General features: G+C 43.1%; 2 protein-coding genes across 6 annotated transcripts; both read right to left on the reverse strand.

The window, feature by feature from the left end:
* Nucleotides 1-129,900: 129,900 nt before the first annotated feature.
* Nucleotides 129,901-146,525, reverse strand: TNNC1 (troponin C1, slow skeletal and cardiac type). Its single transcript, XM_056563274.1, has 6 exons — nt 146,132-146,525; nt 140,461-140,491; nt 137,164-137,310; nt 136,929-137,043; nt 136,320-136,456; nt 129,901-130,067 (listed from the first exon to the last, which is right to left on the reverse strand). The coding sequence occupies exons 1-6, from the start codon at nt 146,153-146,155 to the stop codon at nt 130,036-130,038; spliced, it is 486 nt and encodes a 161-aa protein (XP_056419249.1). The 5' UTR covers nt 146,156-146,525; the 3' UTR covers nt 129,901-130,035.
* Nucleotides 146,526-232,414: 85,889 nt separating this feature from the next.
* Nucleotides 232,415-487,271, reverse strand: MCHR2 (melanin concentrating hormone receptor 2). Of its 5 annotated transcripts, none has more exons than XM_056566186.1 (7): nt 487,026-487,271; nt 392,875-392,958; nt 383,496-383,696; nt 308,649-308,858; nt 277,176-277,370; nt 270,918-271,037; nt 232,415-235,455 (listed from the first exon to the last, which is right to left on the reverse strand). In XM_056566186.1, exons 3-7 carry the CDS (start codon nt 383,675-383,677, stop codon nt 235,131-235,133), a joined length of 1,032 nt encoding a protein of 343 aa, XP_056422161.1. In that variant the 5' UTR covers nt 383,678-383,696; nt 392,875-392,958; nt 487,026-487,271; the 3' UTR covers nt 232,415-235,130. The 5 variants fall into 5 exon arrangements, with proteins under 5 accessions (XP_056422161.1, XP_056422156.1, XP_056422159.1 ...); XM_056566181.1 differs by lacking the exon at nt 392,875-392,958 and adding an exon at nt 409,378-409,571; XM_056566184.1 differs by lacking the exon at nt 392,875-392,958 and adding an exon at nt 455,460-455,606.
* Between the last annotated feature and the right edge of the window lie 16,781 nt (nt 487,272-504,052).

Consider the following 504,052-nt stretch of genomic DNA (forward strand, 5'->3'; position numbering starts at 1 on the left):
GCTGAAACTAACCACAGAGTTACCTAGCTAACAAACCTGGAAAATGACCCGACTAAACCCCCGCTAACCCCCTACTGCCCCCCTCCCTGTTGATGTGAACCATAATCGTGTGTATGAATTACTGGGTATCTATATGTATGAGTACATATATGCGGGGGGAGGGGGGGCATCCACCTTGTCTTTTTCTTTTAATGTATATATATATATATATATATATATATATTTATTTATTTATTTTTTACTGGTGCATGTATCCGAGGCCTGTGCCCCCCGAACACCGGTGCACCTGCCAGGAACTATACTTCTTATACCAACACTGCATGTACCCCACTACAAATGCTCTCTCTTTTTTTTTTTTTAAGTTTGTGCATGTGTTTGAGGCCTATGCCCCCCCAAACACCGGTGCACCTGCCAGAATTACACCACCTCCAATACCAACACAGTGTATGCATGAATATACCACTATACATGTCCCCCCCCCCTTTTTTTTTTTTTTCCGTACCGCAGCACCACCTGCAGGAACTGCAGCCCGAAACCAGCTACTCCCCTGGCCTGCCGACTCCACTCAACCAGAGACCCAGCGTGTCACGTGAGACGCTGGAGCTGTGCGCCCACGTGGGACGCTTCTCCCGGCGCCGGCTGCGTGAGAGCGACCGTGCCCTGCCAGTGAGGCCTGCCCCAGCACCCGCTGACCTACGTGAGGTTATACCGTCCCCCCCGAGTGCAATGGCACTCCGACCACGTGTGGATGAGCCGGCGCAGGGAGACTCCGGGTGCCGCGTCTCCCCGCCCACCCCCACTGCAGCCACGCGCCACATAATACATCTCTGCATGACTGGCCAGCCTGGCTAAGCTGTCGGTGCCCCCTGAAGGATACTGCCGCCATGCGGACCTTGGGTGCCGGAGACCGCCCACCTGAGGGGAGAAAAGCTGCAGCCCAGGGCACCCAAGTGAGTGAACAACCCACCAGTACTCCGGCACTTACCTGTATTACCAGCCCCACCTGCCTAGCGTACGCAACGAAAATCCCAGCCGATTTCGTCAACCCAGCATACGCCCCTAGGGAGGGGTTGCCAGGGATTAAATATCCTAAGCCCCTCCCACAAATGCAGCCTGATAGGCTTTCTACTTAATGTTGTAAAGCTGAAATTTAGAATAGCTGTCACCTGGCCAGGGTCGCAGCCAAAGTGCCCTTCTGCCCACTGTAGAAAGGGCCATGGTTTTAGCACCAAATTTTAGCTGCTGTGAAGAGGCATCACATAGAAAATCCACCGCCAAATTGATCTTCCCAAAGGAAGACAGATCTTCTCTAGCAACTCCTGAACTGATATCCTCTTGTAAGTTAATCAGCCACTTTCTCAGGCACAAGGTAAAGTTATTTGAAACAATGGCTACAGAGCTCTGACTAGAGCCAGCAATATAGGTTCGCTTAAAAGCCACATCAATCCAATGATCCATAGGATCACGTAGATTAGAACCATCCTCTGAAGAAATAATGGTACATTTAGACAGTTTAGCGATAGCCATATGTACCCTAGGAGGATTGGCCCGAGGTCTGGACTGAGATTCCTCAATGGGAAACATCATTTTATATCTTTTAGAAGAGTTTTCTCCGTTCTTTCCCACTCTGCCGACATTAAAGAAAAGAGCATGTCATTTATCTGAAAGGCTCTAAGCGCTTTAGACGTGGAAGGAGCATCAGGTTTAGAACTTGGTTGGCTCTCAGCCTGCACAAATCTAATTAACTTTTGTAATTTTTCCTGAGGGAAATAATATCTGGAAACATTCACCACCTCTTCATCTTCAGAGGAACGGGAACAGGAATCTTTCTCATCATGACTATAGACCTCCATAGGAGCAGGGGAGGGATGACTATAGTGTGTGCGCTACTTAGGATTACTTAGAGAGTCCTTAAGATCCTTAATAGATCCTGTAACAAAATCTTTGACCCAGACATACATGTCCCTAATTTTGAGTTCACCCTGAGAAGGCAGAGGAGGTGGTGGGCGACATGCTCCGCAGGTGGTAAAGTCGCTGTCATCAGGAAGAGGAATATTGCACTTCCTATAAGAAAGATGCCGGGTTTTTTCCAAAGACCTACGTGGAGCCCCACTGGATTCTCTGGAAGACATCTATGAAAATAAATTTTTTACTAATAAAAAAAAACTATATATATATATATATATATATATATATATATATATGTATATGGTCAAGGCCTTCCAGTGCGTATGGAAACGTAAGCCTACCTAATTTAACAGACAACCAAACATATCACCACTCATCTAAACCTGTATCCAAGGATACAAATATAAACCTACCTCACCTAACTTGCGGCAGAGGTGTGCCCAGGCCGCCGTCGGAGGGTACACCTTTAAGAGGGCATACCCTGAAAAAGACTAAAGGAAAAAATACTGAAATGAGGGAGGGATAATGGGTGGGACAGCGTGACGTTCGACGTTCCCCCTGAACCTGCACGTGGACGTATTTATACCACCCAGGCCCCTCCTATAAATTCAGGTATGTAACCAACCTTCCACTTATGGTCAAGGCCTTCCAGTGCATATGGAAACGTAAGCCTACCTAATTTAACAGACAACCAAACATATCACCACTCACCTAAACCTGTATCCAAAGGATACAAATATAAACCTACCTCACCTAACATGCGGCAGAGGTGTGCCCAGGCCGCCGTTTGAGGGTACACCTTTAAGAGAGCAAAAACAGCAAACATAGGGTAGTAATATGTTATATATCCGTTATGTAAGTTAAGAGCATCAGCTGCCAACCCCGTACTCAGGCCATGGTTCGCAACCTCTCATAGAATTTCCAGCAGTACTCATGACACCCTCACCATTGCATCTACCTCGCCAGCTGCCATTGCTACCCCCTAAACACCACGTACCCGTCCCCACATAACTTGCCAGATAAACTGAAAGACAGGCTCTCTACCTCGCTGTACTTCATGAACCAACTCTCCAAACATCGTATGCTGCTTCTATAAATATTGGCCAAAACCTGGCAAACCGTAGAGGAAAAATAATGGTAAGGAACCCAATCGTTATAGGACATTGAACCTTACCGGAGTACACTACCTACAGAAAAACAGAACATACCTTGAACCATGTCCCGCGTGTGAATATGTCAGCTGCTGATGAGAACGTTGGTGACAAACATGACAGTCATGTCCTGAAAAACATGTGAGAACATATGACTATGCAGTGCATCCCACCTGAAAGCGTGACAGGCATAACAGGTATACAACTGCCTATGTGTAGTGATGTCATTGCTCTGAAAACGTGTCAGCAACAATAAACCAGCCGTATATCCCACCTGATAGCGTGACAGGCATAACAGGTATACAACTGCCTGTGTGTAGTGATGTCATTGCTCTGAAAATGTGTTGGCAACAACAACCAAGGGGTACATCCCACCTGAGAAATGTGTCAGGCATGCCAGGTATTAACCCCTATGTGTCCTGTTGCTATTGCTCTGGAAAACGTGTCAGAGACAATAGCCCATGTAACAAATTCCCCTGCAGATGTGGCAGGCAGGCTAAGAATACCTACAACCTGTAAATGTGACATGGCCAATGGGTTGATAACGAGCATATGTGCATGATGCCTACAACCATTATGTGTAATGAGTTGTGCGCTGTGATTACCCTGTAAAAAATGCAATGATGTTGGGACTAATGAAACTGACGTAGGTACCCAAGATGTGCGTAGCAATAAGCCCCGTGCCCAGCATGTAGTAACGTATACACCTCAACGACGTGAGGGTATGAAATACACTACCATGACACCCACATGGCTACCAGAACGTGTGCTTAATATGTGTAAGCATGACATGCCTCTCTGATAACACTACAGACATGTAATGGAGCCACGTGCAAAATAAGATCGTTTATGGTAGAAAAGTATACTGGTGGTAACGTAACATGGCCTCGACATAAATCAATGTAGAAACAGGACTAAGGAAACATGCCTAATGTAGCCGTACATGTTTGTAGACATTGCTGGGTACCCAAAATGCATGAGGAGATAAGCACCATGGCATGCATGAAGTAATGTATGCACCGAATACTAGAAATTATGTAGGCATGAGAATGAGTATTGTGACCATCACGTGTAGTAGTAAACACCAAGACATGCGTATGACAAAGTATGATTAACTAGAGCTTAACAACAGCGCTAATAGCTGTTCGGACACTAGCATAATGCCATATAATACATGTATCAACCAGCACCAAAGTAGGCACGGCGCCGTGGTCAATGTTATAACAACACGTAAAAATAATGTAATTGGTAACACAGCTTGACCTAACACGTGAGCCTACATCAATACTAGTAACTACTGTGTAATACCACGCTACAGTAACATTCGTGTGGTAACAACACTGTGGTAACGTATACGTGGTATCAACGCTATAGGAACCTGTGCAGTAGCACCACTACAACCGCAACCGTGCTGCTATCGTAAGGAGCGTACAAACAAAACTACATGTATATATGACAATGTTAAGGCTCACTAAAACACCTGCATAAACACAATTACCATAGGCACATATGCTTAGCACAGTATGAAACATGAGCCATAACCATAATAGGCAGACAAACCTATTGTATCGTAATGGAACCAACAAGTGCATCAAACCAAATAGAAACTGATCGTGTTAACTGAATGAGACAAACGCATGTTGTATCGTATGTACACCTAAGCGTGTTATCACATATGGAAACATAAGCGTGTACCACATAAGGGAACAAAACGTGTTGTACCCCATAGCAATAAATGCGCGTTACCATAAGGAAAACACACGTGTCACACCCAATGAAAACATAAGCGTGTTGTGCTGCATGGAAATCCTAAACGTGGTACACTGTCTGGAAACAAAAGCGTGCACTGTAAGGAAACAACCGTATTATGCCGTATGGAAACCTAAGTGCGTCAAATATGTGAAACATAAGCGTTTTATACTGTATAGAAACATAATCACGTTGTCCTGTAAGGAATCTAAGCGTGGTATACTGTATGGAAAATACCACTGTGTGTACTGTCTGAAAAATACGAGTGAGTATACTGTCTGGAAAACCGAGTGTGTAAACTGTCTGGAAAAATACGAGCGTGTAAACTATTTGGAAAAATACGAGCGTGTATACTGTATGCAAATGCAAGCGTGCTTACTGTCTGGAAAATACAAGCGTGTATACTGTCTGGAAAATACGAACGTGCATACTGTCTGGAAAATACGAACGTACATACTGTCTGGAAAATACAAGCGTGTATACTGTATGAAAAAAAAACAGCGTGTATCCTGTATGAAAAAATAGGAGCGTGTATACTGTATGAAAATGCAAGCGTGCATAATGTCTGGAAAATACAAGCGTGTATACTGTATGAAAATACAAGCGTGCATACTGTATGAAAATACAAGCGTGTATCCTGTATGAAAATACAAGCGTGAATCCTGTATGAAAAATACAAATGTGTATACTGTATGTAAAATACAAATGTGTATACTGTACGAAAATACAAGCTTGTATCCTGTATGAAAATACAAGCGTGTATCCTGTATGAAAAATACAAATGTGTATACTGTATGAAAAATACAAATGTGTATACTGTATGAAAATACAAGCGTGCATACTGTATGAAAATACAAGCGTGTATCCTGTATGAAAATGCAAGCGTGTATACTGTATGAAAAATACAAATGTGTATACTGTATGAAAAATACAAGCGTGTATACTGTATGAAAAAATACAAGCGTGTATACTGTATGGAAAATACCGGCGTGTATACTGTATGGAAAATACGAGCTTATACAGTCTGAAAAATACAAATGCGTATACTGTCTGGAAAATCAAAGCGTATATAATGTATGGAAAAATACAAGCGTGTATACTGTAAGGAAAATACAAGCGTGTATACTGTATGGAAAATACAAGCGTGTATACTGTATGGAAATACAAGCGTGCATACTGTGGGGAACATACAAGTGTGTATACTGTAGGGAACATACAAGCGTGCATACCATACAGACAATACAAGCGTGTAAACTGTATGGAAATACTAGCGTGTATACTGTAGGGAAAATACAAGCGTGAATACTGTATGGAAAATACCAGCGTGTGTACTGTATCGAAACATACAAGCGTGTACACTGTCTGGAAAATACAAGCGTGTACACTGTCTGGAAAAATAAAAGTGTGTATACTGCATGAAAAATACAAGCGTGTATATATGTGGATAATAGCTTGTATACTATATAGATAATACCAGCGTGTGTACTGTGTGGACAATACCAAACGTGTAACCTAAGGACAAAACAAGAGTGTATACTGTGTTGACAATATAGGCGTGTATGTTGTACGGACAAAACAAGCGTGTATACTATATGGACAATACAAAAGTATATCTATATGGACAATATAAGCGAGAGTACTGTATGGACAATACCAGCGTGTATACTATATAGACAATTCAAGCGTGTATACTGTATGGACAATACAAGCGTGTATACTATATGGACAATATAAGCATGTATACTGTATGTACAATATGAGCGCGTATGCTGTATGGACAATCTAAGCGTGTATACTGTATGGACAATATAAGCGTGCATACTTTAAGGACAAATCCAGCGTATACACTATATGGACAATACAAGCGTGTATACTGTATGGACAATATAAACGTGTATACTGTATGGACAAACAGGGGTGAATACCGTATAGAAAACCAGCGTGTATCCTGTATGGAAAATACATAATCATGTTATACCATATAACATAAACGCATAACACTGCATGAAAAATAGGCGTGATGTACTGTATAAGACATGAGCGTGATCTACCGAAAAAACAAGCGTGATTGTATGAAACATGAGCGTAATATACTGAATGAAACATAAGCGTGATATACTGTATAAACACAAGTGTTATAAACTGTATAAGCGTAATGTCCTGTATGAAACCTACGTGTCATCCACTGTACGGGAAACCTAAGCACGTACTAATGTGTAAGAAAATGTAAACGTACCATCCTGTATAGGGAATAAATACGTGATGTACTGCACAGGAACATGAGCATAGTATACTAAATGGGAATATGAGCGCATTTTAAAATATGGGAAACATAAGTGTAACACTGTACGAAAACCTGGGCGTGTTATGCTGTATCAAAGCTAGGAATACTGAAAGCGTGAATGAGCATACTGCATTGCTACACATAGGAATGATACTCTGGATGAGAACATGCACATTTCGGAGCATGCAAGCATACTATCCATCCGCAGGACTGCAATTAACAGCATTCCCCGCAATACTTCACTGAGCTTAGAAAGGGGATAAACCAACATGTAACCGTGAAATAACCTTCGCATGTACCACAATAACCCCGAACATCTGTGTGATAGTGGGGGTGCACCTGTATTCATGCGAGCAGCTGATACTGGAAGGGGCGTGGCCTACTGCTGAGCCACGAGACCCCACGAAAGTTCTTAGCGTGTGTATCCAGTGTGTATCCTGTATGGTGTATACAAGTGTATGTCCTGTCTACACGCTGTACACCAGTACCGCGTAACGTATCATACTGTACAGTAACATGAGCACCCCATACTGTACAGGAAACATATGCACATTCCACTGTACAGCAAATACAACCCTCTACTATAAGACCAATCTTGGGATTGCCTGCTGTACCTGTGGACGGGGCTTATTCATTTGATCCGGGTAATAGCGTGCAGTAAACCCAAAAACCACCCATCTGAATGGTAGCTCAGCAGCGCTGAGCCCAGCTGTGACTGAGCTGTGGAAAGCCGGGGGGAGACACCCGAAGCTGCCCGATGCTGGCGCCACTGAACTCAGGTACCACCACCCACAATCCACATCTTTGAAGCACGGTTCGTGCTGCACCACCCGATTGTCAGGGGATTGGAGGGTGGATAGAGAGGGGAGAGAGGCTGCCCGCACGGCGTGCTGGACAACCCAGAATCCTACCCCTAACATGGATGCACTGCTGCTGCCCTGCATCAGTCCCATGAGTTGTGCCGATGCATGCTCACTGCCACCGCCCCTCTTACTGACTCCCCAGACACCTTACCCTTCAGACCATAAGCGGCCTAGCATCCCACCACCTCACCTGACTTCGGTACCGGTTTTAAGAAAGGAAAAAGGTATTGGGGGGGGGGGGCCATGAGGCAGAAAGGCAAAATAATGCACATCAAAGGTACAGCAAGGCAAACCCTGTAGCTGCAGGCTCAAAAGAGACAGAATGAATGAAAAACCTGCCTTTAATAGGAGGTTTAATCCCACCCCCAGAAAGTTAGAGCAAATTTCCCGAAAAGAACATTAAAACAGAGAACTAAAAGTATGGCTAACATACTGCATTAATAAAAGACACAATGGTAAGAAAGAATATATAAAAATATTCATATAAAGAGAAGTTTGAACAGATGCGATCACATGATTGCAAACCCCGCCCCCCAAGCAGGGAACTCAGAGAGAGAGAGAGAGACGCGCACGCACTATACACGGCAGCTTGAAGAAAACACAAGGCTCGAAGAGATCACGCAGCAAACGCCCACACCATGGCGTCCAAACAGGGGAACACCAGGGCTTGCACACTCCAGGAGCGCCGTCAGAGCAAGTCCAACTGCAGGCAAAAAGTAAAGAAATGGAGGGTAACAGGGAAAAAAAGGTAGACCCTCCAGCACCCAGGTCCTGCTTCACAGGACAGAAAAAAGCTCACAGTGCCTCTCTCTGAGGGGTGTTGTATGCCCTGTGGGGCATGTGTTTAAAGTTTACTATGACCCAGCTGAGTCAAAAGGAGTGTCCATTTTTTTGGTCTCCTTTTAGCCTCCACTGGGCTGATATATAAACCATTATACTTTACAGTGGGGATCAAAAGTTTGGGCACCCAAGGTAAAAATGTTTATTAATGTGCATAAAGAAGCCAAGGAAAGATGGAAAAATCTCCAAAAGGCATCACATTACAGATTAGACATTCTTATAATATGTCAACAAAAGTTAGATTTTATTTCCATCATTTACACTTTCAAAATAACAGAAAACAAAAAAATGGCTTCTGCAAAAGTTTGGGCACCCTGCAGAGTTAATATCTTGTACTGCCCCCTTTGGCAAGTATCACAGCTTGTAAACGCTTTTTGTAGCCAGCCAAGAGTCTTTCAATTCTTGTTTGAGGTATCTTTGCCCATTCTTCCTTACAAATGTCTTCCAGTTCTTTGAGATTTCTGGGCTGTCTGTCACGCACTGCTCTTTTAATGTCTATCCATAGATTTTCAATTATGTTGAGGTCAGGAGATTGTGAAGGCCATGGCAAAATCTTAATTTTATGCCTCTTGATGTAATCCCCCGTGGATTTCGAGGTCTGTTTAGGACCATTATCCATTTGTAGAAGCCTTCCTCTATTTAACTTCAGCTTTTTCACAGATGGCATCAAGTTAGCATCCAATAATTGCTGAAATTTTATTGAATCCATTTTTCATTCTACTCGTGAGATGTTCCCTGTGCCACTGGCTGCAATACAACCCCAAAGCATGATTGATCCACCCCCATGCTTAACAGAGGTTATTTTCATTAAATTCTGTTCCCCTTCTTCTCCAAATGTACCTTTGCTCATTCCGGCCAAAAAGTTCAATTTTAACCTTATCGGTCCACAGAACTTGTTTCCAAAATGCATCAGGCTTGTCTATATGTTAATTTGCAAAGTTCAAACGCTGATTTTTGGGGTGAGGATGTAGAAGAGGTTTTCTTCTGATGACTCTTCCATGAAGACCATATTTGTACAAGTATCTCTTTATAGTGGAATAGTGTACCACAACTTCAGTGTCTGCCAGATCTTTCTGGAGGGATTGTGCAGTCAAACATGGGTTTTGAATTGTTTTTCTCACAATCTTGCGAGCTGTTCTGTCTGATATTTTTCTTGGTCTTCCAAGTTAGTGCATGCTGGGAGTTGTAGTTTAGAAACAGCTGGAGGTTTACCCCTGCTCCCCCCATGTGAATGTACAGGGTACAATCACACAGTTGGGTCTACAGTGAGTTTCCTGCTTCAAGTTTGAGCTGTGGCAAATTTTCAACCGCAGCTCAAACTCCTAGCAGGAAACTTACCGTAATCCCCCGCCAGTGCAAATGTCCCCTAAAAACACTACACTAACACATAATAAAGGGTAAAACACTACATTTACACACACGTACACTGTCCCCCCATTCCCTCCCAATAAAAATGAAAAACATCTCGTACGGCAAACGGAGCCTCCAGCTGTTGCAAAACAACAACTCCCACCATTGCCGGACAGCCATTGACTGTCCAGGCATGCTGGGAGTTTAGCAATAGCTAGAGGCACCCTGTTCGGGAATCACTGGCGTAGAATATTTTTCGTATTGGAGGCAATTCTAAGGCCCTATTCACACAGCAGAATTTCCGCTCATCCGCCCCAATTCCACTTCTGATTTTGTGCTGAATTGGTAAAGAGTGTGGACTCCCATAGAAGTGTATTAAGCTTTCTTTTGAGGAGGAATTCCTCAATGAATAGGGCCTAACGCTTGCATTCGGGTCCGCCCCTATGCAAATCCCTAATTTATGCCTCAAATGCGCAATTCGGAGCACTGTTGTATTTCAAGGAAACAGTTTAGGGCCACATATGGGGTATTTCCGTACTCGGAAGCAATTACGTTAGAAATTTGGGGGGCTTTTTCTCCTTTTACCCCGTATGAAAAGGAAAAGTTGGGGTCTACACCAGCCTGTTAGTGTAAATACTAACATGCTGGTGTTGCCCCACACTTCATTTTCACAAGAAGTAAAAGGTAAAAAAAGACCCCTAAAATGTGTAACACAATTCCTTCTGAGTACGGAAATACTCCATAAGTGGATGTAAAAAGCTCTGCGGGGGCACAACATGGCTCAGGAGTGAGAGCGCATTATGTACATTTGAGGCCTAAATTGGTGATTTGCACAGGGGTGGCTGATTTTACAGTGGTTCTGACATAAACACAAGAAAAATAAATACCCACATGTGACCCCATTTTGGAAACTACACCCCTCACGGAACGTAACAAGGGGTATAGTGAGCCTTAACACCCCACAGATATTTGACGAATTTTCATTAAAGTTGGATGGGAAAATGCTAAAATGCTGGTGTTTCCCAAAATTTTTCATTTTCACAAGGGAAAATAGGAAAAAAGTCCTCCAAAATGTGTAACCCCATTTCTTTTGAGTAAGAGCATACCCCATATGTGGATGTAAAGTGCTCTGCGGGCGAACTACAATGCTCAGAAGAGAACGAGTGCCATTGTGCTTTTGGAGAGAAAATTTGTCCGGAATTGAAGACCACATGTGTTTACAAAGCCCCCATGGTGCCAGAACAATGGACCCCCCCCACATGTTACCCCATTTTAGAAACTACACCCCTCACCTACTAATAATAAGGGGTACAGTGAGCATTTACGCCCCACAGGTGTCTGACAGATTTTTGGAACAGTGGCCCATGAAAATGAAAAATGTTATTTTTTATATGCACAACCTTCCAAAGATCTGTCAATCATCAGTGGGGTGTAAATGCTCACTACACCCCTTATAAAATTCTGTGAGGGGTGTAGTTTCCAAAATGGGGTCACATGTGGGGGGGGGGGGGGGTCCACTGTTCTGGCACCATGGGGCTTTGTAAATGCACAGTGCCCCCGACTTCCATTTCAAACAAATTCTCTCTCCAAAAGCTCCAAATTCTCTTCTGAGCATTGTAGTGCACCTACAGAGCACTTTACCTCCACATAGGGGGTATTTCCATACTCAGAAGAAATGGTGGTGCAAATTTTGGGGGGTATTTTCTCCTATTATCCCTTGTAAAAATGTTACATTTGGGGAAAAAACTGCATTTTAGTGAAAAAAATTCATAAAAACACCTGTACCCCTTGATATGTTCCTTGAGGGGTGAAGTTTCAAAAATAGTATGCCATGTGTTTTTTTTTTTGCTGTTCTGGCACCATAGGGGCTTCTTAATAGGGCACTGTCACCAACTTTATTTTTTGATATGTTGTAGTACTTATGTACTACAACATATCTCTAATATACTTTTATTTTATTTTTTTTTTCATTAAAAAGGTTTCATTTACATTTAAAAACTGGCCACTGAAAAAGGACTGATTTTGGAGTGGCAATCAGTCCTTTTCCAGTTAGGCTGCACTCGCTCCCTGCCTGTCAATCAGACAGGCGGGAGCGAGCGCATTGGCTCCCAGGCCACTGTCTGGGAGGCCACTCCTCCCGCACATCGCTGCCGCTGCCTCGTTGCCGCCGCTGTCCCTGCATGCCCGCTGCCGGACTCTGCAGTAACTGCAAGTGTAATGAGGGAACGAGGTATGCGGGGCGAGGGGGAGGGAGGGAATGGGCTAGTGCCATAGCGCTGGGGGCAGGGGGGGTGGGGGGTGGGAGAACAGGCTAGCAAAAAAAAAAATAGGATGGTGGGAGCTACCCTTTAAATGCATCATGCTCCCCCAAAAACCATTAGGGCCAAATTTGCTTTCCAAAAACCAAATGTGACTCCTTCTCTTCTGAGCATTGTAGTGCGCCAGCAGAGCATTAGACATCCACACATGGGGTATTTCCATACTCAGAAGAAGTGGGGTTACAAATTTTGGGGGTTATTTTCCCCAGTTTCCCCTTGTAAAAATGTAATATTTCAGGAAAAAACTGCATTTTAGTGAATTTTTTTATTTTTATTTAGATATCCAACTTTAACGAAAAGTCGTCAAACACCTGTGAGGTGTCAAGGTTCACTGTACCCTTGTTATGTTCCATGAGGGGTGTTTTTTTTCTTTTGCTATTCTGGCACCATAGGGGCTTCCTAAATGCGACATGCCCCCCATAAACCATTTCAGCAAAATTGACTCTCCAAAATCCCATTGTCGCTTTTTCCCTTCTGAGCCCTCTAGAGCACCCACAGAACACTTTACATCCACATATAAGGTATTTCCTTACTTGAGAGAAATTGGGTTACACATTTTGGAGGGATATCTCTCCTTTCACCCCTTGTAATAATAAAAAAAAAGGCTCTACAAGAACATGTGAGTGTAAGAAATGAAGATTTTGAATGTTCTCCTTTACTTTTCTGCTATTCCTGTGAAACACCTAAATGGTTAACACACTTTCTGAATGTCATTTTGAAAACATTGAGGGGTGCAGTTTCTATAAAGGGGTCATTTATGGGGTATTTCTCACAAAAAGGCCCCTCAAATCCACTTCAAACTGAACTGGCCCCTGAAAAATTCTGATTTTGAAATTTAAAGTTAGAAAAATGCAAAATTTTCAAAATTTTCATGAAATTTTGCGATTTTTCACCAAGAAAGGATGCAAGTAATGACAAAAATTTACCACTATGTTAAAGTAGAATATGTCACGAAAAAACAGTCTTGGAATCAGAATAAAAGGTAAAAGCATCTCAGAGTCCTTAAAGGGGTTATCTACCATAATGTGATTTTAAGTCAATGAATCACAATAACTACATAAAAGGGTACAAGAGAGACAATACCTGTCTTCTGTATGAAGTAGTACATATACCAAAGCTAGAAATCGTACTATCACAATTATAGATCATACTAAAACAAATAATAGTCAATGCACTCCAATAAGGTTTGTCACTGTATACAGTTGACAATTGAATCTAGTTAAAAATATTCTATGGAACACTCCCCTCCTGATACCAGACCTGAACTTGCAGTACTACTAGAAAACATAAGTTGTGTCTAAAAAAGCCCCTACCCTAGGGAACTATTTTATCTCCCAGTTTTTATTCATTGCAACCACCTAAAACTCCAGTAAGACTTGATAGCAAAGGCAATTATAAAAGCGGCCATAGATGTGCAACATAATTATTCATGAATGTCAATGCCAAGTTTAAGTCTAGTACTATTAGTAAAGAATATGACATAACTAACTATATCAATTGTAATACCAAAAAATTAGTGTATCTGGCTATATGTCCAAAACGGTGGACACATACATAACTCCTTAAAATTGAGAATTTGGCGCCATCTAGTTGACATACAGAATAATGCTGTGAATTTATTTACACCTAGCTGTCACTTCAGGGAAATACATCAGGGAGATGCTAGAGGCCTTAGTTTGACCGGTATTAAAAGAGTGTATCCCACAGTGATCCTTGCTAGCAATCAATTTTTAGTCCTGAACATGTGGCAGATATTTAAATAAAATATGGTATGTAAATGTTTTCTGGGCATATAGCGGTATTATAGTTACTTTGCCCCATAATGTTACTTATACGGTCTTATCTAAGGATTTAAACTTTTAATTTCTATAGTCACAATTAATAGATACCTCTCAGAATATTCATGTAATTAGTGCATTATGGCACATATAGTGCTTTTGTGTATCATCTAACTAAAATAACGCTTTAGTCATTAAGGGGGAGATTTATCAAAATCTGTCAGATCGCTTCTTTCACTTTTGAAAAGGTCTCTGAAAAATGAAAGAAGAGATCTGATTAGTTGCTATGGGCAACTCAGCAACTTTTCCTCTATAGAGGTTTGGAGAAATCTCCCCCAAAGTGTTTTTATACTGATTAACGGTATACACACATGGTCAATGATTAAGGTCATCTATAACTGAAACACGTCAGATCCATGTCTATCTGGGCTGTTTGGACTTCTTTTTTACCCCTTGGAAACGGAGGTTTTTTTTCCCCCTTTTTTTTGCAGTGTTATAGCTTCCATTGGGTCAATGATCTTTTACATTGATCAATGGTTTCTCATAGGAAACCATTGATCATTGATTCAGGCCCTTAACTGCTCATGCCTGGATCTCAGGCACTGAGCAGTCATTCAGCGATCAGACACCAGGAGGAAGGTAGGGGGACCCTCCTCGTGTCCTACAGCTGTTCGGGACACTGCAATTTTTGCCGTGGCGATCCTGAACAGCCCCCTGAGCTAACTGGCAGCAGTTTAGTTTCACTTTAGACGCGGCGATCAACTTTGAACGCCATGTCTAAAGGGTTAACAGCACGCGGCACTGCGATCAGTGCCACATGCTATTATCCACGGGTCCCGGCCGTTGTTAGAGGCCGGGCCCGGTCCTTATAGAAAGGGAATGGGTGAAGGGCGTACAGGAATGCCCTTTGTCCCCAACAGGTTAAATTAAAGCAATAAAGTAACAACATTTATGGAATATATCCTAGTGGAATCCCTGCTTATGCTCTTTATCTATTAAGGACCCAACTCCCGGTCATCCGTGCAGGATAGAGTTTATCAAGAGATGAGAGCTGGTTTTGTACTTTTGTACATACGTGTAATGTCAGACACCACTAGCCAACATCCATGTACCAGTCAGTCCAGAGGGTGCTGCCATCCACCACCACCAGGGATCTGCCCTGTACAAGTCAGCTGAGTAGTTCCTCTGGCACCACCAGGCTTGCACACTGTAATAGTCAGCCACCATCAGGTGTCCACCCCGTTTTTACTGTGCAACATCCATGTACTAGTCAGTCCAGAGGGTGCTGCCATCCACCTCCATCAGGAATCTGCCCCATATGAGTCAGCTTGGGGGTCCCTCTGTCACCTGTCTGTACTCTCTGTATGAGTCAGGACCATCAATGTCCTCATCTGTATCCTCAACTTCCAAATCACACCACTCAATCGTGTCCTCACAGTCATCCTCCAGAATCTCACTACTTCCCTCTGACTACAAGTCCGCATGAGTGCTCTCCACAATCGTATTGCCTATGGTGCCATAACACGTGGACTCAGCCAGAGGTTGCTGCAAAACAGGCTTACAACACTTTTAGAAGTTAAATAAGGTTGTATACTAGATGGAACAATGCCCCCCCCAGAAGAACTTTGCCAGGCATAGCTCCCTGAGAGGCATAACATACCTGTGCGCCCAAGTGGCATCCACGATTACCACTTGGGAGCGGACACTTGACACAGGAGGTGATGAAGTGTGTATTATCCCCACAGTAAAAACACAGGCCGTTTAGTTGGCAAAATGTTCTGCGCTCCTCTGGGGAACGAATAGACCCTATCTGCATGGATTCCACCTCAGGCACAAGCTGTTTATTACAGTCAGGAAAATAATTAAGCACAAGAGGAGCATTAGCGGAAGATGAACACTCCCATTTGCGCTCATGTAGCTGTCTATCTAATCAGACAGCTAACATCATGGCTTGGTCAAGGGTGTCAGGAGAAGGGTGTCACCAGCATGTCTTTTAAGGTGTCGGATAATCCCAGTCTAAACTGACAAACCAAAGCTGGGGTGTTCCCCCGAGAAGACACACACAACTTTCTAAAGTCTGCACAAAACTTCTCAATGGGTCTATGACCCTGCTTTAAAGTACACAGTTGAGATTCAGCATATGCAGCACGGTCTGGTTCAGCATAAAAGAGCCCAAATCTCGCAAATAGTGAATCCACAGAATTCCACTCAGGGACATCGGGACCAAGGGAAAATACCCATTCCTGGGAACCCCATTGTAGAAGAGACATAATAATTCCCACTCTCTGGGCCTCAGAGCCAGAAGAGTACGGTCTCAGACGAAAGTATAACTTAAAACTTTCACAGAGGGTTACCCAAAAAATTATCCGGGAGACTAACTTGCGGCTCCACAGGAGCTGGGACAGAACCAGATGACACCTGGGTACGGCAGACTCCAGGATTCTAACTAACAAACTCTGGATTAACTGCTCCTGATCTTGCAGTCTCTGAGTCAAGGTCCGAACTGATGCTGACTGAGACAGAGAAGACTCACACTGCTGAAGTCTTTCAGCGAAATCCTGAACCTGCTGAGTCAAGCCCTGCATTTGCTCTACCAAAGCAAACATAGCCTACATAGCAGGAGCAAGGCAAATTAAGGTATGTTTGAATATATCCACAAGAGATAGGAAGTCAAGGGCACTCACCAGGCTTTAGATGATTTACTTCATAATGTCTTTATTCATAACTGAAGAAACAGCAAAACAGGTGCACAGTCCAAGGACCGGACGGGACAGACAGACAGCAGGGCTAATTCCTCAGGCAACGGAGACATTCCACGCCGGAGCGCTTCAATTGGCCTAACGTCATGACATTATTACACACGTATATAAAGTCACAGGTAAGGTGTAACCAACAGTAAACAAAAACAGTGCACAGGTGTATAATTAAAAACATGTCTAAAAACAATGCGGTTACAAAAAGACTATACAAAAGGTTATAATAACACATTCAATTCTGTACGATTGTTGAGTCCAAGAGGACCCATAGCTTCCAACCTTAAAATCCACCTCGCTTCTTTTTTGAGGAGTATTGTATCTTGGTTTCCATCACTTCGAGAGTAGTCGACTCTGAAAACAGTTCGGATCACTGTCATGCGCTTCAGCCATATGCTGTATGAAGTGTTTAGCTCCAATTCATGTTCTGAGGGAGCGGACATGCTCCCGTATGCGATGGAAAAGCGGCCTTATAGTTTTTCCTATATAGAAGCAGATTGCAGTTGCAAGTTAGTGCATATACTGTGTACGAGGTACGGCAGGCAATAAATTGATTAATTCTAATGTGATGACCTGCTAACATAATTTCTTTACGTTTGGAATTTAACCTGCAAAAAGAAGAGGAACCGCAACAATTTTCCTCCACTTTGAACTCAGACAGCCTGTTCCTTCTTTTATTTTTATTTTGTTGTTTGCTGTTTGGGCATGCTGGGATTTGCAGTTTTGCAACACCTGGAGGGCTACAGTATGGAGATCACTGTGCAGTGATCTCTAAACTGTGGCCCTCTAGATCTTGCATAACTACATTTCCCAGCATGCCCTTTGGCGATCAGTACATGCTGGGAGTTTTAGTTTTGCAACAGTTGGAGGTACACTGGTTGGAAAATACTGAGCTAGGTAACAGAACCTAACTGAAGGTTTTCCAACCAGTGTGCCTCCAGCTGTTGCAAAAGTACAACTCCCAGCATGCACGGTCTGTCAGTACATGCTGGGAGTTGTAGTTTTGCAACAGCTGGAGGTTCCCCCCCCCCCCCATGTGAATGTACAGGGTACATTCACACTGATGGGTTTACAGTGAGTTTCCTGCTTCAAGTATGAGCTGCGGCAAATTTTTCGCCGCAGTGCAAGCTCCTAGCGGGAAACTCACTGTAAACCTCCGCCTGTGTGTATGTTACTTTCTTGTAATTTCCTTTTAAAAGTATGTAACTGTTAGGTCCGTAAGAAACATCGGCCTCAAATGCGAAGAGTTCTCCCTCATGAGCTCTGTCGTATTTCCAGGCGACAATTTGGAGTCACATGTTAGTTGTTCCCAGAAAGATGAAGCAGAGCATAGGTTGAAAATTGCAATTTTCAAAAGCTACCCTTCATCAATTCCTGGAAAATAAATTTAAGAAACACCCGTGCATTGTCCTCTTTACCCCTATCCCCTTTCCTCAGGGGTTACTCAAGAGGAATGGTGTCACATGTGGGTGTTTCTTTTTGTATTTTCCTCTCAATGTATGTAACCATCAGCTACTGATATGCCATAGGCCTCAAATGCCAACACACCTCTATGACCTCTATATACGTTACCCCATATGTGAATCTATTTCCATAGTCAGGAGAAAAAGCCCTCCAAAATTTGTATCCCAGTTTCTCCCATTACCCCTTGTGAAAATGTAAAAAATTGGGTAACCCCAACATTTTAGTGTAAAAAAAATAATAAATTTTCAATTAACGGCCCGCTGTTCAAAAAACCTGTTAGGTGTAAGTACTCACAGTACCCTTTGTTACCTTCCTTGAGGGGTGTAGTTTCAAAATTGTGGTTAATTGCCTGGGTTTGTCTTTTTTAGATTTTATGTCAGAACGTAAACCATTACAGTGCACATCACCACTTTAGGCCTCAAATCACATAGGTGCTGTCTCACTCCTAAGCCCCGTTTCGTACCCGCATAGTGCTTTACCGCCATATACGGGGTATTTCCTTATTCTGGAGAAATTGGGCTCCAAATTTTGTGGAGCTTTTTTTCTCTTACTACTTGTGAAACTAAAAAAAAATGTGGTTAATACCAGCAATTCAGTGTTAAAATCAATTTTTTTTAACTTTCACGGCCCACTGTTCAAAAACATGTAAGGTGTACTCACTATAACCCTTGTTAAGTTCCTTGAGGGGTGTAGTTTCTAGAATGGTGCCACATGTGTGGAGTTTCTGCTGTTCTTACACAATGGGGGCTTTGTAAACGCACATGACCCCGACTTCAATTTCAACAAACTTTTCACTCCAAAAGCCCAACGGCGCTCCTTCTAGTCTCAGCATTGCAGTGCGCCAGCAGAGCACTTTACATCCACATATGGGATATTTTCTTTCTCAGGCGAAATTGCACTAAAAATTTTGGGGGCCTTTTCCCCTATTACCCCATGTGAAAATGGAACATTCGGGGTAACACTATCAATATAGTGCTATGGCCCACTGTTCAAAAAAACTTGTGAGGTGTAAGTACTCACTGTAAACCTTGTTGCGTTTCTGTAGTGCGCCAGCAGAGCACTAAACGTCCACATATGGGGCTTTTTCTTAATAGGGAGAAAGTGGGCTTCACATTTTGGGGTCCATTTTCTCCTCTTAAACCATGTGAAAATGAAAAATTTGGAGAAACACCATTATTTTAGTGTTAAAAATAAAATGTTTCACTATTATGGCCTACTGTTCAAAAAACCTGTGAGGTGTAAGTACTCACTGTAACCCTTGTTACGTTCCTAGAGGGGTGTAGTTTCCAAAATGGTGTTCCATGTGGGAGGAGTCTGCTGTTCTGGCAACATAGGATGCCCCCCGACTTAAATTTCAGCAAAATTCTCTCTCCAAAAGTCCAATGGTGCTCCTTCTGTTCTGAGGCCTGTAGTGTGCCAGCAGAGCACTTAACGTCCACATATGAAGCGTTTTCTTAATCAGGAGAAATTGGGCTTCAAATTTTGGGGTCCATTTTCTCCTATTACACCATGTGAAAATTATAAATTTGGAGTAACACCATCATTTTGGTGTTAAAAATCAAATTTTTCATTTTCTCGTCCAAGTTCAACGCAAACCCGTCAAACACCTGAGGTGAGGTGTTACGGCTCACTATACTCCTTGTTACGTTCCTTCAGGGGTGTAGTTTCCCAAATAGTGTGCTATGTGTTTTTTTATTTTATTTTTTGCTGTTCTGGCACCCTGGGGACTTGCTAAATGCAACATGTCCCCCAAAAACCATTTCAGCAAAATTCTCTTTCAAAAAGCCAAATATTGCTCCTTTTCTTCTGAGCATTGTAGTGTGCCAGCAGAGCACTTAACGTCCAGATATGGGGTATTCCCATTCTCAGAAGAAATGGAGTTTTAAGTTTTGGGGGGAATTTTCTCCTATTACCCCTTGTGAAAAGGAAACATTTGGAATAACACCATCATTTTGTTGTTAAAAATCAAATTTTTTATTTTCTTGTTCAGTGGCACCCTGGGGACTTGCTAAATGCAACATGCCCCCCCAAAACCTTTTCAGCAAAATTCTCTTTCAAAAAGCCAAATTTTGCTCTTTCTCTTCTGAGCATTATAGAGCACTTAATGTCCACATATGGGGTGTTTCCATACTCAGAAGAAATGGGGTTTTAAATTTTGGGGGGATTTTCTCCTTTTACTCCTTGTGAAGAAGAAAAATTTGGGGTAACACCATCATTTTAGTGTTAAAAATTGAATTTTCCATTTTCATGTCCAACTTCAACGCAAAGCCGTCAAACACCTGTGAGGTGTTAAGGCTCACTATACCCCTTGTTTTTTTTTTGTTTTTTTTGTTTCTGTTCTGGCACCCTGGGGACTTGCTAAATGCAACATGTCCCCCAAAAACCATTTCAGCAAAATTCTCTTTCAAAAAGCCAAATATTGCTCCTTCACTTCTGAGCATTGTAGTGTGCCAGCAGAGCACTTAACGTCCACATATGGGGTATTTCCATACTCAAAGAAAAATTTGGGGTAACACCATAATTTTAGTGTTAAAAAGTACATTTTCCATTTTCAGGTCCAACTTCAAAGCAAAGTCATCAAACACCTATGAGGTGTTAAGGCTCACTATACCCTTGTTATGTTCCTTGAGGGGTGTAGTTTTCCAAATATTGTGTCCAAATTTGTTGCTGTTCTGGCACCATGGGGGCTTCCTAAATGCAACATGGCCCCCCAAAACAGCAAAATTCGGTCTCCAAAATCCCACAGTTGCTCTTTCTCTCTTGAGCCATGTTGTGAGCCCGCAGAGCACTTTATGTCAACATATGAGGTATTTCCATTTGTGAGAGAAATTGGGCTACAAATTTTGGGGAGCTTTTTCTCCTTATACCACTTTTAAAAATGAAAAAAAGGGGCTAGAAGAACATGTTAGTGTAAAAAATACAAATTTAGATTTTCTCCTCCACTTTGCTGCTATTCTTGTGAAACACCTAAAGGGTTAACTAACTTTCTGAATGTCATTTTGAATACTTTGAGGGGTGCAGTTTCTATAATGGGGTAATTTATGGGGTATTTCTCACAAAAAGGCCCCTCAAACCACTTCAAACTTAACTGGTTCCTGAAAAATTCAGAAATGTGAAAATTACTGTTGTCTTAGATTTTTTTACAAGGTTGCAAGGTTGATTTTGACATTTTCATGAACATTTTGAAAATTGTTGCTATACTTTGAAGTCCTCTAATGTCTTTATTTGGAATGTCAATTTTCCTGAAAAGCAGATAATTTTAAATTTAGAAAAATACAAAATTTTCATGAAATATGATTTTTCACCAAGAAAGGATGCAAGTAATGACGAAAACAATCTCGAAATCAGAATAAAAGATAAAAGCATCCCACAGTTATTAAAGGGGTTATCCACCATAAGGTGATTTTAGTATGTACCTGGCATACCTGGTATGTAATGGACATGTTTGTGAAGGATCTGTGCTTGTCTTGGGGCTAAATGGCTATGTTGTGAGATTACCATAATACTGTGGCTAGCTTTTTGTAAACGAGTATTTCCTGTTTCAGTTTTCTTTTTTTTTTTTTTTTACTACAAATCCCATAAATCCATTTTCCTCTCTCCCACACATCAGCCACCTCACCCATTGAAACATAAATGAGCTGCATCCATTCAAAAGACCTGTGGTTTTCAATCAGGACGCCTACAGCTGTTGCATTAGTTGCAGATTGGTCTCTCCCCCACCAAACGATCGCTCCACCCATTGAAGCAGACAGGCTCCCTGTCATCAGCTGACTAGTGAGTCAGGTCTCGGCCATATTGCAACCTTGGAAAAATCTGAGACAACAGTCATTTTGTATGCTGTTAAAAATAAATATTAGTGTGAAAATCACAGAAGAATTGTGAGAAAACCATCACACACAGGTACACACACTATATTCTGAACTACACTAACTTTACAGCCCCTGTAGCATAGTAAAATAAATAAAAATTCCTGGAATACCCCTTTAAGGCATAAAGTGACAGTGGTCAGAATTGCAAAAAAAGGGCTGAGTCCTTAAATGGGCTCTGCCAGATAAAAAAAAAAACTTTTGATATGTTGTAAAGCATGCAAAACCAATAGGTTTTGCAATTGCTTTCATTAAAAAAAAGTAAGTATTTCGGAGGCGTGGCTTGCCGCTAGAGGATATGGCCGAATAGCAAGACAGCTCTGTAGCTACTATATTGACCTGCCAGCAACTTTCCAAGCTCATAAAAAAGCCCTTGGGGCAACTATGGCAACCTCAGGAAGGAATAGAGTGAACAAGCTGGGCGAAAACAAGTCTCTGAAGCAGTTTTTCTCAGCTGAGAAGCCCGGAGCCCGGGAGGCTAATGATGGCACAGGACCCTCTGCTTGAACGCTTGCAAGCTCCAAGATCCCAGCTGCCGCTGCTGCAGAGAAAGCACAACTCTCCTGCAGTCAAAGTAGGTGATAAAATGCAATGCACAAGGGCCCTGAAAGACTGTGTCCTGCCTTCTACCTGGGGCTCCCATGTTCCGGCAGAGGACTCCAATATGCCGGGAGGAGAGGGAGCAAATGATACTTGCCTTGAGTGAAACTTCTCTGGCCCTGGGGGGAGATGACAGTGCTTCTCAGCAATTCACATCTTCTCCGCAAGTTAGCCCTGCTAAACAGAAACCGCATCTAGATTCGGACATTGCGGACGATTGGGCTATGGGATTTGAGACTGGAACTGCAGGTCAAAGGGAGGAGGGAGACCTGTTTGCATCATACCAGGCCTCAGATAAAACGGTTTCTGAGACGGCATTGAAAGAAATGCTTCAGCTCCTCCGCTCCTCTTTGCGTAAAGATTTGTAATCCTTACTGGCACCAGTCCAGTCAAAACCTCAGTTAAACACTTGGAACATATAGTGACGCATGTTGAAACTAAAATGAAATTGTTTGCAGTGGCACATAACGGGTTAGTGGATGCTCAGAATGCTTTAGACGACAAAGTACAAGGAATGGAGAAGAAATTGGTGGATGCAGAGGACCGGAATAGGCGCAATAACATAAAATTCTGGGGGATACCGGACACTGTGCCGAACTCTCAACTTGCCAAGTATGTGACAGAGTAAACATGCCACTTTCTACCAGACCTTGCAGTCTTTGAATACAGTATAGACAGAGCGCACAGAGTGGTGAAACACAAGTCCCTACCTGAAGATTTCCCAAGAGATGCCCTAGCCGTTACATGTTTTATAAGCCCAAGGACTTGCTGCTGCATTACTCCAGGAAACGCAGGACCATACTGGCACCCTACAATGACATCCAACTTTTTGTGGACTTATCTGCTGCGACTTTGCAGGCTAGAAGAACCCTTCATCCGCTGACAGCTGAGCTTCGACGCTTGGAAATACCTTACCGCTGGGGATTCCCATGAAGATTTTGGTTCTACGCCAGAACAAGTTGCACACTTTTACATCTATAGAGGCCAGCTTCAAGACTTTGCTCCATTTGGGATTTCCTGTTCCTTAACCCCGCAGTTCACCGAGCCATTCCTCGCCCACAGGTTCTCCAGCACCAACCTGACTGGCTGTTTTCGGAGATGTACCTGTCCGGTTTGTTTTGTTGTGTAATATGCAGATTGAGTGTTGATGCTGAAGGTATCTTTACTGTACTATCCTTCCACGCACCCTCACTAGGTGTTAAAGGGGTTATCCAGGAAAAAACTTTTTTTTAATATATCAACTGGCTCCAGAAAGTAAAACAGATTTGTAAGTTACTTCTATTAAAAAATCTTAATTCTTTCAGTACTTATGAGCTTCTGAAGTTAAGGTTGTTCTTTTCTGTCTAAGTGCTCTCTGATGACACGTGTCTCGGGAACCGCCCAGTTTAGAAGAGGTTTGCAATGGGGATTTGCTTCTAAACTGGGCGGTTCCCGAGACACGTGTCATCAGAGAGGACTTAGACAGAAAAGAACAACCTTAACTTCAGAAGCTCATAAGTACTGAAAGGATTAAGATTTTTTAATAGAAGTAATTTACAAATCTGTTTAACTTTCTGGAGCCAGTTGATATATATATATATATATATATATATATATATATATATATATATATAAGTTTTTTCCTGGATAACCCCTTTAACTTGATGTGTACACCTCACTGTTTAGTTTTCTTATTACTTTTCATTTTCTAACTCCTACTACCCAAACTTGCTCTATTGCTTAGAAAACCACACTGAGCCTTGTTCTTCCACAGTAGACACCTCTCTACCTTCTCTTTTTTTCATTTCTTTATTAAGTCAGTAAGCTGTAATGGGATTGAAAATCTTTTCCTTTAATGTAAATGGGCTTAATAGTCCGCAGAAACTGAGTTTCCTCTGGCGTGCAGCGATGGGTAGTAAAGCTGACATAGTTTGTATACAGGAGACACACCTCTCCTCGAAAAATCCTTCTACCTTGCGTCACAGGAGATTTCCCTTTGTTGTAACTTCCTCTTTTTTGAAGAAAAAAATTTGAGTTTTGATCGCTTTTAGTGACAAGATTGCATTACAAATGACCAATTAAATAATTGAGCCGCAGAGTAGATATATTATTGTGGTGGGGCTTATTGATAATGTTGAGAATACCATTGTGAACGTCTATACCCCCAATACACACCAAGGACGTTTCCTGAGGAAACTTATGAAGAAGGTTGCAACTGTCCATAAGGAAGCCTTGATAGTCTGTGGTGACTTTAATACAGTAGTGTCTCCTTATTTAGACCTTAGGTCCACCACGGCCAGTCGCTCCTTTTATTTAGACAGCATGCTTTCTGATTTTGATTTATTTGATATTTGGAGACTTCAACACACCTTGGAGCGATACTATACCCATTGCTCTGCGAGATTCCACACATACTCGAGAATAGATCTCATTCTGGTAGACCGATTTCTCATAGAGAGGGTTGCGACATCAGAAATAGGGCAGAGGACCTGGTTCGACCATGCCCCTGTGTATATCACGATTCAAGATGCCGTTCCGAAACGCAGTGATTTTGTATGGTGGGCAATCTCATTGCACACTCTTCACACTCTGAATTCTTAGAGGGTGTGTTATCAGAATACTTCTACTTCACTCTTAATGTTACCACTGATGTTAGCTCCACTTCTACTTGGCTGGCTCATAAGGCAGTGATTCGGGGCCCATTCATTCAACTGGGAGCTACCCTGAAGAAACGCAGAGCTATAGCATTTACTGAGTCTCTGAATAAGATTGCTGCTAGAGATAAGTAAATTGAAGCAGACGAACCCGAATTCGTTACGAATTTCAGGATTTATTCGATTCGCAACGAATGTGAATATTGCCGCGATTCTATCGCGCTAATTGCTTCATTATACTCCATTTTACAACGTTCCAGGCTCCAGGACACCTAAAATGGCAGATCCACATGTCCTTACATGGGGCAGGGAATGCTGGGAAGGCGGGAATGCGAGGCGGGAAGTGAGTTAGGCCTGATGACCCTGAATCACATGCGGGATGCAGCCTATAAGCATTCATTGACCCCTGTGATGTCACAGCCCTATATAATCGGCAGCCATTTTGCGGCTGCTCATTTCATGGCACATACACTGCAGAGATATGACATACTGCGTGTCTGTGTGTCTTAAACAGAGATGCTGAATTGATTATACCGCAGCGTTCCACTGCCAACTGCTAGTTACATCAGTGTTGTGGACAGAGAGCAGTGCTTTGCTTGTTGTCACTGAGAAGGATTTTGACGCCAGTCATTAAGCTCCCAGTCCCTTCATTCAGCATTTTATCAGAGAGGGGCAGATAGCTTTTCGTTGCCTCATATATATCAACAAGCTGCCTGAACTTCATGAACCTTATCACAGGACGCAGGAATAATTTTTCAGCGCAATTCTGTGCATTTTTTCCACAAGAAATCATCTGCTGCTTATACTAGTCTGTAGACGGTATGAAAACCAGTTCACGTCATTCTTAACACTCTGTGACAGAGTGCAATTTAGGGTTTAATCCCCCCCTTTTTTTTTGTGGTGTTGCACTATTGTGAACTGTAGTTTATTTGTCTGCCCTCATACGTGCATACCACATACCTACATCAAAGCAGTCTACTATTTTGTATCTGCAAATTTGTAAAAAGTCTAGATACTGGGAAAGTCTAGGCAAAAGTAATCACCGGCTGGTGTTTTACGAAAATATGTTTTCAAAGTGTACTGTAGCGCATTTTTCTGCCCTCAAACGTGCATACCACATACTTACATCTAAGTAGTGCAGTTTTTTCTACCTGTTAATATGAAACAAGCCTACATACAGTGAAAGGCCAGGGAAAACTAATCACTGTGTCACGATTCGGCAGGCTGGATGTGGATCCTCTGTGTCAGCGAGGGATTGGCGTGGACCGTGTCGGTGGACCGGTTCTAAGTTGCTACTGGTATTCACCAGAGCCCGCCGCAAAGCGGGATGGTCTTGCTGCGGCGGTAGCAACCAGGTTGTATCCACTGGCAACGGCTCAACCTCGCTGACTGCTGAGAAGGCATGGGACAGAAGGACTAGGCAGAGGCAAGGTCAGACGAAGCAGAAGGTCGGGGCAGGCGGCAAGGTTCGTAGTCAAATAGGAATAGCAGAAGATCTGGAACACAGGCTTTGGACAACACTAAACGCTTTCACTGGCACAAGGCAACAAGATCCGGCAGGGAAGTGCAGGGGAAGTGAGGTAATATAGCCAGGGAGCAGGTGGAAGCTAATTAGGCTGATTGGGCCAGGCACCAATCATTGGTGCACTGGCCTTTAAATCTTAGAGAGCTGGCGCGAGCGCGCCCTAAGGAGCGGAGCCGCGCGCGCCAGGACATGACAGCCGGGGGCCGGGACAGGTGAGTGACTTGGGATGCGATTCGCGAGCGGGCGCGTCCCGCTATGCGAATCGCATCCCCGCCGGCAGTGTCAGTGCAGCGCTCCCGGTCAGCGGGTCTGACCGGGGCGCTGCAGAGAGAGGAACGCCGCGAGCGTAACACACTGGCAGTTGTTTCATGAAAATATGTGTTCCAAGTGTACTGTAGCGCATATTTTTGCCCTCATACGTGCATACCACATACCTACATCTAAGTAGTCTACCATATTGTACATGTTAATCTGTCAAGGGCCTACATACTGTGAAAGTTCAAGCACTAGTACTCACCGGCTGGTGTTTTACAAAAATAGAGTTTTTAATGTGTATTGTACTTTATTTTTCTGGCCTCATCAGTGCATACCGCATACGTACATCTAAGTAGTGTACCGTTTTGTACCTGTTAATCTGTCAAGTGCCAACATACTGTGAATGTTCAAGCAATAGTACTCACCGGCTGGTGGTTTACAAAACTTACAGAGTTTTTAGGCGCATTGTAGCACATTTTTCTGCCCTCCTAAGTGCATACCACATACGTACATCTAAGTAGTGTACTATTTTGTACCTGTTAATCTGTCAAGGGCCTACATACTGTGAAAGGACAGCCAAAAGTAATCACCTGCTGTTCTAGACAAATACTGTTTTAAGAGTAGAGGAATGTATTGTACTACCCTCATATACACACTAAGAATGTCAGGCAGAGAAGTGCCAGGATGTGCACAGAGTAGTGGCAGAGGCCTAAATACTTCAAGCAGAGGTAGCAGCAGACTAGGGGCGAATGGCAGCAGGAGTCGCAGCGGTTGTGTCTCGACCAGTAACCCATCTGCCGTCGTCAATTGGTTAGCACGCTCATCCACTTAATCACAAGTGACATCTGACACCCCCAGTCAACAGTCGGTGGGTTCCTCAGACACAACCCTCAGTTGGTATGGCCCAGGAGCAGTCCCTGTCCTCTCATTGCCTCTGTCCTATGCTGTTCCCTCTCCTACAGAAGTATCTTATGCTGTGGGTTCAGCTCCACTGTTACGCCGAGCGCTCCGGGTCCCCGCTCCTCCCCGGAGCGCTCGCTTCTCTCTCGCTGCCGCAGCGCCCCGGGCAGCTCCACTGACCTGGTGCGCTGCGATACCGTCTCCAGCCGGGATGCGATTCGCGATGCGGGTAGCGCCCGCTCGCGATGCGCATCCCGGCTCCCGTACCTGACTCGCTCTCCGTCTGTCCTGTCCCGGCGCGCGCGGCCCCGCTCCCTAGGGCGCGCGCGCGCCGGGTCTCTGCGATTTAAAGGGCCACTGCGCCGCTGATTGGCGCAGTGGTTCCAATTAGTGTGTTCACCTGTGCACTCCCATTTATACCTCACTTCCCCTTCACTCCCTCGCCGGATCTTGTTGCCATTGTGCCAGTGAAAGCGTTTCCTTGTGTGTTCCTAGCCTGTGTTCCAGACCTCCTGCCGTTGCCCCTGACTACGATCCTTGCTGCCTGCCCCGACCTTCTGCTACGTCCGACCTTGCTTCTGTCTACTCCCTTGTACCGCGCCTATCTTCAGCAGTCAGAGAGGTTGAGCCGTTGCTAGTGGATACGACCTGGTCACTACCGCCGCAGCAAGACCATCCCGCTTTGCGGCGGGCTCTGGTGAAAACCAGTAGTGACTTAGAACCGATCCACTAGCACGGTCCACGCCAATCCCTCTCTGGCACAGAGGATCCACTACCTGCCAGCCGGCATCGTGACATCCACTATGCACTGAATATGATCTAATAGAGGACAGTCAGCAGCAACTGCCCAGCCAAGAAGGGGAGGAGACATGCGCTGCTTCCTCCGCTAGGCGGGCAAGTAGTGATGAGGAGATTGATGTGGGAGGCGGTGTTGCCAGGGTTCAGGGTCAGAAGCAGACACTGTTGAGGAACCTGAGGAGGACATCAGTGACGTGCAGACACAACTCGAAGAGGATGATGATGAAGCCGATCACAATTGGGAGCCGGGTGCAGAAGGGGCTTCATCATCATCATCATCATCATCATCAGGAGAAGAGAATTGCAGGTTGCCCGTGAGGCAGAAGCTGAGCCAGCAAGGCAGTAGCATGGTTGGCAGTCAGCATGGTGGCAGATGTGGAAATTCTAGAGCCAAACGTGCCCAGGGGAGACCACCTGCTTTGCGGCAGCCTACCTTTCTGGGAGGTAGTGGAACAGGGGTTCCTGGAGATGGCGGCAGTAGAAGTCAATTAGTGCGGACTGTTGGTGGGAAAATAAGCTACTCGGCGGTGTGGCAGGTTTTCATCAAGCATCCGGGAGAAGTTCACGTAGCCACATGCAAGATATGTTGGCCAGGGTCCCAATGTTGGCACCATGGCCCTGCGTCAACACATGCTTTGCCACCATAAAGCGGCCTGGGAGAACCGTGGCTCCGATGTAGTTGTCCAGCCTGCTGCATCACCCAGTGGCCATCCGCTCCCTCCTTCAGCCAGCCAAGGCTCCACCACCTGAGCCGAAGGGAGCTGTGTGTCATACCCTTCTTCTGTCGCTCCTGCTTCTCCCACTTTGAGTCAGCCATTCCGCCAACAATCCATCCGCGAAGCCATGTCCAAGAGACAACAGTATGTGCCCACTCATCCAATGGTATAGAAGCTGGATGTGCTCTTGTCTAAGTTGCTGGTGCTGCAGTCCCTCCCTTTTCAAGTGGTGGACTCTGCACCTTTCAAAAAACTGATGGCTTGTGCCGAGCCGAGGTGGAGAGTATCAAGCCATCATTTCTTTGCGAAGAAGGCAGTACCAGCCCTGCACAATTTTGTGGAAGAGAAGGTGGGCCAGTCCTCGAGCCTGTCGGTATGTGTACCAAAGTGCACAGCAGTGCCGATGTCTGGAGCTGCAACTATGGTCAGGGACAATACATGTCCTTTATGGCTCACTGGGTGAATGTGGTTCCGGCACAGCCACAACCCCAACTTGGACAGGTCATGCCGCTTCCTCCTCCACGCTGTCAGCCAGTGGTCCTGAGACAGTGTGCGACTCCGCCTCCTGATCCTCCAATGTGTCCTCAGCCTCCACTGTCCGGACAAGTCTCAGTGGCCCTTCAGCATACCGTGTGTGCAGGGCACGTGTCAGGCTGTTCTTCACATGGTTTGCCTTGACGAAAAGAGTCACACAGGGGATGAACTGCTAAAAGTCATTTGTAAAGAAATCGGAGCATGGCTTACTCCACGAAAACTGGAAATGGGAACCATGGTGACTGACAATGGGAAGAACATCGTTGCCGCGCTGTGACAAGGAAGGGTGACCCACATTGGCACACGTGTTAAATCTGGTTGTCATGCAGTTCTTGAAGTGTTCCCCCCATTTGTGAAACATCCTAAGAATGGGAAGGAAACTTTGAATGCACTTCAGCCACTCGTACACCGCAAATCACACCCTCCTTGAGCTGCAGCGTCAGAATGGTATCCCCCAACATAGTCTGATTTGTGACGTTGCCACACATTGGCATTCCACCCTGCATATGTTGGACCGACTGTACAAACAGAGAAAAGCCATCACCGATTTCTTGATGATCCAAGTGGATAGGGGTAATCTTGTGTGTAACTTCAATGTGAACCAGTGGCAGCTCATACGTGACACCTGCCGTTTGCTCAGGCCCTTTGAGGAAGCCACATTATACGTAAGTTACCAGGATTACGGGATGAACGACGTCATTCCACTGCTTAATTTCTTACAACAAGTGTTGGAAACGATGGCTGGTCAAGGCAATGGAGACGTTGCGCCTATATCTCAGAGCCAGATGAGCCCTGTGGGGGCTGAACTGGAGGAGGAGGATGAGGGGCACAGTGGAGCACAGTTTAAGTTTGATGAGATGAGCGGTGTTTCTAGTCATCTGACAGAAGAGGAGGAGCATGATGAACTAGAGGAGCTAGAGGGTTATGAGGAAGGCGAGACAGAGGACCCAGACACACTGTGGCAGTATGCAGTGGAGATTGAGGCAGGGAGTCTCTCCGAGTCACGTGCACAAATGGCACAATGAATGCTCACTTGCTTGAGTAGTGACAGCCGAATTGTCACCATTCAGCAGCGGGATGACTTCTGGGTCTCCACCTTATTGGACCCTCACTACCGGTACAAGATGGGTGCCTTTTTTACACCAACTGAGAGGGAGGACATACTGAACTACTAAAGAGAGATCCTACGTAGTCAGTTGCCTGATGCCTATCGGCGCCATCGTCTATCCACTAGCAGGTCTTACTCAGGGGACCCTCTGCGCTCACCTTCCACTGCCATGGCTACTGGGGAGGGGTGTGGTGGCAGGAGCAGTACCAGCTCCATCAGCAGAAGCCTGAGTCTGCAGTCTCTGATGCTGGCTACACTTTTGTTTCATTTTGTTTTTGCTGTGCAATCTGGGGGGAGTGGCTCCCTCTGTAGCCGTGCATCCCCTCCCCTATTTTCACAGGAGATCGTTTTAGGTTGTTAGTGGATCCAACATGTCACCCAGCCTGAGGTGAGTGAATGTTAGGGTCCCATCCTATATGAGGCCACCTCCACGTGGTGGATGGGGGACGCGTTTTGATCAAAAAGTGCGATAAGAGCCTCCATTTTGTTGACCAAGTGTGCTGCTGCCCTTTTCTTTTTTTTTCTTTTTTTTTTACATGTCTTGTACTTGCCACAGCAGCGTGCACCCGTGTATTGGGCTAGGTGCTGGCTACACTTTTGTTTCATTTTGTTTTTGCTGTGCAATGTGGGGGGAGTGGCTCCCTCTGTAGCCGTGCATCCCCTCCCCTATTTTCACTTGAGGTGGTTTTAGGTTGTTAGTGGATCCAGCATTTCGCCCAGCCTGAGGTGAGTGAATGTTAGGGTCCCATCCTATATGAGGCCACCTCCGCGTGGTGGATGGGGGGACACGTTTTGATTAAAAAGTGCGCTAAGAGCCCCCATTTTGTTGACCAAGTGTGCTTCTGCCATTTTCTTTTTTTTACATGTCTTGTACTTGCCACAGCAGCGTGCACCCGTGTATTGGGCTAGGTGCTGGCTACACTTTTGTTTCATTTTGTTTTTGCTGTGCAATGTGGGGGGAGTGGCTCCCTCTGTAGCCGTGCATCCCCTTCCCCTATTTTCACAGGAGGTGATTTTAGGTTGTTAGTGGATCCAGCATTTCGCCCAGCCTGAGGTGAGTGAATGTTAGGGTCCCATCCTATATGAGGCCACCTCCGCGTGGTGGATGGGGGAACACGTTTTGATCAAAAAGTGCGCTAAGAGCCTCCATTTTGTTGACCAAGTGTGCTGCTGCCATTTTCTTCTTTCTCTAGGTGCTGGCTACTGCTATATATATGCTATACTGCTGCTGGGCCTGGAAATAAAAATTTTGTTATGGTATGTAGCACTAGCTATCCAAAATCTTCAATTTAAATTTAAAAATGTAAGTTTTTTATTGGGGACTGTGAAGCTCTTGTGTGTACTCATGCTTCAGCCAACTCCAGGCTGTGTCATTCAGGCAATATATGGTTTACTGATACCGCTGCTGGGCCTGGGAATAAAAACGATGTTGTGGTAGGTAGTAGTGTTGAGCGGCATAGGCCATTTTCGAATTTGTGATATTTCGTGAATATATGGACGAATATTCGTCATATATTCGCTAAATTCGCATATTTGTAATATTCGCGTTTTATTTTCGCGTATGCGGAAATTAGCATATGTGAAAATTAGCATATGCAAATTTTCGAATGTGCGAAAATTCGCACGCCAGTCTCACACAGTAGTATTAGAGCCTTCTTTACACCACACAAGTTGGAAGCAGAGAGGGGTGATCACTGTGATGTGTACTGTGAAAAAATACCGAAACGAATATTCGTAATTAGGAATATATAGTGCTATATTCGCAAATTCGCGAATATGCAATATTCACGAATAAAATTTGCATTGCGAATATTCGTGAGCAACACTAATAGGTAGCACTAGCTATCCAAAATCTTCATTTTAAATTTCAAAAATTCTTGTGTTTTTTCTTGGGGATTTTGAAGCCCTGGGGTCTCCTCATGCTTCAGCCAACTCCAGGCTGTGTCATTCAGGCAATATATGGTTTACTGATACTGCTGCTGGACCTGGGAATAAAATTTTGTTATGGTAGGTAGCACTAGCTCTCCAAAATCTTCATTTTAAATTTCAAAAATTCTTGTGCTTTTAGGGGGGATTGTGAAGCCCTGGTGTGTACTCATGCTTCAGCCAACTCCAGGCTGTGTCATTCAGGCACTATATGGTTTATACCGCAGCTGGACCTGCGTCTGGGAATAAAAATGTTGTTATGGTAGGTAGCACTTGCTATTTAAAATCTTCGGTTTAAATTTCTGAATTCATCTATTAATCTTAGGGATTGTGAAGGCCTAGTATCTACTCATGCTGCTGCCAACTCCTGGCTGTGCCATTCAGCCACTATATGGTCTCCTAATGCTGCCAACACCTCCACGCTGTGTCATTCAGCCACTATATGGTCTTCTCATGCTGCCAACACCTCCACGCTGTGTCATTCAGCCACTATATTGTCTCCTCATGCTGCCAACACCTCCACGCTGTGTCATTCAGCCACTTTATGGTATCCTCATGCTTCAGCCTCATCCAAGCTGTGTTATTCAGCCACTATATGGTCTCCTCATGCTGCCAACACCTCCACGCTGTGCCATTCAGCACCTATATGGTCTCCTCACACTGATGCCACCTCCAGGCTCTGTCATTCAGCCACTATATGGTCTCCTCATACTGATGCCACCTCCAGGCTCTGTCATTGTGCCGCTCAGTGGCAGTGATTCTAAAAGCGATGCCGGTAATCTGCATGTTATTCTGAATAACAGTATTAATTCACTACGCCAGCACACTCCATATGCGTGTTAGAACACAGCAAAGTCTTCTATACCCCTGTTGAGGCTCTCTGTAGGCCAGAAATAGCCGTTTTTAATATAGATTTGCTGCAAATAAATTTGGATCAAAGCAAATTTTTTAGAAAAATTTGGCGAATCGGCAGTATCAAAATTTTTTTAAGTTCGCTCATCTCATTTGATGAATGAATTAATCAATTCATTTGCGGGCCGAGCGGCTACATATGTGGAGACTGTTCCTATACGACTATGAAAAAACTATTAAGAAGTCTAAACTGTCTTTTTACCTGCACGATAATAAGGCTGGCTCACTTCTTGCTAAAAAGCTAAAACCTGCCTTTTATAAGCAGCGCATATCTGTTCTCAAACATCCTAGGATGCAGTCTCCCCAGATGACTCCCCGACATATTGAGGATGCTTTCATGGATTATTATGAATCTCTGTATAATCTAAACACGGATCCTGTGTGCCCACAGCCCACTCAAGTCATCAATGATAGGTTTCTCTCTGCTCTACACCTTCCTAAACTTACCCCCTCTGTTCTAGACGGAATACACCCATTACTGCCCAGGAGATAACTGATGCTCTCAAATCTCTCCCGACTAAAAAAGATCCTGGCCCTGACGGCCTTCTCAATGAAAACTACAAATGTTTTCTCCCTGTATTGTTTCCTCATATGTTGCCCGTCTTCAATACGGCTATGGAAACCGGTTCTCTACCTCCTGATATGTTAGATGCCCTTATTACGACTATCCCTAAGCTGGGTAAGCCCGCTGACCAAACATCTAGCTACCGCCCGATATCTCTTTTAAACGGAGATGCCAAGATTTATGCTAAGATTCTGGCTTCGCGTCTGCGCCCTTACTTACCTGCACTATTGAGACATGAGCAAGTAGGTTTAACCCTAGGGAGACAGGCCCCAGATAATCCGAGGAGAGTTATCTCCCTATTGCAACACTGTGAGAGGGGTCAGATCCCTGCGTTTTTTTTTAGCACCGGATGCTGAGAAAGCCTTCGACATGTGGAACTGGCAATACACTTTTTCTGCTTTGAAAATTTTTGGCTTTGCTGGCCCTATTCTCATGGCTATGCAGGCCTTGTATTCTAATCCAGTAGCGAGTGTGTTTACTAACGGTGCACTCTCCTGCCGGTTCACCCTGTCAAATGTCATGAGGCCGGGTTGTCCCCTATCACCGCTGATTTTTCTCCCAACAATAGAGCCACTGGCGCAAGCAAGACGTTTGAATGATGTTATCATAGGAGTGATGATTGGAGGAGTTGAGCATAAATTGGCATTATTTGCTGATAATGTACTCTTGTCACTAACGAACTCTGAGTCTTCCCTGTCATCTCTTTTCACTACTATAGAAGCCTTTAGTTGTTTATCTTACTACAAGCTAAATGTTACTAAATCCCGAGCTCTTTCCGTGGGTATACAGCCCACAGTATTGAACGTCTTGAAACCCAGATTTCCCATGGATTGGCAGCATCGATCAGTCTCCTATTTGGGAATACAACTCACATGTCCCTCTTCTTCATTGTTTCAGACTAACTACCTCCCACTGTTATCTAATCTCTCCTCTACTCTCGCTGCTTTTGAGACCAAGATCCTCTCAGCATTGTTTTAATAAAGCCATCCTCCATCTGTGTCTGCTCCTGCTCAGCGCCATTGAATCCCATCACACCTTGAAGTCTTATCCTGCCATTGTCTCGCTTGGATGGGAAGGCTGCAGACTGGACTTGTCTCTCACTCACTCTGACCACTGTTGTGTGTGAGCTTACACAACCGCTCACGGTAAGGGCATTTCCTATTATGCCTGTGGATCCCCTACCTTGCGGTATTACACTATGGAGCGCTCTTTCCTTATTTTTTTTGGAAGGCAGGCAGCATTTAAAATGCATTTCCTTCCAAAATTATTGTACTTATTCCGCACCCTCCCGATTGCTGTACCCAAATCATTCTTTAGGTCTGTGGACAGCTTAGTGGACAACTTTCTCTGGAGTAAGAAATGCCCTAGAATCCCCAAAAAGGTTATGGCCCACAATAGACTTTCGGGAGGGTTAGGCAGGCCTGACATTGAGAGTTACTACAAAGCTTGTATTTTGGGCCAGTTGAGACATTGGTGGTCAGGAGACAATAATAAACTATGGGTAGCGCTCGAACAGTCCTATAGCCCTGAGTGTTCTCTGAAAGCTAGAATGTTAGCTGCCTTATCTCATCGAACCCTTGCCAAAACTCATCTTACTGCTATAGATGTGACAGAGAAGGTGTGGAGGTCCAGTCTTAAGGAATTCCCTAATTTTATCAGATGTCCACCCAGATCTATACCGATAAACTATTTGTCTCTCTATATACCGGGTTTGGATCTTACGAGTTGGAAGGATGCTGGGGTGTTTTCTATTAAAGACAAATTGGATGACAATGGCAAGGTACACTTCCTGACGATTAGAGAACGATACCACATATCACATAAGGAATTTTACAAAAGCTTACAGATTAGAAGCTTTCTCTCTATGGGTGAGCCAGCCTGGCTTCTAGGGGTCCTAAACATGTCTACTAGCAGGTTCCAGGGTATATCCTTCTTTTGCAACCTACTGGGCGATAAGTCCACTATGTGCACTTTTTACTACATGCAAAAATGGGACAGAGATCTAAACCTTAAAATTACTCTAGAGCAATAGCTGATGGCCTACCGACATGTCCGCAGCATTTTTAAATGTGCCACTCATCAGGAGGCGATTCTTAAAACAATTCACAGATGGTATTACACCCCGTATAGACTACACAAAATAGACTCTCTGTGTTCTGAAAAGTGTTGGAGAGGGTGTGGCAATGTGGGTAAGCTCCTTCATACCTTATGGGAATGCCCTGTAATTCAGTCCGTTTGGAGGGGTATTGAGTTGACTATCTTGAGATTACTAGGATCATACTACCAGCTACCCCGTCCACAGCACTTTTGATGATAGATTTAGATCTCCACCCTCCGAGGGCAAGGACGGGAATTGCACATCTCCTCACGACTACGAAATTGTTTATAATCAGATGGTGGAAATCTCCAATAGCCCCGACACTGTCGGAAATCCTCTCCTATGTGAACCTCACATGTGATTATGAATGCACATTTGCTTTGGTGAATTCACGAGACCAAAGTTTTTTGACCCAATGGGATCTCTGAATACAGAGTCCACACTATGTCTCCACATATTAGCATGCTGAGCTATTGACCTCCTGAAAACTCCTCCTCTATACCTCTGTGCATCTCTTTATTTTTTCCCACCTTTTTCTGTTTTTTATCTCTGTGTAGGAGTCTGCCAAATACCTATCTGTTATGACTTCTGTGTGTATATCCTATGCATAGATTTCTGGTTCTCATATCTACAGTTAACAAAATGTTCACTGGTCCTTGGTTAGACCTCCTTTTTGTGTCCTACTGTGTTTTCGTCTCTTTATGTGTTTGAACATGGACACTTGGAAGTAGCAGATGAGCGCTGAAGACCACCTCATAGCCTCTTTATTGACTGCTCCTTCCTGAACCTTACTATTGTTTTGCTGTAAGACTTGATTTGCTGTTGTTAGTTTCCCCACTCGGGATGTTTAGTGTACTATGTTCCCTACTCTCTTTATAAGTAATGTAATGTTACTTGTTTGTTATTATGTGAAAAGAAGAAAACATTTAAAATAAAAACAAACACATTTTTTTTCTGTATTTCATATTAAAAAAGCCAGTCAAAAACCTGCCTCCCTGCCTCCTGGGATACATACCAGCCTGGCTGTGTCCACTCGTCATCACCTACGTCATGGACCCACTTCATGATTGACAGGTCTGCACATCTAAAGCTGCTGTGATCGCCTCCTCACTGTCTGTGTTTACTTCAGTCTCCTCGTGTGAGGAGAAGGGGGGAGGGCCGGGAGTACACTGCTGCCTGTGAGCAAATGATGAAAGAAGCTGGTGACTGAAGATGGGAACTGAATGGAGGATTTTTTGTTTAAAAAGTAAGTGTCCCTGCATGTATATATGTGTGTGTTGATATATATGCATGTGTGTAAATCTGTGTTGTCTAGGTAATGTGCATGTGTATGAATAAATGAAGTCAATGTGTGTGTGTGTATCTCATACAGGGGGACTGCATTCATATGCCTCCAGCTGTTGCAAAACTACACTCCCAGCATGCCTGCACAGCCAAAGTGTATAGCATAAAACCAGAAAGGAAAGGGTTACAGATGCTCACTCCTGAGACAAGTGACTGAGGAGATAGAAGGAAGGGGAAGAGGGGGAGTGGTTATCACCTGAGGAGAAGAAAGGGACCCACCCCCCTGCTTCTAGTCGACCACATTAAGGTAATTCAGAAATAAAGCTTATTCTGAGAGAAATATAGGTCATAGACACATAAAAAGTATATGTACATGATGAAATACTGAGCAATATATAACAATTTAGTTTTTTGGGGGTTATCTGACAGGTACGCTTTTAGGTGAAAATGGGCTGAGTCCCTAAGGGGTTAAGGTCCATGCCATTTTGTACAAATCTGACCTCAATTTATGCATTAATAACTCTGGGATGCTTTTACTTATGAATTTCTACTGTAAGATAGTGGTAAATTTTTGGTGATACTTGCATAATTTCTTGGTGGAAAATTCAAAAATTTCAGGAAAATTGTGAAAATGTAGCATTTTTCGAACTTTGAACCTCTCTGCTTGTAAGGAAAATAGACATACCAAATAAATGATATATTGATTCACATAGACAATTGCCCAGATTTATCAAACTGTGTGAGAGAAAAAGTGGATTGATTTCCCCCCAGGAACCAATCACAGCTCAGCTGTGATTGGTTGCTGTGGGAAAATCACTCCACTTTTTCTCTCACACAGTTTGATAAATATAGGCCAATATGTCTACTTTATGTTTGCATCATAAACTTGACATGTTTTTACTTTTTGAAGTCATTAGAGGGCTTCAAAGTATAGCAGCAATTTTCAAATTTTAGCGAAAATTTCAAAATCTGAATTTTTCAGGGGCCATTTCCATTTTGAAGTGAATTTGAGGGTCTTTATGTTAGACATCCCCCATAATTTACCCCATTATGAAAACTGCACCCCTCAAATTATTCAAAATGACATTCAGAAAGTTTGTTAACCCTTTAAGTGTTTCACAGGAATAGCAGCAAAATGGAGGAAAAAAATCAAAATCTAAACTTTTTACACTAACATTTTTTGTAGCCCCGATTTTTTCATTTCTAAAAGGAGAAAAAGCCCCCCAAAATTTGTAACCCTATTACTTCTGAGCATGGAAATACCCCATATGTGGACATAAAGTCCTTTGCGGGAGCACTACAATGCTCAGAAGAGAAGGAACAAAATTTTGCTTTTGGAGAGCGAATTTTGCTGAAACAGTTTTTGGGGGCATGTCACATTTAGGAAGCCCCCATGATGCCAGAACAGCAAAAAAAAACAAAAAAAAAAGTCACACTATTTGGGAAACTACACTCATCAAGGAACGCAACAAGGGGGGGGGGGGGGGGTAGCAGTGAGCATTTACACCCCACTGGCGTTTGACAGATTTTTGGAACAGTGGGCTGTGCATATGAAAAATTCAATCTTTCATTTTCTCGGACCATTGTTCCAAAAAATCCGTGAGGCACCTGTGGGGTGTAAATGCTCAGTGCACCCCTTGTTACATTCCTTGTGGGATGTAGTTTCCAAAATGGGGTCACATGTGTTTTTTTTTTGTTTTTTATTTGCGTTTATGTCAGAACCGCTGCAACTATCATCCATTCCAATGCAAATCACCAATTTAGGCCTTAAATGTACATAGTGCGCTCTCATTCCTGAGCAATGTTGTGCACCCGTAAAGCACTTAACGTCCACACATGGGGTATTTCCGAACTTTTTCTACACTAACATGCTGGTGTAGCCCTCAAATTTTCCTTTTCATAAGGGGTAAGCAAAGAAAAAGCCCCCCAAAATTTGTAACACAATTTCTCCAGATTACGGAAATACCCCAGGTGTTGCACTAAACTGTTGCCTTGAAATGCGTCAAGGCTCCGGAGTGAGAGAGCACCATGCATATTTGAGACCTAAATTAGGTATTTGCATAGGGGCAGACTCGGAGGCAAGCATGGCGTTTGCCTCCTCCACCAAAAATGCCCTACGGCAGTGTTTCCCAAACAGGGTACCTCCAGCTGTTGCAAAACTCCCAGCATGCTTGGACAGTCAATGGCTGTCTGGCTATGTTGGGAAGGTCCATTTAGGAAACTGTGGTATGAGACATTTTTAATTTTTATGGGGGGTGGGGGTGTGACAGTGTACGGGCGTGTGTATGTGTAGTGTTTTACTCTTTATTTTGTGTACTGTAATGTTTTTATGGTACATTCACATGGGCGGGGGTTTACAGCGAGTTCCCCGCTCTGAGTTTGTGCAGCGGCGGAGAATTTGCTGCAGACCAAAATTGCAACGTGGAACTCACTGTAAACTCCTGCCTGTGTGAATGTACCCTAAAAACACCACACTACACAAAATACCCTGTACTTTAATTTTTTTTGGAGCGGGGCGGGGGGCTTGGGGGCACAAACCTCCAGCTGATGCAAAACTACAACTCCCAGCATGCACTGACAGACCATGCATGCTGGGAGTTGTAGTTTTGCCACAGCTGCAGGCACACTTATGGGGAAACATCGAAAGACCCTAATTCCCATCCAGTGTGCCTTCAGCTGTGGCAAAATTACAACCTCCAGCATGTACAGACAGCGGAAGGGAATGTTGGGAGTTGTAGTTATGCAACAGCTGGAGGCACACAACTACATCTCCCAGCATGTCCACTGGCTGTCTGTGTATGCTGATAGTTGTAGTTTTGTCACAGCTGGAGGCACACTGGTGGGGAAACATTGAGTTAGGTAACAGACCCTAACTTAGTGTTTTCCAACCTGTGTGCCTCCAGCTGTTGCTAAACTACAACTCCCAGCATGAACTGACAGACTGTGCAGGCTGGGTGTTGCAGTTTTACAATAGCTGAAGGCACATAGGTTGGGAAACAGTTAGGTAACAGACCATAACTTAGTGTTTCCCAACCAGTGTGCCGCCAACTGTTGCAAAACAACAAATTCCAGCATGCACGGTCAATGCATGCTGGTAGTTGCAATTTTGCAACAGCTGGAGGCATACAGGTTGGGAAACACTGAGTTAGGTAAGGCTGGGTTCACAAATATCTGGTATCTGGCATAGTTTCCTTCCAGTGTGCACCCTGCACTGATGCTAGAACTGACCACATACATTAGAATGGGACAGTTCACGATCATTAAGCATCCCAATTTTGATGCTGGATGGTGGGTTGGTTCTGAACAGCACCGGACCAGTGCCAGAGACAATGGATGCCGGATACCATGCAACTGATGCACGCTGTCTTCAGTTGAGGCATCAGTTGTGTCGAGATTTGTGACGAGAGTTCACCTATGCCAGATGCTGGACACATGTGAACCCATCCTAACAGACCCTAACTCAGTGTTTCCCAACCAGTGTGCCTCCAGCTTTTGCAAAACAGACAGCCGAAGGGCATGCTGGGAGTTGTACTTGTGCCTTCAGCTGTTGCATATCTACAACTCCCAGCATGCCCTTTGGCTATGCATGCTAGTAGCTGTAATTATGCAGCAGCAGTAGGTACACAGCCATTTCCTCCTGCTGCAGATGATTGCCACTGCCAAGGTACAGATCACCGCCACCCACAGCTGACAGGTACCCCCTCTGGCCGCAGGTCACTGCCAGGCACTCACTCTCGCCCTCAGGACTGAGGGCAGAGCGTCAGTGACACCTCCCAGCAGGAGCTCTGATTGTTTGGTCGCTCTTGGCTGACCCATCAGAGGGGTCTTGAGGTAGCACCAGTGCCACCTAACTCCTGTTGGTAAAGGGTGATTGGTGCTGTCTCAGACAGCACCAATCACCCTTATTTTCCAGGTCACCAGGTCACCAGTGATCCGTTTGGCCTAGAAATGCTGTGATTTGCTGGTCAGAATTGACCTGCGAATCACAGTGATCGTTGACAAGGGGGGTTTCAGGATCCCTCTACGCATTGCCACAGGATACCTGCTGAATGATTTCAGCAGGCATCCCTTTCCGATCACCGCCCAGTGCATGATGGTGACTGGAAAAACTGGAGGGCGTACAGGTATGCCCCAGTCCTTAAGTCCCAGAATGCAAGAGCGTACATGTGCGCCCTTTTTTTCCGTAGGGGTTAAAGTAACTGGCACTATATAAAAATATAAAAAATTAAAGTCTAAGGGGGAGATTTATCAAAACCTGTCCAGAGAACGACTTCCGGTTTTGGCACGGGCATGTGAGGCACACGGAGTTGGAACTCCTGAACCCCGAACCTCATACCCGCACTGTACCGGCTGTGAAATTGCCTGCTCACTCACCGAAACTGAAGAGCGAGGTCCCGGGCTGCTCAGGGAGCGTTGGAGTCCCGCAGTCTTCCCTGCACCGATGCAGCTTCCTCTGTCACACGACGGCCTCTTCCTCCTTCAGACCTGCGGCAGCCATCTTGGGACAGTGACCGCAGCGCGGCAGCACAGAGAGAGCACACTAAGCGCTTCCGAGCTCAGCTGGCCTGCGGGTGGAAGCGCTTTCAGGTAAAGGGCAGTGGATACGGGCACCTGAACAACAACCCACCTCAATAAGGGGAGCAGTTTAGAGATTGCTTCGGCCACGATACCACCTCATGGTGCATTAGGTAACCTGCACACCATACAATTAGTAAACCCAGTGCAGACGAAGCTACTCTGCAGTACATAAGTGGGGGTGAGGAGACCAGCTGAAGTTAACTGTGAGCTCTGCACCTGTCTGTCCCACCATTTACCCAGGCTGCTGCTCACTTTTGTGCATCCCCCTCCATCCAGCCAGCTCATCCAGGGGACTCCACATCTCTCAGGGAGCAACATCACTCACCCCTGTGTACCCAAAGCAGGGTTTGCCTATTTGGAGCCCTTCTCCTCGGTGGACTTTGTGTTTTCTGTCCTAGCAGTAATGGAGAGCTACCTGACTAAGGGGTCCCTCAGAGGCAGCTCTCTGTCAGTATCACCCTCTGCACCTCCTACAACCACTGCAACAACCATAGCTTCTGTTACCTGCTCCGTACCATCACAAGCAGAACAATGCCAACCTGTGGCTATGGAAGTTTCTAACGGTCAGCCGCTATGCACCCCTGCGAAGGGTGCCCCATTTCTACCTACTCTTCCGCTGAATCCTCTCCCGAACGGTGTTCCGGAGATTTCCCATGGATCTCCAAATACTGGCGGCGGCTTTGGTCAAGCTGATCACCCCTACTATCCAGTTCACTATGGAAAACACCATGCATTCTACGCTAACACAGATTCAGTCTGAGCTGGGTGCTCAGGGTGGCCGCCTGGATGAGGTGGGACAAAGAATTATCGCCCTTGAGGATGAAAATAGTACTTTTGCGACCAGGCATCATGAGACTGAAACAGACCTTTGCTATGTTAGCGAGAAGCTGGAAGATGTAGAAAACGGTTCCCGCCAAGACAATCTCAGTCTGCTGGGGGGTCAGTGGATCTTTACTCCCCTCTAATTTACAAGACTTTTGCAAAAGTGACCTGCCCAAAGCTCTGGGGCTTCAACACTATTGCAGAGTAGAAAGGGCACATCGCTTGGGTAGACCTCTTACTTACACCTCTTCATCCTCTCAGGCTGATGTCTCCCGCCCGAGACAGGTAATCTTGAAATTACTGGACCACAACGACAAAGTGGAGATCCTGAGGGCTTACCGCAAATGTACAACATAGCTTAACTTTTGTAACAGGAAGCTGTTGATCTTCGAGGAGAGCATGTGGCATATGGCAAAGTTTGTACCGAACTGTTTCGAGCAACACATCGTTTTCAACTCCAATATCCGGCTACTCTGAAGATGTTTCCTCCGGACAGCTCCTTTTCTTCCTACAAGACCCCAGCTGATGCGGAGGCTGCCCTTCCTGATCTTTTAAGGGACTTTGCTCATCACCCCCGCTCACACTCTCCTTCTTGTCGCTCTCAATCTCCACTGAGGCAGGATACTCCCTTCCGTCAATACGCAGGAGAAGTCATACGAGATCTCACGGAAATGCCGATTATTGTTTTTCTTGTTCTGCGAGGGGTTTGCTTGAGAAGGTTACAAATACATATTGTCTCTAGGAGCGATAGATGATATTGCCTCCAGGGTCATCACCTCACAATTCTGTTACCGTAGAGGGTCTCTTAGCAGGGAGTCCCAGGTTTGGTCCTAACCAGTTAGTTCTTCTGTTTGCAACATTGATGCATGGGAGGTCCGGGGATGGGGTTCTGACTTACCACATGCCCTAAAAAAGTGAAGTCCCGTACACACACAGCGGCCACCCTGGTTCCACCTCTGGTGTTGATCTGTTCTGGGCCTTAAATGTTTTCTTCCATGTTTTCTATAATGTTCATTCTATTGTTCTCACTGTTTTGGTCTCCTTTCCCCCTCCCTGTCCTCTTTCCGTGGTCCGTTGCCCATGTTTTTTTTTCTGTATCTCTTGTGTATGTGGCTTCCTTTGTCGGCCCCTCCTTTACTCCTCTCGATTCTACTCTCCGTCCCTGTTCTGGTCTATTCTAGCTCCCGACCATTGCTCATCCACTGTTCACCCTCGTGTCGTTTCTCTCCCTCTAGTCCGTGGCGGACTATTTTTCTATTATGTGTAAAATTATAAAGGAATGTTAGGGGTCTACGCTCCCCTCAGAAGTGCATGAAAGTTCTGAGTTTTCTAAAACGTCTCCGGTCAGACATTGTCCTCCTCCGAGGAAACGCATCTGGTGGAACAAGACTTTCAGAGGATGCAAAAATTATGGGTGGGCAAGGTGTTGGGTAGCTCAGCAGTAGATGGCAGATCTGGAGTATTAACTTTAATACATAAATCCTTTTCACATCGCATCCTTTCCCATGCAGGACGCGGAGGGCCGTATGTCCCACGTACAACTAGCTCACAATGGTAATGCATATCACATCTTCAATGTTTATGTGCCGAATGGCGATAATGTTTCTTTTTTTCATTCTCTAGCAGACACGGTAAAAGGCACGGCTGGGCCGCTAACAATCCTGGGAGGTGATCTAAACTCGGTAGTTGACCCATTTTTGGACCGTAGGCAGTCACCCCAGTCATGTGTTGCTCCGCGTCATAGTGACAAGGTTCTCCCCCCCCCCTTCCTGGTACAGACTGGGTTATTGGACTCTTGGCGACACCTGCACCCAGAGGGATGTGAGTACACACACTTCTCACATGTCCACGATTCCTGACCCGCATTGATTATCTCCTGGTTAGCCCCCTACTATGCTCCCGCTTAGGGGCATTGGACATCCGGGATTTGATCATTTCGGAAAGTGCACCAGTTGCTCTGGAGCTCCTGCCATCGTGCCCCAAGCGTACAGACTATTTATGGTGATTGCAGTCTTATCTTACAAAGGATGAATCCTTTTTGAGTCTTCTAAAGGGTTGGTGGCAGCTAAGGTTGTGCTCCGGGCAAGATTCTGTCCTTTAGTAACACTGTCAAGCGGAAAACTCTGGAGGGCCATGCAACAGCAAGCTCAGCATTATCGGACGCCTACTCTTGCTTTTTAGATTACCCCACACCTGCTCATAAATTAAAGTTGCACGAAGCGAAGTCCTTGAATAAGCTTTGGCTCTAAAGGAAAGAGAGGATATATTGGTCCCAGTTTGAGGCCGATTTGTTTAGATATGGTAATAAAGTGGGTCGTTTGTTGGCTAGGGTGGTGAAAGGGACCTTAGCGCCTGCACATGTTCTAGTTTTACGCAATCCGACACGGCTAGTGACTTATGAACCTCATTCCATCAATGCTGTCTTGGGCTCCTATTACGCTGCTCTATATTCTCCCCCCCCCCCCCTGCTCCGACTACTGAGGGGCAGAGATTTCTGGAGGGTGTACATTTACCGACATTATTGGAGGATCCGCGTCAGGAGCTCAATGCAGATGTGACAGCAGAGGAAGTAGCAGCACTTATTCGCTCCCTTGCCAATGGGAAAGTGCCGGGACCTAATGTTTATCCTGGCAAATTTTATATGCCTCTTTTGGAGCAGGTTGTATCCCTCTTAACGGCATACTTTAATGAGGTTCTCCGTACTGGAACACTTTCTCTGGCAGCGAAACTTGCTTACATTAAGGTTCTTCCTAAGCCAGGCAGGGACCCCTTAGACCCTGGGTCCTATCGCCCCATCTCCCTGATCAACCAGGATGTAAAACTACTCTCCAAAATATTGGCTCATCCCTTGGCTGTCTTTCTGCCCTCCCTTGATGGCGATCACCAGGTGGGCTTTGTGAAGACCCGTTCGGTGGTCACGAACATTAGGAGAGTCCTGGCAGCGATGGATAGTGCTCGGAGCCAGACCCAGGCGGATCCCCACCATGCCTTGCTTGCTCTTGATGATAGGAAAGCATTTTATAACATCCGATGGGATTGGCTGGACCTGGTTCAGACCAACTTTGGGATAACAGGTCGCTTTAGCTCTTTTATAGCAGGATTGTATGATGGCCTCCAAGCTAGGGTGCATACACCAGGCATCTTGTCCACCCCTCTCACTATGCACTGGGGGTGACGGTGGCTCCATCCTTCATCACTTATCTGGGCATTCGCATAGGAAAGACCCAGGACACACTCTATTCCCTAAACTATCTCCCGCTCTTTAAGCACATTCTGGATGAACTGAAATGCTAGGAGTCCCAACCATTATCTTTTCTAGGAAGGTGCCACATTGTTAAGATGGTAAGTTTCCTGCACCTTCTATACCCTTTACAGATGCTCCCGCTTTTACTTAAACATGCTGATATTAAATGCCTCAATGGTGCCTTCCAACATTTTCTGTGGTAGGGCAAGCGCCCAGGTATTGCTTTGCAAAAACGTATGCTCTGTTGTGCGAAAGGGAGGGGGGGGTAAACTTCCTGAATGTTAGGGGCTATTATTTAGTGTTCTTGTTCCGTCATGTCCTTGATTGGCTTCATGGCTCTGCTTACTTCTCCAACATAGCGATTGAAGCATCGCTTGCGGCACCTTAGTCGCTGCCAGCGTTGCTCCATACTGCCTATGCAAAACTTCAAGCGGAGATTAAACACTCAACTCTACCTTGGGATACAATAGTCGCATGGAAGGAGGTGCGGAAGGTTTTTGGCCTCCCATTTCTCTTGCCCAAGCATGTGGATCGCCAGAGGGGTTACAAAGGTGGGGAGACTTATACACGACACTGACCGTAGATAGCTCACACCAGGGGAGATGCTCCAAATTTTTTACCTTCCACCTACCCACGCACTTTATGCTAACCATATTCCCGCTTTCTGTTCCACCAGATTAAGGGATCTCTCAAGGGAGGCGCCAGTACATGTTTTAGATGGTATTGTTGGAGATGACCCCCACAGATCATCGATATCGGCCCATTATCTAGCTTTCCGCAACCAATTCTTAAAAATGGATCCTAAGAGGGTGTTCATGACCTGGGAAAGGTGGACTGGGGATGATGCCATCCCAGATGTTATTTTATTTTATTTATTTATTTTATTTTGTCTGGCAGTACGGAATTTTTTTTTTTATCAATGAGCGATGGAGCGAGACTTATTTCAAGGTAGCTCATGCAGCCTTATATGGATTTAATATTCTGCTCTCCCCAATCCTTACCAGATAGGATTACTAAATGCACCAAATTTCAGACTCCACTTACTAATATGTATCATGGGGTTTGGGAATGCTCTCACACTGCTGAATATTGGGGGCTCATACAGACGTGCATTTGGGATCATTGGCCTGTCCGTATTCTGACAAATTGTTGTTTCACCAACCCTGTCCACCGGAGGAAGGAGAGGAGGGGGATGCAAAATTTCCACGGTTCATTCATTTTGTCCTTTAAGTGGCCCTGCACTGTCTCTTCACCAAGTGGTTAGATACTGTCACTCCAGATTTGCCTCTGCTGATTGCACAATTGAAGACTTTTCTAGCTGTAGACAAATTGGATGCGGCACACTGATTCTGGCACAAAACGTTTTTTTTAGAAAATGGAAATCCTTTATTGTGACTCATTTTGACTCCCAGGAGATAATCGTCATTGTACGACCCTTCCGGTTTACCTCTTGGGCATTGAGTTTATTAATCTGTGTATTGGACATACTGCCTTTTTTTTGTGTCCTGTTACCCAGTTATGTTTGTATTTTTGTTTTATTTCATTTTGTTGATTGAAAAATGTTTTATAAAGATATATAAAAAAAAACTGTCCAGAGGAAAAGTTGCTGAGTTGCCCATAGCAACCAATCAGAAAGCTTCTAAAAAATGAAAGAAGAGATCTAATTGGTTGCTGTGGGCAACTCAACAACCCTTTACACTGGATAGGTTTAGCTAAATCCCCTAAATGTTTGATTTTTAAAACATTTCCAGTTTACTTTTTTGGTGTATTTGTCAACTTTTTGGGAGATTTAGGGTAGGGTCATATGTGCTGTATTTTGCAGTGTATTTGCTGCTGTGTACTTTCCTACCCATGAAGTCAATGGGTAGCAAACTCAGCTGCAGAAAATCTGCAGCAAAATACGGCAATTGGGACCCTACCCTAAATCAGTATTAGTTTTGAAAATATTTTGCTTGCCTATGACTGGAGAAAATATTAGGGAATGATTTATAATACAATGGCCCCCATTTACTAAGACCGGAGTGTTTTTTTTTTTTTTGGAGTGTTTTTTCCCCACCTTATTTACTATTGTGTCGCCTATGTCAGGTTTTTTTTGGCGCACGGATTCTGCTTGGGTCGCACAAAATAGGCTGGTAAAACCCGAGTGAAAAAAAAAAACACACCGGAAATTCTGTCTTAAACACGAGCCATCAGCTCACAATCCCTCAGTGTTCGGTATGGAGAGGCACGCTATTTCCCTGGCTTTTGCTGAGTTCCTCAATAAGCACTTTTCTCAAGAAGAAGGCACTGCTGCTCCCACTACCAGCTCCCCGCTTTCATCTTCAAGTTGGCCCTCTGGTTCTGGAGTGAGGCAGGAAGATATTGCTGAGGTGGAGGAGGCTCATCAGGCTAATGTAAGCGAGGCGGAAGACGAAGCCTCAGACAATGAGGTGTACATTGCTGCTGGGGAGTCATCACGTAAGCCACGCTTCACTTCAGTAGAGAAGAAAATCTTAGTTGAGGAGGTAAGTTGAATCAGGATTACGCCTGTATTTGTATAATTATCTTGACACCTCAGTTACTTTGTGTTGATATTTCATCATTTGTTATGAACTCGAATACCTTTCTATATGGCTTAAGTTTGACATCTATTTTGCCATTTGCCAATCACACGTGACTTAAATCTGTATCATAAAATCCTATGCATCCAATCTTTGGACGTGTGAATGTACCTTAAATCACCATTGGTGAGATTTTTAAAAACCTGTACATGTGAACATTTGTGGAGTTGATTGGATCAAACAATTAGCTTGTTTAGCTTAACTAAGTTCAAAGGCCTCTTCAAAATGTTAACCAAGTGATCTTATTGGTTGCTATGGTCAACTTCGCAACTTTTCCTCTGAACATGTTTTGAGAAATCTCCCCCATGTCACTTCCACACATCCCTCTTTCCTCCCTGCATTTTTTTTTGTTTTAATTAAACAGAATTTAACCCCTTTGTGGCATGCCATCCCTATCCTGTAATTTTTTTTTGTTGTTTTGAAGGGAACCTGTCACAATTGGCTTCACACATGTTAGACTTGGGGCTCATTTTAATTTTTGGGAACAAAGTTTCTGTGTGAAAATCTTTGACACTTTGATTGCCTATCGTTTTTTTTTTCTTTTCTTTTTTTTTTGATTTTGTACAGCATTGTAAATGTGGAGCAAAGCTTTTAGTTATCCTTAAGAAATGCCTTTAAATATACAATATTAATTTATAATAACATTTAGACATGTCTGATGCAAATTTAAACATTAACAATCTTTCCATTTCTACATTGTCCTTTTAGGTGACTGGTAACTATGAACATCTCTTTGGCCGTGAATCTGAAAGGGTTGCGTTATGTAACCGTCAGAAAATATGGCGTAATATTTCACGCTAAGTAAATGCTCTTGGAGTCGCAAAACGTACACCAGCTGAATTACAGCGTAAATGGTATGACTGTAAGCGTCAACTAAAAGAGAAGTTGTCCAAAATACACCTACACTCCAAAAAGACAGGAGGTGGCCCACCATCCCGTAAAAAGCTAAATGAAGTTGAAGATATGGTATCCGAAACCTTTCAACACGAACAAATCGAAGGCATAGGCAAATATGACCTTATGGCTGGCTTGGAAGGTAAATATATGCTCATTTTGTGTAATATTGAAAGATTACCTCTTAATTTAACCCTTTATCCTTACCTTTTCCTTCTTCCCCACAATTTTCTGTCATAAAATCTTTGCCAGGGTGTTATTTACTTATTGTTGTATAACCCCCCAAAAAAGGGTGTTACCTTCTTGTTTACCTTTTGAAGAATTAAATTGTGTGTCAACACAGGTGAAATGCCAGTTATCTTTAGAATCTTCATTAATGTTTGGATTTGGTCTACTTGTGTGTGTAAATACTTCGTAACCCGTAATTTTTTTTTTGAGTATTTTTTGGGGTAAATTATTCAAATATGTAGGCTTTCTCCTAATTTTCAGTGAATTCACAGACAAGCATAGAAGATGAAGGCGAACTAGATCTTCAACCAAGTGTTGGATGGATGAAGAAGGATCTGTCCCCGATCTAGAAGAATCAAGGGGTGAAATAGGAGAGGAAACCCCAAATCTAGCTCCGGAAACAGTCAATTTTGATGTGTTACCCTCACTTATTCAAAATTACATGTTAAAAAATGAGGCTAATATTCAAAACTATATTGAAAGCCAAAACAAGCTAACAGCAGCATTAGAAAATACTTGCAGAAAAAATTGTTCCGAAATAGCTACAGTAACTGAAGCTGTTTGGGCTCTCAATTCTACAATGTCCAGGATAGCTGATCATATGACAGGGGCTGACCAAACTAGAGGTGAATGTTACTTTGACACAGCAAGACAAAAGTGTGAGATTGCTTTCTCAGCATTGCATGGAATTGAGGACCCAGCCCAAATCTAGTCCACCATTTGTGTCCAGTGACCCTGATTGCACTGAGGTCAAGCTAGCTAATGTAGTTGGAGATGCTGTGATGGCCGAAAGTTTAGGGGACACTTCCCCTGTCCCTGGTCCCTCTAAGATAATTGCGAAGCCAAAGGCCGCTGACGCTAGCTTCCTGTTGAATATCAAGAAAGAATTGTGTGATACAGAAATGGAGGAACAGTTTCAAGCACCTTCAAACATTACCAACAAGGGAAAGGTTAAGCGTAGTAAGCGGGTGTCTGCAACGGTTAACCCTCTCAGTGCTGTGAAATCCAAGGCAAAAAAAAAAGGAAGTGATTTTTTATTTTTGCTTAGTTCACACTACGGAATTTCACGGCCGAATTTCGGCCAGGGATCGAGCCCGCGGCACTAGGACCGCGCGGACTGCATTGCCATCCCCATAGACGGCAATGCATTTCTGGGTGGATCTTTTGGGAGATCTGCTCAGAAATGCATTGACATCTATGGGGATGGCAATGCAGTCTGCATGGTCCTAGTGCCGCTGGCTCGACCTCTGTCCCAAATTCGGCCCAGAAATTCAGTAGTGTGAACCCAGCCTAAGGGTTGTATTAAGGTGTGACTGTCTAATTTTTGGTTCAACACGTCTGTATATTTTGAGCAATCAAACTTTTTGTCCTGTTTCTTCCTTTGTTTGGTGAGTGTAAATGTTTTGGTTCTAGGGCCCACATTGGTGTGTCCTACTCACATGTGCCTACACCCAATCCCTTTTTTTTTTTTATATATATATATTTTTTCCATTCCCCAAAAATTGGAAGGGGGGCCTTTATTCCAGCAACATTTCTTACCAATTTTTTTCGGTGTCAACATAGTACACTTGCCGCTCCTCTTCTGGCCTTGTCGGTATCCCAGTGCTGTCCAAAATGTGGCCCAGCAGATGTTTCCAAAATACAACTCCCAGCATGGCCAGACAGACGTTTGCTGTCTGTCCATGCTAGGATTTTGCAAGCATGCTTGTCTTTGGTTAGCATCTGTAGGGCCACATTTGTTACCTAACTGCTGTAGCCACTCCCATATGTATGCGCCCATTTTGGTTTGGAGAAATATGTCATCTTCACACATCAGCATCTTTATATTTTCTCATTTTCCACTAAGATTAATGATGTCCCTCTATATTTTTTTTAGTGGTTTCATTTTTACATGTTGTCAAAGTGTAAGTTACTGTTAGGCTAGGTTACATAGTTACATAGTTACATAGTTAGTACGGTCGAAAAAAGACATATGTCCATCAAGTTCAACCAGGGAATTAAGGGGTAGGGGTGTGGCGCGATATTGGGGAAGGGATGGGATTTTATCGTTCTTCATAAGCATTAATGTTATTTTGTTCCATGAATGTATCTAATCCTGTTTTAAAGCTGTTAATTGTTCCTGCTGTGACCAGTTCCTGAGGTAGACCGTTCCATAAATTCACAGTCCTCACGGTAAAGAAGGCGTGTCGCCCCTTGAGACTAAACCTTTTCTTCTCCAGACGGAGGGAGTGCCCCCTTGTCCTTTGGGGGGGTTCAACCTGGAACAGTTTTTCTCCATATTTTTTGTATGGGCCATTAATATACTTATATACATTTATCATATCCCCCCTTAAACGTCTCTTCTCAAGACTAAACAATTGTAACTCCTTTAATCGCTCCTCATAGCTAAGATGTTCCATGCCCCATATTAGTTTAGTCGCGCGTCTCTGCACCCTTTCCAGGTTCAGACTACGGAATCTCCGGGCAGAAAATTTCCGCCCGGAGATTCCGAGTTCCGCCTGCGCCGACTGACTTAGTCGGCGCTAGGACCGAGCAGACACTGCAGTCTCCTATAGACTGCTATGTGTTACGCTCGGATTTCCGCCTGAAGAAAGAGCAACCCCTTTCTTCAGGCGGAAATTTTCTAGCGGATTTTTCCTCCGGATTTTCCTCTTCACAAATTCAGAAGTGTGAATTTGTGAACGTAAAACAATTCACTACACTATGCATTATAGTAAGCGGAGTTTCTGCCGGAAAATTCTAAGCAAAAATTCCGGTGGAAATTCCGTAGTCTGAACCTAGCCTAACTGTAAAATGCCCTAATTTTAGGATTGAGAAATAGGCATCTTGTACTCGCAGCAATGCGCTACTTCAATTTCACACCTCCAACCTTACATGCACATTAAATAATGGCCACATGTGTTTGCAAAAAATAACGTTTAATACCTAAATACTTTGGACATCAAGGCAATGACTAAACATTTTGCCAGACACACGATGAAATTACTTCTTTCACCAGGATTATGTCAAACTTTAACCTTATTTTTCTCACAAAATCAAAGGGACCTTATTCTAGATTCTAAATCTAGCTAAATAAACATGGATCTTGGAAATGAAGTTACAGCTCCAGCTTATGGACCAGATCCTCCAGTTTGTCCATCATTAACTGGAGTACTTGCTTCATCTGAAAGATGTCCTCTTGCACCTCCTTGATCCAAAATCTTGAGACACTAAGCTGGATTGTTTCTTCTTCTGGCGAGTCATCCACACTGGATGGTTTTTCCTCCAGAGACATAGTGAAGAGTGTTATAGTTTCAGTTTCTTCCTCACCACGTTTGTCCTGAAATAATGTAAAAACATTTTTTTATGCTAAGATCCCACTTGCAAAATTGGGCTGCGTTTTTATTGATGTGTCCCAAATTCCAAAAATCAGCCCCAAAACTATGAAGGTTGTTCTGCTTTTTTTTTTTTTTTTTTTTTTGTGTTGTTTTTGTTGAAAGTGTTGAAATTAGTATTTATTTGTTTGTATTTTTTTGTGTTTTTTTGGGGCTTACAAAAAAGAAACCCAAATGAAAAAAGGATGCTGTAGGGAGGTCCCAATAAATTTTGGTTTTAATAATGTGTTTAATAAAGTGTTTTTCTCTTTTTTTTTACTTGTTAAACCTTTTTTTTCCTTGTTTTAGGTAGAACTAATACTCCCATCATGGAACACACTGTTCCATGATCGGAGTAGTAGTACTTGGCCTCACTGTCATATCGTCCCAGCTGTCAAATTTGTCAGCTGCGGCGATCCTCCCGGATACTTTATAGGCTGACCGCTCTTCTCTGGTCCCCTGTACTGCCGAATATTTACACATATTCATCTTTCCCACTGAGATGTGATTGGCTAGAACCCTCTGGCCAATCACATCTCTGCAGAAAATATGAATATTCGTAAATATACGGCAGTACAGGGGACCAGAGGAGAGCGGCCAGCCTATACAGTATCCTGGCGGATCGCCGTGGCTGACAAATGTGACAACCGTGGAGATCTGATAGTTAGTCAAAGTAATACTACTCCTATGATGGAACAGTGTGTTCCATGATGGGAGTAGCAGTACTACCTTAAAAAGAATTGCAAAAGGTAAACACACACATAGCCACATTTTTTGGGAATTGTCGGGGATATTTTAGTGCCCTGCCCGCCCACATAAATTGTTTCCGGTTTAAACATTTTTGTAATTTTTTTTTTTAAAAGATACATTTTCTTTGCGAAAATTTGTTCAAACAGTAATGTATATTTTTCAAAATTTTTGGGTATCACTCAAGTCCAAAAAAGAAGACAAAACGCCCGCAAAAACGCACCTGTTAAATTTCCTTGGTAGGTTTTCATGGCTTATTTTTCCTCCAATAGACTTCTATGGGATCAAAACCCCACGATTTTGGGGGAAAAAACGCCATAGCCTCGACATGCTGCGATTTTACAAACTCACAAAAATGCGTTGAAAAGGAAACAAACGCAAAACTGATTTTAAAAAACGACATAGCCAAAACCGCAAAGTGGACTAAGCATTTTGCGTTTTTTTGCATACAAACAAAGCTAACATCTGGCTGCACCGTTTTTGCAGCCCAAAAACGCAATGCGTTTTTTCGGGCAAGTTTGCGGGCATTTTTAAGGAAAAATCAAAAGTGGAAATGCAGCCTTACCGGGCTTGGACCTTGCTCTGCAACAGACATGTGTTCATTGTCAACGTTGACATTGTGTCATTTTTTGGAATACGTTTTTGGTAAATCAGGGTTTTAAAAAAAAAAAAAAGGAACGGTGGCAAAGGGCCGTGTGAACGGAACATCTATTTTTTGTTTGTTTAAAGGAGGTGGATTTGCTACCAAGTTTAATATGTGCTGCCATTCACCAACATTCAAGGCTTGTCCCTGGACGTCGAAGGATCAGTCGTCGACAAACACAACTTTTTAAACCAAGATTGTCCTTTGACAGCCTGATGGAGGAAGAAGTTCATCGCCACTTTAGACTGAGCAAACCAGCAATTTACCAACTGCTGCACAAAATCGAACACTGTTTGGAGAACAAAACCAAATGATCTCAGGCACTATGCAGGTTGACCAAAGTTCTATCTGTCCTGTACTTTATGAGCACAGGGATTTTCCAGCACTGCTGTGCATCTCGGTTTGGCATAAGCCAACCAACTTTTTCACGAGTTCTTGTGCAAGTCTTAAAAAGCATGTTAAGTGTAGCACACCATTACATAAGATTTCCACAGACTACGGTGGAAATTAATAACTACAAAGAGGCCTTCTACAATTACGCGGGAATGCCAAATATCATCGGACTAATTGATTGTACCCACATTGCACTTGTTCCACCGGCCCGTAATGAACGTATCTATCGGAATCGCAAGATGTACCGTTCAATAAATGTGCAGGTCGTTGTTGGTCCATATCTTAACATTATAGATGTGGTACCTAACTTTCCAGGGTCCTGTCACAACGCATTTATTTTGCGAAACACGGAGCTTTATGCACGTTTTGAACGAGGCGTATATGGAGACTCATGCCTATTAGGTAAGTACCTACTAAAATCAAATGCTAGGAACATCTTGATCAATTTAATTAACAACACCCTGTTCTACCCAACTAATTTAGGCAAATGTTTAATTGAATAAATTACTAATAATGTTAATATTAGTTCTAATTATTATATGTAGAGGGGACAATGGATATCGTCTCATTAGATGGATGATCACACCATACTTAAATCCAAGGAACCAGGCTGAGGTCAAATTCAACAGATCCCACAAAAAAACGCGTTCGATGATTGAACGTTCTTTTGGTCTCCTAAAGAGCAGATTTAGGTGCCTAGACTTCACGGGCGGTGCCCTGCTTTACAAACCATCTACAGTATGTGAAATCATGATTGCCTGTTGCATGCTTCACAATATTGCGGAACAACATCAGGTGCCCATGGAAATAGCTGAGGACTTGAGGGAGGAAATAGCAGCACCTTTGGAAACACAAGAGGAGGATCTTGGTTCTCAAGCTGTCAGACAGCATATTACGGATAATTTTTTTGTGGAATAGTGCAATTATCGCAAATGATGTACAAATTAACATTAGCAACTACTTTGATTTAAGTTTAAAAAAATAAAAACATGCGTGTGATGGAATTTGGTCTTGTATGATGTGACTACATTGTACAGAAGCAAAGTTGACATTTACTTTGACCAGAAAAAATATAAGAAAAAGCATCCTTGGGTTTGTGGAAAATCGCCCAAACTTAGACAAACATAGCTGGCTAACATTTCGGGGTAATACATGACGGAAATTAATCATGATTAGGTATGAACTCACGCAATATAAGTTCCCAGGCAACAAGGTCAAAATGTTAGGCATACGATTACAATGATGTTGTGGGTTTGCTAAAAAATTCCCTTGTTATGTCTTTATTTTGTTCACATTTTTGGGGAATTAGCATTTGTTAGGCCTTTTTTTTTTTTTTTTTGGAAAGTCCTCAAGTTTTTCGCCAAAACCAGTATTGATGTAAAGAAATGTATTTTGTTAACTTAATTTTTCGACAAAGAAGAGAAAGGAACACTAATGACATCACGAACACAGTGCTCTCTGCTGACATCTCTGTCCATTTGAGCAACCGTGCATAGCATATGTATGCTAAGGGCAGCATGGTGGCTCAGTGGTTAGCACTCCTGCCTTGCAGTGCCCTGGGTTCAAATCCCACTAAGGACAACAAGAAATAAAGAGTTATTATTATTATTATTATAATAACATCAGCAGAGAGCACTGTGATCGTGATGTCATCAGAGAGCATTACGAAAAGAAAAAAAATCCTCTGTAGTATTCAGCAGCTAATAAGTCCTGGAAGGATTCAGATTTTTGAAGATAAGGAATTTACAAAGCAGTTTTACTTTTGGGCACCAGTTGATTGAAACGAAAAAAAGTTTTCACCCGAGTCCCCCTTTAAAGGGTAAAGATTACACAGGTTTAGAAAAACCCAGCTCAAAATACCTAAAACAAACTTTAACAAAAAAGATATGGGTAGGCATAAATTGAATAGCTAAATAGGAAATCAGGTGAGTGGGTGGCAGTGCATATTAAAGAACATTTTCCAAAAGCAAGAAAAAAAATACCATCACCGTTACATATTTAGTTTAAAGTCTAGCAAAATAGTACATGTAAAGAAAGGATGACTAAAGCCGAATAAATCATCCACCAGTTTGTTAATCTACCATGACAGAGGCAAATAACGTCTCTAATGGCTGTTGCTGGGAACATCCTTAAAAACCCTCCGTTTTTATGAACTTTCCGACTGCTGCCGGCTGTCGGGTTTTCAGTTTCACAATCTCACACTTTTTCCATGTGTTTCACATTACACTCCAAGAGTTTTTGGTGATTTAGTCGCGAACAAGCCCCATTTAGTTGAAAACACGCCCATTTGGTGTGTTTTAAGAAACACTCGGAGAGTTTTAGAAATGGAGTGTTTTTTTGGGTCGCAAACATTGTCGCATCGGGAATGCGACAAAAAATCAGGCGCAAAACCCGACAAAAAGTGTCGGGAACATGTTAGTAAATGAGGGCCAATGTGTGTGTTGCTTTGTATTATTTTTTAGCAGTATACATATGGTATATAGAATAAACAATACTGTGAATTAATGTATAATGAAAATTATTACAGCCACCATTTTTTACCTAACAGTATGGGATTTTCAGTTTCACAAATCACCAGCAGGTGGCATATGGAACTTGTGTCTTACTGGTATGTACTGATTGGAATTTAGTTATTTTTTTTTTTTGCTCTATTTTTGGAAACTAATTTGTCTGCAAGAAGCAGATGTAACTCCGAACTGTGCTATTAAATGTGACACTTGACTAGTTATTTTTTTGAAGTTCAAAATGCTCATATTTACTCCCAAGAAATAAATATTTTATTTTACAATACTTTTAATTGTAAATCTTAATTAAAATATAGCTAAGGAATTTGGCATATGAAAAAGGTCATTTAAATGTCTTGTAATAAAGCTGCAAATTGTACTAACCAACAGTTTTCATAGAATATAACACATACAGATAATAATAACAACACATAAGGTCACAATTTACAACACAATTGGGGGAGATTTATCAAACCTGTGCAGAGGAAAATTTGCCCAGTTGCCCATAGCAACCAATCAGATCGCTTCTTTCATTTTGCAGAGGTCTTGTTAAAAATGAAAGAAACAAGCTGATTGGTTGCTATGGGCAACAGGGCAAATTTTCCTCTGCACAGGTTTTGATAAATCTCCACTAATATGCCAGCTAATTCAGCCTAGTAATGGATAAATGAGGGAATATGCAATGCATGTACATAAAAGGAGCACCTTTTGGGGATGCTTAAGGGGCACAGTGCATGGGTCTCATGTACAAGCAACTCCCTTAACCCCTTAAGGACTCAGGGTTTTTCCGTTTTTGCACTTTCGTTTTTTCCTCCTTACCTTTTAAAAATCATAACCCTTTCAATTTTCCACCTAAAAATCCATATTATGGCTTATTTTTAGTGTCACCAATTCTACTTTGCAGTGACATTAGTCATTTTACCAAAAAATTCACGGCGAAACGGAAAAAAAAATCATTGTGCGACATAATCGAAAAAAAAAACGCCATTTTGTAACTTTTGGGGGCTTCCGTTTCTACGCAGTGCATATTTCGGTAAAAATTACACCTTATCATTATTCTGTAGGTCCATACGGTTAAAATGATACCCTACTTATATAGGTTTGATTTTGTCGCACTTCTGGAAAAAATCATAACTACATGCAGGAAAATTTATATGTTTAAAAATGTCATCTTCTGACCCCTATAACTTTTTTTATTTTTCCACGTACGGGGCGGTATGAGGGCTCATTTTTGTCGGTATGAAGTTTTTATCGGTATGATTTTTGTTTTGATCGGACTTTTTGATCCCTTTTTATTCATTTTTTAATGTTATAAAAAGTGACCAAAATACGCTTTTTTGGACTTTGGAATTTTTTTTGCGCGTACGCCATTGACCGTACGGCTTAATTAATGATATATTTTTATAGTTCGGACATTTACGCTTGCGGCGATACCACATATGTTTATTTATTTATTTTTTTACACTGTTTTATTTTTTTTATGGGAAAAGGGGGGTGATTCAAACTTTTATTAGGGAAGGGGTTAAATGACCTTTATTAACACTTTTTTTTAAACTTTTTTTTGCAGTGTTATAGGTCCCATAGGGACCTATAACACTGCACACACTGATCTCTCATCCTGATCACAGGCGTGTATTAACACGCCTGTGATCAGCATTATCGGCGCTTGACTGCGCCTGCCTGGATCTCAGGCACGGAGCAGTCATTCGTCGATCGGACACTGAGGAGGCAGGTAAGAGCCCTCCCGGTGTCCGATCAGCTGTTCGGGACGCCGCGATTTCACCGCGGCGGTCCCGAACAGCCCGACTGAGCAGCCGGGATACTTTCAGTTTCACTTTAGAAGCTGCGGTCAGCTTTGACCGCCGCTTCTAAAGGGTTAATACCGCACATCGCCGCGAGCTTCATATCGCGGGAGCCGACGCAGGACGTAAATATACGTCCTGCGTCGTTAAGGGGCTATAGGGGTACTCCGGTGAAAAACTTTTTTTCTTTTAAATCAACTGGTGCCAGAAAGTTAAACAGATTTGTAAATTACTTCTATTAAAAAATCTTAATCCTTCCTGTACTTATTAGCTGCTGAATACTACAGCGGAAATTCTTTTCTTTTTGGAACACAGAGCTGTCTGCAGACATCATGAGCACAGTGCTCTCTGCTGACATCTCTGTCCATTTTAGGAAACTGTCCCGGATAAAAGGAAATCCCCATAGCAAACATATGCTGTTCTGGACAGTTCATAAAATGAACAGAGGTGTAAGCAGAGAGCACTGTGCTCATGATGTCAGCAGACAGCTGAAAAGAATTTCCGCTGTAGTATTCAGCAGCTAATAAGTACAGGAAGGATTAAGATTTTTTTAATAGAAGTAATTTACAAATCTGTTTAACTTTCTGGCACCAGTTGATAAAAAAAAAAAAAGTTTTTCACCGGAGTATCCCTTTAACCCCTGGTATCTAAACCCTTAAGGACCCAGCCCAAATATACCTTAAGGACCCGGCCATTTTTTGCACATCTGACCACTGTCACTTTAAACATTAATAACTCTGGGATGCTTTTACCTTTCATTCTGATTCCGAGATTGTTTTTTCGTGACATATTCTACTTTATGTTAGTGGTAAAATTTTGTCGATACTTGCATCATTTCTTGGTGAAAAATTCCAAAATTTGATGAAAAAATTTAAAATTTTGCTTTCTTTTAACTTTGAAGCTCTGTGCTTATAAGGAAAATGAATATTCCAAATAAATTATATATTGATTCACATATACAATATGTCTACTTTATGATTACATCATAAAGTTGACATGTTTTTACTTTTAGAAGACATCAGAGGGCTTCAAAGTTCAGCAGATATTTTCCAATTTTTCACAAAATTTTCAAAATCAAAATTTTTCAGGGACCAGTTCTGTTTTGAAGTGGATTTGAAGGGCCTTCTTATTGGAAATACCCCACAAATGACCCCATTATAAAAACTACACCCCTCAAAGTATTCAAAATAACATGCAAAAGGTTTGTTATGGTGCCAGAACAGCAAAAAAAAAAACACATGGCATACTATTTTGGAAACTACACCCCTCAAGGCATGTAACAAGGGGTCCAGTGAGTCCAGTGATGTGAAAAAATTTTTTTCACTAAAATGCTAGTTTTCCCTCAAACTTAAAATTTTTACAAGGGATAATAGGACAAAATAACCCCCAACATTTTTAACCCCATCTCTTCTGAGTATGGGAATACCCCATGTTAGGACGTAAAATGCTTTGCGGGAAAACTACAATGCTCAGAAGAGAAGGAGCGCCATTGAGCTTTTGGGAAAAAATTTGTTTGGAATGGAAGTCAGGGGCCATGTGCGTTTACAAAGCCCCCAGTGGTGCTAGAACAGTGGACCCACCCATATGTGACCCTATTTTGGAAACTACACCCCTCACAGAATTTAATAAGGGGTGCAGTGAGTATTTATACCCCACTGGCGTTTGACAGATCTTTGGAACAGTGGGCTGTGCAAATGAAAAATTTAAATTTTCATTTGCACGGACCACTGTTCCAAAAATCTGCCAGACACCTGTGGGCCGTAAATGCTCACTGTACCCCTTATTACATTACGTGAGAGGTGTAGTTTCCAAAATGGAGTCACATGTGGGTATTTATTTTTTTGTGTTTATGTCAACCGCTGTAAAATCGGCCACCCCTGTGCAAATCACCAATTTAGGCCTCAAATGTACATAGTGCGCTTTCACTCCTGAGCCTTGTTGTGCGCCCACAGAGCATTTTACGCCCACATATGGGGTATTTCCGTACTCAGGAGAAATTGCGTTACAAATTTTGGGGGGCTTTTTTTTCCTTTTAACGCTTGTGAAAATAAAAAGTATGGGGCAACACCAGCATGTTAGTGTAAATTTTTTTACACTAACAAAATGGTGTAGACCCCAACTTTTCCTTTTCATAAGGGGTAAAAGGAGAAAAAGCCCCCCAAAATTTGTAGTGCAATTTCTCCCTAGTACGGAGATACCCCATATGTGGCCCTAAACTGTTTCCTTGAAATACAACAGGGCTCCGAAGTGAGAGAGCTCCATGCGCATTTGAGGACTAAATTAGGGATTGCATAGGGGTGGACATAGGGGTATTCTACGCCAGTGATTCCCAAACAGGGTGCCTCCAGCTGTTTCTAAATTCCCAGCATGCCTGGACAGTCAGTGGCTGTCTGGAAATGCTGGGAGTTGTTGTTTTGCAACAGCTGGAGGCTCCGTTTTGGAAACACTGCCATACAATATGTTTTTCATTTTTATTGGGGGGGGGGGGGGGGGACAGTATAAGGGGGTGTATATGTAGTGTTTTACTCTTTATTATGTGTTAGTGTAGTCTAGTGTTTTTAGGGTACATTCGCACTGGCGTGTTACGGTGAGTTTCCCGCTAGGAGTTTGCTGTGAAAAAATTGCCGCAGCCCAAACTTGAAGCAGGAAACTTACTGTAAGCCTGCCCGTGTGAATGTACCCTGTACGTTCACATGGGGGAGCAAACCTCCAGCTGTTTCAAAACGATAACTCCCAGCATGTACTGACAGACCGTGCATGCTGGGAGTTGTACTTTTGCAACAGCTGGAGGCACACTGGTTGGAAAACCTTCAGTTAGGTTCTGTTACCTAACTCAGTATTTTCCAATCAGTGTGCCTCCAGCTGTTGCAAAACTACAACTCCCAGCATGTACTGATCGCCGAAGGGCATGCTGGGAGATGTAGTTATGCAATAGCTGGAAGTACGCAACTAAAACTCCCAGCATGCCGAGACAGCTGTTTGCTGTTTGGACATGCTGGGATTTGCAGTTTTGCAACATCTGGAGGGCTACAGTTTTAGAGAACACTGCAAGGTGATCTCCAAATTGTGGTCCTCCAACTGTTGCAAAACTACAAATTCCAGCATGCCCTGACAGCAAACAGTTGTTTGGGCATGCTAGGAGTTGTAGTTTTGCAAGATCTGGAGGGCTACAGTTTAGGGACCACTATATAGTGGTCTCAAACTGTAGCCCTCCAGCTGTTGCAAAACTACAACTCCCAGCATGCCCAAACAGCTGTCTGGGCATGCTGGGAGTTGTAGTTTTGCAACAGCTGGAGGGCTACAGTTAGAGACCACTGTATAATGGTCTCATACTGTACCCTCCAGATGTTGCTAGGCACGTCATCGCCGCCCGCCGATCTCTGTTGCCCACCCGGATCGGTAAGTGGATCTTCGGCGCCGGTCCCCGTCGTTTCCCCGTCCTGCCCCGCCTATTGTGGGTGGGCAGGATGGGGAAAACGAAAGTTAACCTCCCCGCCCCCGATCTGCTATTGGAGGTCGCGTCTAGACCACCAATAGCAGGGATAGGAGGGGTGGCACCCACCTCACTCCTATGCCTTCAGGGGGATCGTGGGTGTCTTAGACAACCGCGATCCCCCTTATATTTCGGGTCACCGGGTCACTATGGACCCGTAATGACCCGGAATCGCGCAAATCGCAAGTGTGAATTCACTTGCGATTTGCCGCGATCGCCGACATGGGGGGTCTGATGATACCCCCTGGGCGTTTGCACGGGATGCATGCTGAATGATTTCAGCAGGCATCCCAGTCCGATCCCCGCCCTGTGCGCGGCGAGGGCCGGAATTCTCCATGACGTACGCGTATGTCATGGGTCCTTAAGTACCAGGGTGTCATGACGTACGCGTACGTCAAGGGTCCTTAAGGGGTTAAGGATGCAGGTTGTTTGAAGCGACTGGTGTTTGAAGCATGCTTACGAGCTGAACACGCTTTATACCCGGTGGGTCCTGACAACTATAATCAACTAGGACCCAGGATTAATATCGGGCCCGATGCCCGACATAAACCCTTTAGATGCTGCAATTAAAGTTGATTGCAACATCTGGAATGTTAAAAAAAAAGGATCCCGGAAGCTCAGCGGAGCTGATCTGGACCGTCACAGTGAAATCCTGATGTCCCGATCATCTGAGAGGATGGCGGGAGGGCCCTTACCTGCATGTGTGCTATCCAATCGGTGCTCTGAGGCTCCCAGCCAGCCATGGCAGGTTGTAGCAGCAGAGCACCGATAACACTGATCAATGCAATGCTATGGCATAGCATTGGACAGTGTATGCAATTGAAATATTGCATGGTATAGCCCCCTATAGGGACTTAAAAAGAAAGTAAAAAATAAAAAAAAAAGAATAAGCACCTCCCCTAATAAATGTTTGAATCATCCCTCCATTTCCCATTTTTTTAATTAGATAACGTAATTAAAGTAAGCATAAACATATGTGGTATCGCCACGTGCATAAATTTCCAAACTATCAAATATAAGGTTAGTTAAACCGCATGGTTGATAGTGTACACGTAAAAAAAAACAAATTATAATTACTTCATATACTATAAAAAAAATTATAGAAAAAAAGCAATATAAAAGTCCCATCAAAACAAAAATGGTACCAAAAAAAACTTCAGACCACTGCGAAAAAAATTAGCCCCCATATGCGGAAAAATAAAAAACTTATAGGGGTCAGAAGATGACAATTTTAAACATACTAATTTTGGTGCAAGTAGTTTTTTTTTAGTAGAAAAATTAAATAAAACCTACATAAACGCAAGCCCTCAAAAGTTACAAAATGGATTTTTTTTTTTGGCCAGGTTGTTTAAGCCAAAATGGGCCTAAGGGGTGGCTGGGGGGCTGAGTCCTTAAGTCTCATGAAAAAAAAACTCCCCTATCAGCATCAATATAAACCAAACTACAGAGGGTTAGGCCAGTCTATTGTGCATCTAATGTATCAAAAGGCGCACGGCTCTTGATAAATTCTGTGCACAGACTTCGTGATCTATGCTTCAGTCTATTTTTAAACCTGCTCATACATGGTCTGACATTTCGGCGTACTTTCAGCCGATGCGACTTGTCGCTGAAAAGTCGCTTTTGATAAATTCAGCACCAATGCATTTTCCAATGCATTTCAGTCTAAAATAGACTAGCATGCATCATGTTCTAAAAATCCTCTAGAGCAAAAGTCGCAAAAAAGTCGCACATATTTAGACTGCGACTTTCTGTGCGACAAATTTAGACAGGAAAAACCTGTCTAAATCCTTTGATAAATATCCCCATTATCTTTATTCTGCAGGTCAATGTGATTAAAACAATACCCAATTTATATAGTTTTTCAATTATTTGTTTCTCAATTATAGGAGAACATTGAAAAAAAAAAAAACCTGCACTTTGGGTAAAAATGACACCTTGTCTTTATTCTGTAGGTCCATACCCTTAAATCGATACCCAACTTATATAGATTTGATTTTGTTTTACTACTGTTAAAAATGCACCGGTATAACTTTTTGCATGAAAATTAGTACGTTTAAAAATGTCCTCTTCTCACCCCTACGACTTCTTTATTTTTAGGCATACAGGCAGTATGTGGGCTTACTTTTTGTGCCTTGATCTGAAATTTTTATGGGTACCATTTTTGTTTTGATGGGACTTTTTGATCTCTTTTTATACATTTTTTAAAATTATAGTAAAAGTGACCAAAAATACGCAATTTTTGACTTTTTTTTATGTGTATGCCATTGACCATGCAGTTTAATGAAAACTATATTTTTATAGTTCAGACATTTACACATACGGATGTATGGGGGCTCATTTTTTGCACTGTGATCTATAGTTGTCGCTTTTTATTAACCCCTGAAGGACGCAGGGTTTTTCAGTTTTTGCACTTTCGTTTTTTCCTCCTTACCTTTTAAAAATCATAACCCTTTCAATTTTCCACTTAAAAATCCATATTATGGCTTATTTTTGGCATCACCAATTCTACTTTGCAGTGACATTAGTCATTTTACCCCAAAATTCATGGTAAAACGGAAAAAAAATCATTGTGCGACAAAATCGAAGAAAAAAACGCCATTTTGTAACTTTTGGGGGCTTCCGTTTCTACGCAGTGCATATTTTGGTAAGAATGACACCTTATTATTATTCTGTAGGTCCATACGGTTAAAATGATACCCTACTTATATAGGTTTCATTTTGTCGTACTTCTGGGAAAAATCATAACTACATGCAGGAAAATTTATACGTTTAAAAATGTCATCTTCTGACCCCTATAACTTTCTTATTTTATAAAATGAGGGCTCATTTTTTGCGCCGTGATCTGAAGTTTTTATCGGTACCATTTTTGTTTTGATCGGACTTTTTGATCATTTTTTATTCATTTTTTAATGGTATAAAAAGTGACCAAAAATACGTTTCTTTGGACTTTGCCATTTTTTTCATGTATGCCATTAATTAACTATATATTTTTATAGTTCGGACATTTACGCACGCGGCAATACAATATATGTTTATTTTTATTTTTATTTACACTGTTTTATTTTTTATGGGAAAAGTGGGGTGATTCAAACTTTTATTAGGGAAGGTATTAACCCCTTAACGACGCAGGACGTAAATGTACGTCCTGGTGCGTTAAGTACCACATCACCAGGACGTACATTTACATCCTGCGTCGTTAAGGGGTTAATCCCTTCCCTAATAAAAGTTTAAAGTACATTTACGTCCTGAGCATAACCGCGGGCATCGGAGCGATGCCGGCTTCATGCGCGGCAGGTCCCGGCTGTGGATCGCAGCAAGGGACCCCCCTGGGAATGGCGGACACCTGCGATCCCGCGGATGTCCGCCATTAACCCCTCAGATGCCGTGATCAATACAGATCATGGCATCTGCAGCATCGCGGTCACTTAACAGGATGATCGGATCGCCCTCAGCGCTGCTGCGGCGATCCGATCATCCTGCACGGCAGACAGAGGTCCCCTCACCTGCCTCCGCTGTCTTCCGGGAGTCTTCTGCTCTGATAATGCTGATCAGTGCTGTGTCCTATACATAGCACTGAACAGGATTAGCAATCGAATGGTAGCTATAAATAGTCCCCTATGGGGACTATAAGAGTGTAAAAATAAAAGTAAAAAAGTAAAAAAGATTTGAAAAACCCCCTCCCCCAATAAAAACGTAAATTGTCCCATTTTCCCTATTTTACCCCCAAAAAGTGTAAAAAAAAATTATTTTATATACATATTTGGTATCGCCGCATGCATAAATATCCGAACTATTAAAATAAAATGTAAATGATCCCGTAAGGTGAACGTCGAGAACGTAAAAAAAGAAAGTCCAAAATAGCTGCTTTTTTTATAACATTTTATTCCCAAAAAAATTAATAAAAAATGTAATAAAAGTTTTGTATAAGCAAATATCATATTAATAAAAAGTACAGATCACGGCGCAAAAAATGAGCCCTCATACTACTGCTTATACGGAAAAATGAAAAAGTTATAGGTCCTCAAAATAGGGGGATTTTAAATGTACTATTTTGGTTAAAAAGTTTGCGATTTTTTTTTAAGCGCAACAGTAACAGAAAAGTGTATAATCATGGGTATCATTTTAATTGTATTGGCCCAGAGAATAAAAATCACATGTCATTTTTACCATAAATTGTACGGCGTGAAAACAAAACCTTCCAAAATTTGCAAAATTGCGGTTTTCTTTTTAATTTCCCCACACAAATAGTATTTTTTTGGTTGCGCCATAAATTTTATGGTAAAGTGAGTGATGGCATTACAACGGACAACTGGTCGCGCAAAAAACAAGCCCTCATACTAGTCTGTGGATGAAAATATAAAATGGTTATGATTTTTTGAAGGGGAGGAGGAAAAACAAAAACGTAAAAATAAAATTGTCTTAGTCCTTAAGGTCCAAATGGGCTGAGTCCTTAAGGGGTTAAAGGACCTTTTATTAACACTCTTTTTTTTTACTTTTTTTTGCAGTGTTATAGCTCCCATAGGGACCTATAACACTGCACACACTGATCTTTTACACAGATCACTGGCGTGTATTAACACGCCTGTGATCAGTGTTATCGGCACTTGACTGCTCCTGCCTGGATCTCAGGCAAGGAGCAGTCATTCGCCGATCAGACATCGAGGAGTCAGGTAAGGGCTGTAAGCTGTTGAGGACGCCGCAATTTCACCGTGGCTGTCCCGAACAGCCTGACTGAGCAGCCAGGATGCTTTCACTTACACTTCAGACACAGCGGTCAGCTTTGATCGCCACGTCTGAAAGGTTAATACAGGGCATCACTGCGATCGGTGATGTCCTGTATTAGCCGCGGGTCCCGGCTAATAAGATGTTAGATCGCCGCGGTCCCGCTGCTGGGGACCCCGGGGATCGCCACTGCGGCACCCCGCCATCATTACTGCACAGAGCGAGTTCGCTCTGTGCGTAATGAAGGGCGATACAGGGGCCGGAGCAGCATGACGTCATGGCTCTGCCCCTCATGACATCACGGCCCGTCCCCTTAATGCAAGTCTATGGCAGGGGGCGTGATGACCGCCACGCCCCCTCCCATAGACTTGTATTGACTGGAGCGGGCCGTGACATCATGAGGGGCGGAGCCGTTACGTAACGATGCTCCGGCCCCTGTATTGCCCGTCACTACGTGCAGAGTGATCTCGCTCTGTGCAGTAATGATAGCGGGGTGCTGCAGCAGCGATCCCTGGGGTCCCCAGCAGCGGGACCCCAGCGATCTGACATCTTATCCCCTATCCTTTGGATAGAGGATAAGATGTCTAGGGGCGTAGTACCCCTTTAAGGGGTTAATTTTATTTTCTGATATACGATGTGATTAAAACAGTGATTACAGTGTGATTACAGTGCGGAATCATAAACATTATATTTAAATAGTTTGGACATGCACGCTCCAGTTCTCCTGCTATCTGGGTGGAGCTTCCTGACATCACTGCTCCTGCTTCTCTGCTGGGTCCTGCTGCTAGCAAACAGCAACGGTGAAGTCACAAAGCTCCGCCTATGCTCCAAGTGGATCCCCGAACAGAAGACACAGAAGAAGATAGCCTATTAAGCCCTGCGTCCTTAACAGGTTAACAAAATGCTAACTCTTCTTAACAAAATTGATATGCGTAAAATTGTTCTTTTCGGACCCCTGTAACTTTATTTTTCCGTACACAGAGATGTATGAGGGCTCATTTTTTGCACTGTGATCTGTAGTTTTGACTTTTTTATCACTTTTTATTAATTTTATTTTCTGACATATGATGTGATGAAAACAGTGATTACAGTGTGATTACAGTGCGGGATCATAAACATTATATTTAAATAGTTTGGACATGCTTGCTCCAGTTCTTCTTCTGTGTCTTCCGTTCCGGGGCCAACTTGGAGCATGGGTGGAGCTTCCTGATATCACTGCTCCTGCTTCTCTGCTGGGTCCTGCTGCTAGAAAACAGCAACGGTGAAGTCACAAAGCTCCGCCTATTTTCCAAGTGGATCCCCAAACAGGAGACACAGAAGAAGATAGCAGGAGAACCAAAGCACAGAACAGGATCAGGTAAGTATGGCTGTCATCAGCGTCACCTGCACTACCTGTCTGTACTGAAAGGTTCGTGCAGATGAAAATGAAGACAGATTTCCTTTAAATGGGTTGTCCCAGCTTGTCCTGCTTTTTCTGGCCATCTACTGCCTGTTTGTGGTGGTCAGAGGTGTTTGGAAAAGCCACAACTTCTATTGACTATAGTGGAAGTTGCTCAAATGATCTAGCTTAGCGAGCGACACTGTTTTTAAAATCTTTGGCATTACATGTATCTCCCCTCAAAGTAAATGGGTGTTTTCGCAAAATGTTTCCCTTTGGCTTCTTCCGGCTTTACCGGTCACCACAAACAGGCAAGAGATGGCTGAAAAAAGCATGTCGATGAACTGGGATAACCCCTTTAACCCCTTGCCAGTCAAGCCCATTTTGACCACATTATGGTGCAGATTATACAAAATAGTGAAATATCTTTTCAGGGGACATTATATTTTCCTTAGAATAACAATACTAATTGGGACAACCATTTTTTCTGAATATTCATAATATCCTGAATAAGCTGCCTACATGTCATCCAGTAGTTGTTTAGTCTCTCCAACACTTCTTCCATAACTGCATACCATCTTGTCTACCTACTTGGCTCTCTAACTAAACTGTCCTACTACCTGCAGGCCCAGACCTGCCTAACTACTTGACTGCCTACCCACCCTCCCACCTGGCTGTCTAACTACCTGCCGCCTGCCCACCCAGCCCTCTGGCTGTCTAACTACTTGTCAGCTCAACCGCTGTCTACCTAACCATCCACCACCTACCCACCTAGCTACCTACCTACCAATTTATCTAGTTAGTTACCTACCTAGCTGTCGGTCTACCTACCTACCTACCAACCCTCCTGTCTGTCTACTTACCAACCTACCTACTTGGCTGTCCAATTACCTACCTATCTATCTATATAGCTACCTGTCTACCTATCTATCTAGCTATTTACCTGGCTGTTTACCTACCTAACCACTGACACACCTACCCATCTGGCTGTCTACCTGCCCACCTAATTGGCTGTCTACCTACCTACCTAGTTGTCTACCCACCTCCCTACCAACCTGGCTATCTACCCACCTGGCTATCTACCTACCAACCTACCTACCTGGCTGTCCACGTACGTACGTACGTACGTACGTACATACATACGTACGTGCCTACCTAGCTAGCTACCTTCCTACCTGCAGAAGAATGCAGCAGCGCACTGCCAGCACAAGGATATAGGTGAAACATGAAAATGCAGTTAAAACATGGAGAGCTATACAGCTATGGTGTAATAGATGCAAATGTGAAACTATAAATAGTGAGGCACTTAGCTCGCAAATTTGTCTCCGCCGGCGGTCAAATAGCTTGGACCGTCCCACCGCGATAAGGTGGCCTCATTGGGACGGACCCCACATTGTGAATATGCCTCTGTTTGAACAATTCAGTAAGCATGGCAGGGTATGGAACATCCAAGACACCTTATATACACACCTGATAGAGGTGGGTGGGGTGCAAGGCCAACATGGAGGTAGCCACTCCCCCGTATGTGCAATACAGACAAAGAATAAGTCAGCCAGCATTTTAGTTGATACCAAACTATTATATGGACCTGGCCTACTAGGCTAGATATACAGCAACAGAAGAATGCAGCAGCACACTGCCAGTACAAGGATATAGGTGAAACATTGGCATGAGCATTGGCATGCCAATCTGAGGAAGGAGGGTTCTACCTCCGAAACGCGTCATTGGTTCTTACATAATAAACATAGTGCCTGCTGGCACTTTAACCGCCACATTGCTTTGGCTATGATTATTCTATCTTGGAAATTGGAACAGCGCCTGTTGTATGGGTCGTATTTTCTCTATATATCCACTTCATTGAACAGGAATGGGTTCCCCACCCCTGTGACCCAATAGGCTTTGCAGTTCATTCCGATCAAGCTTCCGACTGTACCCCTATCTAGGGGTGCTAAGCGCAATTTTATCCACCAAAAGGTGAGCGGCCAAACGAAAGGCTGGTGCCTTGGTCCATCTCTCATTTCCCCCTGTATCTTGGGTAATACATGTGGCGCGGTCGCTCTTTCTTCTCTTTTATTACATGATATATATGGAGGAAGCCAGGCATAGACCAGATATCTAAACCCCCTACTCTTCCAGCAATGGCCATAGAGAACTCCTTTATATTTGGGTTTAGGACAAACATACTTACCAAGAACATAGAAGTAGTATTTAGGACCAATCCACAGCATGATATTAGTGTATCAGGGTCATAGACCCCTCAAATTAGCAACAATATTGACTACAGAAGTGTAGAAATTTGGTCTGAAGAGTGTCTTTGTCTACCATTATATGTTGAATGTATGGTGATATAGCTTGCCACAGTCCCTTTCTTTTCATCCCTATGTCCACACATATACTGTAGTGATAACCAAATAGCTCCGTCTACATTGTTAGCTCTGCCTAGACTTCCAGGCTCAAGAGCACTGACTACACTTATTATTTTAATAATCCCGAAACTGTTTCCATTTCCCTCATCACATTCCACAGTACAACTAATGCCCAATGGACCAGAGTATTGAGCAATTGCAGAATAACTGTTTTAAAGGTCATAATGGACATACAAGAATCCTTCTATTGAGATTCATTTACTACAGATGGGAAAACAGAACAATGAAAATATTAGCCCAAAAGTAAGGAGATGATAAAACTTTCAGCTCCGATGTATAGCTGTTACTTTATCCATAAAATTGTGTTTTTCATTTCCAATATCTGTCAATCAGCACAAATGTTCCTAAACAAGTATGTAATTGTTGCTTCTGTGTACGTACATTTGTAGAATATTTTATCATGAGAATTGTCATATTTGGATCTAAAAATATATATTGCGTCAATGCAGCATGGAAAAAAAATATCATTTTAGTTTGGAGTTGCCGTGGTGACAATACAAAGCAGACTAAACGTATATTATTGCTTAGCTTTGCAGCAGAGTGACTCATTATATAAGTACCGGCTACAAGGTCATGTCGAATGTGTTCCATAATGTCAGTATTGTTGAAAGGCTAGTGTAGAATACATTCATTAAAATCTGGTTAGATGAACGTTGTTTCACTGAGCAGAGAGTTTTATCTAATAGTCTTCACTGATAAGTGCTTCATTCTACTCATTTATTCACATAAGTGGTATGGCTGCGTGGGCCTTATAATAGCCATTATACCTCGATAGCATTGTCAAGGTTTAGTGTATGAAAACAAGGCCCAGGCTCCCGGAAGCTTGCTTTATTCAACAACTACTGAACATAGTATTACACAAAAAGAAAGACGGCCAAGAAATGTGCCGTCACTGGGTTCAACAACAATATAACACCAAATATGATACACCAGACACTATTAAGATTGATATAAATACTTTATTGTTTACAACACAAATAAAAATATACAAAATACATATAAAAAGGAGAGATTGGTACCAAAAATACAAAGGTGCAGAAAAAGGAGATGCTAGTCACACACGTGCATACAACATGGCATAAAGAGAGGTCACATAGTGTATGAAAGGAGAAAATAGATCATCGTATAGACCATAGCAACATAGGGACAGTGCCACACAGGGCTGCCATCAGAAATTTTGGGGCCCCTTATACAGCTTGTAGTCACCCCCCCCCCCCTTCCCTCACTGCGGCACACGCTGGATTTTACCTTAGTATCGGGCTTAGAGACATAAAATAATATCACCACTCCATATTATTTCTGCAATGACTAAATAATATCACCATACTGTAAGGAAATAAAAGCCACTATACGCAGACGAGTATCACTAATAACAAGGGACATATAATTCTGCCACACCATGACCACTGACTACCACTGCTATATTGTTATTGAATAAAAACCACTATACAAAAGATCAATGGGGGAGATTTATCAAAACTTGTGTAGAGGAAGAGTGGTGCAGTTGCCCATAGCAACCAATCAGATTGCTTCTTTCATTTTTCACAGGTTTATTTAAAAATGGAAAAAGCGATCTGATTGGTTACTATGGGCAACTGCACCATCCTTCCTCTATACTTGTTTTGATAAATCTCCCCCAATAACCTCTATATAGGAGTAGATTTGAGCTGTACGCAGGTGCTGCAGACGATATGAGTGATTACAGTTACATACTCACAGGGGCGTGAGTCGTTGATTTTTCTCTTTCTTCTCCATCTGTCCTGGGTCATCATGAAGACGTCTCCCAATCACAACTCATCTTCACCGAATCTGCCAGACAAACATTTTAGGATTCTTGCTACGGCAAAGTCCTCACATCTATACAAACCCCCTATATGTATTACACTGCCCCATATAGTAGTCTCTTTTATGCCCTGTGTAGTATTAGGCCCCAACATTGTCCTCAAACATTTTAATGCCCCCTCACATTGCCCCGATATATAGTAATGTCCCTGTACACATCCCCCATATACAATAATGCCTTCTTACATTACCCCCACACATAATAATGCCTCCTCACATGGCCCCACATATAATAATGCCCCCTCACATGGCCCCCATATATAGTAATGTCCCCGTACACATCCCCCATACAGAATAATGCCCCCTCACATAGCCCCCATATATGTATGAATGCCCCCTCACATGGCCCATATATATATATATATATATATATATATATATATTAATGCCCCCTCACATGGCCACTATACATATATATATATATATATATATATATATATATCAATGCCCCCTCACATGGCCCCTATATATATTAATGCCCCCTCACATGGCCCCTTTATATATTAATTCCCCTTCACATGGCCCCTTTATATATTAATGCCCCCTAACATGGCCCCTTTATATATTAATGCCCCCTCACATGGCCCCTTTATATATTAATGCCCCCCTCACATGGCCACTTTATATATTAATTCCCCCTCACATGGCCCCTTTATATATTAATACCCCCTAACATGGCCTCCATATATATTAATGCCCCCCTAACATGGCCTCCATATATATTAATGCCCCCCTAACATGGCCTCCATATATATTAATGCACCCCCCAAACATGGCCTCTATATATATTAATGCACCCCCAAACATGGCCTCCATATATATTAATGCACCCCCCAAACATGGCCTCCATATATATTTATGCCTATTGCCTTTAATAAAAACAAAAACACCACTCACCTCTGCCTCGTTCCCCCGCAGCTCCTGTTCTCTCCTCTTCTCTCTGCTTCCTGTGCTGACAGCCTCCGCAGAGCCGCTGCCACACAGGAAGTCCGGGCTGGAGTGACAGGACGGAGCCGCCGGCTCCTTCCTGTTATGTCAGCTGCCGCAGCCGAGTGCACGCTTAACGCTGTGTGCGTCTTAAAGGCGCACTCTGTGTTAAAAGCTGTAGTCGCTCGGGGATTCTGGACAGGTGTGCCGTATCCGCGGGCGCAGCACCCCCCCTCCTCCTTCACCTGCTGGCCCAGTAGCAGGGGCACGATGGGGCCCGCAGGTGAAGGGTCTGGTTATGTACATTCAGGGACCGTGCCAGCACCGGTCCCAGCATGTTACAGCCCTAGAGCCCCGGGCCCCCCTGGGTGCCCGGGCCCCTCACTGGGGTACTGGCTGTACCCCCCTGATGGCGGTCCTGGATACAAGCTAGGGCAAGCAACATACAGAGATGAAAATGGACAAAGGGGGGTATTCATTAAAAGTTGAGGAGATGCCCGACTTTTTACTCCATTAATTCATGTGTTAAAAACGGTGTACCTACATCAAATTTATTACATGGCACAGGGCATGTGATAAATCTGGTGCTGATCACATTTCCCTGTGACTTGTTTTGCGACTTTTTAACCCGTAGGACAAAATTGCGACTTTTTAATAATGCTGTCCACAGCCAGTTTCTAAGGCATGTCAGGAATGGTGTAGAATTGCACCTAAATAAGCATAATTGCGCCAAAACAAACTGAGAAGTCGCAAATCATAAATTCCTGGCCAATGCAAGATATCAACTGAAATCTTGACTTCCAATGTCACTTTGTAACAGATGTTCTATTTGGTTTGGCGCAAAACATTGTCGCAAAAAGCAACTGTACCAAAAAATAGAGACAGATTACAGCCAAAATAATGAGGTAAAAGGTTACATAAATACCCCTCAAAGTCCATAAATCATGTACAAAAAAGTACACTCATACCAACCACCATGTATGCCAACCAGAGCACAGCACCACCTGTGGTGGTGCTGTGCTCTGGTTGGCATACATGTCTTTTGGTGTGAGTGTACTTGTTTGTACATGCTTTTGGGACATTGGGGGACATTTATCAAAACTTGTCCAGAGGAAAAGTTGCTGAGTTGCCCATAGCAACCAAGCAGATCGCTTCTTTCACTTTTGAAAAGGTCTCTGAAAAATGAAAGAAGTGATCTGATTGGTTGCTATGGGCAACTCAGCAACTTTTCCTCTAGGACAGGTTTTCATAAATCTCCCCCATTGTCCCTTGTGGATCTCTATATGTTGCTTGGCCTAGCCTGTATGTGGCACTGTCCCTATGTTGCTATGGTCTACACGATGATCTATTTTCTCCTTTCATACACTATGTGATCTCTCTTTATGCCATGTTGTATTCACGTCTGTGGCTAGCATCTCCTTTTTTTTTTTTTGCACCTTTGTATTTTTTGTACCAATCTCTCCTTCTTATATGTATTTTGTATATTTTTGTTTGTATTGTGAACAATAAAGTATGTACATCAATCTTAATAGTGACTGGTGTATCATATTTGGTGCTATACTGTGCACAGTTTACTGACTAAGCCACACCAAGCATGCTGTCTTATAAGCCACTTAATACAGTAACATTATACAGCTATTTGTTACTGTCCAAAATAATATGTAAAGATATACTACAATCCTATTTTCCTTGAATAAAAAGAATATTATTATGAAAAGATCACTAACAATAACAAGAAGTACCTGAGAAATTAACCCCTCCCCCCAACATGCCTTTGGAGTCTTAATGCCCAAGTTTTTTTTCTTATTCATCCTTTCATTGTTGCCTTCCAAGTGCCTTAACTTCATTTTTCTGTCAACAAATATCAGTCCATACCAACATAAGTTGTCCTTTTTAATTCCGCAATTTTGGGGTTCATATATTTTATTGATTCATCTTAAGGGGTTATCCAACACTCCAGTGGTGCCCCTGGTGTCCCGCTCAAGTCCTCGGTTTCGATCCTCTTCCTTCCAGAAATCATGATGCCTAAGGTTGGGAATAAAATCACCTGGGTCCTATCAGTCTACTAGGGGAACCCTACCTGCCTACATATCGGGGGGACATACCTATGTGATGTCAGCAGGGTGCAATGCAGGGTAGATGTTATAATAAAAGGGGCAGATGTTATTTACCCCTTCTTGTCGTGACGCCAGGGCATGGTTTAGCCTTAACCACCTGAAGGTATTACCGCTGGTCCTGGGCTAGGCACGGGGGCAATGAAGACGCCGATGCCAAGTTACGGACAAACGGTAGCTTTACTGAGGTTAGACAGATGACAAAATCTATACAGTACAGCCAGAATCCCAAGGAGGTGACCAATGACACAGGGGGACCTCACAGGCTTGCTTGGACTTGCAGTATGTAGAGACACTTTAGTGCAGGCCACGGTGACTATATAGAAGACTTGACTTGACAATTGACATGAAGATGACTTTGAGTTTACTTGAGCTGACTTGTGGCTGCAGACTTTAGGCTTGAGGCCTCCAATGCTCTGGACACATTCTGAGACAACTGCAATGGACCTGAGCAGGAATAGCAATGAGCTAAGAAAGAGATTGCAGCCCCTCCCCTGGTTATATAGGGGGCTGTGCATGGAGCCCGTAGGTCACTTCAGGGGTCACCTGGTCATTAGTGCCTCCTGGGTAACAATCACATGGTAACAGCGAATTAAACAAATAGTACATTTTATTATACAACTTATGTACATAGGGGATAACACATAAAGGGGGCCCTGGGGACATGGAGTACCATCCCGTACTGGGCCACCACACCTATTTAATGGGGGTCCCTACCTACTTGGAAGAAATACATTGGGGACTCAACATATATATATAGCTCAGAACAACATGGAAATAAAAAATAAGTGATATTCCCCACCCTCAAACCCACCACCTCCTCCCGGGATCCTGATCCCTGCTACTCATGGCTCCTGGGGTGGCAGGAGCAGTACTGGCCCAATCAGCAGCAGCCTGAGTCTACAGTCGCTGATGAGTAGCTTCCTTCAGCTGCATAGTGAAGCTACTCATCAGCAGCAGGTGGACATGGAGCAGGACCTGAACCAGCAGGTGGTGGCTTACCTCGACATGACCCTGTCAACAACCGTTGAAGATCCGCTGGACTTCTGGGCAGCCAAATTCGATTTATGGCCGCAACTAGCGGAGTTTGCCCTGGAAAAGTTGTCCTGCCCGGCCAGTAGTGTGCCATCAGAGCGGGTGTTTAGTGCGGCCGGGGCCATAGTCACCCCAAGGCAAACTCGTCTGTCCACTAAAAATGTGGAGAGACTGAAGTTTGTCAAAATGAATCAGGGATGGATCAGCCAGGATTTCCAGCGACCAATGACAGATGGGTCTGAGTAGATTGACCATGCTCCTACAACAAAATTTTCTCTATTGTGGTTGGTTATGAAACCCTCTGGGGCAGACCTGGGCATTGTACAGCCCGCTTGCCACATACGGCCCTTTGATTGGCTCTGACCGACCCGCGCTGATTAGGGGACAACTATGCTCCTAATCTGGGTGACATCTATGCTGCCTAATCTGGGGGACAACTATGCTCCTTATCTGGGGGACAACTATGCTCCTAATCTGGGGGACAACTAAGATCCTAATCTGGGGGACATCTATGCTGCCTAATCTGGGGGACAGTATGCTCCTAATCTGGGGGACATCTATGCTGCCTACTCTGGGGGACGAGTATGCTCCTAATCTGGGGGACATCTATGCTGCCTAATCTGAGTGACATCTGTGCTGCCTAATCTGGGGGACAACTATGCTCCTAATCTGGGGGACATCTATGCTGCCTAATCTGGGGGACATCTATGCTGCCTAATCTGGGTGACATCTATGCTGCCTAATCTGGGGGAAATTTATGCTGTCTAATCTGGGGGACAAGTATGCTCCTAATCTGGGGGACATCTATGCTGCCTACTCTGGGGGACAAGTATGCTCCTAATCTGGGGGACATCTATGCTGCCTAATCTGGGTGACATCTATGCTGCCTAATATGCAGGACAACTATGCTCCTAATCTGGGGGACATCTATGCTGCCTAATCTGGGGACATCTATGCTGCCTAATCTGGGTGACATCTATGCTGCCTAATCTGGGGGACAACTATGCTCCTTATCTGGGGGACAACTACGCTCCTAATCTGGGGGACAACTAAACTCCTAATCTGGTGGACATCTATGCTGCCTACTCTGGGGGACAAGTATGCTCCTAATCTGGGGGACATCTATGCTGCCTAATCTGGGTGACATCTATGCTGCCTAATCTGGGGGACAACTATGCTCCTAATCTGGGGGACATCTATGCTGCCTAATCTGGGGAACATCTATGCTGCCTAATCTGGGTGACATCTATGCTGCCTAATCTGGGGGACAAGTATGTTCCTAATAAGGGGGACATCTATGCTGCCTACTCTGGGGGACAAGTACGCTCCTAATCTGGGTGACATCTATGCTGCCTAATCTGGGAGACAACTATGCTCCTTATATGGGGGACAACTATGCTCCTGATCTGGGGGACATGTATGCTGCCTAATCTGGGTGACATCTATGCTGCCTAATCTGGGGGACAACTATGCTCCTAATATGGGGAAAACTGATGCTTCTGGCCTTGGGCCTATAATTTTTTGAAGTTTAGCAGTAGCTAAATACATGCTTAATGCAAATGTCAACATTGATCTTTAAATGTAAGGGGTTATGAAACCCTCTTGGGTACTGTGAATGACTGCTCCAGACTCATTCTGTGTCTTTCACAAACTACTTGCCTCCCTGGTGCCTCTGGCCTTGGGCCTATAATTTTTTGAAGTTTAGCAGGAGCTAAATACATGCTTAATGCAAATGTAAACATTGCTCTTTAAATGTAAGGGGATATGAAAACCTCTTGGGTACTGCAAATGCATGCTCCAGACTCATTCTGTGTCTTTCAGGAACTACTTGCCTTCCTGGTGCCTCTGGCCTTGGGCCTTAAATTTTTGGATGTTTAGCAGTAGCTAAATACATGCTTAATGCAAATTTCAACAATGATCGTTAAATTCTCGGCGCTCTGCCAGGGCCTTCTCCTACCCCGCCTGGGCCGATCCGAGGACCTCACTAACCAATTCACTAACTAATCCAATCGCTTATAGCGACGGGCGGTGTGTACAAAGGGCAGGGACTTAATCAACGCCAGCTTATGACCCTCACTTACTGGTAATTCCTTGTTTTAAGGTTAAATAATTGCAATCCCAGATCCCTATCATGAACTGGTTTCAGCGTGCAACACGCACCTGTCCTTGAAAGATAGAGACATGCTAATCCGTTCAGTGGAGCGCTAGTGCGGCCCAGGACATCTGAGGCCATAACACACCGGTTATTGCTCGATCTCGCAATTGATCGGGCAAGGTAAGGGGTTATTAAAGCCTCTTGGGTACTGCTGAGGCCTACTCCTGACTGCTCCTGGTGCAATGTATGGGGTAATTAACCCCTTAAGGACCAAGGGCGTACAGGTACGCCCTTGGTCCTGCTCTCCTGATATAACGCGGGGTTACACAGTAACCCCGCGTCATATCACGGCGGGCCCGGCGTCATAGTGAAGCCGGGACCCGCCTATAATAGCGCGCAGCGCCGATCGCAGCGCCGCGCGCTATTAACCCTTTAGCCGCGCGCTCAGAGCTGAGCCGCGCGGCTAAAAGTGAAACCGAAAGTGGCCGGCTAGCTCAGTCGGGCTGTTCGGGATAGCCGCGGTTAATCGCGGCATCCCGAACAGCTGACAGGACAGCGGGAGGGCCCCTACCTGCCTCCTTGCTGTCCGATCGCCGAATGACTGCTCAGTGCCTGAGATCCAGGCCTGAGCAGTCATGCGGCAGAATCGTTGATCACTGGTTTCCTATGAGAAACCAGTGATCAGCATAGAAGATCAGTGTGTGCAGTGTTATAGGTCCCTATGGGACCTATAACACTGCAAAAAAAAGTGAAAAAAATAAGTGAATAAAGATCATTTAACTCCTCCCCTATTAAAAGTTTGAATCACCCCCCTTTTCCAATAAAAAAAAAACACAGTGTAAATAAAAGTAAAAATAAACATATATGGTATCACCGCATGCGGAAATGTCAGAATTATAAAAATATATCATTAATTAAACCGCTCGGTCAATGGCGTGCGCGCAAAAAAATTCCAAAGTCCAAAATAGTGCATTTTTGGTCACTTTTTATATCATTTAAAAATGAATAAAAATCAATAAGTCCTATCAATGCAAAAATAGTACCGTTAAAAACTTCAGATCACGGCGCAAAAAATGAGCCCTCATACCGCCCAATACACGGAAAAATAAAAAAGTTATAGGGGTCAGAAGATGACAATTTTAAACGTGTTAATTTTCCTGCATGTAGTTATGATTTTTTCCAGAAGTCCGACAAAATCAAACCTATATAAGTAGGGTATCATTTTAATTGTATGGACCTACAGAATAAAGATAAGGTGTCATTTTTACCGAAAAATGTACTACGTAGAAACGGAAGCCCCCAAAAGTTACAAAACGGCGTTTTTTTTTTCAATTTTGTCGCACAATGATTTTTTTTTCTGTTTCACCGTAGATTTTTGGGCAAAATTACTGACGTCATTACAAAGTAGAATTGGTGGCGCAAAAAATAAGCCATCATATGGATTTTTAGGTGCAGAATTGAAAGAGTTATGATTTTTTAAAGGCAAGGAGCAAAAATCGAAAATGCAAAAACGGAAAAACCCCCGGTCCTTAAGGGGTTAAACACTCTTGGGTAGTGTTATTGTTAAATTTACTGATAATTTTATCAGTAATAAAATTGAATTTTGCAGAATGCTAACCGTTACACAACGGAACGCTTGTTGCGTGTGATTTTTTTATGAAAAAAAATATATATATATGGAGAGGGATTAATTCTGCTTAATCATTTAATTCTGCTTAATCAATTTTTTTTAACCAAATTTCAAACATTGTGTGGTTTATTATTTTTGAGAAGAATGTCTTTTGGTGGTCTACCATCCTGCATTATAGAGTCTTCTGAACTGCTGTATATGCGCTTGTTTTTAAAAAACAGGTATTTTATCAGACAATTTCTATAAAATGTTGCGTTTTTTGGGGGTGAATTGTGAAGCCCGGGTGTGTACTCGTGCATCAGCCAACTCCAGGCTGTGTCTTTCAGGCATCTATGGGTTCCTGATGCCGCAGAGGTGGGGCCTGGGTTTGGGAATTTAAAATTTTTGGATTGCGGGTGCTACCAAAAAAGATGGACACAACCTAATCAGTGGAGTGCGCCTGCGGCCCTGGACATCTGAGGGCATAACACACCTGTTATTGCTCGATCTCAGGAGAACGGGGTTTATCATCAGGAGAAGAGAGTTGCAGGTTGCCCTTGAGTCAGCAAGGCGGTAGCACGGTTGGCAGTCAGCGTGGTGTGGCAGTAGTGGAAATTCTGGAGCCAAACGTGCCCGGGGAAGACCACCTGCTTCGCGGCAGCTTACCTTTCCGGGAGTTAGCGGGTTACCAGCACCGGTCGATGAAAGATAGAGACACGTTAATCCGTTCAGTGGAGTGCGCCTGCAGCCCCGGAAATCAGAGGGCATAACACACCTGGTATTGCTCGATCTCGCAATTGATCGTGCAAAGGTAGGGGGTTATTAAAGGCTCTTGGTACTGCTGAGGCCTACTCCTGACTGCTCCTGGTGCAATGTATGGGGTAATTAAACACTCTTGGGTAGTGTTTTTTTTTATTTACTGATAATTTTATCGGTAATAAAATAGAATTTTCCAGAATGCTAATCGTTACACAACGGAACGCTTGTTGCGTGTGATTTTTTTAATGAAAAAAAAAATAAAACAAATACGGACAGTGATTAACTCTGCTTCATCATTTTGGGTGAAAAAAGTCCTTTGGTGATCTGATCTTTTGGAGACAGATGCGCTTACACACATATTGAATTAGTTATTGTAAAAAAATGTCAAACATTGTGTGGTTTATTCTTTTTGAGAAGAATGTCTTTGGGTGGTCTACCGTCCTGCATCATAGAGTCTTGTGAACTGTTGGATATGCGCTTGTTCTTACACAAAGGTATTTCTTTAAAACATTTCTAAAATGTTGTTGTTTTTTGGAGGGGATTGTGAAGCCCGGGTGTGTACTGGTGCATCAGCCAACTCCAGGCTGTGTCCTTCAGGCAATATATGGGTTCCTGATGCTGCAAAGGTGGGGCCTGGGTCTGGAAATCTCTAATTTTTGGATAGCGGGTGCTACCTATGAGAAATCTTTGTAAAAAATTTCATATATTGTGTTGTTTTTTTTTTTTTTTGGGGGGGGTGGGGGGGTGGGGGGGGGATTGTGAAAGCCTGGTGTGAAGTGTACTAGTGCATCAGCCAACTCCACACTGTGCCATTCAGCCACTAAATGGTCTCCTCTTGCTGCCAACATGTCCACGCTGTGTCATTCAGCCACTATATGGTGTCCTCATGCTGCCAACACCTCCACACTGTGCCATTCAGCCACTATATGGTGTCTTCATGCTGCCAACACCTCCACGCTATGTCATTCAGTCACTATATGGTCTCCTGACACTGATGCCACCACCAGGCTCTGTCATTGTGCTGCTGTGCGGCAGTGATTCTAAGAGCGATGCCGGTAATCTGCATGCTATTCTGAATAACAGTATCATTTCACTACCCCAGCACACTCCATATGCGTTTTAGGACACAGCAAAGTGTTCTATACCCCTATAGAGGCTGTATGTAGGCTAGAAATAGCCTTTTTTAACCTGTTAAGGACATAGGACGTTCTCTAACGTCCCCACTACCTGGGCTTTAATGCCCAAGGACGTTAGAGAACGTCCTGTTGTATTTCCGGTCTCTGTCGCACGCCGGGCAGAGATCGGAACTGGATGCCTGCTGAAATCCTTCAGCAGGCATCCAGGGCAAACGCCGAGGGGGGCCATGTAGGCCCCCCATGTCGGCGATCGCCGCAAATCGCAAGGGAAATCGCACTTGCGATCTGCGGCGATACCGGGCTGATCGGGTTTCTGTGACCCGACCGCCCGGTAATTTTGCATGATCCAGGCTGTTACAGACAGCCAGGACCATGCTGAAGACTAGGAGCAAGGTGGCAAGCCTGCCACCTCCTCCGAACCCCTGCGATCCGTCGGTTAGTTAACCGACCAATCGCATGAGGGGGGACGGTTACTTCCTTCCGCCCTGCCCGGCCCCTTGAAGTCCGGAGAGGACGGGAGGAAGACCGGATGACGCGGCGGGGGACGGGGGAGTGCTGGGGACCGGCCCCGGTACTTACCTCGTCCCTGAAGACCCGGATCGCTGCGAGGAAGATGGCAGCGGCGGCGACAGGTGAGTAGATCTTCAGCCGCGGTCGGGCCCTTTACAGCAATGCACGTCGCCGTAAAGCGACATGTATTGCTGCATTGGAACCCTGTATACTACAACTCCCAGCATGCCCAGCCAGCCCTTGGCGTCTGGGCATGCTGGGAGTTGCAGTTTTGCAACATCTGGAGGTCCACAGTTTGGAGACCACTGTGCCCTTCCAGATGTTGCAAAACTACACATCCTCAGCATGCCCTTACTGTCCAGGCATGCTGGGAGTTGTAGTTCTGTAACATCTGGCCCTTCAGATGTTGCAGAACTACAACTCCCAGCATGCCTGGACAGTTTTGGCATACTGGGAGTTGTAGTTTTGCAACATCTGGAAGGGCACAGATTGGGAACCACTGTATTAGTGGTCTGCAAACTGTAGTCCTCCAGATGTTGCAAAACTACAACTCCCAGCATGCTGGGAGTTGTAGTTCGGCAACATCTGGCTCTAAAGATGTTTCCGAACTACTACTCCCAGCATGCCTGAGAATGCTGGGAGTTGTGGTTTTGCAACAACTGGAGGCACACTGGTTGGAAAACATTGTCTGTTTCCTAACTCAGTGTTTCCCAACCGTGTGCCTCCAGCTGTTGCAAAACTATAACTACCAGCATGCACTGATAAACTGTGCATGCTGGGAGTTGTAGTTTTGTAACAGCTGGAGGTCCCCCCCCCTGTGAATGTACAGGGTACATTCACATGGGCAGGGGGCTTACAGTGAGTATCAGGCTGCAAGTTTGCGATGCAGCAAATTTTGCGCGGCAGCTCAAACTCGCAGTGGGAACTCGCTGTAATCCCCCCACCCTAAAAACACTACACTACACTAACACACAATAAAATAAAAAGTAAAAAACACTACATATACACATACCCCTACACAGCCCCCCTCCCCAATAAAAATGAAAAATGTCCGGTACGCCACTGTTTCCAAAATGGAGCCTCCAGCTGTTGCAAAACAACAACTCCCAGTATTGCTGGACAGCCGTTGACTTTCCAAGCATGCTGGGAGTTTTGCAACAGCTGGAGGCACCCTGTTTGGGAATCACTGGCGTAGAATACCCCTATGTCCACCCCTATGCAAATCCCTAATTTAGGCCTCAAATGCGCATGGTGCTCTTACTTTGGAGCCCTGTTGTATTTCAAGGCAACATAATAGGGTCACATATGGGGTATCGCCGTAATCGGGAGAAATTGTGTTACAAATTTTGGGGGGCTTTTTCTCCTTTAACCCCTTATGAAAAGGTGAAGTTGGGGTCTACAACAGCATGTTAGTGTAAAAAAATAATTTTTTTACACTAACACGCTGGTGTTGCCCTATACTGTTCATTTTGACAAGAGGTAAAAGGGAAAAACGCCCCCCAAAATTTGTAATGCAATTTCTCCCGACTACGGAGATACCCCATAAGTGGGCGCAAAGTTCTCTGGGGGCGCACAACAAGGCCCAGAAGGGAGAGTGCACCATGTACATTTGAGGTGATTTTGCACAGGGGTGGCTGATTGTTACAGCGGTTTTGACAAACGCAAAAAAAAAACACATGTGACCCCATTTCGGAAACTACACTCCTCACGGAATGTAATGAGGGGTGCAGTGAGAATTTACCCCCCACTGGTGTCTGACAGATGTTTGGAACAGTGGGCTGTGCAAATTAAAAATTTTGTACAGCCCACTGTTCCAAAGTTCTGACAGACACCAGTGGGGGGTAAATGCTCATTGTACCCCTTGTTTCGTTCCTCAAGGGGTCTAGTTTCCAAAATGGTATGCCATGTGGGGGTTATTTTGCTGTCCTGGCACCATAGGGGCTTCCTAAATGCGACACGCTCCCCGAGCAAAATTTGCTCTCAAAAAAGCCAAATATGACTCCTTCTCTTCTGAGCATTGTAGTTCACCCGTAGTGCACTTCAGGTCCACTTATGGGGTACCTTCATACTCAGAAGAGATGGGGTTACAAATTTTTGGGGGTATTTTCTGCTATTAACCCTTGCAAAAGTGTGAAATTTGGGGGGAAACACACATTTTAGTGAAAAAATATATATATTTTTTTACATATGCAAAAGTCGTGAAACCCCTGTGGGGTATTAAGGCTCACTTTATTCCTTGTTACGTTCCTCAAGGGGTCTAGTTTCCAAAATGGTATGCCATGTGAGGGTTTTTTGCTGTTGTGGCACCATAGGGGCTTCCTAAATGCGACATGCCCCCCGACCAAAATTTGCTCTCCAAAAGCCAAATATGACTCCTTCTCTTCTGAGCATTGTAGTTCGCCCGTAGTGCACTTCAGGTCCACTTATGGGGTACCTTCATACTCAAAAGAGATGGGGTTACAAATTTTGGGGGGTATTTTCTGCTATTAACCCTTGGAAAAATGTGAAATTTGGGGGGAAACACACATTTTAGTGAAATTTTTTTTTTTTTTTTTTTTACATATGCAAAAGTTGTGAAACACCTGTGGGGTATTAAGGTTCACTTTACCCCTTGTTACGTTCCCCAAGGGGTTTAGTTTCCAAAATGGTATGCCATGTGGGGATTTTTTGCTGTTCTGGTACCATAGGGGCTTCCTAAATGCAACATGCCCCCCAAAAACCATTTCAGAAAAACGTACTCTCCAAAATTCCCTTGTCGCTCCTTCGCTTCTGAGCCCTCTACTGCGCCCGCCGAACACTTTTCATGGACATATGAGGTATGTCCTTACTCAAGAGAAATTGGGCTACAAATATAAGTATAAATTTTCTCTTTTTACCCCTTGTAAAAATTCAAAAATTGGGTCTACAAGAACATGCGAGTGTAAAAAATGAAGATGGTGAATTTTCTCCTTCACTTTGCGGCTATTCCTGTGAAACACCTAAAGGGTTAAAACGCTGACTGAATGTCATTTTGAATACTTTGGGGGGTGCAGTTTTTATAATGGGGTCATTTGTGGGGTATTTCTAATATGAAGACCCTTCAAATCCACTTCAAACCTGAACTGGTCCCTGAAAAATTGTGAGTTTGAAAATTTTGTGAAAAATTGGAAAATTGCTGCTGAACTTTGAAGCCCTCTGGTGTCTTCCAAAAGTAAAAACACGTCAATTTTATGATGCAAACATAAAGTAGACATATTGTATTTGTGAATACATTTTTTTTTATTTGGAATATCCATTTTCCTTACAAGCAGAGAGCTTTAAAGTTAGAAAAATGCAAAATTTCCAATTTTTCAGCAAAAGTAGAATATGTCACGAAAAAACAATCTCGGAATCAGAATGATAGGTAAAAGCATCCCAGAGTTATTAATGTTTAAAGTGACAGTGGTCAGATGTTCAAAAAATGCTCTGGTCCTAAGGTGTAAAATGGCCTGGTCCTTAAGGGGTTAATATCGAACTTTTCGGGAAAATTCGGCGAATCGTCCGAATGGAATTTTTGAAAAGTTCGCCCATCTCTAGCTATAAGCCATGATTTCTATAAAAAGGAGATAACTTTTGTATTAAGTATATTAGAAAGGTAAATGTTTTAAAAAATATAAAGGTTGGCATTTATCATTGTAGGTGTAAGTGAAGCATTTTTCTACACCTTTTTTTGTGTGCTGGTAATGTGTAGGAGCAACAAATTTATTAAATGGTCACAGAGCATTTGATAAACTTTGTGCAGGTAAAAATTTTCTGAAATTTCTCTCTTCACATACACCAAAAAGCTTAGCTAAGTCTGGGCTGGTGTCGTTTTAGAGACTTTTCAGTGGTTTTGCACCTTTTTGCTCTTTTTCACAAAAAGGCGTAGTTCATAAAACCTTCCATACAGGGGTCAAGTCCTGGAAAAAAAAAGTGTGGGAACTCACCCAAGATTTCCACTCAAGGACTGGTCTTGCAGGACTCTTGATAATGGGAACAGGGTTCCTGCAGTGGAAAAAGTGCAGAAACTCCGTTCCCATTAGTTCCTGCAGGACTTGAGCCCTGCTTCCATATCATGTGTATCGCCAAAATCAGTGGATTGCAACTCAAAATCAGCAGAAATGTGTAAACCAAAAGTCTCAAAAAGGCGCAAATAAACCCTGCTTGCACCTTTTTTGCGCCTTTTCCCAAAAAGGCGCAGTTCATAAAACCCTTCCATATCATGTGTATTGCCAAAATCAGTGGATTGCAACTCAAAATCAGCAGAAATGTGTAAACCAAAAGGCTCAAGTATCTGACAGCGCCCTTTTCATGTCTCATTGACAAAGGGGGAGTGACCCCTGAAACATTGCACAGAATGGAATGTGCATGGTCACTTACTGTGCCCTGTGAACACTGTCCCAGCCTTCAGGTGTTAAACACTTGAAATTTGCAACTCCATGTGTACCACTAGTATCCATGTTTTTATGGAAAAAAATAAGACACATGCACTGGATATTTCCTGCACTGGATCTCTTTATCTAAAGTCCCACAAAAAAATGAATTTATTTATAGTTCTTATGTTACACTCACATAAAGGATGTCACATAATAACTTAACACAAGAAACTGTTAAGAGAATATATTAAATCTTTTCACAAAATTTTCAATTTGATGACTTATAAAAGATGCTGATTCTCCATGCAAATTACAAGCTATTTTAATAGGAAATGTTTTTGAGAGGTGTAACTTGCCATTCTTGCACCCAGGGCAAAGATTTAGTTTGCTACCCTAGCCCTGTGTCAAAATACCCTAATCAAAGCACAATAACTTTGTGGTGCCCAAACTAGCAATCAGCACTTGGGACACTTGCCCCTATTGCTCCCCAATAGTTATGTCTTTGGTCTCTAGGGATGTAGTACCTCTTTTCCCTAAGGAAAAAGCACATGGTCATTAGTGTCACCCCTAGACTGTTTCCCTAGACAGTAAGAAGTGTCAACAGGTTAATGTATCTGTGCTTTCTCAAGATTGATGTTTCTGCTTTGGCTGATACAACCTCTGGCAAAAATTCTGCTGTGGCTTGCCTCCAAACCTCAGAGAACACATAGGGCTGCCGCCAGGTAGTCCTGTGTGTATGTCTGTCTGAGAATATGCAGCACTCTTCCTGCTGCGCAGGAGATTTTGTGGCGTGTAAAATATGCTGCGTAAGCTCTACGTAGGACCGTACCCTAAAACCCAAAACACACAAACCATTTTAAAAAGTCTTTCCTTCCAGCAATGTGTTCTTTGTGGTCTTAAAGTGAACCTGTTAGATACCCCCCCCCCCAAAAAAAAAAAAAAATTATAATACTAATAATATGTTACTTAGTAGCTAATCCTGACCATGTACATTATATGTGAATAAATATATTTATTATAGAAAATCCCTCTTCTCATTAGTTCACAGTGTTAGAAATCCTCTCAGGGGAAGGGGGCGTGTCCCTCCTTGTGGTGGTGGTAGGTGATTGGTGTGTCTGCTTATGCAGCCTGGACCAAGAGTCATCTCTTGTCCATGACTCAAGAATAAGCTGATTCTAATGCAGGACTCGTTAATGGGTTAATGTCCCAGTAGGTATGGGGACCCCATAGTGGTGGGATTTTCAGGGGCCGTTTTCTTTAGTAAATATTCAAAAGTTTTTAACCCCTTAGGGACTCGTTGTAATCACTTATTTTTCAAAATCTTAACCCTTCTAGAACTTATCAGCTTCTGCATACTACAGATATACTACAGAGAAAATTGTGAAGTTCTTTCCAGCCTGATAACAGTGCTCTCTGCTGACACCTCTGTCCATGTCAGGAACTGACCAGAGCAGGAAAGGATTTCTATGGGGATATGATTCTAATCTGGGCAGCTCCTGACATGAACAGAGGTGTCAGCAGAGAGCACTGTTGTCAGACAGAAAATACATTCACAAATTTCTCTGTTTTATACAGCAGCTAATAAGTACTAAAAAGATCAAGATTTTTTAATAGAAGTAATTTACAAATCTGTTTAACATTCAAGCACCAGTTGATGTGAAAACATTTGTTTTCTACTTCTTTCCACTGGAGTTCCCCTTTCACCCCTTAACCCCTTGAGGACCCAGGGCATATGGGTACGCCCTGGCTTCCTGGTAGTTAAGGACCCAGGGCGTACCTGTACGCCCGTGGGAATTTCGTTCCCTGCCGAGCACCGGGTGGGGACCGGACCGGGGTAACTGTTGATATCGATCAGCAGGCACCCCGCGCAAATGCCCAGGGGGGTCATCAGACCCCCCCCCATGTCGGCGATCGCTGCAAATTGTGGGTGAATTCACACCTACAATTTGTGGTGACCAGGTGACCCGGAAAATAAGGGGGATCGGGGTTGTCCAAGACACCCACCATCCCCCTGAAGGGATAGGAGTGAGGTGGCAGGGGTGCATATAGACGTGATGACCAATAGCAGATCGGGGGCGGGGGGTTAACTTTCGGGTTCCCCTTTCTGCCCACCCACAATGGGCGGGGCAGAACGGGGAAACCGACAGCGACCGGCGCCGAAGTCCACTTACCCATCTGGTGGCAGCAGAGGCGACAATCGACAGTGGAGATCGTCAGGCGGCGATGACGTACGGCTGACTCCCAGGATCCTAAGGAAGCTGATGAGTTTCCTAGCGACATCTGGAGGGCTACAGTTTGAGACCACTATTCAGTGGTCTCTAAACTGTAGCCCTCCAGATGTTGCAAAACTACAACTCCCAGCATTCCCAGACAGCTGTTTGGGCATGCTGGGATTTGTAGTTTTTCAACAGCTGGAGGGCTACAGTTTGAGACCACTATACAGTGGTCTCTAAACTGTAGCCCTCCAGATCTTGCAAAACTGCAAATCCCAGCATGCCCAAACATCAAACAGCTGTCTCGGCATGCTGAGAGTTGTATTTGCCTACCTCCAGCTGTTACATCTCCCAGCATGCCCTTCGGTGATCAGTACATGCTGGGAGTTGTAGTTTTACAACAGCTGGAGGCACACTGGTTGGAAAATACTGAGTTGGGTAGCAGAACCTAACTGAAGGTTTTCCAACCAGTGTGCCTCCAGCTGTTGCAAAAGTAGTTTTGCAACAGTTGGAGGTTTGCCGCCCCCCCCCCCCCATGTGAATGCACAGGGTACATTCACACGGGCGAGTTTACAGTAAGTTTCCTGCTTGAAGTTTGAGCTGCAGCAAATTTTTTGCAGCAGCACAAAATCCTAGCTGGAAACTCACTGTAATCCTGCGCCAGTGCAAATGTACCCTAAAACACTACACTACACTAACACATAGTAAAGGGTAAAACACTACATATACAACCCCTTACACTGTCCCCCCCAATAAAAATGAAAAATGTATTGTACGGCAGTGTTTCCAAAACGGAGCCTCCAGCTGTTGCAAAACAACAACTCCCAGCATTTCCGCACAGCCACTGACTGTCCAGGCATGCTGGGAGTTTAACAACAGCTGGATGCACCCCGTTTGGGAATCACTGGCGTAGAATACCCCTATGTCCACCCCTATGCAATCCCTAATGTAGTCCTCAAATGCGCATGGCGCTCTCTCACTTCGGAGCCCTGTCGTATTTCAAGGAAACAGTTTAGGGCCACATATGGGGTATTTCTGTACTCGGAAGAAATTGCACTACAAATTTTGGGGGGCTTTTTCTCCTTTTACCCATTATGAAAAGGAAAAGTTGGGGGCTACACCAGCCTGTTAGTGTAAAAAAAAATAAAAAATTGCACTAACATTCTGGTGTTGCCCCATACTTTTTATTTTCACAAGCGTAAAAGGAAAAAAGACCCCCAAAATTTGTAACGCAATTTCTCTTGAGTACGGAAATACCCCATATGTGGGCGTAAAATGCTCTTCAGGCGCACAACAAGGCTCAGGAGTGAGGGCTCACTATGTACATTTGAGACCTAAATTGGTGATTTGCAAAGGGAGGTGGCTGATTTTACAGCGGTTCTGACATAAACGCAAAAAGATAAATACCCACATGTGACCCCATTTTGGAAACTACACCCCTCACGGAAGGGGTATGGTGAGTCTTAACACCCCACAGGTGTTTGACAAATTTTCGTTAAAGTTGGATGGGAAAATGAAAAAAAAAAATTCATTTTCACAAGGGAAAATAGGAAAAAAAAAATTGTAACCCCATTTCTTCTGAGTAAGAACATACCCCCAAATTTTTGGAACCGTGGTCCGTGAAAATCAAAAAAGTAATTATTCATTTGCACAGTCCACTGTTCCAAAAGATCTGTCAAATGCCAGCGGAGCGTAAATACTCACTGAACCCCTTATTAAATTCTGTGAGGGGGGGTAGTTACCAAAATGGGGTCACATGTGGGAGGGGGTCCACTGTTCTGGCCCCATGGGGGGCTTTGTAAACCATATGGCCCCTGACTTCCATTCCAAACAAATTCACTCTCCAAAAGCTCAATGGCGCTCCTCTCTTCAGAGCATGGTAGTTCGCAATCAGAGCCTTGATGTCCACACATGGGGTATTTCCATGGGGTATTTCCATTTCCATACAGAAGAAATGGGGTTACAAATTTTGTGAGTAATTTTCTCCTATTACCTCACTTTGATCTTCAGAGAGGGAGCCAAGTCTCGCTCTGAAATGTTTTGACATGCGCATTATGTGCAAATCTGCCAGATGGAGCCAAGTCTCGCTCTGAAATGGATTGACATGCGCATTATGTTGTATTATTATTAAATCTGCCGGATGCAGTCAAGCCTCCCTTTGAAATGTTATGACATGCGCACTATGCGCTAAATTTGTAGCTTTGTCTACCTTTTCTTTACAACAAGCCTCGTTTTGAATACTACAGGGAGAGTCAAGCCTCGCTTCCACATGTAATGTCATGCGCACTATGCGCCAACATGTGACTGATAACACTTCCATATATCGGTGGGCGGCTTACAAGTCGCCACACAGGTAAACACTCTACAGGTGTACCGTGATTTATTGAGAATATAAGGGAGAGGGATATGGGACACAGATCACTCCTGATGAAGCCTCCGCAGCTGGAGGCGGAACGTGTGGAGTCTGCTGCCCCCGGGTTTGGATGAGGATGCCCCAGCCATTTCATACTGACTAGCTAGCAACCACTACACACCTCCTTTGAGGCCACATGCACCTTACATTGATGAGTATTTCTAGGGATTTTTTATTGTGCACTTGATTCCCTTTCATGGTAGCATTTGCTTCTTTTCCCAGGATGTCTCATTATGTCATTTGCAGATTGTAGAGATATTTGATTATTATTTGTGGATTTTTATATTCATACATTATCTATGGTTACTATTTGGGTGGCATTTGAGGTTGATGGTGTTATTCATCAATTGGCTGAGATCTCCTCCTCCTTTTTGTGGGTTATTCACCCAGCACGGGGTGGATGAAGTAGGATTATATTCTTCCGTCCAGATATTTTTGTAATTTTAATTGTTTTTAAATGTCTGTGTCTTTACCCTTTTTTTCTTATATGTGAAATAAAAAGATTTTCATGATGTATGGTATCTTCTTTATTGTTCTTTGGTGTGCAGTACTATAGTTGCCAGCTGTCTCTTTTTTTGTTTAACATGTATATTTTTGCAACTTGCTAGCACTCAATGATGTGTTTACATAGGAGGTGCCCGTTCTCTTTGTAATAGTGCCATGTGACATGTTACTCCTTTTTATATTTGGTCCTTTGTACCCACACACTGGTGCCTGGGACACTAAAACTTGGGAGTTAAAATTTCAGTTTAAAAATCTTAAATTTCAATGGCCTCCACATGCTTCTGCCAACTCCAGGCTGTGCCATTCGGACACTATATGGTCTCCTCATGCTTCAACCAACTCCAGGCTGTGTCATTCAGCCACTATATGGTCTATAGTGTTGAGCTGCATAGGCCATATTAGAATTCGCGATATTTCGCGAATATATGGACGAATATTCGTCATATATTTGCTAAATTCACATATTCGTAATATTCACGTTAATTTTCGCATATGCATATGTGAAAATTCGCATATGCGAAAATTAGCATATGCAACTTTTCGCATATGCAAAAATTTGTACGCCAGTCTCACACAATAGTATTAGAGCCTTCTTTACACCACACAAGCTGGAAGCAGAGAGGGATGATCACTGTGATGTGTACTGTGAAGAAAAAATAAAATACGAATATTCGTAATTGCGAATATATAGTGCTATATTCACGAATATTCGCATATTCGCGAATAAAATTCAAATTGCGAATATTTGCGAGCAACACTAATAGTCTACTCATGCTTCAGCCATCTCCAGGCTGTGTTTGCAGCAGATATATGGTTTACTGATGCTGCTGGGCCTGGCCCTGGGCCACGCTGTGTCATTCAGCCACTATATGGTTTCCTCATGCTTCAGCCACATCCAATCTGTGTCATTCAGCCACTATATGGTCTCCTCATGCTGCCAACACCTCCACGCTGTGTCATTCAGCCACTATATGGTGTCCTCATGCTGCCAACACCTCCACGCTGTGTCATTCAGCCACTATATGGTGTTCTCATGCTGCCAACACCTCCACACTGTGTGATTTAGCCACTGTATGGTGTCCTCATGCTGCCAACACCTCCACGCTGTGTCATTTAGCCACTATATGTTCTCCTCATGCTGCCAACACTTCCACGCTATGTCATTCAGTCACTATATGGTCTCCTGACACTGATGCCACCTCCAGGCTCTGTTATTGTGCAGCTCTGCAACAGTGATTCTAAAAGCGATGCTTGTAATCTGCATGTTATTCTGAATAACAGTATTATTTCACTACCCCAGCACACTCCATATACGTGTTAGAACAAAGCAAAGTGTTCCACACCCCTATTGAGTCTCTCTGTAGTCCAGAAATAGCCGTTTTTAAAATAGGTGCGCTAAATTTTTTCAAAAAATTCGGCAAATAGGCCAAATCTAATTTTTCAAAAGTTTGCTTATCTCTAGCCAGGAATAAGCATAGAGAAGCGCTAATTCCACCCTCACTAGACTGTGCTTCAGCTTTGACAAAGATAATGCTGAAGCCATACAGAATTATGCTCTGGGTAGTAAGGGGATCCTTTGTGGTCTTTTTAAAAGCTATGGTTTTAATAAAAACAAAATAACATTTTCTTATGAAGTATATTAGAAAGGTTAATGTTTTGCCAAGATGTGCAACATATAAAAATTTTGGGAATCTGGCAGTGCCCATTTAAGGACTTGCAAGAGACCCTTGATGTGGTTTGCGAGATTGTGTATTTTGGCCGAAATACAGTCATGGCCGTAAATGTTGGCACCCCTGAAATTTTTCTAGAAAATGAAGTATTTCTCACAGAAAAGGTTTATTCCTTTTGCGTGTATTGGAACTAAACCATAAAAGGGAGAAAAAAGCTAATTGGACATAATGTCACACCACACTCCAAAAATAGTCTGGACAAAATTATTGGCACCCTTTCAAAATTGTGGAAAAATAAGATTGTTTCATGCAAGTGATGCTCCTTTAAACAGGTGTGGACAATATAAAAATCACACCTGAAAGCAGATAAAAATGAGAGAAGTTCACTTATTCTTTGCATTGTGTGTGTGTGCCACACTAAGCATGGACAACAGAAAGAGGAGAAGAGAACTGTCTGAGGACTTGAGATCCAAAATTGTGGGAAAATATCAACAATCTCAATGTAACAAATCGATCTCTAGAGTTCTAGATTTGCCTATCAAGAAGTTTTCAACCCGTGGCACTGTAGCTAATCTCCCTGGGTGTGGACGGAAGAGAGAAATTTATGAAAGGTGTCAATGCAGGATAGTCGGGATGGTGGATAAGAAGTCCCAAACAAGTTCCAAATATGTTCAAGCTGTCCTGCAGTCTCAGGGAGCATCAGTGTCAGCGCAAACTATCCATCGACATTTAAATGAAATTAAATGCTATGGCAGGAGACCCTGACACAGAGACATAAAAAAGCCTGCATGTTGCCAAAATGAACTTGAGTAAGCCAAAATCCTTCTGGGAAAATGTCTTGTGGACAGATGAGACCAAGATAGAGCATTTTTGGTAAAGCACATCATTCTACTGTTTAACAAAAATGGAATGAGGCCTACAAAGAGAAGAACACAGTACCTACAGTGAAATATGGTGGAGGTTCAATGATGTTTTGGGGTTGTTTTGCTGCCCTTGGCACTGGGTGCCTTGAATGTGTGCAAGGCATCATGAAATCTGAGGATTACCAATGGATTTTGGGTCGTACTGTACAACCCAGTGTCAGAAAGCTGGGTTTGCGTCTGAGACCTTGGGTATTCCAGCAGGACAATGAACCCACACATAGGTCAAAAAGCACCCAGAAATGGATGGCAACAAAACGCTGGAGAGTTCTGAAGTGGCCAGCAATGAGTTCAGATCTAAATCTCATTGAACACCTGTGGAGAGATCTTAAAATTGCCCTTCCAATAAAAAAGACCTGGAGCAGTTTGCTAGGGAAGAGTGGTCCAACATTCCGACTGAGAGGTATAAGAAGCTTATTGATGGTTATAGGAAGGGACTGATTTTAGTAATTTTTTTCCAAAGGATATGCAACCAATTATTAAGTTAAGGGAGAAAATAATTTGTCCAGCCCCTTTTTTTGGAGTTTGGTGTGACATTGTGTCCAATTTGCTTTTTGTTAACCTTTTTTGGTTTAGTTCCAATACACACAAATGGAATAAACACGTGTATAGCAAAACATGTGTTACTGCAATCCTTTTTTGTGAGAAATACTTCATTTTCTAGAAAAATTTCAGGAATGCCAATATTTACGGCCAAGACTGTATCAACTAATACATCAAGTATAGATTTTTTCATGATGTTGTCTGGCCTTGAAATGCTGGGGGAGCCGGGGGTGCCAGTGCTTTGTGGGGCACATATCTAAGATGCTTGGCAGACTGCCTGATTGTATAGGATGGGCAACACTAATACGTTGCAAGCCAGCATGGTACACTACATGCTATCATGCAACTGACACCATATGTATGCTTTATGTATGTGCAATTTTAATACTAAGCAGCTACCCCCTCGTGAATAGTATCTGAGTATGCTGAGTTGTTGTTCATAAGTATTTTGCACCTATGTGAACTTCCCAATATTGCATTGTGGCTGGGCCAAATCATGTTGCGAAAAGGTGTTTAACCTGCCCTTGTACTAGGATTAGTAGCCCTTGTCTGTGATTTTTGAGTGCCCATTCAAGCCATAAGAATAGTGGGCCTTAATGCAAACATTTAGAATCAGTGTTCATGTTTCTGGCCCACCTAAGCGGTAAACAATGTGAAATATATACAAAATAGACATAAGGCCCACACATGGCCTTTAGGTGGACGGGGAACAAGATACAGGTGAGTACCTATCACGTAATACCCCTACCTAACAATACAACTATCCCTTATTACCCATACATGAGTAATATGCAAGTGGTAGCCTTATGTACAGCAATTCTCATGCTCCATATACCAACGCGTTTCTTTACAGTGGGTTCATCAGGGGTGGAGGAGAAAAAGAGACACATAAATGGTACAACCATAGACTAGATATACAATAATAGTGTCTAAAGTGGGTGAAAGCAGTTAAAGGAATAACTTAATAAATCTCAGCATGGTGGATAGCAGAGGATGGTCACCCTCACATAAAACATCACTAAGACTGTCAGTTTATGTTGGTCTTGAGCAATTGGATCATGTCTCAGAGAAATAGATTGAAAAGAGGAACACCAATAGATGATGCTAGATGTACAAGGGGTCTGTAGTGATTGTGATACTTAGTAGGAGCCAACAACATGTAGAAAGATCACACATAACTCAATTAGTAGATGTTAGTGATACAATTTCAGGACTATGAATATTTGACACCGACACAGATTCAAATCATGGATCAGCCCATATGCGTCTATCTGGGGCATGGCATCACGATACTAGTTCATGTCATGCTAATGCTAATAAATATAGTGTAATGCTGGACATGTCTTCAGATAATCTTATGGCTATGACAGACCAAGTTCTTGGACCCTTGTTTAATGGTGCTTCTCCCAATAGAAATGGTGAATAGATGCTGCAGTATAGTATGTTATGACATAGGAAGCTCTTTTCCTTTTGAATTTCCTTTCTTTCTGCCCACCATGCTCTCTGCTGACACCTCTGTCCATGACAGGAACTGTCCAGAGCAGAAGCAAATCCCCATAGCAAACATCTCCTGCTCTGGACAGTTCCTGACACGGACAAAGGTGTCAGCATAGAGCGCTGTGATCAGACTGAAAGGAAATTCAAAAAGAAAAGAACTTTCTGTGGAGTACCCCTTTAACCTGTTGGGGACATAGGACGTTTGAGAACGTCCTCGGTCTAGAGTAGTTAAGGACCGAGGACGTTCTCAAACGTCCTAGCAAAAACAGATCACTGCTGTGGCGCCTGGCAGTGATCTGAGGGGAACGTCTGCTGTAATCACTCAGCAGGCATTCCCTGACATCGCCGAGGGGGGTCCTGAGACCCCCCCATGTCTGAGATCCCCACAAATCGCAGGTGAAATCGCACCTGCGATTTGCGGCTATTCCGGGCTCATTGGGTCTATTGTGATCTGACCAGCCAGGAAAATGGGGATGATCGGGGTTGTCATAGACAACCCCGATCATCCTAACTGATAGGAGCAAGGTGGCACCCTGCCACCCCGCTCCTATCACCTGTGATAGGCCGTTCTCTTGTGAAGGGCCTATCGCAGGCCTCAGGCCGGGGTCAGGGTTAACTTCCCCTGGTCTCCCTGCCCCTAGGCGTGTGGGGAGACCAGGGGAAGAAAGAAGATGGCGACGGGGACCGGAGGGACCGCGGTACCTGGATATCTGGAGGAGCAGCGGCGGCGGGGACCGGAGGAGCTGAGGACCAGGAACGGCTGCGGCGGCGGATCGTTGGTGGGTAAGTGGACGTCGGCGGCGTTGTTAATAGCAACAGTGAAGATCCGGTGATTTTCACTGTTGCTGCTAACAGTTTGAAAACTACAACTCCCAGCATGCCTAGGCAGCCTTTGGCTGTCTGGGCAGGCTGGGAGTTGTAGTTTTGCAACATCTGGAGGGCCTCAGTTTGAAGACCACTGTATAATGGTCTTCAATCTGTGCTCTTCCAGATGTTGCAAAACTACACATCTCAGCCTGCCCAGCCATGCTGGGAGTTGTAGTTCTCTAACATCTGGCCCTTCAGATGTTGCAGAACTACAACTCCCAGTATGCCTGGAGAGTTTCAGCAGGCTGGGAGTTGTAGTTTTGCAACATCTGGAAGAGCACAGATTGGAGAGCATTATACCAGTGGTCTAAAAACTGTAGCCCTCTAGATGTTGCAAACCGAAACTCCAAGCATGCCCAGGCCTGCTGGGAGTTGTAGTTCGGCAACATCTGGCCTTTCAGATGTTGCCGAACTACAACTCCCAGCATGCCTGGGCAGTCTCAGCATGCTTGCAACATCTGGAGGGCTACAGTTTTGAGACCACTGTATAATGGTCTCCATTCTGTGTTCTTCCAGATGTTGCATGGGCATGCTGGGAGTTGCAGATGGGCATGCTGGGAGTTGTAGTTTCGCAACAACTGGAGAGACACTGGTTGAGAAACATTGTCTGTTTCCTAAAACTAACAGCTGGATGTACATTTTTTCATAGAAAAAATTAGCTTCCAGCTGTTGCAAAACTACAACTCCCAGCATGATCAGACTACCAAAGGGCATGCTGGGAGTTGTAGTTGGAACTCCAGCTGTTGCAAAACTACAACTCCCAGCATGCATGGTCTATCAGTGCATGCTGGGAGTTATAGTTTTGCAACAGCTGGAGGCACACGGGTTGGGAAACACTGAGTTAGGAAACAGACAATTTTTCCCAACCAGTGTCTCTCCAGTTGTTGCAAAACTACAACTCCCAGCATGCCCCTGCCCGTGTGACTGTACCCTAAAAACACTACACTACACTAACACAAAATAAAATTATAAAACACTACATATACACATACCCCTACATAGCCCCTCTCCCCTCCCCAATAAAAATGAAAACCGTCTGGTACGGCACTGTTTCCAAAACGAAGCCTACAGCTGTTGCAAAACAACAACTCCTAGTATTGTCGGACAGACATTGACTGTCCAAGCATGCTGGGAGTTTTGCAACAGCTGGAGGCACCCTGTTTGGGAATCACTGACGTACAATACCCCTATGTCCACCCCTATGCAAAGCACTAATTTAGGCCTTAAATGCACATGGCGCTCTCACTTTGGAGCCCTGTCAGATTTCAAGGCAACAGTTTAGGACCACATATGGGGTATCGCCGTACTCGGGAGAAATTGCCTAACAAATTTTGGGGGGCTTTTTCTCCTTTAACCCCTTATGAAAAGGTGAAGTTGGGGTCACATTTTTTACACTAACATGCTGGTGTTACCCTATACTTTTCATTTTCACAAGCGGTAAAAGGGAAAAAAGCCCCACAAAATTTGTAACACAATTTCTCCTAAGTATGGAGATACCCCATATGGGGGCGCAAAGTGCTCTGTGGGTGCACGACAAGGCTCAGAAGAGAGCGTGCACATGTACATTTGAGGTGATTTGCAAAGGGGTGGCTGATTGTTACAGCGGTTCTGACAAAAGCGAAAAAAAAAAAAACACCCAAATGTGACCCCATTTTGGAAACTACACCCCTCAAGGAATGTAATGAGGGATGCAGTGAGAATTTACACCCCACAGGTGTCTGACAGAGCTTTGGAAAAGTGATCTGTGAAAATGAAAAATTTTATTTTTCATTTGCACAGCCCACTGTTCCAAAGATCTGTCAAACACCAGTGGGGTGTAAATGCTCACTGTACCGCTTGTAACGTTCCCCAAGGGGACTAGTTTCCGAAGTGGTATGCCATGTGTTTTTTTTTTTGCTGTCCTGGCACCATAGGGGCTTCCTAAATACGACATGCCACCCGAGCAAAATTTTCTCTCCAAAAGCCAAATGTGACTACTTCTCTTCTGAGCATTGTAGTTTGCCTGTAGTGCACTTCAGCTCCACTCATGGGGTACCTACATACTCAAAAGAGATGGGGTTAAAAAATTTGGGGGGTCTTTTCTGCTATTAACTCTTGCAAAAATGTAATATTTGGGGGAAAACCAACATTTTAGTGAAAAAAAAAATTCTTTTTTTACATATGCAAAAGTCGTGAAACCCCTGTGGGGTATTAAGGCTCACTTTATTCCTTGTTATGTTCCGCAAGGGGTCTAGTTTCCAAAAATGGTATGCCATGTGTTTTTTTTTTTGCTGTCCTGGCACCTTAGGGGCTTCCTAAATGAAACATGCCCCCCAAAAACCATTTCAGAAAAACGTACTCTCCAAAATCCCCTTGTCGCTCCTTCGCTTCTGAGCCCTCTACTGCGCCCGCCGAACACATAACATTGACATATGAGGTATGTACTTACTCGAGAGAAATTGGGCAACAAATCCAAGTAAAAAGTTTCTCCTTTTACCCCTTGTAAAAATTCAAAAATTGGGTCTATAAGGACATGCAAGTGTAAAAAATGAAGATTGTGAATTTCCTCCTTCTTTTTTTTGCTACTCCTCTGAAACACCTAAAGGGTTAAAACACTGACTGAATATCATTTTGAATACTTTGGGTGGTGCAGTTTTTATAATGGGGTCATTTGTGGGGTATTTCTAATATGAAGACCCTTCAAATCCACTTCAAAACTGAACTGGTCCCTGAAAAATTGTGAGTTTGAAAATTTTGTGAAAAATTGGAAAATTGTTGCTGAACTTTGAAGCCCTCTGGTGTCTTCCAAAAGTAAAAACACATTTATGATGCAAACATTAAGTAGACATATTGTATATGTGAATAAAAAAAAATGTATGTGGAATAATCATTTTCCTTGCAAGCAAAGAGCTTCAAAGTTAGGAAAATGCAAAATTTTAAAATTTTTCATCAAATTTTGGGATTTTTCACCATGAAAGGATGCAAGTTACCACAAAAATTTATCTCTATGTTAAAGTTGAATATGTCATGAAAAATCAATCTCGGAATCAGAATGATAGGTAAAAGCATCCCAGAGTTATTAATGTTTAAAGTGACAGTGGTCAGATGTGCAAAAAACGCTTTGGTCATTAGGGTCATAATGGGCTCGGTCCCCAAGGGGTTAAGTGAAAGTAAGACATCTGCAGTACTTCCCTTACCTGCCTCCTGCTGCCAATTGCCGATTTACGGATGTAGCCTGGCTAAGCTAGGCTAGATCAGTGGAGGGCTGATCACACTTTATAATGCTATGCCATAGGCATAGCATTATACAGTAAATGTAGTTTAAATAAAAAAAGTTATAGGGGTCAGAAAATGAAAATTTTATGCACCAATTTTGTTAAAAAAGTTAGCATTTTTTTTAGATAGTACAATAATAGAAAAACTATATACCGTAAATTGAGCATTGGTCTTATCGCATTGACCTAGAGAATAAAGACAATGTATCATTTTTACCATAAAGTGCACTGCGTAAAAATCAAACCCCCAAAAGTTGCGAAATTGAAGTTTTCTTAAAAATTTTCGCCCCCAAATAATATTTTTTGGGTTGTGCTGTACAATTTATGGTAGGTAAAATTAAAGATGTCATTACAAAGTACAATTGTTTGCGCAAGAAACAAGCCCTCATATGGGTCTATAGGTAAAAAAAAAAAAATGAGTTATGGATTTTAATAGAAGAGAAGGAAAAAACAAAAATGCAAAAATGAAAATTGGCCGGGTCTTTTGGGCCAAAATGGCCCATGTCCTTAAGGGGTTAAATAACCCCTTCCGTAACATATTTTGTATTGCTGCATGTGGAATTGTCTGATCTATTAAAATATAGCATCAATCATCCCGTATGGGGGATAAGGTAAATGTATAAAAAAAACACCAAACCCCAGAATTGCTTTCTTATCACATCATATGCTAGACAAAATGGAATAAAAAGCGATCAATACCAATATGGTACCAATAAAAACTACAAAAAACTACTCTCATGCTTCCCTATATATGAAAACATTTAAAAAGTTTTAGTGGTCAGAAAACGGCCTTTAAAGATAAAATCGAAAGTTTCAAATTGTGTAAAAGTAGTAAATTGTGACGGAAATTATACAAATTTAATATTGTTATAATCACACCGACCTAAATAATAAAGATAACATGTTACTTTGACAACAATGTTAGCGGCATAATTAAAAAGCTCCTCCAAATTTGCCAAATTTAATTTTTTTTTCAATTTCACATAGCAAAACTTTTTTTTTTGCCGTTTTGGAGCATATGTTATCAAAAAATGAAGGAAGTCACTACAAAGTGTAATTGGTCCCACAAAAAACAAGCCACCATATGGGTGTGTGGAGAAAAAAATAAAAGAGTTATGGCTATTAAAGTGCAAGAAGGAAAAAAAACAAGTGCAAAATTGTAAATTGGCCCAGTTTTTAAAGGGGTATCTCAGTTTATTTTGTGTTTGATAGATGGTCTCGCAATTCTTATGTAATCTTTGTCCCAATGTTTATTTTTCACAGCATACAAAATGACTGTCCTCTCAGATTTTCCCAGATTCCAGCACGGTCCAAGACATTACATCACTAGTCAGGTGTTGAAAGTGAGCCTGTCTGCATCAATGGGTGGCGGGACCGCTGAGTGGTAGGGAGATCATTCTCCACAAGGCTGCAGGAAATTTTAGCTCAGGTGTGCTGCAAAGGGTGGGGTGACTGAAATGTGGGATGGAGAAAATTGAACTCACACTTACAAACAAGGGATCCTGGGACTTGTAGTTGGAGGGTGGGAATTCCAATAGGAATTGGCCATTTCACAAAAAGAAAGCAGCCGGTATTATAGTGAACTCACAACATAGCCATTGAGCCCCAAGACAAGCATGAATCCTTCCTAAGCATGTCCATTGCTGTCGGGCAGGTAAGTACTAAAGTCACCTTGTGGTGTATACCTGCTTTAAGGGGTTAATGAGAAAATTTGCCAGCAATTATGGCACAATGAACTGAGTATCTCTCCATAACTACAGAAAACTATAGTAACATATTTGCAATATTAGGGTGCGTTCACACGATCTTTGTTTTTGCTGGTTTTCCGCTGCGTATTTGAAAGGGGCGGGCTCTTCTCCGCTGTCCATAGCAGATTTTCTGCGGCGGAATATACACTGGGGAAAATCCGCTGCAGTCCTTACTGACTTCAATGGGGCTTGCGGTGGATTTTCCGCAGCGTAAATTCCTCCGTGGAAAATCTTCTGCGGATAGCCAAGAAGAGCCCGTCCCCTTTCAAATACGCAGCGGAAAACCCGCAAAAACAAAGAGCGTGTGAACGCACCCTTAGGGTTATAACTTGGTTTACTAACAAATCAAATTAGTCTGAGGAATACATGAAACCTACAAACCTCATCCAACACATAGCATGACAAATCCACTATTAGCTCTGCTCTTAAAGGACAGTGGTAGCTTCCACAGAGATTTCTTTCTTTCTTTGACAAGTTAGAAAATACAGCTTACTTTCAAATTTTTTTTTGCCAAAAATATGACCATATTATTGAATATTGAAGCAGATGCTACTCACTGCCTGTGCAATGGACTATGAATGATTTATTAATTCCTATGTACCTTGCATACATTTTATACCTGTCTGAGCCTTACTTGCTTAGCTTGCTAATAAGTTGCGTTTGAAAACCCACTAGCAGCTCATGTGCATCGCACCATAGTTTCTGCAAATATTTAGCAAGAGCTTGAATAAATTAGCATCTTAAAATCATTTTTTTTACATGTTTTGCAAGTATCTTGTATAGAAAATAGTGTATAGCATATGCACATAGGTTTGAAGAGCTATTTAAGGTATAATAGATTGTGATTTAATTAAATAATGAATATGAAAATAATCAACTTTGAGAATCAATGTCTCCATGTTTCTAAAAATCTCTGCTAGCAGTCAGTGAATAACAACCTTCATTATTTACAATCCAAGGATAAAAATCTGTCCTGGTGATAATCTCAGATAATTCACAGTTTTCTGTTGTAATGAACCGTACATCTGTGTGATCCTCATATGATCTGAATAGAGTTTCATCCTTTGAATGCAAACATCCCTATCAAAGACTACAAGTAGAAATCTTAAAGGGGTATTTTGGCCAAATACAACTTATCCCCTATCCAAATGATGGGAGATAAGATGTCTGATTGCGTGGGGGGGGGATGCCACTGGGACCCCCTGCGATCTACGTGCAGCACCCGCATTCTATGCGGGGCTGTGTCTCTTTGTGTACGGGACTGGAGATGTGACGTCACGCCACACCCCTTCCTGACATCACGCCATGCCCCCTCCATTCATGTCTATTGGAGGTGGCATGACGTCTCCAGTTCCAGAAAAAAAGAGGTTTCCGAGCAGGGCCGGTGCAACCCATAGGCAGAATAGGCCTCTGCCTAGAGCGCCCCCTTAATGAGGGCGCCGATGCAGCCTGCGGCCACAGTTTATTTGTAAAGTTGAAAGGACAACACAACACGGCATTGCAATCCTTTATTTGGCTGCCGGCTGTCAAGAGCGCAGCACAACTCCCATCATCCACTTATCTCTCTCCATCCTCTCACTCAACCCTGTCTTATAGGACCCGCCCACAAGCAGTACCAGTTGCCTTTGCTCCCTTCCCATTGTGTATACTTCGTTCCGCGTAACAGATGCCATGCCCCCCGTCTCTCCGCACTCTGGTTGCCTGGTGACCAGCCAGGTCCATACCGCCCGCCAGCCTCTAGTTCCTTAGTAAAAGCCCCAAGGCCTACAGGGCTGTAGTTGGTGCGTCCTGGGACCGACCGCCTGCCACCGAGAAACCCCTGGCACCATGCAGCCATGTATCCCTGGAAGTTAGAGCATAGCAGGTACCGACATGGTGAAGGAGGGGTAGGGTTAGTGGCCTCACATGGGGCTGCAGCATGTGCACTGCGCTTGGCACTATCTCTGCTGCAGATTTTCAGGGCATGCTGGGTATAGTAATCCATCAGCCATTGATTGTCAGCCTGTGTCTGACTCTATTGTTGTAATTTAATGTATTAAAGGGACAGGTACACTTGGGCTTTTATAAGGGGCTATTGTGGTGTTTCCCAACCAGAGTACCTCCAGCTGTTGCAAAACTACATCTCCCAGCATGCCCTGACATGCTGGGAGTTGTAGTTTTGCAACAACTAGAGGAACTCTGAAGGTTTGTTACAGTGTGTCACCCCAGTAGTAAGGTAATTACCCCCTTAAGGACGCAGCTGATTTTATTTCTCCATTTTCGTTTTTTTCCTCCATGCCTTCTAAAATTATTTTATATTAATATCCACAGACCCATGTGAGGCTTATTTTTTGCGTGACTAATTGTACTTTGTAATGACATCACTCACTTTACCATAAAATGTATGGTGCAACCAAAAAAATATTATTTGTGTGGGGAAATTTAAAAGAAAACTGCAATTTAGCAAATTTTGGAAGATTTTATTTTCACTCTGTGCTTTTTATGGTAAAAATGACATGTTATCTCTATTCTGTGGGTCAATATGATTAAAATGATGCCCATGTTATACGCTTTTCAGTTATTGTTCTGCTTAAAAAAAATCTCTAACTATTTTAGCAAAATCAGTATGTTTAAATTAACTTTATTTTGACCACCTATAACTTTCTCATTTTTCCATATACGATGTATGAGGGCTAATTTTCTGCGTTGTGATCTGTAGTTTTTATCGGTACCACTTTTGTGTATATGAAACTTTTTAGTTGCTTTTTATAAAAAATGTTGGAGTGTGATGTGACAAAAAAGCAGCATACCGTACAGGATTACCAACATTATATTTTGATAGTTGGGACATTTACAAACGTGGTGATACCAAATATTTTATTAATTATTATTTTTTACACTTTTTGGGAATAAATGGGAAAAAGGGGCCATTTGAATTTTTATTGGGGATGGGGATTTTTCAACTTTTTTTTTTCAACTTTTTTTTTACACTTTTCCATAGGGGACTATTTAGAGCAATCATTTGATAGCATAGGGCATAGCACTGATCAGTATTAACAGCAATCTTCTGCTCTGGTCTGCTTGATCTCAGACCAGAGAAGAAGACCCTGGGATGATGGCAAGAGCAGGTGAGGGGACCTCTGACCGCCATGTTGAATGATCGCATCCCCCTGGCAGCGCCATTCAAATGACCGCATTGCTGCAGATGCCGTAATCTGTATTGATCACGGCATCTGAGTGGTTAATGGCAGACATCAGTGCAATCGCTGATGTCCACCATTACCATCGGAACCCGCCATGCATGATGTGAGCACTGGTCCCGTCATGTACAGGATGTAAATGTATGTCCTGGTGCATTAAGTGTGTCATCCCAGTAGTAAGAAGATTACATGAGGAGGGGGTTTGTTACAGTGTGTCACCCCAGTAGTAAGGAGATTACATGAGGAGGAGGTTCTTACAGTGCGTCACCCCAGTAGTAAGGAGATTACATGGGGAAGAGGTTTGTTACAGTGTGTCACCCCAGTGGTAAGGAGATTACATGAGGAGGAGGTTTGTTACAGCGTGTCACCCCAGTAGTAAGGACATTGCATGAGGGGGAGGTTTGTTACAGTGTGTCACCCCAGTAGTAAGGAGATTACATGAGGAGGTTTGTTACAGTGTGTCACCCCAGTAGTAAGGAGATTACATGAGGAGAAGGTTTGTTACAGTGTGTCACCCCAGTAGTAAGGAGATTACATGAGGAGGATGTTTGTTACAGTGTGTCACTCTGTAGTAAGGAGATTACATAAAGAGGAGGTTTGCTACAGTGTATCACCCCAGTAGTAAGGAGATTACATGAGGGTGAGGTTTGTTACAGTGTGTCACCCCAGAAGTAAGATGATTACATGAGGAGGAGGTTTGTTACAGTGTGTCACAATGTAGTAAGGAGATTACATGAGGAGGAGCTTTGCTACAGTGCGTCACCGCAGTAGTAAGGAGATTACATGAGGAGGATGTTTGTTACAGTGTGTCACCCCAGTATTAAGAAGATTACATGAGGAGGAGGTTTGTTACAGTGTGTCACCACAGTAGTAAGGATATTACATGAGAAGGAGGTTTGTTACAGTGTGTCACCCCAGTATTAAGGAGATTACATGAGGAGGAGGTTTGTTACAGTGTGTCACCCCAGTAGTAAGGATATTATATGAGGAGGCTTGTTACAGTGTGTCATCCCAGTAGTAGGGTAAGGTGTGTCAAGGGGCGGAGCCAATTGGCGGAGTCAAGGGGCGGCAAAATGAGCTTTTGCCTAGGGCGGCAAAAATCCTTGCACCAGCCCTGTTTCCGAGACTGGAGACGCAGTCCTGCATAGAATGCGGTTGCTGCACGGAGATTGCAGGGGGGTCCCGGCGGCGGGCCCCCCGTGATCAGACCTCTCATCCCCTATCCTTTGGAATAGCCCTTTAAAATATGACGAGGAACTGATATTACCCATTTCAAAAACAGCTAAACAAAGTTTGTGAATAGTTATGCATATGCTGCAAAATCAGCCCCATTCAAATGGATGGTATGGATGGATTTTAGTTTTTAGCACAAATTTCAGCTTTGTGTGAAATTTAAATTTTTTTTTATAAATAAAGAAGGATCTTCCATTTAGAACCTGAACTTTCAAGTGATTGCAAAGACAAACCACAAAATATCTATTATGTAAATATGGCAAGAATGGCGGTCAGGGGTCGCTTAATGTCTGCAAGATTCCTACTTTATGTCTATTGCCCTAGATTTTATGGAATGACAGTAGGGTTGGTAGTTGGGCCTCTCATTCCTTTCTTGGCCAGTCCAAGTTATTAGTTCAGCCTCAGGCAGCCCATGTGCAGAAGGCTAGCTCATTAGTTGACTACCTTAAGTCTGCAAAGTGTTTAAGAACATGGCTCCCAGTTGGAGAAAACACAGGTAGTGCTAGGCCTGTGGGAGCTTCAACCAGCAGGAGAATCAAGTCTGCTGAGTCATGTTGTGTTTGTATTATGAAGCATTAGGTTCAACAGTGACAGCAAGGGAAGCTGCTTAATGTATTAGAGCTCAGACAAGCATAACATTTTTTATAATTATTTCTTGTGAGCATTGTTTGTTGTGGATGAAGGTTGAAGCTTGCGGATAATCTTAGTATCATGATCTATCATGATCTTTTTTTCTGATTTGTTTCTATTTTATGATTGTAATTTTTTTTGTACATTATGGATTCAGCCATCTTGCCTGATCTGTTTTAACAGCCTTTAGAGATATGCTTTACAGCAAGACCCATGAACATAGGCAAAAAGTGTTGTCCTATTTACATAAAAAGGGAAGGTTACTAAGTGTGCTTTGGGAACTTTGCAAAGGTCGTTCCACAGGAAGCAGGAGCCAAGCTTCATCAATAGTCTCCTTATCTACTGGTGTTGCCATTGATTGTAATGCTATACAGATCACTTTCAGGTCTACGGTGTCCATTTTAGGACATCGTCAGTTGTCAGCCGTACCTCTGTCCTCCATCAGGTGAAACGGCGTCCCACCTCCTCCCTCGGACCAATCGCCGTCAGTGGTCAGCCGCAACTCCGTCCTTCGTCAGGCGAAACGGCGTCCCGCCTCCTCCCTCACACCAATCACTGTCATCCTTCAGCCACAACTCCCTCATACGAAAGTCTCTCATCCAAAACGCCATCATGCCTCAGACAATTCTCCCTCAGACGCATAGCAGAGCCGACACTGCACAGCACTGTATAGCAGAGCCGACATTGAATAGCAAGTACAGCAGAAACCGTATAGCAGAGAGCAGACACTGACTTGGCTCTGCTACACGGCAGGAAGGTTTTTCGTCTGAGGGATGACATAGTTTTGGATGAGAGACTTTAGGATGACAGAGTTTTGGATGAGAGACTTTAGGATGACAAAGGAGGGAGGAGGGAGTTTGGTCCGAGGGAGGAGGCGGGACGCTGTTTTGCCTGACGAAGGACGGAGGTACAGCTGACGACTGACGATGTCCTAAAATGGACACTGTACAGGGAGCCTCCTTATCACAGACAGAATAGAAAGTCTCAGCTTAGTGATACACTTAGTGATAAAAATTTAAATTGCAAGATTTCAGGAATATTTTGTATTATAGAAAGTAAAATAAAAAATTAGTAAAGACATGCCCAAAGATTCTTAAAAAATATGTTTGACCTATTTAACAATAGGTCCTTTTCTAATGAAACATTCCCTTAAAGGGGTACTCTGGTGGAAAACATTTTTTTTAAATCAACTGCTGCCAGAAAGTTAAACAGATTTGTAAGTCTGAATCCTTCCAGTACTTATCAGCTGCTGTATATTACTGAGGAAGTTCTTTTCTTTTTGAATTTCTTTTCTGTCTGACCACAGTGCTCTCTGCTGACACCTCTGTCCATGTCAGGAACTGTCCAGAATAGGAGCAAATCCCCATAGCAAACCTATCCTGCTCTGGATAGTTCCTGACATGGACAGAGGTGTCAGCAGAGAGCACTGTGGTCAGAAAGAAAAGAAATTCAAAAAGAAAAGAACTTCTGCTGGAGCATACAGCAGCTGATAAGTACTGAAAGATTAAGATTTTTATATAGAAGTAATTTACAAATCTGTTTAACATTTTGACACCAGTTGATTTAAAAAAAAAAAAAAAAAATTCCTCTGGAGTACCCCTTTAAACTCTGCTCTCCAATATAGACCCAGAGAGAGAATTGTTATGAGATCAGCAATAATCAGTCTGTATAAAGATAATCTTTTCTGCTATAATATCAAAAGAATCAAACAAAGTGAAATGATTGTAATCAATAGGAAAATGCACTGGATACATTCACTTGATAAGGATTCATTGACCATTGTAATAGATCATGTGACAAGTATTTTTAGCCAGACCTGTCAAGAATAAAAATAGGTGCGCTGAATAAACTAATCAGGAAATTCAGTAGGTGTTTAAGTGTGTAACAAATTATTCCCATTGTCAAGGTTAATACTGTTTAGGAATTAATCTGAAATTCTCCATTTACAGATCAAGCTTTACTCTTAATGACAATATACTGTATATCTGGAGGTGAAAAGAGGAATGATTGGAATATTTACTAGTTGTTCAACTACTCAAAGAGTATTAATAGTTAATGGCACATTTAGTGTAAATTGCATAAACAAAATAGTTGAAATCCTAAGATTCCAAGGAATGGAAATGTGATACCACTCCCAAAGAGATGACACTGTAGGTATGTAGAGGTGCATGCTGATGCCATGCGTGCTAAATGCTCAACTAATTGGGCACTAAGCTCATGTCTAGGCGCGATACCATTACATACTGGTAAACTTACATACAGATCTTTATTTAATACAATACAGCATCATTTTTAATTAAACATATAAATATATTGAATAAATATAAACACACACACACACACATATATATATATATATATATATATATATATATATAAATATATATACTGTATTATATTGAAAGTCAATGGTATTGAAGAAGGTTACTGTGTGCGACTAAGGGTCATAAATCTTCACATAAGGTAGGGTAACAGCTGCTGGCATAGGACTGAGGTCACAAAGGCATGTCATGTTTAACATCCTGTGATTTTTTTTCCATTGGGATGTGACACTTAACCTTTACTCTACACTAAGTATAGGCAAATTCAGAAATACACTATTTTATCACAGGTGTAAATATAAAAAATAAAACAAAATATGTAAGAACAAAATGTAATCTAATATTGTTTGTCTTACTGCATTTCTTTTTATCGTCTTTTACACAACAAACCTTATGCTTTACATTTAAACAGTTTTACCCACAAATTGTGGCATATCATTATGACCAAACATAAACAACAGAACACCCTATATAAAACATGAACGGCCAAAAGGATTAATAAAGCCCAGGGGCTTCTTCGGATTTCTTTTTTTTTTATCTGTACTTCCTGCACAAAGCTCACTTTCTGGCCTTGTGCAAGAACTACTGTATGTTATAGTTCTCTTACAGTACGGGTTTAGTAACAGAGCTTTGCAGATAAAATTGTGTTGGGGACTTTGCCCCTGTATACAAGAGTTTGAGTGGCCAAACTTCCAGTGATCGGTAAGATATGGGATATTCTAACACGCAGTCAACGAGGCTGTTGCAAAAGTAGTTTTGCAATAGCTGGAGGTTTGCTCCCCCATGTGAATGTACAAGGTACATTCACACAGGCAGGTTTACAGTAAGTTTCCTGCTTCAAGTTTGAGCTGCGGCAAATTTTTTGCCGCAGCGCAAACTCCTAGCGGGAAACTCACTGTAAACCCGTCAGTGGGAATGTACCCTAAAAACAATACACTACACTATAGTAACAAAAAATAAAGGGTAAAACACTACATATGCACCCCCTTACACGGTCCCCCCAATAAAAATAAAAAACATATTGTACGGCATTGTTTCCAAAACGGAGCTTCCAGCTGTTGCAAAACAACAACTGACAGCATTTCTGGACAGCCACTGACTGTCCAGGCATGCTGGTAGTCTAGCATCAGCTGGAGGCACCCTGTTTAGGAATCACTGGCATAGAATATCCCTATGTCCACCCCTATGCAATCCCTATTATAGTCCTCAAATGCGCATGGCGCTCTCTCACTTCGGAGCCCTGTCGTATTTCAAAGAAACAGTTTAGGGCCACATATGGGGTATTTTCATACTCAAGAGAAATTGAGTTACAATTTTTTTTTCTCCTTTTACCCCTTATGAAAAGGAAAAGTTGGGGGTCTACATCAGCTGGTGAATGTAAAAAAATTTTTTTTTTACATTAACAGGCTGGTGTTGCCCCATACTTTTTATTTTGACAAGAGGTAAAAGGAAAAAAAGACCCCCAAAATGTGTAATGCTATTTCTCCTGAGTACGGAAATACCCAATATGTGGATGTAAAATGCTCTGTAGACGCACAACAAAGCTCAGGAATGAGACCGCACCATGTACATTTGAGGCCTAAATTGGTGATTTGCACAGGGGTGGCTGATTTTACAATGGTTCTAACATAAACACAAAAAAATTAATACCCACATGTGACCCCATTTTGAAAACTACACCCCTCACAGAACGTAACAAGGGGTATAGGGAGCCTGAACACCCCACAAGTTTGATGGTAAAATGAAAAAAAAAATTGTTCCTTAAAATGCTGGTGTTACCCTAAATGTTTCATTTTTACAAGGGAAAATAGGAAAAAAGCCCCCAAAATGTGTAACCCCATAAGAACATACCCCATATGTGGATGTAAAGTACTCTGCGGGCTAACTACCATGCTCAGAAGAGAAGGAGCGCCACTGGGATTTTGAAGAGAAAATTTGTCCAGAATTGAAGGCCATGTGTGTTAACAAAGCCCCTATAGTGCCAGAACAATGGACCCCCCCCCCCACATGTGACCCCATTTTGATAACTACACCCCTCACAGAATGTAATAAGGGGTGCAGTGATCATTTACGTGTTATTTTTCATTTGCACAGCCCACTGTTCCAAAGATCTGTCAAACGACAGTGGGGTGTAAATACTCACTGCACCCCTTATTAAATTCTGTGAGGGGTGTAGTTTCCAAAATGGGGTTACATGTGGGGAGGGGGTCTGCTGTTCTGGCACCCTGGGGGGCTTTGTAAATGCACAAGGTCCCCGACTTCTATTCCAACCAAATTCTCTCTCCATAATCTCAATGGCGCTCCTTCTCTTCTGAGCATTGTAGTTCGCCAGCAGAGCACTTGACGTCCACACATGGGGTATTTCCATACTCAGAAGAAATGGGGTTACAAATGTTGGGGGGCATTTTCTCCTATTCCCTCTTGTAGAAATTAAAAATTTGGGGAAAACCTGCATTTTAGTTGAAAAAAATATTTCATTTACACATCCAACTTTAACTAAAAGTCGTCAAACACCTGTGGGGTGTAAATGCAAAATTTTTAAATTTTTCAAAAAGTTTTCGAATTTTTCACCAAGAAATGATACAAGTATCGACAACATTTTACCACTAACATAAAGTAGAATATGTCATGAAAAAACTATCTCGGAATCAAAATTAAAAGTAAAAGCATCCCAGAGTTATTAATGCTTAAAGTGACAGTGGTCAGATTTGCAATAAAGGCCTGCGTCCTTAAGGTGAAAATGAGCTCCGTCCCTGAGACATCTTATACCCTATCCAAAGGATAAGGGATAATATGTCTCACTGCGGGAGTCCCGCTGCCGGGGACCCCCGCAATCTTGTATTCTCCACCCACCTGTTTGAGCTGCACGCCGCAGTGCCAGCTCACAAACAGCGGGGTGGCGACCATGGGGCCGGAGTATCGTGATGTCACGACTCCACCCCCGTGTGACGTCACTCCCGCCCCCGCTATGCAAGTCTATGGGAGGGGGCGTGACTGCCATTACGCCCCCTCTCATAGAAATGAATGGAGGGGACGTGGCGTGATGTCACGTTCCCGTCTCGGAAGCCCGGAGGTTTCCGAAACTTCAGACGCAGCAATGCATAGAATGCGGGCTGCTGCAGGGAGATCGCGGGGGGGGGTCCCAGCGGCAGGCATTTTCTGTCACAGTAAAAATATTGAGAAAATGAGGAGTTAGTAAGGGACCACAAAATTAAATAAAATTAATTTTAACCACAGAATAATCTAATGTTAGCAAAATAATCTAGGTTTATATTGTTAATTTACTAGTAAAATCTTAGCTGGGGTTTTCTTATTTTTCAGGCATTTTCTGTTACGTCAATTAACATTAAGCAAATGAGAAAGAGTTAGCAGTTTAATTAAAGGGGAAACTGACATGCTGTTCACCTGCACTTATAGTGTGGGTGAACAGAATAAAATCAAGTGGTCACTTATGTGAATTGGTGAACTGTTAGCAGAGTAAGGCTGGGTCCACACTACGTTTTGTCCCATACGGGAGCGCATACGGCAGGAGGGAGCTAAAAGCTCGCGCTCCCGTATGTGACCGTATGCGCTCCCGTATGTCATTCACTTCAATGAGCCGACCGGAGTGAAACGTTCGGTCCGGTCGGCTCATTTTTGCGCCGTATGCGCTTTTAAACCGGACCTAAAACTGTGGTCAACCACGGTTTTAGGTCCGGTTGTAAAAGCGCATACGGCGCAAAAATGAGCCGACCGGACCGAACGTTTCACTCCGGTCGGCTCATTGAAGTGAATGGCATACGGGAACGCATACGGTCACATACGGGAGCGCGAGCTTTTAGCTACCTCCTGCCGTATGCGCTCCCGTATGGGACAAAACGTAGTGTGGACCCAGCCTTAGGCTACGTTTCCACTTGGTTTTTTTTCTGGCAGTTTTTGGATATCTGCCACTGCAGTTTTTGAGTCAAAACCAGAAGTGTATTCAAAAGGAATGGGACATATAAAGGAAGAACTTACTTACTTCTCCTCCCTTATGGATCCACTTCTGACTTTGGCTCAAAAACTGCAGTGGCAGATATCCCAAAACTGCCAGAAAAAAAACCAAGTGGAAACTTAGCCTTATGCTTCTTCTTTCTCCTTTTTTAATGTACAGCTGTGCACAATGGAGGCGGAATGCAAGTGTTACGCCAAGCGCTCCGGGTCCCCGCTCCTCCCCGGAGCGCTCGCTACACTCTCCTCACTGCAGCGCTCCGGTCAGATCCACTGACCCGGGGCGCTGCGATACCGCCTCCAGCCGGGATGCGATTCGCGATGCGGGTAGCGCCCGCTCGCGATGCGCACCCCGGCTCCCGTACCTGACTCGCTCTCCGTCAGTCCTGTCCCGGCGCGCGCGGCCCCGCTCCCTAGGGCGCGCGCGCGCCGGGTCTTTGCGATTTAAAGGGCCACTGCGCCGCTGATTGGCGCAGTGGTTCCAATTAGTGTTATCACCTGTGCACTTCCCTATATCACCTCACTTCCCCTGCACTTCCTTGCCGGATCTTGTTGCCATCGTGCCAGTGAAAGCGTTTCCTTGTATGTTCCTAGCCTGTGTTCCAGACCTCCTGCCGTTGCCCCTGACTACGATCCTTGCTGCCTGCCCCGACCTTCTGCTACGTCCGACCTTGCTTCTGTCTACTCCCTTGTACCGCGCCTATCTTCAGCAGCCAGAGAGGTTGAGCCGTTGCTAGTGGATACGACCTGGTCACTACCGCCGCAGCAAGACCATCCCGCTTTGCGGCGGGCTCTGGTGAAAACCAGTAGTGACTTAGAACCGATCCACTAGCACGGTCCACGCCAATCCCTCTCTGGCACAGAGGATCCACTACCTGCCAGCCGGCATCGTGACAGTAGATCCGGCCATGGATCCCGCTGAAGTTCCTCTGCCAGTTGTCGCTGACCTCACCACGGTGGTCGCCCAGCAGTCGCAACAGATAGCGCAACAAGGCCAACAGCTGTCTCAACTGACCGTTATGCTTCAGCAGTTACTACCACAGCTTCAGCAATCATCTCCTCCGCCAGCTCCTGCATCTCCTCCGCAGCGAGTGGCCGCTTCTGGTCTACGACTATCCTTGCCGGATAAATTTGATGGGGACTCTAAGTTTTGCCGTGGCTTTCTTTCCCAATGTTCCCTGCACCTGGAGATGATGTCGGACCAGTTTCCCACTGAAAGGTCTAAGGTGGCTTTCGTAGTCAGCCTTCTGTCTGGAAAAGCCCTGTCTTGGGCCACACCGCTCTGGGACCGCAATGACCCCGTCACTGCCTCTGTACACTCCTTCTTCTCGGAAATTCGAAGTGTCTTTGAGGAACCTGCCCGAGCCTCTTCTGCTGAGACTGCCCTGTTGAACCTGGTCCAGGGTAATTCTTCCGTTGGCGAGTATGCCGTACAATTCCGTACTCTTGCTTCAGAATTATCCTGGAATAATGAGGCCCTCTGCGCGACCTTTAAAAAAGGCCTATCCAGCAACATTAAAGATGTTCTGGCCGCACGAGAAATCCCTGCTAATCTACATGAACTCATTCACCTAGCCACTCGCATTGACATGCGTTTTTCCGAAAGGCGTCAGGAGCTCCGCCAGGATATGGACTCTGTTCGCACGAGGCGTTTCTTCTCCCCGGCTCCTCTCTCCTCTGGTCCCCTGCAATCTGTTCCTGTGCCTCCCGCCGTGGAGGCTATGCAGGTCGACCGGTCTCGCCTGACACCTCAAGAGAGGACACGACGCCGCATGGAGAATCTCTGCCTGTACTGTGCTAGTACCGAACACTTCCTGAAGGATTGTCCTATCCGTCCTCCCCGCCTGGAAAGACGTACGCTGACTCCGCACAAAGGTGAGACAGTCCTTGATGTCTACTCTGCTTCTCCACGTCTTACTGTGCCTGTGCGGATGTCTGCATCTGCCTTCTCCTTCTCTGCTGTGGCCTTCTTGGACTCCGGATCTGCAGGAAATTTTATTTTGGCCTCTCTCGTCAACAGGTTCAACATCCCGGTGACCAGTCTCGCCAGACCCCTCTACATCAATTGTGTAAACAATGAAAGATTGGACTGTACCATACGTTTCCGCACGGAGCCCCTTCTAATGCACATCGGACCTCATCACGAGAGGATTGAACTTTTGGTCCTTCCCAATTGCACTTCTGAAATTCTCCTTGGACTTCCCTGGCTTCAACTTCACTCCCCAACCCTGGATTGGTCCACTGGGGAGATCAAGAGTTGGGGGCCCTCTTGTTCTAAGGACTGCCTAAAACCGGTTCCCAGTAACCCTTGCCGTGACTCTGTGGTTCCTCCCGTAACCGGTCTCCCTAAGGCCTATATGGACTTTGCGGATGTTTTTTGCAAAAAACAAGCTGAGACTCTACCTCCTCACAGGCCTTATGATTGTCCTATCGACCTCCTCCCGGGCACTACTCCACCCCGGGGCAGAATTTATCCTCTGTCCGCCCCAGAGACTCTTGCCATGTCTGAATACGTCCAGGAAAATTTAAAAAAGGGCTTTATCCGTAAATCCTCCTCTCCTGCCGGAGCCGGATTTTTCTTTGTGTCCAAAAAAGATGGCTCTCTACGCCCTTGCATTGACTACCGCGGTCTTAATAAAATCACGGTTAAGAACCGCTACCCCCTACCTCTCATCTCTGAACTCTTTGATCGCCTCCAAGGTGCCCACATCTTTACCAAACTGGACTTAAGAGGTGCTTATAATCTCATCCGCATCAGAGAGGGGGATGAATGGAAAACGGCATTTAACACCAGAGATGGACACTTTGAGTATCTGGTCATGCCCTTTGGCCTGTGCAACGCCCCTGCCGTCTTCCAAGACTTTGTTAATGAAATTTTTCGTGATCTTTTATACTCCTGTGTTGTTGTATATCTGGACGATATCCTGATTTTTTCTGCCAATCTAGAAGAACACCGCCAGCATGTCCGTATGGTTCTTCAGAGACTTCGTGACAATCAACTCTATGCCAAAATAGAGAAATGTCTGTTTGAATGCCAATCTCTTCCTTTCCTAGGATACTTGGTCTCTGGCCAGGGACTACAAATGGATCCAGACAAACTCTCTGCCGTCTTAGATTGGCCACGCCCCTCCGGACTCCGTGCTATCCAACGTTTTTTGGGGTTCGCCAATTATTACAGACAATTTATTCCACATTTTTCTACCGTTGTGGCTCCTATCGTGGCTTTAACCAAAAAAAATGCCGATCCCAAGTCTTGGCCTCCTCAAGCGGAAGACGCCTTTAAACGGCTCAAGTCTGCCTTTTCTTCGGCTCCCGTGCTCTCCAGACCTGACCCATCTAAACCCTTCCTATTGGAGGTTGATGCCTCCTCTGTGGGAGCTGGAGCTGTCCTTCTACAAAAAAATTCTTCCGGGCATGCTGTTACTTGTGGTTTTTTTTCTAGGACCTTCTCTCCGGCGGAGAGAAACTACTCCATCGGGGATCGAGAGCTTCTAGCCATTAAATTAGCACTTGAGGAATGGAGGCATCTGCTGGAGGGATCAAGATTTCCAGTTATTATTTACACCGATCACAAGAACCTCTCCTACCTCCAGTCTGCCCAACGGCTGAATCCTCGCCAGGCCAGGTGGTCTCTGTTCTTTGCCCGATTTAATTTTGAAATTCACTTTCGGCCTGCCGATAAGAACATTAGGGCCGATGCTCTCTCTCGTTCCTCGGATGCTTCTGAAGTTGAACTCTCTCCGCAACACATCATTCCTCCTGACTGCCTGATTTCCACTTCTCCAGCCTCCATCAGGCAAACTCCTCCAGGAAAGACCTTTGTTTCTCCACGCCAACGCCTCGGAATCCTCAAATGGGGCCACTCTTCCCATCTCGCAGGTCATGCGGGCATCAAGAAATCTGTGCAACTCATCTCTCGCTACTATTGGTGGCCGACTCTGGAGACGGATGTTGTGGACTTTGTGCGAGCCTGCACTATCTGTGCCCGGGATAAGACTCCTCGCCAGAAGCCCGCTGGTTTTCTTCATCCTCTGCCTGTCCCCGAACAGCCTTGGTCTCTGATTGGTATGGATTTTATTACTGACTTACCCCCATCCCATGGCAACACTGTTATTTGGGTGGTCGTTGATCGATTCTCCAAAATGGCACATTTCATCCCTCTTCCTGGTCTTCCTTCAGCGCCTCAGTTGGCTAAACAATTTTTTGTACACATTTTTCGTCTTCACGGGTTGCCCACGCAGATCGTCTCGGATAGAGGCATCCAATTCGTGTCTAAATTCTGGAGGGCTCTCTGTAAACAACTCAAGATTAAATTAAATTTTTCTTCTGCATATCATCCTCAATCCAATGGACAAGTAGAAAGAATTAACCAGGTCTTGGGTGATTATTTACGACATTTTGTTTCCTCCCGCCAGGATGACTGGGCAGATCTTCTACCATGGGCCGAATTCTCGTATAACTTCAGAGTCTCTGAATCTTCCTCCAAATCCCCATTTTTCGTGGTGTACGGCCGTCACCCTCTTCCCCCCCCTCCCTACCCCCTTGCCCTCTGGTCTGCCCGCTGTGGATGAAATTTCTCGTGATCTTTCCATCATATGGAGAGAGACCCAAAATTCTCTCTTACAGGCTTCATCACGCATGAAGAAGTTCGCGGATAAGAAAAGAAGAGCTCCTCCCATTTTTTCCCCTGGAGACAAGGTATGGCTCTCCGCTAAATATGTCCGCTTCCGTGTCCCTAGCTATAAGTTGGGACCACGCTATCTTGGTCCTTTCAAAATTTTGTGCCAGATTAATCCTGTCTCTTACAAACTTCTTCTTCCTCCTTCTCTTCGTATTCCTAATGCCTTTCACGTTTCTCTTCTTAAACCACTTATCATTAACCGTTTCTCTCCCAAATCTGTTCCTCCCACTCCTGTTTCCGGCTCCTCGGACATCTTCTCCGTCAAAGAGATTCTGGCATCTAAAAAGGTCAGAGGGAAAACCTTTTTTTTAGTGGATTGGGAGGGTTGTGGTCCAGAAGAGAGATCCTGGGAACCTGAGGACAACATCCTAGACAAAAGTCTGCTCCTCAGGTTCTCAGGCTCTAAGAAGAGGGGGAGACCCAAGGGGGGGGGGTACTGTTACGCCAAGCGCTCCGGGTCCCCGCTCCTCCCCGGAGCGCTCGCTACACTCTCCTCACTGCAGCGCTCCGGTCAGATCCACTGACCCGGGGCGCTGCGATACCGCCTCCAGCCGGGATGCGATTCGCGATGCGGGTAGCGCCCGCTCGCGATGCGCACCCCGGCTCCCGTACCTGACTCGCTCTCCGTCAGTCCTGTCCCGGCGCGCGCGGCCCCGCTCCCTAGGGCGCGCGCGCGCCGGGTCTTTGCGATTTAAAGGGCCACTGCGCCGCTGATTGGCGCAGTGGTTCCAATTAGTGTTATCACCTGTGCACTTCCCTATATCACCTCACTTCCCCTGCACTTCCTTGCCGGATCTTGTTGCCATCGTGCCAGTGAAAGCGTTTCCTTGTATGTTCCTAGCCTGTGTTCCAGACCTCCTGCCGTTGCCCCTGACTACGATCCTTGCTGCCTGCCCCGACCTTCTGCTACGTCCGACCTTGCTTCTGTCTACTCCCTTGTACCGCGCCTATCTTCAGCAGCCAGAGAGGTTGAGCCGTTGCTAGTGGATACGACCTGGTCACTACCGCCGCAGCAAGACCATCCCGCTTTGCGGCGGGCTCTGGTGAAAACCAGTAGTGACTTAGAACCGATCCACTAGCACGGTCCACGCCAATCCCTCTCTGGCACAGAGGATCCACTACCTGCCAGCCGGCATCGTGACAGCAAGCTTGCTGTGCTCCCCTGCATCCTCAATATTCCCTGCTTTGCTTGCCCCTCTAAGGCTGGAATTCCACTGAGTTTTTTTTTTTGCAAAAACTCAGTCAAAAAACGCCAATTTTCCCGCAATTTTTGCTGGAAAAACGCTGCATCCAGATGTTAGCTGCAAGTCAATAGCAAACTGCAAAATGCCAGATTCACTTGCCGTTTTTCAGTTTGAATTTTTTTTAATCCTTTTGGCGTTTTTCAGCAATTTCGGGCTCAGAGGCTGGATTTTCAAAACGCCTGACAAAACCTAGTTTGGCGTTTTTTGCCCTGAAATCGTGGCGTTTTCCTCCCATAGAAGTCTATGGGAGAACAAAAAAGCCAAGAAAAATGTCATGTTGCTTTTAAATTTTGCGTTAAAAGTGATGGAAATACCTTTTTTATTAAAATTTCGTAGGGTACCATTAAAAAAGAAAAAAAAAAAGAAAAGATACAGCAGTGATGGAAAATATTGTATCTAACGAAATGTATTTTTTTTATTATGAAACATTTATTAATTTTTAAACAGGGATCCATTTATGTGGGCGGGTAAAGCACTAAAAATGTAGCTGACAATAATAAAAATGTAGTGTGTTTTTCACTTTTTTTTCCAACATTTTTTAGGTAATACTACTACTCCCAGCATAGAACACACTGTTCCATGATGTGAGTAGTAGTACCTGTACTAATTGACAGATCACCTGTTGCAATCCTCCTATATAATTTATAGATGCGACCAGCCGCTCTTCTATGGTCCCCTGCACTGCCGTATATATACACCTATTTATATTTCCCTCAGAGAGCTGTGATTGGCCAGATGGTTCCAGCCAATCACAGCTCTCTGTTTGAAATAGGAACATGTGTATATATACGGCAGTGCAGGGGACCACATCTGTAAATTATACAGGAGGATCACAGAGGATGTCAGTAGTAATACACGCTGTGATGTGTTCTTAACTACAAGTACTACTACTCCTAACTTGGAGCACACTCGGCTCCATGCTGGGAGCTGTAGTACCTGCATTAATAGACAGATCGCATCATGTGTCAGAAATTACACTTGCTGCGATCTGTCTATTAATGCACGTACTACAGCTCCCAGCATGGAGCAGAGTGGGCTCCATGTTGGAGTAGTACCTGTAGGTAAGAACAGATCACAGTGGGTATCACTACTGACATCCACTGCGATCGTCCTGTGTATTGCAGAGATGGAGCGGCTGTATACAGCGCTCGCATCTCTTCTCTGTACTCCGGCCACTCACTCATTCACATTTTCCTCAGAGCTGTGATTGGCTGCAACCATCCGGCCAATCACAGCTCTGGGCGGAAAATATGAATGATGTTCTATTCACATCACTGGCCAGAGTACAGAGCAGAGATGCGAGCGCTGTATAGAGCAGCTCGCATCTCTGCTATATTATGGACGATCGCATCGTCTGTCAGGACTGATACCCGGGGCGATATGTCTATTAGTACAGGTACTACTACTCCCATCATGTAACAGTGTGTTCCATGCTGGGAGTAGTAGTACTACATAAAAAATAAAATAAAAAATAGAAAAAAAGTTAAACATACACACACTTTCTTTAAAAATTTATAAAAATGTTGTTATAAAAAAACATTTAGTTGAATACATTTTTTTACATCCCTACTGCATCCTGCATCCTGAATGCCGCAGAATGCACTATCCCTTGAACATTACTAAACGGTCCAACGAGACCACCAGCCACTAAGGGTAATGCATGCTGCAGTCTACATGCTGGTGGCCATCTGTAAACTATTTACAGGCAACTCTTTACTGATAGGTGAGGATATAACTTGGGGTAATTTACAGTCAGCACTAGAGGGTGTTTACAAGTCAGGCCTCAGTATAGTCTCTTTCTCTGAATGCATCTTGACAGACTCATGGGTCTGCTACTTGGATCTGCTACTGTCTCTCTACCTTCATCATGTGAGCGGACCAACATCCAACAAGACACACTGCTCATGACCCACACAGATGGTATCCTGGTGGACGACAGTCCACAACCTTCGATAGGGTGTAACAGATTCAGCATGCCACAACAGTCTTATGGCAGATCCCCCCAGGAGCATCTCAAGCCAGACAGGTGCCTATGGGACACAACAACTGCAGGCCTCCTTGTGGCTGGAATGTACGTAGCAACTGCAGACTCTCTATGAACTTCTCTCTCATACACATACTGTCAGAAAACTTACCTGACCAAGCTCCCACAATGTGTTAGGTCCTTTTCTCAGCCGCAGAGTACTTGTTCCTCTAGAAACCAGGGGACGCTGTGAGGTGTAGGCAGGGTTAAGGGGAGAATCAGGAGGCTGGGACAGGCCAATCATACCTGGTGCCAGGGTCCCATGCTTCCCTATAGTGTCTTAAACATGCTTCTTCTGGCCATAGACACACATGATTGATCTTATTAAGCTTTCACTAGCTTTCCCATTGTACTCAACTTTCCCCGGACCCTGACTGTTTAACTTGTGCATTGATTCTGTCTTTTATGTGACCATTTAGTATTGCCCTGGCTTGTCTGACCCTTCCTGTATCTTTCAGCCCTCTATGAAAGGACAGTGTAAGGACTGTCGCCCAGTTGGGGGACACTGTTTAGGGTGGAGTGTCCAAGCAGGCAGGGACAGCTTCTATTTTAATAGACAATAAACTTTAAAGAGGCACTGTCATTGTTGAAAACTTTTCATATATTGCAGTACTCATTATAATATAACATTTCACAATATACAACTGTTAAAAAAAAAAAAAATTTCACCTGAAATTAAATCTCAAAATAGCCGCCACTAGGGGTCGCCTGTCTTTTAGCCAGACAGACTAGTCTAGATTTTGCAGCACACTATATACCGTCCGTAAAGCATACCAGTATCAAGTATAGGAGATGTCTATAGTGTGTATACGTGGGCACGCACGGCCTGTGAACGAACACAGGGCGAGCGCTCACACAGGCAGTCACTCAGCCCCCCCCTCCCCCACTGCCTCCAGACAAGCATCAAGGATCAAGGTTAGTTGTAAATTCATCCCCTGCAGAGCATTGAGAGGCCCTACCTGCATGTTGCAGAGGACCCCTGCTGCGGCTCCGTCCCTACTTGTGGCCCCTGCTGTGCTACGGCTCCGTCCCTGCTTGCGGCCCCGTCCCTGCTTGCGGCCCCTGCTGTGCTGCGGCTCCGTCCCTGCTTGTGGCCCCTGACCCTGCAATGCTCTGCACATACCCCCCCCCCTTGTGTATAGCAGTGTGTGTATATGAACATTCCTACAGGTAAAGGTGGTGGTATGTCCAGAGCATTGCACCCTAGTCTGTATTACTGACAAGGGTGCAATGCTCTGCACATACCCCCACCTGTATAGGAATGTACATACGGACACTGTTATACACATGGGGGGGGGGGTATGTGCAGAGCATTGAACCCTTGTCTGTAGTACAGACAGTATTGTCTGCAATGCTCTGCACATACGCTCCCTTGTGTATAGCAGTGTGTGTAAATGAACACTCCTATACAGGTACAGGTGGTGGTATGTCCAGAGCATTGCACCCTAGTCTGTATTACTGACAAGGGTGCAATGCTCTGCACATACCCCCATGTGTATAACAGTGTGCGTATGTACATTCCTATACAGGTGGGGGTATGTGCAGAGCATTGCACCCTTGTCTGTAGTACAGACTAGGGTGCAATGCTCTGCACATACACCCCCTTGTGTAAAGCAGTGTGTGTATATGAACATTCCTATACAGGTGGGGGTATGTGCAGAGCATTGCACCATTGTCTGTAGTACAGACTAGGGTGCAATGCTCTGCACAAAACCCCCTTGTGTATAGCAGTGTGTGGATATGAACATTCCTATACAGGTACAGGTGGTGGTATGTGCAGAGCATTGCACCCTAGTCTATACTACAGACAAGGGTGCAATGCTCTGCACATACCCCTACCTGTTCCTGTATAGGAATGTTCATATACACACACTGCTATACACAAGGGGGTATGTGCAGAGCATTGCACCCTAGTCTGTACTACAGACAAGGGTGCAATGCTCTGCACATACGCCCCATGTTTATAACAGTGTGTGTATGAACTTTCTTATACAGGTGGGGGTATGTGCAGACTGTAGAGCATTGCACCCTATGGTATTCTACAGTCTAGGGTGCAATGTTCTGCAGTCTGCACATACTCTATGGGAGCTATAATAAAAAAAGTAAAAAGTGTAACAAACAAAAAAATTTTTTAACCCCTTCCCTAAATTAAAGATATAATCCCCCCCTCCCATTTTTTAAAATAAAATAATGTAAAAAAAAAATAATAATAAAAAGTACGTGGTATCATTGCGTGCATAAAAGTCTGAACTATTAAAAAATAATGCTAAATAAATTGCACCGTCGATAACGTACACGTTAAAAAAATACTGAATTACTAAATAGTGCATTTTTGGTCACTTGATATGCCATAAAAAATAATGAAAAGTCCCATTAAAACATAAAATGGCACCAATAAGAACTATAGACCACGGCGCAAAAAAATTAGCCCTCATGCATCCCTGTAGGCCAGGTATTTGCAGAGCATTGCATCAGTCAGTGACCCAGGGCCTCTGAGTGTGCACAGTCACTGCTATTCACATCTGTACATACACTAGAGTGAAATGGTCGGCACATACCCCTCCATGTATAGTAGTGTGTACTACACATACACTACACACACTGTTACACATGGGGAATATTTATTGTATGATTTCTGATTTTTCCCAGTGCATAAAGTAATATAGCTATAAGCAGGTATGCCATTCAGGAGCATGGAAAAGCTATGTCAGAGATTCTCACCTAGCTTTTCTATGCTCCAGAATTGCATTTCTGCTTATAGCTATATTAATTTATGACCAGGCAAATTTTAGAAAGCATGCAATAATCCCTAGAATGGCCGCCATGTGGTTGCTGAACTAAGCATATGTGCTATTCAGGAGGCTAGAAAAGCTGTGTGAGACCATCAGATCTTGTAAGGCCAGGTTCACAATGTGGAATCTCCATCCAGACTAAATCCGGTCAGAGACTCTGAGTGCAAGCAGCACTAAGTGAATAAGTCTGCACTAGGACCACGGAGACATCTCGGTCCCCATAGCTTTACTAGGAAAAGATAAAACCGATAGAAAATGTATTCACAAAAATGCTGTACTTTTATCTAAAAAATCCTTGCACTAATTTTATAAAGATCTATTCTTATATTTATACATTTTATCCTGTTAATGTCTTAGGAATACTGCAGGCAAGCTCCAAGTATCTTCCTCTGTGTAACATGTACAGCATGAAACCAGAGAGGAAAGGGTTACAGAGTGAGTGCTTGCTCCCGAGACTCAGAGCAGATGAGTCATCACTGTGAGGGAGACAGACTGACACGCCCCCTCCAGCCTGCACAATGAAAAAGTAACTGAGCAGCAGATAAATGCTTATATCTCTGGATATATCGGTCCGAGACACATAAAAATGATATGCACATGATCAGGATTAGGTACTTATCATTGTTTTTCTTTTTTTGCACTATGACAGGTATGCTTTAACCATTGACAGTAACAAGGCTCATGTATGTAAAGAGTTCAGAATGATTATAAAATTAGAAAGTATAATAAAAAAATATTGTTATGGAATCCAATGCTTTTAATAAATGTATCAGATTAAATATGTAAAATTTATTCTATTTTTGACAGCCCAACATATTTATTTAGTATTTATTAGTATACATACAGAGAAGGAAATGAAGAATTACAGTATTTATGGAAACTAAAGAGTAGAGATGAGCGAATTTACAGTAAATTCGATTTGTCATGAACTTCTCGGCTCGGCAGTTGATGACTTATCCTGCATAAATTAGTTCAGCTTTCAGGTGCTACGGTGGGCTTGAAAAGGTTGATACAGTCCGAGGAAAGAGTCTCCTAGGACTGTATCCACCTTTTCCAGCCCACGGGAGCACCTGAAAGCTGAACTCATTGATGCAGAATAAGTCATCAACTGCCGAGCCGAGAAGTTCGTGACGAATCGAATTTACTGTAAATTCGCTCATCTCTACTAAAGAGCATGGTAGGCAAGTTCTCACTGACTTATTTTACTATTGGAAAACTGTATTGTAACTTTATATCTTCAATAAACTTTATTCAATGGATGCTACATGAGAATATTGTTAATAACAAATAACAGTAATGTGCCATCCATCTCAGAATTTAGATTAAAGGTGTACAAATTGTTCCGAATGCTGGAGCCAGGGTCGGGAGCTCATGAAATCATAGCCCTGCCCCCTCATGACATCACGCCCTGCCCCCTCAATGCAAGTCTATGGGAGGGGGTGTGACAGCTGGTCGTTCCAAACGCTGAGCAGCGGAGTACCCCTTTAATCACAGTTCACTTTGTATAGCCACTAAATCATGATGTGTGTGTGCTGTAATATGTAACATTAAAAATTGTTTCAAGATAAATAATACATTACATAATCCGAAAGAACTTTATTATTCCTTTGTTCAATTAATGCCATATGACTAATTCTTCTTCAGTCTTTCCAAAAGAAGATATTCTGTATGGTTATAAGACTTTATAGACTGCGCCACTGATTTGTAGTTTTTATGTTTTTGTGTGGGTAGATATAAATACCATATCAGATTATTACCATGTAAGGGTAAAGTCAACCGCTCCTAAAGGTTTAAAGTACAGAAACAATATAGATAAAATAATAATCCTTATCCATCGTGGATGTTTTGCAATTAAAGTGAATCTCAAATTATATAGAGATAATGATTTTATAGCACAGGTGTTAGTTTTTCTAAATAACTTTCTTTGCAGATTCTGTCTCTAAGTACAGTAGCAGCACAGATCTACCATGGTCCATGCTGGGGCTGCACTTACCTTATATACTCGTGCTGAAAACGCCCCCCCTCGGCTGATACTCGAGTGAACTCTCCGCCTGTCAATCCCTTCATCAGTGGTCTTCAACCTGCGGACCTCCAGATGTTGCAAAACTACCACTCCCAGCAAGCTGGGTGTTGTAGTTTTGAAACCTCTGGAGGTCCGCAGGTTGAAGACCACTGCAGCCTTCGTCATCATCCCCCTTTTGTTTTGTACTCACCTCCCCTCGGCGGGACATTAGGGTGAGCTGGTCCGGGCCCTCTATGCTGCAGGGACCGTCCGGTGGGGATGGTTAGTCGTTGCGGGCTGTTCATTTTCACCGGGGGGGGGGGGCCTCTTCTCTGCGCTTCGGCCCCGGAGTAGTGACGTTGTCTTGACAACGACGCACAGGGACGTTCATGCGCAACGTCCCTGTGCGTCGTCGACAAGGCAACGTCACTGCTCCGGGGCCTGGGCATGCTGGGAGTTGTAGTTTTGAGACCTCTGGAGGTCCACAGGAAGGGACTGACAGGCGGTGATGATGAAGGTGGGGGTGGTGATGATGACGAAGGCCGAAGTGGTCTTTAACCTGCGGACCTCCAGAGGTTTCAAAACTACAACTCCCAGCATGCCTTGACAGCTGATGGCTGTCCGGGCATGCTGGGAGTTGTAGTTTTGCAACATCTGGAGGTCCGCAGGTTGAAGACTACTGATGAAGGGATTGACAGGCGGTGATGATGAAGGGGGGGGGATGATGACGGGGGTCTGGATGATGACTGGGGTCTGGATGATTACATGGGGGGTGATGTATTTCCCACCCTAGGCTTATAGTCGAGTCAATAACTTTTCCTGGGTTTTTGGGGTAAAATTAGGGGCCTCGGCTTATATTCGGGTCGGCTTATACTCGAATATATACGGTATATGTGCACAATCCTTTCTAGTGTGGAGCAGTTCTACAGCTCTGGCTCCCATACTGGATGTAGGAGTTTAGGAAGAGGAGCAAGATGCTAGATTATATTTTACTGCTGCCATGTACAATTAAGTATTTGAAAAGCATACAGATTTGTATGACTAGTATACTACTATAGAAATGATCATATGTTTATGGTGAAAATGATCCCAGTAAAATGCATCAAGATGAAGAATTTAGTTGGGTGCAAGCATCATATCCAGAAGACCCAAGCTGGATTAAAGGTTTCTTAATATGATACAATGTTGCAGGAATTTGGTGAAAAAATCCAGTGATTATTCTCCCAAATGTATAGTTTAGTGTGTGAGAATAAAAACACAGTTTTTTATAACCTTCAGGAAATACTGTCACATTATATTACAGTATATTTAAGGAACCTGTAATCCACTATATACATAACATAAATATTCAGGGTGGAGATGCGGTATTTATTCCAGATTGATATTTATATTCACATATACGGTAAATACAATATATTTGAGCAGACATACTCTTACATATTTTGGTTCACTTGAGCGATTTTTTATAGGTCATTGAAAATCGTCATTTTTAATGCCTATGGGTGCAAAAACAAAAACAATAAGCAAACAATAAGCCATACTCACCTTCCCCTATGCCATTTTGACAGTACAAATTCTCTATTGCTCTCTATGTCTTTTTTTTTCCAATGCCATTATGTTTGGGAAGGAAATGCCCTCTCAGCCAATCATTGGCTGCAGCAGCGACTCGCATCAGCCAGTGATTGGCAGAGCAGACATGCCCTACCTAATCGAAATGTAGAAAGGTTAAAACAGAGAGCACTAGGGACTGGGCAACATTAAAATGGCAGGGGGGGGGGGGGGGGTTGAGGTGAATGTGTATGGCTCACTGTTAAAAGCCCAGATGCATTTAGAAAAAATCCATCTGCCCTGAAATCCCTATTAATATTTTAGTAATTATAGTAAATTCAGAACATAACTATAAGAATGGTGAATTGCTTTCTTCAGATTATTCCACTCCTTTCATAAATTCCAGAAATTCTGCAAAATATAACATGAAACATAATAAGAATAGGGGAAATGAATGGAGAAACAATTGTGATACAAAATAAAAGTGTTGATATATACAAATTAATTAGAAAGCTTTTTCAATAAAAAACTACTCCTCCCCCTCCCCCACCATCCCTTTGAATAGGCTTTAAATGACACATTTGCTCATACTATGAATATTTATAACATACAAACAGAATTAAAAGCATTTTATTAATACAGAATATTAAATATTTCTAGTAAGTACTGTGCGCTCACACTCTTTATTAAACATCCTTGTCATTTTTTCTATTCTAGTGCAGAACTTTTAAAAAGCTAATTTCTTACATATACAATGGGAACAAAACAGTTGCTTAGCAACCTACCATAGTTGTGTAATCGGGAATCATTCCCATATGATTTTGGAACTATGGTAATTACAATAACAAAAAAACAAAACTTCAAAGGTGAACTTTTTAACTTGATTTTAAATCGTATACAGTACAGTTCTGCATTTATTTAAATATGTAAAATGCTGTTTTATACAACATTTAGGAACATTAAAAAGTAGTCCGTAACAGAATGATGTTCAAAGCATATCCAGTTCAGCCTATTACTCAGTAGTGTTGATCCAGAGGAAGGAACGCGCTGCATTTCTGCCTCTCCCATAGAGATACATGGAGGGGGCGTGTCGGAGAGATCACTGATTGTGTTCGGACCCTCCGTAATCAGACACCTATCCCCTATCCTGTGGATAGGGGATAAATGTCTAGGGCTGCAGATCTCCTTTAACAACTTAAGGGTGGGTTCACACTACGTTCTCTCCCATACAGGAGCGCATACGGCAGGGGGAAGCTAAAACCTCGCGCTCCCGTATGCCTTCATATGCGCTCCCGTATGTCATTCATTTCAATGAGCCGACCGGAGTGAAACGTTCGGTCCGGTCGGCTCATTTTTGCGCCGTATGCGCTTTTACAACAGGACCTAAAACTGTGGTCAACCACGGTTTGAGGTCTGGTTGTAAAAGCGCATACGGCGCAAAAATGAGCCGACCGGACCGAACGTTTCACTCCGGCCGGCTCATTGAAATGAATGACATACGGGAGCGCATAGAAAGGTATACGGGAGCGCAAGGTTTTAGCTCCCCCCTGCCGTATGCGCTCCCGTATGGGAGAAAACGTAGTGTGAACCCAGCCTAACCCTGCGGCATTTCATAGGAACAAAGGCTATGTAAAACAAAGCATCTGTGTAACTGTCTCTGTGACTTCTCCCCACCCCTGGTTTCATGAGGTGAATATCTCATCCAGGCAAAGCTGGATGAGATATGGGAAATCCACAAAAGAATTACATTCCTAGCAAACTAAGCTTGCTCGGGACTTTTCGGGCCTGTATTTTTGGAACGATAGGAAGGATTGATAGTGGGGCCTTTTTTCATTCCACTTCCCAGGCCACACTTGGTTTTCAGATGAGCTCAGATCAGCACAGGTGCTCATTTCATCTGGCTACTAGGGGGGGATTTATCAAAACCTGTCCAGAGGAAAAGTTGTCCAGTTGCCCATAGCAACCAATCAGCTCGCTTCTTTCATTTCTAACAAGGCCTCTGCAAAATGAAAGAAGTGATCTGATTGGTCGCTATGGGTAACTGGGCAACTTTTCCTGTGGACAGGTTTTGATAAATCTCCCCCTTGCTAGGTGTTAAAACTAGCTGAAAGCTTACTAAGTCATTAATATCTGATGTCATTTTTTGTTAGAAAATTGGCAGAAAACAATGCCCAACAATGGTCCAATCTAGTGTTGTTTTTAACATGTCTGCTTTTTACAGCAAAGCATGCTCCCTGTTGATAATTGTAGCATATTGTCACGATTCGGCTTCCAGGTAGTGGATCCTCTGTGTCAGCGAGGGATTGGCGTGGACCGTGCTAGTGGACCGGTTCTAAGAGGCTACTGGTATTCACCAGAGCCCGCCGCAAAGCGGGATGGTCTTGCTGCGGCAGTAGCAACCAGGTCGTATCCACTAGCAACGGCTCAACCTCGCTGACTGCTGAGAAGGCGTGGGACAGAAGGACTAGGCAGAGGCAAGGTCAGACGTAGCAGAAGGTCGGGGGCAGGCGGCAAGGTTCGTTGTCAGGATGGATAGCAGAAGTTCAGGTAACACAGGCTTGGGACACACTAAACGCTTTCACTGGCACAAGGCAACAAGATCCGGCAAGGGAGTGCATGGGAGGAGGTCAGATAAAGGCAGGGAGCAGGTGGGAGCCAATTAAGCTAATTGGGCCAGGCACCAATCATTGGTGCACTGGCCCTTTAAGTCTCAGAGAGCTGGCGCGCGTGCGCCCTAGAGAGCGGAGCCGCGCGCGCCAGCACATGACAGCAGGGGACCGGGACGGGTAAGTGACCTGGGATGCGATTCGCGAGCGGGCGCGTCCCGCTGTGCGAATCGCATCCCCAACGGCCAAGACAGTGCAGCGCTCCCGGTCAGCGGGACTGACCGGGGCGCTGCAGGGAGAAAGACGCCGTGAGCGCTCCGGGGAGGAGCGGGGACCCGGAGCGCTAGGCGTAACAGTACCCCCCCCCTTAGGTCTCCCCTTCTCTTTGTCCGGTAACTGCCTCCCCTGGGATGAGGACACCGGGAAAGAATGGAGGGTTTCCTCAACGGCAGGCAGTACAGCAGGAGTGGGAATGGGGAGGGAGGGCAGAGGGCGAGGCCTGGCACGGGGCAGTGTGACACCAGGACGGGGGCCATGGGGAGGCACAGAGGCTTGCCTGACGGGACTGGGAGGGGGGGAGAGGCACTTCCTGTGGCAGGCAGAGTCCCAGTTCCTGATCTCCCCGGTGGTCCAATCAATGGTGGGGGAATGAAGCCGGAGCCAAGGCAGACCGAGGAGGACCTCAGAGGTACAGTTGGGGAGAATGAAGAACTCAATCCTCTCAAGGTGGGGTCCAATAGACATGAGGAGGGGCTCAGTGCGGTAACGCACGGTGCAGTCCAATCTGGCTCCGTTGACCGCGGAAATGTAGAGCGGCTTGACGAGACGGGTCACCGGGATGCTGAATTTATTAACAAACGACTCCAAAATAAAATTTCCAGAGGCACCGGAGTCCAAGCAGGCCACGGCTGAGAGGGAGGAGTTGGCTGAAGAAGAAATCCGCACGGGCACCGTGAGACGTGGAGGAGCAGACTTGGAACCAAGAGACGCCACACCCACGTGAGCTGGGTGCGTGCGTGCGTTTCCCAGGCGTGGAGGACGGATAGGGCAATCCACCAAGAAATGCTCGGTACTGGCACAGTAAAGACAGAGATTTTCTTCCCTACGGCGATTCCTCTCTTCCTGGGTCAGGCGAGACTTATCCACTTGCATGGCCTCCTCGGCGGGAGGCCCAGGCGTAGATTGCAACGGATACTGTGGGAGAGGTGCCCAGAGATCTAAGTCTTTTTCCTGGCGGAGCTCTTGGTGTCGCTCAGAAAAACGCATGTCAATGCGGGTAGCTAGATGGATGAGTTCTTGCAGATTGGCAGGAATCTCTCGTGCGGCCAGCACATCCTTGATGCGACTGGATAGGCCTTTTTTAAAGGTCGCGCAGAGAGCCTCGTTATTCCATGATAACTCGGAGGCAAGAGTACGAAATTGGATGGCGTACTCGCCCACTGAAGAATTACCCTGGACCAGGTTCAACAGGGCAGTCTCGGCAGAAGAAGCTCGGGCTGGCTCCTCGAAGACACTCCGGAGTTCAGCGAAGAAGGCCTGGACTGTGGCTGTGGCAGGATCATTGCGGTCCCAGAGCGGTGTGGCCCAAGACAAGGCCTTTCCTGAAAGAAGGCTCACTACGAACGCCACCTTAGACCGTTCTGAAGGAAACAAGTCCGACAACATCTCCATATGCAGGGAACACTGAGACAAAAATCCACGGCAGAGTTTAGAGTCCCCATCAAATTTGTCCGGCAGGGACAAGCGGAGGTTAGGAGCGGCCACTCGCTGCGGAGGAGGTGCAGGAGCTGGCGGAGGAGATGGTTGCTGCTGTAGCAGTGGCAGAAGTTGCTGTAACATGGCGGTCAACTGCGACAGCTGCTGTCCTTGTTGGGCAATCTGCTGCGATTGCTGAGCGACCACCGTGGGAAGATCAGCGAGACTTGGCAGCGGCACCTCAGCGGGATCCATGGCCGGATCTACTGTCACGATTCGGCTTCCAGGTAGTGGATCCTCTGTGTCAGCGAGGGATTGGCGTGGACCGTGCTAGTGGACCGGTTCTAAGAGGCTACTGGTATTCACCAGAGCCCGCCGCAAAGCGGGATGGTCTTGCTGCGGCAGTAGCAACCAGGTCGTATCCACTAGCAACGGCTCAACCTCGCTGACTGCTGAGAAGGCGTGGGACAGAAGGACTAGGCAGAGGCAAGGTCAGACGTAGCAGAAGGTCGGGGGCAGGCGGCAAGGTTCGTTGTCAGGATGGATAGCAGAAGTTCAGGTAACACAGGCTTGGGACACACTAAACGCTTTCACTGGCACAAGGCAACAAGATCCGGCAAGGGAGTGCATGGGAGGAGGTCAGATAAAGGCAGGGAGCAGGTGGGAGCCAATTAAGCTAATTGGGCCAGGCACCAATCATTGGTGCACTGGCCCTTTAAGTCTCAGAGAGCTGGCGCGCGTGCGCCCTAGAGAGCGGAGCCGCGCGCGCCAGCACATGACAGCAGGGGACCGGGACGGGTAAGTGACCTGGGATGCGATTCGCGAGCGGGCGCGTCCCGCTGTGCGAATCGCATCCCCAACGGCCAAGACAGTGCAGCGCTCCCGGTCAGCGGGACTGACCGGGGCGCTGCAGGGAGAAAGACGCCGTGAGCGCTCCGGGGAGGAGCGGGGACCCGGAGCGCTAGGCGTAACACATATGGTACATTGGAGTGACATACAGTTGTCATTGACTGAGAAATCCTAGCATTATGTCTACTGCTGATTTTCTTTCCTCAAACTAATAATAATTTTAATAATGAGTATATACAAGTAACAACAAAAAAAAAATCCTAGGTCTACAAAAGCCATAAGTTAAAATTTACCTTTGTGTCAAATCCGCATATGTTGCTAAAACAGTTTTCCTGTGAACACCAAGCAAACACTAAACAAAGGATAGATTGTAGGGATGGCACAAGAGGTACCGTATTTTAAGCCCCATAGGATGCACCGGCGTATAAGACGCACCCAATTTATAGGTGCAAAATCCCAAAAAAATTAAGATTTTGAACCCAATAGTGGTCTTCAACCTGCGGACCTCCAGATGTTGCAACACTACAACTCCCAGCATGCCCGGACAGCCAACGGCATGCTGGGAGTTGTAGTTTTGCAACATCTGGAGGTCCGCAGATTGAAGACCACTGCATAGGAGGTAATATTCACGTGTCCCTGCCGCTCCGGACCCGTCACCGCTGCCCTGGATGTCGCTCCATCGCTGTCGCCGTGTTCCTGTCGCTCCGGAACGTCTCTGCTGCCGGCCGGGTATCCTCGCTCTCCGTCGCTGCCATCACGTCGTTACGCACGCTGACGCACGTACGCGACGACGTGATGACGAGGAAGGAGAGCGCCGGCCATACAGGGGGTCCCTGAATGGAAAAGACACCGTGGAGGCAGGTAAGGTCCCTCCTGGTGTCCTGTAAGCACTAACCCGGCTATTCAGTCGGGCTGTTCGGGACCGCCGCGGTGAAATCGCGGCGGTCCCGAACAGCCCGACTGAACAGCCGGGTTAGTGTCCCTTTCCCTTCAGATGCGGCGGTCAGCTTTGATCGGCGCATCTGAAGGGTTAATACAGGGCATCAATGCGATCGGTGATGTCCTGTATTAGCCGCTTTTCCCGGCCGTTGATGGCCGCAGGGACCGCCACGATAGGGGTCTATTCGCCATAAGTTCTATACGTTAAGTTCCCCTCAAGCTTTTTGGAGTTCTTCATTAGCAAAAGAGCCAGACTCTACTGTTACCTGTGCAGCACTATTATTTTTCTGACACTAGGGCAATACTATAGAAATATAGACAGCATGCCATTGTATTTTGGGGACCAACAGCATGACACAGTAGAATGGGTGTTTGTGGAGATGTACTGTACAATCAGATAAAGATGTCTGCACAGCAGATATGAGTTGTGGCTGTGGGAAATCTTCAGGTCACGGTTGATATGAGATGTGTAAACACTGCTCACCCGTAAAACCCCCACTAAAATATCAGTCATTTGTTAAACCTAAGTAGCAGCCCCAAAAAGCTGAATTATAATCCTGAACTAGATACCCACCATCATAATCAATTCGGTCATCATTATTTTTATCTCCATCTCTCATAAGTTCCTCAATGTCATCTTCTGTGATGGTTTCACCTGTTGCTTCTAACATGAGCTTTAACTCGTCAAGGTCAATGTATCCATCAGCGTTTCTGTGAAGGAAGTTTGCATAAGTTCTTGATTCAATACAGAAAAAAGTAATAGTAGTAATAATAATAATCATAATATTAATGATAATGTAAAATAATTTTCCCAGTGTAGATAATTTAACATTTTGTCTAATTCTAAATATTTTTTCGATTTATATAAATATGTTACTCATGATAAATTATTCTCTGTTTTATCTGTTCCTACTGGCACTATTACAATCGACTGCTATCTACAACTGCTATACAATTCAGTGGGGCCTTTTCATTCTCAGAGCTGTTTCTATTTAAGAAATGTTGCCTTACATTGATTTACAATATAAAACATAGCCAAATAACAAATTATAGAAATATTTGACAGACTAGACTATTATCTGAAGTAAACTTTGCAATATGGAGCTATGCATTTTTGGCTGAATATAATAAGATAGTATTTTAATCAATATAATGTTTAATACTATTTTCTTTCATCACTTACTTGTCAAACATGCGGAAAAGGTCTGCTAATTCCTCTTCTGATTTTCCTTTGCTGTCGTCTTTCATACATCGGACCATCATAACTAAGAACTCATCAAAATCTACAGTACCGCTTCCTGTTTTGGATAATTGTAAGTTAATACAAATTCACTGTAACTTCGCATACATCAAAATCAAAGATGTATTAAAATAGTTTATATTTAAAAAAATATAATCCACAATAGTGTAAAACTGACCATCCTCATCCACCTCATCTATCATCTCTTGCAGCTCCTCAGGGGTTGGACTCTGACCAAGCATTCTCATAACTTTTCCCAGTTCTTTTGTGCTGATACATCCATCCTCTGCATCTTGTACAAAAATGTCAAAAGCGGCTCTGAATTCTGCAGGAAAGAATATTGAAGCAGATTTTTAATAATGGCTTAAAGAAAGCTAATATAAAACTAGAGTTCTTTCCTGAAAATGTGCCAAATATATATAACTATAACAAACTATCCAAATATATAACTAAGAAACATGCTATTATTATTGTGCATCTTTGGCACTCTAAGCTATTCTAAACTCTATGGGAGACATTTATCAAGGTATTTAGAGCCTTTTTTGCTTACTCCAGGTGCACCAAAAGTTGCACATGTGCCTAAGCATTTTTTGTGCCACTTTTGTGGGTTAGCAAAAAGTTACAAACAGCCTTATCTAAGCACATTTCAGTTTTCACTTTGAAGTGATGACGAATTTATGATGTACAATAGTTTTACGTAGGCAAAAAAAAAAAAAAAAAGATGCAAACACCTTAAAAAAAGTCGAAAGTCTGCTCCAGGTCTGAAACTCCCATACATGAGCAAATTTAAAAAGTCGCAAAAAAAAAGTCTCACAAAAGTCTTAGCTGCCACTTTGCTTTGCTCATATTCCTCCAAATTTATCAACCCCCTTTGATAGTATGATAAATATGAAGCACATAAGCAAAACTAAAGCAAAAAAAAAAAAAAAAAAAAAGCCTTTTTATCTGACAAAAAAAGTAGTGCAAGACATTAATAACTGTGGTGCATTTTCAACCCAACAAAGTCCATTTTCTAAATACTTTTAAAAAGCATGGAGTAGGATTCAAAAAGTGGTTTATGCCATTTGTTCTTTTTTATGAATTAGAAGCAGGCACCAGCCTTACATAATCTGACCTATTTTGTTACAATAATTTGCTGTCTTTATTGTCAATCATTTAACCATATGCATACTGTTACGTAACGTAACTAATACAATAAATAATATGTATTACATGTTTGCAAACATACAAAAAATTATATGGTACAAAATTAAATTCACATTTCCCACCACCTACTTAACTACAGTGACCCCCCGACCTACGATGGCCTCGACATTCGATAATTTCAACATACGATGGCCTCTCAGAGGCCATCGCATGTTGAAGGCAGCATCAGCATACGATGCTTTTGTATCTTGGGGCCATCGCATAAACAGCTATCCGGCAGCGCATACTGCTTCAGCTGCCACCGGATAGCCGTTAACGGTGCTCTGTGTGGTCCACTGATGATCGCTTACCTGTCCTCGGGGCTCCGGCGCGTTCTCTTCGGGATCCCCTGCTTTGACGTGATGGCGGCGACGGAGAGTGAGGATGCCGGGGAAGCAGAGGCCTTGCCGGAGCGTTGGGGACACCACGGGGACGTGGCAATAGCGATGGAAGGCGACATCCAGGGCAGCGGTGATGAGCGGTGACGGTCCGGAGCGGCGGGGACACGTGAGTACAACTTCCTCTACCAGTGGTCTTCAACCTGTGGACATCCAGATGTTGCAAAACTGCAACTCCCAGCATGCTGTCCGGGCATGCTGGGTGTTGTAGTTTTGCAACGTCTGGAGGTCTGCAGGTTGTAGACCACTGTCCTATACTTTACATTGCACGGATCCCTCAACATACGATGGTTTCAACAAATGATGGTCCATTTGGAAAAGATTACCATTGTATGTTGAGGGACCACTGTACTGTATTTCTCTTTAATCATACATTTCAATAAGAAAGCAGGTTTGGCACCCTAGGAGACCAGAAAAAGAACATTTTCTCGAAGGAGTGACACGGAGCTCTGTGAATGTAAGTATATTTATTTTTTACTTGAATTAAAGGAGTACTCTGCAGATAAAAATGTTTTCAAATCAACTAGTTATACAGATTTGTAAATTACTTATTTTTAAAAATCGTATTCCTTTCAGTACTTATCAGCTACTGTATGCTCCAGAGAAAAGTTGTGTAGTTCTTTCCAGTCTGACCACGATGCTCTCTGTTGACACCTCTGTCTGTGTCAGGAACTGTCCAGACCAGGAGCCAATAGCAAACCTTTCCTACTGTGGACAGTTCCTGACATAGACAGAGGTGGCAGCAGAGGGCACTGTGGTCACACTGGAAAGAGCTACACAACTTTTTCTGTAGTACACAGCAGCTGAGAAGTACAGGAGGCTTAAGATTTTTAAATAGAAGATATTTACAAATCTGTTAAACTTTCTGGCACCAGATGATTTAAAGCAATTTTCCTCCAGAGTCCCCATCTAAGAGGATCTTAATGGGTACTCTGCCCCTAGACATGTCTCATCGCGCGGGGGGAGGGGTACTCTTGGCTGAATGATGGGCTGCCACCGCCACCACACCCCTCCATTCATGTCTACGGGAGGGGGCGTGATGGCTGTGTACTAGCCGTCACTCCCCCTCCCATAGACATGAATGGAGGGGGTGTAGTGCAATGTCCCGTACACGGAAGCCCCTGGGCGCTGGATAGCGGGGGGTCCTAGTGGCTGGACCCCCTCAATCAGACATGTCTAGGGGCAGGGTACCCCTTTAGGAACTAAACTTGAATATTGAGAGGAGAGACTTAGACCACAGTTTATCACTCTATGAGCCCCTTGGCTCAAATTTTGTTCTTCTTAGTTCTGATTTATTTATTTTGATTGTGTTTTGCATAACTTTTGTATGGTCAGAGTCGACCCCACCATCCTTCTCAACATTGCCTTTCATATTTCATAAATGGGGACATATCATTGTTTGTAGATGAGAGAGGAAGTTCAGTAAATTTTGGACAACAAACCACCATAGACTTTTAGAGTACGTTCCCACACGGCGTATTTTGCTGCGTATTTGCTGCGTATTTGGTGCTGCGTATTTTCCTACCCATTGACTTCAACAGAGAAAATGAAATACGCAGCAGCAAATACGCAGCAAATACGCAGCAAATACGCCGTTTGGGAATGTACCCTTATAGAGGACGTGTTTTCCCATAGCAGCCAATCACAGCTGTGAATCACTTGCCACAAAGTAAGTCCACATGTCACTGTCAAACTGCTGTTTGAACAATGTTTAACATAAAAAATGCAATTTGACAGTGACAAGAGAACTCACCCTTCTAGAGGTCAATGGGAGGAAATATATCATTGTATGTCCACAGTATTTTCTGCGTATATTTGTAGCAATTTGCACAAAAATTGTGAGTTTGTACTAGTCGCATATAACACAATTTTCTAGTGTTCCAAGTATTTACCATTCTTTTGTTCTTCTGTTAGCTGCTCGACCTACAACAGAAAATGCAAATAATGTTACTGTACATAAATTTATATACATAAAAAATGATTACACTTTGTAAATGCTCCTCTAACACACCTTGAGGTGACTCTTAGCATTATTTATTTATTTATTTATTTAATACACTGTAAAACACCATGCCTACAGCATACCTATTCACATCTAAATATCCTGATGTCTTTCCTTATTCTCCTACTTCCTACTTTGACAGTAATGGTCCTCCGAGGGCTTTAAAATCTTAAAGACATAAATAGCTGAAGTGTAGAGGGAAATAACCATGGTGTCTTTAGGTTTCCTCATTAGGAGACAATTGATGTAACAAAAGCATTAGAGAGTGAAATCTGAGCCCCATGTGTCATCATACTTGAGATAAGAAATATCAGCTGGGGGCCACAGATTTTTATTGTCCTACCCTTCTAGGCAGATTCCTGGATACACAGACACTATCTAAGTTAAGTAGCCATATGCCTGTTACTAGTTTAAAGAAACCTAATCCTCATGTGTCCTATTTCTGGCTTGGACATTCAAGGCTAGGCGAGAGAAAGATAAAACATTTGATTATTACAAGTAGCTCAGCCACAATGGTATTTAACCTTAGGTCCTTTATCTGCTCCACATACTAAAATGGGAACCAAATTTAGCTCAACATTTGCCTTACCTTATGTAGACATGGAGGTACAGGTACTTAAGACACAGATTTCATTCCCTAATGTTTCAGTGCTTGTTTAAAGCTCAACCTTTACAATAGCATTTTAATATTATTTCTATTTGGTGACAAATCCTACAAAGGGCAGATCACCGTATACAATGCATTATATAAAGCAAAGTGTAATTGCTAAAAATGTATTTCTAGAATGACAAGTGTATACAATTTATACAGTACATATGCTAGCATGTCATATATTTATAACGTCTACATATCATCCCAACTTTATGCTTTATGTTATGTTTTAATCTAGTCCTACATGCTAAGGAATAACAAGAGGATCCTATAATATTGTACTGTAGTTGTTTCCTATATTGTATGCTATTCCTGCTAAGGAATAACAAGAGGATCCTATAATATTGTACTGTAGTTGTTTAGTATATTGTATCCTATTCCTGCTATGGAATAACAAGAGGATCCTATAATATTGTACTGTAGTTGTTTCCTATATTGTATGCTATTCCTGCTAAGGAATAAGACGAGGATCCTATAATATTGTACTGTAGTTGTTTAGTATATTGTATGCTATTCCTGCTATGGAATAACAAGAGGATCCTATAATATTGTACTGTAGTTGTTTAGTATATTGTATGCTATTCCTGCTATGGAATAACAAGAGGATCCTATAATATTGTACTGTAGTTGTTTAGTATATTGTATGCTATTCCTGCTATGGAATAACAAGAGGATCCTATAATATTGTACTGTAGTTGTTTAGTATATTGTATGCTATTCCTGCTATGGAATAACAAGAGGAACCTATAATATTGTACTGTAGTTGTTTAGTATATTGTATCCTATTCCTGCTATGGAATAACAAGAGGATCCTATAATATTGTACTGTAGTTGTTTAGTATATTGTATGCTATTCCTGCTATGGAATAACAAGAGGATCCTATAATATTGTACTGTAGTTGTTTAGTATATTGTATGCTATTCCTGCTATGGAATAACAAGAGGAACCTATAATATTGTACTGTAGTTGTTTAGTATATTGTATCCTATTCCTGCTAAGGAATAAGACGAGGATTCTATAATATTGTACTGTAGTTGTTTAGTATATTGTATGCTATTCCTGCTATGGAATAACAAGAGGATCCTATAATATAGTACTGTATTAAAAGCGGACAAGCTTTATACCACTGTAAATTCACACTTTTGGTTCATGTATGTACAGAATGTTTATGGTGGTAGGAAAAATTCTGTACTAAGGAGGTGTGGGCACTTTAGGTACCACCATATTGGTCTTACACATGGCATGACATTATGGTAATATCCTCCCTTAGAAGCAATGCTTCTGAAGAAGATAAATCAGTAATATGGGTTACAATAGAGCACTGCAAATATTGTTTTGACTTAATCTGACAGAAAAAAAATATGCATACAGAGTTACAGTATAACCTTATAAGTACAACCTCAGACTGTTTTATTGTATCTTTTTGTACTATTCAAAGGTTGTAAGAAAGGTATAGTAAATAAATCTGTGTGCATGAGGCCTTTACTATGTTTATAGAGAATTCCAGATGGAATCAAAAATAAATATCTTTATAAAAAGGTTTTGCACCAATCCCTTTGGTATAGACAGTTCTGTCTTAGAATTATTCAAGCATTGTACTCTATTTAGAAGTCACAACCAGTTCTGTAACAATGCATATGCTTGACACTTCAGATGAAACAGCTGTGTATGGATGATAGCCTATTGTTCCATTGTTCAAGCTTAGGTTACTATATATAGTAAAGATATTTGTATTCTAGCTGCCTTTCAGCTTGAATACATTTATCTCTCTGAACTGAAACATCCCTTACCAAATTATGCCTAGATTATTCTTGTATTTTTCTAAATAAAGGGATTTTTTATTTTTCTAAATAAAGGGATTTTTTTTAAATAAACTCATTGTTTTGTTAAAGTAGTTAATAATAATATTAATTAAGGTTTAATTTTAGTAAAAATCTGTTAACTTTAACTTATCAAAAACTTTATTGAGAAACATACAATAAAAACTGTTAAAGGGGTATTCTGGTGCTAAGACATCTTATCCCCTATCCCCTATCTTACCCCCGTGATCTTGCACGCAGCACCCTGTTCTAATCAGTCCCTGGAACATGTTCGCTCCGGGTCTGATTACTGGCAATCATGGGGGCCGGAACTTTGTGATGTCACGGCCCCGCCTCCGTGTGACGTCACCCTCCTCCCCTCAATGCAAGCCTATAGGAGGGGGCTTGACACGCCCCCTCCCATAGGCTTGCATTGAGGGGGCGGATCAAGATGTTCCACGGGGGCAGGTCCATGATGCCACATTGTTCCGGCCCCCGTGATTGCCAGTAATCAAACCCGGAGCGAACATGCTCCGGGGACTGATTAGAATGGGGTGCTGCATGCAAGATCACTGGGGTCCCCTGATGTGGGACCCCCGCGATCAGGCATCTTATCCCCTATGCTTTGCATAGGGCATAAGATGTCTTAGCACCGGAGTACCCCTAAAAAAAGGAGCAGCAGCAGCTGTTGCTGCTCTGTTTGTTTTTAATGCATGTTTCTCCATAAAGTTTTTTTTTTGCTTATACAATTTTTGTGTCTAGTGTGATTTGATTGGTTGGTATTGCTATGTGTATTGTACACTGGACTACATGATATTTAGATTATGATATAGCCCTTTCTTTGAATTATATGTTAACTTTAACTGCTGAAAATACATGTATCCAATGGATTTTTTTTTTTACATTCTAGCCATAAACTTATACGGTATACTGTATCATACTGAATAAATACTGTAGCATAATTTCTGGAATAGGCAAGAAATAGACATTTTAAGCAAAGGCATCTATAGGGATTAAATTAATTGAGAGTGACACTATACAACATTCACAAGCAGAGTTTGTATGAGTATGTACCGTATGTTGTGTGTGGCATCCAGCTGAATAGGACAGTTGCCAAGATCATTGTGAAGAAAGACCTGTCAGCTGCTTGCCAGCAGTCAGCACAAGTGGAAATGTTACTGGCAGAGACTGTGAAAGCTTATTCACAGACATCCCTTTACAATATTCCTCCCAAAAGTCCATTTCAGCTGGATGCCAGCTACAGTATATACTACTCAATGGGGGGACATTTATCACAGTCAGTGTAGGTGGACTGATTGTATACACAGGTTTTGATGGTGAAAATGGAGCATACAAATATGGGATTGGTACACATTTTAGTGAAATTTCACTTCAGAACACCATGATTCCTCCAACTTTTGTGCAACTTTTTGTAACTGCTGTCTACAGACAGTTTGTAAACCAGGTCTGGGCTGGTGTATGTTTGTGGTGTAATTGAGGGCTGTGCGACAAATCTGTTATTTTCTCAAAGTAGCATGTCATAAATCTCTGACTACTGCAAAGTGAAAAAAGAAAAGTGTGTACTGAAGTCATTTTTGTCAAAATCACTTGATCAAAAAGTTGTACACTTTTTGCGCAAATGCAACAGGTCCGCAACAAATTTACACCAAAAAAGCATGATAAATGTCCCCCAATGTGGGTTCTTACACTAGCCACAAGTCTGGATGTCCTTGTTTAAATTGTCTCTAATGACATTAAATGGGTACTCCGGTGGAAATTATTATTTTTTTTTTAAATCAGAAAGTTAAACAGATGTGTCAATTACTTCTATTAAAAAATCTTTATCCTTCCAGTACTTTTTAGCAGCTGTTTGCTACAGAGGAAATTCTTTTCTTTTTGAATTTCTTTTTTTTGTCTTGTCCACAGTGCTCTCTGCTGACACCTGATGCCCATATCAGGAACTGTCCAGAGCAGGAGAAAATCCTCATAGCAAACCTATGCTACTCTGGACAGTTCCTGACACGGACAGAGGTGTCAGCAGAGAGCACTGTGGAAAAGACAAAAAAAGAATTTCCTCTGTAGCATACAGCTGCTAATAAGTACTGGAAGGATAAAGATTTTTTTTTTTTTTTACAGAAGTAATTTATAAATCTGTTTAACTTTCTGGCACCAGTTCATAAAAAAAAAAAAAAAATAAATAAAAGGTTTTCCACCTGCGTACCCCTTTAACACTTCATAGCTTCTCCTATCTCCTACACATTAACTTCTAATTCTATATGCAGCTCTTCACACTCGTGTTCTATGTAAGTCACATTCAAAGACAGATTTGAAGGTCAATACCCTGCTTGAATGCCTGACATGCTTTTAGCCGTGTGTTTATGTATGAGCTTTTCAGTCACCGCCACTCTGGACCTCTGCGTACAGTGATACCGAGCTCATTTGTCATATGTCTTCACACAGAATTAAAGGATAAAGGAGTTTAAATAATTTGCGTTTCAGACTGTCATTTATATACTCTATGGCATATATATTACATGTAGCTTTTCTTTTTCAATCTTATTCTTTTCACCATTATAAATAGTCTACATATACATGAGGGCAAGTTTATTGTAAGAGTACTTAAAACAAATAATGTATTACTTTAATTTGTACAATATTGTTTAAAGGGATAGTTTGTCTGTTGTAATACTTGGAATATTATGCCATCTAAATCAATGCTTGTGAAAACATTTTGTACACCTTTTACATTAATATTATTCATAGGCTTTTATGTATGCCTGCTATCTTGTTGAGGTGAAAAGAGCCTTTTGCTGATTGGGACCACTTTGTTTAAGGGTTGAGGCAACTGCAGTCCTGTGTAAAACTGCAAATTGTGCCATCATGCTAAATTGACATACTACAATCACTGAAAAATGTTGCGTTGTTAAATCAGTATATTTGTTAACACAAAATATATCTAGTAAACAACATACAAGAAAAAGGTAAGGAAGTACCTGGTAGGCCAATTTGAACTTAAACAATGTATTAATATTTGTTAGTGGCAGAAAGTCATGCTTTTATTAAATTGTTTATTCTAAACGCAGAAAAGAGGGGGAATATTCTAACATACCGCTGCCTTGTAAATATCATCCATGATGAGTGACGTTTGGTAGAGCCCAGCAGAGGCAAGACTAAGCACTCTGAATGACGATTGAGGACTGAGCTTATATACAGGTCACACACAGACTCTTAAAGGGATCTCACTGGTTACTCCCACCAGAACATAGCATCAGACACATATCATTTAACAGTTTCCGTCCCATCCCCTAGGGAATATACAACTTGTATGCACTACATACTTACTAGTACATTTATTTATATACGTGTGAGAAACTAGCATAGTTAAGATTTTTATTCCTTTTTCAGAGCTGTGTTGTCAACCAAATATAATCTAAAGTAAGTAATATTCACATTTGTCTTTGTTACTAAATTAATTGAATGCATTTTACTCTCATTCATTGTCATGTTTTGTTTTTTTTTTTAAAGGAGAGGCTGAAATGCCTGCACAAATGTAGTTTGATACAATATTTGTTACACTTTGTTATACATTTTTGTGCCACAGTGATAAATTGGTTATAAAGTTTACAAATGATATAAAAGAAAGACTTCTACTTTTCTCTTTTGAACTCTGCTGAAGAAAACCCAAAACCCATGTGTGGTGTCCCGGTACAGGACTTGGTCCTGTCCCTTTGTCTAAAGTCCACTTAGACAGAGTCCCTCCATGACAATAGGGCTCTCCTGTAGGGCTAACCCCTAGTCGCCTCATACTAATGGCATTTAATGTATTTATATGTATATATAATATGTTACATAGGAATACCTCTGTATAGGACCTTAGAGGTCACGTGTTTTTAATCCCTTAACGACGCAGGACGTATATTTACGTCCTGCGCCGGCTCCCGCGATATGAAGCGGGATCGCGCCGCGATCCCGCATCATATCGCGTGGGTCCCGGCGCTAATCAACGGCCGGGACCCGCGGCTAATACCACACATCGCCGATCGCGGCGATGTGCGGTATTAACCCTTTAGAAGCGGCGGTCAAAGCTGACCGCCGCTTCTAAAGTGAAACTGAAAGTATCCCGGCTGCTCAGTCGGGCTGTTCGGGACCGCCGCGGTGAAATCGCGGCGTCCCCAACAGCTGATCGGACACCGGGAGGGCCCTTACCTGCCTCCTCGGTGTCCGATCGACGAATGACTGCTCCGTGCCTGAGATCCAGGCAGGAGCAGTCAAGCGCCGATAATGCTGATCACAGGCGTGTTAATACACGCCTGTGATCAGGATGAGAGATCAGTGTGTGCAGTGTTATAGGTCCCTATGGGACCTACAACACTGCAAAAAAAAAGGAAAAAAAAAGTGTTAATAAAGGTCATTTAACCCCTTCCCTAATAAAAGTTTGAATCACCCCCCTTTTCCCATAAAAAAATAAAACAGTGTAAAAAAAAAATAAAAATAAACATATGTGGTATCGCCGTGTGCGTAAATGTCCGAACTATAAAATATATCATTAATTAAGCCGTACGGTCAATGGCGTACGCGCAAAAAAATTCCAAAGTCCAAAAAAGCGTATTTTGGTAACTTTTTATAACATTAAAAAATGAATAAAAAGTGATCAAAAAGTCAGATCAAAACAAAAATCATACCAATAAAAACTTCAGATCACGGCGCAAAAAATGAGTCCTCATACCGCCCTGTACACGGAAAAATAAAAAAGTTATAGGGGTCAGAAGATGACATTTTTAAACGTATAAATTTTCCTGCATGTAGTTATGATTTTTTCCAGAAGTGCGACAAAATCAAACCTATATAAGTAGGGTATCATTTTAACCGTATGGACCTACAGAATAATGATAAGGTGTAATTTTTACCGAAATATGCACTGCGTAGAAACGGAAGCCCCCAAAAGTTACAAAATGGCGTTTTTTTTTCCATTTTGTCGCACAATGATTTTTTTTTCCGTTTCGCCGTGCATTTTTGGGTAAAATGACTAATGTCACTGCAAAGTAGAATTGGTGATGCAAAAAATAAGCCATAATATGGATTTTTAGGTGGAAAATTGAAAGGGTTATGATTTTTAAAAGGTAAGGAGGAAAAAACGAAAGTGCAAAAACGGAAAAACCCTGAGTCCTTAAGGGGTTAAATAAATTGTACTATGGTTTAAGGACCTTTGGGTCATGTGATACCCAGACTTGACTTTGAGGTTCTGCTGACCAATGAGTTCTGCTGACCAATGAGTTATGTGCCGCCTTCTTAATATATAAGGGGCTGCTGCCACTAAATTCTGCTCTCTTAATTCCGGATTATCAGAGAAGCATATCTCAACACAAATCATCAATTCAAACTAGGCCCAAAGCCTAAGAATTCGCAGCCACTAAACGTGAGTTACTCAAAGCTCAAATCAATGAATTCTGTGTGACTACTAGAAGCTCAAATCTTCTAAAAATAGTAGCACAGTGACTAGCAAACAAAGCTCATTGATCCCGGAGTCCCAGCAAACCTGTGAGGAACCTGTACCACGGTTCTCTCTCTCAAAGACTGCTCTGTTACATGCAGTTGCATAAAATATACAGTAAAGTTACTTTAAGTTTACTTCATAAAATCTGCTGTGGACATTCCTTTATTTCTCCCTGCCGCTTGTGGGACGGTTGGCGGTAGGACTATTACATTGAGGAAACTTCACTCTGGCATCATGACAATTAAGGGTTAACACCAATCTACCCTACAGTATCACCAGCACCACCCCGTCACCACAACTCTTTTGACATCTCACGAATAGGATACGGGTGTGTGCCTACAGCTATTCAGCCACCATTATTACAAGTGCCATAGTCCTCCCCATATCAAGAAATGTGCTACATGAACTGTCCGGAATTGTCGCATGTAGCGATTAAAATTAAGCCCAGAAGTGTTCGGGACTTTGCTGTTGAGATTGTGCTTGACTGGGGCAAACGAAAAAGTAAGGGGGGAGGTGAAGAGTGTCTTTCTGTGGCCATGTGTAAAATTTGCAGCAAAGCCATGCTGCGCTCTCCACTGCAACAAGTACCTCAAAGAGTTAAATATTTACCAGAGAAGCACGCGAAAATGTCCCGCGCTTGTCTGCGACCCACCCCTGGGCATGGACATCAAGTACATGTTGCAATGCCGAAGTGGAACTGTAATCTTTTGCTTATGTTTGCCAGGGGACAGGAAGTCAGAGCTGCACCGATGACATCTTTCTGGCTGGTGGCCATCTTGTGGGAGCCCCATATAAAAGAAGCCACACGGCCAGACCTCTACAGTCTGGAGATGGCAGCGAGCTGTACAGACATGGCGGAACCCAGTGCTACACGCAAAGTGAGTCCTAAGATGGTGCAGACTCAGAGGAAAGTTGCCGCGGCCGCAGCGCAACTTTTTCAGGATCTTGCCGACTGCCTGCAGCAGTTGTCCCTTGAGGCCGAGGAGGCCTACAACCTACCACTGCTACTGAGTGGCCGGCTACCCCGGAAGGGGCATCACCCGGGACATCAGAGGAGGCATCACCGGTGAGACTGTCCCCTCACCACCGGACATGGGGGTCCTGGGCCGAGATCCCGATGGAAGACTCGGATTTGAGTACCCGATGGAAGCCGATTTCTCTTCATCATCCAGCCCAGAGCCAGAGACCCCCTTGTCCCAAGTCACCCTGCTGAGTGCACACCCACGCTCACCCCCTCTCCCGAAATGGCTGTTCGTCGACGAGCCTGAGCTGATTCAGTACATGTGGGACCATGTTCTTCCCCTGCCAGAGAAGTCCCATCCTCCGGTCCCCACAGCTCAGTTAGAAAGGGCCCGCTGGGAGGCTGAAATTGATAGTATAATGGAGAAGCTGAAGGCGGAGCACAGAGAGTGATATGGGCCGAAACGGCCTCATATAAAGAAAGAGTGAATCAGCAGAGTGATACCAAAGAGTTGGAGGCTCTGTATATAAGAATCTTGGATTACCCAGGAAAGGGTAAGGCACCCCTTGAGCGCCGACGCACCACAGTGGTGAAATTTGATAAGGCCAGGGGTTTTAGTACCCTCCTAGATTGCAGACATGGGGGAACATCCTGGTGAATAGACGGGCCATTCAACGAGACTATTTGCCCAAAATTTACCACTCCCTAGAGCGGGGAGAAATTGTTGAGTACACCCCTGTCCAAAGTCTGCGGGGTGAATGGGCTGCAGCAGTCATGAGGCCCAAGAATCCTAGTCAGCTTCCTTTTACTTATTTCCTGTCGGACGACTGGGAGGCAGACCCACATAGTATCCGGCCGATGAGGCTGCCCAACACAGCCGATGAAGAGGAAAGATTCAGAGCACCTATTATGCATCCTAAGTATCTGCTAAAGACATATCTTTCTGCAGCAGGTCCAGCAGCGAATGTGCCCAGGCCTACTCCCCCTGAGGAGGTTGGCCTAAACAGCGGGCCCCAACCTCAGAAGTGCCTAAGCCTACTACATGCCCAGAGGTTTGACCTGACCAACAGGCACCGACGGAAGTGCCGCGGCTTACTCCAGGCCGGATCAACCGTCACCAACAGTTTTACCAGTGGCCTCAGCAGCGGCCATTAACTTTGTGGTGAGCGTTAACCGCTCTGTCTCCCAATCAAGGCTCACTAATGTTTCACGGGACACTGCTATTCATCCCATGAGGGAGTCCCCACCTTGTGCTCCTCGCTATATGTCCCAAAGCAGGAAGCAGTCAGACCGGCAAGGATGGGAATCACGAAGATACCCTGTGTAGAGCTATTTATTTATTTTGCTAGTATTAATTTTGTTATTCCAACAGACAGTTCTGTTATTGATATCACCAGTACAAGAAGAAAAGTGCCTGACAGGACTATGCCATGAAAGTTCTTGGTTTTTCAACGTAACCACCTAAGCTATTGCCCAGCCACTGGCAGATTATTATTCTAGTATGTAGTATCTTCATTCATACTTTCATACTTCATACATACTTTCAGTTCCATATCAAAAGTTTTTGTCAGTAAAAAGAAAAGAAGAAAAAAAAAAACAAATCTAATGTCATAAGATTATGCATGGATGACTTGTGGGTTGAATAAAATATATAAATAGCCTCAGATAATATAATTTGTTTATATAAATATTTTGGAGCTTGTATGGACATTTCATTATGCACAAGGACTCTATACCATTATTCATCTACAGCCTGATCATCGACATTTGCAATTATGCCCAGGACCGTGTCTGGCCTTGTGGTAATTTCGGCCCTCTGTCTTTGGGGACCTACATCGAGGACGACTTGTTTTAAGTAAGGGGGTTTGTGGTGTCCCGGTACAGGACTTGGTCCTGTCCCTTTGTCTAAAGTCCCCTCAGCCAGAGTCCCTCCATGACAATAGGGCTCTCCTTTAGGGCTAACCCCTAGTCGCCTCATACTAATGGTATTTAATGTATTTATATGTATATTTAATATGTTACATAGGAATACCTCTGTATAGGACATTAGAGTTCACGTACCTTTAAATTAATTGTACCATGGTTTAAGGACCTTTGGGTCATGTGATACCTAGAGGTCACTAGGTCAGGACTGACAGGTTCTGCTGACTAATGAGTTTTGTCCTGCCCTCTTAATATATAAGGGGCTGCTGCCACTAAATTCTGCTCTCTTAGTTCCGGATTATCAGAGAAGCACATCTCAGCACAAATCCTCAATTCAAGCTAGGCCCAAAGCCTAAGAATCCGCAGCCACTAAACGTGAGTTACTCAAAGCTCAAATCACTGAATTCTGTGTGACTACTAGAAGCTCAAATCTCCTTAAAATAGTAGCACAGTGGCTAGCAAACAAAGCTCATTGATCCCGGAGTCCCAGCAAACCTGTGAGGAACCTGTACCACGGTTCTCTCTCTCTCAAAGACTGCTCTGTTACATGCCGTTGCATAAAATATACAGTAAAGTTACTTCAAGTTTACTTCATAAAATCTGCTGTGGACATTTTGTTATTTCTCCCTGCCGCTTGTGGGACGGTTGGAGGTAGGACTATTACATTGAGGAAACTTCACCCTGGCGTCACAACAATTAAGGGTTAACACCAATATAGCCTACACTATTACCAGCCCCACCTCGTCACCACACATGCACCCAAAAAGCACACCAACAGTGAAAAAACTCACAAAAGTGCTGTTTTGTAGCATCTTATCAAGCTACAGCAAAAATCCTGCCACAGTTTTTTTTTTTTTTACAAACTTTGGGAAAAATTCAGCATTTTCCTAAAAATTGTATGTGTGAAACCACCCTAAAACACAAAGGGGGGAGGTTTATCAAAACCTGTGCAGAATTTTTTTTTTTTTACAGTTGCCCATAGCAACCGATCAGATTCCTTTTTTCATTTTTCAGAGGCCTGCTTTTTTTCAATGAAAGAATCTGATTGGCTGTTATGGGCATTTGCTCTATTTTTCCTCTGAACAGGTTTTAATTGGTAAATCTCCACAGAATGTTTCACAGTGATATATATATATATATATATATATATATATGTATATATATATATATCTTACAAATTATCTCAGAGGGAGAAGATGAATCCATGTTATTTAAGAAAAAAAAGAATAATAGTGGCTTGGAGGCTTGTTTAACAGAATATAGTTTATTAGAATGGCTAATATCAGTTGTCCTCATTATCTGTAATATGACCTTGACAAGTGACCTCTAGAAGAAAGCTTTTCTGGTTCCAATTTTACTGCTATTGCAGTGTTTACAATAAATCCTTTATACATTGATCCATAGTGTATTGCATATAATCAAGCTCTGGTAAGTGATAATTAAAAACCAAGAAAGGCAAAGGGTTCACAAAAGTATTCATTTATGACAATAACACAATTCCTCATGAAATGCAATGTTCATTTAACACAGAGCCAGCGTGTAATCCTTGGAAGAGCAGATACGATTCGTCTAGCATTGTAATATAATGAAGACAAGCACCTGATAACCAGGCAGACCTAATTATAGTTGACATATAAATATGGAAGATCAAATTCCTTACCACATGATATTCACTAAATAGGACACTTCATCAGACAATGGCCATTTTTTCAATGAATGAAACAATGTTCACACACCATATTAGTTGTTCACACACCATATTAGTTGTTGATATTCAAAAACAAAAAGCAAATAGCTACAGCAGTGAGTTATGTGATCATAATTGCAGCTTAATTGCTTAGAAAATGGCATACAGTAAATGCTGTGCACCTCATTTATTAAGAGTTTTTGTCACTTTTTGCTCTTAAAGGAGTAGTGTAGCAGTGGTTTTTATGATCCCATTGGGCTGAAAAAGAAAAAAAAAACTTTAAGGCTCCTTTCACACTATGAATTTCTCCATTTACAAACTTCCGTCACATGTTCCGTCACTACAGCTGCAAAACCCGGCAATTGCAAAACCCCTGACGGCCGTGACTAAATTGCATTGCAGCCTATGGGGATTTGTAACTGCCCGTTTGCACCCATATATGCCCGTAATTCATTACAGGCGTTATACAGTGACGGGACATCATGGCGGAAAAATTACTGCATGCAGTATTTTTTCCGCCACGATGTCCCGTCACTGTATAATGCCCATAATGAATTACGGGCATATACGGGTACAAACGGGCTGTTACAAAACCCCATAGGCTGCAATGCAATTTAGTCACGGCCGTCAGGGGTTTTGCAATTGCCGGGTTTTGCAGCTGTAGTGACGGAACATGTGACGGAAGTTTGTAAACAGAGAAATTCATAGTGTGAAAGGAGATTAACTCACCTTCCATCACTACCCCATTGAACAGCTATAGCTCTTCGGTCCTCCGGTCCGGTCTTCTTCCTGCTTCCATGTGCACAGATCGTAACTCTGTGATCAGCATATCGCCGTCAGCAGCGATGTCCCGCCTCGGCCATTGATAGGCTGAGAGCAGTGTCATGTAAAGAGCCCGAGCAAGAGGGAGAAAGGTGGGCCAAGGCTCCTTACATGACAGTGTGCTCAGCCTATCAACGGCCGAGGCAGGACGTCACTGCGGACAGCGATACGCTGATCACAGACAGTGTGATGATCCATGCACACAGAATCAGGAGGATTACTGGGACCTGAGGACTGAAGAGCTATAGTGGCACAATGGGGGAGGGATGGAAGGCGAATTACAGATTTTTTTTTTTGCAGCCTGGCACAATGGGATATTAAAAACCACCGCTAAACTACTCCTTCAACTTTAAGCATTACTTTACTTTAAAAAAAAAAAATTTGAAATCTCTAGACAAAGCCAGGAGAAGCATGTGGCTGAGTTTTTTTTACTACTTGGCTTTCTTCTGTTCCCATCTTGTTGTATGAGTTGGGTTCAATAGCAAATCCATTCCTGTAATGAGAGAGATAGAACAACAAGCCATGGAGTAAAGCGTTCAGCACTATGTGACATGTCAAAAGTTTTTTTTTTTTTTTTTTTAACAGTAATCCTTTAACAAGGGGAATGATTTAGAGACAAACAGACAGTGGCTTAGTAAGACTTGGCCTGATGTAAACTGCAACATAATGTGCCAAAATGTTGCTGCAAAGGATTGGCCTAAGAAACATAGAATTTCCTCTATACAAATGAATACTTAAAGGGGGACTCCACTGGAATTTTTTTTTTTCAAATCACATGGTGCCAGAAAGTTAAACAAATGTAAATTACTTCTATTAAAATAATCTTAATCCTTCCAGTACTTATCAGCTTCTGTATGCTACAGATGAAGTTCTTTTCTTTTTGAATTTCCTTTCTGTCTGACCATCATGCTCTCTGCTGACACCTCTATCAATTTTAGGAACTGTAGTACAGTATGAGGAAAAGAATATAAAACTTAACTTTTAATAAAGTAAGATAAAATTATATGAATCATGAGATCAACCCTAAATAACACCTAGTGAGTGATTGCACACAAAAATTATATTGGTACTCTGACCCCTAGTCAACCATTCTTGACAAGTGTTAATTGCCTTTAAAAAGGCAGCCCCATTCACGAACTTGTCCCTGAACGATCCTATTATTACCCTCGACTCCCTACGCGTTTCATCCACCTGTTATGGTGGAATCCTCAGGGGATTGAGAAAGGGAATATTCCGCAAATATAATATTTCAAAGAAACAGAATCACTTAACAAAGGTATATACAGACGCGTCCCCTGCATCATTGCTATGCATGGCGCGGCGCACTGACGTCATGCGCCGCGCCGTGCAGCGAATAGCAACGACGCAGGGGACGCACGCCGGAGGCCTGCAGCAGTGCGGACCCGGCAACAGGTAATTATGCCACCGGGGATGGGGGAGGCAACGGGGCAGCGGCGCCGGCAATGGGTGCCGCTGCCCTTTCTCTCCCCCTGGCTATCGGCGCCGGCAATGGGGCGCCGGCACGATAGTCAGGGGGACCGAATGGGCAGCGGCGCCGATAGCCAGGGGGAGAGAAGGGCCGGCAGCAGGGCTCTAGAGCCCAGGAAAGGCAGGGGGAGAGAAGCGGGCAGCGAAGTCCTCTCTCCCCCTGCCTTTCCTGGGGGTGTATCGGCGTATAACACGCACATAGACTTTAGGCTAAAAATTTTAGCCTAAAAAGTGCGTGTTATACACCGATAAATACGGTAACTTGTAGATTATATTTTTTTTTAGTCTGTTTTATTTTAATGGGAAAAATTATTGATGGCCACTGACACCCCACACTCCCGCTAATCATCAGTACAGTGTATACCCTTCACAGAGATTTGAACCTGAAGGAATCGCTACTCCCTGTAGTGGTAGCACCACGTTACTGCAGCCTATTTTTTTTTAAATCAACTGGTGCCAGAAAGTTAAACATGTTTGAAAATCACTTCTATTTAAAAATCTTAATCCTTCCAGTATTTATCAGCCTCTGTATGCTACAGAGGAAATTATTTTAGAATTTTATTTCTGTCTGACCACAGTGCTCTCTGCTGACACCTCGGTCAGTGTCAGGAACTGTCCAGAATAGGAACAAATCCCAATAGCAAACTTATCCTGCTCTGGACAGTTCCTGAAATGGATAGAGGTGTTATCAGAGAGCCCTGTGGTCAGACAGAAAAGAAATTCAAAAAGAAAATAACTTCCTGTGGAACATACAGCAGCTGATAAGTACTGGAAGGATTAAGATTTTTAAATAGAAGTAATTTACAAATATAACAGCAGCAGAAGAAAGAGTTGGTCGGAGCACTCACCTCGGACACCAGGTGTGTTGTGCCGAAAATATCTTTTATTTCATCTTTCCAAAGTTGGATACAAAGGCAGGGAGCAGGAGATGTGAAGGTGCAGGTGGACTACAACCGGTGGGCGAAGGTCCGTTATCGTGCCTTAGCGCTTCGTCAGGCCCCTCTCTTTCTTCTGCTGCTGATGTGTTTGAACCTCTCCTGCCGTCGTGCAGCACCACAGACACCTGTTCCATATAGTTTGAGCTGCGTGTCACCTGCCTGCCAGCAGGAGACACACTGTGCGACACAGTGAATCATTAACGGGGCCAGGACACCTTTCTCTACTTGATAATTTACAAATATGTTTAATTTTCCGGCACCAGTTGATTTTAAAAGAATTGTTTTCCACCACTTGAGTACCCCTTTAAAGTGAACAAAAGCTGAGGCTGAAGTAACACGGCGCTGCCATAATATTAAAGGGGTACTCTGCCCCAAGAAATGTTATAACATGTCTGATCATGGGGATCCCACCACTGGGAATCCCTGCAATCTCTCCTGCATCACCCCGTCATCTTGTGCAGGGAGCAAGCTTCACTCCGTGCCTGATGACTGGCGATGCAGGGGCCGGGGTATCGTGATGTCACGAGGGGGCGGGGCTGTTACACCCCAATCCCCCGGCCCCTGCATCGCCAGTCATCAGGCACGGAGTGAAGCTTTCTCCATGCACCAGATGACAGGGGTGCTGCAGGAGAGATCGGGAGGTTCCCAGCAGCAGAACCCCCGCGATCAGACATCTTATCCCCTATTCATTGAAATGTTGCATGCTGTAACATGGGTGAATGGGTGAATATAGTACATGTTTGCTTTTCACAAACTCTGGAGTGCTGTGGATTTCGTTTGTATTGTGGCTGGAAATAGACAGACCGTGGCCTGGCCTGTTTCTTGCACCCATCTACTACAATACACTGATTTGGTTTTGTTGCCTCTTCTGTGGAACTAATATACAAATTACTTAACGTATGTATGTCCTCTCACAACTTCCAATGGCTGGAGATATTTTGTCCTATTTTGCTACACGTTGCTTACTGTATATGTCAACATATAATATGGTAGAGTTGAATCAACCCCCATTTATGAGGTTGTTTTCTTTTTTGTGAAGACCCATGCAAGCCATAGGTTTTCCGGTACATCTCCTGATCACGTTGCAGAGATTGCCCAGGACTTTTAGACATCCTGCCAACTGTTCAGCAGGATGGTGCAGAGAATAGTTAGTGTGCGGAATGGGATATGAGGATGAGGACGGCATTGTTGCTTTTCCTCTCCCACAAGGTAGGAAGACTAGGCAATTCTGGGTGATCAACTAGTAGTTATTTGATTTTATACAAACAAAATTAGACAGAAAAAACACATTATGCGTAAGGACGGTTTTCAAGGAAGCCAATTGATCTACCAGAAATCTATATAACCAGAGGTATGTGCACAATTTACCAACTACATAATCTATACATCATTCTGTACATATTATAATTTATCTTCAGTACATTAACTATACAATATTCTGTATGCAGAATGCTATGAAAATGTTCATGACATCACTCTATTTAATAATCGAGCTGTTTAGAATTTAACCAATCGGACCTGCTTTTTCTCTGTCAATTCATTGGCACTTATGCGAACAATTCTATGTCCAAAGTCAACCAGTACACACGGGCTTTTGCACCTGTTTATCTTTATAGCCAGCTTCTATTTCTATTTTAGAAACAAAACATATCAATCCTTAACCTGTCAACATCCTCACAGAGAATCTACTTAAAAAATGTGTGTAATAATAATGTTAGTACATTTGTAATTAGAGTAAATGGGCAAGAATTGTGTCTGGGAAAATAATGCAGTGATATTTGCACATTTTTGCAAAGCATTTGAAATTTAGAAATATGTACAAACCAGTGTGTAATGGAAGGAATGTTTGTACAATGTTAACATTTTAATCCAGATCATTCTGTTATTTATTATACATTTTTCTTTTAAGATACAAAAGGATTTATGAATAAATGTAATATAGGCCTGTGCAGAGAACAGTGGAGCAGTTACCCATAGAAACCAATCAGATTCCAGCTTTCATTTGAATGGTCAGCTGCCTCACTGTTCCTTTTCACAGGTTATAATTATTTTCCCCCTATATGTATATTGGTTTACTTCTACTACTAATAAAATTATTTCTAAATGATTTGTTTGTCTATGTCATATGTGCCTAATATACGGTACATACTGTATAAGAAATTACTAAACCTATCATAAAAACTGAGCCAGATCGTCAAAAAAAATGCGGCCAGACATCGTCAAATAAAATGCGGCCAGACAAAAAAAAAGGGACCCACACACTTTATTAGAGTGATTTTTTACTAAATATAACAACTGTGGCAGCAGTAGCAAGGTGGCTTAGTGGTTAGTATTGTTGCCTTGCATCACTGGCATCCTGGCTTCTTATCCATCATGAGCAATGAGTTTGTATGTTGGCTGTCGGCTTCTCTGGTACCCTGTTCCACTGTCCACAAACATACTGATAGGGAGCTATGAATAAAAAGGCTCATGTACAAGATAAATTAAAATGGTACAGTGCATATAGATCTAATAACATGGTAAATGTATGTCCGCATATGCAGGCAAATTGCACAAATATTTTAGACACATGACTTAGATGGGATTTAAAGTCATGCAACCCTAGCCTATATAGAAAACAATGCATTTTAAATGAATAGAATCACACCAGGCCTGGTGCCAGAATTTTTGCCACCCTAGGCGAAAGCTAATTTTCCCCTTGACCCTGCCCATTGGCTCAACCTGATGTTCGGAGGTGCGTGCGATGTCAAAATGTTGGACGGACCTGACCTTAGTGATCGCCCGGTCTGCTACGGAGGTGACCTCCACCTCCGAAGCAGACCGGGGCGATCACTATCTGCACTCCTCCAGCAGGCTGAAAAATGCCGATCACTATAGTACGGGTGGGGTGGGGGTAGCGCGACGGGTGCTTTGGATGGGCGGGTGCTTCAGATGCTGGCTAACTTCAGATGCTATGCTAGGCAGAGCGGCACCCCCCATCACGAGGGCGCTCTAGGTAGCACTATTTTGCCTATAGGCAGAGCTGGCCCTGAATCATACTCTATCGACAGGAAGACTAGTTATGCTCAATTGTCAATTTATTCACACATTTAAAAGGGGGAATAACAGGAGAAAGGGACAGTACAAAACTAATGACAGATAAGCTTTGATTAGTGAAAGGAGCCATGACTGGTTGCTATGGGCAGCTAAAACAGTTTTTATCTCAGACAGATTTAAAAAAAAAAAATCTGAGCCATTGTTTTTGATAAATGTGGGCCTTACAGACTCTAGGACCACTAGATAACAGGGAATGGCAGCATTTAATGTTTACATGCTGTGATCCGTATTTAACCAGTTAAATGACAGACATTGGAGTCGTCTCCGATGTCTGTCATTACTGGCAGATGTCCGCTGCTGACAGCAGCAGACATCTCCTGGTTTTGACGTGGACCAGACCTTTGGGCCCGTGTCATGTCTGCTCACCCAACGAATTACTTACATGTATGTCATGGGTTGGGAAGGGGTTAAATATGACTTTCTTCTCTTTTCATATCCTTCTTACTTCTAGTTTCATCTATGTTTTTCTTCTTTAGCTTACTAACTCTCTGTACAGTCTACCTCTGTAAAAATGTGTGACACTAACATTAAGACTTCTTACAGAGCTCAGAACCTGACTACAAGTATCCACTCTCTCACAATGTCTTGTTTTGTGATGTGGATGGCAGTTAGTGTACACATTTTAGTTGTCAGCTGTCAGAATTTTGAATACCACATGGAAAACCTCATCAAATGTTTTTTTCTTTTCCCCAAATAAATCTGACATGACAAGAATGCGGTTTAAGTACTGTCAAGTTGTTTTTCTATTTTTAATATCAACTGTATCAATTCAAGTGTCAGTTTTTATCTTGGACTAAAGACAATTGTAATCTTAGTCAATCTGATCACTAGGGATACACTGCAAACTGCAAATAAAAATCTGCTACACTAAAAGTTTTTAACCTCTTAAGGAAGCAGGGCGTATGGATACGCCCTGCATCCCGAGTCCTTAAGGACGCAGGGCGTATCCATACGCCTGTGGGAATTCCGGTTCCCACCGCTAGCCGGTTGGGGACCGGAGCCGGATGCCTGCTGAAATAGTTCAGCAGGCATCCCGGCATATCGCCCAGGGGGGTCATTATGCCCCCCCATGTCGGCGATCGCCGCAGATCGCTGGACAATTCAGTCCAGCGATCTGCGGCGACTCCGGGTCAATCAGGTCTCCCGGTGACCCGGTGACCCGGAATAACTGGCTGTTCGGGGCCGTCTCTGACGGCCCCGAACAGCCAGAGCCTGCAGGGGTGAGGTGGCACTAGTGTCACCTCACGATCGCCCTGATTCGTCGGCCGGATTACCGGCCGACCAATCAGGGCGCCTGCTGCGGGTGTTACTCCCGCTCCCGCTCCGCCCCTCTTCCGGAGGGCGTGAGTGGGTGCGGGAAGACGACCCCGGGTGCTGGGGACCCCGATCCCCGGCGTCCATGTTGGGATCGGGGCCCCAGGAGCGACGGCGGCGGCGAGGGACAGCCTGCGATGGAGCAGCAGCAGGAGGTGAGTTACAGCCTCCTGCTGTTGCTTAGCAACAGCTCCCAGCATGCAAAAAGGGCATGCTGGGAGCTGTAGTTATGCAACAGCAGGAGGCAGACCACCACAACTCCCAGCATTCCCTTATGGGCATGCTGGGACTTATGGTTTTGCAACAGCTGGAGGCACATTTTTTCTATGGAAAAGTGTACCTTCAGCTGTTGTATAACTACAACTCCCAGCTTGCACAAACAGCTAAAGTGCATGCTGGGAGTTGTAGTGGTGCATCTGCTGGTTGCATAACTACAACTCCCAGCATGCCCGTTGGCTGTCGGTGACTGCTGAGAGTTGTAGTTTTGCAACAGCTGAAGGCACACTGGTTGTGAAACTTAGAGTTTTTTTTTTACCTAACTCAGTGTTTCACGACCGGTGTGCCTCCAGCTGTTGCAAACTACAACTCCCAGCAGTCACCTTACACCTTACACCATGCACCGTACATGCTGGGAGTTGTTGTTGTTTTGCAACAGCTGGAGGCACACTGGTTTTGAAACACTGAGTAAGGTCACAAACTCCGTGATACATAACCAGTGTGCCTACAGCTGTTGCCAAACTAAAACTCTCAGCATGTACAGTCTCTCAGCGCATTCTGGGAGTTGTAGTTTTGCAACAGCTGGATGTCCCCCCCAATGTGAACGTACAGGGTACTCTCACATGGGCGGAGGCTTACAGTAAGTATCGGGCTGCAAGTTTGAGCTGCAGCAAATTTTCTGCAACAGCTCAAACTGCCAGCGAGAAACTACTGTGAACCCCCCGCCTGTGCGACTGTACCCTAACAACACTACACTACACTAACAAAACATAAAATAAAAAGTAAAAAACACTACATATACACATACCCCTACACAGCCCCCCTCCCCTCCCCAATAAAAATGAAAAACGTCTGGTACGCCACGGTTTCCAAAACGGAACCTCCAGCTGTTGCAAAACAACAACTCCCAGTATTGTCGGACAGCAGTTGACTGTCCAGGCATGCTGGGAGTTTTGAAACAGCTGGAGGCACCCCGTTTGGGAATCACTGGCGTAGAATACCCCTATGCAATCCCTAATTTAGGCCTCAAATGCGCATGGCGCTCTCACTTTGGAGCCCTGTCGTATTTCAAGGCAACAGTTAAGGGTCACATATGGGGTATCGCCGTACTCGGGAGAAATTGGGCTTCAAATTTTGGGGGGTATTTTCTGCTTTTACCCTTTTTAAAAATGTAAAGTTTTTGGGAAAAGAAGCATTTTAGGTAAAATTTTTTTAATTTTTTTTACATATGCAATAGTCGTGAAACGCCTGTGGGGTATTAAGGTTCACATTACCCCTTGTGACATTCCCCGAGGGCTCTAGTTTCCAAAATGGTATGCCATGTGTTTTTTTTTTGCGGTCCTGGCACCATAGGGGCTTCCTAAATGCGGCATGCCCCCAGAGCAAAATTTGCTTTCAAAAAGCCAAATGTGACTCCTTCTCTTCTGAGACCTGTAGTGCGCCAACAGAGCACTTTTCACCCCCATATGGGGTGTTTTCTGAATCGGGAGAAATTGGGCTTCAAATTTTGGGGGGTATTTTCTGCTTTAACCCTTTGTATAAATGTAAATTTTTTGGGAAACCAAGCCTTTTAGGTAAATTTTTTAATTTTTTTTTACATATGCAAAAGTTGTGAAACACCTGTAGGGTATTAAGGTTCACTTTACCCCTTGTTACGTTCCCCGAGGGGTCTAGTTTCCAAAATGGTATGCCATGTGTTTTTTTTTTTGCTGTCCTGGCACCATAGGGGCTTCCTAAATGCGGCATGCCCCCAGAGCAAAATTTCCTTCAAAAAAGCCAAATGTGACTCCTTCTCTTCTGAGACCTGTAGTGCGCCAGCAGAGCACTTTTCACCCCCATATGGGGTGTTTTCTGAATAGGGAGAAATTGGGCTTCAAATTTTGGAGGGTATTTTCTGCTATTACCCTTTTTAAAAATGTAAAACTTTAGGGAAACCAAGCATTTTAGGTAAAAAATATTTATATATTTTTTTACATATGCAAAAGTCGTGAATCACCTGTGGGGTATTAAGGTTCACAATACCCCTTGTTACGTTCCCCGAGGGGTCTAGTTTTCAAAATGGTATGCCATGTGTTTTTTTTTGCTGTTCTGGCACCATAGGGGCTTCCTAAAGGTGACATGCCCCCCAAAAACCATTTGACGCTTCTTCCCTTCTGAGCCCTCTACTGCGCCCGCCGAACACTTTACATAGACATATGAGGTATGTGCTTACTCGAGAGAAATTGGGTTTCAAATACAAGTAAAAATTTTGTCCTTTTACCCCTTGCAAAAATTCTAAAATTGGGTCTACAAGAACATGCGAGTGTAAAAAATGAAGATTGTGAATTTTCTCCTTCACTTTGCTGCTATTCCTGTGAAACCCGTAAAGGTTTAAAGCGCTTACTGAATGTCATTTTGAATACTTTCGGGGGTGCAGTTTTTATAATGGGGTCGTTTATGGGGTATTTCTAATATGAAGACCCTTCAAATCCACTTCAAACCTGAACTGGTCCCTGAAAAAAAGCGAGTTTCAAAATTTTGTGAAAAATTGGAAAATTGCTGCGGAACTTTGAAGCCCTCTGGTGTCTTCCAAAAGTAAAAACTCATCAATTTTATGATGCAAATATAAAGTAGACATATTGTATATGTGAATAAAAAAAAATTATTTGGAATATCCATTTTCCTTACAAGCAGAGAGCTTCAAAGTTAGAAAAATGCAATATTTTCACATTTTTCATCAAATTTTGGGATTTTTCACCAAGAAAGGATACAAGTTACCAAAAAATTTTACCACTACGTTAAAGTAGAATATGTCACGAAAAAACATTCTCGGAATCAGAATGATAACTAAAAGCATTCCAGAGTTATTAATGTTTAAAGTGACAGTGGTCAGATTTGCAAAAAATGTCCGAGTCCTTAAGGTGAAAAAGGGCTCAGTCCTTAAGGGGTTAAAGTTTAAAGTTTTTAAAGTTTCCACCGTGCTGTGTACAATATGGGGCCTTAACAACACAGGAAAAAATAAATGGCTGAATTTTATGTATCTGTAAATGGTTCTCTGTACCTTATGGTTGAAGCTGAACCTCACAGTCTGCTACTTTACTGTGTCTGCTCCGGCCCACTGCTCAGGTTCACATGTCATATGTGTTAAAATGTATTTTCATGCATTGCCATCTATTCAATGTCTTGATATTGTCATTGTCTTGTAAGGAGATAATTTTGTCTGTAGGAGGATGCATAGAGGACCATATAAGGCCTCCTGCCCTGCTCCTCCAGGTCTGTCTAGATGGGGAGGAGCTGGTTAGTTATGAGTAGTTTTGTAGAGGAGAGGAGAGAAAAGTGAGTGAAGGTCTAGTCCAGACCTCTGCTGTAGGACCGGTACCCTACCGTATGAGGACAGGACTAAGAGACCAATTTGCTGCAAAGATTCTAGTTCCTTAGCGACATCACCCTTCACCAGGATCCCGCCAAGCAGGTCGTCCATCAGTCAAGTCTATTAATGCCAAGTTCAGACAAAGTCAGCTTTGGGGAGAAGTGCAAAGAAAGCTGATGTTGGGCCCTCAAAGCCAAAGAAGAGGATAATGGGAGTGAAAGCCTCTGGCAGCTTCAGTCCATAACAGTCCACCCTGACGGTTAGCCCTTACACAGGATTCGAAAAAATGAAGTTAGTGATTGTCAGCTCCAAAAGTCAAGTTAAGCTCAATCTCAGTTAAGTCCAGTCAGTCAGTCTGTCCAAGTCAAGTTCAGACCAGTCTAAGCTATAGCTAAGTCGAGGAGGACTACAAGTCCCGCAGTTTAAAGAAGCAACTGTGGTTCTCTACCGCATCCTTCAGCATAAATCACATTTAAACTGAAATGTACCTGTTTTCTTACCTGTCTGTGATTCCTGAAGTAAAGTTCACAAGTGATTTCCCTAACCTTGCATCTGTGGAATTTCTTACCGGGTGCTTGACACTGGCAACCGCTTCATCCTTGGAGTGTGGTTGGTTAACACTCATTAATTCATGGTGTCAAGTTACCTGTGGTCTACATACACGCCACCCTGCTCACCACACATGCATCCATTTTTGTGAGGTAAAAAAGAGCCTACACAGTGTACACAAATCTTTGGAATACATTGGTAATGCAGAATAAATTAATGGTCACATGACCCCAGTGTCTTAAAGGACATCTTAAAGGAGTTTTTTTTCCCCAAGAGATTGATAGCCTATCCTCAAAATAGTCCACAAATATTATATAGAGTGTATGTGAGGGTGACTCTTGACAACTTTGCCAGTCAGCTATTTGAAAGGCCTGTGGGCACTCAGGTGTGCACAAAAGTCTTAGTTACAATGGTCTATACCCCTGGACACACTCCTGAGGGTGCCTCATCACATTCACTTGACAGTCAACCTACACCCTAAGCCATTTGTGAATTTTTTAAGGCATACAGGCAGATGTACTGCTGCACCCCGTCACCTCCCACTCCATATAAGAGCACCCTTAGAACCTGTAATCATTGTTTGACTAAGGCCAGCACCTGGCCGAAACGCGTCACTTCCGACTTGCACCTGTTGTTTCTCGGCGTGATGTGAAATAAACCTGCACATTTTTGATCTGCATCTGAGCTGGATTTTTCTTCATTTCTTCATTGTGCTTGTGTGCCAGTCCGCACTCTTTTTCGTGCTCAGTATCCGGACCAGGGGTGAGCTAGCTTTTGCTTTCAAAATTTGCTTTGAACTACTGGACTAGTTTGCCGTGCTCCCCTATCTCCGAACGCCAACGACACGTGCATAATGGCGACCGGTGGAAGCTTAAAGCCAGTGGAGGAGCGTCTGGACAGATCAGCAAAAATGCAGGACATCTTTAACACCACCACTACAGAAGCTAAAGGTACAGTCGATCTAAGGATTGTTATGAATGAACTGCAAAATGCCCTCAAATCAGAGGCACGTGTTTGGTGGGATTTAGCTACATTAAGGAAATATACTGAGCAACATATGGTGCCGAGAAGTTTAAGGCTACGCAAATTTCCGACCACCTTATACTGTGAAGCTTTCAAAAATGAATGGGAGGCATTAATGTCAGATTCCTCTTTAAAATTTATGGCTTTGATTATGTCTTATGAGGAGAAAGCTTTGGAAGATATTAGTGTCAAAATTCATGACCTCCAAGCTCAAGCTGCCCAATTTGAAAATCATGTGGACTTTACAGTATTGGATACCGCTATTGTTGATAATTTAGCAAAACTGGAGTCATCTATTACTGAAACCAAACAAATCAAGTTTCAAAGGGACTTGCAGGACTATAAGTCCGGGACTGTATACCAGTGGCCTGCTAAAAATGGATCCATACGTACACCGAAATCGATTTCAAAATCTAACAGAAATAATAAAAAAAGATACTACAAAAATAAAAAGGACATGAAAGTCAGTTTTACTTCGCAGGATACAGATTCTACTATGTCGGTCACGGAGGTACAAGATCGTTCATTGAACGCGGGGATTAACAATCCAAGTGCATCGTCCTCCCCACTGCATCAATCAGTGAACCCTGTTCATACAAGATCTGCAGCATCAAAAAACGCAGGGCAGGGCGCAAGCACCGATCAACCCGCAAGTGCTCGGAAATTCAACAAGAATTGGTAAAATCTCTGCCAGTCTTTATCTTATCTGCTAAAATTATCTCTACAGATCAACTTTCTTTGTTATCAAAAGGCTTGACTTTTTCCCCTAAATGCAATTTTGACTTTTTTCGGACTTTAATGGACTTAAATAAATTTGTACGTAACATTACAGTCAAAAAGCATTTTTTCTCTGCTACAGACCTTGAACCAGTTTTGTATAATACATCTGATTTGCATGATGAATTGGTTTCGGAGTCTATTTTTCATAATTATGATTGCCAGGATTTCTCTCTGTCTGCCTCTAATATGGTTTTTAGTGATCTGTTAGTTCTATCTGATTTACAGGATTTGCAGGAATTGTAAAAAACAAAGGGAGGCCATGTCAAAACTTGAGAAATGGGAGGATTTAACTATCCGCCAGGCGGACAAAGGGGGGGGGGGGGTGTTGTTCTCCTCAACAGCGGCCTGTATTGCAAATTAAATACAATGTTATTATCGGATGATACTACATACAGGCTGCTGCCGGGGAATCCAACACTCCCGTTCAAAAAGGAATTATCGGATTTGGTGAATTTGGGGCAAGGAGTGGAGTGTTTTCACAAAAAATGGCTGATTATTTAATACCAGAATATTCAGTGGTGCCCATATTCCACTCCTTGCCCAAAGTTCATAAAAATTCCTTCCCTCCACAAATGAGACCTATAGTAGCAGGTATAGGGTCACTAAACGAAAGATTGTGTGCGTGGACCGATAGCATTTTGCAACCCTATATTTCCGACATACCAGGATTCATCAAGGACACCCAGCAAGAGCCTTTGATGAATTTGTCTGGCAAGATTGTCATATGTGGATAACTGCTGATGTTACAGCTTTGTATTCGGTCATCCCTCACGATCTAGCCCTCACTGCATTACGTTGGTTTCTTTCCGTGTTCTACTTCCTATTCTGGTGATCTGCTGGAATACTTAATTTTGGTGGTTGAATTTTTGTTGTCCCACAATTTTTTTATGTTCAATGGTGGGTATTACCTGCAGACCAACGGAGCTTCTATGGGGGCAAAGTTCTCTCCCTCTCTCGCTAACATTTATATGTGTTGGTGGGAGAGGGAGAATCTCTTCGCTCCCCTCAACCCTTATGCTAAATGCATCGCATGGTATGGCCGCTACATCGACGACCTCCTATTCATTTGGGGGTCTGATGTAGCGACCATACAGGGGTTTACACAATTTCTCAACAATAATCATTTGGGTTTGGTTTTTACTGTTTTTCACTATGATACAGATATTTCATTCTTGGATTTATATCTCATTGGAGATTGTGAAACTAATAGTATAACATCTAAAACCTATAGAAAGGATATGGCCACCAATACTATTCTTCACGCCGATTCTTGTCATCCCGATCATGTCATCAAAAATATCCCCTCAGGTGAGATGATGCGGGCAAGAAGAAATTGTTCCAGAATAGAAGATTTCGAGGTGGAGGCTGATAATATCGGCCAACGCCTACGTCAGAGGGGGTATCCTGATTGGAACATTTCTAGGGCTCGAGATATAGCCAGACAAAAGGATAGGAAACAAATGGTACATACCACTAAACCTAAAACATCTAATGCGGTAGATCACCAGGGAGTGGTATTCTCTACATCATACAGCACTCAATTCAAAAATATTTGTAAAATCATTGACAAATACATGCCCATTGTGTTGTCTGATCCTGCCATTGCACCTGCATTAGTAGGGGGGTTACAAATGTAGAGCACCTACAATAGGTCAGAAACTTTCCCCTAGTTTATTTAGAGAAGGACCTCACACAAATCCTACTTGGCTTAATCAGAGAGGGTCATTTAGATGTGGACATAGAATCTGCAGATGCTGTGAAGTAATGTCCCCTTCATCTACATTCACGTCCTGCACCAACCATGACTCATTTGTCATTAAGCAATATATAAATTGTAACATGAAATACGTGGTTTATTTGTTTACTTGTGAGCCGTGTTTGGTGCAATACGTGGGTTGTACCACCAATCCACTTAAGGTGCGGGTGAGGAAGCATCTTTCCGATATCCTTTAACAATAGAAATACATCTATGGTCACCAAGCATATAGCTGAAAATCACAAAGGTGATTGGTCATGTGTGAGGGTACAAGGGATAGAAAGGGTTTCTCCACCATTGCGAGTAGGCGATCATCGAAAAAAACTTATGGATAGAGAAATATATTGGATCCTTCACCTGGACACGGGATTTCCTAGAGGTCTAAATAAAAGGTTGGACATTATCCTCCATTACTAGAGGGTTATTATTATTATTATTTTTTGTTTTTCTATTCATTTATTTTTTATTTTCATATAATATCATGGCAGTAGTCTAGCCCCGGTATATACATCTGAATATGTGTTTGCCTATAGAAATTGTTTTTTGATTGGGGATGCACCACATTATTAATGATACGTCATACACATGATGTTGATGATTCTGTTGTCTGATTGCATCCCCGATCTTATAACATATAGGAGAACTTGCTATATTCTAATAAAACAAACGACTCCGATTCTTCATGCCCACATGGTCACCTTATTCTCAGTATTTCCTATTTCGTATGATTGCTTATTCTTTATTTCTTATCTTTTATTTTTGTATCATAATGTTTTCCACTTACTAATATAATATAATACAGGATTGGTATAATGCAGTCATTCTTTATGGTTTTCTTCTACAGAGGTTAAAAGATTTTCATTAATGATATTTATGCACATTCAATAAAGAATATTTTTGTATATTAATACAGTATTTTTCCTCTGTATAAGATAACCTATAACATCATTATGCTTTTTAACTACTTGCTGTGCATTCGCATGACAGCATATTTGTATCTAATTCATGTGCTGACATGCGATTGTACAACTAACATAAATTTTCTTTGTTAGATTCATAAAGTGTTATTTTTTTTGCTAATAAAAATTATTTCATGTTGATATTTTATGGATATGTTCACACTTGTATTTAAAGGGAAAAATAGTGTTGTTACGCCTAGCGCTCCGGGTCCCCGCTCCTCCCCGGAGCGCTTACGGCGTCTCTCTCTCCGCAGCGCCCCGGTCGGTCCCGCTGACCGGGAGCGCTGCACTGTCATGGCCGTCGGGGATGCGATTCGCACAGCGGGACGCGCCCGCTCGCGAATCGCATCCCAGGTCACTTACCCGTCCCGGTCCCCTGCTGTCATGTGCTGGCGCGCGCGGCTCCGCTCTCTAGGGCGCGCGCGCGCCAGCTCCCTGAGACTTAAAGGGCCAGTGCACCAATGATTGGTGCCTGGCCCAATTAGCTTAATTGGCTTCCACCTGCTCCCAGACTATATCTGATCACTGCCCCTGCACTCCCCTGCCGGATCTTGTTGCCTTAGAGCCTAGTGAAAGCGTTACTGTGTTTGTCCATACTGTGTACTTGACCTCCTGCTATTGCCTTATTGACTACGATTCTTGCTGCCTGCCCCGACCTTCTGCTACGTCCGACCTTGCTTCTGTCTACTCCCTTGTACCGCGCCTATCTTCAGCAGTCAGAGAGGTTGAGCCGTTGCTAGTGGATACGACCTGGTCACTACTGCCGCGGCAAGACCATCCCGCTTTGCGGCGGGCTCTGGTGAACACCAGTAGTGACTTAGAACCGGTCCACTAGCACGGTCCACGCCAATCCCTCTCTGGCACAGAGGATCCACCTCCTGCCAGCCGGCATCGTGACAAATGTCTTTGTTAATGGAGTGGAGGGTGGGGGCGCGGCGGGAGTCAATTTACTCCATGCTTTCTGCCGCACCCCGTCACCTCCCACTCCATATAAGAGCACCCTTAGAACCTGTAATCATTGTATGACTAAGGCCAGCACCTGGTCGAAACGCGTCACTTCCGACTTGTACCTGTTGTTTCTAAGCGTGATGTGAAATAAACCTGCACATTTTTCTTTTTGCAACCCGCACAGAATGAAAAGATAAAATACTCAGAGGATAACCCCTTTAAATGTACTAATAAAATGTTTTATACCTGAAAATAAATAATGTAGAAAATTATAAAATGAATAAAAGTGTAATAAGTTGTAATAAGTCCCCCCCCAAAAAACTTAGTTGACAAAAAGTTATTTCTCTTGGATTGATGAAAAAAAAAAAGAGAATCTTTAAGCCACAAAACAGAAGGGGTTCTAAAGGGGTTAAAGTCCTGACATTAAAAATAAAACTCCTTAGAATATTTGACATTTAGAAGCTTAAGCTACAGGAGTAATTGTGTTGCATAGTCCTTTGTCTGTGAAGTCTTCCAGTGTGGGGATTTATGAAACATTTTCTTTTCACAAAGAAGTCTATAAATTGTTTTATCACTGGTAAAGTTACATCCGCTCATTTAATTAAATCTGCAGCATTATAATTGAGACATATTTCAGAGCACACATCCGAGTCTAGAGATTTGTTGTGGAACATTGCATTGTTTGCTGCAATCTAACTCGATGATTTATTCATGAACCACAAAAATGTTAAATTGCTTGGCTGCTCTCAACTGTTTTGGACAAACAAATGAAATATACATTCTACATAGCCATAAAATATAAATATTATAGAAACGGGCCCAAAACTATACAAACACTGCAATTTGAAGTATAAATGCTAGACTAGTTTTTATGTTTTCACTTGATGTTTTATGAATATATAAACACTTAATTGTTCATGAAAGTTCAGTATTACATCTTTTCTTATCATATTGTTATCTCTACTATACTTTTTTTTTTTACTATACTATTTTTATCAAAGTAAAGTTTTATTTGGGTTTTAAACAAACAATACAAAGCCGATAACACAGCGGTAGCGCCCCTCAAGAGGGATAGATCCCTCAAGTAACAGCAGGCACAGTAGTTTAACTTGGTAACAAAGAGTTCATAACAAAGGAAACAATCTTCTTAGTACTGGCCAGGTGCATTATTACAAGGTGAGATATTCATAGCATGGTGTCTATGGGGTGGCTACTATGAACATACAGGCCAATTCCAAGGTGCAATTAAAACACCAATATGGATAAAAGCAGAAACCATTGCATCTGACCTGTAAATGGCCTACCTTAGGACACTATTTTAACCTGTTCTCAACCCCCCCAAATTTCGAAATTTCACTTACATTTTCTTTCCACGTAGACACAAAACAATTGAGTTCCAATTAATCACATTAAAGATGAATGCCGTTACTCTCAGAGCTCCACTCAACTCCACTAAGAACACAAGGTAATACACATACGTAGGGCAAGCGCATACTGATATCAGCACAGCAGGTGAGTTGAAATTCAAGACATAACTCACAGTTTTGTGGAAACTTTAATACATTTTTCCATAATGCACATCGGCTCATCTAACAGGACACTATATGGCAGCATTTTAACAACAGAAAATAGTAGCATAGTCTGTAGTTTCACCAGTCATGGCACAACGTTTCAGGGGCGGACCCCCTTATTCATGTGCATGCATCTACAGAATTCCCTGTAACCAATTATTCAGTTATTCTCTGTAAGCCATCATTCAGCTATTTCTAGCCCCACATCACTCGAATTTCACAGCATTACACCCAAGTCCAACTTTACTTCACAAAATACTGTGGAGACTAACACATGAAAACTGATGTCAGACCAATGTCTGACTCCCCTCTTTTTGCATTTTTCCTACCCTAGTTGCCCGTCTAGTCTGCCTATCTTTTGAAGGATAAACTTATGCCTATACCACACATGCTTAACCCCTTAAGGACTCTTATCCCCTATCCAAAGGATAGGGGATAATTTGCCTGATCGCGGGGGTACCGCCTCTGGGGACCCCTGTGATCTTGCATACAGCACCCAGTTACAATCAGTCTCCAGAGCATGTTCGCTTGGGGTCTGATTATTGGTGATCACGGGGCCGGAGCATTGTGATCTCACGGTCCCGCCCCCTCAATGCAAACCTATGGGAGGGGGCGTGACAGCTGGCATATCAGTAGCTGACGGTTACAAATACAAAATACAAAAATGTAAACATCCACATGTGACACCATTACAGAAAGTACCCCACTGAGGAATGTAAATAGGGGAAAATAGGACATTTTAAACGCACAGGCGTTTCCTAAATTTATTTTCAGGAATGGATGAGGGGTAGCTTTTGATAATTGCAATTTTCAACCTATACTCTGCTTCATCTTTCTGGGAACAACTAACATGTAACTCCGAATTGTCACTTGGAAATACGACAGAGCTCATGACCGAGAACTCTTCACATTTGAGGCCAATGTTTGTTACAGACCTAACAGTTACATACATTCAGAGGCAAATACAAGAAAGGAACACCCACATGTGAGCCTATTACAAACAGCACATCCCCTAGGGAAGGTGTATAGGGGTGAAGTGGACATTTGGAAGAGACGGGTGTTCCCTAAATTTATTTTCCAGGAATGGATGAAGTGTAGTTTGGGGAAAATGAAAAATGCAATTTTACTACTGATATGCCAATTATTTTCCCAGAACGATGACCCAGAGAATAACCAAAAGTAAAAATGATGACTGTCCCAAACCCTATGCTCTGAATCATCATTCTGGGAATGTGATGTGTGAGGCCATCCCTATTCTGTTATTTCAAATGTGCACCCTGCTCAGGTGGGGATAGAGCGCTGCACATTTGAGGCAACTTGCAAACCCCCATTGCTGTTGACTCTGTGCCCCATTTTTTTTTTGGGGGGGGGGGGTTGGTTTTAAAATTTGGAAGATAATGTACTCTGGACTGGTACATTGAAGTAGAATTCTGGGGAATTAAAATTAGGGAAAAGGGTTAAAATTTAGTGCTCCGTGGAAGTGCGATGCTCCCTGAAGCAATCTCTAATGCAGAGACCCGGATGATCGAGGCAGGTGTCACACTGAGATGTGGTGTCCTTCCGAATCCCCCTCCAGCATTTTTTCTGGCATCGTCCCTGGGATTCTTTCCAGTGTGGGGGACCTCACCTGGAAAGTGTTGGCCGGGGACTATCTGGGGAACCACAGTTCCAGAGGTGCTCTGTGCCATACTCTTTGGCGGTCACAAAAGATTAGGGCTTTTAGAACATCCTCTTGAAACTGCAGGAATGTCCCTGTGTTGCCAGCATACTGGGACAGTACAAAAGAGTTGTACATGGCAACCTGTACCATGTAGACCGCAACTTTTTTATACCATGCCCATGTTTTCCGCATGGCATCCTATGGCTTGAGGACTTGATCAGAGAGATCAACTCCCCCCATATACCGATTGTAATCCAGAATACAATCGGGCTTGAGGACCAATCCCGCGGTACCTCGCACAGGGACAGGGGTGCTGCCGTTCCCATGAATTGTGGACAGCATAAGGACATCCCTCTTATCCTTATACCTGACCAGCAACAGGTTTTGGGAAAAGGCACAGGACTTACCCCTGGGGATAGGAGCGTATAGGGGATGGGTCGGAAGGCCTCTTTGATTCTTCCGGACTGTCCCACAAGTGACCGTGGATCTGGCCGTGAGGGATGTGAACAGAGGGATTCTAGTGTAAAACTTATACATGTAAAGGTGGTAACCTTTATCTAGCAATGGGTGCAAAAGGCCCCAAACTATTTTCCCGCTAACACCCAGAGTGGGGGGACATTTTGGGGGTTCAATACAGGAATCTCGTCCCTCACACACAATAAACTTGCAAGTGTACCCTGAGGTACTCTCGCAAAGTTTATACATCTTCACACCATACCACGCCCGCTTGGTTGGGATGTATTGCCAGAAGCTGATTCTCCCCTTAAAGCTGATGAGAGACTCATCAATAGCGACCTCCTGCCCTGGGACATAGGCCTCCCAAAATTTGGGGGGGGGGGGGGGGGGGAACATGCCGCATTATCAGCATAATGCAAACATTTCTGAATGGCCTAGAACCAGGGACATGTCATGGCCATACTGTAGAGTGGGGTCTGGTAGAGGACGTCCCCGCTCCAGTACTGCTTGACACTGTTTTTTTTTTTTTGACTAGGCACACATGCAGCACGATGCCCCAAAAGGCCCTCATTTCGGCTGTATTGATGACATACCATCCATTGGGTACAGCTAAAAATTAGCCCGGGTTTGCAACGACGAACTTTTGGGCGCACAGGTTCGTCTGGTCAACCGTCACTGAAAAAAACCAACTAAAATAGTCAATTTCAGTGAACCCGACGATGTCAATCTTGACTCCTGAGTACCAACATACTCATGGGCTCGTGGTCCGCTGGCTGAGTCCAGACAAGTTCACCGGTACAGGGCACCAGTAAACTTGGCTGGGGGGTTTGACTAGTATGAGCGCCAAGGGGACCCTTACTAGCATGGGGCACAGGATCAGGAGCAGAGGAGGTTTGCGGCCTCGCATGGTGGCGACTCCACCGCCTTGGTGGCTCATAATCACTAGATGATGCGGAGGACGCGGAAGAAATAAGGAAGGTGGGGTCTTCCTCATCCTCTGTGGCTCTTTCATTGTCAGAGGCAAGTAAGGCATATGCCTTCTCCCAGGGCCATTTCCCTACTCTAATGGGGGGGTGAAGTGTATGTATGTGTGGGGGAAAAACTTTATTCGTGTATGTGCTGTGTGTGGTGTTGTGTGATACTTCCTGCCCTACCCCTCCCTAACCCGCCACCTAACTAAACAAACGTATAAATATATAAAAAATAAAACCAAACTAAAAAAAGAAAAAGAAACCTTTTTATTTATTTATTTATTTTTTCAAGACTTCTAGCACAAAAAGCCCTGCACCAAAAAAAATCTTTACCTAATTTACCTAATCAGTGGTGTGCGTGGTGGCAGGGGGCACAGAAGATAGCGGGGGGTCCTGCCACTCAGCACAGAACAGTGGCTGGTGGGACATACATAGACCCCCCCCCCACCCACAAAAAAAAAAATTTAATTTAAAAAAACCGCTAAACCCGAAAAAAAGTACCTGCCTGAACCCAAAAAATACTAACAGCGGTGGGGCAGGTCACACACATAGGTATGGTCTGTGACCACTACACAGGCCTGCTGCTGGTGGCATGGAACGACTATAGGTGCAAAAAATTTTATAAAAATTATGCTGTAATCCCCATAAAAGTGCATGTACCACAAAAAAAATGCTGATTAGTACTACGGGACAGATCATCGGTGGGTGGGCTTTAGCTAACGGTGGCGGGACGCTCTTTCTAATTGCTAAAAGTGCCGGATGGCACTGAAATAGTGCTGAAAACTTTTTTTCCTCTGAGAGAGGAAGATGGCAGCATGGGGCTCCGTCCTGCTCACCAGCTCACAGATTTGTGGTAGGCAGAACGGAGCAACTTGCTCCTTCACCCACCTCCCCACTCCCCATACTGCCATGATTGGTGCAGTCACTACGACCGGCCAATCACAGCTGTCCTGGGGTGTGGCAACACTGCCACCTCCAAGTACACTATGGAGAGTGATTGTTGGTGTATATTACACCACTGGTCACTTTCCTTTTCCGGGTCATCAGATAACGTGTGACCCGAATGACCCGGAATCGCCACAGATTGCCGGTTTGTCTGTGTCTCAGGACCCCCCTCGGCGATATGCCTGGATGCCTGCTGAATGAGCTCAGCAGGCATCCCGGTCTGGTCACCGCATGGCGAGCGGCGGGGACCGGAGAAATGCAGGGCGTACCTATACGCCCTGCGTCCTTAAGTGGTTAAACTGTCACTGTATTTGCAGGTTCTACAGGAGGGCTATTCCATGCATCCGCTACTCTCTCAGTAAAGTAAGACTTCCTGATTTTACTGCATAAACCTTTGCCCCTCTGATTTAAAACTATGTCCTTTTGTGGTAGTTTTTCTACTTTTAAATATACTCTCCTCCTTTATCGTGGTGGTTCCATTTATGTATTTAAACATAGAAGACACTTCTAAAATGCAGGATTTCAGGCGCTGACCAAGGAGAAGAAGCTGAAGCCAGGTAGGTAACGAACAGGTTTATTCCCATGCAACGCGTTTCACCGCGCTTGCGCGGTTTCATCAGGCCTGATGAAACTTCGCAAGCGCAGTGAAACGCGTCGCATGGGAATAAACCTGTTCGTTACCTACCTGGCTTCAGCTTCTTCTCCTTGGTCAGCGACTGAAATCCTGCATTTTCAAAGTGCCTTCTATGTTTACCTGTTATCTTCAGGAAGGCTGCAGACCTCCACTATCATAATCAAATGTGTCTACTTGTTGTGTGGGTTTTTGCACAACCTAGCAGGGTGAGCCTGATACTTAACCCTCCCCTCCCACACACCTGTGATCCCGTTGATACTCCACAAGGGAGCGCCTGTTTTTTCTTTTGTTTTACCATTTATGTATTTAGAAGTTTCTATCATATCCCCTTTGCCTCGTTATTCTTCCAAGCTGTACATGATAAGGTCACTTAACCTTTCTGGGAAGTTTTATCCTACAATCCATGTACTAGTTTAGTAGCTCTTCTCTCAACTTTCTCCAGTGTATGTATATCCTTCCGGAGATACGGTCTCCAGTACTGAGCACAATACTCCAAGTGAGGCCTCACCAGTGCTCTGTACAGAGGCACGAGCACTTCCCTCTTTCTACTGCAAATACCTCTCCCTACACACTCAAGCATTCTGCTAGCAATTCCTGCTGCTCTATGCAGAGGCGTACCCAGTGCCCCTTGCGCCCCTGGCAAGGTGCTGTATCGCCCCCCCTCCCAAAAAATACAAATGGACAAAATACTCTGGATTAGATACTGGCTTCCCCTATATAGATTAAATACCTTGCCCCCTATATGCATTAGATACTGTCACAGTATGATATTGTGCCCCCCCAAAATGGATTAGATACTTTGCCCCCCCTGTATGGGTTTAATACTGTGCCCCCCTAAATGGATTAGATACTGTCATGGTATGACACTGTCCTCCCATATGGATTAAATACTCTGCCTCCCTGTATGGATTAAATAATGTGCCCCCCTATATGAATTAAATAATGTAACCCTCTATATGGATTAAATACTGTAACCCCCTATATGGATTAAATACTGTAACCCCCTATATTGATTAAATACTGTAACCGCTTATATGGATTAGATACTGTGCCCCCTAAATAGTTTGGGGGGGGGGTGCAATATTTAATCCATATAGGGGGATCGTAGTTTCTAATGTTAATACATATGGGGGGGCACAGTATTTAATCCATATAGGGGGAGCGTAGTATCTAATTCTAATACATATGGGGGATGCAGTAACTGATTCTAATCCATATGGGGGGCTTAGTATCTAATTCATATGGACAGTGCATAGTATCTATTCCATATGAAGGGGTAACAGTGTATCTAATTTAATCACGAGGGGCCCAGTATTTAATCCATACATGGATTCATATGGATTAGATACCCGCCCCCCTCCCCCATATGGATTAGATACTGATAGTGCCCCCTCTCCCCCCTCCTGTATGGATTAGGTCCAGATTGTTCTGCGAACTGCTGGCATTAGGATAATACATGGCTTAAATCTTTTATGTACTTAATAAACATTAACTTTTTAAACTGCTCTTGCATGCTTCAGAGACTACAGGACCGGCCAGTGCTCTGCAGTAGTGCGCAGGTCCCTATGCTCCTCCCCATGGCCCCAGGGCAAAAGATTGTCCTGGGCTCCCATGCGCCAGGGCTAGACTGGGAACAAAACTAAACAGCGCATTTTTTTGGTGGGGGTCCCACTACTGGGACCTCCATAGATCACCTCGGTTCAAGTGACTACAACTCCCATCTTGCCTGGAGAGCCTTAGGCATGATGGGAATTGTAGTTTTGCAAAAGCTGGAGAGCCAAAGATTGTGGCACAGTTTCACTATTCATCATTCCCATAGAACTTACAAGTGACCACAGCAGTGATAGGGCAGTCAGGAGAACACATAGTATCAGTGACCTGAGTGACGTCTTCTATGGTGTCTATCCTTTTCTTCCTCGTCTGGTCCAGAGGCCAGGACTTCTTCCAGCTCCATCTTCTCTGCAGAGTCTGATGACCAGACATGATTGGTTCCTCACTTTGTCAGTAGATACTCATCCTCTGTATAAAGACAATTATCATTATGGGGGAGATTTCTCAAAACCTGTCCAGAGGAAAAATTGCCTTGGGCAACCAGATTGCTTCTTTCATTTAGCAGTGGCCTTGTTAAAAATGAAAGAAGAAATCTGATTGCTTGCTATGGGCAACTGGGCAACTTTTCCTTTGGACAGGTTTTGATAAATCTCCCCCTATAATCCTGTCAAATACTGTGCTCCCTGAATATAATACTGCCACACACACACCTATGCTACACACATCATACATAACAAAAGAAGAGATTGTCCAGCGCAGAACGTGCAATCTTCAACAATTTATTGTTTAACAAAAAACGATATCAGGACAAGGAAAGTCATGTGAGGTTGTCACGTGTTTCCCTATATAATGAAACCCTATCTATGGAGTTCTATGTATGACCAAGGGTGTATGCTGACACCTGAAACACATCACATGACATTCCTTGTCCTGATATCGGTTTCTAAACAACAAATTGTTGAAGACTGCATGTTCTGCACTGGACAATCTCTTCTTTTGCTATAGCGTGCTACTGGTGTTCCCCTGCACCAGTCCGAGTCCCAGTGGTGAGTTGCATGTGAGCTGGAGATTGCTTGTTGTTTCTTGTAATACATCATACATGCATACATACATTCATACACCACACACACACACATCTATCATACGCCCATCATATGCACACACACATCCTCAGGGCTGGCATCAGAAATTGTTGGGCCCCTTACACAGCTTACTATTACTTACTACACCTATCCTACCTCACTCTAATACTTAGCCATAGACTACTGCACCTGTCCTACATCACTCTAGTTCCCTACCATAGATTACTACACCTATCCTACCTCAATCTAATAGTCATCCATAGACTACTACACCTATCCTCCCCACTGTAATGATCAGCCATTTACTACTACTACACCTATCCTACATCACTTTAATACTTAGCCATGGACTACTACACCTATCCTACCCCCACTCTAGTAGTCAGCTACATAGACTCCAACACCTATCCTATTCCTACCCCACTCTAATGCTCAGACTACACCTATCCTTCCCCACACCTTACAGACATATCCCCTTCATTTTTCATTTACCTGACTTAGGCTGGGTTCACATCACGTTTTATGCAATATGGGACCACAATACGGCTTAAAGGAGCTAAAACCAGGCACTCCCGTATCCGTGCCATATGCGGCCCGTATGTAATGTATTTCCATGAGACGACCAGAGTGAAGCGCTGACTCCGGTTGGCTCATTTTTGTCCCGTATGCGGTTTTTCCACCGGACCTAAAATCGTGGTGGACCAGGACCTAAAATCGTGGTGGACCACGGTTTTAGGTCCGGTGGGAAAATTTCTTATGGGACAAAAATGAGCCACCCTGTATTGCATAAAACTTGAGGTGAACCCAGCCTTACTGTTGCTTGCCAGCTGTCACATTGCCTCACAGGATCTGAGGTGACCCTGGGGAGATGGCTGCCATAAAGATAAGAAGCAGCAGCTACAGGAGGACCCAGTGGGGGGCAGGCCACTTCAGGACTCAGGCGGGGGCTGAGCCAGCAGCTCATTCTGCTGTATAGACACTAAACTGGAGATGCTTTCCAGCAAACTTTAGTAAGGTTGGTCGCTTGGCCCCCTGCACATCATACATAAATATTCTCACTTCCAGCACTCCTCATCCTCAGTCTCCTTATTAAGCCACCCCCCCATCCTCGATCTCCACATCAAACCCCCCCCATCGGTCTCATCATCAATGCCCAGCCAGTCCACTTACCCCCAGTTCCCCAGGTGCTGGTAAAATGTGTGGTGGTGGATGCTGCTGCTCCTGTGTGCGCTGCCAGGGATGTCAAAGGGTCGCAGGCAGGAACAAGTCAGGGGCAGTCAGCGCTGCTCCCCCTGCTCTGCATCAGCAATTTTAATGTCATGCATGGTGCTAATTGCTGATCTTGCTGCCATCACTGGCTATCATACCAAGCTGCCAAAAGTAGTGGAACGGCCGGACATGTTTTGCGGCCTGCGCCCCTCATGGGAGTGCACCCCCGGTGGGGGCTGGGTTCGCCAAAGGTACGTACGTGTCAGGATTCGGCAGGCTGGAGGTGGATCCTCTGTGTCAGAGAGGGATTGGCATGGACCGTGCCGGCGGACCGGTTCCAAGTTGCTACTGGTTTTAACCAGAGCCCGCCGCAAAGCGGGATGGTCTTGCAGCGGCGGTAGCAACCAGGTCGTATCCACCGGCAATGACTCAACCTCTCTGACTGCTGAGATAGGCGCGGTACAAGGGATTAGGCAAGAGCAAGGTTGGACGTAGCAGAATGTCACGGCAGGCAGCAAGGATCGTAGTCAGGGGCAACGGCAAGAGGTCTGGAACACTGGCTTGGGATACACAAGGAACGCTTTCGCTGGCACAATGGCAACAAGATCCGGCAAGGAAGTGAAGGGGAAGTGAGGTAATATAGGGAAGTGCACAGGTGAACATACTAATTAAAACCATGCGCCAATCAGTGGCGCACTGGCCCTTTAAATCGCAAAGCGCCGGTGCGCGTGCACCCTAGGGAGTGGGGCCGCGCGCGCCGGGACAGCACAGATGGGGAACGAGTCTGGTAAGCGGGTCCCGCATCGCGAATCGCATCCCGGCTGGGGATATTATCGCAGCGCACCCGGTCAGCGGGTCTGACCGGGGCGCTGCGAACAGGAGAACGCTGCGAGCGCTCCGGGGAGGAGCAGGGACCCGGAGCGCTCGGCGTAACAGTACCCCACTGGCTCTATGACATTGACTGCCTACCTTTGAGCTTTCTGAAATAATGACCCCTAAATCCCTCTCCTCAGATACTGAGGTTAGGACTGTAACAAATATTCTACATTTTGTCTTTGGTTTTTTAGGCCAAGGTGCATTATCTTGCTCTTATCCACATTACATTTCAGTTGCCAGAGTTCTGGCCATGGGTATCTAACCTACAGGGGACACACTACTTACAGAAGTCCTACCTATAGGGGTCAAACTATCTACAAGCTTCCTACCTACAGGGGGCACATGACCTACAGGGGGTCCCACCTGCAGGGGTCAAGCTACCTACAGAAGATCCTATCTACAGGGGCAAGCTACCAACAGGGATGATCCTACCTATTTCTCTTCAGCCCTCCTAAACCTCCCACAGACCCATTTACCCACACACTTTACTTTGTTAGACATCAAAGGGGGGGGGGGGGTCATTATTACTGTTTTGGACACCATGGATTATGAAAATTTAGGTGGATTTTGGAAAGGTGCAGAGCCTATGATGTTTGTCTGGCAGATTCTGCAGAGCTAAGTGATGGTTGTAAAAAGTTGTAATCCAGAAAACATTTCAAGGTAGCACTTCTAGATGATCAGCGAAAACATCACCTGTGAGTAATTGAACATAACCACACTGTAAAAACTTATAAAGTCTACTAGCTGAGTACCCGGCGTTGCCTGGTTTTTCCTTCCTAATCTTTGTTGGGGAGGAAACTCAACAAAGAAGGAAGCATTTGAATTCACATCCCATCCTAATATATTGTTGTCATATCCCCACCCCATATACCGTCCCCATATCTCAACCTCATATCCTGTCCTCATATACTGACCTCATATCCTGTCCTCATATCCTGACCTCCTATCCCGACCTCCAATCCCGACCTCCTATCCCATCCTCCTATCCCGCCCTCCTATCCTACCCTCCTGTCCTCATGTCCCAACCTCATATTCTGTCCTCATATCCCGTCCTTTTGTCCCATCCTCATATCCTGTCATCAGGTGGGACTGATTTGTGATGAAGATATTGTAAGCTGAAAATAGAAGGGGACATGGCTTTGTGAACTGGTCGTGATTTGAAACTGTGGAAATAACAAGAAAAAAATGGAGGACAGCGCCTCGTGTAATTCCGATGGGTCACGTATTGTATGAAACACAGCAGGTTCATGCATATATCCCCTCCGTGATGGGGTACTGGTGGATGGTCCGGAGCTGTAGCCTGCAGGTCGTGGACGGGATCCTCCTGGGAGTCGGCAAGTACATAAAGCAGGATACGAGAAGAAAAAAGGACCTCTGTGCCAGCGCTGCTCGGAACATCAGAAATCAATGAAGATGCCGATTGTATAGTCCAATGATATTTTAATCAAACACATACATTTGGGGGTGATACAAGGACAAGACGCGTTTCGGGAGTGAGCCCTCCCTTTTTCAATTGTGAATGTATGCAGTCCCGAAACGCGTCTTGTCCTTGTATCACCCCCAAATGTATGTGTCTGATTAAAATATCTTTGGACTATACAATCGGCATCTTCATTGATTTCTGACGTTCCGAGCAGCACTGGCACAGAGGTCCTTTTTTCTTCTCGTATCGTGATTTGAAACTGGGCTTAAACAGTGGGCATGTCTTTGTGAGATGGGGTTTGGCTTGCAAGCCGGACTGACACATTCACCAGGAGATGCAGAGCGGAGCTTGTGGAGTAAGATACTGGAAGTCCCATATACTTGCATGGGACTTGAAACAAAAGTCCATCTTTTATTTAAGGGTGTAGGTAAGGGTTAATTTAACTATCATATATTTTTATTTGACATATAAGTAATATGTGTACCAGGTACTATTGAAATATCTGCAGCCGTACGGAAGTTATGTGGGAACATACATTTCCCATAGATTTGCATGGGACTTTAAACAAAAACCCCGACCCTCACAAATGGGTGTAGTTAAGGGTTAAATTAACTATCCTATATTTTAAGTGGACATATCAGTAACATGTGACCAAGTATTATCGAAATATCTCCAGCTGTTTGGAAGTTATTCAGTAACATATATTGCCCATAGACTGGTATGGGACTTGAAACAAAAACCCTGACCCTAGCAAATGGGGGTGAGTAAGGGTTAAATTACCTATCCTATGTTTGTTGTTGACTAGAGATGAGCGAACTTACAGTAAATTCGATTCGTCACAAACTTTTCGGCTCGGCAGTTGATGACTTTTCCTGCATAAATTAGTTCAGCTTTCAGGTGCTCCCGTGGGCTGGAAAAGGTGGATACAGTCCTAGGAGACTCTTTCCTAGGAATGTATGCACCTTTTCCAGCCCACCGGAGCACCTGAAGGCTGAACTAATTTACGCAGGAAAAGTTATCAACTGCCAAGCCGAGAAGTTTGTGACGAATCGAATTTACTGTAAGTTCACCCATCTCTATTGTTGACATATTAGTAACATGTGTGCCAAGTTTCCCATTAATATCTTTAGCCGTTTGGATGTGATGCTGGAACATACACACATACATACACACACATACACACATTGGGGAACATGTATCATTGCCTTTAGACTACTTTTCATGTCTACAGACTTAGCGCAATTGCGTTTTTTTTGCATTTGAGCTGCGTTTTTTTGGGTGGATGATTTTCTAAAGTTGTCACCTGTTTGGTGTACCGTAGGCTACTTAAGCCAGTAGACTGGTATGTATGATTTTCTCAAAATAAATGTAGATTTTTTTTTCTTGCGCAATTGCGCTTTCATTTTTTTTTTAAATCAACTAAAATGTACGAGTGGTTGCAAGGACACGTAGAAAAGTGTAGGACGCTGGACGATGCAGGAGCCAGCCCTCAGCACTGCAATACTACAACCACTCCCATCATGGGACAGAATCTGTCCCATGATGGGAGTAGTTGTAGAACCGCAGTGCTGAGGGCTGGCTCCTGAACATCCCCCAGCTGCGGGACTCTATTGGGACTGTGAGGACTACTACTTCCATCATGGACAGACTCCATCCATGATGGGAGTTTTAGTCCTGGGGCTGAGGTGCAGATCGCAGCAGGTCATTCTGCAGAGACCCGCAGCGATCCGCATTTATTAACTTAAAAAGCCGGCGGCACATGCGGCTTCACTGCGTTGCTGCCGGCTCCTGTATACACTGTCTTAATTCATAATCCCCGCCGCCGGAACACGGGAGCGCTGATTGGTTAATAACTATTCACCAATCAGAACTCCCGTGTTTTGGCAGGGATTATGAATTATGACAGCTGTAGAGCAGCTGTAGTTATTAACCAATCAGAGCTCCCGTGTTCCGGCGGCGAGGATTAGGAATTATGACAGTGTATACAGGAGTCGGCGGCAGCACAGTGAAGCCACATGTAGCGCCGGCTTTTTAAGTTAAAGGGGTACTCCAGTGCTTAGACATCTTATCCCCTATCCCCCGTGTGATGTCACGCTCCGCTCCTCAATGCAAGCCTACTGGAGGGGGCGTGATAGCTGTCACGCCCCATCCACAGAATGTCCCATGATGGGAGTAGTAGTCCAAGGGACAGATCGGCAGAGGGACAGATCGCACTGGGTCTCATTCCTGAGACCCCCTGCGACCTTTACTACTCCGCCCCCTAGTTATTACATCATTATGGGGCAGAGCTACACAGTCCAGGCTTGAAGCCAGGGTGGTAAGTATGGCTCTGTTCTCATTATGCGTTTTGCATAATGGGAACAGAGCCTTTCTGGCAGTGGGTTCCCAAACAGGGAGACTCCAGCTGTTGTTTAACTACAGCCCCCATGATGGGAGTTGTAGTTTAGCAACATTTGGAGGCTCCCTGTTTAGGAACACACTGCATTATGTGCGCTCTCCCCAGAGAGTGCAAAAAAAAAAATACCAACCCATTTTTTGTGTTTTTCTTTTTTTCTCATTTCAGATGCGTGAATGCGGAGGACTACGTCAGATTCGGTGGACTGCGGCGATGACCAGCGTTTTTTTAATGTCAATAAAATGGTTAACGAGGGCTGTGGGGGGAGTGTTTTTTTTTAAAATAAAATTTTCTTTTTCAATGTGTCGTGTTTTTTCTAAATTAATTTTCAGACTTAGTAGTGGAAGCCATCTTGTAGACGGAATCTATTACTAAGCCGGGGCTTAGCGTTAGCACCAAAAACAGCTAGCGCTAACCCCCAATTATTACTCAAGTACCCACCACCACAGGGGGTGCCAGGAAGAGACTGTACCAACAGTACCCTAGCGGTAACAGGCTAGCGGTAACAGGCTGGCGTTATTTAGGCTGGGGAGGGCCAGTAACAATGGTCCTGGCCCACCCTGGTAACGTCAGGCTGTAGCTGCTTGGTATGGTAGTGTGCTGAGAAAGGAAATACGGGGAACCCTATGCGTTTTTTATAATAAATAAAGAAAAAAAATGCATAAGGTTCTCCATATATTCAGTATCAGCCAGATACCAACTGAGCAGCAACAGCCTGATGTTACCAGGGTGGCCCTTTGACGTCTTTTCAAAATTTGTTCGGTACCAACCAAAAAAAAAAAAAAAGGTTGCATTAGGGATGGAAAAAAAAGTATTTGACGAAATTTATATTTTTTATAATGGAATTTTAATAAATTTTTAATAAATGTGTGTGTTTCACTTTTTTATTCTCTACTTTTCAAAATTTTTAGGTAGTACTACTACTCCTAATATGGAACAGACTGTTCCATGATGGAAGTAGTATTACCGGTACTAATAGACATATCGCCCCAGGTGTCACTCCTGACACCCAATGCGATTGTCCATAATATAGCAGAGATGCGGAGCGGCTCTATACAGCGCTCGCATCTCTGCTCTGTACTCCGGCCGGTCAGTGATGTGAATACAAATTCGTATTTTCCGCCCAGAGTGGGGATTGGCCGAATGGTGGCAGCCAATGCCCGCTCTCAGTGGGAAATATGAATGAGTGATGTCCTATTCCTATCACTGGCCATCCGGACTATAGTGCAGAGATGCGAGTGTTGTAGAGAGCCGCTTCGCATCTCTGCAATAGATAGTCTGATAGTGACACCCACTGTGATCTGTCCTTAACTGCAGGTACTACTACTCCTAACATGGAGCACACTCTGCTCCATGCTGGGAGCTGTAGTACATGCATTAATAGACAGATCACAGCAAGTGTTACTTCTGACACCTGTTACAATCTGTCTATTAATGCAGGTACTACAGCTCCTAGCATTGAGCAGAGTGTGCTCCATGTTGGGAGCAGTAGTACCTGCAGTTAAGGAAAAATCACAGTGGATGTCACTCCTGACACCAGCTGTGATCCTACTGTATAATGTATAGATGTGGCCGGACACTCTTCTATGGTCCCCTGCACTGATGTATATATATATATATATATATATATATATATATATATATATACACCTATTCATATTTCCCACAGAGAGCTGTGATTGGCTGGAACCATCTGGCCAATCACAGCTCTATGCAAGAGATATGAATAGGTGTATATATATATACGGCAGTGTAGGGGACCATAGAAGAGCGGCCGGCCACATCTATACATTATACAGGAGGATCGTAACGGACCCCGGGCGATCTGTACTACTACTCCCATCATGGAGCAATGTGTTCCATGCTGGGGGTAGTAGTACTACCTCAAAAAAATTTTTTAAGTGAAACACACACACACACACTACATTTTTATTAATAAATTGAGCCCTGTTTTAAAAATTATCAAACATTTTATTATAAAAATATACATTTTGTTGGATACAATTTTTTCCATCACTACTGTATCATATATATGCAAATATATATATATATATATATATATATATATATATGTATACACATTTTTTTTTCATTAATGGTGCCCTATGAAATTTTATTAAAAAAGGTATCGCCATTACTTTTTTGGGATCGCTAAAGTCCAAAAAAGAATTAAAAAAATATCCTGCTAAAACACCAAAGTTAAAACTCACATGGCGTTTTTCTTGGCTTTTTTAATCCCATAGACTTCTATGGGAGAAAAATGCCACAATTTCAGGGGGGGGGGGGGGGGGGGAACGCCATAGCTTCTACATGCTTCGACTTTGCAGAACCGCCAAGGAGCTAAAAAAGGGTGAAAAGATGCCAAAAGGATTTAAAAAAACGCCAAACTGAAAAACGCAAAGTGGTACAAATTTTTTTTGCTATTTCTCATTAATTTACAGCTAACATCTGGCCACAGCATTTTTTCAATAAAAAAACGCCATGGGGGCCATTTTGGCATTTTTTGGAAAAAACTTACAAAAAAAAAAGTAGAAACTTAGCCTTAAAGGTTAACAAACTTTCTGAATGTAATTTTGAATACTTTGAGGGGTGCAGTTTTCATAATGGGGTCCATTATGGGGGATTTTTAACATAAAGACTCTCAAATTCACTTAAAAATGGAACTGGTGGAAATCAACCTTCACTGGAACATACAGCAGCTGATAAGTACTGGAAGGGTTAAGATTTTTCAATAGAAGTAATTTACAAATCTGTTTAACTTTCTGGCACCAGTTGATTTAAAAAAAAAAAAAAAGTTTTCCAGTGTAGTACCCCATTAAGGTCCGACCGCTGTGACACCCTGTGATATTGAGAATGGGGCCTGGAGTCTTCAGCTGGGGTGAATTGACATGTCGCATATGTAAGCGAACATTGCATTCCTTTTTTATTGGAGCTGCCATAGATGGCCAAGTAGGGAGCTTTGCTATCTCCATATCTCCAGCAATCCCATAGACAATGAATGAAAAAGGCCTCATGGATAGGTAATAAGTGTTAGAGTCTCAAATACCTTTTTCAAAAGGTTTTTTTTTATCCCCCCAGAAAATGATGGCATGTTTCCAGGGCTGGTGCAAGGATTTTTGACTTAGACTGGTTTTTCCCATCTAAATTTGTCGCATAGAAAGGTGCAGTCTAAATGTGGGCAGCTTTTTTGCGACTTTTGCTTTAAAGGATTTTTAGAACATGATGCATTCTAGTCTATTTTAGATGGAAAAATGCATTGGTGCTGAATTTATCAATAACAACTTTTCAGCGACAAGTCGCATCGGCTGAAAGCACGCTGAAATGTCAGACCATGCTGGAGCAGGCTGGAGATATTTCAATAATACCTGGTACACATATTACTGATATGTAAAATAAAAAGATATGATAGCAAAATTTACCCTTACCTACACCCTTTTATAAAAAATTGGTTTTTGTTTCAGGTCCCATGCAAGTATATGGGACTTCCAGTACCTTACTCCACAAGCTCCGCTCTGCATCTCCTGGTGAATGTGACCATCTGGCTTGCAAGCCACACCCCACCTCACAAAGACACGCCCACATTTTAAGCCCCACTCCTTTTATTATCTACCCTTTTTGTGCATCGGTCTGGCTTGCAAATCATGCCCAGTCCCACAAAGCCACACCCCCCTCTATTTTCAGCTTACAATATCTTCATCACAAATCAGTCCCACCTGAGGACAGGATATGAGGATGGGACATAAGGACAGGATATGAGGTTGGGATATGAGGATGGGATATGAGAACAGGGTATGAGGACGGGATATGAGGATGGGATATAAGGATGGGATATGAGGTTGGGATGTGAGGACGGGATATGAGGTCGGGATATGAGGTCGACATAGGAGGACAGGAAATGAGGTCGAGATAGGAGGTAGAGATATGACGATGGAATATGAGGATGGCATATGAGGTTGAGATATGAGGACGGAATATGAGGATGAAATATGAGGATGGGATAGGAGGTCGGGATAGGAGGTCGAAATATGAGGTCAGGATATGAGGTTGAGATAAAAGGGCAGGATAGGAGGTCAGGATATGAGGTCAAGATATGATGACGGGATATGAGGAGGGGATATGAGGTCGGGATGTGAGGACAGGATATGGGGTTGGGATATGACAACAGTATATGAGGACGGGATATGAAGTCAAGCTTCCTCCTTTGTTGATTTTCCTCCCCAACAAGGATTAGGAAGGAAAAAACGATTGTGGTGTCCCGGTACCGTATTGCATACCGTACCTTGTATGGTGGTCCCCAAAGTCAGAGTTACTACGTTCAGGTAGGGTCCCCCAGGTGGGACAGATAATTGACAGTTGTTACGGACCAATGAGCTTAAAGGGGTACTCTGGCGCTAAGACATCTTATCCCCTGTGATCTTGCACACCGCACCCCGTTTATAATCAGTACCCAGAGCGTGTTCGCACCGGGTCTGATCACCGGCGACCACAGGCCCGACGGCGTGTGACGTCACGCCTCCACCCCCGTGTGACGTCACGCTCCGCCCCTCAATGCAAGCCTATGGGAGGGTGCTTGACAGCTGTCACGCCCCCTCCCATAGGCTTGCATTGAGGGGGCGGAGCATGATGTCATACGAGGCGGAGCCTTGACGTCACAACGCTCCAGCTCGTGATCGACAGTAATCATACCCGGAGCGAACACGCTCCGGGGACTGATTATAAACGTGTTGCAGCGTGCAAGATCACGGGGGTCCCCAGCGGTGGGACCCCCGCGATCAGGCATCTTATCACCTATCCTTTGGAGATGTCTAAGCACAGGAGTACTCCTTTAAGTCCAGCCCCTGCCCATATAAGGGAGCTGAAGCCAATGATCACTCTCTTGGGTTGCTGCTCTCATGGATGCCGGACTACTAGGACGGATCTGCGCAACTTACAAAGACGAGCTAGGCCAGAAACCTGCCGGCCTCAGCCTGAAACTAAACCGTGAGTTAGAATCTCAATCCCCGCTAAAGCTAGCGTGATTTCTGTACCAAATCTAAACCCCTAAATCCAGTGGATCAGCGCAACAATTACCTTCCTAAGCTCAGTAGACTCACGAGGTCCCAACCACTTGTCAATATCTAATAGACTTTGTTATATGGACTGTTCCTGTTCATTACTGCATAAAATCTTCAGTAAAGGTTCCGACAAGTTTCTGCAAATCTCCGGTTGTGGACATTCAATTATTTCATACCTCCCTATGGCTCTTGGGAAGGGTGGCGGTAGGACAAGTATTACAGAGGAGCCCTCACCCTGGCATCACGAATAGAATGGGTTAAGCAAGCACCCTTTAGTTACCGCACAGCTACACCCTATATACCCTACACCCCCAAGCTACCACACGGGCAACGCCGGGTACTCCAGGATATAACTCAAGATCAGTACAGGATAAGTAATGTAATGTATGTACACAGTGACCTCACCAGCAGAATAGTGAGTACAGCTCTGGAGTATAATGCAGGATATAACTCAGGATCAATATAGGATAAGTAATGTAATGTATCAAAACCTGTAAAGAGAAAAAGTTGACCAGTTGCCCATAGCAACCAATCAGATTGCTTCCTTCATTTCTCAGAGGCCTTTTCAAAACTGAAAGAAGTGATCTGATTGGTTGCTATGGGCAGCTCAGCAACTTTTCCTTTACACAGGTTTTAATAAATCTCCCCCAGTGACCCTATCAGCAAAATAGTGAGTACAACTCTGTAGTGTTTACAGGATATAAATCGAGATTTTCCTAGCTTGTGACGGAAAATATAAGTTATATGAAGGAGGCGAGTATCTTGCATCAAATCTTTCTTTTTAATGCCCATAGCAGAAATCTTTTTTAAAAACAATTCACAACTTATATCTCAAAGAAAAAACTTCCGAACTACATCTCGCAGCAGCCCTTGAGATCCTCTTCACCCCTCCTAGCCCGACTGGCTCATATATAAAGGGCTGTCTGGAACCACTACTCCTCTTTCTTTATGCGGCTCTCAGCACGGCAGACTCCATCTTGAAGTACAGGAACCATTCCGACTTGGTGTTGCCTGACAACATGGTCAACAGGACCGCATGAACCTGAACGAACAGGAACAAAACCTCATGAACAACAGGTCAGGAACATATCAGCCTCCACAGAGAAGATGGAAATATTCCTCTTCAATAACCTGGAAGAGAAAAGAACACCATAATAGGGTTGGGTCGGGAGGGAAGATACTCGCCTCCTGTCTTCATATAACTTATATTTTCCGTCACAAGCTAGGAAAATCTCGATTTATATATCAGACAGGAGGCTCATATCTTGCAAGTTCAAAGCTGAACAATAACATACAAAACAGTACAAGATATAGGAGGAATCACAAAACTGATATGGATACATTTTCTTCCGGAAGGACATAAAACTGACGGAAAGTCGTCTGAGATGACCAGTCAGCAGCCAGAAGAAGATCCGACAGAGAACCACCGGACACAACTATTTTAGTAGCCATAGCCCCTCTAGAAGAGTGGGCGCCAAACAGGGAAATGTCAATCCCTGCCATCTTCATGGCTAAACGCACCCATCGAGCCAAGGTAGCCGATGTGACTGGAAGGTGAGGTTGGACATAAGAGATAAGTAATTGATTATGACTAGGAGAACGGAGAGGTGCTGTTCGTGTCTCATATTCTTGGAGACAACGGACAACACAAAGCCGGGTATGCGCCGGAAAAAATGGATAAAAGACGGACTGAAGGCCAGTCTTAGTCCTGCGCACAACCGAAAGCTGTACACCACCAGGCAAGAATTGTCGCCGAGTGATATCCAGAGCTCTAACATCCGATACTCGTTTTATAGAGACCAGACATAAGAGAACGGTCAATTTAATAGAAAGAGTCTTTAAGGAAAGATCATTATGGTCTTCCCATGAAGAAAACATATTCATCATGCGGGAAACATCCCACGTAGTTTGATATTTAGGACGAGGAGGACATTTAAATTTGATACCGCGCAGAAGTCTGCACACCAAAGGAAGCTTGCCCACTGGCAAAGAATCCACAGGATAGTGGTATGCCGAAATAGCAGATCTATAAACATTTATAGAGCTATAAGATTTGCCTGAATCGAATGAATCAGCTAGGTAATTAACCACTACCTGCACAGGTGTCTGAGCGGGATTAATTTACCGTTGATCACACCAACGAACCCAGAGTCCCCAGGCAGATCGATATATAGGCCTCCAAATGTAGAACCGAGGTAACTGGAGGTTGAGACAAGTTGCAAAAAAAATCCGTGTGTAACGGACCCGAAAGATCTCGCAGCACCAGGAAAACCAACCGATCCAGCGTCCAGTTGCTGGAGTCGACCAAATAACGGGAGTTCCAGTCTGCCACGGAGTTGGATACTGCTGGAATATATTCTGCAATAGGAATTGTCACGATGCCGGCTGGCAGGTAGTGGATCCTCTGTGCCAGAGAGGGATAGGCGTGGACCGTGCTAGTGGACCGGTTCTAAGCCACTACTGGTTTTCACCAGAGCCCGCCGCAAAGCGGGATGGTCTTGCTGCGGCGGTAGTGACCAGGTCGTATCCACTAGCAACGGCTCACCTCTCTGGCTGCTGAAGATGGGCGCGGTACAAGGGAGTAGGCAGAAGCAAGGTCGGACGTAGCAGAAGGTCGGGGCAGGCAGCAAGGATCGTAGTCAGGGGCAACGGCAGAGGGTCTGGAACACAGGCTAGGAACACACAAGGAACGCTTTCACTGGCACAATGGCAACAAGATCCGGCAAGGGAGTGAAGGGGAAGTGAGGTGATATAGGGAAGTGCACAGGTGATAACACTAATTGGAACCACTGCGCCAATCAGCGGCGCAGTGGCCCTTTAAATCGCAAAGACCCGGCGCGCGCGCGCCCTAGGGAGCGGGGCCGCGCGCGCCGGGACAGGACCGAGGGAGAGCGAGTCAGGTACGGGAGCCGGGGTGCGCATCGCGAGCGGGCGCTACCCGCATCGCGAATCGCACCCCGGCTGGCAGCGGAATCGCAGCGCCCCGGGTCAGAGGATCTGACCGGAGCGCTGCAGCGGGGAGAATGAAGCGAGCGCTCCGGGGAGGAGCGGGGACCCGGAGCGCTCGGCGTAACAGTACCCCCCCCCTTGGGTCTCCCCCTCTTCTTAGAGCCTGAGAACCTGAGGAGCAGACTTTTGTCTAGGATGTTGTCCTCAGGTTCCCAGGATCTCTCTTCAGGACCACAACCCTCCCAGTCTACTAAAAAAAAAGTTTTCCCTCTGACCTTTTTGGAAGCCAAGATCTCCTTGACAGAGAAGATGTCCGAGGAGCCGGAAACAGGAGTGGGAGGAACAGATTTGGGAGAAAAACGGTTGAGGATAAGTGGTTTGAGAAGAGAGACGTGAAAGGCATTAGGGATACGAAGAGAAGGAGGAAGAAGAAGTTTATAAGAGACAGGATTAATTTGACACAAAATTTTGAAAGGACCAAGATAGCGTGGTCCCAACTTGTAGCTAGGGACACGGAAGCGGACATATTTAGCGGAGAGCCATACCTTGTCTCCAGGGGAAAAAACGGGAGGAGCTCTTCTTTTCTTATCCGCGAACCTCTTCATGCGTGATGAAGCCTGTAAGAGAGAATTTTGGGTCTCTCTCCATATGATGGAAAGGTCACGAGAAATTTCATCCACAGCGGGCAGACCAGAGGGCAAGGGAGTAGGGAGGGGGGGAAGAGGGTGACGGCCGTACACCACGAAAAATGGGGATTTGGAGGAAGATTCAGAGACCCTGAAATTATACGAGAATTCGGCCCATGGAAGGAGATCTGCCCAGTCATCCTGGCGGGAGGAAACAAAATGTCGCAAATAATCACCCAAGATCTGGTTAATTCTTTCTACTTGTCCATTGGACTGGGGATGATATGCAGAAGAAAAATTTAATTTAATCTTGAGTTGTTTACAGAGAGCCCTCCAGAATTTAGACACGAATTGGACGCCTCTATCCGAGACAATTTGCGTAGGCAATCCGTGAAGACGAAAAATGTGTACAAAAAATTGTTTAGCCAACTGAGGCGCTGAAGGAAGACCAGGAAGAGGGATGAAATGTGCCATTTTGGAGAATCGATCAACGACCACCCAAATAACAGTGTTGCCACGGGAAGGGGGTAAATCAGTAATAAAATCCATACCAATCAGAGACCAAGGCTGTTCGGGGACAGGCAGAGGATGAAGAAAACCAGCGGGCTTCTGGCGAGGAGTCTTATCCCGGGCACAGATAGTGCAGGCTCGCACAAAGTCCACAACATCCGTCTCCAGAGTCGGCCACCAATAGAAGCGGGAGATGAGTTGCACAGATTTCTTGATGCCCGCATGACCTGCGAGATGAGAGGAGTGACCCCATTTGAGGATTCCGAGGCGTTGGCGTGGAGAAACAAAGGTCTTTCCTGGAGGAGTCTGCCTGATGGAGGCAGGAGAAGTGGAGATCAGGCAGTCAGGTGGAATGATGTGTTGCGGAGAGAGTTCAACTTCTGAGGCATCCGAGGAACGAGAGAGAGCATCGGCCCTAATGTTCTTATCGGCAGGACGAAAGTGAATCTCAAAATTAAATCGGGCAAAGAACAGAGACCACCGGGCCTGGCGAGGATTCAGCCGTTGGGCAGACTGGAGGTAGGAGAGGTTCTTGTGGTCGGTGTAGATAATAACAGGAAATCTTGATCCCTCCAGCAGATGCCTCCATTCCTCAAGTGCTAATTTAATGGCTAGAAGCTCTCGATCCCCGATGGAGTAGTTCCTCTCCGCTGGGGAGAAGGTCCTAGAGAAAAAACCACAAGTGACAGCATGCCCGGAAGAATTTTTTTGTAGAAGAACAGCTCCAGCTCCCACTGAGGAGGCATCAACCTCCAATAGGAAGGGTTTGGAAGGGTCAGGTCTGGAGAGCACGGGAGCCGAAGAAAAGGCAGACTTGAGTTGTTTAAAGGCGTCTTCTGCTTGAGGAGGCCAGGACTTGGGATCAGCATTTTTTTTGGTTAAAGCCACGATAGGAGCCACAACGGTAGAAAAATGTGGAATAAATTGCCTGTAATAATTGGCGAACCCCAAAAAGCGTTGGATAGCACGGAGTCCGGAGGGGCGTGGCCAATCTAAGACGGCAGAGAGTTTGTCTGGATCCATCTGTAGTCCCTGGCCAGAGACCAAATATCCTAGAAAAGGAAGAGATTGGCATTCAAACAAACATTTCTCAATTTTGGCATAGAGTTGATTGTCACGAAGTCTCTGAAGAACCATACGGACATGCTGGCGGTGTTCTTCTAGATTGGCAGAAAAAATTAGGATATCGTCCAGATATACAACAACACAGGAGTATAATAGATCACGAAAAATTTCATTAACAAAGTCTTGGAAGACGGCAGGGGCGTTGCACAGGCCAAAGGGCATGACCAGATACTCAAAGTGTCCATCTCTGGTGTTAAATGCCGTTTTCCACTCATCCCCCTCTCTGATGCGGATGAGGTTATAGGCGCCTCTTAAGTCCAATTTAGTAAAGATGTGGGCACCTTGGAGGCGATCAAAGAGTTCAGAGATGAGGGGTAAGGGGTAGCGGTTCTTAACCGTGATTTTATTAAGACCGCGGTAGTCAATGCAAGGACGTAGGGAGCCATCTTTTTTGGACACAAAGAAAAATCCGGCTCCGGCAGGAGAGGAGGATTTACGGATAAAGCCCTTTTTTAGATTCTCCTGGACGTATTCAGACATGGCAAGAGTCTCTGGGGCAGAGAGAGGATAAATTCTGCCCCGGGGTGGAGTAGTGCCCGGGAGGAGGTCGATAGGACAATCATAAGGCCTGTGAGGAGGTAGAGTCTCAGCTTGTTTTTTGCAGAAAACATCCGCGAAGTCCATATAGGCCTTAGGGAGACCGGTTACTGGAGGAACCACAGAGTTACGGCAAGGGTTACTGGGAACCGGTTTTAGACAGTTCTTGGAACAAGAGGACCCCCAACTCTTGATCTCCCCAGTGGACCAATCCAGGGTTGGGGAATGAAGTTGAAGCCAGGGAAGTCCAAGGAGAATTTCCGAGGTGCAATTGGGGAGGACCAAAAGTTCAATCCTCTCGTGATGAGATCCGATGCTCATAAGAAGGGGCTCCGTGCGGAAACGTATGGTACAGTCCAATCTTTCATTATTTACACAATTGATGTAGAGGGGTCTGGCGAGACTGGTCACCGGGATGTTGAACCTGTTGACGAGAGAGGCCAAAATAAAATTTCCTGCAGATCCAGAGTCCAAGAAGGCCACAGTAGAGAAGGAGAAGGCAGAGGCAGACATCCGCACAGGCACAGTAAGACGTGGAGAAGCAGAGTAGACATCAAGGACTGTCTCACCTTTGTGCGGAGTCAGCGTACGTCTTTCCAGGCGGGGAGGACGGATAGGACAATCCCTCAGGAAGTGTTCGGTACTAGCACAGTACAGGCAGAGGTTCTCCATACGGCGTCGTGTCCTCTCTTGAGGTGTCAGGCGAGACCGGTCGACCTGCATAGCCTCCACGGCGGGAGGCACAGGAACAGATTGCAGGGGACCAGAGGAGAGAGGAGCCGAGGAGAAGAAACGCCTCGTGCGAACAGAGTCCATATCTTGGCGGAGTTCCTGACGCCTTTCGGAAAAACGCATGTCAATGCGAGTGGCTAGGTGAATAAGTTCATGTAGATTAGCAGGAATTTCTCGTGCGGCCAGAACATCTTTAATATTGCTGGATAGGCCTTTTTTGAAGGTCGCGCAGAGGGCCTCATTATTCCAGGATAATTCTGAAGCAAGAGTACGGAATTGTACGGCATACTCGCCAACGGAAGAATTACCCTGGACCAGGTTCAACAGGGCAGTCTCAGCAGAAGAGGCTCGGGCAGGTTCCTCAAAGACACTTCGGATTTCCGAGAAGAAGGAGTGTACAGAGGCAGTGACGGGGTCATTGCGGTCCCAGAGCGGTGTGGCCCAAGACAGGGCTTTTCCAGACAGAAGGCTGACTACGAAAGCCACCTTAGACCTTTCAGTGGGAAACAGGTCCGACATCATCTCCAGATGCAGGGAACATTGGGAAAGAAAGCCACGGCAAAACTTAGAGTCCCCATCAAATTTATCCGGCAGGGAAAGGCGTAGACCAGGAGCGGCCACTCGCTGCGGAGGAGGTGCAGGAGCTGGCGGAGGAGATGATTGCTGAAGCTGTGGTAGTAGCTGCTGTAGCATCACGGTCAGTTGAGACAGCTGTTGACCTTGTTGCGCTATCTGTTGTGACTGCTGGGCGACCACCGTGGTGAGGTCAGCGACAACTGGCAGAGGAACTTCAGCGGGATCCATGGCCGGATCTACTGTCACGATGCCGGCTGGCAGGTAGTGGATCCTCTGTGCCAGAGAGGGATAGGCGACTGTCACGATGCCGGCTGGCAGGTAGTGGATCCTCTGTGCCAGAGAGGGATAGGCGTGGACCGTGCTAGTGGACCGGTTCTAAGCCACTACTGGTTTTCACCAGAGCCCGCCGCAAAGCGGGATGGTCTTGCTGCGGCGGTAGTGACCAGGTCGTATCCACTAGCAACGGCTCACCTCTCTGGCTGCTGAAGATGGGCGCGGTACAAGGGAGTAGGCAGAAGCAAGGTCGGACGTAGCAGAAGGTCGGGGCAGGCAGCAAGGATCGTAGTCAGGGGCAACGGCAGAGGGTCTGGAACACAGGCTAGGAACACACAAGGAACGCTTTCACTGGCACAATGGCAACAAGATCCGGCAAGGGAGTGAAGGGGAAGTGAGGTGATATAGGGAAGTGCACAGGTGATAACACTAATTGGAACCACTGCGCCAATCAGCGGCGCAGTGGCCCTTTAAATCGCAAAGACCCGGCGCGCGCGCGCCCTAGGGAGCTGGGCCGCGCGCGCCGGGACAGGACCGAGGGAGAGCGAGTCAGGTACGGGAGCCGGGGTGCGCATCGCGAGCGGGCGCTACCCGCATCGCGAATCGCACCCCGGCTGGCAGCGGAATCGCAGCGCCCCGGGTCAGAGGATCTGACCGGAGCGCTGCAGCGGGGAGAATGAAGCGAGCGCTCCGGGGAGGAGCGGGGACCCGGAGCGCTCGGCGTAACAGGAATAAGGTTGCGGGACAGGCAGAAATGCCAGAAGTCGGACGCGATGTCCGCCAGTATTCTGGATCTCGAACCCCCAAGGCGGTTGATATATTGAACCGCCGCCACGTTGTCCATGCGTAAAAGTATGCAACAATTGGACTCCTGCGCAAGGAAACTCCTGACAGCGAAGAATGCTGCCAAAAGCTCCAAAGCGTTGATATGGAGAAGAGACTCTTCTTCTGACCATATCCCGCCTGTCGATTCCTGACCGCGGCCCCCCAGCCTTGCCTGCTCGCGTCTGACTCTATGATCACGTCCGGGCAGGAGTTGAAAATGGTCTTGCCATTCCACTCGACAGCATGGCGGAGCCACCAACATAATTCTTCCACCGACTCCGGACAAAGAGTTACCTCGTCTGCATACCGCAAACCCTGGCATAAATGGAGGGTTTTGAGTCGCTGTAGGTCCCGATAATGAAGAGGGGCCTGAAAGATCGCTTGTATGGAAGCCGACAACAAGCCGACTATGCAAGCGATCATACTCAAGGATACCTGACCCTTGCGTAAAACAGCTCTGATCTCTTTCCGAATCTGAGCAGGCTTGGATGTCGGTAAACGTAGGACAGCTCTCCTGGTGTCCACCAAGAACCCCAAGAACTCCATCTCCTGCGCAGGGGCAAGAACAGATTTCTTGTGGTTGATGAGGAAGCCTAGTTCCTCCAACAAGGATACTGTCCAATTACAGTGTAGTTTGGCAAGTGCTACGGACCGAGCCATGATTAGTAGGTCATCCAGATAAATGATCAGTCGCACCCCTCTGCTCCGAAGAGCTGCCACTACCGGTTTCATCAACTTTGTGAAACACCAAGGGGCGGACGATAGACGGAATGGAAGGCAAGTGAATTGTCACAGACGGTTCCTCCATTGAAACCTTAAGAATGGTTGGGATGACTGATGCATCGGTACGGTGAGGTAAGCATCTTTTAGGTCCACCTTCACTAGCCAGTCTCCGGGGCATAGGAGGTCGCGTAAAAGATGGATACTTTCCATCTTGAAGTGACGGTATGTCACGTGTTGGTTTAAGTTTCGTAGGTTTATCACAGGGCGGAAACCGCCATCCTTCTTCTTGACCAAGAAGAGGTTGCTTATAAACCCGGGAGTCAAGGGGTCGACCTCCTGAACCGCTTGTTTGTCTAAGAGTTCCTGGAGCTCATGAATGAACTTCATGTCTGGAGAGACTGAGGTTCTATTTGATAACCCGCTACCGTGTTCAGTACCCAGACGTCTGCAGTAATCATGGACCAGACATGGGTAAAATACCTCAACCTGCCCCCCACTAATGTGTGTGGAAGATGTGGAGAATTTGTACTCACCAGCTGATGGTCGAGAACTGGGGTATCCTCTACCTCCTCGACCTCTCCACGGTCTTCCCCGGGGTGGGAAGAAGGGGGTGGGTTGTGCCACAAGTACCATATACTGTGATTGTGGTGGAACATAGGGTGGAGCGGAAGGTCTGGCATAGGGCCTGTAAAATTTGCCTCGGCTGGCAGATCGGCCTCGTCCTCTGCCGGCCTTGTTAAAAACCTTGCCCCCATTGGATTTCTTTAAAGAGTTCTGGGCTTTATCGAGGCTTGTAGACAAGCCAACAAATGTATTTATATCTTTAATAAGAGTATCTCCGAAAAGTAAACCCTCTGCTGAGGGACCAGGTTCGTTTTTGGCGAGATGTGAAAGTTGGGGTTCCAACTTCATAAGTATGGACCTCCTCCGTTCAATTGAACAGGTAGTGTTGGCCGTGCCCAACAGACAAATGGCACGCCGTGCCCATCCCCGGAGCTGGACTAAGTCCACGGGGTCACTAGAGGAGGCAGCTTGCTCTGACAAATTGAGTATTTTTGTCAGGGGTCCAAGCAGATCTAAGATCCTATCTTGGATAGTCTTGAATGACCTCTCTATCCCCTTTTTTGAATATTTGCTGGATCTGGTCAAATATTTCATAAGGACGGGGTCCACTTCTGGTGTATTGGCCACTTTCTTAGCAATGTAGGGTCGGGGACATTCCGACTTCAATTTATTTCTGTTCACCCGGTCCAGTGCTTTCTGGGTCCAGAATTCAATATAATTGGCCACTTGGGGCAAGGGGCCCAATCCCCTGACCGGGGGTGAGAGATGGTGTCCGGATTAAAGAAGGGTTCCCCCAACGTATCTAGGATGGCTTCTCCTGATACTTCCGGATCTGCGTTATTAAAGTCCGCCATGAGACCCGCATCATCAATGTCAGACTCAGAGTCCGAGCCATCCGGCCCTTCAGACTCCTCAGCCGACTCATCCGACGTGTCGAACAAGTCTGGCTTTGCCCGCCTAGCGGACTTCTGCCTCTTTTTGGAATACTCCCCGAGGCCAGAGGGTCGCACGGAGTCATTTTGTATTGATGCGGGTTGACAGGCCATGGTGGGTCCTGTTGGCTGCCTTGATTGTACTTCCCCTGCCGGGGAGTCGAGGGGCACGGTAACATGCTTATGTTTACAGAGAGCCTTGCCTGTCCTAGCTATCTCCCCAGAGATAGCAAACATCCCCTGGACAGTGGCAGAGGCCAGGACCGTCTGCATAGACCTATTGATGAGGTCTTGTGTCTGCGAAGCAGAGAACAACTGCGGTGCCTCAGGGGTTAACAAGTCCCCTACCACCACTGACTGAGAAGTTTCTCCAGCCATGAATATGCAGACCACAATATGAACTAATCACCTGAGAGCTTTATGAGAGCTCTGTAATAGTATAGAGGTAATAATACTATATAGATAATAGCTGTGATGGAACAGCTACTAGGGAATCCCAAGCTAAGGATTATCCCTGAAAATAGTCTGAGACAATACCTGTAAAAAGTATGGGTATAGGAGGTATAGCCCTTTAAGGTAGGACACTCATAAAGGTAGAAAATCCCTGTAAAAAACACTAATAGCAGGGACAGCGCTTGCTCCTAGCCTTTCCTCTCACCGCTCGCACCCGAATGGCGAAGGTGAGAGGAGGAGCGGCTAAGCCCTGATGCTCAGAGCCGAAGTCTCGTGAGATTTCGGCCGAGAGCAACATGATAGGGTGGCCGCCGAGCAAAACGCGCAGCGATAGGTCCGCTGAAAGGAGGAGGACACAGCTCCTCCCCCTCCCTTCTCCCAGCGCGCTGATCCTCGCGGCGGGAAGAAGATGAAAGCGTGAAGAATAAAATGGCGTCGGGTAAGCGAAGGGGAGGGGGAATAGGGGGATGGGTGCGCCGCGGAGGTACCAATATGGTACGCTCTGCAGGAACTTGGGAGCTGTGTCGCGAACCGGAGATCGCGGTCCTAGACGCCAAGCTCCCAAGACGAAATAACGAATAATAATAAGATGAATATGAAAAGTACTGAAATTACAAATATGAAAGAATACAAAATAGGAAAGAAATAAGTATACAGAATTATAGAGAAATACACAGACTAATAAGATAATACACAAGAAAAACTGAAATAGTGAACAACTTAGATGACAGTAATACACGTATCACTTAACTGACTGCCATGAACAGAAAGAAAGAGGAGAAGTGGTTCCAGACAGCCCTTTATATGTGAGCCAGTCGGGCTAGGAGGGGTGAAGAGGATCTGGGAGATGTAGTTCGGAAGTTTTTTCTTTGAGATATACATTATAGTTTAAAAAAAAAATTCTGCTATGGGCATTAAAAAGAAAGATTTAATGCAAGATATGAGCCTCCTGTCTGATATATAACTCAGTATCAGTACAGGATGAATGCAGGTCTGGAATATACAAGAAATTACTCCTGATCCTGAGTTACATTCTATATTAAGGGTACCTTCACACGGGCAGATCCACAGCATATTTTACGCTGCGGATCCTCCGCTGTGGGACTTCTACATGGTGCATTTAGATGTGCGTGCTCGGAGCGACAATACGCCACTACATGCAGACACGCTGCTGCGATATGCAAGTCACCGCGCATGCGCGGTGTACTCCCACACATTGCAGCCACTCCCCCTGCTCCCTGAGCTAGGTTGAGAGCAGTTGCGATGTGCGAGTATACTGCGCATGAGCGTGATGACTCACACATCACTGTGTGTCTGCTTATAACGGCATATTGCCGCTCCGAGCAGGCACATCTAAAGGCACCCTGTAGCTGTCCTTCAGCGGCAGATCCGCAGTGCAAAATACCCTGTGGATCTGCCTGTGTGAATCGACCCTAATACGGAATATGTCATCAATATCACCTGCACTAACCTTGTTTACAGGCTTGCAGTGTGGGTGACACTATGACAATACCAGTTCTGGCTCTGTGCCTCAACCAGACATACACACACACAGATATACAGTAGAAACATCTATAGACACATGCATAGACATATTGGTCACTTACTTTTTTGTTGTGGTTTGGATGCTGCAGGAGTAGGTTTAGAGCTTAGGGGAGTACAGAGTTGGGGTGGAGAGAATACAGAGCTTGGGGGAGGGGGTACAGAGCTAGGGTGACGGAGTACAGACAGAGCTGGGGGGGTACAGAGTTGGGGGGAGGGGGAGAACAGAGATGGGGGAGATAGAACAGAGCTAGGGGGTACAGAACTGGGGTCAGGGAGTACAGACAGAGCTGGGGGGAGGGAGTACAGAGCTGGGGGGGAGGGAGTACAGAGCTGGGGGGGGGGGGGGTAAAGAGCTGGAGGGGGAGGGAGAATAGAGCTGGGTGGATCTTCTCCTTACTGAGTGTCTCCTTAATTTTAGAACTTGTACTCGCACACATTGCGGCCACTCCCCCTGCTCCCTGAGCTAGGTCGAGAGCAGTCGTGATGTGCGAGTATACCGCGCATGAGCGTGATGACTCGCACATCACAGTGTGTCTGATTATAGCGGCATATTGCCACTCCGAGCAGGCACATTTAAAGGCATCCTGTAGCGGTCCTTCAGCAGCGGATCAGCAGCAAAAGATACACTGTGGATCTGCGCGTGAACGGACGCTAATATGGAATCTGTCATCAATACCAATTCTGTCTCTGTGCCTCCCACAGACATACACACACACACACACAAACACACACACACTTATACAGTAGATACATATATAGACGCATATATAAACGTTTTGGTCACTTACTTTTTTTGTTGTTTGGATGCTGCAGGAGTGGGTCCAGAGCTGGGGGGAGTACAGAGATGGGGTGGGGAGAAAGAACAGATCTGGGGGGTATAGAGCTGGGGTGAGGGAGTACAGAGCTGAGGGGGGGGGGAACAGCTGGGGGGGTATAGAGCTGGGGTGATGGAGTACAGAGCTGGGGGGGGGAGGGAGTACAGAGCTGGGGGTACAGAGCTGGAGGGGGAGGAAGAATAGAGCTGGTTGGATCATCTCCTTACTGAGTGTCTCCTATTTTCCTGCAGAGAAGGGGACACTTAGTAAGAAGAAGAAAACAGCACAGATCAGATGTAACTGTGAAACAGTGCAGAATGGAGCGGGTATGGAGCCGCTCAATGTGCGCGGATAGAGCATACTGCAGGGACTGGCGCAGGGCACAGCATGGTAATAACTATGTCCGGCATTTATCATTGTAGGTGTAAGTGTACCATTTGTGCTGGTAATGTGTAGGAGCACCAAATTTATTAAATGGTCGCAGAGCATTTGATAAATTTAGTGCAGGTCACATTTTCTGAAATTTTTCTCTTCACATACACCAAAAAGCTAAGCTAAGTCTGGGATGGTGTAGTTTTAGAGTCTTTTCATTGGCTTTGCACCTTTTTTGCACCTGTTCACAAAAAGGCGCAATTCATAAAACCCTTCCATATCATGTGTATTGCCAAAAACAGTGGATTACAACTCAAAATCAGCAGGGATGTGTAAACCAAAAGGCGCAAATAAACCATGGCATCATTATTATAATTAAAGCCACAGGTGGAGCCCTCATTAAGGGGGTGCTCTAGGCGTTCGCCTACTTAGCCTATGGCAAGAGCCGACCCATCATGCTTCACTGTAATGGGGCTGTGCCATAGTTCCCTGCACACCCAAAGGTTGAAAGCAAAGATCTTAACTTTAGAAGTGTGAGGGTCCTAGCAGTTGAACACTAGAGGCAATGATAGTGTGTGTACATTTTCTAGTTGCCATTCCTCACTTCAGCTTCTGATCTCACTTTCTCCTTGAACAATGTCACCAGTATTAATAACTAAGAAATAGCTTTGTGAACTGTTCTTCTGCTCTCTGTAGGATTCTAGCAAAGCAAAGATCCAGAGAAAATATTTCTAGCATCTGTGTCTTTACTAGATATATCATATTATATTACATCCCAGACCAAGACCAAGCAAATTATTACTATATATTCCTAGACAGAAAAATATGATCATAAGTTTCTTATTACAATGTTGAGTTGATTGAAAACAGAGCTGGATAGGCATTTAATCAAACAGTGACACCTACAGGCCTCAAGTATGTACTTCCTTTATTTATGGCACTCTAAAATTTACTAAAAACAGGACTTCAATTCCTAAAAAACTTCTTTATCCACTACCATGAAGCATGCTACCATAATATGAACATAGGTAGTTTTATGTACTCATTGGATTCAGAATAAATACTCCTTGTACTTAATTTAAAGTGCAGTGTTATGTTTCTTCATAGCAGGTAACATAGGCAAACGAAGGTCTAGCGTCAATTGGGGAGATTTATCTAAACCTGTGTAGAGGAAGAGTGGTGCAGTTCCACATAGCAACCAATCCGATTGCTTCTTTCATTCTTAAAAAGGTATCTGAAAAATAAAAAGTTATCTGATTGGTTGCTATGGGCAACTGTCAACTTGTTCTCTGCACAGGTTTTGATAAATCTCCCCAAATGTCATAAAATCCAGAAGGGTTCTTTTTTTGTGTTAATCCCTTAGATCCACTGATCCATCATAGATAAACTCCCATGTTAAAAGACACGCTGCAGATTTTAGGTTTTAACTGGATCCTGCTCTATGGAATAACTCAGATCTGCAATATTCCATTCAGCAACCACCTGATTTGTGGCCATTGGCTTATTGGGGTTTATAAATATCTTTACTTGAGGTTTTAGGAGTGTTCTTAACTGTTATGGCAAATGTGGTGTGAAAGTTGCCTAGTTAAAAAAAAAGAATTAACAAAAAAAGTCCTAAAACTGGATTATTAAAACATTTTCAAAAGAGAACTAATGAAACTGTTACAAAGAATCTTTATTGGTGCACTAGCTGAGTACCCGGCATTGCCCTGTTTCTCCTTCCTAATCCTTTTTGGGGAGGAAAATAAACAAAGGAGGAAGCTTTTGACTTCATATGCAGTCCTCATATATTGTTGTCATATTCCAACCCCACATCCCGACCTCCTATCCAGTCCTCCTATCTCGACCTCCTGTCCCGACTTCCTATACCATCCTCCTATCCCATCCTCCTATCCCGACCTCCTATCCCGACCTCCTATCCCGACCTCCTATCCCATCCTCCTATCCCGTCCTGCTATCTCGACCTCCTATCCTGTCCTCCTATCCCGTCCTCCTATCCAGTCCTCCTATCGAGTCCTCCTATCTCGACCTCCTATCCCGTCCTCCAATCTCAAGCTCCTATCCCGACCTCCTATCCTGACCTCCTATCTCGACCTCCTATCTCGACCTCCTATCCTGACCTCCTATCCAGACCTCCTATCCCGTCCTCCTATCCCGACCTCCTTTCCCGTCCTCATATCTCGACCTCCTATCCCGACCTCCTATCTCGACCTCCTATCCAGACCTCCTATCCTGTCCTCATATCCCATCCTCCTATCTTGTCCTTCTATCCCGACCTCCTACTAGACCTCCTAACTCGACCTCATATCTCGTCCTCATATCTCGTCCTCCTATCCCGACCTCCTATCTCGACCTCCTATCCCGACCTCCCATCCCGTCCTCATATCCTGACCCGTAATATGTGTACCAGGTAACGAAATAGCTCCGGCTGTACGGAAATTAAATGGGAACATACATTTCCCATTGATTTGCATGGGACTTTAAACAAAAACCCCGACCCTCACAAATGGGGGTAGTTAAGGGTTAAATGTACTATCCTATATTTAAAGTGGACATATAAGTAACATGTGACCAAGTATTATCGAAATATCTCCAGCCGTTTGGAAGTTATGCAGTAACATATATTTCCCATTGACTTGCATGGGACTTTAAACATAAGCCCCGCCCCTGGCAAATGGGGGTGAGTAAGGGATAAATCACCTATCCTATGTTTGTTGTTGACATATAAGTAACATGTGTGCCAAGTTTCATGTTTCATCTTTAGCCGTTTGAAAGTTTTTGTGGAACATACACACATACACACATACACACACACATTGGGGGACATTTACTAATCTAGTCTATTCTGGGTATGCTTATAGACCAGCGTATGTGGTAGTCTCCTGTCTATTGTGCTCCTAATTTATCAAAGGTCTCACAGCCCTTGATAAATTCTGTGATCAGACTTCAGGGTCTACAGCTTAAACTGCATTTAGACCTGCTCCAACATGGTCTGACATTTCAGCGTATTTTGCGCAGATGCGACTTGTCGCACAAAAGTCACACTTGATAAATTCAGCACCAATGCATTTTTCAATGCATTTCAGTCTAAAATAGACTAGAATGCATCATGTTCTAAAAATCCTCTAGAGCAAAAGTCGCAGAAAAGTCGCACATATTTAGACTGCGACTTTCTGTGTGACAAATTTAGACAGGAAAAAACAGTCTAAATCCTTTGATAAATCTCCCCCATTGAGTTTTATATATATAGATACTTGCTAAATGCAGTACTTTTAATCTTTGAAGCATGCCTGTGACATTACAGGAAAAAATTATGCCTATGCTTTACATGTCTTTTTTTTATGTGTCTAGCTTCTGTGTTTGATATGGGGACCCCAAGTGGTCTTTTTATTTAGGCTAAGTTTCCACTTTTTTTTTTTCTGGCAGTTTTTGGAATACTGTCAGGATAGGTTTCCACTTGTTATTTTTTGCAAAAACGCCAATAAAAATGACCATTCTGCCGTATGGCGTTTTTTTTTTTTTGTGAAAAAACACTGCGGACAGATGTTAGCTGCAGGTCAATAGTTAACTGCAAAATGCCATATCTACTTGGCGTTTTTTTTTTTTTTTTTTTTTTTATCCTTTTGGCGTTTTTGAGCTCCTTGGCAGTTTTTCAAAAACGACCTCTTGTTGAGACTTTGGCATTATTTCATGAAAATCTTGGCGTTTTCCTCCCATAGAAGTCTATGGGAGGGAATAAACACCAAGAAAAACGCCATGGGGGTTTTAACTTTGGCGTTTTTGCAGGCGGTTTTTATTTTTTTTTGGACTTTAGCGATCCAAAAAAGTGATGGAGTAATGGCGTTTTTGCAAAAGAAAACAAGTGGAAACCCTGTCTGACTTTTTTAATTAAAATTTCGTAGGGTACCATTAAAACATAATAATAAAAAAGATACTGTAGCAATGGAAAAAATAGTATTTAACGAAATTTATCTTTTTTATAACAACATTTTTATTCATTTTTAAACAGGGATCAATTTATGTGGGCGGGCAGGGAACTAAAAATTTAGCCGACAATAATAAAATTGTAGAGTGTGTGTTTGTTTTTCACTTTTTTTTTTATCTTTTAAATCTTTTATGTAGTACTACTACTCCCAGCATTGAACACACTGATCCATGATGGGAGTAGTAGTACCTGTACTAATTGACAGATCGCCCTGGGTTTCGTTGCGATCCTCCTCTATAATGTATAGATGCGGCTGACCGCTCTTCTATGGTCCCTGCACTGCTGTATATATACACTTATTCATATTTCCCCACAGAGAGCTGTGATTGGCCAGAATATGAATATATGTATATATACGACAGTGCAGGGGACCATGGAAGAGCAGCCACATCTATACATTATACAGGAGGATCACAGGGGGTGTTATGAGTGACATTCGCTGTGATCTGTCTAGTAATGCAGGTACTACAACTCCCAGCATGGAGCAGAGTGTGCTGCATGTTGAGAGCAGTAGTACCTGCAGTAAGGGACAGATCACAGCAGATGTCACTTCTCCTGACACCCACTGCGATCCTCCTGAAGTGACTGTGGGGATCAGCTGTTCTCAAGGCTACAGAGCCGGGAGAACAGCTGATGCTGAGCAGCAGATATACATCATATATCTACTGCCCAGCAAGAACTTACAGTGAGCCAGCAATGTGTATACAGTATACACATTGTTGGCTCACATAACCCCTTGCTGAGCTTTGCGCTAAGCCAGCCCAGCAAGGAAAGAGTTAACTTACACTGCTGGACAGTGTAGGATAACCCTTTGGGCAGTATACAGTATATACAGCTATCTATAGATATAGCTGTATATAGTGTTCACAGAAGATGAAGGAGTCCCCTTACCTCCCTTCAGTCCCCGCGGGTCTGTGTAGCTCCGTCCCTAGTGATGACATCATTAGGGGGCGGGGCTACAGACAGGATCCAGGCTGGTAAGGGTATAAGGCTCTGTTAACTTTGTCCGTTTTGTATAATGTGAACAAACCCTTCTGCCAGTGTCTTACCAGGCAGGGAGACAGGTTAATGAGTTTTTTTTAAATAAAACATTTTTCCAATGTTTTTTTTTTTTTTTCAAATAGAATTTTCAGGCTTAGTCGTGAAGGCTGTCTAATAGACAGAATCCATCACTAAACTGGGGCTTAGTGTTAACCCCAAAAACAGCTAGCGCTAACCCCCAATTATTACCCCAGTACCCACCACCACAGCGGTGCCGGGAAGAGCCGATATCAACAGGCCCGGAGCTTCAAAAATGGCGCTCCTCTGCCTAGGTGGTAACAGGCTGGCGTTATTTAGGCTGGGGAGGGCTAGTAACAATGATCCTCATGCACTCTGGTAACGTCAGGCTGTTGCTGTTTTGTTGGTATCTGGCTGATACTGAATATGCAGGGAACCCTATGCGTATTTTTTTTTCATTAAAAAAAATGCATAGGGTTCCCCGTATTTTTATTCACAGCCAGATACCAACCAAGCAGCAACAGCCTGATGTTACCAGGGTGGGCGAAGACCATTGTTACTGGCCCTCCCCAGCCTAAATAACGCCAGCCTGTTACCGCCTAGGTCCAGGAGCACCATTTTTGAGGCTTTGGGCCTGTTGGTACCGGCTCTTCCTGGTACCCCTGTGGCAGTGGGTACCGGGGTAATAATTGGGGGTTAGCGCTAGCGGTTTTTTGGGCTAACGCTAAGCCCCGGCTTAGTAATGAATTCCGTCTATTAGACAGCCTCCATTACTAAGCCTAAATATTCAATAAAAAAAAAAACACAACACATTGGAAAAATTATTTTATTAAAAAAACACTCCCCCATAGCCCTCGTTAACCATTTTATAAAAATTTTTAAAAATCCAGTTCATCTGTCGTAATCCATCGAATCCGCTGTAATTCTCTGCATACACGGATCTAAAACGAGAAGAAGAAAAAGAAAACACAAAAAAATGGGTTAGAACATTTTTTGCGCTCTACGCAGAGGAGAGCGCCCATAATGCAATGTCTTCCCAAACAGGGAGCCTCCAATTGGTGCAAAACTAGTAGTTTAGCAACAGCTGAAGTCTCCCTGTCTGGGAAGACACTGGCAGAAGGGTCTGTTCACATCATCCAAAACGGAAAATGTTAACAGAGCTTCAGACTTACCAGCCTGGATCCCGTCTGTAGCTCCACACCTTAATGAGGTCATCACGGGGGGGCGGAGCTACACGGACCCGGCTGGGACAGGAATGAGGGAGGTAAGGGGATCTCGTTTTCTGTATACACTATATACAGTTATCTATAGATAGCTGTATATTCTGTATGCATAAAGGGGTTATAGGAGCAGGGAGTCCCAGCATGGAGCAGAGTGTGCTGCATGTTGAGAGCAGTAGTACCTGCAGTAAGGGACAGATCACAGCAGATGTCACTTCTCCTGACACCCACTGCGATCCTCCTGAAGTGACTGTGGGGATCAGCTGTTCTCAAGGCTACAGAGCCGGGAGAACAGCTGATGCTGAGCAGCAGATATACATCATATATCTACTGCCCAGCAAGAACTTACAGTGAGCCAGCAATGTGTATACAGTATACACATTGTTGGCTCACATAACCCCTTGCTGAGCTTTGCGCTAAGCCAGTCCAGCAAGGAAAGAGTTAACTTACACTGCTGGACAGTGTAGGTTAACCCTTTGGCCAGTATACAGTATATACAGCTATCTATAGATATAGCTGTATATAGTGTTCACAGAAGATGAAGGAGTCCCCTTACCTCCCTCCAGTCCCCATGGGTCTGGGTAGCTCCGCTCCCTAGTGATGACATCATTAGGGGGCGGAGCTACAGACGGGATCCAGGCTGGTAAAGGTATAAGGCTCTGTTAACTTTGTCCGTTTTGTATAATGTGAACAGACCCTTCTGCCAGTGTCTTATCAGACAGGGAGACTCCAGCTGTTGATAAACTACAAAGCCTTTGGCTGTCTGAGCATGCTGGGAGTTGTAGTTTTTGACCAATTGGAGGCTGCCTGTTTGGGAAGACATTGCATTATGGGCATTTTCCCCTGCGGAGAGCACAAAAAATGTCCTTACCCATTTTTTTTTTCTTCTTGTTTCAGATCTGTGTATGCAGAGGATTACGGCGGATTCGATGGATTATGATGATGATCCGCTGTAATTCTCTGCATACACGGATCTAAAACGAGAAGAAGAAAAAGAAAACACAAAAAAATGGGTTAGAACATTTTTTGCGCTCTACGCAGAGGAGAGCGCCCATAATGCAATGTGTTCCCAAACAGGGAGCCTCCAATTGGTGCAAAACTAGTAGTTTAGCAACAGCTGAAGTCTCCCTGTCTGGGAAGACACTGGCAGAAGGGTCTGTTCGCATCATCCAAAACGTAAAATGTTAACAGAGCTTCAGACTTACCAGCCTGGATCCCATCTGTAGCTCCACACCTTAATGAGGTCATCACTAGGGGGCGGAGCTACACAGACCCGGCTGGGACAGGAACGAGGGAGGTAAGGGGATCTCGTCTTCTGTATACACTATATACAGCTATCTATAGATAGCTGTATATTCTGTATGCACAAAGGGGTTATAGGAGCAGGGAGTCCTGTCAGTCTGGTGACAGGATTCCCGGCTCCTGTATAGTATACACGGGTACACTATTGACCCCTGTATACTATACGGCCGGGGGAGGTGAGTAGTGACGCTATACATCACTCCTCATCTCCTTACACTCTGTGAACCGGGCGCTCAGCATCTAACCCACAAAGTGGTACCTGAAGGCAGTGAGAAAACTGCCTCAGGGGACAAATTTGGCTGTTTCCACACACCAGGGAAAATGCCAGGTGGGGGTCTCCTACCTTGCCCAGGTCCGGCGGCGGTCCCCTTGGGATCGGTGGCGGCGACAGGAGCAGCAGGATCGGCGGCAGCGACGGTGGCGGTCCCAGTGGAAGGATATGGCAGGAGGTGAGGCCTGTTCACTTCCTGCTTTTGCTTAGCAACAAATCGCAGCATGCACAGCCAAAGGGCATGCTGGGAGTTGTAGTTTTGCAACAGCTGGAGTTCCAAACACAACTCCCAGCATGCCCTTTGGTAGTCTGTGCATGCTGGGGGTTGTAGTTCTGCAACAACTGGAGGCACTTTTTTTCTATGAAAAAGTGTGCAGCCAGCTGTTGCAAAACTACAACTCCCGGCATGCAGAGACTACCAAAGGGCATGCTGGAAGTTGTAGCAGTGTGCCTCCAGCTGTTGCAAAACTACAACTCCCAGCATGCCCTTCGGCTGTCAATGCATGCTGATTGTTGCAGTTTTGCAACAGCTGGACACACATTGGTTGTGAAACTGAGTTTGTTAGCTAACTCAGTGTTTTGCAACCAGTGTTCCTCCAGCTGTTGCAAAAATGCAACTCCAAGCATGCACTGAGAGACTGTACATGCTGGGAGTTCTAGTTTTGCAACAGCTGGAGGCACACTGGTTGCAAAACTCTGAGTTAAGTAATAAACTCTGTGTTTTGCAACCAATGTGCCTCCATCTGTGGCATAACTACAATTCCCAGCATGTATGGTCTGTCAGTGCATGCTGGAAGTTGTAGTCTTGCAACAGCTGGAGGTTTGCCCCCCCCCCATTTGAATGTATAGGGTACATTCACACGGGCGGGTTTACAGCGAGTTCTGCTGTAAGTTTGAGATGCAGCAAATTTTCCACCGCAGCTCAAACTCCCAGCTCAAACTCATTGTAAAACACTACATATACACATACCCCTAGTCGCCCCCCCCCCCTCTCCAATAAAAAAATAAAACGTATTGTACGGCAGTGTTTCCAAAACGGAGCCTCCAGCTGTTGAAAGACAACAACTCACAGTATTGCAACAGCTGGAGACACCCTGTTTGGGAGACACTGCCGTAGGGTATTTTTGTGGCGGATTCAAATACATTATTTAGTCCTCAAATGCGCATGGTGCTCTCTCACTTTGGAGCCCTGTCGCATTTCAAAGAAATAGTTTAGGGCCACATATGGGGTATCTCCGCACTCTGGAGAAATTGTGTTACAAACTTTGGGGGGCTTTTTCTCCTTTTACCCCTTATGAAAAGGTAAAGTTGGGGTCTACACCAACATGTTAGTGTAAAAAATTTTTTTTTTACACTAACATGCTGGTGTTGCCCCATACTTTTAATTTTCACAAGCAGTAAAAGGAAAAAAAGACCCCCAAAAATTGTAGCACAATTTCTCCTGAGTGCAGAACTACCCCATATGTGGGCATTAAGTGCTCTGCGAGTGCACAACATAGCTCAGAAGTGAGAGCGTGCCGTGTACATTTGAGGTCTAAATTGGTGATTTGCACAGGGGTGGCAGATTTTACAACGGTTCTGACATAAACGCAAAACAATAAATACCCAGTTGTGACCCCAGTTTGGAAACTAAACCCTTCACGGAATGTAACAAGGGGTATAGTGAGCCCTAACACCCCACAGGTGTTTGACAAATTTCCGTTAAAGTTGGATGTGAAAATGAAAAAAAAAAAATGTTTTCACTAAAATGCTGGTGTTACCCTACATTTTTCATTTTCACAAGGGAGAATAGTAAAAAAGCCCCCCAAAATGTGTAGCCTCATTTATTCTGAGTAAAAATGAACCCCATATGTAGATGTAAAGTGCTCTGCTGGCGCACTACAATGCTCAGAAGAGAAGGAGCGCCATTGGGCTTCTGGAGAGAGAATGTGTCCGAAATTGAAAGCCATGTGTGTTTACAAAGCCCCCTTAGTACCAGAACAGTGGACCCCCCCCCCCCAAATGTTACCCCATTTTGGAAACTACACCCCTCACGTATTGTAATAAGGGGTACAGTGAGCATTTACACCTCACAGGTGTCTGACAGATTTTTGGAACGGTGGTCAGTGAAAATGAAAAATTTTATTTTTCATTTGCACAGCCCACTGTTCCAAAGATCTGTCAAACGCCAGTGGGGTGTAAATGCTCACTGCACCCTTTATTAAATTCGGTGTGGGGTGTAGTTTCCAAAATAGGGTCTCATGTGGGGTTCCACTGTTCTGACCCCACGGGGGGCTTTGTAAACACTTCCATCCCAAACAAATTCTCTCGCCATGAGCTCAACGGCGCTCCTTCTCTTCTGAGCATTGTAGTTCGCCCGCAGAACACTTTACATCCATATATGGGGTATTTCCATACTCAGAAGAAATGGGGTTACACATTTTGGGAGGCTTTTTCTCCAATTACCCCTTGTGAAAATGAAAAATTTGGGGTAAAGCCAGCATTTTAGTGAAAAAAAAATTTATTTTTCATTTTCATGTCCAAATTTAGCAGAAATTTGTCAAGCACCTGTGGGGTGTTAAAGCTCACTGTACCCCTTGTTACGTTCCTTGAGGGGTTTCGTTTCCAAAATAGTATGCCATGTGTGTGGTTTTTTTTTCTGTTCTGGCACCATAGGGGCTTCCTAAATGTGACATGCCCCCCAAAAACCATTTCAGCAAAATTCACTCTCCAAAATCCCATTGTTGCTCCTTCTCTTCTTGACATACATATATGAGGTATTTCCTTACTCGAGAGAAATTGGGTTACAAATTTTGGGGGGCTTTTTCTCCTTTTACCCCTTGTAAAATTTAAAAAACTGGGTCTACAAGAACATGCAAGTGTAAAAAATAAAGATTTTGAATTTTCTCCTTTACCTTGCTGCTATTCCTGTGAAACACCTAAAGGGTTAACACACTTTCTGAATGTCATTTTGAATACTTGGAGCAGTGAAGTTTTTATAATGGGGTCATTTGTGGGGTATTTCTAATATGAAGACCCCTTAAATCCACTTCGAAACTGGTGAACTGGTCCCTGAAAAATTCCGATTTTGAAAATTTTGTGAAAAATTGGAAAATTGCTGCTGAACTTTGAAGCCCTCTGATGTCTTCCAAAAGTAAAAACGTCAAATTTATTATGCCAACATAAAGAAGACATATTGTATTTGTGAATCAATATATAATTTATTTGGAATATTCATTTTGTTTACAAGCAGAGAGTTTCAAAATTAGAAAAATGCAAAATTTTCTTTAAATTTTTCATGAAATTTGGGGAATTTTTTCACCAAGAAAGGATGTAACAATGAAAGTAACTTCGAAAATTTACCACTGTGTTAAATTAGAATATGTTACGTAAAAACAATTTAGGAATAAAAATAATCGGTAAAAGCATCCCAGAGTTATTAATGCTTAAAGTGACAGTGGTCAGAATTGCAAAAAAGGGCTCAGTCCTTAAGGGGTTAATAAAATGGGAATGGTTGGTGATATTAACTTCCTGTTTGTGGCACATTAATATATGTGAGGGGGGAAACTTTTCAAGATGGGTGGTGACCATGGCGGCCATTTTGAAGTCGGACATTTTGAATCAAACTTTTGTTTTTTTTTTCAATAGGAAGAGGGTCATGTGACACATCAAACTTATTGGGAAGTTCACAAGAAAAACCATGATGTGCTTGGTTTCAACATTACTTTATTCTTTCATTAGTTATTTACAAATTTCTGACCACTTATAAAATGTGTTCAATGTGCTGCCCATTGTGTTGGATTGTCAATGCAACCCTCTTCTCCCACTCTTCACACACTGATAGCAACACCGCAGGAGAAATGCTAGCACAGGCTTCCAGTATCCGTAGTTTCAGGTGCTGCACATCTCGTATCTTCACAGCAAAGACAATTGCCTTCAGATGACCCCAAAGATAAAAGTCTAAGTGGGTCAGATGGGGAGACCTTGGGGGCCATTCAACTGGCCCATGATGACCAATCCACTTTCCAGGAAACTGTTCATCTAGGAATGCTCGACCTGACACCCATAATGTGGTGGTGCACCATCTTGCTGGAAAAACTCAGGGAACGTGCCAGGTCCGAGCATTTCTAGAGGAAACCAAGCACATCATTGTTTTTCTTGTGAAATTCCCAATAAGTTTGATGTGTCACATGACCCTATTCCTATTAAAAAAACAAAAGTTGGATTCAAAATGTCCGACTTCAAAATGGCCGCCATGGTCACCACCCATCTTGAAAAGTTTCCCCACTCACATATACTAATGTGCCACAAACAGAAAGTTAATATCATCAACCATTCCCATTTTATTAAGGTGTATCCACGTAAATGGCCCACCCTGTGTGTATATGTATATATATATATATATATATATATATATATATATATATATATATATATCAATTTAGCATGCATTATAATACTGTATATGTCTAAATTAGTCATACATTTACCAAGCAACAATAGTATAAGGACGAAAGAAAATATTACCATCACACTGAAACTGACCAAATCCTGTATACTGAGACCGATATTACTATTATAATACCAGTATACAAGAAGGAATATTATTACCATACAGTCACCATATAATGATATATATCAGCTCTACACAGGCTCTGCAGACCATATAATTGATTACATACATACTCTGATCAGAGTCATTCACTTTCCTTTTTCTTTTCCATCCGGCCCAGACGGCCATGACGATTTCTTCCAGCCACAACTCATCTTCACAGAATCTGCCAGACAAATATTTTAGACTCCACACTTTCACAGCACCTATAGCGCTCTATACAGTAATAATAACCATATTTGTGTCCTACATAGTAGGTAGATATGTGGGTTGGCGTTGCGTAGGTAGCCCCCCCCCCCCCATTAGATGTAATTCAGGTAGATGTTACTCATTCTTGGCTAAGGAGTCCAGTGGGCGGTCCATCTCAGACACTGACAGTCTTTCATGTGTGAATGTGCTCACAAAGCTAGCACTTTATCTCTTCATCTTCATGCTCTCGACTTGCTTTTTGCAATTTGGTTTGGACTGCATTTTTGCATGACAGATCCCATTAGAGAATGGAATCAGGACTTGTTAGAAAATACCACACATTATTTATCTATGAAGACAGGAGGGTTTTAGGAAATATTTGAATTATTAGGATTTAGACCAGGGGTTCTCAACCAGGGGTACACTTACCCCTAGAGGTACGCGAAGGGTTATGCGGGGGCACAGCAATTCGCTGACAAATACCGGCCATTCATTGGCCAGTATTTGTCAGCGCAGAGCAGGGATCGGACGCCACAGTGGCTGCGGCAGCTCACTATTGTACCATGGCCGGAGCTGCCACCTCAGCTACTTTTGCATGAGCTGCTATGGCTGCCAGGCCTGACGTGTGATGTCCCTGACATTGCACAGAGGTGCCGGCACAGCGCAGAAAGATGTCAGTGCAGCCCTCCGACTCCCGCCAAAATGGAATAGACACAGGCCTGGTAAGCATGTTAAACTAAGTGTAACACCACAGTATGGGAGGGTGTTATTGTATGTGTCTCACATATTGGCCCAGGGGGATCAGAGGGGGGAATAATGGCATAAAGGGATTAAGATTGCGGGGGGGGGGGGATAATGGTAAAAGGGATTAAGATGGAGGGGGGGGATAATGGCAAAAGGGGATCAGAGGGAGGGGGGAATAATGGCACAAGGGAATTAATATGGAGGGGGGGGTAATCATTTACCCCCCCCCCCTCCATCTTAATCCCCTTGTGCAATTATTCTCTTTTATTATCTGATTATGGCAAAAGGGGATGAGAGGGAGGGGGGAATAATGGCACAAGGAAATTAAGATGGAGGAGGAGGGGAATAATGGCACAAAGTATTGCATTAGTATCGCATTAGAAAGGTAAGCACACACATTTATGAAATTAAGTACTTTTGTGACTTATTTTGTCCGTGGGTACCCCTTGTGCGTATGTTCTGTGCGAAATTATGCGCGAGGGTTACCCGCGGACACACTTTCACCCTTTGGGGGTACAGTCGCGAAAAAAGTTGAGAACTACTGATTTAGACAACAAAGCAACTACTTTAACTACAATTGTATCATTATTGAAATTGTGTGAATAAGTTAGGGAAAACAAAATCGCCCCTCTAGAATATTAGGCAATTTTAATTGTTCAATGTATTTCCTGATGAGGGATTTGGGGTGAATAAAGGGCTTACAAAAGTAGATTAAGTTGTAATTGAGAGACAAGTCAAATCAAATTGCTTAAGGAGGAATTTCCTCTGTCAGAAAAATCATTTTGTCAATATATGCAATATATAATACATTAAATTAACTCACGAAAAAACATCTGGTGTCTAGGATATATAAAAATGTCATCAAATAGCCTAGATGGAATGCGTGGACTGACTTCCTCTCCTCACCAATATACCAGTTATTGGGAACCTATCAGCTGGATTAAGGACACAAATCCATTCCCAATTTGTTTGGCAGCTATTTAATACCTCTTTTAGCATACCCTTCTTTATACTGACTGAAAAGCAGCTGTGAAGTAACCTTTCTCTCTATCCCTAAGGAGAGTTAAACATTCCTTCCATATGCCCTTGCTATAGCTTCATCGAATTGATCCTGAGTATAATCACTCTGGAGAAATCCAAGATATCCCTCGCTTGCTACAAGAACAATTTGTTTGTGTTATTTAACCTCAGTAAATGCAAAAAAGTAAATGTAAAAATTCCAGATGATAACTTTTAAAGTAGAGACAAGTATTGGAAGCTATGGGCTTCCTGTAACCTCTAGCTCTCAATTTTTACCAAGAAATTCAGGAATACCACATTCTCTGAGTTTATTTTTCTAAAAAATAAAAAAAAATAAAACATAATGCTGCTGATGATTTTTTTTGAAAAATGACTATTTCCTGTTGGAGTTCACTCCCTTCAACTACAAGTCCCAGGAATCCTTGTTTGTAAGTTTGAAGTCACTTTTCTCCCTCCCACCCATTAGCCACCCCTAACATTGAAGCACACCTAGGACAATTCTCTGCAGCCTAGTGGAGAATGATCTCCACCCCACCCAGTGATCGCTCCAGCCATTGAAGCAGACAGGCTCTTTTAAACACCTGACTACCAATGTAATATCTCGTGCTGCACTGCAACCTGCGAAAACCTGAGGCAACACTCATTTTGTATGCTACTAAAATAAACATCAGGGAAAAGATCACATTAGAATTGCGAGACCACTATCAAACACAGGTACGGACACTATATTATGAACTACACTAACGTAACAGCGCCTGTAACATAGTCAAATAAAAAGAAAACCTGGCATACCCCTTTAAACTCTGTGGTATTCTTGTGTATTCCATGTCTATTGATCCTAAGAATAGTGATAATTATTGATATAATTGACATGAGGAACTCTTTTTTCATCTTTTATTAATGAGAGCACATTTTTAAGTGATTGTATAAGCAGCCAATCTACAATCTACATAATGACTCTGTATTGGATCCCACATTGCAACAAAAAATTCTACTATTCACCTTGCAAGAAAAAAGCCACTGCTTTTCAAAAAGAACATTGCTGCCTGTCTTCAAGAACATTGCTACCTGTATTCAAGAACATGACACCAGCCAAACTGTCAAAGAGCCAAATATCAAAAGAATGTGGATCATGTAGCAAGACCAAAACGAGCACACAGGCCTTTCTACCAAAGAATGGTAAAAAATGAACAAAGTTGAAATGATCAAGTCAAAGTTCTGACCTTAATCCAATTCCAAATCATACGAATAGGTAAATTTTGATTTGTGGGCCCCAATGGGGATAGGGACTTATCTGAGTGATAACAAGCTCTATATAGCATTGTGGAATATGCTGGTGCTATATTGTTATTATTAATAATTATAGAAATGGACATGAAGCGGTCAGTTAATGGCAGGAACCCCACTAACATAACAGAGTTGAAGCTGTTTTGTACGGAGGAATGGGCTCAATTTCCTCCAAGGCAATGTGCTGGACTAATCAAAAGTTACCATAAACCATTGTTCCCAAAGGCAAAATTTCCACTTGTTTTTTTTTTCCTGACAGAAAAAATGAGACAAAAGAATTTTCCTGCATCTGACATTTTTTCTGGCATTTTTGCATATGAGTGAAAATTGCGTTTTTGGCCCTTTTGGCATTTTTTTATTTTTATTTTTGGGTACCAAAAAAAAAAAAGAATGCAGTAGGGATGGGAATTATTTTTTTCTAACAACATTTTTATAACAAAATTTTAATACATTTTTAATAGTGTGCGTGTTTCACTTTTTTTCTCTATTTTTTTAGGTAGTATTACTACTCCTAGCATGGTACACACTGTACCTTGATGGGAGTAGTAGTTCCTGTACTAATAGGCGTATTGCCCCAAGTGTCACTCCTGACACCCGATGCGATCGTCCATAATATAGCAGTGATGCGGAGCGGCTATATACAGCGCTCGCAACTCTACTATGTACTCCGGCCAGTGATGTGAATAGAAATTCAGCTCACTCATTCATATTTTCTGCCTATCTCCTCTCTCAGAGGGAAATATGAATGAGTGACGTTCTATTTATATCACTGGCCGTCCGGAGTATAGTGCAGAGATGCGAGTGCTGTATAGAGCCGCTCCGCATCTCTGCATTAGATAGGACGATCGCATCGGATGTCAGGAGGGACACTCGCTGTGATCTGTCCTTAACTGCAGGTACTACTACTCCCAACATGGAGCACACTCTGCTCCATGCTAGGAGCTGTAGTACCTGCATTAATACACAGATCACAGCAAGTGTAACTTCTGACACCTGTTGCGATCTATCTATTAATGCAGGTACTACCACTCCCAGAATGGAGCAGAGTGTGCTCCATGTTGGGAGCAGTAGTACCTGCAGTTAAGGGAAGATCACAGCGGATGTCACTCCTAACAACCGCTGTGATCCTCCTGTATAATGTATAAATGCAGGCTCATCTATGGTCGCCTGCATTGCCGTTTATACACCTATTCATATTTCCCACAGACAGTTGTGATTGGCTGGAACCATCTGGCCAATCACAGCTCTCTGTGGGAAATATGAATAGGTGTATATATACGGCAGTGCAAGGGACCATAGAAGAGCGACTTGCCGCATCTATACATTATACAGGTGGATCGCAACGGACCCGGGGCGATCTGTCAATTAGTACAGGTACTACAACTCCCATCATGAAACAGTGTGTTCCATGCTGAGAGTAGTAGTATTACCTAAAAAATAAAAAAATAAAAAGTGAAACACACACACACACTACATTTTTATTATTGTTGGCTACATTTTTAGGTCCCTTCTTGCAAACGTAAATTGATTAAATTAATGAAACTTTTGTTATAAAAAAGAAAAAATTTTCCATCACTACTGTATCTTTTATATATATATATATATATATATATATATATATATATATATATATATATATATAAATTTTAATGGTACCCTACGAAATTTTATTAAAATAGGTATCTCCATCACTTTTTTGGATCGCTAAAGTCCAGAAAATAATAAAAACCGCCTGCAAAAACCCCAAAGTTAAACCCACATGGCGTTTTTCTTGGCATTTTTTAACCCCCATAGATCTCTGTGGGAGAAAAACGCAATAGGTTCAACATGCTGCTATACCGATGCCATAAACATTTAGATTCAGTTATTGCTTTATTAGGGTTATACCAAATATGTGATTTATGTGCTATTTGACCATTTACCTGAATAAATGAGTTACCAAGTGTAATATTTTTTACTCATTTGATTTAATTTTCTTTACCTACAAAATAGTGAAGGCTTCACAAACTTTCAAGCACCACAGTATGTAAAGGATCATGTCAATGTACAATTTTTTTTTTTTAGCTCTGCTTATTTATTGGTTACAAATGTGGTATGTAAAAACACAACTAGTAAGTGGTCATTGTGACCCCATGTGAATTGATAAAACTATTTAAAAATGTCTTACATACATCTGTGATAACTTTCCTTGTGGATACATTTTTGGCAATTCCTCTGTTGTGTTAAGATTTAACCATCTTGTTGGAAACCTGTTGAGGTTTACATCCTTTCAAGAACATTCTGTAATCTGTAATTTAACTATTTCATTATTTATACATGAACACGTTCTCCTTTGATGCCATCTGGAGAGTGTAAGCCTGGACACAGTCTAGATTATCTACACATTTGGTAAAACATGAATGAACAGTCACATTGGACTTGATTATTGAATATTATAAGAAAAAGAAGTCCCAAAGAATGCAACAGAAAAATCAACAAAGTCTAAAGCTGCTACAGACTCTGGTTCAGGCTGCACCAAATTTATGACCTGTCCCATGACAGGAATTGGTGTAGATACAGGAGCATTGGAGTGACACATTCATACTGTTCACAATGGCATTTACTAATATTTATTACTATTAATATACTGAATGATGGAGGTATGAGTGTCTACAAAATAACAGTTACTGTTCTGGTCCAGCTACATTCATACAAAATACAGATCCAACGCACACCATAATGAGGCCTAAAGGGGTATTACTTGATATATTTATATGCCGCAAATGTCTGACAGGTGAGGATTCCACCCTTGTGACCCACACTTCTGTTGAGCTCCAGGGCCCCAAACCCCCTCAGGCCTGCTTGCAGCCACTGGAGTTAGTCGTGAAGTTAAGCCAGCTGTTTATGCATTTTCCATAACTGCCGAGTTCCAGAGATAATATAGCTTGGTGCTTGCAGTGCTTTGGTGTTCTTGCAGCTTCCATCAACCTCTACAGGAGTTTAGCAAACTGCGTAAAACAGCTAATTCTTGGCTTCCTAACTACTTCCAGTGGTAGTAAGCAGGCAAGAGGGTGTCAGGGGCCTATAACTATAATAGATAACAGTATCACCCCTGGAACCCACACCTATGTTACATTTATGGCATATTTTGTAGATATGCCATAAAGTTCCCAGATGGGAATACTTCTTTAAGGGTGCATTCACACACTGGCTCAAATGTGGATTTGAAGTTGAAGACTCTTATGTATTTGAAGTTTTATGGCAATTCTTATGTATTTTTGATCGGAATGTCAATAAAGTGATTGTCTTATAAAATCCACAACTGCGCATATTGTAACTGCTGATCCACATTTTCAAATCCGCAGCAAATCTCCTCTGTGTGAATGTACACATAAATATTTTGCTGCAGATTTTATTATTGACTTACCATAAGAAAATCTACTGCAGAAAATATCCAGCCCAATACCCTAACAAAGGGGATGTCATTACAGAAACCACTGACCTTAGCACAGAGCTTATTTTCTAGTGAACAGAATACTTTGCTTACAGGAATAGTTGATCCCTATAATCCTGGTCTGACAATTGTTTAAGGATAAGTAGAAGAACTTAGTTTAAAGCTCTGTTTTAATGCAATATATAGGACATATAATAATTTTCCATTATGAGTAGCAATCTTGTGTTTTCTTTGTATGAATGGAAAAAATCAAACATTTCCATGATGCATTGTTGGCAATTTCCTCTACATGAAGTTACAATCTTTGTGGGTCAACCAACCACAATATGTGTCTAATAATCTATGGTGAGGGAAATAATGTCTACAGGATTTTAGGATTTTTTTTTTGTCTAGTTGACATTACCTTGCACCAGTTCTTGTATATGAATCTTGACTAATAATTTTTTGTGATTTTTTACACATTTAGGGGCGTGACACCTAGGGGCGTGACCAATCGGTGTTTGACCACGAAACGGAACCGTCAGACCACGAGCTCCACGGAGCTCTTCTCTCCTCCCTCCCGCACTGCTGTTGTACCCAGTAATGGAATAAAGCCTTCTTTACACTTCTAAGAACGGGTGAGTGCATTCCTTGCAATCTCTTCTATCCTTTCTATTGTTGTCTTTTGCTACAATAGGATTTTTTGCACCCCCGAGAAGCCACAACACTTTTCCTAAATCTTGTTTGAACATACCTGAAACCCAATAGGAGCTACCTGATAGGAGTGCCGAGTCTTTGCTCTATCTGTATTTAATATGTTCTTATGATGCATGTATAACAACTGTGTAACTTTCATGTTAATACCATATATATACTGATTTGAATTATATGATCAATGATACAGCTTGTATTTCTATTTTTTATTTTCCATATTATTTTCTAAAATTACATTTATCATTTATCCTCAGGATAGTTGACTAGTGTCTGACCACTAGGGGCCTTTCTTTTGTGGAAATATACCATCAACAGATTAGGCGGCCAAAGTATGCAGTCCCTCTTCATTTATTACACGACTGCATTAAAGGGCTTATCCAGGAGTAGAAAAACAAAGCTAATATCTTTTTTTTTTTTTTTTTAAACTGTTTCTAGGTTGGGTGTGTTTCTGCAGCTCAGTTCCATTGAAGTGGAGCCAAATTGTAATACCAGACCCAACCTGGAGACAGATGGGGAGCAGTTTGTCAACTAAATGAGTTCTGTTTTTCGATTACTTGTTAATCCCTTTAAGGAGTTTGGAGTAGTGGCAAAACTGCTTTTCTATTCAATGTCTGTGGGACTGATAAAACAACTGAACGCTGTACTTCGATGTCTCCACTAGTCCTATAGACTTTGAATAGGGAAGCACCAAGCATGCTCGATTCAAATGACTTTTCACATGGCTTTTCGCTTATAGCTAATCCTGTGGAAAATTCATAAATATCAACTGTGGGGAAAGTTTCATCTAGGGTGAATAAAACAGAATATACTAAATATTTATACAAAACTGTTATTCTGCACAGTGCAAAAGGTTGGTCATTCCTGAAGATTCTATTTCCACCTCATTTCTTGAGTTTTCTAGACCATGGCTATGTTAAAAACCATTTCCAAAGAAGAACATTTTAGTTTAAAATAACAAAAATACACCAGATATTTAATTTAACAGCCAACATGATTTTTAGTAGAGCATTCTACACTTACCACTTTTGAACATCATTTTACAGTTTACATATAAAATCAATTTACAGAAAATGTTGCGTATCTGTGTAAATGCATTGCATTCCTTACCTTCTTCTAACCCTTACTTACAACCTACATTATAGTGCAGAGCTGCATTCACAATTCTGCTTCCCAGGTAAGTAGCTATAGGGTGTGCAGGGGTAGCAGCCCATTATCTCTTTGCCACATTAAAAGACACCCATGTAATAAATGGTACATGCCCCCTGAGAAATTTGGTGTCAGAGAATATGATGGGTATGTTTAAATGATTTGCACTTTCCAGCTCCCTATTTGGTATTGCCCTTGACCATTTACTGTCTGGGAATAATGTGTTAATGCATGCTTTTTTATTCTTGTGCCTTTTCACCTTTGTTATTATACATTTTGTTTGTTGTAACATTGCTAGGCTGGTGTGGCATAACAATTTTTTTTACTTTGCATACTCATCCTAGCAGGTTATAATAGTTTGTAACATATACTTACTCTTAGGCTGCCTTTATATGGCCATATGACAGCCACAAGTCCTGGCCTTTTTGCGGGTGTGATGACCGAACTGACATCCGTTAGGCCGGAAGTTGCAGCCTTCAAGGGGTACTCCACTGGAAAAAAAAATTTTTTAAATCAAGTGGTGCCAGAAAGTTAAACAGATTTGTAAATTACTTCTATTTAAAACATATTAATCCTTCCAGTACTTCTTAGCTGCTGTATACTACAGAGGAAGTACTTTTCTTTTTGAATTTCCTTTCTGTCTAACCACAGTGCTCTCTGCTGACACCTCTGTCCATCTCAGGAACTGTCGAGAGTAGGAGCAAATCCCCATGGCAAACCTATCCTGCTCTAGACAGTTCCTGATATGGACAGAGGTGTCAGAAGAGAGCACTGTGGTCAGGCAGAAAGGAAATTCAAAAAGAAAAGTACTTCTTCTGTATTATACATCAGCTGATAAGTACTGGAATGATTAAGATTTTTTTTTATAGAAGTAATTTACAAATCTGTTTAACTGTCTGGCCCCAGTTGATTTAAAAGAAAATGTTTTCAAGTGAAGTACCCCTTTAGGGTCTATTCACACGTGCAGTATTCTGTGCAGATTTGATTTGCAGGATTTTCTGCTGCCGATTTCAATGTAAACTTAATGACTGAACACAGCTTGAAATCCTGCGCATCAAATCTGCACAGAAAACTGTACGTGTGAATAGGTCCTTAATACGGATACGCAAACATGGGCGTAATATGCTTGTGTGTAAAAAGATCTGATTGAATTGGTGTTACTTTAAAGCGTACCTGTCATAGTGCAAAAAAAATAAAAAAAAGTGATATGTTACTCGGGACCCAATCCTGATCATGTGCATATAATTATTATGTGTCTCAGACCTATATATCCAGACATATAAGCATTTATCTGCTGGTGAGTTACTTTTTCATTGTGCAGGCTGGAGGGGGCGTGTCAGTCTGTCTCCCTCACAGGAGCAGGCCTGTTCAGTCAGCCAATCAGTACTCTCTACTCTGAAACCCTTTCCTCTCTGGTTTTATGCTGTGTCATGTGTCAGAGGAAGATACTTGGAGCTTGCCTGCAGTAATCAGAAGACATTATGGTGAATTCATAACAGGATAAAATGTATAAATATAAGAATAGATCTTTATAAAATTAGTGCAAGGATTTTTTAGATAAAAGTACAGTATTTTTATGAATACATGTTCTATCTGTTTTATCTTCTCCTAGTAAAGCTGATGCTAATCAGCATAGCTGTCACTATGTGTGTCATTCATCTTTCACAGACTCCTGAATGTCTGATCAACTTCTTTGTCATTCAGGAGTCCGAGAAAGCTTTGACTATTTCAGCATGCTGGGAGTTGTAGTTTAGTAACAACTGAAGCTGCAATGTTTGTAAATAACTGTGTTAGAGCAGTGTTGCCTCCAGCTGTTGTAAAACTATAGCTCCCAGCATGTCCACACATCCTTTATCTGTAGTTTTGCATACACAATAGAAATCTCCTATACTGGATACCGGCATGCTTTACGGCCAGTATCCAGTATGCTGTAAAATCTAGACTAGTCTGTCTGGCTAAAATACAGGCGACCCCTAGTGGTGGCTATTTTGAGCTTGAATTTCAGGTGAAATTTTATATTATTTTTTTAACAGGTGTATATTGTGAAATGTCATATTATAATGATTCCTTCAATATATGAACAGTTTTTAACAATGACAGTGCCTCTTTAAATCTATTCTTTTTATTGTATAGAGTGGTCCCTCAAGTTACAATATAATTGGCTCCATTGTATGTTGAGGCCATAACTCTATGGACACCTGGTAATTGGTTTTAAAGCCCTAAAATGTGATCCAGAAATAGGAAAACATGAGGATAAACATAATAATAATAAAATAAGTAGACATCTAATACAGATAAAGCAAGTCCTTAGATATAAAAATAAGGAAGAGCTGCTGGAAGCTGTAAATCACTGTCTATGTACAGGAAAGGAGCTTCTTCAGGGTCCTGTACAATATATTGTTACCTAAGGCCATTGTAAATTAAGGGACCATTGTATACTGTTACGCCGAGCGCTCCGGGTCCCCGCTCCTCCCCGGAGCGCTCGCTACACTCTCCCCGCTGCAGCGCTCCGGTCAGATCCACTGACCCGGGGCGCTGCGATTCCGCTTCCAGCCGGGATGCGATTCGCGATGCGGGTAGCGCCCGCTCGCGATGCGCACCCCGGCTCCCGTACCTGACTCGCTCTCCCTCGGTCCTGTCCCGGCGCGCGCGGCCCCGCTCCCTAGGGCGCGCGCGCGCCGGGTCTTTGCGATTTAAAGGGCCACTGCGCCGCTGATTGGCGCAGTGATTCCAATTAGTGTCTTCACCTGTGCACTTCCCTATATCACCTCACTTCCCCTGCACTTCCTTGCCGGATCTTGTTGCCATTGTGCCAGTGAAAGCGTTTCCTTGTGTGTTCCTAGCCTGTGTTCCAGACCTCCTGCCGTTGCCCCTGACTACGATCCTTGCTGCCTGCCCCGACCTTCTGCTACGTCCGACCTTGCTTCTGTCTACTCCCTTGTACCGCGCCTATCTTCAGCAGCCTGAGAGGTGAGCCGTTGCTAGTGGATACGACCTGGTCACTACCGCCGCAGCAAGACCATCCCGCTTTGCGGCGGGCTCTGGTGAAAACCAGTAGTGACTTAGAACCGGTCCACTAGCACGGTCCACGCCAATCCCTCTCTGGCACAGAGGATCCACTACCTGCCAGCCGGCATCGTGACAGTAGATCCGGCCATGGATCCCGCTGAAGTTCCTCTGCCAGTTGTCGCTGACCTCACCACGGTGGTCGCCCAGCAGTCACAACAGATAGCGCAACAAGGCCAACAGCTGTCTCAACTGACCGTTATGCTACAGCAGTTACTACCACAGCTTCAGCAGTCATCTCCTCCGCCAGCTCCTGCACCTCCTCCGCAGCGAGTGGCCGCTCCTGGTCTACGCCTATCCTTGCCGGATAAATTTGATGGGGACTCTAAGTTTTGCCGTGGCTTTCTTTCCCAATGTTCCCTGCATCTGGAGATGATGTCGGACCTGTTTCCCACTGAAAGGTCTAAGGTGGCTTTCGTAGTCAGCCTTCTGTCTGGAAAAGCCCTGTCTTGGGCCACACCGCTCTGGGACCGCAATGACCCCGTCACTGCCTCCGTACACTCCTTCTTCTCGGAAATCCGAAGTGTCTTTGAGGAACCTGCCCGAGCCTCTTCTGCTGAGACTGCCCTGTTGAACCTGGTCCAGGGTAATTCTTCCGTTGGCGAGTATGCCGTACAATTCCGTACTCTTGCTTCAGAATTATCCTGGAACAATGAGGCCCTCTGCGCGACCTTTAAAAAAGGCCTATCCAGCAACATTAAAGATGTCCTGGCCGCACGAGAAATGCCTGCTAATCTTCATGAACTTATTCACCTAGCCACTCGCATTGACATGCGTTTTTCCGAAAGGCGTCAGGAGCTCCGCCAAGATATGGACTCTGTTCGCACGAGGCGTTTCTTCTCCTCGGCTCCTCTCTCCTCTGGTCCCCTGCAATCTGTTCCTGTGCTTCCCGCCGTGGAGGCTATGCAGGTCGACCGGTCTCGCCTGACACCTCAAGAGAGGACACGACGCCGCATGGAGAACCTCTGCCTGTACTGTGCTAGTACCGAACACTTCCTGAGGGATTGTCCTATCCGTCCTCCCCGCCTGGAAAGACGTACGCTGACTCCGCACAAAGGTGAGACAATCCTTGATGTCTACTCTGCTTCTCCACGTCTTACTGTGCCTGTGCGGATGTCTGCCTCTGCCTTCTCCTTCTCTACTGTGGCCTTCTTGGACTCTGGATCTGCAGGAAATTTTATTTTGGCCTCTCTCGTCAACAGGTTCAACATCCCAGTGACCAGTCTCGCCAGACCCCTTTACATCAATTGTGTAAACAATGAAAGATTGGACTGTACCATACGTTTCCGCACGGAGCCCCTTCTAATGAGCATCGGATCTCATCACGAGAGGATTGAACTTTTGGTCCTCCCCAATTGCACCTCGGAAATTCTCCTTGGACTTCCCTGGCTTCAACTTCATTCCCCAACCCTGGATTGGTCCACTGGGGAGATCAAGAGTTGGGGGCCCTCTTGTTCCAAGGACTGTCTAAAACCGGTTCCCAGTAACCCTTGCCGTGACTCTGTGGTTCCTCCAGTAACCGGTCTCCCTAAGGCCTATATGGACTTCGCGGATGTTTTCTGCAAAAAACAAGCGGAGACTCTACCTCCTCACAGGCCTTATGATTGTCCTATCGACCTCCTCCCGGGCACTACTCCACCCCGGGGCAGAATTTATCCTCTCTCTGCCCCAGAGACTCTTGCCATGTCTGAATACGTCCAGGAAAATTTAAAAAAGGGCTTTATCCGTAAATCCTCCTCTCCTGCCGGAGCCGGATTTTTCTTTGTGTCCAAAAAAGATGGCTCCCTACGTCCTTGCATTGACTACCGCGGTCTTAATAAAATCACGGTTAAGAACCGCTACCCCCTACCCCTCATCTCTGAACTCTTTGATCGCCTCCAAGGTGCCCACATCTTTACTAAATTGGACTTAAGAGGCGCCTATAACCTCATCCGCATCAGAGAGGGGGATGAGTGGAAAACAGCATTTAACACCAGAGATGGACACTTTGAGTATCTGGTCATGCCCTTTGGCCTGTGCAACGCCCCTGCTGTCTTCCAAGACTTTGTTAATGAAATTTTTCGTGATCTGTTATACTCCTGTGTTGTTGTATATCTGGATGATATCCTAATTTTTTCGGCCAATCTAGAAGAACACCGCCAGCATGTCCGTATGGTTCTTCAGAGACTTCGTGACAATCAACTCTATGCTAAAATTGAGAAATGTCTGTTTGAATGCCAATCTCTTCCTTTTCTAGGATATTTGGTCTCTGGCCAGGGACTACAAATGGATCCAGACAAACTCTCTGCCGTCTTAGATTGGCCACGCCCCTCCGGACTCCGTGCTATCCAACGCTTTTTGGGGTTCGCCAATTATTACAGGCAATTTATTCCACATTTTTCTACCCTTGTGGCTCCTATCGTGGCTTTAACCAAAAAAAATGCCGATCCCAAGTCCTGGCCTCCTCAAGCGGAAGACGCCTTTAAACGACTCAAGTCTGCCTTTTCTTCGGCTCCCGTGCTCTCCAGACCTGACCCTTCCAAACCCTTCCTACTGGAGGTTGATGCCTCCTCAGTGGGAGCTGGAGCTGTTCTTCTACAGAAAAATTCTTCCGGGCATGCCGTCACTTGTGGTTTTTTTTCTAGGACCTTCTCTCCGGCGGAGAGGAACTACTCCATCGGGGATCGAGAGCTTCTAGCCATTAAATTAGCACTTGAGGAATGGAGGCATCTGCTGGAGGGATCAAGATTTCCAGTTATTATTTACACCGACCACAAGAACCTCTCCTACCTCCAGTCTGCCCAACGGCTGAATCCTCGCCAGGCCCGGTGGTCTCTGTTCTTTGCCCGGTTTAATTTTGAGATTCACTTTCGTCCTGCCGATAAGAACATTAGGGCCGATGCTCTCTCTCGTTCCTCGGATGCCTCAGAAGTTGAACTCTCTCCGCAACACATCATTCCACCTGACTGCCTGATCTCCACTTCTCCTGCCTTCATCAGGCAAACTCCTCCAGGAAAGACCTTTGTTTCTCCACGCCAACGCCTCGGAATCCTCAAATGGGGTCACTCCTCCCATCTCGCAGGTCATGTGGGCATCAAGAAATCTCTGCAACTCATCTCCCGCTTCTATTGGTGGCCGACTCTGGAGACGGATGTTGTGGACTTTGTGCGAGCCTGCACTATCTGTGCCCGGGATAAGACTCCTCGCCAGAAGCCCGCTGGTTTTCTTCATCCCCTGCCTGTCCCCGAACAGCCTTGGTCTCTGATTGGTATGGATTTTATTACTGATTTACCCCCTTCCCGTGGCAACACTGTTATTTGGGTGGTCGTTGATCGATTCTCCAAAATGGCACATTTCATCCCTCTTCCTGGTCTTCCTTCAGCGCCTCAGTTGGCTAAACAATTTTTTGTACACATTTTTCGTCTTCACGGGTTGCCTACGCAGATCGTCTCGGATAGAGGTGTCCAATTCGTGTCTAAATTCTGGAGGGCTCTCTGTAAACAACTCAAGATTAAATTAAATTTTTCTTCTGCATATCATCCCCAGTCCAATGGACAAGTAGAAAGAATTAACCAGGTCTTGGGTGATTATTTGCGACATTTTGTTTCCTCCCGCCAGGATGACTGGGCAGATCTCCATGGGCCGAATTCTCGTATAACTTCAGAGTCTCTGAATCTTCCTCCAAATCCCCATTTTTCGTGGTGTACGGCCGTCACCCTCTTCCCCCCCTCCCTACCCCCTTGCCCTCTGGTCTACCCGCTGTGGATGAAATTTCTCGTGACCTTTCCATCATATGGAGAGAGACCCAAAATTCTCTCTTACAGGCTTCATCACGCATGAAGAAGTTCGCAGATAAGAAAAGAAGAGCTCCTCCCGTTTTTTCCCCTGGAGACAAGGTATGGCTCTCCGCTAAATATGTCCGCTTCCGTGTCCCTAGCTACAAGTTGGGACCACGCTATCTTGGTCCTTTCAAAGTTTTGTGTCAAATTAATCCTGTCTCTTACAAACTTCTTCTTCCTCCTTCTCTTCGTATCCCTAATGCCTTTCACGTCTCTCTTCTTAAACCACTCATCCTCAACCGTTTTTCTCCCAAATCTGTTCCTCCCACTCCTGTTTCCGGCTCCTCGGACATCTTCTCTGTCAAAGAGATCTTAGCCTCTAAAAAGGTCAGAGGGAAAACTTTTTTTTTAGTGGACTGGGAGGGTTGTGGTCCTGAAGAGAGATCCTGGGAACCTGAGGACAACATCCTAGACAAAAGTCTGCTCCTCAGGTTCTCAGGCTCTAAGAAGAGGGGGAGACCCAAGGGGGGGGGTACTGTTACGCCGAGCGCTCCGGGTCCCCGCTCCTCCCCGGAGCGCTCGCTACACTCTCCCCGCTGCAGCGCTCCGCTCAGATCCACTGACCCGGGGCGCTGCGATTCCGCTTCCAGCCGGGATGCGATTCGCGATGCGGGTAGCGCCCGCTCGCGATGCGCACCCCGGCTCCCGTACCTGACTCGCTCTCCCTCGGTCCTGTCCCGGCGCGCGCGGCCCCGCTCCCTAGGGCGCGCGCGCGCCGGGTCTTTGCGATTTAAAGGGCCACTGCGCCGCTGATTGGCGCAGTGATTCCAATTAGTGTCTTCACCTGTGCACTTCCCTATATCACCTCACTTCCCCTGCACTTCCTTGCCGGATCTTGTTGCCATTGTGCCAGTGAAAGCGTTTCCTTGTGTGTTCCTAGCCTGTGTTCCAGACCTCCTGCCGTTGCCCCTGACTACGATCCTTGCTGCCTGCCCCGACCTTCTGCTACGTCCGACCTTGCTTCTGTCTACTCCCTTGTACCGCGCCTATCTTCAGCAGCCTGAGAGGTGAGCCGTTGCTAGTGGATACGACCTGGTCACTACCGCCGCAGCAAGACCATCCCGCTTTGCGGCGGGCTCTGGTGAAAACCAGTAGTGACTTAGAACCGGTCCACTAGCACGGTCCACGCCAATCCCTCTCTGGCACAGAGGATCCACTACCTGCCAGCCGGCATCGTGACATATACACTATTAAGTGAAGAAAGCCAAGGGTGCAATAACAATTGTTACAGTGTGGCATGAAAGAGTGTATTTCCCTAGCTATCCCTGGAGAAACCTCTGCCTGTGGCCTAATTAATGAGGTAGTAGAAAGGGGAAGTTTGTATAAAAAGAAGACAGACACAATATTTGGGTCTCTCCCCAAAAGACAGCAAGGTGGCTTAGGGGAAGGCAGGGGTCCTGGTGAGGAACACACAGCCCGAGCTATGAGTGGCCCCAAAGAGCGGTGTGGACGAGACACACAGCAAGAAGTTGCAAACGCTGTGTGTGAACAGTGAGTAGAAGGTTGCAGGAGGCATAAGTTTAATTGGCTGGGAAAAGCCCACCAATGGATAGTCAGGGCATGCTGGATTGTTTAGTTAGTGACTAGACGGTCTAGGGTTTTGTTTTTTCCTGTGTTATGTTTTTATTTATCCTGCAAACTGTCTAATAAAGCTGGCGAGGGGACGGACATGCATAAAGAACTGTTGTTTGCCGGTTTATTGAAGTGGAAACGTGTCCTGTGGCGGTGTTAAGGACGATCCCAGAGCTATCCCCAGGGAGAAATCCTTACACAATACATTGAAGTTCCTGTGCATCAGTATTTATTTAATAAAGTTATTTCATGAGTAAAACCCTTTTGTGTGGCATGAGGTGACCTATTTTTTAAGTATTCAAAAAATGGTACATTGTAGGTAGGTGCCAAGTTACACATTTTTCATTGGGGTCCAAAAGCCCTAGACTACTGTACACCTCTGCTGCTGGCTGTATATCTGAAATCTCTCAGCATTTCCAACAGGCTCAGTAAGTGTACAAAGCTTGTTCTTACTGTTTTAATAACAACCAGCAAAATTGTGAATGCAGATCTGGTAGCATATTGCAGGCTGTAACTCAGGATCAGGAAAGGATTAGTAAAGCAATGCATTTATGAACATACGGGCCTATTTTAGATCACATACACTGTTTGCACAATTATTAGTCAAGTTGTATTTTTAAGGATTCATTTTATTATTGAACAACTACAGTGCTCTCCATCAATCCAAAATCTTAATAAGCCTTAAACCTGAATATTTAACAAAGTAAAAGTGAGGCTTTGGTGAATATTTATGTGTGCACAATTATTGGGCAACTCTTGGTGTGCAGAATTATTATGTTACTAAATTGAACAAATAATTTCCCACTTTTTTTCCCAATTTCCCAGTTAATTTTTATTGGTTAAAGTGAGATTAACAAACAAACAACCCAAAATGTACAAATAAACATTGTGAAATAAAAAATAAAAAAATAAAAATATCAATGACTGATATAGCCAGCCTTGTTTTCAATAGTCATGAGCCTTCTCTTAATGAAGTCTATCAGTTTCTTGATCTGGTGAGGATCAACATTTTGTGCAGCAGCAACCACAGCCTCCCAGACACTGTTCATAGAGGTTGACGGTTTTTCTTCACAGTAAATATCCCTTTGAAGAAGGACTCATACGTTTTCAATAGGGTTTAGGTCAGGCGAGGAAGGGGGTTATGGCATTATGTTTTAATTTTTAAGGTTTTTACTCGCTAGCTATGCAGTACAATACTTATATGTATGTTACGCAACATTGTCCTGCAAAAAAATCATGGTTTAATTTAAAAAGTTTCTTTCTACCACTTCTTAAAGTGTCTTTTAAAAATTGGCAGTAGAATTGGGAGTTGATTTTAAGTCCATCTTCAATCCCAAAAGATCCAACTAGTTCGTCTTTATTAATACCAGCCTATACCAGTATCCCATCTCCATCTTTCTGGTGTCTGAGTCGAAGTGGAACTCTGTGCCTGTTACTGATTCAGCCACAGGCCCATTCACTTGGACGGTGAAAAGTCATTCTCATCAGTCCATAAAACCTTTGAAAATTCTGTCTTCAGATATTTCTTGTCCCAGTCTTGATATTTTAATTTATATGTCTTGTTCAGTGGTGGTCTGGTTTCAGCTTCCCTTATCTTGGCCTTGTGGTGGTGTGGTTTCAGCCCGCCTTACCTTGGCCTACATGTTGCCCCTCCAGGTAGGTCTCAGTTCTGGAATAGGACAGCACTGTTGGTTGAATTAGTCAGCACAATTTGGCCTATTTTGCTTTAGGAATATAAGCTGCCTAACAATTATGCATATCTTGATATAAGATATTCATCTCCTTAGGTCACACCCTCCCTTTTACACAAATACACATCACCTGATGTGCTTAAACCCAACAGCTTGGAGTGGGAAAATATGCATGCTGCAAGTTGCAAAAATGATGATATGTGTAAAATAATCACTTGCCTAATAATTGTGCACACAGTGAAAAAAATTGTGATATTGTGTGTTTTTTAATTGCTAAAATTGTGCTGTGTAAGAATATACTATATTAAGACATCTGAGTGACTGAATCCTGCAGTAATAATTGTGTTTATAATAAATACATTCAATACAGTTATATTGGCTCCAATAATAACACCTAAAAACTTGATTTTAAAGTATTATCAAAATTATTCAGCTCACGTTCTGAAATTTTCATTTTGGTCTTTGTGCATTCAGAAAGTCTTTTGCGGAAGTTTCCACTAAGAAGTACATACAGGAAAGGATTAATACCACTACTGGCATAGCTGAGGCAGATTGAGCAATAGTAGCTCACGTAAAAAATGATTGTGGGCTGAGAGATCTGAAGGTTTACAATCTGAATCACGTGGTAAGGGGCTGCACTGACAATGAAAACTCCCACCAATACGAGCACCATCTTTGTCAATCGTAGGACTCTTTGTCTGGGTAAACTGTTGTTGTAGCTGAAAAATTAGAAAAAAAGTAAATTGAGTTATCACACAAACAATAATTATATTGCATACTTCTTTTTAAGATGGAAATAGTTAGATGTAGCAGCCTCACCAGGCCTAGGTACATACGCAGGCCCAAATAACCCTCCACCACATAAACAAAATCTGTATTATTAACGGAGCATGAGAATGTTTCTTCATTAAAGTGGTGTTCCCATGTAATCATTTTTTATATGTTGTGAGGGCTGGTGTGAAAACAAAAACAAAAAACAAGTGTTGTTTTACTACAACAGTTCCCCACAGCTCCTGTTATAGCACCATATGGTTCCCATTGCTGACTGCATCTTCCTGATTCTCCATGCTTCTAACGCAGGACCGGACACTCAGTCAATCACTGACTGAGATGGTGCCCCATCTCAGCCAGTGATTGGTTGAGTAAAAAGGTTCTGCTGAGATATTTTGTCTTGGTATAATTCTGGTGTGTGCCACTGCTTACCTTCATAGAGCCACATGCTCTGCTCCTATGTCCAGCTGCAGGCTCCGGACATACTCCTCTACTGCTATGTCGCATGCTGCATCATTTCTGTCACACCCCATTAGGGCCATGTGCATGGACTGCCTCCTAAAGGGTGACTACTGTTTTCCGTCCCCCGCCAATCTCTTCCCATTCTCCTGTGCATTAGCAATAGTGTAGTTTACTTGAAGCAAAGGTGTCTAAATCTGTCTTGCTGATCTGTGTCTGACCTGTGACTGATATTCTGCCCCTGCCCCTGCCTGCCCCTTCTGTAATTTATTGACTTGCTATACCTGACCCGTACTATGCCCTTTCTGAAATCTATCCAGCTTGCTGTCACATGGCGGTACTTGAGCCCACTCAACTCTGCTCTGCTACCATCATCTACAGCATCAGCTCAACCTTCCTGCTTGTATCCCAGGTGGTTGGCACTGGCATGCTCTGGCCTGCCAGGCCAAATGCCACAAAACCGGGCTTACTTTTGCGACCAGATAGCTCCCCTGTAGCTGTCCAGCTTCTGCATCCAGGAATGAATATAGAGTGAAAACCTGAGGAATACTTAGATTCCGCTCTTAAGTTTTGCCAAATGTCAAAGTGGTAGGTGGTACACCCATTAGTGTTATACTTGAAAGCAAGAAGAAGCAGGGAGATGAGCTGTAGTGTTGAGCGGCATAGGCCATATTCGAATTCGCGAATATTCGCGAATATATGGACGAATATTCGTCATATATTCGCGAATATTCGCATATTCATTATATTCTCGTTTTATTTTCGCATATGCGAAATTTCGCGTATGCGAAAATTAACATATGTGAAAATTAGCATATAGGAAATTCGCATACTCAAAAATTCGCATATGCGAAAATTAGCATGTACTACTTTTCGCATATGCGAATTTTCGCACGCCAGTCTCACACAGTAGTATTAGAGCCTTCTTTACACCACACAAGCTGGAAGCAGAGAGGGGTGATCACTGTGATGTGTACTGTGAAAAAAAAAAAATAAATAAATAAAAATGAAAATTCGTAATTACGAATATATAGCGCTATATTCGCGAAATTCGCGAATTCGCGAATATGCGATATTCGCGAATAATATTCGAATTGCGAATATTCGCGAGCAACACTAATGAGCTGTGGGGGACCAGGCACTGCAGCGAGAGTGGCTGGGGGACCAACAGAGGTAAGTATCACTTGTTTTTTAGTTTTACACCAGTCTCAGCAACATATAAACATTTTTTATGCTGTAATGCCTCTTTAATAAAGTTTTGTGTTCAGAGAAATCATGTCTATAGATTTTAGTAAGAGCATTGCTAATCTCAGTTACAAAATGATATGATTTTAATAAAGCTGTTATGTTAATTTAAAGTAATGAGAAGGACAATGAGCAATCATTGCTAAGTGAAAATAGCGTATGTCATAATGTAGATCTACAGTCAGAAGCCAAATTACATCAAGGAATTATGAAAGCCAATCACGGTCTCACCATTCACGGAAACAGAAACACTGACTGGCTTAAAGGGGTATTTATTTTCCAGACATCTTATCCCCTATCCCCTATGTGCAGACACACAGCTGTCACGCCCCCTCCCATAAACATGAATGGAGTAAGTGTGGTGTGACATCACAAGGGGGCATGGCATGACATCACGACCACAGCCTCCCAAACCCAGTGTTCTGAACATAAGGTTCAGAATGCAGGGTGTATACATAGAGATCGCGCGGGGGGGGGGGGGTGTTCCCAATGGCCGGATCCTTGCGATCAGACATCTTATCCCCTATCCTTTGGATAGGCCATAAAATGTCTAGCTATAGAGTATCCCCTTAACCCCTTAACGACGCAGGACGTATATTTACGTCCTGTGCCGGCTCCCGCGATATGACGGCCGGGACCAGCGGCTAATACCACACATCGCCGATCGCGGCAATGTGCGGTATTAACCCTTTAGAAACGGCGGTCAAACCTGACCGCCGCTTCCAAAGTGAAAGCGAAACTATTCCGGCTAGTCAGTCGGGCTGTTCGGGACCGCCGCGGTGAAATCGCGGCATCCCGAACAGCTAACAGGACACCGGGAGGGCCCTTACCTGCCTCCTCAGTGTCCGATTGACGAATGACTGCTCCGTGCCTGAGATCCAGGCAGGAGCAGTCAAGCGCCAATAACACTGATCACAGGCGTGTTAATACACGCCTGTGATCAGGATGAGAGATCAGTGTGTGCAGTGTTATAGGTCCCTATGGGACCTATAACACTGCAAAAAAAAAAGTAAAAAAAAAGTGTTAATAAAGGTCATTTAACCTCTTCCCTAATAAAAGTTTGAATCACCCCCCTTTTCCTATAAAAAAAATAAAACAGTGTAAAAAAAAATAAAATAAACATATGTGGTATCGCCGCGTGCATAAATGTCCGAACTATAAAAATATATCATTAATTTAACCGCACGGTCAATGGTGTACGCGCAAAAAAATCCCAAAGTCTAAAAAAGAGTATTTTTGGTCACTTATTATACCATTAAAAATGAATAAAAAGTGATCCCAAGGTCCCATCAAAACAAAAATTATACCAATAAAAACTTCAGATCACGGCGCAAGAAATGAGTCCTCATACCGCCCTGTACATGGAAAAATAAAAAAGTTATAGGGGTCAGAAGATGACATTTTTAAACGTATAAATTTTACCTGTATGTAGTTATGATTTTTTCCAGAAGTACGACAAAATCAAACCTGTGTAAGTAGGGTATCATTTTAACCGTACGGACCTACAGAATAATGATAAAGTGTCATTTTTACCAAAATATGCACTGCGTAGAAACGGAAGCCCCCAAAATTTACAAAATGGCATTTTTTGTTCGATTTTGTCGCACAATGATTTTTTTTCCGTTTTGCTGTGAATTTTTGGTAAAATGACTAATGTCACTGCAAAGTAGAATTGGTGACGCAAAAAATAAGCCATAATATGAATTTTTAAGTGGAAAACTGAAAGGGTTATGATTTTTAAATGTAAAGAGGAAAAAGGAAAGTGCAAAAACTGAAAAACCCTGAAACCTTAAGGGGTTAAAGCACATGATAACCGCATTGCTTTTATTTCTTAGTGTTATTGAACTATGAAAACAATGCTGTGATATGTTGTTATTGGCAGTAACATAGGAAGTTTTTCTGTTAGGCAGTTTTCATGAATTTCCCTGTGTCTTCAATCCGCAGCCTCATACATGCCTATACTGGTTTTTATTAGGTAAAGCTCCAATAGTTTTCATGCTTTGTTCGTTTCTAGTCTTACAGTATATTTTACAATCACTACTTTATGACATTAAATCAATTCAAATAAAACAGGTATACAGTAAAAGCTCATTATATAAACCACTTACAATTTGTTTTATTTTAATAATGTACTGTTTGTGTTATTTTAACAATTGTTTTCACCTGCCTATTAAAGAAGAATAAATAAAAAGAACAAACAGAAGCCAACTGCAGTCATTATTAGCAATACTGGAAAACAAATAGATGAAGAAGGTCACAGATCAGTTACAATCACATTATAGGTCTGAGGACTTAATAACACAAAGGACACATTTCAGTCTTTGGGTATAATGAGCATAAAGGCCTTGTGATGAGCCACATCTGGTACATAAGCCAGACAGCTGCTATCTACTGTGCTGTTGTGAGTAAAATGCCACGCTGAAAAATCCATTTAGTTTGTAGGAGCAAATTATGCATTACCATGGATAGTTTACTACTTTTATCTCTAATGCCTGTTTTCAGCATTTTTACAGTTGTTATCATTATAAACATTATAATTAATTATAATTATTATAATATCAAATAAATGTTCTTGTCGGTTGCTGTTATAGAAGAATAAATTGTTCTATATATATTTTGCCTCATGTACTATAACCCCTTGACCTCTGAAGACCCCCTTTCTGCAGAACCAGTAATGTTATTCAATGAATCTTTGTTGACAAAGCACGGATGCTACAAATTTAGTAAATCCAACAACAAATCTACCAAAAAAAAAAGCGGCCCTGGAATAAAAATACATTTTATTGATAAACAAGGGAAAAAAAATCAAAAGTCACATGATAAAACATATACTTAAAAAGATTTAAAAATAATTTCATGCACAAAGCAGATCTTGAAAACACAGATATGGGGGCATGTCAAACCCTGAGAACAGAAAGAAGATGACCCCCTTAGGAAGCACATGAGACAAAATGCATGTGTAACATAGTAACATGCATAGTAACATAGTTCATAAGGTTGAAAAAAGACCAGAGTCCATCTAGTTCAACCTATATCCCTAATGAGTCCCTACTGAGTTGATCCAGAGGAAGGCAAAAAACCCTCATACTAGAGGTAAAAATTCCTTCCCAACTCCAATATGACAATCGGAATAGATCCCTGGATCAATGTTCTGTCCCTAAATATCTAGTATACATAGCCATCAATGTTATTATTCTTTAAAAATGCATCCAGACCCCTTTTAAATTCTTTTACAGAGTTCACCATGACCACCTCCTCAGGCAGAGAATTCCACAGTCTCACTGCTCTTACAGTAAAGAACCCCCGTCTGTGTTGGTGTAGAAACCTTCTTTCCTCTAGATGTAGAGGAAGCCCCCTTGTTATAGATACAGTCCTGGGTATAAATAGATCATGGGAGAGATCTCTGTACGGCCCCCTGATATATTTATACATAGTTATTAGGTCTCCCCTAAGCCTTCTTTTTTCTAAACTAAATAACCCTAATTCTGATAATATTTCTGGGTACTGTAGTCCTCCAATTCCCTGTATTACCCTGGTTGCCCGTCTTTGAACCCTCTCCAGCTCCACTATATCTTTCTTGTACACTGGTGCCCAGTACTGTACACAGTATTCCACGTGTGGTCTGACTAGTGATTTGTACAATGGTAGAATAATTTCCTTGTCGTGGGCATCTATGCCCCTATTGATGCACCCCATCATTTTATTTGCCTTGGCAACAGCTGCCTGACACTGATCACTACAGCTAAGTTTACTATTAACTAAGACCCCCAAGTCCTTTTCCATGTCAGTCGTCCCAAGTGTGCTCCCATTTAATAAATAACCCCGTCCCAGATTTTTCCTCCCCATGTGCATGACATTACATTTATCAGTGTTAAACCTCATCTGCCACTTCTCAGCCCAAACCCCCAAACTATCCAGATCCATGTGTGACCATGCACTGGAACCAGAAAGAATAAGTACAATGCATTTGGAAAGTTTTCAGACTCTTGAATGTTACTGAATGTTACAAATCGTGGCTACTTTATTAACAAAAAGAAAAACTGCTTTGACAGAAGTATTCATACCCTTTACTTAGTATTTAGTTGAAGCACCTTTTACGGTGATTACAGCCTCAAGTCTTCTTGGGTATAATGCCACCAGGTCTACAAACCTGTATTTTGGGATTTTCTGATACTCTTTTTCTGCAGATCTTTTTAAACTCAGTTTAGTTGGAGGAGGTCTGTTTATGAACAGTCATTGTCAGGTCTCTCCAGACAAAGTTGTCTCTAACCCACTCCTGCATTGTTTTCAATGTTTGCTTAGAGTCATTGTCTTGTTGGAAGTTGAACTTTCTGCCTAGTCTGAGGTCCAGGGCACTCTGGATCAGGTTTTCATTAAGAATACAACTGTACTTTGCTCCATCCAGCTTTCCCTCATCCCTGACCAGTCTTTCTGTCCTAGGCACTGGAAAACAGCCCCACAGCATTATTTTGCTAGGGATGGAAGGGATGGTATGAGGCAGGTCATAATCAGTGCCAGGTTTCAATCAGACATAATGCTTGGAAATGAGGCTAGAAAGTTCCATTTCGTTTTCACCAGACCATAGAATGTTAATTCTTATTTTTCACATCTGAGAGTTCTTTAGGTCCTTTTATTTATTTTTTTGCAAACTTCAGGAGGGCTTTCACGTGTCTTTTATTGAGGAGGGGCTTCTTTATGGCCACTTTGCTTTAAAGTTCAGTGGTGCAATGATTGTTGACCATCTGGAGCTCAGTCTTTAGGCTCTTGGTAACGCTCCTGCCAGAACCGTTCTCTGAGCTTTATATGTAGTCCCCCCCCCCCCCTTCTGGCTTAGTTGTTGCCCTGATATGTATTGTCTGTTGTGAGAACTTATATAGACAGGGGTGTTTCATTACAAATTAAGTCCAATCAGCTGAATTTACCACAGGCGACTCCAATCAAAGTGTAGAAACATCTCAGAGATTATGAGAAATAGGAGGCCCCAGAGTTAAATTTCAAGTGTCATAGCAAAAGGTCTGAATATTTATCTCTAAGACCACTTCTAGTTTTCTCTTTTTAATCCATTTGTGAAAGATTCTAAAATTCTGTTTTCACTTATGTCATTATGAGATATTCAGGGCAGAATAATGGGGGAAATCTTGATGTTTATTTATTTTAGCACTAGGCTACCACATAACAAAATTTGAAAAAAGTGAAAGGTTCTAAAAATAAAAAAGTGTAAAAACTATTAAAGCACCACAGTATGTAAGAAAAGTAATACCTAATTAGAGGGGAGAAGGGAACCCACCCCAAACCCAATGTATATTTCGCACAAAAGTGGCTTATTCTGGGGAACAGTCAGGGAGAGCAATAGCTATTTCTATTTGAGCCTAGCTATCTATAGCATCCAAAGTTCAGTTTTTTCCATTACATACTGTTACTAAATAAAACACACTATTTGAAGACCAAAATGACTATTGTACAGTGACCACATAGTGGTAGATTCCAGTTCTACACAGGTGCTCTGCAGACTATATAAGTGAATACAGTATTGGAAAATTATGTGACTCATGGGTTGCCTTCTCTGATTGCAGTCATTCACTTTTTCTTTCCTCACCATCTGTTCCAGATCACCATAATAATTTTGGGCATTTTTCACTGAGGCTAGGTTCCCACAAAGGTTTTTCTTTTTTAACCCCTTAACGACCACGGACGTAAATGTACGTCCTGGTTTGGCGGGACTTCCCGCACCAGGACGTGCATTTACGTCCTGTGTATGACCGCGAGCATCGGAATAGTGCTCGCGTCATACACGGCAGGTTCCGGCTGCTAGCAGCAGCCGGGGACCCGCCCGTAATAGCTGACATCCGCGATCCCACGGATGTCCACCATTAACCCCTCCGATGCCGTGATCAATATAATACAATACAATGCCGTGGGGATCCAATCATCCAGCATGACAGCCGGAGGTCCCCTTACCTATCACCGATAATATTGAGCAGTGCTGTGTCCTATGAATAGCACTGCACAGCATTAGCAATCAAAGGATTGCTATAGGAAGTCCCCTATGGGGACATAAAAAGTGGAAAAAAAATGTTGAAAAATGTAAAAATAAAAAGTAAAAAAAAAGTGAAAAATCCCCTCCCCCAATAAAAATGAAAATTGTCAGTTTTTCCCATTTTACCCCCAAAAAGCGTAAACATTTTTTTTAAATAAACATATTTGGTATCGCTGCCTGCATAAATGTCCGAACTATCAAAATATAATGTTAATGATCCCGTACAGTGAGTGGCGTAAACGTAAAAAATAAAAAATAGTCTAAAAATGCTGCTTTTTTGTCACATTTTATAAAAAAAAAAATTTCTAAAAAATTATCTAAAAGTTTTATATATGTAAATGTGGTATATAAAAAAGTACAGATGACAGCGCAAAAAATTAGCCCTCATACCGCCCTATATACGGAAAAATGAAAAAGTTATAGATGGTCAAAATAGGGCGATTTTAGATTACTGATTTTGTACAAAAAGTTTTAGATTTTTTTTAACCTCTTAAGGACGCAGGGCGTATGGATACGCCCTGCATCCCGAGTCCTTAAGGACGCAGGGCGTATCCATACGCCCGTGGGAATTCCGGCCCCCACCGCTAGCCGGTTGGGGACCGGAGCCGGATGCCTGCTGAAATCGTTCAGCAGGCATCCCGGCATATCGCCCAGGGGGGTCATTATGCCCCCCCATGTCGGCGATCGCCGCAGATCACTGGACAATTCAGTCCAGCGATCTGCGGCGATTCCGGGTCAATCGGGTCTCCAGTGACCCGGTGACCCGGAATTACTGGCTGTTCGGGGCCGAACAGCCAGAGCCTGCAGGGGTGAGGTGGCACTGGTGCCACCTCACGATCGCCCTGATTCGTCGGCTGGATTACCGGCGCCTGCTGCGGGCGTCACTCCCGCACCCGCTCCGCCCCTCTTCCGGAGGACGTGAGCGGGTGCGGGAAGACGACCCCGGGTGCTGGGGACCCCGATCCCCGGCGTCCATGTTGGGATCGGGGCCCCAGGAGCGACGGCGGCGGCGAGGGACAGTCCTGTGATGGAGCAGCAGCAGGAGGTGAGTTACAGCCTCCTGCTGTTGCTTAGCAACAGCTCCCAGCATGCAAAAAGGGCATGCTGGGAGCTGTAGTTATGCAACAGCAGGAGGCAGACCACCACAACTCCCAGCATTCCCTTATGGGCATGCTGGGACTTATGGTTTTGCAACAGCTGGAGGCACATTATTTCTATGGAAAAGTGTACCTTCAGCTGTTGTATAACTACAACTCCCAGCTTGCACAAACAGCTAAAGTGCATGCTGGGAGTTGTAGTGGTGCATCTGCTGGTTGCATAACTACAACTCCCAACATGCCCGTTCGCTGTCGGTGACTGCTGAGAGTTGTAGTTTTGCAACAGCTGAAGGCACACTGGTTGTGAAACTTAGAGTTTTTTTTTTACCAAACTCAGTGTTTCACGACTGGTGTGCCTCCAGCTGTTGCAAACTACAACTCCCAGCAGTCACCTTACACCATGCACCGTACATGCTGGGAGTTGTAGTTTTGCAACAGCTGGAGGCACACTGGTTTTGAAACACTGAGTAAGGTCACAAACTTCGTGATACATAACCAGTGTGCCTACAGCTGTTGCAAAACTAAAACTCTCAGCATGTACAGTCTGTCAGCGCATGCCGGGAGTTGTAGTTATGCAACAGCTGGATGTCCCCCCCAATGTGAATGAACAGGGTACACTCACATGGGCGGAGGCTTACAGTAGGTATCGGGCTGCAAGTTTGAGCTGCAGCAAATTTTCTGCAACAGCTCAAACTGCCAGCGAGAAACTACTGTGAACCCCCGCCCGTGTGACTGTACCCTAAAAACACTACACTACACTACCACAAAAAATAAAATAAAAAGTAAAAAACACTACATATACACATACCCCTACACAGCCCCCCTCCCCTCCCCAATAAAAATGAAAAACATCTGGTACGCCATGGTTTCCAAAACGGAGCCTCCAGCTGTTGCAAAACAACAACTCCCAGTATTGTCGGACAGCCGTTGACTGTCCAGGCATGCTGGGAGTTTTGCAACAGCTGGAGGCACCCTGTTTGGGAATCACTGGCGTAGAATACCCCTATGTCCACCCCTATGCAATCCCTAATTTAGGCCTCAAATGCGCATGGCGCTCTCACTTTGGAGCCCTGTCGTATTTCAAGGCAACAGTTAAGGGTCACATATGGGGTATCGCCGTACTCGGGAGAAATTGGGCTTCAAATTTTGGGGGGTATTTTCTGCTTTTACCCTTTTTAAAAATGTAAAGTTTTTGGGAAAAGAAGCATTTTAGGTAAAAAAATTTTAATTTTTTTTACATATGCAATAGTCGTGAAACGCCTGTGGGGTATTAAGGTTCACTTAACCCCTTGTTACGTTCCCCGAGGGCTCTAGTTTCCAAAATGGTATGCCATGTGGGTATTTTTTGCGGTCCTGGCACCATAGGGGCATCCTAAATGCGGCATGCCCCCAGAGCAAAATTTGCTTTCAAAAAGCCAAATGTGACTCCTTCTCTTCTGAGACCTGTAGTGCGCCAACAGAGCACTTTTCACCCCCATATGGGGTGTTTTCTGAATCGGGAGAAATTGGGCTTCAAATTTTGGGGGGTATTTTCTGCTTTAACCCTTTGTATAAATGTAAATTTTTTGGGAAACCAAGCATTTTAGGTAAATTTTTGTATTTTTTTTTACATATGCAAAAGTCGTGAAACACCTGTAGGGTATTAAGGTTCACTTTACCCCTTGTTACGTTCCCCGAGGGGTCTAGTTTCCAAAATGGTATGCCATGTGGTTTTTTTTTGCTGTCCTGGCACCATAGGGGCTTCCTAAATGCGGCATGCCCCCAGAGCAAAATTTCCTTCAAAAAAGCCAAATGTGACTCCTTCTCTTCTGAGACCTGTAGTGCGCCAGAAGAGCACTTTTCACCCCCATATGGGGTGTTTTCTGAATCGGGAGAAATTGGGCTTCAAATTTTGGGGGGTATTTTCTGCTATTACCCTTTTTTAAAATGTAAAACTTTAGGGAAACCAAGCATTTTAGGTAAAAATTTTTTTTTTTTTTTTACATATGCAAAAGTCGTGAATCACCTGTGGGGTATTAAGGTTCACATTACCCCTTGTTACGTTCCCTGAGGGGTCTAGTTTCCAAAATGGTATGCCATGTGGGGTTTTTTGCAGTTCTGGCACCATAGGGGCTTCCTAAAGGTGACATGCCCCCCAAAAACCATTTGACGCTCCTTCCCTTCTGAGCCCTCTACTGCGCCCGCCGAACACTTTACATAGACATATGAGGTATGTGCTTACTCGAGAGAAATTGGGTTTCTAATACAAGTAAAAATTTTCTCCTTTTTACCCCTTGCAAAAATTTAAAAATTGGGTCTACAAGAACAAGCGAGTGTAAAAAATGAAGATTGTGTATTTTCTCCTTCACTTTGCTGCTATTCCTGTGAAACCCGTAAAGGGTTAAAACGCTTACTGAATGTCATTTTGAATACTTTCGGGGGTGCAGTTTTTATAATGGGGTCATTTGTGGGGTATTTCTAATATGAAGACCCTTCAAATCCACTTCAAACCTGAACTGGTCCCTGAAAAAAAGCGAGTTTCAAAATTTTGTGAAAAATTGGAAAATTGCTGCGGAACTTTGAAGCCCTCTGGTGTCTTCCAAAAGTAAAAACTCATTAATTTTATGATGCAAATATAAAGTAGACATATTGTATATGTGAATAAAAAAAAAATTATTTTGAATATCCATTTTCCTTACAAGCAGAGAGCTTCAAAGTTAGAAAAATGCAAAATTTTCAAATTTTTCATCAAATTTTGGGATTTTTCACCAAGAAAGGATGCAAGTTACCAAAAAATTTTACCACTACGTTAAAGTACAATATGTCACGAAAAAACAATCTTGGAATCAGAATGATAACTAAAAGCATCCCAGAGTTATTAATGTTTAAAGTGACAGTGGTCAGATTTGCAAAAAATGGCCGAGTCCTTAAGGTGAAAAAGGGCTCAGTCCTTAAGGGGTTAAGCGGTACAAAAATATAAAGGTATCTAGCCATGGGCATCATTTTAATCGTATTGACCCACAGAATAAAAAACACATGTAATTTTTACCGTAAAGTGTACAGTGGGAAAACAAAACCCTCCAAAATGTGCAAAATTTTGGTTTTCATTAAAATTTCCTCTCTAAAAAAAATCTTTTTTGGGTTCGCCGTACATTTTACGGTAAAATTTGAGGTTTCGTTACAAAGTACAATTGGTCACGCAAAAAACAAGCCCTTATATGGGTTTTTAGATGGAAAAATAAAAGAGTTATGGATTTTAGAAGGCGAGGAGGAAAAAACGAAAATGCAAAAATAAAATTGGCCTGGTCCTTAAGGTGAAAGTGGGCTTGGTCATTAAGGGTTTAAACTGCCACTACAGTTTTTGAGCCAAAGCCAGAAGTGGATCCAGTAGGAAGGAAAATTATAAATCCTTCATTTATATTTCCTATGACTTTTGAATACATTTCTGGCTGTGGCTCAAAAACTGCATTAGCAGTTTAAAAAAAAAACACTAGAAAAAATGTGTGGAAATGTAGCCCTATTGATTTTAAAGAGGTACTCCACTGGCTAGTGTTCCAGCTGCATTCCAAACATTTAGTTTCAAACTCTGTGCATGCACTGTGAGGGTTGCTGTGCCCCCTTGTGATGTCAGGCCACGCCCCCTCAATGCAAGTCTATGTGAGGGGAAATGCAGCCATTTCCCTGTATTATAAAAAAACAAAATAAAAAAAACTATTCATAATAGGTATTGCCACATTTGTAGCAACTTGTACTATAAAATGGTCTGATAATTATCCTACACAGTGAACACAAAAAGTGGAAAAAAATTATCAAAAGGTAGCATGTATTGCACAATGATACCAATAAAAAGTACAGCTTGTCCCACAAAACAAAGCTGCCTGTATCTACAAGCATTCACCACTAATGTAAAAGTACAATATGTCACAATATATAATTGTGACATATTGTGCGAGAAAGAAGAAAATGACAGCTAAACCCAAATACCACAGAAATGTAAAAAACAGCCTTTGTCCAGAATGACAAAAAATGCTCTAAATGTCCTGTCCTTAAGGGGTTAAGGACAACTGTAGAACACTATTATATCTTGATATTATAATAAATAAAAACAAACATTGCTTTGAATATTTATCGAAAAGGAAAGATTTCTGTTTCATTAAACTCTTCAAAATAACACAAATACAGTTTCTAGGTGAATGTTTACTGACTGTAAATATTTTACTCTCAAAACCCAATAATATTTAATTCAATTACAGAAACCTAGATCCATCAGCTCATAGCACTGATATTTTATCTAAGTTTAGGACCAGTGGAGTTTTATAGCTTAAGTGGAATTCTAAATGGCTTTGACATGATCATTTGCTGTTTTTTTTATAAGATTTATGCTGAACACTTCGTTGCAAACCAATTTAATATGGTATTTTCATATTAAGCTTTTCAATTTCCCTTCACTTGACCCTTTTTTTGCAGGGATAAATAAGGAATTCAGATGCTGAAATTACATAATTTAATAATATTCAATCTTTATCACATTTCGCCATATGAATAGATTTTCTGCTCACACAGTGCTGAGCGATTACATTGGGCTCTATTATTGATTTGGTTTCACAAATTTATTAACTGAAATTTAATTTGATAATCGAGAAATTCTATTTATCTGACACTTAAAACTGCAATATGGTGAGGTATGTCACAGAAGGCTAGACACAAATAATCAATATTGAAGCCCTCTGGATAAAAAAAAAAAAAATTGATTATGAAGGTGTATGGCTTCACAGTGTAGAGAGTTACATGTACATCCATTGCACTCTGAGCTCTAACTAACCTAACTGACCTATTTAGCAATACACTGAATGTTCACTGGCACAGTTAGTCTACACTAGAGATGAGCGAATCAAAGCTGACGAACCCGAATTTGTTACGAATTTCAGGAAATATTCAATTTGCAACGGATGTGAATACCGCCACGATTCTATCACGCAAATTGCTTCAAATTCCATTTTACAGTGTTCCAGGCTCCAGGGCATCCAAAATGGCAGATCCACATGTCAGTACATGGGGCAAAGGACGCTGGGAAGGCGGGAAGGCAAGGCAGGAAAGGAAGTAGGCGGGATGACCCTGAATCACATGCAGGATGCAGCCTATCAGCAGCCAGTCACCCCTGTGATGTCATAGCCCTATATAATCAGCAGCCATATTGTGGCCACTCACTTCATTTATTACCCTGCAGAGAGATAGACAGCTTGTGTGTGTGTGTGTGTGTTACAGCAGAGAAAAGCTCATTCCAGCAGCGTTTAACATCCTCCTAGTCACATCAGCGCTCTTGTGGATGTAGAGCATTGTTTTTTTTACTGCTGAATACTACAGAGGAAATGTTTTTTTTTTTGGAACAGAGAGCTCTCTGCTGACATCTCTGTCCATTTTAAGAACTGTCCAGAGTAGGAAAAAAAAACCATAGCAAACATATGCTGCTCTGGACAGTTCCTAAAATGGACAGAGATGTCAGCAGAGAGCACTGTGGGCATGCTATCAGCAGAGAGCTCTGTGTTCCAAAAAGAAAACCATTTCCTCTGTAGTATACAGACCCTAAAAAAATTAATGGAGATTTTTTTAATACAAGTAATTTAAAAATCTGTAAACTTTCTGGCACCAGTTGATTTAAAAAAAAAGTTTTCCACGGGAGTACCCCTTTAACCTCCTAGTCACTTTCTTCGGCATAGTATTACAGAGAGGGGCAGATAGCTGTGTGTTGCCTTATACATTTCAACAAGCTGCCTCATCTTCATAAACCTTAGCAGAGGAGGCAGGAATCATTTTTCAGCGCAATTCAGTGTCTTTGTTCCACAAAAAATCATCTACTGGTTATACTAGTCTGTAGAAGGTATAATAACCAGCAGTCCATTCCTAATAGTTTTTGACAGAGTGCAATTTTGTGTTAGTACACAGCTTTTTTTGGCTTCAGCACTGTTGTGTACTGCTGGTGTTTTACAAAAATATATATTTTTAAGGGTACTGTAGCGCATTTTTATGCCCTCATCAGTGTATACCGCATACGTACATCTAAGTAGTGTACTATTTTTTAACTGTTAAATTGTCAAGGGCCTACATACTGTGAAAGGACAGCCAAAAGTAATCACCGGCTGGTGTTTTAAAAAAATTACAGAGTTTTAAGGCTCATTGTAGTGCATTTTTCTGCCCTCATAAGTGCATACCGCATACATACATGTAAGTAGTGTACTATTTTGTACCTGTTAATCTGTCAAGGGCCTACATACTGTGAAAGGACAGACAAAAGTAATCACCGGCTGGTGTTTTACAAAAATTACAGAGTTTTTCAGTGCATTGTAGTGCATTTTTCTGCCCTCATAAGTGCATACCGCATATGTACATCTAAGTACTGTACAATTTTTTACCTGTTTATCGGTCAAGAACCTACATACTGTGAAAGTCCAGGCAAAAGTACTCATCTGCTGGTGTTGTACTTGGATACTTTTTTAAGTGTACTGTAGAGCATTTTTCTGCCCTCATCAGTGCATACCACATACCTACATCTAAATAGTGTACTATTTTGTTCCTGTTAATCTGTCAAGGGCCTAGATACTGTGAAAGGACAGCCAAAAGTGCACACCTGCTGCTGTCCTAGACAAATATTGTTTTAAGCGTATTGCACTCTCCTCATATACACACTAAGTATGTCAGGCAGAGAAGTGCCAGGACGTGCACAGAGGAATGGCAGAGGCCTAAATCCTTCATGCAGAGGTTTGCAGCAGACTAGGGGCAAATGGCAGCAGGAGTCGCAGCGAGAGGCCTGAGCTCCCGTTATCAGCTAGCGGTCATGTCTTGACCAGCAACCCATCTGCCGTTGTCGATTGGTTAACACGGTCATCCATTTCATCACAAGTGACATCTGACACCCCCAGTCAACAGTCGGTGGGTTCCTCAGACACAACCCTCAGTTGGTATGGCCTGGGAGCAGTCCCTGCCCTCCCATTGCCTTTGTCCTATGCTGTTCCCTCTCCTACAGAAGTATCTTATGCTGTGGGTTCAGCTCCACTATTCACTGAGGACAATCTAATAGAGGACAGTCAGCAGCTACTGCTCAGCCAAGAATTGGAGGAGACATCCGTCGCCTCCTCCGCTAGGCAGGCAAGTAGTGATGAGGAGAGTGACATGGGAGGCGGTGTTGCCAGGGTTCAGGGTCCTGAAGCAGACACTGTTGAGGAACCTGAGGAGGACATCAGTGACGTGCAGACACTTGTTGATGATGATAAGCCAATCGCAATTAGGAGCCGGGGCAGAAGGGGCTTCATCATCATCATCATCAGGAGAAGAGAGTTGCAGGTTACCCGTGAGGCAGCAGCTGAGCCAGCAAGGCGGTAGCATGGTTGGCAGTCAGCGTGGTGGCAGAAGTGGAAATTCTGGAGCCAAGCATGCCCGGGGGGGGGGGGGGGGAAACCACCTGCTTCGTGGCAGCCTACCTTCCTGGGAGGTAGTGGAACAGGGGTTCCTGGAGATGGAGGCAGTAGCAGTCAATTAGCGCGGACTGTTGGTGGGATAATCAGCTACTTGGCGGTGTGGCAGTTTTTCATCAAGCATCCAGAGGAGGTTCACATAGCCACATGCGAGATATGTTGGCAGAAGGTGAAGCGTGGCCAGGGTCCCAATTTTGGCACCATGGCCCTGCATCAAGATATGCTTCGCCACCGTAAAGTGGCCTGGGAGAACCGTGGCTCCGATGTAGTGGTCCAGCCTGCTGCATCACCCAGTGGCGCGCCGCTCCCTCTTTCAGCCAGCCAAGGCTCCACCACCTCAGACGAAGGGAGCTGTGTGTCATACCCTCCTTCTGTCGCTACAGGTGCTCCTGCTTCTTCCACTTTTAGTCAGCCATACTGCCAGCAATCCATCCGTGAAGCTATGTCCAAGAGACAACAGTATGCGCCCATTCATCCAACGGCGCAGAAGCTGAATGTGCTCCCGTCTAAGTTGCTGGTGCTGCAGTCCCTCCCTTTTAAAGTGGTAGACTCTGCAACTTTCAGAGAACTGATGGCTTGTGTCGAGCTGAGGTGGAGAGTGCCAAGCCGTCATTTCTTTGTGAAGAAGGCAGTACCAGCCCTGCACAATTTTGTGCAAGAGAAGGTGGGCCAGTCCTTGAGCCTGTCGGTGTGTACCAAAGTGCATGGCAGTACCAACATCTGGAGCTGTAACTACGGTCAGGGACAATACTTTACATGCTCACTGGGTGAATTTGGTTCCTGCACAGCCACAACCCCAACTTGGACAGCTCACGCCGCTTCCTCCTCCACGATCTCAGCCCGTTGGTCCTGTAACAGTGTGCAACTCTGCCTCCTCATCCTCCACCGTGTCCTCAGCCTCCACTGCCCGGACAAGTCTCAGTCGCCCGTCAGCATACCATGTGTGCAGGGCACGGCAGTGTCACACTGTTCTTCACATGGTTTGCCTTGGCGAAAAGAGTTACACAGGGGAGGAACTGCTAAAAGTAATATGTAAAGAAATTGGAGCATGGCTTACTCCACGAAAACTGGAAATTGGAACCATGGTGACCGACAACAGGAAGAACATCTTAGCCGTGCTGCCACAAGGAAGGGTGAGCCATGCACCCTGCACGGCACACGTGTTAAATCTGGTTGTCAAGCAGTTCCTGAAGTGTTCCCCCCATTTGCAAGACATCATAACAATGGGAAGGAAATTTTGCCACTCGTACATGCAAAGCACACCCTCCTTCAGCTGCAGCATCAGAATGGTATCCCCCAACAGTCTGGTTTGTGACGTTGCCACACATTGGAATTCCACCCTCCATTTGTTGGATCGACTGTATGAACAGAGAAAAGCCATCACCGATTTCTTGATGATTCAAGCGGATAGGGGTACTCTCCTGTGCAACTTCAGTTTCAGCTCATACGTGACACCTGCCGTTTGCTCAGGCCCTTTGAGGAAGCCACATTATACGTAAGCCACATTATACGTAAGGATTACGGGATGAACAATTTGTTGGAAACAATGGCTGGTCAGGGCAATGGAGACGTTGCGCATACATCTCACGGCCACTTTAGCAAAGTGGGGGCTGAACTGGAGGAGGAGGATGATGAGGGGCACAGTGGAGCACAGTTTAAGTTTCATGAGATGGGCGGTGTTTCTAGTCATCTGACAGGAGTGGAGGAGCATGATCAACTAGAGGAGCTAGAGGGTTATGATGAAGGCGAGACAGAGGACCCAGACACACCGTGGCAGTATGCAGTGGAGATGGAGGCAGGGAGTCGCTCCGAGTCACTTGCACAAATGGAATGATACATACTTTGTTGCTTATGTAGTGACTGCCGAATTGTCAATATTCGGCAGTGGGACGACTTCTGGCTCTCCACCTTATTGTACCCTCTCTATCGGCACAAAATGGGGGCCTTTTTTACCCCCACTGAGATGGAGGACAAACTGACCTACTACAGAGAGATTCTACATAGTCAGTTGGGCCTATCGGCGCCATTGCCCATCCACTAATAGGTCTTACTCAAGGGGGGGGGGCGCAACTGGCAGAGTTTGCCCTGGAAAAGCTGTCCTGCCCAACCAGTAGTGTGCCATAGTGCGCTGGAGGCCATAATAACCCCAAGCAGAACTCGTCTGTCCACGAAAAATGTGGTGAGACTTACCTTTGTGAAGATAAATCAGGCATGGCTCTATATGGTCTCCTCATGCTGCCAACACCTCCACGCTGTGTCATTCAGCCACTATATGGTCTCCTCATGCTGCCAACACCTCCACGCTGTGTCATTCAGCCACTATATGGTCTCCTCATGCTTTCACTACACCAGCACATTCCATATGTGTGTTAGAACACAGCAAAGTGTTCTACACCCCTATTGAGCCTCTCTGTAGGCCAGAAATAGCTGTTTTTAATATAGATTTGCCGCAAATAAATTTGTATCGAAATACATTTTTTCGAAAAATTCGCCAAATTGGCTGAATCAAATTTTTCGAAAGGTCGCTCATCTCTGATCTACACGACCAGCCAAAAACCATTCAGATTTTTGCCTACCTAATGTGCAGTCTGATCATGAAAGTAACCAAGAAGAAGTCTCTGCTTCTCATAGTGCTACCGTTTACCCACTGACCACCAATACTAAATTGACCATGCTCTCTTCATGTATGAGAGTAGAGTAGAGAAGTGATCAGGAGTGGTCACCCTCTCTGCTGCTCTCATGCTACAATATATTGTGTATGGCAGTGAATTCTTTAGTGTCGGAAATTATGTCATCTTGTACTTATCCATCTAAAAAGCAACAAGAACCCATGAGTTAACTATAGAAAGCCAACAACCAGTCAGCTCATAAGGAAAAACCTTAGTTTTACTAAAGCCATCATCTAATCAGACCCTGTAGGATTTGTTTTCATTGAAAATAGTCAATAATACTATCACTATACCAATATATATATATGCCAACCAGGGACAGGTACAGTACCTTGTCTATTGCAAACCCTTCACAAACTCTATTTGGTAATTTAATGCTCCTATTGAGTAGAGACTTCAATGTTGCAAAAGAGCCATTACTTAACTCCATATCAAACTCTACAACACATTCTGTTTTATCAGTCAAATTTTTTTACTATCTACAGTTTATGCAACATTAGGTGTAGAACATACATTCATTGACAAAAAGAAAAATGATATATCTAAGTAATAACAATATTAGTGTGAAAGGTTACATTTGTTTTGGAAACTGTACAATTGAGAATAGGCTCTAGTACCTTGTTGCGCTACCTCTAGCCTGGATACAAGATGAAATATGGTTTGCCATAAGCATACAGGTAATATGTGGCATCTAGTTGAAGACTTGCCCACAGATGTAACGAATGTGACCGTAGGATGTCCTGCAAATATTGCTGAGCTGTTAGTGTCCCTTGTATCATTACTATGGGTGACTCAATGTTGTACACAATAGCTCCCTAGATCATCACACCAAAAGTTTGGGCAGAGTTTTGGTCCACAGCAAAGGCAGGATGCAAGTGCTTACCACGAGGCCTCCTTACGTGGACTAGGTCACAGTCCCAGAACCTAGAATTCACTAAAGATGAGAAGGTTTCAAACCATACCAGTCCAGGTTTCTCCTTCTAAGTTTCTCTTTAAAAAAAAAAGGTGCAAAGAACTGGTTCAAGCTATACTTACAGTAAAATAAGGTGAAGATGGCTGTTTGTCAATGGCAAAACACATAAGGGACACTATGACACAAACTCTTCTGCTAAGCATCTGGAAATCATTCAAGCAGAGACAAGGGTATGTCATGAAGGTACCAACTGTATCTTTATGGTAGACAAATAAACTGTGGGAGCTGCTTGTGCTTCTTGGCACATCAAATGATCCTTGCTATTGGAGCTTGTTCACCATGTGTGCATGCCCTCATGTAACCACTGCTTCTAACACTTCCTAACTGCTTTGTCAGAATGGCCTAGATGGTGGGAAATTTGTTAAAACTCCCATCCTGCCTTTCTCAGTCCACTTAGATCTCCGTTCTCAAAGTTTATCAACTGGGTAAATGCATGTCAAGCTTCTGTCACCAAGAGATCCACTACCCAGAAGTAGCCTCTGAGAGCTCACTTTATAGGGCAATGGATGGAAGCACTTTTTAAGCTCTCTTGTGGCCATACTCAGTGTTTAATCAAATCACAATTGTAATATTTTATGTATTAGCCAGAGACATAACTACATGCTGTGTTTTGCAGCAATCCAACATTTCACACAGTAAAGCTCTTTTGTTTATGAAGCATTTTATATTTCACTAGAGTTTTTGTGCAGGAAAATCATGTGAAAAAAAACTGTGAAATATATCCACAAAAACAATGGCGCTGATTTACTAAGAAGAGTGTAGTTTTCTCATTTTTTTCCCCCCTGATGGGTATTTTTCCATGGTGTTTACTAATTTGGTGCTTTTCCCTACATTTTTTTTTAGCAACTGCTCTGAGCTGGGATGTTGGGATTTTTCTAAACTGTCAGGGACACATCCCTTTTTGGTAGACAAATCCCCTTTCTTGGTCACCCTTTTTCAGGTTTTCTGAGTAAATTGGATTGCTGATTAGTTTTCTTTTTACTTCGCGCATGAAGTACGAAATACAATTTGGTTGCAAAACCCGAAAAAAAAATTCGGAATCCTGTATCCCCTATCTTATTTCCTTTCCATAGAATAGGGTCCGGAGTTACAGAAGTATAGTGCTTGTGTATCTCAGGCTCTCCCATAGAGATGCATGGAGGGTGCATATCGACCCCCCCTCCATGCAACTGTTATCAAGATGTCTGCATGGCAAAATGCTTGAAAATTTGTAAAAAAAAATGAATTTTTTACTAAAATCAAGTTTTTTTTTTACTGTAGTATTAGTATAAACTGAGATAACTGCATGAAATGTAACAGTCCAAATTTTTCGACTCTCTCTCTCCAAAAGAGAACTATACATTGCCATCAACTAGTTGGTTAAGTGTAAATAAATATTCAAAAAATCTAGTTTATTAGGCCATTAACCTTAGAGAGTAGTAATAGAAATGTCAGGTGTCTTGTATCCTAGTTACAAGATTATAACTAGGTGATGCCCTATTGTAGGAATGAAATCCAATGTATCCATTTATTTATATTTCTAACAATTATTATGCATGGAGTCATGTGATCTGCAGTTGGTTAGAAGGGGGCAGGGAGTGTATTTAGCATTCCATATTGATATGTCTATGATTAGATATTGCCCATCTTGATATCATGAGGTTCCTCTGGAAAGAGTGATATGTAACTTTTTCTTATATGATATTCCTAACCTTGTAGCTTTGGTTTTATTGTAACAAGTTACTTACTACTCACATGTATTGTTCTACTATATGTAGTCAATTAACAAGCTTGTAATGTTTACTAATATATCTAATTGATATTCATTTGCATATATCATTGTGTTTATTACTCATTTATGTTTATAACCTTATAACCAATAAATCTGCATACTTATATAATAGTATTATTGTATATTGCAAAACTACATCCTTAAGCATTAATGTCATCCCGTCATAAAAATAACTTGTTGATATCTGAGGAAATAGTCATATTCAGATGTGAATTGTATTGATTTGCTTGTCTACAATTCACCAGGTCATAATTTTTATATTTTTAATCATTTTAAAATGTAAAACATTTTCATATTTAAGATTTTTATCACCACAATTCATAAGTTATTACCACACAACAATACATGCTCAAACATCAGGGTATTTGAACTGGGGTAAAATGAACAACATACTGTATGAGTTTTCTTTACCTTATAACTGCTTTGTGGTAAGTGGTTTTGGATTGGACTGCCTGAGGCTCTTTACTCTGATGCCTGTGCTAATGGGGCCCATCGGCTAAAGCTACTTCTCCCCATAACAATTGATTAACAGTTATTTACCTTTTTACAACACATGACAATATTACATATGTACAAAATAGCTCTGCCACTTTTATATGTGCTACTTACATCCTTCAGGTGATCTCTCTGGCCACAAGAGAACCCTGTGCACAGTAAACAGGAAATATTAGACATTACATTTTGAAGACTGATGTAGACTAAATGTACTGACTATATAACTACAGTCCTAACTGAATATGACATATGACAAGCTTAGGTACACAAAGTATACTATTTTCATTACTGACTAATGTATATTGATACTGACTTTTGTACATGAAATTATACAAGAACTAGATACTCTATAGTGATTAGGCAATAGTATGTTTTTGGCTACTGACTTTTAGATACATAAGGGCTTTGCTCATGGTATCTAGCGGGCAGTTGGCCTTGAGTAGACCGCTGAGACCTGCGTAGCACCACCTCTGGAGAATCAGGTACTGGAGGGATCTCTGGAAACTCTGCAGGTACTTCTTCAACAATCACTGGAACTGGAACTTGACCAGGGACCGGCTGAAGGGGGACTGCAGGTGCATCCATTGGAGAAGTTAGAACTACTTCTGGAACCCTGGAAGCTGGAACATATACTGGAGCCAGGGGAGATAGAACAGGAGCCGGTGCACTGACTAAAGTTGGAGGGGCCAACTTCGGTGCTGGAGGTAGACAGATGAACGCTGGCTGACTCAGTGAGAACATAGAGAAGTCCATGGATGGATGTATCCCTTCGCCAGGAACATACTCTCTGGCTGGTCTGACACATGGAGGAGGCGATGATGGGGCCACATGAAGATCTTTTAGACAGATTTTGATACGGTTTCGGTGGACAACCTGTTGCTTGTACCCAGGCTTCTGGACTTCATAGACATCAGACTCATGGTAAGGAATAGCCGTTACTGTGTAGGGCTCCGTCTCCCAGATGGAATCCAATTTGTCTGTTCTCGGGAATTTTCTTAACCAGACTTTGTTGCCCACCTGCAGTGGCTTGGCTGTGGCATGACTGTTATAGTCGTCCTGTTGCTTTTGTTGGCCTCATCCATGTTTTTTTACTGACAATCTCTTTGGCCTCTTGAATCCGCCTTTGGTGATAAACCCACTCAAGGGATGCTTGAGGAGAATTATTGATCAGGGCTTGCAACTTGAATGTCCGATCTTTAGGCAGTTGCCCATGTTGTCCCATCATCAAGCTCATGTAGTAACCGGGGCTATTGTTCTTGTAATGACACAGAGGCTGCTCGCAGCATATGGATGAAGACTTGATTGATCCGCTAAAAGAGCCTGTTCCCTTGAGGGTGATAGGCAATGGTTCTGAGTTTCTTGCAGTCATGGAATTGACAGAGTTCTTGAAATAGTTGCGCCTGAAAGGCCATTCCATGGTCAGTTAAGACAGACTCAGGACATCCAAGGGTTTGCACCCACCCAGTAGAACATCTGGGATGCCGTATTGGCTGTGAGATCTTTGACGGGGACAATGACAACCCATTTGATGTAGTGATCCACCATGGTGAGAGCATAGGTATATCCGGACCCGGTTGGAGACAATTTCACATGGTCTAGCGTGTAGTGTTGCTCGCGAATATTCGCAATGCGAATTTTATTCGCGAATATCGCATATTCGCGAATTCACGAATATTCGCAAATATAGCACTATATATTCGTAATTACGAATATTCGTTTTTTTTTTTTTCACAGTACACATCACAGTGATCTCTGCTTCCAGCTTGTGTGGTGTAAAGAAGACTCTAATACTACTGTGTGAGACTGACGTGTGAATTTTCGCATATGTGAAACTTAGCATATGCAAATTTTTGCATATGCAAATTTTTGCTTATGTTAATATTTGTATATGCTAATTTTCGCATATGTTATTTTTCACATACGCGATTTTTCGCATATGCGAAAATAAAGCGAGAATGTTACGAATATGCGAATTTAGCGAATATATGACGAATATTCGTCCATATATTTGCGAATATTCGCGAATTCGAATATGGCCTATGCCGCTCAACACTACTAGCGTGACCAGCTGGTTGGGTCTGTCATGCTGAATGGAGTGGAGGGGTGCTCTTGCGTCCTTGCGCACATTTTTAGTGACATTACAGACAGAACGTTCACTGCATTATTTCTCAATGTCACTCCCCATTCCAGTCCAGTAGAATTTTCGCTGGATAGTGGCTACTGTCTTGTGGACTCCAAAGTGTCCCGACTGGTCATGATATGCATTAAGGACCATGGCTGCATCTCTTCGGGGAACCAGAATCTGATGAAGTTGATCACCAGTTGATCATCAGTTGACCGGCTCCAAAGAATTTCGGTATAACAGTCCTTTGTGCACAAACAGTCGCTTCCTCTACCTTTTTCCCCAGAAGGTAGTCAAACAGATCCCGCATGACTCGACTTTCATCTTGGAGAGTCTTCCAGGTATACAGGTCTTCTTTAACCTTTTCCGACCTGGGTTCACCATCCACCAGGGCTGTAACGACATTCTGGTTCACAAACCGTTGCTAAAATGGGGGTATCTCCACGTCTTCCCACCCATCTTTGACAGGTGTGTAGAGAAAAGAAAAGAAAGGACCGACGGACGGCGCCTCGTGTATTTACCCTCAATAGATCGGGTGGTGGGTGGGGGGGGAACCCCACGGGGCTTATAGATGGCCGCTCACCTTGAGATCTATGCAAAAAAGCATATCACCCACGATATAATCTGGGTACTGTAGTACGAGTCGCTGCTATGCCGATGGGTTGCAGGAGGAAACAAGTCGTCCTGGGAGTCAATATTAGAAGTAGAGCAGGAAAAAACCCTCAAGTATGGCGCTGCAGACTCTTGTAGACAGATGAGGCGGATGCCAAAGGTAATAGGAAAGTCCTCAGCAGGACATTTTATTAAAAAAACAATAAAATGGACAAGATTACGCGTTTCGGGAGGATCCCTCCCTTCCTCAGATCAGGATAAGGACAGTACAACAATAGCAGGTTTATATAGCCCAAAAATGGGCGCCAAAAACACATGGGAGGAGTAACAATCCAAACTTGAAAATCAAAGTACAGGAACAGAAACAGCACTTACATATAATATACAGTATGAATATACATTAGGAAGCAAAACAATTACAAATTGTGGTAATATAAGGTCAGGTTATGTGTTGGACCAAGACTAGCAACTGCTGGAGAATCGCAGTGGGCCGGAAGCTGTCAGCCGCAGCATGTGAACAGTGTAAACAAGGCACTTCCTGTGTGAGAAGCACGTCAATAGCAGTGAGCTCTGAAGCTCAGAGCTCACTGCTATTGACGTGCTTCTCACACAGGAAGTGCCTTGTTTACACTGTTCACATGCTGCGGCTGACAGCTTCCGGCCCACTGCGATTCTCCAGCAGTTGCTAGTCTTGGTCCAACACATAACCTGACCTTATATTACCACAATTTGTAATTGTTTTGCTTCCTAATGTATATTCATACTGTATATTATATGTAAGTGCTGTTTCTGTTCCTGTACTTTGATTTTCAAGTTTGGATTGTTACTCCTCCCATGTGTTTTTGGCGCCCATTTTTGGGCTATATAAACCTGCTATTGTTGTACTGTCCTTATCCTGATCTGAGGAAGGGAGGGATCCTCCCAAAACGCGTAATCTTGTCCATTTTATTGTTTTTTTAATAAAATGTCCTGCTGAGGACTTTCCTATTACCTTTGGCATCCGCCTCATCTGTCTACAAGAGTCTGCAGCGCCATACCTGAGGGTTTTTTCCTGCTCTACTTCTAATCTTTGACAGGTGGCTCTTCACCGGGGTCATCCGAGACAGCACATCGGCATTGACGTTTGACTTGCCGCTTCTGTACTTGAAGTTAAGTGAAGCTGTAATTAGCTAATCTTGAAGCCCATCACTGTTAGAGGGCACCCAATTTACCAGTGTTCAAGTGGGCCAATGGGTTATTATCTGTGTAGACAGTAAATGGCGTGGCAGCCAAATAATCCTGTGGCAGCCAAATAATCCTGTCACGGCCCATACCAGGGCGAGAAGTTCCAATTTGAACAAACTGGCATTGTTCTTCTCTGCTCCTCGCAGATTACGACTGGCGAAGGCAATCACTCTCTCTTGTCCATCCTGAACTTGGGACAAGACAGCTCCCAGACCTTCAAAACTGTCACCAGTGTATAGCCGGAATGGCTGACTGTAGTCCGGATACGCCAATATGGGTGGCTCTGTCAGCAGACGCTTGAGAGCTCGGAACGCTGTCTCTTGCTCTTCGGCCCATTTGATAGGTAGCCTTCCATTGTAATTCTCCTTCGCTGTACCCCGTGGGAGAGCTGTGAGGCATTCTGCAATTTGGGCAAAGTGTGGGATGAAATGGTGGTAGTAGCCGGCGAATCTCAGGAAGCTCTGGACATCTTTCACCGAGCACGGTGAAGGCCAGTTCTTGACAGAATCCACTTTTTCAGGATTTGGCTGAACTCCATCTGCGCTGACAACGTGGCCGAGGTAGTGGACTTGGGGTTTGAGCAAGTGACACTTTGATGGTTTGATCTTCAACCTATGTCTGATCAGGACTTGAAAGATGTTAGATAGATGACTGAGGTGTTCCTGATAAGACTAAGAATACACGATGATATTCCAGGTACAGGCACTTTGGAAATTCAGATGTCCGAGGCACCTTTCCATCAGAGCTGGAACTGAGCAGGGGCATTGCATAGCCCAAACAGCATACTTTTAACCCCTTAAGAACCGACCCATTTTTTACATCAATGACCAGGCTCTTTTTTATTTTATTTGACATGTATCTCTTTAAATGGTAATAACTTTAGAACGCTTTTTCTGAGCAGAGCGATTCTGAGATAGTTTTTTCATGACTTATTGTACTTTATATAACTGGTGCATTTTTGTTGACACATGAATCATTTTTTGTGAAAAACTTCAAAATATTGTGAAAAACTGAAAAATTTCTGGCGATTTTTTTATGGTGTAAAAGTGATGTTATATTTATTCTGCGTGTCAGTACGATTATGGCGATACCCATTTTATATGGCGATACCCATGAGTAAGGGCTTATTTTTTGCGGGATGAGCTGTAATTTTTATTGGTATCATTTTTTTGCTACATGCTACCTTTTTATCTTTTTTATTCCGCTATTTGTACCAAAATTGGCGAATTGAATTTTGCGCTTTTTTTGATGTTTTTTTTACGGCGTTCACCGTGTGGGACAATTTACATTATAGTTTTATAGTACACGTCATTACGGACGTTGCAATACCTATTATGTACATGATTTGTGTTTTTCATCTTTTTTGGTGATAATACAGGGCTTTTATTGGGAAAGGAGCATTTTTTTTTTTTACACTTCATACTTTTATTGAAGAACTTTTTATTAAATTTTTTACACTTTTTACAGGTTATACTATGCTGCAATATATTTGTACTGCAGCACAGTATAACCTGATGAGCTGCAGAAACTAAAGCATGTGCGATCCAGCCTCTGGCTGGATTTCACAGGCTTCCGTAGCAGGCCTACAGGAAGTATGCAACAACAGCGACCAGCGATTGTATCTTGGCGCCGCTATTGGAGAACAGGGGTAGAGGGCTGCCCCTGTCAACACCATAGATGCCATGATCAGGATTGATCATGGCATCTATGGGGTTAATGCTGCCGAGACCGGCGCGATCGCGGCTCCGGCAGCTGCGGCGGGACTCCAGCTGTGATTGACAGCCGGGTCCTGTCGCCGATCTCCTGCGCTGCCCGCGGCAGTGCCGGAGATCGCTATGGCGTAAGCATATGTCCAATTGCGCGAACGTGTCGGATGATTGGACGTATGCATATGTCCTATAGCGGGAAGGGGTTAAACTTGAACAACCCCATGGGTGTCATAAAGGTGGACTTCTCCCGATCCTCCGCGGCCATGGGAACTTGCCAGTACCCGCTGGTTAAGTCCAGAGTGAAGAAGTAAGCAGCAAATCCAAGGGCAGTAAGCGACTCCTCAATTCTTGGCAGAGGGTAAGTGTCCTTATGTGTGACATTGTTTGGTTTCCTGTAGTTGACACAGAAGTGGATAGTTCCATCTTTCTTCTTGACTAGGACGAGTGGTGCTGCCCAGGGACTCTGACTTTCATGAATCCCCAACCTGGAGCCATGTCCACCAGGGCTCTGTGGGATTAGTACTGGATCCACCAGGGACTTGAGCCACACGCTGTCAGGCCAGTAGACATTCAGTCACTGGAGTGTACTTGGATAAAACAGTAGTAGAATCAGACAGGTTCACTAACTGTACTGGGACTCTTCCATTTGAGATAGTGACAAGACTTCTAGTAGCTCGGACTAATGGATGATCTTCTAGCTGCATGGGTTCCAGCAGGGCCTGATAATAACGATTCTTGACTCTGGGACGTGCATGGCACAATATGATGGTTTCAGTGTTGGGTTGTAAGGTCACCGACCTGATATCTTGAACTCTGCAGATCTCGCCTTGCTTGTTGGCAAACCTCTGTTCCGCTTGTAGGACTTTCTTTTGGTGCTGCATAGCCAGCTGAACTGAAGGGGGCATATGGGGAAGAGAGGCATTCGAGGCAAGCTCCTTAACAGCTTTGGTCAATTGTTCAATGTCCTGACTAACACTCTATAGATCAGGGGACGGGGACAGCGGACGGCATAGGCTTGGTCATCGCCCCTAATGGTTCCTGAGCAGGTGTAAGGGGAGTACAAACTTCCTCTAACTCAGTCCCGGACTCAATTACTTGGATAGCCAGTCTTTTAAAAGCAGGAAATGACATGTTGGGGTTTTGGACTGCTAACATTCTCAATTGGGCCTTGTCCCACTTATTATGGGGCCCATCAATAAATCTTTCCATTAACACTTTGTTTCCCTGCTCAGGAGTTAGACTACCTAACTTCTGGACAGTCTCTAGGGCATTCTGTAGGGCAACAGCATACGCTCTCAAGGTCTCACTTGGCTTCTGTCGCCTTTCATATAGCCGGAAATGTACCTCTGAGAGTGTGATTCAAATACCTGGTACAGTCCTTCAAAAATCTGCACCACAGTCACCTTCTCAGATGCTGGCCAGATGCAGACTTCCTCTAGTGCAGGTCCCTGTAGTTGTCCCGTGAGTAGTTGCACCTGTTGGTTAGGAGGGAAAGAAAAAAAGACAAACAAGTTCTGGATCCTCTCTTTGAAATCCCTCAGGGTAAAGGGGGCTCCATTGTAGGTAGGAATGACAGGATTCCCCATGAATTCCCATGCTGTCGCTGGAACACCAGGGTTGTTGATGCTTGTAGGAGTCAGAACACTAGCGGCTGGATCAGGTGGCGGGCCCGCCGCTGGAGATGGAGGGGCACTGATGCCTGGTTGCTCTTTGGTGCTGGGTTCAGACATCTTGTGGAGTTTTGAGTGCGCTGTCGCTTTAAGGGAATTGAGGTGCGATTCCCTTTAAGAGAGCTGATGAGGTGCTGCAACGGCTCTGGTTTGGATAATGGGGGTAACAACAGCAGGCACTCCCCCTCTATTTTGCAGGCAACCGGTGGCAGAAGACTTAACAACCAGACTTGCATGCAATACCGGGATACTGACAACAAACTGTGGTACTGGAGATTCTATATTGATGATCGGTGATGCTTGCTGTACTTGCAGTGCAGCGCTGACTTTGTGAGCAACAGTTGGGGATAAGCGCAGCGGCCGGAACTTCCAAGATGTCTGCACTGAGGGAACTTCCTGCTTGGGTCGGTCAGGAAAGTCTTCCCCTGTGCAACACAGGGCGGTCCTTTTGGTTCCTCCTCGCTGAAATGAAGAGACGTCACCGCTGGGGACTGACGTGGGCGGAGCTGTGACCGTGCGCGCCTGAATCGCTGGACCAGATTAACTCTTTCAGGTACAAACTTTACACAGGGCTGCATGATTTCCACACTGTTCACAATAACAGACAGTAACCGTTTCTTCACCTCCCCCTTTATTTCACAAGCGCCTCGCAACATACAAGTTTCACTGACAACGTCCCGTACACTTTCTGGCGCAATTTCTGTTGCATGCCTGTGCGTTTTTCTCTGCAATACTGGACACAGTTCAGACTGGGGGGGCGGGTACATTTTGCATAAGGCACACACCCGTATTCTGTTCGTAGGATGCCAAAAGTTTTGGTGAGGGTGCGATGAAGAGCAGATGTGATTACCCTAGAGGCAGATGGCATTAACCCCTTGTGTTTGTGACGCCAGTGGGTGGTTATCCTCTACACCACCTGAGGTATGGCCGCTGGGCAAATAATCACTCCGACGCAAAGTTACGGAACAACGGCAGCTTTACTGAGGCAGACAGATGGAATAGTTTTTATTCAGTTAGGCCCAAGGAGATGACCATTGACTTAGGAGACTTGTGGGCTCGCTGGAACTTGTAGTGGATTTGGACTGAATACTGTAGACCCACGCTGACTTTAGAAGACTTGACTGACTTGACTATGACTGACTAGACTTCACCCCTGTGATTGCATACTAGGCTTTGACGTTCACCTGAAGGGACACTTGGTGATTGAAGCGTGGCTGCGTGGTTAGGCTTAGGTCTCCCTTAGGACACCAGACACTCTCAGGTCTTGACTGTACTGTTCCTCAGCTTGCAATAAGACTGAACTAGCTAGCTCCTCCCTTGGTTTATAAGGGAGCAATTTGGAGGACTCCCATAGGTCACCACACAAGTCACCTGGTCACTGACCCCTTCCCTGGTTACATGGGCACAACAATACTTAAAGGCATATGAACATTAGAAAGACAATTTCAACACAACACATAAGGCACTGTTAACCCTTTAGGATACACATAATAAAGGTGGACTCAGGGGGCTCTGAAATAGAGTCCGCCACACAGGACAGAAAGAGTACAGGAAAGCAACTCCTTCACCTTCACCAACACCTTCTAATCTTTTCTCTGAATCTCCAGCCTGCTGTAACATCTGCGCTCCGGCCAACACGCTGGCCGTGAGTGCTCTCTCGTCATGTCCCCGCTGCCAGTGGGGCTCGGAATCGCATTGCGGGACACGCCCGCACGTGAATCCTAGCCCGTCACTCGCCTCCCCGGTCTTCCTGTTCTCGCAGCCTCAGCGAGCGTGCCCCCGCCTCCTAGGGTACGCGCATTCCGGAGATCTTACATTTAAAGGGCCAATACTCATTTAATTAAGTGTCTACACCTGCACCTTGTCCTTAAGTATCAGCTCCTCCCTTTGTACCCTGCCGGATCTTTGTTGCCTTTGTGCCCTAGAGAAAGCTTCTGTGTTTCTGTGTTCCTGATATCTGTGTACCTGATCATTGTTCTGTTACCTGCCCCTGCCCCTGTGCTGCCTGCCCTGAACTACTGCTACCTTGACCACTTCTTGCAAGTTTCCTTTTGTGCCACGCCACATGCCAGCAACCTGTGTGGGCAAATCGTGCCAGGGGTACCGACCTGGGTGCCACCTGCCACAGAAAGACCATCCCGCTTTGCGGCGGGCTTTGGTGAAAACCAGTGGCACCTTAGACTCTGTTTCCTGGCACGGCTCACATCATGATCCACACAGGACCAGAGGATCCACCACCTGCCTTGTCCCTTACAGTAATATCCAGCCATGGATCTCGCTGGGGTGCCTTTGCCAGATGTCTCGGATCTTTTCACTGTGGTAGCTCAGCAGTCCCAGCAAGCAGTTATCCCGTCAGGTGCAACAACTGAATAAACAGTCATGGTGCAATAGCTTCTTGCCGCTCAGCAGCATCAACAACAACAGCAGCAGCCACCTGTTTCTGAGCCTCCTACTGTGTCTGCAGCTTCTCCCCAGGACTAAGCTTTGTTTGTCCTTGCCTTCAAAGTATGACGGAGATCCCAAGCTATGTAGAGGCTTTGTGACACAGTGTTTTATCCATCTAGAACTTATGGCGGATATGTTCCAGATGGAGCGTGCTAAAGTGGCATTTGTGGTCAGTCTACTATCTGGAAAAGCTTTAACCTAAGCTACTCCTCTCTGGGATTGTAGAGATCTGGTCTCCTTGAACCCGTCGGCCTTCCTTGCAGAATTCCGCAATGCATTTGAAGAATCTCTCCTCTGCCAAGATGGCTTTTCTGAACCTCTGTCAAGGAAACTCCTCCGTTGGCGACTTAGCGGTTCAGTTCCGCACTTTTGCCTCTGAACTTGCTTGGAATGATGAGGCCTTGTGTTCCACCTTTAAAAAAGGACTTTCCCCTAGAATCAAGGATGCTCTCGCTGCACGAGATTCTCTGAGCAAACCTGAGCAAACTTATCCATTTCGAAACTCGTATTGATGTGCGTTTTACCGAGAAGCAGGAGGAACTTCCTTTGGAAAAAGAACCTGCCTGAACACTGCATGTTCCAACATCCACCCCTACTGTCTTCTTTGCCTCCTGCCGAAGAGGCTATGAAAGTGGACCTTTTTCACTTAACGCAGCAGGAAAAATCCTGTCGACGCAATGAGAATTTGTACCTGTATTGTGCCAGTCCGGAGCTCTTTCTCAAAGACTGTTCTATACGTCCTCTGCGTCTGGGAGAATGCTCTCATCTTGGACAAGTAAGAGCGGCATCCCTTGATGTGAATATTACCTCTCCTCGCTTGACCACCCCAGTTCACGTTTTTTCCTCTGCCAAGATGTCTTTCATTGCTTCTGCTTTTTTGGACTCCGGTACCGCTGGCAATTTCATTGGTTCCTCCCAGGTGCCTCCCTCCATAAACACCATCTTCCAGTGGCGCGTCTTGTCAAGCCCTTCTACATTTCTTCTGTTAATGGACAAAATATGAACTGTAAGGTGCAATTTGACACTGAACCCCTCATCATGCAAGTAGGGGATTTGTATAAGGAAAACATTTTGTTTTATGTGCTACCACATTGTACTTCGGAGCTTCTTCTTGGTCTTCCTTGGTTTCAACGTCATTCTCCACAACTTGACTGGAAATCTGGTGAAATCACATGCTGGGGATAATATTGCCTACATCACTGTCTTGCGCATCCAGCTAATAAAAGCTTCAGAGCCGACGCTCTTTCCAGATCCTCCGATGTCGCAGGATTGGACTCCACGCCAATGCATAATGTTCCTCCTGTGATATTTTCTGTGCCCGTTAAACTCAGACGTAAAGTCTTGAATTGGGGACATTCTTCTTTGCCAGTTAGTCACCTTAGAAGATTGAAGACTCCACGACAGAAACCGGCAAGTCCCTTACAGCCTTTGCCCATTCTAGAAACCCCTTGGTCTCATGTAGTGGGGAACTTTTTGACTTCCAAAGAAGAGGAGAAGACCAATGGGGGTGTACTGGAAAATCTGTGTTCCGACCAGACACGCTGGCCGTGAGCGCTCTCTTGACATGTCCCCGCTGCTGGCGGGGCTGGGATTCAAATTGCGGGAGGCGCCCGCATGCGAATCCCAGCCCGTCACTCACCTATCTGGTCTTCCTGTTCTCACAGCCCCGGTGCGCGTGCCCCCACCTCCTAGGGCGGGCGCGTGCTGGAACTCTTACATTTAAAGAGCCAGTACTCATTTAATTAAGTGTCTACACCTGCACCTTGTCTTTAAGTATCAGCTCCTCCCTTTGATCCCTGACGGATCTTTGTTGCCTTTGTGACCTAGGGAAAGCTACTGTGTTTCTGTGTTCCTGATATCTGTGTACCTGATCATTGTTCCATTACCTTACCCTGCACCTGTACCTCCTGCCCTGACCTACTGCTACCTTGACCATTTCTTTCAAGTTTCCTTTTGTGCCACGCCACCTCCCAGTGACCTGTGTGGACGAGTCGTGCCTGGGGTAGCGACCTGGGTGCCGCTTGCCGCAGCAAGACCATCCCACTTTGCGGCGGGCTCTGGTGAAAACCAGCAGCACCTAAGCTCACGTCATCATCCACACAGGCCCAGAGGATCCATCACCTGCTGTGTCCCTTACACCTGCTTTGACAGGCTGGAGAAGGAAAGTGCCCATAACACTGAACAATGCTACAGTATTAGCATTCTTGCAGGTAATATTTCCCTATGGGGGACTAAAAAAAATTATTATAATGTAATTAATGTGAATAACCCCCTCCCCCAATTAAAGTTTAAATCACCCCCTTTTACTGTTTTTCAAATAAAAAGGTGAACAGAATCATATGTGGTATCATCGAGTGCGGAAATGTCTGGAATAATAAAATATAATGTTAAGGAAAATGCACTATGAATGGCTTAGATATAAAAATAAAAAAACAAAATTTAGAATTTTCAGCAAACTAATTTTCCCCTAGGGGACTTTTTATAGCAATATTTTGATTGCTATTACTATTCTGTGCTATGGAAGACTATAGAAGAAGATCCCCGGAGCAACCATGGAGCAGGTGATTGAAGTTCCGGCTACCATTTCAACTTTTCGGACCCCCGCAACTGTGTCACCGGTGGTGAAGGGTTAATGGTGGGCATCATCGTGATCGCTACTGTCCACCATAAGTCTCTGGCTGCTAATAGTAGCTGGGACCTATGGTCTACAAAGTGAGTGCGCTTACTTTAGTCTGAACGGGACTCAGAACATACATGTACGTCCTGTTTAGGCAATAACCTGGCAGCCAGCGTGTACAGGTACATCCTGTAGGAGGTTAATGAACCAGAACCTTCTCCTCTATATTATGGTATTCCAGAAAGATGTATATCAACCTTTCTTGGGGAGCTAGGAAACAGATATAATATTAAATAAATAGCACATAAAATTCAGTGCACCTCTACTTGTGTATTACATTTTCTTATAACTTTTAGTGTGCTTGTATTATATTTTCTTATAACTTTTAGTTTAAGAATGATAGTCATTCTTAAAATCGACATGTATTTCTAATTTAGCACCTAAACACCCCACCTGCAATATAAGGCAAACCTTTAACTTTGTCTTTATAGCAGCCATCTCCGGCACCAAACCCAATGTAATAGAATAGCATTATCTTGCACTGGAGGCAGCTGCCATAGGGACAGAGCTGGAATCTCCATCGCATATGGATAGTGATGTGTGGAGTGATGTGTGGAGTGGGGAGAATGGCCTTGTTCCAGCGTTTAGTCGCAGAATTTGCAATACATGTCAATTTGAAAAATGACTCATAGATAACTTAGCAATGAATGCTCTCAAGTGTTTATTTTACAAGTCTGTTATGCAGTCATTATGGCCTTTGCTCAGAAAGGATTCAAATAAAAGAAAATTGTAGATTCAATAACAGTTTTTAACTTACCGTCCTGCTGTCTTGTTTTGATGATACATCTCCCACGTGTAACACAAAATTAATATGTAGCAGGCTACTATTAGTGGTAAAGGAAAGAAGAACGTTGTGATTGTCAAGTATAGTGTATACCTGAAAAACATGATGGTGAAAAACACAGAATGGTGTTCACTTCTGTTATGCTTTAAAGTACAATATAAGTCAAGCCAGATATACACATTAGATAGGTGATGATTATTTCAATAGAGAGGGAGGAATAAATCAGTGACCTATGGTAGTGACTTATCACCTGCTGGCACAAAGGGCCAGGAGAGTCCTACAAAAACATCATGTACTATTTATCAGTTTATGTGAAAACATTTTAATGCTGTTGACTGTTATAAACTAAAACTTTTAAACAATCTTAGGGTTTAACACGAGGCATTCAAAATCTAGTGAATTTCCTCTATTTCACACTAATTCAAAATGGTTACCACTAGGTCAACTAATAGTGTTATAAATCCTATATTACTGGAATAACTATATAATTTGCTGTATGTGCTAATAACATGCAAGTTCCTAACCAGTTAATTACTATAGTTCTTATTCAGACAATAAATAGAATACTATATATTTTCCATGTTACTAGACAAAAGGCTTCTCACTACTAAGGAGCCAACATGCATTTCACATAATGACTTCCTCAGAAAACTGAGAATAAGGAATGCTGAATACAGTACAGTGGTCCCTTAAGTTACAATATTAATTGGTTCCAGGAAGACCATTGTAGTTGAAACCATTGTATGTTGAGACCATAACTCTATGGAAACCTGGTAATTGGTTCTGAAGCCACCAAAATGTCACCCAAAATAGGAAATAAGTGAAGATTAAAGAAAAATAAGTAGATAACTAATATAGATAAAGCAAGTCCTTACATATAAAAGTAAGAAAGAGCTGTTGGAAGCCGTAAATCACTGTCTATGTAGAGGACATGAGCTTCTTCAGGGTCCTGTACAGTACACGCAATGTGTAAAATGGAGCCGCCCTTACTTTGAGTCCAAAGGAGCAGCTAACTGTGGCACAGGTAAAGAGTAGTACAGAACATGTAATACCTCTGTAGGGAACTGTACTGTAGGGAAGTGCTACCAGACAGGAATTCAGATGATACGCTTCAGTATTACTGGAGTTATACCAGTGAATTCCCATTCTGATTGGTCAGTTTTTCCAGCCATTGACACGTTTTGCAGATCTGGACTGTCTGTAAGTATGGTTTCAAGTTACAATGGTCCAGAAAAGACCATTGTATGTTGAAACTATTGTATGTTGAGGCCGTTGTAAGTTGAGGGATCACTGTATATGCAATTTTTGTCTCCCAGTATAACCGTCATCAAGCAAAAAAATTGTCATTAAGCAAAAAAAATAACAGAGGGTGGTGGTGCCACAGAACTCCCTATCACTTATTCTAGAGACTCCGCTACACACTTGACTCTAAACAGTGCCATTGTGACCTGCAGGGTCCAAGAAAGTGAAAGTGCTTCATAAAGACTCTGGAATCTATACCGATAGATTTGGGTAGCTGGAGAATAATAGACTATGTCTGGACCAGGATTTGAGCCGCGTGAACTTCTGGGTGAAAAGTATATTTGTATTTCTATAGGCATGTGTTAGAATTACATACAATATATGGATTGGATATTTTAATCTTGAAGATAAAATCAATAGCAGGTGACTTGTTGTCAGCGTATGTCTTTGAATATTATTGGATTACATTGAGGGGGGATCTCTTAATTGCATATACTTATTTTACCCATGAAACGTTAAAGAGCATATTCATATTTTTATTCTTAGATATGTCATACAAGTATTGGTCACTTACACTGCTTTTTATATAATTTTACGCTCATATAAATGCATTACATAGCTTTGATTTTTAAAGACACATTAATAATGCATAACATTTATAACTGTAATCAATAATTAATGATACCAATGCAGTTATTAAAATGTAAAATGTGGTAATTTACCCTTTCTAAGCTTTAATATTTGTGGACAAGGACAACATTGTTTAATGTTTCAGTAAACCAGTAGTGTATTTATTTAAAGGGGAGTTTATCTAAACAGTATGGCATTCATTTTGATGTGATTCCATCCTTTAGATCTACACAGCTATTGAAAATTTTTGCATGGCCCCTCCCAAAAAAAAGGTAATGTTCAAAATGATTTTATCTTAGTTCAAATATTTCATTACAGCAGGGTCACATGGGGTGCAGCGTATTTCAAGCTGCGAATGCACCAACAGCAGTAACAGAGGGACTGCAGAGCAAGCTCACGGCTGCAGTCGGGTAGCTCTGTGTGTCCACTTGCAGTAGCGGAATTCCGCAACTATGAGCGAACACACAGAGCCATCTTGCTGCATCTGGGAGCTCTCTCTGGAGTCCCTCCGTGTGCCCAGTGTGACCTTGCCCTTAACTCCTTCAGGACGAAGGGTGTACCTGTACGCCCCTCGCCCGGTGTTTAAAACGGGGTCACACTGGTTTGGTCCCGGCTGCTGGTCATAGCCAGGACCCAGGGCTAATAGCGTGCGGCTCCGATCGTTGTACCGCGCGCTATTAACCCTTCAGATGTGCCGAACAAAGTTGACCGCCGCGTCTGAAAGTGAAAGTAAATGCTTCCCGGCAGATCAGTTGGGCTGATCGGGACATCGCGATAAAGTCACGATGTTCCGATCAGCTAGGACGCGAGTAGAGACCCCCTTACCATACTCCGTCGCGTTCGATCGGCGTTTGATTGCTCCAAGCCTGAGCTACAGGCTTGAGCGTTCGAGCCCCTATCTCGCTGATCCATGCAAAGCTATGGCTTTGCAGGGATCAGGGTAAAAGATCAGTGTGTGCAGTGTTATAGGTCCCTATGGGAGCTATAGCACTGCAAAAAAAAAGTGGAAAAAACTGTTAACAAAGGTCATTTAACCCCTTCCCTAATAAAAGTTTGAATCCCCCCCTTTTCCCATAAAAAAACTGTGTAAATAAAAATAAACATATGTGATATCGCTGCATGCAGAAATGTCCGAACTATAAAAATATATTGTTAATTAAACCGCACGGTCAATGGCGTATGCGCAAAAAATTCCAAAGTCCAAAATAGCGCATTTTTGGTCACTTTTTATTTCAATAAAAAATGTATAAAAAGCGATCAAAAAGTCCGATCAATACAAAAATGGTACCGATAAAACTTCAGAACACGTCGAACTATACCGGTCAGTACGTGGAAAAATAAAAAAGTTATAGGGGTTAGAAGATGAGAATTTTTTACATATAAATTTTCCTGCATATAGTTATGATTTTTTCCGAAGTACGACAATATCCAACCTATATAAGTAGGGTATCTTTTTAACTGTATGGACCTAAAGAATAAAAAGATAGAGTGTTATTTTTACCAAAAAATGCACTGCGTAGAAACTGAAGCCCCCAAAAGTTACAAAATGATATTTTTTCTTCAATTTTGTCGCACAATGAATTTTTTTTCTGTTTCGCCGTGGATTTTTGGGTAAAATTACTAATGTCACTGCAAAGTAGAATTAGTGGTGCAAAAGATAAGCCATCATATGGAATTTTATGTGCAAAATTGAAAGCGTTATGATTTTTAGAATGTGATGAGGAAAAAATGAAAATGCAAAAACGGAATAACCCTGCGTCCTTAAGGGGTTAAAGTAAAATTGCCGCCTCATTACAAATTTTTTTTATTCTATTTTTTACCTGAACATTTACATTAAAGGCAACCAATCATGAGATTTTACCATATATTACATGTGGAGATGCATTATATATGGTAAAATCTTCATCCTCACCATTACGGATGGGGAGGATATGAAGTTTGAAAGTCTCCCCTGCCAGCCCCTGAAGTAGTCCCCATATATGCAATGTGTTGCCACATGTTATAAGTGGTAAAATCGCATGATTGGTTCCTTTTAGGTGGTGTATCTAAAGCTTCTTTTACTGGAGGTTAAAGCTCCACTGATACTTTTTGCAGCTCAACAATCCATTTTTAACTGTAAGGCTGAGGCTACACGGTTACATAGACTCCAACACATGTTGCATGGCCAAAGTTTGTTATGTCAACTACCTGCATCCAGCTTATGTCATGGGGGAATATGGCTAGGCCCGCACGTTGGGTCCGCAACATAAGCGGCAGATCCCTGCTGCTATCAGCAACAGACATTTGCCGGTAATGATGGAAATCAGAGCTGGCTCTGATGTCTGTCATTTAAATGGTTAAATGCTGTGATCAATTGCGATCATGGCAGATAAATATTAAATGCGAGTAATCCCTTGTGTTAAGGGGACCATCGGCAGCAACGCAATGTAAACGTGTGCTGCCGGGTTGCTGTGGAAAAATAGGGACTTACCCATCCTTCCAGGTGCTTGGTGGATCGGCGATTACTTGCCTTTAGCAATCAAGCACTGATAAGGTTAGGTTCACATCACCATTATCTCCAGTCCCACTATCCTCCCATCATTGCTGCTTAACGGACCATACTAACAAATGGATGCATCCTTTTGCATCGGTTTTTAATCCGTTTGTATCTTTTATTTTCCATATATTTTTTCTTTTTGGCGTCTTCCTGGTGACTCACACCTCTTCTGAGCATGTCCAGAAGTAATAATAGATCAAAAAGAGATTGGAAAAAACTGATGCAAATGGATAACTTTAAAGGCTCATCACTTTTGCCATTGACTTTGAAGTTAAATTTATTATATCCGTATTATATCCAAGTAGAAACTAAGCAGGTGCAAATGGATGACAAAGGATTGTAAGACAATCCCATTGACATCAATAACAGGTTTAAAGGGGTTCTCCGGTGCTTACACATCTTATCCCCTATCCAAAGGATAGGGGATAAGATGCCTGATCACGGGAGTCCCGCAGCTGGGGACGCCCGCAATCATGCACGCGGCACCCCGTTTGTAATCAGTCCCCGGAGCATGTTTTCTCCAGGTCTGATTACGGTCGACTATAGGGCCGGCGGCGCGTGACGTCACGCCTCCGCCCCCGTGTGAAGTCACGCTCCGCCTCTCAATGCAAGCCGACGGGAGAAGGCGTGATAGCTATGGAAGCTGTGGAAGACACTATCTCTATGGGATACATGGAGGGGGAGTGTCGGCCGCCGCGTCATGTGGGGAACGACACGCCCCCTTCAAGCATACTGCAATGGCCCTGTACACGCGATCTATAACTTATCCCCTATCCATAGGATAGGGAATAAGTTATATTGCACTATAGTTTTCCTTTAAGAACAGGCATGAAATAATGGTGACAGATGTAAATGTGAACAAGCCCCAACATAGATTAATATAATGCAATAGCATTACTTTAATCTATGTAAGCCATCTACTAATAGCTTATGATACACTGCTAGGGGGCCAAAAAAGTGTGAAAAAAAAGTTTTAAAAACGAAAAAATAAAAATTTGGTATCGCTACCTGCGTAATTGTCCGAACTATTTAAGGGTATTCCAACCATAGAGATCTTATCCAAAGGATAGGGGATAAGATGTCTGATCGCAGGGGGCCTGCCGCTGGGACTCCCACAATCTCTGTGCAGCACCCGACATTCTGTGACTGCTGCTCTAGTCCCGCTCGCTCTCATAGACATGAATGGAGGGGGCGTGACATGATGTTATGAGGTTTCTGAGACTAGAGCAACAACCCGGCACAGACTGCCGGGTGCAGCACGGAAATCGTGGTGGTCCCAGCCGCGGCCCCCCCCCCCCCCCCCCCCCGCAATCGCACATCTTATCTCCTTTCCTTTGGACAGGGGATAAGATGTCTTGCCGGAATACCCCTTTAAATTATGACATAACTGATCCTGCTGGGAGTTGTAGTTTTGCAACAGCTGGAGGGACTCTGGTTGGGAAATACTGCTGTAAAATAGCCATGTAGATCTATGATAAGCTCATTTCATTTCAAAAGTTTGCAGCTGTCACTTAATGAGATTTAAGAAATTCCCATTATTACTATTACAGGATAATATTCAAGGTTAGGATAGGATATAAAGGAGTAGGATATAAAGGAACCAAGGTTTCATTCATTTTTATTATACATTTTCAAAGGAAGTACAGAAGCAAAAGCTATTTAAGGGATCTTTTAAGCAGACATGTTTGATACTGTTCAAAAATGATACTTTTCTAAATATAAAAAACGAAGAGAAATTCATGAAAGCAATAGCACACAGGGGCTGTTAACAAAGCCAGATTTAAATGACAAGAGGATAGCTGACGAAATGTTTTCGTACTTACCAGAGAACATCATTTGGCGTTGTGAGATCAAACGCACAACTTTCCAACCCATCTTTGAACTGGATAACCTTGGAATAGACCCAGACAGGAAACACAACAACGAAAGAGGCTGCCCACAGAAGTATGTTAACACGGATTGTCTTTGATATTGTCCTCAAGCTTGTAAGACGAAACGGCTGGACAAGAGCCATATATCTGTAATAAAATTATGATGTTACTATTACTATTCGATTAAAAAATATACCATTCCATTCAATACAAGCAATAGCTGTGTACTTTCCAGATGCGTTTATGAAACCTGTAAGAAAGAAGGGCTTAAAGAACTGAAATCTACATAGCGCTTAGTTTCTGGCCTCAGATCTCCAGCGTATGTTGTTGAGAAGTCTGTCTCTATGAACAGATAGGTGATATTTAACACCTATAGTTGTAAGAAACTTAAATGGCCACTGTCAGTATACAAAACTCTTGATATGTCCTAGCAACATGTCAAAAGTTTTGATCGACGGAGATCGAAGTGTTCAGGAGAAGTTGGCGCTCGCCCCTGGCTCCGTGTCACATGATCGAGACAAACCTTCATGTAAGTCTAAGAGAGTGTCTCGATCACAAAACACAGGCGGGGGGGGGGGGGGGTGAGGAAGGGAGAGGAATGTGCAGCATCTTGGACTTGAACAGCATCTTCATCTTGAACTGGTTTGTTCTCCTGATCGGCAGAGGTCTGAACTCTCCAACTCCTGCCAAGCAAAACTTTTGACATAGTTTTGTCATAATGAGAGGATCTCTTTAAAAGTTACTTTGAAAGATTACCAGCATCCATCATGTATTGTAAACATACTTTTCATCAAATAGTAAAAAGGATTTTTTTTTTAATCATTAACATTGTAATTTTTTTTTTAAACAATTTTTTATTATTTTCATAGCATAACAATTATAGGGAAAAAGTACAGTACAATGTATGTTGTACAAAAGGGTTATAAGTGCCATAGCGTCTTCCCCCTGCATAACCAGGAGAGGTACTGTTCAAGGTATAGAAGAGAGTAGGCCACTTTAGGACAGGCTGGATGGTGGGGCCACAAGTCCTATGTATATCTACGGTTATCAACCAAGTTCCTGCAGTAAAAGTCATAAAATGTGTGGCATTGCATCTATAGCTACATCATAGACCAAGGTTTCCATTGTACAATTGACATTATATTGATTGTATGCAACATTAAATGCAAGTCTGTATCAAAAAGGTAGTGATACATGGGTCAAATTGGGCTATGTTTACACAGAGGAATGTCCTCACCGAATGTCACTGGAATATTCTGCACGGACATTCTGATTCTTGATTTCAATAGGATTCTGCTGCACTGTGCCCAACAACAACATATGTGCCCGTAGGGCACGAAAGCCCATATAATTCCCCTCACCTAATAAAACTTAACTTTTAATACACTAATTATAAAATAAACAGTGAATAGTCTGTAATGTTCCTTGATAAAGCCATGCATAGTGGCGAGACATGTAGGAGATAGCAGCAGTTAAGATTTTAGTTAGCAGCTCCAGTGTGACATGCTGTGTTCAATGGCCATTATCGAATCATGAGATGCAGACTGCAGATGCGTTCCCCACTGACAATAAATGTGATTATACAGGATTAAATTATTCCACAGTTTAAGTGGATACGATTTTGGTGCAATTGCTCCATTAATGAACTCTCAATATCATCCTGCATAGTTTCTATTTAAAACACACGCTCAAATTCCTAATGGTTCCATGCAGTGTCCAGTTATTAATTACGCATAAAGTTAATAACGATCAATCCATCATATGAATGATCAGACTCCTATGGACCATATATTATGCATCTAACTGGGCCCAGAATAGTAAAAAGTATTTAGCCACATATTCAGCTAATAATCATTGTCACACTTTTTTAGTGGTGAGATTTATATTGATTATATTCTATACTTCTTACTTGGGCTCTAATAAGGATGGGTTAAAAAACACTAGTGGTTTCATACTAAGAGGTTATATGTGACCTGTGGATAGTCTTTATCATTGAGTGTGCTAATTTCATGGATGGAAAAGGCTGTGTAGGAGAGCAGAGATAAGAATTACAGAGGGTACCTCAGTGCCTTTGCCATACCTCATTCAGCAGTTTGTTACCAGGGATTAAGAATTTTTTCATGCTATGGCAAATTAATCCAATGCATTATATGGTAGGTTTTCTGTGCTTTTTGGATCAACTGACTTTTTAATTCCACTAACACACCAGCATATGCAGATTTGTATTTGCTAGAAACTTTTCATGAAGTGCTATTAAACATTTTCTTATAGAAGAACTATTTATGCAGTGTTTTGGTTCTTTGACCAGTCCTTAAAGGGGTACTCTGCCCCTAGACATCTTATCCCCTATCCAAGGAAAGGGGATAAGATGTCTGATCGCGGATGTCCCACTACTGGGGCCCCAGCGATCTCTCCTGCAGCACCCCGAGTCATCAGCTGTATGGAGCTAAGTTTGCTTACATGGGCCGGCGGTTCGTGATATCACGGCCCCGCCCCCTTAATGCAATTCCATGGGAGGGGGCGTGATGGCGGCCCCTGTATCACGATACTCTAGCCCCTGCATCGTGATTCATCAGTCACAGAGAAAATTTATCTCCATACAGCTGATGACTTGGGGGGCTGTAGGAGAGATTGCAGGCGTTCCCAGAAGCGAGACCCCCCCAATAAGACATCTTATGTGTGGGGTGTGGTTTGACATCATAAGGGGACGTGGCCGTGACGTCATGACCCCCGTAACCCACACCCAGCACTCGGAACAAAATGTTCTGAACACTGGGGCTACGGAGTACTCTTTCAACATATGTTTAGAAGGTCAGAGTAAATGTATCTGTATTACGTTAATCATCTTCTGGAGATGTGTTATGGTAGCTTTCAGTTTATTAGCACTTTAAATTAATTAACAGTAAAATTTCATTCAAATTAACAATGAACACATGTGATGTAGTCAATGAAATATTGCAGCACCAGCAGAAAGTCAAATACAATTTGTTGGGTCATTACAATACTGTCTTCCATGTTGTGTTACTTATGTTTACTACTAGAGATGAGCGAATTTTTGAAAAATTTGATTTGGCTGATTTGTAGTTTTTTCAGTCCAAATTTATTCGTGGCAAATCGTTATTAAAAACGACAATTTCTGGCCTACAGAGAGCCTCATCAGGGGTGTAGAACACTTTGCCTTGCTGTAGCACGCATAGGGTGTGTGCTGAGTTAGTGAAATGATACTGTTATTCAGCATGACATGCAGATCAGAGGCGTCACTATTAGAATATATGTCACAGAGTGGCACAAAGACAGAGCCTGGAGGTGGCATCAGTATGAGGAGACCATAAAGTGGCTGAATGACACAGTGTGTAGGTGGCGGTAGCATGAGGAGACCATATAGTGGCTGAATGACACAGCGTGGAGGTGGCGGTAGCATGATGAGAACATATAGTGGCTGAATGACACAGCCTGGAGGTGGCAGAAGCATGTGGAGACCATATAGTGGCTGAATGACACAGCCTGGAGTTGGTGGCAGCATGAGGAGACCATATAGTGGCTGAATGACAGAGCCTGGAGAAAGCTGCAGTGGTGTCCCTTCTTGGCCAGTGATGCAAGCAGGTCCAGGTCTGAGCTCTCTTCTCAGGAGCAGGAAGAAAATGGGAGCATCATGGTGCTGAAAGAAGCCAAAGGTGACCTGCTGGGGACCAAGGGGTACTCCACCCCTAGATATCTTATCCCCTATCCAAAAGATAGAGGATAAGTTGTTTGATCATGGGGGTCCTAATGCTGGGGACCCCGCGATTTCGGCTGCGTCACCCCAGACATCCAATGCACTGATCGAACTTCGCTCCATGCCGAATGACTGGCGATGTGGAGTGAAGGCTTGTGACATCACAGCCACGCCACGCTCGTGATGTCATGACCATGCCCCCTCAATGCAAGTCTATGGGAGGGGCATGGCGATGTCAAATTTATCTTCCTAAAATGAAAACTGATTCTCTAGAAATCACTGAAATAGTGATCTAAAGGTAAACAGGTATTACATTACTAATATCTGAAGTTTCGTACAGAAGAATGCTTGGATAAGACCCATCATGTGAGGCCATCAATTAAAACAAGTACAACTATAAATAATATTCCTCCTACAATTCACCTTCAGAGGCTATTTTCTGTAAAGTGGACTTATTTTACTTATATATTTACATTGTCAGGATGGCCAAGTTATATATTTACATATTTACAGCCATGTGTTATTAAGTTAGTAGCAAAAGTTGAATAGGGGATATGTTCTAATGCACTAGAGTACTCCTTTAACAGAAAGTGTACATGAAACTAAGCTTTCTAAGCAAGAAAACTTCTTTGAAAAGGTGAACGCCATAAAACAATACCAGGGTTGCTTTTTTATGCATTTCACCAATAGAAAAAAAAGTCTGTATGTTTTCTAAGGCCATTCAGTGTGTTCTTATTTAGCTCATTCACTAGGGGAGATAAGGCCATAGATCCTGCACAGCCTCTCCTGAATCCTCTTTGGAGCACTTACTGGGGGGAATTTATCAAAGGATTTACACAGGATTTTTGGTATATATTTGTTGCAAAAAAGTTGCACGTGCGGCTTTTGTGCAACTTTTAGTGGTACGCTGGGCTGCGCGATTTTTCACAATCCAGCAGTTTTACATTCAGATCTGTTTTTTACTAACTGCGTCTTTTGTTAAAAGGTTGCACAAAAAGCTGCAAGCTGCCCTTGAGAAAGTCAGGTGACGAAACGCACGTTGGGACGGTGGCTACAGGTATCCATTATGGGTAAGTGAGGATCACTGATTTATTAATTACTTACTTTGGGCTTATTCATACTACTAGTCATGTGATAGAGCAGGCAGCCCTCACATACATTACACTGGGGCCTTTTTTGGATCCCTGTTTACTTCTTGTTGAATAAGAGCCATATTACCGTATTTATCGGGGTATACCACGCACCGGCCTATAACACGCACCCTCATTTTACCAAGGATATTTGGGTAAAAAAAGTTTTTTACCCAAATATCCATGAAAAAATGAGGGTGCGTGTGTGCGCGTGTATACCCCGATATACCCCCAGGAAAGGCAGGGGGAGAGAGGCCGTCGCTGCCCGCTTCTCTCCCCCTGCCTTTCCTGGGGTCTAGAGCGCTGCTGCCGGCCCTTTTCACCCCCTGGTTATCGGCGCCGCTGCCCGTTCTGTCCCCCTGACTATCGGTGCCGGCACCGATAGCCAGAGGGAGAGAAGCGGCGCCGACAGCCAGGGGGAGAGAAGGGGCAGTGGCACCCATTGCCGGCGCCGCTGCCCCGTTGCCTCCCCCCATCCCCGGTGGCATAATTACCTGAGTCCGGTCCGCGCTGCTCCAGGCCTCCGTCGTGCGTCCCCAGCGTCGTTGCTATGCACGGCGCGGCGCTCTGACGTCATGCGCCGCGCCGTTCAGCGCATAGCAATGATGCCGGGGACGCACGACGGAGGCCTAGAGCAGCGCGGACCGGACTCAGGTAATTATGCCACCGGGGATGGGGGGAGGCAACGGGGCAGCGGCGCCGGCAATGGGTGCCGCTGCCCCTTCTCTCCCCCTGGCTGTCGGCGCCGCTTCTCTCCCCCTGGCTATCGGCGCCGGCACCAATAGTCAGGGGGACAGAACGGGCAGCGGCGCCGATAGCCAGGGGGAGAGAAGGGCCGACAGCAGCGCTCTAGACCCCAGGAAAGGCAGGGGGAGAGAAGCGGACAGCGACGGCCTCTCTCCCCTGCCTTTCCTGGGGGTGTATCGGCGTATAACACGCACACAGACTTTAGGCTAAAAATTTTAGCCTAAAAAGTGCGTGTTATACGCCGATAAATACGGTATATCATTCCCTGACCTCACTATATATATATCCATTGTGATTACAACTATTGCTGTACCTGATCCACCTACGTGTTTTTGGCTGTATCTGATACATCTCATTTTGTATTGCTTTATATATACATATCCGGTATTTTATCTTTATTGCATTTAGTCACAAATGTGTGAAATTTTTTAACCTTTTGGATATATAAATAAAATTTTGCATATTTATCAGTAGCATTTGCTCTTTGTTTGAGTTCTTTCTCTTTTTTGTAAAAATTGTTTATGGAGCTATACTGATTTACTATTTATAGACCCCTAGCATCTAGTACATATCATGAGAAACAGAGTACAATACACAACTACCTGGTGCTGTCTATTCTTTTTGTGTCTAATTAAGCTGCCTAAAAAGTCGCAAATGTACACCAAAAAAAATTTGACTTAGAAAAAGTCCTGTAAAGTCCTTCTCGCATCTAACACCCACTGCCTGCCTGCATCTATCATCCGCCGCCCGCATCTATCACTGGCTGCCCGCATGTACCAACTGCTGTGGTAAGACTACAACTCCCAGCATGCCTTTACAGTGAGGACAGTAGCTAGCTGCGCAGTAGCTAGCTGGCCGGTGTTAAATGTGCAGCGGGTGGTATATGCGGACGGCGGGTGGTATATGGGGGGGGGAACATGTGGTGGTGGTAGGATACTACAGGCGGTGGGTGTATGCGGGGGGCAGCTTATGATAGATGCGGTCGGGCAGTGGGGAGCGTAGCCGGCCAACCGGGAACCATGAATATAATATTACGCCATTGTCATTTCATATTCCTTGCCTGGTCGGCCGGGGAGTGGAGCACTTGTCATCTGCGCCACATGACTACAAATCCCAGCATGCCCTTACAGTAAGGACATGCTGGGAGTTGTAGTAGTGTGGTGCGCACAGGTGACAAGCGCTCCACTCCGCTCCCCGGCCGGTTCACAGGAATATGAAACTATGGCACTGTAGTTTCAGATTTCCCTCCTGAAGCTGTGATTGGTTGAGACCCCTAGGCCAATCACAGCTCCAGGCGGGGAATATGAAATTACACTGCCGTAGTATTATATTCATGGTTCCCGGCTGGCCAGCTCCTCTCCCCACCGCCCGCCAGCATCTATCACCCACTGCCCCCCGCAAAACACCCACCTCCACATGCCCTCCCGCATATACTATCCACCGCCTGCACACCACTCAACTACAACTCCCAGCATGTGCTTGCTGTAAGGGCATGCTGGGAGTTGTAGTCATGAGGCGTAGGCGGGTGGGAGATGTGCGAGTGGGTGACGCTGCAGTTCAAGGAGGATTTGATTTGCGGTCTACAAGTGGCTGAAGTTCATGCAAAGTTTTCTTCCTATTGTTAGGATGTTTTACAGATGGGGTAACACTTCAGGAAGCGCTTGACAACCAGACTGAACACGTGTGCAATGCAGGGCGCATGACTCAGGCCTCCTTGAAGCAGCGCAGACAAGATTTTCTTCCCGTTGTCAGTCACTATGGTTCCTATTTCCAGTTTTCGTGGAGTAAGCCATGATTCGATTTCTTGATGAATAACACAGCCTTAAGGAGGCGGAAGCATGAGGAGACCATATAATGGAAGAATGACCAAGCCTGGAGGTGGCAGCAGCAAGAAGAGACCATAGGGCCTCACAATGAAAAATATTAAAGACATATTTTAAAATTAAAATTGAAGATTTTAAATAGATTAACATAAAAAAAATTTATGTAATGTGCCTGCAGCATGAGGAGACCATAGGGCCTCACAATTGAAAAGATTAAAGATATTTTTTTAAATTGCATGTGGCCATTTTAACATCCTCCAGATATTTGATGAAAAAGTGCCACACCGCAGAGTAGCTGATTTTCCCCCCAACAGTCATAAGATACAATATGCTCCACTGTGCTTAAAACTGAATTTTTCTAGAACAGCAGCAGGTGTGTACTTTTGGCTTTTCACAGTAACTAGGCCCTTAGGATTATAAAAGGAACAAAATGGTACACCATGCAGATGTACGTACATGGTATTTTTCTTGAAATTCGGATCAAATTCGGATTGTTCAGATTCGATTCGCTCATCCCTATTGGTAACACATGCAGATTAAGCATGGTAGGATTTCTGATGATTTTGTGAACCTGTTTGCTACACTGGACACTTAAGCCTCTAAAATGCATGACATTTATGAGGGGAGTACAATATGCTCCACTATGCTTAAAACAGTATTTGTCTAAAACAGCAGCAGGTGTGTACTTTTGGCTGGCCTTTCACAGTAACTAGGCTCTTAGGACTATAACAGGAACAAAATGGTACACCACGTAGATGTACTACATGGTATGCACTTATGAGGGGAGTACAATATGCTCCACTACGATTAAAACAGTATTTGTCTAGAACAGCAGCAGGTGTGTACTTTTGGCTTGTCTTTCACAGTAACTAGGCCCTTAAGACATTAACAAGAAGAAAATGGTACACCACCTATGTACACACAGGTTAAACTTAATAGTGGACAATGCGCAACCTGTATTAGGCACTAATAGCAGGTGCTTATGACTTTTAGTGCTCTGCTTACCCTAACTGACTGGGTACTATTAGCTTCTCAGTTATTGTACACAACAATGCTGCAGCACACAGTCGCTGTGTACTACACCCAAAATTGCACTCTCTCTCTCAATCTCTCTCCCTTCCCTATCAGTGCTTCTTGGCTGGATTTCGTCCAGAGGTGAATCACTACTGTAAGAAGGTTTTTCTGTGCAACACACACTGCTTTCTTCTGTCCGTCTCTGCAATAGAACGCTGAAATGACTGGCCACAAGATGGCTGCCGATTATATAGGGCTTTGACAAAGGGGTTGCTGGCTGGTGATAGGCTGCATGCTGCATGTGATTCAGGGTCATCCTGCCTACCCATGTTCCCGCCTTCCCAGCATTCCTTTCACCATGTCCTGACATGTGGAGCCACCATCTTAGATGCCCTGGAGCCTGGACCGCACTAAATATAGTTTAATGAAGTGATTCTTGTGATAGAATTGTGGAAAAATTCTGATTCGTTGCGAAGCAAATTTTTCCTGAAATTCATATCAAATTCGGATTCTTCAGATTTGATTCGCTCATCCCTAATGGTAACACATGCAGATTAGGCATGGTAGGATTTCTGAAAATTTTGTGAACCTGTTTGCTACAGTAGACACTTAGGCCTCTAAAATGCATGACATCTTGATGATGTAAGAAACAGAGAAATTTGCTCATTATTTACTGTATGAAAAGGTACTGTTCTCAATCATACTCTGGACTATTCCATTGAATAGGACAGTGTTCATAGACTGACAGTCCAAAAAACAGATCAAGGGACTATGTTGGATCCATTTCAACAAACAAAAAAATTACTTTTTATGGCATGTCTGGTTTTAAGGATCGTTTATTTACAATGGCTCAGAAAATACAGTCCTCTCTGATGAGTCAAAATTCTGCTGCATATGCATACAGGTAAGAACCCTTCCGAATAAAAGAACTGCTGTGAGAGCCTGCTGCAACTCTATAAGGATACTTATATTTTAAGGTGAAAACTCCACAAAAAACTCTGTGCGATGCCTCCAGTTCTTGCACTCGATTAGACTTTTCCAGCAACACAGATGCCTTCAAGCAGACCAGAGCAGTAGATCGCCAATAATACCGATCAGTGCTATCTATACACATATCACTAAACAGTATTAGCAATCTAATGATTGCTATAAATAGTCCACTATGGGGACATAAAAAGTGTGAAAGAAAATAGTAAAAAAAAAAATGTTATAATAATGCAAAAAAGCCCTTCCCCCAATAAAAATGTAAATCACCCCCTTTTCCCATTTTACTACAAAAAGTGTAAAAAAAAATAAATAAATGAATAAACATATTTGGTATGAGCATGTGCTTAAATGTCCGAACTATAAAAATATATATTATTAAAATAAATATATTTTAGTGGTCCTGTATGGTGTACGGCGCAAATAGAAAAAAAAAGTCCAAAATTGATGCTTTTTTGTCACATCACACTCCAAAAAAATAAATAAAAAGCAATTAAAAAGTATATACGTAAAAGTGGTACTGATACAAAACTGCAGATCAAGGAGCAAAAATAAGTCCTCATAAAGCCTTGCATACGAAAAAAGGAGAAAGTTATAGGTAGTCAAAATAGGTCAAATTCAAACTTACGTTATTATTAATATATATTTTTTTTAAAGCAGTACAGTAATAGAAAAGTATCTAAACACTGGTATAATTTTAATCATATTGACCCACAGAATGAAGTAGACATGTCATTTTTACCGTAAAGTGTACAGCATGAAAACAAAACCTACCCAAATTCGCTAAATTTCGGTTTTCGTTTCAATTTCCCTACAAAAATAATATTTTTTTGGTTTTGCAATACTTTTTATGGCGTGATGTCATTATGAAGGACAATTGGTCGCGCAAAAACCATGTCCTCATACTCGTCTGTGGATGGAAATATAAAAGAGTTATCCTTTTTAGAAGGCGAAAAGGAAAACACTAAAATGTAAAAATAAAATTGGCTTTGTCCTTAAGGCCAAAATGGGCTGTGTCTTTAAACGGGCCCTCTCATTAAAAAAAATTTTGCTATTACAATCCTTATGTTAAATTAAACATATTTAAACATATTTTACTTTTTTTTTTTTAACCCCTTCCCGCAGAATGTCATATATAAACGCCGGGTTGTGCAGTGCGTTCGCGCATCCCGGCGTTTATAAATGACATGCAGTTAACCCGGCGATGCGCAGCATCGCACGGGTTAACTGGCAGAAGTCCCGCTGTTTCCAGCAGGGGACAACTTCTGCTTCACCCCCAGGACCATCAATTGATGGTCCTGGTCAGCGATCACTGTGATTGGTCCCTGTGGACCAATCACAGTGATCTGGGGTGAAAGTTCAGATCCCCCGCACTGCCCGCCCCTGGAAGTCGGGCAGAACGGGGGACGAAGGCTGCGGGGGCTCGCGGGGACCTGCGGCATTCGGGGGGAACACGTGGGGACCGGCGGACTTACCTGATCCAGCGGCGGGACCGAGGAGCAGCGCGGGACCGGCCACGTGGACGAGCAGCGACGGGTAAGTATGTGGTCCTCAGAGGCAGCAGTGAAGATCTTCACTGCTGCTTCTAGGAGTCTGAAAACTACAACTCCCAGCATGCCTAGACAGCCTTTGGCTGTCTGGGCATGCTGCGAGTTGTAGTTTTGCAACATCTGGAGGGCCTCAGTTTGGAGACCATTGTATAATGGTCTCCAATCTGTGCTCTTCCAGCTGTTGCAAAACTACAACTCCCAGCATGCACTGACTGTCCAGGCATGCTGGGAGTTTTAGTTCAGCAACATATGGCCCTTCAGATGTTGCCGAACTACAACTCCCAGCATGCCCTTCAGCTGTCTGGGCATGCTGGGAGTTGTAGTTTTGCAACAGCTGGAGACACACTGGTTGGGAAACATTGTTTCTAACTCAGTGTTTCCTAACCTGTGTGCCTCCAGCTGTTGCAAAACTATAACTTCCAGCATGCACTAAAAGACCATGCATGCTGGGAGTTGTAGTTTTGCAACATCTGGAGGGCCCCAGTTTGGAGACCATTGTATAATGGTCTCCAATCTGTGCTCTTCCAGCTGTTGCAAAACTACAACTCCCAGTATGCACTGACTGTCCAGGCATGCTGGGAGTTTTAGTTCAGCAACATCTGGCCCTTCAGATGTTGCCGAACTACAACTCCCAGCATGCCCTTCAGCTGTCTGGGCATGCTGGGAGTTGTAGTTTTGCAACAACTGGAGACACACTGGTTGGGAAACATTGTCTGTTTCTAACTCAGTGTTCCCTAACCTGTGTGCCTCCAGCTGTTGCAAAACTATGACTCCCAGCATGCACTAACAGACCATGCATGCTGGGAGTTGTGGTTTTGCAACAGCTGATGCAAGCCCCCCCCCCCACCCCCTGTGAATGTACAGGGTACATTCACATGGGCGAGGCTTTTACAGTGGGTTTCTCGCATCTTGAGATGCAGCAAATTTTGCGCTGGGAAACTCGCTGTAATCCCCCGCCCATGTGACTGTACCCTAAAAACACTACACTACACTAACACAAAATAAAATAAAAAGTTAAAAACACTACATATACACATACCCCTACACAGCCCCCCTCCCCTAATAAGAACGTCCGGTACACCACTGTTTCCAAAGCAGAGCCTCCAGCTGTTGAAAAACAACAACTCCCAGTATTGTCGGACAGCCGTTGACTGTCCAGGCATGCTGGGAGTTTTGCAACAGCTGGAGGCACCCTGTTTGGGAATCACTGGCGTAGAATACCCCTATGTCCACCCCTATGCAAATCCCAAATTTAGGCCTCAAATGCACATGGCGCTCTCACTTTGGAGCCCTGTCGTATTTCAGAGCAACAGTTTAGGGCGACATATGGGGTATCGCTGTACTCGGGAGAAATTGCGTTACAAGGTTTGGGGGGCTTTTTCTTCTTTAACCCTTCATGAAAAGGAAATGTTGGGGTCTACACCAGAATGTTAGTGTAAAAATTTTTTATTTTTTACACTAACATGCTGATGTTGCCCTATACTTTACATTTTCACAAGAGGTAAAAGGGAAAAAAGCCCCCCAAAATTTGTAACGCAATTTCTCCCGACTACAGAGATACCCCATATGTGAGCGCAAAGTGCTCTGGGGGCGCACAACAAGGCCCAGAAGGGAGAGCGCACCATGTACATTTGAGGTGATTTGCACAGGGGTGGCTGATTGTTACAGCGGTTTTGACAAACGCAAAAAAAAAAAAACCCCACATGTGACCCCATTTCGGAAACGACACCCCTCACGGAATGTAATGAGGGGTGCAGTGAGAATTTACCCCCCACAGGTGTCTGACGGATCTTTGGAACAGTGGTCCATGAAAATGAAAACTTGTACAGCCCACTGTTCCAAAGATCTGTCAGACACCAGTGGGGGGCAAATGCTCACTGTACCCCTTGTTACGTTCCTCAAGGGGTCTAGTTTCCAAAATGGTATGCCATGTGTGTTTTTTTTTGCTGTTCTGGCACCTTAGGGGCTTCCTAAATGCGACATGCTCCCCGAGCAAAATTTGCTCTCAAAAAGCCAAATCTGACTCCTTCTCTTCTGAGCATTGTAGTTCGCCCATAGTGCACTTCAGGTCAACTTATGGGGTACCTCCATACTCAGAAGAGATGGGGTTACAAATTTTGGGGGGTATTTTCTGCTATTAACCCTTGCAAAAAGGTGAAATTAGGGGGGAAACACACATTTTAGTGGAAATTTTTTATTTTTTTTTTACATATGCAAAAATCATGAAACACCTGTGGGGTAATAAGGCTCACTTTATTCCTTATTACATTCCTCAAGGGGTCTAGTTTCCAAAATGGTATGCCATGTGGGTATTTTTTGCTGTTCTGGCACCATAGGGGCTTCCTAAATGCGACATGCCCCCCGAGCAAAATTTGCTCTCAAAAAGCCAAATATGACTCCTTCTCTTCTGAGCATTGTAGTTCACCCATAGTGCACTTCAGGTCAACTTATGGGGTACCTCCATACTCAGAAGAGAAGGGGTTACAAATATTGGGGGGTATTTCCTGCTATTGACCCTTGGAAAAATGTGAAATTTGGGGGGAAACACACATTTTAGTGAAAAAAAAAATTTTTTTTTTACATATGCAAAAGTCGTGAAACACCTGTGGGGTATTAAGGCTTACTTTATTCCTTGTTACGTACCTCAAGGGGTCTAGTTTCCAAAATGGTATGCCATGTGAGGGTTTTTTGCTGTTCTGGCACCATAAGGGCTTCCTAAATGCAACATGCCCCCAAAAACCATTTCAGAAAAACGTACTCTCCAAAATCCCCTTGTCGCTCTTTCCCTTCTGAGCCCTCTACTGCGCCCGCCGAACACTTTACATAGACATATGAGGTATGTGCTTACTCGAGAGAAATTGGGCTACAAATATAAGTATACATTTTCTCCTTTTACCCCTTGTAAAAATTTAAAAATTGGGTCTACAAGAACATGCGAGTGTAAAAAATGAAGATTGTGAATTTTCTCCTTCACTTTGCTTCTATTCCTGTGAAACACCTAAAGGGTTAAAATGATGACTGAATGTCATTTTGAATACTTTGGGGGGTGCAGTTTTTATAATGGGGTCTTTTGTGGGGTATTTCTAATAAGAAGACCCTTCAAATCCACTTCAAACCTGAACTGGTCCCTGAAAAATTGTGAGTTTGAAAATTTTGTGAAAAATTGGAAAATTGCTGCTGAACTTTGAAGCCCTCTGGTGTCTTCCAAAAGTAAAAACATGTCAATTTTATGATGCAGACATAAAGTAGACATATTGTATATGTGAATAAAATTTTTTTTTATTTGTAATATACATTTTCCTTACAAGCAGAGAGCTTCAAAGTTAGAAAAATGCAAAATTTTCAAATTTTTCATCAAATTTTAGGATTTTTCACAAGGAAAGGATGCAAGTTACCACAAAAATTTACCACCATGTTAAAGTAGAATATGTCACGAAAAAACAATCTCAGAATCAGAATGATAACTAAAAGCATTCCAGAGTTATTAATGTTTAAAGTGACAGTGGTCAGATGTGCAAAAAACGCTCTGGTCCTTAAGGCCAAAATGGGCTTGGTCCTGAAGGGGTTAAATGACGTTTTCTATGTTTTTTTTGTGCTTACAAAAAGCTCAAGAGCATATTTTCCCCATCTCATACACAGACTTTGGACCGAAGTCCAAACATCCAAACACAGAAAGTGCAGCCTGGAGTGCTGAGGGGGGGGGTGTCCAGCCTCATCCAATCATAGCTCCTCTCACACTTAACTGCCATATGCTGTTGGTTGGACACACACTCCTCAGCAGTCCAGGCTGAACTTACTGTGTTTGGACTTCGGTCCAAAGTCTGTGTATGAGATGGGGGAAAATGTTCTCTTGAGCTTTTTTAAGCACAAATAAAACATAGAAAACTTCATTTTTTTAAACAAAGCATATTAGAAATATTTTTTATTTACCATAAGAAGTGCAATAGCAAACATTTTTTTATTGAGAGTGCCCATTTAAGGGGTTAAAAATAGCAAACAAAATGTTCAGAATGTTTTTTTCTTACAATGTTCGTTTGCCTTAATCTTCTATGCCTTCTCAGCTATTACATCCATACCATACAGCACACAGAAGAGATTTAAATAAAGTGTATAATCCTGCTGTGAAAGGCAGCATATAGAAGCTGCTAGGACATCAAGTCACATATTGCACATAATGACTTCTGTTTGCATTTTCAAACATCCATTGTGACTGTAATTGTCCCTTTGAAATGTGACTAAAGTGGTGGGTTTAAAAACTGTCTTTTTAGCTCATATACATCATTAACCCCTTGGGGACGGAGCCCATTATAACCCTAAGGACAGGAGCATTTTTTGCAATTCTGACCACTATCACTTTATGCATTAATAACTCTGGGATGCTTTTACTCATAAATTTGATTCCGAGATAGTATTTTTGTGACATATTCTACTTTGTGTTAGTGGTAAATTTATGTCGATACTTGCATCATTTCTTGGGGAAAAATTCCAAAATTTCAGGAAAAATTTGAACATTTTGCATTTTTCTAACTTTGAAGCACTCTGCTTGTAAGGAAAAGGGACATATCAAATAAATTACATATTGATTCACATATGCAATATGTAAACTTTATGTTTGCACCATAAAGTTGACATGTTAACTTTTTGAAGACATCAGAGGGCCTCAAAGCATAGCCGAAATTTTCAAATTTTTCCTGAAAATTTCTAAATCAGACTTTTTATGGGACCAGTTAAGTTTAGAAGTGAATTTGAGGGTCTTTATGATGGAAATGCCCTATAATGGACCCCATTATGAAAACTGCACCCCTCAAAGTATTCAAAATGACATTCAAAAAGTTTGTTAAAGGGGTTGTGCGCTGCCCTGTCTTTCGGAGCTCCGCACGCATCATCCGGAAGTTCATTACTACGAACGCTGTGTGTGGGCTTTCGTGTTCGCGGCCGCTGGGCGTGATGTCACGCCCGGCCCCCTCGTGACGTCCCACCCGCCCCTTCTACCAAAGTCTATGGGAAGGGGGCCTGACAGCGGTCGCGCCCCCTTCCCATAGACTTTCGTTGAGGGGGCGGGCATGACGTCACGAGGGAGCCGGTCGTGACGTCACGCCCGGCAGCCGCGAACACGGAAGCCCGCACACAGCGTTCGGAGTAATGAACTTTGGGACATTGCGTGCGGAGCTCCGAAAGGCAGGGCAGCGAACAACCCCTTAAACCCTTTAGGTGTTTCACAGGAACAGCACCAAAAGGATAAAAAACAAAATCTCAATTTTTTACACTAACATGTTATTGTAGCCCCATTTTTTCATTTTTAGAAGGGGTAAAAGGTAAAAAGGCCCCCCAAAACCTGTAATTCATTTTCTCTTGATTAAGGAAATATTTCATATGTGGATGTAAAGTGCTCTGTGGGTGCACTAGAGGGCTCAGAAGGGAAGGAGCAACAATGGCATTTTGGAGAGCGAATTTTGCTGAAATGGTTTTTGGGGGCCATGTCACATTTAGGAAGCACCCATGATGCCAGAACAGTAAAAAAAAAAAAAATACATGGCACAGTATTTTGGAAACTACACCTCTCAAGGAACGTAACAAGGAGTAAATTGAGTCTTTATACCCCACAGGTGACTGATGAACTTTTGTTAAAGTGGGAAGTGAAAATGAAAAATTAGATTTTTAACACTAAAATGCTGGTGTTACCTAAAACTTTTCATTTTCACAAGGAGCAATAGGAGAAAATGCCCCCCAAAATTTGCAATCCGTTTCTCTCGAGTAAAGAAATACTTCATATGTGGATGTAAAGTGCTCTGTGGGTGCACTAGAGAACTCAGAAGAGAAGGAGCGACATTGGGCTTTTGGAGACGAATTTTGCTGAAATGGTTTTTTAGGGGGCATGTTGCATTTAGGAAGCCCCCATGATGCCAGAACAGTAAAAGAAAGAAAAACACATGGCATATTATTTTGGAAACTACACCCCTCAAGGAACATAACAAGGGGTACAGTGAGCCTTAACACCCCACAGGTGATTAACGAACTTTCGTTAAAGTGGGACATAAAAATAAAACAAAATTTTTTTTTTTTTTTCAAGAAAATGCTGTTGTTACCCAAAATTTTTCATTTTCACAAGGGGTAATAGGAGAAAAAATCCCGAAAAATCTGTAACCCCATTTCTTCTGAGTATGGAAATACTCCATATGTGGATGTAAAGTGCTCTGCGGGTGAACTACAATAAGAAGAGTAGGAGCGCCATTGGGCTTTTGGAGAGAGAATTTGGTTTGAATGGAAGTTGGGGGCCATGTGCATTTACAAAGCTCCCATGGTCCCAAAGGGACCATATGACCCCATTTTGGAAACTACACCCCTCACAAAATTTAATAAAGGGTTCAGTGACCATTTACACCCTACTGGCGTTTGACCGATCTTTGGAACAGTAAGCTGTGCAAATGAAAAATAAAATTATTGGGGGGGGGGGCACTGTTCTGGCACCATGGGTGCTTTGTAAACGCACATGGCCTTCAATTTCTACCTGTGGGGTGTTAAGGCTCACTATACCCCTTGTTATGTTCCTTGAGGGGTGTAGTTTTCAAAATGGGGTTACATGTGGGGCATTTCCCTTCTCGGAAGGAATTGCATTAGAGATTTTGTGGGTCTTTTTCTCCTTTTACCTCTTGTGAAAATGAAAAGTATGTGGCAACACCAGCATGTTAAAGGTGATCTGTAGTACTCTGAACTTTATCCCCTTTCCGAAGGATAGGGGATAAGTTTTAGATCGTGGGGGGTCCGAGCGCTGGGGCCCCCCGCGATCTCCTGTACGGGGCCACGGCAATGTACAGGAAAGGGGGCATTCTGTCCCAGCATGACACAGCAGCAGGCACGCCCCTCCATGAATCCCATAGAGATACATGGATAAACTTCAGAGCACTACACAAATTTTTTTTTTTACACTAACATGCTGGTGTAGCCCCCAACTTTTCCTTTTCATAAGGGGTAAAAGGAAAAAAATTCCCCCAAAATTTGTAATGCAATTTCTCCTGAGTACGGAAATACCCCATATGTGGCACTAGACTGTTGTCTTGAAATGCGACAGAGCTGCATTTGAGGCCTAAATTTAGAATTTGCAATAAGGGCGGACACAAGGATGGCGCTTGTCTCCACCAAAACCCCACAGCAGTGTTTCCCAAGCAGGGTGCTTCCAGCTATTGCAAGACTCCCAGCCTGCCAGAAGAGTCAATGGCTTCCGGCAATACTGGGAGTTGTTGTTTTGCAACAGCTGGAGGCTCCGTTTAGGAAACACTGCTGTATAAGACGTTTTTCATTTTTATTGCGGGGAACGTGTAAGGGGGTGTATATGTAGTGTTTTACCCTTTAGTTTGTATTAGTGTAGTGTAGTGTTTTTAGGGTTCATTCACACAGGTGGGGGTTCACAATGAGTTTTCAGCTGGGAGTTTGAGCTGCGACGGAAAATTTGCTGCAGCTCAAACTTGTAGAAGGAAACCCACTGTAAACTTCCGCCCGTGTGCATGCACTGACAAACTCCAACAGCCTCAGCTTTATGGTAATCTCACAACATAGCCATTTAACCCCTAAAACAAGCTCATATCCTTTCTAAACATATCCATTACTGTCTGGCAGGTATGTACTAAAATCCCCCTGTAAGTCTCTTGCTGACTGCATTAGATTTACTTCATGTATTTGCCTCCATCCATCTTCCCATTAATTCTGACCATTTCCCTGTACCTGCTCAGACCAAATTGATCTGAGGAAGTACACGTGTGTGTATGAAATGGCTATAATCAGGCTTTGTTGTCCCCCTGTTTTTATGTGACACTGCACTGAAGATATTGAAAAAGCTCTGCAATGGAACCGGTGAGTGCCTCCTCATTTTCAATTATGATTATAATTATTATAATAATTACTTTAAAGAGGTTGTTCCAACCAAACACCCCTTGTCCATGAGCCATATAATTAAATATGGACATCAGATAGGAGATCGTCATTCACAACCACCAATTATTAGCCAGAGTGGAAGAAGTCACTAGACAGCACAACTTCTTCCCTGGAAGATCTAACACAGCAATGTATTACACAATTGGCCATTTAATCAAATAAATTACGAGTGACCATAGCGAGAAATATGTATGCTGCTTTTATCCACTGACTACCGAAGGTCTCAACATTTGAAATAATCAGCTGATCACCAAGCATGCTTCTTGTTGAGGAGTTGTCCTTTTGGAAAAACCCCTTTAACCTCTTAAGGACTCAGGGCGTACCTGTACTCCCTACGCCCAATCCCGTTGTTTAAAACGGGGTCACACCGTGACCCCGCATCACACCGGGCCGGTCCCGGCTGCTATTCATAGCCGGGACCCTGGGCTAACAGCGCACGGCACCGATCGTTGTGCCGCGCGCTATTAACCCTTCAGACGCGGCAATCAAAGTTGACCGCTGCGTCTGAAAGTGAAAGTAAACGCTTCCCTGCAGCTCAGTCGGGCTGATCGGGACATCGCGATAAAATGGTGATGTCCCGATCAGCTAGGATGTGAGCGGAGGTCCCCTTACCTGTCTCCGCCGCGTCCGATCTGGGTTTGATTGCTCCAAGCCTGAGCTACAGGCTTGAGCAATTGAGCCCCTATCTCGCTGATCCATGCAAAGCTATGGCTTTGCAGGGATCAGCATAAGAGATCAGTGTGTGCAGTGTTATAGGTCCCTATGGGAGCTATAGCACTGCAAAAAAAAAAGTGAAAAAAAAAGTTAACAAAGGTCATTTAACCCCTTCCCTAATAAAAATTTGAATCACCCCCCTTTTCCCATTAAAAAAAACTGTGTAAATAAAAATAAAAATAAACATATGTAGTATCAACGCGTGCAGAAATGTCCAAACTATAAAAATATATCATTAGTTAAATCACACGGTCAATGGCGTACGCGAAAAAAAATTCCAAAGTCCAAAATAGCATATTTTTGGTCAGTTTTTATATCATGAAAAAATGAATAAAAAGCAATCAAAAAGTCAGATCAATACAAAAATGGTACCGATAAAAACGTCAGAACACGGCACAAAAAATGATTCCTCATACTGGCAGGTAAGCAGAAAAATAAAAAAGTTATAGAGGTTATATGAGAATCTTTAACATATACATTTTCCTGCATGTAGTTATGATTTTTTTTCCAAAGTATGACAATATCCAACCTATATAAGTAGGGTATCATTTTAACTGAATGGACCTACAGAATAAAATAAGGTGTTATTTTTACCAAAAAATGCACTGCTTAGTAACGGAAGCCCCAAAAGTTACAAAATGAAATTTTTTCGTCAATTATGTCGCACAATGTTTTTTTTTTTCATTTCGCCGTTGATTTATGGGTAAAATGACTAATGTCACTGCAAAGTAGAATTGGTGGCGCAAAAAATAAGCCATAATATGGAATTTTATGTGCAAAATTGAAAGTGTTATGATTTTTAGAATGTGATGAGGAAAAAAGGAAAATGCAAAAACGTAAAAACCCTGTGTCCTTAAGGGGTTAAGTGTCAAGGTGCAAATACAAAGATGCAGCAACAATAACTAACAAAACTTTCTAAAGCAAGGTCTATTTCTAGAACAGGTAAAAGAGCTTACTTCTTGGCCTAGTAAATGAGCAATTATACCCTTATCAGGTAAAGGAATCTTATGTCTGCTTAATTCACTCATTTTTAATCAGCATAACCTTAACTTAGACATACTGCACATATTAACATTTCTGTGAGTTTATGTCAAACCATTAACTGCTCTATCTTCAAGTGGCTTTGAAGTAACTGTATACCTATTTTCATAATTTATTAGAAAAGTTACATTATAACTGTATTATAAAGTATTATTAATGCAATGGGAACTTTGACTGGTAATAGACATTAATGTATTTTTCTGCTCTAAAATAATGTAAACGTTATGTTCCTTTTTACTAAAATATTTCATTTTCAATTGCCAAGCTTTACACCTATTGATTGTAGAAATGGAATAAAATGGAATAAAACAAACAGGTTTAGGATTACCTTACATAACATGTTCCACCATTGCAATACAATTCTAGCTGATCAGACGAATGTACGATAATCTCTGGGTGTTTTATGGTTGCCAAAGTGTGCAGTAACTCTGGTGTTGGAAGCAGTAAAATGGGCACACCTATCTAAGTGACTTTGTTAAAGGGGTACTCCGGTTGACAAAAAGAATTTCAAATCAACTGGTGCCAGAATGTTAAAAAGATTTGTAAGTTTTTTTAATCTAAAAATCTTAATCTTTCCAGTACTTATAAGCTGCTGTATGCTACAGAAGAAGTTGTGTAGTTCTTTCAAGTCTGACACCTCTGTCCATATCAGGAACTGTCCGGAGCATGAGAGGTTTGCTCTGGGGATTTGCTTCTACTCTGGACAGTTCCTGACACGGACAGAGTTGTCAGCACAGAGCACTGTGGTCAGACAGAAAATAAATTTACAATGTTCTCTGGAGCATACAGCAGCTGCTAAGTACTGGAAGGATTAAGAAAAGAGAAGTGCTTTACAAATTTGTTTAACTTTCTAGCACCAGTTGATTTGAAAACATTTTCCACTGGAGTACTCCTTTAAGGGAAAAGTTGTCAAAGCATCTCCAAAAATTGCATTTCTTGTGAGGTTAGAACGTAGCAAATGTAGTTTATAGATGCCCATGGTTTATTGTTGTAATGGAAAAGCTAGCCGGTCTTGCCTGAAGCCATGGAAAGGCTGCTGTAGCACGAATTGACCAAAAAATTTTGATAGCTATGATAGTAAGTAATGACATACAGCCCATCACAATTTGCTATGTATGAGGCTGTGTAACTGCAAACTAAGTTAACATATTGAGTTCTATCCAACAAAAATACCTACATTGGGCACATGAGTCTAACTGTAGAGAAATTAAAGAAAATGGTCAGGTTTGATGAATAATGTTTTCATTTAAACAACCTGATGCATGTTCATCATCACCTACCTGGGGAAGAGAGGGCACTAGGATGCATCATTGAAAGAACACAAGATCAAGGTTCTGCTGGCAAAACTTTGATCCTAGCATTTACATAGATATTACTTTGACCTGTGCCACCTACCTAAACATTATTACTGACAAAGAACACATTTTCATGGCAATTGGCAGTGGCCTCTTTTAGCAGGATAATTGTTTAGAAATGGATTGAGAAACATGACACAGAGTTTAAGATGTTGATTCGGCCCAATTCATGGAGGCCCCATCTTGCAATTTTTCAGGGCTTATAGAATCATCTGCTAGCATTGATTCAACATACCACAAGACACCTTTCAAGGTCTAATGAAGACCTTGCCTTAGGCCATAAGATTTGTTTGTGACCAGATAGACTAGTTAAACACAAAACATTAACCCCTTAAGGACTCAGCGTTTTTCCGTTTTTGCATTTTCATTTTTTCCTCATCACCTTCTAAAAATCATAACGCTTTCAATGTTGCACCTAAAAATATATATGATGGCTTATTTTTTGTACCACCAATTCTACTTTGCAGTGACAATAGGCATTTTACCAAAAAATCCACAGCAAAACGGAAAAAAATTTGTGCGAAAAAATGTAAGAAAAAAATTTCATTTTGTAACTTTTTGGGGCTTCCGTTTCTACACGGTGCATTTATTGGTCAAAATTACACCTTATCTTTATTCTGTAGGTCCATACGGTTAAAATGATTCCCTACTTATATAGGTTTGATTTTGTTGCACTTCTGAAAAAAATCATAACTACATGCAGGAAAATGTATGCGTTTAAAATTGTCATCTTCTAACTTTTTTATTTTTCCGCGTACGGGCTAGTATGAGGGCTAATTTTTTGCACCGTGTTCTGAAGTTTTTAGCAGTACCATTTTTGTGTTGATTGGACTTTTTGATCGCTTTTTATTCATTTTTTTATGATATAAGAAGTGACCAAAAATACGCTATTTTGGACTTTGGAATTGTTTTGCGTGTACGCCATTGACCGTGCGATTTAATTAATGATATAATTTTATAGTTCGGACATTTACGCATGCGGCGATACCACATATGTTAATTTTTATTTTTATTTACACAGGTTTTTTTTAATGGGAAAAGGGGGATGATTCAAACTTTTATTAGGGAAGGGGTTAAATTACCTTTGTTAACTTTTTTTCACTTTTTTTTGCAGTGCTATAGCTCCCATAGGGAGCTATAGCACTGCACACACTGATCTCTTATGCTGATCCCTGTAAAGCCATAGGTTTGCACGGATCAGCGAGATAGGGGCTTGATTGCTCAAGCCTGTAGCGGACGCCACGGAGAGAGGTAAGGAGACCTCCGCCTGCGTCCCAGGTGATTGGAACATCGCGATTTTATCGCGATGTCCCGATCAGCCCGACTGAGCTGCCGGGAAACGTTTACTTTCATTTTCAGACGCAGCGATCAACTTTGATCGCCGCGTCTGAAGGGTTAACAGCGCGTGGCACAACGATCGGTGTTAGCCCAGGGTCCCGGCTATTGTTAGCAGCCGGGACTGACCCGGTGTGATGCGGGGTCACGGCGTGACCCCGTTTTTCACACCGGGACTGGGCTCAGGGCGTACAGGTATGCCCTGAGTCCTTAAGAGGTTAACTAGAGCTTCTATGTGTCCTACACGGTTGTTCTCATGAAGTGTGTTTGTTACATAATAGTAAAGATATTATAATATTATAATATTATAAGCTGTTTGTAAACAAATCATTGAACACCAAACCACAAACAGCCCTAAAAAAGACTGCAGTGTAAAAATGTATGATACAAGTCCCTTTGGGTAAAGTTAGTGTTAGAATTATAGTTTTATTATGATATGGTAGAATGAAAGAATCATGTTTCATTATAATAAAATTAAACGTGTTAGGTGCAATACTATAATGACATTATAATGGCAATACAGTACTGGATAAATAAAAAAGCCCCCTGAATAAAGACTGTAAGGCACGTTTCATTCTTACAAAAAGAGAATTTCCAAAGGCTCCAATTGTTGGCACAAATATGTCACTTGCTGTGTTTGTTGAATCTTTTACTTTTATGTTCTGCACTATTTTTCTTTCATCTTTCCCTTCTAAATAAGAAATGACAGAAATAATCTTGGGCAGCACCAGGCGGTCACTGATTTCACAGCTTTTGTAGGCAAAAACAAAATGCTATTATCTTTCCAATGAATTGTAGAGGCTGCTTGTAGCTACAGAGACAAAGAGCATTGGAACATTTAGACCTGTTTCAGATTTCCTAAAGTGGTCCAATAGTCTTATATTTAAAATATATAATCATGTTTAAAAAAAAAAAAAAAAAAAAAAAAGGTAATGAAAAGGCTGGGAAAAAAAAAAATAACCGTCTCTAAAGAGAAGGGATCCAGTGTGTATGGGAAAAGAGGACATGGAAAGCCGTCTGAGAGGGGGAGCATGGGAAGCAGTCTGAGAGGGGGGGCATGGGAAGCAGTCTGGGAAGGAGAGGCATGGGGTACAGTCTATTTGGAAGAAGGAGGCACTAGTAGATGTCTGTGTTGGGAAGCTTCTGATTTCATTTATGATTTATCAAGAATTCTTGAATATGCAATCCCGGTTTGGGCAACAGTTAAAAAAAAATTATATAAAAAATGGAAGTCCTCTATTAAAACTCAACTCAACTCTACTGGTCCTTGCTACCATTCCCATTTGGTGTTGTAGCCATCCCTACTCACAGATTACATTGTTTTTTATGGCCTGTTCTCTGACTTTATCTTGTTTTCAGGTTTATTGCATTCTTAATGCTATTTTTATCAACAACGCCATAAATCTATTGCGCGTTGATTGTATCCACTTTCATTCTGTCTTCTTTCTTCACTTTCATTCTGTCTTCTTTCTTCACTTTCATTCTGTCTTCTTTCTTCACTTTCATTCTGTCTTCTTTCTTCCCTTTCATTCTGTCTTCTTTCTTCACTTTCATTCTGTCTTCTTTCTTTCTTCTATGGCCCACATTTGTGCAGTGGCGTTGCGACCGGGGTGGGGGGGGTGCGGCCCGCACCGGGTGACACCATCCTGATGGGGTGACACCAGGTACGCCCCCGGTCCTGACTTGCGTTGTCTCTGTACTCGCACCACCACCCCCCTGTCATCACTTGCGCTGTCTTTGTAATAGCACCCCCCCGCCCCCCCGTCCTCACTTGCGCTGTCTCACTTGTGCTCTCTCCCCCCCCGTCACCTGCACAGTGAACCAGCCTGCGCCCCCACGTCTTCTGTTGCGCCGGCCCGACGTCCCTCTGCAGGGCCACGCAGGAGGACGTGATGTCACTCGCAGAGCGCCCGGAGAGAAGGAACGCTGCGCTGGATGAGTGAGTGTGTGTCTGTCTCACTTTATCTCTGTTTGTGTGTCTCTGTCTGTGTGTGTGACTCTGTGTGTGTGTGTGTGTGTGTGTGGGACTATGTGTGACTCTCTGTGTGTCTCTTTGTGTGTGACTGTGTGTGACTCTGTGTGTGTGTGTGACTGTGTGTGACTGTGTGCGACTGTGTGTGTGACTCTCTGTCTGTGTGTGTGACTGTGTGTGACTCTGTGTTTGTGACTGTGTGTGTGTGACTCTGTCTGTGTGTGTGACTCTGTGTGTGTGACTCTCTGTCTGTGTTTGTGACTGTGTGTGACTCTCTGTGTGTGTGACTGTGTGTGTGTGTGTGACTGTGTGTGACTCTCTGTCTGTGTGTGTGTGACTCTCCGTCTGTGTGTCTCTCTGTCTGTGAGTGTGTCTCTGTGTGTGTGTGTGTTTGTGTGTGTCTGTCTGTCGCTAGCTCTGTCTGTGTGTGACTCTCTGTCTGTGTGTGTGACTGTGTGTGTGTGACTCTGTGTGTGTGTGACTGTGTGTGACTCTCTGTCTGTGTGTGACTCTGTGTGTGTGACTGTGTGTGTGTGACTCTGCCTGTGTGACTGTGTGGGGAAACTGCTACCTAATGTGGGGAGACTGCTACCTAATGTTGGAAAACTGCTACCTAATGTGCGAAAGCTGCTACATAATGTGGGAAAACTGCTACCTAATGTCGGGAATATGTGCTGCCTCATGTGGGGAAACTGCTACCTAATGTGTGGAATCTGTGCTACCTAATGTGTGGAATCTGTGCTACCTAATGTGGGGAATCTGTGCTACCTAATGTGGGGAAATTACTACCTAATGTGGGGTAACTGGTACCAAATGTGGGGAATCTATGCTACCTAATGTGGGGGAACTGCTACCTACCTTAAGTGGGGAACTGCTGCCTACCTAATGCTCCCCCCCGACAGTAGCATCCTCATCATCCACCAGCAAACCCCCCCAGCAGTAGCACCTCCATCAGCAGATCCTGATGCTGGATGATGGGGGTGCTCCTGCCAGGAGGATGATCCTGCCGATGGATGATCGGGGTGATGCTGCCAGGGGGGATGGCCAGTAGCACCCTCATCATCCTCCAGCAACACCCCCCCAGTACTAGCACCCCCATCATCCACTAGCAACACCACCAGATTTATATTCCAAGGGTACAGTGTGGAGGTATTATATTCAGGGGTACAGTATGTGGCAGATTTATATTCAGAGGGTACAGTATGTGGCAGATTTATTTTCAGAGGGTACAGTATGTATTGGTATTATATTCAGAATGTACAGATGTGTGGTAGTATTATGTTCAGTGGGTACGGTGTATGGAAGGTTTATAATCAAAGAGTATAGTGTATCGTAGTATTATATTTAGAGGATACAGTGTCTGGCAGGTTTATGATAATAATTGTTTTCATATAGAGGATGAGAATACGCTGACATAGTGAGGAGTCATCTGGGCGTCACATTCTACAGACAGAAGTTTTAGCTGGACCAGGCGGTATGTACCATCTGAATTAGATAAGGGAAGACTATAGAGAAGACGTCACTTGTAGTCACTGATATCATTGTGTATTCTCCTCACTATGTCCTATCAGAGCTGTAGTCGCTTGTAAGTTCTACAGTTATGGTGAGTGAAACTAAAACTCCCAGCATAACCTTACCACTGCATAAAGGGGTACTCTACTGGAAAACATTTTTTTTAATCAACTGGTGCTACACAGTTAAACAGATTTATAAATTACTTCTACTTAAAAATCTTAAACCTTCCAGTACTTATTAGCTGCTGTATAAGTGATTCACAGGAAATTATTTTCTTTTTTAATTTATTTTCTGTCTGACCACAGTGCTCTGTGCTGACTCCTCTGTCCATGTCAAGAACTGTCCATAGTAGGAGCAAATCCCCATAGCAAACCTATCCTGCTCTGGACAGTTCCTAACATGGACAGACAGAGCACTGTGGACAGACTGGAAAGAACTACACAACTTCCTGTGGAGAATACAACAGCTTATAAGTACTGTAAGGATTAAAATTTTAAATAGAAGTAATTTAAAAATCTGTTTAACTTTCTGGCACCAGTTGATATAAAAGTAAATGTTTTCCAGTGGAGTACTTCTTTAAGTAATTCTGGGAGCTGTATATATTTTTTCAAACTGTTTATTTATAAACTTTTTCAAATTTTTTCCATACAAAGTGAAAAGCAAGAGATATTCAAGTATAAAATACAGGGGTAAACTTAAAACAACAAAAACAAAAGGGATATGACATACATAACAATGTTGCATCACTGTTATTTAAATGGTGAAAACTTCTTTAACACTTTCCCATTCTGTGGCAACTGGTATATCTGATTATTATACTGGAATTTCTCACAATGGGGTGTCTGTCACAACAGGCTAAAAACATACTGAGGGGGGGGGGGGGAAGGAATGGGGGTGACACCATTTTCTACCGCACCGAGTGACACCAACCCTAGCAATGTCACTGCATTTATGAATTTGTGGGAAACAAAAACAGTCAATTTTCTCCATAGTAACCAATAGTGTTGGGCACGAATATTCGCATTTTAAATTTTTATCTCGAATATCGTTATATATTCAAAATGACAAATATTCACTTTTTCCGCATATGTGAATATTCGCATCTTCCTTCTTTTCACTTGTGGGCCAATTAGAATGATGCAAATACACTTGTCAGAGGTTATCAACAACATCCCTTGCAACCAATAGTAAAGTTGCCCACCCCCTCACTGTTTTCTTCCTCGAATACACGAATATGCGAATCTTCACACATGCGAATATCACGAATACACGAAATTCGCGAATATAGGATGAATATTTGTCTATATATTCGCAAAATATTGTGAATTCGAATATGACCAATGCCAATTCATGACTAATAACCAATCACAGCTCAGCTTTCACTTTACCTGAGCTTGTTTAGATATAAAAGCTGAGCTGTGATTGGTCGTTATGGGTAAATCACTCCCATTTTTGTCTCCCGCAGACTACTTTTTGGGCCTTGCTTCTTCTTGCTTGAAAAACTTTAATAAAAAATTAGGTGAATAAATAGTGAAGTGTTCCATTAAGCAACTCATCCACTTAGTTCTTGTTATCACTGTGGTGCCTTATTGCTGAACTCCAATGGTTCTCAATAATGGCATATCACACGGAAATATCTTGAATACGCATTATGGATAAACTCTTTAAATTTATAGCTCAATCCATCAGATCCATAATAATACAAAAATATCAATATGAAGAAAAATTGGTCAAGGCAGTGCTTGGGGGAGAAAATACTTTTAGGTAAAAAGTTAAATACCCCTGAAATCATAGATAAAAGGGATGTTTAAAGAAACCGTAAACACATATCTTTTAAGCTGCATAAAGTACCTTCTCTGAAATGTTTGATCATAATTGCTTCCTGAATTTGTCCGCTCAGGGGATGCAGCTTTTTTATATAAAGATTTATTATAGCGTGTCTTGTAAATTGGATACGCATCTATCAGCTGGGTCATGCGAGTAAACCTCCACTAGATGACAGCTAGGCTTTAAACCACTAATAATAGTGTTTGGGCAACATTCATATACTGACAGAATCAAGATGTAAAGTAAAAAAAAAAGTTTTTCCCTACAATGGCGGTAATCACGGAGAGTGCTTACCTAAGAGAATTATCATTATGAATTGCAAGTTTAAACAGGATAATTGCAGTAAAAGTGATGCTGAGAAGGATAAAATAATTTACACACATAGTCATTTTATACTTCATAGCATACGTAGGCGTGCTCTTTTCTAAAAATTGTATATATGCAGCTGTGTTATCACATTGGAAACTTTATTTTAATTTGAGACTTTAAATTATACTGCCTGCCAGTCAATCACTTGGTTGTTATTACAGCAGGTCCTGTAATTACCGTAATGAGTAAGAACCTTTAACCTACCTTTACTTTTATCATGTAATCTCATATTTTCTAATGTAAAACAAAGGGAATAATAGATAGTTTATAGGGTGCGTGCATTATGTTTATAAACCTTAGTTAGATAGTATAGTAACCAGATACTATAATTGTGCCCAGAGGCTTAGTCTAATTCTAGATTGAAGAAAATAATTACAAAATGCTAATTTTTAATATATTTAATTAATGTAGGAAGTTGTAATTCTCAGATACAGACAAGTTCCCCATATCTTCCTGCAGAGTTCTGTGCATACCATGGGGAGCTCGAGGCTTTCGTATAGCATCATTCAAGACTTTTATTTTTCTCACTTTTGCAATACTGACTTTAATGAGTAGCATTACAAATGGAATATGCAATATATTTGACTTCTTAAAGGGGTACTCTGGTGGAAACCTTTTTTTTATATATTTTTATTTTTTTAAATTAACTGGTGCCAGAAAGTTAAAATGATTTGTAAATTACTTCTATTAAAAATCTTAATTCTTTCAGAACTTTTTAGCAGCTGTATGCTACAGAGGAAATTTTTTTATTTTTCATTTCTTTTTTGTGTTGTCCACAGTGCTCTCTGCTGACACCTGATGCCCGTATCAGGAACTGTCCAGAGCAGGAGAAAATCTCCATAGCAAACCTATGCTGCTCTGAACAGTTCCTGACACGGCCAGAGGTGTCAGCAGAGAGTACTGTGGACAACACAAAAAAGAAATTCAAAAAGTAAAGAATTTCCTCTGTAGCATACAGCTGCTAAAAAGTACTAAAAGAATTAAGATTTTTTAATAGAAGTAATTTACAAATCTGTTTAACTTTCTGGCAACAGTTCATTTAATAAAAAAAAGTTTTCCACTGGAGTACCCCTTTAATATTTCAATATTTTGCACTTGGCTGCAGCTATATTTCATAGGTTACATACTAAGTAGCACCAAATAAATTTCCATCCACATTATCAGGCATGTAGACTCTCTCTTTAGTTTTCATTTATGAGTTTTATTGCCATTATTTTAGCTGCTAAGCGATAAAGGGATTTCTTGCAGTTATATTTTTTATTCTAAATTGTCCATGGTGGTGGTAGTTATGGATTATTAGCTATGTGGAATGACAATCTTAAAAGCAGAGAATGTCAAATTATGAAAAGTCAAATTTTTTACTGATTTTTGCCAAGTGTTGGAGTTTTTCAAAATTAATAGCTGAATTTACCAATAATATTTATCAATACAACATTTACCAATAACATACATGTGTCAGCAGTCAGAATCACTTGGATAAGTTAAAGCATCCCATAGTTATTAGCACTTAAAGAGAGACAGGTAAAGTTTGAAAAGTGGGCCTTGGTCCTTAGGGGTACTCCACCCCTAAGCATCTTATCCCCTTTCCAAAGGATAGGAGATAAGATGTCTGATCCCGGGTGGTCCGGCCTCTGGGACCCCGCCCTCCCCCTCTTCAGGGGCTTCCGTGTTCATTATGTCACACCACGCCCCCTTCATACATGTCTATGGGAGGGGGCTTGATGGCCAGTACACAGCTGTCACGCCCCCTCCCGTTGACATTAATGGACTAGGCGTGGTGGCGGTGGTCGCCTGTCATCCGGCACGGAGTGGAGTTCGCTCTGTGCATTACAGGGTGCTGCACTGGAGATCGCGGGCAGTCTGGCTGCTGTGACATCAGAGTGCCTGAATTTTATCAAGCTATAGTATGTAGCCCACACTTTCTTATATGAATATCTTAAGATGTTTAGGGGTGGAGTACCTCTTTAACCAAAATAGGCCAATTTAGGTCTTATTAATGGGTTAAAGCAGTTGTGTAGTACTGTGTAGTATAAAAAAAACTTATACTCACCTGCAACCCTCTTGCAGGGCCTCTAGTTTCCTGCTCCTATGCCCTATATAATTCCTGCCTAAAATTTAAGTATATTTGGTTTTTCTTAGTCTCACACTTCTTGCACCCAACTCACAACTGCCATTTGTGTACCCTTATCTCAGTCCGATGCATTTTCCAGCTCTATGATATCACTTTGTAGCTCTGTTCTACACCCTTTTCTTTCCACCACCCTATTTTTCCTAATGTCTTCCCTTCACTAATCTGGCATGTGTTTTTGACATTGTTGTTAATGTTCATTTTGTTTTGTATTAAGGTTTATTATTTTCTCCTAACCTTTGGTAAAATGTTGATGAAAGAAAAGTTGTTAGTTTACCTGTCTAAGCTCATTGCTGTCATAATAGCGGTGCAGGCAAACTGATTGCAGGTATCAAGAGATGTAATAATAGTACAAAGAGGACTTCCGAACACCCATTCTCCTCCTCTGGCCCACTGATGGATTAAAAATGGCATTCCAATGATGTGAACAAGATCGGCCACAGCCAGATTACAGATGTAGATGTCAGGTATTGTTTTTCTTCTAGATCTGGGGTAAAAAAAGACACAGAGATATGAAACAATACATTTTTAGGATTTGTATCATACAGTGTTATATGTACATATTATGATTATAGTTGGAGGCACACTACAAAATAAAGATCAGAGTATTGAACTATAATTTTTTTTTATGTTCAATCTCCTCTATTCAGCATAGAAGGATAATTGAGTGTTACTAAGGAAATCTGTCGGTTGTATTTGCTGTTAAAGGAGTATGCCGGCTATCCAAAGGATAGGGGAAAAGATGTCTGATCGTGGGGGGCCCGCCGCTGGGACCCCCCGCAATCTCCCATTATGTGCGGAGCTGTATCTCCAGGCTCGGAAACTGGAAGTTTTCGAGACTGGAGATGTGATGTAACGCCCGCCCCCCTCGTGATGTAATGCCAAGCCCTCTCATGACTTCACATCACACCCCCTCCCATAGACATGAATGGAGGGGGCGTGACATTACGTCACGAGGGGGGCGGGGCGTTACATCACGTCTCCAGTCCCGAACATTTCCGGTTTCCGAGCCCTGAGATGCAGCTCCGCACATAATGGGGGTGCTGCAGGGAGATCACGGGGGGTCCCAGCGGTGCCCCCTCCCCCCGTGATCAGACATCTTATCCCCTATCCTTTGGGTAGGGGATAAAATGTCTAAAGCCGGAATACCTCTTTAAGAGTTGCAGACACAGTTGATTAGGTGTTAGGGTATAAAAGCAAATTGTACCTTTCTTGGAGGTGATGGTGATTGCCAAACCTAAAAAATCACTTTTCTATTTCCCAGTCAAATGTCAGAAAGGTGGGGACAAACTACAAAAGTGTCACAGCTTCTCCTGAATTCCACATTGTATTACAAAGAACTGTTCAAAATTAAAGCAACATTCAAAAGTATCTGATCGTATGGTACTGCTTTAGCAGTTCAGTAAAATTTACAGGTGTTCACCAAAGCCCTGGCTACAAAAAGTCTTTTTTCCTGGGCTTTGCATCAGGGGAACAGTTTATTTGAAAAGGCATTGGGGGATCTACTGAGGAACAAAGGGTTACACCACACCACTTAAGCCATGCAACACATCAGGGACTATTACTCTCAACATTGACCCGCACTACACATCCTATAGAACATGAAATGTGTGCCAACTTTTAGCTTATTCCCCGCATTGTCTGTGTTCCATAGGTCTCCTACATGGTGATGTGAAGTATAGCATGTTATAGATTCTTTGAATATTAGCCAAAGTTATCTATTGTCATGTCATATTTTTTTTTGTACTTTAAAGCCTCAATTATCAGAAGAAACGTTTTTAAATGCTCCGTACTCCATTCCTGTTAAGGAAACATCCTCTCTTAGAAAAAGTGTACCAATGTCATCTGGTCACAAATGGGCAGAACTGTAAATATCCTTTTGATAACCCTGATCAGAAAACTATCCAAGTAGTTCAGCAAGCAGGCACTGGGACTGAGAAATAATAGTCAGACTGAACAGAAAGTCAAAAACTTAGAAAATCGAAAACTGAATTACAAGCCACAACGTCATATACTGATACAAGGACTACACAAAGATAAATCAAGAAATAACTGAAAACTAAGAATTAACTAAACTACAAAATGGCACTAAAAGCACATAAGGAATGCTTAAAACAAATGCACAGAGCATACACTATCATCCACATCAAGCTGCAAAAGCCAGGGATCTTTAAATAGAGGCAAACCAATTAAGAACATTACTCTACAATAGGCATGAGCCAACAGTCATTACCAGCTAAACAAGATTAATAGATTGGGTGCATAGCAACTGCCCCAAACAACTAATAGAAATGAGAAGAGAGAATAGCAGAATGATTACTGCTATTTGTAACAGTAGTCTATAAAGAATCAGAACCAGATTTGAGGATACATGGTCCTGTAAACAGGGAAAGTCAAATAGAATCTGATTATATTAGGGAAGTGTATAAACCAGAGATAAAATAGGAGAAATGTGTAGAAAACTCTTTTCCCCGGACATATTTATAACACTGCATGTAAGGGTAGGTGTCTTGGATGGCAGGATTGAAGTGGTAGCAGAATGCTGACCTAGCATTTGCATTTTCTTATGATTATTTTTAGATAATAGTGCACTTCCAATGAACAGCCTGGTAGCAATGGGCTTGTTGGAGGTGCAGAGATTTAAATGTCAGCATGGTGATTGGAGCATTATTACATTCCTGTGATGAAATGCAGAGATGGTTACTGACAAGCAATGCAGCTGCTCAGAATTTTCATTCTACATTAAGTCTACATTAATTAATAGTGTGCTAAGCAGGCTACAATGTAGCTATAGGCCAGCACTCACCTACACCCACCTACTAAATCATCACTGCTTTCTACACATAAATTCAGATACAGACATCATTATTGCCCAACAATTGTTCTTGCGTATCTGTCAGCTGGACAAAAATACCTTGCATACATGTTGCTACAAGCAGAATTTACTGATTCTAAGTTTTGCAACAGAAAAGTATGATCAGCTACACATGAACATAGCCTAGGAGTGACATATTCAAGAAACATTGAAATGATTTGCACATTGTTTACCTTGAATCAATGCATAATATTACACTTGAGAACCTTCTACACCTCTACATCTTTGAATGAAATAAAACATGTGATCTTTCTAATTTCCTTTATATCAGACACACTCCTTCATTAAAGGGATACTCCAGTGGAAAACATTTTTTTTTTTAAATCATCTGATGCCAGAAAGTTAAACAGATTTGTAAATTACTTTATTAAAAAATCTTAATCCTTCCAGTACTTATTAGCTGCTGAATACTACAGAGGAAATTATTTTCTTTTTGGAACACAGAGCTCTCTGCTGACATCACGAGCACAGTGCTCTTTGCTGACATCTCTGTCCATTTTAGGAACTGTCCAGAGTAGGAGAAAATCCTCATAGCAAACATATGCTGCTCTGCACAGTTCATAAAATGGACAGAGATGTCAGCAGAGAGCACTGTGTTCCAAAAAGAAAATAATTTCCTCTGTAGTATTCAGCAGCTAATAAGTACTGGAAGGTACTTTAACCCCTTAACGATGTCGGACGTAAATGAATGTCCTGGTGAGCTGGTACTTAACGCACAGGATGTACATTTACGTCCTATACATAACCGCTATACGTCCTGTACATCGCTCCGATGCTCGGGTCATGCGTGGCAGGTCCTGGCTGCTGATAGCAGCAAAGGACCTAACGGTAATGGCGGACATCCGCAATCACGCTGATGTCCGCCATTAACCCCTCAGATGCCGTGATCAATACAGTTAACGGCATTTGCAGCATCACGGTCACTAAAATGGATGATCGGATCAGCCGCAGCGCTGCCGCGTAGATCCGATCATCCAGATCGGCAGATGGAGGTCCCCTCACCTGCCTCCGCTGCCTTCCATGGGTCTTCTGCTCTGGTCTGCGATCTAGCAGACCAGAGCAGAAGATGACCGATAATACTGATCAGTGCTATGTCCTATGCATAGCACTGAACAGTATTAGCAATCAAATGATTACTATTAAAGTGTAAAAATAAAATATAAAAAAATTAAAAAAATGTGAAAACCCCCCTCCCACAATAAAAACGTATATTGTCCCATTTTCCCTATTTCACCCCCAAAAAGTGTAAAAAATTTTTTTTTATATACATATTTGGTATCGCCGCATGCATAAATATCCGAACTATTAAAATAAAATGTTAATTATACCATACAGTGAACGGCATGAACGTTAAAAAAAAGTCTAAAATAGCTGCTTTTCGTAACATTTTATTCACAATTTTTTTTTAATAAAAAATGTATTAAAAATTTATATAAGCAAATATGGTATCAATAAAAAGTACAGATCACGGCAAAAAAAATTAGCCCCATACCCCCGCTTATACGGAAAAATGCAAAAGTTATAGGTCTTCAAAATAGGGGGATTTTAAAAGTACTGATTTGGTTAAAAAGTTTTCGATTTTCTTTAAAGCGCAACAGCAATAGAAAAGTATGGCATCCCGAACATGGATATCATTTTAATCGTATTGACCCAAAGAATAAAGAACACATGTCATTTTTACCGTAAATTGCACGGCGTGAAAATGAAACCTTCCAAAATTAGCAAAATTGCGGTTTTCTTTTTAATTTCCCCACAAATAATATTTTTTAGGTTGCGCCATACGTTTTATGGTAAAGTGAGTGATGGCATTACAACAGACAACTGGTCATGCAAAAACAAGCCCTCATACTAGTCTGTGGATGAAAATATAAAAGATTTATGATTTGAGTCCTTAACGACGCAGGACGTATATTTATGTCCTCCGCCGGCTCCCGTGATACGCCGCGGGGTCAAGCGTTGTCCCCACGTCATATTGGGTCGGTCCCAGCGGCTATCAACGGCCGGGACCCGTAGCTAATACAGAACATCACTGATCGCGGTGATGCCCTGTATTAACCCTTCAGACGCGGCGATCAAAGCTGACCTCCGCGTCTGAAGTGAAAGTGAAAGTATCCCGGCTGCTCAGTCGGGCTGTTCGGGACCACCGTGGTGAAATCGCGGCATCCCGAACAGCTTACAGGACACCGGGAGGGCCCTTATCTGCCTACTCGGTGTCCGATCGACGAATGACTGCTCCGTGCCTGAGATCCAGGCAGGAGCAGTCAAGCACCGATAACACTGATCACAGGCGTGTTAATACATGCCAGTGATCAGCATGAGAGATCAGTGTGTGCAGTGTTATAGGTCCCTATGGGACCTATAACACTGCAAAAAAAAAGTAAAAAAAAGTGTTAATAAAGGTCATTTAACCCCTTCCCAATTAAAATTTTTAATCACCCCCCTTTTCCCATAAAAAAATAAAACAGTGTAAATAAAATAAAAATAAACATATGTGGTATCGCCGCGTATGTAAATGTCCGAACTGTAAAAATATATAATTAATTAAACCGCACGGTCAATGGCATACGCGAAAAAATTTCAAAGTCCAAAAAAGCATATTTTGGTCACTTTTTATACCATTAAAAAATGAATAAAAAGTGATCAAAAAGTCTGATCAAAACAAATAACATACCGATAAAAACTTCAGATCACGGTGCAAAAAATTTGTCCTCATACCGCTCTGTACGGGGAAAAATAAGAAAGTTATAGGAGTCAGAAAATGACATTTTTAAACGTATAAATTTTCCTGCACGTAGTTATGATTTTATCCAGAAGTACGACAAAATCAAACCTATATACCGTATTTATCGGGGTATTCCACGCACCGGCCTATAACACGCACCCTCATTTTACCAAGGATATTTGGGTAAAAAAAGTTTTTTACCCAAATATCCATGGTAAAATGAGGGTGCGTGTGTGCGCGTGTATACCCCGATACACCCTCAGGAAAGGCAGGGGGAGAGAGGCCGTCGCTGCCCGCTTCTCTCCCCCTGCCTTTCCTGGGGTCTAGAGCCCTGCTGCCGGCTCTTCTCTCCCCCTGGCTATCGGCGCCGCTGCCCGTTCTGTCCCCCTGACTATCGGTACCGGCGCCCTATTGACGGCGCCGATAGCCAGGGGGAGAGAAGCGGCCTGTTGCCTCCCCCCATCCCCGGTGGCATAATTACCTGGGTCGGGTCCGCGCTGCTGCAGGCCTCCGGCGTGCGTCCCCTGCGTCGTTGCTATGCACGCCGCGCCGCGCCATGCAGTGCATAGCAACGACGAAGGGGACGCACACCGGAGGCCTGAAGCAGCGCGGACCCGACCCCGGCAACAGGTAATTATGCCACCGGGGATGGGGGAGGCAACGGGGCAGCGGCGCCGGCAATGGGTGCCGCTGCCCCTTCTCTCCCCCTGGCTGTCGGCGCCGCTTCTCTCCCCCTGGCTATCGGCACCGGCAATGGGGCGCCGGTACCGATAGTCAGGGGGACAGAATGGGCAGCGGCGCCGATAGTCAGGGGGAGAGAAGGGCCGGCAGCAGGGATCTAGACCCCAGGAAAGGCAGGGGGAGAGAAGCGGGCAGCGACGGCCTCTCTCCCCCTGCCTTTTCTGGGGGTGTATCGGGGTATAACACGCACATAGATTTTAGCCTAAAAATTTTAGCCTAAAAAGTGCGTGTTATACGCCGATAAATACGGTAAGTAGGGTATCATTTTAACCGTATGGACCTACAGAATAATGATAAGGTGTCATTTTTACCAAAATATGCACTGTGTAGAAATGGAAGCCCCCAAAATTACAAAATGGCGTTTTTTCTTCGATTTTGTCGCACAATGATTTTTTTTTTCAGTTTTGCTGTGAATTTTTGGGTGAAATGATTAATGTCACTGCAAAGTAGAATTGATGACGCAAAAAATAAGCCATAATATGGATTTTTAGGTGGAAATTTGAAAGGATTATGATTTTTAAAAAGTAAGGAGGAAAAAACGAAAGTGCAAAAACTGAAAAACCCTGAGTCGTTAAGGGGTTAAAGGGTTGATTAATTAAGATTTTTAATAGAAGTAATTTACAAATCTGTTTAACTTTCTGGCACCAGTTGATTTAAAAAAAAGTTTTCCACCGGAGTACCCCTTTAACCCCTTAAGGACCAAGCCCATTTTCTCCTTAAGGACCAGAGCGTTTTTTGCACATCTAACCACTGTCACTTTAAGCATTAATAACTTTGGGATGCTTTTACTTTTTATTCTGATTCCAAGATTGTTTTTTCGTGACATATTCTACTTAGTGGTACATTTTTGTCGATACTTGTATAATTTCTTGTTGAAAAATTCAAAAATTGTATTTAAAAAAATTGTAAATTTTGCATTTTTCTAACTTTGAAGCTCTCTGCTTGTAAGGAAAATAGACATTTCAAATAAATTATATATTGATTCACACATACAATATGTCTACTTTATGTTGACATCATAAACTTGACATGTTTTTACTTTTGGAAGACATCAAAGGGCTTCAAAGTTCAGCATCAATTTTCTAATTTTTCAAGAAATTTTCAAAATTTGAATTTTTCAGGGACCAGTTCAGTTTTGAAATGGATTTGAAGGGCCTTCATATTAGAAATACCCCATAACCCACATTAGAAATGACCCCATTATAGAAACTGCACTCCTCAAAGTATTCAAAATGACATTCAGAAAGTTTGTTAACCCTTTAGGAGTTTCACAGGAATAGCAGCAAGGTAAAGGAGAAAATTCAAAATCTTAATTTTTTACACTGGCATGTTCTTGTACGCCCAGTTTTTGAATTTTTACAAGGGGTAAAAGGAGAAAAAAAATTGTAACCCCATTTCTCTTGAGTAAGGAAATACCTCATTTTTGTATGTGAAGTGTTCGGCAGGTGACGTAGAGGTCTCAGAAGGGAAGGAGCAACATTGGGATTTTGGAGAGTGAATTTTGCTGAGTTTTGGGGCGGGGGGGGGCATAGCACATTTAGGAAGCCCCTATTGTGCCAGAACAACAAAAAACTCCCCACATGGCATACTATTTAGGAAACTACACCCCTTAATGCATGTAACAAGGGGTACAGTGAGCATTTACACCCCACAGGTGTTTGACGACTTTTCATTAAATTCGGATGTGTAAATGAAAAAAAAAATGTTTCACTAAAGTGCAGTTTTTTTTCTCAAATTTACAATTTTTACAAAGGGTAATGGGAAAAAATACCCCCCCAAAATTTTTTACCCCATCTCTTCTGATTATGGAAACACCCCATGTTAGGACGTAAAATGCTCTGCCGGTGAACTACAATGCTCAGAAGAGAAGGAGTCACATTTCGCTTTTGGAAAGAAAATTTTGCTGAAATGGTTTTTGGGGGGCATGTCACATTTAGGAAGCCCCTATGGTGCCAGAACAGCAAAAAAAAAAAAAAAAACATGGCCTGCATTTTTGGAAACTACACCCCTCAAGTAATGTAACAAGGGGTACATTGAGTCTCAACACCCCACAGGCATTTGACGACTTTTTGTTAAAGTCGGATGTGTAAATGAAAAATGAAAAATGTTATCACTAAAATGCAGTTTTTCCCCCAAATGTAACATTTTTACAAGGGGTAATAGGAGAAAATCTGTCAGACACCTGTGGGGCGTAAATGCTCACTGCATCCCTTAAGCGAGGGGTGTAGTTTCCTAAATTCCTATTCTCTTCTGGGCATTGTAGTGCACCCGCAGAGCACTTTAAATCCACATATGGGGTATATTCTTACTCAAAAAAATGGGGTTAAAAATTTGAGGGGGGCTTTTTTTCCTATTTTCCCTTGTGAAAATGAAAAATTTAGGGTAAAACCAGCATTTTAGTGAAAACATTTTTTTTCTTCATTTTCCCTTCCATCTTTAACGAAAATTTGTCAAACACCTGTGGGGTGTTAAGGCTTACTATACCACTTTTTACATTCCATGTGGGGTATAGTTTCCAAAATGGGGTCACACGTGGGTTTTAATTTTTTTGCGTTTTTGTCAGAACCGCTGTAAAATCAGCCACCCCTGTGCAAATCACCAATTCAGGCCTCAAATGTACATAGTGCGCTCTCACTCCTGTGCCTTGTTGTGCGTCCGCAGAGCATTTTACACCCACATATGAGGTATTTCCGTACTCAGGAGAAATTGCGATAACATTTTTGGGGGTCTTTTTTTTCCTTTTACCTCAGGCAACACCAGCATGTTAGTGTAAAATGTAAAAAATGTTTACACTAACAGGCTAGTGTAGACCCCAACTTTTCCTTTTCATAAGGGGTGAAAGGAGAAAAAGCCCTGCCAAAACTTTTTGTGCAATTTCTCCCAAGTACGGAAATACCCCATATGTGGCCCTAAACTGTTTCCTTGAAATACGACAGGGCTCCAACTTCACAAGTTCAGTAAAGGCAGTTAACCGTAACCTGACGTCAATGTGTTTATTGGCTCACCGTGTCTGACCCAGGAAGACTGCCTCCCACCTTCAGACCGTGGATCTGATAAAAAAGTGTCCTGGCGTCATGAAGTGAACAAGGTACATCTATTAACACGAATCGGCCACCACAAATGCATTTCCACCATATAATGTTCCCCCAGAATAATTCAGTGTGACACACAGTGCACCTGATGATAAAAAGGCTATATATCATGTCCCTTACATATAATAGATCTATTCAGGCATCCTCTGAAATTGATAGCACCTTCCAAATGCACCTAAAAAATTACAGTGCTCTTCCATCTAAATTACAGTGACACCAATTGACCCAATAAAAGTTTTAGTGCCAAACAGGTGCTCCTATAGAAATTTTACTGCCACATAAGTGCTACTTTAAAACTATATGGTCGTACAAGGGAACCCAAAAAAATGGCTGTGCTACAAAGTGCTTCCCCTCCTGTCAACCACCTGTTTAAAGGCGTACTCCACTGCCTCAGCATTCGGACTCCACTGCCTCAGCGACCGTCATGCCCCTTCCCATGGACTTGCATTGAAGGGGTGAGGCATGACGTCACGAGGGGGCGTGTTCATGACATCACAAGCCCCGGCACCCGCACTCAGCGTTCGGAACAAAATGTTCTGAACGCTGAGGCAGTGGAGTATCCCTTTAAGGTCGAGCATATACCAGCAATTTCAGACCTGCAAGCGTTCTTGACTTTCACAATCAAAGTAAGAAAGACCTCCTTCGTGAGCAAAAAGCATAGCAGATCCATCCAATTGTCAGCATCAGTAACCTCACATCTACCACAGCATTTCCATCATTGAAGGACTCCGAGGAGAAACTCCAAGCATGAATTTGCAAAACTGAACCAGATATAAAAAGGAGTGGAACACAGGGTTTGACATTCCCTGAGCTTAGCATTCATACCTTTTTTTTTTTTTTTTTTTTTTACAATAAAGTGATTTTTTGGACCAATGAAATGCCACCCTTAAGCCCAGCCCAGGGGTACTAAGATGGCAAACCTGGTGTCCTTCATAAGTTCTCCAAATGCTATGACAACCCATTGAAACCCTCTGATTGGGCACATGGGGATCAGTTGAGTGATAATGGGGCCCCTCTGTCTGGTCTGGATCGGAGTTATCTCTGATTCTGGCCACTAAGGCACACACCTGCTAAGTTTTCTGCTGTGCATGCCTAATGCCACAGCATAATGTATCCTATATTTCCCAGTAGAACACATGAATCTTTAGGAGCAAATTTGCATCATTGCACAATAGGACCTGATTGTGTACTTTGCAGCAATGCCTTGTGGTAATATCCCTAACTGCATTTACATTTAAAGTTTTCCTGTCACTTTAAAAAACATTTCACACATCAAAGAGACATCTGTTATGGTATGGGCCTCTTTGATCTGTTTGAATCTGTGTATTTATATCTCCAATGATCATAAGAAGGAGTTGGGAGAAGCACACAGGTAGGCTCTTCTCTCTCTGACATGCTTTTTCCGTCTTGTTGTAGTAGACAGGCTCTATAGACTTAGGCTTGGTTCACATCACGATTTCATCATTCGATGAACAGACAGTAAAATCGGACAAAAACTGATTCCCTGAAATCGTATCCTAAATAATTGTTTGCCATCCAATTTAAAATCATATGGTAGAATATTTAAAGCTTTTTAATTCGATTTTTACACTCCTTGTATGAAGCAGGAGGAGGAATATTGAAGCTTCTAGCATTTTCCAGAGTATTCAGAAGCTACTGCGCATGTTTAAAAAAAATATTTGTATGATAAATCTGATAAAATCGCACAGTATCAGAATGGAAATAAAATTGTGGGGCGTGGCTAGTGAGGCAAGGTGGCGGAGGTCTGAGTTGGAGCTCCGCTAGCTCAACGGCGCTTACACTGGCACAAAATCTACTAAGTGCCCTTAACCCCTTAAGGACGCAAGACGTAAATGTACGTCCTGGTGCGGTGGTACTTAGCGCACCAGGACGTACATTTATGTCCTGTGCATAACCGCGGACATCGGAGCGATGCCCCTGTCATGCGTGGCTGATCCCGGCTGCTGATCGCAGCCAGGGACCCGACCGCAATGGCCGATGCCCGCGATCTCGCGGGCGTCCGCCATTAACCCCTCAGGTGCCGGGATCAATACAGATCCCGGCATCTGCAGCAGTACGCGATTTCAATGAATGATCAGATCGCCCGAAGCGCTGTTGCGGGGATCCGATCATTCAGAACCCCGCACGGAGGTCCCCTCACCTTCCTATACATAGAACAGATCAGTATTAGCAATCATGGTATTGCTATGAATAGTCCCCTATGGGGACTATTCAAGTGTAAAAAAAGATGTAAAAAAATGTAAAAGTAAAAGTAAAAAAAAAGTGAAAAATCCCCTCCCCCAATAAAAAAGTTAAACGTCCGTTTTTTCCTATTTTACCTGTAAAAAATGTAAAAAATAAATTTAATAGACATATTTTGTATCCCCGTGTCTGAACTATTAAAATAAAATGTTAATGATCCCGAACGGTGAACGGCGTGAACGTTAAAAAAAAAGTCCAAAATTGCTACTTTTTAATACATTTTATTTTAAAAAATCATAAAAAATGTATTAAAAGTTTTTTATATGAAAATGTGGTATCAAAAAAAGTACATATCAAAAAATGAGCCCTCATATCGCCGCTTATACGGAAAAATAAAAAAATTAGAGGTCATCAAAATAAAGGGTTATAAAGGATTATAAACGTACTAATTTGGTTAAAAAGTTTGTGATTTTTTTTAACCACAACAATAACAGAAAAGTATGTAATAATGGGAATCATTTTAATCGTATCGACCCTCAGAATAAAGAACACACGTCATTTTTACCGTAAATTATACGGCGTGAAAACGAAACCTTCCAAAATTAGCAAAATTGCGTTTTTCTTTTTAATTTCCCCACAAAAATAGTGTTTTTTGGTTGCGCCATACATTTTATGATATAATGAGTTATGTCATTACAAAGGACAACTGGTCGTGCAAAAAACAAGCCCTCATACTAGTCTGTGGATGAAAATTTAAAAGAGTTATGATTTTTAGAAGGCGAGGAGGAAAAAATGAAAATGTAAAAATTAAATTGTCTGAGTCCTTAAGGCCAATATGGTCTGAATCCTTAAGGGGTTAAGAAGTAGTACAAAGTGCACAGCGAGAAATGACCCGGACAAGGCTCCAAAAGAAATCACCTATTAAAATGACCACCTACTATGCGACGAGGAGCCCGGCAAACACCCCGAACAGCAGCAAGGAGAGGGGAAAGGATGGACAAGCCGCGGCGATCCAGCGTGGAGGAGAATCGCTTCCGACGTTGGTGGCCGGAGGAGTGGAGAGGCCGGAAACCCTGAGCACCGCTGCAATAGAGCGGGGAGTGGAGGTAGAGAGAGGACGAGACGGCACAACGTGGGATGCATGCAAGGAGATCGGAGGAGGAGGAGGAGCCATGGGGGAGCTGGAGGTGAGAGAGAGAAGGATGGCTGGGGAGCAAACAGACTCGGATACTTGTGCACAGACCGGAGACTACAGTGAAGGAGAGGTAAGCAAGGGAATGGAGGGGTATACTAATTAAGCAGTAGATGTATGCACTCCATATCATCCCACAAGATATATGCCGGAGGAGATGGGTAGAAAATGTAAAAATGCTGAGAGCTCTACCCCAATTAAAGAGATTGGAGCCATTAAAGCAGGTTCCATACCAACTTTAGCCTGTTTGTCTGCCCCTATAGCTTTTAGTCCGACAGCTAAAACCTCTGTTTCCCAGAAAATACTTTCCAAAAAGCAAAATAAAGACATTACCTCTGGGGTGGATATGGCCACAAGGGGGGCTAGCCCATTACCTTTCTCTCCAGCAGCTGCTCTTGAAACTACTTCTGAATTAATAGTGCCTGTCTCAGAAGGTTCAATGAAAAAAATGCTGGCAGATTTACAGGCCTCATTTACTCTAATATTAAATAATGCCGTCAGCAGTATACAACATGAAATACAAACATTGGCGGTGCGTACCTCTAACGTGGAAGATAGCGTAAGCAAACTAACATCTGCACACAATGTGGTTGCAAATTCTGTCCATAGTTTGGAAGAAGAAGTAGTGGCTTTGAAATTAAAAGTGGCAGATATAAAGGACCAGTCACGCAGGAATAACCTCCGTATTAGGGGGGTTCCTGAGACAGTGATTCAAAATGAGTTAAAGAATTATTTAAATTAATACTTTATGACCTTGCTGCCGGATCTTACACAACTTGATTTAACTATGGACAGAGTACATAGGCTCCCCAAGCCCAAATCTCTCCCTACCTCAACACCAAGAGACATAATAGTCAGGATGCACTTCTACCATATAAAGGAAAAAAAAATTGTTGGCAACAAGGATTCCTCCCCAATTTAAGAAAAATTTAAAAACCTGTCCATTTTTGCAGACCTTTCCGCAACAACTATGATAAAAAGGAAATAATTTGCGTTGGGAACACAAATATTGAGAGAAAAAGGAATCCAATATAGATGGGGATTCACAGTTAAAGTTATAATACCCTACAGGGGAGAAAGATGTAGTCCTGTCTCCCCATGCTCTCACAACACTTTGTCAGAACTGGGGACTAATACCACCACAGAGAGAGGTAGAAAACAATAAAAACCCAGAGACATCACAAATGGAAGCTGAATGGGTGACGATTGTTAACAAGAGAAAGAAAAGCCCCCAAAAATTGCCTGTGACTTTATATGAAAGTTAATGATAATTTGTTTGAAATGTAAAATTATTTTAAAATTTCCTTTTCTGTAGGGTCAAAACAAAATAAGTTTGGAATAGCCCTAGTATAGCACACGGTTAACTATGTTGGCAGGGGTCCAACATATCCCCATGGGAGGGGACAAGTTCCGCTCATTGAATTTGTTTTGTAGTTTATGTTGTGTTTGTAGGATATTAATAAATGTGTTTAAGATTGAATGGGCTGGCTGTTGTTTGAACGGATGTTCTAAGACCCGTCATTTATATGTATATAAGGCTATAAGAATGAGAAAAGCGAGAAAAAAGCAGATTAATAGTTATTATAATGGGTATTAAATTTATGTCTATGAACGTAAAAGGGCTTAATTCCCCATTTAAAAGGTCGAGGGTCTGGAAGAAGGCGAAGAGGTTGGATGCTGATGTGGTGTGTATTCAGGAGACACATCTCCTTTCAAAAGACGCTCATCGACTAATGCATAAATAGTATCCACATTTATTTTATTCACGCTCACCATATAAAAGGGGGGATGTGGCTTTGGCTATTAGGGAGAACATAGTTTTTACTTGGCAAAAAATGGAGAGTGACGAAAATGGGAGGTACATTGTTCTTACATGTCAGTTAAATAATGTTAGTTATATTCTTGTGGCAGTATATGCGCCTAATAAGGCTCAGTGTACCTTCATTAAACACCTACTCACCAAAATACCAAAAGCAGCTGAGGGACATGTTATAATGATGGGAAATTTTAATATGGTAATGTGGCCAGGAATGGACTCTACTTCAGTGTCCCCTAAAACTGTTCCCACGGGTCTTTTCTCACTTCTGACTAATGCTAATTTATATGATGCCTGGAGAATAAATAACCCTACTGAGAGGGCCTATACATTCTATTCCAATCCTTGTAAAGTCTATACTAGGATTGATAACTTCTTTTTATCCCGATCATTGTTAACTTCAATTGAGGACGCTAGTCTCAGGTCTATAGAGTGGTCAGACCATGCCCCAATAACTCTCACAGTGAAAAAAAAATATTCTCGACATCGGATATCTGTATGGATATTAAATCCAATGATATTAAACAATCCTAAATATTTAGAGGCAACCCCATCTGCTATATCCAATTATTTTGAGATAAATGATACTTGAGACATATCTGACTCCATACTCTTGTGTGCGTTTAAGGCTACTATTAGAGGTCACTTTATTAGTCAGGGGGCTTATGACAGGAAAGAGAAAACCCCCCTTAGATTAGAAATGCAACTGAATCTTGCAGAACACTCTCCAGAACTATTACAACAAATTACTAAAATACAATCTGACCTTCATACCCTTTTTCTTCAAGACTATGAGAAAACCCTACACCGACTAAAATTAGACTGTTATTGGCAGTGGAATAAAGCCAGCTCAAGGCTGGCCAAAAAGTTAAAAAAGAGAGAATCCAAAACTCGAATCCCTTATATATCCAAAGAGGATGGCTCAAAAATCACTGACCCTCAGGGTATCGCTAATTGCTTTATGGAATAGTATTAAAATCTATATAATCTTAAAACCGACTTATCTATATTCCAACCCACTCCCGAAATAATTTCCTCCTTTCTTTCTTCTATTTCCTTACCTCAGCTTCCCTCGGACAGATTAGAAGAATTGGCATCTGACTTTACCATAGATGAAATAATATCTGTTATGCTATCCCTTAAACAGTCTAAATCTAAATTTTAGACCCATCTCGTTGCTTAATAGCGATATAAAATTATATGCTATGGTTCTGGCGGCCCGGCTTAACAAAATCCTACCTGAATTGGTTTTTAAAGATCAAGTTGGTTTTGTTAAAGGCCGTCAGACATTAGATGCCAGCAGACGTTTTCTTGACCTCATTGCTAAGGTGTGCTCTTATCGAACGGCTTCTCTGCTCCTTTCATTGGATGCGGAGAAGGAGTTCGATCGGATACACTGGGGTTACTTCCGTCAGGTCTTGCAGAAGTTTAAATTTCCACCAAAATTTTAACAAGCCAGTATGCCACTCTACTCCAATCCCACTGCTAGAGTGTTGAGTATGGGAGCAGTTTTTAACAAATTCACCCTCGGTAATGGTACACCGCAGGGGTGCCCGCTTTTCCCCCTACTTTTGTTCTACTTATGGAGCCCATTGCCCAACACATAGGGATGTTGCCGGCAATTTCTGGAATTCAAGTAGGTTTAAATAACCATCGCATAGGGTTATTTGCCAACAACGTCATTATCTGTTTAACAAACCCTCAGAGATCCCTGCCCCTGGTTTTAGCTGTTATAGAGGAATTTGGCAGGGCTAGCTTTATAAGATAAACCCTACCAAATCAACCCTCCTTGCCTTTAATCTTTCTACAGAGGTTCAGGGATCTATATTTAAGGCTTATTTATTTATTCGCTTGGGCAAAGGACCAGATCTCTTATTTGGGTATTGTATTAACCTCCTCCCCTTTTTCAGTGGCTTCAGCAAATCTCTCTCTTCTTAAATCCCAAATAGTGAAAGACATTTCCGGATTTTTGGCACTACCTGTGTCCTGGGCTGGGCATATAGCGGTGATAAAAATGGTTTTGTTACCCAAAATTCTTTATTTCTTTCGTAACTTGCCAATTACTATACCTATGCGGTATATTAATGAATTGCAAAGATTAATTTTACAGATTTTATGGAAAGGCAAGGCCCCTAGGGTTAATGCTCAGTTGTTATTCATTAGAAGACGGGGGAATGGGGGTACCCTGTTTGTGTTTGTATTATTATGCAGTAATATTGGATCAGCTAAAAAAAATGGTGGTGGCAGAAGGATTCACCACATTGGACAGAGATAGAATCTGACTTATTGGGCTTTTCATCTCTGCAAAATTTTTTATGGGTTTTACGGTTTAATTCAGGTTGTCGGGTGCCTGCGATGTATTCCTCACTTACAGCTGCCCAAAAAATCTGGAGTAAATTGGAATGTATTAAAGATATATGCCCACTACGAGTATCAGACATTCCTCTCTCGGCAATAAGTGACTTTGTAGTTGATATTGATCTTAGCTTATGGATAAAATTGGGTATAACCCATACATCTCAGATTATGGATCAGGCAGGGCTGCTTTCATTCTCGTCTATAAGCAATAAATACCTACTCCCTAACAATGAATTTTATAAATATTTAAGAGTATGACACTTTTTGAGCACTCTTAACCCCTTAAGGACCAAGGACGTACCGGTACGTCCTTGGTTCTGCTCTCCTGATATAACGCGGGGTTACACACACCCCGCGTCATATCACAGCGGGCCCGGCATCAGAGTGAAGCCGGGACCCGCCTCTAATAGCGCGCAGCGGCTTTTCTTATGAGAAACCAGTGATCAATGATGAAGATCAGTGTGTGCAGTGTTATAGGTCCCTATGGGACCTATAACACTGCAAAAAAAAGTGAAAAAAAAAAGTGAATAAAGATCATTTAACTCCTCCCCTATTAAAAGTTTGAATCACCCCCCTTTTCCAATAAAAAAAAAAACAGTGTAAATAAAAATAAAAATAAACATATATGGTATCACCGCATGCGGAAATGTCCGAATTATAAAAATATATAATTAATTAAACCGCTCGGTCAATGGCGTGCGCGCAAAAAAATTCCAAAGTCCAAAATAGTGCATTTTTGGTCACTTTTTACATCATTTAAAAATGAATAAAAAGCGATCAATAAGTCCTATCAATGCAAAAATTTTACTGTTAAAAACTTCAAATCACGGCGCAAAAAATGAGTCCTCATACCGCCCCATACACGGAAAAATAAAAAAAAGTTATAGGGGTCAGAAGATGACAATTTTAACCGTATTAATTTTCCTGCATGTAGTTATGATTTTTTCCAGAAGTCCGACAAAATCAAATCTATATAAGTAGGCTATCATTTTAATTGTATGGACTTACAGAATAAAGATAAGGTGTCATTTTTACCGAAAAATGTACTACGTAGAAACGGAAGCCCCCAAGAGTTACAAAACAGCGTTTTTTTTTTCAATTTTGTCGCACAATGATTTTTTTTCCGTTTCACCGTAGATTTTTGGGAAAACTGACTGATGTCATTACAAAGTAGAATTGGTGGCGCAAAAAATAAGCCATCATATGGATTTTTAGGTGCAAAGTTGAAAGAGTTATGATTTTTTAAAGGCAAGGAGCAAAAAACGAAAATACAAAAATGGAAAAAACCCTGGTCCTTAAGGGGTTAAGTGGCCTCAGAGTGAAAGCAGAACAAGATATGAGATGTTTTTTTTAAATAGTAAGCGGCTTAATAAAATTTCTATAGCCTATAGGGAGATGGTGCAAACTAAAAAAAAAAAACTTGCACTACTCATTCCAAATACGTTGGGAAGAGGATTTGAGGAAAAATGTAAAGAGGAGCAGTGGAGGTTCACCTTTGATATTCATAAGAAGCTGTCTAGATGTGTTAATCACTTTGAATCCTCTCGTAAATTACTTTACAGGTGGTATGATACACCTGACAAGCTAGCCAAAATGTATCCATCAGCCCCAAGACATTGTTGGAGGTGTAGTAAGGCAGTTGGCACACTACTCTATATTTGGTGGGAATGTGAATTTATTTGCCCATTTTGGTCCAATGTTAGGGCTTATTTGGAGTTGGGGGCCAGAAGTGGCTTTACTTTTATTAAATTTAGATAGAATACCGACATCTCATCTAACTATTATATATCATGTTCTAACAGTAGCTAGAATCTCCATTGCTCAGCGGCTGAAATTCTGCCTAGGTGCTCCAATCTATCAGCTATAAAAGTTATTGTATACCATAACCTCACGATGGAGGGGCATATAAACAGACGCTTAGGAGTACGAGAGAAGCAATTTGGAAAATGGAATGTTGAGATAGAGGAATATAATTAATATCTCTGCGTTGAGTAATAAGTATGAGTTAAACTACTTACTGTCTCGAAGAGTCTTGGTAAATGATGGGTCTGTGTTTTTGTGTTTATGTGTGTCTGTGAGAGTTTGTGTTTGTATGTATATAAGTGGGTATGATGGCACGTATTTGAAGATATGTTGACAAAAAGCTCCTGGTTAGGAGCATAGTATGGTTTTTTTTGTATTTTTTTTATGTATGTATGTATTTAATAATTTTTTTCTCTCTTTCTGTATATATGTATGAAAAAACTAAAAAAAAATATATAAAAAAAAGAAAATAAACCAATTAGTGGTTTTCCACATAAAAATAAATAAAAATAAATCAGTCACATGATTTAATACGATTTACATAGACTATAATAATAAAAAAAAATCTGATTAATTACTTAATGGAAATTAATGGATACGACTTGGTATACAGTTTTGTACAATTTAAAAGTTTAAAAAAAAATTGAGAAAAAGGATGGTAAAATTGTGACATGGACCCACCCTTACCCTCCCGCAGAAAGTTAGAAATTAAAATAAAATTGGGGTCAGGCTTTGGGGGAAGACTCAGGTCAGGCCACAGTGGGACTCAGGCCTTCAACTGTGTAAGGTGCCCCAAAATTTCTGATGGCAGCCCATGTTAGTGCTGAATCTTGACATTAACAGAAATAAACTGTGAACAATGGGGGACACTTATCATTGTTTGCTTTGGTAAGCGAGTTCTGTAGTCACTTTTTTTATTTGGGTTTGCTTATGTGTGACATATTTATTATACTGTCACAGGGGGTTGATAAATTTGGCTCACATAAGCAAAAACCAATAAAATCACTTTGGAATACCATTTTCTCAGCACACATAAGCAAAAAGAAAATATGTACAGTATCTGTGTTTATTACATTTTAGTATATCCCCCCCTAAATGTACTACTACATTTTTTTTTTCATTTCAGATCCATCTATCCTGTGGGCTACTTCAGATTTGGTGGACTACGATGGCAAGCGTTTTTTCTTTTTTTTAATATTAACAACATTGTGTAACGAGGTCTTGTGGGGGAGTGTTTTTTGGAATAGAATTTTTTTAAATGTTTTTTTTTTTTTACTTTACAGGCTTGGTAGTGGAAGCTGTCTTATCAACGGAGTCCATGACTAAGCCAGGGCTTAGCGTTCGCCCCAAAAACAGCTAACGCTAACCCCCAATTATTACCCCAGTACCCAACACCACAGGGGTGTCGGGAAGAGCCGGTACCAACAGGCCAAGAGCATAAAAAATGGTGCTCCAGGGCCTAGGGGTTAACAGGCTGGTGTTATTTAGTTTGGGGAGGGCCAGTAACCCTATGCATTTTTCTTTTAATATTTAATTATTAAAATAAAACAAAAAAAACCTAGGGTTCCCCATATTTTCATTCTCAGCCAAATACCAACCAAGCGGCAACAGCCTGACGTTACCAGGGTGGGTGAGGACCATTGTTACTGGCCCTCCCCAGCTTAAATAATTCCAGCCAGCGCCATATATAACACTCCAGGCCTGTTGATAGCGGCTCTATCCGGCAACCGTGTGGTGATGGTTACTGGGGTAATAATCGGGGGTTAATGCTAGCTGTTTTTGGTGCTAACACTAACCCCTGGCTTAGTAAGGGATTCTGTCTATAAAACGGCTTCCACTACTAAGCCTGTAAAGTAAATAAACAAAAATAAAAAAAATATGTTTAAAAACTTTTATTCCAAAAAACACTCCCTTACAAGCCCTCATTAAACATTTTATTAACATTAAAAAAAAGACTGGTCATCATCGTAGCCCACAGGATACACGGATCTGAAATGAGAAGGGAAAAAAAACAAGGAAAATAGGTTAGTTCATTTATTGTAACCCACCTGCACATTTCCCGCCCGCACCGCACCGCATGACTACAACTCTTAGCATGCCCTTACAGTAAGGACATAATAGGAGTTGCAGTCATACAACAGGGCTGGGGGATATGTGCAGGCCGGTGACAAGCTTGTCACCTTCCCCCACTGCATGACTACAACTCCCAGCATGCCCTTACAGTAAGGACATGCTTGGTGTTGTAGTCATGTGGCGCAGGTGGGTGACAAGCTTGTCATCTGCCCGCCCATCTAACACCCCCCCCTGTGCCGCACAACTACAATTCCCAGCATGTCCTTACAGTAAGGACATGCTGGGAGTTGAAGTAGTGTTGCGTGGCTTGTCACCCTCTTGAACATCTCCTACCTGCTCGTCCCATCGTGCCTGGGAAAATGAAAGTAAAAAAAGTTGCACAAAAAGTCTTACCTGCGACTTTTTGCACAGCTTCGCTCCCTGACTACATCTACCACCCACCCGCTAGCTATTGCAGGACTGCAACTCCCAGCATGCCCTTACAGTGGGGACATGCTGGGAGTTGTAGTCCCAACACCTTGCAGGCAGGTGGTAGATGTGAGTGGGTGCTAGGGAGGGGAGCGGAGCTGTGCAATAAGTCACACAAAAAGTCTAATGTGCGACTTTTTGTGCAACTTTTTTTTGAAAATGTTGTCATAGGCAAGTTTGGAAGCCAGGTCTGACCTTGCTTACCACTTACCACTTTTTGAAGGGGGTTTGCAACTTTTAATTGCTTACGTGCGACTTTCGAAATGATAAATCCATGACCACTGCAAAATAAAAACTGAAAATTGCTTAGGTAGGGCAGATTGGTATTTTTTGCTTACCCACAAAAGTCACACAAAAAATTGCTTAGGTGCACGTGCAACTTTTTGTGCGACTTTTGTAAGCAAAAAAAAGCTGCTTAAAACCCTTAATAAATCTCCCTCAATGATGCTATAGTCATCAGATTGAAGACAATGTCACAGCAGCATTGAAGTACAATGGCACAGAAGCATGCAGTCATGTATTCGAAGTTACATAGACATCCAGCATGATAAATGCTGCAAATTGAGAGGATTAAACTAAATAAACACAATACTTACATTTTTGTAAAGTAAAAGTAACTTAGCACTTAAATAGGGAAAAAAGTTTTGTTGCAATTTGTTGATTGATTTTTTTATGTACTCATAGAACACATAGAAGAGCACAGCCTATAAATAAACGCACAAACAAATACAAAATAGTACAGCAGCACTAAGTGTGTTACAATATTTTCTATAGTAAGACTATAACAGCAAACATTACTTTTTTAAAAATTCAAAATTTTATACTTAAATAAATGTTTGGCTCAAATTTTTGTTTAGAAACCTGAAGAATGTGTTAATGAAATAACACATAAAAGTGAATTGTGATTAATTAGGATATCTCTAATTTGTCACGCCCAAAAATATGTTAATTAAATACATAATGTAAGACATTATAAAAGCACCAGAGAAAAATAAAAGGCTCTGTTCACATACTGTTTGTGAATTATCCAATGTGATGCGAAGAAATTCAGATGGCACTCACGATTTATGCAGCAATATTGTAGTTTATTCAGTCAGGTTTGGATACAAGTAGGCCTACCTGTATCCAGACCTGACTGAATAAACTACAATATTGCTGCATAAATCGTGAGTGCCATCTGAATTTCTTCGCATCACATTGGACAATTTCTTATATGAGATAGAGCACCACGAGCAACAGCTTATCTGGAGTGTGGTAAACAGACTGCACGGGTCCACACGCCTACACTACTCTACAGAGCAGTGCTGACTTACCTGTTGTTTGTGATGTTTGTGAATTATGTTTGCCCTGGAAAGCTTCTAGCACAAACAGTGAATGCATCCATAGGTCCACTTTTACCAAGCATAAAGTATTCTAAAAAGGTGTTCTCTTGCCATACCCTTAGCCAATATGCCAGTATAGTATTTGTTTCCGTTAGGCTAGGTTTCCACACAGGTTTTTTCTGGCATTTTTTTGAAAACTGATACTGCAGTTTTTGAGCCAAAATTAGAAATGTATTGAAAAGGAATTAACCCTTCCAGGACACAGGGCATACCAGTACGCCCTGGACTTTTCGTTCACCGCTGGTAACCGAGCGGTGGACAGAACGGGATGCCTGCTGAAATCATTGAGCAGGCACCCCGTGCAAACCCCTGGGGGGCGCTGAGATGCTCCCCATGTCGGCCGCAGATCGGGGCAATCGGTGCCATCCGAGACAGCACCTATCACCCTTTACCAGCAGGAGTGAGGTGGCACGGGTGCCATTTCACGATCGTCCTGATTCATTGGCCGTTACCAACCGACGAATTAGGGTTGCTGCTGGGGGTATCACTAATGGCATACCCCCTATTCTGGGGGGGGGGGGGGGGCAAGAGCGGGCACCCGGAGTGGACACTGGCACCTGGGGCCCCCAATCCCCGGTGTCTGTGGCAGGATTGGGGCCCAAGGACCAGTGGCGGTGATGAAGAAGATCCCAGGGAGCGCAGCAGCAGCAGGAGGTAAGGCTGCCTATTGTTGTTGTTGCCTATTACTGAACCCCAGCCATGTGAATGTACCCTAAAACCACTACACTACACTACACAAAATAAAAAGTAAAACGCTACATATACACATACCCATACAAATTTCTTGTATGGCACTGTTTACAAAATTGAGCCTCCAGCTGTTGCAAAACAGCAAGTATTGCCGGACAGCCATTGACTGTCCAGGCATGCTGGGAATTTTGCAACAGCCGGAGGCACCCTGTTTGGGAAACACTGCCATAAGGTATTTTTGATATCCGAGGCAAGTGTAATGCTTGCATCCGGGTTTGTCCCTATGCAAATGCCTAATTTAGGCCTCAAATGCGCATTGCGCTCTCTCTCTCACTTCAGAGCCCTGTCGTATTTCAAGGCAACAGTTTAGGGCCATATAGGGGTATTTCCGTGCTCAGGAAAAACATGCTTAACAAATTTTGGTGGGCTTTTTCTCCTTTTACCCCTTATGAATAGGTAAAGTTGGGGTTTACACCAGCATGTTATTGTAAAAATGTTTTCATTTTTACACTAACATCCTGGTGTTGCCCCATACTTTTCATTTTCAAAAGAGGTAAAAGGAAAAAACAAGCCCCTTTGTAACACCATTTCTTCTGAGTATGGAAATACCCTATATGTGGAAGTAAAGTGTTCTTTGGGCGCACTACAGGGCTCAGAAGAAAAGGAGCGCCATTGGGCTTTTGAATAGAGAATTTGGCTGAAATTCAAGGCCATGTACATTTACAAAGCCCTCCATGGTGCCAGAACAGTGGACCCCCCACATATGACCCCATTTTGGAAACTACACCCCTCACAGAATGTAATAAAGGGTGCCATGAGCATTTACACACAACAGGTGTCTAACAGATTTTTTGAACAGTGGTCCATGAAAATGAAAAATTGTATTTTTCATTTGCACAGCCCAGTCTTCCAAAGGTTATTACATTCCATGAGGGGTGTAGTTTAGTTTCCGAAATAGGGTCCCATATGGGTGGACCACTGTTCTGGTAGCATGGGGGCTTTGTGACTTCCATTCCAACCAAATTCTCTGTCCAAAAGCCCAATGGCGCTCCTTCTCTTCTGAGCTCTGTAGTGCTCCCGCAGAGCACTTTACATCACAATTTGGGGTATTTCCATACTCAGAAGAAATGGTGTTACAAAATTTGGGGGGCTTTTTATCCTATTACCCCTTGTGAAAATAAAAAAAACTGGGGTAACACCAGCATTTTAGTGAAAAAAAAATCGAATTTTTCATTTTCACGTCCAACTTTAGCAAAACATTTTCAAGCACCTGTGGGGTGTAAAGATTCACTGTACCCCTTGTTACATTCCTAGTGTGCCCAATAGTGTGTCCGGATAGTTTTGCTGTTCTGGCACCATAGGGGCTGCCTAAATGCGACATGCCCCACAAAAACCATTTCAGCAAAATGTGCTTTCAAAAAGCCAAATGTGGCTCCTTCTCTTCTGAGCATAGTAGTGTGCCCGCAGAGCACTTTATGTCCACACATGGGTTATTTCCATACTCAGAAGAAATGGGTTTACAAATTTTGGAAGGCATTTTCTCCAATTACCTTTTGTAAAAATTGTAAATTTTGGAAAACAAAATGGCATTTTAGTGAAAAAAATTTCATTTACACATCTGACTTTAACAAAAAGTCATCAAACACCTGTGGGGTATTAAGGCTCACTGTACCCCTTGTTACGTGCCTTGAGAGGTGTAGTTTCCAAAATATTATGCCATGTGTTTTTTTTTTTTGCTATTTTGGCACCATAGGGGCTTCCTAAATGTGACATGCCCCCCAAAAACCATTTCAGAAAAATTCACTCTCCAAAATCCCATTGTTGTTGCTTCCCTTTTGAGCCCATTACTGCTCCCAAAGAGCACTTTACATCCACATATGAGGTATTTCTTTACTTGAAAAAAATTGGGTTACAAATTTTGGGGAGCTTTTTCTCCTTTTACCCCTTGTAAAAAGTCAGTAAATTGTTCTACAAGAACTTGCGAATGTAAAAGAATGAAGATTTAGACTTTTCTCCTTCACTTTGCTGCTATTCCTGTGAAACACCTAAAGGGTTAACAAACTTTCTGAATGTCATTTTTGAATACTTTGAGAGATGCAGTTTTTATAATGGGGACATTTATATGGTATTTCTAATATGAATGCCCCTCAAATCCACTTCAAACTGAACTGGTCCCTGAAAAATTCAGATTTTAAAAATTTGGGGAAAAATTGGAAAATTGCTGCTAAACCTTGAAGCTTTCTGATATCTTCAAAAAGTTAAAACATGTCAACTTTATGATGCAAACATGAAGTAGACATATTGTATATGCAAATCAATATATAATGTATTTGGTATGTATATTTTCCTTACAAGCAGAGAACTTCAAAGTTAGAAAAATGGCAATTTTTTTAATTTTTCATGAAATTTTTGATTTTTTCACCAAGAAATGATGCAAGTATTGACAAAAATTTACCACGGTGTTAAAGTAGAATATGTCCTGAAAAAACTGTCTCAGAATCAAATTTATAAGTAAAAGCATCCCAGAGTTATTAACGCTTAAAATGACAGTGGTCAGATGTGCAAAAAATGCTCTGATCCTTAAAGGGGTTCTCCCTTGTTTATACTGTTTTTTGTTATTATGTTTGTGTGTTATGTGTGTATAAGTATGTGTTTTTTATGTGTGTTGTGATTATATATATATATATATGTATTTTCTTACCTTTTGTGAAAATCCGGAAGCTGGCCCCTTTTTCTTCCAGTGGCTTGCAGTGCACCTCGGCCTCCGCCATGTTGTGTTCGGTAAGTGGGATGTCGGGGGGGTGTTTTTGCTTCTGTCCTTCCTATCTTCTGACGTCCGGGGCAAATCTTTTCTTCCTGTTTCTTCCGTGGCTCAGCGACGAATCTGTGACCTCTTCCGGCGCATGCGCAGGTAGTTTTTTTTTTTACCAATAAAGTTTTTTTTGTCTAATTGACAAACTGTCTGCGCATGCGCTAGTATGCAAGTGCTATGCTAACAGCGTAGCGTATGTTAGGTCTACGCTAATAGCGTAGCTTCGTGCAAGGGCAGACAGTTTGTCAATTAGACAATAACGTTTTTTTTGTCTAATTGTCAAACTGTCTGCGCTTGCACGAAGCTATGCTATTAGCATAGACCTAACGTATGCTACGCTGTTAGCGTAGCACTTGCGTACTCGTGCATGCGCATACAGTTTGTCAATTAGACAAAAAAACTTTATTGGCATGCGCCGGAAGAGGTCGCAGATTCGTCGCTGAGCCACGGAAGAAACAGGAAGAAAAGATTTGCCTCGGACGTCAGAAGATAGGAAGGACAGAAGCAAGAACACACCCCTCGACATCCCACTTACCGAACACAACATGGCGGAGGCCGAGGTGCACTGCAAGCCACTGGAAGAAAAAGGGGCCAGGATCTTCACAAAAGTTAAGAAAATACATATATACATAATCACAACACACATAAAAAACACATACTTATATACAAATAACACACAAACATAATAACAAAAAACAGTATAAACAAGGGAGAACCCCTTTAAGGTCATAATGGGTTGGTCCTGAAAAGGTTAAACTTATACTTCCCTATCTCTCTATGGGATCCTCTTCTGGCTTTGGCTCAAAATCTGCAGTAGGGAATATGTAATGAAAAACCAAACAAGACCAAGGCTCTCTCTAGTGCAATTATCCTCAGGTAAAGCAGGTGAACATTAGACAGGGAAAAATTACTGCTTATCTTATGGTATTGAACTCAGAGCTCAACACCTTGTAGCGCTCTGTGGCAATTTTACGGGGCTGCCACCGACTCAACTTGACAAAGGGGGCACAAGCTCCCAAAACGCATTGTCTAATAAATCAGTTTTTATTTTATCATGGTGCCTGCGGTTTGTCCATTGTTACCCACGGTATGCACCACTAAAGACCCGCTTTTTCCATCTTCCACGGAGGATCTCAGTGTTTCTTCAAAAACTGCAGTGGCAGTTATAAAAAAAAAAAGAAAAAAAATGGCAATAAAAATCATGTAAAAACCTAGCTTTAAAGAATAACATAGTAGACTAGACTATTCTACCCTCCAAGGTGTCAAGTGGGTACAAGCCCGCTACTGGTTGGTGCATTTCAGTATCTAGATGTTGTTCTGCTGCTCTGCTGTTGGCAATATTTACATCTGTAGTATAATTGAGAGGCCACATGTCCAACAGAGGTAAATGGAATGTGCGTGTTAGGGTCCCATCCGAAGTGAGGCCACCTCCACGTGGTGTATGGGGGACACAGTTTGATCAAAAAGAGTCTCCAATTTATGACCAAGAGTGCTGTTGCAACCTTCTTTTTTGCATACGTTGTATTTGCCACAGCAGCGGGCACCCATGTATTAGGTAATTGTGCTGGCTATTCTTCTTTTTTCTTTTTTTTGCTGTGCCAGTTGGAGAGTGGCACCCTCTTTAGCTGTGCACCCCTCCCTGTTCACAGGAGGTTTTTAAATTGATCCTGCATGTCACCCAGTCAGAGGCTATACTGTATGCCCAGCAGAGGTGAGTGGAATAAGTGTTAGGGCACCATCAGAAGTGAGGCCACCTCCACATGGTGGATGGAGGAAACGTTTTGATGAAAAAATGCACTAAGAGCCTCCAGTTTATGACCAAGAGTGATGCTGCAACCTTCTTTTTTGCATAATTGAAATTGTCCTCTTTGCTTTAATAAGCCAAAACAACATGCTTTACTTAGATCACTTGAGTTATCTGGAGCATCAGCATTTGTGGGTGCAGTTAGGATATAATGAAATCTGGCAATGTTTTGCGACTGAAAATCAGTTCTATTCATCTAAATTGTTCTGGCAGAAAATACATGGGTTTCAGAAAGTCCCATTCAGATGTATGGGACAGTAGATTAGCAGAAGCAAAGTTTTTTCAGCTCAGCTGGCACTCTTCAGCCGCTCATGGCTCAGACGCAGGACAGCATCCAAGCTCAGCATGAGAAAACAGAAAAAGGGTGTTCAGCGCGGATTATATAAATAAAATCAATCATACTTTATTTCCAGGTGAATGATTTTGATGCATTTTGGGCATGTTGCTGCCCTTAGTCATGATGCAGGGGACTGTTCTAGAAATGTGTGTATTACAGGCATAAGTATAAAATATGGTCATAAAATGTCCAAAAAAGAACTTGTCTGATTTATTAATTTTTTGTTCTGAGAAATGAAGGTATTTCATGAGACAATTGGCTATAATCTAAGCTACTTAATATGTATACTAACAAGAATTGAAAGAGAAGAAGGTGGCATAGTTATACAACTGTGTAGAAGGATGACATATCACACAGTGGGAGAAACAGATTACTTAGAGGTCCCCAGCAAGCAGTTTTAGTAGAGGTAATTCTGGAATACATGAATTCTCTGCAAAGTTTGAAAGAAAGTGGCACATCATAGGCTGACCAATATAAGCACAAGTGGCAGCAAGAACATGAACAATGGAAAGAGGACACATAGATGATTCTGCAGTACCTAAATCAAAGAACAATTGCAAGGTACAGAATATATCAACGTATGCTGAAGGATTGCACCAATTCCATCAAGGGCATCCTGACTTCCATTGCCAGCACACACTAAATTGTGATTCGCCCCGACGTACTCATTACCCACAACCTTCAGAGCAGATCCTCCATTGACAAATGTTGTGAGTGTGTTTGGAGTTAACCATGAGACTGTTCACTTCTCGCACCTCCAGTGACATATCCATGAGTGACATATCGATTTAGTACCACAAGTCCTAGCAACTCACCCCAGACAGACCACAGTCCAAGATATCAGGCCACTCTCAATCAGACACTAAGCAAGTCCTATTCAGAAAGAAGAAGCCAGCAGTACATTGTCTGGCGTGGACAGGCTAGCGCCAATGTCTCCTTAGGCTAAGTTTACACTTGTTTTTTTTCTGGCAGTTTTTGGAATAGCAAAACGAAAGAGGAAATCCGGCTCCCAGGACTGGATAAAAGTAGTAGCTTTATTGAATCATATTAAAATACAAAAATAGAAAAAAATATGGGATGGCTAAAAGAACAAACGAAACGCACCAACGCGTTTCGACTTGTTAACAAGTCTTAATCATGGTCAATGTTAGAGACAACAAATGTACCTTAAATACTATTATAACCGGTGACGTCACACGCTAGAGACAGGTGAACTAAGGGTGAAATGTAAAATCCGGAGTGGGCACATAACAATGAAAATGTATTACATATAGGAACATTAATGACAGACATATATGTAAATATGGACATTTCAGTAAATATAGCTGAGACCATGTCTGAAATTAAGTCCAGATGGGAAGCGAGTATCGAGGCACAAGATCCAATACGCCTCCCATCTGAAAACGGCCCTACTCCAATCTCCGCCTCTTCATGGCGGACATACACTTTATAGGCCAGTCACAGAAATCTTCGGAATGATACCTGAATGTTGATCAACAATGTGTTTGGTGAAACCTGACATGGATTTGTTTATTATTCTACTACTATCTGGTATGTAAAGATGTTCTTGTATTATAACCTTAAGTTTTCTGCTCGTGTATTTAAGGTACATTCGTTGTCTCTAACATTGACCATGATTAAGACTTGTTAACAAGTTGAAACGCCTTGGTACGTTTCGTTTGTTCTTTTAGCCATAACATATTTTTTTCTATTTTAGGATTTTAATATGATTCAATAAAGCTACTACTTTTATCCAGTCCTGGGAGCCGGATTTCCTCTTTCGTTTTGCTTACCTGTTGCACCTGAGAACACGGCCCTCGTCTTCATTCCGAAGCTTCCGTTGGAGGGTGTGCTGAATTCAACTATGATTTGGGTCTGCATGCTGCAAATGGTGAGCTGAATCTTACTATATCTACTTGGGACTTGTATTTTCCATGACAGATTCGTGCTAGCCGCATACCTTTATTTTGCACATGAACAGTGTTCTAACTACCTTGCAGTCACCATATAAGGATTACTTTTTCAGCCACCGACAAATTCTACTTTAATATTATTTTCCAAATTTATTTGAAAAATGTCTTTACAAACGAATGACACGGATGTACCACCACCTGAACCTATCACATTAAACTTACCTGACTTTTCCACACTTAATAATGTCTCACATAAAGCTAGAATAGCTAGCTTTTTTTCTGGAGATGTAAATGCATTTTGTGTATTTGACCTAAAAAAACTCATGTGGGATCTCAAGACTCTGAAATCATAGCAAGTATGGTGGGATGCCACAACTCTGACACAGTATTTAGAAAAACACATGATTCCAAGAGGTCTCCGTATATGCAAAAAATCAACCGTCATATATGACAAAGACTTTTCCATGAGGTGAAACGAAGCACTAACCAGGTGCTCACTGGAGTTAATGAAGCTCATAGTGGAAAAAGAAGAGCTCAAACTTTCGGACCTAGAGTCCAGTATTAACAAAATCATGCTGTCAATAGAACCATATAAAGATTCTGTAGACTTTGAAGCTCTGCAAAATAAAATGAATGAGCACATAAAAAAGTTAGGGGAAAAATTTCAGTATTAGCTCTTCTGAAAACGGAGCAACTGACTATGGAACAGAGAGTGAAGAAGAAATCTACGAACGTAATGATGGGCTAACAAAATCAGCTTATAGCGGCTCCCAGCAACAAACACCGGCAAAAAACGGGAAAACTCAACCCTTACCACAAAACACAAAAACGCAATATGTGAACAAGGACAACTTCCAAAATACAAAAGGAGACGCAGGAGGCATAGATCGGGTAGAAAACACAAGAACTGTCTACAAAAGAGCGAACAAGTATCAACAAAAATACAAATAACACATTTTTCAGTAGTTAATTTATCAGCACAAGTTTTGAGTCAAGCCCAAATAGAAGTCCTGGAGAAAGGGCTAACTTTTGTGCCATCCTGCAACTTTGATTTATACGGTACTCTATTAGATGTCAATAAATTCGTACGTCTTCTAACTGTTAAGAAACATTTTTATGTTTATAAGTGCATGATAAAAATGAAATATTAGAACAAACAGAAAATATAGATCCACTCAACACCCTGGGACACAGCAGTTTACCTCTTCACAGTGATTTCATAGAACAAATTAATACTCAGACTTTAATAGATCTACAATCTGAAACAATGGAACAAACATCAACTAACAACAAACATCAACTATATCACATCATAACCTTACTTTCCTCCAACGCCAGGCTCTACGTGTCTGTCCAATAATAAAACACTGGTTATTCGCCAGTCTGATAAAGGAGGTTCTGTCGCTATATTGGATTCTTCACTCTATAAAAAATTGGTACTAGAGATGCTAAGTGACACACATACATATCGATGCTTAACAAATTATCCGACAGATTGTGTCAAGAACAAATTATCACATCTTCTGGAAGAAGGAGTAGCTCTGTCCATTATAACCAAAAGACAAGCAGAAAGTGGAAACTTAGCCTTACATCAGACTTAATAAACTCTTGTGGGGGCAGCTTGACGGAATGGTGACCAGAAGCTAATAGTAATTGTGGGAGGGATTTGGGGAATCATAAGGTAACATTTCTTTAGATTACTTCAACCAATTCAAAGCTAAAATGCAACTGAAGTGCTACAAGGCTGGAATTGATTCAAATGATTAATTCTGGCAAAAAAAAAAAAACAGGGAGATTTATCAAAATGTGTGTGTAGAAAAAGTTGGCTAGCTACCCATAGCAACCAATCAGATCACATCTTTCATTTTTGAAAGGGGCTCTGAAAAATAAAAGAAGCAATCTGTTTGGTTGCTATAGGCAACTGGTCAATTTTTCCTCTACACAGGTTTTGATAAATCTCACCCAGTCTTCTGCCAGCACAAAATTATTTATTTTGATGTAATTTATTTTTTAAAGCTGATTTTCATTTTTTTTATGTGTGTTAGTCCATGTGTAGTAAATCATAATGTGTAGTAAATCCCAATCAAATTCATAAGTAAAAGCATCCCAGAGTTATTAACGCTTAACGTGACATTGGTTAGATGTGCAAAAAATGCTTGATTCCTTAAGGTGAAAATGGGCTGGGTCCTTAAGGGGTTAAGGGCAATGCTACCAAATACTAATGAAATGTATGTAAATTTTTAACTTTGCAAAAAGTAATAAAAATGCCTTAAAGGGGTACTCTGCCCCAAGACATCTTATCCCCTATCCAAAGGATAGGGGATAAGATGTCAGATCGCCGCTGCGGAACTGCGCTATCATTACTGCACAGAGCGAGTTCGCTCTGCACGTAATGACGGCCAATACAGGGGCCGGAGCATCGTTACGTCACGGCTCTGCCCCTCGTGACATCACGGTCCGCCCCCTCAATACAAGTCTATGAGAGGGGGCGTGGCGGTCGTCACGCCCCTGCCGTAGGCTTGCATTAAGGGGGTGGGCTGTGATGTCATGAGGGGCGGAGCCATGACGTCACGCTGCTCGTCCCCTGTATCATCCGTCATTAAGCACAGAGCGAACTCGCTCTGTGCAGTAATGATAGCGGGGTGCCGCAGCGGCGATCCTAGGGGTCCCCAGCAGCAGCACCGCAGCGATCTGACATCTTATCCTCTATCCTTTGGATAGGGGATAAGATGTCTAGGGGCGGAGTACCCCTTTGAAAATTCTCTCTCTCATTATTCTGGTATTTGGCAAATATAAATAAACCTAGAACATGTAAGGTTTATTCTGATTTCATGTCAGATAGTGAGAAAACATGCATATGTGTCTTCTTATATAGTGTATGTAAACTTCTGGTTTCAACTGTACACACATCATTAATCAGAGCCTAGTAACTATTGTCATTATATAGTATAAACGTATTTAAAATAAAATAAGAATAACTAAATACATTTTGTATATTATACTTGAGAAAATACCTGACCATCTTTGGAGCTACTTTTATATGTAAATAAACACTTATATTTACATTTGTTGCAGAAATGTTTGTGCCTAATGATAAGGCCCAGCAGGCACATGGATTTCTGCAAATGTGACTCACATAAATGGGGCAGTGTCAGAAACTTCTGTAACAAATCCGCCACGTGTTAATAGACTCTTATAGTCACTTAATAAAGTAGAACGGCAGGGGGAATTCAAATTCCCTTTACCTGTTCTCCCAGAACTCACTGCAGGATACAGGTTTCATTAACAGCTACTATTTTCTGTGAAAGTAAACCATTGAGGCCAATGCATGTAATAAAGGCTATCATTAGATTTCCTTTGGTCCGGTCCCTTAATACAGGTGGCATAAACAGCGCCTTCATTCTTTTAATTTCCTGTGCTGCTTTGCCCTATAACCCAAATGTTCCATTCATAGAGGGAGTGTTTGGAAACCAGTCAACAGATCTGTCTGGACTAAAGAAGTGTGAATGTATCATCAGAAAATCACATAATTTTTAAACTATGTTTTTAGGAATTTTTTTTTGCTTTTTTAAATGACTTTTCAATAAACTATCAATACTCAAAAAGATTGCAATACTTAAGTTTTCACTTTGCCACTTAATTTTGCACATAAAGTAGACATAATTTCGGTTTTAGGTGGCTCAATGGGAGTTAGCAGAATATCTTGTTTTTTTTTGTTTTTTTTTGGGGGGGGGAGGTTACAATGAAGGGATAGCACTATTCAAACATTTTTTTTTACATATACAGTGAAAAGGAAATTATTTTGACATATCCACCACAGAAAAAGAAAGCATGCTACTTATTTCCTCAGATTCTACTAAATATTTGCAGATTGCATCCCAATGAGGCTACTTCTCATGGAGATCTGTGGCAGCTCCATTATTTGTTGCAGAATTCTGGGGCTTATATTTAAATTTGATGTATGAATATACCCTTAGAGAATAAGCATCCATTCCCTTACCACATACACTGTACCTTCTGTACAGCAATCTATAAAGCTGTCATTCTCAGCCCAGAAAAACAACCCTATATTGATTAAGTCTTCCATGTTGGATTACTCTTACTTCTCTGCAGTTTATGAGTCTTATCGGATGCCTTACTTTATTCTAATGAGCAACTCTCCTCTCCACTCTGATAAATGCACACATTGGGTTCAGGCCTCCCAGTTGGACCTCTGGACGCTGCGGGAGAGACTGTGAGTTGTTCTCTATGTAAGGTTCTCCAGGGCCTACCTCCACTTTTGTAAGAAACTTATGGCTTCCTTTTTAAAAAAAAAGCCAAAGTTAAGGTACACATTCATTCCATGCAAGACCACACTAGCTCTGTCCATTACTCTACTCCCCAGATTTCAAGAGCATTCCAATGCTTTTACTCACACCTATACAACCTCCAGAAGTCAGAACACCTTATTTCCTCTATCTTTAAAAAACAATTAATACAATATTAAAATTTCCCTTCACGCTGAATCTTCCTAAAGTAGATGATCAAGCACCAAATGCATTACATGCTACCATCACACAGTCTCAAGTCAAAAGAGTTATAAATAGTTTCCCATCAGGTAAAAGTCCAGGTCCTGATGGTCTTCCTCTACTCTACTACAAAAAGTTGATACATCCCTACTCCCCCACTTTACACAAACTTTCAGCTCTCTTCTTCAAGTGGCCTCTTGGGAAGCCCATGTTGCTCTCCTGCAGCAGTGCAGGAGGTATAGACCAATATCCTAACTTTGGCCTGAGTTTTGGCCATATCTTCAGCTCAAGGTTATCTTTGAGACTGTGTGCCCTCTATCATCAAAATGGACCAGGCTGGATTTATTTTGGGTAGAGAGGGGAGTGATAATTTAGCTAAGCTTTTCAATATACTTCACCGTGTTCAAGTCAATCAAAAAACAGTGATCCTTCTTGGCAATGATGCAAGGAGGGCCTTCGAAAAAGTCAACTGGACATGCATGATGATCATCCTGTGTTTTGCTTTTCCCATGCGGTATGCACTGATGAGGGCAGTAATATGCCTAACTATTAGCAGAAAAAAATCAGTATTTTTGTAAAACACCAGCCGGTGGATACTATTGTTTGGACTTTGACGGTTTGGAGCACCTTGACAGATTAACAGGTAGTAAATCATACAATACTTGGATGTACCTATGTGGTATGCACTGATGAGGGCAGTAATATGCCTAACTATACACAGAAAAAAAATGTATTTTTGTAAAACACCAGCCGGTGGATACTATTGTTTGGACTTTGACGGTTTGGAGTACCTTGACAGATTAACAGGTACTAAATGGTACAATACTTGGATGTACATATGCGGTATGCACTGATGAGGGCAGTAATATGGCTAACTATTAGCAGAAAAAACGATTTAAAAAAAAACTGCCTATGATGTACTCCCTGCCAGGGGGCATGGAGAATGCTAGGAGGAATCCCTTATGCAGTCTCCTGCTAATTAAAAACACCTGGGCCGAATGGGTGGAGCAGAGTGCTGGCTATGAAAGAGGGGACAGACTACAATTGTAAAACAAAAATAGAGAAAAAGAAACACACCCGCACATCCACAATTTGTGTTTTGATCTACTCGCTTCTCAGCATAAATTCAAAAACTAACAGGTTGTTAGTATACACATATAGAGTGGGTCCCTAACCCAACTTTGGCATAGCGCCGGCCAGCGGCCTCCACCACAGCAACACCACTGCCCCACTGCTGCCCAACCAAGCCCCTGGCTCCGGGCCACACCCCCCCACAGACAAAGCATCGGCCCAGGGGTTTTTAATTAGTAGAAGACTGCATAAGAGTTTCCTCCTTACATTCTCCCAGCCCTCTGGTAGGGAGCACATGGTAAGTGTTCACAGTGGTGTGGTTCTCTGTGGTGGCCATTGTTTCTGTGATGCTTTGTCTGTGGGGTGATGCGGCCCAAAGCCAGATGATTGATCGGGCAGCAGTGGGGTTGCCTTGCCACTGGGTCGTTCCCCCTGTGGGCATGGTGTCTCGGAGGCAGTGGTCGCTGCCCGGTGCTATGCCAGTGTTAGGTTAGGTACCCACTCTGACTAGGTGGCCTTGACATGGCGAGTGGGCTTGTACTTTTTGATCAAAATGTATACTAACAACCTGTTTTTTAAATTATGCTGAGAAGAAAATAGATCAAAATACAAATGGTGGATGTGCGGCTATGTTTATCTTTGTGTTGTACATTTGTAGTCTCCCTTCTTCCATGGCCAGCACTCTACTCCACCCATTCGGCCCAGGCATTCTTAATTAGCAGGAGACTGCATAAGGGTTTCCTCCTTACATTCTCCATGCCCTCTGGTAGGGAGCATATGGTAAGGGTTCACACTGGTGTGGTTCTCTGTGGTGACCATTGTTTCTGTGATGCTTTGTCTGTGGGGTGGGGTGGTCCAAAGCCAGGGGCTTGGCCAGGCAGCAGTGGGGCAGCAGTGGGGCTGCCTGGCCACTGGGTTGTTCTCCCTGTGGGCATGGTGTCTCAGAGGTATTGGTCACTATTAGTTTAGGGACCCACTCTGACTAGGTGGCCTTGACATGGCAAGTGGGCTTGTACTTTTTGATCAAAATGTATACTAACCATCTGTTAGTTTTTTAAATTATGCTGACAAGCAAGTAGATCAAAATTCAAATGGTGGATGTGCGGCTATGTTTTTCTATTTGTGTTGCCCTAATTTTTAACCCCTTAAGGACGCAGCCCTTTTTCACCTTAAGGACTGAGCCCTTTTTCGCAATTATGACCACTGTCACTTTACAAATTAATAACGCGAAAACGCTTTTACCGAATATTCTGATTCTGAGATTGTTTTTTCGTGACATATTCTACTTTATTTTGGTGGTAAATTTTCGACGTTAATTGCATCCTTTTTTGGTAAAAGATCCCAAAATTTCCTGAAAATTTGGAAAATGTTGCATTTTTCTAACTTTGAAGCTCTCTAATTGTAAGGAAAATGGATATTCCAAATAAATTTAATTTTTCTTCACAAACACAATATGTCCACTTTATATTGGCATCATAAAATGGACATACTTTTGCTTTTTGAAAAAATTAGAGGGCTTCAAAGTAGAGCAGCAATTTTCAAAAATGTCATGAAAACTGCTAAATCTGAAGGGACAGATGTTACAGAACTACAACTCCCAGCATGCCTGGGCAGTCGAGGCATGCTGAGAGTTGTAGTTTGGCAACATCTGGAGGGCTACTGTTTGGGCACCACTGTAACAGTGGTCTCCAAACTGTGACCCTCCAGATGTTGCAAAACTACAACTCCCAGCATACCCAGACAGCCTTTGGCTCTCTGGGCATGCTGGGAGTTGCAGTTTGGCCCCCCTAGTGGTTTCCACAGTAAAGATTAATTTACTTTCACTTTCAATTCCCCCCCCCCCCCCCCACACTGTCGATTCCCTACCTGATCAGGATCCTGCAGGCTCCAGCGAAGATCTCAGGTCCCCAGGCATCTTCTCCTGCAGGTACGGCCTCCATCTTCTTTCCAGAGCCCCTCGACATCCAGGGGCGGGCAGAACGGGGGGTTGCCATGGCAACCCCCTGTTCTGCGCTGCCATTGGCCGTTCTGACTAATGCAAGGGGATAGGAGTAGATCGCAGCTTTGCGACCTCACTCCTATCCTTTAGGCTGATCGGGGCTGTTGACTGTTGGCTGTTGACAACTCCGATCAGCCCTATTTTCCGGGTGATCGGGTCACCAGAGACCCGATCAGCCCGGAATTGGAGAAAATCGCATGTCTGAATTGACATGCGATTTTCTCCGATCGCCGACATGGGGGGGTCTCATGACCCCCCTGGGCGATGTGCCAGGGTGCCTGCTGAATGATTTCAGCAGGCATCCGGCTCCGGTCCCCTACTGGCTAGCGGTGGGGACCGGATTTCCCACGGGCGTATGGATACGCCCTGGGTCCTTAAGGACTTGGAATGCAGGGCATATCCATACGCCCTGTGTCCTGAAGAGGTTAATATTCAGGGACTCTATAGTAACAGGGACTGTTCCCGAGGACTGGCGCGTGTCAAATGTGGTGCCAATATTTAAAAAGAGGAATTATAAGCCTGTTAGATTAACCTCCATTGAGGGTTTCCTAAGGGATGCTATTTTGGAGTATTTTGATAAAAATAAATGCATGACTCCATATGAGCATGGCTTTATGAGGGATCGGTCCTGTCAATCTAACCTGATCAGCTTTTATGAGGAGGTGAGCTCCAGACTGGAGCAGGGGCAATCCCTGGATGTCGTATATCTGGATTTTTCCAAAGCATTTGATACGGTAGCACATAAAAGGTTGGTGCATAAAATGAGAGGGATTGTGCTGGGGGAAAATGTGTGCAAGTGGGTAAGTAACTGGCTCAGTGATAGGAAACAGAATGGTTAATAATGGTACTTATTCTAATTGGGTGACTGTTACTAGTGGGGTACCACAGGGGTCAGTCTTGGGTCCTGTTCTATTTAATATATTTATTAATGTAGCGCCACGTGGGGAAACGAGACTCGCTGACCTGCCACTGCAGGTCTGTTAGGAATGCTACGATCCTGGCGACATGTCTATTCCCAAACACACTGAGCACCAATGAGCATCCCCTCTGTATGTGGAAACGCTCCTGAACCGCGCCTAATAGTGTGAACTGGGGACATATTTTATAACTACGCTTTGTATGCAGACATAACTTTGGTCTGAGTCATGCATTAACACTCATGCAGAGAATGTGTTATTTGGTTTGGATACTTGAGTCTATCCTATAAAATATGAGTTATGGACTCTGTATTTCTTAATGAGTATTTCTATATATCTGTATACACCCATCTGTAATTTTTTGGTATAGTCTGGTTGATCCCCTGAGGACGTCCACTGTGAATGGTTAATAGCACTGAGGGACAGAAACGTACGTAGGGTCATGATATTGACCTTGGTTGGGTGTACCTGATAATACATGAGTGCTGAATATCTGAATTCTTTGAGTACATTCGGCATTGCACCTATATTCTTTTTGACCTATTATTGAGTAGTACCATATTGCATGACTGATATATGATAGCAATTGGTCATTGTGTACATATGCAACTATCTGTATAATATTTATTATTTAATAGCAGCTTTTTTTGGGAATACACTTATTTATATGTATATATATGTGGCTTTTAAGACATACCATTAAAATTTAGGCACTTCCCCCTTAAATTTGATTTAAATAGCTGGGAATTACTATATAATACCTGGTCGGCATATTACCTTATCTTACATGTAATCTTGTTAAATACGGAGTTAGGTAACAGAACCTAACTGAACCAGTGTGCCTCCAGCTGTTGCAAAAGTACAACTCCCAGCATGCACGGTCTGTCAGTACATGCTGGGAGTTGTAGTTTTGAAACAGCTGGAGGTTTGCCCACCCATGTGAATGTACATGGTACATTCAAACGGGTAGGTTTACAGTAAGTTTCTTGAAGTTTGAGCTGCAGCAAATTTTTCACCGCAGCGCAAACTTCTAGCGGGAAACTCACCGTAACCCGCCAGTACCCTAAAAACACTACACTAACACATAATAAAGAGTAAAACACTATATATACACTCCCTTACACTGTCCCCCCCCCCCAATAAAAAGGAAAAACTTATTGTACGGCAGTGTTTCCAAAACGGAGCCTCCAGCTGTTGCAAAACAACAACTCCCAGCATTTCTGGACAGCCACTGACTGTCCAGGCATGCTGGGAGTTTAGCAACAGCTGGAGGCACCCTGTTTGGGAATCACTGGCGTAGAATACCCCTATGTCCACCCCTATGCAATCCCTAATTTAGTCCTCAAATGTGCATGGCGCTTTCTCACTTCAGAGCCCTGTCGTATTTCAAGGAAACAGTTTAGGGCCACATATGGGGTATTTCCGTACTCAGGAGAAATTGCACTACATTTTTTTTGGGGGGGGGGGCTTTTTCTCCTTTTACCCCTTATGAAAAGGAAAAGTTGGGGGCTACACCAGCCTGTTAGTGTAAAAATATATAACATTTTACACTAACATGCTGGTGTTGCCCCATACTTTTTATTTTCACAAGCAATAAAAGGAAAAAAAGATCTGTCAAATTCTGTGAGGGGTGTAGTTTCCAAAATGGGGTCACATTGTTACGCCGAGCGCGCTGACCGGGAGCGCTGCATTAATGTCACCGGCGGGGATGCGACCCAGTCTGCTTACCCATCCTGTTCCCCGACGGCTCAGTCCCGGCGCGCGCGGCCCCGCTCCCTAGGGCGCGCGCGCGCCGGCTCTTTGCGATTTAAAGGGCCAGTGCGCCACTGATTGGCACCTGGCCCAATTAGTGCTCACACCTGTGTCCATGTCTATAATACCTCACTTCCCCTTCCCAGCATCGCCGGATCTTGTTGCCTTGTGCCAGTGAAAGCGTTCCTTGTATGTCCCAAGCCAGTGTTCCAGACCCTCTGCCGTTGCCCCTGACTACGATCCTTGCTGCCTGCCCTGACCTTCTGCTACGTCCGACCTTGCTCTTGCCTAATCCCTTGTACCGCGCCTGTCTCAGCCGTCAGTTGGGGTTGAGTCGCTATCGGGTGGAACGACCTGGGGGTTACCTGCCGCTGCAAGTCCATCCCGCTTTGCGGCAGGCTCTGGTGAAAACCAGTAACCCCTTAGACTCCGTTCCCCTGGTACGGCCCACGTCATCACCCCACTGACACAGAGGATCCACCACCAGTATCCTCACAGTATCCGGATCCTGACACACATGTTGGGGGGTCCACTGTTCTGGCACCACAGGGGGCTTTGTAAACACACATGGCCCTTGACTCCCATTCCAAACAAATTCACTCTTTAAAAGCTCAATGGCGCTCCTTCTCTTCTGAGCATTGTAGTTCGCCAGCAGAGCACTTGACATCCACACATGCGGTATTTCCATACTCAGAAAAAATGGGGTTACAAATTTTTGGGGTCATTTTCTCCTATAACCCCTTGTAAAAATGTAAATTTGGGGGAAAACCAGCATTTTAGTGAAATTTTTTTTTTAATTTACACATCCAAATATAACAAAAAGTCGTGAAACACCTATGAGGTGTTAAGGCTCACTATACCCCTTGTTATGTTCCTTGAGGGGTGTAGTTTCTAAAAGTATGCCATGTTTTTTTTTGCTGTGCTGGCACCATAGGGGCTTCCTAAATGCGACATGCCCACCAAAAACCATTTCAGCAAAATTTGCTTTCCAAAAGCCAAATGTGACTCGTTCTCTTCTGAGCATTGTAGTTCACCCGCAGAGCATTTTACATTCTATCATGGGGTATTTCCATACTCAGAAGAGATCGGGTTACAAATTTTGGGGGGGCATTTTCTCCCATTACCTTTTGTAAAACTGGTAAATTTGGGGAAAAAAACTGCACTTTATTGAAAATTATTTTTTTCATTTACACATCTGACTTTAACCCCTTAAGGACGGAGGTTTTTTCCTCCTTGCCTTTAAAAAATCATAACTCTTTAAATTTTGCACCTAAAAATACATATGATGGCTTATTTTTGCATCACCAATTCTACTTTGTAATGACATCAGTCATTTTGCCCAAAATTCTACAGCGAAACGGAAAAAAAAATCATTGTGAGACAAAATAAAAAAAAAAACTGCTGTTTTGCAACTTTTGGGGGCTTCCGTTCCTACGTTTTTCGGTAAACATGACATCTTATCTTTATTCTGTAGGTCCATACGATTAAATTGATATCCTGCTGATCCTGCCACCCGGGTGGCCTGATGCAACACATCTGATGTCAAGGGCTCCTTCTTTCACCCACCTTCATCTGTGGTAACTCGTATTGCCACCCACGTCTCACTTTGTCACCTGGTCACTTTCAGGACTCCTGATGCTGCTACTGCCACCTCCAGGCTCTGTGATTGTGCTTCCATGTGATGTCCTCATGCTGCTGCTGCCACCTCCAGGCTCTGTCATTGTGACATCATATGGTCTCCTCATGCTGCTGCCACCTCCAGGCTCTGTCATTGTGCCACCCTATGGTCTCGTCATCCTGCTGCCACCTCCAGGCTCTGTCAATTGTGCCGCCCTATGGTCTCGTCATGCTGCTGCCACCCCCAGGCTCTGTCATTTTGCCTACATAGGCTGCCGCCACCTCCAGGCTGTGTCATTGTGTCGCCATGTGATCTCCTCATGCTGCTGCCACATCCAGGCTCTGTCATTGTGCCGCCCTACGATCTCATCATGCTGCTGCCACCTCCAGGCTCTGTCATTGTGCCCCCTATGGTCTCATCATGCTGCTGCCACCTCCAGGCTCTGTCATTTTGCCACTCTGTGGCCTACATAGGCTGCCGCTACTTGCAGGCTGTGTCATTGTGCTGCCATGTGATCTCCTCATGCTGCTGCTGCCACCTCCAGGCTCTGTCATTGTGTCGCCCTTTGGTCTTATAATGCTGCTGCCACCTCCAGGCTCTGTAATTCTGTTGCTCTGCAGCCTGCATAGGCTACCTATGTCATTGTGCCGCCATGTGATCTCCTCATGCTGTTGCTGCCACCTCCAGGCTTTGTCAGTGTCACCATATGGTCTCCTCATGCTGCTGCCACCTCCAGGCTCTGTCATTGTGCAGCCATATGTCTCCTCATGCTGCTACCACCTCCAGGTTCTGTCATTTTGCCACCCTGTGGTCTCGTCATGCTGCTGCCACCTCCAGGTTCTGTAATTGTGTCACTCTATGGTCTCCTCATGCTGCTGCCACATCCAGGCTCTGTCATTGTGCCACTCTGCGGCCTACATAGGCTGCAGGCACGCTGCTGGTTTCACATTAAACTTGTTAATCTATTTAAACTCTTCAATTGACATCTCAAAAATCTCTTTAGTCTCTTCAATTGTGACGCCCAATGGTCTCCTGACCCTGCTGCAACATCCAGACTCTGTCATTGTGCCGCTCTGCAGCAGTGATTCTAATAGCGACCCCTGTAATCTGCATGTCATACTGTAAAACAGTATTATTTCACTACCCCACCACACTCCCTATGTGTGTTAAGACAAGGAAAGTGTTCTACATCACTATTGAGGCTCTCTGTAGCCCGGAAATAGCTGTTTCTAATAGCAATTTGCCGTGAATATATTCGGATCAAAACAAATTTTTTCTGAAAATACGGCGAATCGGACTTATCAAATTTTTTTGATAAATTCGGCCATCTAATTATAACATAAGTTCACATCTATCTTGAGAATGTCTGCCTAGGAAGTTATTCTGGGATCCACCTAGACAGTTTGAGCTTTTAGTTGACAGATATCTGGGACCGTCCAGGCACTCCAAACCCCCTACAGATATAGCTCTTATACGTCCCACTGCAAATTATGTTTTTACTGCCCTTTTGAAAATAAAGAACAGCACCTATTTTGTACCTGAAAGCAGCCCATTCATTCTTCTCTAAAAAGAGATATCTGGACCATTCTTTATGATATGGTTGGCTGTACCACATTAAATGCAGAGGCCCTTCGGTCTGCATTGGTTTCTTCTTTCCTGAAATGATTGGGTAGCACCCAGTTACATGATTTGCAGAACAGTTCAGAACTGTTTAGGAAGTAGGTATGCAAGATTCATTGCCTTATTGATAACTAGTGATGTCGCAAGTGCAAACTTCCGCAAATGTTCGCGAGCCGGCGAACCGCCATTGACTTCAATGGGCAGGCGAATTTTAAAACCCACAGGGACTCTTTCTGGCCACAATAGTGATTTAAAAGTTGTTTCAAGGGGACTAATACCTGGACTCTGACGTGCTGGAGGGGGATCCATGGAAAATTACATAGTTGATGCAGAGTCTGGTTTTAATTAGTGTTGCTCGCGAATATTCGCAATGCGAATTTTATTTGCGAATATCGCATATTCGCAAATTCGCGAATATTCGCGAATATAGCACTATATATTCGTAATTACGAATATTCGGGTTTTTTTTTTGTATTTTTTTTTTTCACAGTACACATCACAGTGATCATCCCTCTCTGCTTCCAGCTTGTGTGGTGTAAAGAAGGCTCTAATACTACTGTGTGAGACTGGTGCGCGCATTTTCGCATATGCGAAAATTTGCATATGCTAATTTTCACATATGCGAATTATCGCTTAAGTTAATTTTGTGTATGCTAATTTTCGCATATGTTAATTTTCGCATTCGCAAATTTTCGTTTATGCGAAAATAAAACAAGACTATTACGAATATGCACGAATATATGTCCATACATTCGCGAATTCTAATTTGGCCTATGCCGCTCAACACTAGTTTTAATCCATAAACGGCATAAATCACCTAACATTCCTAAATTCTTTGGAATAAGGTGCTTTAGCCAGCACATAGAGCCCCCCTTTAGGCATCACATAGTTAGATCCCCCCTTTAGGCAGCACATAGTTAAAGCCCCCCTTTAGGCAACCCATAGTGGGATTTGAACCCAAGGTCCCAGCGCTGCAAGGCAGTGGTGCTAACCTCTGAGCCACCATGCAACCCTTACCATACATCTAATGTGCACGGTTGCTAAAATGGACAGAGATGTAAGCAGAGAGTACCAGAAAAATTAGGCATGTACACATGGCTCACAAAGTTGGTATTTTTGCAGAAAAATTGCAGCAGCAGAGAAAGTGCAGCACCAGAGGCCAGAAAAATTACACATGGCTCATGTACACATGGCTCACAAAGTTGGTATTTTTGCAGAAAAATTGCAGCAGCAGAGAAAGTGCAGCACCAGAGGCCAGAAAAATTAGGCATGTACACATGGCTGAAAAATAAGAACAAGCGCATATCCAAGAGTCCAGAAGACTCTATAATGCAGGATGGAGAAACAGACAAAGAAAATTTGCCTGATCCAGTACTCTTCGCTCCAGGAGGAAAACAAATGGTATTAAGTCGCTAATGGTGCCTTCGGTGCGACTGACTAGGTTTGTCACCTCCTCAAAAGGACGCATGAGCCTACAGGCATCAGGGTGCCTCCAGCTGTTGCAAAACACACAGACTGATATCTTTCAGCCCTTTGAATACTGTAGTAGTTAGTTGCTTTAAAGAAAAAAAACTTGCCAGCGGAGTTCCCCGTTTAAGCAGTGGTCCCCAACCAGGGTGCCTCCATCTGTTGCAAAACACACGGACTGATATCTTTCAGCCATTTGAATACTGTAGTAGTTAGTTGCTTTAAAGAAAAAAAGCTTGCCAGTGGAGTTCCCCTTTTAAGCAGTGGTCTCCAACCAGGGTGCCTCCAGCTGTTTCAAAACACACGGACTGATGTATTTCAGCCCTTTGAATACTGTAGTAGTTAGCTGCTTTAAAGAAAAAAAGCTTGCCAGCGGAGTTCCCTGTTTAAGCAGTGGTCTCCAACCAGGGTGCCTCCAGCTGTTGCAAAACACATGGACTGATATCTTTTAGCCATTTGAATACTGTAGTAGTTAGTTGCTTTAAAGAAAAAAGCTTGCCAACGGAGTTCCCCTTTTAAGCAGTGGACCCCAACCAGGGTGCCTCCAGCTGTTGCAAAACACACGGACTGATATATTTCAGCCCTTTGAATACTGTAGTAGTTAGTTGCTTTAAAGAAAAAAAAGCTTGCCAGCGGAGTTCCCCTTTTAAGTAGTGGTCCCCAACCAGGGTGCCTCCAGCTGTAGCAAAACACACGGACTGATATCTTTAAGCCCTTTGAATACTGTAGTAGTTAGTTGCTTTAAAGAAAAAAAGCTTGCCAGCGGAGTTCCCCGTTTAAGCAGTGGTACCCAACCAGGGTGCCTCCAGCTGTTGCAAAACACATGGACTGATATCTTTCAGCCCTTTGAATACTGTAGTAGTTAGTTGCTTTAAAGAAAAAAAGCTTGCCAACGGAGTTCCCCTTTTAAGCAGTGGTCCCCAACCAGGATGCCTCCAGCTGTTGCAAAACACACGGACTGATATCTTTCAGCCCTTTGAATACTGTAGTAGTTAGTTGCTTGAAGGAACTTACGTTTTATACTGGAATACCCCTTTTAACCAGCGGTTCCCTCCCAACCAGGGTGCCTCCAGCTGTTGCAAGACACACGGACTGATATCTTTCAGCCCTTTGAATACTGTAGTAGTTAGTTGCTTGAAGGAACTTAAGTTTTATTCTGGAGTACCCCTTTTAACCAGCGGTTCCCTCCCAACCAGGGTGCCTCCAGCTGTTGCAAGACACACGGACTGATATTTGAGCCCTAAAAAGGGCTTTTTTGGGTGCTGTCCTTAAAGCAGATGTTACAATAGTGCTTTATGAGTAAACTGGACCCTGAATACACCACCTAGCAGCAACCTAGCTATCGCTTTCCCTATACAGTAGGATCAGCTTCTCTGACCCTCCACTTCCTAAGCCTGCAGCATGCCAAATGAGGGTAAAATGGCGTCCGTGCAAGAGGTAGGAGGGTCTGGAAGGGAGGGACTGCTGCTGATTGGCTGTAATGTGTCTGCTGACTCTGACTCACAGGGTCAAAGTTTACCGCAATGTTAAAGTATAGGGGGCGGATCGAACTTGTGATACTGTACATCATCTATGGAATTCGGGGCAATATTTCTATATGGGTATGCAATCCTGGAGTTTACATTCAGCTAATCTACTGCTCGGTCTGGCTCATCACACAACAACCTCAGGGCTGTAATTAATCTGTTTACTGAGGGTAACTCTGGGGCATCGGGAGTTAATGAGGAGGAAAAAAACAAGGTTCACCTTGCAGAAAAGAAGCAATAATCTCCTCTTTCTGTTCCTTGGATTCTGACAAAATGATTCTCAATCTAAAATTTTATTGTTATGTGGTTTCCCGGTACCGCATCCTATCCGGTACCTTTGTATATAAGTCCCCATAGCCAGAGTCCCTAGGATGTTGGGGTTCTTCTTAACTAGCCAGCCCCTAGTCACCTCTCATCTAGGTATTAGTTATCTAATAATTCTTCAGGATTTGCATATATATATATAGGATTGTACAAGTGTATATAAATGGATAATTACCTATGCATGGGACCTGCGGATCACGTGGCCGGGTGAACTCTATTGTCTTATGCTTGAGGATCTTTGGAGGTTCCTGTGACGTTTATCTCCCATCACTCCTTGTAACGGTGAGTGACAGTTGATTGGACCAGTAAAAACGGCCCTGCCCCTGCCCATTTAAGGGAGTGGCGGCCATTGCTCACTCTCTTTCCTCGTGGGCTGTTGATGGAGAAGGATCTACGCTGCTGTCATCAGTGAGTTTAGGCCTGAGCCTTGCGGCGACAGCTGATATCTGCTAAATTGTGAGTGTGTCAATCCCTAAACACTTGTAACACTCACCGGAGGAAGCAGGAGGTGGATCCGCTGGGCCCGCGTGGAAGGTGTAGAGAGCCGTACCAGAGAGCAGAATCTAAGACGCCGCTGGTCTTCACCAGAGCCCGCCGCAAAGCAGGTCCACGCGGGTAGCCGAGGTGAAGCTTGGCACGGAGAGGTGGAGCTGGAAGGCTGGGAGCAGAGAGGCGACCAGGCTGGAGAGTAACTCGTAGTCAGGACTAGAAGAAGGTCAGGGGCAGGAGGCTCAGATTTGTATACGAGAAACGTAGGCTAGGATTGGATACACAGACTGGAGTAGTAACACAGGGAATGCTTTCTCTAGGGCAATACGCACAAAGATCCATCAGGGAACCAAGGAAGTGACTTCCTTAAATAGAGAAGGGAAAAAACAGGGACAAATGGAAAAAGGGCACTGTCCCTTTAAATCTCACAGGGTGGTGCGCGCGCGCCCTAAGGGGTAAACTTGCGCGCAGCAACACCACAGGAAGGCGCACATGAGGTGCGCCGTGACATCACCAGGGACGCAGCTCCTGTGCGAGCAGGAAGAGGAAGCTGCACGCCGGAGGAGCCCCGGGGAGAGACGCCAGAGGACCGAGGTGAGTAGTGAGGAGTGGACAGCGGTGTCACCGGCATGCGGGAACGGGGAAGAAGCCGCAGGCGGCCCCGAGCGGGACAGCGGGATGCGGCGCTGGCCGTAACAGTACCCCCCCCTTTGGCCCCCTCTTCTTTTTGAGTCGTAGGAACTTCAGGATCAAGTCCTTGTCCAGGATGTTCTCTTCGGGTTCCCAAGACCTCTCCTCCGGACCAAATCTCTTCAAGTCAATCAGAAAAAATTGTCTTCCCTTGGAGTATTTGGAGGCAAGGATCTGTTGCACTTCAAAAATGTCAGAGGCACCAGAAACCGGAGATGGAGTAATAGACTTGGTGGAAAACCGGTTAAGGACCAAAGGTTTAAGGAGAGAGACATGGAAGGTGTTTGGTATACGAAGAGAACGAGGCAGGAGCAACTTGTAGGCCACCGGGTTGACACGGCGTCAGACTTTGAAGGGGCCCAAGAAACGGGGTCCAAGTTCATAACTAGGCTGTTTAAGGCGGACATATTTAGCGGAGAGCCACAGCTTGTCACCAGGAAGAAAAACTGGCGGAGGTCTCCTCTTCTTATCTGCCTGGTGTTTCATACGGGAAGAGGAACGGGCTAAAGATCGTTGAGTGTCCTTCCAACTAGTCTGAAAGTCACGAACTAGGGTATCAACCGCAGGAAGCTCAGAGAGAACGGGCAGCGGGAGGGGTGGGCGAGGATGCTGTCCATAGACAATGAAGAAAGGAGAGCTGCCGGTGGATCCAGAATCGTGATGGTTATAGGAGAATTCGGCCCAGGGTAGGAGAGAGGACCAATCATCTTGTTGTGAAGAGACAAAATGGCGAAGATAGGCTCCTAGGATCTGGTTCACCTGTTCCACTTGGCCGTTGGTTTGAGGACGGTACGCAGAGGAGAAATCCAGCTTGACCTTAAGGCGGGTACACAGGGCACGCCAGAACTTGGAGACAAATTGGACCCCCCTGTCTGACACAGTATGAAGGGGAAGACCATGGAGCCGGAAGATGTGATGAAAGAATAAGCCTGCTAGCTGGGAAGCAGATGGTAAACTGGAAAGAGGGACAAAGTGAGCCATTTTAGAGAATCGGTCCACAGCAACCCAGATTACAGTGCAGTTGGAGGAAGGTGGTAAATCAGTGATAAAATCCATGGCTAAAATCCATTGGTCCCAAGGAGATTCCGGGATAGGAAGCGGTTGCAGAGGGCCAGCGGGCTTCAGACGAGAAGTTTTATCCCGGGCACAGATCACACAAGAGCGAACAAAATCGGAGACATCGCGGGCAAGGCTGGGCCACCAATAATGACGGGATATGAGAGAGATGGATCTTTGGATTCCTGTGTGTCCAGCCAAGGGAGAAGAGTGACCCCAGTGCAAGTTTTTAGTTCTCAGGCGAGGGGGTACAAAAGTCTTTCCTGTAGGTACCTGTAGGGGAGTAGCAGGGGCTGCAGGAATAAGGCGATCAGGAGGGATGATGTGTTATGGCTGCGAGTCTTGTTCCGTCATATCCGAGACTCTGGAGAGAGCATCAGCTCTGAGGTTCTTGTGGGCTGGACGGAAGCGGATTAGGAAGTTAAATCGGGAGAAAAACAAGGACCACCTGGCTTGCCGAGGGTTCAGCCGTTGCGCGGATTGTAGGTAAAAAAGATTTTTGAGGTCTGTGTAGATAGTAATTGGGAGAACAGTTCCTTCCAATCAGTGCCGCCACTCTTCCAGAGCTAACTTAGTTGCCAGGAGCTCCCGGTCCCCTATAGTATAATTCTTTTCAGTGGGAGAAAAGGTTTTCGAGAAGAAACCGCAAGTGGAAAATTTGCTGTTGGAGGATTGTTGCGTCAAGACTGCTCCAGCTCCGATGGAGGAGGCATCCACTTTCAGGAAAAAAGGCTTGTCCGGGTCAGGTCAAGGTGGAAGCCGAAGCAAAGGCAGACTTGAGATGAGAGGAAGCTTCCTGTGCAGGAGGGGGCCAAGACTTGAAGTCCGCTCCCCTTTTGGTTAAAGCCACAAGTGGTGCCACCAAGGTGGAAAAGTGCTGGATGAACTGCCGATAGTTTGCAAAGCCTAAAAAGCATTGGATGGCTTTAAGTCCAGAAGGTTGAGGCCAGTTCAGAACTGCAGACAGCTTATTAGGATCCATACTAAGACCTTGGCTAGACACGACATAACCGAGAAATGGGAGGCTAGTTTTCTCAAAGAGACATTTCTCGAGCTTGGCATAAAGATGGTTGCTTCTCAGACGGTGTAGAACTTGACGCACTTGGGCCCGATGAACCTCCAGATTAGGAGAGAAGATTAGAATATCATCCAGATAGACAACGACACAAGAGTATAATAGGTCCCGGAAAATGTTTTTGATGAATTCCTGGAAGACTGCCAGGGCGTTGCACAGACCGAAAGGCATTACTAAGTACTCATAGTGACCATCGCGGGTATTAAAAGCTGTCTTTCATTCATTGCCCTTTCTGATCCAAATCAAGTTATAGGCTCCGCGAAGATCCAGCTTGGAAAAGATCTTAGCTCCACACAACCGATCAAAGAGCTTGGAAATGAGTAGTAGAGGGTACCGATTTTTGACTGTAATTTTATTTAAACCACGATAGTCTATGCAAGGACGAAGTGATCCATCCTTCTTTTCCACAAAGAAAAACCCGGCTCCTGCTGGGGAAGAGGCTTTTCGGATAAAACCCCTCTGTAAGTTTTCTCGGATGTATTCCGTCATAGCCTTGGTCTCTGGAGAGGACAAAGGATAAATCCTTCCCCCGAGGGGGGGAAGTGCCCGGCAGAATGTCAATGGGACAGTCATAGGCACGGTGAGGAGGAAGGCATACTGCTTGCTGCACACAGAACACATCGGCATACTCTTGATAGGGTGCAGGAAGACCAGGTAGGAAAGGACTAGGAGACGGCAATATGGATTGGACAGGTTTCAGGCAACGGATCTGACATTCCGGACCCCAACGTGTGATTTCTCCGGAGCGCCAATCCAGGAGTGGAGCATGGAGCTGAAGCCAAGGAAGCCCCAGGAGAACACGAGAAGTGCAGCGTGGTAACACGTAAAAAACGATATTCTCCTTATGAAGGGCTCCAATTTGCATCTCGAGAGGTTCTGTAACTTCCCGCACAGCAGTACTCAGGCAATCCCCATTAATGGATGAGATGTACAGAGGTTTAGGGAGCCGAGAGACGGGCAAGCGGAACTTGGTGACCAGGTGAGCGTCTAGAAAGTTGCCGGCCGATCGGGAATCCACAAGGGCAGGAACAGAGAAGGTATTTCCCTGAGGGGAAGAAAGTCGGACCGGAATATTTAGGCGGGGAGAGGAGTTCTTCACACCTAGGGTCGCCTCTCCAATGTACCCTAGGTACGAGCGTTTACATAGCGTGGAGGACGGAGAGAGCACCGACTTAAGTAGTGTTCCGGACTGGCACAGTAGAGGCAAAGATTCTGTTCCCTGCGGCGATTTCTTTCCTGAGGAGTGAGACGGCCCGGTCTACTTGCATGGGCTCGTCGACTACAGGTCGAGGAGAAGCTTCTGGTGGGTGTTGGAAGACCGGAGCTAACCTAGGGAAGCGACGAGGCCTCGTCTGCTGGCGCTCTTGGCGAAGTTCTTCTTGCCTTTCCACGAAACGTACGTCAATACGAGTAGCCAAATGGATTAGGTCCAAGAGGGAAGTAGGAGGATCACGGGTAGCCAGGGTATCCTTGACTCTACTTGACAACCCCTTCTTAACCTCTTAAGGACCCAGGACGTACGGGGACGTCCCCGTACCCTGGGCTTTAAGGACCCAGGACATCCACGTACGTCCTGACGTTTTCCGGTCCCTGCCACGCGCCGGGCAGAGATCGGAACCGGATGCCTGCTGAAATGCTTCAGCAGGCATCCAGGGCAAACGCCGAGGGGGGCCCGATACCGGGCTGATCGGGTCTCTGGGACCCGACCGCCCGGTAATTTTGCATGATCCCGGCTGTCACAGACAGCCAGGACCATACTAAAGAATAGGAGCGAGGTGGCAAGCCTGCCACCTCCTCCTATTCCCTGCGATCCGTTGGTTAACTAACCGACCAATCGCAGGGGGGGGGCGGTTACTTCCTCCCGTCCTGCCCGGCTCCTTGAAGTCCGGAGAGGACGGGAGGAAGACCGGAGGACGAGGCGGGGGACGGGGGAGTGCTGGGGCCCGGCCCTGGTACTTACCTCGTCCCTGAAGATCCGGATCCCGGCGATGAAGGCGGCGGCGACAGGTGAGTGGATCTTCAGCCGCGGTCGGGCCCTTTACAGCAATGCACGTCGCCGTAAAGCGACATGCATTGCTGTATTGGGACCCTGTATACTACAACTCCCAGCATGCCCAGACAGCCCTTGGCGTCTGGGCATGCTGGGAGTTGCAGTTTTGCAACTTCTGGAGGTCCACAGTTTTGGGACCACTGTGCCCTTCCAGATGTTGCAAAACTACACATCCTCAGCATGCCCTTACTGTCCAGGCATGCTGGGAGTTGTAGTTCTGTAACATCTGGCCCTTCAGATGTTGCAGAACTACAACTCCCAGCATGCCTGGACAGTTTTGGCATACTGGGAGTTGTAGTTTTGCAACATCTGGAAGGGCACAGATTGGGAACCACTGTATTAGTGGTCTGCAAACTGTAGTCCTCCAGATGTTGCAAAACTACAACTCCAAGCATGCTGGGAGTTGTAGTTCAGCAACATCTGGCTCTAAAGATGTTGCCGAACTACTACTCCCAGCATGCCTGAGAGTGTTTGGGAGTTGTGGTTTTGCAACAGTTGGAGGCACACTGGTTGGGAAACATTGTCTGTTTCCTAACTCAGTGTTTCCCAACCCGTGTGCCTCCAGCTGTTGCAAAACTATAACTACCAGCATGCACTGATAGACTGTGCATGCTGGGAGTTGTAGTTTTGCAACAGCTGGAGCCCCCCCCCTGTGAATGTACAGTGTACATTCACATGGGCAGGGGACTTACAGTGAGTATCAGGCTGCAAGTTTGCAATGCAGCAAATTTTGCGCGGCAGCTCAAACTCGCTGTAATCCCCCGCCCGGTGTGACTGTACCCTAAAAAGACTACACTAACACAAAATAAAATAAAAAGTAAAAAACACTACATATACACATACCCCTACACAGCCCCCCTCCCCTCCCCAATAAAAATGAAAAACGTCTGGTACGCCACTCTTTCCAAAATGGAGCATCCAGCTGTTGCAAAACAACAACTCCCAGTATTGCCGGACAGCTGTTGACTGTCCAAGCATGCTGGGAGTTTTGCAACAGCTGGAGGCACCCTGTTTGGGAATCACTGGCGTGGAATACCCCTATGTCCACCCCTATGCAATTCAGGCCTCAAATACGCCTCAAATCCCTAATTCAGGCCTCAAATGATCATGGCGCTCTCACTTCGGAGCCCTATCGTATTTCAAGGCAACAGTTTAGGGTCACATATGGGGTATCGCTGTACTCGGGAGAAATTGCCTAACAAATTTTGAGGGTCTTTTTCTCCTTTCACCCCTTATGAAAAGGTGAAGTTGGGGTCTACACCAGCATGTTAGTGTAAAAAAATAAAATTTTTATATTAACATGCTGGTGTTGCCCTATACTTTTCATTTTGACAAGAGATGAAGGGGAAAAAAGCCCGCCAAAATTTGTAATGCAATTTCTCCCGACTACGGAGATACCCCATATGTGGGCGCAAAGTGCTCTGGGGGCGCCCACACTAGTGAAAGTGTACTCCCCCCCCCCCCCAGAAAAAACTTTATTCATGTGCTGTTAACCGTGTTGTTGTATACGGGAGCCGTGTCCGTACATTTATATGTACAAGAATTATTTATGTTTTTAGTGTTGAGTGTACACGTGCAGCACGTCAATATTTTCTGTGTACAGCTCTGACTCACTTTTTATGTACATAGACATTAGACTATTTTTCTATGTACAAACCTTACCTATTTTTTATGTACACAGACACAAGGATACCTTCCTGTGTACAAGAACCAAATACATATTTACTACACAATTATCAACACTCCTACATGGTTCAGGCGCATTCACCTGATAAGTGCAACATTTAGCATAAGAGTTCTTGTGAAGCTGCTGGTATATACATAAAACAGACGTGTAAGGATCAGCAGTCCACCTACACTAAGTTCTAGTACCTTGTGGACCTTCAGTCATTTTATGCATGCACCTATCGTTACTGGGAACGGCGGCGATAGGCCGGAGAATTACCTCAGCATACCAGCCCTCAGCCTGGCATCACGAACTATAGGGTTAACCTTAACCCCTCATTTACCGAAACAACACCCCAACTACCATACACCCCCAAGGGCTATCACAATTAGCTCCTACAAAAAAAATAAAAATAAGAAAGGTGCGTACTGTCTCCCAAAAGATGGTAAGGAATTTGAACTTTAAGTTCAGATGGGACAGGCAATGACCCAGTCTGGACCAGATGTGTGAGAATCTGCATCTTACCTTCTAAGGATTGCATTGGGTCCATGAAAAAGCGGGTTTGAAGAACCACTAAACTATTGTTATGTGACAACATACTTGAGTGGCAATGCATATTGTACAGTATGCACCCATAATCATCTCCGAGAGCCCACAGCCTTTTAACGTGGACTATGGGCAAATTGTTCTTACACTCGGTACAACTAAAACAAAATGGCAGCAATGTATTCTGTATGCAACAGCGATCCCTTTGCATGCTCTGTGGTTGGCAGCTCTACTGCATGCATTACTGTTCACAAACCTTACTGATACAATGTGAGGTCAAGGCATGCATCGCTACCTACCTCACCTGCATTGCTCCTAGCCAGAGGTACTAAAGAGTCACCAGCCAATGTCTTTTTCAGCCCTGTTTAAGGCTCTATTCACATGTACAGTATTCTGCGCAGATTTGATTCACTGGATTTCAAGCTGTGTTCAGTCATTCAGTTTACATTGAAATCTGCAGCAGAAAATTCTGCACATCAAATGTGCGCAGAATACTGTACGTGTGAATAGACCATAAAGGGGTTTTTATGTCTGATTATAAGCTATGCAGTTACTCCAAAAATTATGGAGGATGTTTTTGCTGCTTCTTTATATAGGGCTCTCAGATATTTCCCTAATTTAGGCCTGCATCCCTAACACTTCTTTTTAAAGATTTTTTTCTGTTTTGAAAAAAAAAAAAAAAAAAAAAAAAAAAAAAAATATATATATATATATATATATATATATATATATATACACACACACACACAAAAAAATTAAGATGGCACTTCTTCAGACCACTCTGAAGAAGTGCACCTGGTACACGAAATAGCTATCATGCTCTTGGCATTCCTACTCTCCATTCTGTAAATCTGCCGGTTATTGAATAAAGCACAGCCGTTACCTCCACTGTGGTGAGTGCAATCTTCATTCTTTTGTGTGCATCTTGCTCTGACCTCCAGATTGAGCACCCCACTGAAGTGTTTACGGACTAGGTGTCCTTGTGCATCATATTTGCATCTTGCAGGTCCACACTTTCACATTTGTTATATATATATATATATATATATATATATATATATACACACACTGGGGATCAAAAGTTTGGGCACCCCAGGTAAAAATTTGTATTAATGTGCATAAAGAAGCCAAGGAAAGATGGAAAAATCTCCAAAAGGCATCAAATTACAGATTAGACATTCTTATAATATGTCAACAAAAAGTTAGATTTTATTTCCATCATTTACACTTTCAAAATAACAGAAAACAAAAACATGGCGTCTGCAAAAGTTTGAGCACCCTGCATAGTTGATATATTGTACTGCCCCCTTTGACAAGTATCACAGCTTGTAAACACTTTTTGTAGCCAGCCAAGAGTCTTTCAATTCTTGTTTGAGGTATATTTGCCCATTCTTCCTTACAAAAGTCTTTCAGTTCTTTGAGATTTCTGGGCTGTCTGTCACGCACTGGTCTATCCATAGATTTTCAATTATGTTGAGGTCAGAAGATTGTAAAGGCCATGGTAAAACCTTTAGTTTGCGCCTCTTGATCTAATCCCCCATGGATTTCGAGGTGTGTTTAGCATTATCCATTTGTAGAAGCCATCCTCTCTTTAACTTCAGCTTTTTCACAGATGGCATCAAGTTACCATCCAAAATTTGCTGAAATGTTATTGAATCCATTTTTCCTTCTACTCGTGAGATGTTCCCTGTGCCACTGGCTCCAATACAACCCCAAAGCATGATTGATCCACCCCCATGCTTAGCAGTTGGACAGAGGTTCTTTTCATTAAATTCTGTTCCCCTTCTTCTTCAAACATACCTTTGCTCATTCCGGCCAAAAAATTTAATTTTAACCTCATCGGTCCACAGAACTTGTTTCCAAAATGCATCAGGCTTGTCTATATGTTCATTTGCAAAGTTCAAACACTGATTTTTGTGGTGAGGACTTAGAAGAGGTTTTCTTCTGATGACTCTTCCATGAAGACCATATTTGTTCAAGTATCTTTTTATAGTGGAATAGTGTACCACAACTCCAGTGTCTGCCAGATCTTTCTGGAGAGATCGTGCAGTCAAACGTGGGTTTTGAATAGTTTTTCTCACAATCCTGCGATCTGCTCTGTCTGATATTTTTCTTGGTCTTCCAGATCTTGCTTTAACTTCCACTGTTCCTGATGACTGCCATTTCTCAGTTACATTCCGAACAGAGGATATTGACATCTGAAAACGTTTTGCTATCTTCTTATAGCCTTCTCCAGCTTTGTGAGCGTCAACTATTTTCAGTTTCAGTTTCAGATTTCTAGACAACTGCTTAGAAAAACCCATGGTGCTGATATGTTGGGGCAGGGTCAGATGAGTCTGGGCATTTAAAACCTTTGAGATTGACATCACCTGGTCTTCCCAGATGATGATTGAGAACAATCCATGACACTGGCAGGTCTCAGCTTTGCCAAGGGGGCAGTGCATGCTATAAATTCTGTAGGGTGCCCAAACTTTTCCAGACACCTTTTTTTTTGTTTTCAATTATTTTGAAAGTGTAAAGGATGGAAATAAAATCTAACTTTTGTTGACATATAAGAATGTGTAATCTCTAATTTGATGCCTTTTGGAGATTTTTCCATCTTTCCTTGGCTTCTTTATGCACGTTAATACAAATTTTTACCTGGGGTGCCCAAACTTTTGATCCCCACTGTATATATATATATATATATATATATATATATATATATATGCATAGTCATATATACCCCGATTTGTCATGGAAGATGCATAAATCACTTTAATAACCACACAAAATGTGGCCAGTACATTTGAAAAATAGCAAACATTGTTCAGGTGATGTAGATGACAAATAGCATGGGTATTGTGGGTTGATGAAAAGGTATTACATGAATTCTTGATCAAACCTTGAAATGACTAAACAGACGCAGCGAGAATAGACTAAGTGCAATATGAATAATGCACTTTGATGAATTCACCATGCAAACTATTTGATGTACTGTTTTAAAATATATATATATTCTAAATAATGGAGGATTTTTTTTTTTTTTAGAAAATCTGATTTGCATGTAAAGTATAACATGGGGAATACTGCTGTCACAGTCCCAACCATAGTCTATTTCTAGACTTCAGTACAATGTGTCATCCTACAGGTAATTTATTATGGCTTTGCATTTGAAATAGAAGGGGTCTTATTTTTAGGATGCAGATGGCAGAGAATTAACTTTTTCTTTTTAAACCATTGGCAAACTAGAACATTAAAGTGTGTTTGTGTCTTTAGGAAGCCCAGATTTAGACAATATTGACTGTATATTGACATAAATAGCTAGCATAATACACACATTTGTATGTTAAATAGCAGAAAAAATAAGCATTTAAAGGGATACTCCACATTTAGTTCCGAACGCTGTGTGCATGCTGCAGGGGTCAGCCACGCCCCCTCATGACATCACTCCCAGCCCCCTCAATGCAAGTCTATGGGTGGGGGTGTGGCTGACCCCCGCATGGCGCACACAGAACTCCATTGGAGTATCCCTTTAACATTCCTTTTGTGTGAGGGGCGGGAGTTCCGCCCCCCACGTGTTCAGGCGGGGTGTCAAGTAGTTGTGGTTACGGGCGGGGGTGTATAACTCCCCTGCTCCTACGTGAGGGGCGTACGTCACATTTTGCGGACGTGCTTGTGTTTGGCAGTGGTTCAGTTGCGGGGTACCGCCGCTAGCTCGGGCGCCCACACGCCTTGGGTCATCAGTCTTTGGAGTTCGCTGGCGTCGGTGGCAAGTTTCGGACCTTTGCGGGTCTACATATCGGGTATGGGCATGGTATCGGCCATGTGAATTGCTGTTTTATTTATACGCTCCTATATTAACGAATTTACATAGCCGTACTGTGGGTCTGAGGCTAGCAGGGTCTGTCACCGTAACACGTAGCTGGCAGACATGTGGGGCTGCAGCGCTTCTGAGCGCTGCTGTATGGTTCCCGGGGGGCCATGGAGGTTAAGTGTTCATACTGCACGTAGTTGTTAGTTATCATAAACCCTCTTGGGGACTCACCTCCACAACGCCACCACGGGTCCGGTGTTCTAGGAGGCAAGTTCCGGCAGTTCAGTTGCAGCTCCGGCTCGTTGCATTACACGAACGCCGCCGCCAGATAAAGAGGTACACAAAAAAAAAAAAAAAATGTATGGATGTGTATGGGTTCATATGTGTATATGTATAGGGGTGCATGCGTGTATGTGTATATATATACATGCTAATTTGGAAGGGTGTTGCAAGCTTAGTTTCATCATAACATGGAGGTCGTTTTAAGACCAAGCACACGGTTAGGTAATAGTTTTCTGTCATTGTAGTTATTAAGATTATATACTATATTATTACTGCATTAGGTTGAAATGAACACCGCGCAATAGTCTGTCAAGATCCCCATTCGCGAAATATTAAATTATCAATGGTCAAATACCAACCTCGGTAAAAATGGTATATAAAAAATAAATAAATAAATATATATATATATATATATATATATATATATACATATACGCACATGACATTTATTCTGTTCATACATTCGTTGTCACGGGATTATACTGTCCATACGCTCTCAGCATTCACACTGTTCATTTGCCCATGGTTTTCCTTTACTCATGGCCTTGTATACTGTTCAGGTGCTCATAGCATTTCACTCGGTTCACACACTCATTGTTTCTCACCATCCTCACACTCATGGCACTCATACTGTGTGCACGCTCTTGGCTTACTGTATTCACACTCATAACATTCACACTATTAATACGCTTTTAGCACTAAGCTGTCCGTACGCTCAAGGAATTTATCCCATACACTTTTGTTCATACCCCAATCGTGTTTGCACTGTGCATATGCCGTGGCATTGACACTGGGCGTTTGCTGCGGCTTTTGCGCTGTTCATGCGCCTTGGCAGTTATTGGTTCGTTATGCTCATGGCTTTTATTCTGTTGATATGCTCAGGACATCTATACTGTTTATATGGTCAGGACATCTACACTGTCGCATGCTGATCACGGGACATTTACACTGTTCTTACATTCATGACATTCCATGTACATGCTGGTGGCGCAAACTCTGGGCGAGCGCACATAGTGTTCATGCTGTTTCAAACTCATGCCACTGGTATTGCTCACTTGTTCATGGCGTCATGCTGTGCGTACACTCAGGGCGTTTTGCGCATGGCATTGACAGTCTACATGTTATGGCTATACGTTCTTAGGTGCTCATGGTATCCATTCGCTCATGGAACACATTGACGATATGTTTGTGGCATTCATGCTGGTCAAGCCATAGTAGTTGTACTGTCGGTTCGCTCGTGCCAGTTATACACTGCAGACACTCGTGGCATTTATACCGCTCATACGCTCATGGTATTTACACTGTCCGCTTGTTCACAATCTTATACTGTTCACACCCATGGGTTGCTGTTTTATGCACATGGTATTTACCATTTACATGATCACAACATACATTCTGGTCATACTCTCACAGCATTGATATTGTTGCATACACCCATGGCTGTTATACTGTTCATAAGCTCTTGGTTCTATAGTGGTCATAATATAAGTGGTCATAATGGTGTTTACATACGTCCATGGCATCATCACTGGGTTGTTAAAGCATACTGTTTCATATGCTATTGGCATTTTGGTCTTCCGCTTTTGGCTTGCTCGCGGTTCATACACGCATAGTCATGCTGTCCATATGCAATAGCTTTATTCGGATCATAAGCTAAGGGTATTTACACCGATCATCCGCTCACGGCAGTTACACGGGCCATATGCCCGTGGCATTGACATTACACCTATGCCATTCATACGGTCCACACGCTCACAGCATCTATACCATTCTGTTCATTCGTCCTTAGCTCTTACTGTTTTCATGCACTCTCGTTGTTCATCCATCCAATCGCTTTTGTGCCACACATGCACTCTTGACACGGGACTGGTTGTGCTTGGGTGGGGATTGGTTTATTTGGGTTCCATGCGCCCAGGCCTTCGGGTTGTTCGGATGTTCGTGGCATTGTTGCCATATGAAGGGGCACGGCATCGGCAAGCTGGTGGTGTTGCTGTGCTGTATATGCTTATATTATTCACGATACGTAGTAAGTACTTTGATGCAGTTCTAGGATACACACGCACATACCATCGTATGGCTCATACGATATTAACTATACTGTGCTCACGCTTGGGGGCTTACGTTATAGTGTCCAGTTATTGCCAAAAGTTACGTCACACTGACAGGTTGTCAGTCCCTGTCATGCCTGCCACTTCCGCAGGGGGAGGCCCCACACAGGTCAATGTTACTGACACGCCTTCAGAACAACAACATTATGATACGCAGGGGGTGGTTTACCTGTTATGACTGCCACAACCACAGAGGGAGGCACACACAGGCTATTGTCCGACACTGCTTCAGAACAACGATAGTAAAATACACAGGTGGGGGTTTACCCGCTATACCTGCCACGTTGCAGGGGGAGGCACTATGCTGGTTCTTGTTACTGACATTCCTTCAGAGAAATAACGTCATGGTACACATACGTGGTTGTTTACCTGTTATGCCTGCCACGTCTGCAGGGGGAGGCACCACGCAGGTTATTGTTTCTGACACATATTCAGAGCAATAACATCTCGATTGGCAGGCTGTTGTACACCCGTCATACCTGCCACGTCTGCAGGGGATGCACCACGGAATTGTTGCTACTGACATGTCTTCAGAGAAATAACATTACAGCACATAGGTGGTTGTTTACCTGATATGCCTGCCACGTCTGCAGGGGGAGGCACCACGCAGGTTATTGTTGTCTGTCACGTATTCAGAGCAATAACATCTCAATCCATAGGCTGTTGTACACCCGTTATACCTGCCATGTCTGCAGGGGGACGCACCACGTAATTGTTGCTACTGACACATCTTCAGCGCAATAACATCACGACACATAGGTGGTTGTTTACCTGTTATGCCTCCCACGTCTGCAGGGGGAGGCACCACGCAGGTTATTATTACTGACACGTATTCAGAGCAATAACATCTCGATTCACAGGCTGTTATACACCCGTCATGCCTGCCACATCTGCAGGGGATGTACCACGGAATTGTTGCTACTGACACATCTTCAGCGCAATAACATCACGACACATAGGTGGTCGTTTACCTGTTATGCCAGCCACGTCTGCAGGGCGAAGCACCACGCAGGTTATTGTTACTGACACGTATTCAGAGCAATAACATCTCAATTCACAGGCTGTTGTACACCCGTCATACCTGCCACGTCTGCAGGGGATGCACCACGAAATTCTTGCTACTGACACATCTTCAGAGAAAAACCATTACAGCACATAGGTGGTTGTTTACCTGATATGCCTGCCACGTCTGCAGGGGGAGGCACCACGCAGGTTATTGTTGTCTGTCACGTATTCAGAGCAATAACATCTCGATTCACAGGCTGTTATACACCCGTCATGCCTGCCACATCTGCAGGGGATGTACCACGGAATTGTTGCTACTGACACATCTTCAGCGCAATAACATCACGACACATAGGTGGTCGTTTACCTGTTATGCCAGCCACGTCTGCAGGGCGAAGCACCACGCAGGTTATTGTTACTGACACGTATTCAGAGCAATAACATCTCGATTCACAGGCTGTTGTACACCCGTCATACCTGCCACGTCTGCAGGGGATGCACCACGAAATTCTTGCTACTGACACATCTTCAGAGAAATAACATTACGGCACATAGGTGGTTGTTTTCCCGATAGGCCTGCCACGTCGGCAGGGGGAGGCACCACACAGGTTATTGTTATCTGTCACGTATTCAGAGCAATAACATCTCAATTCATAGGCTGTTGTACACCTGTTATACCTGCACATCTGCAGGGGGATTCACCACGTAATTATTGCTACGTACACATCTTCAGAGCTATAACATTACGACACATAGGTGGTTGTTTACCTGTTATGCACCACGCAGATTATTGTACTGACACGGCTGTACAGCAATTATTATTATGACACATAGGTGGCTTGTTTACCCGTTATGCCTGCCACATCTGCAGGGGGAGGCACCACGCAGGTTATTGGTACTGACACGTCTTCAGAGCAATAACATCTCGATTCACAGGCCGTTGTATACCTGTGATACCGGCCACGTCTGCAGGGGGATGCTCCAAGCAATTGCTGCTACTGACACAGCTTCAGAGCAATATCACACTTCACAGACTGTTGTATACCCATGCTACCTGACACATCTGCAGGGGAAGGCACCTGCATAATTGTTTTACTGGCACGTCTACCGAGCAATTGCATCACGACAAGTAGGCGGTTGTATACGATTCTTACCTGCCACGTCTGCAGGAGCATTCACTGTGAAGTTGTTGTCACGGACACATTTTTTCATGGAAATAGTTTTATGTCACACAGGAAAGGTCTGTCAGCATGTTGTGGGTCACTTGCTAACAGTTTATTTTTGCTAACTAATAGCGGGGACTGGATAGTTTCACACGGTGCCTGACAGGTATCTATGGGTTTCCCTCTTACCACAATATCACAGGCAAGCATGTTGAAGAGGCATTTATCTGCTTGTATGTCAGTTTGATCTGGTTTCAACGCCGACTCGTTGATTACAGAATTGTAAGTCTCCATCAGCTCTTTGTTTCCAGGCATCAATTACTAGGCTAAGTAATTTGCAGATTCTTTATTTGGATCTCAATTTAGAGGTTGAAGTTGGAGTTCGTGTTAAGGTTGTTGGTGTTTGATCCATGTTTATTAACCCTTTTTCTATTCCTACCAGGTTAATTTTTGCCCACTATAGGCATGCCCTCCGTCGCGGTCATTGGGCACAATTCTGACTGTTAGGTTTAATATATTATTTTCCATACAGGTACGTATTTATTGCTGTAACAACGAGCATGAGCGTGAAGCCCCGAACACAAATGTTATTTGAAGACATGGCTAGGAAGGGAACCAAATGTGGCATAGCCTTTGTTGCTGGGTGTCTAGAAGATACCACTGGAGTTAAAGGGGTTGCACCATAAAAAAAATAGGTCTAAACTGATGCATTATGTAAATTAAAGGGGTACTCCGGTGGCCAATGTGTTTTTTCAGTTTCTACTTACCCTTACAGGTGAGTTTTCTTGTTATCTCTGGTCTCGTGCTTGCTCTTTGTTTGCCTTTCTTTTCCTTTCTTTGCAGAAGTGTGTTCATGTAGTGTAGCATCTAATTCCGTTTTGCCTTTGCTTCAGAAACTACAGCTCCCAGCATGCCTTGTAGCCGGTCTCCTCTTTCAGTGCCCTGTCCATCTTTCTTTGCGTTGCCGTCTGTTTGTGGGCATTTTTTCCCCTTTCCCCGCCCTGGTCCCCTTTTCCCTTTCCCCACCCTGCTCATTAGTATAATCCTCCCATCCTCACTGTCAGCTTCTTACTTCACAGTCCCCACATCAGGGAATGAATGAATTTCCTGCCCCAGCGCGCTGTCCCCACATTGTGACACGCGGGCACTGCTCTGCTTCCTGCCACCCCCCCCCAGCAAAATCCCCGCAAGGGTTAACTGTGTGCTGCAGCAGCACTGTACATTCTGTGCTGTGGTGTCACAGCACAGAACACAACCCCATTCACTTTTATTAGCTGTGATGTGGACAGTTTACGCTGCCTATCACAGATCAATCTGAGACAAAAATGTGTCTGATTTGTATCTCAGTCACATAGCAACCAATCACAGCTCATTATGAGAAACAAAAGCTGAGCTGTGATTGGTTGCTATGTCTGAGATAGGCACATTATTTTTTCAAGCACATTTTTTGACGGATTGATAAATCTGAGCCTTTTATATATTTGCCTCTGAGCGCCCCACGCTACCTTCATCCCCCGATCCGGAGGAGCAGCCAGAGATGGGAACTGTATAACCAGAGATGAAGCAGTGAGTGCAGGACACCTATTTTTGTCTTTTTTATAACCTAACCATATGGTAACTAATAGTTATTTATGGCACAAAATTTAAAGTAAAATAAATTATGATGTCAGAATCTAATGATAAAAAGTGGAAAATACTGCAGTTTTATTGAGACCCAAAAACTGTATCCTTAAAGGGTTTTCCTATTGATAGGCAATCAATATGCTATTGGTGGTGGAGGTTAAACTTTCTGTTCTCCCATCGATTAGCAAGTGGTACATCTCTTTTATTCTGTGTTCAGGCACAAGCTGTACATTTGACACTCGCTGTGCCTTGTATTTTATTCAGCTGTTTATCAGGGTCCCTAAGGAAAGGCCATCAATATTACAGTCCAAGTAAACTCCTGATTCATTACCCAAAGATTCTCTAGTTAACTCCTTGGGGACGAAGGGCGTATGCATACGCCCTCGCGTCCCGTCACTTAAGGACGGAGGGCGTATCCATACGCCCTTGGCATTTCCGATCACTGCCGCTCGCCGGGCGGTGATCGGACTGGGATGCCTGCTGATATCTATCAGCAGGCATCCCGTGGCAATGCCTAGGGAGGTCCTGAGACCCCCCCCCATATCGGCGATCGCAGCAAATTGCAGGTTAATTCAGACCTGCGATTTGCCGCGATCCGGGCAAATCGGGTCACTGGTGACCCGATCTCCCGGAAAATAAGACTGATCGGAGCTGTCAGAGACAGCTCCGACCAGCCTAAAGCACAGGAGCGAGGTGGCAGTGTTGCCACCCCCTCCTATCCCCTGCCATTGATCGGTCAGGCTGACCACCAATGGCAGGAGGGGGGCGGGGGGTTACAGTTCATTTCCCCCCGCTCTGCGCACCGATCGAAGTCGGTACAGAGCGGGGGGAACACGGGGGGAACACGGGCGGCGAGGTGGGGGACATGGCCCGGCTTACCTGGACCGGAGGAGGCGGCAGAGGCGGCATCCCGGAGCAGCGGCGCGAGGAGGAGGAGCGGCTGCCGGAAAGTGCGGCTGAGAAGGCTGCAGTGAAGATCGCGATAAGTGATCTTCACTGTGGCCTTCTAAAAGCTGCAAAGCTACAACTCCCAGCATGCCAACACAGCCAAAGGCTGTCTGGGCATGCTGGGAATGTAGTGTAGTGGTCTCTAAACTGTGGTCCTCCAGATGTTGCAAAACTACAACTCCCAGCATGCACTGACTGTCTGGGCATGCTGGGAGTAGTAGTTTTGCAACATCTGAAGTGGCACAGTTTGTAGACCACTATATGGTGGTCTTCAAACTGTAGCCCTCCAGATGTTGCAAAACTACAACTCCCAGCATGCCCAGACAGTCAGGGATGCTGGGCGTGTAGTTCTGCAATATCTGGCCCTTCAGATGTTGCAGAACTCCAACTCCCAGCATGCCTGGACAGTCTGGGCATGCTTGGAGTTGTAGTTTTGCAACATCTGGAGGGCTACAGTTTGGAGGCCACTGTTCTTCCCCAGTTGTTGCATAACTACAACTCCTAGCATGCCCAGACTGTCCAGGCATGCTGGGAGTTGTAGTTCTGCAACATTTGAAGGGCCAGATATTGCAGAACTACACGCCCAGCATCCCTGACTGTACGGGCATGAAGGGAATTGTAGTTTTGCAACAGCTGTAGGCACACTGGTTGGGAAACACTGAGCTAGAGTCTGTTTCCTAACTCAGTGGTTCCAACCCGTGTGCCTCCAGCTGTTGCAAAACTACAACTTCCAGAGTGCACTGACAGACCGTACATGCTGGGAGTTGTAGTCTTGCAACAGCTGGAGGCACATGGGTTGGAATCACTGAGCTAGTCTGTTTTCTAACTCAGTGGTTCCCCACCAGTGTTCCTACAGCTGTTGTAAAACTACAACTCCCAGCATGTACGGTCTGTCAGTGCATTCTGGGAGTTGTCCTTTTGCCAAAGCTGAAGGTTTGGGGTGCCCCCCCCCCCCCTAACCGGCCGACCAATCAGGGCGCCTGCTGCGGGTGTCACTCCCGCAACCCGCTCCGCCCCTCTTCCGGAGGACGTGAGCGGGTGCAGGACGTGCACCCCGGGTGCTGGGGACCCCGATCCCCGGCGTTAATGTTGGGATCGGGGCCCCAGGAGCAGCGGCGGCGGTGGCGACGACGAGGGACTGACCTGATGCGGCGAGGATCGTTGGAGGTGAGTGACAGCCTCCTGCTGTTGCTTAGCAACAGCTCTCAGCATGCAAAAAGGGCATGCTGGGAGCTGTAGTTATGCAACAGCAGGAGGCAGACCACCACAACTCCCAGCATTCCCTTATGGGCATGCTGGGACTTGTAGTTTTGCAACAGCTGGAGGCACATTCTTTCTATGGAAAAGTGTAACCTTCAGCTGTTGTATAACTACAACTCCCAGCTTGCACAATCAGCTAAAGTGCATGCTGGGAGTTGTAGTGGTGCATCTGGTGGTTGCATAACTACACCTCCCAGCATGCCCGTTGGCTGTCGGTGACTGCTGAGAGTTGTAGTTTTGCAACAGCTGAAGGCACACTGAGTTAAGTAGCAAACCAGTGTGTCTCCAGCTGTTGCATAACTACAATCCCCAGCATCCCCAGCCAAAGTAGTATGCCTCCAGCTGTTGCATAACTACAACACCCAGCATGCCCTTCCACTGTCCGTACATGCTAAGGGGTTGTAGCTTTTGCAACAGCTGAAGGCACACTGGTTGCAAAACCAAATGTAAAACGTCTGGTACGCCACTGTTTCCAAAACGGAGCCTCCAGCGGTTGCAAAACTACAACTCCCAGCATGCACTGATAGACCGTACATGCTGGGAGTTGTAGTTTTGCAACAGCTGGATGTCCCCCCCCCCCCCCCCAATGTGAATGTACAGGGTACACTCACATGGGCGGAGGATTACAGTAAGTATCCGGCTGCAAGTTTGAGGTGCGGCAAAATTTCTGCCGCAGCTCAAACTGCCAGCGAGAAACTACTGTGAACCCCCGCCCGTGCGACTGTACCCTAAAAACACTACACTAACACAAAATAAAAAAAATAAAAAAAACACTACGTATACACATACCCCTACACAGCCCCCCTCCCCAATAAAAATGAAAAACGTCTGGTACACCACTGTTTCCAAAACGGAGCCTCCAGCGGTTGCAAAACTACAACTCCCAGCATGCACTGATAGACCGTACATGCTGGGAGTTGTAGTTTTGCAACAGCTGGATGTCCCCCCCCCCCCCCCAATGTGAATGTACAGGGTACACTCACATGGGCGGAGGATTACAGTAAGTATCCGGCTGCAAGTTTGAGGTGCGGCAAAATTTCTGCCGCAGCTCAAACTGCCAGCGAGAAACTACTGTGAACCCCCGCCCGTGCGACTGTACCCTAAAAACACTACACTAACACAAAATTAAATAAAAAGTAAAAAACACTACGTATACACATACCCCTACACAGCCCCCCTCCCCAATAAAAATGAAAAACGTCTGGTACGCCACTGTTTCCAAAACGGAGCCTCCAGCGGTTGCAAAACTACAACTCCCAGCATGCACTGATAGACCGTACATGCTGGGAGTTGTAGTTTTGCAACAGCTGGATGTCCCCCCCCCCCCCCCCCATGTGAACGTACAGGGTACACTCACATTGGCGGAGGATTACAGTAAGTATCCGGCTGCAAGTTTGAGCTGCGTCAAATTTTCTGCCGCAGCTCAAACTGCCAGCGAGAAAATACTGTGAACCCCCGCCCGTGTGACTGTTCCCTAAAAACACTACACTACACTAACACAAAATAAAATAAAAAGTAAAAAACACTACATATACACATACCCCTATACAACCCCCCTCCCCAATAAAAATGAAAAACGTCTGGTACGCCACTGTTTCCAAAACGGAGCCTCCAGCTGTTGCAAAACAACTACTCCAAGTATTGCCAGATAGCCGTTGACTGTCTAGGCATGCTGGGAGTTTTACAACAGCTGGAGGCACCCTGTTTGGGAATCACTGGCGTACAATACCCCTATGTCCACCCCTATGCAAGTCCCTAATTTAGGCCTCAAATGCACATGGCGCTCTCACTTTGGAGCCCTGTCGTATTTCAAGGCAACAGTTTAGGGCCACATATGGGGTATCGACGTACTCGGGAGAAATCGCCTAACAAATTTTTGGGGGTATTTTCTGCTATTACCCTTTTTAAAAATGTAAAATTTTTGGGAAACCAAGCATTTTAGGTAAAAAATATATATATTTTTTTTACATATGCAAAAGTCGTGAATCACCTGTAGGGTATTAAGGTTCAAATTACCCCTTGTTACGTTCCCTGAGGGGTCTAGTTTCCAAAATGGTATGCCATGTGTTTTTTTTTTGCTGTCCTGGCACCATAGGGGCTTCCTAAATGCGGCATGCCCCCCAAAAACCATTTGTCGCTCCTTCCCTTCTGAGCCCTCTACTGCGCACGCCGAACAATAAACATAGACATATGAGGTATGTGCTTACTCGAGAGAAATTGGGTTTCAAATATAAGCAAAAATTTTCTCCTTTTTACCCCTTGCAAAAATTCAAAAATTGGGTCTACAAGAACATGTGAGTGTAAAAAATGAAGATTTTGAATTTTCTCCTTCACTTTGCTGCTATTCCTGTGAAACACCTAAAGGGTTAATACACTTACTGAATGTCATTTTGAATACTTTTGGGGGTGTAGTTTTTATAATGGGGTCTTTTATGGGGTATTTCTAATATGAAGACCCTTCAAATCCACTTCAAAACTGAACTGGTCCCTGAAAAATAGTGAGTTTGATTGCTGCTGAACTTTGAAGCCCTCTGGTGTCTTCCAAAAGTAAAAACTCATAAATTTTATGATGCAAACATAAAGTAGACATATTGTATATGTGAACCCAAAAAAAATGTATTTTGAATATCCATTTTCCTTACAAGCAGAGAGCTTCAAAGTTAGAAAAATGCAAAATTTTCATTTTTTTCATCAAATTTTGGGATTTTTCACCAAGAAAGGATGCAAGTTACCATAAAATTTTACCACTAAGTTAAAGTAGAATATGTCACGAAAAAACAATCTCGGAATCAGAATGATAACTAAAAGCATTCTAGAGTTATTAATGTTTAAAAAGACAGTGGTCAGAATTGCAAAAAACGCTCCGGTCCTTAAGGTATAAAATGGCATGGTCCTTAAGGGGTTAAAACAGCATTTTAATTTTTTTATGCAGTTCAGTTTGGTATTTGAAAAGCAGCACAATTAATTAGGGGCCTGGAGATCTTGGTCATGCTGAGGGAAAACTGGTTCAATCTCTTCTGGCAGAAAGGTTGTTGTTTTTTTTTCATAGTAGATAGTAAAAAGTCACCTCAGAAAATGCTTTAAAGGGGTACTCCAGTGAAAACCTTTTTTCTTTTAAATCAACTGGTGGCAGAAAGTTAAACATATTTGTAAATTACTTCTATTAAAAAATCTTAATCCTTCCAGTACTTATTAGCTGCTGAATGCTACAGAGGAAATTCCTTTCTTTTTGGAACACTGATGACATCACGAACACAGTGCTCTCTGCTGACATCTCTGTCCATATTAGCAACCATGCAGATGTATGCTAAGGGCAGCATTGTGGCTCAGTGGTTAGCACTGCTGCCTTGCAGTGTTGGGGACTTGAGTTCAAATCCCACAACAACAAATAAAGCTTTATTATTATTATGATAACGTCAGCAGAGAGAACTGTGGTCGTGATGTCATCAGAGAGCATTCCAAAAAAAAGAATTTCCTCTGTAGTATTCAGCAGCTAATAAGTACAGGAAGGATTAAGATTTTTTAATAGAAGTAATTTACAAATATGTTTAACTTTCTGCCACCAGTTGATTTAAAAGAAAAAAGGTTTTCACCGTAGTACCCCTTTAAGCAGATTCAACCGATTACCAGAATAGATAACATCTGCTTGTGTAAATTTATATTTAACAGTATTATTCTTATTATTACTATTAGACATTAGTTACAAAGATGAAATGGTTGCTTTTATACTGGTAGTTCAAGGCCCTGGCACTATGAAAAAAATGCCTGTAAAATTGTTAAAATCTGTCAAAGGGGTACTCTGCCCAAAGACATCTTATCCCCTATCGAAACGATAGTAGATAAGATGTCTGATTTCCAGCGAAGTACTCCACTCCACAGACGATGGGCAAACTCCGGTCTGTGCCGGATGACGGGGGACCAACGCCGTCACGCTCCCTCCATTCATGTCTATGGGAGGAGGCGTGATGGCTATGTACTAGACATGAATGGAGGGGCGTGGCATGACGTCACGAATAGTGTTGAGCGGCATAGGCCATATTCGAATTCGCGAATATTCGCGAATATATGTACGAATATTCGTCATATTCGCGAATATTCGCATATTCGTAATATTCGCGTTTTATTTTCGCATATGCGAGTATTCGCGCGTGCGAAAATGAACACATGCAAAAATTTGCATATGCAAAAAATCGGATAGGTGAAAATTCACATATGCGAAAATTAGCATATGCACATTTTCGCATATGCGAAAATTCGCACACCGGTCTCACACAGTATTATTAGAGCCTTCTTTACACCACATAAGCTGGAAGTAGAGAGGGATGATCACTGTGATGTGTACTGTGAAAAAAAAAATAAAAAAAAAATAAAAAAAGGAATATTCGTAATTACGAATATATAGCGCTATATTCGCGAATATTCGCGAATTCGCGAATATGCGATATTCGCGAATAAAATTCGAATTGCGAATATTCGCGAGCAACACTAGTCACGAACATGGAAGCCCCAGGCTTCCTTTTTTGTAAATGCCACAGAGCCGAACCGGAGAACTTCCCCAGCTGCCGGCCCAGAGATCTGTCCCAGCTGCAGGACCCCCCCAATCAGGCATGTTATCCCTTATCCTTTGGATAGGGGATAACATGTCTAGGGGTGGAGAACACTATTAAACAGGAGTACCATATTAACCCCTTAAGGACCCAGCCATTTTACACCTTAGGACCCGGCCATTTTTTGCACATCTGACCACTGTCACTTTAAACATTAATAACTCTGGAATGCTTTTAGTTATCATTCCGATTCCTAGGTTGTTTTTTCGTGACATATTCTACTTTAACTTAGTGGTAAAAATTTTTGGTAACTTGCATCCTTTCTTGGTGAAAAATCACAAAATTTGATGAAAAAGTTGAAAATTTTGCATTTTTCTAACTTTGAAGCTCTCTGCTTGTAATGAAAATGGATATTCCAAATATTATTTTATTTTATTCACATATACAATATGTGTACTTTATATTTGCATCATAAAATTGATGAGTTTTTACTTTTGGAAGACACCAGAGGGCTTCAAAGTTCAGCAGCAATTTTCCAATTTTTCACAAAATTTCCAAAATCACAATTTTTCAGGGACCAGTTCAGGTTTGAAGTGGATTTGAAGGGTCTTCATCTTAGAAATACCCCACAAATGACCCCATTATAAAAACTGCACCCCCCAAAATATTCAAAATGACATTCAGTCAGCATTTTAACCCTTTAGGTGTTTCACAGGAATAGCAGCAAAGTGAAGGAGAAAATTCATAATTTCCATTTTTTACACTCGCATGTTCTTGTAGACCCAATTTTTGAATTTTTACAAGGGGTAAAAGGAGAAAATGTATACTTCTGTTTGTAGCCCAATTTCTCTTGACTAAGCACATACCTCATATGTCTATGTAAACGGTTCGGAAGGCACAGTAGAGGGCTCAGAAGGGAAGGAGCGACAAGGGGATTTTGGAGCGTACGTTTTTCTGAAATGGTTTTTGGGGGGCATGTTGCATTTAGGAAGCCCCTATGGTGCCAGAACAGGGAAAAAAAACACATGGCATACCATTTTGGAAACTAGACCCCTTGAGGAACGTAACAAGGAATAAAGTGAGCCTTAATACCCCACAGGTGTTTCACGACTTTTGCATATGTAAAAAAAAATTTAAAAAATTTAAATAAAATGTGTGTTTCCCCCAAATTTCACATTTTTGCAAGGGTTAATAGCAGAAAATAGCACCCAAAATTTGTAACCCCATCTCTTCTGAGTATGAAGGTACCCCATAAGTTGACATGAAGTGCACTATGGGCGAACTACAATGCTCAGAAGAGAAGGAGTCATATTTGACTTTTTGAGAGCAAATTTTGCTCGGGTGCATGTCGCATTTAGGAAGCCCCTATGGTGCCAGGACAGAAAAAAATACCCACATGCCATACCATTTTGGAAACTAGACCCCTTGAGGAACGTAACAAGGAATAAAGTAAGCCTTAATACCCCACATTTTGCATATGTAAAAAAATATATATATTTTCACTAAAATGTGTGTTTCCCCTCCAAATTTCTCATTTTTGCAAGGGTTAATAGCAGAAAATACCCCCAAAAATTTGTAACCCCATCTCTTCCGAGTATGGAGGTACCCCATAAGTTCACCTGAAGCGCACTACGGGCGAACTACAATGCTCAGAAGAGAAGGAGTCATATTTGGCTTTTTGAGAGCAAATTTTGCTCGCATTTAGGAAGCCCCAATGGTGCCAGAACAGCAAAATAACCCCCACATGGCATACCATTTTGGAAACTAGACCCCTTGAGGAACGTAACAATTGGTACAGTGAGCATTTACCCCCCACTGGTGTCTGTCAGATCTTTGGAACAGTGAGCTGTACAACATTTTTTATTTGGGCAGCCCACTGTTCCAAAGATCTGTCAGACACCAGTGGGGTGTAAATTCTCACTGCACCCCTCATTACATTCCGTGAGGGGTGTAGTTTCCGAAATGGGGTCACATGTGTTTTTTTTTTTTTTTTTTTTGCGTTTGTCAAAACCGCTGTAACAATCAGCCACCCCTGTGCAAATCACCTCAAATGTACATGGTGCACTCTCCCTTCTGAGCCTTGTTGTGCGCCCCCAGAGCACTTTGCGCCCACATATGGGGTATCTCCGTAGTCGGGAGAAGTTGAATTACAAATTTTGGGGGGCTTTTTTCCCTTTTACCTCTTGTCAAAATGAAAAGTATAGGGCAACACCAGCATGTTAGTGTAAAAAAATTAATTTTTTACACTAACATGCTGGTGTAGACCCCAATTTCACCTTTTCATAAGGGGTGAAAGGAGAAAAAGCCCCCCAAAATTTGTAAGGCAATTTCTCCCGAGTACGGCGATACCCCATATGTGACCCTAAACTGTTGCCTTGAAATACGACAGGGCTCCGAAGTGAGAGCGCCATGCACATTTGAGGCCTGAATTAGGGATTTGCATTGGGGTGGACATAGGGGTATTCTACGCCAGTGATTCCCAAACAGGGTGCCTCCAGCTGTTGCAAAACTCCCAGCATGCTTGGACAGTCAACGGCTGTCCGGCAATACTGGGAGTTGTTGTTTTGCAACAGCTGGAGGCTCCATTTTGAAAACAGTGGCGTACCAGACGTTTTTCATTTTTATTGGGGAGGGGGGCTGTGTAGGGGTATGTGTATATGTAGTGTTTTTTACTTTTTATTTTGTGTTAGTGTAGTGTAGTGTTTTTAGGGTACAGTCACACGGGCAGGGGGGTTACAGCAATTTTCCCGCTGCGAGTTTGAGCTGCCGCGCAAAATTTGCTGCATCGCAAACTTGCAGCCTGATACTCACTGTAAGCCCCCTGCCCATGTGAATGTACCCTGGACAGTAAGGGCATGCTGAGAATGTGTAGTTTTGCAACATCTGGAAGGGCACAGTGGTCTCCAAACTGTGGACCTCCAGATCTTGCAAAACTGCAACTCCCAGCATGCCCAGACGCCAAGGGCTGTCTGGGCATGCTGGGAGTTGTAGTATATAGGGTCCCAATACAGCAATGCATGTCGCTTTACGGCGACGTGCATTGCTGTAAAGGGCCCGACCGCGGCTGAAGATCTACTCACCTGTCGCCGCCGCCATCTTCCTCGCCGGGATCCGGGTCTTTAGGGACGAGGTAAGTACCGGGGCCGGTCCCCAGCACTCCCCCGTCCCCCACCGCGTCCTCTGGTCTTCCTCCCGTCCTCTCCGGACTTCAAGGGGCCGGGCAGGACGGGAGGAAGTAACCGCCCCCCCCTCCTGCGATTGGTCGGTTAACTAACCGACAGATCGCAGGGGATCGGAGGAGGTGGCCGGCTTGCCACCTCGCTCCTAGTCTTCAGCATAGTCCTGGCTGTCTGTCTGCCGGGATCATGCGAAATTACGGGCGGTCGGGTCCCAGAGACCCGTTCAGCCCGGTATCGCCGCAGATCGCAAGGGCGATTTCCCTTGCGATTTGCGGCGATCGCCGACATGGGGGGCTACATGGCCCCCCTCGGCGTTTGCCCTGGATCCCTGCTGAAGGATTTCAGCAGGGATCCGCTTCCGATCTCCGCCGGGTGAGCGGCGGAGACCAGGAAAAGACATGACGTATGCATACGTCATGGGTCCTTAAGACCCAGGGTGTGCTGACGTATGCATACGTCATGGGTCCTGAAGAGGTTAAACAAACATCTCTTTCACCCATTTACCTCATTACAGTTCTGTAGAATACAAGTTACTTATTTTTGGATTGTCGTTGCTTACCTTATAATAGTGACCAATACTAAAATATTTCCCACTAATCCAGTAGAACAGATGATTCCAATAAATGAAGGGAGAATAACAGTTTCTGCTGTGTTAATGAGATGATATTCATTTCTCATATTCCATGATTTATTAGATAAGTTGTCAGTGCTATTCCACGATGTGATTTGGATTCCATTCATTGTTCCACACTTCTTCAATCTGAAACAATTAAAAATATATTCAGTTCATATTAAGTTCATGTCCTAATGTTCTTTGCAAAAATAGCATTACTTATTGCCAGCGCCTACTGGTGTTGCATAAAAGACATTCTTCTGCACAGTCAATGTAATAGAGGACTTTTGTGAACCTACCAAATTATTTCTTAATTACCTAATCTAACAAATAAATAAATAAACTTAGAAAATTACAGACACCCACTACCTGTTATGCTGATGGCTAATAACATAGTCTCTGTCCTTTTCATGTATTTTATTGGTCACTGTCAAATTCAAAAACTTTTTATATGTTGTACTTCTTGGCAATATAAATGTATATATAATGTATGTATGTATACATATCATCATCATCTTTGCCCCAGCTGTAGCACATGCTGGGACAAAGTCCAGTAAGTGAGGACAGTACTAGCACTCCTCTGTGCTCACTCCTGTCCTGTGAGACTGCAGCATAAAAAAGACAGAGGAGGGGGTTATATAGCAGCCTACAGTCATAAGATGAAGACACCCAGCACAGCACTGCAGACTCAGGGAGAAAGAGAATGCATAGTGAATAAAGTCAAGATGAGTGCATGCCTGGGACATGCCCTTCCTGAGCAGTGGAGCAAGAGTGAGTTAGCATCCGAACAAAGGGATTTGTGAGCCAAACACAGAAGCTAAAAAATGCATGTAAAGAATCTGCATAACAGAGTAAATAGAGTAAAAAGTATCCCCGCTTAAAGCTGAAAAAATCCTTTTTTACATTCAATGTCATTTTGTTAATTTTGTTGCAGATTATTTTTTGGTATATAACAAAAAAAATAAAATAAAAATAAAAAAACACCCCCTGGAGACCATGACTACTTATTATCACCATAATGTTACTAATAAAAAAAAATAAAAAAATTAAAAAAGACCAGACCAATATCAACAAATACAGTCATATATACAACTCTACAGTTTCTGAAGCTCATATCAGTAAATAATTTTTGACCAGAGTGGATCACTATCTATTTTGCACATCCATCTGTCCCAGACTACCAGGACAATTTCTTCTACCCGCAACGTCTCAACAAAACCTGCCTGACAAACATCTTAGGCTTTGCACTTTGCTAGCACCCTCCTTATCTTTTCCCATCTTTAGTGCCCCAAACAGTAACAATAGCTTCTTGGTTTCACATGCAGTAAAGTGGCTAGGTAAGTTGGTTGGGGATAGAGGTAATTATGTCACTACAGTAAGAAGACAAGTCTTCAAAGAATGTATTTTCCCATTTCAGGTAAGTGCCTCTAGTATGCAGTTTCCCCAGTGTAAAGCTGCCACCAGCAGATAGTGTCTCCAGTATATAGGTACTCTCCAGTAGGTAGTTTTGTCCTGTAGAAAGGCCCCATTAGGTATCTCATCCGTGTAGATAGCTCACGGTAGGTATTTACCCCCTATAGATAGGCCTCACTAGGTAGTCCCCCCCCCTGTAGTTAGCCCCCAGTAGGTAGTTTACCCATGTAAATAGCCCCCACATAGGTAGTTTCCCTGTATACATGGCCCTCAAAATGTAGCTTCCACCTGTAGAAATCCCCAGAGGTACCAGTAGTTAGGTTTCCGCATCAACAAGATAAAGAACTTTAAAAAATTCACTGTGGTCCCATGCTCTCCCACAGAGGCTACTTTTCTATACTCATGGTTGCAGGCAGCTTAATGCCTGCAGCCCCAAGAGATCTTGGAGTGTTCCTTCCTTTAGGACACACATGTGTAGGATGAGTGACTTCCCAAAGAGCCATTCCAGACCTCTAGTGGCTAAAGGCATAAAGCTGCCTGAGCGTCACTTTCAACTAAAAGTGCATCCTTAGCACACACAGTGCTCACCAAAGTAATAAACCATAGTGTATAACTGTATGGGCATCCTGAGGACTCCCATAAAGTTAAGATTAGCTCAAAGGGAAGGTTAAAATACTGCAACTGCTCCCTTGTGTACTCCCCTGGGTTTCACAAAATAGAAGCCCTTGTATGACTCTGTAGATAAAAAACTCAATAACTATGTCTCTTAGAAGGCAAAAAGAAAAAAATAAGAATGTAAAAAACTGTCTACTTTCTTAAGATTTTAAAGGTCTGATGTGTAAACTGATGTAGCATTAAAAGAATAATTTCATTATCATTGGAAGGCAAGGGATATATAACAGAGGTCCACATAAAGTAAACAGCTTTACTCTATTTGCTAGCTCCTGCATCACTCCATTGGGATTGGAATAGTTCTAATCTGAAATAAAGCAAAACCATATTGCTGCACCCTATATAAAGACAGTACAGTTAGAAAATGTGTTAATTTATTACGGTCTTTCGAGGGAAGGTTATAAAAACAAACAAATAAAAACAATAAATAGCCACAACAAAAAATATATATCTACATTCAATTAATAACACTAAAATAAATACACAATAGGGGAAATAAATAAATTAAATGAAAACTGTAGAAACCAGAACTGACAGCTTTTTTCTTACATCATCCAATCACAGCACAGATTTAATATTTTCTGAGCTTTGGTAAAATGAAAGCTAAGCTAAGCTAAGCTAAAACCAGAGAGTTGTATTTTCTCAGTTTCTGTTTATTCCCCCCAATATATTACCTTGAATATATGGGAGCAAACGAAGCATTGGGGAAGCTGTAGCGCATTGGCAGCTTGATGGGGATTTTAGTAGTTCCCGCCTTCCCCCCCTTCACGTAGTTAGTGGCTTGTAGGTAATGAGGCGGGGTCAGTAAAGGGTTAAGGGGGGAAAGGCTCAGTTAAAGTTTACTGTGCCTTTAACAAATTGTGTCAGGCAGCATGGGGAGTTAGTGGGGTCAGCCCAAGGAGAGGAGTGAGGGGGCGAGAGGGTACGTAAAAGGGACACTGAGGGAGGCGTTACTAGACAGTGAGGAATCCAGGAAGAAGGCCCCATCCTCCCATTTTTGGGAGGTTTAGGTGTTGATTGGGGTTGAGGTAAGTGGAAGGGTCCTTGACGGTACTAGTTTTTTAAGCTAGCTGTTTATGCTACTGTTAAAATTGGACTCCTGGTGCTGGTTCTGGGCCCCAGAAGTGTGTTAGGAACATGCACAAAGTTATGTGGGTGCCCTTGGGTCAGGTGGTTGCGGCCAAGGGTAAGGGTTTACTGCACAAAATTATTGGTATTGATGTGGAGAGCCTGAGCAAATGGTTATGTTCCTGGAACTTTGTTGATAATGTTTATATGTTTACAACGTTATTTAACCCCTTAAGGACGCAGGACGTAAATGTACGTCCTGGTGAGGTGGTACTTAACGCACCAGGACGTACATTTACGTCCTATGCATAACCGCGGGCATCGGAGCGATGCCCGTGTCATGCGCGGCTGATCCTGGCTGCTGATCGCAGCCAGGGACCCGCCGGCAATGGCCGACGCCCGCGATCTCGCGGGCGTCCGCCATTAACCCCTCAGGTGCCGGGATCAATACAGATCCCGGCATCTGCGGCAGTTCGCGATTTAAATGAACGATCGGATCGCCCGCAGCGCTGCTGCGGGGATCCGATCATTCAGAACGCCGGACGGAGGTCCCCTCTCCTTCCTCCGTCCGGCTCCCGGCGTCTCCTGCTCTGGTCTGTGATCGAGCAGACCAGAGCAGGAGATGACCGATAATACTGATCTGTTCTATGTCCTATACATAGAACAGATCAGTATTAGCAATCATGGTATTGCTATGAATAGTCCCCTATGGGGACTATTCAAGTGTAAAAAAAATGTAAAAAAATGTAAAAGTAAAAGTAAAAAAAAAGTGAAAAATCCCCTCCCCCAATAAAAAAGTAAAACGTCCGTTTTTTCCTATTTTACCCCAAAAAACCGTAAAATTTTTTTTATAGACATATTTGGTATCGCCGCGTGCGTAAATGTCCGAACTATTAAAATAAAATGTTAATGATCCCGTACGGTGAACGGCGTGAACGAAAAAAAAAAAAAGTCCAAAATTCCTACTTTTTTAATACATTTTATTAAAAAAAATTATAAAAAATGTATTAAAAGTTTTTTATATGCAAATGTGGTATCAAAAAAAAGTACAGATCATGGCGCAAAAAATGAGCCCCCATACCGCCGCTTATAGGGAAAAATAAAAAAGTTAGAGGTCATCAAAATAAAAAGATTATAAACGTACTAATTTGGTTAAAAAGTTTGTTATTTTTTTTAAGCGCAACAATAATATAAAAGTATATAATAATGGGTATCATTTTAATCGTATTGACCCTCAGAATAAAGAACACATGTCATTTTTACCATAAATTTTACGGCGTGAAAACAAAACCTTCCAAAATTAGCAAAATTGCGTTTTTTGGTTTAATTTCCCCACAAAAATAGTGTTTTTTGGTTGCGCCATACATTTTATGATATAATGAGTGATGTCATTACAAAGGACAACTGGTCGCGCAAAAAACAAGCCCTCATACTAGTCTGTGGATGAAAATATAAAAGAGTTATGATTTTTAGAAGGTGTGGAGGAAAAAATGAAAACGTAAAAATTAAATTGTCTGAGTCCTTAAGGCCAAAATGGGCTGAGTCCTTAAGGGGTTAAAATGTTATTTGTTTGTTTAAATAAAATGATCATATAGCCCATTTTACCACCTATCATGTATTTATGGAAGATGGTAGCATAGAAGTGAATAGGTGTTTGGTTGTAGTAGATTTAGTAGGGGAAGTTGTTACGCTGAGCGCTCCGGGTCCCTGGTCCTCCCCGAAGCGCTCGCGGCATTTCTCTCCCTGCAGCGCCCCGGTCAGACCCGCTGACCGGGAGCGCTGCACTGACATTGCTGGCGGGGATGCGATTCGCATAGCGGGACGCGCCCGCTCGCGAATCGCATCCCAAGTCACTTACCTGTCCCGGTCCCCGGCTGTCATGCTCTGGCGCGCGCGGCTCCGCTCTCTAGGGCGCGCGCGCGCCAGCTCTCTGAGATTTAAAGGGCCAGTGCACCAATGATGGTGCCTGGCCCAATCTTCCTGATTAGTTTCCACCTGTGCACTCCCTACTTATACCTCACTTCCCCTGCACTCCCTTGCCGGATCTTGTTGCCTTAGTGCCTAGAGAAAGCGTTTACTGTGTTTGTCCATACTGTGTACTTGACCTCCTGCTATTGCCATATTGACTACGATTCTTGCTGCCTGCCCCGACCTTCTGCTACGTCCGACCTTGCTCTTGTCTACTCCCTTGTACCGCGCCTATCTTCAGCAGTCAGAGAGGTTGAGCCGTTGCTAGTGGATACGACCTGGTTGCTACCGCCGCTGCAAGACCATCCCGCTTTGCGGCGGGCTCTGGTGAAAACCAGTAGCAGCTTAGAACCGGTCCACTAGCACGGTCCACGCCTATCCCTCTCTGGCACAGAGGATCCACCTCCAGCCTGCCGAATCGTGACAGTAGATCCGGCCATGGATCCCGCTGAGGTTCCCCTGCCAGTTGTCTCTGACCTCACTACGCTGGTCGCCCAGCAAGCCCGACAGATCGCCCAACAAGATCACCAGCTGTCGTACTTGACCACCATGACACAGCAACTTCAGTCGCAGCTACAGCAGCTTCAGTCACAGCTACAGCAATTTCAGTCACAGCTACAGCAGCAACAACCATCTCCTCCGCCGGCTCCTGCACCTCTTCCGCAGCGAGTGGCCGCTCCTAGCCTCCGCTTGTCCCTGCCGGACAAATTTGATGGGGACTCTAGACTCTGCCGAGGTTTCCTGTCACAATGTTCCCTACATTTGGAGATGTTGTCGGACCAATTTCCTACTGAACGGTCGAAGGTGGCTTTCGTGGTTAGTCTCCTGTCTGGAAAGGCTTTGGCTTGGGCCACACCGCTCTGGGACTGCGATGACCCTGTCACCGCCACTGTACACTCCTTCTTCTCTGAGGTTCGCAGTGTCTTCGAGGAACCAGCCCGAGCTTCTTCTGCCGAGACTGCCCTGCTGAACCTGGTCCAGGGTAATTCTTCAGTAGGCGAGTACGCCATCCGATTTCGTACTCTCGCTTCCGAATTATCTTGGAACAACGAGGCTCTCTGCGCGACCTTTAAAAAAGGCCTATCCAGTAACATCAAAGATGTGCTGGCCGCACGAGAGATTCTTGCCAATCTGCATGAACTTATCCATTTGGCCACCCGCATTGACATGCGTTTTTCGGAAAGACATCAGGAACTCCGCCAGGAAAAAGACCTTAATCCCTGGGCACCTCTCTCACGGTATCCCTTGCAATCTACCCCTGTGCCTCCCGCCGAGGAGCCTATGCAAGTAGATCGGTCTCGCCTGACTATTGAAGAGAGGTCTCGCCGTAGGGATAAGAATCTATGTCTGTACTGCGCTAGTACCGAACATTTCTTGGTGGATTGCCCGATTCGTCCTCCTCGTCTGGAAAATGCACGCACGCAACCTGCTCATGTGGGTCTGGCGTCTCTGGGTACGGAGTCTGCTTCTCCATGTCTCACTGTGCCCGTACGGATTTCTCCTTCTGCCGACTCCTCCTTCTCTGCCGTGGCCGTCTTGGACTCTGGTTCCTCTGGAAATTTTATTCTGGCCTCTTTGCTTGATAGGTACTGCATCCCGGTGATCCGTCTCATTAAGCCACTCTACATTGCTTCAGTCAACGGAGTCAAGTTGAACTGCACTGTGCGTTTTCGCACAGTGCCTCTGCTTATGAGCATTGGACCACATCTCGAAAAGATTGAATTCTTGGTTCTGCCCGGCTGCACATCTGAAGTCCTTCTCGGTCTGCCATGGCTCCAGCACCATTCTCCCACCCTTGACTGGACCACCGGGGAGATCGAGAATTGGGGTCCTGCTTGCCGCAAAAAATGCCTCACGTCTGCTCCCAGCCCCGTCTGTCGGGCCTCAGTGTCCCCTCCTGTGCCTGGTCTCCCCAAGGCCTATCAGGACTGTGCCAAGCCTCACCCTCTGCCCTCCCTCCCCATTCCCACTCCTTCTGACCGGTCTGCCCAGGACTTCACTGTCCCCCAGAAGGAGACTCTACAATCGCTCCCAATGTCCTCGTCCCAGGTGGAGCGACATCCCGACAAAAAGAGGGGGAGACCTAAGGGGGGGGGTACTGTTACGCTGAGCGCTCCGGGTCCCTGCTCCTCCCCGAAGCGCTCGCGGCATTTCTCTCCCTGCAGCGCCCCGGTCAGACCCACTGACCGGGAGCGCTGCACTGACATTGCTGGCGGGGATGCGATTCGCATAGCGGGACGCGCCCGCTCGCGAATCGCATCCCAAGTCACTTACCTGTCCCGGTCCCCGGCTGTCATGCTCTGGCGCGCGCGGCTCCGCTCTCTAGGGTGCGCGCGCGCCAGCTCTCTGAGATTTAAAGGGCCAGTGCACCAATGATGGTGCCTGGCCCAATCTTCCTGATTAGTTTCCACCTGTGCACTCCCTACTTATACCTCACTTCCCCTGCACTCCCTTGCCGGAACTTGTTGCCTTAGTGCCTAGAGAAAGCGTTTACTGTGTTTGTCCATACTGTGTACTTGACCTCCTGCTATTGCCATATTGACTACGATTCTTGCTGCCTGCCCCGACCTTCTGCTACGTCCGACCTTGCTCTTGTCTACTCCCTTGTACCGCGCCTATCTTCAGCAGTCAGAGAGGTTGAGCCGTTGCTAGTGGATACGACCTGGTTGCTACCGCCGCTGCAAGACCATCCCGCTTTGCGGCGGGCTCTGGTGAAAACCAGTAGCAGCTTAGAACCGGTCCACTAGCACGGTCCACGCCTATCCCTCTCTGGCACAGAGGATCCACCTCCAGCCTGCCGAATCGTGACAGAAGTTATCTAAAATCCATCAGTCATGTAACTCCTGTACTACTATTAAAGTGTTTTCCACTTTTCAAGCTACCCCATTGCTATTTCCTGATCAATTTATCTATTCTGTGGGAATATTTTTATTAACATATTAAAGGAAGGTAAAACATATTTTGTTCTAGATATGAACAGATGTTCCTGTCGTGTCATTAGAAATTCTTATTGTATGCTCCAAAATTAAATATCATCATTTACATGGAAGACAATACTAGAAACCATGGGAAAAGATGAAAAATAATTAGGAATAAATTAATAATTGCCAAATAACTTTCTATGATAGGAAGCTATACCTCCCAGTATGATCGAAGCAATGGTAAGGGTATGCTGGGAGTTGTTATGTCACTTATAACTGCAGAAGTTACAAGTGACTACAGATGATGGGCCCAGTCAGTCAGAATACACAATGATATAGTGAAGCCAGTCAGAATACACAATGATATAGTGACTCACAAGTGACCTTTTCTCTCTAGTTTTTTTTCTTAATCTGATTTAAACCACAAGAACTTCTTTAAGCTACATCTTTCTTCTGCAGAGTTTGACATCGGGACATCATTGGCTCCTCAATTTGTCAGCATATCCTCATCCTCTATATGAAGACAATAATCATTATAACCCTGCCAGACACTATGCCCCCTGAATGTAACCTTGCCAGACACTGTGACCTCTGTCTCCTTTGTTTTCTAATTCATACCCCTTTGTCCACTTTAAACTTTTCTGTCCCTCTCGATTCCTCTGTCCCCTCCATACCTCCTGGTTCTCTCTACACCCCCCCCCCCCCCCGTTCCCCTACAGACTCCTTTGTCCCCTCTATTAGTGATGAGCGGCAGGGGCCATTTTCGAATTCGCAATATTTTGCAAATATATGGACGAATATTCGTCCTTTGTTCGCTAAATTTGCATACTAGCTATGTTTGTTCTTTTTTTTTTCATACGAAAATCGTAATGAAATTTTCATAGTGCACATGCACATATCTTTCAACTAACTAACTAACACTATACCGTACACTAGAGCCTATCTGCTAAACTAACCTACCATATCTTACACTAGCCATCAATTCATATATAATTGTATTGCTTTTAAAAAAAAGCACAGCACAGACAGTGTTCAATCTCCTCTCACAACCACATGAAACTGCAAAAAAAAAAAAAAAAAAAAACGCTGCTGGGAAGAATCTTATATAGTGAAGGGGTGGGCAACTTTCCTATTAGTTGCTAGGGATGTTGCTAACCTCTGACAACTGTATTTGCATCCTTCTCAATGGCCCACAAGCTAAAAGAAGGGAGGGATCAGTGTCATCTGGAAGCGCCAATATTCGTAAATATTTGCATATTCGCATATACGAAATAATCACGCACCACAACAACTCAGTAAATAATATTGGAGCCTTCTTTGGACCACAAGCTGAAAGCAGGGAGGGATGATCATTGTTGTGATGTGTACTGTGAAGAAAGAAAAATGAATATTCGTCATTACGAATATATAGCGCTATATTCAAAATATTCGCAAAATCGCAAAGTGCCCTATTTGCTGTAAAAATTAGCATTTCGAATATTCGCGCTCAACACTACTCTATCCCCTCTTCCAGTGTCCCCTATTCCCTTCAACAAACTTCTCGATTTTCTCTGTCCCCTCCTCCAGACTCCACTGTCCTCCTCTAGACCTCTCTGTCCCCTCCAAACCTCTCGGTCCCATTCAGTCTCCTGCGTCTCACATCAACAGGGGTACCAGAGCATAAGATGAAGAACTGAGGTCTGAACAGGATATCAACCACATATTTACCATACAGTAGAAGGAATAGAGGGACCTTACTACTGGGGTGACACACTGTAACAAACTACCTCCTCATTTAAACTGCTTACTACTGGGGGTGACACATTGTAACACACCTCCTACTCATCTAATCACCTTACAACTGGGGTTTCCTCATTGTAAATATGTTTTACAATGTAAAGTGTTATAAAATGTAATGTTGCTTTAAGAGTTATACCTTGTGATAAGTCATGTGATTGTTACCCAGGAGGTACAAGTGACCAGGTGATCCCAATAGTGACCTAAGGGCTCCCTGCTAGTCTCCCCCATATAAGCCCTGGGAGAAGATAGCTTTGGTCTCTTTGAGCTCTGCTGAGGTCCAGTGCAGTCGTGCCTAGTTTGTGTGTCCAGAGTGTTGGAGAGCTCAAAGTCAAGTCCTGCAGCCACCATCAAGTCAAGTAAGCTAAAGTCACAGCTTTATGTGTCAAGTCAGTCCCTGTCATCTGTCAAGTCAGTGGGGTCTGCATTCAATTGTCCAGTCCTACTACAAGTCCCAGCATGCCCTTAAGGTCTCTGAGTCACTGATCACCTCCTTGGGCCATGGCTAAACTGTATAGACTTTACCAACTGTCTACCCTCAGTAAAGCTACCATTGTCCGTAACGTGGCGTCAAAGACTTTATTGCCCCCGTGCCTAGCCCAGCATACAGCAGTATACATTCTGGTAGTTATAGGCTAAACCACGCCCTGGCATCACGAACACAAGGGATAAATGCCATCTGCCCCTAGGGGGACAACATCTGCCCTGCACCACACACCCCGCTACCAAAAACATTTGGCGTCACCAACAGGATACGGGCTTGCACCTCCCCTAGTCTGAACTATGTTCAATATTGTCTGCAAAAACCGCATGCCGATGCGATTTAAGTCTGCGCTAAAACCTGTATGGGACTTTGCAAGTGAAAAGTGTTTTACGCGTGGCGCTTGTGAAACAGAGGGGGAGGTGAAGAAAAGGTTATTTGCCATCGTGGATTGTAGAGAGTCGGTACCTTAAAGTGTTAATTGGGTCAGGTGTTTCCCGTGCGTGCGAGCGGTCGCAGCTCCACTCCATCAGTCCCCAGCGGCGACACCTCTCCAGCACAGTGAGGAGGAACCAAAAAGCTTCCCTGTGTTGCACAGGGGAAGACTTTCGACTCCATCAAAACAGGAAGTTCCCTGGGCGCAGCCATATTGGAGGTTCCGGCGGCTGCATCCAGCTCCGCTGTCTTCTATCAAACACCCGCTGCTGCGCAGACTCAGCAAACGCCAATGATTACCAGTATCAAGTCTCCGGTGCCGGTTACTATCAGCATTAATCCAATAGTGTCTGCAAGTCTGGTCACAAGACAAATTACTACTGGTTACCTGCAAAATAGAGGGGGAGCATTCATTATAGTACTCCCACTAGACTAAGCTGCTGCAGCACTTCAGCAATTATCTTAAAGGGGAAAGCACCTTATTCTTCTTAAAGTGACAGCGCACGCAAAATTCAACAAGATCAGAACCCAGCTCTCCAGATCAACCAGGCGACAGTGCCCCTCCATCTCCAGCAGCGGGATCATCACCTGCCCCAGTGGCCGGAATGTTGCCAGTTCTGCCTGCAGTCCACATCAACAACCCTGGTTTTCCAGCATCTGCACCGGTATTCATGGGGAACCCTGTCCTCCCTTCCTACAGTGGAGACCCCTGCACCCTGAAGGATTTCAAAGAGAGGATCCAGAGTTTGTTTTTCTTTTACTCTTTCCCTCCTAATCAACAGGTGCAATTGCTCACAGGACAACTACAGGAACCAGCGTTAAAGGAAGTCCACACCTGACCAGCCTCTGAGAAGGCAACTGTAGAGCAGATCTTTGAAGGATTGTACCAGGTATTTGAGTCCCATTCTCCATCGGAGGTACCTCTCTGGCTGTATGAAAGGTGACAGAAGCCAGGTGAGACCTTGAGAGCATGTCCTGTAGCCCTACAAAATGCCCTAGAGACTGTTCAAAAACTAGATTGTATAACTCCCGAGCAGAGCAACTAGGTGTTAATGGACAGATTTATTGATGGGGCTCATAATAAGTGTGACAAAGCCCAGCTGCGAATGTTAGCGGTTCAAAACCCCAACTTGTCATTCCCCGCTTCATGAGACTGGCTATCCAAGTGATTGAGTCTGGGACTGAGTAAGAAGAAGCTTGTCTACCTGTCCAAGAGCCATTAGGGACGATAGCCAGACCTATACCACCACCATCACCAGTCCCGCCCCACTGTCACCTGCTTTGCCAGTCACCGCAGCATCAGATTTACAGAGTGTTAGGCAGGACATTGAAAAACTGACAAAGGCTGTAAAGGAGCTGTGAAGGAGGTCCGCCCCAGCTAACCGTGAACCGCCCCTACCAAGAAAACCTGCTCCTGCTCCCCGCAACTTCAACCCCTGCAACCCTCCGCCTAATAGACCCTCAGGGACTCAAAGACCCTTTTCTACCGATTATAAACCGGGACATTGGAAAATGCAGTGTTGGGATTTAAACGGATTTCCCCTGAGGTTGCGGACCAGCCCTCTGGAAAACAGTCATCAGGTTCAATCCCCGAACGACTTCAGTCAGGACTCTCACTTTATATCACCTCCTGCCCCTATGTAAAAATTATTTTAGAAGGTGTACAGTTGGAGGCGTTGATAGACATAAAAATGTTTTCTATCAGCATTGGGATGCCAGTTTATTGTGTGAACCAGAGGATGTTAACTTCAGAGTAGTCGCGTGCCAGAGCGCTGAAATTTAAAGGGCCAGTATGCCCATAGTTAGTTGTTGCACCTGACTACATTATAAAGACCCTGCACCTCCCACACTTCCCTGCCGGATCTTCAGTGCCCCAAGCCTTAGATTAAGCGACCATTATAGCCTGTTAGCCTTACCCGTGTATCCAGACCTTCCGCTACATTATTAGACTCTGCACCTTTGCCGCCTGCCTTGACCTTCTGCTACGCTTGACTACGTTACTGCCTTATCCTTCGGTACCTCGCTTAGCCCAGGTACCTGTGTGGTTGGGGGTAGCGACCTGGGTGTTGCCTGCCGCAGAAAGACCATCCTGCCTTGTGGCGGGCTCTGGTGAAGACCAGCACCTTAAACTCCGCTCCCCTAATACGGTCCGAGTCATCAGCCACACAGGTTAGAGGATCCACATCCAGCTTCGTTACAACTACCCCAATGGACCAAGTCAAGGGAGTCATCTATGTCGCCAAAAGGTACCAAGAAAAAGACGGAACCATCCGCTTCTGTGTCGTCTACAGGAAACTGAACAATCTCACACATAAGGATGCTTATCTTCTGCCAAGGATCGAGGAGTTACTCACAGCCCTCGGGTCTGCTACTTACTTCTCCACCCTGGAATTAATCAGCGGATATTGGAAAGTGCCCATGGCCGTAGAAGACCGGGAGAAACCACCTTCGTGACACCCATGGGACTGTTGGAGCTTAAAAGTATGCCATTTGGGCTATGTAATGTCCCTGCTATGTTTCAGCATTTGATGGAAAGGTGCCTGGGCCATCCAAATTTTCAAAGTGTCCTATTGTACCTGGACAATGTCATTGTGTATTCCAAGTCCTACCAGGAACACCTCAGTCATCTGTCAGACGTCTTCCAAGTCCTGATCAAGCATGGGCTGAAGATCAAGCCGTCAAAGTGTCACTTGCTCAAACCTCAAGTATACTACCTGGATCATGTTGTCAGCGCCGCGGGAGTCCAGCCCAGTCCTGAAAAGGTGGAAGTTGTAAAGAACTGGCCTACCCCACGCACGGTGAAAGATGTCAGGAGCTTCCTGGGATTTGCCGGCTACTACCACCGCTTCATTCCCCGCTTTGCCCAGAATGCAGGACCCCTCACAGCTCTCTTACGGGGTACGGCGAAGGAGAACTACAATGGGAAACTGCCTGTTGAATGGGCCAATGAGCAAGAGACATCGTTCCGAGCTCTTAAACGTCTGCTGACAGAACCACCCATCCTGGCGTACCCAGACTACAGACAGCCATTCTGGTTATATCCCTATACCAGTTTCGAAGGTCTGGGAGCTGTCCTGTTCCAAATCCAGGAAGGGCAAGAGCGAGTAGTTGCCCATGCCAGTCGTAACCTTCTAGGAGCAGAGAAGAATGATCCAAACTACAGCTCATTCAAGTTAGAACTTCTTGCCCTGGTATGGGCCGTAATCAAAAATTTCAGAGACTTCTTGGCTGCCACGCCATTTACTGTTTACATGGATAATAATCCGTTGGCCCACCTGAACACTGCCAAGTTGGGTGCCATTGAAAAACGTTGGGCTTCAAGATTAGCCAATTACAGTTTCACCATCAAGTACAGAAGAGGCAAGTCGAATGTCAATGCCGATGTATTGTCTCAGATGACCCCTGGCGAAGAACCCCCTGTCAAAGACATGTGGGAGGACATGGAGATGCCCCCATTTTATCAACAGTTTGTGAACCAGAATGTTGTGACCGCCCAGATGGACAGTGAACCCAGGTCTGAAAAGGTTAAAGAAGACCTTTACACCTGGAAGACTCTTCAAGATGAAAGTCGAGTCATGGGAGATCAGTTAGACTACCTTCTGGCAAAAAAGGTAACAACCCGTCTACACGGGCCCAGTGTGGTTATGAGCTGAAACGTCTGTAGCTCCAGAGAAAGCGACTGTTTGTGCACAAAGGGCTGTTGTGCCGAAATTCTTTGGATCCGGTTTCTGGTGATCGACTTCATCAGATTCTGGTTCCCCAAAGAGACGAGGCGATGGTCCTCAATGCATACAATAAGATATGAGGGAATTGAAGCTGGTGAAACTGAATTGATTACGAATTTCATGAAAAATTTCGATTTACAACAAATGTGAATATTGCACCCATTCTATCATGCAAATAGCTTCATTAAACTCCGTTTAGTGCGGTCCAGGCTCCAGGGCATCTAAAATTGCGGATCCACATGTGAGGATTTGGGGCAAGGAACTTTGGGAGGGTGGGAAGGCAAGGCGGGTAGGCAGGATGACCCTGAATAACATGCGGGATGTAGCCTATCAGCAGACAGTCACCCCTGTGATGTCACAGCCCTATATAATCAGCAGCCATATTGCGGCCAGTCACTTCATTCATTACACTGCAGAGAGATAGGACGGACAGCCTTTGTGTGTGTGTTACACAGAAAACCTTTTTCCAGCAGTATTTCACCTCCTACTCATATCAGCTTTCTGGTGGACAGAGAGCAGTGCTTTTTTCACTGAAAAGGATTTTTACTGCAGCCATTAACCTCCCAGTTACTTTCTACAGCATTGTATTACAGAGAGGGGCAGAGAGCTATGTGTTGCCTCATACATTTCAACAAGCTGCCTCAACTTCATAAACCTTAGCAGAGGAAGCAGGAATATCTTTTTAGCACATATCTGTGTCTTTGTTCCACAACAAATCATCTACTAGTTATATAGTCTATAGACTGTATGATACTCAGCAGTCCATTCCTAATAGTCTTTGACAGAGTGCAATTTTGTGTTTAGTACACAGCTTTTTTGTGCTGCAGTACTGTTGTGTACTGCTGGTGTTGTGCAAAAATATGTTTTTTTAAGCATACTGTAACGCATTTTTCTGCTCTCATAAGTGCATACCACATATGTACATCTAAGTAGTGTACTATTATGTAGCTGTTAATCTGTCAAGGATCTAGATACTGTGAAAGTCCAGGCAAAAGTAATCACTGGCTGCTTTTTTTCTCCAATACTTTTTTTAAGCATACTGTAGCGCATTTTTCTGCCTTCATAAGTGCATACCACATACATACGTCTAAGTATTGTACTATTTTGTACCTGTTAATCTGTCAAGGGCCTAGATACTGTGAAAGGCCAGGCAAAAGTTCTCACCGGCTGATGTTGTACTCAAATACTTTCTTAAGTGTACTAAAGCGCATTTTTATGCCCTCATAAGTCCATACCACTTATGTACATCTAAGTAGTGTACTGTTTTGTACCTGTAAATCTGTCAAGGTCCTAGATATTGTGAAAGGACAGCCAAAAGTAATCACCGGCTGGTGTTTTACTCCAATACATTTTTTTAAACATACTGTAGCGCATTTTCTGCCCTCATAAGTGCATACCACATACGTACATCTAAGTAGTGTACTATTTTCTACCTGATAATATGTCAAGGGCCTAGATACTGTGAAAGTCCAGGCAAAAGCAATCACCGGCTGGAGTTTTACTCTAATACGTTTTTTTAAGCGTACTGTAGCGCATTTTTCTTCCCTCATAAGTGCATACCACATACATGCATCTAAGTAGTGTACTATTTTGTACGAGTAACACTTGCCAATAAAGGAATTAATAGTGCGAGAGTAGGGCCTTACAGTGGAAGTTTTTACCCCCACCTGTTACAACGGACCATACATTGTTCCCTTCCTCCTTTTAGAGGTCTTTGCATCGCATAAATACTTGGTAGTATTGGTGGCACATGGTGTTTTTTGCACACCTTTCCTTTTGTTAGATATAAAAAAAAAATTAGGATCCATGTATTTTATCTTTAGAAAAGGTACGTTTTACATAATGCAAATCCTCAATACTTACTTGTGCACACCAATACTTTGAGAAAAAAAAACTTTTCTTCTGCCTACCTGCCTCAGCTACTATTCTATTCCTTCCCCCTCGCTGATGCCACACATCTGATGCCAAGTTCTCCTTCTTTCACCCACCTTCGTCACGGGTACCGGTTTTGCCACCCATCGCACCACTTTGTCACTGGGTCACATTAAGGACTCCTGATGCTGCTAATGCCACCTCCAGGCTTTCTCATTCAGCCACTATATGGTCTCCATGCTTCTGCAAACTCCAGGCTGTGCCAGTAAGCCACTATATGGTCTCCTCATGCTTCAGCTAACTCCAGGCTGTACCATTCAGACACTGTATGGTCTCCTCATGCTGCCACAAACTCCAGGCTGTGCCACTCAGCCACTATATGTTCTACTCATGCTGCCGCCAACTCCAGGCTGTGCCATTTGGCCACTATATGGTCTCCTCATGCTTCAGCCAACTCCAGGCTGTGCCATTCAGACACTATATGGTCTCCTCATGCTGCTACAAACTCCAGGCTGTGCCATTCAGCCACTATATGTTCTACTCATGCTGCCGCCAACTCCAGGCTGTGCCATTCGGCCACTACATGGTCTCCTCATGCTTCAGACAACTCCAGGCTGTGCCATTCAGCCACTATATGGTCTCCTCATGCTTCACCACCTCCAGGCTGTGCCATTCAGCCACTATATGGTCTCCTCATGCTTCATCCACCTCCAGGCTGTGCCATTCAGACACTATATGGTCTCCTCATGCTGCCAGGAACTCCAGGCTGTGCCAATCAGCCATTTATGTTCTACTCCGGCTGCCGTCAACTCCAGGCTGTGCCATTCAGACACTATGGTCTCCTCATGCTTCAGCCAACTCAAGGCTATGCCATTTAGCCCCTATATGGTCTCTTCATGCTTGAGCCACCTCCAGGCTGTGCCATTCAGACACTATAAGGTCTCCTCATGCTTCACCACCTCCAGGTTGTGCCATTTAGCCACTATATGGTATCCTCATGCTTCAGCCACCTTCAGGCTGTGCCATTCAGACACTATATGTTCTACTCATGCTGCCGCCAACTCAAGGCTGTGCCTTACATTCACTATATGGTCTCCTCATGCTTCAGCCAACTCCAGGCTGTGCCACTCAGACACTATATGGTCTCCTCATGCTTCACCACCTCCAGGCTGTGCCACTCAGACACTATATGGTCTCCTCATGCTTCATCCACCTCCAGGCTTTGCCATTCAGACACTATATGGTCTCCTCATGCTTCACCACCTCCAGACTGTGCCATTCAGCCACTATATAGTCTCCTCATGCTTCATCCACCTCCAGGCTGTGCCATTCAGACACTATATGGTCTCCTCATGCTGCCATAAACTCCAGGCTGTGCCAATCAGCCATTATATGTTCTTCTCCTGCTGCCCTCAACTCCAGGCTGTGCCATTCAGCCACTACAGTATATGGTCTCCTCATGCTTCAGCCACCTCCAGGCTGTGCCATTCAGACACTATATGGTCTCCTTATGTTGCCACAGACTCCAGGCTGTGCCACTCAGCCACTATATGTTCTACTCATACTGCTGCCAACTCCAGGCTGTTCCATTCAGCCTCTATATGGTATCCTCATGCTTCCACAGACTCCAGGCTTTGCCATTCAGCCACTATATGTTCTACTCATGCTGCACCAACTCCAGGTTGTGCCATTCAGCCACTATATGGTCTCCTCATGCTTCACCCCCTCCAGGCTGTGCCATTCAGCCACTTTATTGTCTACTCATGCTTCAGCCAACTCCAGGCTGTGCCATTCAGTAACTATATGGCATCCTCATGCTTCAGCCACCTTCAGGCTGTGCCATTCAGACACTATATGGTCTCCTCATGCTGTCACAGACTGACTCCAGGCTGTGCCATTCAGCCACTATATGTTCTACTCATGCTGCCGCCAACTCCAGACTGTGCCATTAAACCACTATATGGTCTCCTCATGCTTCAGCCACCTCCAGTTTGTGCCATTCAGCCACTATATGGTCTCTTCATGCTTTAGCCAACTCCAGGCTGTGCCATTCAGACACTATATGGTCTCCTCATGCTTCACCACCTCCATGCTGTGCCATTCAGACACTATATGTTCTCCTTAAGCTTCAGCCACCTCCAGTTTGTGCCATTCAGCCACTATATGGTCTCTTCATGCTTTAGCCAACTCTAGGCTGTGCCATTCAGACACTATATGGTCTCCTCATGCTTCACCACCTCCATGCTGTGCCATTCAGACACTATATGTTCTCCTCATGCTTCAGCCAACTCTAGGCTGTGACATTCAGCCAATATATGGTCTCCTCATGCTGCCACAAACTCCAGGCGGTCATTCAGCCACTATGGGGTCTCCTCACACTGATGCCACCTCCAGGCTCTGTCATTGTGCCACCATGTGACATGGGACTTCTTGTTAGATTTGGCCCTTTGCAACCACACAATTCATCTTTTAATCTAAGGGATTGTGAAGACCTATTTTCTACTCATGCTGCCGCCAGCTCCAGGCTGTGTCATTGTGCTATCATATGGTCTGTTTATGCTGTTGGCACCTTAAATTAAATTTTTAGCATTTTAATATCTAAAATCTTCAATCAAAAATTTCAAAAATATCTATAATCTTCTCTATCGTGAGGCCCTATGGTCTTGTCAGGCTGTTGCCTCCTCCATACTGGGTCGTTCTGCCACTATATGGTGTCCTCATGCTGCCGCCAATTCCATGCTGTGTCATTCGGCCAGATTATGGTTTCCTCAAGCTTCTGCCTCCTCTAGGATCTGTCATTGTGCCGCTATGTGAATCTTAGATTGGGTTTTGTGGTCACACAGTATTAGTTCAAAGTAAACACCAGAATTTTAAACTTGGGAATCTAATATAAATCTTAAATTTAAATTTAAAAAAATGTATGTAATATTTTCAAGACTGAGGCCCTATGGTCGTCTACGTCATATTATCTGTGGAATTATCACAAGAATCCAATGGAACAGCTTGGAGCAATAACAATGAACCATAACTGATTAAATGAAACATTCACACTTTCATAGTCAGGGGGGCGTTGAGAGGCAGGGGCTGGAACAGGTTGTATCTCGCCTGGCGGAGGACCGCCAGCTCAATGCTCACCAGAATGGGTACTCAAAAAATTTAAATAAATTGAAAATAAATTAAATTTAAATAAAATTACATAAAAAATCTCTTTATTCTCTTCAATTTTGACACCATATGGTCTCCCTGGTGCCACATCGACGCTCTGCAGCAGTGATTCTAATAGCAATGCCTGTAATCTGCATGTCATATTGAATAACAGCATTATTTCACTAACACAGCACACTCCCAATGCGTGTTAGGACAAGACAAAGTGCTCTACACCCCTATTGAGGCTCTCTGTAGGCCAGAAATAGCTATTTTTAATAGCGATTTGCCGCAAATAAATTCAGCCGAATCAAATTGGCCGAATCAAATTTTCTAAAGTTCGCTCATCTCTACATACCATGATCAGTCAGGACATTTTGGAGTCCACAAGACCGAAGCTACCGTCAGACGAAAATTCTATTGGATCGGAATGCGGAACGACATTGAGAAATGTTGCAGTGAATGTGCTGTCACCAAGAACATGCATAAGGACGCAAGAGCACCCAGAGTGAAAGGCCTAATCAGTTGGATGTGCTAGACCATATCAAGTTGTCTCCTACCCGGTCCGGGTACACTTAGCTCTCACCATGGTAGATCACTACTCTAAATGGGTTGTCGTTGTCCCCGTCAAAGATCTTACAGCCAAGACAGCAGCCCAGATGTTCTACTCCAATTGGGTGCAAACCCTTGGGTGTCTGGAGTCTGTCCTAACGGAATGGGGAACGGCCTTAGAGGCCCAACTCTTCCAAGAGTTATGTCAATTCCATGCCTGCAAGAAACTCCAGACTACTGCTTATCACCCCCAGGGGAACGGCCTCTGTGAGTGCATCAACCAAGTCTTTATCCACATGTTGCAAACTGCCTCTGTGTGAAGACAAGAAGAGTGGCCCCGACTGCTGCCCAAATTATTGGAGATCTATAATAACACAGTCAACTGTTCTACGGGGTGCACCTCTTTCTACTTGATGATGGGGCGCCATGGACAGCTGACTAAAGACCGAACATTTGGGCTCCAAGCCTCATTCAACAACTCTCTGCAAGCCTCCCTGGAGTGGGTCTCAGACCACCAGAGAAGAATCCAAGAGGCCAAAGATATTGCCAGCAAGAAGATGGGCGAGGCCCAGCAGAGACAACAGGAGGATTATAACTGTCATGCTTCTGCCAAACCACTTCAGTTGGGCAATAAAGTCTGGCTGCGAAAGTTTCCAAGGACCCACAGGTTAGACTCTATCTGGGAGACAGAACCGTATGCGGTGACGGCCATACCCTATCCGGACTCTGATGTATGGGAAGTACAAAAGCTTGGGTATGAGTCACAAGATGTTCACCGAAACCGAATCAAATTGTGTCTGAAAGAAGATCTTCCAGTGCTCCGAGCATCACCTCCTCCAGCTTTCAGAATGGTGAGAGAATATGTCCCAGGCAAGGGAATCCACCCATCCATGAATTTCCTAATGTTTTCTCAAACTTAGCCTGCGATCTTCTGTGTCTCACCAATCCTGGGGCCGATTCAACCAACACTAGTCTCCACACCAGTCCCAGTCTTGTCACCATTGGCTCCGGCCTATACACCAGTTTCTAGAGTAGCAACTCAGTCTCCAGCCTCTCCAGTGCAGATGCCATCAACTCTGGGTCCCGCCAGCCCTGGACCAATACCCGCTCTTGAATTCGTCGAGGAAAAGTTAGCTGCAGCTTCAGAGGCTCTAAGGGCTCCCAAAGATGCAATAGTTCCAGATTACCCTGAAGTGGTGTTGCGTGGGTCCCAACGGTCGACACAAAGACAAATTCCTGACAGGTAGAAGGATTAACTCATAATGTAAAGTTATGTACCACACATAGTCAGTTCACATATGGTAAAAGTTGTCCACACATATGCAAATAGTTAAAGGGGTACTCTGGTGAAAAACTTTATTTTTTTTTAAATCAACTGGTGCCAGAAAATTAAACAGATGTGTAAATTACTTTTATTAAAAAATCTTAATCCTTCCTGTACTTATTAGCTGCTGAATACTACAGCGGAAATTCTTTTATTTTTGAAACACAGAGCTGTCTGCTGACATCATGAGCACAGTGCTCTCTGCTGACATCTCTGTCCATTTTAGGAACTGTCCAGAACAGCATATGTTTGCTATGGGGATTTCCTTTTACTCTGGACAGTTCCTAAAATGGACAGAGATGTCGGCAGAGAGCACTGTGCTCATGATGTCAGCAGACAGCTCTGTGTTTCAAACGGAAAATAATTTCCACTGTAGTATTCAGCAGCTAATAAGTACAGGAAGGATTAAAGGGTACCTCTCATCAAAAAAACTTTTGATATATTATAGATTAATGTATGCAGAATAACTTCACAATTGCATGTTTTAAAAAAATATGCTTCTTTCTATTTAATTTTCCACTTTGAAGAAATTACCACTAGGGGTCTCCCTACCAGTCCTGGCAGCAAGCATTTCAGACTCATGCTGGAGTCCTAAACACTACGAGCTGCCAGTCTGCTTTGTTCACAAAGGAGAACACTCAAAGCTGCCAGCCTGCTTTGTTCACAGCCTGTTTGGCTGTGAACAAAGCAGGCTGGCAGCTCTGAGTGTTTAGGACTCCAGCATGAGTCAGAAATGCTTGCTGACAGGACTGATCGGGAAAAATACAATAGAAAGAAGCATATTTTTCATTAACATGCTATGGGAAAGTTATTCAACATTCATTAATCTAAAATATATCAAAAGTTTATTTGATGAGAGGTACCCTTTAAGATTTTTTAATAGAAGTAATTTACAAATCTGTTTAACTTTCTGGCACCAGTTGATTTAAAGAAAAAAAAGTTTTTCACCGGAGTACCCCTTTAAGATAGGACTGTAACATTATTTGTTGCCCAGTCCACAAGTTCTAAATATATACAGTTATGTGTTTAATGTTTTCTCTCCTGTCCATGTGTACAGGGTACTCTACCAGCCAGAGAGTTCACCTGATATCTAGACAATGCACGTTAAGCGACAGAATTAATAAATGTAGAGGTAACACTGTTGTATAGTGCCAGCAAGCCCTTAACCCCTTAAGGACTCAGGGATTTTCAGTTTTTGCACTTTCGTTTTTTCCTCCTTACCTTTTAAAAATCATAACCCTTTCAATTTTCCACCTAAAAATCTATATTATGGCTTATTTTTTGCATCACCAATTCTTCTTTGCAGTGACATTAGTTATTTTACCCAGAAATTCACAGCAAAACGGAAAAAAAATCATTGTGCGACAAAATCGAAGAAAAAACGCCATTTTGCTAATTTTGGGGGCTTCCGTTTCTACGCAGTGCATATTTCGGTAAAAATGACACCTTATCATTATTCTGTAGGTCCATACGGTTGAAATGATACCCTACTTATATAGGTTTGATTTTGTCATACTTCTGGAAAAAATCATAACTACATGCAGGAAAATGTATATGTTTAAAAATGTCATCTTCTGACCCCTATAACTTTTTTATTTTTCCACGTACAGGGCGGTATGAGGACTCATTTTTTGCACTGTGATCTGAGGTTTTTATTGGTATGATTTTTGTTTTGATCTGACTTTTTGATCACTTTTTATTCATTTTTTAATGGTATAAAAAGTGACCAAAAATACGCTTTTTTGGACTTTGGAATTTTTTTGCACGTACGCCATTGACCGTGCGGTTTAATTAATGATATATTTTTATAGTTCTGACATTTACGCATGCGGCGAGACCACATATGTTTATTTTTTTTATTTACACTGTTTTATTTTTGTTATGGGAAAAGGGGGGTGATTCAAACTTTTATTAGGGAAGGGGTTAAATGACCTTTATTAACACTTTTTTTTTACTTTTTTTTTGCAGTGTTATAGGTCCCATAGGGACCTATAACACTGCACACACTGATCTCTCATGCTGATCACTGGCGTGTATTAATACGCCTGTGATCAGTGTTATTGGCGCTTGACTGCTCCTGCCTGGATCTCAGGCACGGAGCAGTCATTCGTTGATCGGACACCGAGGAGGCAGGTAAGGGCCCTCCCGGTGTCCTGTAAGCTGTTCGGGACGCCGCGATTTCACCGCGGCGGTCCCGAACAATCCGACTGAGCAGCCGGGATACTTTCACTTTCACTTCAAACGCGGCGGTCAGCTTTGATCGCCTTGTCTGAATGGTTAATACAGGGCATCACTGCGATCGGTGATCTCCTGTATTAGCCGCAGGTCCCGGCCATTGATAGCCGCCTGGACGAACCCGATATGACGCGGGGACACCGCGTCACACCGCGGCATATCGCGGGAGCCGGCGGAAGGCGTAAATATACGTCCTGCGTCGTTAAGGGGTTAAAGGGGTATTCCAGGAATTTTTTTTTTATTTGGCTATGCTACAAGGGCTGTAAAGTTAGTGTATTTCATAATAAAGTGTCTGTACCTGTGTGTGATGGTTTTCTGACAATTGTTCTGTGATTTTCACTCCAATGTTCATTTTTACCACCATACAAAATGACTGTTGTCTCAAATTTTTCCCAGCTTGCAATGCGGCCGAGACCTGACTCACTAGTCAGCTGATGACAGGGAGCCTGTCTGTTTCAATGGGTGGAGGGATCGCTTGGTTGGAGAGATCAATCTGAAACAGTGGTAGGTACCCTGATTGAAAACCACTGATTTGAATGGAGGCAGCTCATTTATGTTTCAATGGGTGGGGTGGCTGATGTGTGGGAGGGAGGAAGATGGAATTGTGGGATTTGTAGTCAAAAAAAGAAAAGTCAAACAGGAAGTAGCAGTTCACAAAAAGCTAGCCACAGTGTTATGGTAATCTCACAACATAACCATTTAGCCCCAAGCCAAGCGCAGATCCTTCCTAAGCATGTCCATTACTGCCTGCCAGGTACTTACTAAAATCACCTTATGGTGGATAACCCCTTTAAGGTCTCTGCATCACTGGTCACCTCCTTGGGCCCTGGCTGAACTGTATAGACTTTACCAACTGTCTACCCTCAGTAAAGCTACCGGTGTCCGTAACTTGGCGTCTGAGTCTTAATTGCCCACGTGTCTAGCCAAGGATCAAGCGGTATACCTTCGGGTGGTTATAGGCTAAACCCCGCCCTGGTGTCATGAATACATGGGGTTAATACCATCTGTCCCTAGGGTAACAAAATCTGCCCCGCACCACAAAACCCGCTACCACAACATTACTACAGAGATGACACACTGTAACAAACCCTCTTCTCATGTAATCACCTTATTACTAGGGTGGCACACTGTAACACATCTCCTCCTCATGTAACCACTTTACTACTACTCTGGTGACACACTGTAACAATCCCCCCCCCCCCCCCCCCTCATGTAACTGCCTTATTAATGGATTAACACACTGTAACAAACCTCTCCATGTAATCAACTTAATACTGGGGTGACACACAGAGGAGCAGAGGTCTCAACATACAACAAAAAAGAGGGAGGAGGGGCAGACCATCACCACTGCATCTTCTGTAATACTGCAGCCATTATAAAACAGATTTACCAACTCTATGGAGATTTATTAAAACCTGTGCGAAAGAAAAGTGGAGCAGTTGCCAATAGGAAGCTATCACATTTAAAAATGTGATAGAAAGTAGCAATCTGATTTGTTTCTATGAGCAACTGGTCAACTTTTTCTCTGTACAGGTTTTGATAAATCTCCCCCAATATGTACAAACTTAACAAACTATTACTAAGCAATTGTCATGAGATTTATCTTAATAAAATCATTAATCCTGTTTGTTAATTCTATGCATCCCAGTGATGATCACTTTCCTACTATGTATAATAGGCCACATGACAAATACTTTCATCTACCGAGTAATCAGTCTGTAACAAGCTTATCTTGGTCATTGAGAAAGAAGACTACACAGTCATCAAATGCTGCCAATGCCATAATATAGTGCTTTTAAAGCAGACATTTTAGTCACTGGTCAGGGGCGTAGCTAGAAACCCCAGGGCCCTGGTGCGAAGAATTGTCCTGGCCTCCCCCCCCCCACCTACCACCTGACGACCCGCTTCCCCAATCCCTGACGACCCCTTACTCAGCCGCACAAATATATCAGTGACTACAGCACTGAAGGGACACGGTCAGGAGAATACACAACAATATAAGTGACTAACAGGCAGGGCCAGACAGACAAAACAGACATTTAAGAATAAGCAGCCCATTTTTCAGGAGGGGGTCCAACTGCTGGGACCAATCACCTTGGTTCCAGTTGCTCTCCAGTTGTTATAAAGCTATAACTCCCATCATGTCTGGAGAACTTCAGGCATTATGGGAGTTGTGGTTTTGCAACAGATGGAGAGCCATAGATTAGGGTACAGCATCACCCATCATCACTGCGGAACTTACAAGTGACTACAGCTGATTGGACAGTCAGGAGCAGACACAATGATATCTGTGACCTGAGGGACGTCTTCTCTGTTGTCTTTTCTTTTCTTCTTCATCTGGTCCAGATGTCAGGACTTCTCCCAGCTCCATCTTCTTTGCAGAGTCTGACACCCGGACACCATAGGCTCCTCACTTTGTCAGTAGATCCTTATCCTCTGTATGAAGACAATAATAATTATTATTCTTCTAAATACTGTACCCCCTGAATATAATACTGCCCCACACTGTATCCCCTGAATATAATACTGCCACATACTGTATCCCCTGAATATAATACTGCCACACACTGTATCCCCTGAATATAAAACTATCATCCACTGTACCTCCTGCATATAATACTGACACCTACTGTACCCCCTGAATATAATACTGCCACCGACTGTACCCCTAAATATAATACTGCCATCTATTGTACCCCCTGAATATAATACTTCTACACACTGTATCCTCTGAATATAATACTGCCTCATACTGTACCCCCTGAATATAATACTGAAACCTACTGTACCCCCTGAATATAATACTGCCACCTACTGTACCCCTGAATATAATACTGCCACACACTGTACCCCCTGAATATAATACTGCCACATACAGTACATACACACACATTATTCATACATACAGTACATACACACACATACATAATACATACATACATACACATATCATAAACACACATATCATACACACACATGCCGCCTCCAGATCCCCCCAACAGAATACATCTCCACACATCATACATACATCTTGTTTACACACATCTATCATTCATGCACACACATCATTCATACATTATACATACAGTACATACACACATCATGCAAGCACAAACATCAGCAAAATCTGCTGAAGCAAATATGCAGCAAAAATATGCACACGTGAACGCACCCTTAGGGTAGGGTCACGTGTAACAGATCAATAGTGTATGTTACTCTGCTGATTCGTCAATGACCTGACCCTATAGTGTGCCTCCAGCTGTTTTCTCCCATGTCCTGCTTACAGCAGCAATCTGCCATTACACAATGTCTCGGAGTACACTGCATGTGCCCACGGTGGCTGCTTGTTAGTGGCAGATTGCTGTTGTGAGCAGCACACAGGGGGGGACACAGAAGGAGGCACTCTATAGAGTCAAGTCATCGGTGCAGGGGTCAAGTCCTGCAGGAATGCGTGGGAACTGAGTTCCTGCACTTTTTCCACAGCAGGAACACCATTCCCATTAGAAGGAGTCCTGGAGGACCAGCCCTTGAGTGGAAATCATGGGTGAGTTCCTTCCCTTTTTTCCCAGGACTTGACCCCTGCATCGGTGGATCCGCAGACATGTAACCCTACCCTAATGTTAATCTGTACAGGAGGATTTATGATAAGAGAGGTTTCCACAATATATAATTTTTTTCTCTAACTTAAAGGAGTACTCCAGGATGCAACTCAGACTGTCGGCAGTAAAATAATAAAGATATATACGCACCAGGGGATCGGCCATCCTATTCCTGGTTGCCGGTGGTCGGTGAGTCACACTGCCGCTCAGCCTGGGCAGGACTTCACTGCGGCCGGTGATTGTCAGTGTCCGGCAACCAGGAAAAGGATTGCGGCGGAGGCCGCTCCCCTGAAGGCACCAGGAGAGCAACAGCAAGTATGTATATTCATTATTTTACTGCCGGCAGTCTGAATGCATCCTGGAGTACTCGTTTAAGTTATTTACTGTTAGCCAGTGTTTTCTAACCATGGCACCTCAAGCTGTTGCAAAACTACAACTCGCAGCATGCCCAGACAGCCGTTGGCTGTCCAGGCATGCTGAGAGTTGTAGTTTTACAACAGCTGGAGGCACCATGGTTGGAAAACACTGGCTTCTAAGATCAGAGGATGTCACTATGCGCAACTACTATGAAGTGAGCACAGGAGTTCCTGCACTAACTTCAAAACCATGCCGTAAATGAACGGTGCTTCATGCCCGTTTTCTAACCCCCGTCCTCCTCCATGCTTCTTTTTCCAACACCCCCCCCCTCCCCGTCCTCCTCCATGCTCCTTTTTTCCACCTCCCTGTCCTCCTCCATGCTCCTTTTTTCCACTTCCCTGTCCTCCTCCATGCTCCTTTTTTCCACCTCCCTGTCCCCCTCCATGCTCCTTTTCCAACACCCTCCCCTCCATCATGCTCCTTTTTCATGGGGGTATTGGAAAAGGAGGACAGGGGGGGGGGGCTTATTCATGCTCCCCCCCCCATCTGTCCTCCATGTTCCTTTTCCCCTTCTCTGTCATACTCCATGCCAGTGTTTCCCAAACAGGGTGCCTCCAGCTGTGGCCAAACTACAACTCCCAGCATGCCCAGACAGCCTTTGGCTGTCCAGGCACACTGGGAGTTGTAGTTTGGCCACAGCTGAAGGCACCCTGGTTGGGAAACACTGCTCCATGCACTTCTAGCAGCAAACCCTCCCCCGCCACTCTCACCTCTGACCCTCTGTCATTGTTTTCCAGCCTCGTTCTCCTCCTCGTCTTGCAGGGAGGATGCACCATCTCTAGGCGGCGGGATGCCCTCCTGCACAGCAGGTGCGTGCTTCCGACGTCTGCTGCTCTTAAAGCGAAAGTGTCCCTTCCCCCAGCCGACGTTACTTGGGGCCGGGGGACAGGACTGAATGAGGCCCCCCTTCAGCACCACCAGAGAAGGGGGTCTCCCGGGGAGCAGAACTGCCAGGGAGGTTTTCTTTTTTGTAAATATGGCAAGGGGGGCCATGGTGACCGTAGCGCCCTCTATAGCTACGCCACTGTCACTGGTGTAACTTAAGCCTAAGATGCATTTTAGATTTACTGAACATGTCTATTGTTAGAGAGGTTTATATATATATATATATATATATATATATATATATATATATATTTTTTTTTTTTTTTTTTTTTTAAGAATGGGTTGCAGAATAAAAAAAATAAAAATAACTCACCCCTTAGCTTGCTTCTGTTTCAGCTCTGGCACCACTCCAATTTCCCCCCCCTGGAACAGCTGCAATTTCTTGGGAGGGGACATCATGCAGCTATTCCTTTTTTATTTTTCCATTGGCTAGTGTAGTAACTAAAGTATTTTTATTTTTGATATACTATACATAGTAATATAGTAACATGGAATTTATGAGTGAAATTCCGCTCAGAAATTCCATAGTATGAACCCAGCCCTACTCTCTTTCTCTCTCATCTCTAATATCTAGCTCCTGCAGGTATCTAAGATTCTACCCTTCTTTTGATGGTTATAGAGGCTATTATAAATGTTGCCTTTATTTGGGTTTAATGTACAGCAGAAAGTTTGTAGTCCCTGATTCCACCAAGCGAAGCAAAGTATTTTGGTATTGTAGAGCATGATAACCATTCAGATGAATGTCAATTCCCAAAATATATGGACAGCTCAAATTCACAAGAACAAAAGCCACTCCTTACAAGGCGGCTCTCCATTTTGGCTTACAGAGAGAGGTCCTAAGCAGAGAACTCCTCTCCATGATGTCTGTATGCCCTAATTTGGCATATGGACATGGCCCATCCTCATTTGACAACCACCTTCGTGTTCATTCATGTCCAACAAACAGAAGGCCAACAAATATTCCAGCAGAAAGCCAATTAATTCCCACAATTCTCTGTAGTTTCCCTATACATTAAAATAGATGATGAGTGGATGAGTTAGTGTCTGGACAGATACTATGTCTCTGACTCTGCTTTCCATATTCTTGCATGGCTGAGTATTTATATTTCAATGGGGAGAGGGAATAGGGTGTGGAGAGACATCTCTGACAGTGGTGTACATCTTGCCAGACTTACAGTAACACCTGTCATACTTATGCTTTATTCCTCTGACATCTGCTGTCAAGGGACATTAGAGAGGCTGAAACTGCATTGGCGCAGCATTACCACAAATAAGGTTACGAGCAGTACAATTGTAAGCTCTGATCTGAAGACAACTGAGTTGCTGGAACCTAATAGATGCAATATCAGTTTTCTCTTTCTGGGTGAGAACAGTGTGAAATACAAATCTCACACTTCATATCTTTAATGTGTAGTGGCATCATTGCAAAGCTTCAAGTAAAGACTCGGCATTAGAGATTTTTATAGCGCCTGGAGTGTGGGTGAACAATAAGCTGTGACACCAGTGTATACTTACACGTACATTATACCATACTTCAGCTGATTTCCTGGCACATGGGTCACTCTGCATACAGCTGAATGAATAATAAAACAGAATGCTTACATTTGTTCCCTTACAATTTAATATAATGCTTCTATGTGTTAGAGCCTTTCTAATGTGATGGAAAAATGCGATTGTCAGTCATGACCCACCAGTAAAGCATGCTTGAAGGTTTGTTAAAATGCAGAGAAAAAAAAGCAGATCATAATAAAAATGTCCAGTTGAAGCCTCACACTGTTTTACAGACACAAATACACAGGTTCTGAATGCATTAAAAAGGTTCTCCAGTGGAAAACATTCATTTTAAAATCAACTGGTCCCAGAAAGTTAAACAGATTTGTAAATTACTTCTATTTAAAAATCTTAAAGGGGTATTCCAGGCAAAAACTTTTTTTTATATATCAACTGGCTCTGGAAAGTTAAACAGATTTGTAAATTACTTCTATTAAAAAATCTTAATCCTGCCAATAGTTATTAGCTTCTGAAGTTTTCTGTCTAACTGCTCAATGATGATATCACGTCACAGGAGCTGTGCATGATGGGAGAATATCCCTTGCATGATGGGAGAATATCCTCATAGGAGCTGGACAGCTCCCGGGACGTGAGTCATCAGAGAGCAGTTAGACAGAGAACAGCAACTCAACTTCAGAAGCTAATAACTAATGGAAGGATTAAGATTTTTTAATAGAAGTAATTTACAAATCTGTTTAACTTTCCGGAGCCAGTTGATATATAAAAAAAAAGTTTTTGCCTGGAATACCCCTTTAATTCTTCCAGAACCTGGAATCAGCTGCTGTATACTACATAGGAAGTTCTTTTCTTTTTTAATTTTGTTTCTGACTGACCACAGTGCTCTCTGCTGACACCTGTGTCCATGTCAGGAACTGTCCAGAACAGGAACAAATCCCCATAGCAAACCTCTCCTCCTCTAGACAGTTCCTGACATGGACAGAGGTGTCATCAGAGAGCACTGTGGTCAGACCGAAAATAAATTCAAAAAGAAAAAACTTGCTCTGTAGCATACAGCAGCTGATAAGTACTGGAAGGATTAAGATTTTTAAATAGTCATTTAAAAGTAATTTACAAACCTATCTAACTTTCTGGCACTAGTTGATTAAAAAAAATTATTTCCCATTTTCGTACTCCTTTAAACAGGTATTCTCTATGATAAAATGAAGGCATACTACAAGGAGAGTGGTGGTTTGCCTACTAGAATCCAAATGATCCTGTTTACCTTGGCACTGTTGTTACCTGAAAGGTACTGCATAGTTTACATCACAAGTACAACTGGTTGTGATTGTTTCCCAGTAATGTAACTTGAAGCTGTACTGCCCTTCATCTTCCTTGTGCTACTTCTTGTCTTCTCATGCTTCATAGACCCCATAAGACAACAAGGCTTGGGTACAACTGCTGGACCTCAAAAAGCTGCAATTCTCAATCCATATAAGTTAACAAAGCCAGGGTAAGGTGTTTGTATCTATTGTATAATTCTGTCAGACTAGCCTTTTGCCATATACTAGTAACTAGTGTGTATACTAGACCGATTGGAGGCATATGCTATAGCTAGTGTGTACGCTAGATAAATGTCATTTTGTAGATATTGAATTTACTCACTGACTGATTCCGTGTGCTATAACCATTGGGAATGCTAGCAAAATGTCATATTCTAGCTAATGGGTGTACTAGCTTTTGACATGTTTCTAGTAAGCATACTAGCTAAATGTTGTCACCTACTCAATCTAGTAGGTGTGCTCCATTGGTAATATCCCAATCTGCTAGTAGTATCTAATGCACATTATATCGATTACACATATTTGCTGTAATTATATTTTAGTTCATGGTTATAGTAATAGTTGAAGTTATTAGCTTATGCTGCCGTGTCCTGGGCTAGTGTGAACTAATTTTATATCCATGTTAGGCTTTCAAACTTTCAAAATTATTTGCAAATAGTTTAAATGCAAATCAATTACTTATTAAGATGCTCTTACAGTGTTTTAAACTTTGAAGCCAAAACCAGGGGTGGATCATAATGAAACAGATAATATAAAGAACAAGTGCTACTTCTACTCTTTTTTTAATCCATTCCTGGTATGGGATAGATTAAAAAAGCATCTAACTTATCATAATCCACTCTTTGTATTGAATTCAAAGCTGCAGCAAAAACTGCACTGTATAAACACCCTTAAAGGGGTACTCTGGTGGAATATATATAACAAAAAGAGAGGGAAGGGAACCGACACTGTAAACGTGATTTATAGTCACAGGTGGGTGCTCAGCCTCAATAGGTCCAAACTCCAGAACCTTCATCTCATCATATTCCAAAGAAGGGAAGCGGCACTCCAATTCAAAATAGGAAAATGGTGTCTTTATTCACCCATCAATATAAGTGCAACGTTTCAGCCTCACCATGAGGCCTTTCTCAGGCTTGAGAAAGGCCTCATGGTGAGGCTGAAATGTTGCACTTATATTGATGGGTGAATAAAGACACCATTTTTCTACTTTGAATTGGAGTGCCGCCTAACTTCTTTGGTGTATATATATATATATATATATATATATATTTCAAATCAACTAGTGCCAGAAAGTTAAACAGATTTGTAGATTTCTTCTATATAAGAAAACTTAATGCTTCCAGTACCTATCAGCTGCTGTATACTACAGAGGAAGTTGTATCGTTCTTTTCTGTCTGACCACAGTGCTCTCTGGTGACACCTCTGTCCATGTCAGGAACTGTCCAGAGTAGAAGCAAATCCCCATAGCCAACCTATCATGCTCTGGATAGTTCCTGACACGGACAGAGGTGTAAGCAAAGAGCACTGTGGTCACACAGAAAATAACTATACAACTTTCTTTGTAGTATACAGCATGGGATAAGTACTGGAAGAAATAGCATTTTGAAATAGAAGTAATTTACAAATCTTTATAACTTTTTAGCTCCAGTTGCTTTAAAAACACATTTCCACCATAGTACCCCTTTAATGTGCAATCTGTAGCTGAAATGCTTCTGTAAGTCAGTCCCAAATGCAGCCATGTAACCATGTTTATGATGTCCATCTGTAGCTTAGGTGGTTCCCTAAGGGATAGGAGTCATCCATCACATTAAAGTTATCTCTACTGCTCTCACTCACCTCCCATTCGGTCTCTGAAGGGCTGTGTGTTTTTCATTCAGGCAGCAGAAATTGTAATTTCTGGTGACCAGCAGAACAGCAGAGAGGTTTATCACTTGCAGAGCTGCATTGTGTTGGAAGTTTATTCCAGCACAACCTTACATGTTGTAAATAAAATAAAAAAAAAATAAAAAAAAGGCAGTGTCTCTAAGAGGTGAAAGAAGCCATGGGAACTTCATTTCTTTCCCCGGGCAAAATTACAAAAATCACAAATTCTGAGTTATGGTGGCATACAGGGCCTGCATCACCACCAGGCCGCCAGGTCCTTCTAGCCCTGTAAGTGCATCCTAAGGACACACATAAAGGTAAATGCAGCACTCGGCTTTAAAGAGTGAAGAACCAAAATGCTTTGATGACCCAAAGATTTGCAAAATGGTTAATGTTCCTAGAGGGATATAACAAATGGAAAAGGATTTAGGTAAACTAAAGGAATGGTCAGAACTCTGGAAAGTGACATTTAATGTGGATAAGTGCAAAATGATGCATCTGGGGCGTAAAAATCCAAGGGCAGAATATAGAATATGTGATACAGTCCTAACCTCAGTATTTAAGAAAAGGGATTTAGGGGTCATTATTTTATAAGACATAAAGGTAGGCAGACAATGTTATTGGGCAGCAGGAAATGCTAGCAGAAGGTTTGGGTGTATAGGGAGAGGTATTAGCAGTAAAAAGAGGGTGTACAGAGCCGCTGTACAGAGCACTGGTGATACCTCACTTGGAGTATTGTGCGCAGTACTGGAGGCTGTATCTCCAGAAGGATTTAAATACATTGGAGAGAGTTCAGAGAAGAGATACTAAACTAGTAAATGGACTACAGGATAAAACTTAGCAGGAAAAGTTAAAGAACCTTAACATGTATAGCTTGGAAGAAAGAAGAAACTTTTTAATGCAATCAACACGGTAAAGAAGGAGAGAATATAAAAAAAAAAAAAAAAAAGAAAACTACCACAAGAGGACATAGTTTTAAATCAGAGGGGCAAAGGTGTATGCAGTAATATTAGGAAGTATTACTTTACTGAGAGAGTAGTGGATGCATGGAATAGCCTTCCTGCAGAAGTGGTAGCTTCAGATACAGTGAAGAGGTTTAAGCCTGCATGGGATAGGCAAAAGGCTATCCTTCATATAAGATAGGGCCAGAGACTTCTGATAGGATTCAGAAAATTGGACAGACTAGTTGCGCCACATAGTTCTTATTTGTTGACACATTTTATGTTTCTATGTTTTCTCATTCTCTCATTCACTCTTGATCTTTGTCATGGAGATAAAATTCACAGCAAGATAATGGGCCCTGACCCAACCTTCTCACATAGACTACCACACATTGTCCTACCTCTCACATATACTGCTGTTTATCGCCCCCTCTTTACAAAGACTGCTGCTCAGCTCCCCACATTTTACTTTATGTTTCCCTCCTTCTCACAAACTCCCTATGCTATCCTTATAACCTCCTCCTCCACAGTTGTGCTGTAGCTAGAGCTGAAAGGACCTTTGATGACATCCTCAAACATCCTTGAGCTTTTAGCTGCTGATAGGCTTTTTTAGTTTTAAAAAGATTTATACAAAATCATGGCAAAAATATTTGTGGAAAATGGAGCAAAATACAAAAAGATGCCTGTGGCTCCCTCTTTTACTCCCCAAGCCTGGGTGAATGTCTGTCTCTGGCCCCCTGACTGTGGAGGCCTCCTAACAGCTACTATGTTGTAGTTCTGCCCCTGATACTTCATATGGTTAAGAAAGATATTTGTCCATCAAGTTCGATCAAGGGTGAGAATAAGAGGTGGATGAAGCGGAGAGGTATACAGTAGGTAATTGTAGACCCTAGTTTCACCATATTGATCCAAAGAAAGGTAATTAATCCATCCAGAAGGTGTTTACTGATCTATATTACAGATCTATACACATTTCTACTGAGGCAGGGGTCGGAGGTCTTTGTTTCCCAGTACCCCGAAATGCGTTTAGAAATCTGGCACTATTCACACAGTTATCATCAGCGTCCATCTGCAAATACCTCGGCAACAGAGGAGTTAAACCTGTTCTACTCCGCCCTGCCTGGCTGTAACCTTACCATCCATTGCATCTCATAGCCTCATCTTCTGCCTCCACGTGGGACGCTAATCCCAGACCTTCCATTGCTCCCGGAATACCATCACCAGCAGACCTGTTGTCGCACCCGAGCCGACTGACACTCCTGCCGGAGTGCCAGACTAGTGCCGTCTGTGCTAAGCCGGTAAGCGAACGAGGTCCCGAGCGCTGCAACTGCCGCTTGCTCCCCTGCCATCGGAGCCCACGATACGCAACATCTGCGCCCCCTTGCCAACGGGGCTGCTAAGGGAGATCTATCAATCTGTGCCCCCCTTCCACTCATTGGGGCACATGAGGATTATGAGGCTGCGATCCATCCACTACAACAGACCAAGCCAGAAGCAGTGGTGAGAGATACTCCGTATCATTCATTCATCAACTTTTTTATTAATTTCTTCATTGACTTTATGTTACAATATTTATACGTTTCTTACGGACTTATTTTTATATTGGTATTTTTATTTTTATATTTTTTTATCTGCAGATTCATGGACTTATTTAAATATTAATTCACACATTTTTTGATACCTCACTAGGGCCCAGTGAGATTTTCATTAGATCAATGCCAGTGTAATGTGATATTTTGCTACTATTTTGATATTTTGCTACTATTTTATTTATATATATATTACATTTTATATCTGAATTAAAAGCAAATTTTTGAATAAACGCTGTTACATCTATCTTTGGCCACACCATTATGCACCATTGGTGAGGTCCTAGAGGCATAAGCTATAGGTTTTTATTCATTTACATTATTGTTGCCGGTGGGGTCCGGCTTTAGCTTTAACTGCCTCGGTCCTTCTGTTGTGAGCTGCACCTTATTTTTTAGTTTTCTATATTACAGATCTGTCAGAGGCCGAAAGGAAAGAGAAAAGAAACCCATTCAAAGCTATCCATGCCCCCCTGTTTGTCTTCCACAGCTTCCATTCATTTCCATTTTATCCCCAGGTATTCTGTGTTCTTTCTGTTTCTGAGACATATGGCTTGCTGCAGGACCTGCTGGCTCAGCCAATTACTGGCTAAGACTGGATACTGTTGTGGACAATGATTAGCTGGGATGGCAGGTACTGCAGCAAGCCGCTCCTATTTGGAGAAGGAAGAAGAGAGAAGACAGGTCCGGACAGAGCTAAACAGCAGCTGCAGTGGACTAGCTAAAAAAGTATGTCTTGGTAAGTATAACTTTTTTCCTATTATCCCCCCCCCCCCCCCCACTGTTTCAGCAGTATATTATATTTTGTAAAAAAGTGGATAACCCTTTTACTGTTTATACATTTTATCGTGGTCTTCAACTATTACCCTGTGACTAGCTGATGAGATTATTGCATGGAATTTTGCATGAAACTTCAGCAGTAAATTCAGCAGAAATAAATTTTCTATTCACTATAATGGAATTCCTGCAGTGGAAATTCTGCCGCAGAAATTCTGCTGTGTGAATGGGACATCGGATTTCCCTTGGAGTGTATTGGCTATAATTCATGCAGAATTTTATGCGGGTCAGCCCGAGCTGCTTAATAGTGCAGCGGCTACTTTATGACAGTGAGTCTACCGGTCCGGGTGTGACAAGGGACATTGCGCAAGTGATGTTCCTGCGCAGACCCGTGCAGGAGGACGTCAGTGACCTCACTCGTCATGCTGCTGCCGGAGAGAAGCACTGCGCAGGCCAGGTGAGTGTGTCTGTGTGTCTCTATGTGTGTGTGTTGGGGGGGGGGGGTACCTCCTTACCTAATGTGGGGAAACTATGCAGCCTATCTGATATGGGGGAACTATGCTGCCTATCTAATGTGGGGTAACTATGCTTCATATGAAATGTGGGGGTACTATACTGCCATCCTAATGTAGGGAAACTATGCTGCCTATCTAATGTAGGGGAACTATGCTGCCTATCTAATGTGGGGGAACTATGCTGCCTATCTAATGTAGGGGGACTATGCTTCCTACCTAATGTGGGGGAACTATGCTGCCTATCTAATGTGGGGAAACTATGCTGCCTACCAAATGGGGGGGGGGGGGAACCATGCTGCATATTTAATGTGTGGGAACTGCTGCCTACCTAATGATGCAGATTAATATGAGTTTCATTGCTTTGGAGCTCTTGAATATGCAGTGCAATAATTATTTTTTAACTGTTTATTTGTGATTTTTTTTCCAAACAATGTTCCAGTGAGGTAATAATACACATCAAATGAATGCATATACAAAGAAAAATAACAACAATAAAATGAGAGATAAAGAAGATAAAAAAATAAAAATAAAATAAAAGTGATGTAGGTATAAGACGTGACCGTAAGTAGCATGTCCTGGTTAACCATTGAAAATAATGATTCATATTAGTTTCCAGCCTAGTAATCATAGTCATAACAACAATATAGTGTTTGGGCAATAAGTAACATACCTTAATGTTATCCTGACATAATATTTCAAAGTCAGTATCCAGCAATGTGTATATTGAAGTTATGAAAACAAAACAAATATGACACGGTCAAAATAAATATGACAACGGGGAAAAAATTTGAAAGGGAAAGAAGGAAAGAGAAAAAAAAATCTAGATCCGTATGACCATCTCCACAGTCACCGCAGATGAATCAGAAAGCACACTATGCATCAAAGACCTTCCACTATGCCAAATACTATGAAATCTAGGTAGAGTGTTATCAATTGTAGCAGAGAGATACTCCATCTGCCTTATCTCCCGTACTCTATCCCACAGTGCATTAACTGGTGGGGGTTCGGCCTTCTTCCACCAGCAGGCTATCAAGCATTTAGCAGCTGTTAGAATGCGTAATAGGAGTCTGGTTTGAGTTTTAGTCAACTCCCTAAGTAGAAGGTTAAGGAGAAATATGGCTGGTTCTAAGGGAATTGTAATCCCCCAAATCTGTTTGATGAGTCTTTGAACTTTAAAGGGGTATTCCAGGCAAAACCTGTTTTTATATATTTCAACTGGCTCCGGAAAGTTAAACAGATTTGTAAATTACTTCTTTTAAAAAATCTTAATCCTTCCAATAGTCATTAGCTTCTGAAGTTTTCTGTCTAACTGCTCAATGATGATGTCACGTCCCGGGAGCTGTGCATGATGGGAGAATATCCCCATAGGAACTGCACAGCTCCCGGGACGTGAGTCATCAGAGAGCAGTTAGACAGAAAACAACAACTCAACTTCAGAAGTTAATAACTATTGGAAGGATTAAGATTTTTTAATAGAAGTAATTTACAAATCTGTTTAACTTTCCGGAGCCAGTTGATATATAAAAAAAAGTTTTGGCCTGGAATACCCCTTTAATCCAGAAGTCAGTAAGGGAAGGGCAATCCCAGAAAATGTGTGGGAGTGAGCCAACCGAAGATTGGCATCTCAAGCACAGCGAGGATGTTTGAGGAAACAGGCGATGGAGCATCTCTGGGGTGTGGTACCAGAATGTAAGTATTTTGTATTGATTTTCCTTATATACAATGCAGTCAGAGGATTTGGCCAGATAATTTGCCATTGATTAATGGAAAACCAATGTCCCAGGTACCTTTCCCATTTATCCGTGTATAAGTGGTGAATCTCGGGTGCGTCTTTGGGTGTAAGCAGAAGGGAGTAAATGCTGGAGATAAATGGCCGAAAAAAAGAAAATAGGCAGTACGTGTCCCTGGTGAAGTACGTAACAGTGGTATAACAGAGGTAGATTAAAAACCACTTACCCAGTAGGGTTGCGCTCAGAGCACAACACCTAAGAAGACATCTAGAGTATGGTTGGAAACCTGCAGCCTCAGCTCGTCTGGTGTTAGCGTTGCTAGTCCGGTGGGAAGACAATTCAGGAATATAAACTTGAGCTTTTTCTGGGCGCTGGTTAACCAAAGTAGGAATTTGGACACAGTTACAAGTCCAAAAGCTTGTTATTGCACTAAAATAACGCATTTCTGGTCCGAACAGGACCCTTCCTCGGGTAAGGTGCTGAGGAAGGGTCCTGTTCAGACCAGAAACTTGTTCTTTTAGTGCAATAAAAAACCTTTTGGACTTGTAACTGTGTCCAAATTCCTACTTTCGTTAACCAGTGCCCAGAAAAAGTTTATTTTCCTGAAATGCTGGAGATAAGGTCTCTAGTTGAGGTACAATTTTTGCAAATGGCCTCAAAAGGTGTTAGGGAAGGAAGAACTGTGATCAAAGGGATGAGAGATTGTTGAGTTTGAATTTCTTGGTATAGTGCGAATGAATAGTCAGGGAGATTATATTTAATTTTAAGAGTGGAATAGGGTAATAAGGTATGCCTTATTGGGTCTACTATATCCGCAAGGTAGAATAGTCTAGCTTCTATCCATAGAGTAATCACCCCTCTACTACAGCTCAAGGGGAAAGAAGGATTAGAAACTATCGGCAATCGGTATTGAAAGTCGTATCCTACATTTTTATTGTTAGGGACGTATTTTTCAAATTATTCTTAGGCTGTTTGGGTGTCTGCCATGCCCATATTAAAGAATTTGGGTGGACAGGTGAAATCCACTTCGTCTCAATTTCCGACCATTTATGATATGACAGAAATGTGGTTAAAGATGGGATCCTACGTATGTGGATTGCCAAATAATATTTATATAAGTCTGGGAATGACAGATCTCCAAATTGTTTTGGCATGGATAATACAGTCAAAGGCACCCTGTGGCGGCCATTCTTCCAAACAAACTTAAGTAAAGATGATTAAAGATTGAGCAGAGGTCTTTTGGGAATGGGAAGTGTTTCCAAGAGATATAGTATTTTAGGTAAAATTGTCATTTTAACGGCTGCGATCCTACCTAAGAGGGACAAGGGAAAAGGCATCCATTTAGTAAGTTCTTTATGACTTGGACAAGAGGGGGGAAGTTGTGTTTAAAAGAGGGAAGTAAAATTAGGAATAAGTTTGATACCTAGATATTTTAAAGTGGTGTCCTGCCATCTATATTTAAAATTTAATTTAAGATTTTCCAAATCATTGGGAGGGAGGGATACAAATTGGCAATATTTCCATTTTGTCAGAATTAATGTTGTACTCTGATACTCCAGAGTAGGACAGAAGCACCTTGATAAGATTGGGTATTGATGTATGTGGGTTGGTCAGTGTTAAGAGTACATTGTCTGCAAATAGAGACATCTTGAATTCTCTGGAACCTACAGTGACTTCACTGATGTCATAATGGTTTCGGATATATGCCGCCAGGGGTTCTATACTAAGGTCAAATAATAAAGGATAAAGGGGGTATCCTTGTCTCGTTCCATTCGAGATTAATAAACTAGATGAGGTGGCATGTTTAAGTCGGACTTGGGCAGACAGGGTGGTGTAGAAATTGGAGACAACTGATAGAAATGGGCCTTTAATTCCATATGGCTGAAAGGTTGACATAAGGAAAGGCCAACTTAATCTGTCAAAGGCTTTTTCAGCATTGAGGCTGATCAAGACTCCTGGGGTCTATGCAGTGCAATTTTATGGCATAGTACTTTTTTTTTTCTTTGGGGGCGGGCAGCATTTCACTCTTGTACCCAGACAGCACAATGTCTTAGGCCGGCCCTGGCTGCACATATATAAAAAATACAGGTATACAAAATAATTTGCTTTGATTAGTCTGGTGCACATATGTTTGATCCTAAAGAACGCATCATTATATGGAATAGGACAAAACCAAAAGCAAAGGCATATATACAAAAAAGGTAGCTACACTGCTGTTATTGAGCCAATGGCAAAGGTGTAGGTAACTTCTCAGGTTGGCAGAATCTTAGTTTTCAAGCCTCCTCATTTTCCTATAGTCACCACATTGCTAGCACAAAAAGAGAAAGTACTAGCTACAGGATATGTACTCCATCTACACTTAAAGGAAACAAGTATGAATGGGGGATTTTGTGGTGTAATCTAAACCAGCACCAGAAGTGCTGTCTAAACTGTCTATTTAGGGTATATATGACACAGTTACTAGCATATCTACCCAAGAATAGACTCATACATGGATATCTTTGTAGACATCTATGCTTTAAGAGTAGTATGAACACATACATGTATTTAATGGTAATTGTAATTTTTGAAATACTATTGTTATTTTTATTCTGACTAATTTCATGCAGCGTAAACCATGCATTTTCATTATTTAGTTTAATGCACAAAGGATTTTACTTTCCTCAGAATGGATTAATAATAGCTTTGATGGCGCAGCATAAGATTTTTGTGCATTTTGTTTACATAGTATAGGTGTCATTTGGCTTTTCTCTAATTGCCCCTTACACCAAGACATAATAGCAATTTACATTACAAGAAGAAACAAAAACAATATATGTTCTCTGGTGCTTGATGTTTATATTAAATGAAAGCTGCAATCATTTTGTTTACTTCAAATTTGAGCAACTGAGTTTTTTAGTTTTCTTAGTGAAGAAGCCAGAATTCTTCTTTCAAAAATGAGTCATTGTAATAATTATAATAATTATCAGGAGTATGCTTGTTCTACATTTTGGCAAAAATCTAGCTACCATGCGAGGCATTGAATAATAGAAACAATCAAAGTGAGGCTCCAATCCTTATGTACATATTGGTCCCTTTACTTACTTTCTGTATGAGGAAGGTAGAACATAGATGGTGAGTCTGTCTATTCCTCTCTTTTCTGTACTTAATGTTGTGGGGTTCCTGAAAAGTTCTTTATTGGCCAAGTTATAAATAGGAGAGGGATGGAGGCTATCCTAGACTGTGGCCCCCAAGTGCCTACATATCATCCTTTTGACCTATGTCTATATGAAAAAGGTGAGTTTAGGTCTTGCGAACAATAAAATAATAATTTGATGCTACATGAAGGATGGGGATGTTGGAGCCATGTATGAAACAAACAACAACAAAAAAAGGTTTTGGAATGTGTTTGACAGGTGAGTAAAGGAAATTCCTCCAAAAAGTGCTAGCATACCTGACAACTCCTTCAACGAAAGGAAAACTTCCCAGGTGGCTACTGGATGAAGTTGCTAAGCAGGGCTAGTGCAAGGATTTTTGCCACCCTAGGCAAAAGCTAATTTTGCCACCCCTTGACCCTGCACACATTGGCTCTGCCCTTTGACACGCCCCACCTTACTACTAGGGTGACACACTGTAACAAACCTCCTCCTCGTGTAATATCCTTACTCATGGGGTTGCACACTGTAACAAACCTCCTTGAAATTAGCTTACTACAGCCCTACTACTGGGGTAACACACTGTAGCAAAACTCCTCCTCATGTAATCTCCTTACTACTGGGGTGACACACTGTAACAGACCTCCTTGTAATTACCTTACAACTGGGGTGACACACTGTAACAACCCTCTCCTCAAGTAATCTCCATACTACTGGGGTGACACACTGTAACAATCTTCCTCCCTATGTAATCACCTTACTTCTGAGGTGACACACTGTAACAACCCACTCCTCCTCATGTAAACGCCTTACTACTGGGGTGACACACAGTAACATTCACCTCCTCATGAAGGTGCGCACAATGTCAGGAAACCGGACAGACCTAACCTGCCTGTCTGCCTCAGAGGTGGCTCGGCGCTAATCCAGCAGGCTTATATGCAGATTATTATGGTACCGGGAGGTGTGGGGGGGGGGATGTGGATGCTTTGGATGAACGGGTGCTTTGGATGCGGGCTGGCTATTAACTTTGTTGAAGTGGGCAGAGCGGCACCCCCAATAAGAGGGCGCTCTAGGCAGCTGCTTATTTTGCCTATAGGCAGAACTAGCCCTGTTGCTAAGACAATTCCAAGAGTTTATAAACATTCAATACCAAAGGAAGCTACTTTGCAGAATGTAAAATATAATTGTTTTAATTTGATTAACCCCTTAAGGACTCAGGGTTTTTCCGTTTTTGCACTTTCGTTTTTTCCTCCTTACCTTTTAAAAATCATAACCCTTTCAATTTTCCACCTAAAAATCCATATTATGGCTTATTTTTTGCGTCGCCAATTCTACTTTGCAGTGACATTAGTCATTTTACCCAAAAATGCACGGCGAAACGGAAAAAAAAATCATTGTGCGACAAAATCGAAAAAAAAACGCCATTTTGTAACTTTTGGGGGCTTTCGTTTCTACGCAGTGCATATTTCGGTAAAAATTACACCTTATCTTTATTCTGTAGGTCCATACGGTTAAAATGATACCCTACTTATATAGGTTTGATTTTGTCGCACTTCTGGAAAAAATCATAACTACATGCAGGAAAATTTATACGTTTAAAAATGTCATCTTCTGACCCCTATAACTTTTTTATTTTTCCACGTATGGGGTGGTATGAGGACTCATTTTTTGCGCCGTGATCTGAAGTTTTTATCGGTATGATTTTTGTTTTGATCGGACTTTTTGATCACTTTTTATTCATTTTTTAATGATATAAAAAGTGACCAAAATACGCTTTTTTGGACTTTGGAATTTTTTGGCGCGTACGCCATTGACCGTACAGCTTAATTAATGATATATTTTTATAGTTCGGACATTTACGCACGCGGCGATACCACATATGTTTATTTTTTATTTTTTTTACACTGTTTTATTTTTTTTATGGGAAAAGGGGGGTGATTCAAACTTTTATTAGGGAAGGGGTTAAATGACCTTTATTAACACTTTTTTTTTACATTTTTTTTGCAGTGTTATAGGTCCCATAGGGACCTATAACACTGCACACACTGATCTCTAATGCTGATCACTGGCGTGCATTAACACGCCTGTGATCAGCATTATCGGCGCTTGACTGCTCCTGCCTGGATCTCAGGCACGGAGCAGTCATTCGTCGATCGGACACCGGGGAGGCAGGTAAGAGCCCTCCCGGTGTCCGATCAGCTGTTCGGGATGCCGCGATTTCACCGCGGCGGTCCCGAACAGCCCGACTGAGCAGCCGGGTCACTTTCACTTTAGAAGCGGCGGTCAGCTTTGACCGCCGCTTCTAAAGGGTTAATACCGCACATCGCCGCGATCGGCGATGTGTGGTATTAGCCGCGGGTCCCGGCCGTTGATTAGCGCCGGGACCGACGCGATATGATGCGGGATCGCGGCGCGATCCCGCTTCATATCGCGGGAGCCGGCGCAGGACGTAAATATACGTCCTGCGTCGTTAAGGGGTTAAACTTTTATGTTGCATAATCTCAATGATAGACCCAATAAACTGCCAGAGGATTCTCTAAGGGACCCAGGCTCTTAAGAGGCAGTGGTACCTGGCAACTGTTCAATGTTTATGGGGGCGTCTTGACTTTATTTTCCGAGATATAAGAGAGAGAAGTATTGGGCTTTTCATTATTTAGTTTACATGGAGGTAATCTGCTGAAAATTGCCACTGTAATGCCTTACTTCCTTCCCCCCTAATCCTTTTAGAACACATGAATAGTGTTGAGCGGCATAGGCTATATTCGAATTCGCGATATTTTGCGAATATATGGACGAATATTCGTCATATATTCTCTAAATTCGCATATTCGTAATAAATTCGTAATAATCGAATTTATTTTCGCATATGCGAAAATTATCATATGCAAATTTTCGCATCTGCGAAAATTCGTACACCAGTCTCACACAGTAGTATTAGAGCCTTCTTTACACCACACAAGCTGGAAGCAGAGAGGGATGATCACTGTGATGTGTACTGTGAAAAAAAAAAAAACAATATTCGTAATTGCAAATATATAGTGCTATATTCGCGAATATTCACGAATTCGCGAATAAAAATCGCATTGCGAATATTCGCGAGCAACACTACACCGGAATGCTTAGCCGAGTGTTCATATGTATGGGAGAATAGAAAGACATAGCTGTTGGCTGAACAAGCTTTTGAACAAGCTTTCTGACAGCTATCATATGTGTATGGCTATATTTAAACAATATAAAACGGCATATGTACAGTAGAAGATCTCATTGATGATATTGTTTTTGTGTACAATAACACTAATGTTAACAAAGAAAATATAAACAAAGTCAAACGACAAAGGGTAGAATAAATAATTTGCTAATACAAACTATTCATGATGACATTAGATTTTTTTTTTTTTTTTTGTATCTTAATTCCAATAATCAGTTATTACTACAGAAATGTTCACAATTTTTCCTTTCCTGGATATCTCTTGCCATTTTTATCATTGTGCAAAATTATTGTGGATGTTTCTACAAAATTCCACATGAACTGCTGAAATGTCTTCATTTGATCATCCTTGTAGAGTCTCGTAAATCAAAGTACTTCCTCAGGTTGTTTGTTGCCTGTGTGTGCCAGCTAAAATAGATTTTATGGGGAGAAAGTGAATAGCTCAAAATAAGATCCTGGAAGAAAGAGACTAGTAGAGCATACAAATCCAGTGATGAATTATAAAAATAAACACATGAAGTGGAAAAACACATTAGCCCTTGGATAGCATGTAAGATCAACATATCAGATCAAGATAGACTTCAAATACTTCTTATGTTAAAGGGGTACTCTGGAAAACATATATATATAGCCTCTGAATGGGTGACATGCTGGATCCATATACAATTTAAAACACCACCTGTGAGAAAGGGGGGAGGGGTGCACAGCTAAAGAGGGTGCCATTCCCCCTGAGTTGTACATACAAGCAAAAAGAAAAATAGCCAGCACAACAACCTAATACACGGGTGCACACTGCTGTGGTAGATACAGAGTATACAAAAAAGAGGATTGCAGCAGCACACATTGGTCAAAAAATTGGGGCTCTTAGCGCACTTTTTGATCAAAACGTGTCCCCCATCCACCACGGGGAGGTGGCCTCATTTAGGATGGGACCCTAGCACAAATTCTGAGCCTAACGCTCAGATACCAATGTGTGCTTCTGCAATCCTCTTTTTTGTATACTCTGTATCTGCCACAGCAGTGTGCACCCGTGTTTTAGGTTGTTGTGCTGGCTATTTTTCTTTTTGCTTGTATGTACAACTCAGGGGGAATGGCACCCTCTTTAGCTGTGCACCCCTCCCCCTTTCTCACAGGTGGTGTTTTAAATTGTATATGGATCCAGCATGCCACCCAGTCAGAGGCTATATGCCCAGCAGAGGTGAGTTGGTATCTGAGCTTTAGGCTCAGAATTTGTGCTAGGGTCCCATCCTAAATCAATTTGTTTAGGCAGGGGTCTGAATCCATTATCCCCCAGTGATACTGATGTGTGTATATGTGTGTGTAGTTGGGAGGAAGAGGGACAGGTTTAAAATTTTCCTTGGAGTTCATGGGACTAGTTACGTCACTGGTGATAGAACGTGGAACTCCTGCAGCCAGGGGCGTTGCTAGGTCTGCAAAATTCCTGGGGTTAGAGCCCATAGCCCAAGCCACACCCCTAACAACACCCAAGTCACACCCCTAGCCACATTCCAGTCATACCCCTAACAACGCTCTCATTCACACCCAATAGGAACAAATAATACTGCCATACAATGACAACCACCACCATTACTACTTACTAATAACACTATATTTGTTGAATAAAATAAACTATGCAAAAGACCATATTCCCAAATACATTCACCATACAGAGGTAGATACCAGCTGTACACAGGATATGTATACCATATTAGTGATTACATACAGGATCATATAGAGGTAGATACCAGCTGTACACAGGATCTGTATGCCATATAAGTGATTATATAGAGGGCCTTATAGAGGTAGATACCAGCTGTACACAGGATCTGTATACCATATAAGTGATTATATACAGGACCATATAGAGGTAAATACCAGCTGTACACAGTACAGAAAGACAAAGAAAGTAACAGCACAATTCCAAGGTTTTGTTGTTCAAATCAGGGCTCAAGATTTATTGCATCATAAAACAAAGCACTTTATGTTGTATGGTGCAATAAATCTTCAGCCCTTATATGAACACCAAAACCTTGGGGCTGGACTCCATAAGTGATAAACCACTTAAGGACCCAGGGCATACCCATATGCCCCAGTTCCCCAGTCCTCAGTAATCAGGGTGTACAGGGGGAAATCATTCAGCAGGCATCCCGGCAAATCGCAGAGGCGGTCCGGGTCATTCGGGTCTCCGGTGACCCGGAAAATAAGGGGGATCAGGGTTGTCCAAGACACCCACGATCCCCCTGAAGGGATAGGAGTGAGGTGGCAGGGGTGCCACCCATCCTATCCCTGCAATTGGTCAGTCAGATGCGACCGACCAATAGCAGATCGGGGGCGGGGAGTTCCCCCACTCTGCCCACCCACTGTAGTTCTGTAAGAATGGGAGATCTGGTGGTGGCCAACACCGGAGGTCACTTACCAGCGGCGGGCGACGATGACGAGCGGCTCCCTGGTGTGGCGATCCTACGGAAGCCGGTGAGTTCTTGCCTAGCAACATCTGGAGGGCTACAGTTTGGAGACCCCTATTCAGTGGTCTCTAAACTGTAGCCCTCCAGATGTTGCAAAACTACAACTCCCAGCATGCCCAGACAGCTGTTTGCTGTTTGAGCATACTGGGATTTGTAGATTTGCAACAGCTGGAGGGCTACAGTTTGAAGATCACTATGCAGTGGTCTCTAAACTGTGGCCCTCTAGATCTCGCAAAACTCTAACTCCAAGCATGCCCAGACAGCAGTTTTCTGTCTGGGCATGCTGGGATTTGTAGCTTTGCAACATCTGAAGGGCCACAGTTTGGAGATCACTGTGCGGTGGTTTCTAAACCGTGGCCCTCTAAATCTTGCAAAACTACATCTCCCAGCATGCACGAACAGCAAACGACTGTCTCACCATGCTATAGTTATACAGTGACCCCCCGACTTATGATGGCCCTGACATATGATCATTTCAACATATGATGGCCTCTCAGAGCCCATCGTATGTTGAAGGCAGTATCGACATATGATGCTGCTGTGTGTCGGGGCCATCGTACAAACAGCTATCTGACAGCGCTGACAACTTCAGCAAATGACAGATAGTTGTTTAATGCGCCCCGTGTTGCCTCCTGTTACTCACATGCTGTCCTGCTAGCTCACGCAGGCTTCCACTGTGAGCTCCGTGTAAGCCCCCCCCCCCCAGTGCAGCCATAGCCAATAGCCTGCAGCATCTTGCTGCAGGCATCCAATGAGCTGCTGGCTGCCCTCCCCTTCCTTTCCTATAAAGATGTAGTCGGCAGGATCATATGGAGGACATTCTGTCCCCCCTTAAGGTATTTAAAGAACTGTACAGTACTGTATGCGATGTCACACATCACATACAATACATATACACACAATACACCTCATACATCAATGTTTCCCTATCAGTGTGCCTCCAGCTGTTGAAAAACTATAACTCCCAGCATGCCCAGACAGTCAATGGCTGTAAATGCATGCTGGGAGTTGTAGTTGTGCAACAGTTGGAGGCACCCTGGTTTGTTAAACACTCCCCATACACTCCACATACAATGGTCATCCCAGAACCAATTAGCAGTTTCCCATAGAGATATGTATTCAACATACAATGGTTCCGAGGCCCCAGAACCAATTACCATTTTTACATAGACATATGTACTCGACATATGATGGTTTCAACATATGATGGCTCTCCTGGAACCAATTAATATCATATGTTGAGGGACCACTGTAGTTGCGTACCTCCAGCTGTTGTGTAACTACATCTCCCAGCATGCCCTTTGGCGATCAGAGCATACTGGGAATTGCAACAGCTCAAGGCACACTGGTTGGAAAATACTGAGTTAGGTAACAGAACCTAACTGAAGGTTTTCCAACCAGTGTGCCTCCAGCTGTTGCAAAAGTACAACTCCCAGCATGCACAATCTGTCAGTGCATGCTGGGAGATGCAATTTTGTAACAGCTGGAGGTTTGCCCCCCCCCCCCCCACCACCACCATGTTAAAGTACAGGGTACAATCACACGGGCGGGGGTATACAGCGAGTTTCCTGCTTTAAGTTTGAGGGTAAATCCCCGCCCGTGTGAATATACCCTAAAAACACTTCACTACGCTACACTAACACAAAATAAAGGGTAAAACACTACATATACACCCCCTTACACTGCCTCCCCTCGCCCCAATAAAAATGAAAACATATCGTATGGCAGTGTTTCCAAAACAGAGCCTCCAGCTGTTGCAAAACAACAACTGCCAGCATTTCTGGACAGCCACTGACTTTCCAGGCATGCTGAGAGATTAGCAACAGCTGGAGGCACCCTGTTTGGGAATCACTGGCGTAGTATACCCCTATGTCCACCCCTATGCAAATCCCTAATTTAGTCCTCAAATGCACATGGTGCTCTCTCCCTTCAGAGCCCTGTCGTATTTCTAGGAATTTTTAGGGCCACATATGGGGTATTTCTGTACTCGGGAGCAATTGTGTTACAAATTTTGGGGGGCTTTTTCTCCTTCTACCCCTTATGAAAATGAAAAGTTGGGGTCTACACCAGCCTGTTAGTGTAAAAAAATAAAAATGTTTACACTAACATGCTGGTGTTGCCCCATACTTTTTATTTTAACAAGAGGTAAAAGGAAAAAAAGCCCCAAAATTTGTAATGCAATTTCTCCTGAGTAAAGAAATACCCCATAGGTGGACGTAGAATGCTCTGCGGACGCACAACAAGGCTCAGGAGTGATTTGCACAGTGGTGACTGAATGTAACAAGGGGTATAGTGAGCCTAAACACTGCACAGGTGTTTGATGAATTTTCGTTAAAGTTGGATGGGAAAATGAAAAAAAAAATTCTTTAACTAAAATGCTGATGTTCCCCTAAATTTTTCATTTTCACAAGGGAAAATAGGAAAAAAAAGCCCCCCAAAATTTGTAACTCCATTTCTTCTGAGCAAGATCATACCCCATATGTGGATGTAAAGTGCTCTGTGGGCGAACTACAATGCTCAGAAGAAAAGGAGCGTCATTGTGCTTTTGGAGAGAAAATGTATCTGGAATTGAAGACCACATGTGTTTACAAAGCCCCCATAGTGCCAGAACAATGGACCCTTCCTCCACATGTGACCCCATTTTTGAAACAACATCCCTCACGTAATGTAATGAGGGGTTCAGTGAGCATTTATGCTCCACAGGTGTCTGAAAGATTTTTGGAACAGTGGTCTGTGAAAATTAAAAATGAAATTTTTCATTTGCACAGCACACTGTTCCAAAGATCTGTCAAACACCAGTGGGGTGTAAATGCTCATTGCACGCTTTATTACATTCTGTGAGGGGTGTAGTTTCCAAAATGGGGTCTCATGCGGGGGGTCCACTGTTGTAAGCATAAGGCCCCCGACATCTATTCTAACCAAATTATCTCTCCAAAAGCTCAATGGCGCTCCTCTTCTGAGCATTGTCGTGCGCCAGTATTTCCATACTCAGAAGAAATGGGGTTACAAATTTTGGGGGGCATTTTCTTTTATCACCCCTTGTAAAAATGTAAAAAAACATTTTTCATTTACACATCCAACTTTGACGAAAAGTCGTCAAACATCTGTGGGGTGTTAAGGCTCACTATACCCCTGGTTACGTACCTTGAGGCATGTCGTTTCCAAAATAGTATGCCATGTGTTTTTTTTGTTTTTTTCTTTTTGCTGTTCTGGCACCATAGGGGTTTCCAAAATGTGACATGTCCCTCATCCTTTTCAGCAAAATTTGCTTTCCAAAAGCCATATGCGACTCCTCTTCTGAGCATTGTAGTGCGCCAGCAGTGCACTTGATGTCCACACATGGTGTATTTCCATACTTCCATAGAAGAGATGGGGTTACAAATTCCCATTGTCGCTCCTTCCCTTCTGAGCCCTCTAGTGCACCCACAGAGCACTTGACATACACATGAGATATTTCCTTACTCGAGAGAAATTGGGTTACACATTTTAGGGTGATTTCTCTCCTTTTACCCTTAAAAATTCAAAAACTGGGTCTACAAGAACATGCGAGTGTAACAAATGAAGATTTTGAATTTTCTTCTTCACTTTGCTGCTATTCCTGTGATAATCCTAAAGGGTTAACACACTTACTGAATGTCATTTTGAATACTTTAGGGGGGGCAGTTTTTATAATGGGGTCAATTATGGTGTATTTCTAAAATGAAGGCCCTTCAAATCCACTTCAAACCTGAACTGGTCCCTGAAAAATTCAGATTTTGAAAATGTTGTGAAAAATTGGAAAATTGCTGCTAAATTGCTGCTAAGCTCTCTGAAGTCTTCCAAAAGTAAAAACATGTCAATTTTATGATGAAATCATAAAGTAGACATATTGTTTATGTGAATCAATATATAATTTATTTGGGATGTCCATTTTCCTTATAAGCAGAGAGTTTCTGAGTTTAAAAAAAATGCAAAATTTTAAAAATTTTCATCAAATTTTGCCATTTTTCACAAAGAAATCATGCAAGTATTGGCAAATTTTTACCACTAAGATAAAGTAGAATATGTCACGAAAAAAAACAATCTCGGAATCAGAATGAAAGGTGAAAGCATCACAGAGTTATAAATGCTTAAAGTGACAGTGGTCAGATGTGCAAAAAATGCCCAGGTCCTTAAGGTTGAAATGGTCTGGGTCCTTAAGGGGTTAAGTATTTTGTTTCAATAAAAACAATATTTTTCTAGTGTTTATGGTACTGTTTTCATTTTTATTCTGAAAGTGTGCTGTTGTAGCTACATTTATGTCTTTGCTATTTTCAGAACGCTTTCTAGGCTGAAGTGCAATGTTGTTCCTCTTAATAAATAATTCAGTAAGCCTTAATTTACTCTTTTGAAGATCCTTCTTATGATTACAAGACAAAATTCAATGAGATAAGGGAAGATTATAATGTAAGATCTAACAGAACTCTGAGGTTTATAGCCACTTTAATCATTTTTTACACAAGCATGTTACAGCTAAAGGCATTCACTTCATTGAGCAACAATTACAAATTTATAGTGTTACATACAGTCATGGCCGTAAAAATATATACTTGATGAATTAGTTGATACAGTCATGGCTGTAAATGTTGGCACCCCTGAAATTTTTCTATAAAATGAAGTATTTCTCACAGAAAAGGATTACAGTAACACATGTTTTGCTATACATGTTTATTCCCTTTGTGTGTATTGGAACTAAACCAAAAAAAGGTCGACAAAAAGGAAATTGGACATGATGTCATACCAAACTCCAAAAATGGGCTGGACAAAATTATTTGCTCCCTTAAATTAATATTTGGTTGCACACCCTTTGGAAAAAATATCTGAAATCAGTCGCTTCCTATAACCATCAATAAGCTTCTTACACCTCTAAGCCGGAATGTTGGACCACTCTTCCTTTGCAAACTGCTCCAGGTCTCTCTTATTGGAAGGGCGCCTTTTCCCAACAGCATTTTTAAGATCTCTCCACAGGTGTTTAATGGGATTTAGATCTGGACTCATTGCTGGCCACTTTAGAACTCACCAGCGCTTTGTTGCCATCCATTTCTGGGTGCTTTTTGACGTATGTTTGGGGTCATTGTCCTGCTGGAAGACCCAAGATCTCAGACGAAAACCCAGCTTTCTGACACTGGGCTGTACAGTGTGACCCAAAATCCATTGGTAATCCTCAGATTTCATGATGCCTTGCACACATTCAAGGCACCCAGTGCCAGAGGCAGCAAAGCAAACCCAAAACATCATTGAACCTCCACCATATTTCACTGTAGGTACTGTGTTCTTTTCTTTGTAGGCCTCTTTCCGTTTTCGGTAAACAGTAGAATGATGTGCTTTACCAAAAAGCTCTATCTTGGTCCCATCTGTCCACAAGACATTTTCCCAGAAGGATTTTGGTTTACTCAAGTTCATTTTGGCAAAATGTAGTCTTGCTTTTTTATGTCTCTGTGTCAGCAGTGGGGTCCTCCTTGGTCTCCTGCCATAGCGTTTCATTTCATTTAAATGTCGACTGATAGTTCGCGCTGACTCTGTTGCTCCCTGAGCCTGCAGAACAGCTTGAATGTCTTCGGAACTTGTTTGGGGCCGCTTATCTTTCATCTGGACTATCCTGTGTTGACACCTTTCATCAATTTTTCTCTTCCGTCCATGCCCAGGGAGATTAGCTACAGTGCCATGGGTTGCAAACTTCTTGATAATGTTGCGCACTGTGGACAAAGGCAAATCTAGATTTCTCCAGATGGACTTGTAACCTTAAGATTGTTGATATTTTTCTACAATTTTGGCTCTCAAGTCCTCAGACAGTTTTCTTCTCCTCTTTTTGTTGCCCATGCTTAGTGTTGCACACACAGACACACAATGCAAAGACTAAGTGAACTTCTCTCCTTTTTATCTGCTTTCAGGTGTGATTTTTATATTGCCCACACCTGTTACTTGCCCCAGGTGAGTTTAAAGGAGCATCACATGCTTGAAAAAATCTTATTTTTCCACAATTTTGAAAGGGTGCCAATAATTTTGTCCAGCCCATTTTTGGAGTTTGGTGTGACATTATGTTCAATTTGCTTTTTTTCCTCCCATCTTTGGTTTAGTTCCAATACACACAAAGGGAATAAACAAGTGTATAGCAAAATGTGTTATTGCAATCCTTTTCTGTGAGAAATACTTAATTTTCTTGAAAAATTTCAGGGGTGCCAACATTTACGACCATGACTGTATTATTATTTAGCAGATAACTTAAGCATTTATATATAACATAAGAGATTATAATGAGTGAACACACAATGACACATTTCAGGTAGACCCTACAAATGCAAACTCTAAGATGGTTTCAAAACTAAGGGTAGTGTCAAACGTAATGGATCCGCAGCGTATTTTATGCTGCTGATTCACCAGTGAGCTGAACCTATTGTGTGTCTCCCCCCCCCCCCCCGATCTCCTGCACGGGGCCATGGCTCTGGCGTGGCTCTCCCGTGCAGGAGGCGTGTCGGCCACAGCATGTATCTCTATGGGAGAGGCGGGGAGGCAGCATTCATGGGGGGAATACCATCAACCTCAGTGAGGTCGATGTTATGCGCATTAGCCGGCGCACAGGGCGGCAATGCAGGGGCCCCGTATGGGAGATGGCGGGGGGATCCTAGCGGTCGAACCCCCGCGATCATAAACTTATCCCCTATCCTGTGGATAGGGGATAAGATTTGTTTGCTGCAGATGTCCTTTAAACATTACGTGATGTGCTATTATAATAAAAATGAGTTTGATTGGCAGCACTGATGGATGACATTAGTGGGCACTCATTGCTGTCTTTTTTTTTCCTTGAGAAAGCCAGTATTAGAGGTGAAACATGTAGGAGTGTAACAGGCTTATGATTTTAACAGCAATTCTTCAGACTTTTAATATAAACAAACAGCATTAAGTGCATACTGAGAGGGTGGCCCAGGCCATTTCCACTTGTGGTTGCCCGCGACTGTGGTGCACAGCAACAGCAGCCTCCAGATTAGACCTCTAGGTGCAACATATGAAATCACTATTGTGAATAGGAAGTGTGGAACAAAACAGTACAACATCCACTACTCAAATCAAGAAGCTATATAGAGGAACACACACTAATATGGACAAATACATTTTTATTAAATATCAGTAAGTGAAGCATACAGTGGATATAAGTTTTTGTTGAGTGTGTTGGTCATAAAATCTGTTTTTCAGTGTATACATATGGATTCCCTGCAGTAAGGTTCAACCAATCAGCTCTATAGTATATGGAGTTTGTATATTGGAAGCTCTAAATATCAATGTAGGGGGATATTTATCCAAACCTGTGCAGAGGAAAGTTTCCTAGTTGCCCATTGCAACCAATCAGATTGCTTCTTTTATTTTGTGGAGGCTTGTCAAAAATATAAGACGGGATCTAATTGCTTGCTATGGGCATTTGACAAATCTCTCTCATAGAGCTTGAATATTGGTGTTATGATACATATGTAAACTAATATGATGGTGTTTTCCACTTTACAAATATAATACCAAAACATAGAGGCTCTTGAGTCGTGACAGTACTAGGATGAAAATATCAGCCTGGAACTGCTTAGGCTAATATTTTCATATGAATACTTAATAAATATGAGAATGAAAAAACTGTGTTTTGCTTTGTTTGTACTTAACTATTATTTTGGTTGCAATAAAATGTTGTCTTTTAATTTATGTCACATCATATAAGAAGGATCTATTGTACTTTGCAATTACATCTTTCATTTTACCATAATATATACCCTGAAGTACAAAAATTATTATTTGAGTCAAAAATTCTAAATTAGAAGCTACGCAAAACAAATTTCCATGTAGCCTAGCCTCACTGAGTATATGCTAAATAAATGTTGAATGTATCATAATGTAAGAAATAAATCATATTTACATGTGTCAACGTTTGAGCATCTTTCCAGTTGATCCAATGATGATATTTATTGCAAAAGTACTTACTTATGTGAATGTACTCTGATGATGATCGTAATTATGATTGCTCCGAGATGCATTGAATAAATTATAGACAGTAACTTCTGTTGTGTTGTAAAACATATTGTTCCCTCTTGTGATATGTCTGCATAGTAAATCATTCTAGATACTTAGATTACATGGATTAGGCCTGAACAAATGTTAAAGTCACTGAAAGCCAAAGTTTAGAAAAGACCAATATCACTGAGAAACAAACTTAGATTATAGTTACTCTAATAAATACTATTTGTCATTTTTTTCTTTTACATATTTGGATATTTTAGCACTATTGAGCATGTGGGGCAAGTACCATACTTGCCAAAAAGAACTCATGCATTGGAATAAAAAGTAAAGTGCTTAGTGCGACAGACCCTGTAAACTAGGGAGCAGCAATATAGTTCTGTTTTTATCAATTTACCCCTTAAAGGGGTATTCCAGGAACTTTTTTATGTCACTATGATACAGGGGCTGTGAAGTTAGTGTAGTTCATGATATAGTGTCTGTACCTGTGTGTGACGGTTTTCTCACAATTTTTATGTGATTTTCACAGCATACAAAATGACAGCATTTATTTTTTAACAGCATACAAAATGACAGCATACCGAGACCTGACCTCACTAGTCAGCTGATGACAGGGAGCCTTTCTGCTTCAATGGGTGGAGTGATGGCTTGGTGGGAGAGAGATCAATCTGCAACTAATGCAACAGCTGTAGGCACCCTGATTGAAAACCACAGGTCTTGTGAATGGACGCAGCTCATTTATGCTTCAATGGGTGGGATGGCTGATGTGTGGGAGAGAGGAGAATGGAATTATGGGATTTGTAGGCAAAAGAAGAAAACTCAAACAGGAAATACCAGTTCACAAAAGCTAGCCACAGTATTATGGTAATCTCACAACATAGTCATTTAGCCCCAAGACAAATGCAGATCCTCCCTAAGCATGTCCATTACTGTCTGCCAGGTACGTACTAAAATCACCTTATGGTGGATAACCCCTTTAAGGACGAAGCCCATTTTGACCCAAAGGTCCAGGCCATTTTCTGCAAATCTAATCTTTGTCACTTTATGCATTAACATCTCTGGGATGCTTTTACTTATCATTCTGATTCTGAGATTTTTTTGTGAAATATTCTACTTTGAGATAGTGGTACATTTTCATCAATACTTGGCATTTTTTGACTTTGAAACTCTCTGCTTGTAAGAAAAAGGAACATATCAAATAAATTATATATTTATTCACATATACAATATGTCTACTTTATGTCAGTATCATAAAGTAGACATATTTTAACTTTTTAAGAGGAGGACTTCAAAATGTAGCAGCAATTTTCCAAATTGACATGAAAAATTCAAAATCTGAATTTTTCAAGGACCAGTTTAGTTTGAAGTGGATTTTAAGGGTACCTTTTAGAGATGAGCAAACTTTTCAAAAATTTGATTCGGACCGATTAGCCAAATTTTTGGAAAAAATTTGTTTCGATCCGAATTTAATCGCAGCGAATCTATATTAAAAACAGCTACTTCTGGGCTACAGAGAGCCTCAATAGGGGTATAGAACACTTTGCTGTGTTCTAACACGCATATAGAGTGTGCTGGGGTAGTGAAATAATACCGTTATTCAGAATAACATGCAGATTACCGGCATCGCTATTACAATCACTGCTGCAGAGCGGCCCAATGACAGAGCCTGGAGGTGGCATCAGTATGAGGAGACCATATAGTGGCTGAATTACACAGTGTGGAGGTGTTGGCAGCATGAGGAGACCATATAGTGGCTGAATGACACAGCTTGGATGAGGCTGAAGCATGAGGAGACCATATAGTGGCTGAATGACAGTGTGGAGGTGTTGGCAGCATGAGGAGACCATATAGTAGATGAATGACACAGCGTGGAGGTGTTGGCAGCATGAAGAGACCATATAGTGGCTGAATGACACAGCATGGAGGTGTTGGCCTCATGAGGAGACGATATAGGGGCTGAATGACACAGAGTGGAGGTGTTAGCAGCATGAGGAGACCATATAGTGGCTGAATGACACAGCTTGGATGAGGCTGAAGCATGAGGAGACCATATAGTGGCTGAATGACACAGCGTGGAGGTGTTGGCAGCATGAGGAGACCATATAGTGGCTGAGTGACACAGCATGGAGGTGTTGGCAGCATGAGGAGACCATATAGTGGATGAATGACACAGCATGGAGGTGTTGGCAGCATGAGGAGACCATACAGTGGCTGAATGACACAGCTTGGATGAGGCTGAAGCATGAGGAGACCATATAGCAGATCATTTTGATCCAAAGGTCCAGGCCATTTTCTGCAAATCTAACCTTTGTCACTTTATGCATTAACATCTCTGGGATGCTTTTACTTATCATTCTGATTCTGAGATTTTTTTTTTTGTGAAATATTCTACTTTGAGATAGTGGTACATTTTCATCAATACTTGGCATTTTTTGACTTTGAAACTCTCTGCTTGTAAAAAAAAAGGAACATACCAAATAAATCATATATTTATTCACATATACAATATGTCTACTTTATGTCAGTATCATAAAGTAGACATATTTTTACTTTTTAAGACATTGGAGGACTTCAAAATGTAGCATCAATTTTCCAAATTGTCATGAAAAATTCAAAATCTGAATTTTTCAAGGACCAGTTTAGTTTGAAGTGGATTTAAGGGTACCTTTTAGAGATGAGCAAACTTTTCAAAAAATTTGATTCGGACCGATTAGCCAAATTTTTGGAAAAAATTAGTTTCGAACCGAATTTAATCGCAGCGAATCTATATTAAAAACAGATACTTCTGGGCTACAGGTGACTGAAGTGTATGCAAAGTTTCCTTCCCATTCTTAGGATGTCTTGCAAATGAGGGAACACTTCAGGAACTGCTTGACAACCAGATTTAACACCTGTGCCATGCAGGGCGCATGTTTCACCCTTCCTTATCGCACCCCGGCCAAGATGTTCTTCCTGTTATCGGTCACCATTGTTCCAATTTCCAGAGTAAGCTGTGCTACGACTTCTTTACAATTACTTTTAGCTGTTCCTCGCCTGTGTGACTCTTTTCGCCAAGGCAAACCATGTGAAACATTGCCCTAAACACATGGTATGCTGAAGGGCCACTTAGACTTGTCCGGGCAGTGGAGGCTGAGGACCCGTTGGAGGATGAGGAGGCAGAGTCCACACTGTTACAGGACCAAGGGGCTGACAGCGTGGAGGAGGAAGCAGCGTGACCTGTCCAAGTTGGGGTTGTGGCTGTGCAGGAACCACATTCACTCAGTGAGCCGTAAAGGACATGTATTGTCCCTGACCGTAGTAACAGCTCCAGACGTCGGCATTGCCGTGCACTTTGGTACACACTGACAAGCTCAAAGACTGGTCCACCTTCTTTTCCACAAAATTGTGCAGGGCTGGTAATGCCTTATTCACAAAGAAATGACGGCTTGGTACTCTCCACTAGAGATGAGCGAATCGAAGCTGAAGAACCCAAATTCGTTACGAATTTCATGAAATATTCGATTCGCAACGAATGCGAATATCGCCGCAATTCAATTGCGCAAATCGATTCATTTTACAGCGTTCCAGGCTATTGGAGACCTAAAATGGCTGATCCACGTGTGAGTATATGGGGCAGGGGATTATGGGAGGGCGGGAAACAGCGGCGGGAATGAAGGTAGGCGGGATGACCCTGAACATGTGAGATGCAGCCTATCAGCATTCATTGACCCCTGTGATGTCAAAGCCCTATATTAGAGATGAGCGAATCGAAGTTGATGAACCCGAATTCGTTACGAATTTCATGAAAAATTCAATTTGCAACGAATGCGAATATCGCCGCAATTCGATCTAGCAAATCGCTTAATTAAACTCCATTTTACAGCGTTGCAGGCTATTGGAGACCTAAGATGGCGGATCCACATGTGAGTACATGGGGCAGGGGATTATGGGAGGGCGGGAAACAGCGGCGGGAATGAAGGTAGGCGGGCTGACCCTGAATCACATGTGAGAGGCAGCCTATCAGTGTTCACTGACCCCTGTGATGTCACAGCCCCTATATAATCGGCGGCCATCTTGCCTCTCTTCATTTCATCTATGCACTCAGATAGAGAGGACGGGACTTCATATGTGTGAATAGCTCATAGCACAGCGTTACACTGGAACTGCTAGTCACATCAGCATTAGGGAAAGACAGGAGAGGAGAGTACTTTGCCGTTCACACTGAGAAGGATCATTGATAGCTTAACCTCCTATTCACGTTATTGAGCATTGCAGCAGAGAGGGGCAGATAGCTGTCAGCTGCCTCATACAGATCTCCAAGCTGCCTGAACTTTATCAACCATCTTAACACCTCATTTTTCAGCGCAATTCAGTATTTTTTTGCTCCACAAATCATCTGCTGCTCAGAATTGTGTGACAGAGTGCAATTTAGGGTTTAATCCCTGTATTTTTTTTTATTGTGGTGTGCTGCACTGTTGGGTCCTGCTGCTGTTTACAAATACGTTATTTTTTAGCGGACTGTAGTGCATTTGTCTGCCCTCATACGTGCATAACACATGCCTACATCAAAGCAGTCTACTATTCTGTATCTGTAACAAGTCTAGACATACAAGTCCTGACTCCTGGCAAAAGTAATCAGCTGCTGGTGTTTTAAAAAAAAATACTTATTTTTTCTGTGTATTGTTGCGCATATTATTGCCCTCATCAGTGCATACCGCATAGGTACATCCAAGTATTGTACCATTTTTTACCTGTTAATCTTTCAAGTGGCTACATACTGTCAAAGTCCAAACAATAGTATTCACCGGCTGGTGTTTTTAAAAAGTACAGAGTTTTTTCTGCGTATAGTTGCGCATATTACTGCCCTCATCAGTGCATACCGTATAGGTACATCCAAGTATTGTACCATTTAGTACCTGTTAATCTGTCAAGGAGCTCCATACTGTCAAAGTCCAAACAATAGTATTCACCGGCTGGTGTTTTTAAAAAAATAAAGAGTTTTTCCTTGTATAGTTGCGCATATTACTGCCCTCATCAGTGCATACGGCATAGGTACATCCAAGGTGCTCCATACTGTCAAAGTCCAAACAATAGTATTCACCGGCTGGTGTTTAAAAAAAAAAAAAAAAAAGACAGAATTTTTTCTGCGTATAGTTGTGAATATTACTTCCCTCATCAGTGCATACCGCACACGTACATCCAAGTAGTGTACCATCTGTACTGGTTTTTATACCGTCTACAGACTAGTATAAGCAGCAGATGATTTCTTGTGGAAAAAATACACAGAATTGTGCTGAAAAAATCATTCCTGCCTCCTGTGATAAGGGTCATGAAGTTAACGAAGCTTGTTGATATGTATGAGGCAACGAAAAGCTATCTGCCCCTCTGATAAAATGTTGAATGAAATGACTGGGAGCTTAATGGCTGGCGTCAAAATCCTTCTCAGTGACAACAAGCACTGCACTGCTCTCTGTCCACAATGCTGATGTAACTAGCAGTTGGCAGTGGAATGCTGCGGCATAATCAATTCAGCATCTCTGTTTAACACACACAGACATGCAGTCCATCCTATCTCTGCAGTGTATATGGCATGAAGTGAGCAGCCGCAAAATGATTATATAGGGCTGTGACATCATAGGGGTCTATGAATGCTGATAGGCTGCATCCCACATTTGATTCAGGGTCATCACGCCTACCTCGCCTCCTACCTTGCCTTCCTGCCTTCCCAGAATCCCCTGCCCCATGTAATGACATGTGGATCCACCATTTTAGGTGTCCTGGAGCCTGGAACGTTATAAAATGGAGTTTAATGAAGCGAATAAATCCTGAAATTCGTAACAAATTGGAATTATATGGACCTGTTTTTGTACTAATCAATGATGAAGTATCGTGTATTTATATGAACCGTGTTCACTATTGGGATTATATATATCAATAATGGTCTTGGCTAGTTGATTTTTGTGGTTTGTCTAGAAGCGTTTTTTTTGAGCAGTGCTGCTCCAAATTTATCATATTGTTGCAGTGACCATGATAAATTTTGTGCAGATCTGCACCTAGATCATTTTCTACCCTGCTTTCAGATCACGTCTATCCTGCTTCTAAGGCTAGGTTTCCTTTTTTTTTATTTATTTTTCAGCGTTTTTTTCACTGAAAAAAATGCCAGAAAAAACACCGGTGCAATTTCCTGTGTCTGATGTTTTTTCTGGCGTTTTTGCAGTGGAAAAGGATGCAGTAGGGATGTGAAAAAATGTACCGCATTTATCGATGCATAACACGCATTGACGTATAACACGCACCTATCAGCACCTTTATTTGAGAAAAAATAAAGAAATGTAAAATAAATGACTTGGAAGCTCTGAACTATATGCCTCATCATTCCCACATCATTCCCCCCCTTTCATGACACCCTGTGCCACATTTACCTCCCCCCGATCCCCTGTGTGCCTTATTTCCCCTGTGATTCCCCCTGCCTCATTATTCCCCCCTGCTCCTTATCCCCCCTGCTCATTATTTCCCCCTGCTCGTTATCCCCCTGCTCATTATCCCCCCCTGCTCATTATTTCCCCCTGCTCATCATTTCCCCCTGCTCATCATTTCCCCTGCTCATTTTTCCCCATCTGCTCGTTATTCCCTTCCTGCTCATTATCACCCCTGATTTTTATGTTTTTTATACTCCATTACCAGGCCATGCTCCGACAGGCTCAGGTCAGCGGCGGGTCCTGCGAGGCTGTGTAGCAGGTAAGTCGAGGACGAGTGATGTCCCTGCCGGCTCCTCTGCATGGTGTCAGGGACATCACACCTCATTCCCTGCAGCCCCTGACGCTGAGGCCACACTGACCAGCGGTGGCTGCAAAGAATGAGGAGTGACTTGACACCGTGCAGAGGAACCGGCAGGGACATCACTCGTCCTCGACATACATGCCGTACAGCCTCGTAAGACCCGTGCCGCAGCTAACCTGGGACTGCCGGAGCGCGGCCGGATAATGGATTATATAAAACAAAATGCAGAGCAGGGGAGACATGTTGGCACGCAGGACCCGCCGCTGGTCACTGTTTTAAAGTGGCATGGCTGGGCTGCTGATCTTTAACAAGCAGCCGGCGCTGTGGCCACTTTGAATCAGTGACCAGAAGATTTATCGGCGTATAACATGCAGTTAGGGGTTTTGCCATAAAAGTAAGTTTTAAAAGTGCATGTTATACGCCGATAAATACTGTATTTAACTAAATTTTTTATTTTTTATAACTACATTTTAATACATTTTTTATGAAGTGTGTGTTTCATTTTTTCTCTCTCTATTTTTCTTTTTTGTAGTACTACTACTACTCCCAGCATGGAACAGATTGTTCCATGATGGGAGTAATAGTACCTGTACTAATAAACAGGTTGCCCCTGGTGCAGTGACACCCGATACGATCGTCCATAATATAGCAGAGATGCAGAGCGGCTCTATACAGAGCTCTCATCTCTGCACTATACTCCAGCCGGTGATGTTAATAGAACATCACTCATTCATATTTTCCGCTCAGAGTGGAGATTGGCTGGATGGTTGCAGCCAATCACCGCTCTCAGCGGGAAATATGAATGAGTGATGTTCTATTCACATCACTGGCCTGAGTACAGAGCAGAGATGGGGAGCGCTGTATAGAGCCACTCGGCATCTCTGCAATAGCTAGGACGATCACAGTGGATGTCAGTAGTGATACCCACTGTGATCTGTCACTTACTGCAGTTACTACTACTCCCAACATGGAGCACACTCTGCTCCATGTTGGGAGCTGTAGTACCTGCATTAATAGACAGATCACAGTGAGTGTAATTTCTGACACCCGCTGCGATCTGTCTATTAATGCAGGTACTACATCTCCCAGCATTGAGCAGAGTGTGCTCCATTTTGGGAGTAGTAGTAACTGCAGTTAAGGAAAGATCACAGCGGATGCCACTACTGACACCCGCTGTGATCCTCCATTATAATGTATAGATGCGGCCGGACGCTCTTCTATGGTCCCCTGCACTGCCGTATATATACACATATTCATATTTCCCACAGATAGCTGTGATTGACTAGAACCATCTGGCCAATCACAGCTCTCTGCGGGAAATATGAATAGGTGTATATATACGTCAGTGCAGGGGACCATAGAAGAGCAGCCGGCCGCATCTATACATTATACAGGAGGATTGCAATGGGAGATCTGAAAGATGTGACCTATTCTCCTGGGACTATATATATATATATATATATATATATATATCTACTGTATACAGTATATACATATATGTATAAAACTTAGTGTGCATTATACTATTTTAAGCCTACAATCTCTTCATCATAGCTCAGCTTCAACAGAGGACAGGAAGTCAGGTCAAGATATGAGGTCAGGATGTTAGGACAGAATAACAGTATGAGGACGGGATATGATGATGGAATATGAGGTCAGGATATGAAGGCAGGATGTGAGGACGGGATATGAGGTTGGGATATGAGGAGGAGGGGATATGAGGAAATTTTTTCTTTTTGTTATTTGAGGTGGGATTGATTTGGTTGATTAGTTGATTTAATGATGGCTGATTGAGATGTTGTAGTTGGAAGTTATACTCCTCTCCCTTCCCTAAAAAATTTCTAAAGGAAAAAAAGGAAGAAGATAAAGGAAAGAGGAAAGGAAAAAAGAAAAGAAGGGAGAAAGAAAATAAGAGGGTCTTCATGGAAGAGTCATCAGAAGGAAACCTCTTCTACGTCCTCACCACAAAAATCAGAGTTTGAACTATGAAAATGAACATATAGACAAGACTGATGCATTTTGGAAAAAAGTTCTGTAGACCGATGAGGTTAAAATTGAACTTTTTGTCTGGAATGAGCAAAGGTACGTTTGGAGAAGAAGGGGAACAGAATTTAATGAAAATAACCTCTGTCCAACTGTTAAGCATGGAGATGGATCAATCATGCTTTGGGGTTGTATTGCAGCCAGTGGCACAGGGAACATCTCATGAGTAGAAGGAAAAATGGATTCAATAAAATGTCAGCAAATTTTGGATGCTTACTTGATGCCATCTTTGAAAAAGCTGAAGTTAAAGAGAGGATGGCTTCTACAAATGGATAATGATCCTAAACACACCTCGAAATCCACGGGGATTACATCAAGGGGCGTAAACTGAAGGTTTTGCCATGGCCTTCACAATCTCTTGACTTCAACATAATTGAAAATCTATGGATAGACCTTAAAAGAGCAGTGCATGACAGACAGCCCAGAAATCACAAAGAACTGGAAGACTTTTGTAAGGAAGAATGGGCAAAGATACCTCAAACAAGAATTGAAAGACTCTTGGCTGGCTACAAAAAGTGTTTACAAGCTTTGATACTTGCCAAAGGGGTCAGTATAAGATATTAACTCTGCAGGGTGCCCAAACTTTTGCAGACGCCATTTTTTTGTTTTCTGTTATTTTGAAAGTGTAAATGATGGAAATAAACTCTAACTTTTGTTGACATATTATAAGAATATCTAATCTGTAATTGGATGCCTTTTAGAGATTTTTCCATCTCTCCTTGGCTTCTTTATGCACATTAATACAAATTTTAACCTGGGGTGCCCAAACTTTTGATCCCCACTGTATATATGTATAAAGAGCACAGACAAGGGTTTGCAACCCTGATAGGCGACATAGGCACCATCAAATAAAAAGAGCACAAAACAATAACATAAAAGATGGGTACAAATCATAGGTAAGAAATCAGGAATACCTCTCCCCAAATACAAGTACACTACATCAACTTCCTAAGAGAGATCCGAGGCCTTTTGTTAATAATTCAGAATTAAGCAAGGTGACATCTTTATGTTTTAACAACACAGGATTAGTCTGCATAGGGTATAATAGGTTCTAAAAACTCATTATCTTAAGAGGGAGAGATTTCCATCTCTTGATTTATGCAAGAATTTTTTGGAAGAGCGGAATTCCCAAAAATTCGAAGAGCAATTTTTTTGGAAGAGCAAAGAACTAAGAAGACAGCCTACACAAATCCCTAAATAGAAACGTAGGAAACTGCTATCGGAAGCTGCAAAGGCTGGCCAGACATTGTTCGGGTATTCCCACTGATATCGAGTAAGACCCTCTTATTCATATTTATTTTAAAACCGGATTCATAACCAAAATCTGTGAGGGCTGTAAACACCCCCTGCAGTTCTCTGGTCGGATGTGAGAGGAACAACAGTATATCATCCGCAAATAAGTGGTTTTCAAAGTTGTAGAACCAACCATTATTCCTGCCGCACTAGATGCCAACTCCAACATTCGAGCCAAAGGCTCAATTGCTAGTGGGGACAGAGGGCACCCTAGTGCCACGTTGCAGCTAAAAAAAAGTGAAGACAAAAAAACGGGAAGAAAAATTTGTGCCCGAGGGTTGGAATATAAAGATAAAAGATAACTAAGGAAATTCCCCCCAAAAATCACATAGATCCATCATATGCCATAAAATGCCTTTTTGGTGTCCAATGAAAGAATAGCGAGCGAAGGGTGCAACTAGGGGTGCAAATGGACATCATCAAGTACCGCAATTACCTTTTGGATATTGCCCACTGCCGCTCTTCCCCTAATAAAATCCACCTGAGAGGAGCGAATAAGACGAGGAAGCACCAGTGCTAGACGATCCACCATAATTTTATTCGATTCAACAACAATTTTAAGTCCACGTTAATCAATGATATAGGACGATAGCCATCCGGAATGGAATGGTCTTTGCCAGGTTTAGGAAGAACCCTAATATAGGCCATGTTTATCGCCTCAGAGATACTGATCCCAGAGAGATAGGAATTAAACAGCGTTAACAGGGGTGTGGATATCTCCTGAAGGAGGATTCTTTAGAAATCACAGGAGAATCCGTCCAGGCCTGGTGCTTTGCCTAAGGGCAATTGTTTTATGGCTGCCTGTATTTTGTTCATTACCACCAGAGCATTAATTTTATCCCTCTCATCAGAAGTCAAGGAAGGGAGACGAGCATCTGCCAACCAAACTCTGGCAGGTGTGTCTATGGGTAAAGTGACCGTATAGAGGTCTCTAAAGTAGTCAGCTAAGATTGCAACTATGTAATTTGGCTTATGATGACTAACACCCCGCGCATCACGCATTGTTGAGATATGCAGGTAAATGAAAAAGGATAAAGCAGAGGCAACTCACTGTGAAGTGCAGGGTTACTTTATTTGAGGACACATAACAGGACTTCACAGGCTGGAGCGATCCACAACAAAAGAGCGACACAGTGTTTCCCCGGCGGCTTCTTCCGGCTCTATGGCGTGACGTGGCGGCGGCCCTCCTGATATACACAATCAAGTGCACATCATTGGCGCCCATCGCCACGCCAACGGCTAACAACATACACCAAGCCTTTACGCATGCTCATCGCGCTCTAAACACCATCCAAGCGGTGGAGCACAGATGCTAGGTAAAACCTGGAACGGGTTAACAGGGTAAATGCATGTAAACCCGCAACAGCAAAGAAGAAAAATACAAATATAGGTGAATATAGCGGGTGTGTATATATACAAAGCAATAAACACTAAAGGAGAAGAAAAGGAGCACAAAAATACGGCATACATAGAGATATTAGTGAGGACTGACTATAAAAAAATACTCATATCTCAATACTCATACTCATATCCGTTTTATCATTTAAACTAGATGTCCCCATGCTGTCGGTTCGCAGGATCCAAGTGACCTCCTTTCTAAGTAATAATTCTAAGCACACCCCAATGAACAATGTCATTCAAACTGCTATTAGGAAACATTGGCATCTCATAGAAAATGACTCGGACCTTAGAACAGTCGCACTGAATAAAGCTCTCTTCTCGTGCAAGTGGACACGCACCTTAGGCACACAATTAGGGTGCACCAAACTACATCATGAGACAGGTACTTGGCTGGATAGAGTACCCCAAACAGTGCACACAAAAACATGAAATCATTATTAATCCATATACTTTATTAAATTCACAAAGTTAAAAATATACATAGAAAGGTGCAGAATGCATAAAAAAGGCACTGAATCACCATGGAAAGGTAGGTATAAGTCATAAAGCAGAGAAATCACATAAATAAATGGCAATAAGGGTTATAAATGCAAGGGAACCTCAGTATAAGACTATGACGAACATAAGTCAATTGGAAGAAAACAGAGCCCAATGCCTAATCAAGAATGCCAGACCATACCTACCATGGCATTCTTGATTAGGCATTGGGCTCTGTTTTCTTCCAATTGACTTATGTTCGTCATAGTCTTATACTGAGGTTCCCTTGCATTTATAACCCTTATTGCCATTTATTTATGTGATTTCTCTGCTTTATGAATTATACCTACCTTTCCATGGTGATTCAGTGCCTTTTTTATGCATTCCGCACCTTTCTATGTATATTTTTAACTTTGTGAATTTAATAAAGTATATGGATTAATAATGATTTCATGTTTTTGTGTGCATTGTTTGGTACACGTTTTCGGCGTCCCTATTTAGTTGGTGCACTCCCACTTGCTTTTTACAGTAGGTTGGTTTTTTTCTTTTTTGGTGTGGATAGAGTACCCCCCAAAGGCAATTTCAAATGCCGACAATGCTCGAGGTGCCAATATAATAATGAAATTAAATTCTGTAGAATAGGGGGCATAGAATGGCAAGTTAACCAGCTAATTATTTGTTAATCTAAATTCGTCGTCTCCATGGTACAGTGCCCATGTGGCCTGTGCTATATCGGCAAGACGATTAGATGTATGTATACCCAGCCTAGGTATGCTCTATCCCTTCTTTAACTTTGATACCCACATCAAGAAAACCAAATATATGTTGAAGTGGGAGGAGGAACTAGGCAAAAAATTCACTCTTTTAACCTGGCAAAAAGCCCTCCACATAGGCCATCTTTTTTCCAGATGTTCAAATCATGGGAAACAATTAGAAAAAATACATTATAGATGGTATTATACCCCTAAATGTTTAGCTGGTATGTATGACAACCAAGACTCCTTATGTTGGAGGGGCTGTGGCATGGTGGGCTCAATCTCCTATTTTTTTTTGGAACTGCCCAAAACTAGCCAAATAAAAACAAGACTTACTTCTCCTTTTACAATCCCTCATGCCTTCAATAAAGACCATACCGACTGAATTGGCCATTTTATTACTAGGAATTGAGGATTTTCCTGTTGAAATTTGTGTCCCCATTTGCCATGTTCACCACAACTTTAGACTCCTAATTACAAGGAAATGGAAATCTCACAATGTCCCTTCCATATCAGAAATAATTTTCTTAGTTAACAACGATCTTATATTTGAGGAAGTCATAGCTAAACAAGAAAACAGATATGATAGGTTTCTTAAAGAATGGGAAAATTTCTATCGCCAATACAACTGCACATAGTCTCATTATTCAACCGACTATTTTACCAACCGACGCTAAGACGGGAGATCTCACTTCTTTAACCTCTTAAGGACCCAGGACGTATGGGTACGTCCTGGGTCCCGGTACTGCGAAATAACGCGGGGTCACACGGTGACCCCGCATCATATCGCGGCGGGCCTGGCGTCATAGTGAAGCCGAGACCCGCCTCTAATAGCGCGCGGCACTGATCGCTGTGCCGCGTGCTATTAACCCTTTAGCCGCGCGCTCAAAGCTGAGCCGCGTGGCTAAAAACGAAAGTGAAAGTTGCCGGTTAGCTCAGGGAGCTGTTTGGGATCGCCGCGGTATAATCGCGGCATCCCGAACAGCTGTAGCACAGGAGGAGGTCTTCTTACCTTCTCCTGTGCTGTCCAATCGCCGAATGAATGCTTCAAGCCTGAGATCCAGGCTTGAGCATTCAATCGCCGAAAACACTGATTGATCCATTCCTATGGAGATGGATCAATCAGTGTAAAAGATCAGTTAATGCAATGTTATAGCCCCCTATGGGAGCTATAATATTGCATAAGAAAAGTGTAAAAAAAATCATTAACCCTTTCAATCATCCCTTCCCCTAATAAAAGTTTGAATCACCTGGCATTTCCAAGAATAAAAAAAAACACAGTGTAAATAATAATAAAAATAAACATATGTGGTATCGCCGCATGTGGAAATGTCCAAATTATAAAAATATACCACTTTTTAAACCGCTCATTCAATGGCGTACGCGCAAAAAAATTCAAAAAGTCCAAAATAGCCGATTTTTGATCACTTTTTATACCACAAAAAAGTGAATAAAAAGTGATCAAAAAGTCTGATCAGAACAAAAATGGTACTGCTAAAAACTTCAGATGACGGCGCAAAAAATGAGCCCTCATAGTGCCCTAAACACAGAAAAATAAAAAAGTTATAGGGGTCAGAAGATGACCATTTTAAACGTATAAATTTTCCTGCATGTATTCATGATTTTTTTCTCAAGTGATACAAAATCAAACGTATACAAGTAGGGTATCATTTTAACCGTATGGACCTACAGAATAAAGATAAGGTATAATTTTTGCCGAAAAATGTACTGCCTAAAAACGGAAGCCCCCAATACTTTCAAAATAGTGTTTTTTCATAAATTTTGTCGCACATTGATTTTTTTCCCGTTTAGATTTTTCCCGTTTTTTCCCGTTTAGATATTTGGTTAAAATGATTAACGTCATTACAAAGTAGAATTAGTGACGCAAAAAATAAGCCATCATATAGAATTTTAGGTGAAAAGTTTTAAGAGTTATGATATTTTAAAATTAAGGAGGAAAAATTTAAAATGAAAAAGCCTGGGTCTTTAAGGGGTTAAAAAAGGAGCAATTTTTTATCTACTGATTCAATTTGCTCTGCTCCTGCAGTACGTTGTAAACTGCATGGCTCAGAAACATGACAACACAATGTTCTTGGTTAACCAGGTTTGTTTGGTTGTTTTACTTTTACTGAGTAGACTTGACATAACTTAGCTTTAACCATACCCGATTTTCTGAAATGTATCATTATATCCCAAATGAACAACTAACCCCTTTGCAACATTGATATGTCAGGTCTGTCAAATTACTTGTATCCTTGACATTTTTCCTTATGTTGATATGTTCTTAAAATGTCATTTAAACTGTATCATTACGTGATATCACATGTTTAATTTTCAATAAAACGGAATTGAAAAGATGTATGTATACCAGCAATACCAGCATCCAAGAACATTTTCGCTCTATAAGAACAGGGCAGGGTTGCCCTAGGCTTATAGACCATGTGAGGACTAACCATGGCGGTGACCAAACGGAGGCCACTTGGATCCTGCGAACCAACGCCATGGGGACATCTGGTTTAAATGATAAAACGCATATGAGTATTTTTTTATAGTCAGTTCTCACTAATATCTCTATGTGTGCCGTATTTTTGTGCTTCTTCTCTTATCCTTTAGTGTTTATTGCTTTGTGTATACACACCCTCTGTATTCACCTATATTTGTATTTTTCTTCTTTGTTGTTGCGGGTTTACATGCACTTACCCTGTTAACCCGTTCCGGGTTTTACCTAGCATCGGCACTCCACCACTTGGATGGTGTTTAGAGCGCGATGCGCATGCGTAAAGGCTTGGTGTATGTTGTTAGCCATTGCAGTGGCGATGGGCTCCGATGATGCGCACTTGATTGCTTATATCAGGAGCACCGCCACGTCACGGCATAGAGCCGTAAGAAGCCGCCGGGGAAACACTGTCGCTCTTTTCTTGTGGATCGCTCCAGCCTGTGAAGTCCTGTTATGCTTCCTCAAATAAAGTAACCCTGCACTATATAGTGAGTTGCCGCTGCTTAATCCTTTTTCATTTACCTGCACATTTCTTTTGACTGGGCACCACTGGATGGGACATTTAAAGGATTGCTATCTATTGTGCAGTGTTCAGCGCTGTGGGTTCTGGGACTGACTTCAGGTTTTAGGTGGTACTCATCGTTTCTGCTTCTCTCCTTCTACCATTGTTGAGATATGCAGGAGAGTAGAGTGACCCTTTGTGAAACAAGATAAAAGTTTTGTTTCCATAGTGAAATATGGCTGCATCTAAGTATGATCTATGAAGATTTTCCCGTCTCTCTACACAAGATTCATATTCGGCTCCAGCCTGATTCCTGATTCCTGATTTAGCCGCTTCCCAATAAGTCTGGGAATTAACCTCCGGTGTCAGATTATCAGATGCATACTCAAGTCACCATCCTTTAAGCAGAGCCCCAATTTGTTCCTCGCTCACCAGACCCAGTGGGAAACTGCAGCTCAAAGAAAAGAAACTGGGGAGTGGTCAGAAATCTTCAATATGGTGATGTACAATGCGAGGAGTAAAGGAAGGGGATGTAAAGATATAATCAATCCGGGACCAGGAGCTTTGAGAATGAGAGAAATGTCTGAATTCTATAGAATCTGGATGGAGAAGACGCCAGGTGTCTATAAGACCCACCTGAGATGTCCAGTTCATCAACATAGGAGCTACACTGCAAGTCTGAGGGTTGAGATGCAGTCTTGACCGCTGTTTATCCTCAGCAAGGCACATCACAGAATTGAAGTCACCTGCAACCACCTTATCATGAACCGTACTTTGATGCGCCTGAGAAGAAAGATAATCAAAGAAAGGGTTACTATTCTAATTTGGGCCATAGACATTAAAGGGAATGTGTCACCATTTACATTTTTTAATAAATAACAATTTTTTATAAATAAAGCATTTCATTTATGTATTTATTTTTAGCACAGGTTAGGTGAAATGAAAGGGGGAGCCAGCACCATTTTCTTGAAGTCCCTGAGGAGCAGTGACCTATCATGAGACATCTAGTCTGTTCTTTACCACTCTTCAGACACCAACAAAATGGTGACAGTGGAATTGAAAATAAACTACAAAACCCCCTCCCCCTCTCCTTTTGCACATAGACAGGAGGAGGAAGGTAGACAGGCGAGGTCTATTTTGCAGGAGCCAGACAAGTTTCTTTCACCAGATTTCTCATGTTAGCTCCCTCTGCTGCTCAACAGTGGGAGATATGACAAGTTATTATAATTTTTTTAATATTTTGTGACAAGTAATATTCCAAAACTATTTAAAAAATGTGAAAAAATTATTTAACCTTTAAAAATAAAATTATCACATTTGGTGACACATTCCCTTTACAGACATCAAAGTCCCCAGAAGGGGTCCGGAGATGAATCCGGCACATTCTCCCTTCAGTGTCGTTGCACACAGAAAGAATCTGATGGGAGAAGGATTTATGGAGCAATATAAGTACACCCACTTTGCGACCCACTGCTGGGGAACCGTCCCCACCCGACACTTTCGCATTCGGATGAAATCGGCCTCCACTAGATGGGTTTCCTGAAGAAGAGCAATATCCGGAGAGAGATGTTTAATGGTCTCATGACCATTTATGTTTATGAGGTGACCTTAGACCTTAACCCCTTAAGGACGCAGGACGTAAATGTACGTCCTGGTGCGGTGGTACTTAACGCACCAGGACGTACATTTACGTCCTGTGCATAACCGCGGGCATCTGAGCGATGCCCGTGTCATGCGCGGCTGATCCCGGCTGCTGATCGCAGCCAGGGCCCTGTCGGCAATGGCAGATCCCGGCATCTGCGGCAGTGCGCGATTTGAATGAATGATCGGATCGCCCGCAGCGCTGCTGCGGGGATACGATCATTCAGAACGCCGGACGGAGGTCCCCTCTCCTTCCTCCGTCCGGCTCCCGGCGTCTCCTGCTCTGGTCTGTGATCGAGCAGACCAGAGCAGAAGATGACCGAGAACCTTGATCTGTTCTATGTCCTATACATAGAACAGATCAGTATTAGCAATCATGGTATTGCTATGAATAGTCCCCTATGGGGACTATTCAAGTGTAAAAAAAATGTAAAAAAATGTAAAAGTAAAAAAAAAGTGAAAAATCCCCTCCCCCAATAAAAAAGTAAAACGTCCGTTTTTTCCTATTTTACCCCCAAAAAGCGTAAAAATTTATTTTTATAGACATGTTTGGTATCGCCGCGTGCGTAAATATCCGAACTATTAAAATAAAATGTTAATGATCCCGTACGGTGAACGGCGTGAACGTAAAAAAAAAAGTCCAAAATTCCTACTTTTTTAATACATTTTATTTAAAAAAATTTATAAAACATTTATTAAAAGTTTTTTATATGCAAATGTGGTATCAAAAAAAATTAAAGATCATGGCGCAAAAAATGAGCCCCCATACCGCTGCTTATACGGAAAAATAAAAAAGTTAGAGGTCATCAAAATAAAGGGATTATAAACGTACTAATTTGGTTAAAAAGTTTGTGATTTTTTTTAAGCGCAACAATAATAAAAAAGTATACAATAATGGGTATCATTTTAATCATATTGACCCTCAGAATAAAGAACACATGTCATTTTTACCATAAATTGTACGGCGTGAAAACGAAACCTTCCAAAATTAGCAAAATTGCGTTTTTCGTTTAAATTTCCCCACAAAAATAGTGTTTTTTGGTTGCGCCATACATTTTATGATATAATGAGTTATGTCATTACAAAGGACAACTGGTCGCGCAAAAAACAAGCCCTCATACTAGTCTGTGGATGAAAATATAAAAGAGTTATGATTTTTAGAAGGCGAGGAGGAAAAAATGAAAACGTAAAAATTTAATTGTCTGAGTCCTTAAGGCCAAAATGGGCTGAGTCCTTAAGGGGTTAAACATTCCAGGTTTTAATATGCATATTAAAATATTAATAAACACATACAGGAAAGTAGCTAGAGCCGGCAATACAACTCAGAGAATAAAGAAGCCACAACCAAGCACCCAAAAACTAGAGCCAAAACCCTCCCACCCCACCCCCCTCCCACTGCCCTAAAACCCACACAACTCAGATAAAGCCCATCCAGAGTACCCAAAGATAGGATCTTATACCTCCTGGGACTTAACTTCGTCTCATACTATAAGAAAATCATGTGTACAAACCGTTACCAAATCTGACTCGGTCTTCCACCCCACCCCTCCTAAAAAACAGGAAACACGAACCCAAGAAACAATACTAAACCCGTGTGACATACTTGAGAAAGCCTGAGAGAGGGCACACAACTGCTAACCATAGACCAGAGTAATGGCTCAGAGCATGCGTCAGGGGAGCTGAGGCATGGTATAGTGCGGCCAGAGCCCAATTGACAGCAAAGCGCCACATCTCCAACAAATGGAAAAAAGACAACGCTGGAGGATTCCAAAATAGGCAATACAGAAAACTGTAAATAAATGTAGGAAACACATATATGAATTATATAGATATATATTTTTTTCCTTTCCCCCTCTGTTTCTTATGTGTTGGTACAAAGGTCCCCTTCTAACCCACCAACTCCCCCCCCCCCCAACAATGAATGACAGACCCCATTCCAGAGCAAAAATGTAAAACAGGGGTGAAGTAGAACATTATCTATACCGCAACAACACCCCCCCCCCTCTCGAAACCCACAGACAAATGACACAAAGTCAATAACACAAACTACAATATCAATAATCAGAGAACAATGCAGGCCGGTAAAGTGTGGCTTAGGCCCAGGCCATTAGCACATGAAATAGGATAATGAGCTGGTGTTTCCAGTAGTAATTTAGCCCCCACTCCTAAGTAAAGCATAGATAATAATCAAGTGTCCATCAAGCCTCCTGTAGTGAAGAACGCCCGGGTCTCTCCCGAGGGGATGAAGGCCAGTTGTCCAAGCCGTGCTGTGATGAAGTCGGTACTAGGGACCTCGGAGAGCTGTCTATATGAGCCGGCGAAGAATGATGACCAGCCCTGGCCGAACCGGAGGAAGATCTGGGAGGCGAGCCAAGAAGGGAGCCAGGCCCGCATTAGCCTCTTCAGGAGTAGAATAAGTGTCCACCGATCCATCTGGCAGGAACACACGGAGAACCGCAGGGCAGAGAAGGGCAAATGTTATTTGCTGACGGTTCAAGGCAGAGCAGATGGATGAAAACAGCTTCCGCTTCCTAGCAACTTCTGCAGAATGGTCCCCGAAAAGCAACAGGCGGTGGCCATTCAGGTGAAGGCCGTCCCATTTCTGCCAAAATGCTCAGAGCAAGTCCACCTTATCAGAGAAGTCCAAATACCAAGCAATGAGCTGCCTCGACCTCGGGCGTGGTTGCAGGCCTGGGGTACCTCCACGATCCGGAGCTGTACACAGGTCTGGACCAAGCCAATGGACCTGTTCCACCCTGCACCTACGAGGTAAGCCAAGCAGTTGAGGAAAAACAGTCTCACAAATATGGCGAAGGTCATGTGGTGAAACCGTTTCCGAGACACCTACCACCTGCTAGTTATTTCTGCGTGACGAGTTCTCTAAATCTTGCACCTTGTCCCATAGCCACTTGTTTTCCCTCTCAAGGTCCTCCATACGAGTCGAAAAGCCATCCGAGGTACGTTCCACACTAGAGATCCTGCTGTCTGTCTCAGTAATGCGGCTCGTATGAGTCGCCACCTCCACCTGAAGTTGTTGCAGGAAGGCCTGTATAAAGGAAGCTACTGTGCCTTGTAGGTTGGTGGAAAGTCTTTTCACTGCTTCAGCAGCAAGTAGCATGTAGTCAATAGGAAACATGTCTCTGTCCTCATCCCCATTAGAGTGCGCAGTGTCTGAGCAAGCCGGTAAGGTAGCACGGCTAGATTCTGGCGAGTATGCCATGTTGTCCACCCTCTCCACGTTTAGGGGTTTTAGCTTGTCCCTTGGAGCGGTTGTGGTGACCCATTCTGAGGAGATACTGTTCCATGAAGGTATACCCGTAAGGCAGGAAGGACAGGAGCCCCGATAAAAGGTAAGAGTGCGGTTGGTCGGGTCTAAAGGAGAAGCGTGGTGTGGAGCTGAGGTGGAATGCGACCTTACAGCATGGTGCCGGAACCGGAAGTCAATTGTTGCTTTTTTTCTCCCACAAAGTTCAGGTAGGAAGACCAGGTAAGCCTAGATACTCTTCAATATAATCGGACCACAGGTGTGCACATACTGGGTGGCTTCCCTATGTCTTTCTCAGGGCTCCGTTTCCTGAGCACAATTAACCATAAAATGTAGAAACAGACATACGACTGGGAATTGCACTTAAAAAGTTCTTTATCTCAATATTCATTCATATACAAACTTGCAACGAGATATACAGAACATAATCACCCGGTGCTCAATGAACTGTTCAGAGATCAATCCACTCGGTGTCTTCAAAACTCTCCATCCGAGAGTTGCTGCTTGTTGGACGGTATTTTCCTGGCCATGTGGATGCTAATTCTGAGGGGGTGTGGAAAAGCTGGCCAACATGCGAGCTGCTGGACGTTTCAGGAGCCTCCTCCCTTTCTCAACATGTTGAGAAAGGGAGGAGACTACTGAAACGTCCAGCAGCTCGCATGTTGGCGAGCTTTTCCACACCCCCTCCGAATTAGTGTCCACATGGCCAGGAACATACCGTCCAACAAGCAGCAAGTCTCGGATGGAGAGTTCTGAAGACACTGAGGGGATTGATCTCTGAACAGTTCATTGAGCCCGGGTGATTGCACCGGGTGATTATGTTCTGTATATCTCGGTGCAAGTTTGTATATGAATGAACATTGAGATAAAGAACTTTTTAAGTGCAATTCCTAGTCGTTTCTGTTTCTACATTTTAAGCCTAGATACTCTTCCAGTATATTTATAAATAACTCCTAGTAGTAGTAATATTAACATATTGATTTTTAGAGACTTGAATTCACCAAATAATATATTCACCAGCCGTATCTTGTTTTTCCTCATATGTAGGCTTGTTTTGATTATAATAATAATGTGCTTAGTTGAAGTATCTGTAGATGATTTGGTTGATTTTGAGCAGAAGCAGGTGTTTTATTTTCCCTCTCTATTTTATTGAGGGTTAATTTTTAGACTGTATAACAAATGATCAACTAGGGGTGGAATGCAGATTCTATAGTGCAGCATCAATGTTCGCAGAGATTGTTTTTAGAAATGTACTCAAGGAGAACTATGTGAAAGTTATAGTTTAAGTCATTAGGGTATGTTCACACTGTGGAATTCCCGCGGAATTCTGTGAGCGGAATTCCGCGAGTGAAATTCTGCACAGTGAACGTTAGCATCAGTATGAATGGGTCTTCCGTGAGACCCGTTGACACTGCGGATTTTTAGCGGCAGACAATTGTTCCTCGCAAAGAAAAAACATCAATGGTGACGGTGCAGTGCCGCACGGTCCTACTGCCACCGCCAGCTGCCAAGCTGAATCTCCGCATGCTGAATTCTTCTAGTGGAGATTCAGCTACATATCCGTAGTGGGAACATACCCTTACTGTATATCATATGTTATTGCTGTACCAGCAGTAGATATCGACAAAGAGTAACACATTTGCTGATATTTAAGCAAGTTAAATGTATCTGATTATATCTGAAAGGTGGTTATTTTTCATTAAAGAGCAAGCCATTTCCGTGCAAATTGTGTGTGTATTCCGCGCAAATTGCGCGCAAATTGCCTGCGAATTGCGTGCGAATTGCGCGTGAAAACGATGTCGGGCGGAATTTTTTTCTACCATTGACTTCTATTGATTTCTGCTAACAGATTCCGCTTGAAGAATGAACATGTTCTTTCTTCAAGCGGAATGGAATTCAGCGTCGGAATTCTGCTAGCAGAATTTACGCAGTGTGAACAGGCCAGCAGAAATAACATTAAAGTCAATGGGCAGAGGAGATGTGAATTAATTTGGAGCGGAGAATTCAAGAGGAATTACTCGAGTAAATTCCTCTTGAATTACTCTGTGTGAACGCACCCTAATTCATATTCATCTGAAATACAAATAAATAAACAAATAAAATAATAAAATCTTTTTATGTAAATATTATTAGAGATTATGCAGGCTCTGAAAATTGATGGATCAGTATTAAATTCACAGCTCCCAGGACTTCACCATTCATTTGTTTCAATGGGCTGCACGCTCGCAGGAGTGCCACAGCCTCTACAGTGTTTAAAATTGTAAGTACAGAGCACTTGTAGACATGGAAGAGACTGAGGCTCCCTTTAACCCCTTAAGGACACATGACGTACTGGAACGTCATGTGTCCACTCCCGATCTATAACGCGGGGCCACGGCGTGGCCCCGCGTCATAGCGGGTCGGGCCCGGCCTCTAACAACGGCCGGGACCCGTGGCTAATAGCGCGCGGCATTGATCGCTGTGCCGCGCGCTATTAACCCTTTAGACGCGGCGTTCAAAGTTGAACGCCGCGTCTAAAGTGAAACCGAAAGCATCCCGGCTAGCTCAGTGGGCTGTTCGGGATAGCCGCGGTGAAATCGCGGCATCCCGAACAGCTGACAGGACAGCGGGAGGGCCCCTACCTGCCTCCTCGCTGTCCGATCGCCGAATGACTGCTCAGTGCCTGAGATCCAGGCATGAGCAGTCATGTGGCAGAATCGTTGATCACTGGTTTCTTATGAGAAACCAGTGATCAACATAGAAGATCAGTGTGTGCAGTGTTATAGGTCCCTATGGGACCTATAACACTGCAAAAAAAAAGTGAAAAAAAAAAGTGAATAAACATCATTTAACTCCTCCCCTATTAAAAGTTTGAATCACCCCCCTTTTCCAATAAAAAAAAAAACACAGTGTAAATAAAAATAAAAATAAACATATGTGGTATCACCGCGTGCGGAAATGTCCGAATTATAAAAATATATCATTAATTAAACCGCTCGGTCAATGGCGTGCGCGCAAAAAAATTCCAAAGTCCAAAATAGTGCATTTTTGGTCACTTTTTATATCATTTAAAAATGAATAAAAAGTGATCAATAAGTCCTATCAATGCAAAAATGGTACCGTTAAAAACTTCAGATCACGGCGCAAAAAATGAGCCCTCATACCGCCCCATACACGGAAAAATAAAAAAGTTATAGGGGTCAGAAGATGACAATTTTAAACGTATTAATTTTCCTGCATGTAGTTATGATTTTTTCCAGAAGTCCGACAAAATCAAACCTATATAAGTAGGGTATCATTTTAATCGTATGGACCTACAGAATACATATCAGGTGTAATTTTTACCGAAAAATGTACTACGTAGAAACGGAAGCCCCCAAAAGTTACAAAACAGCGTTTTTTTTTTCAATTTTGTCGCACAATGATTTTTTTTCCCGCTTCACCATAGATTTTTGGGCAAAATGACTGACGTCATTACAAAGTAGAATTGGTGGCGCAAAAAATAAGCCATCATATGGATTTTTAGGTGTAAATTTGAAAGAGTTATGATTTTTTAAAGGCAAGGAGCAAAAAACGAAAATGCAAAAACGGAAAAACCTCCGGTCCTTAAGGGGTTAAACAGGTGGTTGGTTGGGTTTTCGATATTTAGACCAAGTGTCACCATTGATCATACAAGTATGTTGTGCAGATTTCAACAAATACGTTTATCATTTGGCTATGATATCTAAGGTGATAAATTAAAAATATTAAACCAACAAGAATCCAGGAAACCTTTTATTTCCTGTTCCTACACCAGTAAATATGAATATGAAAAATGTACATAATATGTATTTCAAATGTGCCTAAAAATGAACAAAATTGACAGCTAGGTTAATAAAACAAGCAAAAACATGGCACTCAGAACAGGGGCGGACACAGACAGAAGAGGGCCCCAGTGCAAAGAATGTGCCTGGGCCCCCACAAGACATTGTGCTGCCTGGGTCCAAGAGTGAAATGCTGCCCCCTCCCAAAAAAAAAAAAAAAAGTACTATACCATAAAATTGCACTGCAACTCACATTAATCTGTATTAAGTAGGCAGTAATTCCCCCACATTAGGTAGCATAGATTCCAGACATCAGGTAGCATAGATTCCCTACATTAGGTAGCAGTTTCCCTTCAGTAGGTAGCAGTTACCTTACATTATGTAGCATAGTTCCCCCACATTAGGTAGCAGTTTCCCCACATTGGGTAGCATAGATTCCCCACATTAGGTAGCATAGTTTCCTCACATTAGGTAGCATAGATTCCCCCATATTAGGTAGCATAGTTTCCCCACAGTAGATAGCATAGATTTCCTACATTAGATAGCAGTTCCCCCACATTAGGTAGCATAAATTCCTCACATTTGGTAGCTTAGTTTCCCTACATTATGTAGCATACATTCCTCACATTAGGTAGCAGTTTCTCCACATTAGGTAGCATAGATTCCCCACATTAGATAGCAGTTTCCCCACATTAGGTAGCATAGCCCCCCCCCAAGACACAGACCGACACACAGACACATACACACAGACACACACAGACACACATAGACACACTTACCGGCCTGCGCTAATTATATCTGCCTTCATCGCAAGTGCGGTGCAGGAGGTCTGCGTCTTTGCGCGGTGCTTGCGATGACGTCACTCATCGCGTGCACCTCCGCCCAGAAGTCCCCACAGGCAGATGTAAATAGCAGTTACTTACTATCAGATTAGTGACGGGGAAAGACTGGTTGCCCCGTCATATGGGAATTTCTTCCAACATTTAGCGCTGCTTGCCCGAAGCAGGCCTAAGTGCCTGAAGAAATCCCATGCCCAGTGCCCGAAACTGCATGTCCTGGGCATCGGGTGATACAATTCCACATGCCGCACCAGGTTCCACGGTAGGGCTGGCCCACAGTGTGAGGGTGGCGAGCCCCCTCACACGCTGGGCCCCCGTGCAGCTGAAACGGCTGCACAGGTGAAATGTCCACCCCGGCTCAGAATTCACAAGTGCCAAAAGAGACAAATTATTTGCATCTGAAAGTTTACTACAACAATAAGGTGCTAATAAAGTAAATGTGGCATGTATTTCATTGACATAGCTTTGTAGTACTCTGATTCACAAAATGAATGATTAAACAACAACACTTGTTAATAACCTATAAGATGATGGCTGGTGCTATAAGCCATATTGGCACTTATTTTATCTGTATTAATTGCAATAGAAAAATGAAGTTAAAGGTCGAGCAATTATCAGGAACTATGTTGTATGTTATACTTTATTAATAAAAGATGCATTTGCAAAATAAACTAGATAAACCCTTTGGAATGGCCTGGAATTCTGATTCAAATACTAAAAAAAATAGCTAGAGTTATCAACAAATAAATCTAACTAAACCAATAACCCACCGACAGCTGTACTGTTCAATTCTTTTATTGGGTAGATATTTAGTTTATATTCACATTCCAATTGCAAGCAGATAAGGTAAGTGAACTTCTGTGTTAAAGAGGTATTCCAGCTTTTTGTTTTCCTTATCATATGCCGTAGGGGGTGAGTGAGAAAAAATAATACTCACCTTGCCCCAGTACCACTCTGGTCTTCTGAATTCCCCGTTCACTTTTGTCCAGTTCCTCGATCTTCTGTCTTTTTCTTGCTTTTGAGATGAGTGTTTGGAGCAGGACATTGAGCAAGATAGGAAACCTTTAACTCTCAAACGCTAACTGGTAAAAGAGGCTCAAAAGGTGTCTTTCAAAATTAAGTTTGGACATGACTGTTATTTGTAAGGGTTTAGCTCCAGTGTTTTTAGAGATCAATGTTTAATGGAAAATTACCAAATAAAATTAAAATAATGCAATAGTTCCACATAAAATCCACCCACAGCTCTTAAAGAATCAGATTTTTATGTTCCAGCAGCCTTGACTGATTTGTATGAGCAGTTCCCTGTAACAAAAACTTTTCCTAATAATTGAAAAATGGCAAATGTTTCACTTATCCACAAGAAGGGTTGCAACTACAGGCCAGTTAGCTTGACATATTTCGTAGTTAAAATGATGGAAATTCTTTTAAAAAAGAGAATAAATGACCACCTTAATGCCAACAATTTGTTGGACCCAAAGCAGTGTGGTCATATTGAGGGCAGATAAGGTCAGACTAATCTCATATATAGTATTTCATTGACTATGTCACAAAAGTGCTTGATGATGGACTTCAGCAAAACCTTCTATACAGTTCCATATAAAGAGCTGATAGATAAAATAATTAAATCCGGACTATATTCCTGGATAGTTCAGTGGAATTACAGATGATTGAAGAATAGACGCCAGAGGGTTGTTGTTAATGGTGTTTATTCTGAACAGATGCCGGTTATAAGTGATGTGCGCAAGGTTCTGTTCTGGGTCTTAATTTTTATTTGTTTGTAAGTGATATAAGAAAAGGCTTATACAAGAAAAAAATGTGATACATGTGCAGTTATCACTATTATACATTACGATTCTGTGAATATAAAGGTGGGAACTCACCTATTGTCATTATGCTGCGGGCACAAGAACCAATCAAGCTTTCATACAGAACTGATCCCGGGATGCTGGCCTCCCCAAAACAGTACATTGTTGACACAGAAACATTTTAGCAGAGCAGCACCACAACTACAGTACAAGTGAAGTGACCATCAGCCATTGGTTTTAAAATAATAAATTAATCAGTTTATATTCATGAGCAACATGTTTTGCACTGGTCTTTGTATCTGGTACTTTTTGCTATATATATTTGTACAATACAAGAAACCAAACACAAGAACAAGTGTGGTGACCCAGTACAGAATCATGTGTTCTTCTGTATTCCTGCCCATCCTGTGTGGCAGAAGCTGCTTCAATGTCTGTCTTGGGCCCACATTCTGAACTGTAATGGATTGTACCATCTTTCCAACCTCAGTAAACCCAGTTATACATAACCTTGCATCAGAGTTATCATTTGCCCCATGCCTGACACAGGAGAAGCTGGTCTACCTCGGGTGGTGTATAGGTCAACCACGCCCTGGCGTCACGAAAAGGTTAATTCACACATTACCCTCACCCGACACCACACAAGGAGTCACAATCTGAGGTTAGCAGGAGGTTAGATCAGAAGCAATGTTGTAAAATATTGTTTTACCAAAAGATTAGTAGATGTTTGGAACAAACTTTCAGCAGATGTAGTTGGTATATCTACAGTAAGTGAATTTAAGCCTGTCTTGGTTTCCTATCCTAAGATAAAAATGTAAAATGAAATAATGGAAAAAGGACAAATAAAGGATAGGCTAAACACTGTAAATAGTCTTTTTCTAGTGATTTTCTTCTATGTTTCTGTTACGCCGAGCGCTCCGGGTCCCCGCTCCTCCCCGGAGCGCTCGCAGCGTTCTCTCATTCGCAGCGCCCCGGTCAGACCTGCTGACCGGGTGCGCTGCGATATTACTCCCAGCCGGGATGCGATTCGCGATGCGGGACGCGCCCGCTCGCGATGCGCATCTTGGCTCCCGTACCTGACCCGTTCCCCGTCTGTGTTGTCCCGGCGCGCGCGGCCCCGCTCCTTAGGGCGCGCGCGCGCCAGGTCTCTGCGATTTAAAGGGCCGCTGCGCCACTGATTGGCGCAGCAGACCTAATCAGTATTCTCACCTGTGCACTCCCAACTTATACCTCACTTCCCCTGCACTCCCTCGCCGGATCTTGTTGCCATTGTGCCAGTGAAAGCGTTTCCTTGTGTGTTCCTAGCCTTTTTTTCAGACCTCCTGCCGTTGCCCTTGACTACGATCCTTGCTGACTGCCCTGACCTTCTGCTACGACCGACCTTGCTCTTGTCTACTCCCTTGTACCGCGCTTATCTCAGCAGTCAGAGAGGTTGAGCCGTTGCCGGTGGATACGACCTGGTTGCTACCGCCGCTGCAAGACCATCCCGCTTTGCGGCGGGCTCTGGTGAATACCAGTAGCAACTTAGAACCGGTCCACCGACACGGTCCACGCCAATCCCTCTCTGGCACAGAGGATCCACCTCCAGCCAGCCGAATCGTGACAGTAGATCCGGCCATGGATCCCGCTGAGGTCCCGCTGCCAGTTGTCGCCGACCTCACCACGGTGGTCGCCCAGCAGTCGCAACAGATAGCGCAACAAGGCCACCAGCTGTCTCAACTGACCGTGATGCTACAGCAGCTACTACCACAGCTTCAGCAATCATCTCCTCCGCCAGCTCCTGCACCTCCTCCGCAGCGAGTGGCCGCATCCAGCCTCTGATTATCTTTGCCGGATAAATTTGATGGGGACTCTAAGTTTTGCCGTGGTTTTCTTTCGCAATGTTCCCTGCATTTGGAGATGATGTCGGACCATTTTCCAACTGAAAGGTCTATGGTGGCTTTCGTAGTCAGCCTTCTGTCTGGGAAAGCCCTGTCATGGGCAACACCGCTCTGGGACCGCAATGATTCCGTCACTGCCTCTGTACACTCCTTCTTCACGGAGATTCGAAGTGTCTTTGAGGAACCTGCCTGAGCCTCTTTTGCCGAGACTGCCCTGCTGAACCTGGTCCAGGGTAATTCTTCTGTTGTACGCCATCCAATTCCGTACTCTTGCCTCCGAATTATCCTGGAATAACGAGGCCCTCTGCGCGACCTTTAAAAAAGGCCTATCCAGTAACATTAAAGATGTGCTGGCCGCACGAGAAATTCCTGCTAACCGTGCATGAACTTATTCATCTTGCCACCCGCATTGACATGCGTTTTTCCGAAAGGCGTCAGGAGCTCCGCCAGGATATGGACTTTGTTCGCACGAGGCGGTTTCTCTCCCTGGCTCCTCTCTCCTCTGGTCCTCTGCAATCCGTTCCTGTGCCTTCCGCTGTGGAGGCTATGCAAGTTGACCAGTCTCGCTTGACACCTCAAGAGAGGACACGATGCCGCATGGAGAACCTTTGCCTGTACTGTGTCGGTACCGAACATTTCTTGAAGGATTGTCCTATCCGTCCTCCTCGCCAGGAAAGACGCACGCTGACTCCGCACAAAGGTGAGACAGCTCTTGAGGTGAACTCTGCTTCTCCACGTCTTACTGTGCCTGTGCGGATATCTTCTTCTACCTTCTCCTTCTCTGCTATGGCCTTCTTGGATTCCGGATCTGCAGGAAACTTTATTTTGGCCTCTCTCATCAACAGGTTCAACATCCCGGTGACCAGTCTCGCCAGACCCCTCTACATCAATTCTGTTAATAATGAAAGATTGGACTGTACCGTGCGTTACCGCATGGAACCTCTCTTAATGTGCATCGGACCCCATCACGAAAAAATTGAATTTTTGGTCCTCCCTAACTGCACTTCAGAAATTCTTCTTGGATTACCGTGGCTTCAACGCCATTCTCCTACCCTTGATTGGACCACAGGGGAAATCAAGAACTGGGGTACTTCTTGCCACAAGGACTGTCTTAAACCGACTCCCAGTACTCACAGTCATGACCCTGTAGTTCCCCCGGTATCTGGTCTTCCCAAGGCCTATCTGGATTTTGCTGATGTTTTTTTGCAAAAAACAAGCAGAGACTTTGCCTCCTCACAGGCCTTATGACTGTCCTATTGACCTCCTCCCTGGTACTACTCCACCCCGGGGCAGAATCTATCCTCTGTCTGCTCCGGAAACTCAAACCATGTCGGAATACATCCAGGAGAACTTAAAAAGGGGGTTTATCCGCAAGTCCTCCTCCCCTGCCGGAGCTGGATTTTTTTTTGTCTCCAAAAAAGACGGCTCCCTACGCCCTTGCATTGATTACCGCGGACCTAATAAAATCACTGTAAAAAAACGCTACCCCCTACCTCTTATTTCGGAACTCTTTGACCGCCTACGAGGCGCCCACATCTTTACCAAACTGGACTTAAGAGGTGCTTATAATCTCATCCGCATCAGGGAGGGGGACGAATGGAAGACTGCATTTAACACGAGAGATGGACACTTTGAATATCTGGTTATGCCCTTTGGCCTGTGCAACGCCCCTGCCGTCTTACAAGACTTTGTAAATGAAATTTTTCGTGATCTTCTGTATACCTGTGTTGTGGTTTACCTGGACGATATTCTGATTTTTTCTGCGAACTTAGAAGAACACCGCCAGCATGTCCGCATGGTTCTTCAGAGACTTCGGGACAATCAATTATATGCCAAAATGGAAAAATGTCTCTTTGAATGTCAGTCTCTTCCTTTCCTAGGATACTTAGTCTCTGGCCAGGGACTACAAATGGACCCAGATAAACTATCTGCCGTATTGGATTGGCCACGCCCCTCCGGACTCCGTGCTATCCCACGTTTTTTGGGATTCGCCAATTATTACAGACAATTTATTCCACACTTTTCCACTATTGTGGCTCCTATCGTGGCTCTAACCAAGAAAAACGCCAATCCTAAGTCCTGGTCTCCTCAACCGGAAGACGCATTTAAACATCTCAAGGCTGCCTTTTCTTCTGCTCCCGTACTCTCCAGACCTGACCCATCTAAACTCCTTCTTCCTCCTTCTCTCCGTATTCCCAATGCCTTCCATGTCTCTCTCCTTAAACCACTCATCCTTAACCGCTTCTCTCCCAAAGTTGTTTCTCCCACTCCAGTTTCCGGATCTTCTGACGTCTTTTCTGTGAAGGAGATTCTAGCATCCAAGACGGTCAGAGGTAAAAGATTCTTCTTGGTTGACTGGGAGAATTGCGGCCCAGAGGAGAGATCCTGGGAACCTGAGGACAACATCCTGGACAAAAGTCTTATCCTCAGGTTCTCAGGCTCCAAAAAGAGGGGGAGACCCAAGGGGGGGTACTGTTACGCCGAGCGCTCCGGGTCCCCGCTCCTCCCCGGAGCACTCGCAGCGTTCTCTCATTCGCAGCGCCCCGGTCAGACCTGCTGACCGGGTGCGCTGCGATATTACTCCCAGCCGGGATGCGATTCGCGATGCGGGACGCGCCTGCTCGTGATGCGCATCTCGGCTCCCGTACCTGACCCGTTCCCCGTCTGTGTTGTCCCGGCGCGCGCGGCCCCGCTCCTTAGGGCACGTGCGCCGGGTCTCTGCGATTTAAAGGGCCGCTGCGCCACTGATTGGCGCAGCAGGCCTAATCAGTATTCTCACCTGTGCACTCCCTACTTATATCTCACTTCCCCTGCACTCCCTCGCCGGATCTTGTTGCCATTGTGCCAGTGAAAGCGTTTCCTTGTGTGTTCCTAGCCTGTGTTCCAGACCTTCTGCCGTTGCCCCTGACTACAATCCTTGCTGCCTGCCCTGACCTTCTGCTACGTCCGACCTTGCTCTTGTCTACTCCCTTGTACCGCGCTTATCTCAGCAGTCAGAGAGGTTGAGCCGTTGCCGGTGGATGCGACCTGGCTGCAAGACCATCCCGCTTTGCGGCGGGCTCTGGTGAATACCAGTAGCAACTTAGAACCGGTCCACCGACACAGTCCACGCCAATCCCTCTCTGGCACAGAGGATCCACCTCCAGCCAGCCGAATCGTGACAGTTTCTTATTAATATCGGAACAGTTTCCTGTATGATCTTCCTTTTAACCCCTTAAGGACTCCCTGTACCTGCTCCCGGTCTATGAATCATGCTCAGGAGCTGAGTGTGTCATTGGGTAATTGTTCCGGTTGCTATCAGGGCCCACTGATTTGGGTGGTCTGGCATTAACTCTTTAGACGCTATAATTGAAGTAGATTGCTACATCTAAAATGCAAAAAAAAAATTGCTGGTAGCTAAGCGTGGAGTCCCGATCAGCTTGGAGAACGGGAGGAGGGTCCCTTCCTGCCTCCGTCCCGTTTTACCAAATCCCTTTGAGAAATAAAAGCTGTGCTGTGCCTAGTTGCTGACAACATAAACAGTTTAATAGGATTCCCCAAGTGTCTCCTATTCTAAATTCACCATGAGGAATGGTCAAAAATCCTGCCAGAACATTGTGCAAATCTTACTTGCAGCTACCGCAAACATTTGGTACAGCTTAAACAGTAAGACCACAATTAAATTAATATTTTACCCTGCAGATCTTTTAGTTCAGAAAATGTTGATATACACATATACTTAAGCTCATAATTATAAGTATTAGAGTTAAGGGGTTTTCTCACAACTATAACTACTGCTGGCACAACAACAATCAAAAATAGCTTGAAACTGAAAATGAAGTATTACAGAGGAGTCATTTTGATTTCAGAAGCTGAATTATAGGGAGGTCCAAATGAGGTTTTCCTCTATGACATCCAAATGTTCCATGGAGGGAACAACCCCTTTAAACTTCTAATAAGTATTATTTTGATCCGATCTAGCTACCAACAGCAGTCATATTACCCTATGCATTCAGCCTTTCTACATGTTCTCCCAAGCACAAGTTGATAATCTTTAGATGATTTAATAGAAAAAATTAAATGTTACATAAATATTTTTTGTGGATTTCATAATTCAATAACATGGATAATATTTCACCAACAAGTGCAAGGAGTGCAGAGTTCTTTCCTTCTGTTATATTAAGGAGTGACTTCCTACTCTGGAACCATATGTCTTTGGAGTGCTGTGTAGCCCTCCGATAAATTACAATTGGCTCTTACAATTCAACAATTAACACTTAAGTGGTAGTACTTTATGAATTTTCTAATTAGTATTGGCGCAACTACATATCTATTGTATTCTTATAGATAGGTAATAGGCTAAATGTATTACAATAAAAAAAAAACTTATAAAACTTCATTTTTCACATAAGCTAATTAAATATTCTTGAACAAATGTAGCTCGTATAGCCAAACTATCTTTTGCTTTACATTAACGGGGTATTACAGGATTTCTTTTGTTTGACTTTGCTAGTTAGTGTAGTTCATAATATAGTAAACACTGTGTAATGGCTAGCTCACCTCCTGGAAACTCAGCACGGATCTGCCTGGACCAGGTGCATGGAAGCAGGAAACAAAGGAGAATTGATCCAGAGAAAATGTAAATTCCAGCTTTATTGAATATAAAAGCAGTACATGTGGCTGGATATGAGCAGCTTCTGGACGCGTTTCGAACGACAATCCGTTCTTTGCCACAGATAACCCATGAATGCCCAGTGTCTGGTTAAATTGACAACTGAGATTCAATGGGGTAGGTACAAGCACATGTGCAATTATTACAGAGTAAATTAAAACCATGGAGCCTCCCACAACATTGGCAAGTATAGCATAGTAATGTGAACAGAGCCCATAGTGTATCAAGCTGTATCTAAAAACAGAAAAAAGAAAAAGGTAATAACAGAAAAAAAAGGAAATACAGTAGTACCATGTGTTTTTTCCTTTTTTCTATTTTTAGGTACAGCTTGACACACTATGGGCTCTATTCACATTACTATGCTATACTTGCCTATGTTGTGGGAGTTTACATGGTTTTAATTTACTCTGTAGTAATTGCACATATGCTTGTACCTGCCCCCATTGGATCTCAGTTGTCTATTTAACCAGACACTGGACATTCATGGGTTATCTGGTAAAAAAGAACCGATTGTCATTCGGAACGCGTCCAGAAACTGCTCCTATCCATCCATGTTTGTTGTTCTGCTTTTATCTTCAATAAAGCTGGAATTTGCATTTACTCTGCTGGATCAGTTCATAATATAGTGCCTGTACCTGTGTTGGATGGCTGGTTTCACAATTCTTAAGTGATCTTTGCCCTGATGTTTATTTTTAGCAGCATACAAAATGATTTTCAGGTTTTCCCAAGTTTCAGTGCAGCCCCAAACATTACATCACTAGTCAGGTGTTGAAAGCGAGTCTGTCTGCTTGGTGGAGCAACTGCTGGGTGGAAAGAAGATTATTCTCCACAGGGCTGCATGAAATTGTAGTTTCATGAACAGCACACATAGCTCAGTTTTGCTGACTAATGTGTTAGAGGGAGAAAAGTGAACTCACACTTATAAACAAGGGATCCTGGAACTTGTAGTTAGAAGGAGGCAATTTTAACCCCTTAAGGACCCAGCCCAAATATACCTTAAGGACCCGGCCATTTTTTTAACATCTGACCACTGTCACTTCAAGCATTAATAACTCTGGGATGCTTTTACCTTTCATTCTGATTCCGCGATTGTTTTTTCGTGACATATTCTACTTTATGTTAGCAGTAAAATTTTGTCGATACTTGTATTATTTCTTGGTGAAAAATTGAAAATTTGATGAAAAAATTGAAAATTTTGCATATTTTTTTAACTTTGAAGCTCTCTGCTTATAAGGAAAATCTATATTCCAAATAAATTATATATTGATTCACATATACAATATGTCTACTTTATGTTTGCATCATAAAGTTGACAAGTTTTTTACTTTTGAAAGAAAGACATCAGAGGGCTTCAAAGTTCAGCAGCAATTTTCCAATTTTTCACAAAATTTTCTAAATCGGATTTTTTCAGGGACCAGTTCTGTTTAGAAGTGGATTTGAGGGGCCTTCTTATTAGAAATACCCCATAAATGACACCATTATAAAAACTGCACCCCTCGAAGTATTCAAAATGACATTCAAAAGGAGAAAATTCAAAATCTTCATTTTTTACACTCGCATGTTCTTGTAAACCCAGTTTTTGCATTAAAAGAGAGAAATTTTCTTAAAATGTGTAACCCAATCTCTTTTGAGTAAGGAAATACCTCATATGTGTATGTCAAGTGTTTGGCAGGCGCAGTAGAGGGCTCATAAGGGAAGGAGCGATAGTGGCATTTTGGAGAGTGAGTTTTTCTGAAATGGTTTTTGGGGGGCATGTCACATTTAGGAAGCCCCTATGGTGACAGAACAGCAAAAAAAAACACATGGCATACCATTTTGGAAACTAGACCCCTTGAGGAATGTAACAAGGAATTAAGTGAGCCTTAATACCCCACAGGGGTTTTACGACTTTTGCATATGTAAAAAAAATATATATTTTTTTCACTAAAATGTGTGTTTCCCCCCAAATTTCACATTTTTGCAAGGGTTAATAGCAGAAAATATCCCCCAAAATTTGTAACCCCATCTCTTCTGAGTATGGAGGTACCCCATAAGTTGACCTGAAATGCACTACGGGCGAACTACAATGCTCAGAAGAGAAGGAGTCATATTTGGCTTTTTGAGAGCAAATTTTGCTCAGGGGGCATGTCGCATTTAGGAAGCCCCTATGGTGCCAGAACAGCAAAAAAAAACACATGGCATACCATTTTGGAAACTAGACCCCTTGCGGAACGTAACAAGGAATAAAGTGAGCCTTAATACCCCACAGGGGTTTCACGACTTTTGCATATGTAAAAAAAATATATATTTTTTTCACTAAAATGTGTGTTTCCCCCCAAATTTCACATTTTTGCAAGGGTTAATAGCAGAAAATATCCTCCAAAATTTGTAACCCCATCTCTTATGAGTATGGAGGTACCCCATAATTTGACCTGAAGTGCACTACGGGCGAACTACAATGCTCAGAAGAGAAGGAGTCATATTTGGCTTTTTGAGAGCAAATTTTGCTCGGGGAGCATGTCGCATTTAGGAAGCCCCTATGGTGCCAAAATAGCAAAAAAAAAACACATGGCATACCATTTTGGAAACTAGACCCCTTGAGGAACATAACAAGGAATAAAATGAGCCTTAATACCCCACAGGGGTTTCACGACTTTTGCATATGTAAAAAAAAAATATATTTTTTTCACTAAAATGTGTTTCCCCCCAAATTTCACATTTTTGCAAGGGTTAATAGCAGAAAATACCCCCCAAAATTTGTAACCCCATCTCTTCTGAATATGGAGGGAACCCCATAAGTGGACGTCAAATGCACTGCAGGAGTGCTACAATGCTCAGAAGAGAAGGAGTCACATTTGCTAATTTTGCTGAAATGGGGGGGGGGGGGGGGCATGTCGCATTTACTGCCAGAAAAGCAAAAAAAAATATGTAATTTGTAAATACATTTCTTTGGAAAAAGGTCATACCTCATATCTGGGCATAAAACGGATCTCCGGTTGCACACTGGTCACGGAGGAACAGGAGGGCAGTCAGGGGCCTTGAGCTTCTGCCTATGGAGCCAGAACAGTGGGACCCCCCCTCAAGGGGCATTATATGGGGTACACTAATAACTAACAAGGGGTACAGTGGGACATAAAAGGATAAAACAGGTTATGTTCCCAGAATGATGACCCAGAGCATAGACAAAAATAAAAAATATGCCCACCCCAAACCCTATGCTCTGAATCATCATTCTGGGAATGTGATGTGTGTGGCCGTCCCTAACCTGTTGCCACAAATGCGCACCCCGCTCAGGTGGAGAGAGAGCGCTGCGCATTTGAGGCAACATAAAAGTCCCCGATGATAGTTACTCAGTGACCCATGACCCAGAGAAAAAAATACCCCCAGAGGTCTTATTAGTTTTTTTTTTTTATGAGAGTTTTTTGGGCAATTTAGTGGTTTTATGGGGTTAAAACTTGGAATGTACTCTGGACTTGGTACATTGGGGTCAAATTATGGAAAATTAAAATGAAAAGGGAAAATTTAGTACTGCATGGAAGTGTGATACTCCCTGAAGCAGTTTTTAATACAGAGGCCCGGATGATCAGGGCAAGTGTCACATTGATAGGTGGTGTCCTTCCGATTCCCCCTCCTGTTACACACTCTGCATTTTTTCTGGGATCGTCCCTTCTTTCCAGTGTGGGGGACCTCACCTGGAAAGTGTTGGCCTGGGACGATCCTGGCACCTATAACTTCAGTTCCTTGGGAAGTCCGGCCTGCTCTTTCCCGGTCAGCAAAGATCAGGACCTTTAGGACTTCTTCTTGGAACTGAAGGTATGTCCCTGTGTTGCCAGCGTTCTGGTACAGTACAATAGAGTTGTACATGGCAACCTGTACCAAGTAGATCGCAACTGTCTTGTACCATACACGTGTTTTCCGTATGGCGTTATATGGCTTCAGGATTTGATCAGAAAGATCAACTCCCCCCATATACCGATTGTAGTCCAGAATACAATCAGACTTGAGGACCGTTGTTGTGGTACCTCGCACAGGGACAGGTGAGCTGCCGTTACCATGAATAGTGGTCAGCATAAGGACATCCCTCTTATCCTTATACTTGACCAGCAACAGGTTTTTATGGGTAAGGGCACGGGACTCACCCTTGGGCATAGGTGTCTGAACAAAATTTAGAGGGAGGCCTCTCTGATTCTTCCGCACGGTCCCACAAGCGGACGTGGATCTGGCGGCAAGGGATGTGAAGAGAGGGATGCTGGTATAAAAGTTGTCCATGTACACGTGGTAACCCTTATCCAGCAATGGGTACATAAGGTCCCAAACGATTTTCCCGCTAACACCCAGAGTGGGGAAACAATCTGGGGGTTCAATACGGGAATCTCGTCCCTCATACACCCTAAACTTGAGAGTGTACCCGGAGGTACTCTCACAAAGTTTATATAGCTTCACGCCATACCGCGCCCGCTTCGAGGGAATATACTGGCGGAAGATGAGTCTCCCCTTAAAACTGATGAGAGACTCATCTACAGAGAGCTCCCTAAGCGGTACATAGGCCTCCAAAAATTTGGCCCCAAAGTGATCGATGACCGGCCTCACTTTGTAAAGCCGGTCATAGGTGGGATCACTTCGGGGTGGATATGCCGCATTATCTGCATAATGCAGGCATTTCTGAATGGCCTCGAACCGCTTCCGTGCCATGGCCATACTGTACAGCGGGGTCTGCTATAGGACGTCCCCGCTCCAGTACTGCCTGACACTTGGCTTTTTGACCAGGCCCATGTGCAGCACGAGGCCCCAAAATGTCCTCATTTCGGCTGCACTGACGGCGTACCATTCATTGAACCTGGCCAAAAAAGAATCGGGGTGGTGGGCGATGAACTGCCTGGCGGATAGATTCGTCTGCTCCACCATGTGATTGACCAGGCTGTCACTGAAAAAATAACTGAAAAAGTCAAATTCAGTGAACCCAGCCGTGTCAATCCGGATTCTGGAGTCGCCAACAAACTCCGGAATCCGTGGCTGATAACCCTCTGGGGGTCTCCAGACAGGTTCACCGGAAGGGAGCTCCGGTAAAATTGCCTGGGGGGTCGGACTCCTAGTACGAGCGGCATCACCACTCGCACTAGTGCCAGCCACTGGGGCACTTTCACGGGGGGTGCGTGGCCTCAGTACTAGATGATGAGGAGGACGATGAAGAACACAGGAATGTTGGATCTTCATCGTCCTCACTGACAGATTCGGAGTCGGAGGCAAGAAAAGCGTATGCCTCCGCTACCGAAAATGCCCGGCGAGCCATCGCCTTTTTCTAAGGTGGCGGGGGGCGGTGGCGGGGGTGGGGCTGGGAAGGTGTGTGTGGGGGGGGGTGGCGGGGATGTATGTAGTGTGTGTGCTTGGTGTATGCAATATATAATGGTATGTGATTAGAAATCACACACCGTTATATGAACAAAAATAAAGAGCTGCGGCCAAAAAAAAATGGGGGGCCAAATGCAGCGCCCTGAACCCCTAATAGGGCCTGGGTCAAGCTAAAAAATCTGTGGGGTTTTCTGTCCCTGCTCTATGGGGGATCGTCGGTCCTGAGGGGGCTCCAATCCTCACAGGGGGGGGGTCCCTGGCACCTTTGAGCAGCTTTGCCTGCTGACTGAACTCAGCTAACGTGCAGAGCTGCAAGAAGATGCAGTTAACCCCTCCCCCACCGGCTGCTATTGGCTGGACGATCGTCCAGCCAATAGCAGCGCTCCTGGGGGGGTGACAAAATTGCCACCTACCCATAGATACAGTGGGTGATAGGGGGTGTATTGTACACCCCCGATCACCTTGTATCTTCGGGTCAGCGGGTCACACGTGACTCGTATGACCCGAATCGCGGCAGATCGTTAGTGTGAATTCACCAACGATCTGCCGCGATCGCCGACATGGGGGGGTCTAATGACCCCCCTTGGCATTTGCGCGGGATGCCTGCTGAACGATATCAGCAGGCATCCCGGTCCGGTCCCTGGGTCCTTAAGTACCAGGACGTCAAGGCATATCCATACGCCCTAGGTCCTTAAGTGGTTAACAGGAAATATGTAATTTCACAAAAAGAAAGCAGCAGCATTATGATGGACTTACAACATTTAGCGCCAAAACATGCACTTCGTAAGCATGTCCATTACTGTCTGGCAGGTAAGCACTAAAATCACTGTAAGGTGTTAACCCCTTTAAGTAGATGCCTTAAAAGAGGTTGTGAGACATAGGGACACAGCTGCAATGTTTACATACATAGACACTGTAGCAAAGGAGGGAGGAGATTTAAACATTGTATTGAACAGACTTCTTTCTCTTGAAAAGTAAAAGGTAAATTTATGAAAAAAACTAAATCCCATATAAACCATTTAAAAAATGGATGAGGATGATTGGGTATAATTACTTTTAGAGTTCAGCAAACTTTTGAAAAGTTTGGTTTGCCAGACTCACCAAACTTTTCACAAATCGCGAGTTTGGTTTGGCTCGGTTAGACTCAAACTTGCAATGAAATAAGCCTCTAAATAAGTTTATAACACTGCCTAACACCTCTAAACCCCTGTCTAACACTGTTAGTAATGCATTCAAGTAGTTATAAAGTGTTTTCAAGGCTCAGTTATGTTGACAAGCGGTAACCCATGGTAACTTAAACACACTTCTTGGGTGAGTAGACAGCACAATAAGTACTGAATGTGTTTGCAGAACAATAATAAATGCACCAGAACTGTATAACACTGCAGGCTAGATATGTGTAACTTAAACATGCTTTTTGGGTGGCAGGGATGACAGCACAAGACGTACTGAAGGTGTTTGCGGAAATCTATTAAATTCACTACTGTGTTGATTGGCCCTATTGGTATATAGGTGCGACTTGAATACACTTTGTGGGTGGGTGGCACAGATCAATGCACCTCACTGTAGCTTGTTCGGGAACACTATTTAATTCAGGCATATGCAGGTATGAGCCTTTAAAAAGGCTGTGGATTTGTGGTAGCAAAAGATATGAATAGGATGTCCACTTATGTGCTGTTTTGGTGTATAGGAGCTCCTATAGGATTTCTCTTGTATGGGGACTGAATCTTGTTCACACACACACACACACACACAGAGGCGTCTCTAGACTTTTTGAGGCCTTAAGTAAAATTGAACATGAGGCCCCCACAAACACAAGATATGCAAGCTATAATAAAAATGAATTATAAACAAAAACACTTGGTATTGTATCCATAGGACTGTGGTGTCCCTAGGCACATACTCCTGTACAGAGACATTACTATGTACCATATTTATCGGGGTATACCACGCACCGGTCTATAACACGCACCCTCATTTTACCAAGGATATTTGGGTAAAAAAAGTTTTTTACCCAAATATCCATGGTAAAATGAGGGTGCGTGTGTGCGCGTGTATACCCCGATACACCCCCAGGAAAGGCAGGGGGAGAGAGGCCGTCGCTGCCGACTTCTCTCCCCCTGCCTTTCCTGGGGTCTAGTGCCCTGCTGCCGGCCCTTCTCTCACCCTGGCTATCGGCGCCGCTGCCCGTTCTGTCCCCCTGACTATCGGTGCCGGCGCCCCATTGCCGGCGCCGATAGCCAGCGGGAGAGAAGCGGCGCCAACAGCCAGGGGGAGAGAAGGGGCAGCGGCACCCATTGCCGGCGCCGCTGCCCCATTGCCTCCCCCCATCCCCGGTTGCATAATTACCTGTTGCCGGGGTTGGGTCCGCGCTGCTTCAGGCCTCCGGCGTGCGTCCCCTGCATCGTTGCTAAGCACGACGCGGCGCACTGACGTCATGCGCCGTGCAGAGCATAGCAACAACGCAGGGGATGCACACCGGAGGCCTGAAGCAGCGCGGACCCGACCCCGGCAACAGGTAATTATGCATCCGGGGATGGGGGGAGGCAACGGGGCAGCATCGCCGGCAATGGGTGCCGCTGCCCCTTCTCTCCCCCTGGCTGTCGGCGCTGCTTCTCTCCCCCTGGCTATCGGCGCAGGCAAAGGGGCGCCGGCACCGATAGTCAGGGGGACAGAACGGGCAGCGGTGCCGATAGCCAGGGGGAGAGTAGGGCCGGCAGCAGGGCTCTAGACCCCAAGAAAGGAAGGGGGAGAGAAGCGGGCAGCAACGGCCTCTCTCCCCCTGCCTTTCCTGGGGGAGTATGCGCGTATAACACGCACATAGACTTTAGGCTAAAAATTTTAGCCTAAAAAGTGCATGTTATACGCCGATAAATACGGTATATTATCCCTGTACTGTAACATCACTGAGTGTATTATCCCTGTTCTGTGACATCACTGTGTATTATCCCTGTACTGTAACATAACTGTGTATTATCCTGTACTATGACATCACTGTGTATTATCCCTGTACTGTGACATCACTGTGTGTATTATCCCTGTACTGTGACATCACTGTGTATTATCCCTGAACTGTAACATCACTGTGTGTATTACCCTGTACTATGACATCACTGTGTATTATCCATGTACTGTAACATCACTGTTTGTATTACTCCTATACTGTGACAACACTGTACTTATTAACCCTGTACTGTGATGTCACTGACTCACATGACAGGTATAATATACATAGTGATGTCACATTACAGGGATAATACAAACAGTGATGTCACAGTACATAGATAATATGCACAATGATGTCACAGTACAGGGATAATACACACAATGATGTCACAGTACAGGGATAATACACACAGTGATGTCACAGTACAGGGATAATACACACAGTGATGTCACAGTACAGAGATAATACACACAGTGATGTCACAGTACAGGGATAATACACACAGTGATGTCACAGTACAGGGATAATACACAGTGATGTCACAGTACAGGGATAATACACAGTGATGTCACAGTTCAGGGATAATATACATAGTGATGTCACAGTACAGGGATAATACACAGTGATGTCACAGTACAGGGATAATACACGGTGATGTCACAGTACAGGGATAATACACAGTGATGTCACAGTACAGAGATAATACACACAGTGATGTCACAGTACAGGGATAATACACAGTGATGTCACAGTACAGGGATAATACACACAGTGATGTCACAGTACAGGGATAATACACACAGTGATGTCACAGTACAGGGATAATACACACAGTGATGTCACAGTACAGAGATAATACACACAGTGATGTCACAGTACAGGGATAATACACAGTGATGTCACAGTTAAGGGATAATATACATAGTGATGTCACAGTACAGGGATAATACACAGTGATGTCACAGTTCAGGGATAATATACATAGTGATGTCACATTACAGGGATAATACGCACAGTGATGTCACAGTACAGGGATAATACACAGTGATGTCACAGTTCAGGGATAATATACATAGTGATGTCACATTACAGGGATAATACACACAGTGATGTCACAGTACAGGGATAATACACAGTGATGTCACAGTTCAGGGATAATATACATAGTGATGTCACATTACAGGGATAATACGCACAGTGATGTGACAGTACAGCGATAATACACAGTGATGTCGCAGTACAAGATTATCACAGTGATGTCACAGTACAGGTATATTATACACAGTTACTACATGCCCCCTCGCCCCCCCCCCCTTCCTCCACTCCCCAGGTTACAATGCACTGATGTCGTCTTTTGTCCCAGTTCTTCCTTCTTCTCTCTCCTGCTGCTGCTCACGGCAAGGAAAGGGGAAATGGACAGAAACATACAGCTAGGGAATGTCGGTGTAGTGAGGCCACGATTCTTCAGAGCTTCTTCCGTGCCCTGTAGCCAAGGCAGCTGCCTAAGCTCGCTCAACTCTAATTACCTTCATAATTGGTTATAATTACCTTTCACGCTTTTGCTGTATGAATGTTACCAAGTACTAACACAATGCTTTTAATGCTTTTTTTTTTCATTTTTTTTTTTTTTTTTTTTACAATTTATTTAACTTTTTAGTTAGGTCACTAAGTTAATAAACGGCTGTTGCTAAGCAAAGCAGAATGTCAAGATGTAGAAGTGGGCCAAAGTAATAGTTTAATAACAGGATAATTATTTGAATATATCTTCTATTAGTGGCTATAATTTTCACTTAACCCCTTTTTTTTTATCAAAACAACTGGTGTCAGATTTTTTTTTTCCAGGGGAGTACCCCTTAAAGGTTAAAACAGGTGATGTCCTTAAAGAGGTACTCCAGTGGAAAACTTTTTTTTTTATCAACTGGTGCCAGAAAGTTAAACAGATTTGTAAATTACCTCTATTAAAAAATCTTAATCCTTCCAGTACTTTTTAGGGGCTATATGCTACAGAGGAAATGCTTTACCTTTTAGATTTCTCTGATGTCATGACCACAGTGCTCGCTGCTGACCTCTGCTGTCCATTTTAGGAACTGTAAAGAGCAGGAGAAAATCCCCGTAGCAAACATATGCTGCGCAGGACAGTTCCTAAAATGGACAGCAGAGGTCAGCAGAGAGCACTGTGGTCATGACATCAGAGAAATCTAAAAAGTAAAGCATTTCCTCTGTAGTATATAGCCCCTAAAAAGTACTGGAAGGATTAAGATTTTTTAATAGAGGTAATTTACAAATCTGTTTAACTTTCTGGCACCAGTTGATAAAAAAAAAAGTTTTCCACTGAAGTACCTCTTTAAGGACATCACCTGTTTTTACCTTAAAGGGGTACTTCCCTGGAAAACATTTTTTTAATCAACTGGTGCCAGAAACTTAAACAGATTTGTAAATTATTTCTATTTAAAAATCTTAATCATTCCAGTACTTATCAACTGCTGTATGCTCCACAGGAAGTAATTTTTTTTTGAATTTCCTTTCTGTCTGACCACACTGCTCTCTGCTGACACCTCTGTCCATTTAAGGAACTGTCCAGTGCAGGATAGGTTTGCTCTGGACAGTTCCTAAAATGGACAGAGGTGTCAGCAGAGAGCACTGTGGTCAGACAGAAAAGAAATTCAAAAGGAAAATAACTTCCTGTGCAGCATATAGCAGCTGATAAATACTAGAAGGATTAAGATTTTGAAATCTGTTTAAATTTCTGGCACCAGTTTCGAATCTAGCATGTGTTTCTTAAAGTGGAATGCATTTACTGAGAGATGTGATTCTGAGATTTTTTTGTGTCTGCCGTGGCTTCCTGCTGGAGATGGCACAGCGCTTCCTACAGTCTGTGGCAGCGCCATACAGGAGATCGCGAGGGGTCCCAGGGGTTGCACAGAGTAGGAGAGTATCAGGACGGCCATTCTTCTAAACATACCCCCACTGGATATATTAGGGTTATAAAGACACGGGTGCCCAGCTTGTTACATAATGGAAAACAATGTGCAATATATCTGCCCTATTTTCTGGCCTGTATTGATGAAATAGTGGATCCTGGAGTCATGATTCTGAACAAATCCCCACTGGTCAAATTGAGAGAAATTAGCATTCTGAGATATTTTATGGATAAGATTTTAATACTTTTCTTTATGATAGATAGATAGATAGATAGATATAAGATAGATAGTCACATGTCCAAATTAGTTTTAAATATTAAATACATTTATCATACATGGATTTTCCCATGTACTATGGCTGCCTGTAGTTGTCTGAAGTACTTTTTGCCTCTAGTGACCCTGGCGGGTGCATTACGCCCCATTCACACTACGAAATTGCCGATGAATTTCCGGGCAGAATTCTACGGGCGCAATTCCGCAGTGTGAACTTTAACATTAGTGTGAACGGGTTTCCGCAAGACCCGTTCACACTGCGGAATTTCAGCGCAAAGAAAGGACATGTTCATTTTTTGTGCGGATACCGCGAGCACTGCATAGCCGTCAATGGTGACAGCTCAGTGCTCCGTGGCCCTAGCGCCGAAGTATCTCCAGCAACGGCCGCCAGACGGAATCTCCGCTCGCGGAATTCAGCCACGAGAATTCCGTAGTGTGAACGGGCCTTAGGAGGAAGCAGAACTTTGAGAGATGTCCTATAAAGGAAACTATACAGATATTAATGGCTATCTGTCAGCTTTATATTATGCTCAGGACTTCAAACATGGGCACATAGCTGATAGGACAAGAAAACAAGAGACACCTATCTCTTAGCTGATGGCTGTTTGTATTATTTTTCTAAGCTCAAAAGAGTCACAGAGGTTGTGTTAAGCTGCAGCATGCACATCTCCTCCATCTCCCATTCCTTCCTGGTCTGCATGATTGATATACAGGGCTTGGCTTTGAGCATTAAGCATTGTACTTCCGCCATGTAGAGCAAGCAGGGTTGGAGGAGGGAGAAGCCATGTGGGCTACATCATTGTACAGCCTCTATGACTATTAAGTTTAGAAGAAAAACATCATTTTAAAACTTTGCAAACACCCATCAGCTAAGAGACAGGTATCATTTTGCTTTATTTGAATGCCTATGTCTGCAGGTCTGAGCCTCATATAGAGCTGACAGATTCCATTGAAAACACCTAGGAGTCTTAATTGGAAGTCTAGTCAGAGCAGGCATTTCTCTGGATACTCTTTCAAACATAATCAGCCAACATACAATGAATTTCGGCCCACACAGCATCTGCACAAGGGGCTGAGGTCACACTCATATACAAAAGCTCTGATTGGCATGTTAATTGTTTCTCAGCAGTACACAGGTTAGTGTGGGGATTGCAGAAAGGTAGTTTTTAAAATTGTCATTCTCTTACAATTGTGAGGACACCTCAGAATTACACATACAGTTCCAATCCAAACCCCTTATACTGGGGTACCATCAGCTCATCCAAGTTCACTTCTGCAGAAATATAACAAGAAACAAGATGCCAAACCCCTGCAGAACATATTACTTTTATTTGCTTTACTCAGTTAGTCAAGAAAGAGAAATTATACTCTAGAAATCCCCCTCTTTGCTGAACTAGTCTACTCACACTGTATAATTATGAGGATACGATTTATAGCTATTTCCAGAACAATTGTCCACTGGTCAGTGCACTTTCTGGACAGATTTGTTTTATATTTATTTTACTTATATTAAGTAATTAAAGTAATTTACAGTATACACAGCAGAGCCCTGGCACTACAAACAGTCACTAGTGCTCAGCACTTTACTTTTCCTTCCTCCTCCTAATATATATCCATAACAGCAACACCAGAGCACAGCATTTAGTGTCACAACGTGCACGATGTCAGCGCTAAGTCTCGTGTGAACCCTCCCTCATACAACTGACAGACATGGAAACCATGTTTCCTTGCAATGCTTGATGCTGGCAAGGTACAGCATTGCCGCCTTATAGTTAAGTGTTTCAAGCCCCAGCATAAACAGGGAAAGCAGGCAAAAAATGTAATACATCAATGCAACAGGTGTGGGCAGGCTAGTGAGGAACAACAAAAAATAATATGCGCTAATATACTGTAAGTCTAAGTAACTTGGCCAATGTTGTGCCAATAATCTGCAGCATTGGTATTATGTCATTTATAAGATACTGCAATTTATGCCTGTTTGTTTTTGAAAAATGACCCTGTCTGTCTGTGCTGTTAGGACATATAGACATCACACATTATAGATTCTCGCAAAGGACCTCCCTCTGTTAGATTATTGGGGAATTGCTACAAACAGTGGCCCCCATTTTAAATTGCACAGTGCTATGTATAGCAAGCTAACCTGTGCATTTAAAGGAACAATATATAATACTAGATGTCGCATTCAGTGACCATCAAGAGTTTCCCCAGCTTACTGTATCTTCTTTAATTACCTGCTGTTTCTGTGAATATGTGTGATATGTCTACATGATACAATAGGTGTGTTGTCAGTTTTCCAGCTACTTTCCTTTTGCCCTTGATACTTTCCTATTGTCCTTGATGAATTTTTGTGTGCCTACAGGGTTGTGATAGAAAGAGAGTAATGGTACTCTGTCAGCTATCTTATAAACAGCTTCGCCAAGGTCATAACCCCTCCACAAATCAATAATGAATTTTCTTAGATAGTAATACGTCAATGGCAATACTATATTTTTAGTCCATTGAAATACAGTTTAGTCCATTGAAATACCGTAAGGATCTGTTTATGCTCTCTTTAGCTGTTTAAATATCTATATCTATTATTTCTAATTTCTCTCACAATTCACCCCCATAACCTTACTTCAATAGTTCAGCATTCCTGAAAGTCATGCAGCAAACCCCATAACTACGACTAACATGGACATGGTTCCAAATACTTTCATCACATGCAGAATCTTTGTCCATGAATTTCCATCCTGAATGTCCTTTTATTACTAGTATAACATCAATATTAATTAATGTCCATGTTACCAAAATATCGTACTTAAAATTAGGATATTGACAAAACCCTAGACATTGGGTTTGTGAAAAATTTCAAAGCATACCTTGCTACATACCTTTCTTTTGGAGAGGAAGATGACAATTACAGCATGCAAATTGTAGTAGCTATTTCCTTACATCTTTCAGAAAGGGGAAGGTAAATTCATAGCATCACCCAACATTATCCAGAGAAGTTAAAGATTTTTGTAGCACCTGTAAAAGAAGGTCGGTATTACCATGCAGCACAGTGTCAGCTGAAAGTGCTGGTTATTTCAATACTTCTTAGTGAGAGAAGAGAGCAGTGCCTGCTGCTATGTACTGAATGGACAAGAAAATCTGCAGGCACTGAGCCTTGTAGCTGTTCACGAGTGAGGCGTTTCTTCTATCAGAAAGAGGATGGTGCGAGGAGAAGCTTTGGAATGCAGTGAGGCTGAGGATACAAAGAAATTCTTATTTGTAGGAACAGTATGCATTTTAGTATTTTTTACAATATGAAAACATACATACAGAAAACAAGTGACATACACATAATATTTTCTTTTTCCCCTCTATTGGGCTCCATTCCATTAAAGGTTCTTGACAGCAGTGTCAGTGCCATATTCCTAAGTGAATTTACACAGCAAAATAATATTTTCTGTTCTGTAAAACGTACCTACTGATTGATTATTTCAGGGAACTTTTTAGGATAAGCAGTCCTGTTTGTTCAGGAAGAGCAGCACTATTTCTGACTATTATATAACTTGTAAATCACATTTTCTACCAGGTTTCTGCTTTGCAGGCTCCATCAGTAAATTTCAGCTGTCCCTGAGCTGGTGGGTGGAGCCTAATGTCTATGGTGTCTCCCATACACTGTCCACACACAGAATAGAAGAACATGCACTTATACACACTTATACATAAGCACCAGAAGCATGGAGAGCATTATAAAGTAGCTGACATGTTCGTTCCACTGGACGTATGCATAAGACCTAGCGATCTGCAAAGCGTGATGCACTGCAAGAGATCAGCAACAGGACCCAGCTGTCAATATTACGGGTCTCTGCAATATTAGCCCCATAGATGCTGTGATCAGTACTGATAACGGATTGGGTATCTTCAGAACTGTACCGACCCACAGAATAAAATAATTTTAAAATAATTTTTACAGCACAGGGAATGTCATAAAAAAATAAATAATAAAAAGCAACCGAAATTTTCCACATTTTTTAAAATTTTCACAAAAACTGCTGCATGTATCAACAGAGATCTACCACTTATATAAAATACAATATGTTGCTAAAAAAAAAAAAAAAAAAAAAAAATAGAACCTCTGAATCGCTTTGCTCAGTAAAAGCATTCCAAATATATCCCAACTTGAAGGGGTACTCCGGTGGAAAACAATTTATTTATTTATTTTTTTAAATCAACTGGTCCCAGAAAGTTAAAAAGATTTGTAAATTACTTCTATTAAAACAACATAACCCTTCCAGTACTTATCAACTGATGTATGCTACAGAGGAAGTTGTATAGTTCTTTTATGTCTGATCCCAGTGCTCTTTGCTGACACCTCTGTCCATGTCAGGAACTGTCCAGAGCAGGAGCAAATCCCCATAGCATACCTCTCCTGCTCTGGACAGTTCATGACACAGACAGGGGTGTCAACAGAGAGCACTGTGGTCAGACTGAAAGAACAACTCAACTCTCTCTGGAACATACAGCACCAAGTAAGATAAGTACTAAAAGGAGAAATATTTTTTTATAGAAGTAAATTGCTAATCTGTTTAACTTTCTGGAGCCAGTTAATTTGAAAAACAAAAATGTTTTCCACCGGAGACACATGCCAGATTTGAAAAATGAGGCTTGGTCAATTAGTTAAAACCAGGGGGCGTCCTTAAGGGGTTTCTTATTACAATGTTTCTTATTACAATGTTTCTTACATTTATTTACACTGTTTATTTATGCAAAGGTTGTTGAAATAACAGTAATCAAATATGTTCTACTGTTGTGGACATAAGTATACATACCTCCTTTATATGACTAGCAGAAAATAGGATTTCTGTCATGACGAGTGCTCCGGCTTCTGCCTCTGGACCGGAGCGCTCGCCTCCTGCTGCAGCCATGCACCCCGGTTCTTCACCCTGACCAAGGGCGCAGGGACCCTGTGGTCTCCGTCGGGGATGCGGGTCGCGTCGCGGCTCGTCCCCGCGCACGATCCGCATCCCAGTCTCACTTACCTCTCCTGTGTACACCGGCCATGTGTCCCGGCGCGCGCGTCCCTGCTATGTTAAGCTATGTTAAGTTTAAAGGGCCAGCGCAACAATGATTGATGCCTGGTCCAAATGGTTAATTAAGGGCCAAATATAAAAGTACCCTGCCCCCTTCCTGCCCTTGCCGGATCTTTGTGCCCTTGTGCCTCTGAGAAAGCGTTCCCTGTTGCCTAGTATTGCCTTGCCCGTTGCCGTACCCATTGCTACCATTTACTTGCCTCTGAACCCTTGCCGCCAGCCCTGACCTCTGCTTCATCCGACTTTGCCTGCTCCCTGTGTACTACACCATATCAGCTGCAGGAGAGGTCGAGTTGTTACTGGGGGACACGACCTGGCAGTTAACGCCGCAGCAAGTCCATCCTGCTTTGCGGCGGGCTCTGGTGAAGACCAGTAACTGCTTAGAACCGATCCCTCAGTACGACCCGCGCCATCGCCTCTCTGGTCTAGAGGATCCACTACCTGTCCTGCCGGTTCGTGACAATTTCCTTGTGGTGGCAACAAATCAGATTTTAAGGCAAAACAAAACGCTTCGTATTATGCTTTTAAACTTCTTTACTAAAACTCAGCAGCATATAAGTAGTAGATGTATTAAAGAAATTTTTTATATATAAAGTGTAAATAAACGTATGATATCTAGGATGCAACCTAGAATGCTGTTCATGTCATCATCCAATCAGAACATAGTATAGATGATATCAGTAACTGCCATATAGAAAACTTCCTTCTTCTTTGCTGCTCAGCAGATGGTGAAGTTATGTCATTTTTCTCTCCCATGATTTTATGTATTATTGTATAAAAATATATATGATTTGATCCTTTAGTCAATTAATGTTGAGTATATATATATATATATATTTATTATTTATTATTTTATTAATTAATTTAATTTATTTAAATTTATTTAAATGTATTTGAATTTATTTATTTATTTATTTCTGTAATTTCTTTAATTTAATTTCATTGATTATTATACCCTATATGTATATATCTATATTCTCTTTTCTGGTAGTAGGTTTTTCCTTCTAAATTACTTCATTTTACTCCCTTATATTTCTCTACAGTTTCTATTCCCTTTTTTCTTTATAGTATGCCTTTTATATACATCCCTGGCTCTTAATTTTGATCTTTTCATCATTCCTAACTTTCATTTAGTTTTTTACCTTTTATTGCGCATCTCTATTTCATCTGCGTCATCGCTGCCATTTTTCAGCACGAGACCCGTCCTCTGCGTCTTTCCCGGTGTCTGTTAATCTTCTCTCGCGTCTCGAGCTCTGCTCATTCTCGCGAGATCTCTTGACAGCGAGGTCATCTCCTGTCAAGCGTTCCCGGGCTTTCGGCATTCACCTCACAGCTGCCGAAGCCCGAGGACGCGCCTGTTTTTCTGAGCATCCAATTATATCCTTATACGTCAATATCTCTGTACCCTCCCAAAAACCTCCCAAAATCTCTTAGATTATCCTCTGCAGCCACCTTGTGGCTGTTTTAATCATTACATTTTGATAATTTTATAGTTTTTAAACCTATTACCCATATTGATATACCTAATGTTAATATATCGTATATTTATAAATTAATTAATTCATGAATTTATTATAATTAACTTATCAATATACTTAATTACTATATATTTAATTTACTTATTACCTCATAATTGATTAATTTATTTATTTTATTGCATTAGATATTTTTAGATACTTCTACTTATATTAAATTCTCCTTAATTGCTTTATATACAGTATAATTGCCTTCTATACAGTATATACATATACATTATATTACATCTCTATATTTTCATTATGTCCCAAGACAATAGTCAAGTTTCATCTGATAAGGTTAATCCTGACGCTCTACAATCCATGGTAGATGCCTCAGTGTCTAAATCCATACAAAATGCAGTTCTTACTCTGCAAGAATCTTTTGAGAAATCACTATCCAATGTGATGGCTCGCTCTGGCACAATTACAGGGGTGTTACCTCCTATAACCCCATCGGATCAATATTGGTCCCCTGCCGAATTGGTTTCTCATCTGGCAAAAGGTCTTAAGGGTCCTGGTAAAGCAAAATCAAAAAAGCGCCATATCCCAGGCAATGTACCATACACCTCCAAAAGTGTGAAACACACATCAGAAACTTGCCATGAGACAAATATCACCCAACATATGGGTTCTAAACCAGACGTACCTATTAGTGGTTCTAAGAAACCAATTTCCTCACCCTCTGCCCAAGAGGAAGTCCAACCTATCAGGGCCACGACTTCCACTTTTAGAGCGAAGCCAGACTCCTACCGAGTTGTCTCATCTGAGGAATCTGAGGATTCTGACATACATGAGGTTGATGAAATTTTGTATGTCTCGGAGGAAAGTGAGTCAGATCACGAGGACCCTGCTATGCAGGAAGACACTCCAGTGAACTTACCTGGGGATTCATATTTTGATCCCACTCTGATATGCCATCCACGATCTGGGGAGTGGCTTCCCAATCAAAGGATTGCAGAATTTTTAGCTCTTCGAGCTAATAAAGCTTTGGACCGTCCATCCCGTAGCAAGCTAAAGGCGGAATGCCCTCGCCCCTCTCTACCTAATAACGCTTCTGCTACTCCGGAATTGGACCCTCTATTAGCCAAATTCTTATTTAAAACGGGTAAAAACCCGAAAAAAGGAGTGGACCGTAGTTTTAAGTCCTGTCAGGACAAATTGATGGACCTTCTTGGTCCACTCTCCAAGATTATGGATATGGCTGATGAAGCATCCAATTCTAATACCAATATTGATACTGAGACCCTTAAAGGTTGGATTCAGCGGGCCATTTGTATATTCGGCAACGCTAACTCTGCTCTCTCCACTGAGAGAAAGAGATCGATACTCATGAAAATTGACCCACAACTTACCAATCTAGCCACTGCCGAACCGGTCAACCCCACAAACGGCATGCTTTTCGGGGAAGATTTCATCAGAGAGCTTAACAAATATGTTGGGCTCTTCTCTTCTCTTAATAAAGCTCAAGTATCGATGAAGAAAGTATTCTCTAGTAGAATTTTTGGGAGGGCCGGAAAAGGCCGGGGCCGATTTTCCGGCCGGTCCTCCCACTATAGAAATTATAGAGGCCCCTACTCTCAACCGCCCACACAATTCACAGCTCCACCTACCACTCCATCCCCATTTTTCCCTTACAGGTCCAGACCTTGGCGTTCCAGAGGCCAAAGAGGCTATCCCCGCTCCAGACCTCCCACTGGTAAGCCTACCCCTATATTCTTCCCAACATATCCCATTAGGGGGAAGACTCCTTCATTTTTTCCACAATTGGACTATGATTACGTCCGACTCTTGGATACTAAATACGGTCATGGGTTACCAAATAGAATTTGTCATACCTCCTGTCCAAACACATTTACCTCACCCAATCCAATTTTCCCTATTGGACAAAAAACTCATAGACCAAGAAGTCCAAGAGTTGGCTTCCAAAAGAGCAATTATATCTGTACCCCCAAATTCCATGGGATTCCTAAGCAACCTCTTTCTGGTAAAAAAGAAAGACGGAGGTCACAGACCTGTGATCAATTTACGTCTTTTAAACAATCTGGTTGTTTATCGTCACTTCAAGATGGAGGGCATCCATCTTCTAAGAGACATTCTTCTGAAGAACGATTGGTTAGTGAAGATAGATCTAAAAGACGCTTATTTGACTGTACCAATCCATCCATTTTCTCAACCTTTTCTTCGTTTCCTTTGGAACGATCAGACATGGCAATTTACTTGTCTCCCGTTCGGTCTTTCATCAGCCCCGTGGTGTTTCACAAAACTACTGAAACCAGTAGTTGCCTCTCTAAGAAGTCGTGGTGTTCGTCTGATTATTTATCTAGACGACATCCTCCTTATGGCCCAAACAAAAGAGTCACTTTTGCTCCACATGAACTGGACATTACACCTCCTAACTCATCTAGGATTTCTCATCAATCACAAAAAATCCATCCTGATCCCATCTCAACATTTGGAATTTTTGGGTTTCATGATAGATACTCAACTGACCACTTTGAGTCTCCCTCCAAGGAGATTGAAAGTTATTCGGAAAGAAATCCGACAGATTCTCCACAAAGACATCTCATCTCTGAGGACAATAGCTCGAATTGTGGGTCTCCTTTCAGCCTCCATTCAAGCCATTTTTCCTGCTCCTCTTCACTACAGAGCTCTCCAACGCCTAAAAATTCGCCACTTGAGACAAGGCCTCGGTTATTCGGACGAAGTTCCTCTGTCCTCAGAAGCCAAAGAGGAACTTCTTTGGTGGCTCACTCACATAGAATTCTGGAATGGGAAAACAATTTTCCATCCGAATCCGGACATTATCATCGAATCAGATGCGAGTCTTTCCGGATGGGGTGCTCGTTGCGGCTCCCTTTCTACAGGAGGCAAATGGTCTCCTTCAGAATCCCTGCTTCACATAAACTGTCTAGAACTTCTAGCAGGATTTTTTGCTTTAAAAAGTTTTGCAAGGAATTCCTCCCATTGTTGTATTCTTCTTCGTATGGACAACATTTCCGCTGTCCAATACATCAATCATTTGGGAGGCACAACTTCAAAAGTTCTTGCAGATCTTGTCAAAGAATTTTGGCATTTTTGTTTAGACAAGAATATTACCCTGAAAGCGGAATACCTACCCGGAATTTCCAATTCAGTAGCGGATTGGTATTCTCGTCATCTGACGGATTCCAGCGATTGGAAACTTCATCTCCCAATCTTCCAATCGATCAATTCTCTTTGGGGTCCTTTGCACATAGATCTTTTCGCATCCCGTCTCAACACTCAAATACCTCTATTTTACAGTTGGCGACCGGACCCGGAAGCTTTGGGGGTAGACGCCTTCCTGCAATTTTGGCCTCAGAAGACTCTTTATGCCTTTCCTCCTTTCAATCTCATTCCTCGAGTTCTATTTCAAACCTCGATACAGAAATCCACTCTAGTTCTCATAACGCCACTATGGCCAACCCAGTCTTGGTTTCCCCAAATCCTTCATCTACTCTTAGATTTTCCCCGTCTTCTTCCTTCGGATCAGAATCTTCTTCTAGATCCCCAGGGGAATTTCCACCCTCTGATTCTGTCGGGACAATTACCTCTAGTCGCTTGGTTGATTTCGGGTCACCAAGATCTAACCTCCAACTTTCAAAATCAGCTCAGGACATCTTATCTGATGCATGGGCCCCAGGTACCAGATCTGCTTACAGATCAGCCTGGAAACTTTGGTCTAATTGGTGCGATAGAAGACATTTGGATCCCTTACAAACATCTATATACCACATTTTGAATTTCTTATCTGCCTCTTTTGATGCTGGTAAAGCGTACAGAACTATTAATCTTTATCGCTCCGCTATTTCCTCTAAACATGTACCTGTCGACTCCATTCCTATTGGTAGACATCCTTTGGTCTGCCAACTGCTTAAAGGAATTCGTTTCTGCAGACCACCGTTACCAAAATACACTTCCACATGGGACGTGAATCTAGTTCTCAATATGTTCATTTCATGGGATGATAACGATTCCCTCTCTTTAAAATTTCTTTCCTTCAAACTCACTACACTTCTGTGCCTTATCTCGGTGAAACGGGTCTCCGATGTGAAATCTCTTGACATTTCTCATAGACAATTTACTCCTCAAGGTGTTATTTTTTCAATTTATCGCCGTACAAAAACTAACCTTCAATCGGTTTTCTACCCATCTTTTCCGCATCACGAAAAACTCTGTGTGGTTCGTTGCCTCAGATCTTATGAGCAAAAAACTGAATCTCTTAGGAATCCTTCCCATTCCCAATTACTAGTTTCCTTTTGCAAACCTCATGCACCTGTATCATCTCCTACTCTGGCCCGATGGATTAAACAAACTTTACAACTTGCTGGTATTGACACTTCAAAATTTACTGCCCACTCTACTAGAAGTGCTGTTTCCACTAGACTTTTCCAATCTGGGGCCTCTCTATCAGATTTACTTAAAGCTGCCAACTGGTCTTCTGATTCCACTTTTAAAACCTTCTACTTTAGACCTGAATCACATGTTTCCATGTTATTGTTGTAATCTAATGTATTTTTCTTCTTTTATTTTATTTAGAAGTTTATAATATTTATCATAGCTTTGAACTAGCATAATACGAAGCGTTTTGTTTTGCCTTAAAATTGAGAATTTTCCTATCCTGGGTGACGGAAAATTTGGATTTTAATAAAAACAAAACGCGAGTATTATCCCTCCCGGAACCCATCCCTGTAATTGTATTTTTTCTTTCTTTCAGTTCAACAATGATTGCTACATCTTCTCCTGTTGCACTGTTTTTCATCGATGGAGTTCCTTATTGCATTCCAATTCAACTCTGTTTTCCTGTTCTACGATTGCCTGTTGCTGATTGTTCCTGTTTTTTCCGACATCTACTTCGCAAAGAAGAAGGAAGTTTTCTATATGGCAGTTACTGATATCATCTATACTATGTTCTGATTGGATGATGACATGAACAGCATTCTAGGTTGCATCCTAGATATCATACGTTTATTTACACTTTATATATAAAAAATTTCTTTAATACATCTACTACTTATATGCTGCTGAGTTTTAGTAAAGAAGTTTAAAAGCATAATACTCGCATTTTGTTTTTATTAAAATCCAAATTTTCCGTCACCCAGGATAGGAAAATTCTCAATTATAATACTGTCTGTCAATCAATACAAGCTCCATAATCAGGGTAAGACCAAAAGGGATGAGTGATAGATGACCCTTTATACCCAAGTTTACAGATCCTGTGGGCAATCTTATACTTGTTCCTAATCTCACTTATAAGGGATGAATTAATTGTCTGGTAGGATACTTCCCTTTGACTTTATGTATTATAGGGGAAATAGATCTCATTCAGTACATTGGAGGTGAAAAGCATCATAGTTAAGTTGTCTAGGGACATGTTAAAATATTTTATTCAGTTAAAGTGCTTTTCTAGTGAAAGACAACTTATTCCCTATCCTGTGGATAGGGGATAAGTTTCCTTTCATCAGACAACCTGTTTAAAGGGGGAACTCCGGTGGAAACAAGTAGAAAACAAATGTTTTCAAATCAACTGGTGCCTGAAAGTTAAACAGATTTGTATATGACTTCTATTAAAAAATCTTAATAATTCCAGTACTTATCAGCTGCTGTATAAAACAGAGAAATTTGTGAATTTCTTTTCTGTCTGACAACAGTGCTCTCTGCTGACACCTCTGTCCATGTCAGGAACTGTCCAGATTGGAATCAAATCCCCATAGAAAATGATGTTAGGGTGTGCATAGTGCTTTACAGTCCTACTGCCACATGTCACCATTGGTCTCAGAGGGTCTACCCTGCAGTTTATTCAAAGTAGTGTTTCAATGGGATGCACCATAGCACATATGCTCTACTTCCTTTGGTCCCATTATCTTTTATAGCCATCCCCCATTCAGCAACTGGCAACAATTGTAGTGTTACAGGTTTACAGAACATCTGTTTGGAAGTAGTCATCGGAAGGGCTTCCCTAGTTATCGCTACAAAGGAAAAATGAAAAATAGACCAGTACAGGAGGGAAGGAGGGGGAACAAAAACAAAGCCCCATAGGGTATGTCAGTACTGACAAGAGCATGGATGAACCATGGTCCGGCCACATGTAATGCTGGGAAAGGTCAGAGACAACAGTAAAATAAAAAGACTTGCACTATAGCACTTCCAGGTGAGGGTGCCATGCTTCTATTATCTCCACATGGAGGTAATAGAAGCTTATTTCACTGTATTATAATTTGGCATATGTGCTCAAAGACTGAATGAAAAAAAATCCTGAATTAACCCTTTAAATCGGTTGTCTCATCAGAATAACCATCGTTATGTTTCTCTGAACATTATTCCTAAAACTGCTATCATATGCTATTAGTAGCTTTACCTACTTTTTAGAATGTATTGGACTCCAAAAGCCAAAAATATTGAAAGGAAATATGCTGTATGTGCACAATTGTATCATGGGCTTCTTGAAACACTTATGCAAATTTTAGATAATGAGATTTCTTTGCTCAAAATGAATGATCCTATTTTTAGCTCTAAAAGAATGGTAACAGATTGTTTTGTGCTCTGTTTGAAGCAAATAAGGAAACATTTGAATGTGCTCCCATGGGATGTTCACTCCTGTGTTTTCCCAAACAATTTCAGGCATATTAATTTAATATTGTTCAAGATATTTGGAAATTAAAAGTCAATTCTGTTATTCAAAAACAATTTCCGCAGCAGTATGCAAATATAGTGTAAGCAGAGATCTTTAAATACATTATACAATAGAAATACAATGCTGAGGTTTAATGTCATGAGCTATGCATAACTAATTCACATAAACACATTTCTTAATATATTACCACGGTCAAAACCGTGAGCAGCTTGCCTTAATTCTATACAAAAGAATTACAATGTAAAAGCAATACACTTATAGGGGGTATTCCATACTTAAAGGGGTATTCCAGGAACTTTTTTTTTTCTTTTTTATTTGACTATGCTACAGGGGCTGAAAAGTTAGTGTAGTCCATAATATAGTGTCTGTACCTGTGTGTGACGGTTTTCTCACAATTCTTCTGTGATTTTTGGCCCAATATTTATTTTTAACAGCATACAAAATTACTCAGGTCTCGTTTTTTCCCAGATTGCAGTTTGTCTAGACGTGACATCCCTATATATCATTTCAGTGCTGTTTTTTTTTCCCCCCTCTGGTTCCTCAAACATGTTAAAGTAATGAACTGTTATGTTAAATAACCTCAGCAGGAACAGTACTAGTATTTATACTAGTTATGAAAATGTGTTACAGTTTATATTGAGGGTTGGCTTTTACAAACACTTGAAGAAAATATGACTATAAAATATGCTGATGGTCAATTTAATCGATCTTTTGTACTACTTTTTTATTTGCAGGCATGTACAGGAATACAGTATTCATTCTTATTTGGTCATGTCATGGTGTAGCTTACAATATTATCTATATGCAATATAAAATATTCATCCAAGCAAACCTTAGAAACATGTATTAAAGAAGTTATGCAAGCTTGTTAACTGCTTGTAATTATTAGTTGGTATAATCCACAGTCTCCAGGGGTGCATCTTAATAGATATACACATATTTGTGATTACTATATCATTTAGATCTTATCCATAGACTGTTTAACATTATAGAACCCAGAGTCTATATTTAAAGGTGAATTACAACACCTAAAGGTACAGCTACCAACAAGTTGTGTAGCATACCAGAATACATATCATTGTTATTGCTATATCATATAAAATGCACTGCCCCATGTTCAATATATCATTAGAGACCCAAATCACTGATAACTAAAAAGACAACTGTCAACAATTGGTATGGATACAGAATGATATAACCCATGATTCATGATAAAAAAAGAAAGTGAAAAAACGTAATAAATAACATTACACAATTATATTGAAACTACAAAACATGCTTAAGAGGTGCCACTTGGGTGCCATTATAGTGTATATATTACACCACATATGTGTAAAAGGAAATAGATAATAATTGATTAATAATTGGTGAATAATTAAGTAGTGATACCAAAAAGTTATATAATGAATCTACTATGAAAATAGCAAATTAAATGTGGTCATGGGGCATGATATAGATACCATTTGTGGTGTCAGTCATGCCCCTCATTTGTCAAAAAGAAGGAAGCAAAAAAGGGGGAGGGGGAGGAAAAATGGAAGGGAGGGAAGGGGGAGGGGGAAGGGGAGGTAGAAAGAGATACCGGAGACATAACGAGGAGAGAAAACGTGACAAACAAGATAAGGTAAATATATAGACTATGTAACTCAAACCGGAGTTGTAAGTATATAAAGCAGAACAAGAGTATGACAGACCAGTTGAAATAAATATGTCAGGGGAGGAAAGAAGAGTTCCAATGGTGTGGTACAGATGCTTGAGAAAAATAAATGTTGAATTAATTCAAGAATGCGGAATACGAAAAGCCATTGTTGAGGCCTATTGGACTCCTACTGTTAAGCCGATAAATCCAACATGCCTCCTCCCGTAGCAGGAGGCCCTCCATGTTCCCCTTACGGGGACCCAATCTCAACTGACGAAAGCCCCAAAAGGACAGCAGGTCAATTCTGCCATTATGTTATGTAGCAAGGAATAAGGGGCTGTCATTGATGGTCGGTATGTGTCACCGAGTTTCCTGGCCTTGGTGAGGTAAGAGTCGGTTTTTCTCAAGTGTCAGTGTTGCAGTTTGCAGTCTGACACTTCAGCTGTTTAGTATGGCTGTAAAGCTGAACCGGGATGGCTTTTACTGGGGATAGTCCAAGTGCTGGGTGGGTGACTATTCCCCACGTTCCAGGCCATGCCTTGGCAGGCTTATAAAGCAGTCAGCACAGTCAGGTGAGTGGTGTGTGTGTGTGTGTGTGATTGACCTCCATCTGACAGTGAAGCTGGGGAGTCCTCTGAGCTGAGGGCTGAAGACTGCAAACAGGTGTGCAAGCCGCCTGGAAGCCTGCCAATGAACTTTTCTGTAGCTGAGCATTAAGCCTGGTGTGAACCGGCACCTAGGATTCCAGGTGAACTTTGCTTTGTTGTGTATGAACAACACCAAGACTGTTTTGCTTTGCTGTGTATGAACAAGCACCAAGACTGTTATGTTTTGCTGAGCGTGAATAAAACACTGAAGTTTGATTTACAACTAGTGATGAACGGCATTGGCCATATTCGAATTCGCAATATTTCACGAATATACAGACGAATATTTGTCCTATATTCGCAAATTTTGCATAATCGTTATATTTGCATATTCGCATATGCGAATATTTACATTTTCGCATATTTGAATACGTGAATATTCTTATATTTGTGTATTCGAGGAAGAAAACATTGAGGATGTGGGCAACTTTACTTTTGCTTGCTAGGGATGTTGTTGATAAACTCTGACAAGTGTATTTGCATCATTTGCAATTGGCCCACAAGTGAAAAGTAGGAATATGCGAATATGCGCAAAAAAGTGAATATTTGTAATTTTGAATATATAGTGAATATATTCGCAATATTCGTGAATTCGTGAATTTGCGATATTCGCGATAAAAATTTGAAATGCGAATATTTGTGCCCAACAATATTTACAACCTGGTTCTTTGCCTCTATACTGCATCCACTAACCTTACTACCTGAACAAATCCCCACCAATGACATTTCATATGTCTAGCCAAAGGAGTATCGGTGTTAGTTCTAACCCTGCTGAGATGTTTACTAATCCTGCGATGGAGCTCTTGTGTAGTCTTCCCAATATATAATTTGGGGCATGGACAACGCAATATAAATTACATTTTTACTACTGCACTTGATGTAATCAAAAATTGTATAGCTCCGTCCATCTGAGGGGTTTACGGTCTTCGTTTTTCCCTATATTTACAGAAGGTGCAGTTGCCACAGGGAAAAGAACCCTGTGGTTATCCAGTTAGCCAAGTTGTGTGTCCTATTGGCCTTTGTGCTTGATTGGCACAGTAATGGCTGCTTTCACACTATGAAAAGTACCCATTATATAACACCCGTTATAAAATAGCGGGTGATCGCGAGGTTAAGCCGCCATTAGAAAATCCCTAACATACGTTAGAAAATACCATTATAGTCTATGGGATTTTTCTAATAGCTGTTTTAACCAGTTATCACCCGTTATTGATAACGGACCTTATTTTATGATGGGAGATAGTAACGGGAGAAATCGCTTCTGATACAACTATTTCCAAAATAGGTTGAGACATGTATCGGGATTATTGTTTTGCTTTTGTGTCCCTTATTTAATGTAGTGTTATTATTTCTTTTCAAATTTTCCTTATTATTGTCCACTTATGTGAAAATGTGAATGTTATTTATTTTTTTTTTTTTTATAAATAAACAGTTATATAAAAAAAAGAATGGGACAGCAGAATCCCATTGAAATGTATTGGCTATAAATTCATGCAGAATTCCATGCAGAAATTTTTACCATGTGTACAATAGACCAACAGCCTCTGTCAGCAGAATGGCATTAAAGGGGTACTCCTGTGGACATTTTTTTTTATATCAACCAATAACTTACTTACACTATCAGAATCATTAATTAGGCCTAGATATATAAAACTAAACTTTATTAAATGACAGATACATTTTGACATAGAGACATATAAATATTAATTTTTGTATGTCTCTATGTCAAAATGTATCTGTCATTTAATAAAGTTTAGTTTTATATATCTAGGCCTAATTAATGATTCTGATAGTGTAAGTAGATTATTTATTGTCATTTAAGGGCATTTATCATAATTTATATATGAGGGCACATATATTATCCCCTCGTTAGGTGGAATTTGCAACCAATAACTTAAACAGATTTGTAAATTACTTCTATTAAAAAATCTTAATCCTTCTAGTACTTATCAACTGATGTATACTACAGAGGAAGTGGAGTTGCTCTTTTCTGTCTGACCACAGTGCTCTCTGCTGACACTCTTTTTTATTATAAAAGTACAAAACTTATACAAAAACACAAAACAAGCTTAACCAGCTATAACATAAATAAATACACTGGTACAAAAACGCAAAAACAAAACCATGCCTAACCGGCCAGCCCAGCTTTACAAAATCCTAAAATATGGCAACCAACCTAACTGAACCAAACAACACACTCACACACATAACAAAAATGAACATAAAAATAGCATAACTTGGCTTATCAAAATATGAAAAAAATTTTTAGCACTACCTGGCTACAACACAAAACCATCCATACTCGGGAAACACAATGAGAAAAGAGAACAGAAAATATAACCAGCACACCACTACAAAAAAAACTAAATAAAACAAAAAAAACTACTTGGCTTAGCAAACATAAACATAAAATTTAGCACTACCTGGCTACAAAAAAAAATTATAAAAATAAAATAAAATTTAATAAAACACTAGACCAAATAAACAAAATAAACCACGTAACAACATAATAACTTGTCTGACTGCCATAACTACTGTAATGCTATAATATAAAAAACAATATATAAACAATATACATACAAAATCAAATTAACATAATAATATAGTATTCAACTAAAAATAAATATATACACTACAGAAAATCTAAAGAAAAACAATAGAAAACCCTACCAAAATATATACACTACAGAAAACCTACAGAAACAATAGAAAACCCTACCAAAATCCCTACACTTAAACTGTACCCTCTCCCACACCACCCCCTCCTGCACATGGGTCAGAGTCCATACCGTTCGTAAACAAAGTCCTGTCCCTAACAGACTCATGTCAGGTCCTCAAAAGAAAAGCAAAACACCACCACCCACAAATACACCCTCCCCACCTAGCACTCCTCCCAACCAACTTACACACAAACGTATACATACTAACATATACACACTGAACCAAAACCACCTTCGGCCCAAGTTTGGTCACCTGTAAGCCCTTCTTACCATATCAGCTTAACACAAAACAAAAAGCTAGGGTGCACATGCATTACCCCACCACCAGGAAGAAGGATGGCAGACTTGATACATAAAAAGAAAAAATGTAAACTCTTTCCCTAACTCCCCCCTACAATTTTCCCTAATTCAATCCCTCCATTAAAACTGACTCTACTCTCGCCCTATCACTATCCCTATAACACTGCCCCTAACCAAATAAAGGTACTCTATCTAAAAGGTCCTAGTACCTAGGGCCACATCAAAAGAAAAACCTCTCCACAGGAGAGAAGCCCTACCGGTACCAAGACTGCCATACTCCAAAGACCTGATCTTCCCGAGGTCACCGGTGATATTCCAACAGACCTCCACCTCGGAGAGGATTTTCTGTTGGGTCGACACTAAAACACCGTGCGTTCCACGTGTAGTACCTAACCACTAAGCTAACTAAGAATAAAGTGCCCCGGTCTTGGCCCCCCAGGTTCCTAAATGCCCAATAAGCCCACTCCGGGTAGGTAAGGCCCGGCAAGTTGACTCCAGTCGATGGAAGCGCCCCACCGCGTTTTTAGACTCCTATATTAAAGGGACAATGAAGCAGGAAGTGGTCCATGCTTTCCAGCGTGTCCCCACACTCTTCTCGGGGACATTCCCGGTCATCAGAGTTCCTACACTTCAAATTGTCCCTTACACATAGCTTCCCCTGAAAGCAGCGCCAGGCCAAGTCCCAAAACTTCTGGGGGATCCTTTTCAATGTTTAAAAGATACAAGATCCCGACCTGGGGCAGTCCCTGAGTGCCAGAGGCTTCTGGAAGTGGGTCAACAGAACCCGTTTGTCAAGGAACTGCCTTGACTGGGTCCTGATCTCCCACACACCCAGACCCCACCGACGAATCGCATTCAGAGTCGGGGTAGCATAAGCCGGAAGATATCCATGGGGTCGTACGGAGGTCCTTCACTCGCCCTCCTCTCTCCCATTCCTGGAAGAAAGGCCAAAACCATTCCCTGCAGGAGAGTACCCACGGAGGAGCCCTCTCTTTCAAGAGGTTTGCGATGTTAGCTTTCAAGAAGGGTGTTCGTTAAGAACACCACTTGATTTACCATAGATAAACCCCCTAGTCTCCTTGTGCGGTACGTAACCTCTCTCCTGACTAGGTTCATCCTGTTCCCCCATAACAGTTGGAAAAACAGGCTGTAGATCCTAGTGTAGTAAGCCTCTGGCAACATACATACACTGCCCAGATAGATAAACAAGGGGAGCAGGTACGATTTGATCAGGTGTACCCTTTCCCTAAGGGTCATAGACCAACCCTTCCACTGGTCCACCTTCTGAGCAGCATCCTGGAGCTTACCATCCCAGTTTTTGGTGGGATAATCATCCTGGCCAAATGTGATGCCTAAGACTTTTGCTGA

The sequence above is a fragment of the Hyla sarda genome, chromosome 3 (assembly GCF_029499605.1).
Source record: "Hyla sarda isolate aHylSar1 chromosome 3, aHylSar1.hap1, whole genome shotgun sequence".
Lineage (NCBI taxonomy): Eukaryota > Metazoa > Chordata > Amphibia > Anura > Hylidae > Hyla > Hyla sarda.

Bases quoted from the DNA above. Each gene is read 5' to 3' on its own strand.
- TNNC1 (XM_056563274.1), bottom strand. From the start codon at position 146,155: ATGGATGATATTTACAAGGCAGCG. The intron at 137,311-140,460 runs GTAAATACTTGG...TCTTTCCTGCAG, and splicing joins AACAGAAGAACAAAAGAATG to AATTCAGAGCCGCTTTTGAC. The intron at 130,068-136,319 runs GTGGGTATCTAG...TATATTTTGCAG, and splicing joins TGACCGAATTGATTATGATG to AATTTCTGGAATTTATGAAA.
- MCHR2 (XM_056566181.1), bottom strand. From the start codon at position 409,472: ATGAAGAAGAAAAGAAAAGACAACAGAGAAGACGTCCCTCAGGTCACA. The intron at 308,859-383,495 runs GTAAGCAACGAC...TTTTTACCCCAG, and splicing joins GTATTGGTCACTATTATAAG to ATCTAGAAGAAAAACAATAC. The intron at 271,038-277,175 runs GTAAGTACGAAA...CATGTTTTTCAG, and splicing joins ACGCCAAATGATGTTCTCTG to GTATACACTATACTTGACAA.